At 43.0% G+C, this 576716-nt stretch overlaps 5 protein-coding genes, 3 long non-coding RNA genes and 3 pseudogenes across 24 annotated transcripts; 6 read left to right on the plus strand and 5 right to left on the minus strand.

Moving 5' to 3' along the window:
- Positions 1-8441: 8441 nt before the first annotated feature.
- Positions 8442-11045, minus strand: LOC129628275 (serine/threonine-protein kinase MARK1-like). The gene is given in 3 exon segments (XM_055547691.1): positions 8442-9040; positions 9042-10488; positions 10490-11045. Coding segments are annotated over 3 exon segments (2325 nt in total). The 5' UTR covers positions 11041-11045; the 3' UTR covers positions 8442-8713.
- Positions 11046-19694: 8649 nt separating this feature from the next.
- LOC129628276 (2-acylglycerol O-acyltransferase 2-like) lies at positions 19695-31648 on the plus strand (annotated as a pseudogene).
- Positions 31649-51551: 19903 nt separating this feature from the next.
- Positions 51552-62601, plus strand: LOC129628277 (2-acylglycerol O-acyltransferase 2-like). Its single transcript, XM_055547692.1, has 6 exons — positions 51552-51642; positions 53996-54174; positions 56619-56823; positions 57142-57316; positions 57937-58130; positions 62447-62601. Exons 1-6 carry the CDS (start codon positions 51552-51554, stop codon positions 62599-62601), a joined length of 999 nt encoding a protein of 332 aa, XP_055403667.1.
- Positions 62602-80067: 17466 nt separating this feature from the next.
- Positions 80068-80996, minus strand: LOC129627860 (ubiquitin-conjugating enzyme E2 G1-like; annotated as a pseudogene).
- Positions 80997-97070: 16074 nt separating this feature from the next.
- On the plus strand, positions 97071-129246 carry DGAT2 (diacylglycerol O-acyltransferase 2). Its single transcript, XM_055549114.1, has 8 exons — positions 97071-97337; positions 111359-111487; positions 118385-118492; positions 118864-118934; positions 125044-125248; positions 125819-125993; positions 126795-126997; positions 128945-129246. The coding sequence occupies exons 1-8, from the start codon at positions 97298-97300 to the stop codon at positions 129097-129099; spliced, it is 1086 nt and encodes a 361-aa protein (XP_055405089.1). The 5' UTR covers positions 97071-97297; the 3' UTR covers positions 129100-129246.
- A 19926-nt stretch (positions 129247-149172) lies between these two features.
- UVRAG (UV radiation resistance associated) lies at positions 149173-473854 on the plus strand. 12 transcript variants are annotated; one of them, XM_055549116.1, is made up of 16 exons: positions 149173-149548; positions 151831-151907; positions 185999-186116; positions 194324-194358; positions 209823-209984; positions 213780-213854; positions 237324-237409; positions 292292-292397; positions 311916-312042; positions 330278-330362; positions 332142-332229; positions 333119-333179; positions 342444-342609; positions 390857-390935; positions 444484-444575; positions 470292-473854. In XM_055549116.1, the coding sequence occupies exons 2-16, from the start codon at positions 151890-151892 to the stop codon at positions 470992-470994; spliced, it is 2001 nt and encodes a 666-aa protein (XP_055405091.1). In that variant the 5' UTR covers positions 149173-149548; positions 151831-151889; the 3' UTR covers positions 470995-473854. The 12 variants fall into 12 exon arrangements, with proteins under 12 accessions (XP_055405091.1, XP_055405092.1, XP_055405090.1 ...); XM_055549121.1 differs by lacking the exons at positions 151831-151907; positions 470292-473854 and adding exons at positions 452671-452766; positions 455301-455953 and having other exon boundaries at positions 149220-149548; XM_055549115.1 differs by lacking the exon at positions 151831-151907 and having other exon boundaries at positions 149214-149548.
- LOC129628673 (U6 snRNA-associated Sm-like protein LSm4) lies at positions 387357-388502 on the minus strand (annotated as a pseudogene).
- On the minus strand, positions 443073-468542 carry LOC129629224 (uncharacterized). 2 transcript variants are annotated; one of them, XR_008703094.1, is made up of 4 exons: positions 468418-468542; positions 459644-459729; positions 444584-444688; positions 443073-443218 (listed from the first exon to the last, which is right to left on the minus strand). It is a non-coding gene; the product is annotated as an uncharacterized LOC129629224 (long non-coding RNA). The 2 variants fall into 2 exon arrangements; XR_008703093.1 differs by lacking the exons at positions 443073-443218; positions 444584-444688 and adding an exon at positions 458511-458721.
- Positions 473855-538858: 65004 nt separating the features above from the next.
- On the minus strand, positions 538859-560529 carry WNT11 (Wnt family member 11). 4 transcript variants are annotated; one of them, XM_055549127.1, is made up of 6 exons: positions 560237-560522; positions 556267-556449; positions 548542-548777; positions 546698-546975; positions 543572-543864; positions 538859-539679 (listed from the first exon to the last, which is right to left on the minus strand). In XM_055549127.1, exons 2-6 carry the CDS (start codon positions 556347-556349, stop codon positions 539505-539507), a joined length of 1065 nt encoding a protein of 354 aa, XP_055405102.1. In that variant the 5' UTR covers positions 556350-556449; positions 560237-560522; the 3' UTR covers positions 538859-539504. The 4 variants fall into 4 exon arrangements, with proteins under 4 accessions (XP_055405102.1, XP_055405104.1, XP_055405103.1 ...); XM_055549129.1 differs by lacking the exon at positions 560237-560522 and adding an exon at positions 559359-559710; XM_055549128.1 differs by lacking the exon at positions 560237-560522 and adding an exon at positions 558377-558932.
- On the plus strand, positions 556657-558116 carry LOC129629228 (uncharacterized). Its single transcript, XR_008703098.1, has 3 exons — positions 556657-556912; positions 557116-557202; positions 557803-558116. It is a non-coding gene; the product is annotated as an uncharacterized LOC129629228 (long non-coding RNA).
- LOC129629227 (uncharacterized) lies at positions 558133-572452 on the plus strand. 2 transcript variants are annotated; one of them, XR_008703097.1, is made up of 3 exons: positions 558133-559469; positions 567124-567603; positions 569027-572452. It is a non-coding gene; the product is annotated as an uncharacterized LOC129629227 (long non-coding RNA). The 2 variants fall into 2 exon arrangements; XR_008703096.1 differs by having other exon boundaries at positions 567124-567262; positions 567480-572452.
- The last annotated feature ends 4264 nt before the right edge of the window (positions 572453-576716 follow it).

The following is a 576716-nucleotide window of genomic DNA, read 5'->3' on the forward strand; positions in this document are numbered from 1 at the left end:
TCCCTAGGGCATCATGCTTCCCTTTGTGCCGGCATTTTGCAGAGACTGTTCCCTCTGCCTGAAAGCCCTTTCACCCAAATCCCATTCCTATTGGCCTTTTAGGAACCCTTTCAGACTCTATCTCCTCAGAAAGACTTCCCTGATAGCACCCCCTCCGGGCTGTCATGTGTCTCCTCTGGGCTTCCACAGTCCTTGGCTTCTGTCTACTCAGCATTTACCAAGTTTTTAAAAATAACTGTGACCTCTCTTAGCCTGGAAGCCCCTCAGAGCCAGGAGCAATTTGATTCTGAACTGAAAACCCTTGGTTCCCACTGGCCATGTTTGTGCTGGCTCCTGACACTTGGGGAGGATGCAGGCTACGTGTCAGGGGCTGCAAGTCAGGGTCCCCATTTCATTCCTCTTACGACTGCAGGTCCTCATCTGTGCACTGCGGCAGGGGGACCCCGGTTCTAGATGGACTAAGGCCTAGATCAAAGGTGGGTGTGGAACTGTGGGGACATGGGTGGGGTGGATGGGGCAGGAGGCAGCAACTGAGCTTCCAGATGCTTTTATCATTGCTTCACAAGCAACACTAGACTTTGCATGATCTGAGCAATTCCATGAGCGAAATCCAGAATTGCATGATCTGAGCAATTCCAGCCAAAGGTCACTTTTCTGAGAAAGCTGTAATCAGCCTGGCCCTGGACCCTTCCCAACTCTCTACCTCTTCTTCCAGGAATGAAAGGGACTTGAAAGGTGACGCTTCAGGTGTGAGCTCAGGACCATGCACATACAATGGATTGTGAAAGGCTATGGATACATTTCTGTCCCAGGATCTGTGTGTGCATTTGGGTTCATATCACTGCCTGCACATGCCCCAGCATGAGTCTCTGTTAGCACATTTTGTGACCAGTGCCTGACCTCCACACCGCCACCCAAGTGTATTCCTGGCTTTTGGGTTTGAATACTTATCTGTGTACATGTCTCATGAACATGCAAAGCAGGAGTTCAGAAGCTGCAGGAGAGTCAAGTCCCTCAGTCCTTCCAGACTGTGACATCCTGCTCCCTGGGGCTCCCCTGATGCTGTACCCTGCAATCTCATTCCAAAGCTCCACCTCACCTGCAGCTTCAGGCTCCCAGATGATCAGTGCCCTCACCCTGCTGCTGTCCATCCAGGGCTGTTGGGGGAGACCTGGGGTCCTGAAACATGAGGATGAATCTTAAGGGCGGTGAGGGAACACTATTGGTGCTCCACCAGATTCCCTTCACCATGACTTTGAACGCCATTCTGGGCTAGTGTCAACCTTCCTAACACCTGTCCCTGCACCTCTCCTGGGCTTCCTGACTCCACTGACGACACAGTCCCAGGAGCAGAGCAGGTGAACATAGCAAGTTTACAGCACACCCTCCTGCTGCACCCAAGGGCCCCTCGGCCCAGACTGACTGGGGAAGCCCAGCTCCTTGCTCTAAGCAGTAACACACTTGGGACATCATGTTTGCTGCCCCGCAGGATGGGCTGAAGCTGCTTCTGGTATGGGTCACACCCTGCTTATCTGCTTCCCCTTCTTCATTCTGCTGCCTCAACTTCTATTTTAGTTTCTCCCGTGGGCATTTCCTCAACAAACCAGACTCACTGGACTCCTGTCCTATGCCAGGGTCTGCTTCTGGGGAATTTGAACTAAAAATGAGGAGCTAGAGTTAGAAACCACTGACCCCAACTACCTCTACACAACCTGGCTGAACAAAGAGCACAATGAGTCCACAAGGGGATGGGTGTCTCCAGAAGCTCCTCTTGGCCTATGATGCCCTACCTTCCTTGTTATTGTCCCCCAACTCTCTCTACCTTTACTGAAGGCCCCAGGCCCTCTCTGAAGCACCTCCACAGTCCTGGGTAAGAAGGTTTCTCAGCCTCCTGGCTCCCTGTTCCTGAAGGTGTCTCCTTAAACCATCAGCTCCCCTTGGAGGATGAAGCGGTCACAGACAAAAAGCAGGAAAAGAGTTATCCTTCCAAGTGGAGTCAGCGAGGCAAGAGTTGCTCTGTCAACACCCTCCACGTGCTGACTTCAAGGTGGTGCAACTGGGAGCACATGGGAGTCCAGGGGACAATACTAGACCTTCCGTTCCTCAGAGGGGGCCTCTTATGGTAGAAAGGGCTCCATTCTGGAATACGGGATTCTTCATCCCAGTGGCACCTCTGTCATCATCTGGCTGAGTAACTTCAGGGAGTCAGCTGATCCTTGAAGGTCTCAACATCCTCATCTGTGAAGCCAGAAATGGAACACAGTAAATATGATATTCAGAGCACAGGATTCAAGCTATAAACCCACCTATGCATGTGACACTCTCTCAGAATGAAGGAATCAGCTGCTCATTTCCTCAGCAGTTCCATTTCCTCTTGTGTCACCGGAGATGCCCAACCTCAGGCTTGTGAGGGTGACAGGAGATAACCACAGAGCCCTATGCAGTCCTTCACAGAATCAGCTTTGGGGGCTAGTGGCTATTTTTCCTAGTGTTGTAAGGAAATCCTAAAATATGATGCTGTTCAAGTGTTGCACTCAATATGTCAGCAAAGTTGGAAAACTCAGTAGTGGCCACAGGACTAGGAAAGATCAGTTTTGATTCAATCCTAAAGAAGGGCATACTGTTCATGGGGTTCTCAAGGCAAGAATACTGAAGTGGTTTGCCATTCCCTTCTCCAGTGGACCACATTCTGTCAGACCTCTCCACCATGACCTGGCCGTCTTGGGTGGCCCCACATGATGCTGGGAAAGATTGAGGGCAGGAGGAGAAGGGGACAACAGAGGATGAGATGGTTGGATGGCATCACTGACTCGATGGACATGGGTTTGGGTGGACTCTGGGAGTTTGTGATGGACAGGGAGGCCTGGTGTGCTGCAGTTCATGGGGTTGCAAAGAGTTGGACACGACTGAGTGACTGAACTGAACTGAAAGAAGGGCAATGCCAAAAAATGTTCAATTGAGCTCATTTTACATGCTGAGTAAATTTTACATTTTACATTTTACATATTGAATAAGGTTATGCTCAAAATCTTTCAAACTAGGCTTCAGCAGTACTTGAACCAAGAACTTCCAGATGTACAGGCTGGGTTTAGAAATGGCAGAGGAACCAGAGATCAAATTGCCAACATTCATTGGATCATAGTAAAAGCAAGGGAATTCCAGAAAAACATCTACTTCTGCTTCATTGACTACATGAAAGCCTTTGACTGTGTGGATCACAACAAACTGGAAAATTCTTCAAGAGATAGGAATACCAGAACGCCTTACCCATCTCCTGAAAAACTTGTATGCGGGTCAAGAAGCAACAGTTGGAACTGGACATGGAACTATGAACTGGTTCAAAACTGGGAAAGTAGTATATCAAGGTTGTATATTGTCACCCTACTTATTTAACTTCTATGCAGAGTACGTCATGTGAAATGCCAGATTGAATAACTCACAAGCTGGAATCAAGATTGCTGGGAGAGATATCAACAACCTCAGATATGCAGATGATACCACCCTAATGGCAGAAAGTGAAGAGGAACTGAAGAGCCTTTTGATGAGGACAAAAGAGGAGAGTGAAAAAGTTGGCTTAAAACTCAACATTCAAAAAATGAAGATCATGGCATCTGGTTCCATCATTTCATAGCAAATAAAAGGGGAAAAAGTGGAAACAGTGATAGATTTTATTTTCTTCAGCTCCAAAATACTGTGGGTGGTGACTGCAGCCATGAAATTAAAACAGGCTTGCTCCTTGGAAGGAAAGCTATGACAAACCTAGACAGTGTATTAAAAAGCAGAGACATCACTTTGCTGACAAAGGTCCATATAGTCAAAGCTATGGTTTCTCCAGTAGTTGTGTGGGGATGTGAGATTTGAACCATAAAGAAGGCCGAGTGCTTAAAAATCGTTGCTTTTGAACTGAGGTGCTAGATATGACTCTTCAGAGTCCCTTGGACTGCAAGGTGATCAAACCAGTCAACCCTAAAGGAAATCAACCTTGAATATTCATTGGAAGGACTGATGCTGAAGCTGAAGCTCCAATACTTTGGCCACCTGATGTGAAAAGCCAATTTATTGGAAAAGACCCTGATGCTGGGAAAAACTAAGGCAAAAAGAGAAGAGGGCAGCAGAGGATGAGAGCATCACTGACTCAATGGACATGAATTTGAGCAAACTCCGAGAGACAGGGAAGGACAGGGAAGCCTGGTGGACAGGGTTGCAGAGTCAACAAGGACACACCTTAGTGACTGAACAACAACAACAAATGGGAAGATAGAGAACAAGATAGAGGAACCTACCTTGGGTGACCTCCTACGACTCCAGTAGCCTTGCAGCACTTGCCTGCTTCTGCACTGTCATGTGAGAAAGAAATACTCTTCTCTTCTGTTTGTACAACTGCTCTGGGATGTCTCTTTAGTCTTTTAGTGGTTCTGGCCATGCTTGAACTAATTTGAGGTAAATGAAATAGTGTGGAACTAAGATATGGGAAAATAAAGTTGGGTAACATGGGAGGACATGATCAGAGTTAAAGTATTCCAAAGTCCTTTGTTGTTTGTGAGAAGAATAGACATATTCATTAACTTAGCAATCTAAAAAGTATATTAACTTAAAACACTCACTGAGACAAAGAAATGGGAATATTGACAGCTTTATTAATGCCAGAAAAGAGAAAATGCATAGAGAAAAAACATGGCAAAGAGGAAATAGAGTATAAGATGGTAAGAATATTGCAAATATGTCAGTGACAGGGTCAATGGTTCAGATGGTGAAGAATCTTCCTGCAATGCAGGAGACCTGGGTTCGATCCTTGGGTCAGGAAGATCCCCTGGAGAAGGAAATGGCAACCCACTCCAGTATTCTTGCCTGGGAAATCCGATGGACAGAGGAGCTTTGTGGGCTACAGTCCATGGGGTTGCAAAGAGTCAGACACGACTGAGCAACTAACACTTTCAATTCACGCTTCAAATGTAAATTATCTAAACTTTCCAGTTAAAAGATAGAGTATGTCAGAGGTAGAAAAATAAAAAGATAAAATACAGCTATACATTGTTTGTAGAAGACATATTTAAACACAATGCACATAAGCATGTAATAAAGTGATGGAAACTGTGCAGCAGGCAAATGCTAACACAATACTGGACGCTTGGGGCTAGTGCACTGGGACGACCCAGAGGGATGGCACAGGGAGGGAGGAGGGTTCAGGATGGGGAACACGTGTATGCCTGTGGCGGATGCATGTCGACATATGGCAAAACCAACACAATATTGTAAAGTTAAAAAATAAAATAAAATTAAATTAAAAAAAAAAACAAACAAAAGGAAGGTCCTATCACTATGTTAATATCAGAACTGACCTTAAAACAAAAGGCATTATTGAGGATAAAAAATGGTCACTATATAAAAATAAATGAAACACTTTACCATAAATATAGATAATAGTTTGCATCTCACAATATAACTTCAAAATGAATGGAGCAAAACATTGCAGAATCAGAAAAGAATGCACAAAATCCATCATCATCATTATCATCATCATCATCATCATCATCATCAGAGATTTTTTTTTAAAACACATCTAAGTAACTGGTAAAACATACACATAAATGTTGCTAGGAATGTAGAAGATTTTAAAAATTAAAGATCTTGCACCCAAGAACTAGAGAATACACATTCTTTTCAAACTTACCAGGAATATTTAAAAATTGGCCGTATACTAAGCCACAAAACAAATATAAACAAATGCCAAAGACTCATACAAGTCAATGATGACAGTACAATGCTTTAGCAACCACTCACTGAACATAATCGCCTATGTCCACATATTTAGAAATCGAACAAAGGAAAAAATGCTTCTAAGTTAATTCATGTGTCTAAAAAGAATTACAATTTATGTTAGAAAATATTCAGTGCTGGAAAAACAAAACATTACTTATCAAAGTTCATAGGATAAAAGCAATATTCACTGGGAAACTGATCACCTAATTACATACTTCAGAAACAAAGAAAGGTTATTAATACTCTATTGATGAGTTTCAGGAAGTTAGAGATCATCCAGAGCAAACACAAAGAAAATGGGAAGAAAATGCAAGGTAATTAAATAAAAAAGAACCATATATCAGAGATGTCAAAAAATTCCCAAGCTGCTTCTTTAAAATGGACAAATCTTTACATGTATATGTATAACTGAATCACTTTGTTGTACACTTGAAACTAATACAATATTGTTAATCAACTATATTTCAATATAAAATAGTTTTTAAAAAGACATACAGATAGCTAATAAACACATAAAAAGATGTACAATATCATTATTAAAACACAATTCAAAAGCATAATGAGAGCCTATCACAAAGGCTGAAATTTTAAGAGCTAATAATTACCAGTGCTGACAAGGATATGGCTCATTGGAACTCTAATACATTGCTGATGGAATGTAAGATGGTACAGCCAATTTGAAAAATTAAAAAAAAAAACATAAAAAACTTTATCTCTTTTAATCACAGATGAAAAATAATTTTGCCATTTCTTATACATTTAAACATAGATTTGTCCTGTGACCCAGCAATCCCCTCCTAGGTATTTACTCAGGTGGAATGTTCACCTATGTTGACACAAAAGCCTAGACACAAACGTTTTATAGTGCTTTTTCTTCCCGCCCCAAATTTCCACAAGCTAGAGACAACAGGATGTTGTGAAAAATGATTGTGTGTGAGTTTTGAAGCAGGGTCAGAAAAGCTATTGTGGCCTCATCTTGCTCTCCCTTGGATCACCTACCCTGGGCAAGTCAGCCACCATACTGGGAGGATACTCAGGCAAGCTCAGTTCCAAATAATGAGGAACTGAGGACTCCTACTAATCAGCCATATGAGTCACCCAAATTAGAAGTGCATCCTCCAGCTCCAGTCAAACCTTCAAATGAAAACAACTCTGGGTGACATTGCGATTGCAGCTTCATGTGAGACCCTGAAGCAGAAGCACCTGGCTGGTCATTCCTGATATACTGACCCATAGAAATTATGTGAAATAACCCCACTCCAGTACTTTTGCCTAGAAAATCCTGTGGACGGAGGAGCCTGGTAGGCTGCAGTCCATGGGGTTGCTAGAGTCGGACATGACAGAGCAACTTCACTTTCACTTTTCACTTTCATGCATTGGAGAAGGAAATGGCAACCCACTCCAGTGTTCTTGCCTGGAGAATCCCAGGGATGGGGAAGCCTGGTGGGCCGCCATCTATGGGGTCGCACAGAGTCGGACATGACTAAAGTGACTTAGCAGCAGCAGCAGCAGCATTATTATTTGAAATGCTAAGTTAAGGGTAATTTTCATTTTAAACACACTCAATGTGTGTATGGATTTTCAGTCAAATTTTTAGAGCAGTTATAGATTCACAGAAAAATTGAGCCTAAAGTACAGAGTTCTCATATATGCCAGTCTCCACACCCATACAGCCTCCCCAGCTATCAACATCTGGCACCAGAGCAATTCATTTATTATGATCGATGAGCCTACATTGACACACTGTCACTCAAAACTCAGTCTACATTAGGGTTCACTCTTCCTGTTTTACTCTCTGTGGGTTTTGACAAATGTATAATAACATGTATCCACCAGCATAGTATCCCACAGGATAATTTCACTGCCTTAAGAATCCTCTGGGCTCTGTGGATTCACCTGTCCCTCCCCATTAACCCCTGACAACCACTGATCTTTTTACTGTCTCCACGGTTTTGTCTTTTCCAGAATATCATACAATGGGCCTCATATGTTACATAACCATTTCAGATTGGCTTCTTTCACTTACTAATATACATTTAAGCTTCTTCCATGTTTTTCATGGCTACATTTTAGCAGTAAATAATAATTCATTGTTTGGATATGCCACAGTTTATTTGTCCATTCACCTACTGAATGATATCAAGATTGCCTCCATACTTAGCAAGTATAAATGAAACTGCTATAACTTTATGTGCAAGTTTTAGAATGCACATATGTTTTCAACTCATTTGAACCAACATAAAAGAGCATGATTACTGCACTATACAATGAGTATGTTTCATTTCTTAAACTGCCAACTGTCTTCCACAGTTGACTGTACCATTTTGCATTGACACCAGCAGCCAATGGGAGTCCCTGTTGCTTCACATGAATCTCACCTGCATTTGGTGATGTCAGCATCCTGGAGGATACTCAGGCAAACTCAGTTACAAATAATGAGGAACTGAGGCCTCCTACCATCAGCCATATGAGTGACCCAAATTAGAAGTGCATCCTCCAGCTCCAGTCAACTAGGTGTGCAATGGTATGTCACTGTTGTTTGAATTTGCATTTCCCTAATGAGATATGATGTGGAGCATCTTTCCATATGCTGATTTGCCATCTATACATTGTCTCCTGGGAAGTGTCTGCTTAGGTCTTTTGCCTGTTTTTTTTTTTTTTTTTTTTTAAGCAATCATCTGTTTCATTATACAACTCTATAAACAGAAGATGAACAGAAATACACAATATACTTACCTGTACATGTGAACCTACTTTTTTAGCTACAGATATTTATTATAGTTTATACTGACTTTAATTTTATAGTTCATAACTATGTATAACCTTATTGCAATAAGGGCAAATTCTACATGGGGAGATTCACAGGCCAATCACATTAGGCATCACCAGTACATTCAAAAACTGTACCTCATATAGGGGTGTATGTTCCCTGATCCTGTAAATTCGAGTGTCTTTACAGCTTAAGCTCATTTGCTATTTTAGATGCAATGTTTTTAAAGGCAATAGACGTCCCGGATATTCGCTTGAAGAGGACCCCGTTGAGCGACAGTCATGGTAACTTGCAGACTTCCATCTCCCGCTGCACAAGGCTATCCTGCCTGGCATCACCATGGATGCAGAAAAGCAAAAACTTCTCTTTCTGTTCATAATCACAGTTATTTGCATCTAACACTTTGCGGATTTCTCTCATCATGTCATTGGGGTCCATTGAACTAGTGGTCTTCATGCTCCACGTGGACTGCAGAGAACGTGGCTTGGAATCTTTACCCTCCTCCTTTTCTTTCTTTTGGTTCCCCTGTTGAACTTCTTGAGGTGTCGGCTCTGCCACTGGCTTCGCCTTCACTTGGATCCCTGCGGAAGAATTTGGACGTTATTTTGCTTATTATACCAGTGGACTTGCCCCTCCTGGTGTGCGCGAAGGCCCCCGTCTCGTGGGACAGGGAGGCGGGCGGCCCGTTGTAGGCGGCGCTGCGGCGCTCGCGCAGCTGCTCCCCGTGGAAGGTGCTGCGGCTGGAGCTGCCGCAGGGGAAGCAGGTGCGGTCGGGCGTCGAGGCGCTAATACTGTGAGCAGATGGCGACACAGCGGGCACGTGCTGGGTTGTGCCGGGCCTGTAAGCTTCAGAGCTGTCTTTAATGGTTGGCAGTGTGACTTTAATAGGATGGCAGGAAGCGGACATGGACTTCTGGTGGCGGGGTCGTGCTGAGGGCACATCGGAGGCCACGGCGGAGCCTGCAGAGGACATGCTGCTCGCGGACATCTCTGTAAGGCTGCTGTCTTTTCCGTTTTGCAACGCTGTGTATCGATCTGTGGTTCTTTCACAGACATACGTATTCCTTCTTGCCATGCTACCTCCAGGATACACATTGTTACTTGGAATAGTTGAAGACTTTTTTCTTTCTGGCCCTACAAGAAGGCTTGCAGTCATTTCACTTTTTGATCCAAATGTTGTGCTGCCAAGTTTACGAGCCACATCTTTGTCCCAATCCTCTTTCTGTTCACTTTTCACTCTGTTAGCCTGAGGCCTTTTGGTATATGATACAGCAGGATGAATGGATGGACCAGCATGATCACTAAAGCGTCGTTGCTTCTGGTTTGCCGAGATGCTCCGCTGGACCTTCAGGTGAGCAGGGGACTGCAGGGTGCTGTTGTTTAAGTCACTGCTGGGCCGGGACCTCTGACACAAGTTTCCACTGGATAACGATTCACCCCCTTCAAATTCAGGTGGTTTTCCACCTAGAAGAGTATAAGTAGCCATGACTTCATCATATTTCTGATTTATTAAGGCATCATTTATCTCATCTCGTACAAAACCCATGGTGATCATGATATCTATTCTTTTTGTGTCGTTGAAATCTGGTTCAGGCTCAGCATATGGCTTTAGTTCTTCTTCTTCATGACCAACATTCATCCACCGATCTTTCATTATTTGTTCTAAGCTGCCTCTCTTAATTGGATTCAGCACTAATAATTTCTTCAAAAGGTTTTCACAGTCTGTGGACATATAGAAGGGAATACGGTACTTCCCTCGTAAGACCCGCTCCCGCAGTTCCTTTAAATTCTGGCCGTCAAAAGGCAAGGAGCCACTGACTAACATGTAGAGAATGACGCCGAGGCTCCACACATCCACTTCAGGCCCGTTGTACTTCTTCCCTTGGAACAGCTCAGGAGCGGCATAAGGTGGGCTTCCACAAAATGTGTCCAACTTGTTCCCGACTGTAAATTCATTACTTAAGATAACGGTGAACAATACACTTTTGATGACAATAATGTACAGCAGATACAATCTGCCTAAATTTTGCACGGGCCTCTTTTTCTTTCATTCTTCCATGGGCAACTAAGTAATCAAATACTTCACCCCCACTCGCGTATTCCATGACTAAATAGAGAGTCTTCTCTGTTTCAATAACTTCAAACAATTTTAGTATGTTAGGGTGATTCAATATCTTCATTATTCGTACTTCTCGAAACAACTTTTGTAGACTGGTAGGATTTAGCTGAGTTTTGTCTATTATTTTCACAGCAACCTCTCTACCGGTTAGAACATGCCTTGCCATCTTCACTTTGGCAAAATTTCCCTTCCCTATTGCCTTTTGTAAACGGTAATTTCCAATGTGAGGCTGTTCGTCTGTTGCTGACGTAATGGAGTTTCTACACCGAGGGATGTTCTGTCTGCTACTTGATTTGGTTGGCTGGATATGGGGTTCAGTATATCCATCCACAGATGTATGGTTCTCCGTGTCCCGCTCGTTCACCGTCTGCAATGGCGTCCGGGCCGACATTTTGTGCGGGCTGCGGGGTCGGGCCGGGGTCTCGCGGGCCGGGCCGGGCCCGGGCTTGCTGCGGGCCCCGGGGGCGAGAGGCAGGGGTTGCGGCCGCTTCGCGCGAAGCCGGGGCCGCGCTGCGGAGAGCGGCTCCCGCAGGCCGCGGGCGGTGCAACAAGCGGCCGCGGCGGGGGAACGGCGGGGACAGAGGACGCGGAGGAAGACGAGAGGGAGCCGCTTCCCGCGGCGCCGCCGCCGGGGGGACGCGGGCCGGGGCGAGGGAGGGCTCCGGGCGAGGGCGGTTGCCCGGCGCTGGCCGGGCAGCGAGGCCGGCGGGACGCGACGCCGAGGCTGGGAGGCGGGGCGGGAGCCGGAGAGGGGCGGTGAGGAGGGGGCGGGGTCCGGGCCCCGCTAGGCTCTCCGGGCCATGGCGGAAGGCGAAGCGGCGCCGCAAATCACTGTCTGGCTCGTCCCGCCGAGCGCTGCCGGGAGCCGGGAGCCGCGGCCCTGACCGCACCGCCCGCGCCGCGCCCCCACGCCCCGCCTCAGGTGAGCGGCGCCGCCCGGCCGAGCCGCAGCCACGCGCCCGGGGCCCCGGCGCGCCAGCCCAGACTCAGAGTCCCGCGCGGTCTCCGCCGCCGCCGCTGCCGCCCTTGCCTGTTTTTTTAATCAGATTGTTGCTTTTCTTACTGTTGAGTGTTCAAAGTTCTTTGCACATTTTGGGTAACGGTCCTTTAACATATTTGCCTTTTGCAAATATTTTCTCCCAGTTTGTGGGCTTGTCTTCTCATTCGTTTGACAGTGTGTTTTGAAGAGCCGAAGAGTTTAATTAAGTTCACCTTATCTCTTTTTCACGATTGTGCCTGTGATTTTGTATGCAAAGAGCCATTGCCATTCTCAGGTTCTCCTAGATTTTCTCCTGCTTTATCTAGGAGTTGCAGGTTTTTGCATTTTAACCTTAGTTCTATGATCTATTTTCAGGTAAATTTTGTGAAGGGTGTGAAGTCTGTCTAGATTCATGAACTTTTTTTTTTTTTGGTATGTAAATATCCAGTTGATCCAGCACCATTTGCTGGAAAGACTATCTTTTCTCCAATGTGTTCCCTTTCTTCCTTTGCCAAAGATCAGTCGATGATCTGTATGGGGGCTTTGGGGGTTCTCTTCTGTTGCATTGATCTATTTGTCCCTTCTTTCAACAATACCATCCTGTCTTATTTTTAGTCATACCAGAGTATTCAAGACTTATGGTAAAGTAACAATCTAATATTAATGTAACTGAAATCTAGAAACAGAGATAACAGAGCAGAAGAAATGTTTAGGCATGATGAGATGGCTGGATGGCGTCACTGACTCTATGGACGTGAGTCTGAGTGAACTCCTGGAGTTGGTGATGGACAGGGAGGCCTGGCGTGCTGCGATTCATGGGGTCGCAAAGAGTCGGACACGACTGAGCGACTGATCTGATCTGATCTGATCTGAACATTTTCCAAAATAATTAAACATATGAGACCATAGATCCAGGAACATAGAGATTCTCAATGAGATTTTTTTTTTTTTAAACCTAGATACATTATAGTAAAGCTGCTAAAAACAGAGAGTCTGCAAGGCAGTCAGATCAAAGGTGCATTTAAGACAGAGAAACAAAGATAAGAACTATATCTTTGAAGAGCTGAAAGGAAAAATAATTGTCAACCAAAATTTATCTACCCTGTGAAAATCTCTTTCAAAATATAAGGCAAAAATCAGATATTTTCAGGCAAACAAAAGCCAATTCCTAATGGGCTTGTGCTATAAAAAGCTTTAAGGAAATTTCTTCAAGCAGAAGGATTATGATACCAAATAAAAACCTGGGTTTACACCAAGCAATGAACAACTCCAGAAATGATAAAAACAAACACCAAAAAACCCCAACAAAAACACTTTTAGACCTTTCTAAGTACACAGTTATATCAACTGCGAGGGATTGATTGACTCCTTTTCTTCCCCATCTGGGATCTCTTACTGATTTCTCTTTTCTTAATGCTTTCCCTAATGTGTCCAGTACATGTTGGATAGCAGAGGGCTTCTTCGGTTTACTGTTGCTCTTAGTGGAAATGCCCCAAGAGTTTCCCCATTAAAGTAGATTTTTAGCTTTAGGAATGAAGTATATATATTTTATCATACAAAGAAGCCATTAATCAATTTCACTCTACAGTAATTTTGGTCAAGAGCTTTTTAGCATCTATGGAAATAATCATGATTTTCATCTTAAATCTATTTATCTGATGTACTATGGTGATGTTTTCCCTAAACCAATCTTTTCATAGTATTTGATAGTGTGAAGTTTGTTTTTTAATATTTTCTAACAGAACATTTTAATATTTATTAATATATTTTGTCTTAATACTCAGCAATTCAGTAATTGCTTAATTGCTTCTCTTTTTTTGTGCTTCTTTCTGAAAAATTGAGTTTAAATATCAACAAGCTACTTGCTATAGGAAGAAGAAATTGGAAGTTTTTCTTCATTTTATAAACTTTCAAACAACTCATGGAGCAGTGGGTCTTAACAGATTTGGTGAAATTATTACATGAAACCATCTTGGCCTGGTGCTATTTTGTGGGGAAATTCTTCTGTTTCTTCTATGCAAATTGTTCTGTTTTACCTATCTAACCTTAACTGGATCCGTTTGGTAAATTGAATTTTCCTTCAACCTATGAATTTCATCTAAGTATGAAAATTTATTTAAATGGAAGTTTGCCAAGTGGTTTTCTGGAATTTTAAAATTTCTCTGTTTCAGTTATATCTCCATTATCTTTCTTATTTTGTATACATGTGATTTGTCCCTTTATTTTTTTAAAATAATTTTTAAATTTGTTTATGGCTGGACTGGGTCCTCATTGCTATGTGCGGGCTTTAAGTGCACAGGCTTCTTGTGGTGGCTTCTCTTGTCGTGGAGCACAGGCTCTAAGGCTCACGTGTGGGCTCAGTAGTTGTGGTACACTGGCTTAGTTGCCCTTCAGCACATGGAATCCTCCTGGACCAAGAATTGAACCCCTATCCCCTGCATTGGTGTGCATACTCCTAATCACTGAACCACCTGGGATGTCCTTTTTATTCTTGATTATATTACTTATTTAAAATGTTTAGAAACCAAAATTTAATTCATTAATTAGATTTATTCTTTTTTAAAATCTCTGTCTCATTAATATCTGATTTTTTATCTTTAATATTTTCCTCTTTATGTTTTCTTTTGGGCTTCTTTGTTACACTTTTGCTGGATTTTAAGGCCTGGAAATCTAACTCATCTATTCTTTCTCTTTTATTCACATACACATTTCCTCAAAATGATCTCTGAACTCAACAGTCTTTGAATGTAACATTCCAAGAAGAATTACTAGAATTTTATAAGATGACCCTAAAACATACTTGGAAAAATAAATTGCTAATTAAACCTTGGAAATGTTTTTTTCCTTTTTAAATATTTGTTTATTTGTTTGGCGGCACCGAGTCCTAGTTGTGGACTCATGGGAGCGTCAGTCTTCACTGGGGCATGAGAGCTTTAGTTGCCTCGCGTGAACTCCTGCTTGTGGCATGTGGGATCTAGTCCCCTGACCAGGGATGGAACCCAGGCCACCTGCTTTGGAAGCAAAGAGCCTTAGTCACTAGATCCCAGGGAAGCCTCTTATCTTGGACATGTCTAAGATAGAAAAACCAGGAAGCTTGCCCTCCCAGATATTAGAACTAAATAATTAAGGGGGTGTGGCATTGGCATAGATACATAAATTGACCAATGAAAGAGAATAGAAGCCCTGATCCAGTCCAGGTATTGTTGAATTCTTTTGTACAACAAAGGTGGCACCGTGTATCACTGGGGAGGGAGAGGTATTTAACAAATAGGACCGCATAGAAAGGTCCCCAATGTTAAAGGAGAAGTGAAAACTAACTCATACTATATAGTTACATAAACATCCAGATGATTAAATATTTATGTATGAAAAGCAATATTAAATTCTCAATGGAGAAGTTGTTTTTTCTGAGAAAAAAGCGTTTTGGAGTTTCTTTTTCACACATCTTTTAATGCCATATTCTTTGTTTACATTTAAAAGGGAAATAAAGCATGAAAAAACTTAGTATAGGGGCTCAGTATGGGAAGTTACCTGGATTGAAACACCAAGATATTACTGTGGGCTTAAAGAAAACAACTTAGAAAATAATTCTCAATGTCTATTAGGTAGGTTTGGTTGAGTTGCTCCGTTGTGTCTGACTCCTTGCAACCCCAAGGACTGCAGCAAGCCATGCTTCCCTGTCCATCACCAACTTGTGGAGCTTGCTCAAACTCATGTCCATTGAGTCAGTGATGCCATCCAACCATCTCATCCTCTGTTCTCCCCTTCTCCTCCTACCTTCAATCTTTCCTAGCATCAGGGTCTTTTCAATGAATTGGTTCTTCACATCAAGTGGCCAAAAAATTGGAGCTTCAGTTTCAGCATCAGTCTTTCCAATGGACTGATTTCCTTTAGGATTGGCTAGTTGGATCTTCTTGCAGTCCAAGGGACTCTCAAGAGTCTTCTCCACCACCACAGTTCAAAAGCAGCAATTCTTTGGCCCTCAGCTTTCTTTATGGCCCAACTCTCACACCCATACATGACCACTGGAAAAACCATAGCCTTGACTAGATAGACCTTTGTCACCAAAGTAATGTTTCTGCTTTTTAATATGCTGTCTAGGTTTGTTGTAGCTTTTCTTCCAAGAAGCAAGCCTCTTTTAATTTCATGGCTGAAGTCACCATCTGCAGTGATTTTGGAGCCCAGGAAAATAGTCTGCTACTGTTTCCATTGTTTTCCCATCTATCTGCCATGAAGTGGTGGGACCGGATGCCATGATTTTAATTTTTGAAATGTTGAGTTTAAGCCAGCTTTTTCACTCTCCTCTTTCACTTTCATCAAGAGGCTCTTTAGTTCCTCTTCACTTCCTGCCGTAAGGATGGTATCATCTACATATCTGAGGTTATTGATATTTCTCCTGGCAATCTTGATTCCAGCTTGTGCTTTATCCAGTCTGGCATTTTCTATGATGTATTCTGTATATAAGTTAAATAAGCAGGGTGACAATATACAGCCTTGACGTACTCCTTTCCCAATTTGGAACTAGTTATTGTTCCGTGTCCCATTCTAACTGTTGCTTCTTGACCTAAATACAGATTTCTCAGGAGGCAGGTATGGTATTCCCAACTCTTCAATAATTTTCCACAGTTTGTTGTGATCCACACTGTCAAAGCCTTTAGCGTAGTCAATGAAGCAGATGTAGATGTTTTTCTGGCATTCTCTTGCTTTTTTGATGATCCAACGGATCTTGGCAATTTGATCTCTGGTTTCTCTGCCTGTTCTAAATCCAGCTTGAACATCTGGAATTTCTCAGTTGAAGTTCCGTTGAAGCCTCGCTTGGAGAATTTTGAGCATTACTTTGCTAGTGTGTGAGATGAGTGCAATTGTGCACATTTTCAGCATTACTTGATTTTTTATATCAAAGTAAGCAATGTCTATGTTTAAAAAGCTGACAAATATGAGTATATTAAAATTTAAAATGGTTTGTCCTGCATTGACACCTTAAAACAAAGCAAGATATTGAAAAAGAGATTCACAGTATGTACACACAAACAACACTATAGGGAACTAGCAAAAATTAAGGAGTTTACACTGAGAAGAAATGCCTCCAAATAAAGACACGTTCAACGTTCATGATGAGGAAATGCAAATCAAGATCCCGACTCAATATCACTCTGCTGCTGCTGCCACTGCTAAGTCGCTTCAGTCGTGTCCGACTCTGCGCAACCCCATAGACGGCAGCCCACCAGGCTACCCCATCCCTGGGATTCTCCAGGCAAGAACACTGGAGTGGGTTGCCATTTCCTTCTTCAATGCATGAAAGTGAAAAGTGAAAGTGAAGTCACTCAGTCGTGTCCGACTCTCTGCGACCCCATGGACTGCAGCCTACCAGGCCCCTCCATCCATGGGATTTTCCAGGCAAGACTACTGGAGTGGGGTGCCATTGCCTTCTCCTACACACTAATAAGTAATTAGAAGTCTGTCCACACCAAGGGCCAGAGAGGATATGCATCCAAGGGATCTCATATACATTTCTGGTGAGAGTGTAAACTGGTGCTGCTGTTTTGGGAAAAGCCTGGCACCACTCCTCCCAGCTCCTGCAGTCACATGTGCTTTGACCCAGCAGTCCCTCCGGCTGTTGAGACTGTGGGATGGAGAAAGGGCGCACAGACAGGAACCGGTGAGAACACAAGCATCAGAGTCGATGGAAGAGGCCGGCTGCAGGGGTGGAGAGCAGCTTTCCCACGCGAGAGATATAGAAGTCAGCCAAAGACTAGAGCGTGAACTTGTCATAAAATGTTATTCAAATGGTCAATAAACAAATTAAAATGTGCTCCACCTCTCAGGCTAGAAAACCACAGTAAGCACAATGAAGTGTCCCCACATACTCACTACAATGGCTGAAGTGTTGAGGAGGATGTGGGGCAATTGGAACTCTTGTGTGAGGCTTGTGGGTGTAAATTTGTACAGTCACTTTGGGAAATGCGTGGTTTTATAAAAAGAGATATGGCTGTCCTATTCCTGGGGACTCATTCAACAGAAATGTATGGAAATGTGAATCAAAGTCATGAACAGAATGCCCCTATGACTGCGTGATACATAGGAGAGTTGGGAAGTCAGTAGACCCTAAGAGCTCTAATCACAAGGAGAATTCTTTTCTTTTGTTTTTATTGTACTATGTAAGATGATGGATAATAGTGAAATCTATTGTGGTAGTCACGTCACAACATTTGTAAGTCACACCATAATACTGGATGCCTTATGTTTCTACGGTAACGTATGTCAATTATTTCTCAAATAAATTTGAAAAAGAAAAATAGAAAAGAAAGCCCTCAGCTGCACAATTCGCAATAGCCAGAAACAGAAACACACCAAAAATCTTCAGTAGTAAGATACAAGAATTGTAGCTTATTCACACTGTGAAGTCCTATGTGTCAATGAGAACAAGCGTACCACAAATACACACAATTTGGATGACTCTCAAAATATAATCTTTTTTTTTTAAGTTTATTTTCTTTTTTAACTTTACAATATTGTATTGGTTTTGCCATATATCAACATGAATCCGCCACAGGTATACATGTGTTCCCCATCCTGAACCCTCCTCTCTCCTCCCTCCCTGTACCATCCCTCTGGGTCGTCCCAGTGCACCAGCCCCAAAAGAGTCAGTTCCAAAAGGCATATTGTGTAAGACTCACTTATTATAAAGCTCAAAGCAGAGACAAGGCTGTGTGAAGTTTGGGGAGAAGAGGAGTGATGGACAAGGTGTTATTTGTCAGTCAGAGTGGAGATCACACCAGTGTGTTCACTTTGGGACAATGCATCAGTCCTGCACTTAAGGTTTGTGCCTTTTCCTGTATGTTTGATGTATTTCAATTCAAAGTGTACATTTTAAAGGAGAGATTTAGGAGAACAGACTGAGAGAGGGGAATGGAAAGGGAAAGAAATAGTCCAGAGTGACTCTAAGGTTTTGGTCTGAGGAACCAGGTCATTGAGTCCCCTTTCCTGAGATGACAAAGAGCAGAGGAAAAGCTGGTCTGGGCAGGAGAGGGAAGGTCAAGTTCAGTTTTATTCAGGCTATGATGGAGGTGCTGAGAAGATTACCAGGGAGGATATCAGGTACCCAACTACATAGTCAAGTCTGGAGCCCAGAGGGAAGTCAGGCTGAAGATACAGTTTGGAAGTGTTTGTCCCGTAGACAGACTCCAAGGCCATGAGTCTGGATAAGGTCTCTGCTGGAAAGGAAGGAGGGTCCAATGGCTGAGAGGGACGGGAGGGCCCTCAAACACTTAGCCTGGTGAAGGATAAGAACAACTGTGGATATCCAGGGGCAGCCAGAGGGGCAAGAGGGAAACCAGGAGACTGTGGTGTCCACAGATCAAGTGGTTTCAAGGAGGAGGGAGGGACCAACTGTGTCTGAGGCTGCTGAGAGGTCAAGATGAGAACTGAGAATTGACCACCGGATTCAGCAGCGTGGAGACCGCTGGTGAACTTGTCAAGGGCAGTTCCATGGAACAGTGATGTCTGAAGGCTGGAGGAGGGAGGAGAGAATGGGAGGGGAGGGTGTGGAATGCAGACAGTTATTCCATGAGTTGTGCTATGCACGTGAGCCGAGGAATAGGGCACGAGATGGAGGAGATGGTGGGTCCAAGAGATTTATGATGGAAGCTATTACTGCATATTTGTGGAGGGGAACAGTGATCTGGCAAGAGAAAGAAGACAATTGTTTATTGCTGGGAGGGTATGAAGAGGACAGGACTGCACTGTACTTGGTGGTTCACCTGCCAAGAAATGGGCAAGATTTGACAAAAAATGATCTGGCAGATAAAGCATTGCCTACGGAAGCAAATGCATTTTTTCCCCTCCATCTCTACCTGGGTCTAGGGTAGTGGGTTCAAAGAATTCTCCTAGGAAAGAGGTCCTTGCCAAGCATGCGCAGGGAGGCATTGGGGCTGGGCTGGACTGGGCACTCACCCTCCCCAGCCCCCACAAACGCTTAGACAACCTCTGGCAGAAACAAAAGCCAGCAGGTGTCTCCAACCACGGCAGAGCTCAGAGAAGCCTCAGGAGCCAACAGAGGAGCCAGAATGGTGGAGTTTGTGCCCTTGTTTTTGCCATGGGAGCGCAGACTGCAGACCTTTGCGGTCCTGCAGTACGTCTTTGGCATCATTGCCCTGAGTAAGGGGACTGGGTTGGGGGACGGGAGACTGTGGGTTCCTGTCATTCCAGGTACACACAGTGTATTGATAGGACAAAGATGTAGGTCCTGAGGGGACTGCTGAGCCTACTGGCTCTCCTGGAGGCCTCTGCAGGGGGTGGGAATCTGTTGGGTCTGGGGGGTAGAAGCCCTCACCTGTGGCTTTGGGCAGGGTTCTTAGCCCTCCTGGGCTGTGGGTTCCACCTGAATACCAGGACAGGGACCCACCTCAAGATGCTTGGTGCTGTGAGGAAGGAATTGGTGATTCTGGGACATTTGGGCTGCTCAGACTGCTCAGACAGGATTGAGTTCTTGCTTTTCATTCAGAGAAGAGGAGACTGACTCTGGTGGGTGGGGAAAGAGAGGGGAATAGGGATGAACAGGAGGGGGAGTGAGGCAGGGGCCCATAGGGAATGGGCGAGTGAGAAGCACACCTGGGTCAGACTCTGGCTGGGCAACTGACGGGCTGTGGGATCCTGGAGGACCCATGCCAGGCCTCCCCGTGCCTCCATCTCATCATCTGCAGAATGGGCCCAAGGATGCTGACCTTATCAGGGAAGGGCTGTGGATGAAAGGCAGAAATGTGCTCACTCTTCTCAGCTCAGCCCTGGCCTGGCCCTGGGTAGGGAGTGAGAGGGTATGTGGGATCTAGTACCTGACCTATTCCCACAGTGAACATATCCATTATGACAGGAAGGCCACAAACATGCCAAGTTCAGCTGTGCTGAAGGGACCATTTTTGAGGAGGGCCCGGGAATGAGGACTGGGAAGGGAAAGTGACTGGCAGTGTGTGAGACTCTTCATCTCCCCTGCTGGCACCAGACTGGGTAGAAACTGCTCCCCCTGTAAGTGCTGGTGTTCAGCCTGTACACAGATGCCACTGCTGTGCTAAGTCACTTCAGTCCTATCCAACTCTTTGCGATCCCATGGACTGTAGTCCACCAGACTCCTCTGTCCATGGGATTTTCCAGGTAAGAATACTGAAGTGGGTTGCCATGACCTTTTCCAGGGGATCTTCCTGACCCAGGGATTGAACCTGCATCTCTTGCAGCTCCTGCATTGTAGGCAGATTCTTTACCACCGGTGCCACCTGGAAAGCCCTCTATCCTGGTGTTAAACTATGTACATACTCTGTACAGACTGCTCTACAGCCATTTCACACATTCACACACAAACTCACACACACACCGGCACCACAAACCCAGCACACACACCACACACATATACCAGGTGGTCCCTTAGAACCTCCCCCAACTTTAGCAGCTAAAATTTTCATCCCAAGTAAAGCCCCCCAGTTTCCTGCTCCCCACATCCCTGATGACTGACTTGTGTCTCTGTCTTAAGAGTCATTGAGCTTAGTCACTCAGTCATGTCTGGCTCTTTGTGATGCTTTTGGACCATAAGCCACCAGGCTCCTCCGTCCATGGGATTTTTCAGGCAAGAATACTGGGGTGGGTTGCCATTTCCTCCTCCAGAGGATCTTGCCAATCCAGGAATCAAATCCTGGTGTCCTGTGTCTCCTACATTGCAGGTGGATCCATTGAGATATCAGGGAAGCTCCTAAGGATCATTAGACATTTTAAATATCCCTGATTGCCCTCATTACACAGATGAGCAGAGAAGCTGAGTGCCTACATATCCAAAACTGCAAGTCTGGGCCCCTCTGCTTCCAAAGGAAGAAAGGGAAGGAGGCAGAGGGAGGATAAAGTGCTGAGAGTGTGGGAGGAGGTGTGGAGCATGGGGAGGAGGGTTACCCTAGGGCAGGGGACAAGTCCCTTGGCTCCTGGATGAAAGGCACTGGGGGTCCAGAACCAGGTAGACTGACACCTGGGGATCATGGAACATCATGGGGATGAGGAACATCTTTCTCACCTGGCCTTGGGGGAGCTTTGTGAGCAGGAGTGTTTCCTACTAGCTCTGCCCACCCCCAGCTCAGCCCGGGACCTGGGAGTATCAGGAACAGCGCAGGGAGGTCAAGTAGCCCTGGACCTGGAGCTAGAGGGAGGGAAGTTGAGAAATAGGATGTGAGCCCACCAACGTCAGGAGCTTGTACCTTGTCCCTTATCCTGGGGACAAAGAGGACCTCCAGGAGGGCTTTAGGTATGGGAGGGACAAGGTTCAGTCTTTGGGTACAGGTCTCTGTGGCTGCATTTGGGGTTTCTACTCTGTCGACGGTTTAGGGGGTAGACTGATGATGGCAGAGAGTAGCCACAGTCTACATGAGGGGTCACCAAATTATGCCCCATGAACCAAACCCAGGTGACTGGTTATTTTTGTATTTGCACAGCCTATGAGCTAAGAATGGTTTTTACATTTTACATGATCTTGTGTCTATGTAATATCCTCCAAGTTGCCTTTTGAGCTGAGTGGCAAAGTCTAAAATATTTACAATCTGTCCCTTTAGGTAAATGATTGCCTCGCCTGGTCTAGGGAGGCTGAGGGTAGGTGGAAAGAAGGAACCTCTTTCCAGGCATAGTAGGAGATGGGTCTTCTGGGAAGGATTTAAAGGCTGACAGGAGATTAAGGGCTTTCGGTGGGGGAGTGAACCCCATACTTACATTGGACAGCTGGTTAACACTGGATGTAAAATATGCACTTGTGGGAGGAGCAAAGAAGTGGCCAGAGAGGTCAGCTGGGCCTGTCACCATGACCTCAGGGCATAGGTACCAATAGTTTCCAGTGGGTTACTTGTTCACTTTGCTTCCTTTCCTCTCCTCTGTAACTCTCACACCTCACACAGGAAGGTAAGTTCCATTCAAACAGTTGGTCTTGTTCTCAGCTGTGTTTCCAGATCCTAGAAGAGTTGAAGTCAATGAATGTTTGTTGAATGAATGAATGTTGGGAGCATGATGGAGCCAAAATAGTAGAACTGAATGGCAGGTCCCACCCCACTTGTTGTGTGAGCTTAGCCAATTTGCATACCCTCTCTAGGCTTGGTAAAGTGGGGTGATACATTTTCCCACTTGATAGTATGAGGTGAAAGAAGTCTCTTTCCTAAGTGACTGAAAAGACTCCCAAGTTTGGGTATGGGGTAAGGGGGATGGTGAAGTGCAAGGAAGTCTTTCTGGTCAAGTGTAAATGACCAAAATGTGTTTTTTTCCTATTTTTTTCTAGTTAAAGCTAATATTTGCTGTTGTAACACATTCAAACAAAATGTGTGTCCAAAGTGAAAGATGTCCCCTAAATCCAACTCTCTGGGGAGCCATTAATAAAAACTTGATTTGATTATCTAGAACTGGCTTTCTGAAAGTGGAAAAAACCAAAACAGATTTTTAATTTTGCCCCAGGGCAGAAATCTAACTGGGTCATTGTTTTCTTCAAATTAAAAATTTGTAGTGAAAAAATAAATAAAAATTTTTAATTAATTTATTTATTTTAATTGGAGGCTAATTACTTTACAATATTGTGGTGGTTTTTGCCATACATCAACATGAATCAGCCATGGATGCACATGTGTCCCCCAATCCTGAACCCCCCTCCCCACCTCCCTCCCCACCCCATCCCTCTGGATTGTCCCAGAGCATCAACTTTGAGTGCCCTGCTTCATGCATCAAACTTGCACTGGTCATCTATTTTACATGTGGTAATAAATGTGTTTCAATGCTATTCTCTCAAATCATCCCACCCTCGCCTTCTCCCACAGAGTTCAAAAGTTCTTTACATCTGTGTCTCTTTTGCTGTCTTGCATACAGGGTCACCATTACTGTCTTCCTAAATTCCATATATATGCATTCATATACTGTATTGGTGTTTCTCTTTCTGACTTACTTCTCTTTGTATAATAGGCTCTGATTTCATCCACCTCAGTTGAACTGACTCAAATGTGTTCTTTTTAATAGCTGAGTAATATTCCATTGTGTATATGTACCACAGCTTCCTTATCCATTCATCTTCCAATGGACATCTAGGTAACTTCCATGTCCTAGCTATTGTAAACAATGCTGCAATGAACATTGGGGTACATGTGTCTCTTTCAACTCAGTAAATAAAATTGAAGTCAAATCCCGACCATCTTTCCCGTGGCATCCTTTCTCCATCCTCCGGATTTGAGACAGTCCGCTCCAGGAGGGCAGGCATTTTTGTGTGCTGTTCATGGCTATGCCACCAGCACCTGGAACATCACAGGTGCTCTGTGGGAAGTGAACATCTTGAGCCTCAACTTACTTTATCCAGATTCTGTATTTTACTACTGTTCAGACTGAGTCCAGAGTGCCTTCCTCCTAGAAGCCTGCTGGGAAAGAGCCCAGCTACCCTTCTTCCAAAAGGAAGAGAAGTGGAAGCTGACCTTTTTAAGGAATTTGATTGCATGGTGTCAGGAGGAGAGAATGGGGTCTGGAAGGGGCAATATTCCCTGGAAATTAGGCTCCACGGGTATCTTAGCACCTGACTGTTGAGATGAAACCAGGTTAGCCTGTGGTAGGGACTGAGAATCAAAGATCAGATGGAAATTCCTTGTCAGGCCCAGTCCTAGCCCTGCTGCACCCCCAACCTACAGTCCAGTCAGGTGTTGGCCTCTTCAACCTTCCTTCAGTAGGAAAAGGCATGGCAGGCAGAGGAAACTGCATGAGCAAAAGCTAAGAGGTTGAAGGAGCTCAGGCAATCAGAGGAGCACTGAGCAGCTTAGTGTAGCTGAAGCTAGGGGGCCTGTGCATGAGGTAGGCTGGAGCAAGTTTCTTGAGGACCCTGAATGTCAGGCTGAGTTGCTTGGGCTGTGCCTCAAAGTCATGAGAAGTTTAAGTAGAGGGAGGAATCGGGTGGGATTTATCTACAGAAAGATGGACAGTGAGTGTACAGGAGGAGGGCTGGGCAGAAAGAATGTCTCCATTTCTCTGAGGTCCCAAAGAATGATAACTAGAAACAATTTATGCAGTCACTGGGCTACTGGGAATTTATTGAGCACTTGGGAAAGAAAGACTTAACAGACAGGGAGGGAAAGGGAAGGGAAAACCAGAGTGAATGAGGCAGCGTGGTACAGTGGGAACAAGTGAGTTTGGAGTTAGTTCTGGTGTCAAATCCAGGGTCCCAGTGTGGCACATCCTCGACTGCATTTTCTCCTCCTTGGAGTACTGGGGAGGCTGACCTGTTCCCCCCAGGGTGAGGGCTGGACAGGGGAGTGCTGCCAGTGCTGGGCGTATGGGGAGAGTGCATCCTTCACCCTGGCCATTAGTGCCCACTAATGCTCCTGCTTCCCTTCCCAGCCTTTATCTGCTATGTGGTCTTCATAGGCCTCCTGTTCACAAGATTCTGGATCTTCACTACCCTGTATGGCACCTGGTGGTACCTGGACAGAGACACGCCATGGCATGGAGGCAGGCACATCCAGGCCTTCAGGTCCTGGATCTTACGGAAGTACATAAAAGATTATTTCCCTATCTGGGTGAGTAATGGAGCTATCCGGGTAGTGGCCAGGACTGTAGTGCCCCACGTGGCACTACTTCCCCCCATGGGGAAGTGTGATCCTGTGTGCAGTGACTAGGGTACTGGGCTGGGAGAGACAAACCAGGTTTCCACCACTAGGTGGCCTGGAAGAGAGTCCAGCCTCTGTCTGCCCATGGTTTTCCATCTGCAGAGATGTAGGGCCGATATGAGGATTGATGAATGAATAGGATTTGAAGGAGTCTTGTGGGCCATCTAGTGTGACACACATATGTAACTTACCTGCACCTCTCAGCAGCCATGCTTGAGGGTGCAGGTAATGAAGTCATGTCCTTAGGGATATTCTGGCCTTATAGTTCGTCATATAAGGAGACAAGCACCCAGGAGAGAGGAAGGTGTGACCAAGGTCACACAGGAAGTTCTTTTACTAGTTTTACAATTAGTGCCTTTCTGGGTAGAAAAGCAAAACAGAGAGCCCTAAACTGGTTCTCAGGTTCTATCCTGTTGCATCTAGGTATGGTATGCATTCTTAGAAAGCCTTTCCTGTTCTGATCTCAGTTTCTCCATGTATCCCCTAAGCAGTCTGCTCCCTCCTACTCTGAGTGCCTCTGATTCTCTGACTCGGGGCTCCTCATGGCCATTGTGAAGTCCTGACCATGAACCCAAAGATCAGTCCTGATGGAAGAAAAAGTATTGATCTGACCAACTCCATTCTGCTCTTTCCTTTATCACAGAGAGAATAAACTCAGTTTGTAATCAGCAAGGAAAGGATGCCTCATTGACCAGATAGGGCAGGGAAGGCAGAAGGGAAACAGTGCCAGGCAAGGGCAGGCAGCTGTCCTCTGCACACAGGAGAGAAGAAATATTTAGAGTGTATTCTTTGGGCCTGGGCAGAAAAAGTTCTAATACCATGTGTGCAACCTACCTACTGCCTACCTTACTGAGTATAATAAAATAGCCTTTCTGAGCCTCCATTTCTTCATATGTAGAGATGATACAGCATACATCATTGGGTTGTGTGGATTCCATGAGACATCAGGTCATCCTGGAGACCTCAGGACAGCATCTGGCTCTCTTTACAACTGGAGTTACTGTCAAGTACATGACTGGGAAAAAAAAATGATGCTGAGCAATTCTGTGCCTGTCCTTTGCACCCCCTTCCTTCCTTCCTTCGTGAGGTTCCAGAGGGATTTCTCAGCCGTAAAACTGTTGACAGTGGTGGGACATCGAGCTTGATTTGCAGAAATTCCACCTGCACAGTGTTCAGGACTGATGCCCACTTCAGGCATCGCCGTATCCACAGGAGGGGCAGTAGCACCAAGTGGCCAGCAGAGGGAGCTATGACATGCACTTTGCCTCACCTGGCCTGGGCTGGGAGCCTGCAAATTTTAGACCTAACCACCTCCCAGGAGACCCTTCAACATGTCCACACATATTTATAGTACAGGTCCTTCAGGGATCTTGGGGAGGACAAGATGTTCGTGGTCCCAGGTAGGGAGCCCCCTCTCTGTTGGTGCTCCCCCACATTCATATGCCTCTGCACTCTGTGTCAAATATGCGTGTATTTCTGAACTTTCTTCACTTTTTTTTTTTTTTGAAGCAAGGAATACAACTTCACTTTCATGCATTGGAGAAGGAAATGGCAACCCACTCCAGTATTCTTGCCTGGAGAATCCCAGGGAGAGAAGAGCCTGGTAGGAGGCCGTCTATGGGGTCGCACAGAGTCGGACACGACTGAAGCGACTTAGCAGCAGCAGCAGGCATCCTAGAAGATGGCAGGCTAGTGCCGCAGAGTATCATCTTATCTAGGTCTGAATGCCAGTTTCTTTTATAGACAGAGAAGAGTAGGAGATGAGGAAAGTGAAAGTGAAAATAACGTTGTTCAGTCGTGTCCGACTCTTTGCGACCCCATGGACTGTAGCCTACCAGGCTCCTCTGTCCATGGGATTTTCCAGGCAAGGGTACTGGAGTGAACTTCCTTCAATTCTTACTGATTTAATGACCTAAAGTCTATTGGTAGAATTATAAGCAATTTTAGAAATTTAGAATTTAATTTAGAATTATAAGCAAATTTATATTATAAGCAATAATAATATTGCTTATAAATATTATATTTTAATTGCTTATATTTAATTATAATTATATCATAAAATTATTATGATTATTAAATATTGATTATATTTATATATATAATTATTATATATTTTAAATTATAATTATTATATATTATAAGCAATTTAGAATTATAAGCAAATTTAGAAAACTATTTTAGTGTACTGGATCTTTCTAAGTACACCGTATGGCCTTCCTAATGACCTAACAGTGGAGAACCAGGCAATGTTTCCCCTAGGACAAGTTGCCTCCACCTCATGCTGATGATAAGTCCAGGAGCTGGGTTTCTCTCTGAAGACTTCATTATCCTGGAGCAGCAATGTCTACACAGGCCAAGGCCTGAGCAGAGGTGCAGTGCTGTGGGCAGCCTGTGAACTGGTGTCAGGAAGTGCCGCAGACTTGGCATGACACGCCCCTGACCCTCCCCACCCACACCTGTGGGCATCACTAGGGACTTCATGCTCCTCCTCCCAGCCCCTACCTTCAGCACCCTGGGGTCTCTTACACTGAGTCATAGCGACTCAGGGGTCCAGCCCTCCATCTGGGACAGAACCCCAGCTGCCACAGTCCTTGGAGAGATGCTCACTCTCTCCTGTGATGGCTCCTTTATTCTGGGTGGGCTCTGCCTGGGACAAGGTCTCTCTTCACATAGGACAGGGGCTTGTGAAGAGATCCCATCACCATCCCATACCTCTGCCTTGGGCAGGAGGCCTTCCTTCCCTGGTGGGCTGTATTGGCTTCATCCATTCATGAGTCCACTCTCTCTCCCTCTTCATTTCACGGTCTCCCAGAGCATCTCCTCTGCTCCAGGCCTGCAGTGGGGACAAGGATCCTCAGGTAGGCCATCTCTAATCTCAGGACACTCACATGGGGGTGTGATAGCACTTGGGCACAGGAGAGACATAGAAGAGGTCAGCACAGAAAGTCAGAACAGAGACCGGGGAGGGCATAAGGTGCAACCCGGTTCACCAGGCCACCATCCCTGCAGCTGGTCAAGACTGCCGAGCTGGACCCCTCCCAGAACTACCTCGCTGCCTACCACCCCCACGGGATCATGGGCATTGGAACTGTTACCAACCTGTGCACTGAGGGCACAGGCTTCTCCTCGATCTTCCCTGGTATCCACCCACATCTTATGACACTGAACGTGTTTTTCCAGATCCCCTTCGTCAGGGATTACATCATGTTAGGGGGTAAGTCTTCCGACCGTTGGATTGCCCAGGTATATGAGGGCTGGAGACATGAGGGGGGTTTTTAGGAAGGGCTGCCAACAATCAGAACTTCCTCTAAGAGCATGTATATTTGAAAGGAGGTTAGATATAAGGAAGCACTTCCCACAGTTCTATGCCCAGCAATGAGCTTGGTGAGGGGTTGTGTGGAGAGAAAGGACTCTGTCCCAGTCCTCAGGGAGCTCCCAGCTGGGAGAGGGGAGCCCAGGGTACACCACCCCTGCTCCCCACAGTCCCTGCCCCCTTTATCCAGTATCTAACCACCATCCTCTCTCCCCAGGGCTGGTCTCAGCAGAGAAGGAGAGCGCTGCTCACATTCTGAGCAGGGAAGGAGGCAGCAACCTGCTGTCCATCGTTGTGGGAGACGTCCAGGAGTCACTGGATGCCAGGCCTGGAGCCTACAAGCTGGTGCTGCAGAACCGCAAGGGCTTCATCAGGCTCACCCTGATGCACGGGTATCAGGGAGAGGGCTCTTAGCTCAGCTGGAGATTGACAAAGGTTGTATTTTGCTGGAAAGACTGAGAGATGAATGTAAATCCTATTTTGGCAAGAGATGCTCAGTCCATTCACAGTGAAGATTCTATTTTGGTGATAGATGTACTGTGCTGTGCTATGCTTAGTCACTCAGTAGTGTCCAGTTTTTTGTGAACCTATGGATGGTAGCCCACCAGGCTCCTCTCTCCATGGAGATTCTCCAGGCAAAAATACTGGAGTTGGTTGCCTTGCCCTCCTCCAGGGGATCTGCCCAACCCAGGGATCAAACCCACATCTCCCACATTGCAGGCATTCTTTGCCATCTGAGTCACTGAGCCCCAGATGTATTGTGTCGTGCCCAAATACCCAGAGGATTCTAGAAGGGAGACTTGGTGATCAAAGGGACTAGATGTGAAGGGTCATAATGCCCACAGTTGACATTAGATCTGAGACCTAAGGCTTCTGTGAGAATGGAGTTTGTGAAGGGTCATAATGCCCACAGTTGACATTAGATCTGAGACCTAAGGCTTCTGTGAGAATGGAGTTTATGAAGTAGCTTAAAGCTATTTTCCTACCCTGAAGCACTCTTTAAGAATATAAGCTAGCTGGGGCAGAAGAGAATTTTCAAGAAAGTTTGCAGATGTTTTAAATCAGAGAGGACTCTCGGCAGCATTCTGGTCTTCCTGCCATGGTGTAATGGGGAGGTGATGGCCCCAAGAGGAGGCAGTAGCTGCTTGAGTCATAAAGCAAGGCTGTGGCAGGTCTGAGAGACACCCGAGGCTCTGTCCTCTGCTCCAGCTCCCACTCACTATGTCCCTGCAGGAAGCTAGTGACCAGCTTGTGCCTTCTTGCCCCTCCACATGCTCTCTCTCTTGTCTCCTTCTAGGGCAGCTCTGGTGCCGATCTTCTCCTTTGGAGAGAATGACATGTTTGACCAGATTGAGAACTCTCCTGGCTCCTGGCTGCACTGGTTCCAGGAACAAATTCTGAAGATCGTGGGAGCTTCCATTCTGCACTTTTATGGCTGTGGTGTTTTACAGTTTTGGTCTTATTCCCTGCTGCCGGCCCATCAACACTGTGGGTAAGCCAAGAACCCAGGCTGGGAGGGGTTGGGTTACAGGGCAAAGGACTTGGGCTTGGGCTGAAGGGGAATGGAAATGGGCCAGACACATCCTTGTCCTCCTGGAATTCAGGTTCTATACTGGGAAATGGACATACTAGCAAGTAACCCAGATGCAAGGCATCTGAGGTGAGAAGAGTAACAGGGGCGTAAAGAGCAGTTGCCATTACTGATAACTGAGCACCTACTGTGCCAGGTACTGCACTGCCTACTTATAACGCAGCTGCTCAGTTGTCCCCACAACCTTGGAAGCAAAAACTATCATCCTCATTTTATTGATCGCAAAATGAGACCTCTAGAAGGTAAATCATTTCCAAAAGATGACCCTGCATTTGAGTAACACAACTGAGATTTGAGTCAGGATCTACTTGACTTTTACTATGCCAGAGGAAGGAGTTTTTATTTCTGAGAAGACAATCCCATAAGGCTTATTGGAGAAGACGGATATAAGGGAAGTGCACTCCAGGTCTGTTAGAACTGTGTATAGTAGCAATCATCAGGCTACAAAGGAGAGCCTGAAGAAATTTCCTATACATAATGGGCATGGGCTTTAGTGCATGGATTTAACACCATCTTTTCAGTTATTTGGTCATCTCATTTGCTCTCCTCTTGGATTCCAACTATCTTCCAAAGGCAAAGCTTGTAATAAGAGGCCTGTTTATCTCCATTCACCCAGTTACCTTTAGCTGGGTCCAGGAAGTCAAGAGTTTCCCTGGATTTGGGGGTAATATTTTCAGGAATGTTACAGGGCTGCTGCCTCCAGATGACTCTGAAGAGAAGAAGACATGACAGCTGCTTTCTGAGCCAGATAGAACCAGAGGAAGGAAGTTGATAGGGCCTCCTATTTCCTCCTTAGAATGGGGGGCACTGCCCTCTAGCATAGCAGGAGAGAGGGAAGTAGGGTGCTTGGAGTGTGGGCCACCTCCTTCCAGACATTTGGGCATGTCCAGTGATGGCATCTGAGATTCCCACGTCCACATGTCCCTGAGACCAAGAGCACATTCCCAGGGCTCACAACCCAACAATGATTCTGCCTAGCTATGTGACATTAAACAAGTTACTTAAGCTCCCTGAGGTGAGTTTAACACCTCAGCTGTCAAACAGGAATAAAGCAAGTTCTATCCCTGTAGGATTGCTAGGAGGATAAAAAGAGATCATGCATTAAAGTATCTAATACATTGCCTAGCAGGAGGTCATGCAGCCTGTGGCATTTGATCATCAGAGCTTGGAGTTGCCCTAATATCTAGATTAGGTCACCCAAAATACAACTGGAAGGGAGGCAGTACAGGCACCTTCCAGCAGGTGTGACCACTGGCACGGGGTCCTGGCCCATGGGATCCTGGGACTCCAGTGGTTCACCCACATCTGTGTCTTGCAGTGGGGAAGCCCATCGAGGTGCAGAAGATACTGCATCCTTCCAAGGAGGAGGTGGACAGGCTGTACCAGTGCTACATGAAGGAGCTGGAAAACCTCTTTGAAGCCCACAAGCTCAAGTACAACGTCCCCAGAGACCAACACTTGGAGTTCTGCTGAGCTGACACGCTGCCCCAAAGGGCAGGGCTGGACTGGGGAGGATGGAGGGAAGGTGTTGTGATCCCAGAAGGCTTCCTGGAGGTGTCTGTTGAACACATCTCCAGAGCCTTCACTGACTCCTGCATCTCCACCCCATGCCAGGCTCTGGGTCACAGTTGGCTCCATGGCAGAGGAAACCAGACTGGCATGAGGGATTTACTCTCCTGCACTGACTCCTCTGTAATGGGCCCTCTCCTTGGTTCTGCCCACCTGAGAAATGGGAGAGATACTGGGAGAGAATCATGTCTCTGTCTCTGTCCGCTGTGGTCCTGTCGCTCAATGAGCAGGACAAAGAGCAGCTCCAGGTAGCAGGTTTATCTTCCTCTGCTTTGAGTGACAGCTGGAAGCAGCCACCAGCTGCAGCCCTTTCTCCTACAAGTTCCCTCATCCTGCATCCTGCCTGTCCCATCTCCTTCCTCCCTGAGCTGGAGAGGAGGGGGAGATCACAATCCCCTAACTCATCCTGGCACCTTTGAGTTTCTGAGTCCTCTGAACCCCGGGCTGGCAGCCAGAGGGAGATCCAGAAGTTGGGGAAACAGAACTGGGCTCTGTCACTGGCTAAATGACTGTGCCCTAACATCTTCATCCTCCTTCTGATGCTTAGTTTCCCTGAGTGACCAAGATGAACTTTGACCTCAATTCTGAGGTCACATTAGCTGAGAACTTCAATGGCAGTTCCTACTCATTCAGCCCTAACAGTGGCATGGAATCGGGGCTCCATAAATTTCAATTCAACAATTGAAAGATTCTGGGAATTCCCTAGGAGTTCCATGGTTAGGACTCTGCACTTTCACTGTCAGGGCCCAGGTTCAACCCCTGGTAGGGGAACTAACATCCCTCAAGCCACTCAGTGTGGCAAAACAAAACAACACAAAAAACAATTGAAAGATTCCATTTAATCTTTTTCTCAATCCTTCTACCTCCAACCAGGAAAGAAAAGAAAGAAAGGAAGTGAAAAAGTGAAGTCGCTCAGTCGTGTCCGACTCTTTGCGACCCCATGGACTGCAGCCCACCAGGCTCCTCCATCCATGGGATTCTCCAGGCAAGAATACTAGAGTGGGCTGCCATTCCCTTCTCCAGGGGATCTTCCTGACCCAGGGATTGAACCCAGGTCTCCCACATTGCAGGCAGATGCTTTAACCTTTGAGCCACCAGGGAAGCCCCAACCAGGAGGGCTGGTCAAAAGCTCACCTTTGATCCCCAGCCTGGCCCCTAGCCCTGCTGTCCTGTGCCCCCTTCCCAGATGGTGGCTCAGATGGGCCAGAGAATGGCATGTTGCCTCTTTCTTCCTAAGCAGTCAACTCCAACTTGCCACCTCTGGCCTATTCTGTAGGAGACAAAGGTTGTATTATGTAAAGAAACAAGGCAGACGAGCCAGAGAAGGAAGGCCACACATGAGGAGTGAATGATCTTATGCATCTGCAAGAAGAGAAGGTGGGGCCAAGCCCTGATGAGGAGAATTCTGGGTTCCTAGGTCTGGGACACAGGTCATTAGTGAGGGACAGGATGTAGGGTGGGACAGGATGATAGCATAGGACCAGAACTGTGAACCCCCACACCTGGAGTAGGAAAATAAGTCTTCTCCCTCCATAAGCTAATCACAGCAATAACTGTAAATGCGGGGCACTTGAAGAATGTAAATTTGGGTCCAAGCTTAGCCCAACCCTTTTCAGTGACTGTGGGCAAGTCTCATCCCCCACAAACCTTAGTTTTGCTATCAGAGAAACAAGCATTACAACATGAAGCTTGAGTCTTGGGAGTGGAACACATATAATGAGATAATTTGCCATTTCACATACTGTGAGAAACAGTTGGCGGGGAGGAGAGTGTAACCAGGAATCAGGTCATAAATGTGCCCAGCATCTCATAATGGCCTGTTCCGACACTATGAAGTGGGTGCTATAGGGTCCCAAGCGAAGTAGGAATCAAGAGCAGGGGGGTTGAGAGAGGGAGTGATGGTTTCCACCAGGGGAAGAGGGAGGAAGTGGCAGGTGGGTGTGCCATGAAGAAAGGGCAGGATTTGCCAGGAGAGAAGTACCTGGAAGGCAAGTACCTGGCAGTAGAAAGCTACAGCTTTCTACTGCTTGTATTGAACCACTGCAGACCTTAGTGGCTGAAAGCAGCCAGGATTTATTGTGTCCACATCTCTGTGGGTGGCTGGGTGGTTCTTAGTCTTAACCCAGGCTCTCCTGCAGCTGAGTTCAGTGGTGGTGTGGCTGAAGTTGGCGGCAGCTGGGGGTCTGAATGACTGACCTCTCCTTGGGTGGGCATAGGGCCCCTCTTTCTCTACTGATCTGACTTTTCACATTCATGGTGACTGGTTTCCAAAGGATGACAGCAAGGCTGCAACATCTACTAAGTCCTCTAGGCATGACTTGCACAATTTTGCTTGCGTCTGTCAAAGCAAGTCCTGAGGCTGCTCTAGATTCAAAGGGAGAGGAATAGGCTTCTCCTCTGTGTGGCAGGAACAGCAAGTCATGCTCAAAATGGTGGGACACAGGTAGCGACACTTGGGCCCCTCTTTGAAAACAGTTTACCAATAAGTGTACGTGGAAACTTGCCAGGTCCCCTTCTCCCACATCACCTGGCCCTCCCTGAGTGTGACCACGACAAAGCCCTACTTTACCCTGAGGGTCTCGGCTCCATTCCCCATCGATGCCCATCCCCATCTTGCTTGGGGTCTCTCCATTGGCTCTCCAAGGGCTCTCCATTGCTTCTGGAACTTGTATCAGCCTGGATCCCAGCAGGGACCAGTTGCCATGTTGCAGTTAGGAAAATGCAAGGTGATTTGGGGCTTCCCTGGTGGCTCAGTAGTAAAGAATATGCCTGCAATGCGGGAGACCTGGGTTCAATTCCTGGGCCAGGGAGATTTCCTGGAGAAGACAATGGCTACCCACTCCAGTATTCCTGCCTGGAGAATTCCGTGGACAGTGGAGCCTGTCGGGTCCCAGCCCATGGAATCACAAAGAGTCAGAAATGACTGCGGGACTGACGTTAACACTTAATAATGAAATCTCTCTAAGGCAATTTTAACTAAGAAACAATTCTCTGAGGAGCATGCAGGGGGTGGGAAAGCCCACAAGATCATGCAGTTATCCAGGGCTGTGGCAGAGGTAAAGGGCTACTACCGCCCTGAAACCTACAAGGACAAGAGGAGGCAGCAGTGGCCTGAAACTGGAGGGCCTGAAACTGAAATGCAGGGGCCAGGTTGGTGGAGGAGCACAGGAGCACCCTGACTCTGCAGGGATAGAGCCTTCCCACCTCACTCTCCTTCCTCCATCACCCGCCAAGTCTCCCGATTGCCTGAACCCATGTGGAAGCTAGAGGGTACCCAGGCCCTTGGGATACAGTCTATGGAGTGATCTCTCTGCAGAAAGCAGGGTGGACACACATGGAGAGTAGGTCTAAATGTGTCAACGGAAGACAGAAGGTGTCCGCATCCAAGCCCGAGCTTCTTTTCCCACCATCCCCAGCCTCCACCGTCTCATCCAGGTCTCCATCCTCCTCCACCTGCTCCTCCTCCTCCCTTGGCCTTCAACTCCCATCGTATGGATGAGATGGTGGTTTCCACTGGGTTCACAAGACTTTCTCTTCCTCTGCTGTTGACTCAGCACCCTGGGTTCTCACTGGCGGGGAGGGGAGGTACCAGTACTGCTCCTGCCTCCAGGGCTTCTCTCTAGCTAGCCTACACCCAGCACCTGAGTCTTCTCCTCAAATAAAACCCAGCCTGTAAATGATCTCTATGTAAATGTAAATGATATGCCTAAACTCCACCTCAGCCTGGCTTTCAAGGCCCTTTCAAACCTGTCCTACAAACTTGCCCAGTTTCACCTCCCAGATCCTCTCCCCTCCAGCCCACTCTTGCCTGCCCCACACACTCAGTCTTACAGAACGCAGGCTTCTCACACAGGCTGTGTCTTAGGACCCTTTCCCTGGACCCTCTGTTTCCTCCATTTGGTCAAATAAAGGACACCTCCGTTGTCAGACCTCAGTACACTCCACCCACCTTCAAATCCAGCTCTCCCACCCCACCGCCCTCAATCCCAGCTAGTTACCCATCTTGTGAGCTGACTTGTGGGCAGGGCCACTAGTGGGTGAGTGGATACCATGTTGCCAGGGGACTGGACCCTGCGGCCAGACCACATCCTTATTGCCCCCAGCACCCACCCAGCCCTGACACAGGACCTAGGCACCTCAGTATCCCCAGTGACTGTGGGAAGTTGCATAAATGTTTCACATGGCACCTCCTCTCGGGCCTCACAGGCCAGACCTGGGGAGGGGTGAGAGAGAGACCAGTACTAGACTCTCAGGTGATTAAACTGGTTCTCTGTTGGTTTAGATCTAATGTTCCAAAACTAAGCTGCTTTTACACAACCAACATTTACTGTCTCACAGTTTCTGAAGGTTAGTGTTGTGGAGTTGCTAGGCTGTGGGCCTGAACACAGGTGTCTCATAAGGAGGCAGCCAAGCTGTTGCAGGGGCTACATTCTCAAAACCTTGAGTGGGGCTGGAGGATCCACTCCCAGGCTTGCTCCTGTGGCCACTGGCAGCAGGCATCTATGCATCACATGTGGGGTTTTCCATGGGGCTGCAAACTGTCTATGACACTGCTTCTCCCAGAGTAAACGAATCACGAGGAAGAGAGAGAGAGAAAGAGACATAGAAACAGAGGGAAAAGGCACAAAAAGAAGCCACACTGCCTTCTATGAGCTAACTAACCTGAATCACTATCAGTTCAGCTTCTGTATCCTATCTGTTTGATGCCTGGCTTTAAGTCCAGCCCACCCTCCGTATGAGATTTTGGTATTTGCAGATTAAGTCACTGTGGGCGTCTTGCAGGATAGCAAGTGATAGCCCACAAGCCCTCAGAGACTAGATTAGGCAACCCCAATGCTGTGGGTGTTGCAGGAGGCTGTCTGCCAGGAGGACACAGGCTGAGATGCCCCAGGTGGGACAAAGATGTGAGCATAGGTCAGAGGTGGAAATCATGACTGTGAGTCCAGGCCTGGCTGGGATGCAGTAGAAGATGACCATCAGACTTAGGGCATTTGGATGGGGAATGGGATGTGGGAAGCCAGGGAGGCTAGACAGAAGGATTTTCCCCCTTGTACACAGTAATGTTGGAGGCTCTATTTGATGACCTCAGTCACACAAGGAGGGAGCAGTGAGACTGATCTCAGAGGAGGGCTGCCTGGAGAGGTACCCAAGCAGGAACAGCCACACTGGACTCTGCGTGGACAGAGTGTCCATTCATGTGTTCAACACTGATGCTGGGCTGTTTGTTAAGCAGTCAGCCTCCCCATGGATATAGCAATCCAGGAGCTGCAGAGCAAGAGTCCAATACTATACAGCAACTACTCCCTGACACCCCCTCAGTGTCCCCAGCTTGCCCAAGAGGCTTTGCCCTTGTGAGAAGATCTCCCACCAACACACAGGCAGACTCACACAGCCCGAGGAGCACAAGAGATGTCAGATGTGGTAGAGATACTCAGAGGCCCTCAGGGTTGGGCAGAACTAGAGTCACCTCCAGAAATCAGGCCACCCTTTGACCTGGAAGAAATTCTCAGACATCATTTCTCACAAGGCACAGAGGGTGTGCTGGGGCCAAGCCTGGTGACACTGCTTGATGGTGACCAGTGGGACAAAGGTCAGCCAGCACAGCTCTACCACCAGCCACATGGCCTGAACCAACCTCACCCTCTCAGGAGGACTGGGCTTTGCTAGAGATCAGGTGGAGGCAGAGGTGCGATCATGGGAGCTGCTAAGGGAGCAAAGGCAGAGAGGAGAGGGCAGAGCACATGTGGGTGAGACTTCCTGGTGAGGGTCAGGGTCAAGGTGAGGTTAGGGAACAGGAGGCTGAGGTTTAGGCCTTTGTTCAGCAAAGTTCTATTGAGATAGAGGGGGATCAGGGCAGACAGTGTCCCTGAGGATGCCTGGCCTGCTGTCTGGAGGAACTACTGTCCAGTCCAGGGGTCAAGAATTGATACCCAGGTATGGAGGAGCCCTGGGAGGTTCTTGAGCAGGAGCAGGTCATGGGGCAGTGGATGGGGGCAGATGGAGGGGCAGTGGATCCCTCAGGCTGGGCTGAGCATGTGTCTTAGTGACCCCACAGCAGGGCAGAGTCAGCTCCCTGAGCCACTTTCTAAGAACCTCCTACCTACAAGAGTCCATGTGGATGCTTCACAGCTGCACGATATCACTTTTACCAGTGGTTGGCAGGGCCAAGCTCCCTCCTGAGGCTCTCAAGGAGAATCTGTTTCCTTGCATTTTCCAGCTTCTAGAGCTACAGAGTTGGACACGACTGAAGCGACTTAGCAGCAGCAGCAGCAGCAGTAACAGCAGCAGCAGCAGCAGAGCTACATGTGTTTCTTGGCTCATGGCTCTTTCTCCATCTTCAAAGCCAGATAAGAAGCACCTTCAAATCTCTCTCTGTTTCCATTTTCACGTTACCTTCTCCTTTCTTGTTGTCGTTTATAGTTCTTGTTTAGTTGTTCAGTCACGTCCAACTCTTTTGTGACCCCATAGACTGTAGCCCCCATAGATTGTAGACTGTAATCAAGATTGCTGGGAGAAATATCAATAACCTCAGATATGCAGCTGACACCACGCTTATGGCAGAAAGTGCAGAAGAACTAAGGAGCCTCTTGATGAAACTGAAAGAGGAGAGTGAAAAAGCTGGCTTAAAACTCAACATTCAAAAGGTCATGGCATCCAGCCCCATCATTTCATGGCAAATAAATGGGGAAACAGTGGAAACAGTTAGAGACTTCATTTTTGGAGGCTCCAAAATCACTGTAGATGGTGACTATAGCCATGAAATTTTTTAAAAGACACTTGCTCCTTGAAAGAAAAGCTATGACCAACCTAGATAGTATACTAAAAAGCAGAGACATTACTTTGCCAACAAAGGTCCATCTGGTCAAAGCTATGGTTTTTCCAGTAGTCATGTATGGATGTGAGGATTGGACTATAAAGAAAGCTCAGTGCCAAAGAATTGATGCTTGAACTGTGGTGTTGGAGAAGACTCTTGAGAGTCCCTTGGACAGCAAGGAGATCCAACCATTCCATCCTAAAGGAAATCAGTCCTGAATACATATATTTCATACCTAACTTTTCCTGGGATGCTGAGAAAAATTGAAGGGTGGAGGAGATGGGGACGACAGAGGATGAGATGGTTGGATGGCATCACCGACTCAATGGACATGAGTTCGAGCAAGCTCTGGGAGTTGGTGTTGAACAGGGAAATCTGGTGTGCTGAAGTCCATGGGGTCACAAAGAGTCAGACATGACTGAGCAACTGAACTGAACTAAGACTGTAGCCTGCCAGGCTACTCTGTCCATGGGATTCTCCAGGCAAGAATACTAGAGTGGGTTGCCATTTCCTTCTCCAGAGGATCTTCCCAACCCAGGGATCAAACCTGCTACTCCTGCATTGGCAGGCAGATTCTTTACCACTGAGCCACAAGGGAGTGATCTAGTCAAATCTCTGTCTGTGTCTTTCTTATACTGATATATGTGATTGATTTAGAGCCCATCCAGATACTCCAGGATAATCTACTCATCTAAGGATCCTTAGTTTAATCACATATGCAAAAACCCCTTTTCTCTTCAGTTAAGGTAATATTCACAAGGCTAGGGATTATAACATGGATATCTTTTGAGACGACTCCATTTTTACTCCTAATAGATGACAAGCAAGTTTATTCATTCTCTTGAAGCCTCAGATTCCTCATCAGGAAAAGTTAGGTATGAAATATATGTAAATTTGGAGGCCTGATCTGCCCTGGACCACCAGCTGGGGAAATCAGGAGCCTGAAGAGCATCTTTTTCCCATGTGCTCCGGCTCCCAATATTAGCCAGAGATCGTGGCAAGGATAGGGTTGTATAGGGAAAGGATCCCCAGCTGTGAATCCTGAGATTTGTATTCAAATACCAGCGCTTGCAACATGATCTCACAGATTACTTTCCATATCTGGAATATTTTGCTTTCCTAAGAAAGTCATGTATGTTAGTTCTGCCCTGGGAGAATGCTGGGCAGGGACCTCTTAGGTCCCTGTTACCCTGAGATATTATGGTTACAGACCTTCACATTTGTGGGATCTTCCTGTTGCTAAGGGATCTCAGTCCCTGCTGGCAGCAAGGGTAATTTTCACTGATTCTCCTGGATGTGGTGACAACCCTTAAAGGATGACGGGGTGGAGGAGGTCCATTGTGGTGGGACTAGAGATCCTCCTAGTCTCTCACTTGCTTCCGCCCAGTCCCCCTGGTCTAGACCAGAGTGAGCAAACTATGGTCAGTTGTTGAACAACCTGTGAGCTAAGAATGACTTGTGCAGGTGAACATTTGCCATCACTTGATTGTAGGGGACACTGACTGAACCCCAGTTAGGTGAATGTCATCCTTTGAAATTTCTGCCCTTCTCAATAGTAGACCTCTGCTGCTGCTGCTGCTAAGTCGCTTCAGTCGTGTCCGATTCTGTGCGACCCCATAGACGGCAGCCCATCAGGCTTCCCATCCCTGGGATTCTCCAGGCAAGAACACTGGAGTGGGTTGCCATTTCCTTCTCCAATGCATGAAAGTGAAAAGTGAAAGTGAAGTCGCTCAGTCGTGTCCGACTCTTAGCGACCCCATGGACTGCAGCCTACCAGGCTCCTCTGTCCATGGGATTTTCCAGGCAAGAGTACTGGAGCGGGGTGCCATTGCCTAAATAAAAAAGAAAGAAAGAAAGAAAACTGCATTAAATTACTTTGAATACTATGTATTATAATTTAGAGAACATTTCTTCCTTTCTTATTATATGAGTATCTATGTAAAGTCCTTCCTTGGCCAGCCCCACTAATCAGCTGCCCTACATTCCACTCAGATTAGTCTCAAGCGATCCCCAGATCCACCCTGCACTTGGAGCCATAAGGATCTCCCAGTGCAGGTCTGACACCATCAGTCCCCTGATAAAAACCGCCCAGTGGATTCTCTGGGTTCTTAGGATGTCTCTGGTCCCTTGGCCTGCTTACCGCCCTTTGCATCGTGAGCTCTGCCTTCCTCACCAACTACTCCCTACTCTCCTTCAGCCTTGCTGAGCTTTCTCCAGTTCCTAGGGCATCATACTTCCCTTAGTGCCAGCATTTTGCAGAGACTGTTCCCTCTGCCAGAAAGCCCTTTCACCCACTCCCATTTCACTTGGTCTTTCAGGAGTGCTTTCAGACACCACCTCCTCCAGAAAGCTTTCCCTGATCCCACCCCCTGAAGTCCATCAGGTCTCTCCTCCGGGCTTCCATAGTCCCCTGATTCCTTTCAGCAGTGCACTTGTCCAATCTTTTTAAATATCTATGACTTCCATCAGCCAAGAAGGCTCTTGGAGCCAGGGTCACTTTGATTATGAACTGATGGCCTTGCTTCCCACTGGCCACGTTTCTGCTGGCCCCTGACACTTGGGGAAGACATGGGTTACATGTCAGGGATGAGGGTGCATATCAGGAGCCTTGTTTCACCCCTACCCTGTATGCAGAGCCTCATTTGTAGAATGAGGTCGATATGCCCCTGACTCTCAATGGACTAAGCTTGGGTCAAAGGTATGAGTGGAACCTTGGGGACAGGGACAGGGAAGGAAGTAGCAGCTGAGCTCCCAACGTTTAAAAATCATCCAGAGTGACTCCAGACAGGTATAAGCCTAGGGTCTGGATTGTGTTAGTTTTCCCAGGTGGCACAGTGGTAAAGAATCTGCCTGTGAATGCAGGAGATGCAAGAGACTTGAGTTTGATCCCTGGGTCAGGAAGATACCTGGAGGAGGAAATGGCAACCCACTCTAGTATTTTTGCCTGGAGAATTTCATGGACAGTGGAGCCTGGCTGGGCTATAGTCCACAGGATCGGAAAAAGTTGGCCATGACTGAGCGACTGAGCACTGGACTGCATGATCTGGGCCATTCACGCTAAAAGTCACTCTTCTGTGAAAGCTGCTAGCAGCCTGGCTCTGGACCCTGGCCTAGCCCCTACTTCCCCCTCCCTTGAGGGTCAAGAAGAAACAAGATGGCCATACTTTAGGCGTGAGCTCAGCAATACGCATGTGGAACAGATTGTGAAAGTCTATGGGTATGTTTCTTCACAAGGATAAGTTTCTTCATTGAGGCTCCTGTAATTGTCTGAACACACCCCATCATGAGTCTGTGTTAGCAAGTCTGTGTGCACCAGTTGCCCAACCTCCATAATCACTCACACAAGTGTGTTCCTGGATCATGTATTTGACTGCACAGAGTTGAACGCATGGATCTGTGCATCTGCAAAGCAGGAGTTGAGATGGTAGAGGAGAGTTAAGACCCTTAGTCCTGTCAGACTGTGACATCCTGCTCCCTGGGGCTCCCCTGATGCTGTACCCTGCAATCTCACTCCAAAGCTCCACCTCACCTGCAGCTTCAGGCTCCCAGATATCAGTGCCCTCACCCTGCTGCTGTCCATCCAGGGCTGCTGGGGGAGACTTGGGGTCCTGAAACATGAGGATGAATTGAGAGGACACTGTGGTTGCTCCACCAGATTCCCTTCACCCTGACTCTGAACCCTGTTCTGGGCTTCAGGGGGGCAAAACTGGGAGGCACTTGAGGTGAAATGAACAAAATCTAGTCCTTCCTTCCTCAGAGGAGACCTTGTACAGTAGAAAAGCCTCCATTCCAGAATACAGGACTCTTGATCCCAAAGGCACCTGTGCCATCGTCTGGCTGAGTAACTTCAGAGAGCCAGCTGACACTCTGAGGGCCTCAGTGTCCCCATCTGTGAAGCCAGCAATGGAGCACAGTGAATATGCCATTCAGAGCACAGGGTTCAAGCTGCAAACCCACCTATGCATGTGACACTCTCATTACGAAGGAACCAGCAGCTCATTTCCTCAGCAGCTGCATTTCCCCTGTGTCCTGGAGATGCCCGAGGACTGACCTCAGGCTTGTGATGACAGAGGGTAATCACAGAGCCTTGGGCAGTCCTGCCCACAGTCAGTTTTGGGGACTGGTGACTATTTTTGTTCATGTTATGGACCATAACAGTATTGTGTAACTGACTTGTCAATGTGTTCTTGTTGACTTGACACAACCACCTTAACCTTGTAAAACCAGAGGACTTTGCCCAAAGGATGCACCATCTTGGTGGAGGGAGAGTTAAAAGGGTTTCCCTTCTTTCTGTCCAACTAGCCCCACCTCTAATGTTGCCTTGGCTTCAGGAAAAAACAACAACAACAACAACAGATTTCCCAGGAGCTCCAGGCCAGGGCTGGAGCCTAGCAGGTCCTCAGGATAGGTGGACTAATAGGGTGAGGATGGTGTGTGTGTGTGTGAGTATCTGACAGAATTCGCTGTAGGGCACAGCCCAACCGTGTTTCCTATACTCTTTCTGAAGTGAATAGAAATGACACAGGTTTAACTCTGTGTTGTTTTTCATGGCCTAAAATGTAACTGATCTTGTCAAATTTCTTTCCAACCTTTCAAATTATTGTAAAATATAAGTAACCTAAAATTTACTATCTAAACCATTTTGAAGTGTACAGTTCAGTGGCATTAAGTACATTTACATAATTGCAGCCCTCACCACCAACCATCTCCAGAATTCTTTTCATCTTATAAAAGTGAACTCTGTATCCATTATATAAACATTCCTTATTACTAGTTTAGTGATAGACATGAGATCCACATTGGATCAATTGGAGGAAATCCTAGACTTTAGCTGGAACTACATGTAAAGAGTCACTCTTTGTTTTACTGAACTGTTATGTGAGAGACCATGAGGCTACTGTTGTTAGTGACCATCTTTGCCATCACTGGGGTAGGCCACATGCTTAAGGTTGGAACAAACTCAGAGAAAATCAGAAGAGGATGCAGGATTCCAGTGATGTCTGTGGAAGACTGCAGTTGATTCCCGGAACCCGTTCTCTCTTTCTGCCTTTTGGGAACAGAAGCCACCACATTTTAGTTGGGCTCTTAGTTGTCCAACCAGAAACAACATTTTCCATCTTCCCTGCAGTGAAGAGCAATTGTATGCAATTCCAGGCCACTTCCTTAAAGAAGTTGTTTAGGTACAAGTTTCTCTTTCTCCTCCCCTAGCATAGAATGTGAATGTGGTAGACTTATATTTCCATCTGGAGGTTAAGGAGACTATGCAATGGTGGCTAAGAATGCTCTAGTATCAGGGTTTAGCCCCGGGTCTGGGAGGACAGAGAACAAGATAGACGAAACTTGTCTTGGGTGACCTCCTAGAACTGAGCTCTCTCAGCAACCTTGGACCACCTGCCTGCTTCTGCACTGTAGTGTGAGAAAAAATTACACTTTTCTTTTGTCTGAACCACAAACTGGTCTCTGTTGAGTTTTTTAGTCATCTGAGCACATGGATTTGGTCATGCTTGAACTAATTTGAGGTACATGAAAACAGTGTGGAACTAAGATACATGTAAGATGGGAGGGAGTGATCAGAGTTAAAGTATTCTAAAGTCCTTTGTTGTTTGTTAGGAGAGTAGATGTATTGATTAACATATTAACCTGAACATTTATATTAACTAAAGATACACATTGAAAGAAAGAAAAGGGATCAGACAGCTTTACTAAGGTTAGAAAAGGCACAAAACAAAAAAAAATGGCAAATAATAAATAGAATGTAAGGTGGTAATAATATTTCCAAATATGTTAGCAATTGGATAAATGCAAATGATAAAAATTTTCTTGATAAAAGAGAATGTCAGAGGCAGAAAAACACTTAAATAAAATTAAATGTAGGTACACATCACGTGCAGGAGACATATTTTAACATAATGACACATAAATATGGGAGAAATTATAGAAAAGGTGTAGTAGGTAAATATTAACTAAAAGGACTCTGAGACTATTATATTAATATCCGACTAAATTGATCTTAAAACAAAAAGAATTACTGGGGATAAAAATGAGTGGTCATCATATAAAAATAGTTCACCTGAAATATATGACATATTTTTGATCTAACAATATAGCTTAAAAATATTGAAAACAAAATTAGGTAAAATTTTAAGAAAAAATGCACAAATTCATTAACATTATCACAGAGATTAAAAAAAACACTTTGGAGTAACTGGTTAAATAAACATATAAAATATTGTTAGATGTAGAAGACTTATATGATTAATAAGCTTCATTTAATGGACCCTGAATCTAACAACTGGAGGATACATGTTGTATCACACAGAAAAAATTGTAAAAACCAACTATATACTAGGCCAAAAAACTAACATAAACAAGTACCAAAGACTCATGCAAATCATTTTTCTGGCCACAAACCTTCACATATTTAGAAATTAAATAAATGAGTACTTCTAAATTAATTATTTGATTTAAAGATAAATTGTAAAGGATACTAGAAAGTATTACATCACTAAAAAAAATTAGAACATTACACATCAAAGTTTTGGGCTGCAACTGAAAACAAGACTCATGGGGAAATTTATCGCTGAAATATATACTTTATTTTTTTGTTTGTTTGTTTGTTTTTACTTTACAATATTGTATTGGTTTTGCCATACATTGATATGAATCCGCCATGGGTGTACATGTGTTCCCCATCCTAAACCCCCCAACCACCTCCCTCCCCATCCCATCCCTCTGGGTCATCCCAGTGCACCAGCCCCAAGCACCCTGTATCATGCATTGAACCTGGACTGGCAATTCATTTCACATATGATAATTTACATGTTTCAATGCCATTCTCCCATATCATCCCACCCTCGCCCTCTCCCACAGAATCCAAAAGACTGTTCTATACATCTGTGTCTCTTTTGCTGTCTCACATACAGGGTTACGTTACCATCTTTCTAAATTCCATATATATGTGTTAGTATACTGTATTGGTGTTTTTCTTTCTGGCTTACTTCACTCTGTATAATAGGCTCCAGTTTCATCCACCTCATTAGAACTGATTCAAATGTATTCTTTTTAATGGCTGAGTAATACTCCATTGTGTATATGTACCACAGCTTTCTTATCCATTCATCTGCTGATGGACATCTAGGTTGCTTCCATGTCCTGGCTATTATAAACAGTGCTGTGATGAACATTGGGGTACACATGTCTCTTTCAATTCCGGTTTCCTCGGTGTGTATGCCCAGCAGTGGGATTGCTGGGTCGCATGGCAGTTCTATTTCCAGTTTTTTAAGGAGTCTCCACACTGTTCTCCATAGTGGCTGTACTAGTTTGCATTCCCACCAACAGTGTAAGAGGGTTCCCTTTTCTCCACACCCTCTCCAGCATTTATTGCTTGTAGACTTTTGGATAGCAGCCGTTCTGATTGGCGTGAAATGGTACCTCATTGTGGTTTTGATTTGCATTTCTCTAATAATGAGTGATGTTGAGCATATTTTCATATATTTGTTAGCCATCTGTGTGTCTTCTTTGGAGAAATGTCTGTTTAGTTCTTTGGCCTACTTTTTGATTGGGTCATTTATTTTTCTGGAATTGAGCTGCAGGAGTTGCTTGTATATTTTTGAGATTAATTCTTTGTCTGTGGCTTTGTTTGCTATTATTTCTCCCATTCTGAAGGTTGTCTTTTCACCTTGCTTATAGTTTCCTTTATTGTGCAGAAGCTTTTAATTTTAATTAGGTCCCATTTGTTTATTTTTGCTTTTATTTCCAATATTCTGGGAGGTGGATCATAGAGGATCCTGCTGTGGTTTATGTCGGAGAGTGTTTTGCCTGTTTTCCTCTAGGAGATTTATAGTTTCTGGTCTTACGTTTAGATCTTTAATCCATTTTGAGTTTATTTTTGTGTGTGGTGTTAGAAAGTGTTCTAGTTTCATTCTTTTACAAGTGGTTGACCAGTTTTCCCAGCACCACTTGTTAAAGAGAGTGTCTTTTCTCCATTGTATATTCTTGCCTCCTTTGTCAAAGATAAGGTGTCCATAGGTGCATGGATTTATCTCTGGGCTTTCTATTTTGTTCCATTGATCTGTATTTCTGTCTTTGTGCCAGTACCATACTGTCTTGATGACTGTGGCTTTGTAGTAGAGCCTGAAGTCAGGCAGGTTGATTCCTCCAGTTCCATTCTTCTTTCTCAAGATTGCTTTGGCTATTCAAGGTTTTTTGTATTTCCATACAAATTGTGAAATTATTTGTTCTAGCTCTCTGAAAAATACTGCTGATAGCTTGGTAGGGATTGCATTGAATCTATAGATTGCTTTGGGTAGTATACTCATTTTCACTATTTGATTCTTTCAATCCATGAACACGGTATATTTCTCCATCTATTAGTGTCCTCTTTGATTTCTTTCACCAGTGTTTTATAGTTTTCTACATATAGGTCTTTTGTTTCTTTAGGTAGATATACTCCTAAGTATTTTATTCTTTTCATTGCAATGATGAATGGAATTGTTTCCCTAATTTATCTTTCTGTTTTCTCATTGTTAGTGTATAGGAATGCAAAGGATTTCTGTGTGTTGATTTTATATCCTGAAACTTTACTATATTCGTTGATTAGCTCTAGTAATTTTCTGGTGGAGTCTTTAGGGTTTGCTATGTAGAGGATCATGTCATCTGCAAACAGTGAGAGTTTTACTTCTTATTTTCCAATTTGGATTCCTTTTATTTCTTTTTCTGCTCTGATTGCTGTGGCCAAAACTTCCAAAACTATGTTGAATAGTAGTGGTGAGAGTGGGCACCCTTGTCTTGTTCCTGACTTTAGGGGAAATGCTTTCAATTTTTCACCATTGAGGATAATGTTTGCTGTGGGTTTGTCGTATATAGCTTTTATTATGTTGAGGTATGTTCCTTCTATTCATGCTTTCTGGAGGGTTTTTTTTTTTTATCATAAATGGATGTTGAGTTTTGTCAAAGGCTTTCTCTGCATCTATTGAGATAATAAAAGATTAAAAATACTCCAGTGATTAGACTAAAGAAAATAGGAAGAGGCTTGGGCAAACCTAAAGAAAGTAGATGGGCTTTAAAAAAAGTAAAGAAAATAGCAAGGTAATTAAATATAAAACAACTATACATTAGAGATGGCCAGAAAGTTAAAGTAAAAAAACACTGTTCCTCTAAAAGAGATAAATATCTGACAGATTCATCCAGAAAGAAAAACAAGCAAAAAAGAAATCACACATTAAAAATTTTAGGATTATAAAGAGGGACAATTGTGGATATAGCAGAGATTTAAAGATTTAAAGACTCCTCAGCAAATAAATAACATTTTTCTTTTCTCCATCGAATTGCCTTTGTTCCTTTATCAAAGATCATTTGATGACACGTATGTGGACCTATTTGGGGGCTCTCTAGTCTTTTCCATTGATCTATTTGTCTCTTCTTTTACCAAACCCATCCTGTCTTATCTGCAGCTGGACCAGAACATTCAAATAAAGTAAATAAGTATAATATTAATGTAATTGAAACTTCATAGTAGAAAGTGATAACAGAGCAGATGAAGTGTTTTTGGCATGGTCTCAACATTTTCCAAAAATAAGGAAAGATATAAGATCATAGATCCAATACTATAGAGACTCTCAACAGAATAGGATTTGTTTGTTTGCTTTTTTAATTTAGACACATTATATTAAAGCTGTCAAAAATGAACTGAAAGCCTGCAAGGCAGTTAGATCCAAAGATATAGTAAACACAGAGGAACAAAGACAAGAACTACACCTTTGAAGAGCTGAAAGGAAAATTAATTGTCAACCCAAAGTTCTCTATCCAGTGAAAATCACTTTCAAAATTAAGACAAAATTATGGGTGTTTTTAGACAAACTAAAGCTGAGAGAATTAATTCCTAGTGAGCTGGTACTACAAGAAACATTAAGGGAATTTCTTTGGACAGAAGTATTATGATACCAAATAAAAACCTGGGTTACACCAAAAAATTAACAACTCCACAACTAGTAAAAATGAAGATAAATCACACTACACAAAATAAAGGCCAGTGGAGAAATAACTGAGAGAGAGAAATATTAAAATCAAAGAAACTGGTTTGCTTACAAACTTCAATGAAAATAAATTTGCATCCTTTGATGAAACTGATAGTTTCCAAGGAAAAGTTACAATTTATCAAAATCACTTAACGATTTCCTAAGTCAGACCAAGCAATCAAGCAATATCAATTAAATAAAAGGCTGATAAATAGGACTTAAAATTTTAAATGTTCAGTTATTCAGTTCAGTCACTCAGTTATGTCTGACTCTTTGCAACCCCATGGACTGCAGCACACCAGGCTTCCCTGTCCACCACCAACTCCTGGAGTTTACTCAAACTCATCTCCATTGAGTCGGTGATGCCATTCAACCATCTCATCCTCTGTCGTTCCCTTCTCCTCCTGCCCTCTATCTTTCCCAGCATCAGGGTTTTTTTCAAATGAGTCAGCTCTTCACATCAGGTGGCCAAAGTATTGGCGCTTCAGCTTCAACAGCAGTCCTTCCAATAAACACTCAGGACTGATCTCCTTTAGGGTGGACTGGTTGGATCTCCTTGCAGTCCAAGGAACTCTCAAGAGTCTTCTCCAATACCACAGTTCAAAAGCAGCAATTCTTTAGCGCTCAGCTTTCTATATAGTCCAACTCTCACATCCATACGTGACTACTGGAAAAATCATAAACTTGACTAGACAGACTTTGTTGGCAAAGTAATGTCTCTGCTTTTTAATATGCTGTCTAGGTTGGTCATAGGTTTTCTTCCAAAGAGCAAGCATCTTTTAATTTCATGGCTGCAGTTTTAAGCCAAGTTTTTCACTCTCCTCTTTCACTTTCATCAAGAGGCTCTTTAGTTCCTCTTCACTTTCTACCATAAGAATGGTGTCATCTGCATATCTGAGGTTATTCATATTTCTCCCAGCAATCTTGATCCCAGCTTGTGCTTCCTCCAGCCCAGCGTTTCTCATGATGTACTCTGCACATAAGTTAAATAAGCAAGGTGACAATATACAGCCTTGATGTACTCCTTTTCCTATTTGGAACCAGTCTGTTGTTCCATGTCCAGTTCTAACTACTGCTTCTTGACCTGCATACAGATTTCTCAAGAGGCAGGTCAGGGGGTCTGGTATTTCCATCTCTTTCAGAATTTTCCATAGTTTGTTGTGATCCACACAGTCAAAGGCTTTGACAAAGTCCATAAAGCAGAAATAGATGTTTTTCTGGAACTTTCTTGCTTTTTCAATGATCCAGCAGATGTTGGCAATTTGATCTTTGGTTCCTCTGCCTTTTCTAAAACCAGATTGTCAGTGACACCTTGAAACACAAGCTAAGTAAGAATTGAGAGAAAAACCCCAGGGCTCCATGTGGTCCTCACCAGGAAAGTGAAAGTGAAAGTTGCTCAGTCATGTCCAACTCTTTATAGTCCATGGAATTCTCTAGGCCAGAATACTGGAGTGGGTAGCCTTTCCCTTCTCCAGGGGAATTTCCCAACCCAGATCTCCTGCATTGCAGGTGGATTCTTTACCAGCTGAGCAATCAGGAAAGACCCTCTCCACCAGGAAGAGGAAAAAAAAAATCACACCTCACAGGTGAAGAAGATGTGAGATGCCCAAACCTTGCCTTGTTCTTGGGTCTGCTGATGGAAGGCACTGCAGGACTCAGGCACACTCACTTCTGCTCCAAGTCCTGCTCCCTTGTAGACAGCAGGACAGGCTAGCTGGTGGCTCCTTCTTCTCCATCCTCTCTCCTTAAAACAATAACACAATACAGTTTCAGTGAACATTTATTATACCCTATAAGGGGTTGGGGTGTGATTTTAGGTGCTCTTTTAGGAGAACAAAGAATTAATGTAAATATGATTTCTAATTTACTGTGTAAATAAAAATTTATATAAATGAAAAAAATTGGGACAAGAAATTCATAATGTACCCAACCAACAATGGTTAGTATTGGGGGGTGGGGTGTAAGTTTTCTTCAAATTCAGGGGAAAAAAAGCAAAAATACATTGTAGAGAAATGAGTAAAAATTAAGGAGATTTTCACAGAGACAAAAGTCAAGTTCAGTTTTAGACAAGCTGTGGTGGAGGTGCGGAGCAGACTATCAGGGAGAATGTCAAGTACCCACCTTACTTAGTCAAGTCTGGAGGCCCAAGGGAAGGTCAGGCAGGAGATGCAGTTTGGAAGTGTTCATTCTGTAGACAGACTTCAAGGCCATGAGCCTGGATGAGGTCTCTACGGGAGAGGAGGGAGGGTCCAGGGACAGAGAGCAGAAAGACCCTCAAACACTTAGCCTGGTGAAGGACAAGAGCCACCGTGGAGACCCAGGGGGAGTCAGAGGGGCAGGAGAGAAACCAGGAGAGGGTGGTGTCCACAGACCAAGTGGTTTCAAGGAGGAGGGAGGGACCAGCTGTGTCTGAGGCTGCTGAGAGGTCAAGATGAGAGCTGAGAATTGACCACCGGATTCAGCAGCGTGGAGACCGCTGGTGAACTTGTCAAGGGCAGTTCCATGGAACAGTGATATATGAAGTCTGGAGGAGGGAGGAGAGATTGGGAGGGGAGGGTGTGGAGCTGACAGCTGTCATTGTCTTCCAAGAGTTGTGCTGTGCAGGTGAGCTGAGGAATAGGGCAGGAGGTGGAGGAGATGGTGGGGCCAAGGGATTTTTAGATGGAAACTGTAATTACAAATTCATGGAGGGGAACAGTGGATCTGGCAAATGAAAGGAGACAATTATCATAGCCAGATAGCTGGGAAGGTGGAACGAAGACAAGATTGCACTATATTTGTTGCTTCACTGCCAAGTGACAGCAAGATTCAAGCAAACAGAGAAAGAAGATCTGCAGATAAAACATTGCTTGAAACGGCAACCCACCCACTTCAGAACCCATAAATGCTTAGACAATCTCTGGCAGCAGCAAACACGAGCAAGTGTCTCAGTCCACAGCAGAGCTCAGAGAAGCCTCCAGAACCCAGAGGAGCCAGCATGGTGGAGTTCGCACCTTTGTTTGTGCCACTGGAGCGCAGACTGCAGACCTTTGCAGTCCTGCATTGGATCTTCTGCTTCATGGTCTTACGTAAGGCAGGCTGGGGTGGGAACAGGAGGCCATGGACACCTGCCACTTCTGGAGCACAGGGTGCATTGATGGGAGAAAGATACAGGTCTTAAAAGGGCTGCTGAGATCAGCACTTGGGGATCACCTGGTATGAGGGACAATTTGCTCAGCTGGCCTTCGGGGTGCTTTGCCAGCAGGAGTGCGTCTGACTGGCTGCACCCACCCCCTTCCCAGTCTGGAATACTGGGAGGTCAAGTAGCTAGAGGGAGGGCAGCTGAGGAAAGGGCTCTGGATGCCAGGAGCAGGAGCTTGTACCTTGTCCCTTATCCTGGGGACAAAGGGAGCTCCAGGAGGGCTTTAGGTATGGGAATGACAAGGTCCAATCTATGTGGTATAGGTCCCTATGGCTGAAGCCAATGGATCTACTGTGTTTAGGGTGTAGGGTATAAATTAATGACAGGGAGCAGTAACAATCTGTATCAGGGGTCTCCAAATTATGCCCCATGGGCCAAATCCATCCCACTCATTATTATTATATTGGTACAGCCCATGAAAGTGAAAGAGTCACTCAGTCATATCCGACTCTTTGTGACCCCATAAACTGTACAGTCCATGGAATTTGGAATTCTCTAGGCTAGAATACTGGAGTAGGTAGCTGTTCCCTTCTCCAGGGGATCTTCCCAACCCAGGGTTCAAATCTAGGTCTCCCTCATCACAGACAGATTCTTTACCATCTGAGCCACCAAGGAAGTCACCTGGGCTTCCCAGGTGGCGCTAGTGGTAAAGAACCTACCTGCCAATGCAGAACTAAGAGACGCTGGTTCAATCCCTGGGTAGGGAAGATCCCCTGGAGGAGGAAATGGCAACCCACTCCAGTGTTTTTGCCTGGAAAACCCCATGGACAGAGAGGCCTGGCAGGCTATAGTCCATGGAGGTCACAAATAGTCAGACACAACTAAAGTGACTTAGCACAGCACAGCCCATGAGCCAAGAATGGTTTTTACGTTTTAAATCAGCTCTGTATATAATTTCCTCTGAGTTGCCTCTTTGGCTGCAAAGTCTAAAATATTTGCAGTCTGATGTTTAGGGTAAAGATTGCCTCCCCTGGTCAAGGGAGAATGGCAGTAGGTAGAGAGATGGTTAGGAGATGGATCCACAGGGTGGGATTTAAAGGCTGGTAGGAGAGTAAAAGCTGACTCCCGCAAATCAGCTTGAGAAGGTCAGGATTTTCTGCCACTTCACAGTTGTCCCACCAGCACCTGACTCATCGTAGGAGCTCTGTGTAAAGTGAGCCTCTGTGAGCTTCAGCCTACTTTGTCTGGCTTATGAATTTTACTACTATTTAAATTGAGTCAAACGTCCCCTCTTCCTGGAAGCCTACCAGGAATGACAGCCCAATCTACTCTACTTTCAGATGGAACAGAAGTGGAAACTGACCTTCTTTAAGAGTTTGAATGCATGGGATTGAGTGGAGTCAATGAGTTGAAGAGGGAGCATTATTCCCTGGGAATGAGGTTCCATTGGCATTAGATTAATGACAGCCCCACAGAACTCCCTGACTCTGAGGTGAAGCTGGGACTAACTCGTGGTAGGGACTGAAAATCAAAGATCAGAGGGGAATTCCTCACTGGGCCCAGCCTTAGTCATGCTGTACCCCTGACTCATTGCCCAGGCAGGTGTGTTAGCCTCCACCTCCCTCCTTTGGCAGGAGAGGGAAGGGCAGGCATAGGAAACGTAAGCAAAAGCTAAGAGACAGAAAGAGCTCAGGGAGTTGTACGAACACTGAGCAGCTTAGTGTGGCTGGATTATGGGGATGCATATGGGTGAGTGAAGCTGGAGCAGGAAGGTACTCAAGTCAGTCATGGGGAGCTTGAAAGCCAGGATGAGCTGCTTGGACTGTGCCTCAAAGTTATGAAAAAGCCATAGGAGAGCTTCATTAGAGGAGGAATCTGGTGGGATATATCTATGAAAGATGGGCTGAGGGTGTACTGAAAGAGGGCTGGGCAGAGACAATGTCTCCCTTTTCTCTGTGGTCCCAAAGCCTCATTTAATCGCTTCTCCATCAGGGCTTTATTGAGCCCTTGGTAAATACAAATTACTTAACAGGACAGAGAGGGAGGTGGAGGGGGTAAGATTGGAGTGAATAAGCAGCCTGGTACAGTGGGGAAAAGTCTGTAGTTAGGTCTATCTTCAAATTCAGGTTCCCAGTGTGACTCTGAAAGGGCTTCATTCCTTTCTCCTTGAAGGCAGGGAAGGTTGACTCCTTCCTCCTGGGGTGAGGGCTGGACAGGACAGTGCTGCTAGTGCTGGGCATATGGGGAGAGCTTTTTCCTTCATTCCTGTGACCACTGACAGCTCCTGCTTCCCTCCCCAGCCCCTTTATGCCTTGTGGTCTTCATAGGCCTCCTGTTGACAAGATTCTGGTTCTTCAGTATCCTGTATCTGATCTGGTTGTACTTGGACCAAAATAGGCCATGGCAGGGGGGTAGTCCCAACAAGGTCGTAAAGCGCTGGGTCATATGGAAGTACATGAAAGACTATTTCCCCATCACGGTGAGTAATGGTGTGGCTGGAGAGTGGCTAAGCCTGTAGTGCCCCATGTGTCCGTGGGGAAGTGTGGCTCTGTGTGCAGTGAGCAGAATACCAGGCTAGGAGGAAGGTGCTGGGCTTCCACCACTATGTGGCCTGGGGAGGAGTCAGCTTCTGTCTGGCGGTGGTTTACCACCTGCAGAGATGTGGGGCCACTATGAGGACTGATGAATGAACAGGATTTGAAGGAGATCTGTGGACTATATATTGTAGCACACATATATATCTTATAGGTGTAAACTGCTCAGCAGACATGCTTGGGTTTGCAAGTATAAAGTCATGTCCTTAGAGAACATCTAGCCCCACACTTCTTCAAATAAAAAGACTGATACCCAGTGAGAAAGAAAGGCATGACCAAGGTCACACAAGTCCTTTTACTGGTTTCAAAGTTTGTGTATTAACTTTGGATAAAGAAGCAAAACAGAGAGCCCTGAACTGGTTCTCTGGATCTATTCTGCCCCAAACTTCGGTATGCTTTATGTCCTTGGATAGAGCCTTGCTCAATCATTTCCTCAGTTTCCCCATGTATCCAGTAAACATACCGCTCCCTTCTATTCTGAGTGCCTCTGACTGACTCTCTGACCTAAGGTCATTGTGGACACCTGACCATGGACTCAAAGGTCAGTCCTGATTGAGGAAGACATTGCTCTAAGTGAACTGAGCCTTCTACTTCTTTCCTGTTTCACAAAAAGACTAAATCTTTGGGTGTAAGCCCTGGGAAGGGATGATTTACTGTCCAGATAAGGTGGGAAAGGCAGGAGAGACACAGAAAGGTGCCAGGAAGAGGCAGGTGGCCCTCCTCTGGAAACAGAAGAGAAGAAATGGATAGAGTGTGACCTGTGGAGCTGGGCAGGATAGGTTCTAATACCAGATCTGCAACATACCAGATCTTAGGTGAGCTAGTCTCATTGAACCTTGATTTCTTCACATGTAAAGCAGAGATTATGCCACATTCATTATTGGGTTGTGAGGATTTCATGAAATATCAGATCATCCTAGGGCCTCCAAGAACAGCATGTGGCTGGCTCCCTTTGCAACCAAAGCTGTTGTCAGTTGAATGTCTGCCAGGAAAATGGTACTGAGGGGCTCTGTGACTGTCTAGCCATATCCCTCATGCTCTTCACTCAAACAGGTAACCCTAGGGGAGGGTTTCTCAAAGGCACTGTTAAGATGGATGGGACACTGGATTTGATTTGCAGAAATTTCATGTGTACAGAATTCAGGAGTCTTGCCCACTGCAGGCCTGCAGAGAGCAGGCAGTACCACTGAGTGGCCGCAGAGGGCAGGATGATGTGCCCAGTAACTTGCCTGTCTTGGGCTGGGAGCCTGCAGAGATAGCTCAGTGGCCTCACAGTCTGGACCCCAGCACCTCCCAGGAGATCCTCCAACTCTTCTACACACTTTCACTGTGCAGGCCCTGCAGGAACCATGGGCTAGCCCATAAGTGGGGGTCCGTGCTCTACTGGAGCTCTCCCACATTGACAAGCCTCTGCACTCCCTGCCAAAGGCTTGTGGATTCCTAAACTTCAAACAGTTTCTGCTGTGATTTCTATGAACTAGAGTTTAGTTGTGGAACTTCAAGCAAAATTAGGAAATGGTTTCTGGGTCTTGGAGCTTTCTAAACACAAGTGATAGGCTTCCTCAAGAATTAACAGTAGAGAATCAGGCAGTGTTTCCCCCAGGACAAGGTGCCTCCACCTCATGCTGAAGATCAGTCCAGGAGCTGGGTTTCTATGTGAAGATTTCATTATCCTGGAGCAGCAGTGTCTGCACAGGCCAAGGCCTGAGCAGGGGTGCAGTGCTCTGAGCAGGCTGTGACCTGGTGTCAGGAAGTGCTGCAGACTTGGCAGGACACCTCCTTGACCCCTCCCCACCCACACCTGTGGGCATCACTAGGGACTTCGTGCCCCTTTCCCCACCTCCACTTCCCAGCACACTGGGGTCTCTTATACTGAGTCACAGCGACTCAGGGCTCAGCCCTGATCCAGGACAGAACTCCAGCTGCCACAGTCTTGGGAGAGATGCTCACTCCCTCCTGCAATGGCTCCTTCCTTCTGGGTGGACTATGCCTGGGATAAGGTTTCCCTTCATGTAGGACAGGGGCTTGTGTCCCTGTCACCCTCCCAGGAGTCCTTGGGCAGGGGGCCTTCCTTCCCTGGTGGGTCCATTCATGGGTCCATTCTCTCCCTCCTCATTCCACAGTCTCTAAGAGCATCTCCTCTGCTCCAGGTCTGCAGTGGGGACAAGGATCCTCAGATAGGCCCTCTCTAATCTCAGGACACTCACATATGGGTGTGATAGCACTTGGGCACAGGGGAGACATAGACGAGGTCATCCCAGAAAGTCAGCAGGTGGACCAGCAAGGGCACGAGGTACAGCTCCAATTAACCAGGTTTCTGTCCCCGCAGCTAGTCAAGACCACTGAGTTGGACCCCTCCCGGAACTACCTTGCTGCCTTCCACCCTCATGGACTCCTGTCAGTCGGAGCTTTTACCAACATGTGCACAGACAGCACGGGCTTCTCCTCACTTTTCCCTGGCATCTGCCCACATCTGACAACGATAAACATATATTTCTGGATCCCATTTTTCAGGGATTACATCATGCAAGGGGGTAAGCCTTCCTAGAACTGGAGAGCCCAGGAAAATGAGGGCTGCAGGCATGGAGGAGGGATTTCAGGGAGGGCTTCTAAGAATTCTGTATTTCCTCCAAGAACGTGTAGTAGAGAAGGAGGCTAGACCCAAGGAAGCACTTCCCACAGCACTGTTCCCAGCAATGAGCTTGGTGAGGGGTTGGGAAGAAGGGAATGACTCAATCCCAGTCCTCAGGGAACTCCCAGCTGTAGGGGGAGGGTGAGTAGGGACCTACTACATCCCTGCTATGGCCCCTGCCCCCTTCACCCCATAGCTAACCACATTACTCTCTCCCCAGGGCTGGTCTCATCAGACAAGGAGAGTATTGCTTACATGCTGAGCAGGAAAGGAAGCGGCAACCTAGTGGCCATCACTGTTGGGGGCATCAGGGAGGCACTGAAAACCAGGCCTGGAGCCAACAAGCTGGTGCTGCAGAACCGCAAGGGTTTCATCAGGCTCGCCCTGATGCATGGGTATTGGGGAGAGGGCTCTGGATTCAGCTGGAGATTGGCAAGGATTGTGTTTTGGTGGGAAGACAGCAGAGATTAATGCAGGCCCTATTTTAGCAAGAGATGTTCAGTCCATTCATAGAGAAGATAACTTGGCAAGATATTTACTGTCTCATGTCCAAATACCCAGAGAAGATTCTAGAAGGGAGACTAGTTGATCAAAAGGACTAGGTGTGATGGGTCATACTGCCCAAAGTTGGCATTATGTCTGAGACCTAGGGGATCTGAGACAGTGGAGTTTGAGGCACAGCATAGAGCAGTTATCCAACCTTGAAGCACCTCTGAAGAACACAAGCTAGCTGGGGCAGAAGAGATTTTCCCAGAAACTTTGCAGATGTTTGATGTTTGGGAGGACTCTACAACATTCTGATCTCCTTGTCATGGTGCAACTGGGAGGTGGTGATCCTAAGAGGAGCTAGGACTTGCCCACTATCACAAAGCAAAGCTGTAGCACAACTGGGAGTTACCCGAGGCCACCTACTTCCAGCCCAGGGCTTTGTCCTCTGCTGTCACAAGCTTCCTGCTAGGTGACCAGTTTGAATCTTCTTGCCCCTCCACACGCCCTCTCTCTTGTCTCCTTCCAGAGCAGTTCTGGTGCCGATCTTCTCCTTTGGGGACAATGAATTATATGCTAAGACTTCTCCTGGCTTTTGGTGGAAATGGTTCAGAGATCAACTGTACAAGAAGATAGGTCTTGCCATCCCATTCTTCTATGGCCGTGGAGTCTTCCAGTACAGTTTTGGTTTTATGCCCTACCGCCGACCCATCACCACCGTGGGTGAGCCTAGACCTGGCCTAGGGTAGGGAGGTGGGGGGAAGGCTACAAGGCAAGAGGCCTGGGCTCTGTACTGCAAGAGGACATGGACTTGGGTTGGACACATCCTTGACCAAGTGGAGCTCATGTTCTAGAGGGTGAAATAGAGACACAGGCAAATAACCCCGATAAAAGGCAGTCTGGGATGAGAACTGTAACTGAGGTACAAAGAACCATAGCCACTACAGATTACCAAGCACCCATTGTGTGGCAAACACTGCACGGCTCCTTACAGCTCACTTTTCCGGGCAACCTTGGAGGTAGACTCTCATCCCTATTTTATTGATGGCAAACTGAGACTCAGAGAAGGTAAATCACTTCAAACAGATCCTCATGCCCTTGTGTAACAGCACTGAGGATGTACTTGACTTTTATAATGCCAGAGAAAGAGGATTTAATTCTGACCAGACAATCCCATAAGACTTTTGGAGGAGGTGAATACAAGGGAAGGGCATTCCAGGTCTGTTAGAATTGTGTGTAAAGTAGCAATCAGTTCAGTTCAGTTCAGTCGCTCAGTCGTGTCTGACTCTCTGCGACCCCATGAATTGCAGCATGCTAGGCCTCCCTGTCCATCACCAACTCCCGCAGTTCACTCAGACTCATGTCCATCAAGTCAGTGATGCCATCCAGCCACCTCATCCTCTGTCGTCCCCTTCTCCTCCTGCCCCCAATCCCTCCCAGCATCAGTCTTTTCCAATGAGTCAACTCTTCACATGAGGTGGCCAAAGTCCTGGAGTTTCAGCTTTAGCATCATTCCTTCCAAAGAAATCCCAGGGCAGATCTCCTTCAGAATGGACTGGTTGGATCTCCTTGCAGTCCAAGGGACTCTCAAGAGTCTTCTCCAACACCACAGTTCAAAAGCATCAATTCTTCGGCGCTCAGCCTTCTTCACAGTCCAACTCTCACATCCATACATGACCACTGGAAAAACCATAGCTTGACTAGACGAACCTTTGTTGGCAAAGTAATGTCTCTGCTTTTGAATATGCTATCTAGGTTGGTCATAACTTTCCTTCCAAGGAGTAAGCGTCTTTTAATTTCATGGCTGCAGTCACCATCTGTAGTGATTTTGGAGCCCAGAAAAATAAAGTCTGACACTGTTTCCACTGTTTCCCCATCTATTTCCCATGACGTGGTGGGACCGGATGCCATGATCTTCGTTTTCTGAATGTTGAGCTTTAAGCCAACTTTTTCACTCTCCACTTTCACTTTCATCAAGAGGATTTTGAGTTCCTCTTCACTTTCTGCCATAAGGGTAGTGTCATCCGCATATCTGAGGTTATTGATATTTCTCCTGGCAATCTTGATTCCAGCTTGTGTTTCTTCCAGTCCAGAGTTTCTCATGATGTACTCTGCATATAAGTTAAATGAACAGGGTGACAATATACAGCCTTGATGTACTCCTTTTCCTATTTGGAACCAGTCTGTTGTTCCATGTCCAGTTCTAACTGTTGCTTCCTGACCTGCATACAAATTTCTCAAGAGGCAGATCAGGTGGTCTGGTATTCCCATCTCTTTCAGAATTTTCCACAGTTTATTGTGATCCACACAGTCAAAGGCTTTGGCATAGTCAGTAAAGCAGAAATAGATGTTTTTCTGGAACTCTCTTGCTTTTTCCATGATCCAGCGGATGTTGGCAATTTGATCTCTGGTTCCTCTGCCTTTTCTAAAACCAGCTTGAACATCAGGAAGTTCACGGTTCACATATTGCTGAAGCCTGGCTTGGAGAATTTTGAGCATTACTTTACTAGCGTGTGAGATGAGTGCAATTGTGCGGTAGTTTGAGCATTCTTTGGCATTGCCTTTCTTTGGGATTGGAATGAAAACTGCCCTTTTCCAGTCCTGTGGCCACTGCTGAGTTTTCCAAATTTGCTGGCATATTGAGTGCAGCACTTTCACAGCATCATCTTTTAGGATTTGGAATAGCTCAACTGGAATTCCATCACCTCCACTAGCTTTGTTCATAGTGATGCTTTCTAAGGCCCACTTGACTTCACATTCCAGAATGTCTGGCTCTAGGTCAGTGATCACACCATCGTGATTATCTGGGCCGTGAAGATCTTTTTTGTACAGTTCTTCTGTGTATTCTTGCCATCTCTTCTTATCTTCTGCTTCTGTTATGTCCATACCACTTCTGTCTTTTATCGAGCTCATCTTTGCATGAAATGTTTCTTTGGTATCTCTGATTTTATTGATGAGATCCCTAGTCTTTCCCATTCTGTTGTTTTCCTCTATTTTTTTGCATTGATCGCTGAAGAAGGCTTTCTTATCTCTTGCTATTCTTTGGAACTCTGCATTCAGATGTTTATATCTTTCCTTTTCTCCTTTGCTTTTCACTTCTCTTCTTTTCACAGCTATTTGTAAGGCCTCCCCAGACAGCCATTTTGCTCTTTTGCATTTCTTTTCTATGGGAATGGTCTTGATCCCTGTCTCTTGTACAATGTCATGAACCTCATTCCATAGTTCATCAGGCACTCTATCTATCAGATCTAGGCCCTTAAATCTATTTCTCACTTGCACTGTATAAACATAAGGGATTTGATTTAGGTCATACCTGAATGGTCTAGTGGTTTTCCCTACTTTCTTCAATTTAAGTCTGAATTTGGCAATAAGGAGTTCATGGTCTGAGCCACAGTCAGCTCCTGGTCTTGTTTTTGCTGACTATATAGAGCTTCTCCATCTTTGGCTGCAAAGAATATAATCAATCTGATTTCAGTGTTGACCATCTGGTGGTGTCCATGTGTAGAGTCTTCTCTTGTGTTGTTGGAAGAGGGTGTTTGCTATGACGAGTGCATTTTCTTGGCAAAACTCTATTAGTCTTTGCCCTGCTTCATTCCATATTCCAAGGCCAAGTTTGCCTGTTACTCCAGGTGTTTCTTGACTTCCTACTTTTGTATTCCAGTCCCCTATAATGAAAAGGACATCTTTTTTGGATGTTAGTTCTAAAAAGTCTTGTAGGTCTTCATAGAACCATTCAACTTCAGCTTCTTCAGCGTTACTGGTTGGGGCATAGACTTGGATTACTGTGATTTGAATGGTTTGCCTTGGAAATGAACAGAGATCATTCCGTCGTTTTTGAGATTGCATCCAAGTACTGCATTTTGGACTCTTTTGTTGACCATGATGGCTACTCCATTTCTTCTGAGGGTTTCCTGCCTGCAGTAGTAGATATAATGGTCATCTGAGTTAAATTCACCCATTCCAGTCCATTTCAGTTCGCTAATTCCTAGAATGTCGACATTCACTCTTGCCATCTCTTAAAACCATAGCCTTGACTAGACGGACCTTTTTTGGCAAAGTAATGTCTCTGCTTTTGAATATGCTATCTAGGTTGGTCATAACTTTCCTTCCAAGGAGTAGCAATCAGCAGGCTATAAAGGAGAGCCTGAGGGATTTCCCTGTAAATAATGGTCATAGGCTTTAGTGCATGGACTTAGCACCATCTTTTCTGCTATATGATCATCTCATTTGCTTTTGTCTTGAATTCCAACTAGGTTCCAATGGCAAAGCTTATAGAGAGAGGTCTGTTCATCTCCACTCACCCAATCATTTCTTAGTTGAGTACAGACTTGGCCAACCCTCTACACCATGACTTTTCCTGGGTTGTCTGGTAATATTTTCATGAATATAATTCAAAACGGATGCCTCCAAAACCATTCCCAAGAGAAGACAGAACAGCTGCTTTCTGAGCCAGGCAGAACAAGAAGAAGGAGATTAATAAGTCCTCCCATGTCCTCCCTAGAATGGGAGGCACTGCAGACCAGCATGGAGGGAGACGAGGAAGAGGCACTTGGGCTGTGGGCCACCTCCTCCCAGACATACAGACCTTCCACTCATGGCATCTAAGACTCCCAGATCCACGTGTCCCTAAGCCTAAGATCACATCTTCAGGGTTTACAATCTGTCACTGATTCTTCCTGGCTATGTGATCTTGCAATAAGTTACTTAACCTCCCTGAGCCTCACTACCTTACCTGTTAAAATGGACTAATAGCAGGTTCAATCCCCATAGGATTGTTCAGAAGATTTTAGGAGATAATACAAGTAAAGCACCTAGGACATTGTCTGGCAGGTGGCAATGCCAGCTGGAGGTGTTTTTATTATTTCAGAATCTTAGAGTTGTCCTAATATTTAGATTAGATCACCTAAAATACAATTGAAAGGGAAACAATACAGGCACTTTCCAGTGGGTGTGACCACTGGCATGGAGTCCTGCCCCATGGGATCCAGAGACCCCAGTGATTCCTATTCTGGGCCACCACTCACCTCTATGTCTTGCAGTGGGGAAGCCCATCGAGGTGCCGAAGACACCACATCCCTCCCAAGAGGAGGTGGACAGGCTGCACCAGCATTACCTGAAGGAGCTGAGCAACCTCTTCGAAACCCACAAGCTCAAGTACAACATCCCAAAAGACCAACACTTGGAGTTCTGCTGAGTACCTCCCCAGAGGAGGGGCTTCCCCAAAGGGCAGGGCTGGCATTAGGGAGGGAGGTGCTGTGATCCCAGAAGGTTTCCTGGAGGTATCTGTTGAACACATCTCCAGAGCCTTCACTGACTCCTGCATCTCCACCCCATGCCAGGCCCCAGGTCACATCTGGCTCGTAGAAGAGGAGACCAGACTCTGGCATCAGTGATTTGCTCTCCTCCACTAACTCCTCTGTAACGGGCCCTCTCTTTGGTTCTGCCCACCTGAGAAATGGGAGAGATACTGGGAGAAAATGCTGTCTGTGTGTCCGTCCTCTGTGGTCCTGTCACTCAATAATCAGGACAAACAGCAGCTCCAGTGAGCAGGTTTCTCTTCCTCTGCCTTGAGTGACAGCTGGAAGCAGCCCCCAGCTGCAGCCCTTTCTCCTACAAGCTCCCTCATCCTGCATCCTGCCTGTCCCATCTCCTCCCTCCCTGAGCCGGAGAGGAGGGGGAGGTCACAACCTCCTGGCTCATCCTGGCACCTCTGAGTTTCTGAGCCCCATATGGCAGCCAGAGGGGCCTGGAGGTGGGGAAGACCTGAGCTCTGTCACTGGCTAAATGACTGTACACCAACCTCTTCAACCTCCCTCTGAGTCTCAGTTTTCCCAAGGACTAAAATGACCTCTGACCTCGGCTCTAATCACACATAGGCTGAAAGCTGCTTATGGTAACTCCTACTCTATCCTTTGTAATTCAGCCCTGACCTTGGGCTCCATATATGTCAATTTATCACATGAAAGATTCGATTTTACTTTTTTCTCATCGTCCCTACCTAACTGCAAACACTGGTCAAAGACTCCCATTTAATCCCAGCCTGGTTTCACAGCCCTCCTGCCCTGTGTCCTCTTCCCAGACAGTGGCTCAGATGGACCAGAGAAAGGCATGTTACCTCTTCCTCCGTGATCAATCAGCTCCAAATCACCACCTCTGGCCTGTTCTGTGGGAGAGAAGGGGGAGACTAGGTACAGACACAGGGCAGACCAGGCAAAGGATGAAGGCCCTCAGGGATTGGCAGAACTGGAGTCTCCTCTTAAAATTAGGCTGCCCTTTGATATGGAAGAAGTACTTAGGCAAGACATCATTACCCACAGGGGACAAAGGACCTGCTGGAGCCCAGCCTGATGATACTGCTTGATGGTGACAACAAATAGGGCAGATGTCAGCCAGCACAGCTCTGCCAGCTGCCACGTGGCCTGGCCCAGCCTCACCCTCTCAGGAGGACTGGGCTTTGCTAGAGATCAGAGGAGGCAGAGGTGGAGCATATGAACTGCTGAGGGGGCAAAGGCAGAGAGGAGGGAGAGGGCAGAGCACATATGGGTGAGACTTCCTGATGAGGGCCAGGCTCAGAGTGAGGTTTAAGGAACAGGAGGCTGAGGTTTAGGCCTTTGTACAGCAAACTACTATGGAGATGGGAGTGGGCAGGGCAGACGGGGTCCCTGAGGATGTCTGGCCTACTGTCTGGGAAACTACTGTCCAGTCCAGGGTTCAGGAATTCATCCCCCCAAGTAAGGAAGAGCCCTGGGAGATGCTTGAGCTGAATCGGGTCATGGGCCAGATGGAGGGGCAATGGATCCCTCAGACTGGACTGAGCATCTGTCTTAGTGACCCCACAGCAGGGCAGAATCAGCTCCCTGAGCCACTTTCTAAGAACCCACTATGTCCTGGGCTCTGGGTGGATGCTTCATGTGGAGTACTCAATGTAACTGACATGACTTCTTCATAATTAAATGAGGTTCATGTCAGAGATGTTAAAGGATTACAATCATCCTGGTCCCAGGCAGCTATCACATGCTGCTCTCATCCTGCCTGGTTCTGGACTGAAACTGTGCAGAATTAGAAATGGCAGGTGCCTGGGAACCAGTCAGGCACACAGTCCCCACCCCCCAACACCCCTCTGCTGGCATCAGGACCCCATACAGGTCACATTCCCTCATTGAGTCCAGTGCCTTCACCTTTAAATGGTTCATCCATAAATGACTGTTGAATAAATAACAGCTCTTCTTCACCCCTTCCATTTATAAATTCCTGGAAAAGTTTTTGAAAGAGCTGTGAAATTTTGTGTCTATCACAGACCAGGTTTGGACTTTTCTTGGATTCTATGTCTTTCCCTCACTCCCTGCCAGAAAGCTGACCTGAGTGTTTCCCTTTTCAGTCAGTTGAGCTGGTATATCCACGTACGGCCAGTTACATTCTTAGTGAGAGCATGAATAGAAATAGCGCTCAGCAGTCCACCGGGGTTCTGTCCCCCCCACCTCACAACCCCCTTGCAGGCCAACAACCAGGCTGCAGCATACATCCCGGGGCAGTGCAACTCCTGTGTGGTCTGAGGACCTGCCTGTGTCCACGAGCTGCCTGTTAGTGGTTCCTGACAAGGTAAGTACAGAGTTGGAGAGAACTGCTCAGAAACCTTTGTAACAGCCCCTTTCAAAGAGGCCCTAAAAACACAAAAAGTAACAAATTTTGGCACTATCAATAAAATGCCAGTGATTAAGGATCAAAGGTGCCCCCAGTCCCCAGGTTTAAAAAATGTAAGAATTGTCAGAGGCCTGCATTAGGAACACTCTAGATTAGTGCATCTCAAAATATCTGTGGTAAAGGAGCAGATTTTATATATATTTTCTAATTCATCACTGACCTATCCATTTGTAAAATACAATATAAATTACCCCAGAAATGAAATAAGAAAACAAAGCAAACATAGTACAAATCAAATGTTTTAAATTATTTTATTTTTTATTCTATTTTTGGCTGCAGTGGATCTTCACTGCTGTGTGCAGGCTTTCTCTAGCTGCAGCCAGTGGGGTCTACCCTTCCTTGCAGTTTGAGGGCTTCTCATTATGCTGGTTTCTCTAGTTATGGAGCAAAGGCTTTAGGCATGAGAGCTCAGCAGTTGCAGCACACAGGCTTAGTTGCCCTGTGGCACATGGAATGTTCCCAGACCAGGAATAGAACCCACATCCCCCGAACTGGCAGGCAGACTCTCAACCATTGGACCAGGAAAGTCCTCATTTTTTTTATTATTACACACAGAACTACTCTGCCACATTGCTCTAAGGTTTCTGAGCAGTTCTCTCCAACTCTGTACTTACCTTGTCAGGAACCACTAACAGGCAGCTCGTGGACACAGGCAGGTCCTCAGACCACACAGGAGTTGCACTGCCCCGGGATGTATGCTGCAGCCTGGTTGTTGGCCTGCAAGGGGGTTGTGAGGTGGGGGGGACAGAACCCCGGTGGACTGCTGAGCGCTGTACACAGGTCAGTGGGGGCTGTCGTCTCAGACCCTGATACCCAGTAGGATGAGGGGCTCTTGGAAGGAATTGTCTTGAGGTCACACAGCTGGAAAGTGGCCAGTACAGGACTGGTCTCAGCTCTCATCCAGGGCTCTTCCAACCTGCCTTGAGGGAGGACCCTGGAAAATGCCTCCCAGATGCACCTTCAAGGAAGGAGGGGTGGTCCCAGTTGCAGAGCTGCCTGCACAGGGGCAACTGATCCTAAGACAGATCCAGGCAGGATGTCAGCCTCGGCCGCTTTAGCCCAATTCAGGATTACTCTGATGAGCCATTTTGGTTTGCATTTGCCCCTTGCACAATTCCACTGTCTTCCTTCCACAAAAAGTTTAGCCCAAATCAGGAGCACTCTGATGGGCCATTTTGGTTCAACTTCCCCTTCCGCCCAATCCCACTGCCTTCTCTTCCTCTTACAGATGTTGATGCCTAGGTTCCCCTTAATAAATATTCTGCAGACCAAATACCATCACAGAATCCACCTCTTGGAAAACCCACCCGGGAACATCATGCATATATGAAGGATGAATTCCCAATATGAGGCTCAGAGAGGTTAACTAACTTGTCCAAAGTCACTCAAATTTCAAGTGGTTTTTACACTTGCAGAGCCAGGACTTGAACTCAAGTCTGACTGCAAAGCCAGAACCATTTGCCTTGTGAGTATGACCTCCTGATTACAAGCCTGGAAACAATGAGTAGAAGGAGAAAAGTCAGCTTTAATTTGCGAAATTTAAAGTAACTCAATACAAAATGACACACCATTTTGGAAGACTTTTTGACAGTTTCTGACAAAGTTAAATATAGGCTTATTGTATAATACAACAATAATGTTCCAAGTATACACTCAAGTGTTTTGAAAATAAGTCCACACAACAATCTGCACATCAGTATCTATATAGCAGCCTTATTCATAATCTCCAGTCACCAGGAGCAACCAAGATATCCTTCAGTGGGTGAATTGAAAAACACACTGTCCTCCATCTATACAATGGAACACTGCTCAGAAACAATGAGAAATGAGCTATTCAACAATAACATGAATGAACCATAAACACATTTTGTTAAATGAAAGAAGCCATAAAAATGGCTACACTGTATTTGATTCCATTCATATGATTTTCTGGAAAAGGATAATTACAGGAATGGAAAACAAGTTAGCAGAAGTCAGGGATTTAAGGAGTAAGAACCTTTGATGAGGAAGCAGGGGAATTGTTTAGGATTGTAGAACAAATTTATATGGTATTGTAGGATGTATACATGAGACTACATATTTGTCAAAACCCACAAATGGTGAATTTTAATGTATAGAAATTAAAATTTAAAACTCAGGACTTCCCTGGTTAGTGCTTTGACTGCATAGGCACGGGTTCAATCCTTGGTCGGGAAACTAAGATCCTACTGGCCACACAGCATGGCCAAATAAATAAATAAATAAAACAAGCTTAAAAATTAACCAAGAAGTTGATGAATCCCAGGATGGAATGTAGACCATTACAAAAGAATCTTAACTGAATTACAAATGTATGATAAAATCTCATGGAACTGAGTGAAGAAAAAGGACTGACCAAAGTAACTTTGGAAAATAGTATATTGACTGGAAACTGCCAAATTATGAATATGGGTTAATATACAGACCTGTATTTCCAAGCTCTGTCTTCTGAGAGAGCCTGAAAGCAAGGCCACCCGAGTAGCAAGTAGCATAGAGACCTAAACTGTTGTTTCTAATACATTCTCTAATGAATGGATATCTGAGATACTTAGAGAAATAACTGGTTCTAGGGTAAGGCCAAGGAGCTTCCCTGGTGGCTCAGCAGTAAAGAATCCACCTGCAATGCAGGAGACCCAGTTCGATCCCTGGGTTCGGAAAATCCCCTGGAGGAGGGCACAGCAACCCACTCCAGTATTCTTGCCTGGAGGATCTCATGGACAGACGAACCTGGCAGGCTACAGTCCATAGGGTCACAAAGAGTCGGACGTGACTGACACAACTGAGCACACACTCAGGGTAGGGTCAGACTATAAGATGAGTCTCACAGTGTCAAAAGTAAGGGAGTGGTCAGGACACAATGACAGAAGCATCCCAAAGAAACACAGGAGCCAAACTAGAAACGCTCCCAAGGGCAATGGCTGGAACAATTTGACTAACAAAACAAATAACATACTGTTTTGCATTATAACTCAAAGTATAACTAAATGTCCACAGTGTATACTAATATAAATATGACTGAATAATTTATATACAGGGTAGAAGAGACAGCTCCTTTATAGAAGAATCCCAAGTAACTCATGTAGACACTGTGCTTTCAAGGAGGTTGCGTACAACCCCTTCCCACTTGAGCTGGGTTAAGCCTAGTGGCTTGTTTCCATTGGAGAAGGCAATGGCACCCCACTCCAGTACTCTTGCCTGGAAAATCCCATGGATGGAGGAGCCTGGTAGGCTGCAGTCCATGGGGTCTCGAAGAGTCGGACACGACTGAGTGACTTCACTTTCACTTTTCACTTTAATGCATTGGAGAAGGAAATGGCAACCCACTCCAGTGTTCTTGCCTGGAGAATCCCAGGGACAGGGGAGCCTGGTTGGCTGCCATCTATGGGGTCGCACAGGGCGGGACACGACTGAAGCGACTTAGCAGCAGCAGCAGAGGGAAGAAAGGAGTTGAAGGCAAGGGAGGAACAGGAAGAAACTGCACAACAGAAAACCTGGCAAACACTACCTGAAGATCAACAGGTAATCAAGGTCTGCTTCATCAGTAATGTCATGTTGATAGTATGTACCCTTGATATGATGTAATGAGAATGGCACTGAACTTCTATCATCTGCGTTCCCACACCCCATAACCCCAGTCTAACCAAGAGAAGAACATCAGATAAATTCTAGCTAAGTGACCTTCTCCAAAATACCTGACCTGTATTCCTCAAAACTGCTGCTAAGTCGCTTCAGTCGTGTCCGACTCTGTGTGACCCCATAGACGGCAGCCCACCAGGCTCCTCTGTCTATGGGATTTTCCAGGCCAGAGTACTGGAGTGGGGTGCCATTGCCTTCTCCAATTCCTCAAAACTAAAGGTCATCAAAAACCAAGGACTGAGAAACTGTCACAGAGCAGAGGACACAAAGAGCACAAGATGACTAAATGTAAGGTGTCTTGGACGGAATCCAAGGCTAGATAAAGGTCACTAGGAAAACTTCCTGAACTTTGAATAAATTGTGAGGTTTAGTTAGTGGTAATGTTCCAGTCTTGTCTCTTGGCTGTAACAAACGTACCAGGGTAATGTGAGATGTTAACATTCGAAGAAACTGGGTAAGGGGCATAGAGGAACTCTCTATACTGTCATTGCAACTTTTCTTTAAATCTATCACTATTCTAAAATTAAAGTTTGATTTAAATTAAGGAAAATTCTATCGAATGCTGTATTAGTTTTCTGAGGCTGCTTGTGAAAAATGACCGCAGGCTTGGCCACTTAGAACAACAGATATTTATTCTCTCTCATTTCTAGGGGCCAGAGGTATGAAATCAGTGGCATTATGCCAGTTTACAAGTGGTGGGCAGCGCCTGGCTTCCTCATGAGTCTCTAGGGGAGAAACTGTTTTCTTATCTTTTCCAGCTTCTAGAGTTACATATATTCCTTGGCTCACAGGCTCTTTCTCCGACTTCAAAGCCAGCAAAGAAGGAACTTCAAATCTCTTGCTCTGTTTCTGTTGTCTCATCTCCTTCTGCTTTCTGGATCTAGTCGAATCTGTCCCTGACTGCCTTACAAGGATACATGTGATTCCATTTAAAGCCCATCCAGATACTCCAGGATAATCTTCTTATCTTGGGATCCTTAATTTAATCACATATGCAAAGACCCATTTTCTCCTCATACAAGGTAATATTCATGGGTCTAAGGATTAGGACCAGATATCTTTTGGGGGATGCCATTTTAATCCTGCCACAGATACCAATCAAGTTATTCATTCTCTTGTAGCTTCAGATTTCTCATCTGAAGAGAGAGTTATGCATGCAAATATATGTAAATTAGGAAACCTGCTAGGAAAGGCAGGGGTCTGAAGAGCATCTTGTCCTGGACAGATGAGTCCTGACTTGTTAGCAAGGTCCATGGTGATGAGTCCATGGTGGTATAGGGAAAGGACCTCAGCTGGGAAGCCTGTGACTTGTGTTCAAATCCTGGCTCCATTGGCAACTTGCAAATCACTTTGCATATCTGGAGTATTTTGCATTTCCAAGAAACTCTCAAATGTTAGTCCAGCCCTGAGAGAATGCAGGGCAAGGACCTCTCAGACTCCTGTAACCATGAGATGTTATGATTATAGACCTTCACTTTCCTGGGGTTTTCCTATTGCTAATGCATCTTGGTCCCTCCTCATTTCAAGGTTTAATTTTTTTATTTGGAAGATAATTGTTTTACAAGCTTATGTTAGTTTCTGCTATACAACAACATGAATAAGCTATATGTATACCTATATTCCCTCCTTTTTGAGCCTCTCTCCCACCGCCCATCCCACCCTTCTAGGTAATCACAGAGCACCTAGCTGGGCTTCCTATGTTATAAAACAGCTTCCCACTAGCTATCTTATACATGGGGCTTCCCTGGTGGCTCAGACTGTAAAGGTCTGCCTGTAATGCAGGAGACCCAGGTTTAATCCCTGGGTCAGGAAGATCTCCTGTAGAAGGGCAGGGCAACCCACTCCAGTATTCTTGCCTGGAGAATCCCATGGACGAAGGAGCCTGGTGGGCTGCAGTCCATGGGGTCACACAGAGTCGGATGCAACTGAGTGACTGACACTTAGTGTACATGTCAATGCCAGTCTCTCAATTCATCAAGCTCTCTACTCCCCCCGTGTCCACAGGTCCATTCTCTGTGTCACTATTGCTTCTTGCAGACAGGTTCATCAGTACCGTTTTTCTAGTTTCCATATATATGCATTAATATACGGTATTGTTTTTCTCTTTCTAAAAGACTTACTTCACTCTCTGTAAGATATGGTAATCTATATATGGTAAGATATATATAATATATATATATATATTATGCTGTGTGCATGGTCGTTCAGTTGTGTCTGACTCTTTGTGACCCCATGGACTGTAGCCTGCCAGGTTCCTCTGTCCATGGGATTCTCCAGGCAAGAATACTGCAGTGGGCTGCCTTGCCCTTCTCCAGGGGGTTTTCGCAACCCAGGGATCAAACCCAGGTCTCTTGCATTTGCAGGCGGATTCTTTACCATTTGAGCCAGCAAGGGAAGCCCAAATATATATATATATATATATATATATATATATATATATATATATATATATACAATGGAATATTACTCAACCAAGAAAAGGAATAAAAATGGGTCATTTGCAGCAGTTGTAGCAATGTGGATGAACCTAGACTCGGCAAATAAGGCTGATTTTCACTGAGCCCTCTGGAGGGAGTGTAGTGTCCCAAGGGAGTGGCAGGCTGTTGCAGAGCATTTGTGGTGGGGGAGAGGAGATCCCCTTTGCTTCTCAATTGCTTCTAGCCAAGCTGTGTCTACACCAGGGTCAGCAAACTACAGCCGTGTCTGAATGATCTGTGAGCTAAGAATGACTTGTACAGATGAACACTTGCCATCACTTGATTATAGGTAGTGATGACTAAGCTCCAGATGTCATCCTCTGAAATGTCTGCCCTTATCGTTGGTAGACCTATAGTAAAAAGAAAAAAACAACTGTACTCAATTATTTACTTTAAATTTAATGTATTATAATTTTGTGAACATTTCTCTCCCCTCCCCTCATCCTCCTCTCCCCTCCCCTCATCCTCCCCTCCCCTCCCCTTATGCTTCCCTCCCCTCCCCTCATCCTCCCCTCCCCTCCCCTCATCCTCTCCTCTCCTCTTCTCTTTATGTAGGAGAGGACTACATAAAGTCCTTGCTTGGCCTCTTGTCCTGCAAAATCTCCACCAGCCCTACATTCCATTCAAATTAGTCTCAAGCCATTCCCAGATCTACCCTGCACTTGGAGCCAGAAGGATCTCCCAGTGCAGGTCTGGCACCATCAGTCCTCTGATGAAAACTGCCAGTGGGTTCTCTGTGTCCTCAGGATTTCTCTAGCCCCTTGGCCTGCTTACTGCCATTTGCAGTGTGGGCTCTGCCTTTCTTGCCTACTGCCCCCCTACCCTCCTCCAGCCTTGCTGAGCTTCTTTCAGTTCCCTAGGGCATCGTGTTTCCCCTACTGCCAGCATTTTGCACAAACTGCTCCCCCTTCCTGAAAGCCCTTTTACCCAAATGCAATTCTTGGTATGTCAGGAGTCCTCTTGATACACCTCTTCCAGAAAGCCTTCCTTGATTCCACCCCTTCCAGGCTGTCATGTGTCTCCTCTGGGCTTCCACAGTTTCCAACTTCTGTCTACTGAGCATTCAACAAGCTTTTTAAATACCTGTGACCTCCATCAGCCTGGGAGCCTCTCAGAGCCAGGAGCAATTTGATTCTGAACTGACGACCCTTGTTTCTCACTGGCCATGTTCCTGCTGGCTCCTGCCACTCGGGGAGGATGCAGGCTAAATGTCAGGGACTGCAAGTCACTGTCCCCATTTCATTCCTTTCATGACTGCAGGTCCTCATCTGTGCACTGCAGGCAGGGGGACCCCTGGTCCTGGATGGACTAAGGCCTGGATCAAAGGTAGGAGTGGAACTGTGGGGACATGGATGGGGTGGATGGGGCAGGAGGCAGTAACTGAGTTTCCAGATGCTTTTATCATTGCTTCACAAGCAACACCAGACTCTGGGACTGCATGATCTGAGCAATTTCAGCCAAAGGTCACCCTTCAGTGGTCAGCTGCAACCAGCCTGCCTTGGACCCTGCCCAACTCCCTACCTCCCCCTCCCCTGAGAGCCAGGAATAAAAAGGACCTGGCTGGCCATGCTTTAGGCGTGAGTTCAGGAATATGCATGTGTGAGCAAGTGTGAAAATCTATAGGTAAGTGTCTGCAGGAATATCAGTGTGTATATATGTGTTCCTATATATGTGTATATGGTGTACACACTCCTGTCTGTTCCTGGCTCATGTGTCTGAATGTGCCTGGCTGGGAATGTGACATCTTGCATCTGCAAAGCAGGAAAGTCAAGCCCCTTAGTCCTTCCAGACTGTGACATTCTGCTCCCTGGGGCTTCCCTGACGCTGTACCCTGCAATCTCACTCCAAAGCTCTGTCTCACCTGCAGCCTCAGGCTCCCAGACGATCAGTGCCCTCACCCTGCTGCTGTCCATCCAGGGATATTGGGGGAGACCTGGGGTCCTGAAACATGAGGATGAGTCCTGAGGGCGGTGAGGGAACACTATTGATGCTCCACCAGATTCCCTTCACCGTGACTCTGCACCCCATTCTCGGTTTGTGTCATTCTTTCTAACACCTTTCCCTGCACATCACCTGGGCTTCCTGGCTCCAGGAGGACACAGTTCCAGGAGTAGATTAGGGGAACACTACTCACAGTATAAGTTTACATCACACCCTGCTGCTGCACCCAGGGGCCCCTCGGCCCTGACTGACTGGGGAAGCCCAGCTCCTTGCTCTAAGCAGTAACACACTCGGGGCATCGTGTTTGTTGCCCCGAGGGATGGGCTGAGGCTGCTCCTGGTGTGGGTCACACTCTGCTAGCTGCTTCCCCTTCTTCATTCTGCTGCCCCAACTTCTTCTCCAGTTTCTCCCACGGGCATTTCCTCAACAAATCAGGATCACTCGGCTCCTATCCTGTGTCAGAGTCTGCTTCTGGGGAATTTGAACTAAAACAGGGAGCTAGGCTTAGAAACCAGGGACCCCAACTACCTCCACACCACCTGGCTGAACAAAGAGCACGAAGATCCCACAAGGGGATGGGTGTCTCCAGAGGCTCCCCTTGATCTGCCATGTCCTACCCTCCTCGCTGTAGCCCCCCAAATCTCCCCATCTTTACTGTAAGCCCAAGGCCCTCTCTGAAGCACCCCACAGTCCTGGTTAGGAAGATTTCTCAGCCTGCTGAGTCCCTGTTTCTGAGGGTGTCCCCTTAAGCCATCAGCTCCCGTTAGAGGATGAAGCAGTCACAGTCAGAAAGCAGGGAAAGAGACATCCTTCCAAGTGGGGTCAGTGAGGCAAGAGCTGCTCTGCCAACGCCCTCCACATGCTGACTTCAAGGTGGTGCAACTGGGAGCACATGGGAGTCCAGGGGACAATACTAGACCTTCCGTTCCTCAGAGGGGGCCTCTTATGGTAGAAAGGGCTCCATTCTGGAATACGGGATTCTTCATCCCAGTGGCACATCTGTCATCGTCTGGTTGAGTAACTTCAGGCAGTCAACTGATGCTCAATATCACTGTCTGTGAAATCAGCAATGGAACACAGGGAATATGCCATTCAGAGCACAGGATGCAAGCTGCCCACCCACCCATGTGCGCGACACTCTCTCAATGAAAGAATTGGCTGCTCACCTGTCAGCAGCTTCATTTCCCCTGTGTCACTGGAGATGCCCAAGGACCAACCTCAGGCTTGTGAGAATGACAGGGTAACCACAGAGCCCTAGGCAGTCCTACTTAGAGTCCACTTTGGAGACCGATGGCTATTTTTGCTTATGTTATGGACCATAACAGGGCTGTGTAACTGGCTTGGCCATGTGTTCTTGCTGACTTGACATACTACCTTGCTTTTTAAAACCAGATGACTTTTCACACACACTGTCTGGTGGAGGGAGAGTTAAAAGGGTTCCCCCTCCTTTCTGTCCCACCTGCCTCACCTATATTGCCTCCCTGGCTTCAGAAAGAAGAAACAAATTCCCCAGGAGCTCCAGGCCAGGGCTGGGGCCCAGTGGAGCCTCAAGACGGGTGGGCTAATTGGATGGGGCTGGTGTGTGTGTGAGCATCTGGCAGGGTCTGCAGTAGGGCACAGCCAGGTTGCATTCCCTTTCCATTTGTGAAATGAATAGAAATAATGCAGGTTTAGCTTGTTCTGTTTCTTCAAGTGAAAGAATGTATTTATTTTGTCAGGTTTCCTTTCAGTATTTTAAATCATGGTAAGATATAAGCAACATAAAATCTTTATCATCTAAACTATTTTAAAGCGTACAATTCAGTGGCATTAAGTACATTCACACTGTTTCAACCATCACCACCATCCAACTATAGAACACTTTTCATCTTGCAAAAGAGAAGCTCTATACCCATCAAATAAAAATTCCTCATTACCCTACCCCCATGTCCCTCTTTTCTAAATTTGTGCAAGGATTGGGTTTGGTGGTGTCATCTCTTTAATCAATACATATCAGTGCTTTCCTATGTGCCTGGCACTGCGCTAGGGCTGACACAAGAGCAAGTCTAGGGTCTTCGCTGACTCTGATGGTGTAGGATGCAACAAGTCTGAACAAAACCAAAGAGAATTTTTTTTTTTTTTGTCTCTTCATTCAATAAAACTCTCCTGACCCTGTGACCAAAGAGGGCAGGAGGCAGTGATGGAGGACACGTTCTCGCCCCAGAGGTGCTCACATCTGGTCCAGGAAAAGAGGGCTCCAACCACTAGCCATGCAGGCTTCCCCTCCCCAGGCCTCAGCTTTTGCAAATTCCACCCACACTTCCTCCCTGAGGAAGCCTAGGGGAACCAGCACCCCACTGCCTCGGCTGAGGAAGAGCACAGCACCGGGAACCTGCATCCTGGGATCCAGCCCGGAGCTACCAAGTCACACCGGGCGAGCCTAAACCCCTAAGCCTAACCTGTCCCCTGCCCTCTGGATCTTATGCTGCTCTCAGTTTGGGACCATCAATCCCCAACACACACACACACCAAGTGGCCCTTGTCATAACTAAATGAGATCATGAATATGAGTGAACTTTGCCAATAAAAGTGCTCTGGGAACATGAGAGCTCTGATTACAGTCTTCTGTGATTTGTAATTTAGAGGAAGGGGCATGACTATCCCTGTGGGCTGACGGCTCCACAGCTGTCTCTTGATCCCCTCCCACCCGGCTTCCTGACACAGATGTGAACAGCCCCAGCCTGTTGATTCAACCTGCCCTCTGCAGAGGACATGAATAGTCCAGAGTTGGCCACAGACGGAGCAAAGGTCACATAGCAAACAGGCCTGCCCTGCCCTTCTCGGGCAAGTATTTTATTAGCTGGCCTACTAGATTATCTTACTAAAATAAATGTGTAAATACTTCATATTGTCCCAAATAGATCCATATTGTCCAAATAGTATTGGAAGGAAACTTAGAGACTCTCAAGAGTAATAGAAATGCTACTCTTGGTACAGTGTCTCCACGGCTACTGCTATTACTACTTTGCTCTACAGGTGATGATAATAGCTAATATTCTGTTCCAGGCATCATGATGAAAGTTTTATATGGGTTCATTAGTCTTCACATCATTCCTGTGAGATAGGTTTTATCCATATTGGACAGACGAGGTAACTGAGGCATATAGATGTTGAGTAACTTGCCGAGGGTCACGCTGTTACATGGGGCAATCTGATCTGGAGCCCCCATCCTCACCCTTCTATGGGCTACCCTGCACATCAGGGAGACTGAAGGAGTTGGTTCAAGGTCATAGAAAGAGGAGTACCTGACTCAGGCCCTGACACTTAGCCCTACAGTCAGGAATAAGCCGCCGTGGAACAGCACTCACTTCTGCTCTAGATGTGACGCTTGAGGTCATCTGCTGGGACTTCATGGGCAAACTCTCCCAGAGAGGATACAGGAATGAGATCACCTCATCAGTGCCTAGAAGAAGGGTGCCAATGTACTAGTGGAAGAGAGGAAATCAGATAGTACTCAGTGAAGTCTTAAAGGTCTAGTGGGCTCAACATGTCAGGTGGAAGGAATTGAGAACCTCAGCTACAGGGGAGTCAGACTGACCTCAAGCTCTTTGCCACAGGCCTCCACCATTACTCCCTCCCAGGAAGATCACGTGGGGCACCACAGAGACCTACCCTCCACCATTTTTCACAGTCAAAAAGCCACAATCTTGGACTTCCCTGGTGCTCTAGTGGTTAAGAATTTGCCTGCCAATGCAGAGGACACAGGTTTGATACCTGTTCCAGGAAGATCCCACATGCCTGAGGGCAACTAAGCCCGTGCGCCACAGCTAGTGAGCCCAACCACTCTGGAGACCCTGCTCCACAAAAGAAACCATCTCAATGAGAAGCCTGTGGACCATAACTAGAGAGTAGCCCCACCTCGTTGCAACTAAAGAAAGCCTGCAAGCAGCAATGAAGACCCAGTGCACTCAAAAATAAATTAATTTTTTTTAAAGCCCAATCTCTTGTTCTGACCCTTTCTACAAAGCAAAATCTTAAGCTTTTGGTGAGAGACAGAAACAAACTTTGTTCCAAGGACCTAGGCAAAATTACCTTACCTCTGAGGGAAGAGTAAAAGCAAAATCATCTACTTCTTGGGAGAGAAGAAGGAAACTTTCTCACTGCCCCTAGAACACAGTCCAAGACCCACTGTTGCCACAGAAAGGATAGAAAACCCTTATCTCCCCTTGGGGTGGCAGGGCTCAGGAAACTGTCTCCTGCCCAAGCAGTACCCACCAGGCAGAGGTGGGTACTACTGGAAGAGGGGCAGGAAACTGTTTCCCACTCCAGACTAATCACAGATGTGTGTGAGTGCTCAGTCACTGTTGGGTCCGACTCGTTGAGACCCCATGCACAGTAGCCCACCAGACTCCTCTGTCCTGGGGCTTTTCAAGCAAGAATACTGGAGGGGGTTGCCATGCCCTCCTCCAGGGGATCTTCCCAACCCAGGGATCGAAGCTGCACTTTGGCATTTCCTGCATTGGCAGGTGGATTCTTTACCACTGAGTCACCTAGGAAGCCCCAACCACAGATAGAAGGTAGAAAATAGTTGCCACAGGAAAGAGGTTGAGGAAACTGAGAAACCCCTATGTCCATGACCAAGGTGTATAAGGGCCCGCCCAAGACTCAGCTAAACCCACAAACTGAGGATCCACTGTGCCTGCCATGACCCTATCACCGTATAATAAGCCAGTAACAGTCTACCACCCAGGGAAGAGACGAGTATGGAGAGAGATGTCTCCTGTGATATAGAAATACAGGGACTATGGAAAACCAAGAGAGTTGGGCAAAAGCCCTGGGAAAGACTTCATCAAAATTTTAAAATTTGTGCTTCAAAAGACACTATCAAGAAATTGAAAAGACAACCCACAGAATAGAAGAAAATATTTACAGAGCATATATCTGATAACAGGCTCATGTCTATATATTAATATAATATATATAAAGAATCTTACAATTCAGTAACAAAAAGACAATACAATTAAAAGTGGGCCAAGGACCAAAAGAGACATTTCTCCAAATAAGACACAAAAATGGCCAATAAGCATATTAAAATATGCCCAACATTATTAGTCATCAGGGAAATACAAATCAAAACCACAGTGTCATAATACTTCACACCCACTAGAACAGGCACCCATGGCAGAAAGTGAAGAGGAACTCAAAAGCCTCGTGATGAAAGTGAAAGTGGAGAGTGAAAAAGTTGGCTTAAAGCTCAACATTCAGAAAATGAAGATCATGGCATCCAGTCCCATCACTTCATGGGAAATAGATGGGGAAACAGTGGAAACAGTGTCAGACTTTATTTTTTGGGCTCCAAAATCACTGCAGATGGTGATTGCAGCCATGAAATTAAAAGACGCTTACTCCTTGGAAGGAAAGTTATTACCAACCTACATAGCATATTCAAAAGCAGAGACATTACTTTGCCAACAAAGTTCCATCTAGTCAAGGCTATGGTTTTTCCAGTGGTCATGTATGGATGTGAGAGTTGGACTGTGAAGAAAGCTGAGTGCCGGAGAATTGATGCTTTTGAACTGTGGTGTTGGAGAAGACTCTTGAGAGTCCCTTGGACTGCAAGGAGATCCAACCAGTCCATTCTAAAGATCAGTCCTGGGTGTTCTTTGGAAGGAATGATGCTAAAGCTGAAACTCCAGTACTTTGGCCACGTCATGCAAAGAGTTGACTCATTGGAAAAGACTCTGATGCTGGGAGGGATTGGGGGCAGGAGGAGAAGGGAACGACATAGGATGAGATGGCTGGATGGCGTCACCTACTTGATGGACGTGAGTCTGAGTGAACTCCGGGAGTTGGTGATGGACAGGGAGGCCTGGCGTGCTACAATTCATGGGGTTACAGAGTCAGACATGACTGAGCGACTGAACTGAACTGAAATGAAAATAAAAAAGTCAGAATGTAACAAGTGTTGACAAGGATGTAAAGAAAAGAACTTTCAAAGACTGCTGGCAGGAATGTAAAACCGTGCAGGCACTTTGAAAGGCAGTCTGGCAGTGCTTCAAAAAGTTAAACATAGAGGTACCATTTCACTTATCAATTCCACTCCACTCCTAGATATAGACCAAGAGAAATGAAAACAAATGTTTACGTATAAAATTATATGTGAATGTTGATAATAGCATTATTTTTTATTGGAAAAAAATTATATTTTGGAAGAACTCACTAATAAGGTGATAGAATTCCAAAATCAAATTGCATGAAAATATACATTGCAATTTCTTTGTACAATAGGTGAGAAAACTCTGCAGTATCAGAAGAATAGAGGCAAAGAAATATGAAGGGCTAAGGAGAAGGGATGAGGATAAACAGCATTTTTAACAGCAAACCCAGAAGTTAAGTAGAAAGCCTGTAGCTATGCCTGCTTTATTCATCCATCCTCCACATTAGGTAACTGAGGGCAAAAAATAAAACCAAATCAGAGTTTTGTGTTGCTGGGAGTAAATTTCAATCATTTTAAATCTGAATTGAATTCAGAACTAACTCTTTTTAGTTCCTAGGGATAATGACTCAATTCAAGAGCTCTTAACAACAACAACAAAAATGTTATTGCTGTATCCAATCTGAGAGATGGGTACAGGTACAATACAAAGTTACAAAGCATCTAGTGACGACGACCACTCCTCTGAAGTCATCATTAAAAATCAAGTAGTTGCTTATTGAGTACTTGGGTATTTGAACTAAATGATTTGAAAACTTCCTGGCAGACAGAAGAGATAAAAGTAAAGGGGAGTGTGTGAAAACAAAGAAGATATAAAAGTTTAGTAAGTGGAAAAAGTTTAATGAAGCCTCAGTTGTTTAAAGGAAATTAAATGGAAGCTGTTAATCCAAATTGCTTTTTATCTGACATGCTTTTAAACCTGAAAAGAAACAACAATGAGGAAAGAAAACCTGCTAAAATGTTTTAGAATTTACATGATTCTTATTCTACTGCAAGAAAGTGTTATTTGGTACAAGGTGTATTTGTGGATGTACATGAACAGTATATATACTATCCGGATCATGTTGTGCTACGTACAGGTCTTTACAATTCTTCCTGAAGGGTTAAACAGTTCATTAGATTTCAAGATGCACAATCATCTGTAAGCTGGCATTTGTTAGGCTCTTGCCAGCATTGATACTGGCATGTTTTATTACAGTCCAGTTCCAGCCAGTGCTTGCCAGCGTGTTACAACAGAAGTCCAGCAATAGGTGGGTAGAGTGCAGGAAAAAGTGCCATGTTTCTCAATTGGAGACCCTGAAATAAGTGAAGTTACAGCTGTTGAATAAATGTCACTAAAAAGAAGCTCTTGGCTTCTTCTTATACAGCTGGCAACTGTCCTCTTGACTTCTCCCTTTCTGTCTTCCCTCCATTCTTTTGCAGCATCAACATTAGCAGGTGAGTCTCCATTGGGGTCTGCCAGCATAGAAATGACACTAATCATGATGATTTCCACTGTGTGAATAGGCAACTAGCATTCCTCTGGCTTTTCATAACCATATTTATCTTCCCCAGATTTGTGAAGAACAGAAAAGCATACATCACCATGTTTATCAACATTTGGATGCTAGATTTCGGTAATGAATTTCATTTTAGGAGGCCAAAGGGGATAATCTTCTGGGAAAGTGAGATGAGCTCTAAAAACACCACCTTCGTAAAGTGTATCTGGAAGAGCAATAATAAGAACTTCCCATTGGTAAAGATCATTGTCTCTATGAAACCTTCTGAAAAGCCTTCTACTGGATTTTTGTTGAGTTCTGCCCGGTGTCTTCACTATAGCAGTATCAATTGCAGCTCAGTCATCCTTCCCCAGCAAGGACCCAGGCTGGCACTGGGGCTTCCAAAGGACTGCACACAGGCTCCAGAGCTGCTGGAGCTGGGTGTGCTGAGGAACCCAGGTCCCCACGACTGGAGCACCGAAGCCGAGGCAGGCTGGTCTGTGGCAGTGGTAGCGGTGCCTCATTGCCAGTGCGAGTCCGCTCGCCTTGATAATAGCATTATTCATGATAGCCAAGAGGTGGAAATAACCCATATGCCCATCAATTGATGAATGGATAAACGAAACATAGCACCCATACAATGAAATGTTATTTGATCATAAAATCATACTGATACATGGTCCAACAAGGATTGTTTTAGTCCATTTGGGATGATATTAAAAAGAAAAAAAAAATCACAGACTGAGTAGCTTCTACACAACAGAAACTTATTTCTCATGGCCTGGAGGCTGAAAATCCAAGATCAAGGTCCCAGCACGGTTAGGTTCTGGTGAAGGCCGTCTTCCAGGTTCCAGACTGCTGACTTCTTGCTGCGTCCTCACATCAAGGATGAACTAGTTCTTTGGGGTCTCTTTTATAAGGACACTAATTCCAATCATTAGTGTCAAGCTACCCTCTTGACCTAGGCATTTCCCAAAGGGTGCACCCTCTAACACTATCATCTTGGGCAATAGGCTTTCAGCATATGAATTTTGAGAGTATATAAACATTCAGTTCATAGCAAGGATGATCCCTATAAACAAGTTAAGTGAAAGAAGCCAAACACAAAACGTCATGTAATGTAAGATTCCATTCATTTGAAATGTGCAGAATAGGCAAATATATACATGTGAAAAGTAGAGAAGTGGCTGCTTAGGGATTGGGGGGATAGGGGGACTTTGGGAGGTACAGAGTTCCTTTAAAAAGTTTTAATTGTGGTAAAAATACAATAACAAAATTTACTACTGTTAACACTTTTAAGGTGCACAGTTCAATGACATTAAATGCGTTCATAATGTTGCACAACCAATACCAGTTCCTAGTTCCAGAAGTTCATTATCCCCCAAACAGAAATAGAATCTCTATACCTATTCCCTGGCAACTACAGGGCTTTTGTTTTTGAGGCGATGACATGGTCTAAAATGGGCTGCAGTGATGGTTGTGAAACTCTGTGAATAAAGTAAAATCGGTTGAATTGTACACTTTAAATGGTGAATTTTATGGTATATGAGTTATATATCAATGAAGCTATAGAAGTAAAGAAAGAAAAAGAAAGAAATGAAGGAAGGAAGGAGAGAAAGGAAGGGAGGAGACCGAGAAGAACCCTCTGACACTGTAGACTCCACTTGAGGCACAAACTAATGTAAGTCAATGAACTAAGAGAAAAGGAGACATGCCTACTTTCAGGCATAAATTCTATTTACCACATTTGCTTCTCTATTTTTACATAATGATTGGCATTCCACCAACAAATAGGAGAAGTTTATGAAAACCCTAGATCAACCACTAAAAATATTTCAAAGAGGTATAATCAAGAACCAAGTAATAGAATAAAATGGAATAATAATAAAATACTAAATTAATTCCAACCCAGAGGGATGGTATGGGGAGCGAGGAGGGAGGAGGGTTCAGGATGGGGAACACATGTATACCTGTGGCAGATTCATTTTGATGTTTGGCAAAACTAATACAATTATGTAAAGTTTAAAAATAAAATAAAATTTAAAAAAATACTAAATTAATTCCAAATAAGGCATAAAAAGAGGAAAAAGGGATACAATATCAGATGGCAAAAAAATTTCAAGTAGCAAGACAGTAGTTTCAAATCCAGTCACATCTATGATTATACCAGTTGTGAAAGATCCAAGTTCAGTCCAGTCACTCAGTCACATCTGACTCTTTGTGACCCCATGGACTGCAGCACGTCAGGCCTCCCTATCCATCACCAACTCCTGGAGTCTACTCAAATTCATATCCATTGAGTCAGTGATGCCATCTAACCATCTCATCCTCTGTTGTTCCCCAGTTAAAAAAAAAGACCCAAACCTCCAATTAAAAGACAGATTGTCAATCTAAAATTTTTAAAGACTAAGACCTATATATTGTCCATGAGAACCTCACTTTAAATATAAATATATATATATATATATATGTTGAAACAGGATGGAAAAAATTATACCACGCAAACACTAATCAAAAGGAAGTTAGGGTAGCCATATTAATATCAGACAAAATAGATTTAAGAACAAGGAATATTACCAAGAATAGGGAGAGACATTATACAATGCTAAGGGAGAATTTATCAAAAATTTATCAAAAATACATAATAATCTTAAATACATACACTAAGCTAATAGAATAATAGTTCATCAAAATACATGAAGCAAAATCTGATATAATTGAAAGGAAAAATAGAAAAACCCACAATTATATTTGGAGATTTCAAATTTCTTCTCTCCATTCAGTCACTGATAAGACAAGTAGCCAGAAAACTGTAAGAAACAAGAAGACCCAAATAACAATATCAAAAGACCTACTCTAACATTTCTAAAACACTGTACACAACATCAACAGAATAAACACTCTTTTCAAGTACATATTAAAGATTATATACATATATAAATTTGCCAAGACAGACGTATTACCACATTCTGCCCATGAAATAAACCTCAACAAATTTAAAATAATTAAAATCACAAAATATATTTTCTAAAAAAAATGGAATCAAACTAGAAATTCCTAACAAAAAGATATCTGAAAAAAAAAAAAAACCAAATATTGGGAAACAACACACTTCTAAAAAAAACTGAGTCTAAGAAATTGCAAAAGAAATTTTTAAATATTTTGAACTCAGTTAAATTAAAAGCACAACATATCAAACTTCATGGGATGCAGGTAGAACAGTTCGTAGATGAAAATTTATATCATTAAAATGTTTGTATTAGAAAATACAAACTTCCCCTGTGGCACTCTTGGTACAGAATCCACTTTCCAAGGCAGATGTAAGAGACAGGGAGGAATTTGATCTCTGGGCCAGGAAGATCCCCTGGAGAAGGAAATGGTACCCCACTCCAATATTCTTGCCTGAAGATCCCATGGACAGAGGGGCCTGGTGGAATGCAGTTCATGGAGTCACAAAGAGTCAGACACAACTGAGCATCTGAGCCTTAGAAAATCAGAAAGGCTATCTATAGTGGAAACCAACACAACATTGCAAAGCAACTACACTCCAATAAAAATTAATGTTTAAAAAAGTGGAAGAAAAATGAGGTGACAAAGGAATATGTATACTGTGATCCAGATTTAAAAAATTAAGATGTGTGAGTAGATACATACACGAAGGAAAAAAACAGTTGTACATACATAAAAGGAAAAAAATCACTTTCACATGGAAGTGAAATAATGTGTGATTTTTTTTCCTTTGTGGTTATCCATAGTTTTCTAAACTTTGTCGTTTCTTGTACTTTCTACCATAACTTTTGTAATTAAAAAAAAATTTTTAAATAAACTTGTTGATGCTTGAAGGAAAAAAATAAGATGGTCTTACCCAATGCTCTAAGCTTAAGAAAAAGAACAACAGAATATAACTGATGCAAATCAGTGAATGGAAATAACATAACAGAAATAAATAAAATTATAAACAGAGAAAATCATTGAAAGTAAAAATTGCTATTAGAAAAACAATAAAATTAATAAACCTCTAGTCAGACTGGTCAAGAGACTTGGGCAAACAAGAGGGAAAGTTTGGGCCACAGAGGGTTCAAACTTCTATAAAAAACAAGCCTCCAGATCCTGAGAGAGGCCACGCTGGGCTAGTTACTTGGCTTCGGATTCCTCTAAGTTTATTTCAGGTCTGAGTCTCTTTCCCAATAAGAGGTAGACAAGATGTAACAACTTTGAATTCTGGAGATTGACCAATGGCAGTGTTGGAAAATTTTCAGATTTAGGTTTTCTTTCCTGCCCAAGCTACTGCCACAGCACCGTCCCAATACAGAACTGAAAGGGTGGTTAAAAAACAAAACCCCCATGTTCAGGCTCTCTCTCTCTCTCTCTCTCTCTCCCCACCCCCCCCTCTCTCTCTTCCTCCCTTCCATCCAGACCCAGGTGAATCAGAACAAGCAAGGGCCTGGGCAGAAGACCAACTCGGATTCCAGTCCCAGCTCTTCCTCTAACTAGATATCATCGCTCCAAGCCTCAGTTTCTTCATACATATTTTAAGGTTGTTGTGAACTCATACCTCCAGGGTTATGAAGGTAAACAACAGGATGCATGTACAGTGTTGGGAACAAGGTCAGTTAAATTCACATCAGTCTCTGGTCTCTTCCCTAAAGGAATGTGTTTCTTCTTCTCAATTTGACCTTGAACTACAAAAGCTGCAGAATGGCAGGAGCTGGGTCTCCTCACATTTGTATCCCCAGTACTTATGTAAGTTTTGGCAAAGAACATGTATGTGGTAAATGTACTGAATGGGTAGATAAATGAATGAATGATGACAACAATCACACTGGGTACATGAGATGTCAGAGAAGGCGATGGCACCCACTCCAGTGCTCTTGCCTGGAAAATCCATGGACGGAGGAGCCTGGTAGGCTGCAGTCCACGGGGTCACTAAGAGTCAGACACGACTGAGCAGCTTCCCTTTCACTTTTTACTTTCATGCATTGGAGAAGGAAATGGCAACCCACTCCAGTGTTCTTGCCTGGGGAATCCCAGGGACGGGGGAGCGTGGTGGGCTGCCGTCTATGGGGTCCCACAGAGTCAGACATGACTGAAGCGACTTAGCAGCAGCAGCAACATGAGATGTAATACTGAATCCCACAATATATTTATCAAGTGCACATGATTGTAGGGGCAGGGAGAGTACAATGAAATGAATAAGATCCAATCCTTGCCCTTGGGGAAATCAATACATTCTTTGTGATGTCCTCCCTGTACCAGGTATCATGCTAGGTACTGAAATTTTGGATTAGCCTTATCTCTGCCTGAGACAAGAGGATGAATCTAGACAGATATACTACTCTATAAACTGTTTCTCCAAAATGTATGCTTCTCCAAACTATGAATTTCTCAAGTTATGAACTTCTAGAAGTCAGGGACCTGGCCCTATATACCTCCAAAATCCCAACTCAGGTCCCAGTGCTAGAGTTTAAGTAAAAGCTTTTTAAAAGTGGGTTTGTGGGACTTTTCTGCTGGTCCAGTTGTTAAGAATTCATCTTGCAATGCAGGAGACATGGGTTCAAACCCTAGTCAGGGAACTAAGATCTCACATGCCGTAGAGCAACTAAATCCACGTACTACAACTAGAGAAATCCCAAGCATCACAACTACTGAGGCTGAACGTCACAACTAGAGAGTATGTGCTCCCTAACGAAAGATCTTGCATGCTGCAACTAAGACCAGATGCAGCCAAATAATCATAAACAAATTCTTTAAAAAATAAATAAGAAGCGGGTTGGTAAAGACAACGTAGATAGGGAAGATGGGCAGGGTGTGGAAAAAGAGAGGCTGGGGGGAAGACACTTCGGCTCCAGAGCACAGTGTGAGCAAAGACCCAGAGGTGGAAAAGTATGTTCAAGGACACAGCAAGTGACCTGATATAAACAGAGAGCTGGATCCATATCAGAGAGGGGCAGGGATAGGAGCGGGAGGAGAGACGAGGGAGGCTGGAGAGAGTGTTAAGGGCGGGAACACGTGAGGCCTTGCATACCAAGTTAAGGAGATTGGGCCACATCCTAAGAGCTATGAGAGACAAAGGAGAGAATGGTTGGACAGTGTTTCCCAAAGATCATTTCAGGGGTTGATGTGGCGCTCAAAGCTGGAGGTGCAGGACCAGTGAAGAGTTCAGTGTGGCCTAGGGCAGCAGGGAATGGAGAGAAAGGTGTCCTGTTTGTTAAGGATAGAGGCATCTGTGTGTAGGATTCTAAACATGCCCATGAATGTGTGCATCATTCCACACAGGTCAGCCTAACCAGAAATCCCAACCCTACTCAGTTTCATGACCCACCAAGCCCAAAAACCTGGGGAAGACCATGAATACCAAAGAAAGAAGCTGAGATGCATTCAGCCAGTGCCTGACTATATTTCTTCCTCTTCAACATCATCCTGTCAGATTCAACCCTCTTCTGCTGGCTTTCAGGGTCTTCTAATCTTGCTTTTGTTATTTAGTCACCAAGTCGTATCCAACTCTTTTGCAACCCTATGGATTGTACCCCACCAAGCTCCTCTGTCCATGGGTTGCCTCAGGCAAGAATACTGGAGCAGGGTGCCCTTTCCTTCTCTAGGGAATCTTCCTGACCTACAGATAGAACGCATATCTCCTGCATTGGCAGATGGATTCTTTACTACTGAGCCACCAGAGAAGCTACTTAAACCCTTGTCTCCTGCATGCTGTGTCAAAATCTTTGCACAGGTTGCTGATTTTAAAACCCCACAAGGCCAGCATGAGAGTGGAGCCTGGAGCTGCCAGAAAACCTTGCCCATGGCCTAGCTCTCATCTGGAACAGCTATTTCTGCCTGGTCAGGCCCATGCTGGCATGCAAGTCATCCTGCACTCATGAACTAGGCTGACACCCAAGGATCCAGGCCTATACCAGCTTGGGACTCCAGTGAAGTCATCAGAGAGGAAACTGGTGCAATTAACATCCCTCCTTCTTGATGACTCAGCCTCAGCTCCTGATAACCAATGCTTCCTTCTCTCAAGGTTCACCCTTTAAAGTATGCAGTTTATACCACTGACCTCAGAACCAGTCGGGAATTTCACCTATTAAAGAACATGGGCTCTGAAGCCAGAACACCTGGACTTAAATCCTGGCTCTGCCACTAGCTTTGTGATTCTGGGCAAGTTTTTAAACCCTTTAGGCCTCCATTTCTTCAACTGTAAAATGGGACAAATTATAGTACTGTCTATTCCATAGGGTTGTTGTGAGGCTTCAATAAATCCACACATGCAATGTATCTAGAATCAAAACTGGCAGACAATAAAAACTCACTGAAGTTTAGCACGTGTTACTACCTGTTATTTTCAGGAAATCAACCTTGAATATTCATTGCAAGGACTGAGGCTGAAGCTGAAGCTCCAGTACTTTGGCCACCTGATGTGAAGAGCTGATTCACTGGGAAAGACCCTGAGGCTGGGAAAGATTGAAGGCAAAAGGAGAAGGGGTCAGCAGAGAATGAGATTGTTGGATGGCATCACTGACTCAACAGACATGAGTCTGAGCAAATTCCGGGAGACAGTGAAGGACAAGGAAGCCTGGCATGCTGCAGACATGGGGTCGCACAGAGTCAGACACGACTTAGCAGCTGAACAACTATATGCTGTAGTTCATGAAATCTGCTGCTTCTTCTTTTGTAAAAATAAGGACTGCTCCACCCTACCTCCAGTCTCCTAATGCTTTTTCAGCTGAACATCACCTCCCAGAGAAGACAGATTCCTCCTGCAGGTTCTCTGAGATGCTCTGTTATCTCCTCAGTACAAAGCAGTTCAACAGGGATTCTGAGAGCAGGCTTCAAAGCATCAGTGTTAGCATCTACTCAGGGACTTGTTAGCAATGCAAACTCTACTGAATCAGAGCTCTGGGGGAGGTACCCAGCAAGCTGTGTTTGACCAAATCCTCCAGGTGATCCCGATACACAAGCAAGTTTGAGAATTCCTGCAGCAGAGTGTAGCACAGTGGTGTATTTAGGTAGATCCAGCCCAGTGCAACTGCACCCTCCTCCAGGAAGTGTTCCTGATTCACCCAAACCCCTTTTCATTGATCCTCCAACTTCCTCCCTAGATTGCAGCTGTTTGTGCCAGAGTGACTTCCTGGATTACAAATTCCGGGAGAGCGGGGTTGAGTCTCAACCATCTCTGCCTGCACTGGGCTTTGCTTAGAAAGATAAGTCACGCACTAGCTAGGTCAAGCACACCACACTTCCAGCTTCCTCTGACTAAGGCTGCTGTTTCTGGGCCTCTGCTGTCTGGGACTTTTGGTCACATTTGTGCTTTTCCTCTGGAGGTGTTTTCATCTCCATGCTGGGATGCCTGTCTCTTTGTCATTCCTTGAGTCCTCCTCCAGTTCCACTGGTTTCTCGGGGCATTTTACGCTTCACCCTTCCAGTATGTTTGCTCAAAGCCCTTTGGACAGATTGCTCCATCTCCAGGCAAATCTGTCCTCCCAATCCATGTTTTCAATCATAACACTTCTATTTGATAACATTTGTCAAGTACTAGATGTTTGGCCTTGTGCTGGGCACGGTGTTCATTCTTTTAGTCCTTACAACAACCCCAGGAAGGAGATACTTTACCTATTCCCATCTGGATGCATCACAGAGAAACTGAAGCCTGAACACAATATGTAACAATCACACGTCATCTGTGTCACCTTGTGGGCTTCAGAACAAGGCTGCATTTGAAGAAAGGATTTCACTGCTATGGAAAGCTGGTAATAACTACTGAGAAGCAATTGCCTTTAAAAAAAATATAATTGACATATAATGTGAAGTCAAGTGGGCCTTAGAAAGCATCACTATGAACAAAGCTAGTGGAGGTGATGGAATTCCAGTGGAGCTATTTCAAATCCTGACAGATGATGCTGTGAAAGTGCTGCACTCAATATGCCAGCAAATTTGGAAAACTCAGCAGTGGCCACAGGACTGGAAAAGGTCAGTTTTCATTCCAATCCCAAAGAAAGGCAATGCCAAAGAAGGCTCAAACTACCACACAATTGCACTCATCTCACACGCTAGTAAAGTAATGCTCAAAATTCTCCAAGCCAGGCTTCAGCAATATGTGAACCATGAACTTCCTGATGTTCAAGCTGGTTTTAGAAAAGGCAGAGGAACCAGAGATCAAATTGCCAACATCCACTGGATCATGGAAAAAGCAAGAGAGTTCCAGAAAAACATCTATTTCTGCTTTATTGACTATGCCAAAGCCTTTGACTGTGTGGATCACAATAAACTGTGGAAAATTCTGAAAGAGATGGGAATACCAGACCACCTGATCTGCCTCTTGAGAAATTTGTATGCAGGTCAGGAAGCAACAGTTAGAACTGGACATGGAACAACAGACTGGTTCCAAATAGGAAAAGGAGTACATCAAGGCTGTATATTGTCACCCTGTATATTTAACTTATATGCAGAGTACATCATGAGAAACGCTGGACTGGAAGAAACACAAGCTGGAATCAAGATTGCCAGGAGAAATATCAATAACCTCAGACATGCAGATGACACCACCCTTAAGGCAGAAAGTGAAGAGGAACTCAAAAGCCTCTTGATGAAAGGGAAAGTGAAGAGTGAAAAAGTGGGCTTAAAGCTCAACATTCAGAAAACGAAGATCATGGCATCTGGTCCCATCACTTCATGGGAAATAGATGGGGAAACAGTGGAAACAGTGTCAGACTTTATTTTTCTGGGCTCCAAAATCACTGCAGATGGTGACTGCAGCCATGAAATTAAAAGATGCTTACTCCTTGGAAGGAAAGTTATGACCAACCTAGACAGCATATTCAAAAGCAGAGACATTACTTTGCCAACAAAGGTTCGTCTAGTCAAGGCTATGGTTTTTCCTGTGGTCATGTATGGATGTGAGAGTTGGACTGTGAAGAAGGCTGAGCGCCGAAGAATTGATGCTTTTGAACTGTGGTGTTGGAGAAGACTCTTGAGAGTCCCTTGGACTGCAAGGAGATCCAACCAGTCCATTCTGAAGGAGATCTGCCCTGGGATTTCTTTGGAAGGAATGATGCTAAAGCTGAAACTCCAGTACTTTGGCCACCTCATGCGAAGAGTTGACTCATTGGAAAAGACTCTGATGCTGGGAGGGATTGGGGGCAGGAGGAGAAGGGGACGACATAGGATGAGATGGCTGGATGGCATCACTGACTCGATGGACATGAGTCTGAGTGAACTGCGGGAGTTGGTGATGGACAGGAAGGCCTGGCGTGCTGCAATTCGTGGGGTTGCAAAGAGTCAGACACAACTGAGCGACTGATCTGATCGGATACTTGTTTCAGGTACACAACACGATTTGATAATAAATATGTGTATATTGTGAATAATCACCACAGTGAGTCTAGTTAGCATCCATCACCAAGCAGAGTAATTGTCTTTTAATGTGTTTATTTCTTCTCCCAGAACGCAGGTCCCCAGAGAGCAAGGACTGCTCCAGATCAGTACAGGGCTAGGAGGGTCTCCAGAAAGGTGGACCAGACAAAGGGATAGATAGAAAAGCATTCACGAGGAACTCTCAGCGTGGGAAGATTTACCTCCCGCCCCTTCCCTGCAGAGAAAAAACGGTCCTAGGAGAGTTGAGTAAGAAACTTACAGACAGAATGACGCAAGGGGCACTTTCTGTACATATTGCAACAGACATGCTAACAGGGGCAGGAGCTATTCTGAAGGCTGGTTCCCAAGGGTTTCAGGCCTACTCCTCTCTAGTTGGCTAGACTTGTCCCACAAGACAGGGCCAAAGGCCACTACTGAGCCCCCTCCCCCAGGTCTGCCATTAGAGTGGAGGTCAGTGCTCCCAGGTTCTGATATGAAACCTAAAGTTATCTCCAAGCATCTCTTTGTGCTTCAGCCCCAGCTCCATGTCACCAAGCCCTAGGGATTCTAAGGGCTCACCATCTCCCCAGACTTCCCGTCTCTCATCCACCACTACTTTAGCTCTGCCTGCATCCCTATCACCTCTCGTTCTTCCCCTCCCTCTCTCCTTTCCTCCCTTCTTCCTTCTTTCTTCCTTCCAACCCTAGTCAAGTCCCTCCTGTGGGCCAGGCCCAGTGCTGGGCACTGAGACACAGAGAGCCTACTGATTCCATCTTTTCCCTCAAGTAGCATCTCCTGGGCAGGACAGGTATGTAGACACTAAGAGTTACAGATGCTTTGAGAGAAGGAAGCTAGGTCTGATGGGGACACAGGTGTGGAGAGGGCCCTCCTAGGCCCATTAACCTCCAGACCAACCCTCCACCTCTCTCCACCCTAAAGTCTGCTGAGATTCTCTGCATAGACTGCATCGCTGGGCTCATCCACCCTCTGCTCATTGGGAAGTCCTGGCAGCAGATGGGAATGAGGAAGGGACAGAGAATAGCCTTGCTAGATCACTACAGGTTGTCTATGCCACAGCTTCCACCAGGCAGCCCTCGTCACACGCCTCCCACCCCACCTGGCCTCCTCCCTTTGCTCTTCAGGCCACATGCTCCCACAACATCACTGGCCTTGGGGTGCCTCACCACACCTAGATTTTTTCCCTATATCTTGGCTACATCTTTGAAGACGGTCTTTATATTAAAATTCCCAAATTGCCCAGTTGCAGATATGCTGTTTCCCATGGGGACCCTGACCAATACAGGACAGAGATAGTCAGGAAGGGTACCATGGAGGTGACACAGAAGGTGTTCTTACCTGAACACTGATCCTTCTAAAGCCCAAACTGACCATATGTCATCCCTGCTAAAACACTTTCTGGCTTCCCATTTCTCTGAGGACAAAGTGAAGACTCCTTAGCCTGGTACCAGAGACTGTACACCATCTGGCTCCTGAAGACCAAGAAGCATGTGGTGAAAATCACACAGACGGGGCATGATAGGGGTTTAGAAGGGGAGGGAGAGAGTCCCAAGAGGGAAGGAGCTCCATGCCCCAAAGCAATCTTGCCTGGAAAATTCCTGGATGGGGAAGGAGGAGGAGGGTGGCATGTGGCACAGACCACAGGGCCATGCCAGGCCCTCTCCCCTTGCCATCACCTCTGTCCTTCAACCTTCCAAGTGAGCCAGGCACTGGAAATGAGTTTGACCCAGATAAGCACTAGCCTTGGGCTATGAGAACTGGCTCAAATCCCAGCCCCAGCTCTGACATCTGGCACACGCTTGGAGTCTCTGAGCCTGAGTTTTCCCAACTGCAAAATGGGATCAACCTCACAGGGCTATGAGAGCTTTAAGGAGGAAAAGTTTGGGAATTTACTTTCATCAAACAGTTCCAGGGTTAGGGGTAGTTCCTCGCCACCTCCCCACCCCGAGCCTTGTGAAGCCGAGAAAGCACATGGGCTTGTGGCTCAGGAAGTCTTGGATGTGAATCCCAGCTTTGCTATTTACTCATTGTCTCATCTTGGACAAGTCCCGTTACCTCCCTGCACCTCATTCACAAAGCGGGGTGATAATCAACCCCCCGGCAGGGATGGTCCCACGTGGACTGGGTGAGCTCCCACAGGCCAGGGCCTGCCTGGAGCAGAGCGCTTGTAAGCATTTGTTTCTGCTTTTCGCCCCGTGCCTCTCTTAGGACAGGTTTCCTCTCTGCCTTGCAGACCAGCCACTCACATCCTCTGTGCAATGGAGGGGCTGAGGCTGCCATCACTGCTACGGGTCTCAGAGGAGCCCATATCCATCCCCTCACAAACCATAAAACTGCACCCATAATTCCTAATGGCAGCACAGCCTTGGTGACTGAAGAGGCGGGTGGGACGTACTACCTTTAGGGAAGCCCACCCTGGTCACATGGTTCGATAGCATCACTGACTCAATGGACATGAATTTGCGCAAATGCTGGGGGAGATAGTTGAGGACAGAGGAGCCTGGCATGCTGCAGTACAAAGAGTCGGACATGACTTAGCAACTGAAGAACAACAACCCTAGTCAAACTGGGATTTGTGGCTTGATTTGACCACTCCATCTGGGGTTTGGCCAAAGCACCATGGGGAAAGCACTGGGATGGGAAATGATGAAGGAAAGGTGACCCAAGTCCTGGAGCCACCCTGCCCACACATCAGCAGGAGAAGCAGGGCAGGCCATGAGGACAGGACTGGAGTGATGCTAGGATGTGTGGGGAGGGGCCAGGGGAAGTCAGTGCCTGGCATGAGGCCCCCATACTCACCTGGCGCAGCAAAGAATAGTCCCAGGACACAGAAAGCTGCCAAGAAACATCCTCTCTGGCTACTCTAATGCTGGGTCTGGTTTTCTATCCAAGTCAAAGCGGACCAAGCTGCTTACGCAGGTGCCTTGGGCATGGCAGCTGGGGGCTGTTGGGAAGGAGTTGTCACTCTGTGAGATGACCCAGAAGGAAGTGACTGCCCTTCTCAGCCCTCAGACTTGCCTTAGCATCATTTGGTGAACATGTGTGCAAAGGGCCCAAACTGGCCCTAGTTTTATTGCCTTATCCCAAGTCCCCACAGCACCCACACACCTGATCTTCCTAACCTTCCAGTCTAATCCAGGTGCTCTGCTCATAGCCCGCCTTTGGTCTGGTCCCAAGGATGAAGTCCAGGTGGGATTACAAGACCCCTCAAATCTGGTCCAGTCAATCTCTCCAGCCTTATCTCCTACTCCTCCCTGCCTGCATCCCCTTTCCAGCATCCTTCCTCCAGCCAATCAGGGTGCTCATGGTTCCCACCTCCAGGCCTCTATTTCAGGCTGTAGCCTCTGTCCAAAGGCCTTCTCCTTCCTCTCTGCTAGGCAGAATTGTCCTCCTCAGCTCAGGCCCAGCAGCAAATGTCATCTCTCAACCTTCTTAATTACCGTTCCCTCCTTTGACACAACCCCCACCCAACTCATGGCACTTTGTCCATGACTCTGTTGCACTTACTCACTGGCCAGTCCACTGCTGACTGAGCCACGAACCTGAGCCAGGCCTGCACTGGGCACAGAGTGATGATACTCCTGACGATCCTGGGAAAGCTCCTGGCTCAAGGAGATGGCGATAAAGCAGGAGAAAGGACTGAACTCGGCACAGCCTCCCACATGTCCCTGCACCACAGCCTGGCCGTCTTGCTGCAACCATTGGTTTTGGGACATAGCTCTGGGCTAGGGCTCCTTGAAGGCAAGGACTGTGTCTGATCACCGTCTGTGTCCCAGTGACAGCCAGGCCCAGGAAAGTGCATAGGAAAAAATGTGCTGAAGTAGATGAACTTGGGATCTGAAGGGGCTTTCATCTTGATCCAAAGTCTCACCATTTCAGTAGCTTACTTTCATAACATAGTGTTGACACCATTTTACATGCTGTGATTTCATTGGATCCTCAAATACTCAAGGGCAGTTAGCGAGCTAAGAACTGCCACTTCCATCTCAGGATGCAGAAAATAAAACTGAGGCTGGCAAGGTGACTTGCCCAAGGAATTGCTGCAAGTCGGTGGGATGCAGGCCTCCTTGTTCCCAGCCCACACTCTGCCCCTTAGACCATACTATGAGGGAGCTGGGTGGGCCATGTGTTCCAGCCCAATGCCTCCTCCACAGGAGACTTTTCTGGAGCAGGCACAAGCCACACACTGACTTGGGGTACCTCCAGGCCAGTAGGAGTCTTGCTTCCAAGGGGACCCAAAACACCGCTGGGGAGAGGATTGAAAGATTCATGGCATCTTCAGCATCCACCTTGCTGCACTGCTCTTTCACCAGAAATCCATCACATCCGCTCCAACCTCCCAGCCTTCGCTGACCCCTATGTCTCCCACAAACCTGAAAGCTGCTAGCTTTCCCTCAGCTTCCTAAAAGGCACCAAGCTCTTTTCAGCATCAGAACCTCACCACCTGCTTGCTCTCTCTACCTGGAATGCTTTTCCTTCTATTCTTAGCCAACTCAAGCCTTAGGGTTCCACGACTGTTTTCTCAAGGTTTACTCCTGTAAGCTTGAACAGGCTGAACAAATGGCAGGGCTTCTAGGTCCCATCAGTGGCGTTTGTCGCATGCTATGCTGGCACTGGGACTTCTGACAAGAGATGGTGAAGACCTCAGCAGCAGAGATTCCCTCTCGTCTTATGCCGGGAGCCCACACCCAGCTTCCTCAAGCTGACTCAAGGAACCCGTCTTTTCACTGACAAGCTTGTTCCCCTCACGCCTGCTCTTACCATCCACGTGCAGTAAGTCATTCCACCTCATTCCAGTCGATCTCCCCTCCTCCTACACTTCTCTCCTGACCAGGCCTTCCCTCCATCCTTCCACCATCATCTGAGCTCAGGAATGGTTCTGTCTCACCTGGGTCCCTCCTGCAGCTTCCTCACTGCCCTCCTGGCCTCCAGTCTCTCCCCACACTTTGGCTGGAGGACTCTTAAAAACATATAAACACTCTCATCCCCCAACTCAAAGCTATCCCCGCCCTGATGTTTCAAGGGTAACAGTCAAGAACCTTCCTAAGATCTAGCTCCAGCATCATTTCCCATAGCTGTCTGAGCACCAGCCACTCCAGGTACCCTAACCCTGCCCCAAACATGCTGCCTTTTCTAAGAGTTTACGCCTTACCCTCACACCCTCTACAAAACTACTCATCAAAGGGCAACAAAAATAATTTTGGAAAACTTTCTATGTGCCTGGTACTATACTAGGCTATTTTTTAACTTTAAATATTTTACCTCATTTAGTTCTCAAAGCACCTCACAAAATAAGTGTTATTCTTCCTATTGTACAGATATGGAACTGAGGTTCAAGAAAGGGAAGACCAGAACTGGCTCCAGGTCTATCTGATTCCATCTCTGTTGTGCAATAATCTCTCTGGAAAGTGCACGCAGCCTCCAGTCCCCGGCCCCCAGTCCAAGAAAAGGACCTCTCTCCTCTGGATCTATAGCCAGAGATTTCTCTCTTGGCCTAGCATTGCTGCCAGCTTCAGTGTGTGATCGCCTCTCACCAAGGAGAGCACCTCCCAGGGCAGGGCCAGGTGTGACTGGTTTGGGTCGCCAGCAAGCAGCAGTATACAGTATACACGCTCTGTGAGGTTTAGACGGAAAGGTAGAGGCAACTTGAGGGGTTTAGGAGCCCGGCCCTACCTACCTAATTCCTACCCAACCACCAATCAGAGGCGGGACCTCGGCATCTGTAGCCAAAGCGAAGCCCTGCGGAACGGAAAACACAACCCCCAGCCTGCCTCCCCCAGGCCCGCACGTGCCGGGCCTCCGGCCCACGTTCCTGCTGCCGGGCTGCACCAACCGCCGCGGGGGAGCGGCTAGGGGCGGGCACAGGGAGCAGCAGGAATAACCAAGCAGCCCCTCGCGAGGAGGACCCCGCGCCGCGGGCGGCGCAGCCGTGAGGAGCAGGGGGCCCCCCTACAGCCCTCCCGCGCCCGGCCGAGCCCGGCGCTCAGCCACCCCCACGGAGCTGAGGCTGCAGTGGTTGGAACGGCCGGCCCCGCCCCTGCCGCGTCGGCCCCGCCCCCTTATGAGGTTACAAAGTGCCGCGCTCGGAGCCGCGGGCGCAGTGGCTGTGGCCGTGACCAAGGCTCCGCTTTCCGCCGGTGCTCTGGCCCATCTGACGGCCCGCCCCTCCGCACCCCAGGCAGTAGCGGTCCCCGCGCTCCCCTGCTCGGCGCGAAGCCCTGGCCCCGGTGGCCGGGGCATGGGCCAGGGGCGCGGGGTCTGGCGGCTTCCCGCGGGGCCCCGACCTGTACTGGCTTCATCATGAAGACCCTCATAGCCGCCTACTCCGGGGTCCTGCGAGGTGAGCATCGGGCCTGGCTGCCCTGAGCGAGGGCTCTGACTGAGAAGCCATGCTGCCCCCTGAGGCCTCTGGGAGCAGGACTAAGGGTCTGGGAGATGAACTGTCACAGCCCAGGGTCTGCAGGGCTTTGCCGGCTTCCTCCTGGGGCCATGCAGCTGCGAGAGGGCTTTCAGGAAAGGAGGTGATGAAGGGCTCCAAGGTAGGCAGGAGTGTGTTGGTATAGTGGGAGTTTGTTGCTGGAGGGTGGGCCTCTCTCGGGGCTGAGGTCCCAACCCCTCTTTTCTTTTGGGAAGGCTTGTGGCCCCCTCCCCGACCACCACCCCCATTCTTCCCCCCTGCTCATCTGGGTCTGAGATGAGGTTAGAATAATGGTCTGATCCAGGCCACCTGGTAGTCATGTGGGCGCATTCTCCACCTTAGCACTCATCAGTTTGTGCGACCTCTGTTACATCACTTCTTTTCTTCCAGCCTGTGAGATAGGATGTTACCTGAGAACTCCTCTCCAGCCCCCAGCACTGCTCCTGGCCCCTGGCAGTTCCCTCCATCCCTCCTCACTGGGTGGATCAAACTGTGAGACGCTGGATGGGGCAGGCCACCAGACAGGGAACATGCCTGGCTGGGACAGCTGTGCCCACACTGTCCTCTGCCCCCCACCCAGCCCAGGCTTGGGAGCCACTCAGCAGCGACTGTGAGCCTGGAATGCTTAGAAGACAGAACAAGAGGACCCTGGGTGCCCTTCAGTGTGGTCTGCGCTGCTGTTCCACCATGTGGAATTGAGGTCCTCCCTGAATCAGGGGCAGAGTTGACATCAAGCTCCACAGCTTTTCCTGCTCAAGGAAGAGCATCCCTTCCATGTCCCGCACCTCTCACCTATACTTGGAGAAACTGAGGTGGGAGGAGGCATGACCTGCCCAAGGTTTCCCTAACAGGGCCTTGGCCAGGGGATTAAATACAAATCCAGGAGACTCTGGGACATCCTCACAGCTGCCCTGGTCTGTCTTGCTGGAGTCCTCTCTCCCTCCACCTAAAGTCTTTATTCAGCTTGCTGAACCTCTCCTACTTAGGATTTTTCTTTAGTAACTAACAATAGCCTACTCCAACCCCTTCATTATAAAAATAAAACATACAAATCATTGGATTTCAAAAAATATGGAAAAACAGGAAGAAAATGAAAAGTTCCTGGTTAATTGACTATCCAAAGATAGCTTCCTAATAGCATTTTAGTATATTTCATTATAATTTTATCTGTATACATCATTTAGGTAAGATTGAGGGTATGATGTGGATATAGTTCTAAATCCTGTTTTCTCCCTCTTGATGTCAAATTGTGAATATTTCCTTCTGTTACTCCAAATCACTTATAGTATTCTAGGGGCTGCTGGGTAACCACCCTGAGCTGTACCACAGTTTAACTGTGTCCTAGGCATTGGCCCTTTTCTCCGTGTGGCTGTTGGTGTGATTATCTGCCCCTCTTGGTCTGAGTGCCACTCACTGCCCTTGGAGAGGTACCTAGCTGCTGTTGCCATCTTGGGTACATGCAGCCTGAGCTGTCCCGTGCACCCGGCCCGATAGCCTCTGACAGTCTCTGTTCTCACTTAAAAGTGCTTGTCCATTCACTGTGCCATTTAATGCCCATAACAGGGAAGGAAGGACCCTACCCATGTTCATGCTTTTAAAAATGCTTTTGTCTCCAGGCAATGAGATAGGGATGCTCTCTCTGGGGGTGGGCCTTCCTGGAGATACCCTTCCCTCATCTCTGCTATCCACAGAGGTGAGTTGTATCTTCCAGGAGCAGATAACCCTGACTTCCTCGTTTTTGACCTAGAATTTGTTATTTAGGAGGACTTCCAGTGAGTGATTTTGACCAAGTCATTTACTGTCCTTTCAGGAGCATGTCTCCATGTTTTAATCTGGTCTTGAAGACATTTGAAAAAAAAAAAAACTGGCTGCAAACAATTCCATCATGGAATGTAGCAAGAGCTGGCATGAAATGCAAACCAATCACTTTAGCTGTCTGGGATTTTCTTTGGTGAAAGACTGGGTGGGGAAGGGAGGGAGCTGAAGCAAATCTTGTGTTATCTGGCATCTCCATTAGACCTGCTTTCTACATCCTTAGTCTTTGAAGACACTCCCCAGTGGCCTGGTTTTTAACCTATAAAGTCTCATTGTTGGGAGGTGATGAACACTTTGTCAGTGGTGATATTTAAGGGGAGACCATGGCTTCTGTGAAGGGAAGACCTGTGATGGGTGAGATTGAAATAGATACCTTGGTGTCTGGTTTCCTGGGCAAAAAAAAAAGCCAGCTGTGGGGGCAGGTGGGTGTGTGCTGCGTGTGTGCTGGGAGTTTGTGCGGGAGACAGGAGTCTCTGTTGATATTTTCTAATATCTGAAGGATTTACCTGTACCAGGGGTGGAAGGTGCAGAGTTATTCATATTTGCATCCTTGGCCTTTGCCCCTGGGTTTAAGGCCCTTCCGATCAGAGCCCTCTGATGCCTGCCTGAATGAATACCCAGGGTTCACCACAGGACCCAGCACGAAATGGTGGCAGCTTCAGTAAAATTATGAACTGATTTGTTCTGCGCAGCCCCGCAAAAGCAAGGCCAGGAACAGGGCTGGAATTTCGGGAGGTGGGGGGTGCAGATCTGATATAATGGAGGAATGCTTTCTGACAGCCACTGCAACAGGTTTGGTGTGGGTGGGGTGGAGCTCCCCATCACTGGGAGTGTGCAAGCAGGAGCTTAGTAGGAGGTGAAACTAAGAGGCTGGATTGTTGGAGGGTTGACACCTAACTCAGTTCTAAATCGCAGGATGAGAACACGATTTTCATATTCCCCTCCCCCCAATTCTATATAGCTTTCCCCCCTCCCCTACACCACTTCCCCAAATGCACAAATGCCACTTTGGGGTTCTCCGTGCTACTGAGGGCTCTTCTGGGCTGGGAAAGGAGGGCCAAGAGTAGAATTTTATTAGCAGACTTGGTGACTCAGTGGCCAGTGTGGAAATCCTGCCCCACCCCCATCCTCCCACCCCTGAGTTCTCCAACAGGTACTTGAGTCATAAAATCACAGCTCTCTGGCAGTGCTGGGTCAGGGGCAGCTCTCACATTGCAGATGGAACACTGAGGGCCCCGGAGAGAAGAGACTAGACCAGGGTTACCAACGCCAGGGTTAGAACCCAGATCCACCTCCCAGGCTTCCTTAAACTAAGAGAGAAGTGTGGTGAAGCCGTGAAGGGCGGAGTGCAGGGTTCTGGCCACTGCAGGTGCTCATTTCCTGATTGAGTGAAGGTTTTTCTGGGACCATGATGGGGCTGGCAGATCACCCCTTCTTGTGCACTTTCAAGATGTCCCAACTTGCCTTGATGAGTAGATGCACCATGAACCCTGGAACTCTGAGGCCAGGGGAACAGCCAGTTGCCTTCATTGTATTCCAAACCTTCCAAACTCCTCCTTGTAGCTGTGGAACCCCCTGTGAGCAGCCCTCACTCCCCTGCTTCCATGTCCTGCTCCAGAACGGCTGGGGTCTTCCTGTTTCCCCAGGATTCCCATCAGTTCAGTCCTACCTCAGGGCCTTTGCATTGGCTGTCCTCTGCCCAGGTCACTGCATGGCTGTCTTTGAACCATTCAGTCTCCTTTCGGAGGCCTTCTCTGACCATACCATCTGGAGAACTGTCCCGTCCTGTTGTATTTTTATAGCCCTTCTCATTAGCTAAGTTCTCAGGTGTACTTTTCTGTCTAGGTGATGGTCTGCCCCGGAAGAATGTCAGCCCCTTGGGAACAGGACCTCTGTCTGTCTCCCTCAGTGTTTGTCCCAGCATTGAGCACAGTGCCTGGAGTATAGTAGGTGCTCCGTAAATATTTGTTGAATGAATGAATCATTAATGGGACTTCAACCCTCGCGAGCGCTGCTCCTTCCTCTTGGCAAGAAGCCCTGCTTTTTGCTTCAGTGTGAGTCCTCAGTGCTGCCTCTGGCCTCCTCTGTGCCCACCTGTGCTAGGTGCTGGGCCTGCAGCTATTCCCTGCTCTGGAGGCTCCACAGTCTCAAGGAGCTGGCTCCAGGGCTGATCGCCGGGGGCAGGGGGTGCTCACCAGAGTCCCCCTTGTTGCTTCCAGGGCTTAGGAGCCAGAGAGTGAGGATTTCAGCCCTGGCTCCCCTCAAGGACCTGGCTGGGTTTCTCTCTTCTCCTCTGAGGATCTCATTCCCCCTCAGTGGAAAATAGGATCAGAAACTCTCAGATTGTCAAGGATGCAAGGGTTTAGGTTAAGATGAATGGAAAATGCTTTGTAAACTAACTTGTGACTCGCCTGTTAGTCCTTGTCACTCATTTTATGTGACACATGCAACAGTCGTCGACACCGTGACGAGTGGCAGACTGCCTGGGGCATCCAGGAAGGCTTCTCATAGTGGGGACTCGGGCACAGGCCCTTCAGTTTATTGGTGGCTCACCTATGTGTGTCAGACTCTGCCACACACATGTCAATCCCTGGTCCCTACCTTTAAGGAAGTGAGACTAGGGGGATGACAGTGCAGATGATCCACGCAGTGACGGGGGAGGAAGCATGGGGAACTGAGGAGGCCTGGAAGTGAGGGTTTGGCAGCTAAATCATCCTGGCATCACGGAGGGCTTCCTGGAAGAGGTGACAATCAATCCGGATATTGAAAAATGAACCAGTGTTACTGGCTCAGTGTTACTGGTTCAGAGACTATCAAGAACCTTCAGGTAGAGGGACCAGCATAAATAGAGGCATGAGATTTGGGTGGGAGGGAAAGTCTGATGGCAGGACCTCTGGGCTACTAACCTGAGCTGAGGTCCCAATGTGCTGAGAGATAAGGGAGACAAAAGATGCTGTATCCAGGCAGCAGCTGGCTTGCCCATGCACTTGGCAGGGTTGTTGGTGGAGATTTGAGAGCTGGGAAAGGAGCCTGGTGCGGGCAGTGGCCTGGCCTATACCACTTCTGGAGCCTCCTGGGTGTGGAGCTGCTGCTGGCAGTTTTGAGGGCTTGGGGCTAGGAGTCTCAATCTCTTCATCTGTAAAATGATTAAATGCATGATGACAATATCTGCCCAGGTTATGGTACAGACCAAAGGAAGCTGAAGCCACACACCCTTTGGGCAAATTGACAGAAGCAAGGAATGTGAATTCATTTTACTATTAGAGCAGATCTAGAGGCCAGAAGGCTCACTCTGCATCTCCTTCCTATGTGACCTTGGGCATGACCCTCTCTCTTAGGGCCTCAGCCTCATCTGTACAGTAAGGAGGGTTGCATAAGGCAGCCCACCTGGGTTCATTCCAGCTCTGCTGCAGAAATGTGATTCTCATCATGCCCCGGACTGCTATGGGATCCAGGGGCCAACCTCCTCATTTGTGTCCTCAGCTTGTCCTTGTGAAAATGGGCTCCTGTCCTACTTAGGGCCCAGGTACATGCCTGAGAAAACCTAGCTCCCCACACTTGCTCATGTACCGTGATAAGGGCCTATTTTGAGGACCCCTTGGTGGTGACATACCCGCAAGCTAGTGGTGTTGCCATGGCAACCCCTCCCACTTCAGTAGCTATTCTTTTAATGTGTCAGAAGATGGGGGTAGTGAAAGCAGAGCTTTAGGGTCCTCAGCAGTCACCTCCAGGGTCCCCGTCGCAGTTTCAGAGTCTCAGGAACATGGCGTTCTAAGAGCCCCACTTCCTTGACCTCATCTCCCAGGTGCATGAAAACCAATACTTGAAAATCCAGGCCTCTGGAGCAGCCCAAGGAGGGGCTTGTAGACTCTTTAGGGGGATCTTCTGTGGATAATAATTCATTAGTCAATCTAAGTTGTCAAGACCTCAGATTTCAACTAATCTAACCCATACCTCTAATAATGCCACTGGGAAACAGACCTAGAGAGAAGAGGAGAAGGAGGCCCAAAGTCCCAGTATATCCATAGATACTTAGGATGCCTGGCTTCCCGCCAGGATGCTCTGTGGGGGGCCCTGAGGACCAACTGAGGAATCCACTGAGTCCTGCAGGGTCCTGATGGGCAAGGCAGGAGCTTCCCAGCGAGCACACCAACCACAGCAGTGTTTTGGTTTCCTATTTGGGCCAGATGTCCCAGTGGGCCCTGCTTTAAGGACACTTAATTTTCTTTAAGGTTACTTGATTAAACACCTAACCCTTAAAGGGGAGATTATTAGTCTTTCCAGAGAAGAAATCACCAGCATATTGGGATCAGGTGAACAGCTGGTGAGTTGCTTCAGAGCCCTTACACCGTCTGAAGTTGGTGGAGGGCATGGGAGGGGTGGGCAGCAATCTTCCCTGCTGTCAGGGTGGAGCCTGGTCCATCATCTATGTTCTTGGGACTCCTCAGCCTGGCATTTCCAGTCCTCCATGGCTCCCCCTGCACATTCTCGACTAGCCTCACCCATTCACATGGCCTGGTTGAACTACTTGCAGTTAATTCCTTAACCTTGTACCCTTTGTCCCTTCCAGTCCTTTGCCAGTGCTGTCTGCTGGACTCCAGGACCTGGGTTCCTGGCCCTGTGCCTCCCTTCGGTCAGCCTGGCAAACTTACTCATCCTCTTCCTCTCACCTGACGCAGCCCTGAGAGCATCCTCCGGGCCAGTTGGGCACCTCTTGTGGACTCCTCAGCCATGACCTACCCTCTGTGCCTGATTGTTCAAGCCCTGTCTCCCCCAGCCATAGCTGAGGTGAGCAGCCCCAGGGCAGAGCTCTGCCTCCCACAGAAGCCCAAGAAGCAGAGGAGAGGCAGGGGCTGGCAGTTCCTATCCTAGGGCAACACCTAGCCTGGCCTGTAAAGGCTACTTGGAAAGTACTTGCTGAATGAATGTTAACGTTCAGCCTCCACTCTTCTCTGCCTCCCTCTGGAATCTTGCACTTTTGCCCCTAGCCTTGAAGATGTGGCATTTATTTGGCACTTGACCTGGCTTCCTGGACCTCAAGGGGTCTCCCGGGAGTCAGAATGTCCATCTCTCTGCCTCGATGCAGCCTCATGCCCGGCCCTTTGCAGAAGCTTGGGGCAGCTTCCTCACTGTCCACTTGGAGGCTGCTGAACCAGGGCAGAGCTTCGGTCTGGCTGGGCCCACGTGTGGCATCCTTGAAGCTGGGGAATGTGAGCAGGATGACGTCCCCACTCAGGAGCCCCTGGCAGCTGTCCACAGCTCTGCGACCTCACTGGCACCTTTCTAGCTCTCTAACAGACATGCCACATGCTGTTTGTCTCTTTTCCATAGGTTGGATTCCTCCCAACAACTGCTGCATCCCAGCGAAGGAGGATGCTGAGTCTTAGATGGGGAAATGACCTTCAGGGTCTCACCGTAAATGATAGAGCCAGGGTTTGAATCCTAAGTGTACTGACGCCAGCGCCTCTGCTCCAAGACAGGACAGGGGTTATTACACCCATGTGTCAGGCGAGGAGACCCAGGCTTACTTGGTAATTATCCCGCATTCACACAGGTCTTGACTTTTATGATGCTTCTGTCTATTGTTTAATTTTCACAAGAATCTAGCGAGGTGGGTATTAGCCCCACTGGGCAGATGAGGAAACTGAGGCTTGCATGGGAAGTGACTCACCAGGGCTACACTCCTGCAAGTTGGAGGCCAGGTTCTCTGGATGCCCATCTTCCTTAGCTTCTCTAGGCTGGCGAGCCGCTTCCCAGGATGCCAGTAGCAAAGGAGAGTAGGGAGGCAGTGTGGGCCGCCCGGAGGCCTGACCTGGGAATCTCATGTGTGCCCCTACCTCCACGTGGAGGGAAGTCAGCCTTGCTCAGGGCTGAGAACCCTCTTGTCTCTCCCTCTAGCTTATTGCCCCAAATTTTGTTTCCTTATAGCTCTCATCACTGCCTGACGTTACATCCTACATTTATGTGTAGGTGTGTTGTCTCTCCCTCAGCAGAATCTAAGCCCCCTAACAGGTGAGACTCAACCTGCTGTGTTCACTGCTATTTCCCCAATGCCCGTTCCTGGGTCGTTGAACATTCTGGCCTCTGGCCTGCCTCTTTGTAACTCCCTCTGAGTCTCTGTTCTGGCCGGCACCCCCACCCCAGTGCCCACTTTCCTCCTTTTTGCCTCCCAGATCTCATCTTCTGGGCCCTGCTGACGCCTCGCCGCCTCCTTGGAGCCCCCCTGCTGCTGCCCCACTCTGCTCCCTCTCCTCTTAACACATAACCTCGTGGTCACACACATCTTGAAACACTGTGGTTGCTCATCAGTCCCCTCCCGCTCTGGTCAGTGGTAGACGCCATGATGAGAGCTAATCACCTAACACGTGTCAGTCACGCAACAGGTGCCAAATGGACCTTATGTGCATTTTTTTTTTAATCTTCCCAACCACCCTGAGAGATATTCTTATCCTCACTTTATGCCTTTTGTTTTGTTTGGCTGCACTGGGTGTTCACTGCGGCATGTGAGCTCTCTCTAATTGTGGCATGCAGGCTTAGTTGCCCTGTGGCAGGTGGAATCTTAGTTCTCCGACCTATGCCCTTGCATTGGAAGGCAGATTCTTAGCCACTGGACAGCCAGGGAAGTCCCCTTATCCTCACTTTAGAGATGAGAAACTAAAGCTAAGTGAAGCTAAGTGACTAGCCCTAGGTCACAGAGCCATGCAGGGGCAGGGCTGGCCCAACACCCTTTCTCAGATTATGGGGACTGGGGCTCAGACCCTGCCCTCTCAGACCAGTATGAGAGGAAACCCTGGTTTTATCAGTCCTGGGTGCGGCCTGGTCAATTTGCTAACAGATGTTGGGCAAAGAAGTGTTCCATACCCGACCTGGGCCGGGGACCAGAGGTGTTTGGCTCTACTCTATGGGCAGCTTCAGCTTAGCTCTTGCAGCAGCTTCTCAACCTGTGGGAGCATGTGGGTGGGGGTTCACATTCCTTGCATAGCCAGTCTACAGGAGAATGGCCCCGTGAAACTTGGGACATGGTTGAGGCAGAGAGGCAGCCCTCCCTTCCCCGGGGTGTATTCCTGAGATCGGGATGTGGACTGGCTGGTGTAGTGAGGACCAGCCCTCAGGAGCTTGGCATCATGGAAATGGCGAGGGTCTCAAAGCTCGAATGCCTGCCTTGAGTCCTGCCTGACTCCTCTAGACCATGACCTCAAAACAAGTGGTTGAACCTCTTTTGGCCTCACTTTGCCTCAGTTTCCATCTCTGTGAAATGAGGCTGCCCCTCCCTGCCTGTCTACCTTCCCAGAGAATGCTGTGGGACAGGGAAGCCCCATATAGACATGGGGACAGGGGCTCTTCTCTGGGGGTAAGAGAGCTTCTCTGGGCTTCTCTCTCACAGCTCTACTCCCTCTGTCCTTCCAAATCCAGGAACAAAGGAGCTGTGTAAAATAAATGGTGAAATCAGTGGTGCCCTGGAGCAGCTGTTTGGATTGGTTACTGAAAACTTCTCTTCATAGAACAAGTCAAGTTATTCTATTACTGTCTTATCTTTCTTCATGAAAACAAGATATCTGTAGAAAGTGGGTTCTGCTCTTATCATGTCGAGGTTAGGGGAAACGCATGCTCAGAGAAGGAGAGAAAGACTCACTCCCCCACCCATTACTCCATCTCTGGGGTCATCAGTGGTAAGCCTGGAGGCCTTCCTGTCTGGAAACTCAGTTGCAACTTGAGCATCCTGGCCTTCAGCTGCCTCTGGGACTTACAGGTTTGTTCATTCATGCTGTAAACCTCTATGAGCTCCTTCTCTTGTCGGTCTGACTGGGCTCTGGGCACATGAATGAATCAGGTACCCTCCTTGGAACTTAAGAGATGCTGCCTGAGGAGGATGGCCAAGGAGGTAGATACTGGCTTCAGTGGACTGATGCTGAGATAGCATGCAGAGTTCAGTGTGCCGGCAGAGGCTGGGGAGGGGTAGCAAGGGAGCAGGTTGGAGCTGAGATTTGGCCAAATGTTGAGGCTGCCTGCCAGCCCCACCTAGGACTGTGGGACAGTTGGGCTGGGTGTGAAGGTAGTGGCAGTGTTGGCATCTGATTGCAGCACTGGCATCCACACCAGCCACCACTGAGGCAGAAGAGATGCTGACAGCTGAGTAGTGAGGGCTGGACCTGGGAGTGCCCAGCTGAAGCCTTGCTTCCCATCTGCTGAGCAACTGTACTAGGGCTGTTACAAGGTGGTGAGCATCTAGGTGGTGTCTTCAGGAGGGTGGGCCCTGGGGTCCCAGCAGTCAAAGAGATCATAGAAGTCATCCTCCCACCACCATTTTATATATGGGGAACCAAAGCCCAGAGAGGTGAAGCAACTTGGCCAAGAGGACACAGTGATACAACTGGGACCAGAACCCCCAGGCCTGCCACCAGTTAATTTACTGCACAAGATGCCTGCCCCTCACCTGCCCCTCTGGAGGAAAATAGGCCATGCGTTTCTCCTGTCCCCTCCCAGCCTTCCCCCACTTTCTTTTGAGGAGAAGAGAGAAGGAACTTGGGGAGACCAGCACAGGAACAGAATGCTGGCCTAGAAGTTAGTCTTGAATTTAATCCAACTTTGCCACCCTCTGGTCAAGTGACCTTGGCTATATCACTTCCTCAAGCCTGTCTCACTATCAAAATGGCAATGATGATGCCAAACTCACAGGGCTGGTGAGAAACCAGAGTGCCTGAGGAAGTACATCGGAGGCTCCAAAGCTGCCTGTCACCCAGCCCTGCAGAGAGCCGAGGTGGAGGATGGGGGCCTGAGGAATAGTCAGAGCAGAGATCTGCTCTTTCTTTTGCTCAGCAAACTTTGCTGAGTGTTGACTCTCGGCCAGACTCTGAGAGGCCGCTGGGTGGATCAGACTCAGGCCCTTGGGCAGCTCCTAATGTGATGAGAGTGGGCTTGTAATCAGCAGCTGGTACAAGGTGAGGGGCTGTGGGAGCCTAAAAGGAAGATTCCCTTCCTCTCTTATTTCTCTCTTTTGCTGGCCTCTCCCACCTTCATCTGCTGACAGGTTCTCTCCAAGATCAGTGGGGGCTGGTGAGATGGCCCCAGACAGTTCCACACTTGCATGGGCCTTACAGTCAATAATCCCAAAGAAGGAAAGTCCACCTCTCTGAAGGCTTACCTATTTGGGTTTTGAAGGACAAGCTGCTTTATCTCATTGTCAGGGGGTCATCAGGTGGACAAGGCAAGCAGCAGCTTTCTAGGCAATGGAGCAATGACTGGATACTCCTTAAATCCATAGGGGCTTCCACTGGGCCTATGGTTCAGCATCACAGACAGGCCAGCTCCTGGGGCTGGGTTCTGTGGTCAACCAGTCGGGATGGTCTGGCCAAGAGGCAGCTGAGTAGTCTCGGGCCTGAGGGACACAGAGTGGCCTCCCCGCTCCCCAGGCAGCCCCACATTGTGCCGCCCAAGGAACACCAGCCCCTCCTCAGTGGACTTTGCATTTCCTACTTGGTTGCAGAGCGGGCTGCGGGCAGGAGTTGGGATGGGGCAAGGAGGATAGACTGAGGAAGCTGGAACAAGCCTGGCTCTGGGGCTATGGGAACCCTTCAGGCCTCTTTTCTATGTGGATAATCTGCTGAACAAGACATTTTGCGTTTCCTGCACCCTGACTTGATATCTAATTGCAAGAGACCTGAAATAGCAGATGGATTTGGATTAGGAAACAAGAATTTTTCAGTTGTTTCAGTGGGGGATATGTCACCAACATGGACTTACTGTGTGCACCCCCACCCCCAAAGCAGGAGAGCTCCATGTTGTGAGTGCAGCCAGTTGGTTGGCCCTGACCCAACAGCAGAGGCTAGACAGCGAGTCCTTTCCTCAAGCACTCTTCACAGTCCTCTTCACAGTAGGAAGTGGTCAAATGAGATTATGTCTGATGCCCTTCCTTCCATCACCCTTTTTCTCCAGCCCAGTAGAAAGTGGAGGCCCCCAGCTCCTCCTTGCACACTCCCCACCCCAAACTTACCCTACCTGAGACTTTGGACTGAGCAGATCTCAGATCAGGAAATCCAGGCTGGGGCCCTGCATTTCTAAACAGCTCCCAGAGTGGACTCTGAGTAGGGAGGTGCTGGAGAACATTCTATCCTCTCTGCAGCCAAGGTGCCTTGCCTGCTCCAGACCAAGGGCAAAGGACTCACTTGCCATGACCCCTGCTTGCCTTCACTCCACACAGCCAGGAGGGAGAGCCAGCAACTAGGGGTCCCTTGGACAGCGGGTTCAGGCCTGTGCTTGGCCTCACTTCCCTCCCTCCTGTACTCACCCAGGACTCTCCTCACTTCTGAGCACAGACCACCCTTGGACTTGCTGTGTCCCATGGGTAGAGCCCTTTGTATTTGGCATCTGCTGTGCCCTGAATCTAGGTCCCAGCCCTGGCTGGGTAGCCCTGGTCAACTCAGTGCTCCTCTCCTCAGCCTCCCCAGAGGTCCAGATGGACTATACCAGAGGACCCCAGAGGGCTCTTAGGCTCCAGGATGGGGTGTTGAGAAAGGGTGGAGGTGGAAAGGGCTGTGATGGTGGATATATATGTTGAGAGCAGAGGAACGTCATGTGCCAGACCTCTGGAGTTCCTGTGTGGACCAGCCTCTTCATTTGCTTTGGTGAGTTCACACACCACCACCTCCACCCCGGGATTGGCTGCTCCTGAGTACCCAGTATGTGCCGTGTCTTGGATGTGGCAGTACACCGTTGAGGTCGTGCCTGCGTAGTGAGTGGAACCAGGGTTTGCACTGGGATCTGACTCTTCTGCCATACCCCTGGCTTTCCCCTCTCTCTGCTCCATGAGACCAGGGGAGGGGAACAGGACTGAGGAGTCTGCCTTGAGTCCTGGTTATCTCTGTGCCTCCTAAAAGTCAGAGTGATTGTTAACTTCCAGCAGATGAGTGCCATGTCCCTTTCTAAGCCCCACTGTGAGCTTTGTTGCTCTGCAGATTTTAAAGAAATACAAAGGCTTGCACGTAAACCCCTAAGCCCCTCTCCCTCCCACTTCTGCTGTAGGCCAGGGTGAAAGGCCATGAGACCCTCCAGGACAAGGTTGTGGCTCAGTGAGGAGCCTTGCAGAGTGGGTCGTGTGAGGGAATTTGACCAGCACAGTCAGTGAAGATGTGTTGAGCGAAGGGCATGCAGTTGGGGCTCAGCACGTGTGGGTTTTGAAGGGGAACAGTCCTCTGGTCCAGCTTCCAGAAGGAGAGGGGCTGTGTCAGGAACCTCGGCCGTGCTCCTCCTGAGCGCTGCCTCTCCTGTAGTCACCAGGCTTTCTGGTCCCTCTGTCCATCAGCTACTGGAATCTAAGACATCATCCTGGGGGCACAGCCACAGAACCAATTAACTGAGCACATCTTGTCTGAACTAATAGGCTTGGCACTTGCTTGGTAGCAAACATAATTGCAGCTCTCAGTGTCCCAGGCTGCCCAAAACTCAGTGGCCGCTGGATCCTCTAGGGAAGCAGAGGTTCCTGCCCCGTTCCTCTCTGAGCCTGGGCTTTGGGTGCTGAGGTGAAGCTCAAAGTGTGAATTCCCCTGAAGGTGGTATTGATGGTGTTGGGCTAGGGCAAGAGGGCTCAGCTCCTTGGGAGAGGGTATTAGTCCTGGAGATAAAGGGGTGGGGGTGGGTCAAGGATTGGGGGTGCTCAAAGTACACTTGAAGGAAAAAAAAACATTACAAACTGGATGTTGGCCCTCTGTCCCTGGCCTCACAGACCCAGATAGCAAAGGTTAAATATTTGTACTAGATCCAGATAAAGGAAAAGATAGGGGTTTGACTGGGGTAGAGGTGAGGAATGAGAATTGGAAACTATGGCAAGCCTCCCCCTTTCCTCTTTGGATACCCTATTTGGTCTCCAAAATGACCCTTTGTGGTGGGGGCGGACATCATTCCCACTGGGTATATATAGAAACTGGGGCAGAGGGAAGTGCAGCATGTGAGCAGCCCAGAATTACAAAACTGTGGTGTGACAGGGCCGGGATGTGAGCCCAGGTCGGTCTGATTCTTCAGCCTGTGCCCCTCTCATGTCTAGGAAGGCGTCTGTGGGGAGGTGGGCTGCTGTGGGGTACTCTGCAGCTACAGGGAAGGCAGACAGGCTGACATCTGTCTTCTGTCTGCCACAGGCACTGGCTCCAGCATCCTCTCCGCCCTCCAGGACCTGTTTTCTGTCACTTGGCTCAATAGGTCCAAGGTAGAGAAGCAGCTCCAAGTCATCTCGGTGCTACAATGGGTCCTGTCTTTCCTCGTGCTGGGTAAGCTGGGGCTCAGAGGGTCAGGGCAGGTGGGGATGTTAGAGAGCTGAGGGGTCCTTTTTGGTCCCCTATCAAGTGTTGTACCCCAGGCAGGTTTGGGGACTCAGATTCAGTGGGAGGTGGTGGTATGGTTCCCATTTCACAGATAGAAAGCCCAAGTCTCAGAGAAGGTGAGTAACTTGTCCAAAGTCACACAGATTTGAGTCCAGGTCTACAGGACCGCCCCTGCCCCCCCCTCCCCGACCCAAGCATGTGCTGTTCCCACATGCCACCCTGCCTCCCAACAGACATTTTCCTACAGGCATGTTGCATTGTCTTAGGCTGGTCTGGTCCTGGGATTAGTCCCAACTCGACTACACATAAGCTCTGTGACTTTACACAGGTTCCTTGAACCCCTTAAAAATCAGTTTACTCACTTTGGATATGAGGAAAAGGCTGCCACACAGGCCACACAGGGTCTGGGCCAGTGGGGGTGGTCCCCAACCTACGGGAGCTGCTACTGGGACACACCCTCCAAGCTCCCCCGGCCCCAGCCTCACCCACCCGCAGTTGAACACCGCCCCCAGCTGCTTCCGCAGCCTGCTCAAAGCTTCTCCTTTCCTCTCTTGACACTTCCCACGTTAGTGCTTGAGTTGCTTCTTCTGCAAGTCTGGGTTGGTGCCCCTGTCTCCTGGGTTGCCATCCAGACCAGGGTCAGGGCACCATGGGTCGTCCAGGAGGAGGAAGGGCCCCTGCCTGAGCCAGGCCCTGCTCCCCCAGCAGTCTCTCCTCTTCCCCAGGGCCAGGTGTCCCTTCCCCAACATGTCAGGGCAGATACACCAGCTGCTGAGCCTCACCGAGTACATTCCAGTGCCCGAATGAGTCCCTCTGGGTGGCCCACTCTTCAGGGTTGTTCAGGCCTATGGGGATTATCACGAGTTACCATGTCAGTGCTGAGCCGTCCTCCCAGGAGGCTTGGGGCCTCTGAGACCACATTTCCAGGGCAGCAGCTGCCCCTCCCTCCCTTGGCAGGGCAGAGTGATGGAATGGGGGTGCTAGTTATTGAGCCCCTTCAGTGGATGTGAGCTCAATCCCTGGGTCAGTAAGATCCCTTAGAGAAGGAAATAGCAACCCACTCCAGTATTCTTGCCTGAAAAATCCCATGGACAGAGGAGACTGGTGGGCTACAGTGTAAGGGGTTGCAAAGAGTCAGACATGGCTGAGCGTGCACACATTCACACACACGTGCATGCAAACACATACACACACACAGTGGACTAGGCTTTCCACTTCATAGGTGAGAAAATGGAGATTCATAGAGGCTCAGTGACACTCAGAGATGGTGAAGCTCATTAAGTGGCAGAGTTAAAAATTAAACAGGATCCTGGAGTGCTCACCAGGGAGCCCGAAATCGGCATGCCTGGTCTGAAATGGCCAGTCTTCACGTAGGGCCCAAGAGTGGGCTTTGGGGGCCTATGAGCCCCTAAGACTAGATAGAAAATTCCATGTGAGACTATGTTCACATTTTTCTGGATGAAGGGCAGTTGCTATCCTCAGATTTTTACAGAGGCACATGGACCGCTATCTCCTGGAGTTTGCTCAAAGTCATGTCCATTGAGCCGCTGATGCTATCGCGTCCTCTGCTGCCCTCTTCTCTTTTTGCCTTCAGTCTTTCCCAGCATCAGGTCTTTTCCAATGAGTCAGCTCTTTGAATCAGGTGAATCTAAAAGTATTGGAGCTTCAGTGTCAGTCCTTCGAATGACTATTCAGAGCTGATTTCCTTTAGGATTGACTGGTGTGATCTCCTTGCAGTCCAAGAGACCCTCAAGAGAGTCTTCTCCAGCACCACAATTCAGAAGCATCAGTTCTTCAGCACTCAGCCTTTTTTATGGTCCAAGTCTCCCATCCGTATGTGACTACTGGAAAAAGCATAGGTTAGATAGCATCACCGATTCAATGGGCATGAATCTGAGCAAACTCCAAGAGATAGTGGAGGACAGAGGAACCTGGTGTGCTACAGTCCATAGGGTCACAGAGTCAGACCCGACTTAGCGACTGAACAACAGCAATGGGCCTTAACAAGATAAAGGAACAGTGGTCTAGGGAACAGAGCAGATTAAACTGGCTCCCTCAGGGCTCAAACTTCCAACTTTGCCTGCCTGGCCAATTTTTTAGAATCCTGGAGTAGAGAGCACCCCTCTGTTTTCAGATAAGAATCAGGCACCCAGTGAGGGCAGAGCCTTGTCCAGAATCACATAAGAAGGAAGTGACAGGACCAGTGCAAGACCGCATGGACTCCAGCCTCCAGGCCCCTGCCCAGTCTGCTGTACCAGCTCCCTTCCCCCTCATCTGCACCCAGAAGCCACCACTGTCCTATTATCTTAGTGGGTCAGAGCTTGGCTGATGAGATGCTGAGCAGCTTGTAGAACCCCAGACTCCTGTAGCGTGTGGCAGGGACTGCCCCGAGCTTGATTGATCAAGTCTAACCACAGCCCGGAAACCGGCCCAGCATCTTCCTGAAATCCTTGTGTAGGTGGGAGCCAAGCCTGCATGGACGGGCAGGTCTGCTGAGCTGCTGCTAATTACTGCCCTGAGCAGCCCCAGCCACTCCCTCCCACTGCCACCCACATCTGCTGGCAGAGGCTTGCCTGGCATTGCAAAGGATGCTGTGGCCCTGTCAGCCTCCCTCTGGAACAATGGAGTGACTCTGTGTCACCGTTCCTGTGCCACGGGTCCCCCTGGTATTCTGGTTAAGGCTCTAAACCTTATTCATTCCGAGTTTTTATTTATTTATTTTAATCTCAGTTTTATTTATTTATTTATTTTTTTACTGTACAACATTGTATTGGTTTTGCCATACATTGACATGAATCCGCCATGGGTGTACATGTGTTCCCCATCCTGAGCCCACCTCCCACCTCCCTCCCCATCCCATCCCTCTGGGTCATTCCAGTGCACCAGTCCCGAGCACCCTGTATCATGCATCAAACCTGGACTGGCGATTCATTTCACATATGATAATTTACATGTTTCAATGCCATTCTTCCAAATCATCACACCCTCGCCCTCTCCCACAGAGTCCAAAAGACTGTTCTATACATCTGTGTCTCTTTTGCTGTCTTGCATACAGGGTTATCATTACCATCTTTCTAAATTCCATATATATGCGTTAGTATACTGATTGGTGTTTTTCTTCCTGGTTTACTTCACTCTGTATAATAGGCTCCAGTTTCATCCACCTCATTTGAATGAATCAATTAGAACTGATACAAATGCATTCTTTTTAATGGCTGAGTAATACTCCATTGTGTACATGTACCACAGCTTTATTATCCATTCATCTGCTGATGGACATCTAGGTTGCTTCCATGTCCTGGCTATTATAAACAGTGCTGCGATGAACATTGGGGTACATGTGTCTCTTTCAATTCTGGTTTCCTTAGTGTGTATGCCCAGCAGTGGGATTGCTGGGTCATATGGCAGTTCTCTTTCCAGTTTTTTAAGGAGTCTCCACACTGTTCTCCATAGTGGCTGTACTAGTTTGCATTCCCACCAACAGTGTAAGAGGGTTCCCTTTTCTCCACACCCTCTCCAGCATTTATTGCTTGTAGACTTTTGGATCACAGTCATTCTGACTGGCATGAAATGGTACCTCATTGTGGTTTTGATTTGCATTTCTCTGATAATGAGTGATGTTGAGCATCTTTTCATGTGTTTGTTAGTCATCTGTGTGTCTTCTTTGGAGAAATGTGTTTAGTTCTTTGGCCCACTTTTTGATTGGGTCGTTTATTTCCGAGTTTTTAAATGCATAATACAAAACACATTGGATTTCAAAGGAAGCCAATGGTATTAAAATATAAACACACACGTATTAAATCAGATTCCACATATAGTGACACATTATTTTTTGTTACTATGTTAAATAAAAAGATCTAGCAGCAGCCATGAAGACTGCTAAGACTACTGCAGTCTGGTACATTCATAAATTAAGGAAGCGTTGCATTTCTATAAGAGATGAAGGAGCATTAACATGTTCTTTTTTCCCCCCATCCAAGTCCATGGATCTCCAGATTGGACACTTAACTGTGTAGAAGTCTTCTTCCCACATTATCTCATGTAATCTTCCCAACACCCTGTTGGAAATGGAGATTCAAGGATGGGCCATGGCCAGTGAGCCAGCAGGGCCCCAGCTTCATGTAAGAGCGTGTCCATGCTCTTCATGGGCCTGACTGCTGCCTCCCTGCATTGGGCAGCCATAGGCTGCCCGCTCATGGGCTTTGAGGAGCAGTTCTGAATCACGAGCTTGACTGTGTTCTATGGAAGGGGTGATTGTAAAGGTGGGTCCTGAACCTTCTGCATGTGGAGCCAAAAATTGTTTACATCTCCTGGACCCGAGGGGACTGGGTGGGGGGTGGGGTGGGGTTCCTGCTGCAGTCCCTTGCCCTACAAGAATGGACCAGGGAGCCCCCTGTTAGAGGACTGGGCTTAGTCTCTGAGAAAGGCAAACTTATGTGATGGATTTCTCTCATTTTTGCTCAATAAACCTTTCCTGTGGTGGTTGCTCAGAGAAGGCAATGGCACCCCACTCCAGTACTCTTGCCTGGAAAATCCCATGGACGGAGGAGCCTGGTGGGCTGCAGTCCATGGGGTCGCTAAGAGTCGAATACGACTGAGCGATTTCACTTTCACTTTTCACTTTCATGCATTGGAGAAGGAAATGGCAACCCACTCCAGTGTTCTTGCCTGGAGAATCCCAGGGATGGGGGAGCCTGGTGGGCTGCCGTCTGTGGGGTCGCACAGAGTCGGACACGACTGAAGCGACTTAGCAGCAGCAGCAGGGGTGGCTGCTGGGGCTGGAGAAGTTTGTCTGACCTGGTTCCGGCTCCCAGGGAGCCCAGGAACTGAAGGGCCTTCTGATGGAAGGAGTCTGCTGCGGGAGGCAGATACCAATGCAACAGCTGTGGACACGGGGCTTAGAGGGAGCAGGGCCCCCAGCTGAGAAAGTCCCGAACTAGAATGCAGTCTCCGGACTCTCCATCTGTTCTCTTTTCCTCCTCCCAGGCTGCCTCAGCACCAGAGTAAGGACAGTGGACAGGGATTCCCAGCTTCCCAGAGAGCCCAGACATTTAGGCAGTGCAGCCTGGGGCTCCACCCACTCTGGTCCTGGTGCCCCTCAACAGAGTTAGGGCTTTGACAGCAGCTAGGTTTCCAGGCTGCTCAGATCCTAACCTGAACCTCACAACCCTGCCCAGGCCCACCTGGAGCATCTATCTAGCCTCTGAAGGCACTTGGATACCCTGTGGAGTCTAGGGGGCTTGTGATCCTTTTTCCAGGCCTAAGAAAGGGAACCAGGGGCAAACCACTCAACAAGGTGAGTGACTGTGTAAGTGGCCCTAACTTAAACATTGCCATTCACCAAGCTGCCTCAAGTACTTCACAGCTGGCCTTTAACAAGGTTTTGTTGGCTCCAGGTACTTAGAGACTCATCTTCCCCATCTATGATGTCACACTCCTAAGGTGGTCCTGAAAACCCGGACACCTGGCCACTCTGTGTTTACTACCGGTCCCAAGATAGTTGTACCATTTTAGCTCCCTTGGCAAGAGGCTAGCTCAGGAGCTTAGAACAGGACTGGGTTGCAGATGACAAGGGATTACCATTTTCCTGCCCTTTGGCTCGTGGAGTGTGTGTCTGGCCCTCCCCTGTCCCTCGAGAAACTGGAGGGGACTGAGCATGGTGGGAAGAAGAGAGCATGGGATCTAAGACCTGGCAGCCCGGGAGTGCCTGTGATCAGTGCGGCGCCCAACAGAGAGAGACCTGCAACCGGGGTTGGCTTCCCTTCCAGCAGTGGAGGGGATGCTGGCCAGAGACCATCCTTCTCCCAAGCATGAGTACCTGATGCCCCTGGCCTTGTGCTAAGTGACAGGGGGCAAAGATGTGCCCCACCCCCAATGTAGAGAATTCAGAGGTGAAAGATCCGTGTAGGAGGATGGCATGATGTTGGAGATGAGGTCTGAGCTTTGCTTCGACGCCTTGGTAAAAATCGGAAAGATAGAAGCCCTGATGAGGGCTTTCTGTGCCAGGTTATTCAGTCTTATGGCCAGTAGGCCCAGAATAAAGGGACCCCTAGAAGCTGGCCCCAGCAGTCTTCAAGTGTGCTGCTGGGGGTTTTGAGAGAGAGGCTGATGGGCTCTGGGCTTTGGTCGGGGACTGCCTGGTGCTCAGTTATGTGGGAAGGGGGCCAGCCCGCCTACTGGGGCAGGAATCCCACTCTCTTGGGTCCCTCCAGTGGCAGTCTGGGCCTTCTAGTTTGGGGTAAATTCCTAAAGCCTGGTACAGATTTTGGACTTAAGAGTCAGGCTTGAGTTTGAATCCTGGCTCTGCCTGTATCCCAGCAGGTGACCTAGGACTAGTTCCCTCCCCCTAGAGCCTCAGTGTTCTTATCTCTAAATTGGGGTAAAAGTCACCCTGCCTCACACTCAAGACAGTGATTCAGCCCAAGTCCTGAGATACAGAGGCTCTTGGCAGGTCCCTCCCCTCATCCACAGTCACTCTGGTGGGCACTCAGATGGGGAGAACACGCAAGGAGGGGCAGAAAGGACAGCTGTAAGGCTCTGAGTTAATGTCCATCACCTATGGTGCTGCTGCCCAGACAGCATGGAGCCCACGTGCCTCTTGATGCTAGGACAGCCCATCAGAATCTAGAAGATGAGGCTCATGTCCCCGTGAGCCTGCCCCTCTCAGGAGCATCTTCACCCACTCCCCACCCCGCCCTCCCCATGGCCCTCTGCCCAGGGCCCCAGCTGTGCCTAGCTTAGGGCCACAGTAACGCTCAGTCGCCTAGTGACCCTGTGTCCAGCGGGTACTGAAGCCCGTGTCGGGAGCACAGGCCTGACCCGGGACCATCTGCCTTCCCCCAGGAGTGGCCTGCAGCGTCATCCTCATGTACACATTCTGCACCGATTGCTGGCTCATTGCCGTGCTCTACTTCACCTGGCTGGTGTTTGACTGGAATACACCCAAGAAAGGTAGGAGCACAGGTTACCCTGCCTGACCCCCTCACCCTTGGGACACTCCCTCCTGCACAAGCTGAAGTTCCTCATCGTGGGTACTGCCCCTTCCTTAGTTAGCACCTACTACGTGAATAGTGTTGGGCTAAGCCTGGGCATGGTTCTGAAGGCAGGGGAGTCTCTAAGGTCACCATCATGCTTCTCTCCGGAGCTCACACTCAGTGCCGGGTGTCCATAACGTGAGGGAATGAACATGGAAAGGGGTTTGGAGGGGGAGGATGCTGCCCAGGGTGCTGGTCACCTAGCTCAGGGGTCCACACTGGTTCTGCATGAACATCACCCTCCCCCACTCCTACTCCTTCTCAACACTGTGTTCTGTTCCCTGGAAGGTGGCAGGAGGTCACAGTGGGTCCGAAACTGGGCTGTGTGGCGCTACTTTCGAGACTACTTTCCCATTCAGGTAAAAACTTGCGGGTGTTATCTTGGGAGGGTGGGAATGGATGGGAAATCTGAAGTCAAGCCTTAACTTACCCATCCACAGTGATCATGTGTGCAGGGTTGAACTAGGTGACATCTCCCACTATGAGCATCTGTCGATATTCTACCCTACTTTATGCAGGATTTGAGGCAACTTAAGATACATACATGTAATTGTGTACCAGGTAAAAAGAAAAATCAAGACTTTGAGGAAAACATACTAATAATTCATCCATAAGTGTCAACAGAGTTGCAGTGATTGAACTTCATGGTCACCTCTGAGCCTCCTGGCAGCCAAGGCAAAAAGGGAAGCATGCTAGTTATTGATCCTCATTTTCAGAAAGAAAGAAGCTTCTTTGTTCCTTGGGTAAACAAGACTTCTAGCATTTGGATCTAAAAGCTGTTTCAGATACTGAGACCCTGGATGATGTAAGGAGCAGGAATAATAGTAGACACTATGGCCATTGCTTGTCTGCTTTCAGTGAATATTAAAGTCATAACTTAAAATGATAGTGACTGGGAATTCCCTGGTGGTCCAGTGGTTAGGACTCAGCACTTTTACTGTTATGCCCCAGTTTATTCCCTGGTCAAGGAATTAACATCCTGCAAACTGCATGATGGAGCCAAAAAATATAAAAAAGGAAGTGATTTATCAAGAGCAATACTAAGGTAGTCCAAGTTTATCTGGTCTGAACCAAGATTAGCAATAGGTGTGAGGGGCTTTCTTTCCTTCTGAAGGTCTTACAGAAATTTCACCTCTCTCAGCCAGTCGTGGGTGGGTCACCAGGGGTCCTGGTCATGGGAATAAAGGGCCAGAAAATTTGGTGTGCAGTGAATGAAGAGTGAGAGCCTCACTGCTGAAGTGCTTGGGAAAGGCTTCTGAAGGTGCTGCTCCTTGAACCCCATCCTGAAGAGAAGCAGCACTGAAGGGGCAGGGAAAATCATGAGAACACAGCGCCTGAGCTTGAGCAAGAAGCCTGGGATGGGGAGGATGGGGAGAAGGTGGAGGGGAAGGGAGGACTTCTATTCACTGGGAGCCTTCTCAGGGGCAGCGCCTTCCCCAAGGAGTCTCCTTTAACTCTCGCTGCACCCTGTATGGCGGGTATTCATTTTATCCCATTTTTACAGAAGAGGAAACTGAAGGTCAGAGAGCAGCACAGCTGAATGAGGCTAACAGGGAACTGAGCCAAGACTCCAGCTGTTGTCTTGGTTCAAGTCTGGACACTTCCCACCACAGCACACTACCCCCCTATGCAGCAGAGCTCCGAGAGATATGCTTGGACAAATCCTCGCGCTTCCCTCAGGCTTGGAGGAGAGAGGCAGGAGAAGCAGCCCAGTCTGACCCTGGGTGAAGCTGAGGTGCTGTCTCCCGCAGACAGCCAGTTTAGACTAAGTTCATCTCTGGGTATCCTTCCTCCTGCGCCACTGGCTGCTCCCACACTGGTCTTCTGAGCATCTATCTCCTCGGGCCAAAGTCAAGGTCCTGACAAGATAAAAAGTGGCTTGGTCTGGCTTTCAATGCCATTCTTTCAGGCCCCCTGCCGGTGGTCTGCAAGCCAGGTTGGTAGGGCCGGGGCATCTAGGCCCTGGTGCACGTGGGTGATGCTGGTGGATGGTGGAGAACTCTGGCAGAATCCTGAAGGCTTTCCCTGCAGGGGAGAGACCTGTCTAGGCAGCTTGCCCGGCACCCCAGCCCTGGCACAGCCCAGGTGCTGAGGTAACCCGGCAGAAATCAGTGGGGTCTGAAGAATGGAGAAAGCGTGTGTGAATGTGGGAGTGTGCGTGACACAGGGTGGTGTGTGTTTGCTGTTGTGAGTCAGCGATTGAGGCATCCTGGCCTGCTGCCTGGGGGAGGTGGCCAGGTAACCCTGCATTTTTCTGCTGCACTCAGTATTGTAGGGGTGGCACCCCGGGCTGGCTCCCTCTGCCCATCCCAGCCTGGGCCCAGTTTCCACAGGACCTTTGGGGTCAGGGTCCCTGCTCCTCCCTTTTCTGGACCCTGTCTCTCTGGCCGCAAGGAAACCAAGGCTGTTGTTGCTAGGAGGATGTTGCCTCATAGGACCCAACCCTCTCATTTTGAAGGTGAGGAAACTGAGTCCCAAAGAGGGACAAGGACTGGTCCAAGTTGCGCAGTGACTCCGTGCCAGGGCTAGTATTAGAATCCGGGCCCCACGCTCTTTCCCACTGAATTCCTACTGCCTCTTCCTCTGGGAGAGATGCAGTCCAGGTGTGCCCCGCTGGGTTGAGCCTCACTTCACGGGGCTCCCTCCCTCTGCTCTGCTGCTGGAGATCCGGGTTGAGGTCCTGTCCTGTGCCTCTGTCCTCTGGCCTCTCTGTTAGTACACTGTAGTCCCTGTGCACTGCTGGGCTCTGCTGGGCATGGGGATGCAGAAGAGTGTGCCTGGTCCCTGCCCTCGTCCTTCTAATGGATCCTGCTGGACTTTGTCACTTTCTGCACATGGGACTATGAGCATGCTTTCTCAAGCCCACTAAGCCTCATTATCCTTATCTGTAAAATGGAGCTGTTCACATGCTAGAAAAGTGGTAAATTATGGTTCATTGTGAGGGATTATGGACTCTTTCTCTCTTCTGGGGCTCTTTCTCTGGGGCCCCCAGAGTAGCCTGCCCCCCAGGAAACCTCTTCAAGGCTGATAGCTCCCTCCATCCAGAACAGGATGACCTGATGACTGTTGGTCAGAGCTGGGACAGACAGGTACCCTTTCCCACTGATCTCTACCCTCCCTGAAGAACCAAAACAAAACCCATGTCCCTTGTCTCACCTCTGTTCCAAGAAGTCTGCTGGGGGTTGGCTCCACATGGCCCAGGCGAGCTGGCCCTGGGAGGGGCCCTAGGTCCTGCCAGAACCAAAGCCAGGCTGAGCCTCATCCTGGCTCACGCCTGATGAGTCTCACGCCTCATCCTGGGCTCTGCCCTTGCCTGGTGGTGGTCTTGGCAGAGTCCCTGACCCTCGAGACCTCAGGCTCCTCTTCTGTGCAGGGAGGTTTGGCCTTTGTGAACTGATGTCAGGATTGGTAGAGTCGTATATGACCCTTCTGTTCCACACCCTTTTCCTGGCCTCTTGCCAGTGGTTGGGGAATGCTCTCTAACTGTGCCCACCCACCTATACCTCCCCACACTCTTGTCAGTGAAGGTTTTTGCCACCAGAGCTGCTCAGCTGGCCCAAAAAGCATCCTTTCTCCCAGCAGAGGTGGGGCTTATGTGTTCACTGCCAGCCACCAGGACCACTGGCTACCTGAAAGAGGAGTGGGCAGTGCCTGGTGATGGGCAGGGTCTTTGGAGAAGAGACTAAGAAAGACTCTCTGAGCTTACAGTCACTTATCTGTCCATCTGCCTGATTTCACAGATGGACCTACTGAGGCCCAGAGAGGAGGAACTGTTCCAAGGTGCGAGGCTAGTATAGAAACCAAGGCAGTGTCTGCCTCAGGGCCCGTGTTCTCATTCCTTCGTTCCTCTGCCCCAGTGCCCCGCTATGTGAGCTTAGGCGAGTCTCTGCTCCTCTCTGGTTCTGAGTTTCCTCCTCTATAAGGTGCCAGGCTGGGACAAAGCTATCTGACCACTGTGCCTGCCGTGGAGAGACAGGGTGTGAGGGGTGACTTGCAGGCTTGTGTCGGCCAGCAGGCCTGGCCTGGCCAGTGCCTGGGGCTGAGACTTTGCCATTGGAAACAGTCAGAAGACACGCGATCAGGTACATCAACAGAGCCTTCATCAGCACTGCCTTTCCTCCTCCCCCCCGAGAGGACACTGTCCATGCAAGGGGAGGAGTGTGGCACGAAGTCAGATCAAAGCCATATCAGATGCCTGCACTTTTCTGGGTGCTGCACCGGGGACAAAGAACCTGCACTCTGCCGCAGGACACCTCATTTAACCAGATAGAGGCTTGGGGTTCAGGGAGGAAATGATTTAAGGGACCAGCTAAGGTTCCGCCAAGTGGCCCATCTGTAACTCAGGACCAGGGAAAGCACAGCTGGGTGGCCAAGTCTAGAGGTAGGGAAGAATCTGCTGTGACCTCCCCGGGAAGCAGCAACTCCTTTCTCTGGGCCTCAGTCTACCTCACAATCAAAGGAATGGCCCAGATCAGGGCTCTTCCAGCCCATGCCGTCCAGCAGGTTCCTGGGCCTGGCCCTCAGCTCAGGAGCAGGTTTCCATCGCAGTACTGGCTGCCTCCGCTCTCACCTCCATGCCTTCCTCCTCTGTGGAGACTGGCATGAGGTGCTTTTTCATTCTGGCTTTCCAGAAAGCTAAAGTGGTGGGCGCAGCTGCTCTCAGGGGCAAAACCCCAGAACCACTGCCTCGTGGAGCTCATGTCAAGCTGCATCCCCACCAGCCGTGGATGCAGCTGCTGCTGCTCCCCTTTTATGTGGTGGGCAGCTGGAGATCACTTGGGGTTTTGAGCAGTTTTAATCTGCTCAACAAAGGCAACAAAGGAGGAAAGAGTACGAGTGTCCCGAGCATCCGGGCACACAGCACAGGGGTTCTGGCTCACGCTGACATGTCCTGGTAGTTGCAGAGCTGGGAGGTGTGCCAGCTACCTTCACTCCCATCCCCTTCTGGCCTCCATTGCCTGCAGGTTCAGATTTCAGTTTCCTGGAGACCAGTCACCAGCACCCCACCCCCTCAAGTTGAGCACGAGGTCCTTCCCTAGGCCAGGCAGTTTCCAAATCCAGAGTCATAGAAGCCCCGGCCCTTGCTCTTCTGCTGGTAGCGGGGGACTGTGCTTCCAGTTGGCCCCAGCGCAGGGCAGGGGGAGCCTTGAGGCCCTGCTGGTAGGAATGTTACCAGCAGCCTGTCTCCAGAGGCAGGGCAGCCCACCAGACCAAAGTGGTCCTACTCTCTGACCCAGGAGCTGCATTTCTAGAAGTTTGTCTTAAGAATGCAAACAGACATGAAGACAAAAATAAGATATCTATGGAAGCATTATTTCTGAGGGAAACTTGAGAAGCTTTTCAAAGCTTTTTATCAGTGTAGGCTTGATAACAATCCTATTCATGTAGCATAGCTGTGAGAAGACATGTTACTGAGGGATTCTGATAAGAAAAAAATAGCTTTGACATGCTTGGGAGGTAGTTATATAAAAGTCATACCAACCATATGACCTCAGTTTGGGGATTTTTAAAAAAGAACGTGTATTTGAGTAGAAAAAAAAACTCAACACGTCAGAGTGGTTTATCTGGAGGGAAGTATGACAGGTTTTTTATTTTCTTCTGACTTTCCTGTATTTTTAAAATTCTCTTATTATTCAGTATTTTTCTAGTTGGGAAAAAAGTGATGTTTTCTCAGCAGAATGCCTATCCTCTCCATCCCGCTCAGCACCTTCCACCCCCTTGGTGTTCCCTGTAGTGCTGGGTGGGTGCCTCTTGGTGCTCAGGGATTAGGGCAACTTTGCACCGCCCACCCCACTGTCCAGGCCGCCAGCCCCAGGGCAGGGGGTGGGCCCGAGGAAGCCAATCACCCTCGAGACCATCCCAGGACAGCTTTGTGGATAGCACCTCAGGTCAGCCACCCCAGCTGCACAGCTGACCTCCCCACCCCCACTGTGGCTGGCACCAGGGCTGTGACTTGTCCTTGTCCTTCCTGCATTGGAGCCTGACCTGAGTTTGGCTGCCTGGGAGGAAGTTTCTATTCAGGCCAGATGCTCTGTCCCTTCTCTGGCCAAAGTTAGGGACTTGGACTTTACCCCGATGGGAGCTGGACATCCCTGTTTATCTGAGAGTGACAGAGATTTCACTGGGCTTTTAGAGCAGTCACTCTGGCTGTGGTGAGGGGGCTGGGCCCAGAGGGAGGGAATGCAGGAGGCTGGCAGAGTACAATTAGAGGACTTGGTGTGTTTGGCTGGAAAAACGGGAAATGAAGAAGTGTCTTACTCCTTTCCCAGGGGCTCGAAGTCCAATGGTGACTTTCAAGTCCCCAGCACTGAGGCCCAGTGATGAGAGTCTGAGGTCTAGGGGGAACCACTCCAGTCCTTCAGACCCAGACTCCGGGGGGCAGGGCACGCCCAGTGCTTCCCTCACCTCTGGGTGTTCCCCGGTACCCCTTCCTGGCCAGTTTGCTCTGACCCAAGGTCTTCCCTGCAGCTGGTGAAGACACACAACTTACTGACCAGCAGGAACTACATCTTTGGGTACCATCCCCATGGCATCATGGGCCTGGGTGCCTTCTGCAACTTCAGCACAGAGGCCACAGAAGTAAGCAAGAAGTTCCCCGGCATAAGGCCCTACCTGGCCACGCTGGCCGGCAACTTCCGGATGCCAGTGCTGCGGGAGTACCTGATGTCTGGAGGTGAGAATCCACCTCTGAGTGCCCCTGTCTGAGCCTCTCCATTGGCCAGGAAGCCAATCCACTGTGCTCTAGTGCCTGGTCCTGTGAGATGTGGCCAGCCACGGCCTGGTGTGCAAGGGCTGAGCGAGAGAACTGTTCATATGATCTTCTGGATTCAACTAGCATAACGTCATCCCTAGGAAACCTTCTCTGACCCCTTTTTCTGGGTATCCCCAGGCCCTGTGCTGCCCTTTGCACAATCTGATCATTGTCCATGACTCTCATGTTCTATCCACCTTGATCCCCACCAGCCTGACTTACTGGGGTTCCCTGGCACCTGGCACCACTCAGCAGAGTTAGGACCTCAGGGAATGTTTGCCAAATGAATGCATTCCCTAAACAACCCTGTGTCATCCCCATTTTACAGATAAGTAAGCTGAGGCTGAGAAAATAGAATGACTTACGTGGGGCTGTTCTTCTGAGTGGCTGGGCTCTGGGTCTGGGAACCAAATCCAGGGCTCTGTCTCTATTTGACCATGTGCAGAAGGTAGGAAGTCCGTCCCTAACTGTGTGTGCCCCTCCACTCCCCAGGCATCTGCCCAGTGAACCGGGACACCATAGACTACTTGCTTTCAAAGAATGGGAGTGGCAATGCCATCATCATCGTGGTGGGGGGCGCGGCTGAATCCCTGAGCTCCATGCCCGGCAAGAATGCAGTCACCCTGCGCAATCGCAAGGGCTTTGTGAAACTGGCCCTGCGCCATGGGTGAGTGCGTCTCAGAACACGTGTATGCACACACATGCCCACACCCCAGCCACAGCTCTGCTCAGCCCAGGTCAGCAGCTCCTTGGCTCCTGGAAGCAGGACCCAGATTCTAGGAAGGCAGAGAAGGGAGTTAACCATCCGTGGAGAAGGGGATGTTGGAGACCAGAGGTTCAGGCCAAGGGCGGCTGGGTGGACAAAAATGCAACCTGAGTCTCCTGGGCCCCAGCAGGTGGGGTGAGAGGCCCGTCAGGCCCAGAGGCAGCACTGTGTGCCCTATGCCAAAGCCTGTCACACAGCTAGGAGAGTGAAAGGCCAGGAAGGAGAATGGTGTGTGGCTGGAAATATCAAGGAAGGCTTCTTGGAGCAGTAACCCTGAGCACAGGCAGAGAGGAGCAGGGCAGCTTGGGTTTCTGTGACCTTTTCTAGAAAACCAGGGGCGCATTCTGTGTAGCCACCTGTTCAGCACATTTCATTAGAGCACATTTACTTCTACCGCCCTGTTGGATCCTGCAGAATTCTGCAGGAATGCCATCCCCATTTTCCATTTCAGAAAATCGAGTGAGGCTAAGGGGCCTGGTCAGGGCCACGTTGTAAAACCCTGACATGATCCCCACCGGCCAACAGGGGCAGGGGGCCTGTCCTCATTTGGCCCTGAGGGGACATGTGGTTTGGGGTCCCCCGGGTGACTCTTGTACAGCCCTGAGGGAGGGCAGTTTGGCTGGTGTCTGGGGCCTCTGGGGCTGCCAGGAGGGACGGAAGCCAGTGATTGGGCCAAGACAGACCCTGGCCTCTCTCTTCCAGAGCCGACCTGGTTCCCACCTACTCCTTTGGGGAGAATGAGGTGTACAAGCAGGTGATCTTTGAGGAGGGCTCCTGGGGCCGGTGGGTGCAGAAGAAGTTCCAGAAATACATTGGCTTTGCCCCATGCATCTTCCATGGTCGAGGCCTCTTCTCCTCTGACACCTGGGGGCTGGTGCCCTACTCCAAGCCCATCACCACTGTCGGTAAGCTCCCCTAAACTCGGGTGCCACAGCTAGTTTAGTGACAGAGTTAGGATTCAAATCCAGGCCCCTGGCTCTGATGTCTGTGCTCTAAACCATGAGGACGTGGACCTGTTTGGGTGCTGATAGTAGTGATGGGTGTGGGTGGGAGATGAGGCATAGTTCCATTACCATGAACCAAGCTGTCTGGATGAGAAAGCAGGACTCAGCAGTTCTGTGTTTGCAGATCATGAGTCTATCAGGGAAGACTCCCTTTACAGTAAAGACCGACAGGGCGTGTGAGATGGATGTGCTCTGGAGGGTCCTAGTGGATCTCAGGGAGGAGTGACTCTTACACTCTTGGCCGAATAGGAATTATCCAGAAAAAAAGAAGAGAAAGAGGCTTTTTGTCAGAAACAATAGCCTAAATGAAGTTCTCACAGCAGGATCACATAGATTTTTGAGGAACAGAAGGAAGTCAATATGATTGGAGCAGAAGTCTATGAGAAGTGGAGCAAAAAACTGGCTCCACCTCACCCCCAGCCATGCTGTGTTGCTTTTATATGAGACAATTTAGAGGATTCCAAGGAATTATCTATTGTAGGAGTGTGTGTGTGTGTCTGTTAATGGTTCACAATCCAGAACTCACACAAGAGCATGGAGGCCACAAGCCATGGACTTCAGGGGCCAAAGCTCACATAAATACTTTGAGTTGTTATCAGGGCCAGAAGTTTTGCTTTGTCCTTTTTTCAAAGAGATCAACTTCCTGCATTTTAAATCCCATGACCCAGACTCACCCTTGACTCTTGTTATACACCATACCAGGTCTGATGTCTGTGAGACAGCAGGAACATTTCCATGTACAGGGTGGCTGGAGAAGGATAGGGTCTGGTGCCCAGGGTGAAGGAGTTTGCTCTTCACCTTAAGAATGGAAAACTGCTTGAGGGTTTGGGGGAAGGGAGATTCAGATTTGCATTTTAACGTTATCCTTCAGTTCAGTTCAGTCGCTCAGTCATGTCCGACTCTGCGTGATCCTTGGGACTCCTGAATAGAAAAGGAGTTATAAAAGGCCTGTTTGCTCAGTCGTGTCCGTCTCTGTGACCCCATGGACTGTAGCCAACCAGGCTCGTCTGTCCATGGAATTTTCCAGGCAAGAATACTGGAGTGGGTTGCCATTTCCTTCTCCAGGGAATCTTCCCGACCCAGGGATCAAACCCACGTCTCTTGCGTCTCCTGCATTGGCAGGCACATTCTTTACTGGCTGAGCCACCAGGGAAGCCCTAGAAAAAAGAGTTAGAAGGGACAAAAATGGAATACACAAGACCAGTCCAGAGTCTTGTAGTAGCAGTTGGCTTGGACAGAGGGAATAGCAGCAGAGATGGAAGAGAAGTGCATGAACTTGGAAGAAATTTCAGAAATAGCATTGATAGGACTTCAGGATGAGCTGGGTACAGAGAGGAAGCAGGAGGATGACAAAAAATAAAATTACGCATGGATTTGTGAAAGTGGTCCCTTTCTCCTGCCCTTAGCACAGTTCTCATAGCATATCGCATTATTGCACAGAATCCTCAGCAAAGCCCTGTAAGGAAGGGTCCCCCTGTGATCAGTGAGGAAACTAAGGCTCAGAGAGGCAGTGATGTGCCCAGAGCAGGCAAAAGCAAAGCCATTCCTGGATCCCACACCTCTCATGGGAGCTCCCAACTAAGTACTGCGAGCAGTGAGCGCAGCTGGACTTGATCCCACCTGCTGCTTAGTGGCTAGGTGGCCTTGGGCGGGTCCCTTCCCATCACCCTGGGCCCCAGTCTTCTTATCTTTGAAAGGGACAACCTGTAATGGAGCACTTCCAGCACAGTTCCTGGCACGTGGCTGGCTCATAGCACAAGGTCACCACCAAGAGCATCATGGTGAATGCCCAGGGAGGGTGGGCCAAATGGCACTGACTAACCAGAGGCCTCTGCCCCCTCCCTGCAGTGGGTGAGCCCATTACCATCCCCAAGCTGGAGCACCCGAGGCAGCAGGACATCGATCTGTACCACGCCATGTACATGGAAGCCCTGGTGAAGCTCTTCGACCAGCATAAGACCAAGTTCGGCCTCCCGGAGACCGAGGTCCTGGAGGTGAACTGAGCCTGTCTGCAGGGGCCAGCTTCTGGGAGGAACCATCTGCAAATCGTTTTCTACCAAGTTCTCAAGTGCTTTTTGTTCTGTAAATTTGGAAGCGTCATGGGTGTCTGTGGGTTATTTAAAAGAAATTATAATAATTTTGTTAAACCATTACAATGTTAGGTCTTTTTTAAGAAGGAGAAAGGGAATATTTCAAGCTCTCTCAGTTCCAGTTTGTCCTGTTCCAGGTGGGGGCTGCCACATCTGGGCCTTTATGGTTTCACAACTCCTCTTCTCTCCTTCCCCAAATTACAGAGAAAATTCAGTCCTGGTTAACTGGGGAAGAAGGACAGTCATTAGTGACTCGGGCCAGTTAGATTATTTGCCCTTTGGCCCTGAGGGATGAGGGGCAGAAGCCTCCTCTAATACAAACATCTCTATGCCCAGCTACCCAATGCTTGACTGCAGGACTAAACCCTCTTGCCAAGGAAAGACTCAGAGGAAACAGGTGTTCCCATGTTGAAGAGTGCAGGGATAAGCACCTGGAATATTCCAGCTTGATTCTCCTTTCTGCCACCCCCCATGGCCCCAGTCTCTGAAATCTGAGCCTGGACTGGCCTCCAAAGAGAGGATCAGGGTGGCAATGTTCCTGTGCTGGAGAACGGAGCTGTCCAGATGAACCATCTCTTGGGTTATCAAGCCCCATCACATTCTGGTTGGAGTGACTGGTTTTCCTCAGGGGGCTGATGACATGGACCCAGCACAGACCCTGCCTTGGCCTGCCAGTGGCCTCGCTTTGCTTAACCCACATCCTCAGCAGTGGATGTGAGGAAGGGGTCCCCTTTCCTGTTTACAGAGGGGCCTGAGCAGTACACTGGTACCAGAACAGAAGTTCCCCGAACCCAAACCTCATATATTTGTGCCTTTTCTGAGAGAGGGGGCCAGGGGGGCAACTAGTCCTCTGTGTACTCTGCTTTCTCTTGATGAGATCATTATACCATGTCAGACTTTCGTATACTCCTAAATGAATAAATGAAAACAAGTGTCCTCTATGAGTTATTGTTAGGGCCACATCAGCATCTTGCTGCTGATGGTTGGGGAGACCACTGCCCCAGCTGGGCTGCCTGCTAAGCCCTCTCCCACTTTCTCCTTCAGCCCACATGGCCCTTTGTATATTAGTTATCAATTGCTGCGTAATAAATTACTCCAAAACTTGGTGGCTGCGGACAACATTGTCTACAGTTTCTAAGGGTCAGTAGTCAAGGTACAGCCTAACTGGGTCTGCTTCAGGGTCTCATACAAGGCTGCAGTCATCCCAAGGCTCAACCTGGGGAGGATCCACTTCCAAGGTCATTCTTTTGACGGCTGGTGGGATTCACTTCTCACTGGCTTTGACCGGAGGCCACTCCCAGTTCCTTGCCACATGGGCCTTTTGATAGAGTAGCTCACAGCATGGCAGCTGGCTGCATCAGAGAGAGTAAGCAAGGAGAACCAGAGTACAAACAGAAACATCAGTTCAGTTCAGTTCAGTCGCTCAGTCGTGTCTGACTCTGAAACCCCATGGACTGCAGCACACCAGGTTTTCCTGTCCATCACCAACTGCCAGAGCTTACTCAAACTCATGTCTATCGCGTCGGTGATGCCATCCAACCATCTCATCCTCTGTCATCTCCTTCTCCCACCTTCAATCTTTCCCAGCATCAGGGTCTTTTCCAATGAGTCGGTTCTTCACATCAGGTGGCCAAAGTATTAGAGTTTCAGCTTCAGCATCATAGAAACCATAGTCTTCTATAATCTAATCTAAGCAGTGACAACCTATCACTTTTGCCATATTCTTCTTTAGATGGAAGTCACTATGTCCAGCTCGTACTCGTGAGGATTACACAACACAGAGAACACCACGGGGCAGGGCTCACTGGAGCCCCCTTCACAGCTGCCTTCCTCCCCTGGGAAAGGCTATTCTCCTGCCGTAAGGTCCTGGAATAGCTGAGCTATGAAGGTCCATATGGATCACTCAACCATGCTCCTTGCTTCTGGCCTTGTTATACCACAACTAAGGCCTGGCCCCCTGGCATCTAGTGATTTCATGCCACACCTGGATCTCACAAGATGCTGGCTCTCTGTTCTAATTCCATTCAGTTCAATGAGTACCAGATACTTTGGAATCTTTCCCACTTGAGCTAAGGGAACTTCCCGTTTTCCACTGCCTAACGCCTGTCCTGGGGCTTCCTGGATGGCGCTAATAAAGAACCTGCCTGTCAATGCAGGAGACGTGGATTTGATCCCTGGGTCTGGAAGGTCCCCTGGAGGAGGGACTGGCAGCCCACTCCAGTATCCTTGCCTGGAGAATCCCAGGCACAAAGGAGCCTGGCAGTTTAGGGTCCATAGGGTTGCACAGAGTCTGACACGACTGAAGCGACTTTGGCATGCACGCATGCAATGCCTGTCCCAACCATTTACCTCAGGGACCATTTCTCTTTGCCATAAGCTGTGAGCTTGGAGCAGAAACAAACGCTGGAAGCAGCTAAGGATACCCAGAGTGGTCAGAGCTGTGACAGAAAGGCCCCTAGTCCAACCCTGGTGGTCCTTCGTGAGCTGGGGCCCCAGCCTGAGCTGGGACTTAATGGGTGACTGGAAATTTGCTAGGAAGGGCAAAGTAGCCAAGTGCAGACCAGAGAGGCTGCTGATCTGAACCACCTAGAGGTGACGGTAGAGAGGTTTGCAAGGGGCTTCTCATGGAAGGGCAGGGAGCTGACTTCTCCGGAGTTTTTCCATGGAGAGGCAGGCAGGGCAGAGAGGCGGTGTCCTGAAGGGGCCAACAGAGACTGGATTCTGTGGCTCCAGGCAGGTCTTAGGCCTCAGGACACTGAGCCTGGGTTAGAGAACAGACATTTCCTTTTAGGATCGGGAAAAGTCCTGTTTTCTGATGCATCTCCCATACCAGCCCCAGCCTGAGGCTAGCCATGACCCTTAGCATTTGGCTTCAGATGAAGCTGCTGCTGCTAAGTCGCTTCAGTCGTGTCCGACTCTGTGCGACCCCACAGATGGCAACCCACCAGGCTCCCCCGTCCCTGGGATTCTCCAGGCAAGAACACTGGAGTGGGTTGCATTTCCTTCTCCAGTGCATGAAAGTGAAAAGTGAAAGTGAAGTCGCTCAGTCGTGTGTGACTCTTCGCGACCCCATGGACTGCAGCCTACCAGGCTCCTCCGCCCATGGGATTTTCCAGGCAAGAGTACTGGAGTGGGGTGCCATTGCCTTCTCCATCAGACTAAGCTAGGCTACCCCTATAAACACAGCCCAGTATTCTCAGCATTAATTTTGTGAAGATTAAATACCTACTCTGCATCAAGAAACTCCAACATCTCTACTTAAGAACACGAGCAATAAGGAGGCTGCAAATGTTGGAGGGGCCATCTTCACCTGGGGCAATGTTTGGTCAGCCCTTCATATCCATGTATCCTGCATCTGCAGATATGTAGGGCCAACTGTACTACTGTATTTTTTATGAGGGATTTGAGTATCTTCAAATTGATTTGGGGGAGGGATTGGAATAGGGGTGGTAGATCCTATCATCAATCCCCTGCAAATAGCAAGGGTGTCTAACAGTCACCTGTGCAGAGCAGAGGCTAGCCTCACTCTAAGCTGTGTGTGGGGTACTCTAGGTAAATGCTATGAACGTTGCCTTGGGCTGGGAGTTGTTACCTTAAGAGAGAGAGCTGGAATCTCCTTTTCCAGAAGACCCACTGCCTATGGACGGCGGGAGTGGGGCTGTCGTCTCAGTTGTTCAGTTGCTCAGTCGTGTCTGACTCTTTGCGACTCCATGGACTGCAGCACGCCAGGCTTCCCTGTCCTTCACCAGCTCCTGGAGTTTGCTCAAACTCGTGTCCGTTGAGTCGGTGATGCCCTCTGCCTGAAGGTGAATTCCAAAGTTCTGCTTGTTGTTCCCAGATATGGCCACTAGGGGGGCACTGAGGCTAGGTCTGAGGCAAACGCTGCCCAACTTCCTTCCTTCCTTCCTTTTTGAATTTTGACACATCCCCCAGGTTGGAGCTAGAAGCCAGAGATAAGAAAAATCACACTCTCAAAAGCTCAGAGATAGCAATTTAGCATTCATCATGAGCAATTCCTCCTAATCTGAGAAACTAGGACCAGAGAGGCCAACAGACTTGCCCCTTATCGCTCACCAATTCAACATTTGCGAAATGCCTCCCCACAGGAAATAAACAGCTTCCACACTGAATGTCCCCTGTTCTTAGGTGCTTGTAATATAATAAGGGAGGCAAAGACATACGTGAAGCACTTATCTTTTAAAAAACCCTTGCCTCTTTTTATTTTCCCTGTCTAGGTTCTAGATATCTGTATTGCCCACTATCAGCAGAAACAGCCTCTGGACCTAGTGAGCTCTCCTCCCCCTTCCCTGCCCCATTCCAATGCTGCCTGCTGATGCTGAAGGTGACATTTTTGTCTCTCAAACCATCCCCTCCTTTCTCCTCCCTAATGACATACACGAATGAGAGCAGGACCCATCCTGTGACAGTGCCCTTACCAGCTGCATTATCATGTCACTTAACCTTTCTGAACCTCAGCTTCCTCATCTGTAAACGGGAATAATCTATATTCCTGAATAAGTGAGATAATATGTATCTAAATATATGATACATAAGTAAAAAGTGTTCATGCTGCTCCCTCAACAGGAAATAATAGCTCTGGTCGTCTTCATCATCACACCCGTACTGGGTCTCCCAAACCTATTAAACTGAACTCTTTGTTTCCAGGCCTCTCTCCACCTCACTGTTCCTGCAGCAAAGTGGCCAGCCTTCCTTATTTTTGTTTTTAATAAAAGCTTTTTTGAGATATAATTCACATATCAAAACCCATCCTCTTCACAAAGTTGTGCATCAAACACCGCTCTAATTTCAGAATAATTTGATCACCACCAAAAGAAACCCCATATTAATTAGCAGTCACTCCTTGCTACCCTCCTGTCAGCCCCTGGCCAATGACTACTCACTAACATACTGCCTGTCTATATGAATTTGCCTACTTGGAACATTTTATGTCAATGGAATTATTCAGTAGGTGGCCTTTCGTGTCTGACTTCCTTGATTTAGCATAATGTTTTCGAGGTACATCTGTGATGCAGCATGTTTCATGAATCAGATGTACCACTTGTCCTTTGGAACATGAAAGTTAATGTATCTAGGGTTTTTTTTTTTGTTTATTTTTGGTTTTGTTTTTTCTAGTGTGTGCATTTGTATCAAAGAAGCCACGGCCTAGTCTAAGATTACAAAGATTTACTCCTATGTTTTCTTCTAAACATTTTAGAGTCCTTAGCTGTTATATTTAGATCTCTGATCTATTTTGAGTTGATTTTTGTGTATGGTTGAGGTAGGGTCCCACTTCATTTTTTGGCATGTGGATATCCAGTTATCCTGGGACTGCTTGATAGAAAGACCATTCTTTCCTCATAAAACTGTCTTGGCACTTTTGTCCAAAATCAATTGATCATAAATGTAAGGGTTTATTTCTGGATTCTCAGTTCTATTCCACTGATCTATATTTCTTTCTTTACTCTAGTAGCACACTGTCTTAATTAGCTTTGTAATAAATTTTGGAATCAGGAAATGTGAGTCCTACCTTTGATCTTTTTTAGATTGTCTTGATTATTCTTGCATTTCTATATGAATTTGGAAAGTGAAAGTGTTAGTTGCTCAATCCTGACTCTTTGCAACCCGATGGACTGTATAGCCCACCAGGCTCCTCTGCCCATGGGATTTCCCAGGCAAGAATACTGGAGTGAGTTGCCATTCCCTTCTTCAAGGGATCTTCTTGACCCGGGGATCGAACCTTCGTCTCGTGCATTGCAGTCAGATTCTTTGCCTTCTGAGCCACCTGGGTAGCCCACATGAATTTTTGGATCAGCTTATTAATGTCTGCAAAAAATGCAGCCAGGATTTTGATAGCGATTGCCTTTGAAGGGACAGATCAAGTTGGTGCAATGTTGCCATTTTAACAATATTAAATGTTCTGGATGTTTTCCTATTCATTTAGGTTTTCTCTAGCTTCTTTTAATGGTGTTTGCAGTTTTCTTAAAATCTGTTTTGTGTAGTTTGAATTAGTATAATATAGCCCCAGGTCTCTTTTGGTTATTATTTGCATGGAATATCTTTTATCCTTTCCCTTTCAACCTGTCTGTGTCTTTAAATATGAATTGTGTTTTTGTAGACATAATAATGTTGGACTTTTTAAAATACATACTTCTGCTTTTTGCCTTCTGGAATGTTAATTACATTTAATGTAATTACTAAGGTAGGATTTACATCTGTCATTTTGCCGTTTTCACTCTTCCATTCCTGCCTTCTTCTGTGTTAAATATATATTTTCTAATACATTATTTTAATTCTCTTGTCTCTTTTACTGTATATTTTTGAGTTATTTTCTTAGTGGTTACTCTGGAGATTACAATTAACATCTTAATTGAAAACAATCTAGTTTAGATTAATACCAACTTAATTTCTCCATCTTTTGGGCATGCTGGCCTGAGAGAAAAGAGGGACAGATCTTACATAGGAATGGTGTGGTGGGTTAAATACCGGCTCACAAAAGAATATGGACATGCCCTATTCCCTGGAACTTCTGAATACGACTTTATTTGGAAAAAAATCTTTGCAAATATAAGGATCTCAAGATGAGATAATCTTGGATTATCTAGAAGCATTCTCAATCCTATGAAAAGTGTCTTTAAAAGTAAAAGAAAGAGGAGACACAGGGAAAAGGGGAGAGGCCATGTGACAGAAGCTGAGACTGGAGTTAAGCAGCTACAAGCCGAGGAACACCTGGAGCCACCACAAGCTGGAGGAGGTGAGAGACTGTTGTCCAGAGGGAGTAGCCCTTCCAACACCTCGGTTTTGAATTTCCAGGCTCCAGACCTCTGAGAGAATAAATTTTTGCTGTTTTAAGCTAGCCAGTTTATGGCTTAAACTAACACAGTGAACTTCAATGAATTAGAGGTGGCGCGCCATGGATGGCAGAGTCTGGTCTTCTCATCAGTAAAACATTCCACTTTTCTTTACATGGAGTGGGCTGCAACTGACACTTTTTTCTAATACTTCTGAGAAGATGGAAGAAATTCTCACTTAATAGATTATAATGGGGTCACTAAGAGGAGAAAAATAGGATCTTCCCCCACCCCCTTATGGGCTTCCCTGGTAGCTCAGCTGGTAAAGAATCTGCCTGCAATACAGGAAACCTCAGTTTGATTCCTGGGTCTGGAAGATCCCCTGGAGAAGGGATAGACTACCCACTCCAGTATTCTTGGGCTTCCCTTGTGGCTCAGCTGGTAAAGACCTGGATCTGATCCCTGGGTTGGGACGATCCCCTGGAGAGGAGAATGGCTACCCACTCCAGTATTCTGGCCTGAGAATTCCATGGACTATTTAGTCCATGGGGTCACAAAGGGTCGGACACGACTGAGTGACTTTCACTTTTCAGTTTTCTACACCCTTGTTTGGGTGTTTGAACATCCTTGTTTGTTCAAGCTGGTTTTAGAAAAGGCAGAGGAACCAGAGATCAAATTGCCAACATCCTCTGGATGTTGCTGGGTGTTTGCTATGACCAGTGCGTTTTCTTGGCAAAACTCTATTAGCCTTTGGCCTGCTTCATTCCGTATTCCAAGGCCAAATTTGCCTATTACTCCAGGTGTTTCTTGACTTCCTACTTTTGCATTCCAGTCCCCTAGAATGAAAAGGACATCTTTTTTGGGTGTTAGTTCTAAAAGGTCTTGTAGGTCTTCATAGCAGAGAAGGCAATGGCACCCCACTCCAGTACTCTTGCCTGGAAGATCCCATGGACGGAGGAGCCTGGAAGGCTGCAGTCCATGGGGTCGCTGAGGGTCGGACCTGACTGAGCGACTTCACTTTCACTTCACTTTCATGCATTGGAGAAGGAAATGGCAACCCACTCCAGTGTTCTTGCCTGGAGAATCCCAGGGACGGGGGAGCCTGTTGGGCTGCCGTCTATGGGGTCACACAGAGTCGGACACGACTGAAGCAACTTAGCAGCAGCAGGTCTTCATAGAACTGCTCAACTTTAGCTTCTTCAGCACTACTAGTTGGGGCATAGGCTTGGATTACCGTAATATTGAATGGTTTGCCTTGGAAACAAACAGAGATCATTCTGAGTTTTTGAGATTGCATCCAAGTACTGCATTTTGGACTCTCTTGTTGACCATGATGGCTACTCCATTACTTCTAAGGGATTCCTGCCCACAGTAGTAGATATAATGGTCATCTGAGTTTAATTCACCCATTCCATAATCACAGAAAACTAGCCAATCTGATCACACAGACCACAGCCTTGTCTAACTCAATGAAACTAAGCCATGCTGTGTGGGGCCACCCAAGACACACAGGTCATGGTGGAGAGGTCTGACAGAATGTGGTCCACTGGAGAAGGGAATGGCAAACCACTTCAGTATTCTTGCCTTGAGAACCCCATGAACAGTATGAAAAAGCAAAATGATGGGATATTGAAAGAAGAACTCCCCAGGTCGGGAGGTGCCCAATATGCTACAGATCAGTGAAGAAATAACTCCAGAAAGAATAAAGGGATGGAGCCAAAGCAAAAACAATACCCAGTTGTGGATGTGACTGGTGATAGAGGAAAGGTCCGATGCTATAAAGAGCAATATTGCATAGGAACCTGGAATGTTAGGTCCATGAATCAAAGCAAATTGGAAGTGGTCAAACAGGAGATGGCAAGAGTGAACGTTGATATTCTAGGAATCAGTGAACTAAAATGGACTGGAATGGGTGAATTTGAATCAGCGAACTAAAATAGACTGGAATGGGTGTATTTAACATTGGACTTAGGCACATTTAAAAAGCACCTTTTCACAGCTCTAAAATGCCAAATGATTTTTGAGATTTCCAATTACTTTTGAAGAAAACCAATTCAGTTCAGTCTCTCAGTTGTGTCTGATTTTTTGCGCATGAACCACAGTACACCAGGCCTCCCTGTCCATCACCAACTCCCGGAGTCCACCCAAACCCATGTCCATTGAGTCGGTGATGCCATCCAACCATCTCATCCTCTGTCGTCCCCTTCTCCTCCCACCCTCGATCTTTCCCAGCATCAGGGTCTTTTCAAATAAGTCAGCTCTTATCAGGTGGCCAAAATATTGGAGTTTCAGCTTCAACATCAGTCCTTTCAATGAACACCCAGGACTGATCTCCTTTAGGATTTACTGGTTGGATCTCCTTGCAGTCCAAGGGACTCTCAAGAGTCTTCTCCAACACCACAGTTCAAAAGCATCAATTCTTCAGCGCTTAGCTTTCTTTATAGTCCAACTCTCACATCCATACATGACCACTGGAAAAACCATAGCCTTGACTAGATGGACCTTTGTTTACAAAGTAATGTCTCTGCTTTTGAATATGCTGTTTAGGTTGGTCATAACTTTCCTTGCAAGGAGTAAGCGTCTTTTAATTTCATGGCTGCAGTCACCATCTACAGTGATTTTGGAGCCCAGAAAAATAAAGTGTGCCACTGTTTCTATTTCCCATGAAGTGATGGGAGCAGATGCCATGATCTTAGTTTTCTGAATGTTGAGCTTTAAGCCAACTTTTTCACTCTCCTCTTTCACTTTCATCAAAACCAATACAAAGTTTTTTTTCCTTGGATTAAACACACACATATATATATATATACATATATTTTTTAAAAAAATATTTATTTGGTTATTCTGAGTCTTGGGCTTCCCAGGTGACAGTAGAGGTAAAGAACCTGCCAATGCAGGAGACATAAGAGATGTCTGTTCCATCCCTGGGTCGGGAAGATCTCCTACAAGAAGGCATGGCAACCCACTCCAGTATTTTTCCCTGGAGAATCCCATGGACAGAGGAGCAGGCAAAGTCGGGCACCACTGAAGTGACTCAGTATGCATGCTGGGTCTAGGTTGCACCATACGGCATCTTTAGTTGCGACCTGAGAACTCTTATTTGACAGCATGAGGGAGATACTGTAATACTCTTTTATTGAGGTAGAAAGATGTAGGATTAATAACACTGGAGTTAGACTGCTTTCAAATCCCTGTTCAAAACCCAAAACATGTGACCTTAGGCAGGTGATAGAACTCTTGCCTTACCTCTGAAATCTCTAGCACTGTGATAAGGGTACACACACACTGCTTACAGCAATGCCCGGCATATATCAAACTCTCAATAAGTTATGAAATTTTTTAAAATATAAACTTTAATGAACAAAATGTTGTGAAAAATCATTTCACTTTCATTTTGTTTATAGAAAGTAGTTACTACGCAAAGAACATCACAAAATTTTCTTCATCACTTTATGGAAAACAATCTCACAAAAAAGTTGCAAGTACAATTCAAAAAAAATTTCAAAATATTCAAAAAAAATTTTCTCCCAAACCACTCAAGAGTAAGTTGCAGACATGATGCCACATCACACCAAACAAGATCATTATCCTACAGAGAAATACCACAGTAAAATCATGAAGGCCATTAAATTAATCCAGAAACACAATCCTCGTACGTTGGTCAAGGACATCACCACTCGTCTTAATATGCCCATTTTAGCAAAAGAATCAAGTTCAGACTCACATGTTATTTAAATCTCATTCTACAGGAAAAATGCAATCCTGTGTTTCTCCTCTACTCTCAACACTGCACGTCCGACACTATAGTGTATGGGGATTTTCCCCACAATTATCTGATAACAGCTGGTTGTCCTACAATTTAACTCAATTCTGACCTTATCTACCTGGAGATAGCATCAGCTCCCACAGGTTAAGGGCTCAGCCCAGCACCCCTCTCAACCCTCCACCCCCACCCCCACACATACACTCCCACCCCCGCCTTCCCACCCCACATCCACATACTTCAGATGCCAATAGCAAGCATAGATTGTTAACTACGTTTCTGACCAACTGGCTATAAATTGAAGGTTCCCACAAATGCTTCCTTGAGGTCCATTAGTTTGCTGGAGCAGCTTACAGAACTCAACAAAACAGTTGCTCACTAGATTATCAGTTTATTGTAAAAGGATATCACTCAGGAATAGCATATGGAAGAGCTGCATAGAGCAAGGTATGCAGGGAGGAATGCAGAGCTTCCAAGACCTCTGTGTGTCTCCGTCCCAGCACTTCCTTGTGTTCTCTCTACACCCCATTCTTGCAGGTTTTTATGGAGGCTCCATTACACAGGCATGATTGATTAAATCGCTGGCCATTGTTGATTGAAGTCAATGTTCAGTGCCTTTCCCCTCCCCAGATGTCTGGAGTGGGAGGGGTCTAAAAGTCCCCTCCCTCTAATCAGGTTTGGTTCCCCTGGCAACTGCCAACCTTAGGTTATCTAAGTGAAGTGAAGTGAAGTGAAATTGCTCAGTCATGTCTGACTATTTGTGACCCCATGGACTGTAGCCTACCAAGATCCTCCATCCATGGAATTTTCCAGACAAGAGTACTGGAGTGGGTTGCCATTTCCTTCTCCAGTAGGTTATCTAAGGGCTTTCCAAAAGCCATTTTATTAACATAAACACCCATGTGGTTGAATGGGGTTTGTTATGAAAACAAAAGATCTCCATTTCACTTGTATATATTCTGAGGCTGTTTCAGGAACTGAGGACAAAAGTAAATATTATAACCAGAGATGCCCCTGTGGCTCTTATATAAGAAATTAAAGATCCCCTGGAGAAGGGAGTGGCTACTCACTCCAGTATTCTTGCCTGGAGAATTCCATGGACAGAGGAGCCTAGTGGGCTACCATCCAAGGGGTCACAAACAGTCAGACACAACTGAGCGACTAATAGTTTCAGTTTCATAAGAGTTTTAGGAGCTATATGCCAGGAATAGTGAACAAAGATCAAATATATATTTCTTCTTATAAGTCACAGTGAAAGTGAAAGTCACTCAGTTGTGTCCGACTCTTTGCAACCCTATGGACTATATAGTCCATGGCATTCTCTAGGTCAGAATACTGGAGTGGGTAGCCTTTCCCTTCTCCAGGTGATCTTCCTAACCCAGGGATCAAACCCAGGTCTCCTGTATTGCGGGTGGATTCTTTACCAGCTGAGCCGCAAGGAAAGCCCATAAATCATAGTACCACACCCCTTTTATGAGAAACAGTTCCCCAGTCTCTCCTTGACTATCATGACCTTGACAATCTTAAAGATTACAGGCCAGGTATTCTATAAAACATTATTTAGTTTTGTTATGTCTCAAGTTTCTTCACGACTGATTCAGATTATCCATTTTTAGCAGAAACACCACATAAGTGATGATGAGTTTTTCTCACTACATCCAATCTGGTGGTACATGATTTCAATTTCATGGTGGACTGTCAGGCTTTTACACTGTGAAAAGTGAAGTTGCTCAGTCATGTCCGGCTCTTTGCGATCCCATGGACTGTAGCCTACCAGACTTCTCAGTCCATGGGATTTTCCAGGCAAGAGTACTGGAGTGGGTTGCCATTCCCTTCTCCAGGGGATCTTCCCGACCCAGGGGTTGAACCCGTGTCTTCTGCATTGTAGGCAGACGCTTTACCCTCTGAGCCACCAGAAAGTTACTCTTTTTCCATACTTTGAGACTATCATTGATGAAAAAATTGACTGGTGGGCTGCAGTCCATGGGGTCGCTGGGAGTCGGACACGACTGAGCGACTTCACTTTCACTTTTCACTTTCATGCATTGGAGAAGGAAATGGCAACCCACTCCAGTGTTCTTGCTTAGAGAATCCCAGGGACTAGGGAGCCTGGTGGGCTGCCGTCTATGGGGTCACACAGAGTCGGACACGACTGAAGTGACTTAGTAGTAGTAGTAGTAAGAAGGCAATGGAAAATTTAATCTGAGTCAGTTATAAGAACTGGCTTTATCCAATTATAAATTGGATTATAGGATTATAATCTGGGAACTGCCTCCTAAAAACCTTTGAGAACTGTTCCATCTATTAGAGGTCAAATTCAGAGGGCTATACATTAAATAATGTGTTATGACAGCTTACACAATCCAGATCGAAGCAAGGTCACAGGCCATTGTGGCCCCTTACAAGATTAAGAAGAAAGGTTATCTTCTAAAGAGTTGTGACCCTTGATTAATTTAAGAGGAATTGTTATCTCCTAATGAGACAACAATTAATGTAAGTGCAAAATACACTTTAAGAGGGAGAGGGAGGAGGCCTACATAGACAAAGAACACTTTGTTTAAGTTTTTCTTATCTTGCTATTAAAAAAAAAGAAAAAAAAAAAAAAAAGTCTTCCCTGGTGGCTCAGATGATAAAGAATCTGCCTGCAATTTGGGAAACCCAGGTTCATTTCCTAGGTTGGGAAGATTCCCCCAGAGAAAGGAATGGTTACCCACTCCAGTATGCTTGCCTGGAGAATTCCATGGATAGAGGAGCCTAATGGGCTCAACTAGTGACGAACACTTTCACTTTGCCATAAAATAGACATTTTATTTTATCACCATGTAAATATCTTTTTTTACATGGTGAGACATTTGTTACACCAATAAAAACTCATGAATCCCTATTTTTTATTTAGTGGGCTATAGGCCATTCTATCATTCATTTTGATGTTCAAGTTCCCCCAGATTGAGCCAGTCAGAGTCCTTTCAAATTGGCTTCTGTGTCCCTTTGACATCTCTCTTCCTTTTATTTTTTGAGTACTTCTTTACTTTCTGGCACAGCTAAAGGTCCTAGGATCATCCTGTACTTTTTCTGGCCCAACCCTGATCAGTCAGTTAGCCAAAGAATCCTGGTGAAACCATGCATCTCAGGTTGGGACTTGAACCCATGGGTTTTTCATTGAGATCACACACCTAGTCTCAGGGTTTAATGAAGTTCAAGTTCTTGATGTCTCATCGCAGAAAATTCAGTGAGAGACAAAGTTATAGGTAGGAAGTGGATTTATTTAGAGAGAAACACACTCCATAGACAAGAGTGTGGGCCATCTCAGAAAGCGAGAGAAGCCCCAAGGTATGGGGTTGTCAGTTTTTAGGCGTGCGTGCTCAGTTGTGTCCAACTCTTTTGCAATCCCATGGTCTGTAGCCCACCAGGTTCCTCTGTCCATGGGATTTTTCAGGCAAGAATAGTGAAGTGGGTTGCCATTTCTTCTTCCAGGGGATCTTCCTGACCCAGGATCAAACCTGGGTTTCCTGCATTGCAGACAGATTCTTTACCACTGAGTCACCTGGAAAGCCCCCTTCAGCTTTTATAGGAGTGGGTGATTTCATAGGCTAATGAGTGGGAGGAGTATTCCAGCTGTTTTGGGAGCCAAGATGCGGATTTCCAGGAATTGGGCCACTGTCCACTTTTTGGCCTTTGTGGTTGGTCTTGGAACCGTCATGGCTCTTGTGGGTGTATCATTTAGTTTGCTGATGTTTTATGATGAGTGTATACTGAGGCTCAAGGTCTGTTGGAAGTTGGATGTTCTGCCATCTTGGACCTAGTTAGTCCTAACCAGTTTATGTCGTATCCTCAACGGTTATGTCATTCTTTTAAAGGTTGTGCCCTGCCCCTTTCCCTCCTGTTTCATAACCACCTCACATTTCCAGGCTTCTCAATTTGTGAGGTGGCCTACACATTGTCTGTGGAGTGCTTCTCCCAGGGCCGCCCTTGCCTTTTGAGTCAAACTGCATTCTGTCTATGGAATGTTTCTCTCTAAATAAATCCACTTCTTACCTATCACTTTGTCTCTCCCTGAAGTCCTTCTGCTCAGAGACGCAAAGAACCTGAGCTTCATTAAGTCTTGAGATCAGGTGTGTTCAAGTCTCAATCTGGGTTTCAGTTGGGTTGCAGTCCTATCTGAGTTGTGCAGTTTCAAATTTGCTCTTGAGCTGGCAGCAAGAGCAGCATTTCTAAAACGTAAAGCAGATTATGTCACTCCCCTTGCTTAGATCCTTCAGTCTATGTGCCTCAAGCAAAGTCAGACTCCGCTGGGCCTACAACATCTGGCAGCTCGGGCCCCTGCCAGAATCTCCAACTTCATTCTGTGCCCTCAAGGCTGGATTAAAACTCCAGAAACTCTGAGCACCTAAAAGACAATGCCACTTCTGCCATATGAAATTACACATAAAAGCAACACGAAATTGTAAAAGAAATTAAAGGAGGTCTTTGGTTTTCTGTATTTTTGAAATAACAGTTTCTTTCCAAAAGTGTTCTCCTCCTCTTCCACACTGGCTGCCTCTCTCTGCCTACTCCCACCTGGCCTTCCTTTTAGCTCCTTCGAGCTGTTCCTTCTGTCCAAATTGTTCCTCTTGCTCTCACTAGCCTCTTTTGCCCAGTTAACTCCTACTCATCCTTCAGACCTCACTGTAAAAGTCATTTCCCAAAGAAAGCTTTCTCTGGGGACTTTGGCTAAATCAGCCCCCTGGGTTAGATTCACTTGGATCCAGTGTGTGTCACCCAGGGCTGGCCTATAAATTCACCAGCTCATGTGCTCTCAGTTGGTACAAATATAGTCTGTGACACTGTGAAAACCACTGGGACCTAGGAAGAAGCGCTAGTCTCAGAGGCAAGAGGTTTGGGTCTTTGTCTCAGCTTTGCTACAAATTTCGAGTGACTTTGGACAAGCTCATTTCCTGTCTCTGGGGCTGTGTCCAGTGGGGGAGGTATGAGGCCCCCTGTCATCCAAACATTTACTTCCTCAAGCATTCAGGCACTCAATGATTTTATTCAGGCAGTCATTTGCTCACTGAAGCTGATGGAGCCTCTGTGTCAGGATGCTGGGGTTGCAGAATGAAATCAAGAACAAGAGTCCAGGGTGGAAATGGGCTAGACAAATATAAACCTCTTAGTATATGACAAGGCACATGAACACCTGCACTGAGAGAGATCAGGCAGCTGCTGTGGGAACCTAGAGGAGGTAGCCGTTATTAGCTTACGTCTAGGAAGCCTCTTTGGAGAAAGTGACCTTGAAGGGTTGAGAAAGGAGGAGAAATGCTGCCCGGGCACTTGGCTTTCAGGTTTGTTGGGTGTGTACAGGCTCTTTGGGGAACGACCTCTTTGTTTTACAATTCTCCCCTGACTTTCTGCAAGAGTCTTGCTCTTCTAGTCCTGCCCCTTCAAAGCTGCATCTCCAAGGCTGCCTGAGGATCTTTCTAAACAACTTCCTGTTGCCTAAGATTAAACTCAAGTTCTTTAGCTGGTGGTCAGCTTCTTTTCACCTGGCCCACTTTCCTTTTCTAGCCTGTGCTCCTCCAGGCAGCTTTGGCCTCAGCCGGCTTGCTGTGCAAACGCTGTGTCTTCTGCCCCAGTGCCTTTGCTCAGTTCCTTCTGCCTAGAATGCTCTTTCTCCCCTGGAAAGCCTTCCTGCACAACACATTGCAGTTAGCAATGTCCTCTTCTCTGCTTCCATTATACTTTATCATCTTAATGATTGCACTTGCCATTTTGTGCTGAAATTATCTGTAAACTCCCTGCAGTCAGGCATTCTATTTGCATGGTTTCTGTCAATGTAGTAACACGGCTGGACACCTGGTAAAAGTTTGGTCCTTGACTAAATAAGTGAATGGAAGAGAGAGGACTCTGTTGAAAGGAAGGGTTAGATTTAATTAGATTCAAGACACAGAAATACCAATCTGCTATGTCTTGCACTTATTTACCTAATGCATCACACCCAGGAGATCTGGAGAATGAAGAGGGTGGAGGAAGAGGATGCAAAGTGTATTGGGACAAGTTTGGCTTTTTGGTTCTACAAACTGACATTTTGATTTTAGTACCCAACATGGTACTAGTTCGGAGAAGGCAATGGCACCCCACTCCAGTACTCTTGCCTAGAAAATCCCATGGATGGAAGAGCCTGGTAGGCTGCAGTCCATGGGGTGGCTGAGAGTCGGGCGCGACTGAGAGACTTCACTTTCACTTTTCTCTTTCATGCAATGGAGAAGGAAATGGCAACCCACTCCAGTGTTCTTGCCTGGAGAATCCCACGGACAGCAGAGCCTGATGGGCTGCTGTCTATGGGGTCGTGCAGAGTCAGACACGACTGAAGCAACTTAGCAGCAGCAGCATGATACTAGTTAGTTGTTAAAACAGGAGCCATCCCTGAACCAAATGGCTCTAACCGTCTGTTGTTTACCTATCAAACTTCTAATCAACCTTTAAGACCTTTGTGTGGCCTGCTCTGACCTTGCCCATCAGCCCCTGTAGAGCCTGTTAGTCCATTGCCACTTGACCTTGATGTTTCTTCTACCATAGCATGTATTCTGTATTTGGCCACCTTTTAAATTCATGCTCCTTTTACTTGAATACTTGTTTCTCTACTATATAACACTATAAATAACACTCTATAAATGTTATACTAACTCGAATCTAAGTGAGTAAAAATATTTTAATGTTGAAACAAGTACAGCCATATGATGGAGTAAGACCCAAAATAATACAAGAGTCTTTAGAATGAATAGTCCACATAAAAGTAATGATAGGCAGCATTCATTGAACACGTACTGACCAGGCTATTTCAGTTTTATGCCATGTCCCTAGGGGTGAGTGCCAGCTCTCCTAGGGTTTGTGGCAGGTAGATGGAAACGTCTGTGAAGGGTTATTTACTTCAGTTCTGTATTTCTGGTATCCAGTAATTTGCTTCATGCAGAGTAAAGGCTTGTGGAAAATCACTCCTGCTCTCTCTACTGAAACATCCCTTCGTCCCTCCCTGCTTGTGAACTCTTATTGGTCCTCCAATACCCAGGTTAAATGTCATCTCACCTGTGAAATCTGAGTGTCTTTTCTGGCTCCCACATTCCCTTCTCAGACCTAGCACTAAGCCCCTTGGTTTGGGGCTTCTGGCTTCTAGAACTCTGAAAGAATAACTTTGTCGTTTTCAGCTACCCAGTTTGTAGTAATTTGATACATCAGCTTTAGGAAACTAATATAGCTTGGAAACAGACAAATGTCTTCTATGAAATTCCAGCAGATGGTGGAACCTGATGCGATTTGGGATTTCTCAATTACTACCTTCTCAACAAACACCTGACTGCATGAACAGGAGACAGTGTGACATATATTAGCCATCTCTAGGATCAGATCCAAAGTGTCTTCAGGCAACATTACCATACATTCTATAGTTGTTAAAAAGGAAATAAAACAATATGAACATTCCCCCAAAATACCCTTGAAAGATAGCATGCTTATCTTATTAAATATTTTTAGTGCAATTATTATATGCCAGGTCCCTCACTGGGCACCATGTCTACAATGGTTTATTTACTCCTCAAAGCAACCTTGTTGCTGCTGCTAAGTCGCTTCAGTCATGTCTGACTCTGTGCGACCCCATAGATGGCAGCCCATGAGGATCCCCCCCGTCCCTGGGATTCTCCAGGCAAGAACACTGGAGTGGGTTGCCATTTCCTTCTCCAATGCATGAAAGTGAAAACTGAAAGTGAAGGCGCTCAGTCATGTCTGACTCTGTGCGACCCCATAGACGGCAGCCCACCAGGCCCTCCGTCCATGGGATTTTCCAGGCAAGAGTACTGGAGTGGGGTGCCATTGCCTTCTCCGAAGCAACCTTGTTACTATTTTACAAATGGGAAAACTAAAGTTGAGAAAGGGAACTAACTGGCTTACCTAGGAACATAGAGCTGGAAGAGCTAGGATTCTAAGTTTCTGATTCCTGTTGTGTCTGAGCCTAAAATACTCTGTTCTTTCTGCTGTATCAGTCGGGGTGTTGGAGAAATTCGCAAAGGAGGTAAAAGATCATTATTCTGAAGAATGACTCGATATTTATTATAGAAGCAATTCTATGCTATGCTATGCTAAGTCACTTCAGTCGTGTCCGACTCTGTGTGACCCCATAGACGGCAGCCCACCAGGCTCCCCCGTCCCTGGGATTCTCCAGGCAAGAACACTGGAGTAGGTTGCCATTTCCTTCTCCAATGCATGAAAGTGAAAAGTGAAAGTGAAGTTGCCTAGTCGTGTCCGACTCTCAGCGACCCCATGGACTGCAGCCTACCAGGCTCCTCCGTCCATGGGATTTTCCAGGCAAGAGTACTGGAGTGGGGTGCCATTGCCTTCTCCGAGCAATTCTATAGATGTTATCATTATAATCCAAGGAGGTCTTCACGGAAGAGGTGTCATTTAAATTGTGCCTTCGCTTCAAAAACACATGTCCTGATTCTCTGCTAAGTACTGGGAATCCAGAAATGAATCAGAAAAGGTTCTTTTGCTTGAGAAATTAACAGTGTGTGTTTGCGGGAAGGGTATGTGTGATTGTCCAAGTGTGTTACACACATTAAAATACAATTGAATGCAACAGAATAATCAGGAATGTGGTAGAGGCAAGTTTTCTAACGCAGGGTCCCAGAGTGAGTCTGAGAAGCCTTTTGGGATCCCGACACAAGATGAAATTTGATAGCTAAGTAAGAATTAGTCAGGAGGAGCAAAGAACATAGGAAAGGCTTTCCAGGGAAAGCATAAACAACCCACTCACATAAGTGAAACAGCATCCTGGGTGCCTGCCTCATCCTACCAGTTAGTGGAGTATGCGGAGGGGCGGGGACTTATGGGTAGGAATTGGTCGTGGGTGGAGCTGGCGGCATTGCCTGACAAGTTTCTGGTCTCAGGGCATCCTGCGTGGTGGCTTTCTGCCGAACCGTAAAGTATTCCTTTTCAATCCTCACACGTTGGCGGAAGCCCCTAGTTAAAGACTGTTCAGGGAATCTTCAACTACAGACAGACAGACCATCGCGCCCCTGCTGGCGCCAAATGGGTCCCCGCCCTCCTAGGGAGGCCGGTTACCATGGCAACTAGGTTAGGGCGGAAGTGGCTCCCAAAACTGACTCTCACTAATCAGGTGACTCTCCTGCCTCCTGCACGTGACACCGGAGCCCAGGCGCCGGTCTACCTAGTCGGACTCCGCCCCTCTTTTCCTTTACTGACAACTGACGGCGACCTCGAGCAATGGTCCTTGCGGCTCCTCCAGGAGACCCCGCCCTGTGGTAGTGAGAGAACCAATTAGACTGGGGAAAAAAGAAGCAACGCCTAGGTTTCACCCTGGTTTGACAGACGCAATTTAGGCCATCCCTGGGTCCCTCCGCCTCCCTGTCTATTTCTGCTGGCGACGGACAAATCTTCTGCCCAATAGCGCGTCCTCTTTTTGTCGTTTGGTCCCGCCCCCATGGAAGCTGAACCAATAGGCAAGCCAGGTCTCAGCGGGTGGTGGGGGTTGCACTGCGGTAATATGGCTCTTCCTTAGCCAGCGGCGGCGGCTGGAGGTGGGGTAGAACGGTCCTGCCTCTAGGTTGGTTGGTTTTTGGACTGCAGGGTCTCGGCGGGTCGTGACTCGGCGGTTGTGGCGGATGCCGGAGGAGCGTCGGTCCCGCCGCTTGGCGGCCCCTGGGTCAAGATGAACGCTTCAGCGTCTGTCGGGGGCCCACTCCCCCCGCCGCCCACGGGCCCGGCCGCCGCGCTGCCTCCAGGTTCTGCCGCGCGGGCCCTGCATGTGGAGCTGCCGTCTCAGCAGGTAACCCCGCGGGCTCGCGGCGCTCTGTAGGGGTCGGGAGGAGGCCCGTGAGGGATCTCCGTGGGCCGCGGGCTGACCCAGTGCCAGCCGGGAGACGGGGAGAATTGGCCGGGGAGAACTCCGAGGACTCAGGAGGGCTGTCCGGAGGTCTTCGGAGGGGAGGGATCCAGGGATGGCCGAATCTCTGGGTGATCTTCGAGTCCCAGGAGCCATCCCGTTACCGGAGATGGGTTGGGAAGGGACCCACTGAAACTCCCCGGGCCCCGCCTCTCCCCACGTAGGGAGCTGGGGATTCCCTGGCGCAGACCCTCCGCTTTATCCCTCTTGGGAAGGGACCCGGGGAAGCCCTGGTATCCCAGGAGAGATGGGGAAAGCGCTTTTTCATTTTTAACTCATTTACTTGCTGACAAACTGGTGCTCTCTGCTGCGGGAGAAATGAGGTTTCCCGCATTTGCTTTTAATCTCTCCTTATTATGAAGTACTCCTATAAATTTCTCAAGAAAAATCCTTTGGGATTTCGGGTTTCCTTCCTATTCTCCGACCCCCCAAAGAAGGCACTTTAGCAATTTGAAGGGTGCTGCTACGTTCCTTCAAAAGAGTAACTGTGGAAGAAAGAACATTTAACGTACAGTACATATTCACGCCTTCCCTATCCTTTACCAAGGCGTGCAGAGCTTCTTGGATCCAACTTGGATCCGCACTGTAAGCAGATAATAGAGAACAGCGAGTTTGGGGACCTGACAAAACTCTTTGTATCACAGACTTATCTGTAGAGTACTTCTTTCCCCTGCCTTCTTGCTATCCCGCAGGAAGAGACTTTGCAGGAAGTTTGGCATTTAAGAGACTGAACGAAAGTACCTTTCATTTCCCCCCATCCACAAAGAGGACCTAAGAAAAATAACCAGTTGTTAAGAGTCTACTGTGTTGGGTTTGTGCCAAGTGCTCAGCTGGCAGGGAGTTGATTCAATCTCCCAACTCTGGGAGGTGGCTATTTTTTATTAGTTCCATTTTGTAGTTCTGGAGACAGAGGCTTAAATATGTAAAATCGTCTGCCCAAAGCTTTGCAATTAGTAATTGGTGAGGCCGGGTTTCAGAATCCAGCCTCAGACTGTAGTCCCTGCACGTGGTGGTTGTGCTGCAGACTTGAGCAATCTTTTCTCCACTGTTTACACGTGGAACAGAGTACTTTCCTCTACACCCTTCCTCCAACTTCCCATCACTGTCTTAGGAAAGAGTCAGACAGAAGAGAACAGAGGTTGGGGGCAGAGGGTGGAGGGGAGATGGGCTGGATTTGAATACAGGAAAGTGTGGGTATGTGGAGGCTGCTAAAGGGCAAGAAAGGTGGAGATCAGAGCTACAGCGGTGGCCATGGAGCTGAGTTGTTTGCAGAAGCAAGGGCTTTTAGTGCGGTGGGAGAGAGGATTTAAGATACTGGGAGAGCATGGACCCTGGTTTTGTGGTGCTGTTGGGAAGGAAGTTTGTGGAGAATATGAATTTGAGGGTAGTGAAGTTTGGATTGTATTTACAAGGTTTCTAGGGGAGAGTGAAAGTCTGGGGGAGAGGGAGACTAGCCTCTGGAATGAGCATTAATGTGAATTTTCGTGTGTTTTGTGTGTATGTGTGTGTGTTGGTGGATTGTGAGAGTGGATACTGGGAGAGGCAGTGATGGGTGCAGAAATTCTGAAGGCGGAGCCAAGAGAGGTTTAGTTTGGGAGAGCTTTGGGAAACTGTGGGATTAGGAAAGAGAAAGCATCATTTGTTTCATAGAGCCTGTTCTCTGATAACAGGTTCCCAGTTTAACGTTGGGGGAAATAATCCAAACAAACTGCCCATGGAATAAATCCAACTGCATTTGTAAGCATTTGTCCAGTTTTGGGGTTTGTGCCAAGGGATATATAGTGGCTTAAGTGTACGGCTGAATGCTGTATGATCACTGAGTATGCTATTTACAGCTTTCTGGGGGTGTCATCCTTCTTGAATTCTTGGAAGGCAGCCTGTACAGCAAAAGCACTTTTACTTTTGCTTTTGACATTAATTTTGCTTTCTGGGTCAAAATGCTCAAAATTTTAGGATATAAATATATAACATTTAAAAAAGTAAACATTTTTGTTAAAGTGTTATCGGTATACAGTCAAGTGTACCAGTTATTAGTACACAGCATGATGAAGCGTCACAAAACAAACAAAGTTATGTAAGTGCTACCCAGATTAAGAAATACAAAATTATTACCATCCCAGAAGTCCTCCTCACGTCCTCTCTCATGTCTGCCTTTCTCTCCAAAGGAACTACTGTTCTGATGTATAAGAGAAAAGTTTTTGCCTGTTCTTGAAACTGTGTATAAATGGAATCACACAAAAAGGTATTATTCTTTTGCCCAATATTGTTTGTGAGAGTCAGAGAATGTGTGTATAAGTAAAAACATTTTTTAGTATTATTATTAACAATAATACTATGGCTTTTGCAGAATTTCAAAGCTTTAGATAAATTGGAAATCCAGTTAACTTTCTTTTAAATAACACTTTGAAAATTGTGTCATTTTAATAGATTACATGCTATTTGATAAGATGTCAGTATCTTTAAACATAAAAAAGATCCTGTTGATTTAAGATTTTCACGATAAAATTGATTATATCCAAGCACACATTCAGTGGTTTCTCCCCACTATCCCCAGCCTATTTCTAAGGCAGAGTTTTTCAACCTCAGTACTGTTGACATTTGGGTTGGTTGGTGGGTCTATAAAGTATTTCGTCACCTCCGTGGCCTCTACCCGCAATATACCAGCAGGACCATCTCAGGCCTGACAATCAAAAATTGTCTTTAGATGTTGTCAAATGTCTCATAGGGAGCAAAATTACTTCTGGTTGAAACTACAGTTCTAGGATATATTTTTGTTTTAGGATAGAGAGTATCCCGGGCTTCCCTTGTGGCTCAGCTGGTGAAGAATCCGCCTGCAATGTGGGAGACCTGGGTTTGATCCCTGGGTTGGGAAGATCCCCTGGAGAAGGGAAAGGCTACACACTCCAGCATTCTGGCCTAGAGAATTCCATGGACTGTATAGTGCATGTGATCCCTGATGCTGGGAATGATTGAAGGCAGGAGGAGAAAGGGACAACAGATGATGAGATGGTTGGATGGCATCACCGATTCAGTCAATGGTTATGAGTTTGAGTAAACTCCATGAGTTGGTGATGGACAGGGAGGCCTGGTATGCTGCAGTCCATGGGGTCACAAAGAATCAGACACAACTGAGCAACTGAATTGAGAGTGTATCCCTTCTATTGCTTACTGATTTATCTCATCTCAGTCTTCCTTAAGTACCACTGATTCTAGTGGCTATATAGTTTAAAATTTTAGTTTACTGTATATTAGTTCCCAAAGTGTTGGACTCCCCGTACCCCCAATCTGCCTCCAGAAAAATGATTTGTTTTGTTTTGGCTCAAAGAAAGCCCACAAAACTATAAGACCTAACTAATAATTTTTACTTTGATCCACTTTTCTTTAAAAAAAAAAAAAATCTAGTTAACTCTGCAGAAATCCTGAACCTTTATATGTATGAGTACTAACTGCAGTGCATAATAGCTACTTAATTGTGTCAGATGGGACTGCTACTTAATTTGTCTTCTTTTGCTTCTTTATGATCTTACTTTACCTGTAATTTAAGCATGAACTAGTCATGCATTTTGAAGACTTGTTTTTTCTTTTTAATTTTTGGTTGACGTTTGTAATTTTCTAGTGAATATAAGCTCATCTGAAGAATAACTTCCTTCATACCTTAGGTTCAGGCATTTTGAAATAAAAATTTGTGTTTTGTGATAGAGGTATTTATAATGTCCTTAAAAGTTTGAGAGCGTTTCTTTCCTCCCCAAAGGCTTCCTCCTTTGGGTATAACCTAACTACATTCCTCAGATACTTAGAGCTGGGGAGGCTCTTTAGTGATTGTTTAGGGCTTCCCTGGTGGCTCAGATGGTAAAGAATCTGCCTGCAATGCAGAAGACCTGGGTTCGATCCCTGAGTTGGGATGATCCCCTGGAGGAGGGCATGGCAGCCCACTCCAGTATTCTTGCCTGGAGAATCCCACGGACAGAAGAGCCTGGTGGGCTGCAGTCCATGGGGTCACAAAGAGTTGGACACAACTGAGTGACTAAGCACATACACATACATAGTAGTGACCACATACACAAACATTTTGCATATAGGTATAGTCTTAACCTAGTTTAATCCCTTCCATTAAAATAACTTTACAATTCATTATTACTTTTCTTAGACAGTTGTCGTGGTCAGTATACCTTCATCTACCACATTTTTGTATAATAATGTTTAGTTATGTTTGTTTAGGGGCTTCCCAGGTGGCTCAGTCGGAGAAGGCAGTAGCACCCCACTCCAGAACTCTTGCCTAGAAAATCCCATGGATGTAGGAGCCTGGTAGGCTGCAGTCCATGGGGTCATTAAGAGTCGGACACGACTGAGCGACTTCACTTTCACTCTTCACTTTCATGCATTGGAGAAGGAAATGGCAACCCACTCCAATGTTCTTGCCTTGAGAATCCCAGGGACGGGGGAGCCTGGTGGGCTGCCGTCTATGGAGTTGCACAGAGTTGGACGCGACTGAAGTGACTTAGCAGCAGCAGCAGCAGCAGGTGGCTCAGTGGTGAAGAATCAGCCTTATAATGCAGGAGATGAGGTTTCAATCCCTGGGTCAGGAAGTTCCCCTGGAGAAGGAAATCGCAACTCACTCCAGTCTTCTTGCCTGGAGAATCCTTTGGACAGAGGAGCCTGGCAGATTATAGTCCTTGGGAATCTCAAAGAGTTGACTGAGCTACTAAGTGACTGGTGATGTTTGTTTAAACCCCATTAATAGATTTTTGGTCTGTTTCCAGTTATTTTGTGTTACATTGTTGCAGTGAATATCCATATACAGGTATCTTGGAAATCAGTTGAAGAATATGTATACACACACTTACACATATAAATATGCACATATATACCACCCATATAATACATACACACGTTTTTGTTATTTAGATTTGTGTTTCTTTAATTATTAATGTTTTAGTAGCTTCATTTATTGTATGCAAGCACTACGCAAAGTTTTGTTGTTGTTCTCTGCTGAGTCATGTCCAGTTCTTTGTGACCCTGTGGACGGCATCATGCAAGGCTTCCCTGTCCTTCACTTTCTCCCAGAGTTTGCTCAGACTCCTGTCTATTGAGTCAGTGATGCCATCCAACCATCTCATCCTCTGTTGCCCTCCTTCTCCGCCTGCCCTCAAAAAAGATTGAGGACAGGAGGAGAAGGGGACAATGAACTCATTTATCCTTACACAACCCTATGAGTTTCAATGTTTTTTTAAAAAAATTTTATGTATTTATTTTTGGCTGTGCTGAGTCTTCATTGCTGCACCCAGGCCTTCTCTAGTTGCAGCAAGTGTGGGCTGCTCTCTAGTTGTGAAGCACAGACTTCTCATTGCGGTGGCTTCTCTTGTGGAGCATGGGCTCTAGGGTTCACAGGCTTCAGTCGTTGCGGCGCATGGGCTCAGTAGTTGTGGTGCACGGGCTTAGTTGCTCTGAGGCATGAGAAATCATCCTGGACCAGGTATCCAATCTGTGTCTCCTGCACTGGCAGGGGGATTCTTAACAACTGATCAACCAGGGGAGTCTGAGTTTCAGTATTTTTGAATAGATCTGTGTAGCATTTTCTTTTGCGACTTGCTTGTTTATGTCCCTGGCATTAATTTTTCTGATTACTTACTTGTGTTTTTTCATTCATTTGAAGAGCATTTTTCTTGTCATTTTTTGGAAGGAAGTGGGGTATATTAGTGCTGTTATATATTATAATTAGTGCTATTATCTATCAGTGCTTCCTTGAATTTTTAAAAATAGATTTTATTTTTTAGAACAATTTTAGATTTATGGACAAATTGAGGATAGTACAGAAGATTTCATACTGTATACCCATTTTCCTCTGTTCTTAACATCTTTCATTAATATGGTACATTTGTTACAATTGAAGAACCAGTATTGATATGTTATTATTAACTAAGGCCTTTATTTTATCAAATTTCTGTCATTTAAAAAATTGTGTTGGGATTTCCCTGGCTGAAGGTACTTCTCTGGCAGTCCATTGGTTACGACTTCGCCTTCCAAAGCAGGGTTCCATTCCTGGTTGCGGAGCTAAGACCCAACGTGACTCGAGACCAAGAAACCAAAATACATAACAAAGCAGTGTTGTAACAAATTCAATAAAAGCCTTTACAAATGGTCCACATCAGGACATAGTGGGGGAAGGAGAGGATGGGACGAAATGAGAGAGTAGCACTCAACCATATACATTACCATATGCAAAATTAGATAGCCGGTGGAAATTTGCTCTATGACACAGGGAGCTCAAACCCGGTGCCCTGTGACGACAGCCTAGAGGGGTAAGATGCCGGGAAGGTGGGAGGGAGGCACAAGAGGGAGGGGACACATATGTACCTATGACTGGTTCATCTGGGTATATGGCAGAAACCCACACAATATTGTAAAGCAATTATCCTCCAATTAAAAAATAAATAAAATTTATAATAAGGAAGTGGTGCACATAAAAAAGATCCCAAAAGGAAATTGTTGTAAGATACACATGATATAAAATTTTCTGTTGTAATCATTTTTAAGTGTAATCCAATGGCATTAAGTACATCCTCAATGTTGTGCAAACATCACTACTATCCATTTCTGGAATTTTTCGTCATCTCAAACAGAAACTATACTCTTTAAACAACTCCCCATTCTTCCTTCCCCCAGCTCCTGGTAAGCTCTGTTCCACTTTCTGTCTCTATGAATTTGCTTATTCTACATCCTTCATATAAGGGAATTATACAATATTTGCTTTTTTATTTCATTCAGCATAATGTTTTCAACATTCATCCAAGTTGTAGCATGTGTCAGAATTTCATTTCTTTTAAGGCTGACTAGTGTTCCTTTGTGTTTAAATACTACATTCTGTTTACCCATTCATCTGTTGGTGGATCTTTAGTGTTTACCTAATCTGTGGAAAATTCTGAAAGAGATGGGAATACCAGACCACCTGACCTGCCTCTTGAGAAACCTATATGCAGGTCAGGAAGCAACAGTTAGAACTGGACATGGAACAACAGACTGGTTCCAAATAGGAAAAGGAGTACGTCAAGGCTGTATATTGTCACCCTGCTTATTTAACTTATATGCAGAGTACATCATGAGAAACGCTGGGCTGGAAGAAGCACAAGCTGGAATCAAGATTGCTGGGAGAAATATCAATAACCTCAGATATGCAGATGATACCACCCTTATGGCAGAAAGTGAAGAGGAACTCAAAAGCCTCTTGATGAAAGGTAAAGTGGAGAGTGAAAAAGTTGGCTTAAAGCTCAACATTCAGAAGACAAAGATCATGGCATCTGGTCCCATCACTTCATGGCAGATAGATGGGGAAACAGTGGAAACAGTGTCAGACTTTATTTTTTGGGGCTCCAAAATCACTGCAGATGGTGACTGCAGCCATGAAATTAAAAGACGCTTACTCCATGGAAGGAAAGTTATGACCAGCCTAGATAGCATATTCAAAAGCAGAGACATTACTTTGCCAACAAAGGTCCGTCTAGTCAAGGCTATGGTTTTTCTTGTGGTCATGTATGGATGTGAGAGTTGGACTGTGAAGAAAGCTGAGCACCGAAGAATTGATGCTTTTGAACTGTGGTGTTGGAGAAGACTCTTGAGAGTCCCTTGGACTGCAAGGAGATCCAGCCAGTCCCTTCTGAAGGAGATCAGCCCTAGGATTTCTTTGGAAGAAATGATGCTAAAGCTGAAACTCCAGTACTTTGGCCACCTGATGCGAAGAGTTGACTCATTGGAAAAGACTCTGATGCTGGGAGGGACTGGGGGCAGGAGGAGAAACGGTGACAGAGGATGAGATGGTTGGATGGCATCACTGACTCAATGGACGTGAGTTTGAGTGAACTCCGGGAGTTGGTGATGGACAGGGAGGCCTGGCGTGCTGCAATTCATGGGGTCAGACACGACTGAGCAACTGAACTGAACTGAATACACTTTTTCAAGATCTCGTCGTGCACACCACATTGTATTTAGTCTCCCCTTGGCTGTAACAATTCCTCAGACTTCTTTTTGATGACCTTGATAGTTTTGAGTACTGAGGTATTTTGTAGGATGCCTTTCTATGGGAATTTGGTGGTTTTTTTTTTTCCCTCATGATTAGATTGGGGAGATAGCCTGGATAGGTAAAGTGCCATTTTCATCTTATTGTATCAAGTGTACGTACTATTAACATGACTTATCCCTATTGATGTTAACCTTTGTCATCACCATTGAGGCTGTTTTTTGTCAGGTTTCTCCGCTGTAAGATTACTCTTTCCCACTTGTTCCTCCATGCTGTCCTCTTTGGGAGGAAGTCACTGTATCCAGTCCACACTTTAGGAGTGGGAATTGATGCTCCCCCTCCTTGAGGGCAGAGTATCTACATAAATTATTTGGAATTCTTTTGCATGGGAGAGTCCTACCAGTAACCACTTCCTTTTACAGATGAGGAAGCTAAAGTCTGGGTAGCTTTCTCAGAGTCACACAGGATGTCACCACAGGGACTTCAGGTTAGGTCTTTGATTCCCACTTACCATAGATACCTATTCTTTGCAAGGTTCTGGTTAAAAACAGAGGCTTGAAGTTATTTCAAGGTTTGAGATAATCATGCTTTTTATTTTATTTCCCACAGCATCTGTACATAGCACTGTGCTGATTACATAATAGGAGCTCAGTATACTTTTTATTTTAAAATTTTATTTGTATATGAATCATCCCTTTGAAGAATTTAACAGCCTAAAGAAAGGAAGGAAATGGGATTGAAACACATACAAGAAAAAATGCTGGAAGCACAAGATTTTGCTAAAAGCAAAAATGCTAGAAGCTTAATTTAGCTGTGTGTGATATATTTATTTTCCCTTGATGTTTCTGTTTGTTAGATATCTTTTGTCTGTCTGATTTAATCATCTTTTTATTATGTGTTCAAAAGATCTTTTTCCTTTATAAGGCCACTGAAGGCAGAGGGAAAACTGTATTTTACTGGGAACATATGCCCTGTGCAATGTTATATATTTTTATTCCTTCCACAAATATTTGTTGAGCTCCTTCCTCGTGACTCAGAAACAAGTATATGGTTGTGTTATATAGCTGTACAAGAAAATGATGGCAATTTTTGAGCTGCTTTGCTTTTTGTAAACAAAACTGTGAGGAAGCTTCAGAAACAAAATACCAGCATCCCCAAATTATTATTTTTATGTGATAAAATGCCATTAGGCTATTTAAGGTTTTAATTTTTTTTTTTTTTTTTTTTTTTGGTGAAAATGTTTAATTTTCCTTTGAAAGGAAAAGCTGTGTTCTTATTCAGTGTTAACTTTAAAATTTATCTACTGGGTTACAATTCTTAGCTTTGTGGCAGAAAATTCAGAAGTGAAACTGACTGGAAATAGAGCAAGAGCAGAATTGAAACTAGTAAGCTGGGCCTGAATGAGTAATAAAATTAAGAAAAAAATTAGGTTTTCATAGTTTCCAAGTGTATATTTTTGATAATATGTGTATTTTCATCAGTAGACATATCACTACTGGAGGAAAAAGAAATACTTGTCATTTTTAATGTGCTCTAGGGTGTGCAGGTACAAACTAGGGGTGATTTAGAGAAACTAAAGACAGATCTATATTAAGAGAGGGGTTGAAACAGTTTAGGCTTTATACCTTTAGGTTTAATGGCATCAGTAATGTCTAAGTGAAAGTTTTTTTTAATGTCTTGTATTTTAGGAGTTGGGTTCTTAGATTATGTATGTAGAGGAGCACATGGAGAAGGGAAACTTGACATTGGGATTTTTTTCAAAAACATATTTGTATTATACCTTTTTGGTTTAATATTACCTGACCTTGTTTTCTGGCTTCCCTGGTGGCTCAGCAGTAAAGAATCTGCCTGCAATGCAGGAGCTATGGGTTTGATCCCTGGTTGGGGAAGATCCTCTGGAGGAGGAAATGGCAACTCCCACCAGTGTTCTTGCCTGGGAAGTCCCATAGACAGGGGAGCCTGGCGGACTATACATCCATGGGGACGGTTGGACACAATTTAGCATCTAAGCAACAACTACCTTGTTTCCCATCTTATTTTAAGATCAAAGCATGAATTTTGAATCGTAGAATTTTATAGATGCAAAATCTGAAGCCCTCAGAGGTGAACTATTCCCCTGGCCAGAGATTTGGTCCCTCCACTTATTTCCATCCTAAAGGAGTCAGTAAAGAGTATTAACTTAACAACTATGATTTGAGTGCCCTGCTCTTCCTGTTAGTGGCAGAGACCTGACCAGATCCTGTAACTCCCATGAACAGTTTCCCTCTGCTTGGCTTGGTGTTTTGAGAATTTGTTTCTTAAACTTGTCTCTGGGCTTTGACACATTATCCCTACAACTTTGGGAATTTTAGGCTAGAGGTAAAATGTGGGAAAGGCTGTATTTTAAACTTACTTCGCGTCGCAGGCTGCGGTCTCAGGCTGCTTGTCCCCTTTTGTAGTGTGTATTAGTGAAACTTTGGAATGTCCCTCTGTAATTTGAGTGATCAGTCTTCCTGTTTGTCCCTTGGTACTTACCATGCTTATCCTTTTTTGAATATCTCACTTAAGAAGTCTTGATTCTTTACCTCTTCAAGTTTCTAAAACAGCAATCATCTGTTAATCATGGGTTTTCTGTTGTCAGAAATTTTATTTATGCTGACTGCTGTAGACGTCATTTACTAGTTATCAAAAACTGGAGTCAAGTGCATTTATTGGTTGAGAAGGTGAGAAAGTTGAACATTAGAACCCAGCACTGATGAATCTGTTTGTTGATCCATTGGCTCTTTTCCCCACCATGGTTGTTACAATATCTTACCAGGTACCCTCAGATGTTTTTGAAAATAATAGGGAAAACAAGGAAATTGAAGGTGGTGGCTACCTTTGGCTTTTTTCAGTAGCTTCCTGGGTAAGAAGAAAGAGAAGATAAAAATGAGTGAGAATGGAAATCAGACTTTTGTAGTATGTTTTTTTTTCTGGAAAAACTTGGTCCTCTTTTAACATGACTGTATTTTTTTAACTGAGAGCTTTACTGGATTACAAGTAATTCATGTGTCCATGTTAGCCTATGTCAAAAGTAAATAGTTGCAAGTCCAGAAGTGGAAGAAATTAATTGAGTAATCTGTTTTCTCAACAGGTATTTATAAAGTAACTCCTTTGATTTATGTTAAATATGGGATTAGCAATTTATATGTCTTGTTTCCTTCAATCTAATTATGTCTTTCAGAGGATCTGAAATTTTACCTGTCACAATTCCAGTCTCTTTTTGTATAAGAGCTAATACAGGAAAACTAAACTTAAAAAAAAAATACAACATGAAAATAATTTAGCAGTATGAAAAAGCTGTGTTTTAAAATTTTGCCCACCTTAACGAATAACGTCATTGAGAAAACTGGCAGGGCTTTCATCCACTAAAATGTTACTATCAGGGTATATATGAGAAGCAACAACATGAGGAAGACTGTCTAATTTTTCATTTTGAAAATAGATCACAAAGCAACCTAGGCAGGTAAGCTGTGGGGTGCTCATTTAAGGTCTAGGATATTTGACAGGACTGTACTCAGTATGGATTAGAGTTGGTCCCATCATGTATATGATGTAGGTATTTCAGGTTTGTTTTCATGAATGGAGTTTATCCTACATGGAAGGTATTTAAGTAATAAAATTGTCCTGTTAATAACAGTTGTCCTGGTGCTCTGGAGTGACTGGTTTACATATAATATTCATGTATTTCTACCGGAAGAAATCAATCTAATTATTAGATGGGGACACTAGAATTGCAGAATTTCTTAATTGTACATTAACTGCATTTTTTCACAAATTTGGATATTTTGAAACTACCTGAAAATTACTAAAAATTACTACTCACTATTCTTACCTTGTATTTTCAAGAAAAGTTTACTTTATCAATACCCTCTTTAATAAACTAGTAAAATATACAGTGTATTTTAGATACTGTATCAAAAATAAATAAGTTGTTACTTAGAAGTAAACATAAAATCTATTGCAAAATGGAAATTTTTAATTAGATATTAAATCTCTGCTGTGTACCAAATACTGCATTAGACTCTGGTGTACTTCTTTTTCCAACTTCTCTTATTGTTGGAGTACCAGAATATCTCTGAATATGATTTTACAAATTCTCAAAAGCACATAATTATTTCCTTAATATGGTATGATAGGAAGACTTGTAAGGCTGGTTCTGAGTATAACTAAGGTGTCTTTGGGAAAAGCATATGTTCTGGTCTTTGGTTCTTGACTTCACAGTGAGAAGGTTGGGTTATCTGTATCTCTACACATCTTGAACCTCTGTGTGCCTCCATTTCCTCGCTTGTCAGTTGTTTTCCTTTTTGTCCCTATCATTTTCATTCCACAAATATTGTGCTCACCTCTGTTCTACACTGTCATTTGTTTAACAGATTTTTTTTTTTTTTAGTTTCTACCATGTGTACCACAGTAGTGAAGAATATTGTTTTCTAGAGCCGGATGCTTGGATTCAAATACTGACTCAGATCCTTCCTAGTTGGCAGTCTGGAAGTTACTTACTCTCCCTGTGCCTCTGGGAAGCTCAGATCAAAAGGGCAGAATAATACCTATCCTGTAGGGTTGTTGAAAGAATTACGTGGGTCGTAAGTTTGCCTGCAGAGGTGCTTGGTATGTAGTAAGTGCTCCGTGCTCAAGAAATGTTAGCTGTTACTGTCACTGCTGCTACTACTGCTGTTTGTCAGGCTCTGAGGATACAGGATAAAGAAGGCACTGTCTTCGTCCTGGAGGGATTTGTAATCTAATGGTTAAGGCAACTATATCAGCAGACCATTTTAGTATAATGTAAGAGATGGTTTGAATTAAGTGCTGAGGTGGAAGAGAGTAGAAAAAGCAGTCAAGCGGAGACACCAGCTTGAGCAGAAAGGTAAGTAGGTGTAGAAGGGAATGCAGATAAATTGCACGAGGCTGGAGTTTAAGGTTCTTGGAGGAGAATGGTGGAAACAAGCTGGAGAGGTGTAGTTTGGGATCAGATATAAAGGGCCATGTATGCCCTGCTTTGAAATTTGGACATTGTCCTCAAGGTAGAGGGGAGGACTTTTTTTAATAGACTTTAGTTTTTAGAGCAACTTCAGGTTCACAGCAAAATTGAGCAGAAGTTACAGAGATTTTCCAAATACTTTCTGCCCCTGCATTTACATTTTTGTTTTTAGCTGCTAAGTTGTGTCTGACTGTTTTGTGACTTCATAGACTGTAGCCCGCCAGGGTCCTCTGTCTTTGAGATTTCCCAGGCAAGAATACTGGAATGGGTTGCCATTTCCTTCTCCACGGGGATCTTCCCGACCAAGGGATGGAACCGCGGTCTCCAGCATTACAGGTGGTTTCTTTACCACTGAGCCACTTGGGAAGGCGTAGCCTCCCCCGTTAGCAGCTTCTTCCACTGCAGTTATACATTTCTCACACATCATCAATGTAGTTCATCGTTTACACTAGGGTTTACCTCCACCCTTATGGCAGAAAGTGAAGAAGAACTAAAGGGCCTTTTGATAAAAGTGAAAGAGGAGAGTGAAAAAGTTGGCTTAAAGCTCAACATTCAGAAAACTAAGATCATGGCATCCGGTCCCATCACTTCATAGCAAATAGATGGGGAAACAATGGAAACAGTGGCTGACTATTTTTGGGGGCTCCAAAAGCACTGCAGATGGTGATTGCAGCCATGAAATGAAAAGACGCTTGCTCCTTGGAAGAAAAGCTATAACCAACCTAGATAGCATATGAAAAAGCAGAGACATCACTTTGTCAACAAAGGTCTGTCTAATCAAGGCTATGGTTTTTCCAGTAGTCATGTATGGACGTGAGAGTTGGACTCTAAAGAAAGCTGAGTGCGGAAGAATTGATGCTTTTGAACTGTGGTGTTGGAGAAGACTCTTGAGAGTCCCTTGGACTGCAAGGAGATCCAGCCAGTCCCTTCTGAAGGAGATCAGCCCTAGGATTTCTTTGGAAGAAATGATGCTAAAGCTGAAACTCCAGTACTTTGGCCACCTGATGCAAAGAGCTGACTCATTGGAAAAGACCCGGATGCTGGGAAAGATTGAGGGCAGGAGGAGAAGGGGACGACAGAGGATGAGATGGTTGGATGGCATCACTGACTCAATGGACATGAGTTTGGGTGTACTCTGGCAGTTGGTGATGGACAGGGAGGCCTGGCGTGCTGCGGTTCATGGGGTCGCAAAGAGTTGGACACAACTGAGCGGCTGAACTGAATTACCTTTGGTATTGTACATTCTTGGTTTTGACCATACATATAATAATATGTGTTCACCAGTGTAGTGTGATGCAGAGTAGTTTCACTACCTGAAAAATCCTTTGCACTATACCACACCTCCCGGTCTTTTAACCCTTGGCAACCACTGATTCTTTTACTGTCTTCTAAGTCTTGCCTGTTCCACAAAGTCATAGCTGGAATCATACAGCTCCTCTGAGTAAATATCAAGGAGCACAATGCCTGCGATGTATGTTAAGAGCATTTTATGTTACAAGTTTAATTTCATAAGAAGCTGCCAAACTGACTTTCAAAATGACTGTATCAGTTCACATTCCCACTAGCAGTGAGTGAAAATTGTTCCACATCCTTGTCAGCATTTGGTGGTGTCAGTATTCTGGATTTTGGGTTTTTTAGTAGGTGTGTAGTGGTATCATGTCGGAGAAGGCAATGGCACCCCACTCCAGTACACTTGCCTGGAAAATCCCATGGATGGAGGAGCCTGCTAGGCTGCAGTCCATGGGGTCGCTAAGAGTTGGGCACGACTGAGTGACTTCACTTTCACTTTTCACTTTCATGCATTGGAGAAGGAAATGGCAACCCACTCCAGTGTTCTTGCCTGGGGAATCCCAGGGACGGGGGAGCCTGGTGGGCTGCCGTCTACAGGATTGCACAGAGTTGGACACGACTGAAGAGACTTAGCAGTATCAGCGGTATCATGTTGTTATAGTTTGCATTTCCCTAGTGAAAAATGATGTGGAACCTCTTTTCATATGTTTATTTACTGCTTATGTATATTACTTGGTGAGGGGTCTGTTAAGGTCTTTGGCCCATTTTTCATTCAGGTTGTTTTTGTTTTTTTATTGTTGAGTTTATGAGTCTTTGTATATTTTGGGTAACAGTCCTTTGTCAGATGTGTCTTTTGCATATATTTTCCTCTGTAGCTTGCTTTCTCATTCTTCTGACATTGTTTTTCAGAGAACAGAAGTTTTAAATTTTAATGAAGTCCAATTTATCAATTATTTTTTTCATGGAGAGAGTGTTTGGTGTTGTATCTGAAAAGTAGTTGCCATTCCCAAGGTCACCTAGATTTCTTCTATGTTATCTGCTCTGAATTTTATAGTTTTGCATTTTTACCTTTAAGTGTATGGTCCATTTTGAGTTGGTTTCTGTAAAAGGTGTAAGGTTTGGTCTAGATTCTTTTTTTTTTTTTGCATGAAATCCAGTTATTTCAGCACCATTTGTTGAAAAGACCATCTTTGCTCTGTTGTATGGGCTTTGCTCCTTTGTCAAAGATCAGTTAACTATACTTATGTGGTCTCTTTTCTAGCTCTGTATTCTGCTCCTTTGATTTACTTGTTTATTTAGTTTGTCAGTGTTCACAAAAAATATCTCGCTAGAGTTTTAATAGAGATTGCATTGAATCTATAGGTCAAATTGGAAAGAATTGACATCTTGACAATATTTCATCTTCCTATCCATGAATATATAGTGTTTCTCCATGTATTTGGTTGTTCTTTGCTATCGTTCATTAGAGTTGTATAGTTTTCCTGTAGATCTTGTTCCTGTTTTGTTAGATTTATACCCAGGTATTTCATGTGGGGCTTCCCTGGTGGCTCAGCTGGTAAAGAATCTGCCTGCAATGTGGGAGACCTGGGTTCGATTCCTGGGTTGGGAAGATCCCCTGGAGAAGGGAAAGGCTACCTACTCCAATATTCTGGCCAGGAGAGTTCCGTGGACTCTGTAGTTCATGGGGTCGCAAAGAGTCAGACACGACTGAGCAACTTTCACCGATGCAACTGATTTCACTTTGAAGGGGCATTAATGTAAATGATATTATGATTCTAAATGCAAATTCTACTTGTTTGTTGCTGGTGTATCCAGGAGTTTTTGGTTGATTTTTCTCAGATTTTCTACATAAATGATCATATCATCTGTTGAACAAAGACAGTTTTATTTCTTCCTTCTCAATCTCTATACCTTTTACACCTTTTCTGGTTTTACTGCTAGTACAAGCTAGTCCTTTTTTCTTTGCTTTTTTAAACTTTTTGTTTAGAGAGAATTACAAGCTTATTGAAAAATTGCAAAAGCAAAACTTACACAAGAACACCTTTATACCCTTTACCCAGAGTTATCTATTGTTAACATTCCATTTGCTTTATCATTTGCAAGCTCTCTCTTCCTAGGTGTATACAGATATAGATAAGGTTTTTTGGTGTGTGAATCATTTGAAGTTACATACTTTATGACCTTAAATACTTTAGTATATATTTCTTAGAATAGGTATGTTCTCTTTTATATCCAAAGTATAGTTTTTAGTTTCAGTAAATTAACATTGATATAATGCTTTTTATCTAATCTGTGGTTCATATTCTGTCAGTTGATCCCATAATGTCCTTAATAGAAAATTTCGCTCACCAGTTCCTTCTCCAGTCTAGAGTGAGATATTCCATTTAGTTGTTTCATCTCTTCTTTGAGGTAGAACATTTCTATAACTTTTCTTTGTCTCTTTTTAGTGTCAATGTCATAATACAGATAGACTGCTTCCTCCCTTTTTAAAATAGACTATTCGTTTTCTGTGTATCTGGTATTTCCTCATGGTTAGATTCAGATTATGCATCCTCTCAATTGAAATTTCACGTGTGGTGATGTGTCCTTCATAGGGTATCACTTCTGGAGGCATGTGATGTCCATTTGTCCCTTACTGGCGATGTTTATTTTGGTCACTTGGTCAAGATATTATCTGATTTCTCAAACATGTAATTCTGTTTATGTGTGTCTGCCCTTGCAACTAACTAATAAACAGACTGTTGGGGAGACACTTTGAGACCATGCATATATCCAGCTCCCCATGAGGTTTATCATCCATTGATGGTTTTTGTCTGAGCTAATCTTGGTGCCATGATTGTGGTAAAACTGATTTCCCTGCTCTCAGCACTTTCTCCACATTTACCAGTCTGCCCTTGGCATTGTGCTGTGAGGATGGGAGGATAGTTTTGAGGAGAGACTGATGATGAGAGAAGTGGTTGAGTAGAGAGTGGTGCGGAGAAGGCAATGGCACCCCACTCCAGTACTCTTGCCTGGAAAATCCCATGGATGGAGGAGCCTGGTGGGCTGCAGTCCATGGGGTCGCGTAGAGTCGGACACGACTGAAGTGACTTAGCAGCAGCAGAGAGTGGTGAGGAGAAGACTGCTGATGAAGTTTCTAAATAAGGGGAGACTGAGGCCTGAGCTGTGAGGCAGTGTGAGATATTCATCATTCATCATTTCTTTATTCCTTCAACAGACATTTATTGAATGTCTGTGTAGCTGTGCTTGGGATAAAAAGACAGTTCTGGTTCTTAAGGAGCTTATGGTCATTGAGGCTACAAAAGGGCCAAGAGTTGTGACAAAATATAAGTCCTTACCTTTTTATCTTACGTCATGCTGTCTTCTGTTTTTAGTAGCTAATGTCTTGAGAACCATTTTCGTAGTATTTTTAGCCCCAGTAGTTAGAACCATCTGCCCCACTTAACAGGTGAGAGAATCAAGGCCCAGAAAAGAACAGTGAAGAGCTAGAGTTCATGCTCCAGCTATTTTGGCTTTAAATTCAGAGCTTTTCCCACTACCTCACTCTGTTAGCTTCTTGGATTTAAAACATAGTTTTCCAGTTTCATTGTTATCTCTACCTTCATAAATCTGTATTGCTCAGGCTAGGTGGATAGATTTCGAAGCGACAGGTAAACTGACCACTAAAAGCTGAAGCAGCTGTACGGTGATTGGTGATAATGGTAATATTTTTGAACTATCATTTGTGACAGTACTGTGTCTTCATGCTTTGCAGTTCTTCCATTTACTCTTCAGGGCTTTCCTGGTGGCTCAGACAGAAAGAATCTGCCTGCAATGCGGGAGACCTAGGTGTGGAACTCTGGGTTGGGAAGATCTCCTGGAGAAGGGATAGGCTACCCACTCCAGTATTCTTGGGCTTCCCTTGTGGCTCAGCTGGTAAAGAATCCGCCTGCAATGCAGGAGACCTGGGTTCGGTCCCTGGGTTGGGAAGATCCCCTGGAGAAGGGAAGGGCTACCCATTCCAGTATTCTGGCCTGGAGAATTCCATGGACTTCAAAGTTGGACACAACTGAGTGACTTTAACTTTGAAGTGAGATAGCAGAGCTGGGATAGCATAAGCTGAGTTTATACCACAGCACAAAACCAGTGTTTGATAAAATTGGAATAAATAGCTCACAATCTGATTTTGGACTGGAGCACATGCCCTTTGTTTTTCTCAGGTTGATTTAACTGAACTCAATTTGTGGCTGGTAGTCTCTGGAACAAAGGCACCCCACTCCAGTACTCTTGCCTGGAAAATCCCATGGACGGAGGAGCCTGGTGGGCCGCAGTCCATGGGGTCGCTAAGAGTTGGACACGACTGAGCGACTTCACTTTCACTTTTCCTTTCATGCATTGGAGAAGGAAATGGCAACCCACTCCAGTGTTCTTGCCTGGAGAATCCCAGGGACGGGGGAGCCTGTTGGGCTGCCGTCTGTGGGGTCGCACAGAGTCAGACATGACGGAAGCAACTTAGCAGCAGTAGTCTCTGGAACTGTTTACCCTGGTGCTTCAGTGTGCTGGCTGCTGCACAGGAGCTAGTCCTTGTGTTATGGGTGGCTTCATCTGCCTGTTCATCTGTTTCTCTTGTGGCTGAGCATCTATCAAAGTCTTCCCGTATTATTTGGTCTTAAAAAAGTCAAAGCTTCTTGGTGTAGATGTGGAAATGGGGCAGAGACCAGGGCTCTTAATCTTACTGAATTTGTGTGGGAGAGGCAGTCAGAGGTATTTGGTCTTTTATTTCATTGTGTAGATCCGGGCATATCATGAGTCCTCAGGAAATGTTCCGATGCTTTGGTTTCTTAGGGTACAGTGTATAGGAGAGAATTATGAAACATGAGGATGTTTGTGAATGTTGTGAGTTTATTGAAACAGATTGGGATCGAAGATGGTACTGGAAAGAAGATTTAAGGCCTTTGGATTTACTTAGTAAAGCTTGATTACAGTGGGAGGACCTTATTAGAGAAACGAAGCCTGGGTTAGTTCTGGGGCAAAGAGGGAGAGGTAATGGGAAGAAATAATGGAAATGAAAACATGAAGGTTCTGAGTTAGGATTATGAAGTTACAGTTTGCTAATCTTGGTATATTTTAAACATAGATTCTGCCTGTAATTAGCATGTTAACATTTAATGCATAATGGGTCCTTCCTTTGTGGTCCACTGGTTGGGACTCTGTGCTTCTACTATAGGGGGCATAGGTTCAATCCTTGGTCTGGGAACTAAGATCCTATATACCATTCACCTCAGCACCCCCTGCCCTCCCTCCCCAAGAAAAAGCACAATGGCTTGTATTTTCTTAAAGAATTGTATAGAACTTACAGTTTGTAAGTGAGCTCTTGTTTGCAGAAGAGTAAGTCAATATAGGTACAAGAAGGAAGCTGGTTTTTCATACTATAAGCAACGATAGCTTTAGGAAAATAAATGAAAAGTGTGGAAAAGAAGAAACATGTGCCAGAGATATTGTGAAGGAAGAATTGATGGGGTGGATCGCTGATCAGAAATGAGAGTTGGAGCATGGGATATCTGCCTGGCAAGGATGTCGCGAAGGTTTTGAAACAAGCACGTGCATGGTGTACATGCACACACAGCCTAGGAGATCAGACCTGGGTGCAAATCTTGAATTTGGTATTTACTAACAGCATAAACATGGGTGGGCCCGTGTACTTAGGGCCTTAATTTTATTATCTAAAAAATAAGTAAAATGGCTTAGATTAATGCTTAGTAAAACAGACTGCCAGGGGAGCTTGTTAAAATGTAGATTCTGACTGAGTCAGGTCTGTAGTGGGACCTGAAATTCCACATTTCCAAGTTCCCAGGTAGTACTGCATAGCAAAGGTTTAGATGACTTTCAGGATCCTTTTCAGTTCTATAATTCTATTTATTTAATGTTTTTCTTTGGAGATCTCTTATACTCCTGTGACTTTATTATCTCTGTTTAGATAGATAAATTCTAAATCTGTCTCTTTACTTCAGATTAGAAAATGCCTAAATCAATTTGTTGTCTTAACACTAACCACATCCCTTTCTTGACATCCGTATTTCTGTTCGTACTTTATATTCGTAAAATACTTTGATTTTTCAGAGAGCTTTTATATCCATAATTTCATCTGATTCTTAAAATAACCCACAGAGGTAAGCATGCAGGAAATGTTTCTATTTTATGGAAGAGGAAATAGGCTCAGAGGGACTCCGTGACTTACTCACTAGTAAGTGGTTAGAACCACCCTCGAGTTCAGGATTACTGACTCCCTTACCACGATGTCACACCACTTCTGGTAATGGCTGTCATGGATACCCAGGCTTGAGGGTTGGTTGCCAAGTTAGTTTTATTTAAAAAAATAGATAATATATATGGATTACAACTCAGCAGTATATAAGAGGATACAGTGAAGAGTCTTCATACCACTCTGTGTCCCAAATACCCACTTTCCCTCTGCTTGGACAACCAGTGTTATCAATTATATTTTATGCTTCTCCTATCATTATATAATTATATTCTTTTTTCCTGTTAAACACAAATGATAACTTGTTAAACATTATGTATAAACTGTACTATTTTTTAAAAAAACTAATAGTGTATTATACAGATTGTTACATATCAGTGCTCAGAAAGCTGCCACATAATTTTTTCTTTATGGTCCCATACTGTTCCAATGTAGGATATATATATATATATATCAGTAGTCCCCTATTGATGAACATTTAACTTATTTCCAGTTTTTGCTAGTATTGTATTACATATATCATGTTGTATATCTGCAAGTGTGTTTTTAATACAGGTGTGGAAGTAACATATATGTATTTGTAATTGTGCCATCTTTTAGAGGTTTTACCAATTATACTTTTTTCAGGAAAGTGTCTGTTTTGCCACTGCCTGTCTCTGAATATGTTATCAGACTTTGTGATCTGTGCCAATTTTAGTGTAGTTCTAAGTTGCATTTCTCTTATGAGTGAGGTTGAGAATCTCTTCTAAAGTGCTATTCGTATTTTCTGTGAATTAATCTGTTAATATTCTTTGTCAGTTTTTCTGTTGGGTTGTTGGGCTTTTTGTTCTATGAACGGTTTTATTTTATTTTTGGCTGTGCCTCATAGCTTGTGGGATCTTAGTTCCCTGACTAGGGATTAAAACCAGGCCCCTGTCAATGAAAGCACTGAGTCCTAACCACTGGACCACCAGGGGATTCCCATATGAACTCTGTGTTTTAGTGAAATCGTCTTTGTTATAAGAATTGAAATTTTTTTGTTAGGTTGTTTTTTTTTTTTTGACTTTGCATATTATAGTTTTTGTCATGCATAATTTAAAAACATTTTATGTAGGAAATTTTATTGATTTTTTTTCCCCCCTCTTTTTATAGCTTCAGAGTTTTATGTCATTCTTAGACCTTGAGGTTATAAAATAATCCTTCATGGTTTCTTTTGGAACTTTTATTATGCTTTAATTATTTACATTTGAATGTTTTTAAGCCATCTGAAATTTGATATATGTACATATTTCTTTTCTTTCCTTCCCTTTCCCTTTACTGATGGCTACTCTATTGTCCTAACACTTTTATTGATTAGTTCTTATTTCTTTTTTATTTCTCCTTTATTTCTTTTAATAATCTTCTGTTTGTCCTCAACCATATCCGTTATCTAATTAGTATCCCCATTAAGCCCAATTTTGTCTTTGCGCTCCTATATAGTCTTATCCTTTCTGTTCTTATTGATACTATTTTAAAACTCTTTTATTATGGAAATTTCAGTGAATAATGAAGTATCTATATGTATATTTTATGTATCAATGTATATTGAAATGCATACATACGGGAGAGTGGGATAATAAACTCCCAAGCACCTATTGCTTGTTACTGGTAATAACCATCAATAACTGTCAACTAATGGTAGGTCTTTTATCTGTATGCCTAACTACTTGCCTCACCCCGATTATTTTGAAGCAGATTGCAAGCACAATGTTACTCTGTACTTGGGCCACTGAAGCTGTCTTCTGTTTTCCAGTGTTTATCCTCCGGGTCATCCTTTATAGTTCTGTGTCTATCTTGTTCGGTCTTATATTTCTATAGTAACGGTTCTTTAATTAAATGCTCTTTGAAAGTATATGCTGGATACTTTTACCTCAGACTAGCTTTCTTTGGTGTGCACAAACTCCAGTTCTTTAGAAAGATTACGTACTCTGAACCTGGGGAATCCCATGTTTGTACCCCCACAATTCCTAGCATAGTCTGGCGAGGAAAATAGAAGTTAGGGGAATAAGAGAGGGAGGGTGAGACAGACACTTACCGAGAACAATACTGGATCTGTCGCTGCAAAGACCTGTTTTTTAGAGCAACTCTCCTCAAGAATCATGGGGGGAAACGGCAAGTTTGGACTTTCCCCCAAGACTGGGGGTGAATAGGATGGAGATTAAAAAAACCAAGCCAGAGTCAAAATGTCTAAGAAGTATAGAAAGTTCAGAGCTATAGATCAGATCAGATCAGTCACTCAGTCGTGTCCGACTCTTTGCGACCCCATGAATCGCAGCACGCCAGGCCTCCCTGTCCATCACCAACTCCCGGAGTTCACTCAGACTCACATCCATCGAGTCAGTGATGCCATCCAGCCATCTCATCCTCTGTCGTCCCCTTCTCCTCCTGCCCCCAATCCCTCCCAGCATCAGAGTCTTTTCCAATGAGTCAACTCTTCGCATGAGGCGGCCAAAGTACTGGAGTTTCAGCTTTAGCATCATTCCTTCCAAAGAGATCCCAGAGCTGATCTCCATCAGAATGGACTGGCTGGATCTTCTTGCAGTCCAAGGGACTCTCAAGAGTCTTCTCCAACACCACAGTTCAAAAGCATCAATTCTTCGGCACTCAGCCTTCTTCACAGTCCAACTCTCACATCCATACATGACCACAGGAAAAACCATAGCCTTGACTAGACGAACCTTTGTTGGCAACGTAATGTCTCTGCTTTTGAATATGCTATCTAGGTTGGTCATAACTTTCCAAGGAGTAAGCGTCTTTTAATTTCATGGCTGCAGTCACCATCTGTAGTGATTTTGGAGCCCAGAAAAATAAAGTCTGACACTGTTTCCACTGTTTTCCCATCCATTTCCCATGAAGTGGTGGGACCGGTTGCCATGATCTTCATTTTCTGAATGTTGGGCTTTAAGCCAACTTTTTCACTCTCCACTTTCACTTTCATCAAGAGGCTTTTGAGTTCCTCTTCACTTTCTGCCATAAGGGTGGTGTCATCTGCATATCTGAGGTTATTGAATTTTGTCTTTTCTTGTGGAGAAGGCTGTTAGTGCTTAGTAAGTGACTGAAATAAGTTCTTGGACTCACTTGAACTTGGGTGAGAGGAGAGTTAATGTCAAAATGAGGGCTTTGGGTCTGAGGTTGTGTAATTTATGTCAGAGAAAGTTCTCAATTAGGAACAGGAGCTAAAAGTGTTTTATGAGACTTCAGAGTTGATGGTTTGTTTAAATCTGTAACATTGCCTGTTGGCATCATTTGCTTTCTATCCAGTAGCCCCAAGTGGTAGTTTTAAAGCATTTTTATGTTCTTTCAAAACTTTTCACAATGAGTCTTTCAGGTGGGATCAAAAGATTAGACAAAATAGAATTCTGTAATATAGAACGGGCTTTTTTGTTTTAAAAAGACTGACCTAATTTATCAAGCTTACATTCTTGATTTGGTAATTCAGCATTTTTACCTTCTGTGGAAATGTGGGAAACATTTTCTCCCAGGTTTGCTTTTGTTGCCCCTCAAAAAAGTATGCCAAAGTAGCAGTAACCTGAGTTAACCTGGGCCTTAATTCTTCCATGCCCTTTAGCCTGGTCCCATGCTGAGAGTAAAGGCTGGATCTGAAAAGGAAGTGAATTGAGAATAGGGAAGGGGAAAGATATTCAGAACAAGTTTGACTACTTTTTCAAATCAAATTCTACTTTGAAAAGTCTCATAACTCAGTGATTTTCTACGTTAAGGGTTAGCAAAGTGTGGCTAATGGTCATTGCTTTTTGTAACCACTGATGAAATAAGGAAGATTTTGACATGGCTAAAGGATTATAAACAAACATGTTTAAACCCAAAGAATTTGCAGAGACAGAATGCACCCTGAAAAACTTGAAATGTTTACTTCGGAACCTTTTAAAACAAGTTGACCAAACCCTTGATCTACATCACTCAGGGTGTACAGTAGTATTTATGTGTACATTTAAAATTTTTTGCTCTTTTGTTTGTGTTTCGTATTATCACTTTGTTTTTGTAATGGTTATGTAATTTTCCACTGTATGAATATGCCACAATTTAAGAGTGGTTTTTCAGTTTTTGGTTTTATAACTAATATTTGCACACATTTTTGTGATTTGTGGAATTGCTTGGTCAAATATTATATACACTTTGGTAATTGTTGCTAAATCACCCTCCTTCCAAAATGGACCAGTTTATATTTTCCCCAACATCATTTTCCTTACTAGTATCAACCTGACAGAAACTAAACTGTTTGGTTAATAGATTTCTTTGTTTTATATTGCTGAGTAACAAACAAAAAATTTTGTGGCTTAAAACATCATCATTTATTTTGTTCATGAAAAGTTTTATTTCGGACTGGGTGAGAACAACTTGTCTGTGCTTTACTTGATGTCGTTTCTGGCATCTCAACTGCTCGGTGCTGAAATGGTCATTCGTGTGTCAGGTTATAGCTGGACGCTCTTAGCTGGGACTGAGGAGAACACTTTCCAGGCCTTTAACATGTGGCTGCTTGGCATCTTCACCGAGTTGAGTTCAGTTCAGTCGCTTAGTCATGTCTGACTCTTTGCGACCCCATGAACCACAGCACGCCAGGCCTCCCTGTCCATCACCAACTCCCAGAGTCCACCCAAACCCATGTCCATTGCGTTGGTGCTGCCATCCAACCATCCCATCCTCTGTCATCCCCTTCACCTCCTGCCCTCAATCTTTCCCAGCATCAGGGTCTTTTCCAGTGAGTCAGTTCTTCACATCAGGTGGCCAAAGTATTAGAGTTTCAGCTTCAACATCAGTCCTTCCAGTGAACACCCAGGACTGATCTCCTTTAGGATGGACTGGTTGGATCTCTTGAGGGACTCTCCAAGGGACTCTCAAGAGTCTTCTCCAACACCACAGTTCAAAAGCATGAATTCTTCTGTGCTCAGCTTTCTTTATAATCCAACTCTCACATCCATACATGACTACTGGAAAAACCATAGCCTTGACTAGATGGACCTTTGTTGGCAAAGTAATGTCTCTGCTTTTGAATATGCTGTTTGGGTTGGTCATAACTTTCCTTCCAAGGAGTAAGCGTCTTTTAATTTCATGGCTGCAGTCACCATCTACAGTGATTTTGGAGCCCAGAAAAATAAAGTCAGCCACTGTTTCCACTGTTTCCCCATCTATTTGCCAAGAAGTGATGGGACCGGATGCCATGATCTTAGTTTTCTGAATGTTGAGCTTTAAGGCAACTTTTTCACTCTCCTCTTTCACTTTTATCAAGAGGCTCTTCAGTTCTTCTTCACTTTGTGCCAAGGTTCAATGCTGAAAAGAGCAATATTGCATAGGAACCTGGAATGTTAGGTCCATGAATCAAGACAAATTGGAAGTGGTCAAACAGGAGATACCAAGAGTGAACATCGACATTCTAGGAATCAGTGAACTGAAATGGACTGGAATGGGTGAATTTAACTCAGATGACCATTATATCTACTACTGTGGGCAGGAATCCCTTAGACGAAATGGAGTAGCCATCGTAGTCAACAAGAGTCCAAAATGCAGTACTTGGATGCAGTCTCAAAAATGACAGAATGATCTCTGTTCGTTTCCAAGGCACACCATTCAATATCATGGTAATCCAAGTCTATGCCTCTACCAGTAATGCTGAAGAAGCTGAAATTGAATAGTTCTATGAAGACCTACAAAACCTTCTAGAACTAACACCCCCAAAAGATGTCCTTTTCATTATAGGGGACTGGAATGCAAAAGTAGGAAGTCAAGAAACACCTGGAATAACAGTCAAATTTGGCTTTGGAGTATGGAATGAAGCAGGGCCAAGGCTAATAGAGTTCTGCCAAGAGAACGCATTGGTCATAGCAAACACCGTCTTCCAACAACACAAGAGAAGACTCTGCACATGGACATCACCAGATGGCCAACACCAAAATCAGATTGATTATATTCTTTGCAGCCAAAGATGGAGAAGCTCTATATAGTCAGCAAAAACAAGACTGGAAGCTGACTGTGGCTCAGATCATGAACTCCTTATTGCCAAATTCAGACTGAAATTGAAGAAAGTGGAGAAAACCACTAGACTGTTCAGGTATGACCTAAATCAAATCCCTTACCATTATACAGTGGAAGTGAGAAATAGATTTAAGGGACTAGATCCGATAGACAGAAGTGCCTGATGAACTATGGACAGAGGTTCGTGACATTGTACAGGAGACAGGGATCAAGACCATCCCCAAGAAAAAGAAATGCAAAAAAGCAAAATGGCTATCTGAGGAGGCCTTACAAATAGCTGTGAAAAGAAGAGAAGTGGAAAGCAAAGGGGAAAAGAAAAGATATACCCATTTGAATGCAGAATTCCAAAGAACAGCAAGAAGAGATAAGAAAGCCTTCCTCAGTGATCAGTGCAAAGAAATAGAAGAAAACAATAGAATGGGAAAGACTAGAGATTCTTACCGAGGGATGACTGAATTCTGAGAAAGAGCATCCAATAAAGAGGTCCAGGTAACTTTGTGATTCAGCTTCAGAAGTCACATGACATCATTTCTACCATAGTCACAGGCCTGTTGTCATTTAAGGGGGAGGGAACATAGACCTCATTTCGTACAGGAGAAGTGGCAGCATCACACTGGAAGCGAGCATGTGGGATGGGATGTATTAGTGGGACCATTCTTTGGAAACTGCAGTCTCCATAAGCTGGAGTATTTGTTTTGGTGTGCATATCTTGATGAGTAGGATTATGCATCTTCTCATATGGTTACTGACCATTTCCATTTCTTTTCTGGTGGTCTGCCTTTTTATATCCTTTGCCCCCTTTTCTATAGGACCTCTTGAGAGTCCCTTGGACTGCAAGGAGATCCAACCAGTCCATTCTGAAGGAGATCAGCCCTGGGATTTCTTTGGAAGGAATGATGCTAAAGCTGAAACTCCAGTACTTGGGTCGCCTCATGCGAAGAGTTGACTCATTGGAAAAGACTCTGATGCTGGGAGGGATTGGGGGCAGGAGGAGAAGGGGACGACAGAGGATGAGATGGCTGGATGGCATCACTGACTCGATGGATGTGAGTCTGAGTGAACTCCGGGAGTTGGTGATGGACAGGGAGGCCTGGCGTGCTGCGATTCATGGGGTCGCAAAGAGTCGGACACGACTGAGGGACTGATCTGATCTGAACTGATAGTTGATGGATTGTATTGTTGATTTGTAAGAGCTCTTGTAGAGCTACGCATATTAGACTCAAAATTTGCTTAGAAGATACCTCACTGTGGTCTTGGGAGCCATAAAAGGTGTGTGGTGGGTGGTAGTTTAGTTTGGTGAGGGTGGAGATTTGTGGAGTCTTTATATTTAAGAACCACGGTGTTGGGAAAGAGCAGTTAGCCAAGATGGCGGTGGTCAGGCTCTCTCGCCCAACTCCCTTTCACTCCCACCCCATGTTCCCTTGCTCTGGCCCCACATTCTGTAACAGTTACTATGCATGGTTATTTAACAGCTGAGGTCATTTATAGCACTGGGCATGCACATCATGCCTATATGAGCACCACCTGAAAAGCCCTTGCTGTGTCTTGTGGCAACGGCAGCCATTAGAGGATAAAGCATGTCTGCCTTGCTGCTGCGAATAAAGAATGTTTGCAGTTCTCACGGCTCCTCGCATCTTCTTTCAGCTTCTTCCTATCTGCTTCCTCGCTCACGCCTTGCCTACCCTGGGTTCAGTGAACAGCGAGACACACAGTTACTCTTGTTTTAATAAGCAAGGAGTGCAAGGAGGGAGGAGGATAGCCATCATCAGCCTCCCTGAGTCACTCTCCAGCAGAGAGGAGGAAAACATCACATTTATCTTTGGTCATTTTTATACCTCAGAAGCCAGACCAAGTTTCAGTTCAGTTCAGTTGCTCAGTCGTGTCTGACTCTGCGACCCCATGACCAAGTTTAGATACCAGCAAAGGAAAGATAACATTTGGGAAGAACATAGAACACCAGTGGCCTACTTTACTACTAAAAGTTGCTTTGGTTTTCTTTTAGTTCCGAGGTGTTGTTTTGACTTGCTGTCACCAAGGATGAGGTTCAAAATTGTATCAATAAAAATGGATTGACCCATCAGAAATTATCATTTTCTAAAATATGGGGATGTTTAATGAAAAATTTCTTTGTACCTTGCAGCTAAATTAGAATGTTACTTTTCATTTACTAACCTGTTAGTGGGAAAAATTCTTGATAAACAGTTACAATACAAGTGTTCTCTAGTTAAAATCTTCAACAGTTTTATCAGGACAGGGTTGGTGTCTGTCATTATTCTCATTTTAGGTAGGATTTGGTTGTACTGACAGAGACTAAAATTCCTTTGGCAGGACTTTTATTTTTTTTATTAAAGTATACTGCTGCTGCTGCTAAGTCGCTTCAGTCATGTCTGACTCTGTGCAACTCCATAGATGGCAGCCCACCAGGCTCCCCTGTCCCTGGGATTCTCCAGGCAAGAATACTGGAGTGGGTTGCCATTTCCTTCTCCAATGCATGAAAGTGAAAAGTGAAAGTGAAGTCGCTCAGTACTTCACTTAGTACTGACAGAGACTAAAATTCCTTTGGTAGGACTTTTATTTTTTTTATTAAAGTATGCTGCTGCTGCTAAGTCGCTTCAGTTGTGTCCGACCCTTAGCGACCCCATGGACTGCAGCCTACCAGGCTCCTCCATCCATGGGATTTTCCAGGCAAGAGTACTGGAATGGGGTGCCATTGCCTTCTCCGTTATTAAAGTATCGTTGACTTAATATTAATTTCAGGCGTAGAGCATAGTGATTCTGCTTTTTGCAGGTTATACTCCATGAATAGTTGTTACAAGATAATGGTTGTAATTCCCTCTGCTATACACTGTATCCTTGTTGCTTATCCATTTTGTACATAGTAGCTTGTATCTCTTACCTTACTCTTGGAATGCCTTATTTCTGTCTTGCTCCTCCTCTCTGAACTCTGCTCTCTTGCAGTTTCCATCTTAGGTTTCACTATGATGTAAAGATGACAGCCAGCATCTCTAGCCCTATATCCTTCCAGGTTCGGCCAGTAGAGGGGAAAAAGAATTTAATCGATTATTTAATACAACTTCTAGGTTTTCCATGGATCCTAATTGTGTTGTTATGGTCAGGGGGAGGGAATGATCAGGGCTGATTGACCTGACCTGAGTCACATGATCCTCCTTGGAGTTGGAAGTGGGGTTAATTCTACAGTAGATTGATAGCAGGGGAGGGTAGTTCTACAGAGGAATATCTGAGGTGTTTTTGTTTTTTGTTGTTGTTGTTTGTTTTTTAAACCAAATAGATGCTGGGCAAGATAAAACAGCAAAATTTTAAAAGGCAAAAAAAGTTCTTTAATCTACTGTTGGTACATTTTGGGCTTCCCTTGTGGCTCAGCTGGTAAACAATCTGCCTGCAATGCGGGAGACCTGGGTTTGAAGATCCCCTGGAGAATGGAAAGGCTACCCACTCCAGTATTCTGGCCTGGAGAATTCCATGGACTGTATAGTCCATGGGATCGCAAAGTCAGACACGACTGCCTGACTTTCACTCAGGTTTTAAAGCAGTTTTCTAAGAACATTAGTACTGTTAACAAGAAAATCCAACCCTTTTAGATTCTTTAGGGGCATCAGTTTACAATCATACTAGTGTAATGCTTGTTTACTTAAGCAGATGTTTCAAGTCTAGAAAACATGCCAATGAAGTCTTGTTTTAGAATTTATACTTGAGAGATTTGTTTAAAAAAGAAAAAAAAGGTTGAGGGATTTAGGATCATTCTGGTTTCTTTCCCACTGCCAACATTTCAGGTAGCAGAATTGTGCTCTAGCTATAATACATCAGTCTTCCAAATAAAAGCTGAATAAGATTTTATTTTAGTGATTGTTTTTAACCTTGATATAGAATGCTTTTTAGGTAGTGCTTCAAAGACTTTAAGGCCATTTTAATTCCAACTTAAAAATTAAAATCTATTCAAATTTGGGAATAGATGTTTTTAGAGTATAATTGGCTGCCTAAAGCTACTGCTGTAGAAAGATATGCAAAGAACCTTTTTTAACTGTGAATGCTTAAAGCTTTAAGAAAGCGTGAGGTGATTGGGCAGTTTAAGAAACTGCGCGGAATGTTATCTTAAAGAGTAATCTGGGACTTTCCTGGTGGTCCAGTGGTTAAGAATCCCCACCTGCCAATGCGGGAACACTGTTCGATCCCTAGTCCAGGAGGATTCCACATGGCATAGGTCAGCTCAGCCCGTGGGCCACAGCTACTGAGCCTGTGCTCTAGAGCCCGTGCTCTGCAATAAGAGATGTCACCACAATGAGAATCCCCGTGCTCTGCAATAAGAGATGTCACCACAATGAGAATCCCATTTTTTAAAGTGCATGCATAATAATGAAGACCCAGCACAGCCAAAAACAAAGAGTAATTCCAAAGTTGGCATAAATTTTAATTACTTACTATTTTTACTTTTCTGAGATATTGGAGCCAGTTTAGATCATAAGAGAGATTTGAATTTATCTTTGGATGGGCCATTGAAGAGATAATCTGATATTTAATTCTGTTTAGACGAGGTCTAAAGCAGTACATTTATGCTCTATGTTGCCTCCAGGCCATGAATTCCTGGTGGCTGGTATACCTTGGTACAGCTACAGGTAGGTAGGTGAATGCTGAGAATTTGCTGTAGTCCAGAAGCACTGCTAAGATTTGACCCCCACTTTCAGTTCTGAGGTCCAGTCTTAGGTTTGAAGTGCTCTGTATTCTCCCACCATCTCATGGGTGGGTGTCAGAATCCACTATGGGTTCCAGGCCACTCAGGTTCATTGCATGACCTAGGTCATACCAAGACCTTCTTGACTGTGTTAATTGTCTGGACATGTATCAGTTCAGTTCAGTTGCTCAGTCGTGTCCAACTCTTTGCGACCTCATGAACCGCAGCACACCAGGCCTCCCTGTCCATCACCAACTCCTGGAGTTCACCCAAATCCATGCCCATAGAGTTGGTGATGCCATCCAACCATCTCATCCTCTGTCGTCCCCTTCTCCTCCTGCCCTCAATCTTTCCCAGCATCAGATTCTTTTCCAATCAGTCAGCTCTTCGCATCAGATGGCCAAAGTATTGGAGTTTCAGCTTCAACATCAGCCTTCCAGTGAACACCCAGGACTGATCTCCTTTAGGATGGACTGATTGGATCTCCTTGCAGTCCAAGGGACTCTCAAGAGTCTTCTCCAACACAACAGTTCAAAAGCATAAATTTTTCAGTGCCCAGCCTTCTTTATAGTCCAACTCTCACATCTATACATGACCACTGGAAAAACCATAGCCTTGACTAGACGGACCTTTGTTGACAAAGTAATGTCTCTGCTTTTCAATATGCTGTCTAGGTTGGTTATAAGTTTCCTTCTAAGGAGTAAGCATCTTTTAATTTCATGGCTGAAGTCACCATCTGCAGTGATTTTAGACATGTATAAATTCAATCAAAAACCATTTGTTGTGTTCCTACTATTTGCTAGTTATTCATCTAGGTGCTAGAGATACAGCAGTTAATAAAACAAATCTCTCCCGTATAGAACTTTTAGTCTAGTTGGGAAAACAGACAAATATTTGAAACTATCTGTAATTATACATTGTTTTGGTCAAGTACAGATGTTCTGGAGAACTGAGAACTAGAGAGGATCCTTTAGGTCACCTTGATTTCTTTAATATTTCCTAGGTTCATAGGGTAGTAATTTGGGCAAAGGTGGGTAATATAGCCTAAGACTGGTGGTAATTTTTGGTATTGCTGTTATATTTTTGACTAGGTTTAGTTGATTTAAACTTTTCTTATTTAACTTTATTTTTTGATTATGTAAATCATTCTTATGGTACAGAAGGCAAAACCACATAGCGAAGTATCAGGGAAGTCTTGCTTATATCTCTGTTCCCTCCAACCTCTTCTCACCCCCATAGGTCATTTTCTGAGTTTCTGGTTTAACCTTCCAGTGTTTATTTTTAATTGCATTAAACCTTGGAGGAAGGGAAGGAAGGAAGGAGATGGGAGACTGAAGGAAGGAGATGAATGGGTGGGGATGGAAGAGAGGAGCGCTGTTTAAATAATGTTTGTGAAGTGTTGTGTTACTGGCATTCTTTGTCGCCTTTCCACTCCTAGTTCTGAAAAAAGGCAATAAATAGCTTATCATTTTTTAAAATTTTGGAATAATTTTAGATTTACAGAGAAGTTGCAAAGACAGTACACAGAATTCCCTTTGTTCAGTTTTCCCTAAGGCTAGTATCATACATTACCATTTTACATTTTTCAAAACTAAAAATTAACATTGGCATATAATAATAATTATTATTAATTCTTATTTATTTTTATTGAGGTTTAGTTGATTTATAATATCCTGTTAGTTCCAGGTGTACAGCATAGTGACTCAGTTATACAGACAAACACACACACACATTCTTCTGTTTCTTTATTTTTGACTGCATTGGCTCTTCATTGCAGTATGCAGGCTTTCTCTAGTTGTGGCAGGTGGGGAGTTCTCTAGTTGCAGGCCACAGGCTTCTCTTGTTGCAGAGCACGGGCTATAGAATGCCGGCTCAGTAGCTGTGGTTCACGAAGCTTAGTTGTCCCGTGGCACGTGGGATCTTAGTTCCCTGCATTAGCTGGCAGATTCTTAACCACTGGACCACCAGGGAAGTCCCATATATATTCTTCTTTATCTTTTTTTAAAAAAAAATACTCTTCTTTATATTTTCTTTTCTAATAGATCATTACAAAATGTTGAGTATAGTTCCCTGTGCATAGTAGGTCCTTTGGCATATTATTAATATTGTTAATCTAATTTATTAAAGTTTCAGTTCAGTTGCTCAGTCATGTCTGATTCTTTGCGACCCCATGGACTGCCGCATGCCAGGCTTCCCTGTCCATCACCAACTCTGAGAGCTTGCTCAAACTCAGGTCCATCGAGTCTGTGATGCCATCCAACCATCTCATCCTCTGTTGTTCCCTTCTCCTGCCTTCAGTTTTCCCCAGCATCAGGGTCTTTCCCAGTGAGTCAGTTCTTTGCATCAGGTGGCCAAAGTATTGGAGTTTCAGCTTCAGCATCAGCCCTTCCAATGAATATTCAGGACTGATTTCCTTTAGGATGGACTGGTTGGATCTCCTTGCAGTCCAAAGGACTCTCAAGAGCCTTCTCCAACACCACAGTTCAAAAGCATCAGTTGTTCAGTGCTCAGCCTTCTTTATGGTCCAACTCTCATATACATGACTACTAGAAAAACCATAGCTTTGACTAGATGGACCTTTGTTGGTAAAGTAATGTCTCTGCTTTTTAATAAGCTGTCTAGGTTGGGTTGCAGCTTTTCTTCTAAGGAGCAAGCATCTTTTAATTTCATGGCTGCAGTCACCATCTGCAGTGATTTTGGAGCCCCCAAAATAAAGTCTCTCACCTTCTACTGTTTCCCCATCTATTTGCCATGAAGTGATGGGACCAGATGCCATGATCTTAGTTTTCTGAATGTTGAATTTTAAGCCAGCTTTTTCACTCTCCTCTTTCACTTTCATCAAGGGGCTCTCTAGTTCTTCTTCACTTTCTGCCATAAGTGTGGTGTTATCTGCGTATCTGAGGTTATTGATATTTCTCCCGGCAATCTTGATTCTAGCTTGTGCTTCATACAGCCTGGCATTTCGCATGTTTAATATTTTTAAAAATAATCAGCTTTATGATAAAATTGGAATCAATATTTTAAAGAGGAAACCAAGACAAAGGGCACAAGAGGTCCCCGTGTATATTTACTGCCTTCACCAAGATTACATCCATAATTTACCCGAGTGTTGATTTCCTTTGTCTGTTCCAGTTGTTTAATGAAAATACTTATCTTAGTGCTTCAGATATCACAAAAAAAGTAAATTACAGGCCAATATCACTGATGAACACAGATGTCAAAATCCTGAGCAAAATGCAGACAGACTCTAACAATACATTGAAAGATTCATACACCATGATCAAGTGGGGTTTATCCCAGGGATGCAAAGATTTTTCAGTATACACAAATCAATTGGTGTGATACATCATATAAACAAATTGAAAGATAAAATCCATATGGTAATCTCAGTAGATAGCTCTGAGGAGCTAGCATTGGCAAAAACATGGATCTAAGACCTTACATGATCTTTTTCATGGAACAGTAAACAGTCACTTGTGACCGGGGGTTAGGTGTGTGGAAGATCTAGTGGGAAGTAAGGATTGAGTATGGAGAGGTTGGATTTTGCAAGGCTTTGAAGGGAATAATGGGAAGTTTGTACTTTATGCTGGAGGCTTTGGGTAATGTTTTCAGGTCATTGAATAGAGACCAAGATTGGAATATTTTGGCAAAATAGATGTGATTATTATGTATGTAGGCTATTAGTGGTTCCTGTCAATTTAAAATCTTGTCTCAGAAGGCTAATGAAAAATATGTGGTTGGAGGAAATAGTCACTGTAATCTAGGGTGTGAAATGGAAACCTTTGGCAGATTGTAGAAATATTAAGTCTTTTAAAGTAACCCCTAAGAACTTTTTATAAATACATTTGGGGGGTTTTCATACTTAGAATGTTAAATAAATTTATTAGACAATTACCTTCTCTGTCCAAGAATCTTAATCTTTAGACTGGGAGAAAGGATTAGGTTGCTGTGTGCATGGAAAGGAAGAACTGTGCTTTGCTGGCTGACTGCACCTGTAATTGATGATGGACTTACTGCAGCAAAGTGGGCTTTCAGCCTAAAGGGAAAGCTTTAAGCATATTTTGAAACTGAGCACTTGGTTTCTATTTTTCAGTCTCTGAAATAATCATCTGATACAGGGGACTAGCTATTGAGAATGAATCTGTTGTGCTCAGACTTCACTGCCAACTTTTCTCTTTTATACAAGATGACTTGGCTATCTGTTAAGGTATCTTAAGGTATTCTGTACTGTGTAGCTCAGTGGTAAAGAATCTGCGTGCAGTGCAGGAGACCCGGGTTTGATCCCTGGTTTGAGCAGATCCCCTAGAGAAGGGAATGCCTACCCACTCCATTATTCTTGCCTGGAGAAATCCCATGGACAGAGGAGCTTGGCAGGCTACAGTCCATGGGGTCGCAGAGTTGGACACAACTGCGTGACTAACACTTAGGCATCTTATATTTTTGTTGATTTCTCCTATTGCTTTGGAGCTTTTGCATTTCCAACACTTAGGACTTCAAATAATTTTTGCATCCTAGTTGGAGGGAGGCCTGATGAAAAAATAGGGACTGGTTGACTGCTGGTCGAGGGAGAATTTAAGCTGACAACAGTTGGGTTACTGGCCTGAGGAAGTGAACAGTGAGTTACTTTTTTTTTTTTTTTGTCTTTGCCTTCTTTTCTTGGTTGTAACAGATGATCTGGCATCAGACTGAACTAGCAACAGAGCTGTGTGTATGTAATAATTGCTAATTTTGTGTTGGTGTGAGTTGGACTTTGTATCCTTCTGATGGGAAAAAAGCAAATTACTGCTTAGTTAATATTCCAGGAAATACTGATGCTATTCTACAGGTATATAGGATTTATATAATATTTATACTTTTCAAGAATATTTCATTGCTGTTATTTCATGCTTCCAACAGCTTTGTAAATGATATAGGGCAAGAACAACTCCTATTTAACAGAAGAGATATTGAGGCATAAATAAAAGACTGGGTTAAGGTTGCTGGCTCAACAAATAAATGACTGGGACAACTTACTAAATTTTATCTTTGAATTGTAGCTTTCAGAACGTTTTAGAAGAGGGAAAAACTGAATGCTCCTCTTTTTTTTTTTTATGTTTCAGCGTCGTCTTAGACATCTTCGGAACATTGCTGCCCGGAACATTGTTAATAGGAATGGCCATCAGCTCCTTGATACCTACTTCACACTTCACTTGTGTAACACTGAAAAGGTATACAAAGGTAAGAGACTCTGGACTTGCCACCCACAGATCGTTAGATCTCATTTTTATTCTTTTGTAACACAAATGATTCTCTGCATCCCTTGCTAGTATTGCTTATTAGAAAACTAAGTTGTCATGCTGTCTGAAAATATTCCTTGAGCAGTTGTTATATATATTGAAGAAACATGTCTTTTGGCTAGTTGTTTTGGATAGCTCAGCCTTACAATGATAAATTTATCATTCCTTTATGAATGTTAATGTTTAATTATTCAGTAGCTGTCATTTGAAATAGGTTACTTGAGTCTAGTATCCAGTACTAATTTGCTTGTCTTTAAAATATAATTGATTCCTTTAGTATTGTGGTTAAATTTGGACCTAGTTCATATCTTATCATATCTGTAATTCTTTGTGTATATGGGCTCATTTTTAGAATTGCGTGGTTTCTTTGAATTCATTTCCTCATTCTAAAACGTGGATTCTTCCGTAAGTGATAACTCTAAGAGGACATCAGATATTTGATTCAGAATCACAAGCATCTTTTGAATACATATTAGGCAAAAGACACTTTGACATAATCAGTTGACTTATGTTGAAAACTGTAAAAGAGGAAAAATGGTATAATGGCAGGAATATTGAATTAGGATTAAAACTACATTGATATTAGTTTTGGCTATTTCAGCTAGTATATAACTATATACCAGCTATGTACCAGTATGTAACTATATACCAGTATATGTACTATATACTGAAATAGCTTGCTATGTAATTTTTGGACAAGGAAAAAAGGACTGGAAATTCCACCATTTTTACAGTTTTATTTTAATTCTTCGGTTTCGTTCTAACCACTGCATATTTTTAAAACAATTGTATTAGTCTGAACAAGTAACTCTAGCTACTATAACAAATGCTATGAGTTGTTCAGTGTCTTGACATAATAAATTTCTTAAACACTAAGTTCAGTGTTTGCACAATCTCTGGGAGATGGTGAAGGACAGGGAAGCCTGGCGTGCTGTAGTCCATGGGGTCGCAAAGAGTCAACACAACCGAGCAGCTGAACAAAGTTCAGTGTAGGTGTTACTTATCAGGTACTGGCCTGGCAGTTCTCCTCTGACTGGTGGCTCAGGTATCCAGGCTGCTTCTGTTTTGAAATGATGCTTCTTGTATGGCAAGGGAGAGGGATTATTTGAGGGAGATTTTAAATGGAAGTGTTCTACATCAATTCCATGACATTCCATTAGCCATATATCAGTTACATCATCCTTTTTAGGTGAACAGGGGATGGGAAAATACTGTCTTCTTATGTGTCCAGAAGAAAAATGAAGCAGTTTGATCTCTGTCTGTGCTAGGGGTATAATCATTTTTGCAGATCTTATTACATTTGGTCTGCTGCTCACTAATTGGCTTCATCACTAGCAATATATGACAGTGCCAAAGTACTTTACATTTTTTATAGGTTCCATATAATCGGTTCTTGGTTGTCTTTGTTAGAACTTCTGTGTTCTTGCTCCAGTGTTACCTCTGATAATAGTTACTGACATTGAACTTAGTACATTTTAAGTATTTGGTAAATGATAGCAATTATTATTGGAATTGTAATGTTAACAGGCATAATAGTAGTTTCTAAAAAGAGTAGTCATGGGACTGTGATGACCATGATAGAAAAACTTGTCCAAGAGATACAGTGAAAACAAAGTGATTTTTTTTGTTGTTGTTCTTTTTCTTGTCCTCTCTAGTTCACTGTTTTTGTTTTTTTTTTGGACTGTTTCTTGAAGTTATTTCAATAAAATGGTTATTAACACAATAAGGGACTAGCAGGTTTCAGACCACAGGGAAGTTCAGTGTCTAGTAGTGGTGTTGAGTCTGTCACTGACTGGCAAGCCCTTTGGCTGCAGCATTTAGTTCCTCTTTTGTGCTGTTAATTTATTTCTAAAATGAGAGGATTGATGATTTCTGAAACTTCCCTCTGCTCCACAATGTCATGGTTGAATGAAGTCTATTGACATAATAGACTTGTTGGGCCCGCATGTTCGGCTCTGTAACTTTTCACTGCCATAGGAGGAGCCAGAAAACTGTTTCCTTAGTAAGCCTAATTAATACCACCCTGAAATTAAAAGACGCTTTTATTAATTAAAAATCTGAATTAATTAATCCTTGGAAGGAAAGTTATGACCAACCTAGATAGCATATTGAAAAGCAGAGACATTACTTTGCCAACAAAGGTCCGTCTAGTCAAGGCTATGGTTTTTCCAGTGGTCGTGTATGGATGTGAGAGTTGGACTGTGAAGAAAGCTGAGCGCTGAAGAACTGATGCTTTGAACTGTGGTGCTGGAGAAGACTCTTGCGAGTCCCTTGGACTGCAAGAAGATCCAACCAGTCCATCCTAAAGGAGATTAGTCCTGGGTGCTCATTGGAAGGACTGATGCTGAAGCTGAAACTCCAATATTTTGGCCACCTCATGTGAAGAGTTGACTCACTGGAAAAGACCCTGATGCTGGGAGGGACTGGGGGCAGGAGGAGAAGGGGATGACAGAAGATGAGATGGCTGGATGGCATCACCGACTCGATGGACATGAGTTTGGGTAAACTCCGGGAGTTGGTGATGGACAGGGAGGCTTGGCGTGCTGTGATTCATGGGGTCACAAAGAGTTGGACACAACTGAGTGACTGAACTGAACTGTCTTCTTGGAGCTGTGATGGTAAACTTGAATATTCGTTGCATGATCATTGTGTGGCCCTTGGTGTAGGATGATCACAATGGAAGGCCTGTAGGCTCTTCTTAAAAGCCACCTGTACCACCTGCCTAGTGGCATCATTTCTGTTTCAAAAGAGGTTTTTTTTTTTAATTGGAAGAATATCTGAAATGCTGATTTCTTAGTTATTCTTTTATTTCAGCTGAATTCACAGCAGAGAGCGTAAGAAGTTATGAGTGAGTTTTTTTGATTTTTGACACTTTTTTTAGTGCTCTTAGGAGATTGTCTATTTCTCAGGTAGTTCAAATTGAACACCATTTATTACATTCTCAGAGACAAAGCTTTGTGTTATAGGATGAGGAACTAGATTCTAATCCTGGTTCCTTCTTAAACTTGGAAGTTTTATAAAATCAAGTTTGTTCTTCAGCCATAGTTATTTCTCCCCCATGAAATGTGAGTGCCTGTGCTTTCCTGGAATACCAACCAGTTATTTTGATACATTAGAAGATGACCTCTACATAGTTTAGTTTGGTGGTCTCATGCATGTGTCATAATTTCAAATATCACTTGTCACTCTAACAGCTTACAAATGTGTTTCTTTAGCTTCGCCTCCCCTCTGAACTCATACTCATGTATTCAGTTGCTTACTGTGCATCTCCATTTGGAGCCTAGGAGGTGACTTAAACTTGATAGATTCAACAGTGAGTCTGATACTCTAACTCTGATCTGTCTCCTGTATTCATCCCTCTGTCAGAAAATGGCAACTCTTTCCATTGGCTTGGCCAGAAACCTTGGAATCACCCTGCATTGTCCTCTTTTATATTCCATACCCAATTTTTCAGCAGATGTTTTTGGTTCTTACTACCAAAATATATCTGTAATCTTCTCTTTTCTTACTACCTCCCAACTATCATGCGTGAGTTGCTGAAGTAGACTTCTAACAGGTCTGTCTGCCCATGCACTCTTTTCAGTGTGGTCTCAACCGAGATCCTGTTAAGATGAAAGTCAGGTCCTGTTATTCCTCCCCCCAAACCCTCCAATGGCATCCTGTTTCATTCAGAGTAAAAGCTAAAGTTCTTTTTGTTTCCTAGGGCTTCATAAACTGGCTGTCTGTCACCTCTCGGCACTTATCTCTTTCTCCTCTTCTAGTTCTCTCTGTTCCATGCCTCCTGCCCTTCTTGCCTTCCTTGAATTCAAATCGGCTTCAGTTTAAGGCACCTGCCCAGACTCTCCTCCTGATGGCCACACGACTAGCTCCTCTGCCTTCTTTCAGGTCTTCACTCCAGGTGTTTCCTCAGAGAAACTCTGCTTGATCACTGACTAACCCTTTTAAAAATTGTGACTCTTCTCCCCATCTATTGTGTTGGATTTTTCTCCACGATACTCCAGATCATCTGACATAACTATATGTTTACTTACTTGCTGAATGCATGTCTCTCCACTAAATGTAAGCTCCATTTGAGTAGAAATTTCTGGGTCAGTTTTGTTCACTGCACTGTTTCCAATACTTGGAATAATGCTTGGCACAAAGTAAGCCCCCAGATATTTTCATTTAATTTTTGAATAGCTAATACAGTCCATGGCTCAAAATATATATATATGAAGGTTTATATTAAAATCTTCCTCTCACCTGTTCCATCTTGCTAGTTTTTTGCTGTACCCTGAGATTCTTTATGCAATTGTGAGTAAAAATTGTACCAATTGTGCATGTATATATATATTTCTGTGCCTTGCATTTTTCACTTAATATATTTTAGATGTCGTCCCATATAATTTCATAAAGAGCTTCTCTAATTTTCTTTTTTTCTGTTTAGTTTTGCATTGAACAGTTGTGCCATAATTTATTTAACTAACTTATTTTGATGAGCATTTAGTTGTTCTGGTCTTTTGCTATATACACAGCATTGCCATGAGCAGTTTCATTGGTATATATTATTTTGTGTGAGTGCTAGTAAGGCTATGGGGGAAAATTCCAGAGTGGAAGTACAAATATTACAAAATTGTCCTTGTTGACATTCCCATCTGCTGTGTATGGGTACCCTTTTCCCTACAGCCTGACCAGCAGACTGTGCAATCAAACTTGTGAAATTTTGCCAATCTGATAGTTGAAAAATAGTTTCATAATAGAGTCTAAGTTTGTTTCTTCTTTTTGAGTGAGGTTGAGATACTAAAAAAGCATTTGTTAAATAAATGGAATGCTGTATAATAGCATGTTTTGACATGCCATTGGAACCATGCTTTGCAATCTCTGCTTGCTTTGTTTGTTTAGGTCTTAGCATGGATAGAGAAGAATTTGTATCTAATAGTCCCTTTCATGTAAAACTAGTCTTGCATGATATCTTTTTGAAAATTTATTTGTCTAATAGTTTTGCTCAACTTGAATTAATAAAAATTCATAGAATTATATTAATAACAATAGCTTATAAAGTATTATTAATTCAATATTTCATTTGAGCCTCATAACAACCCTGTTATTTTCCAGGTGTCATTCTCCTTTAAAGGTGAAGAAACTGTGGCCCAGAAAAGTTAATTGACTTGTCCAGGGTCAAGCTTATACATGGTGCATTGGGGACTGGAACTGTTTTTTTCACTTTAAATTCTCCTAAATTCACTATTCTGTTGTGCACCATGTTGCTGATTTCATTGACATTCAAAGTGTAGCAGAATGGTAGACAGTGGAGGCCCACATTTAACACTTTAGAAATTACTTTAGACTCGGTGATTCCTTGCCAAACTGAATGGCTCCTTTGTTGACCTTTCTCCATTAAAATTAGCAAGTCCATTTTGAGGGTCTAATGGGGAAAGCAAATTGTTTAGTTTCATTTATGTATATATATAGTTAGCAAAGTTGTGAAAAAAATAATAATGCTGTTCATTTTTTTAGAGCTGGAAATATATATGTTGGAGACTCTTTAATTTAGACACTTTACAGATTAAGCTGAGGAATTCTCTCAAAAGAAAAAAGGAATAGCTTTAATTTTTTTCCATTGCTTTAAAAAGTTTTACATACTTGCAGCAAATTTAGACAATACAAAAGTATATTAAGTGAAAGTACCTTGTAATAACAAGCAACACAATTTTAGCCCTAAAACTCTCCCCTGCCAGAAACATATTGGGAATGAATTAGAGTATATGTATGAATATTAGAAAAGAACATATATATATATACACACATATGCACATACATGCGTATGTACATTTATGTAGCCAATTTATGATTGGCATTGGTTAACTGTTTGGGAAAAAATGAAAAGAGTAATACTGAGGGTTGGGGTTCCCTTGTGGTCCAGTGGTTAAGAATCCACCTGCCAGTGCAGGGGACATGGGTTTGATCCCTGCTCTGGGAAGATCCCACATGCTGTGGAGCAGCTAGGCCCCATGTGCCACAGCTGCTGAGCCTGCGGTCTGGACTCTGCGAGCCGCTACTGCTGAGCCCATGGGCTGCAGCTACTGCAGCCCGAGTGCCTAGAGCCTGTGCTCTGTGACGAGAGCAGCCGCAGCGATGAGAAGCCTGTGCAGCTCAGGTAGACTAGCACCGACTCTCCGCAACCAGAGAAACGCCGCATGCAGCAGTGAAGACCCAGCACAGCCAGTGAATTAACTAATTAAAAAAAAACAAATGTGTAGGGTTGGCTACTGTTAAGTGGGACTGTAAATTGGTACAATGTTTAGAGAACAGTCTGGCAATATCTATCAAATTCAAGGTTTTTTTTCCTTGTATCTTGCAATTTCACTTGAAGTCTATCTTATAGATTCATGTGTCTTAGAATATATATCTTTCAAAGATTATATATAATATTACTTGAAATATCCAAAGACTATCAGTAGCTTAAATATTCATCAAAAAACTTTCCTTTTAAAAACAATTAGAATTATCCCTTCTCTTATTTAAAGTAATTGTTCAAAATAGAAAAATTTAAAAACTGCCAAGCAATAAATAAAAGTAAGCAGCCTAACCCTATCACTTAAGATAAATGTTGTTCATGTAATTGTAAAAATTTGGATCCTGTGGTAAATTCTCTCATAGAACCTGTTTTTTTCATTAGTGTGTTGTGGCTATCTTGCCAAAAAATAGGATGATTATCACTATTACTATTTTTTAAGGGAAGACAAGCATAGAATAGTATAGATGCTGTGTTTTGTGAAGAAACATTTTAACCAAAAGACCTTGCCCATTAGAACTTTATATCCAGGTCCACTTTTCCTTTACTGCTTGATGATTCCCAAACTTCAGTCTTGTGGACTACTTTGGCAAGTTTTACTCTCTTTGAATTTCATCTCTAGTGCTACATACTGAATATATTTTAAGAAGTCCATTTTTTCCACAGTCTGTGAAGTTGTTGATTCAATCAAAATTTTACTGAGTGCCTACTCTGTGCCAGGAATAGTTTTTATGTGTTGAGGAGATAGCAGTTATACAAAACAAATGGTATTGCCCTTATGGAGCTTACTATTAGGGGTTGGGTATATGAGTCATAAATTTCAATGTTAGAAAAAAGTAAAGTTTATCCATGTATCACCTAGAGTGGTCTCATGTATCAGTGATATGTGCATCCCCCATGGGCAATATTGCCCTATAGCAGCATACGGGTACAGAGTCCTTGTAGGCTCTGCATTGACAGAGCATCACAGGGTAACTTTGGCAGAGACAACAGAGGCAATATTGAAGGGTTCTTAGGAATGTCTGTCTGAACCTCTGACACAGTCTTTCTTTTGATTGTATCTTCACTGAACCTCTGATAGTCTCTGTCTTAATTGTATCTTTAGGTTTTGTAACATTTACAGTATAAATGAAGGTGTATAGAATCATGGAATTTTAGTGATTACAGAAGGCCTTGATTATTAGTCTGATTGTCAAAAGTGTCATGAAGAAATGAGCCCAGGGAAATGAGAGCAGAATGTTAATGACATGTAGAGCTAGAACTTTGGTCACCTGGTTGCTAGATGAGTGTTCTCTCCACAGTACTACAATGGATAATCATTAGAGATGTTTGAGACAAACGGAGCATATGGAATTGGTTGTAGACAATGGACGTAGTTAAGGGAGAATAAAGTCTGAGTTTTTAAGGCCTTACCTTAGACTCTGGGGTAAAAGGAGCCAGTCAGGGAAAAATAACTAAATTAAATCTTAATAGATTTTGACCTTTCTTTACCAGTGTTTTTCCCTTTAAAACTTTTTAATTTTAAACAGGGTCTTACTGTGTAGCACAGAGAACTATATTCAATATCCTATAATAAACTGTAATGGGAAAGAATATTAAAAAGAATAAATATTTGTATATGTACAACTGAATCACTTTGCTGTATACTAGAAACTAACACATTGTAAATCAACTATACTTCAATTAAAAAACTTTTATTTCATAATTATCTGTATTTTAATTTTTACAGATAAATATATAGAGAGACCCTTGAAAATGTTTTAAGTGTTTTTTTTTTTTTTTTACTAGAGCATATGTTAAAAAATTTATGGGATTAAGAGTTAGTGAGCTTATTTTCTTCCACATCACTTATTGTTCTTTTTCTTCTTTTCCAGAATTTTATAGGAGTGAAGTGATTAAGAATTCCTTGGTAAGTTTGCTTTCTGACAGGTGCATATGACTAAGCCTATGACTCCTATTTTAGAAAATGCTGAGACATAAAATAAGTTGAAGTTCAGTTCTGGTATTATATTTCTACAGTTAAATCTTCTGCTCAATTATTGCTTAAATATTCACTGATTTGTTCACTGATGTATCTCTAGTGCTTAGAGCATGCCTGGCACAAAGTAGGTGCTTGATAAATATTTGCTGAATGCAGTGATACTTTTTCTGTTAAAAACATTTGTTTTTTTCAAATCATTCTATAATTCTGTCATTTCTGTTTGCTCTTGAGGTTTTTAACTATTTAACTTTCCAAACATCATAATAAATGATGTTTTTGTATGTAGTTCTTAAGAATTTTATGGCTAGGGCCATTGTATAGGATCTTTCCACTTATTTTTTGGCCATAGAGTTGCTCAAGTAGAAAGTTGGAAATGTCCTACTTTTGCGAATGGGTACACTAGATAATTTGCATGATGATTCAATGTGGCCACATTAACAAAAATAAAAGCTTTATGGTACTGATAATATTCTTATAACAATCCAGCCATATTGGATTTAGCCCCTGTCCACTTTTTCAACCTTGTCTGCTGATGGTTTTTCTCACTCAGCCTTGTGTTCCAGGCTTACCTCGTTTTTTCAGTGCTTCAAACAGGTCAAACTTACCTTGTTCCTTATGCCTACAGCACCTGTTTGCTTGCTTCTTTACCTTGCTGAAGAATCCTTTGAGGTCTGAGCTATGTCACTTCAGCCTGGCCTTCTATGACTATTCCATCTAAAGTAGTTCCCTTTCCACTCTTTTTCACATCACTCTGTTTTATTTTCTTTAGAGCATTTATCACTGTTGGAAACTCTTGCCCAATTATCTGTTTATTATGTCTCCCACTTACAAGTATGAAGTTTCATGAGAGTAGGGACCCTGCCAGTCTTATTCACCTTTGAAACCCTAGAGTCTAGAATATTGTAGATGCTCAGTAAATATTCGTTAGATGAATAAATGGATAACCACAATGTGTTATCTTTACAGAATCCTTTTACATATGTTATCTCATTTTGATCCTTAGAGCAACTTGTAGACAGGGTAGATCTTAAGACACGGACATCCAGAGAGTCTCTGACTTTTGCAGAGTCATACACAACTGTGGGACCAGAACTCAAATCCAGGCCCTCCATCTTCAAGTCTCTACTACTCTTTCCTCTTCATCAAGCTGTCATCTTTTTTTTTTTTTTGGCCATGCCACGTGGCTTGGGGCATCTTAGTTCCCTGATCAGGGACTGAACCCAGGCCCTCAACAGTGAGAGCTTGAAGTCCTGACCACTGAACTCGGGAAAACCAGCTGAGCCACCAGGGAAGCCTGACATATAGTAGCTGCTAAATATTGTTTCTGCTCCTATCCTGGCTCAGTTGGAGACAGAAATGGTCTACAGACAATTGAGAGGTGGGGAGGGTAGGTTTAGGGAGCAAATAGAGTAGAAGGACTCCTCGATTTATTCTACTCCCTTTACTATAGTGAAAACTCAATTTTCTCAAATTAAATACACATGTGTAACCAGATCAAGAAGTAGAATATTTTCAGTGCCCCAGAAGCCCCCTTATACCGTCTTCAGTTACTACACCTCTCTTACTTTTAACATGGGGTTCCCTGGTAGCTCAGCTGGTAAAGAATCCGCCTGCAATGTGGGAGACCCTGGTTCAATTCCAGGGTTGACAAGATCCCCTGGAGAAGGGAACAACTTACCCACTCCAGTTTTCTGACCTGGAGAATTCCATGGACTGTGTAGTCCATGGGGTTGCAAAAAGTTGGACATGACTGAGTGACTTCCACTTTTCTGACTTTTAACACCATAAATTAATTTACCTGTTTGTGAGCTTTGTAGAAATGGAATCATATAGTGTCTGTTCTTTTGTGTCTGACTTTGATGTCTTAACTGTATATTGTAAGAGTCATTCATATTGTGAGGTATACTTGTTTTCTCTGTTGTCTTTTGTTGTGTGAATATACCAGAAGTTATCCATTCTTCTGTTGCTGGGAATTTGGTTAGTTTCTGGTTTTGTTTGTTTGTTTTCTGGCCATGTTGCGTGGCATGTGGGATTTTAGTTACTGGACCTGGGAATGAACTTGTGCCCCCTGTAGTGGAAGCGTGGAGTCTTAACCACTGGACTACCGGGGGAAGTGCTTGTTTCTAGTTTTGAGCTAACATGAATAGTACTGCTATCGATATTCTTGGATATATCTGTTGGTTGAATGTTTGTATGCATTTCTGTTGCATGTATAACCAGAAGTGGGCTTGCTTGGAATATAAGTTACTGTTTTGTTTACATTCTCATTAGCAGTCTATGAAAGTTCTTTCTGGTTATTCTACATTATTATGAATACTTGAAATTTTTTAAATGTGTTGAATTTAAATTATTGATAGATATTATATATAGGATTGTTTCAATTTAAATCAAGAGATTTTTAACTGACAGACTAAGCACATGTAGTGTCAGTAGTGTCAAAACTTAAAAGAATTGATATTAAGAACAACTGTATACTGCTATGTATATTAATGAGGTCCCTGTATAGCACAGGGACCTCAGTGCTCTGTGGTGACCTAAATTGGAAGGAAATCGAAAATAGGGGATATATGTATATGTATAACTTATTTACTTTGCTGTACAAAAGAAAGTAACACAGCATTGTAAAGTAACTACACTACAATTAAAAACACACAAAAAGACAACTATTAAGGTTGTGCATGTAGATAGTGACACCTGATGACTGCCACCTAGTGGTCAACGAGTACAGGACCTTACTGATATTAACACTTCTAAAGTCAGAATTTATCTTACAATGGAAGAAAAATGTTACAATGGAAGATGGAAGAAAAATCTTACAATGAAAGAAAAGAGTGAAAAAGTTGGCTTGAAACTCAACATTCAGAAGATTAAGATCATGGCATCTGGTCCCATCACTTCATGGCAAATAGATGGTGAAACAGTGGAAACAGTATCAGACTTTATTTATTTGGACTCCAAAATCACTACACATGGTGACTGCAGCCATGAAATTAAAAGACGCTTGCTCCTTGGAAGAAAAATTATGACCATCCTAGACAGCTTATTAAAAAGCAGAGACATTACTTAGCCAACAAAGTTCTGTCTAGTGAAAGCTATGGTTTTTCCAGTGGTCATGTATGGATGTGAGAGTGGGAGCATAAAGAAAGCTGAGAGCGGAAGAATTGGTGCTTTTGAACTGTGGTGTTGGAGAAGACTCTTGAGAGTCCCTTGGACTGCAAGGAGATCCAACCAGTCCATCCTAAAGGAAATCAGTCCTGAATAGTCTTTGGAAGGACTGATGCTGAAGCTGAAAATTCAATACTTTGGGCCACCTGATGCGAAGAACTGACTCATTTGAAAAGACCCTGATGCTGGGAAAGATTGAAGGCAGGAGGAGAAGGGGACAACAGAGGATGAGATGGTTGGGTGGCATCACTGACTCAATGGACATGAGTTTGAGTAAACTCTGGGAGTTGGTGCTGGACAGGGAGGCCTGGTGTGCTGCAGTTCATGGGGTCACAAAGAGTCGGACATGACTGAGCAACTGAACTGAACTGAAAGTCAGAATTTATCTTACAATGGAAGAAAAATAATTTGTTAGACTTGATGATAAATTGGAATGTATTTGTGTGTTGAGAAGTCGCTCAGTCGTCTCCAACTCTTTGCGACCCCGTGGATTGTAGCCTACCAGGTTCCTCCGTCCATGGGATTTTCCAGGTAAGAATCCTGGAGTGGGTTGTCATTTCCTTCTCCAGGAGGTCTTCCCGACCCAGGGATTGAACCCAGGTCTCCTGTGTTGTAGGCAGACGCTTTACCATCTGAGCCATCAGGGAAGTCCATAAATTGGAATATGTTAGATGGTAATAAATATAATTGAGTAAAATAGTGTAGTGAAGTATCTGGCAGGGGTAGCGGCTGAATTTCTGTGGTAATCACATGAAAGGTCTCATTTGAGCAGACAGCTGAAAAAAATGAGGGAACATACCATGTATCAGAGGATGAGATGGTTAGATAGCATCACTGAGTCAATGAACATGAACTTGAGCAGACTCCAGGAGATAGTGGTAGACAGGGAGACGTGGTGTGCTGCAGTTCAGGGCGTCGCAAAGAGTCAGATACGGTTTAGTGACTGGATAACAACTACCATGTATCTAAGAGGGGAAGACTGTTCCAGGCCAAGAAGTAGGAAAACATGAAGGTAGGCATGTACTTGAGGTTTTCAAGGAATGGCTAAGAAGTTAGTATGGCTGGAGTGGAGTGAGTGGTTTGAAATTTTGACAAGCTTGACAGAGACAGGGAAAAAGGAACTGAGGATCAGGACAGCAGAGGAAATGACCTGGAGAGATAGCAGATAGTAAAGGGGTGGATGGCATGGGAATGAGTTTTTGAGAGGTAACACAAAATTGAGGACAGCTAGTGAACAAGGACCCCCTGCGTATTCATTTTTCTATTTTCTAATGTCCTAGCACAGTGAAGTCCAGTGTCTATTGCATTAACTAGAATAATCCACTGTTGACAGGCTAGATGGTGGAGCTGTGTCTCCAAGTTATATGTCAGAGTCCTGATTTCTTCTCAGATACATTTAGCATTGAACAGTTAATGGTGAATGTATAATTCAGCTTTCATATCTCAGGGTTCAGCTAACCATACCCTCCAAACTAGTTATTTATTGACGTTTGGTTCAGGGGGAAGTTAATATTCTTAACATTATTGAAGGGCCATTGGTTAATTAAAAACTAAAATAATTGAAGTGATAAGAATGCTGCTGCTGCTAAGTCGCTTCAGTCGTGTCCGACTCTGCGACCCCAGAGATGGCAGCCCACTAGGCTCCCCAGTCCCTGGGATTCTCCAGGCAAGAACACTGGAGTGGGTTGCCATTTCCTTCTCCAATGCATGAAAGTGAAAAGTGAAAGTGAAGTCGCTCAGTCGTGTCCGACTCTAGCAACCCCATAGACTGCAGCCCACCAGGCTCCTCCATCCACGGGATTTTCCAGGCAAAAGTACTGGAGTGGGGTGCCATTGCCTTCTCCAGTGGTAAGAATGGAAGTAACTAAATTCTCTAAATTGGATTTTGTACATACGTAAAAGTAGAGGCAAATTGTGTAATGAACCTACATGAAAGTGAAAGTGGCTCAGTCATGTCCAACTCTTTGAGACCCCATGGACTATACAGTCCATGGAATTCTCCAGCCAGAATACTGGAGTGGGTAGCCTTTCCCTTCTCCAGGGAATCTTCCCAACCCAAGGATCAAAGCCAGGTCTTCCACATTGCAGGCAGATTCTTTACCAGCTGAGCCACAAGGGAAGCCTGAGAATACTGGAGTGGGTAGCCTATCCCTTCTCCAGCAGATCTGCCTGACCCAGGAATTGAACCAGGGTCTCCTGCATTGCAGGCGGATTCTTTACCGGCTGAGCTATCAGGGAAGCCCAGTGAACCCATGTGCACCATTTTTAACAATTATCAAGTTAATTATTGTGTATTTTATTTTTTACAAAAAAGTTTTTCTTTTTTATTAGAAAATTAAAAATCTCATGGTGGCAGGAAGAAGAGTGATAGCTATTTCCTATGTGTTTGGAAGTCCATCTCTTTCACAGCATTGTGCTGCCCCCCTTCTACTGGTTAAATGTCTCTTAGAGGTCTAACAGAGGTCAGTGATAGGCCTTATAATTGAATAAACAAAGTTCTAGAGCATGTGCTTTTAGGGAAAGCATGTGACAGAGTTATCAGAACCAAAACTTCTGTTTGAATTGAGACTGCCTGAGATATTTTTAAATCTTTGGGAAAAAATTGACTGGACAATATAAATACTTTTTATGAGTTACTGGCTTGAGGGGTTGTCACAGAAGTGTATGTTCTAATTGAACTGAATTAACATTTCATCTTTGTGTGTGTGTGTGTGTGAGAGAGAGAGCGCGCGCGTGCATGAGCGAGAGTGAGAGAGAGAGAAGGTAGTTGGATCCTCTTGCTTAGCCGTTTTATGTTACTTTGTGTTAAACTTCATCATCATGCAATTATAAGACCAGTGAAGAACAGGATTCTTTGGGAACATGTAGGAATGTCATTTATCTTAGTTTGGTGAGGGTGATTAGGAGAGGCTTCTTACAATAAGTAATTCCTAAGTTGAGACATGATGAATAAAGGTGAATGAGACAAAGGAGAGAGAGTTTGGGGCTGGGGAATAATTACTGCTTATGAATTTAGTATGCCATTCCTGAGAGTTATCTTGTATGTTTTGGGGAAGTTGGAACAGCTTTTATGAATTCTTAGTTGTGTTTCTTGTGACTGTAATTTGTTTTTGAGTGATAAAATAGTGACAACTTGTTTGTGTTTTGAAACTTTTCTATATATGTGTTCCTTTAATAAATAAGAAGTATCAGTTGAACAGTGTTTTAGAGAAATTGCCCAGGTAATAAATAATAATTTTAGATTCTCCTGGAGGTGAACTTTTCAAAGCCATAAATATCCTAATATCCTGCCACTATACTTTCAGTGAATAAGATATAGGTCCCTAAATGATGTTAGTACTTGAGTAATTTGTTCCATCTAGACATGGGCTTATATGTATAGGTTAAATGTAGAAAATCATCTAGATGTTTACTGTAACATTATTAGGCAGTGGAGTCTTTAATATGTGGCAGACCATATCTGTATCTGAGTGGACCAGCTCAGGAATGATTGGTCGTTGTCTGGCAGCTATTCTATAAAATTATAAAGGAAGGTCATTGTAATGAGAAGATTGACAATAGTTCTGCTGTATTAATGTTCTGTTGGTTTAAAATGTTGGTTCAGGCCATCTATTCAGCCACAGAAACAACTTCAAAAGACTACTCTCCTTTCAAAGACTTTTAATTAGTTTTAGAATGAAGTATTCTTTGTGCCCATCATCCCACCCCTTAAATATGGCCCTTCATATTTAAGGGCCATACATTCACCAGGTCTTTTTTTTTTTTTTTCATTTTGGAAAGGTGTGGTTATTTCATGCTTTTTCTGCTGAGAATTTGAAATTACGCTATTTCATATTCCAGAGCACATGGAATTTAGTTGAGAGATGACCTTACACATAGGGGAGTAAATGGCTGTCTTTTCAGGTGGTTAATCCTCCAACTCCTGTGTTCAGGCTTTACGGCCCGAAATGACATCATGAAGAGATACCTTTGTTTTTAATCTCTGTAGATACCTCCTTGTAAGATGCTGTATTTTTTCCATTATTGAATCTTGGAAAATTTTTGTCTTATTACTTTGTATTGCGATATAGCACACATTACAGTAAAGGGCACAAATAATAGCCTGGTGACTTTTCACAGGGAACAGATCCATGTATAACCAGATCAAGAACAACAGCATCATTTTGTGTTCTCCCTCTAGTTACTACCTCCTTCCAAAGACCACCACTATCCTGACTTCTAGATTAGTCCTGCTTACTACTGAACTTTTATATGGCATATGCTCTTTTGCTTAGCATATTAGTGAGAAACATACGAATTATTTATTAATTCTGTATGTATGTGTCCTTTGGCAAGTATGTGTCTCTATTTTCTGTTAGGTATCTACGTAAGAGTGGAACCAAGTGCTGAATCATAGGTGTTTTCAGCTCTAGTAGGTACTGCCAGATAGCTTTCCAAAGTTGCTTGTACCAGTTACATCCTTAACAGCAGTGTGAAGTTTTTAGTTCCTCCACATTCTTGCCCAAACTTGTTATTATTTGTTTCGAAAATTTGAGCCATTCTGGTGGGCTAGTGGTATTATATTGTGATTTTAATTTACATTTCCTCATGTATTATTCTAATTGATCACCTTTTCCAGTGTTTATTGGCCATTTTGATATTCATTTTTCTCAATTTATGTATTTATGAAGTGCCTGTTCTGGAGAAACAGTGCCAGTTAGTGTCAATTAAAAATAAACACACTCTGTGCAAGGATTTGGCTTTTTTTTTTTTTAATATGTTTATGAGAGCTATTCAGTCTCATTTTATAGTTTAGTCTTTTTTTCTTGTTTCCTGATTTTGATTATCTCAGGTTTTGTGCAGTTGGTTTGTTGAATTCTACTCCGTGGTTTCACTCATGCCTGTGAGTATATAGCCTTTTGGTTGTTCAAGCTCAATGTGGAGGACTTCTTGTAGACCTGAGTGAGACTTGGGTCTGGGCTTTGAATTATGTTCTTGTCTCTCTTTAAGACTGCCCAAACCAACGCCTCAAGTTTATATATGTTGGCAAATTCCTTTAAGGGAAAGGTCCTCTAGATTTACATTTATTTCTTCGGGTTCTAGCTTTCCTTTTTGGCTTGAAAAATCTTCAGTGATGATGGTGGTTATATTTTAGCCAGCATTTTTAATTGTTTTCAGTGGGAGGACCATCTAGCTTGCCATTATCAGAAATGGATGGTTGCCTTCCATTCATGTGTGAAATCTGATCTTGCTGTTTCATAGTTACTCATCATGTTTTACTCAAAATATTTTTGTCTTTCTATATTGCCTATATTTTCAATATTTATCTAAACATAACTTTGGCTTCTTAAATAATTGACTACCTTCAAAGAAAGATTTGCTGGTATCAAATACTTCAGTATATATTTCCTACAAACAAGGACAATCTCTTATATAATTACATTAAAATGACTAAAATCAGGAAAGTATAACATTGACATAGTACAGTTAAGCACAGTCCTTCATCCTCAACCCCCCAGGTATAGTTGACAAAAATTGTGTGTATTAAGATATGCAACATGATGTTTTGGTTTATCTATACACACACACACACACACACACACACAGGTATATCTATATATACAGATATATATATATTATCTATACATATATATTGGAGAAGGAAATGGCAACCCACTCCAGTGTTCTTGCCTGGAGAATCCCAGGGACAGCGGAGCCTGGTGGGCTGCTGTCTATGGGGTCACACAGAGTCGGACACGACTGAAGTGACTTAGCAGCAGCAGCATACATATATATATACTTATATATATGTAGTAAAATAATGACCAAAATCAAACTGATTAGTATATCTATTACCTCCCTTAGTTAACTGTGTTTTTTTGGTAGTGAGAATGCTTAGTACTCTCTTAGCAAACTTCAAGTATACAATATAGTGTTATTAACTTCAGTCACCATGTTGTACATTTGATTTCCAAGATGATTTCATCTTGCAAAACTGAAACTTTGTACCCTTATACCCTTTGGCCAACATCGCCCCATTTTGCCCAACCTTCAACCCCTGGCAGCCACCATTATACACCCGTTTTTATGAGTTTAACTTTTAGATTCCACATGTAAGTGATATTATGCAGTATTTCACTTTCTGTTTCTGACTTATTTCACTTATCATACTATCCTTCAGTTTCATCCGTGCTTTTGCAAATGGCAAGATTTCCTTTTTAAGGCTGAATAATGTTCCACATGTATATGCATGACATTTTCTTTATTCATTCATCTGGTGATTAATGCTTGGGTTGTACATGTATTTGACTATTGTGAATAATGCTGCAGTGAACATGGGAGCACTTCTAAGACACTTTCATTTCCTTTGAATATCTACCCAGAAGAGGGATTACTGGATCATATGGTAGTTCTATTGTAAATTTTTTGAGTTACTTCCATAGTGTTTTCCAAGTGGCTGTACCAATTTAGGTTTCCACCAATTAATCCCTAGTCCTTATTCAGGTGTTGTCAACTCTCCAAGACTCAATCTAGAATCACTTTGTCTTTAGTTGTCATGTTGCTTTATTCGTCAGTTTGGACAGTTCTTTAGCCTTTTCAGGGTGTTCTGACTTCAGTGTTTAGAACCATCAGTTCAGTCTCTCAGTCGTGTCCCGCTTCTTTGCGACCCCATGGACTGCAGCATGCCAGGCTTCCCTGTCCATCACCAACTCCTGGAGCTTCCTCAAATTCATGTCCATTGAATTGGATGTCCACCCAACCATCTCATCCTCTGTCGTCCTCTTCTTCTGCCTTCAGTCTTTTCCGCCATCTGGGTCTTTTCCTAAGAGTCAGTTCTGCATATCAGGTGGCCAGAGTATTCGAGCTTCAGCTTCACCATCAGTCCTTCCAGTGAATATTCAGGACTGATTTCCTTTAGGATTGATTGGTTTAATCTCCTTGCAGTCCAAGGGACTCTCAGGATTCTTCTTCAGCAACAAAGTGCAAAAGCATCAGTTCTTCGGTGCTCAGCTTTCTTTATGATCCAACTCTCAGATCCATACACAACTACTGGAAAAGCCATAGTTTTGACTATTATTGGACCTTTGTTGGTAAAGTAATGTCTCTGCTTTTTAACATGTTGTCTAGGTTTGTCATAGCTTTTCTTCCAAGGAACAAGCGTCTTTTAATTTCATGGCTGCAGTCACCATCCACAGTGATTTTGGAGCCCAAGAAAATAAAGTCTCTCACTGTTTCCATTGTTTACCCATCTGTTTGTCATGAAAGATAGGACCAGATGCCATGATCTTAATCTGAGTTTTTTGAATGTTGAGTTTTAAGCCAGCCTTTTCACACTCTTCTTTCACTTTCATCGAGAGGCTCTTTAGTCCCTCTTTGCTTTCTGCCATAAGGGTGGTGTCATCTGCATATCTGAGGTTATTGATATCTCTCCCTGCAATCTTGATTCTGGCTTGTGCTTCATCTAGTTTGGCATCTTGCATGATGTACTCTGCATGTAAATTGAATAAGCAAGGTGACAGTATACAACCTTGACCCACTCCTTTCTCAATTTGGAACCAGTCCCTCCATTTAAAACCATACAGACCAATTATTTTGTAGACTCTTTCAGTTTGTTTGATGTTTCTTCATGATGAGATTCAGGTTTTGCATTTTTGGCAGGAAAGCTATACCTGTAGTGCTGTAATCCTTTCAGTGCTTTGTTTTAAGAGGCACCTGTTGCTGGTTTGTCCCAATTTGTCACCTGATTAAGGTAATTCCTGTCAGGTTTCTCCACTGAGAAGTTATAATTTTTCCATTTATAATTAATAAGTAATTTGTGAGGGAGAAACTTTGAGACTTTTTATATATGATGCTTCTTATCAACTGTTTGCTTACCAGTTTTATCATCCGTTGGTGGTTTTCTAATTTCCATCTTTCCTTTTATTATTTATTAGTTGGCAATTTAACTTTCTCTCCCATTTAATTAATTAATTATTAATCTGTATCATTATGGACTCAAAGATTCTTATTTTATTCAGTGGGTTATAATCTATTATTATAATTTATTTTGATGCTTACGTTATCCTGCATTTGGTTAGTGAGAGCCCTGTAAATTGATTCCTATGTCCTTTTGATATGTCCACATCATTGAGTACTTCCTGACATTCTGGCTTGAGATATTCCAGACTCATGTTGTACCCTTCCTGCCGTAGCTCTGGAATCAGTTTTCTCCCCAAGGAACCCTTGGTTCTCTTTTTTTAAGATTGCTAAATAGACAGTAAGATCTGAGCATGTTCATTGTTACTGGTGTGCTCATTACTTCTAGCCTTTTTTAAGGGACTGAGCTAGGAACTCACACACACACGCACACACACAGTATATCTATTGCTCTTTCTTTTAAAAACCATGCATTCATACCAATATCTCCAATTTCAGTCCAGCTGAACTCTCATTTGTCACTCCATTCTCTGACAGTGAAAAACCTGGCTTCCACTGACCTCCACATCTTTGCTCAGGCTTAGAATTCACAAAAAGTGGCCTCAGAATTACTAATCCTTACCACTGTAAGAAGCAAACCTATACTTTGGAGTTCAGTGTCTATTTCCTTAATTAAAAGTCATATACAGTGAAATGCACAAATTTTAACTATTTTGTTTGCTGAGTTTTGGTAAGTGCATACATACTTTGTCAAGATATATACATTTCCTATCATTCCAGAAAGTTCTCTTGTGCCCAGAAGCCCGTCTCCCCACAAGAGGAAATCATTTGTCACCACAGATTTGTTTTACTTGTTTTAGAACTTCATATAAATGAAATCATCATAGAATATTTTTTCATATTGTTTTACATTCTTGCCTTGTCTTTTCAGCTGTACTTCTTTGCATTACTTTTTAAATCATTACTTTAGGATTGCTGTATGTACTTCGTGTAAACAGGGGAACCTTGCAACAGAATAGTTCCAGTTGTCTACCTTCTGTAATTTGTGCTATTACATTTGTATATATGAATCTATACATATGTTATAAAACTCTTTATACAGTCATATATGATATAAATAAAATAATAAAAATAGATAGTCTTTTATATTTACTCACTCTTTACCATTGCCAGTGCTTTTTATTCCATCTTAGAGAGCCAGGTTTCTATCTGGTGTCATTTTTCTTCAGTGTAAAGAATTTTTTGAGCATTTTTTGTAGTACAGGTCTGCCTACTTATTCCTAGACCTTAATGTTCACCTTCATATTTAAATGAAATTCTACTCCTATTTGGGCTTCCCTGGTAGCTCAGCTGGTAAAGAATCTGCCTGCAATGAAGGAGACCCCGGTTCGATTCCTGGGTCGGGAAGATTCCCTGGAGAAGGGATAGGCTACCCAGTCCAGTACTCTTGTGCTTCCCTGGTGCCTCAGATGGTAAAGAAACCGCCTGCAGTGCAGGAGACCTGGGTTCAGTCCCTGGGTTGGGAAGGTCCCCTGGCGGAGGGCATGGCTACCCACTCCAGTATTCTTGCCTGGAGAATCCCCACAGAGGAGCCTGGCGGGCTATAGTCCATGGGATCACAGAGTTGGACACATTGAGCCACTAAGCACACCACCCCTATTTAGCAGGGTTGCTAAAACAATTTTGGTGGGATAGAGACAGGGTGGGGGTCATATCAGAATGGAGTTCTGATGATCTTAGGTTGAAATTGATGGGTGCTGTGGAATCCGTATAAAACTGCACAGCGAGCTTATTGTGTTATCATCATGCTATTTATTGATAATCTTTTGGTGTCCTCAGACATCCATTTTGGTTAAGTGGGCATTCATTCAGTCACTCAGCAAATATTTATTGCGCACATACCAGGAACTTGTCAAACTTTGGGGATCTTGTGGTAAACAAATCGGGCAATGTTCGTAAAAGCTCTGAGTTCCAGAGCTTTTATTTTAGTACAGGGAAATCAGAAAATAAAAATATACAAGCAAAATACATACAAGTGAAAAAGATCAGACATAAACACCATGAAACTAGAAGTCCTGTTCCCTCTCCTGAAACGTCAGCAGTTAAATTCACAAAAACACATACATCAATATATCCCCTAAACCAAAAATCCTGCTCTGGTCCCCTCCCCACTTTGGTCAGGAAAAAAACTGTCACAAAGTAAAGATCAGTTACCTTTATATGAGGGCTTTTTGATTTACTGATTTATATAATATGAAATTGATAATTTAATGAGATTAATTAGAGTTATGTTCAGTAATGAGAGCCCTAACAGTTAAAGTAGGGGAAATAGCAAATCAAAACAATGAGATATCATCTCATACTGGTCAGAATGGCCATCATCAAAAAATCTACAAACAATAAATGCTGGAGGGGGTGTGGACAAAGGGAACTCTCTTGCATCGTTAGTGGGAAAGTAAATTGGTAACAACCACTATAGAGAACAGTATGGAGATTCCTTAAAAAAACTAGGAATAAAACTCCTACTTAACCCAACAGTCCCACTGCTGGGCGTATACCCTGTGCTATGCGCTTAGTTGCTCAGTCGTCTCCAACTGTTTGCTACCCTGTGGACTGCAGCCCGCCAGGCTCCTCTGGTCATGGGGATTCTCCAGGCAAGAACACTGGAGTGGGTTGCCATGCCCTCCTCCAGGGGATCTTCCCAACCCAGGGACTGAACCCAGGTCTCCTGCATTGCAGGTGGATTCTTTACCATCTGAGCCACCAGGAAAGCCCAAGAATACTGGAGTAGGTAACATATCTGTTCTCTAAGGGATATTCTCGACCCAGGAATTGAACCAGGATCTCCTGCATTGCGGGTGGATTCTTTAAAAAGACACATTACCCCAGTGTTCATCGCAGCACTATTTCCAGTAGCTAGGACATGGAAGCACTGTAGATGTCCATCACCAGATGAATGGATAAGGAAGTTATGGTACATCTATACAATGGAATATTAATCATAAAAAGGAACACATCAGAGTTAATTCTAATGAGGTGGATGAACCTAGATCCTATTACACATAGTGAAATAAATCAGAAAAACAGATATCCTGTATTAACGTGTGTATATATAGAAAGATGGTACTGATGAACCTATTTGCAGGAGAGCAGTGGAGACACAGACATAGAAAATAGACTTGTGGACACAGTAGGGGAAAGAGAGGGAGGGATGAATTGAAAGAGTAACGTCGAAACACTACCATACGTAAAATAAATACTGGGAATTTGCTGCATGACACAGGGAGCTCAAACCCAGCGCTCAGTGATAACCTAGAGAGGGGTGGGTTGGTGTGGGAGGTGGGAGGGAGGTTCAAGAGGGAGGGGACATGTGCATACCTCTGGCTGATTCAGGTTGATGTGTGGCAGAAACTAACACAATAGTGTAAAGCAATTATCCTCCACATAAAAATTTAAAAAAGAATTTTTTTAAAAATAGGGAAATAATTGAAAGTAAATAATTGATGTATTGTAGTTCATGTCTATTGATAATATTAAAGTCCCTTAATTTTTTCCCTTTTCAGAGAATGTTTCAACTATCTGAATGGAAAACAAACTTCTTTCAGAGCATAAAGTTGACCTTGTCTTTCTTAACCTTAAAGCCTCTCAGTGTCCCCACATCTTGTACACAGTAAACTGCTTCCTCAGCATGAAGCTTCCTGTTGATTGCTCCAGCTTTGCACCCTGCCACTCTGGTGCTGTGTGTTCTAGCAGTTGCCTTAGTTACTTGACCATACTGCTATTTCACACCTCTGAGCTCTTATTTTGCTGGGCAATTCCCTGTTTCAACCTGGTGAAATATTATCTGTCCTGTAAAAGCCAAGCTTCATGGCCTGCATGCCCTCTTTCCCCCTGTTCCTTCATAGTTTATGAATCCCTCCTGTGCCACTTTGTAACCTTTTGAATATTGGAGTTTTCATGAAACTGTGTAATTATTTAAAGAGACGTTCAAATCTAGCAATAAGTTGGAGGTACTTTGAGGGCATTGTTTATATGTTGTTTCTTAATGATTGTGTACTGTGTGGAATAAATAAATGAATTACCATAGGAAGCCATGTTCATTAGAGACTAGAATATACGCTCCTTCCAGTGACTATAATAAATAAGCAGAGAAATTGAAAAGTGTCAGTATCACTCTCTCCATGTTAATTGGAATGTCTTCTTAGTTCACTTAAGTTTGCAATGTAATATATGAGTTCTTTTGGTTAAAAAACAAAATTATATACAACCTAACTGAAATAACTGTAAACATTTAGGATCTTCCTAAAGCAGGTTTTCATTTCCATTAACAGAATCCAACATGGCGGAGTCTTGATTTTGGAATAATGCCAGACCGTCTGGATACATCTGTGTCTTGTTTTGTGGTGAAGATATGGGGTGGAAAGGAGGACATCTACCAGCTGTTGATTGAATGGAAAGTCTGTTTGGACGGGCTGAAATACCTGGGTCAGCAGGTAATTTTTAGACTGTCAGTTTCAGGTAGTTGTCCTCTCCAAAGAAACCATCTAGCTTTTTTTTGTTGTTGAATTGTCAGATTCTATATTTCCTATTAATAAAAAGAGACCTTTTATGACTGTTCACTTAATTACAGAAATTGGAGTCATTGAGAAGTTTAAAAAATAACTGAAAACATTTATGAAGAACTGCTTTAAGCTGCTAATTTAAGAGGATTTTGAGTGGGGTGGGCAGTAGGAAAGAATATGCTTTCTTATAGTACTCTGCCTCTTCTGTCATGCTGGCTATTTCCCCTAGAATCTGAAAAATAAATTGAAAATGAACACCTCTCTTATGGCCAGTAGAGTAGGGTTTTTCCAAGAATAAGAGGAGCTACTGTTTGTTGAACACAGGGATGACAAATGCCTGGCTTACCTACTGCTACCCCTTCTCCATGACTGATGTAGCTGACTGAGCTATCTGAGCTCAGAAGTAGCTGTGCAGTCTTTTCTAACACAGTATTTCAGAATGCACCTAGCAATATGCCAGAATTGCATATGAAATGAAACCTATTTGCCATTCCCAGACATAAGTAACTGCAATTAATGTTTTTGACAATCTTGTGAAAGCTGATATTATTGCCCATAGTTTCCTGATGGGAAAATTGAGCCTCAGAGAGTTTAAGAAACTGATCAAGATCACACTGATAGGTGGAGCCGGAATTTATATGAGGCCTGGCTAACTTAAAAATTCATTCTCTTTCCGCTGTACTACACTGCTGTATACATGTAGTCCTTGGTAACTACCCATCCCACATTGGAATAAACGCCATTTCTATTTTGTGATACCTGTGGGACTACTGATAAAGGCAATGTAAAATGTTAGTCATATCTGCAAACATCCTTCATATTTCTTAATATTTATTCAGTATATACCATCTGGTATATTTCTCTTAGACAGTTCTCTCTCTATATCTTTCAGAGTAAAAAAACAACAACAAAACAGCTCTGCCTTTATTTTGCACACCATAGTTTATTTTGTGTTCTTGGATAGAGACCAGAACAATGCATTCAATAAATATTTTCCTTTACTAAATTCTAACTTGCTGCAAATTCTGTTTTATTTTTATATTTTTTTCTTCTGTTTTAGGACTTATCTTAAAACTCATGCAGTAATGACTTTGGCTTAGGGTCATTCTTTTAGTCCCAAATGCTTGTTGCCTTTAGCCTGGCTAAAGGCACTGGGGCACACGCTCTTTCTGTCTTCCTGCTTGCTGTAGTTGGCTCTTTGCGCATAGACCCTGTGCACAGTGACACTAAGCACTTGTTAACACTTTGCATGGGGTGGTGCTTCTTAACGTTAGAATTGCAGAGCTATAGGCTTGTGGCGAAGTCTTTTTTTGGCCAGAGAAGATGGCCCTCATCATGTTTTTCAGTTCATACATTCCTTAGTTGGTTGTCTTCTTAAAATACCCAAATGTACTTAGGTCTGACTTACCCTACTTTCAGAGAGTTAGCATTCATGTATCCTCTTACAAAGCTGGTATAGCAGAGAACAAGAGAAAGGGAAAACATTTTTCTAAGCCAATTAGACACTTAAAGTCACCTATGAAATAGATATAACAACTACTACTAAGAATCAGATATAATAGAGTTACAGATTTTTAGAGGAAAGCGAAGCTAAGCTGTATTAGGTTAATAGCCAGCGTCACTTAGGTTTATTGACTGGTCATCTGCTTTCTGACAGGCATTGTTCTTAGTGTCAGTGATCCAGAGATGACTAAGATAAGGTTCTTAGGACCTGGTAAACTGATGATAGATAAATACCTGCAAAGAGAGCTACGGGAGTATGTTTAAGAGGTATTTAGACAAGTCTGCATAGGGTCAGGGAATCAATGACTTTTGAATGAAATTTTTTTACAAGTTAGGGTTTTTTGAGGTAAAATTTACATACAATAAAATTTATCCTTTTAATGTATACATTTCAATGTGTTTGACAAATGTATGAAGTAAGTAACCACCACTACAATGAATAATGCTGCTGTGAATAATTAAATATAGGTCTTTGTGTTGACATAAGTTTTCATTTCTCTTGAATAAATGGAGTTTCTGGGTCTAATGGTAAGAGCTGTGTTGAAACTTGTAAGAAACTGTGAAACTTTTTCCAAAGTAACTATCATTCTGTGTCCCCATCAGCAATGTATGAAAGTTCCTTACTTTTGTAAGGACTTATTATTGTCAGTCTTTTTAATTTTTTGCCATTCTGATGGTATCTCATCCTAATTTTGATTTCCCTAATGATGAAATGATGTTTTACATTAAAAAAATGTATATTTGTTCTCAGTCCTCCACCTTTTTCTTTTTTTGTGTGTGAAATGTTTGTTCAGATAACCATTGTTAACATTTTGATGCATATGATTTTAATCTTTTTCCTCTCAAGGTATATATATGTATAAAATATTTTGTGTTTGTAAAATTTTTGTGTTTCTGCTAATCTTGAAACTGATTTCACAGTGCTTTCTCCTTTTCTGTCATAAAATGGGACACTTCTTAAAATTGGTTTATAGTTTTCATTATAAATTTATTATAGCAGGTCCATCTTTTGGTATCGTTATATTCAGTTGAGTAAAGATATAGGCTAACAGGAAGCATGTGATTAATTCTGCTTTAGTAACAGATACAGCAGGTATGGAAGTCAGGTAAATGTTCACAGGAATTTTCTGCTGCTGACTTTGGCCTTTGTATCTCTAGCTAGAGAAAGTAAAGATGAAATGTTCTATTCTGGTAGTCTTTTTTCTTTCCCCCACTTGAACCCTCACTTTAACTCCTCATTGCAAAAGCAATTAAAAAACATTTTAGCCACAACTCTTTCTGATCGAGTAATCAAATTTGTTTTTATAGACTTTATGCTGTTTTGAGCTATTAAAAATTCTTGCTTCTTCAATTTTGAAAGTTTTATTCCTCCATTTTTTAGATGAAGTTTAATTTGAAGTAACACTGACTGAAGCTCAAATCAGTTGTATTTGAAACAGCAGTTGGCAGAAAGTAATTAGTAGACTTTTAAAGATTTTGGGGATTGGATATTATCTTTAGACTGTCTTTTTGAAGATAAAAAATAGTATTAACCTTTTATGTTTTTTCTAGGACAGACTTAAAGCATTGACAGACTAATTGAACTGTTATTTTTTTTAAATTTTACTTATTTTTGACTGCATTGGGTCTTGGTTGCTGTGCATGGGCTTTTCCTAGTTGCAGCGGCGATTGGGGCTGCTCTTTATTACGTTATGGCGCTCAGCTTTCTCGTTGGGGTGGCTTTTCTTATTGCAGAGCACGGACTCGAGGGTGCGTGGGCTTCAGTAGTTGTGGTGCATGGGCTTACTTGCCCCATGGCATATGGAATTTTTCCAGATGAGGAATTGAACCCATGTCCTCTGCATTGCAGGTGGATTTTTAATCACTGGACCACCAGGGAAGTCCTGGATTGTGTTTTCTTTGAGATTAAATAATGTATAGTATGCCTCTTAATCCCCTGTGCTTAAGGAATTTGCTTTCTGTAACAACCTCAAGAAGTGTTTGTGGAAAATGTGTGTGAATGATGGTGCCTGTGATCGCACGTGATGGTTTTGTGAGAACTTTGACTAAAACAGGAAACTCGAAATTGATTGCCTTGTCCTATGATATGCAGTTTGTTTTCTGCTGGCTTGTTAGACATAGCCAATTATTTTTCAACATTGAAGTAGGTCCCGTCATTTTCTAGTCACATTAAAACTGGATTGGAATGAGATGAACTAATAATGTCTTTTCCTCCTCTCTTAGATTCATGCCCGCAACCAGAATGAAATAATTTTTGGGCTGAATGATGGCTATTATGGTGCTCCATTTGAACATAAGGTAAGAGGATTTGCGTGATGCTGTGAGTTTTGTTAGTGCAGGTGTGCACTGATACATCAGGCAGAAGCTCTGTGTAAATAGAATCATGTTTTAAGTGTAAGTTTGTTGTTTAGTGTGGCTTCGGGTGAAACCTCATTTTGTAACTGCACCCATACATCTTTTCTAAATCCATATTATATTAATTTTCCTAAAAGAAAATCTCAACTGGCTGCTTTCTAACAATTCTTTAGGGGTTAAAGAAGGATAGTGGCTTTTGATTAAATGTAATACAGTTTCACTAAATGTTTCAGATATCTTTTACAGCTTTGAATAAATTTAAGAATCCTGAGGCAAGTCATATTGTAGTCAGTTTCATTATAGTCTTTGCTGTCTCTGTATCTTAAGGTGATTAGAGAAAGGAGAAGGAATTTGTTTTTACTAAGTGCCTGCTCTCTGTGGTACCATGTCAGGTGATTCATGTTTTTTATCCTATTTAATTTTGGCCACAAACCAGTGAAATGAGTTTCTACATGATTTCCTTAGTGATCATGTTGTTTCCTAATTCTTGATGATCTGAAATGCTGTTGCTAGGATGCGGTATCCGTTCAGTGGCTATTTATTGAGCACCTGCTATACATCAGCTCCTGTGCTCTAAGTGCTCAGGGTACAGTGATGAGCAGACAGATGTCCTTGCTGTCATGGAGTGTACGGAGGAAGCTCACACTGTAAAGTAACCTAACAGGTAACTATGTAAACGTAAATGGTGGCAAGTGCTATAAAAGCGTGTGCTGGTCTTACCTGCTCTAGTGGCTCAAGAACGGTCTTCGGGACTTGACTTTTAAGGTTACAATCCTGAGGATGAATGGAAGTGAACAATGTGGAGAGAGTGAGGGCTGAATAGAGAGAGCTTTCTGAGTAGAGGAGGGTAATGTTGGAAGGCCATGAAGTGCTAGAGGAAGTAGTGAGTTTTAAGGAACTGAAGGAAGGTCTGGGTAATAAGGGAAAATGATACCAGATGTGGCTGGAAAGGTAGTCAGGGACCACATAACAGAACCTTTTAAAAGATTTTATCCTAAGAGCAGTGAAGTGTGTTGAAGGATATTTACCATGGCAGAGGTATAATTAGATTTGTGTTTTAATAATTTCACTCTGGCTGCTATAAGGACGGATTTTAGAAGCAGCAAAAATGTATGTGGGAAGACAGTAAGAAGGATCTTACTTATAAGTGTATCAGGTAAGAGATTTGATACTTTGGAACAGGGTTATGGTAGAATAACAGATAGATTTAGGAAAGTTTTAGGAGGTAAAATCATTAGGACTTGGTTTGAATTTAGGGTAGAGGAAAAAAGACGGTATTAAGGCTGCCTTTTGGGTTTCTGGCTTAGATGAAGTAACCAGATGGATAAAAGTGCCAGGCACTGAGAGAGCTAAGGAACTGGAGGAAGACCAGCTTTGTTGGAGGCAGATCGTGAGTTGAGATTTGATCATATAGACTTTGAGAATACCTCAAGATAGCCCTGTGTAGGTTTTAAAGGAGACATTTGAATTATATGAATCTGGAGTTCAGAGGAGAGAAGCAAGATAGAGATACAAATAGCAAGATATAACAGTGGCAAATAGTTACTGAAATCATTGGTTCAGATAAGATAGACCAAGGACGAGCAGTACTTAGTGAGAAAAAAGGGACTTAGTAATGGGCCTGAGGATCTCTCACTTTTAAAGGCCAAATATAGGAGGAGATGTTGTAATAAGGTGGCAGAGAAGGAATGGTGAGAGATGGATGAGGAAAAGGGAGCGAAATTTTTTGTGGAATCTCAGGCTAAAGAAAGAGAGGTTTTTGTTTTGGTTTGATTTTGAAGCAAACCAAAGATAGTGATTGATGAAATCAGAGAAGTTTAAAGAGACATTCTTTGCTAAAACAAACAAAAAGCAAGATAATAAACATCTCTGAAACAGAGATAGAAGCACAAAGAAGTGGGCAGAAGCATTTGATATAATTGGCTGAAAGATGGGCTTCTCTGGGCAAAATGAACACTAAATGTGCGTAAAAGCTGAGATAGGGCTCTCCCTATTACAAAAGGAGGCTGAAAAAAGATATCTTAGGGACACCACTCATCTTTAAGGATAATTTTAAAAGGGAAAATCTTAAAAGCTCATAGAGAGAAAGGAAATATTACCTATAAATTAGACTGACAGCAGACTTCTCATCAGCAACAGTAGATTCAAGAAGAAATGTATCTTCAAAGTGCTGTTAACTGTTAACATACAGTTCTGTTTCTGGTAAACATTCAGTAAAGAGTGAGGGTGAAAGACAATTTTAAGTACCTGAAGACTGAAGGTTTACTGCTTCTATCTATACTGAATGTGGTAGATAAAGAATTGATCCCAAAGGGAAGATGTGGGATATAGCAGCAAGTTATAGCAGGGTGTATAAAAGTGATAAAACATTAGTGAATTTGGCTAACTGCTGACAAACCAAAAAGCACACAAAAACTAAGTTATACCATAAATGATAAAACAAATCACCACTGTTGTTCAAAGTGGCCCAGAGCTAGTCTAGAACTCTCACCAGTCTGTGGTTAGCCAAGTATAAAAAAGTGAAAGTAAATGTTTTTAAACTTTTATAGCCATTTGACATTATTGTGCCTTTTTATTGTATTTTATTAAAGTATCAGCTCACAGTGGGTTGAAGGAAAAGCAACTGACCCTTCTCCACAGAGAGTGTGAGGACTCTGTTTGCTCTAGACAATAATAAGGTGGGGGAGGCTCTTTGAAGAGTAAGGCTCATTGATTTGTTCAGGAGGAGGCTAGAGATAGTAAACAAGTTTAAAATTTCTTATAATAGCTTGTGGTTAAGTGTGCATGGTAAAAATGTCAAGATACCTACTAAATACTAGAAACAGTATAGATTTTTAATTGGCAGAGGGAAAAAAGGGAATATAAGGAGTAGCAAACTCTGTCAACTTGATAGGAGCCAGAAAAGGAAAACAAAAAAGAAAACAAATAGTAAACAGAAGCATGTGGTACAGTGACAGAAGTAAGTCCAAATATACTTGTAATCACAGTCACTGAATATGGATAGAATATCTGTGGCTGAAATATTTCATAAAGGATTAAAATATTCTAAGGCAGCAAGGCTTTAAGAATGTATGTTCTATATGGAAGATGAAAGATTACTTGTGAAGCTATCACAAGGAAGCATGTTTTAAAGCAACTTTTTAAATAGTGACTAAAGTTTTTGTTGACCAGTTCTTCAGCATTCCTGGTTTTTTACATTAGCTGTAACCAGAAACACATTTGATGATTATGTTGCTGTTAATTCTTCTTCTGTCCATGTTAAAGTATCTTCAGCCACCATGGTCTAAAGTTCAGTTCAGTTCAGTCGCTCAGTCATATCTGACTCTTTGCGACCTCATGAACCATAGCACACCAGGCCTCCCTGTCCATCACCAACTCCTGGAGTCCTCCCAAACCCATGTCCATTTTGTTGGTGATGCCATCCAACCATCTCATCATCTGTCGTCCCCTTCTACTCCTGCCCTCAATCTTTCCCAGCATCAGGGTCTTTTCCAAATGAGTCAGCTCTCCGTATCAGGTGGCCAAGTATTGGAGTTTCAGCTTCAACATCAGGCCCTCCAATGAAGACCCAGGACTGATCTCCTTTAGGATGGACTGGTTGGATCTCCTTGCAGTCCAACGGACTCTGAAGAGTCTTCTCCAACACCACAGTTCAAAAGCATCAGTTCTTTGGTGCTTAGCTTTCTTTATAGTCCAACTCACATCCATACATGACTACTGGAAAATCCATAGCCTTGACTAGACGGACTTTTGTTGGCAAAGTAATGTCTGCTTTTTAATATGCTGTTGAGGTTGGTCATAACTTTCCTTCCAAGGAGCAAACGTCTTTTAATTTCATGGCTGCAGTCACCATCTGCAGTGATTTTGGAGCCCAGAAAAATAAAGTCAACCAGTTTCCACTGTTTCCCCATCTATTTGCCATGAAGTGATGGGACCAGATGCCATGATCTTTGTTTTCTGAATGTTGAGCTTTAAGCCAACTTTTTCACTCTCCTCTTTCACTTTCATCAAGAGGCTCTTTAGTTCTTCTTCACTTTCTGCCATAAGGCTGGTGTCATCTGCATATCTGAGGTTATTGATATTTCTCCCAGCAATCTTGATTCCAGCTTGTGCTTCCTTCAGCCCAGCATTTCTCATGATGTACTCTGCATAGAAGTTAAATAAGCAGGGTGATAATATACAGCCTTGACGCACTCCTTTTGCTATTTGGAACCGGTCTGTTGTTCCATGTCCAGTTCTAGCTGTTGCTTCCTGACCTGTAATCAGGTTTCTCAAGAGGCAGGTCAGGTGGTCTGGTATTCCCATCTCTTTCAGAATTTTCCACCATTTATTGTGATCCACACAGTCAAAGGCTTTGGCATAGTCAACAAAGCAGAAATAGATGTTTTTCTAGAACTCTCTTGCTTTTTTGATAATCCAGGGAATGTTGGCAATTTGATCTCTGGTTCCTCTGCCTTTTCTGAAACCAGCTTGAACATCTGGAAGTTCATGGTTCATGTATTGCTAAAGCCTGGCTTGGAGAATTTTGAGCATTACTTTACTAGCGTGTGAGATGAGTGCAATTGTGTGGTAGTTTGAGCGTTCTTTGGCATTACCTTTCTTTGGGATTGGAATGAAAACTGACCTTTTCTAGTCCTGTGGCCACTGCTGAGTTTTCCAAATTTGCTGGCATATTGAGTGCAGCACTTTCACAGCATCATCTTTTAGGATTTGAAATAGCTCAACTGGAATTCCATCACTTCCACTAGCTTTGTTCGTAGTGATGTCTCCTAAGGCCCACCTGACTTCACATTCCAGGATGTCCGGCTCTAGGTGAGTCTATGATCTAAACTTTTCAACCGTGGTCTAAAAGTTGAAGCTTATTTGCTCGAAACTTTTGCCTCTTTGTTTATCTGCTTCTCAAAAAGGATTTACTCATTTCTGTAGAGTTGTTAGGACTCTAGTAATTGTCTCAGCTTTTTACTGTATTGGATGAGTATTCAATCTCACTTTCAGGGATGTGTTTGGAAACTATTTAATATATTTGAAAATCTTTGACTAAAATATATACTGTGGTTCTGAAGCCTTCATTCAGTAACTTCTGCTGGCATTATTAGGAAGTGACACCTTGTTAAATTTGTGTAGTAAAGTTTCATTTATTTGGCATACAAATTAAACCCTTACATATTTAACAGCAATGCAGATAAAAAAAAATCGAATAAATGATAATAAAAATCTATTTTTAGTTGTAAACTTGATTCATGATTTTTTTTTGTCAGTACGTATCAAGTACCTACTATATGCCCATTGTTAAACTCAGTACTCTGGGATGCAGAAATGTTAGGTGCAGACTCACCAACATTTATTCTTTTACCTGAGATAAAGTAGCATTTTTTCCAGAAGAGCTGCAATTTACAAATAGGTTTATTTTGAAAAATTATTTTTGATGTCAGTTGTTTGGACCTTAACACAGTGAGTTGTAGCAGAACTGGAACTGATTCGAAGAGAACCTTAGGAAGAGGCTGGTGAATTGGGCTAGGTAAGCGGGAGAGAGGTTTCCCAGGTGGATTTTGCTACTAGGAGGGCAGTTGGAGGAGCATCGGGAATGAGAGGCTGTTGGGCCAGCTCTTGATCCAGTAAGCTGGAAACTTTTCAGATCCCTGTGCAGGAGTTTTGCCTTTAATACAGACATGTGAAATTATCATTATCTGAATTTCTTTTTGGCAACAACTTTTCTTTTTGGAAGAAGGCTGACAGCTGCTTGGGTGAATGGGCACTCCTAGTGGTTAAGAATATGGGTGTTGGAGTCAGATTGATGTGAGTCGAATTCCAGGCACCACTTCTACTTACCCATGAGATTTTGGGCAAACTGAGTCATCTCTGAGTTTGTTTTTTTGTCTGTAAGTGGAGATAACAATTTCTTCCTCATCATAAATTATTTTGAATATTAAAGGTGATAATGCATATTATGAGCCTGGCACATGAGGAAGGTTCAGTATGGACACCACTACTCAGTAGTCTCTAAACCATATGAAAAGAGGGATTGCTCTCTAATAGGTACACTCTGTCAGCAGTTGTGTCCCTTGAACAGTGCCTGGCATGTAGGAGGGGCTTACTTTGTTAACAAATGTAGGTGAACGCTTGCTATATTTAGAACTGCCATAGCAACAATTGAGATTAAAAATCTCAAAGGGATAGTACTTTTCTCTCTTACCCTACCTTATCCCTAGCCTCAGATTTTGGAGTTTTATTTTTATATAACTTATATTGTCATAATAACTACTATGTTATTGATAAAGTATAAAAAGCTTTAAATTGTTAAGAATTCTTGTTCTCAGACAAAAAACTGTAGCAGCAATGTCTTCAGAGTCCAGTAGATGGCAGTGCATTCCCATTTTAATGGGAAAAAAATTGAAGCACGAGTAGAATTGAGCAAACTCCAGGAGATAGTAAAGGACAGGGAAGCCTGGCATGCTGCATTCCATGGGGTCATAAGGAATCCCACACGACTGAGTGACTGAATAACAAGAATCCAAATAAAAAGGATCAGATCTTTTTGGAGTAAAACACTCTCTGCTGCTGCTGCTGCTAAGTCGCTTCAGTCGTGTCCAACTCTGTGCGACCCCATAGACGGCAGCCTACCCGGCTCGGCCATCCCTGGGATTCTCCAGGCAAGAACACTGGAGTGGGTTGCCATTTCCTTCTCCAATGTGTGAAAGTGAAAAGTGAAAGTGAAGTCACTCAGTTGTATCCAACTCATAGCAACGCCAATGGGCTGCAGCCTAATAGCTCCTCCGTCCATGGGATTTTCTAGGTAAGAGTACTGGAGTGGCTTGCCATTGCCTTCTCCGAAACACTCTCAGGAGATTGAAATAACAGTTTGGTTATTAATTTCACAAAGTCAACCATATGAGTTGATCATCTCAAGTACATAGTCCAACTGAGATTGAAGATTTAGGGACAACAGCAAGTTTCAGATCCTGTACAAGTGGGAATTCCTTATTTTATGTTGGTCAAGGCATGATACTTTTGCTAAGTAGAAAACCTGATTTCTAATCCCAGTTTTGTTCTGCTACTGGAGGGGATATTGAGTGAATGAGTGAAGTTGCTCAGTTGTGTCTGACTCTTTGCGACCCCATGGAATGTAGCCTAACCAGGTTCCTCCATCCATGGGATTTTCCAGGTAAGAATACTGGAGTAGGTTGCCATTTCCTTCTTCAGGAGATCTTCCCGACCCAGGGATTGAACCCAGGTCTCCCATATTGTAGGCAGACGCTTTACCGTCTGAGCCACCAGGGAAGATCCTGGAGGGAATATTAGGCTTATTTAACTCAGCGCTCTTATCTCATGGATAAAGAAACTGAGGCTTAGAGAGCCTCTTGAACTTGACATGGAGAGTAGTTTCATGCCTTAGGTGGTAACTTAGACATAGCTATAATAATATCAAATGTAATAGAAAAAATCATCACATAGTTTTATTGCTACTGCTGCTACTGCTAAGTCGCTTCAGTCGTGTCCGACTCTGTGCGACCCCATGACGGCAGTCATCAGGCTCCACCGTCCCTGGGATTTTCCAGGCAAGAACACTGGAGCGGGTTGCCATTTCCTTCTCCGATGCATGAAAGTGAAAAGTGAAAGTGAAGTCGCTCAGTCGTGTCCGACTCTTAGCGACCCCATGGACTGCAGCCTACCAGACTCCTCCGTCCATGGGATTTTCCAGGCAAGAGTACTGGAGTGGGGTGCCATTGCCTTCTCCGATAGTTTCATAGCTCTATAAGTTATTTTAGTCTGTTCTGTAGGGAAGGCAGAGGACTACTATTAGAAGTTTTAGTAGTAGTAGCAGCTGCAGGCATCTAGCAGCTAACAGTAAGTATTTGGGGGAATAAATGAATGATCAGGAAATCAGGATGAGTTAGCGGCAGAACCAGGATCAGAACATAGATCTCTGTCTTTCTAGATATGCTCTTCATTATACCATGTCACCTGTGTAAAAGTGATGAATAGATGATTTTCTTCTTTTAAGTGCTTTTTGAGGTTTCTTCCATCCTTTTATTTGTGTGATTAAATGCTGTTAAAGATACCGTCTTTAACTTATAACAACTCAGGTGGGCAAAGTATTAGTATTTTTGTTTTCAAACTGAAGATGCTGAAACTTTGAAAAGAGATTTTTGTCTAGTTAACTTTATAGAACTGAGAAATTAAAAAGATGGCTGTTTCCTCTTGCTGGTCAAATTCATGGATGCTAACTTGTTTCCAAAGCACGTCCCACATGGTACTCAAGCGGAACATTCAGAAGTGGGGATTAAGTGTGTCAAGTACTGCCTGTATTTTAACAACAGAGAAAGGGATATGGTATAATTTCTACCCAGATCTCTCAGTACGTCATCAAGTGAAGGTTGCTGCTAAGTCACTTCAGTCGTGTCCAACTCTGTGTGACCCCATAGACGGCAGCCCAACAGGCTCCCCTGTCCCTGGGATTCTCCAGGCAAGAATATTGGAGTGGGTTGCTATTTCCTTCTCCCAAGTGAAGGTTGGAGGATCACAAAAAATAGCTCATTCTTATACATATTTTATTCAGTTTTCCTTGAAGAGCTCTGTCCCCACCCTACCCCCTCAAGCAGATTATGAAATACAAGAAACAGACCAGACAGATCCTCAGGGGCTGTTTCTAATTAATAACTACTAACTTTATTAATAAAACCTCTAGGTATCTGAGCTCGGTTTAAGTCCAGGGTAAAATTTTGTTTCTGAATTATTTGAGCTGGTGTGGTATCCTAAAAACAGTATTACTTAGGTGAATATGGAACTTTTGAAAATTATTGCTGGTTTTTGTTTACTGAGTACCTACTGTATGTCAGACACTATACTATCTACTTTTTATGTTTTATTTAATCTGTATAACAGTTCCATGAGGTAGTTATCATCATTGTATAGATACAGTATCCTAGAAGAAAACGTTCAACTACTAATCCAGGATTACTTCAGTTCAGTCACTCAGTCGTGTTCGACTCTTTGCGACCCCATGGACCATAGCATGCCAGGCCTCTGTCCATCACCAGCTCCCGGAGTTTATCCAAACTCATGTCCATTGAGTTGGTGATGCCATCCAACCATCTCATCCTCTGTCATCCCCTTCTCCTCCTGCCTTCAATCTTTCCCAGCATCAGGGTCTTTTCCAGTGAGTCAGTTCTTCGCATCAGGTGGCCAAAGTATTGGAGTTTCAGCTTCAACATCAGTCCTTCCAATGAACACCCAGGACTGATCTCCTTTAGAATGGACTGGTTGGATCTCCTTGCAGTCCAAGGGACTCTCAAGAGTCTTCTCCAACACCACAGTTCAAAAGCATCAGTTCTTCAGCACTCAGCTTTCTTTATAGTCCAACTCTCACATCCATACATGACTACTGGAAAAACCATATCCTTGACTTAGTAAGTAGCAGAACAGTGATTGAAACCAGGTCTGATTTATTCAAAAACCTCTTGACAACTATGCTACGTGATATCTCTAGATTTCTTCCTATTTCACAGAGCATGTCAAAGTACCACGTCACTTTCTTTACGTTTACCTAGAGATATCTACTATGTGCATTGTTAGGATCAAATGAGGGTACATACATAAGTGCTCTGAATGGTATAAAGTATATTATTGTACAGACTTTGGGTATTTATCGTTGTAGAGTGGGCATGCAATGCCCAAGATGCCATCAACCCACCAAAGTCCACAAAATTTCCACACGTTAGTCTATTTGGCTTTCCTCTAAGTCTCTCTCCTTACCCCCACCCCCTCTTCTCTTGGATCAGATTAGCTTCTGACAGATGTTTGGAAAATCATCTCATCCTGTAATTCATATTTATAAATCCTGCTGCTGCAGTGTGGTCCCCATTCTCTGTCTTCATTGAAGCCAGAGAATAATCTGGGAAAATGCCACGTTTCCTGTTATGAATTTGGAGGATCTTGTCTCCTTAGCACAATTTTTGAGCTTTTCAGAATTTTAATACTGGAAAATTCAAAGCCAAGCACAGCTCTTCATATAGATGTTTTGGGTTCTTAGAAAGTAAACAGAAACAGAGCTCCGGACTCATCCTCACTAGGGGATTCAGAGAGTTGAAAACTTTGTTTAAATTTTGTAAACTGATCTTTATTATTCTTTCTTAGATTTGTAGTGAGGGCATTCTTGACTTTTTTTTAAACTTTCCCCTCTGGGAGTCAGTTTCCATTTAAATTGTTTCTCTAGAAAGCTGGGAACCCTTTCTTTGACTTTTTCACCCAGTTAGCATGATATCACTGTTGCCTTCTCTTCCCTCTCACTTCTCACAATTATAGTAACTGTGTGTATGTCCTTTCTCCTGTTAGAGTGTAATCTTCTTTAGGGCTGAGGTTGTCTCTTACTCATTCTTTTAGTCCCAGGATTTAGTGTAGACTTTGCTTGGAAGATATTTTTCTTGAGTAAATGAGGTCCACTAGGCTCACATGTGGAGAAGGAAATCCCAGGGATGGTGGAGCCTGGTTGGCTGCCATCTGTGGGGTTGCACAGAGTCGGACACGACTATAAGCGACTTAGCAGCAGCAGCAGCAGCAGCAACAGGATCATATGGGTCCTGTCTCTGTTCTGTAGTACACTTTTCTCTTAAAGGATGGCTACTTCAGCAGGGTCACTGTCAACTCTCTTATTACGGAGTTGTATTGGTGACATTTAACCCATTTCATACTTTGGAGTGTGTGACTATGATTGTGATCATTTTTTGAGGGTAGTTTGAAAAACTGAAGTGTGAACCTTCAGTTCACACTTGTGAAGAAGAACCTCTTCATCCCTATTACATGAATTAAAAAAAAAAAAAAGAATTTAGTTTCAGGATCTGTATACCTTTGCTTAATAACATTATTCTTATTTTCATTGCTTCTGTTTTGAAGGAGAAGAAAACATATGCTGTCTCAAACCTCAGACCGGATCTGGGGGAATCTGCATATTCAGCTCAGGTTCATTGTCGAGGAAGCAGTCTCACTTTCCCTCCTTAGCAGCTCAGCATCTGGGCTTCGTCAGAGCTCAGTGGCAGTGAGTGTCTGAGGCTTGAAGGTGCTTGGCAGAGATACGTGCACGTTTTTCTCAGTTTAAACCTTAGTGACACTTAAAAGTGTGTTAATATCCAACTGACATACACACATAGGAACACGGGCTTTCTTTTGATTCTTCAGGTAACCATTTTAGGAGGAGTTGTACAAATTGTTGTTCAGTCACTCAGTCGTGTCCAACTTGTTGCAACCCCATGGACTGCAGCACACCAGGCTCCCCTGTCCTTGTTGAAATAAATACTAAATTTTGAAAAAGTATGCTCACTATATCTGAAAATGTGCCCAAGTAGTAGAATGAGCCAATGAGCCACAGGTTTTTTTTTTTTTTTTTCCATTGTCCATTATGATTCCTTATTCTCCCTAAGTAAATAGAAGAGGGACTATTTGCAGAGCTCACTTAACAGTTTTAAGAGTAATGTATATAGTCTACTAGGGCTTCCCTGGTGGTGAAATGGTAAAGAATCCGCCTGCCAATGCGGAGGGCATGGCTTTGATCCCTGGGTCAGGAAACTCCCCTAGAGTGGGAAATGACAACCCACTCCAGTATTCTTGCGTGGAGAATCCCATGGACAGAGGAGCCTGGTGGGCTGCAGTCCATGTGGTCACAAAGAGTCGGACACAACTGAGTGACTGAACGCACACACACATATACCCCTGTATAGTCTACTATCAGTCCCATGGGGCAGGCCTTTGCTGGGGCCTTTAAGGTATTGTCCTCAGGCTTCCACTCAGACCTTTTGTCTTCTCATTGACACATTGTGTCTGGGTGATTCAGATCTCTCCCAAGTCTACTTCTCCGGTCAGTACTTCCAAATATCTAGACTTGAGTCAGATTGCTGAGTGTTTCAGAGACTCATTGTTGTTTAATTGCTAAGTCACATGTGACTCTTTGTGACCCCATGGACTGTAGCACACCAGGCCGCCAGGCTTCCCTGTCCTTCACTGTCTCCCGGAGTTTGCTTAGACTCACGTCTGTTGAGTCGGTGATGCCATCCAGCCATGTCAGAGACACTCACTCCACAGATCCTAGACTGAGCTCAGTCCCCCCACCCTTATCATATTCCTTGGTTCAGTGCGTGGTACTGTTGTCCATGTGTTTTCTCAAGTCAGAGCAGGGAGTCATCCTAAACGCTCCCCTCTTTTTCTGAGTTACTTTTTTGAATCACTACTTGAGATACGTGCTAAACATCTGTTTCTTTCCTGGTTCTTGACATTGGAGCCAGATTTATCTTTCTAAAATGTTCATCATGTCCCTTTTATTCAAGTCATTTCAGAGTAATTAATGGACTTGTAAGGTCTTGCTGCTGCTAAGTCGCTTCAGTCGTGTCTGACTCTGTGCGACCCCACAGATGGCAGCCCACCAGGCTCCCCCGTCCCTGGGATTCTCCAGGCAAGAACACTGGAGTGGGTTGCCATTTCCTTCTCCAATGCATGAAAGTGAAAAGTGAAAGTGAAGTCGCTCAGTTGTGTCCCGTGTCCAACTCTTCGTGACCCCATGGACTGCAGCCTACCAGGCTCCTCTTACAGTGATCTAATTCTTGATTTTGAAGCACCTCACCCATAACAGTTTCTTAAAAAGCTAAAATTTATCCATTTCAGTTTTAGAGCTTTAGACCTCATTTCCAGAGAATGGTTTTCTGTGACATATCCCTATGTACAGTTTGGACACCCCTCTATGTACTCTCATAGAACCTTGCTTTTCATTTTTCTTGTTGCTGTCCTCAGCTAGTTATATTCTGATTACCCATTTGCTCAACTCTCTTTCTTACTAGACTGTGCACTGTGTATGAGCAGGGACAGTGTCTATAAATGAATTATCCCTAGTGCTTAGCATGGTGGTGGGCATGTAGTAATAATTCAGTAAATATTTGTTGAATGAGTGAATGAATGTTGTAGTAGCAGATCATTTAACACTCTGCTGGGATATACTGTTTCATTGTCATCAGTTGTATAGCATGTTGTTTAAAATTCTCATTCATCTGTGCTTAAATAGTTTCTGACCACTTCTTCAGAGACATCTTCCTTTTGCAAATTATTATATTTTAAATGGATCTCTTTAATTTTCTCTCCAGGTTTGCTTTTCCTTCCAGTTGTGTGTGTGTGTGTGTGTTTTTCATTTTTATTAACTATTTTTTACATTTATTGAGGTCTCAAATTTTGCAGTTAGCCTTGATTGATTTCTTTCATCCACTCAATTCATTCAGCTCCTGGACTCTTGAGTCCTTCTTTGAAATCACTCATTTTTGACTGCTTTTCCATATCCATTGCCATGATCCAGGCTCGGCCTGGCACCTTCGTAAGGCAGGATTACTGCAGTAGTTTCCTGGCGAGCCTGTGGCTCTGGTCTCTTTGTATCCATTTTGTCTGATTCACCACTGCCTGATTAATCTTATTCCTAAAGCATACTTTCATTTTTTTTTTTTTTTTATTCCTTTGCTTTAAAGGTTGTATGGAGTTACTTCTGGTCTGCTAGATGTGGCCAAATCTCTGACCTAATTTCCTTTTCTCCATCAACCTAAATTCAGTCAGTGGTATAGTATTTTTGGTATATCTCTGCTTTTATCTTTACTTCTTTTCTCTGTCTGTCTCCTTTATTCTTCAGAATTTGAGTTCTCATTCCTTCTAGTACATGTGGATTTCTAAAATAGCCTCCTAGCGGGTGTTTGGGCTTTCTGCTTCCTCTAGTTTGTTGTGTGTGTCATTACCAGAGTAACCTTCCCTAAATGCAGCTTTGATCATTGGCCTACACTGTTGGAAACTTTGCAGGAGTCCTTTATGAAGGTTGTCTCACTTTTTAGTATGACATTCAAGGCTTTCTGCGTCTGGCCCTCTCAACCTTGTCACGTAGCTGTATCTCCCACTATTTTCCCCTCTGGTGTTCCAAGTAATTTTGACATCATTGGAGCTGAACAAATTGGACCACTGTTTAATTTTCTCTGAATACAGCTTATGTTTTCCCACTGCCATGCTTCAGCTAAAGGTGTTCAGTGTGTGTGGGTCTTTCCTTCACTGCCCTTCAGCTTTCTGTACTTGTTAATCTATCCCAAGTATTGCTACCCCTGCAGCCTTTGATGTTTCTGCTTCTACTAGGTGGAATCTTTACCATATTGGAACTCCTATAGCTTTTCTTTTTAACCTTTCTTACAAGCAGTTTTACTTCACTTGGAACCTTAGCTGGGTTATATACTTTATTAGGTTGTATACTTTTATAAGGATGATAGAAATTGCCTGACATCTTGTATGTATTAGATATTCAGTAAACACTGAAATGAATATGTATATGTATATATTGTTGTTTGCTTCATAAACAGTTACCCTGTCCACAGGATTATTTTAGTAGAACTTTTAGAGTTTTAATAAAGGATTGTCTTTGACTGTTTTAGTAGCTGACAACTCTCAAAACGTACAGTAACACATTTTAAAAGTTGACTTATTCAGTGATCTAGTACATGAATAAGCAAATTACAGTCCCCACATGTTTTTATGTGACCTGCGAGCTAAGAATGGTTTTTACATTTGTGAAGAATTTGAAGGCGAAAACAAAGGAAAGTATGCAGTGGAGATGATGTGGCTTGCAAAGCCTGAAATATTTACAATCTGGCTGTCGACTGAGAAAATTTGTAGATCACTGATCTAGTAACACACCTGATCATCTGCCTGGAATTACTTTTGGTCTTTGGGTATGTGAAATTATCTGTTTCCTTGAGCAGTTTAATAGGCACTCACCCAGACTGGTGCCTATCCTGTTTGCTTCTTTGAAAAAGAATTGTTAGGCCTGGCTTCAGGAGAATTTTGAGTGACATGTAAATCTCCTCGGGGCTCTTTGGCACTTGGCAGTATCTCACACAGATAACCAGATACAAATGAGCCATTTCTTTCCATTATGATCCTTCATCAGAGGTCTGTCGGGATTGCACATCTGGTGACGTTAGATGTCATTCAGAGCAAGGCTCTTAGCATATTTCAAGAATGTTAATTGCTGAGTTGTGGCTGAAGCAGAAGGGTTTAATAATGTCCTTGAGTTGCCTTAAATGTACATGGACCCAGAATTTGAGAACTGGAAAAGGTCTTAGAGATCAAGTAAAGCATGGTCATTAAGAACACAAGCTGTGGAGCCAGACTGTATGGCTCTTCCACTTAATCCTCCCTGTGTCTCAGTTTCCTTACCTTTAAAGTGGGGATAAGAATAGTACCTGTTTCACAGGGTCTCATGAGTATTATGTATGTTTACCTTTAATGTTAATATCACAATGTTCATTTAACATGAAAAACAACACTCCCTGGAATACTGTGAATGCTCACACATGTTACTTTTGTGTTTGGCTATTATCGTTCATTGTTTATATTAGTAGTAGTCTCATCTCATTTTATTGTTAAAGAAACTAAGACCTAGAGGATTTAAATGGTTTTTTTCACTTCTATAACAGGCAGAGTGGATTAAGACCCAGAGTTCTTGGTATAATGTGTTGCTTTTAGTTATATGTGAGTGTGGATAAGTTTTTAGTAGAAAAGATGTTTGGCAGCTTTTTGCATAAAATAAGAACAGCTAAGTGGAGTGTCACCAATCATTTCTCCTGAGAATCTGAAGTTTATTTCGGGTGTCTTTTTGTAGCTCATTTGTTCCCTGGGATTTTTTTGGAAGGAATGATGCTAAAGCTGAAACTCCAGTACTTTGGCCACCTCATGGGAAGCGTTGACTCATTGGAAAAGACTCTGATGCTGGGAGGGATTAGGGGCAGGAGGAGAAGGGGACGACAGAGGATGAGATGGCTGGATGGCATCACTGACTCGATGGACATGAGTCTGAGTGAACTCCGGGAGTTGGTGATGGACAGGGAGGCCTGGCGTGCTGCGATTCATGGGGTCGCAAAGAGTCGGACACGACTGAGCGACTGATCTGATCTGATCTGTAGGATTATCTCCTGTCTCTGTCTTTTCTCTTCAGCTGCCCTCATGATATGTAGATTATTTCATAGCCAGCTCCCTCTCTTTTTAATTGGGTTGGAATTTATATAACATGAATTTATGCTTTTCTGTTTTGTTTTTTTTTGTTTTTGGCCTCATTGCACAGCTTGTGGAATCTTAGTTTCCCCACCAGGGATCAAACCCAGGCCCAGCAGTGAAAGCACCGAGTCATAACCACTGGACCACCAGGGAATTCCCTAAGCATTTTAAAGTGTGTGATTCAGTGGCATTGGGAACGTTCACAATGTTGTGCAAACACTATCTCCAACAAGTTGCATAACATTTTTATCACAGCAAAAGAAAATGCCATTAAACGTTCACTCTCCATTTGGTGTTCCCCAACCCCCAGCAGCTACCAACTTGCTTTTCTCTCTATGGTTTCATTTATTCTGAGTATTGAATATAAATGGAATCATACAATGCGTAACCTTTTATGTCTGGCTGCTCAGTGTTTTTGAGGTGCATCCAAATGTAGCATGTGTCAGTACTTCTCTTTTTGGCTGAATGATATCCCATTGTATGAATACACCATGTTTAGTTTATCTGTTCATCCAATGATGGATGTTTGAATTGTTTCTACCTTTTGGCTGTTGTGAATAGTGCTGCTGTGAACATTTATGTACAAGAATTTGTTTTCAGTTCTTTTGGTTTTATACCTTGGAGTGGGATCGCTAGATGATATAGTAATTCTGTGCTTCACTTTTTGAGGAATTGCCAAACTTTTTTCCATAGCTGCTGACCACTTTATGTTCCCAACAGCAGTATACTAGGGTTGCCAATTTCTCCACATCCTTACCAACATTATTTTTTGTTTTTTTCCAAATTTTAAATTTTGTTTAGTTATATAAAGTATTAAGTAGAATCTCATTGTGAGTTTGAATTACATTTCCCTAATGACTAGTGATATTGGGCTTCTTTTCATGTGCTTGTTGGCTATTTGTATATCTTTTCTGGAAAAGTGTGTCTTTGAGTCCTTTGCCCAGTTTATAATTGGGTTGTCTTTTTGTTGTTGGGTTGTCAGACTTCTTTATGTATTCTGGATATTAGACCTTTATCAGATACATGATTTGAAAATATTTTCTCCCTTTTTTTGGATTTTTTTTTTTGACTTTCGTTATAGTGTCCTTTGTTAAACAGAACAGAAGTTTAATTTTGATGAAGTCCAGTTTATCTGTTATCTATTATTTCTTTTGTTGCTTATGCTTTTGGCATCATATCTAAGAATCCATTGGCAAATCTGAGGTTTTATAGATCACCTCCGAGGTTATATAGTGTTCACCCACTGATGGATGTTTGAATTGTTTCTACCTTTTGGCTGTTGTGAATAGTGCTGCTGTGAACATTTATGTACAAGAATTTGTTTTCAGTTCTTTTGGTTTTATACCTTGGAGTGGAATCGCTATAGATTCCAGATGATATAGTAATTCTGTGCTTCACTTTTTGAGGAATTGCCAAACTTTTTTCCATAGCTGCTGATCACTTTGTGTTCCCAACAGCAGTATACTAGGGTTGGCAATCATTAGGTGCGTTAATGGTTTTGTTGTTTTAGTCTTAACACTTATGTCTTTGATCCTAGTTGCAAGTTTTGCACATGGTGTTAGGAATGGGTCCAACTTTATTATTTTGCATGTGGCCATTTAGTTGTTTCAGCATCATTGTTGAAATGACTGTTCTTTCTCAGTCCTGACACCTTTGTTTAAAATCAGTTGACTGTAGATAGATGAATGTATTTCTGTATCCTTGGTTCTGTTTCATTGATGTATATGTCTGTCATTATGCCAGTACAACGCTGTTTTGATTAGTATTGCTTTGTAGCAAACATTGAATTGGGAAATATGAATCCTTCAACTTGATATGTTGTGTTGACTTGATTTTCGTTTATCAAACCACTTTTACATACCTTGGGTAAATACCACTTGTTCCTGGTGTATAAATCTTTCTTTAAAAAATTATTTTAATTGTGAAATATACGTAATAGAAAATTCACTGTCGTAACCATTTTAAGTGTACGGTTTGGTGGCATTAAGGACATTCACCTTGTTTTACAGCTGTCCCTACTGTCCCTCTCCAGAACTCCTTCTGTCTCGTGAAACTGGAACTCTCTGTCTACCCTTTAAACAATAACTCCCCGTCTCCGTCCTCCTCGAGTCTCTGGCGCTCACCCTTCTACTTCCTGTTTCTGTGACTCTGACTGCTCTCGGTGCCTCATGCAGGTGGAACCACACAGTAGTTGTCCTTTTGTCACTGGCTTGTTTTACATAACATAATGTCTTTAAGGGTCATGCGTGTTACAGCGTGTGTCAGAATTTCTTTCCTTTTTAAGGATAACTAGTATTCTGTTACATGAATAAACCACATTTTATCTGTTAATCTGTTGATGAACACTTGGGTTACTTCCACCCCTCGACTACCGTGAATAATGCTCCTATGAACATGGGTGTACAAATTTCTCTTTCTTTGAGTTTTTGCTTTCAGTTCTTTTGGGTATATTCCCAGAAATAGAATTGCTAGACCAGATTAGCTTTGCTAATACATTTGACTCTTGAATAACATGTGTTTGAATTGGGCAGGGCTACTTATGTGTGGGTGTTTTTTTTTTCCAATAAGTCTGAACCACAGTACTACATAATGTACAGTTGGTCAAATCCATGGATTCAGAGCAATGCATATGGAACTGTGGATACAGAGAACCGACTGTAAAGTTATATGTGGATTTTTAACCATGTAGGGGTCATTGCCTCCCACCCCCTCTTTGTTCAAGGGTATTTTGTTAAGGATTCTTTTCTCTATAATGTGTGTATATATGTTATATATATTATAAGGGATATTGGTCTATAATTTTCTTGTGATGTTATTATCTGGCTTGGGATCAGGGTAATACTGGTCTCATAGAATGAGTTAAGAAGTATTTCCTCCTCTTTCATTTTTTGGAAGACTTTGAGAAGGATTGGTGTTATTTTTTCTTTAAATGATTGGTAGATTTTGCCAAATTATGCAGTTCTGGGCTTTTCTTTGCTGGGAGTTTTATGATTACTGATTTAACTTCTTTAGTTTTGTTATAACTTTGTTAAATTAACATTTGTTGAGTGGAGCACAGAAAACCACAAGAGAAATTGAAATAGAGACGTTTGTTACTCATAGATTCTGGAGGAATTATAGAGAAGGCTTTGAAGTGGCCACATGGGGAGGTCAAGGCAGAGTGCAGACAGAGAAATGGAGGACCTGGCACACATGTCTTCATTAGAGTCTGCGTGTAGAGTGCTTTGGGGTTCCTGGGCTTGGGCTGGGTTGTTCAGTTCAAACCAAAAGAGCAGGGTTTTGGTAAGCTCCATGGGGATTTTTATCTAAGGGGCATGTAGAGCATACAGGTCCTGGGAAGCAGGGGAGACTGTTGATCACAAGTATTAACAGAATCTACGTTTGCGTGTAACTCTGCAGCCTGCAATCTAGGGCAAGCACTTCCCTAAAGAAGGGCCTAGTGTTGGTGTAAGGTCCCTAACGGCTGCTTGGCCACACAAAATGGATGCCAAGGCGGTGGTACCATGGAGTAGCCTAGCTAAACTCTTTGACAACTTGTAGATATGTCCAGATTTTCTGTTTTTTTCCTGAATCGCTTTTGGGAGTTTCTGTTTTTCTAGGAATTTTCATTTTATCTAGGTTCCGTGATTTGTTGGCATGCAGTTGTTCATCAGTTCAGTTCAGTAGCTCAGTCATGTCCAACTCTTTGCAACCCCATGGACTGCAGCACACCAGGCTTCCCTGTCATCACCAACTCCAGGGGCTTGCTCAAACTCATGTCCATCGAGTCAGTGATGCGTTGGTGATGCCATCTCATCCTCTGTCGTACCCTTCTCTGCCTGTCTTCAATCTTTCCCAGCATCAGGGTCTTTTCCAATGAGTCAGTTCTTCACATCAGGTGGCCAAAGTATTGGAGTTTCAGCTTCAGCATCAGTCCTTCCAGTGAATATTCAGGACTGATTTCCTTTAAGATGGACTGGTTGTATCTCCTTGCAGTCCAAGAGACTCTCAAAAGTCTTCACCAACATCGCAGTTCAAAAGCATCAATTCTTTAGCTCTCAGCTTTCTTTACAGTCCAACACTCACATCCATATATGACTACTGGAAAAACCATAGCTTTGACTAGATGGACCTTGTTGGCAAAGTAATGTTTGTCTACATTGATCATAGCTTTTCTTCGAAGGAGCAAGCGCCTTTTAATTTCATGGCTGCAGTCACCATCTGCAATGATTTTGGAGCCCAAGAAAATAAAGTTTCTCACTGTTTCCATTGTTTTCCCATCTGTTTGCCATAAAGTGATGGGACTGGATGCCATGATCTTAGTTTTTTGAATGTTGAGTTTTAAGCCAACCTTTACACTCTCCTCTTTCACTTTCATCAAGAGGTTCTTATAGTATTCTTCTATAATTAATATTTCCTGTCTTTATAAGATTAATGGTAATGTTCTCACTTTCATTCCTGATTTTAGTGATTGGAGTGTTCTCTTTTCTTGGTTGGTCTGGCTTAATGTTTGTCAGTTTTATAGGCTCTTTCAGAGAACTAAGTTAGTTTTATTGATTTTTCTCTATTGTTTTTTATTCTATATTTCACAGAAAGGGTTAGTTGCTCAGTCGTGTCCGACTCTGTGACCCCATGGACTGTAGCCCTCCAGGCTCCTCTGTCTGTGGAATTATCCAGGCAAGAATACTGGAGTGGGCTGCCATTCTCTTCTCCAGGGGATCTTCCCGACCCGGGGGTTGAATCTGGATCTCCCGTGTTGCAGACCAGGATCTCTGCCCTAATCTTTATTATTTGCTTCCTTCTTACTTTGGGTTTAGGTTTTCTTTGTATTGTTCCTTAAGGTGGAAGATTACGTTACTGATTCGAACTCTCTCCCTTTTTCTTCTTTTTAATGTAAATATTTACAGCTGCATTTTTCACTCTGAGCACTTTTTCACTGTATCCTGTGTTTCGATATGTTGTATTTTTATGTAACGTAGCATTTAATAATTTGCCTATGATTTGTTCTTTGACCCACTGGCCATTTAAGAGTATGTTTACTTTGTAGTTTGTGAATTTTCCAAATTTCCTTTTGTTACTGATTTTTAGTTTCATTCCATTATGATCAGAAGAGATATTTTGTGTGATTTCAGTGTTTAGAAATCTATTGAGATTTTTTTGATAACAACATATGGTCTATCCTAGAGAATATTCTGTGTGTATTTGAGAATATTTGTATGGTTGTTGTTGAGTGGAACATGCTGTATACATCTGTTAGGTCTAGTTGATTTATAGTATTATTGATGTTTTTTGTTTCCTTCTTTCCTCTTTTTTATGGTTGTGCTATCTATTGGTAAAAGTGGGATGTTGACTTCTGCTGTTTCTCATTTTAGTTTTTATGGTTTTGACTTCGTATGTTTTGTTATATGTTGTTAAGTCCGTATATGTTTATAATCATTTATATCTTCTTGAGCCTTTTAAAACTGCATAATATCTGTTTTGGTCACCTGTTTTGTTTTAATGTCTCTTTGTCTGATATTAGTTTATACATGCCAGCTCTCTTTTGGTTACTACGTACATAGAATATCTTTCCATCCTTCCATTTTCAACCTATTTGTGTTTTTGATTCTCAAGTGCATCTCTTGTAGATAGCATATTGTTGGTCATTAAAAAGAAAATCCATTTTGCCAATCTCTGCCTTTTAATTGTAGTATAATTTAATTCATTAACACTTACTGTAATTATAGGCGGAAGGACTTCTGTCATTCTTTGATTTGTTTTATTTCTTTTTGTTCCTCATTTCTTCCATTACTACCTTCTTTTGTATTAGTTATTTTCTCATGTAACATTTGAGTCCTTTCTCATTTCTTTCACTATTCATCTTTTAGTTATTTTCTTAGTGGCTGCCCCAAGGATTATAGTTAACATCTTAATTTGTAAGTTTAACTAAAGTTAATATTAGTTTTAGTATTATATAAAACTTTTCTTCTCTATGGGCTCTGTTCCCCCATTTTTATCATCATGTTACATCTTTGTTATTGTGTGCCCATAAAGGTAGATTTACAATGATTGCTTCATTTATTTGCTAATTGATTGATATTAAATACTAAACCACTCTTGCATTCTTAAAATAAATTCAGTCAAAATGAAGTGTTGCTGTTTTATCCTTACAATGTATTTCTGGTTCAACTTTCTAATGTTTTGCTAGGAATTTTCGTGTCTGTAATCATGAGGATATTGACTTATAATTATCTATGCGTGTGTGTGTGAGAGAGAGAGAGAGAGAGAGAGAGAGAGAAGGTTTAGTGTCAGTAATGTAGTTGGAAGTTGTTCCTTTCTACTCTGTTTTAGGAGTTTGTACTAAATCGATGATATTTCTTAAACATTTGATATAATTCAGTGAAGCAACCTGGACCAAGACTATTTTTGTGGAAAGATTTTTCAATTACTTATTCACTTAAAAATAGTTATAGAGTTATTACTCAGCTATTATTCATCAATTTTGGCATGTTGTAGTTTTTCAAGGAATTTGTCTAATTAATCTAAGTTGTCAAATTTGTTAGCATGAAGTTCTTCCTAATATTCTCCTAATAACCTTTTAATATCTGCAGCAATGTAATTTTTGGAAAATGCTTATATTAGCATTATAGCAAGCATTTATACAGCACTTATACATACCTTTGATTTTACAAATATTAGCTCTTTTAATTCCCATGACAATTTGTGAGGTAGATAGTATTATCATCTCCATGTTATAGATGAGAAACCAAAGTTAAACTGAAAGAAGTTAGGTGCCTTGCTCAAGGTTACAGAACTGGTGTGTAAGGGCTTAAATTGTAATCCAGGTCGTCTGGGTCCAGAGTCCTCTTTTCTTAACTACTATTTACTTTGCTTTTCTGAAATGCCAGATAGCTGTTCTGTTCTTCTTAAGGAGTTGTGCTGTGTTCGCTGTAGAAACCATCCTTGCTCCCAACACCTTAACACTACTGAGTGGAAATATTTGTTTCAGGTATTCCTAATTAAAACTTGGAATGCCTTTTCTCCCATAAAAACATTACATATGTTGGCTAGGCATACTTGAAATATTATTGTTAATACTCTTCTTCAGCCACATAATATGTTAAAAAGACTTCTGGGGTTTCGCTGGGAAGTTCACCAAAATTTATAATGTGAAACATTGTTTCTGTGGGAAAATATTAGAGGAAATTTATTTTAAATTCACTTGCCTAAAATGTTAAACTTCATTTATGTGAAAGTGTTTCTTAATTTTTTTCTAATTTCTTAATGATTTGAACCTACTGAGTTATTATTAAATCATAATTTAAAAAAGACAAACATCATGATTAATTTGGACACATATTTTGTTTTACTTTGATTAATTTGTTGATCAATATCTTTTAGGGTTATTCAAATGCTCAGAAGAATATTCTTCTTCAGGTGGATCAGAACTGTGTTCGCAATTCTTATGATGTCTTCTCTTTGCTGCGGTAAGAAACTTCTTAGAGTCCTCTTGCATTTTCTAAAGAATCTTCCTCATTCTGAGTTTGTGACATTTCAGTGTGAGGAAATGTATGGGAGCTTTAGAAACTGTTACTCAAACTTAGCATTTTTTAGTGAGAGGTTCATAAATTTTGTAGCTACAGTTATTTAAGTTTATCTGTTTTACAAAGCCTTTGAAATGCCATTTTTTTCCTGTGGACAGTGGAAGAGAATGATTGGAAGCTAGTGATCTTAAAGTAGGGACACGAGCTGTTTCCGGGCTTCCGCACTATAAAGAGTAGAAACCAGAGGTATACAATTTAGGTTTATCAGAATTTTACCAATGATGCCATTACTTACAAAAGCTGTCCAATAGCCCTAGACATAGCTTGGAGTTTTGACCTGCTGTAAACGAATCACGTTTGGCAAGTCAAAGAGCTTTGCGTGAAGCTCATTTGCTCAAAGGCTTAACGGCTTCAGCTCTGTATTTTCCTAATGTCTGGGCTTAATTTTGTACGATTTTTAAATTTGGTTTTAATTTTCAGTGTGGTAGATCATCAAGGACATTTTCCCAGGAGGCAGGCTACCAAAATAAATGCAGTTTAAAATAAAGTTAACAGTGACACTCAACCTATGTTCACCCTACTCAGACAGATGGTTCATTGAAACTCCATTTTGGCAGTCTTTTCCTAATGTTTATATAACACATCATAAATTTCAGACCATTAGACATCCTCTATATATCTGCTGGAGGAAGAGTCCAGAAAGATGATTGGACCCTTGTCCAATTGGATGGTTGTTTATTTTGTAAACGTTATTAAATGAGCCTTTCCTTTGCAAATCTTGAATCTCGTTATACAGAATGATAGAGAGTTTGGTCACATGGACTATGTAAATTGCTCTTAAGAGACAATGATTTCAACTAAAGTAACCACACACATTTGTCCTTTGATTTTTACCTGAGAGATACTTTGACTTCTTAGGATATGTACCAGAATGGACAGAATTTAGTAATTGAATGGTAGCGATAGAAAACAAGTTGTGTCAAAATATATAACTCTTATTTTTGAGCCTATTCAGTTTGGATTACATTGAGTTTTAAGTATTGAAAAGAGGGATGCACAGAAATAGTTTGAATCGTGAGTAAGCCACTAATATTTCTTGGCCTGTTTTCCTCAATAAAATGAGAGTTATAGATACTATTATATTTAAAGATATTTTTGAAGTATGAGATTTTATTATGTTATTAGAGAAATCAGTAAAGTTAAAAACAAAAGGAATACCGAGTCAGTGAGAAGAAGAGAATTTGGGAAAGGAAGTAACATAGAATCTAAGAAAATAGAGATTTAAGGGGTATTGAAGGCCTTGGTGGCTTAGAGGGTAAAGCGTCTGTCTGCAGTGCGGGAGACCAGGGTTCGATCCCTGGGTCGGGAAGATCCCCTGGAAAAGGAAATGGCAACCCACTGGAGTACTCTAGCCTGGAAAATCCCATGGACGGAGGAGCCTGGTAGGCTACAGCCTGTGGGGTCGCAAAGAGTCAGACACGACTGAGCAACTTCACTTTCCTTTCCTGAAGGCTCTGTACAGTAATGATCCAGGAGAATAAGAGCTGAAGAAAGACTGTGGAATCTTGGGAATCAACTTGGTATAGTGGAGAATGTGTTGACTGACTTGCCTGTGGCTTTAATTATCCTTGATTTATCCTAATTCATTTAACCTCTTTGATATTCTAAAACATAGAAGCAGTGGTGTTACAATTTGTTTAATTTACAAGTGTTTTCACATCTATTACCTTTTTCTCCTAGAAGTTTTCTGTGCTCCCATATCAGGGATCAGCTTTTGTCTTCCATGTAGAAGCTGAGGCCAAGGGGCAGTCAATTACTTATCAATACTTAGCTGAGGGGACACACACCAAGTAAGAGCCAGACTAGAGATTGGTGTGAAGGTTTTCTGGCAAACAAAATTTGCAAACCCTTTTCACGCTCTGACTTATCCTAGACTGGTGGTTATTGGGTGCATGTAGCATAATGATACAATGCTTCCCTGGTGGCTCAGGCGGTAAAGTGTCAGTCTACAATGCAGAAGACCTGGGTTCAATCCCTGGGTCGGGAAGATCCCCTGGAGAAGGAGATGGCAATCCACTCCAGTACTATTGCCTGGAAAATCCCATGGACAGAGGAGCCTGGTAGGCTACAGTCCATGGGGTCACAGAGTCATAGAGCCCTCCATAAATGCAAAATCATAAAATTAGTTTGGTAGTTGCTCAGTTAATTAACACTGATCTTGCAATGAAATGTCTCTGGGGAGTTTCACTTCTGGAGTGCCTTCTAGATTCCTTAGGTGTGTCAGCAGTTTGAATAACCTTGTTAATAATTGCCTGCTCATCACCTTTATGTAAATCATTTTTAGCTGGTAACACAGATATACTTTTCTCTGAACCAAATCTAATGTCTGTTTATCAAGTAAATTGGCTGAACCCGGAAAGTTACTCTGGAGCTAGAAACTTTAAATTGTACTTGTCAATGTTAATGAGTAAGATGGAACTTTCTTTGCTAATTCACAGTTCAGAGTAATTGTCATGTATCTGCTCGATTAAAAGTTCTCTTCCCACTGTTCTTATCATGAGCTATATATAAAATGATTGCTGAGAAAGTTAATGTGGTGCTAATCAATTTTGTTCATTGTTTCCCCTCCTTAACTCAGGCAACATTGTTCCTGGATGGAGTAATTTTTAAAAATATACCTTTTCCTTTCCTGATGATTTCTTTTTTTTTTTTAATTGTTACTTCTTGATCTGTGATTTTATGTGAAAATACAGAGTCTGAATTTTTTAATATGACTTATTCCACAAAATTCTCAATACTGTTTGGAGTCAGGGTTAGAACCCATGTCTCCTGTTAGTAACTCTCACTGTGTTTTTGTGTTGGTAGCTACTATGAATTGATAATGTCCCACCTTTTATTTGTAAATGTCATACAAAAAAATAGGAAATCTTGACTAAAGGCTGCTTTTGGAGCATCTATGACCCTAACTAGCATTATAGCCCCTTCTGATGGATGTGTTGTACCACATTTTGTAGGAAAACAATGACCTGAGGTTTTACTCTTCTGCCAACAGTTAGGAATTTAGACTAATTCCAGTGTTGCCAAAGAAAGAGCAGCTCTTTCCAAATTTACATTCAGTGTGTGTGATGGTAATTGATTTCTGCTTCCTAACCCTTGGAAATCCCTGGATTAAGCATTAGTTTTCATGTAAGCAGACATTTAATTAGGAGACCCTTCACGCGTCACATTTCATACTTCAGGATGTTCACCACAAGGTGTCAATGTTGCTCTTTAACTGGCATTTGAAATTTCCTTTATTTTACAGTTTTGAAATGAGAAAAGTAGACTTACGAATTATAAGTGAGCCTTTAATTTAGAAGTTAACTTTCCTTCTCTTTATTATTATTCCTTCTAGGTTAATGAGTCTATAAACAGCTTTCTCTTTTGGGATCTGTTGATTTTTGAAATGTTTTATTTCTTGTTTTGTGTTGGTGATGGGGAGTTGTTGAAAGGCTGCCTGGAGAGGAGTGGCATGCTTAGGAGTGTGGATTTGAATTCTAACCATGATGATTATGGAAGAGACCTGAGGGGCAAGACTGGAAGCAAGCAGATGGCTGTAATCCTGCCTGTCCTCTGGAATTGAAAGATGATTGTTAGTGTTTAAAAACGTTTTTGTTTCATTTTGTTTTCCCTTTCATACTTTCTCAGAAAGGTAACTATTGTATTGAACCAAGCAAGACTAATTGTTTTCTCTGAGTATAGTTTTCATTGTTTTTTCCTTCTCTTTTGACGTGTCCTCCTTTCACCAGTTTAATAAATGGAGGTATGGTGGAGGAACCATGGGCTTTGGTCCTTCATCTAGGTTCCAGTCCTAAACCGCCAGGTTACTTTGGGCAAGTTTCTTAACTTTGGTATGCCTCAAACTGTTCTTGTAAAATGGGGGTAATTTTGGTCTCATAGACATATTATGAGAATTAAAGCAGATTAAATAGATTAAAAGATCATAGGACCATTACTGGCACATAGTAGACATGCAATAAATAATAGTCTTCATTTCCCCCTTGACTTCTTCCACCTTGAAGTTAGCTTTCTTCTCTATGCCAGTGTTCCCTTTATATTATTACTGCTAGGTTTTCCAATTTTCGGCATAATTTCCCTTTCTGTTCTTGCCATTCTAATGCCTCCCACCTCTGTTCTTAGAATTACTTTTGTTAATCCTCTAACAATCATGATAAAAATTGTTTAACATGTGCATGTCTTGTCTCCCTGATGGCACTGAAAACTACTTGAAGGGAGGGGTTGTTTCATGGGGCTATGTTTTCTCCTCTCCCTCTTACTGACATTATGTTGGAGTTACTGTGGATTTTGTTGTGATCCCGGAGCCCTTGGTCCTGTGGATCCTGCATTACTCTTTCTCCCTAAGGACCCTTTTACATTACCACAACTTCAACCACCACAGCCACATGTTAATAGCTCTCAAAACTATGTCTCTAGTTTCAAGTTTTCTTTTGGATTTCTGCTCTGTAGTTTCCAGGGACGAGTAGACGTGCATGTGCTGTAGCAACCTCAACCGTAGCATGTCTGGCTTAATCTACATACATTGGCTTGATCTTTCTCTTCCTTTTGTTTTCCCTGGTTTCTGTAGTAGCATCATCAGCATCTCGCACACTACTGAGCATACCCTTGTTTGTTCTCACCTCTGTTTTCCTGGACTATTTCCTGACCTCTGATCTTCCTACGTTGAGTTTTTCTTTCATGCAATTAATAGATACTATTTTTAAAAATCATTTATTTATTTATGGCTGTGCTGGGTCTTTGTTGTTGTGCAGACTTTCTCTAGTTGCGGTGATCGGGAGCTACTCTTCGTTGTGGCGTGCGGGCTTCTCGTTGCAGTTGCTCCACGGCATGCAGGATCTTCCTGGATCAGGGATCAAACCTATGTCCCCCGTGTTGGTAGGTGGATTCTTAACCACTGGACCACCAGGAAAGTCCTAATAGATTTGTTTATTGAGCATTTCCTTTGTGTTAGGAACTATGTTAAGTGATTTATATGAATTGACTCTTTTAATTCTTACAACAACCCCATGTGGTTAGAAATGTTTATTCCTGTTTACAGATGAGGAAGTTGAAGCACAAAGCAGTTGAGTAGCTTATCCAAGGTTATACAGGTGGTTCATGTTAGTCTGTATTTAAACCTAGTTTAGCTTCTGAGCTTGTGTTCATAACCAGCATGTTTTACTACTTTATTTTTTCACACTGTTTTAGTACAATTCATCTGCCACATTGCTGCCAGAATGATCAAAGATATAGCAGTTTTGTCACTCATTTGGTTTAGCTCTCACATAGAGGATAAAGTCCTTCCTTCTTAATTTGGTATTCAAAGGACATGGTTCTAAATAGTCCAAAGGAACTAATATTCTTCTTTCAAGTCCTCCTGCCACTAGTAGCCAGTAGCAAGTAGCAGCTAGCCTTTACTGCGCACGTGCTGTTGTAATTAATTCTTCATTGTCTGATTTGTTCTCTGCTTAGCACCCAGAAACTGAGAGCTCCTTTAGATAAGAATCCTCTTTCTGTTGATCCTTGTATTAGTCCTATGACGGCTACATATCAAGTATATTTAGCAGATAAGAGATGCTGTTTTAATTGATCAATTCAAACTGTTCTTCAGGTTATAGGGAACTGGGTTCTGTTGTTCCTGTTTCCGGTTTGTACCTGGTAAAATGAGAGTTGTAAAAAATTTCTCGACCATTATCAAAAAAGTGTTGAAAATACAATCAGGTCCATAAAGATTCAGCTGCCTCTTTTCTTTCTGCCACTGCCTTCAACATAATGATTTCAGGATTTTGTGACTTGTGGTCTTATTCCTTATGCAGATCTTTGGGGAAGATCTTTATCTGGTAAATTGTTGCCATATCCCCACCCCCCACTTTGATAGAAAATACTTTCTCCTACAGAATTTCATTTATAGAAGGGGAATGCTCATACCAAATAAATTATTCCTGCTGTAATGTTTAGAAAATAGGGAGGATGACATGTGTAAGGGTGTAACTGTTTATAATCTTTAAGTTTTGTATGCAAAGACCAACTTTTAGGGTGCCGGGAGAGTTTTCTCCTCTCTCGTCTCCTAATGATGTCTTTCCCTAAGAGGTAAGTGCAAATGTAGAGAATATAATTAAGAACCTGATTGTAAGCAAAAGATGTCACAAAATTTATGTCCTAAGACTCGTATAGTTTTCTGTTCTTGTTAGACACTAGACCCAGTGTCTGTGTGCTCATTGTTGATAAATGAGGGGAATTAAGAGGATTACTGTTAAGGTAGACACACTGACAGCAAGGAGAAGCAACATCTGACAGTTTGCTCTGTTTGTGCCTTACTCTTTGTTTCTGGAGTATAACTGAATGGTGAATCATATTAGCTACTGTCCTATCTTTATACTCACTATGTTTGGATTTGTAAATAGCCCTCTGTCACTACTTCATATAAAAGGAGGGCAGGGAGAAATAGAAATAGCCCAGCTGTGAAGAGAGACAGACTAAGTGAAAAAAGGCATAGCTAGCATCTCTCTTCTGTGTGTGAGCAGCTTTACCCAAGTACAGCTCCATCCTCTAGTTCCTGACTGAAGTTAATAATGAGAATTATTAAGCATCCCATGTTAGTTTTCACTAATGCTGTCTCCATTTAACACATGAGGACGCTGAGGCTTAGATCAGTGTGTGTCTAGCACCGCAAGGTAAGTAGTGTTAAAGCTGGTTTGAATGAAGAGCGCACGTGCGTTCTTCCATTATACTCTGTTGATACCAAACCATCAGTGGAATATAAAGTAGTCCTTGTTAAAGTCTACGTAAGAGAGCAGTGATATGTGACAAGATTTAGGTTTTTAATAAAAATTTAAAATTAAAAAGTTAGATATTAAAAAATGTTTAGGTATTTAATGTAAGTTTTAGTTAAACAAAATTGGTATTTATGTGTAATAGCACATTTTATTTTTATTCATCTTTCTATATATACACACACAGACACATATATACTTACAAAAATATTGATAGAATTTTAAACAAAGTCTGGAGTAATTTTAGGTGCAGTGGTTTTTTTCCCCTTTTCTTTTTAGTTTTTGGCTTGTATTCTTCCTTAAACTCTTTCCCTCACTACCAGAACCACCAGTTGTAGACTGAATGTTTGTGGTCCCCCCCCACCTCAAACAGATACATTGAAACCTAATCCCCAGTGTGATGGTACTTTGAGGTGGGAGCCTTGGGGTGATGATTAGGTCATGAAGGCAGAGCCCCCATAGATGGGATTAGTACCCTTATAAAAAAGGCCCTAGGGAGACCTGGTCCCTTTCTCCGTGTGATGTAGTGAAAAGATAACTGTGAACCAGGAAGCAGGCTCTCACCAGATACCAACCAAACTGGTGCCTTGATCGTAGACTTCTGAGCCCCAGAACTGTGAGAAATAAACTTCTGTTTATAAGTTACCCTGTCTATGGTATTTGTTACAATAGCCTGAACTGAATAAGATACCATCCAAACACAGAACACATGTTGACATGACCCCAGTCACCTGTGTACCCATATTAACAATCTGTCGTGTATCTATTTCACATTTTTTCCTATGATCTCTATGTATAGGTCATAGATATCAGTATTTGACAAAATTGGAGTGGATATTATATGCTTAACTCTACCTTTTGTTTTCTTGTTTAACATTCCATGTACAGATCTCTTCAGTTCACTGTTTTAATGATTTCTTAATAGTCAATGGTGAGGTGTACTATATTTTTCAGTCATCACCCTATGGATAGACATTTAATCTTTACTTTGGCTCTGGTTTTTTATTTGTTCATTTTGTCATTATGTGCAATACTGGAGTAAGTATCTATATATGTATATATTTTTATATTTGTGATGTTTTTGTTTATATGTATTAAATTTTCAGGAGTAGAGTTTCTAAGTCAAAGGACATGTATAATTTTAATTTTAAGAAATAACATACTGTTTCCCCAAAGAGGACATATAATATGTGACTTTCCTCTTTACCTTGAAGCCCTGCTGGCCATGGTATCATCTTTCTTTGTGTGATTTTTATTAATTTGATGAGTACAACACCTCAGTGTTACTTTAATTTTTATGAGTTTCAGTACCAGTGCTTAGTCTGAGCTACAAGTGAAAGTGAATATCCTGGATTTGTTAGCCATTCAGTATTCTTCTGTGAATTTACCTATTCTTAATATTTTACCTGTCTTTTTAATTGAGTTGCTTGTGTTTTTTCATATAATTTTAAAAGTCCTTGGTATTTTTTCCAAATCTCTCAGTTACGTCTTGAGTTAGTATACCTTATACAAAATGTTTATATTTGTCATATCATATAATTTTGGTTTTCCTTGGATGTCTTCTGGGCACTCTGTCTTGGTTTCAGAAGTATCTCTCTTTTTTAAAAAAATAGATATTTTTTACATTGGAGTATAGTTGCCTTATCAGAAGTCTCTCTTCCGTTTTAGTTCTATGTACATTTTCTAAGTTTTCTTTTAAGGTTTATATTATTTTACTTTTCAAATTAAATCTCTAATACAATTTGGAATTGTTCTTAAATATATTGTGTACATATTCCATATATTGATGTAGAAATTCATTTTCTTTACAGATGAATATCCAGTTGTGCCACTAACTTCCTTTTCTTACTGAATTTAGGTACCACCTTTGTCATATACTAAAAGTTCATGTAAGCTGGGGTTCATTTCTAGATTCCCTTTTTGTTCTGATCCTTTTGTGTAGTTCTTTGCCAATTTCAGATTAATTACAGTGGTTTTTTGGTATGCTAATACCAAGTAAGGCAAGTACCCCTCTTGCTACTCTTCTTTTTCCATTCTATTTTTGGCTGTTCTCAGAACTTTATTCTTCCATATGAAGGTTAAGGTTATTTTATCCTAGTCAAAAAAAAAAAACTTTCTTGAATTCTAACGGGAATTTTTATATTCATTGACTTTTTATATTTGGTGAGAGCTGTCATTTTTTATGGGGGCTTCCCTGATAGCTCAGTTGGTGAAGAATGCAGGAGATCCCGGTTCCATTCCTGGGTCAGGATGATCTGCTGAAGGGATAGGCTACCTACTCCAGTATTCTTGGGCTTCCCTTGTGGCTCAGCTGGCAAAGAATTCTCCTGCAATATGGGATACTTGAGTTCAATCCCTCGGTTGGGAAGATCCTCTGGAGAAGGGAAAGGCTACCCACTCCAGTATTCTGGCCTGGAGAATTCCATGGATTCTATAGTCCATGGGGTCTCAAAGAGTCATTTTTATGTTAGTATTCCCATCCAAGACATGATATGTCTTATATTTGTTCAAATTGTATTTCAATCCTTTGGTAAGATTTTATAGTTCTCTTCATATGGTCATGTGCCTTTCCATTAAGTTTGTTCTTAGGTATGCTATAGTTTTGACACAATTCTTTAATAAAATGTTTTCCATTTCCATTCTTGTATACTCATTTCTATTATAGGGAAAAACTGTAATTTTTAAAAAGTCATATTCAGTGATGGTATCAAGTTAGTTTTTCTTGTTTTTTAAGGAAAGAGCTCTGATTTTTTTGGCCATATACTCATTATCAATAGAAGGATAGATTTATCTCTTCTTTTGCAGTATTTATACTGTCTTCTTGTCTTTACTGCATTTACTACAACTTTTAGAACTTTAAAATTACTGTTGAAATGTAATGGAAATAGCGAGCAGTTTAGTCCAATTCTTGTTTTAATTAAAAATGATCACTGTTTTACTGTTCAGAATATTCTCTGTTAATTTTGGAAAATCTTTTTGATAGTTCTTCCTATTTAACTTTTTAAAGCAATAGATGCTGAATTTTTTGAATTGCCTTTTCATATTTATTAATGTTATATGTTTTTCTTTAATTTATAGTTGCAGAAAGGTATGTAGATTTCTTGGTATTGTATTACTAATTAGTTATAGATTATTCTTTTGATCATTACTACAAGTGAGATTGGTATATAGTATTTGTTGTTTTTTGAGGGGGTGGGAAGGAAGATGTGATAGGTAATCATCTTTCCTGAGATCCTGAAATTGAATTGGGAAGCTTTTCATCTTTTTCTGTGATCCTCCTTTGTAAAATTATGATAATAACCCCATGGGGTTGTTGGGAGGTGAAGTGAATGAATATGAAGTGCTTAGTACAGTGCTCAAAGTAGTTAGTACAGTGCTCAAAGTAGTTAACACTATATTTGTTAGCTATTAGTATCATAATCAACGGAAACATTAAATGATTTTGGGGATTTTTAATTCTTTAAAGGTTTGTTAGAGAATTTAGCTATTAAATCATCTAGTTCAGGTGACTTTTATGATGATAAATCTGACTCTCATACTTCTAGTGCTGTTTGCTCTCTTTTATCCTTCTTCTCCATGGTTTATTCTTGATAATTTGCTTTTTGCTAGGAAACCATGTACTTCCTCTAGATATTTAAATTTATTGCTGAAACAGCACATATAGTTTTATTTTGTAATTCTTTTAATCATTTTAGCAATTTACAGCAGATTTTCTAATTAAGCCCAGAAACCAGTTAGAAATTTAGTTATATTATTGGATAGGGTGCTTTCTAATGCAGAAGTTGAATACTTTTTTGTGTGTGAACTGAAACAAAATATTTGATACACTTTTTGTCTTTAAAATGTTTCTCAGAATGAGAACAGAGAACACAGACCAATACCTAAGTGTAGGGAATTTAGAGCTCTAGTTTATATTTTGTCCCCAGCATATATAGCACCAGCCTAACTCAGAGTCAGATCAGATCAGTTGCTCAGTCGTGTCCGACTCTTTGCGACCCCATGAACCGCAGCAAGGCTAGTAAATATTTGTTAACTGAATGAATGATAAATTATTAAATGAATGCATGAAATACAATCCAGTTGGATAATCACTGAATAATAGGTAGATTTTTGGAAGAATTTTTTTAAATGGTAGTTTTAAGTCACCATTTCTAAGATAATTAATACTAATCTTGGATATGTTCCTCCACAATTATGGTATATATTTACTATAAAACATCTAAATACTTCATTGTAGACAAAGTGCTTGGTAATGAAAGTCACATAAAGGCGTTGTGTGGTAAATTAACTAGTTTATTGAATGAATTAACCAGTAGTCATGAGTTACTGATATGTCTCATGGTCCTTAACTAGGACCTTTTGTAGGCTCTTCATGCTGCTAAGCCCATTTTCTCTAGTGGACTGAATGTTCAACAGAGGTAGCAACACAGTAGGTAAAATAAATGAGCCTCCCCAAAATAATGTTCAGAATTTCTGGCTTGGAGCAATAGCCAGATTCATTCAGATATTGTTAGAATGGTGAAAGAGGTGTATAAAATCAGTATAAAGAGATAAAGAGGTAAGGAGCATCCTTTGAGGGCAGTTAAATATATGAATAGTCTTCTGCCCAAGAGATGTTCTCTGTCCCTGCCTTTGTCCTTCAGTTCTGGCTTGATTTCACAGGGTTTCTTTACTAAGACTCTTTTGTTTAAGATGTCACTGCAAATTAAAGCTTTACCATCACACCCCTCATAGCTGCCTTGTAACTTCTACTTTCCCACTGGTGCCAGGCATGTTCCAAGGCAGCTTTCCAAGGTTTAGTGATTTCACCCTGATATCTCTGCCAATAAAAATAACCAGTTACCATTAAACACCTGCCCCACCCATAACTTGATTTTTACATGCTGTTTTATTAAGAGAACTTATCAGAGATTTTAGGAGAATTAATACATTATGTTCATCAGGATATTACCTGACCCTTGAAGTAACTTTTATATTAAAAGGTAGGGTGTTTTACCTTTGAACAGAATATGAGACTCAGCATGTTTATCTGTTGAGAAGAGTAGCCATTGTAATAACCTTATTCTTATGATTCTTTATGGCTGGAAGTACTCCATTGACATGAGAAGCCAGATTCTTACTTTGGGAACTTATACTTTAGTAGGACAGATTAACAGACACAGCAAGCAACGAGTCTTAGATTCATTGAGAGGGTAATAATAATTTCTAAATGTTTTGTTGGTATTGTAGGAAAAAGTCATAATCCCACCCCTTCCTATGCCTTCACAGGTGGTAGGGAAAGAAAATACTATTTGAATATCTCAAATATGAAAGATACTTAAATGCTAAAAACTTAGCATATATATATTTATAATATTCACAATGCTATGCTACTATTATAATTCTGTTTTGCTGGTAAGTGAGATGACAACTTAAAAAGGTGAGCTAGTGTGTGTTATTCAGAGTCCTGGTCCATTTGATGGCAAAGACCTTTCCAATATATTTCCTCATCTCATGTGAAAGAAGTCTTGAGGCTGCCCAACAGCTCCTATCCCCCTTCTGATAAAATTTCTTTGGTGGTGCACCTGGGTGTGAATGAGCCAGACATTTCTCAGAGAGTCTTCTGGCCCTGGCACAATGGAGACTTTCATAATAAGCTCTCCTAAGAGCCTTCCAAGTTCTGTGCCTCTGTGCCTCCCCAGGCTGGAAGTGTTAACTAAAATCTGTAAGTTCGCTGTTGAGGAGCGTCTAACTCTGTGACCATGGGGCTTCTTTTACTCCTTTTCTTTCAATACAGTGTGGAGTGAGTAGACATGGTGATGTTTCTTTGTTGGCATTTCTATTTTCAAGCTCTGAACCATTAAATTCCAACTCTGCAAGAAGCATACTAATTTGAGGTAAAATGATTTCTGTGGTAGCATTGATTTTTTTTTTTTAATCTCCAATTTCTTTGATTCTAGTGACAGTGTCAAATATGAACCTTGCAGTAGAATTGACCTTACGGGGGACATATGGGGGGACATTTGGAGATTTAAATGTATGAAAAATTTAGTATAAGCCAAGAAATGGACTCAACAGCTCTCAAAAAGGAGTTCAGATTATCTTCAGATCAGATCACATCAGTCGCTCAGTCGTGTCCGACTCTTTGTGACCCCATGAATCGCAGCACACCAGGCCTCCCTGTCCATCACCAACTCCTGGAGTTCACTGAGACTCACGTCCGTTGAGTCAGTGATGCCATCCAACCATCTCATCCTCTGTCGTCCCCCTCTCTTCTTGCCCCCAATCCCTCCCAGCATCAGAGTCTTTTCCAATGAGTCAGATTATCTTATGTTGCATTAATTAAACTAAAGTGCCCAGATCAAGGGAAGTAATAGTCTTCCTGGACTTTGTGTTCATTAGGTCATATTTGGAATATTCTGTTTAATTTGAATCCCAGTTTACTTTGATGAGAAAGAGCCAAAGGAGATGGCCAGGGTGAAAGAAGGGTTTTTAAATAGTTGAGAATAGAGGAAATTTAGCTTGGAGAAGAGGGGACTTCAGGAGTATAGTTGCTATCTTTAAACTAAAGAGTTTTGGCAAACAGTTGTTGGGTAATAATAGTAAAATAGATGTATTTATTGAATATGTACCATCTGTCAGGTTAAGTACTTTATATGCTTTATCTCTTTTATTCATCAAAGCAAGTGTATGTGATTGGTGTTATTCTTTATTATCCCTGTTTTGCTAATGAGGACACAGATCCAGAAAGGGAAATTGACTGCCTAAGGTTGCCTTGTGACAGAACCAGCCAGTCAAAAGTTTTAATCCATTTTCTTTTCTTTCTTCCGTGCTGCCTCCCACATCATAAAGAATTTGGACTCTTTCTGAAGAAAAAAATATGTAGGCGTAGTGTTCCTGTGGGTAGAGTAGTGATAGTGCTATGGCAGTAGAGTATACTGGGGATGGTAGGATGAGTTATTTTAGTAGAGTGGTCCGGAGACACTTCACTGAAAAGAAAAAATTTGAAAAAGATAAGGCAGCAAGTTGGGTATCTTTAGGAAGAACATCCCAGAGAGCAGCATAGCTGGTGTAAGAGCCCTTGAGGAAGCAGTGAACTTGGTTTGCTGAAAGTACAGCTAAGAGGTCAGTCTGGTTTGAGCATAGTGAACAAAGCTGATAGAGGCCAGATTGTGTGGTTTACACTTTTTCTATGTATGATGGAAAGATGTTGGAGGGGTTGGAGCCAAGGGAGTGATATGATCTGACTTTTATTTAAAGAAAGTGACTCTGGCGTGGAGAATAGACTGAGGGGAGGGAGAGTAGTGAGAGATTAGTTAAGAGACTATTGTCTTATCCAGGCAAGAGACAAGAGTGACTTAGGCTGGTCTGATAGCAGTTGAGGTATATGAAGAGAAGTAGTCCAGTTCCTGACATAGCTTGAAGTTGGAGCTAACCAGCCTTGGTAATGGATTAGATGTGGGCATGCCAGAGAAACTGGACTTAAAAATAATGTATAGATATTTAATCTGTGCAGTTAGGTGAATTGTGGTGGCATTTATGAAAATGAGGAAGATTTGTAGGGGAGAAGGAGGATGAACTCATGGGGAATCAAGAATATATTTGGGACATTAGGTTTGAGATATGTATCAGTCATGAAGGTGGAGGTACTAAGGCATTTGGATGTGCACTTTTGATGTCAGGGCTAATTGGTGCTGCTGGAGACTTGAACTTAGGAATAGTGTCAGTCAAGTTTCAGTGTAGGAAACAAACCACTCTAGATATTTTCGTCAGAAGAGATTTCACACAGAGAGTTGGGTATTTATAGAATCACTTGAGGGCTGAAGGAGTAGAAGTCGGGGCTGCTCGGCTTCAGGGACACACTGCTTTCTACTAGGCTTTGAGGTCAGCCCAGCACAGTGGCGATCTGGTGCTCACAGAACTGCTGCTAGTGAAGTAACCAGACACCTGAACGAGGAAACTGACTGCTGCAGAAACTCATACTGGAGAGGGTCTGTCACTGCTCCTGGAAGAATGGCTTCCCCACCTTCTACCTTCCAGACTTGGTTCAAGATTCTCCAACATGTTGGAAAAGGAGAATACAGCAGAGGAATAGGGGCAACTAATAAGGTCTGGGGGAAATCTAGGACAAGGTGGCATCCCAGAGCCAAAATATTTTCATGGAATTGATAACTGAATCAAATGCTGTGATTGAGTAAGAAGCGGACTGATAATTGAATACTGAATCTAGCAATTGGGGGCTCTACTGGTGATATTTGTAAGAGCAGTTTTTGTGATGTTGCAGGGGTCGTTTAGGGAGAGAATAAGAGTAAGGAGATGAAGACAAGAAGTGTAAACTGTCCCTGTGAAGTTTTTCTGCACAGAGAAGCTGGAAAATGGTACTAAAGCTGGAAGGCAATGAGGGGTCAAGTGAAGAGTCTTTTTGTTTTGAGGTGGAAGGTATTTAGCATCAGTTCAGTTCAGTTGCTCAGTCTTGTCCAACTCTTTGCAATCCCATGAATCTCAGCACGCCAGGTCTCCCTGTCCATCACCAACTCCCGGAATTCACTCAAACTCATGTCCATCAAGTTGGCATACTCATGTTCTAAAGGAATAACTGGATGCCTGAGAAAGAGAGGGGATAATAGTAGGTATGAAAAGCTTTGATAAGTGAAAGATAGTGGAATCCCGTGTATAAGTAGATGGTTAGGCCTTGTAAAAGAGGGGTGTGTATATGTGGGGAAGGCAGAGTATATGGGTATAGATATAGAACCACATGATATATTTGGTGATGGGAGAATGAGTAAGTTGTCCTCTGATTGCTTCTGTTTTTCAGTAGGGGCATCAGTCAGGTGTCAGAAGGTTGAAGGTTTGTATAAACTTTGAAGAGAAAAGAGAAGATTTAAAAATCATCATCTTAGAGAATGAGAGTGAATTAACTTGGCCTGATAGTTCTCAAACTTAAGCCTGCATCAGAATCAGCTGGAGGGCTTGGTGCAACACTGATAGCTGGGCCTCCCCACGAAGTTCCTGATGCATTAGTTCTGGGCAAGGTCTGGGAATTCACACCTCTGACTGTCCCCCGTGAACCCGATGCTTCTGGTCCAGGTTGCATACTTTGGTTACACATTTAAGGGAGAACATTCAGCATGCTGTTTTTCACCAGCTGTATTCAGCCTCTTGAGTGCAAAGGTGAAGACAGTTTAACCAGAATTAGGGTTTTGCCAGGTAAATTCATGGCCAAGAAGAGAGGTCCATATGAGTAATTTATAATGGTGGACCATGGACTCTAAGTTGGATAAGAAGAGAAGTGAGGACATGAGGGAAGTGATGATCAGCGAAAAAAGAGATATAGGACCAATGGATTGGAAATTCCGATGATGGAAACAAATTGTTGGAATGAAGTATGGAGAGCAGTGGTTAGTGCTTGGGATGCTTGAAGTTGAAGTTTTAAAGATGCAGTTATTAATTATGATATAAAGTAAGAGAATAATTGAACTGACTGAACGGGTGGAGGTCAAGAATCTAAGAGGTTGGAATATTGCCTGGACATAAAAGTCATCAGGAAGCATGGCAGGAATAGTGTTGGAGAGAGAGGATGGTGAGTCAGGTGTTAAAATCTTCAGTTATTAAGCTGGGATGGGAGGACTGCAGATAAGAGCAGCAGGAAGGGAAAGCAGCAAAATCAACATGTACATTGAAAGGACTGAAGGTTTTAAGGAGTGGAGGAAAGCAGTAGTCTGAAAAGCAGCAGAGTTACAAAGGAGACATCTACTCCATCCCATGCTCAGTGTTACATAGGGTATAGAAAAAACACAAAACAAAACACTTGAGCTCATTTAGTTCTTAGAACAGTCCCCATTATTCCCACTTTGACAGATGAGGAAACTGAGACTTAAAGTAACTGGCCTTGACAGTCACAGCTGGTGACTGCTAGAGGCAACATTATGTGGGCCCAGTGGAAGCTAAAGGAAGGCAAATGTTGACTCAGTATAAGAAAGTACATTTCAGCAGTTAGAGGTGTGCGGGTGACAGTGTTCCTTTGGGGGGAGCTTCCTGTCACTGAAGTGGATGTCTGCCTGCTGCCATTACCATTGCAAACTAATTTGATCACAGAATGACATAAGAAAAAAAAACCAGTATGTAGTAAAAGAGGAAGGGAATTGATATTTATTAGCTGTTGGGAGAGTGGGCAGACAGGGAGATAGTTGAATCTGGTTATCTCTGAGCTAAGAGTTGATGATAGTTGTATGATATTGTGAGTGCACTAAATGCCACTGAATTGTATACTTTAAAATGGTTAGTTCTATGTTATGTATATTTCACCATCGTTTAAAAATGTCTCTGATTAAACTGTTTATTTTCATTTCATTCTATTGGCAATTCATTTGTCTACAGAATTTCATATGCAAGACACCTTGGGTACAAAAAGTAGAAAAGTGGTTGTTGTTTTCATAAAGAGTTTGGGTAAATGTATACATATCTAAGTGTATGAAGAGTTACCTGGTCGCGTGAGGTGGTAAATCTTAAGTGCCCCGAGATGATGTGAATAATTGCTTTCGAGGTTCTGAGGACATGGGTTCTGCTACCTGTTCTTACCACAGTGTAGCTGGCACAAAGCATCTTTCCAGGTGTCCTGCTTTTTCTCAGTGTTAGAACTTAGAACTTGGGACAGCCCACTTGGCTCAGTTTTCAGCTTGAACTATGACATCAGTTCAAACATTCGTGGAAGAGGATTAAATTGATATTTGAAAAGAACATCTTGTCAAGTAAGTCCTCAGGAAACAGACTCAGTGGCAAAATATGGGATTGTTGTTCTTGCAGGGGATGGTTGTATTTTTGTTAGGGCTGATTACAATCTGGCAGAACTTTTTTGGGAAAATATATTCTTTGTTTAAAATAAAAAGGACTGTTTGTTCAGGTTTTGTTGGCTAATTCTAATAGTATTTTAGGTATTGATTTTTTACAATGGTGTTGTAAACATCCTGAGTTTGATGTTATGAAAAATTAGCTGTTCTTTGTTTTCATTTTTGAATGTCGGTTTTTATTTTACAAAATGCCTTGCAGAAACACTGAAGGATAGTACAGTGTTCCTATATACCTGCACCTAGTTTCTTCTCTTATTATCAGCCACAAGTGTGCTTGAATAGGAAAAACTCGTCCTCCTCCTATGTTTCCTTTTTACTCTCATGCTACCACTACACTCACAATACTTCTAATACCATATCAGTGGATCTTTTTTCACACCAAGCAGTTCTGCCAGCTGAATGTCCTGGGGTTTAACTTAATTCTGACACTGTCTACCTGGAGACAGGGGCAGATCCCACAGCTTAAGGGCTCAGTCCCCCAAGACTGCCGCCAACTTCAGACACCAGTCTCGTGTCCAATCAGTGAGACACCAGTCTCGCTTCTGATCAACTGGCTGTAAATCAGAGGAGAGGTTCCTACAACACCCTCCTCAAGTTTGATCAATTTGCTAGAAAGGCTCAGTTTACTGACTGACTACTAGTTGATTGTAAAAGGCTATGATAAAGGATACAGGCGAACATCCAGATGGAATGGATGCGTAGGGTGAGGTATGTGGGAAGAGGTGTGGTGCTTCCAAGCCCTTCCTGGAGCTCCAGTCTCCCAGCACCTCCTTGTGTTCAGCAACCCAGAAGGCTCTCTGAACCCCGTGTTATTCGGATTTTTATGGAGGCTTCATCACTTACGCATGGTCTATTAATTAGTTCTGTTTACAGCCTCTGCCCGTTTACTGGAGAATGGTAGACAGGGCTAAAAATTCCAAGTTTTTAATCATTACTTGATCTTCTTGGTGACCAGCCCCCATCCAGCAGCCTACCGACTCACCTCATTAGAACAAAAGACATTGCTATCACTCAGGAGATTCCAAAGGATTTAGCAACTGTGTGTTAGGAATTGGGGTCAAGGACCAAATATTAGAACAAAAGATGCTCCTGGTGCATCTGTCATTTAGGAAATTACAAGCATTTTGGGAGTTCTGTGTCAGGAACCAGGGGCAAAGACCAATATACATATTTTCTCACAACGGTATATTTGTTATATTTAATGAACCCATGTTGGTATATTATTAACTGAAGTCCATAGTTCATTCAGATGTCCTCTTCCAGGATCCCATTCTGGATACCATATTGTGTTTACTCATTATGTCTCCCGAGTTTCCTATTGGCTGTCAGTTTCTCAGATACTTCTTATTGATGTTTTTGATAGGTTTTGTGTGTGTGTGTCTGTGTGTGTGTTTTAATATTTATTTATTTGGCTGTGTCAGGTCTTAGTTGCAGCATGTGGGATCTTCGTTTCTCAACCAGGCATGAAACCCACATGCCCTACATTGCAAGATGGATTCTTAACCACTGAACCACCAAGAAATTCCCTGATAGTTTTGATAGTCCTTGATGGTCCTGAGGATGACTGGTCAGGTGTTTTTAGAGTGTCCCTCTGTTGAGATGTCTGATATTTTTCATGTTACTAGATTGGATTTATGGGCCTTCTAACATTTGTGACTCTCAAACAATTATGATTGCATGATTATAAGAGTATGTAAGAATATTAACAACAAAGAATTTTACCATATATTATCCATGTAAATTATGGAACATGCTGTGTGATAAACTTCGCAGTTGAGAATTTTAGGATGAATTAGGTGCAGGGTTTACTAATCCAGTGATCTGAAAAAAGAATGTTGGTCAGTCATTTGAAATAAAATGTCAGTAGCAACAAATCTTAACTGAGAACCTGCTGTGAATAGGGCCATGTGTTACTCTGTCAGTCACTCCTCCCTTTCAGTTCCAGCAGGAGCTCTGCACACAGTAAGCAATAGAAGAATGAAGATCGGAGCAGCCTTATGAGTGGATACCCAAAGGAAGAGAGCCATCATTGCAGCTCTCTGGAAGAAGACTGACTTAGAGTGGGTGGTGTAGGCCGTGTAGGCCTACTGGAGCCTCCTACCTTGTTGTTCAGCCGCCCCATCGTGTCCGACTCTTTGCGACCCCCATGGACTGCAGCACGTCAGGCCTCACTGTCCCTCACCATCTCCCAAAGTTTGCCAAGTTCATGTCCATTCTATCAGTGATGTCATCCAACCATCTCATCCTCTGATGCCCTCTTCTTCCGCCCTCAATCTTTTCCTCCTACCTTGAGTTCAGTTCAGTCACTTGGTCGTGTCTGACTCTTTGTGACCTCATGGACTGCAGCACATCAGGCTTCCCTGTCCATCACCAACTCGCGGAGCTTACTCATGTCCATCGAGTCAGTGATGCCATCCAACCATCTCATCCTCTGTTGTCCCCTTCTCCTCCTGCCTTCAATCTTTCCTAGCCTCAGGGTCTTTTCCAATGGGTCAGTTCTTCACATCAGGTAGCCAAAGTATTGGGAGTTTCAGTTCCAGCGTCAGTCCTTCCAAAGAACATTCAGGACTGATTTCCTTTAGGATTGATTGGTTGGATCTCCTTGCCGTCCAGGGGACTCTCAAGAGTCTTCTCCAACTCCACAATTCAAAAGCTTCAATTCTTCAGCGCTCAGCTTTCTTTGTAGTCCAACTCTCAATTCCATACATGACTACTGGGAAAAAACCACAGCTTTGACTAGATGGACCTTTGTTGGCTAAGTGATGTCTCTGCTTTTTAATAGGCTGTCTAGGTTGGTCAGTACTTTTCTTCCAAGGAGCAAGTGTCTTTTTATGTCATGGCTGCAGTCACCGTCTGCAGTGATTTTGGAGCCCAAGAAAATAAAGTCTGTCACTGTTTCCATTTTTCCCCATCTATTTCCAATGAAGTGATGGGACTGGATGCCATCATCTTCGTTTTCTGAATGTTGAGCTTTAAGCCAAATTTTTCACTTTCCTCTTTCACTGTCATCAAGAGGCTCTTTAGTTCTTCACTTTCTGCCATAAGGGTGGTGTCATCTGCATATCTGAGGTTATTGATATTTCTCCGGGCAATCTTGATTCCAGCTTGTGCTTCATCCAGTCCAGCATTTCTCATGATGTATAAGTTAAATAAGCAGGGTGACAATATACAACCTTGACATACTCCTTTCTCGATTTGAAACTTGTCTGTTGTTCCATGTCTGGCTCTTGACCTGCATACAGATTTCTCAGGAGGCAGGTAAGGTGGTCTGGTATTCTCATCTCTTAAAGAATTTTCCACAGTTTGTTGTGACCCACGCAGTCAAAGGCTTTGGCATAGTCAATAAAGCAGAACTCGCTCGCTTTTTCAGTGATCCAACGGATGTTGGCAATTTGATCTGTGATTCTTCGGCCTTTTCATGTCCTTCTGCCCACAATCTAAATCCTGGCCGTAGCACTGCATCCTCATTTTGTGTATTGGTGGAGGAGAGGAAGGAGACACTGCGGTGTCTTCTATTATAAAACTTTACATGGTGACATAACTGCCTGTTCAGTTACTCTGTTTTCCCCAATCGGTTGTAACTTTTGTGTGGAGGAGTCTGGCTTATCTTGCTCACTGTTAGAGCCTCTGGTGCTTAGCCTATTCCCTAGCACATGATAGGTGTTAAATTAATAAAGATTAAATGGAAGTTTATCAGGCAATACAAGGAACAGAAGACTATACTGGGTAACAGCATGTAGAAAGATAGGGAGTGCTTGCCTGACTTGTAAAATAAATTCTTCCAGATGTAAATCACATTCCTCTGCTCTGGGAAGCCTTCTTGGATCTCAGTTCATTTCCTGTGCCCTTATTGCACTTATCAAGCATTCTGTGCCTTGGTTACTTAGTTTTATTAACCTTGCTTTATTATTTTTTTTTAAGATTCTTTATCTCCTCAATGCTGGCTACTTTGTGGGGAGGGCGGAACGCCTGTCATGTGCAAATATTGTGCTGGGTGTTGTACCTGTTTTGTTAACCTATTTAATCCTTTCAACAACTCAGCATAATAAGCAGATGAGGATATTGAGGCCCAGGAAGGCTCAATAACTTGCCCAAGGTTGCACGTCACTTTCTTTGTCCCCTCCAGAAGCTTGAGGGCTCTTCTGCCCTTCTTTGCTGTTTCTAACAGGATACATTGCTTTACTAGAATTTATACACTTCATGAGAATCTTTCATACTTTATAGACCTTACCACAATTCCATTGTGTTTTTTTTTTTAAATTATTATTTGCTTGAAGGGCCATATAATCCTAACACTTCTTCAAACTTTGTAGCTCAACAGCAAAACTGGTGAAATCTAACATTTCAAATCAGTGAAATCAAATGTTACATTTTCAAGGCTAAACATGAATGTCTAAGTTAGCAATTCCTTATATGATAAACTATTATTATAAAGATGTTTTTATATAGAGCAGACAGAAAAAGAAAGTTTTAAAATTGGTCAGAGAAAAAATAGACTTATTCAAAGTGTGTGAAGCATTATAGTTTTGATGCTTCAACATTGAGCTGTCCCCTGTAGCCTTGGAAACCATAGCTTCTCAGTGCTTGTTTTTAAACTATGGTTTTCTTTTTAATATAAGTAGATTTTGATGGTAGAAAAAAGTTGTCATGTGGAATTACTCTGTGGAGCCACTTGAACAGACTTGAAACATTGTTTATGCATAAATAAATTCACCATTTTGAAAAATATTCTCAACAGGCACAGTATGTGCTGGCATCTGCAAGTCAGCTCATATTTGATGCTGAATTTAGACAACTCATAAGAGGTGGCGAAAAGGGCTTTTGATAGAAAGCAAATGGAAAAGGCAAGGTGTTGGGGTTGGAGTTTTTCCCTTTTATTTACTTTTTAAATTCCTTTTAACATTTCCTGAGAATTCATCAAATTGCCTTTCAAAATGAAATTTTTTGTGTGTGAATTATAGCATGACACAACTGTAAATGTTGGTGCTTGCTTTATGATTTTTTTGCTTTGTTTTCTTGTTTTAATGCTGTTTTCTAAGTAGAGAATTGGTATTATTATTTACCGTGACCATCATTCATATGTTGTTCATTCATTCAATAGCTAATTTATTGCTTTCCTACTAGTTATTGTGCAAGTTACATGCTGGGGATGCAAATGTAAGTAAGATATGACCCCGTCTTCTGCTGCTGCTGCTAAGTTGTTTCAGTCGTGTCCAACTCTGTGTGACCCCGTAGATAGCAGCCTACCAGGCTCCCCCGTCCCTGGGATTCTCCAGGCAAGAACACTGGAGTGGGGTGCCATCGCCTTCTCCAGACCCCGTCTTCTAGGTTATTTCAACCTATGGATTAGTCAAGCAGTACCCTGTGTATTAAATGCTCTGATAGTGTTCCATGCTTCATTTCCTGGGAACACAGAGAAAAGCTGGTTATGGGAAACTTCCCGGAGGAAGTGAGACATTCTTTCCTTTTCTTTTCTCTGCTATCCCTTTCTCTACCCCTTTTAAGAAGTTAAAGTGGATCCTGCATACTTTTCTTACTTTAAAAAATCAAACTCCAAGTGAAAAATAAAGTTCCTGTTTTACCCATCCCAGCCTTGCCCCAGTCTCTCTCCTTAGCAACAACCATCTTTAACACACTGTTTTTCTTTATGATGGTTATTATAAAAGCTTGAACTAATATACTTTGTTTCTGTCATTTGGTAAATTTTAGATAATAACTCTCCGGTTCAGTCCCTCACTTGTGTCCAACTCTGTGACACCATGGACTGCAGCACGCCAGGCTTCCATGTCCTTCACCATCTCCCGGAGTCTCAGACTCCTGTCCATTGAGTGGATGATGCCGTCCTACCGTCTCAGCCTCTGTTGCCCCCTTCTCCTGCCTTCAGTCTTTCTCAGCATCAAAGTCTTTTCCAATGAGTCGGCTCTTCGCATCAGGTGGCCAAAGTATTGAAACTTCAGCATCAGTGCTTCCAATGAATATTCAGGACTGATTTCCTTTAGGATTGACAGGTTTGATCTCCTTGCTGTCCAGGGGATTCACAAGAGTCTTCTTTAGCACCATAGCTCGAAAGAGTCAATTCTTTGGCACTCAGCCTTCATTATGGTCTAACTCTCAATATCTGTTCGTGACTACTGGAAAAACTATAGCTTTGACCATACGGACCTTTGTCAGCAAAGTGATGTCTCTGCTTTTTAATACGCTGTCTAGATTTGTCATAGCTTTTTTTCCAAGAAGCAAGTGTATTTTTATTTCGTGGCTGCTGTCACTATCCGCAGTGGTTTTGGAGCCCAGTCTGTTTGTTCCCATTTTTTCCCCATCTGTTTGTCCTGAAGTGATGGGACTGGATGTCATGATCTTAGTTTTTTGAATGTTGAGTTTTAAGCCAGCTTTTTCACTCTTACCTTCATCAAGAGGCTCTTTAGTTCGTCTTCCCTCTGCCATTAGGGTGGTGTCATCTGCAGTGTTCCTCAGTTTTAATCTCTGATGTTTCCTCATGAAGAGATTGGGTTATGTCTTTTTATTTATTTGTTTATTTATGTTTTTTTTTTTCTTTTACTGTGCTGCGTCTTCCTTGCTGTGCATGGGCTTTCTCTAGTAGTGGTGAGTGCTGGTTACTCTGTTGTGGTGTGTGGACTTCTCATTGCTGTGGCTTCCCTTGTGGAGCACAGGCTCTAGGTGTGCAGGCTTCAGTATTTGGAGCAAACGGGCTCAGGAGTTTTGGGGCATGACCTTAGTTGCCTCCCGGGATGTGGGATCCCCCGGGATCAGGGATCAAACCTGCATCCCCTGCACTGGCAGGCAAATTCCCCACCACTGGACCGCCAGGGAAGTCCTTTCAGGTTATGTATTTTTAGAGGGAATATTATACAAGTGATGTTGTGTTCTTCTTGCATCCTCTCAAGCGGTACACAGTTTTGATTTGCCACATTACTAGTGATGTGAACTGTGAACACTTCACTGGAGTGGTGTCTGTCATGTTTCACCTCTGTGAAGTTACCCTTTCTGACTTTGCAGTCTGTAAGTATTTTGTGGGGAGGTACTTTTAAATTATGTAATTATTTCATTTCTCATCAATTTTCTACCCATCAGTTTTAACATACTTTGATGTTTCTTGGCTGAATTAATTATAACGTGATGGTTGCCAAATGGTTGCTTTATAATTGTATCATCTCTTCTATATTCATCTGTTGACATTCTGCTTCAAGGGAAAGCAGCTTTCTTTTCTTCCTCATTTATTTATTTACATGAGTATGGATTCATGATTCCTGTTTCATCCAATGAGTAATAATCTGTTACTATAATTATTATTTTTTTAATACTCAAATTATTCCAGGTTTGGCTATGGGAACCTTTTCAAGCTGGCTTGCAGTTTCTTACGACGTATTTCCATCACTCTTTGAGTCCATCTTTACTTTCTGGCACAGAATATTCCAGGCTTGTATTCCCTTTGCCCCTGCATAAAGATTAGTCATTTCTCCAAGGAGAATATGGAGAATTTCTCCTCCTCTCCAAGGAGCTTTGATTTCTTTCAGTGAAGAACAGTTTTTAGAATCCAAGATCTGAGTCTGTGTATGTTTTTTGCACCTGGGTTATCACTGCCCCAGGTCCTTACTGGAGATAACTAGGAGATATATGCATGTGTACACACACACACACACACACACATTTGTACTGTTATATTGTCTTTCTGTCTACCTGCCTACCTATCTACTCACCTATGTAAAATAATGATGAGTTCACATAGATATCTTCAGTTCTAATCCAACACCACAGGTTCATTTTAGGTTTCTTTCTGTATTTGTGACTCCCTTCTCCAAAAATGAAAATCCGGCTTACCATTATCTTCGGTTTACTTACTAGATCGGTTTCCTCTATATGTAATCATCTCCTGTTGCTACTGCCATCCCACCATCACCATGTGGATGCCATGGTTCTTGTCTTCTGCAATAAGTCATCATCCTCCTACCTCTGTTTGGACTCTCCTGTGACCATGATCAGGCTCTGACAATCTGTAGTAATTCTAAAGTTTCCTACCGGCCCTGTGATCCAGAGCAGAATGTTGCATCAGTTTTGTAGAGAGACATGAATAGTCAACATGTGTGTGCATCTCTGTTTGCTTGTCTATGAGTGAGGGACCAGAAAATGAGAAAGATCACAGCTTCTTGTTAATATCATTAAACTTTAATTAAATCTTTTAAAAGAGATTGTTGGAGAACAGCAGATTAATTCATCTTCGTACTATTAGCATCTAGCTCAGCACTGTACTGCCTTTTAGGTTCTGAGAAAGTACTGATTGAAAGAATGAGTGGATGCCAATGTTTGAGGGTGTCTAATAAATACTTGGTAAATTTCCCACTGTGGATTTTAGGAAAATACCATAGTATCTCTATCTAAGGGCCTAACTGTGTACCTGTATAAGAATGAATGGAGATGAAGATTGAGTTCTGGTGCTAAGGACTTTTTATTTTTTAAGCTATATTAAAGTATACTTGACGTATAAACTTCACATAGTTGGGGTGCACAGTTTGAAAAGTGTTGATCTGCAAACTTCCATGAAACTATCACCAAAATTAAGCTAATGAGCATATCCAACAGCTCTAAAAGTTTCCTGATGTTCTTGGTAATCCCTCATGCCCACTCATTCTTTCCTCATCTCCATGCAACCACTAATATGCTTTTTTGTTTCCATAGATTAGTTTGAATTTTCTAGAACTTTAAATGAATATAATCATATAGTGTATATTCTTTTTTTGTCTGCTTCCTATAGCTCAAGATAATTATTCTGAGATTCATCCGTGATGTTGTATCAGTACAGTTCATTTCTTTTTGTTGTTAAGTTGTATTGCAGTGTATGAATATTCCACAATACATGTGCCTATTGTTTGACCCAGCCATTTTACTCCTAGATATTTATTCAAGAGAAATGAAAGCATATGTCCAAATACATATTTGTATACAGATGTTCTTAAAATACTTATTTGCATTAGCCATAGACTGGAAACAATCGAAATGTCCATCAATATTTGATTCCTCTTAAAGGGATCATATAATGAATTGAAACATATTCCCTCTTCAGTATTCTGGAAGAGATTGTATTGAGTTGGTATTCTTTTCTTCTTTACATGTTTTGTAGAATTCACAGTAAAGCCATTTGGCCCTAAAATTTTCTTTGTAGAAAAATTTTAACTAAAATTTCTTTAGGTATAGGTCTGTTCAGGTTATCTGTTTCTTCTTGAGTGAGTCTTGATAGTTTGTGTCTTTCAAGGAATTTGTCCATTTTGTCTGAGTGGTAAAGTTTAATATATACAGGATCTGTAGTACTGTTACTTCTATTTGTAATTTAAGTCTTTTTTCCTGCTGGTTGATCTAGCTGTAGGTTTACCTATATTATTGATTTTTTCAAAGAACAACTTTTGATGTCATCGATTTTTCTCTGTTTTCTGTTTCATTGATATTAGTTCTGAATTTATTATTTCCTTTCTCTTGCTATCTTTGAGTTTAATTTGCCCTTCTAGGTTTTTTTTTTCCCTCCCATGGTGAAAGCTGAAGTTGTTAATTTGAGGTTTTTCTTGTTTTCTAATAGATAGTTTTAGTGCTGTAAATTTTTAAGGAGGAAGTTAACTGCTTTTCACACATTTTGATATATTTTGTTTTCATTTTTATTCATTTAAAAATACTTTATAATTTTCTTTTTGATTTTTTTCATTGACTCATGGGTTATTTAGAAGTTTGTTATTTGGCTTTCACATAGTTGCATGTTTTCCAGATTAAAAAAAAATGACTTCTAATTAAATTCCATTGTGATGAGAGAAGTTAACATTGCATGACCAGACTCCTTTTAAATTTATTGAGACTTGTGTTATGGTTCAGAATATGTTCTTTAATGTTAAACATTTCATGTGCATTTGAAAAGAATATGTATGCTGCTGTTGTTGAGAAGAGTGTTCTATATGTTCAAATGTTGTATATGCTTACTTGCTTTTTGCCTACCTTTTCTATTGCTTATTCAAAGAGAAGTGTTAAGATACTTTCTTATAATTGTGAATTTGTCTGTTTCACCTTAACAGTTTAATCACATTTTTCTCATGCATTTTCAAACTACTATTAAGTGCATAAACATTTAGAATTGTTATGTTCTCCTGACAGATTGACTTTATCATTATGATAGTGTCTTTGTATTCCTGGTAATATTCTTTACTCTGAAGTCAACTTTGTGTAATACTAAGTACATAGCCACTTCAGCTTTCTTTTGAAAAGTGTTAGCATGGTACATCTTTTACTTCCTTGCTTTTTCTATTTTAATGCTTTTTACATTGTTTTATATTTAAAAGGAGTTCCTTGAAAATATCATGAAATTGTCCTGCCTTTTTATCCAGTATTAAATTTTTACCTTTTAATTGGTATATTCAGACTGTTTTTAAGTTACATTAATTACTGCTTTTGTTGAATTTAAATCTGCTATTTGTCCCATCTGTTCTTGTTCGCAGTCCCTCTTTATGTGTTTATTTTTTGCTTTCCTTTGTTGGCTTCTCAGCTACAATTGTTTTTGTTATTTGAGTGATTCTTTTAAGGCTTATAATGTACGTCTTCAAGTGATGGTATGCTGTGCCACGCACAGTATTAAGGACTTCACATCAGTGACTTACATTTTTCTCTTACTGGCCTTTTTGTTACTTTCGTCATATATTTTACTTCTACATATGTTATAAACTCCATGATACATTATTATTATTTGTGCTTTAAACAGTTGATTAACTTTTAAAAAGATTAAATAATAACAATCTTATGTTTGCCCACATAGCTATCGTTTCTGATGCTATTCATTCTCAAATGTAGATCCACGTTTCCATCTGGTATCATTTTCCTTATGCCTGAAGTATTTCCTTTTGCATTTCTTATGGTGCATTTCTGCTGGTAATTGAACTGTTTCACCTTTTGTATGTCTGAAAATGTCTTTATACCATCTTGGTTTTTGAAAGATAGTTTCACTGAGTAAGGAAATCTGGGTTAAGTTTTTTTCTTTTAATTCTTTAAAGATGTTACTCTGCTGTCTTCTAGCTTGTACGGTTTCTGATGTGAAATTTGTCATTCTTGTATTTGTTCGCCTTTATGTCATTTTCTCAGGCTGCGTTTAAGATTTCTTCTTTATTATTGCTGTGAGCAATTTGATTATGGTGTGCTTTGGTATAGTTTTTTTGTGTTTCTTATCCTTGGAACTTGTTGGGGATTCTTGGTTCTGTGGGTTCCTAAACTTCCAGATGTTCAAGCTGGTTTTAGAAAAGGCAGAGGAACCAGAGATCAAATTGCCAACATCTGCTGGATCATCGAAAAAGCAAGAGAATTCCAGAAAAATATCTATTTCTGCTTTATTGACTATGCCAAAGCCTTTGACTGTGTGGATCACAATAAACTGGAAAATTCTGAAAGAGATGGGAATACCAGACCACCTGACTTGCCTCTTGAGAAACCTATATGTAGGTCAGGAAGCAACAGTTAGAACCGGACATGGCACAACAGACTGGTTCCAAATAGGAAAAGGAGTACGTCAAGGCTGTATATTGTCACCCTGTTTATTTAACTTATATGCAGAGTACATCATGAGAAGAAACGCTGGGCTGGAAGAAGCACAAGCTGGAATCAAGATTGCCGGGAGAAATATCAATAACCTCAGATATGCAGATGACACCACCCTTATGGCAGAAAGTGAAGAGGAACTAAAAAGCCTCTTGATGAAAGTGAAAGAGAGTGAAAAAGTTGCCTTAAAGCTCAACATTCAGAAAACTAAGATCATGGCATCTGGTCCTGTCACTTCATGGGAAATAGATGGGGAAACAGTGGAAACAGTGTCAGACTTTATTTTTTTGGGCTCCAGAATCACTGCAGATGGTGATTGCAGTCATGAAATTAAAAGATGCTTACTCCTTGGAAGGAAAAGTTATGACCAACCTAGATAGTATATTGAAAAGCAGAGATACTACTTTGCCAACAAAGGTCCATCTAGTCAAGGCTATGGTTTTTCCAGTGGTCATGTATGGATGTGAGAGTTGGACTGTGAAGAAAGCTGAGCGCCAAAGAATCGATGTTTTTGAACTGTGGTGTTGGAGAAGACTCTTGAGAGTCCCTTGGACTGCAAGGAGATCCAACCAGTCCATCCTAAAGGAGATCAGTCCTGGGTGTTCATTGGAAGGACTGATGATGAAGCTGAAACTCCAGTACTTTGGCCACCTCATGCAAAGAGTTGACTCATTGGAAAAGACCCTGATGCTGGGAGGGATTGGAGGCAGGAGGAGAAGGGGACGACAGAGGATGAGATGGCTGGATGGCATCACCAACTCAATGGACATGAGTTTGAATGAATTTCGGGAATTGGTGATGGACAGGGAGGCCTGGCGTGCTGCAATTCATGGGGTCGCAAAGAGTTGGACACGACTGAGTGACTGAACTGAACTGAACTGAATATTCATCTGATTTGGAAATTTTTCAGGCATTAATTTTTCAAATATTTTTTTCTGTCTATTGTTTTCTCCTTCTTGAACTACAATTTATATATATATATATATATATATATATAGGATCTTGTGAAATTGTCCCACCATTCATTGATGCTTTGTTTTCTTTTTGTTTTAGTCTTATTTCTTTCTCATTTTGAATATTTCCTATTCAAATGTCCATAGACATTTAGCTCTTCTTCTCTAATGTCTAATTTCTTTATCCACTATTTTTTTTTTTTTTTTTTCCTTTTCAAACATCATAAAGTTTTCTTCTCTAGAAGTTCAGTTTGGGTCTTTAAAATTTTTTCTGTGTCTCTAACATGTTCAATCTTTTCTATCTAGTTTTTGAACATGTGAATTATAATTGTAATAAGTGTTTCAGTGGCCTTGTACTAACTATATCATCAGTGTTAATTCTGCACCAATTTTGATCGATTGATTGATACTGCTACTTATTTTGGATTCTGTTTTCTTCTTTGCATGTATGGTAATTTTGGATAGGTTGGCAGACATTGTAAATTTGCCTACTTGTTTGTGGGGTATTTTTGTAGTCCTATAATATTCTTGAGGTTTATTCAGAGATACAGTTATGTTACTTGGAAAAGCTTTCATCCATTCAGGTCTTGTTTTTAAGTTAGCTTTGTAAGGCATTTAGTCTAGGGTTGATTTTATCCACATACCATTCCTAATAGTTTATTAAATGGCCCATGGATTATGGGCCATATCATTTCTAGAAGGAATAGGCACCAGTCTCTGCAGTCTCTGCTTGCTTTTTTTCTAGTCCTTTCTAGAAATGTCTAGGTGACATTTTTCCCTCCTTGGTCTTGAGAAGTTTCCTCAGATGATTCACTGGATTTGTACACAGCTAAATACTTAAATATTCTACAGATTCTGGAGTTCCGGAATTTTCTCTTTGGGCTCTCTCTTCTCCAGTACTATGGGCTGAGAGCTCCAGCATGTGTGGTTTCCTCTGGACTTTCAGCTTTCTCTTTAACTCAGGGAGATCTCTGTACTCTGTTGGGATCTCCCTCCCTGTGCTTTCATCTGTTCCTCTAGGCAGTGAGTTGGGGGCAATCACAGGGCTCACTTTATATTTCTCAGGTATTACTGTCCTTTGTTACCTGATGAGCAATGTCTTAAGACCACTGTTTCACATGTGTTCTTAGTTTTTATTTTAGCAGTTTTAGATGGGAGAGTAAATCTAGTCTTTGTTACTCTTTCTTGGCCTGAAGTATAATAAGTTAGGCTGTTCCCAAGGATTTTGATGTCCTAAAGACCATTTTAGTAATAACTTCAGGGTAAAAAAAGGACTTTATACTCCACTTTAATACAAGGTGTGGATCCTACCTTGCTACCTCTGTATCATTTTCTTTGTTTCTCTTTTTTCCTATTCAAATTTGAATTGAGCCAAACTTATGGAAAGCCTCCTATGGACCAGGGACAACAGAGTGGAAGTTAAAAAGATTAATATAATCTGATCCCTTTCCATAGAGAACTCAGAATTTAGAGATGAATAGAGTGTGTAGTATCCTCCAAATCATAGCTCTTAAATTGGTAGAACTGAGGTAGAGTCAGATCATTTAGCTTCCAGTTGAATTTCCTTCTCACTGTAGTAATGCATCCGTATATGAATCCCTACACATGTGTGTATGTGTGTTAATTGCTCAGTCATGGTCTGATTCTTTTTGGCGCAGTGGACGATAGCCCATCAGTCTCCTCTGTCCGTGTAATTTTCCAGGCAAGAATACTGGAGTGGGATGCCATTTCCTGCTTAAGGGGATCTTCCAGACCCAGGGATTCAAGCTGCATTTCTTATATCTCCTGCATTGGGATGCAGATTCTTTACCACTAGTGTCAAAACATATATATATGTGTGTGTATATATACACACACACATGCATATATGCATACATACATGCATACGTACTGTGTAGAACTCAGGAGGCTGCATGAACTTATGGACCAAAGACTACAATATTGTAAAGTCTCACCCTCTTGATGATTTTTTGCTTCAGTTCAGTCGCACAGTCTTATCTGACTCTTTGCGACCCTGTGGACTGCAGCATGACAGGCTTCCCTGTCCATCACCAACTCTGGAGCTTGCTCAAACTCATGTCCATCAAGTCAGTGATGTCATCCAACCATCTCATCCTCTGTCGTCCCCTTCTCCTGCCCTGTCTTTCCCAGCATCAGGATTTTTTGCTTATCAGTGACTAAAAGACTTACGAGACATTTGTAAATGTGTGAGACTAGTAATGAACTGGTGATCCAATGGGAAGAAAAGGGATGAAAAAAGAGACTTGTGCTGGTTTCCTTTTTTGGAACAGACTTCCAGAGTTTTAAATAGTAGTGTGCTAGTTGGAGCATGTCTTTGGAGACACGGCAGTAATTTTGATTTGTGTCCAGTTAAAGCTGCAACAAAACTGCCAATTTATAAGGAATTCTGTATTTGCTCATTTTCTTCAGATAGTAGGCCAAATGGAGAAATTTTTTAAGCCAATTCTGAAATACTGTACTAAAAACCAAAATGAGCAAAGTTAATCTTATGTATTAGCAATAGAGGATTGCAGGAAAACATTTCAGATTTTTACTTTCTAATACTAGTAATGAGACCATTTGTGTAAGTATAAATATAGCATGCAGATGTGACAAAGAGGATAACAAGGCAATGTGGTACAGAGGGTGGAAAAGTGAATTGGAAGTTAGGAATTTGAACTTCAGTTCCTGCTTTCTGACTGATGTGATTTTGCGATTTTGGCAAGTATCTTTAGTGAAATGGGGTTCCATTTACATATTTAAAATGAGAGCACTGAATTAAAAGACCTCTAAAATAGCTCTGAATACTAACATTATCATGGTCCTTTGACCATACAGATGACCTTAGTTGACAGTGAGATTTCCTAGTTACAGTTGACCCTTATACAGCGCAGGGGTTAGGGATGCTAACCTCATGCAGTTGAGAATTCGCCTATAACTTTTGGTTTCCCCAAAACTTAACTACTGGTAACCTAATGTTGGCTGGGAAGCCTTACTAGTAAGATAACGGTCAATTAACACATATTTAGGATGTTATATGTATTATATTCTGTATTCTTACAGTAAAGTAAGCTAGAGAAAAGCATCCTTAAGAAAATAATATGGAAAAGATAATACATTTACAATTCTGTATTGTATATATTGATACTGTAAGTTTATGTTGTCTGTTTTCAAGATGAATCATCTGCCAGTATCTGCATCAGTGTTGTTTTACATGCTGCAAAACAGTGTAGATGTTACACGTATTACTAAAGCTGGACATGAAAAATGAAAAGGTAATGTGAAAAAAAATTCATATTTATTAGCAGGTTAAATGATCCATGCATTGATAAAGAAGCAGCAGCAATGATTGCTTTATGATAACCTAATATAACTGATAAGAGTCGTCATGCCTAACCTATACACTCATGAGTGAATCGTTATAAATTCTTCATAGCAAACAATATTACAGTTTTATTCATAATACAGTATAGATTTAGAAAAAGGAGAAGCCAATGTGATTTCCCTGAAGTCTTCAGGGAAGAAATAAAGAAAGCTCTTGGACTGGAAGAATCTTGAGGGTCTATAGAGTGGTATAAGAGCATGTAATAAGGATGAAGGGATGTTTATATAGTAGGAAGAATCTACTGGAATGGAAGGGACATCTTGTATATAGAGTGCAGGATAGTGAAATTCACACTCAGAAATGTTAATTTGGTGGCATAGGCTGTCTCGAGGCAGTGGCTTATTTTTAATGAGGCCTGAGAGTGACGAGATTTAGACAGTATTTTTGGAATGAATATATACTACTTCAAATACATTCTTCTTGGCCCATCTTTCTTGCAATCAGGCATTTAAATTTATAAGCAGGTTGACCAGCATTAAAGATATAATCTATGTCCATAAGCCAAAAGCAAAGCCAAACAGTACAATTGTGGTAAGGCAGTTATATTTAATACTGCGCTGGTACAGTGATTCCACCAATTGAGATAATTGGTCTATTCAGCATATCATACAAAGTTAATGGAGAAGCTGTTTAAATTAAAGACATTCTAGATTATGTATGCTGATTTTGCATCCAGTTACTTTACTGAAGTCTTTTATTCTAATAGTTTGTCTTGACTCTCTAGGGTGTATTATATAAGTTATAATATCCTTTGTAAATGGTGACAGTTTTGTCTCTTATTTTCTAAGTGTATTCGTCTTGCTTTTTGTACCTTATTACATTGACTGAGCCCTCCACAGTGAGTATTCTGTTATCACATAGCAAGACATTCCCAAACTTAACAGTTGAAAACAACAATTTATTATCCCCAGATCCTTACAGTTCTGTGGGATGCCTTTAAGCTTAGCTTGGTTGTTTTCCCTGGAGACCTTTCAAGTAGTTGTAATGAGATGGCAGCTGTGGCTGGGGTCGTCTGAAGATTCAACTGGGCTGGATGTAATGGGTGCTTCTTCACTGACATATTTGGTGTCTCAGCTGGGATGGCTGGAACAGTGGAGACTGGCCAGCCATCTCTCTTTTTCTCCAAGTACTTCTGTGCATGTCCAGCTTCCTCACATACGGCACTCTCAGGGTAGTCAGATTTCTTACATGGAATTTGGTTTGTCCCAGAGTGAGTGTTTAGAGAGAGGAAGTAAAAATTAAGGGTTATGCCTGAAGGTAGCGGTAGCTCAGGGTCATTCCTGCCATATTCTGTTTGTTAAAGCAGTCACAGAGCCTGCCCAGATTCAAGGAGCAGAGAAATAGATTCCACCTCTTGGTGGGGAAATATGAAGACTCCATTGCAGGATGGGAGATATTATTGTCGTCATATATGGAAAATTCAGTTTGCCACAGAGGGCTTCCTTGATATTCTGACATTTCACCATTGATTATAAGTTGGAGTTTTCTGATAATTCCTTTTATCAAATAAGAAAGTTTCTATGTCCTTAGTATAACTAAGGATTTTTCTCAGGAACAAGTTTAGTGTTTCTTGTTTTCCTTTGTTCTATTAATGTAATGAATTACCCAGCCTTAAGGATGTTAATGGAAAAGGCAATGGCACCCCACTCCAGTACACTTGCCTGGAAAATCCCATGGATGGAGGAGCCTGGTGGGCTGCAGTCCATGGGGTCGCTAAGAGTCGGACATGACTGAGTGACTTCACTTTCACTTTTTCACTTTCATGCATTGGAGAAGGAAATGGCAACCCACTCCAGTGCTCTTGCCTGGAGAATCCCAGGGGCAGGAGAGCCTGGTGGGCTGATGTCTATGGGGTCACACAGAGTCAGACACAACTGAAGTGACTTAGCAGCAGCAGCAGCAAGGATATTAAAGCATCTGTATTATCCTGGGATAAATTTTACTTGCTTATGATGTATTTATTGACACTAATATTTTATTCTTTACAGTTTTTTATAATTGAGGCAGACAGTTTTATTTTTATGTGTGCTGTTCCTGTTCAAATCAAAACTGGTAAAGGTTAAACTAGCCTAAAATGAATAGAGAAGCTCTGTATTTTCTCATGATGTGAGGCAATTTATGTAATTTAGATTTAGGTGGTAGTTCTCACATATAGAACCATCAGGGCCCATGGTCTCTCTGCCTCCACAAGGTATTACTCTTTGGTTACCTTTCTGATTTCTTCATGGTTATTAATCTATTCAGATTTTTAATCTCTTGTTGTGACAACTTGGTAATTAATAGTTTTCTAGAAAACCATTTACTTCTTTTTTAGTTTACTGGCATGAAGTCATATATAGTATCACTTTTAAGTTTTAAAGCCTGGCCTGCATCCTAGTTTGCCCTCTTTCTTGTTTCTAATTTTGAAGTGCTTTTGTATGTATTTCTTCAAATATGTCTATTGTACAATGAATATATTTTAAATTAAACTTACATTTTAGCACATGGATGGTATTATGAAAAAAATCTGGGAATGATTTAGCCTGCTTTTAGGTCAACTGTGGTTGCTCTTGCCTGAAGTGAGTTTTCGAGATGTAAATTGGAAATTCACAGAGTTGATTATTGTTCTATAACTTTGACTTCATTTGTGCTGCTTGTTAGTTTTTGAAGACACATCTTGGTTAGACCTGACACAGTCATTATCACATGCTTTCACACCACCTACTGTCTTTCAATAGCACTTTCCCACCCACGATGCTGCCATTTACTTTTCCATGAGGGTATGTTGATTTCATAAGTAGCAGTAGTGTTCTTTCTTATTTAATGCCATTACAAGGAGACTGTGTGTATTCTTCTCAACTATATGCACAGTCTAGACGGAGGAATGTAGAAGCAAGCTTATAGACCTCTGGTCTTTAGGGAAGCTATCATATTTAGTAAACCCATCAACAAGTATTTTAGTGATTCCCATGTGTCCAAGACTGCTGTAGGTGCTATGAAGATACAGAAGATTTCTCAGGTGTTCAAAGTCCACAGCAATTTGGCTCTGATCAACCTTCCCAGATTCAATAATGTTGCTTTTATGTGCCCTTTGCTTTAGCACACTCCCTATTCTTATTTTTCACATGCAGTGTTCTCTGCTGCCTTAATGACTTTGAAAAGCTATTCCCAATATCCTAAATGACTGTTCTCTTACATACAGTTGTCAAATTCATACCTACCCTTCCTTCAGATACCCTTCCCTTTAATGAGCCTTTCCCCAGAAAGTTAACTCAGACTAATGTGTCCAGTTTGAAAGGGTAAGTAGATTTGTAGATCCAAATAATAACTCTAGTAGTGTCTTTGGCAAGCTGTGTATTAAAAGCTCAGGGAGAAATAAGAAGGATAAGCTAGATGATAGTAAAGATAGGAAGGTTTGTAACTACTTAATGACTTATCAACCTAGAGGGAAATTTCTAATGGCATAGTGTAGGGCTCTGTTTTAATCTGCACTGTGCTTAGTCTCACAGTTGTGTCCGACTCTTTGCGACCCCACAGACTGTAGCCGAGCTCCTCTGTCCGTGGGGATTCTCCAGGCAAGAATACTGGCGTGGGTTGCCATGCCTTCCTCTTGGGGATCTTCCCAACCAGGGATCAAACCCAGCTCTCCCATGTTGCTGGTGGATTTTTTACAGTCTGAGTCATCAGGGAAGCCCTCTGTTTTTATCTGGTCTTGTTCAACATGTTCATTCATTCAGCTATTTACTCACCATGTATTTATTGAGTACTACAGGTTGGAAACAAACCTCTGTCCACAGTTCTTCAGGCACTCTGTCTATCAGATCTAATCCCTTGAATCTATTTGTCACTTCCACTGTATAATCATAAGGGATTTGATTTAGATAATACCTGAATGGTCTAGTGCTTTTCCCTACTTTCTTCAATTTAAGTCTGACTTTTGTAATAGAACTATGGATGGAGGTTCGTGACATTGTACAGGAGGCAGTGATCAAAACCATCCCCAAGAGAAAGAAACGCAAAAACGTAAAGTGGTTGTCTGAGGAGGCCTTACAAAGAGCTGAGAAAAGAAGTGAAAGGCACAGGAGAAAAGGAAAGATATATCCATCTGAATACAGAGTTCCAAAGAATAGCAATGAGAGATGAGAAAGCCTTTCTAAGTGATCAATGCAAATAAATAGAGGAAAACATAGGATCCACCAATAGAATGGGAAAGACTAGAGATCTCTTCAGGAAAATTAGAGATACCTAGGAGAAGGCAATGGCACCCCACTCCAGTACTCTTGCCTGGAAAATCCCATGGACTGAGGAGCCTGGTAGGCTGCAGTCCATGGGGTTGTGAAGAGTCGGACATGACTGAACGACTTCCCTTTCACTTTTCACTTTAATGCATTGGAGAAGGAAATGGCAACCCACTCCAGCGTTCTTGCCTGGAGAACCCCAGGGACGGGGAGCCTGGCGGGCTGCCGTCTATGGGGTCGCACAGAGTCGGACACAACTGAAGTCACAGCAGCAGCAGCAGCAGGGAATATTTCATGCAAAGATGGGCTCAATAAAGGACAGAAATGGTATGGACCTAACAGAAACAGATGATACTAAGAAGAGGTGCCAAGAATACACGGAAGAACTATACAGAAAAGATCTTCATGACCCAGATAACCGTGATGGTGTGATCACTCACCTAGAGCCAAACATCCTGAAATGTGAAGTGAAGTGGGCTTTAGGAAGCATCACTACAAAGCTAGTAGAGGTGATGGAATTCCAGCTGAACTATTTCAAATCCTAAAAGATGATGCTGTTAAAGTGCTGCACTCAATATGCAGCAAATTTGGAAAACTCAGCAGTGGCCACAGGACTGGAAAAGGTCAGTTTTCATTCCAGTCCCAAAGAAAAGCAGTGCCAAAGAGTGTTTAAACTACTGCACAGTTGCACTCATCTCATATGCTAGCAAAGTAATGCTCAAAATTCTGCAAGCTAGGCGTCAACAGTACGTGAACTGAGAACTTCCAGATGTTCAAGCTGGATTTAGAAAAGGCAGAGAAACCAGAGATCAAATTGCCAACATCCGTTGAGTCATAGAAAAAAACAAGAAAATTCCAGAAAAACATCTACTTCTGCTTTATTAACTATGCCAAAGCCTTTGACTGTGTGGACCACAACGAACTGTGGAAAATTCTTAAAGAGTTGGGAATACCAGACTACCTTATTTGCCTCCTGAGAAATTTGTATGCAGGTCAAGAAACAACAGTTAGAACTGGACCTGGAACAATAGACTGGCTCCATATTGGGAAAGGAGTACATCAAGGCTGTATGTAGTCACCTTGCTTATTAACTTATATGCAGAGTATATCACACAAAATGCCGGCTGGAGGAAGCACAAGCTGGAATTAGGATTGCAGGGAGAAATATCAGTAACATCAGATATACAGATGATACTACCCTTATGGCAGAAAGCAAAGAGGAACTAAAGAGCCTCTTGATAAGAGTGAAAAAGCTGGCTTAAAACTCAGCTTTCAAAAAACGAAAATCATGGCATCCATTCACATCACTTCATGGCAAATAGATGGGGAAACAATGCAAAGAGTGAGATTTTATTTTGTGGGCTCCAGAATCACTGCAGGTGGTGACTGCAGCCATGAAATTAAAAGATGCTTGCTCCTTGGAAGAAAGCTATGACCAACCTAGTCAGCATTTTAAAAAGCAGGGACAAAGGTCCATCTAGCCAAAGCTGTGGTTTTTCCAGTAGTCCTGTGTGGATGTGAGAATTGGACTATAAAGAAAGCTGAGCTCTGAAGAATTGACGCTTTTGAGCTGTGGTGTGGGAGAAGACTCTTGAGAGTCCCTTGGATGGCACGGAGATCCAACCAGTCCATCCTAAAGGAAATCAGTCCTGAATGTTCATTGGAAGGACTGATGCTAAAGCTGAAGCTCCAGTATTTTGGCCACCTGATGCAAAGAACTGACTCATTGGAAAAGAACCTGATGCTGGGAAAGATTGGAGGCAAGAAGAGAAGGGTATGACAGAAGGGTATGAGATGGTTGGATGGCATCACTGACTCCTTTGATGGACATGAGTTTCAGCAAGCTCCAGGAGTTGGTGATAGACAGAGAAGCCTGACGTGCTGCAGTCCATGGGGCTGCAAAGAGTCATACTTGACTGAGCAACTGAACTGAACTGAACAGGTTGGAAATTGCAATATGCTGGGGGTATAATGGCAAACAACAGAGACATAGTTCTGCCCTTTAGGACATCGTGATCTGAGCATTTAAACTAAGATATAGAAACTTACGCAGAATGAAAAAAGTTAGCTAATACAGTGATAATGTGGCGCTTGTAGAGATGGTGATTATTTTGTATAACAGAATCAGTATATAAAACGATCTCTGGGGAATGGAAGGTAGATTATATTCAGCCCAGCTTTAATTTCAAGTTGGAATTTAATTGCGATAAATTAAGTTCCCAAATTGTACAAGAAGAGGAAGACTTGACATATGGACACAGTCTGAGTGAAAAAAAAGACATTGAACCTTTAATCAGCAGTCAAGTCAGTGTTAATGATCAATGGAATGTGATTGCCGGAAAAAGTCAGGCTCTGTTGTTAGACACATATTATAGTGTCTAGAATGAGAAGTGATAGATCTTCTCTGCTTTGTTTCAGGCAGACACATCTGAATTGCTATGTTCCTTTAGAGAAATCACTCTGTTAGAGGGCTTTTGAAATCAGAAATTTATACTCTAATCTTACATGATTTGTAAACTTTAAATAAATGTTTTCAGGACTTCCCTGAAGGTCCCGTGGTTAAGACTCCACAATTCTACTGTAGGGGGCATGGGTTCTAGGTCTGATCTGGGACAAAGATCCCACAAGCTACTCAGTGCAATAATAATAATAATAATAAAAGTTCTCAAGGCAATTCTTCAGGAATTTCTCTATGATTTATACACTTATAAGAAAACATGAGTAAATATCAGTCAACAAATATTTCATAGAATCCGAGGAAAACAGAACCAGAAGAAATCTTCAAATAGCCATCTGTTATATATCATCTGCTGTGCTTTGAAGGTTTAAGAGAAAGGGTGAGATAGGTGCCTCCCTACTCCTGAGGGATGGAGGGGAAGCTGCACAGTGGCGGTCTGTATCAGCACGGTGGGGAAGCTTAAGAGCACAAACACCAGTAAGGTATGGCTCTAGGTTTTCCAGGAGTATGGAATCCAGTGCTGGAGAAAGGCGGTAAACAGATGATCACAGCATAATATGAATTGTAGATAGAGCCATGCTCCCAGGGTTATTAAGGAGGACAGCAGCTGAGATGAGGGGTAGCCTTATCAAACAGTATCTATTTCTGGGCTTCTCCCTGAATTCTTCCTCTTCAAGAAAGGAATTTCCGCGTCGTTTTGCACTAGGTGGTACCCGGGTCTTCTCACACTGCAGCCCAAGTGGTTTCCCCCGCCTCCTCCTCCCCACTGCTTGGTTTGTGGAATCTTAGTTTCCCAGGGCGGTGGGGGCACAGAGTCATAACCACCGGACCACCGGGGACCTCCCAGCCCAAAGTAGTCTTAAGTTTAAAACATCTATTTGATCAGGTCTCCCACTTTAAACTTTATCCTGTGGCTTGGAAATAAAACTCCTTAGCCTGATCTGCCAAGCCTTCATAATCTAACCTCTGTCTACCTTTAAACCCTCGTCTCTTGCCATCCTCTCCCATACAGCCCTGTGCTCTAGCCTTGCTAAAGGCACCTGCAGTTGTTGAAAATGTTATGCAGCCTTTTTTTCTGTTTTTGTATTTGCTTTTCCTTTTATCCGGAATATCTTTCTTTTTTTCCACCTAGCTAATTCTAGTCTTATTTTTAATATCAGCATAGTTTTTACTTCTTCTTAGAAGAAGAACTGTGGTGTTGGAGAAGACTCTTGAGAGTCCCTTGGACTGCAAGGAGATCCAACTAGTCCATCCCAAAGGAGATCAGTCCTGGATGTTCATTGGAAGGACTGATGTTGAAGCTGAAACTCCAATACTTTAGCCACCTGGTGCGAAGAGCTGACTCATTGGAAAAGACCCTGATGCTGGGAAAGATTGAGGGCGGGAGGAGAAGGGGACGACAGAGGATGAGATGGTTGGATGGCATCACCGACTCAATGGGCATGGGTTTGGGTGGACCGGGAGTTGGTGATGGACAGGGAGGCCTGGCGTGCTGTGGTTCTTGGGGTCACAAAGAGTCGGACACGACTAAGCGACTGAACTGAACTGAACTGAACTGAGAAGACCTTTACTTCTACTCGACACAACCCCTAAAACAGATGCCTCTCCTTTTTGCTCAGCTGTCACTCTGTACATATCTCTACCATAGTACCACACTATTATAATTTTTTACATACCCATTTCTCCAGAGTTTGTGCATTATGAATATAAGATGTATCTCTGATCTGTGTACTTCCATTACCTGACACAGGGCATGGGCTCACATTTAGGCACTGTTTGTTGACTGAATATGTGAATACTGCTGCTGATGCTAAGTCACTTCAGTTGTGTCCAGCTCTGTGCGACCCCACAGATGGCAGCCCACCAGGCTCCCCCGTCCCTGGGATTCTCCAGGCAAGAACACTGAAGTGGGTTGCTATTTCCTTCTCCAATGCACAAAAGTGAAAAGTGAAAGCGAAGTTGCTCAGTCGTGTCCAACTCTTAGCGACCTCATGGACTGAAGCCTGCCAGGCTCCTCCGTCCATGGGACTCTCCAGGCAAAAGAGTACTGGAGTGGGGTGCCATTGCCTTCTCTGGAATATGTGAATAAATAGTCTGTTTCTGAACTGACAGTCTCCAGTGACCTAAATCTCAACACCAGGCTCAGTGTTAGCAACATGGAAGGTGCTCACTGTGAAGAGAGGATGAATGAATAAATTAAAATATGGGTTGAGTCTTATCAGACAAAGGATTAGGCTAAAAATGTATAAAGTACAGGTATTATCTTGACTAATGTGATAATGTGCTCTGTAAATGAAATAATGAGGAAATGACATTTGAGCTGACCTTGAAAGCTAGGTAGACAAGATTTGGTTGGAAGAGAGTACCAATTTTCTATTGATAGGTAATAAATTACAATAAATTTGGTAGCTTAAGACAATACTATGTTTAATTTTGTGGTTTTTTTTAGGTTAGAAGTTTGGAGCATTGTGGTGATTCATGACAGTTGTATCCAGATTTATTTGACTAGAATTCTAAAAAAAAAATGTTGAAAATTTACTCTGGAAAAAATTATAGTCATAGCCTTTTCAGTCAAAATCCTTCAAAAAAAATCCTTTTATCATTGATGGAAGGTAATATAAACAAAACTAGAAGTTCATATATGTTCATTACCTTTAGATGTATTACATAAAGGAACTATATATAGTTATATATAACTATACTATATATTATTATATATATATTATACTATATGTTATATATATATATATATATGACAGTCAAGCCCTAACTGTTAAAACTAGCTATAATTTAGATCCTGGAGTAAAACATTTCATGTCTATCAGAGATGAAGAAAGGTAAAGTGGTTAAGCCTAGCTGTATTATACAGCACTAGACTCTAATGCTGGGAGGTATTGGGGGCAGGAGGAGAAGGGGATGACAGAGGATGAGATGGCTGGATGGCATCACCAACTCGATGGACGTGAGTCTGAGTGAACTCCAGGAGTTGGTGATGGACAGGGAGGCCTGGCGTGCTGCGATTCATGGGGTTGCAAAGAGTCGGACACAACTGAGCGACTGAACTGAACTGAACTGAATCTTTTAAACTGCAAGTTTTTATTATAGATTGTAATGTTTCTATAGTTGTCTCTAAGGGAGTTTAATTACAGACATGTATTAGAGCTTCTGTAATTGCAATAAACAGAGACCTTTGTTACTATCTCTCTTAGCCTGTGAGAAGAGAAACCTGGAGTATTGGACTGTGTTGCTGGTTGGGACAGTCTTTAGTCTTTATATTCTGTTTCCTGATCTAGAAAGATTGTCAACATGTTACAAGATGCATAGTGATGTGGTGATATCAGACTGTGGATATAGCTCTGTGAGGCAGACATTCTACAGACTGGGCAGATAAGCTACAGTTGTGTGTGTGTGTGTGTGTGTGTGTGTGTGTTCAGTTGCTCATTTGTGTCCACTCTTTGCATCCCCATGGACTGTAGCCCACCAGGCTCCTTCTGCCCATGAAATTTTCTAGGCAGGAATACTGGAGTGATTTACCATTTCCTATTCCAGGGGATCTTCCTGACCCAGGGATCAGGGCCATGTCTCTTTATCTCCTGCATTGACAGGTGGCTTCTTCACCACTGTGCCGCCTGGGAAGCCCCTAAGCAACAATTAGTACTGATCAAATGATGAGCAGGGTTACCTTTGGTACCAAGTTGAGATTGGAATTGAGAAGAGCAAGAGTTGAATTTTAGAACCATTTAGGAATCTATTCATTAGGTAGAAGATGATGAGGGCAGTAGGCATAGAGCGGGGTGAACAGATTTGAAATGGCTTTAATCAAGTTCTTGTTGCTAAGTCTGTAGATGCTGTCTAGGTCTCAGGCTACCTGACTTTATGACAGTGATTATTTCCTCCTGGAGACAGTCTGTTCCTTTGACTGCTGTAACACCAACTCTCCCAGCTGTCCTTTTGCTTCCCTGGAATTGTGGGCCAGAATTTTTTGCAGCTTCATTTCTTTATTTCTAATCCCTTAAAAATTGATGTTCCTCGGAATTCTGTTCTAGGCTCTGTTCTCTCTCATTCTCACAGTCTTACAGAATGATGTCATTACTTTCATAGCATTAATAACCATCTGTGTGTTAATGATTGCCATATTTTTATCTCCAGCCAAGATCTGTCTCCTAAGCTCCAGATCCTTACATTCAACCCATATTCAACACCTCTTCTCAGATGTTACGCAGGCCCTTCAAACTGAAAGTAGAACTTTACTCTCAAATTGCTCATCCCCCATCCTCCCTTTCAATAAATACTACCACCCTTTTCCTGGTTCCGTAAGCCATACATCATTGATCGTTTTCTTCTTTTTCTTTTGCAGTATAATTTATATAAAATAAAGAGAATGTAAATGTACAGTGTGATGAGTTTGATAAATATACACACCCGCATTGTCATCATTCAGTGAAGATATAGAATATTTTTCGTTCTCCAGGAAAGTTCCCTCATATCACTTTGCCAGTCATTCTTACACCCTTGCCCCAACCCCTGGCTGAGTCACTGTTCTTATTGCCTCCTCATTTATTAGCTTTTCCTGTTCTTGAACTTCTTATAAATGGAACCATATGGTATACTTTTGTTCAGCATACTTTTGCAATTTATCCATATTGTTGTATAGATCAGTTCTCATTTCAGTCGCTCAGTCCAACTCTGTGACCCCATGGACTTCAGCACGCCAGGCTTCCCTGTCCATTACCAGCTCCCATAGTTTACTCACACTCATGTCCATCGAGTCAGTGATGCCATCCAGACGTCTCATCCTCTGTCATCCCCTTCTCCTCCCACCTCCAATCTTTCCCAGCATCAGGGTCTTTTCCAATGAGTTGCTTCTTCACATCAGGTGACCAAAGTATTGGAGTTTCAGCTTCAACATCAGTCTTTACAATGCATATTCAGGACTGATTTCCTTTAGGATGGACTGTTTGGATCTCCTTGCAGTCCAAGGGACTCTCAAGAGTCTTCTCCAACACCACAGTTCAAAAGCATCAATAATCTTCAGCACTCAGCTTTCTTTATGGTTCAACTCTCACATCCATACATGACTACGGGAAAAACCATAGCCTTGACTAGATGGACCTTTGTTGGTAAAGTAATGCCTCTGCTTTTTAATATTCTGTCTAGGTTGGTCATCACTTTTATTCCAAGGAGCAAGCATCTTTTAACTTCATGGCTGAAGCGTCTGCAGTGATTTTGGAGCCCCAAAAATAAAGTCTCTCATAGTTTCCATTGTTTCACCATCTATTTGCCATAAAGTGATGGGACTGGATGCCATGATCTCAGTTTCCTGAATGTTGAGTTTTAAGCCAACTTTTTAACTCTCCTCTTTCACTTTCATCAGGAGGCTCTTTAGTTCTTTGCTTTCTGACATAAGGGTGGTGTCATCTGCATATCTGAGGTTATTGATATTTCTCCTGGCAATCTTGATTCCAGCTTGTGCTTCATCCAGTCCAGCATTTCACATGATGTACTCTGCATATAAGTTAAATAAGCAGAGTGACAGTATATATCCTTGATATACTCCTTTCCTGATTTGGAATCAGTCCATTGTTCCATGTCCAATTCTAACTGTTGCTTCTTGACCTGAATACAGATTTCTCAGGAGGCAGGTAAGGTGGTCTGATATTCCCTTCTCTTTAAGAATTTTCCACAGTTGTGATTCACATAGTCAAAGGCTTTGGCTTAGTCAATAAAGCAGAAGTAGATGTTCTTCTGGAACTCTCTTGCTTTTTCAATGAAGCAGTGGATGTTGGCAATTTGATCTCTGGTTCCTCTGCCTTTTCTAAATCCAGCTTGAACATCTGGAAGTTCATGGTTCATGTATTGCTGAAGCCTGTCTTGGAGAATTTTGAGCATTACTAGTGTGTGAGATGAATACAATGTGCAGTAGTTTGAACTTTCTTTGGCATTGCCTTTCTTTGGGATTGGAATGAAATCTAATCTTTTCTTGTCCTATGGCCACTGCTGATTTTTTCATATTTGCTAGCATATTGAGTGCAGCACTTTCACAGCATCCTCTTTTAGGATTTGAAATAGCTCAGCTGGAATTCCATCACCTCCACTAGCTTTGTTCATAGTGATGCTTCCTAAGGCCCACTTGACGTCACGTTCCAGGATGTCTGGCTCTAGGTGAGTGATCACACCATCGTGATTATTTGGGTCGTGAAGATCTTTTTTGTACAGTTCTTCTGTGTATTCTTGCCACCTCTTCTTAATATCTTCTGCTTCTGTTAGGTCCATACCATTTCTGTCCTTTATTGTGCTCATCTTTGCATGAAATGTTCCCTTGGTATCTCTGATTTTCTTGAAGAGATCTCTAGTCTTTCCCATTCTGTTGTTTTCCTGTATTTCTTTGCACTGATCGCTGAGGAAGACTTTCTTATCTCTCTTTGCTGTTCTTTGGAACTCTGCGTTCAAATCAGTGTAAGTTTCCTTTTCTCCTTTGCCTTCAGCTTCTCTTCTTTTCTCAACTATTTAAGGCCTTGTTAGACAACTTCGTCAGACAACTAGGTCAATCGTTTGTTCCTTTTTATCGCTGTGAGTGGTTTTTCTATGAAAAACCAGTTTGCTTATGCATTATCTTGTTGATGGACATTTGAGTTATTTACCCTGTGGTATAGAATAGGTTGTTATTGTTTATTTTATATATAGAGTGTGTATCTGTTAATCTCAAATTCCAAATTTGCCCCTTCCATCCCATTTTCCCTTTGGTAGCCCATAAATTGGTTCCTGTGTCTGCGAGACTCTTCCTGTTTTGTAGATACGTTCATTTGTATCATTCTTTGTAGATTACACGTGTAAGTGATATCGTATGATATTTATCTTTGTCTTTCTGAGTTCACTTAGTATGATAATCTCTAGGTCCATCCATTTTTATGCAAATGGCATTCATTCTTTTTAATGGCTGAGTAATATTCCACTGTATATATGTAGTACGTCTTCTTAATCCATTCATCTGCTGATGGATATTTAGGTTGTTCCATGTCTTGACTGTGAAATAGTGCTGCTGAACACACTGGGGTGCATGTATCTTTTTGAATTAGAGTTTTCTTTGGTTATATGCCCAGGAGTGGGATTGGTGGATCATATGACAACTTTAGTTTTTTAAGGAATCTCCATAGTGTTCTCTGAGCTTCCCAGGTGGCACAGTGGTAAAGAACCTGCCTGGCAACGCAGGAGCCTTGACTTCTTAACCTCCAATCCTTGAAACAGTGCTTGGCTGTGTTTGTTTGGTGTTTTTTAATTTCTCTCAGCAGTATTTTCCAGTTTTCAGTGTACAGATTTGTCACATCTTTTATTAGGTTTGTTCCTAGTTATTTGTTGAATGAGTTGGACACAACTGAGCAACTGAACTGAACCAGTAGATTTGTGTGTATTAACCTGGAATCTTGCAATCTTGCTTATTTTTTAAAAAATGTATTTGGCTTTATTGCATTATTGTTGCCCACGTGAGATCTTCATTGCTTCCTGTGAGGTGTTTGTTGCGCCAAGTGGGATCTTTCGTTGTGGCCCCTGGGCTCAGCAGTTGCAGTGAACAGGCTTAGTTGCTCCATAGCATGTGTGATCTTAGTTCCCAAACCAAGGATCAAACCCACATCCCCTGCATTGCAAGTTGGATTCTCAACCACTGGACCACCAGGGAAGTCTATTAGTCTTAGTCTTACTAAGTTTATTATTAGTTTGATTGTAGATTAAAATTTTTTTCTATGTACACAATCATATAGCATCTGTGAGTAGATATTTTTGCTTCTTCCTTTCCTTTGTTTATGACTTTTTAATATTGGCTTATTACAACAGCTTGAATCTTGAGTACAGTGTTGAATAGAGTAGTGAAAATAGACATCTTTTCTTGTTTCTGAACTCAGGTACTACCTGCAGACTTTTTGTATTAACCCTTTATCAGATTGAGGAAGCTCTCCTTTTTCCTTAGTTTGTTGAGTTTTTTTGTTTTAAATCATTAGGTATTGAACTTTATCAGATGCTCTTTGGGCAGCATCTTTTGAGATAATGATTGGTTTCTTTTTGTCTTTCATTCTGTCATAATTGATTTTCACATGTTAAGTCAACCAAGTCAACCTTGTATTCCTCAGATAAATCCACTTGATCAAGATGTATTATCTTTTTCATATATTTCTAGATTTGATTTGCTAATTTTATTAATGATTTTTGTATTGTCTGTAATTTTCTTGTAATGTTTTTGTATCAAGGTTATCCTGGCCTCTTAAAACAAATCCAGAAGCATTCCTTCTTCTTTGAAAGATTTTTATTAAGGCTAGTATTTCATCAGTGAAGCCATTGGAATGTAGTTTTCTATGTGAGATGGTTTTTAATGATAAATTTAGCTTTTTAAACTGATAGCAGCTATTCAGGTTTTCTTTTTCATTAGTTTGGTTTGGAAACTTTTGGTTTTTAAACAACTATTTCATCTAAGTTGTTAAATTTATTGGCATATTGTCCATAATTTCCTTTAATTCCTTTTAAATGTCCATAGGATCTGTGGTGATAGTTTCTCTCTTGCATTCTCCATGTTGGTAATTTGTTTTCAGGCATCGTTTTTTGTATCTCTCTCTAACTTTTCACAGTATCCCAGTAACCTAGTTACAGAAGGTAAGATCTTTCTAAAGTACAAATGTAATTAAGTCTTTCTTGGCTTACAACTTTTTAATAGTTTCTTAATACCTTCCAAATAAAAATCTAAGCTCCTTCATATGGAATACAAAATCATTATTGATAAAATGTCTATTTCTCTGAATAGACTCCTGTTTTTCCCATGTAGTCTTTACCTTTCATCTCTCCCTGCAAGCCATAGGGAACTCTACTTCACTGACTTTCTGGTTGCTCTGATTTGTCGCTCAGCATCTTAAAATTGAATGCAGTATTTAGATGTGATATGATCAATACTAAGTAAACAAAAACTGTTTCCCACTTCTCCTTTGCTGAGATTATTGTTAATATCTGCTAGGTATGAGCTCAGTATTTATTTGACATAATACCTTTTATTCTGTGTATCTTTACTTTCACAGCAAAATCTAGCTGCAAAACATTATTTTTAGCACACTTTCAATTTTGCTAATATCTCAAAACATATTGAGATAACATGTATCTATTTGCTCTAGCCAGAATACCTGTCAAGCAGCTACTTGATCCCCTCCTCCCTGCACCGGTGGTGATGAATTTTATCTCTGCTTGATAGTCTTCATGTTGGTATTGACTAATCACCCAGATGACTGGGTGGTTTATATTTCTATATAGTACTATTTTACAGTTCACAAAATCAAGAAACATTCCTTTGAAACTGGCTAAAGCAGTTGGTTTGGAGGTAAAGCAGTTGTTTCTTTTCTTGTCAGTTCTTCAGCTCTTCACCCCCAGGGGAATCAGGATGTCCCATACTATGTTTGAAAGCCTAAAACATGTCAAACTTTTATTCTTCTGTTGAGTTTGAAAGGGGGGATGTTATAAGCTCCGTCTTGATGTAGCAGGGGCTCTGAAAGTCTGTTTGGGTAACACTGAAGATTGGAGGAAATGTGACTCTGCCTGTGTGTTTTAAGCCCCTAAGGTAAGATCAGAAAGCGTCTGGGGCAGTGAGAGCCAAATAGTTGAAGTCATACATTAATTATGGTCATGAATCATTTTTATTTTTAAAGTCTTTACCATTTGACAAGGTTGTTTGCATAGTACTAGTGAGTTTTAGGCAGCATTTTCTCTCCTTTTAAAGTAACAGGTTATTTTGTTGATTTCTACTCTGGGTTGATAATGCCTATCAAATTAGAATTCTGATAACATTTTTAGTAGAAATTGCTTGTTTCTTGCCAGAATGAATGGTCTTTAATTTATATGATTTTTCTTTTGAATATATTTTGAAGTTATAGAAAACTGTCACTTTAATCTTTTAACTCTTTCACTGATATCCACTGTTGTTCAGTCACTAAGTCCTGTCCGACACTTTGCGACCCCATGGACTGCAGCACGCCAGGCTTCCCTGTCCTTCACTGCCTCCCGAAGTTTGCTCAAATTCATGTCCATTGAATCAGTGGTGCTATCTAACCATCTCATCCTCTGTTGCCCTCTTCTCCTTTGCCTTCAATCTTTCCCAGCATCAGTATATCAATATCAATAAAAATAATCAAAATTTTGGGACTGTACTTTTATATACAGGCATTAGTCGACATTCAGTCAGCAGAGTGTTTTGTGCTACATTCTGTGCTAAGCGCTGGAGATGCAAATGAAAAAACGTGTTTGTTTCTTTTTCTCAGAAGGATCTAGTAAAGAAATAGAAAAGGCAATAGACAGCTGCCGTAAAATGTGGTTCTATCATCTTTGGTAGTGTTAGTGTCTGTATGATGTCGTGGATCCCCATAGGAGGAAGTACCTCTGCCTGCCTGGGATAGTTGGGGAAGGCCTTTGGAGGAGAATGTATACTTGAGCTGCCACTTAGTGGATTTAGGGGTGTACTTGTCTGTCAAGAGCAAGGGAAACTTGTAGGCAGAACAGCTCACTCAAAGGTACAGAAGGAAGAAGTGGCATGGTGTGTTTGGAGAGTTGCTGGTCATTCAGTGTTGTTAGAGTTGTGTGTGCAAGGTAAGAACAGCAGAAAATGAGGCTGGGGCCACATCACAAAGGGCCTTTCCTTGGTTTCATATTTCTTTAGTCACCTTTATAGGAGAGTATTGCTCTTAAGAGAGTGTACACCTGCACACACTGAGCAAGAGTCAGGGGGATGGAGAATAGTCTCCTCTATTGGATTCCTTTGGGGTCTCGAGGAAGTTGCAAAAGAACTGATCTCATGAGCAATCTCAGAAGAGTTGCTCCTTTTTAGATCACCTGAGAAGTCCTCACTAACTATCAGGCGGTTTCTGAAAGTGCAAATAATGTCTTGACTCTTTTTAGTGCAAGGTGTCATAATAATAATGTTGGCAGAGGTATTGATGTTACCAATTACCTCACAAAAATTAACATCATCCTGTATAGGGTAACTTTCATGTTAGGAGAGTTCACCAGTTTTATTCATTTAAAAAACTGAAGTAAAACTTCCTTACAGTGAAATACTTAGATCTTAAGTTTAAATTCTGTGTGTACCTATGCACCTCTCACCTCAACCAAGAGATGAAGCATTTCCATCACTTCAGATAGTTGCTTTATTCCCTTGGTCTCTCCCAGTCAGTCCTGCCTGACACAGGCAACCAGCCACTCTTAATTTCTGTCATCATGGTTTGGTTTTACCTGTTCTTGAACTTTAGTATGTACTTTTTTGTTCCTGAGTTTTTTCACTCAACCTAATGTTTTGAGGGTCATTCATATCGTTGTGTATATCAGTGTTGTGTTCCATTTTAATGCTGGGTAGAATTTCATTAAATGAGTATACCACAGTTGGCTTATCAATTAATTCTCTTGTTTGATGGACATTTTGGTTGTTTTCTGTGAACTTTCTTATGAATATCTTCTTGTGAATATCTTTTTATATTTCTTGAGTAAATGGTAAGGAGTAGAAATAGTGGGTCACAGGTTAGATGTGTGTATAACTTTATAAGAAACAGTTTTCCAAAGCGATGACACTGTTTTACAGCGAGTGCAGGCAAGTCTTCTTGCTCCACACCCTTCTAGCATTAGGTGTTATTTTAATTTCAGTTATCCTGTCAGGTATGAAATGGTATTGCATTACAATTTCAATTTTAATTTCCATAATGACTAAGATTTTGAGCACATTTTCCTATGCTTATTGTCTTATATCTTACTGTTTTCATAATTTATTTTTGGTTGTGCTGGGTCTTCATTGGTGCATGTGAGTTTTCTCTAGTTGTGATGCGCAGGCAGGTTCCTCATTGCGGTGGCTTCTCTTCTTGCAGAGCACGGGCTCTTTTATATCTTCTTTTGTGAAGTGTTCCACTCTTTTGCCCATTTTTAATTAGGTTGTCTCTTTGTTACTAATATGTAAGAGTTCTTTATATACTCCAGGCATAGTACTTTGTCGAATTGATGTTTTCTAAGTATTTTCTCCTAGTCCATGGACTGCTTTTATATTTTCTTAATGGCATCTTTAGATGAACAGAGTTGTTGTTTTTTTTCCTTTGGCAATGCCTAATTTATTCATTGAGTTAATGAATGAATAAATCAGGCATTGCCAAAAAAAAAAAACTCTGTTCATCTAAAGATGCCATTAAGAAAATATAAAAGCAGTCCATGGACTAGGAGAAAATACTTAGAAAACATCAATTCGACAAAGTACTATGCCTGGAGTATATAAAGAGGAGAGCGAAAAAGTTGGCTTAAAACTCAACATTCAGAAAACGAAGATCATGGCATCTGGTCCCATCACTTCATGGGAAATAGATGGGGAAACAGTGGAAACAGTGTCAGACTTTATTTTTTTGGGCTCCAGAATCACTGCAGATGGTGACTGCAGCCATGAAATTAAAAGACGCTTACTCCTTGGAAGAAAAGTTATGACCAACCTAGATAGCATATTGAAAGGCAGAGACATTACTTTGCCAACAAAGGTCTGTCTAGTCAAGGCTATGGTTTTTCCAGTGGTCATGTATGGATGTGAGAGTTGGACTGTAAAGAAAGCTGAGCACCAAAGAATTGATGCTTTTGAACTGTGGTGTTGGAGAAGACTCCTGAGAGTCCCTTGGACTGCAAGGAGATCCAACCAGTCCATTCTGAAGGAGATCAGCCCTGGGATTTCTTTGGAAGGAATGATGCTAAAGCTGAAACTCCAGTACTTTGGCCACCTCATGCGAAGAGTTGACTTATTGGAAAAGACTCTGTTGCTGAGAGGGATTGGGGGCAAGAGGAGAAGGGGACGACAAAGGATGAGATGGCTGGATGGCATCACTGACTCGATGGACATGAGTCTGAGTGAACTCCGGGAGTTGGTGATGGACAGGGAGGCCTGGCGTGCTGTGATTCATGGGGTCGCAAAGAGTCAGACACAACTGAGCAACTGAACTGAACTGAACTGAATTTATTCATTTTTAATTTTATGGTTAGTGCTTTTGTGTCTTCTCTAAGAAATCTTTGCCTTTCCCTAGGTTGCAAGAGTTTCTCCTTTGTTTTCTTCTAAGTTTTTATGATTCTAGCTTTTATATTTACTATGATATTCTTGAGTAAATTTTTTGTGTGTGCTGTGAGGTTGGGAATGAAATTCATTTTTTCCCTATCCAGTGTTTCCAGCACCATTTGTTTAAAAAGTTTTCCTTTTCCATTAGTTTACCTACGTTCCTTTGTCCAAAACCAATTGACCATACATGTATAGGTCTGTTTGTATACTCTTTATTCTGTTCCATTGATCTATTTTTTGATCCTTATAGTGAAACCGCTCAGTCATGTCCGATTCTTTGTGACCCCATGGACTGTAGCCTGCCAGGCTCCTCTGTCCATGGAATTCTCCAGGCCAGAATACTGGAGTGGGTAGGAAGGGAAAGATACCCTTCTCCAGGGTATCTTTCCAAGCCAGGGATTGAACACAGGCCTTCTGCACTACAGGCAGATTCTTTACCAACTGAGCCACCAGGGAAGCCCAAGAATACTGGAGTGGGTAGCCTATCCCTTCTCCAGGGGATCTTCCTGATCCAGCAACTGAACTGGGATCTCCTGCATTGCAGGTGGATTCTCTACTGTCTGAGCCACCAGGGAAGCCCATCCTCGATCCTATACTAGTACCATATTGTTTAATTGTGTAGCTTTATATAAAAGGAAGTCTTGAAATCTGGAAGATTTAAAGATTGGTTTATCTCTTCTAGATTCTTTGTTTTTCTGTATAATTAGTAGTATCAGCTTCTTAATTTCTACAAAAAAACACACACACACGAACAAAACCTGTTGTGATTTTGATTGTAATTATGAAATTATTGACCCACATACAGAAATATAACTGAATGTTTGTTGAACTTGTGTCTGTGACAAGAACTCTTGTAGTTGTTTTGTGGATTCCTAATGATTTTCTACATGAAAATCATATCTGTGAATTAAGAAAATTTGAACATTTTAAATAGGTACCTGTACACAAAATATATAAGCTATATTTGAAGACAGATACCAAGAAAAGCACAAACCCATAATTAAAACAACAACAAAAATAGCTGTTAACTTTTCAGTGCTCCTTGTTTCAAAAGGTCTGCTGCTTTAATTCAGTCTTCTTGGAATTATCGTTAATTTTTTTTTTTCTTTTTCTTTCTGGATACCCATAAGTAATAGCCTTCATAGCAGTGATATTTTTTTAGTGCCTTTACTAATGCAGTTATATCTCTGGGCCTCAAGTTTCCTATCTTTAAAGTGATAGGATTCAATCAGATTATTTTCTGAGGTCTCTCAGATTCTCATGAGTTCTTCATTTTAGCTCTCAATACATCACAGGCAGTCAGGTGGGCATAGAAAGGGTGTTTTTAGAACATACTGTAACCCCTGTTATTTCCCTGTTGTAAATATGCTAGAGAATTGTGAAATGATCAGTTTGAGTTCATTATTCTGTTTATCCTGGAAGCTTTGTTCTCATTTTGTTCCATTTATGCCTGTAGCTCTGGGTTGAGTTTATAGTTAACTCACTTAAATTTTTCTACAACTTTTATTTCTAGGCTTCATAGAGCCCAGTGTGCAATTAAACAGACTCAGGTAACTGTTCAGAAAATTGGAAAGGAAATTGAAGAAAAACTAAGACTCACATCTACAAGCAATGGGCTGGTAGGTTTTTATATATTAACATCTTTAAATTCCTTGATTTCTAAGTGTGATCATCATATTCTTCTTGTATTAATTTCTCTCTTTCTCCACTCCTCCAAAACCTTCAGGTAGTTTTTTCTTTTTTTCTCCCCTTAATGTTTCACTTAGACTTTTGTTAGTATTTAAATGTTAGAAATCAACTTTCACATCTGCTAATAGTGTAAGATAAAAAGTGCCTTTTTGTGCTAATTGAAACTTTAGATTACATACAGTTACTTAGAAGATAATCAAAAGCTATTTTAGTAATGTCTCATAAATATGAACTCAAACTGTACAGACACAAACTATATAATGAATGAAAAATAGTTGCCAGAAGAAAAAAAAATAGACTAATCTGCTTTTAAAATTTTAAAAATTATTTGGATTGAATTTAGTAAATTAGTTTATGGACAGTGTGTTTATGGACAGTGTTCTTTTTCGGGAAGGATTCTGTTAAAGAGATATTTCAAAGAATAGAAATTCCAACCCAAACAGACAGATTTAAGATGCTAGAATAATTTTGGGGTTGCTTTATACTCTTCCTAGTGGAATGAAGATTCTTTTTAAGTAGAATAGTGAGTATTACCAATAGATGGAACTACGCTCGAAGTGAAGTCACAGGGCTAATGATAGCTTTTGAAGAAATTGTGCTGTGATTGTGTGAGTGCATTCTAATAAGTAGCTTTAGTCGTGTCCGACTCTTTGCAACACTATGGACTGTAGCCCGTCAGGTTCCTCTGTCCACGGAATATCCAGGCAAGAATACTGGCGTGGGTTGCTGTGCCCTCCTCCAGGGGATCTTCCCGACCCCTGGATTGAACCCACGTCTCTTATGTCTCCTGCATTGGCAGGCAGGTTCTTTACCACTGACACTACCTGGGAAGCCCATGCTATGGGTAATGGTGCTTAAAATAAAACTCAAATCCTCAAATTAAGTCTGAAGGAAAAACCTTTTAAGTATTTGTTTGCACAAACTCAGTAACGTGAATAGGCAGTATATTCCAGCTGTCATTCACAGCACTACCAATTTGGCAAAAGCTCTTTGTGTCCCCAAACAAAAGTTCCATTACCTGTAAGATTTGCCTGACATAATTATTCAGGGGATTAACTCTAGAAAAGCAATTAACCTACACAGGTTTTCTTTCATGGAATTGGAAATTAATGGATGATAAAGTATTTAATCTATATAAAACTGATGATTTTGACCTATAAATGGCAATGTCACGTAACTCAACCTAAACCTAATATAAAAAATGGCTAGTTCTGTGCCTGTACATGGCTGGCATGCAAAATGTGGTAGCTGCAATAACTATTGTAATAATACTTGTTATTCATATGACTTTTCTTGCCTGTGGAAAATCTTCCACTTTGGAGAAGCTGTTAAACCTCCTCCTGTAACTCAGGCCCCCAAAAGGGCCAAACTCCAGGCCACAAATATATTGGAGGAAGAGGAAAAAATAGCTAATTTTAATCCTTTCTATAGTGTACAAAAATACCACATTTTTAGAGCCTTTGTCTGGTGAGAAACTGCTAGGTTTTTTCTTATTTTCCTCTCCCAAGGCAAGACTGGGAAATTACTTATTTCATTAAGTGACAGCATATGCTTTGTCTCAGTATGGAAAAATGTATGTTTAATCCTATTTTTCTAAAATATAAGTGGTGACATGCAGAGCAAGATGATAGAATGTAGGAGTTTAAAGAGCTCAGGTTCAGAGGTTCACTGTGTGTTTTTATGCAGCCTAGTCAACAGAGAACAAAATCATGGGATTTGTGAACTGAAAGTGAACCAAGAAATCTCGTTCCTTTATAACCTCACTGAAAACCACACCCGACTGGTACATTCTGTTCCCTTCCTTCTTTGATTTTCTCCGTAAAAATATTACCGTTTAACATGCTATACACTTTACATATGTATTTTGTCTCTCCAAACTCTGTGAGGAGAGGGAGTTTTGTCTTTTTTTTTCCTCCGCATGGCTGTATTTTCCAGTGTAGTGGTGGACACACAGTAGGTGTGCTCAGTAAATATTTTTTGAATTTAAGAATAAACCTAGTGTAATATCTTTTTAAGGAACAGAAAAATGAGACCTAAAGAAAGTAAGCAACTTTCCTATGATCATTAGACAGAGTCAGAAATTTTAGTTTCTTTGCCTGTTTTCCAAGAAGTAATATTTGTTTGTTACCTACTGTGAGATTTATGTGTAATAAATTAGAAGCTGTTACTATTACCTTTTTTCCTTCATTCCCTTTTCAAATTGGCCCAAGGTCCTTATTCTTCAACCCAATCATTTTCAATGTATAAGAATTAATTTTAGTCTAAGTATAAATACAGTCAGAAGGCATATTTGATGTAGAAAGAAATTAGATTACCTTCTAAGATCAGATGTAATTAACTGTTAGAAGAAATTAGGTTCATACTTCCTGAACTTTGGCATCTTGTCATCAATGTCCAACATAATTTTGGTCGCACGTAATTATGTTTTTTAAGAAATTTCTGCTGTTATCATTTTGATTTATTTTGCTTAAATGTTTTGGGTTTTGTCAAATTGCCTTTCCTTCCAGATTTCCTTAATTTTTACCTTAATATACCTTTTCTGTTCCAGAATCTCATCCAGAAAACCATATTGCTTTTAGTAGTTATGCTTTGTTAGACTCTTTTTGGTTGTGAAAATTCTTCAGACTGATTTTTTTTATGAGCTTGACAGTTTTAAGGATTACTTGGTCAGCTATTTTATATAATATCCCTTGATTGGGGTTTGTCTGATGTTTTGTTGCAATTAAACTCGGTTCTAATGTCTTTTTTTGTTGTTCCAATATCCAGTCCAGGACACCACATTTATTTAGTCATCATGACTTCCTAGGCTTCTCTGAGCTTTGACAATTTTTCATTCTTTCCTACTTTTAAATCATGACTAATCACTGCTGATAGTAACCTTGATCCCTTGGTTAAGGGTAATGTCTCCTACATTTACGCACTCTAAAGTTCTCTTTCTGTACTCAGTGTTTGGAAAGCAAGATACTCAACCTGGCCTCCACTCAAGAAGAGGGGACTTCAGCTCCACCTCCTGGAGGAGAGACAATCTTAACACATTATTTGGAATTCTTTGTGAGGAAGATTGGTCCCTTCTTCCCCCACTCATTTGTTTATTTATTCGATCATTTAATCATCAGCATGGATTTTATCTATATATTTTATGCTTTAGCTTGCAATCTCATACATTGTTATTTGTTTTCTTGTTTCAGCTGTGGCATTGAGAGTTCTCTCAAGTTGGCTTCTGTGTCTTTTTGCCCTCATCTCTTCTTTTATGTTTTTTTGCTTTTTACAACAGATTCTTAATTTCTCGCACTATGTGATCCCGGTCTCAGCCCTAGACTCAGCCATTTCTCCTAGGAGTCCTGTTCCTTTCACTGAATAATGATATTTAGAAACAAGATCTGGGCACGAGTGTGCCATTGCAGTTGAGTTGTAACTGCTTCTAGGCCCTCTCAGTGGACAGAACTGGTATACACAAATACCTGTCTCTCTATGTATTAAAATTAACATGAGTTCATACCAATACACTCAAACTCCACAGAGTTTATTCTGGTCTTTCCCTTCATTGTGTTTATTGTAGTATCTTTTTCTGATAGTGAGAAACCATTAGTACAATTTATTTGCTTACTTTTTTAGTTTGTATACTTTGTAAGGAGGTCATATTTTTCCCCTCATTTTTAAATAGGTTTTTGTCTTCATATGTTGTGGTTCAAGACCATGTGGGCATGTGTATTTGTGTGTGTTTTTGGATACAAATCCTTTATCTGATATGTATGTTGTGAATATTTTCTTCAAGTTTGTGGCTTGCATTTTTGTGTTCTTAATAATGCTTTAAAGAGCAAAAGTTTTAAAGTTTGATGAAATCCAGTGCATTTAAAAAAAATTTATGTTTGGGCTTTTTGTGTTCTTTCTAGGAAGTCTTTGCCTAACCCCAAGTCATATAAATTTTCTTTGGTGTTTTCTTCTAGAAATTTTACAGTTTTGGGCTTACATTTAGATCTATGATCCATCTTAAGTTTTTTTTTTTTTTTTAATGAGTTAAGTGAGGTAACATTTTCTGTATGAATGTCTGGTTGATTTAGCATCATTTCTTGACCAGTCTTTCCTTTCCCCATGAAATTTAATTGAAAGTTTGTCTGAAATCAGTTGACCATATATGAGTGCATTTATTTCTGGATTCTCTATTTTGATCCATTGATCTATATGTCTGCCCTTTACCAATACCAAACTCCCTTACTATTATATTATTATATCTTTGTCATCTTAAAACCAGATGAAGTAAGTTCTCCAACTTGGTTCTTTTTGAATAATTCCCGTGGGTTTTCTAGGTTCTTTGTATTTACAAGTGAATTTGAGAATCAACTTACATTTTCTACCAAAAAAAGAAAAAGCCTACTGGAAATTTGTTCAGTATTTGTAGATCAATTTGTAGAGAATTGCAGTCTTAACAATATCAAGTTCTCCAATCCATGAACATGGCATATATCTCTTTTATTTTGATTTTTTCTTTAATTTTCTCAATAATATTCTGCAGCTTTCACTGCACAGATTCTGGGCATCTTTTATTCATGTTTTTCCTAAGTATTTTATGGGAAGCTTTTTATTTGTTTTTGGCATTATTGTAAGGGGAATTGTTTTGAAATTTTGTTTCCATTTGTTTACTGCAAATATATAAGAATATAGTTCAGTTTAAGTTAGTTACTTTGCATCTTGCAATCTTATTAACTTTTAAAATTTAGTAGTTATTTTGTCCATGGGGTCGCACAGAGTCAGACATGACTGAAGTGACTTAGCAGCAGCAGCAGTTATTTTGTAGATTTCTTAGAATTTTCTATATAAACAATCATATCTGCAAACTTGGATTACTTTATGCACTTAAATTTTCTGCCTTATTTCAATAACTTGAACATACAGTGGAGAAGGCAGTGGCACTCCAGTACACTTGCCTGGAAAATCTCATGGACGAAGGAGTCTGGTAGGCTGCAGTCCATGGGGTCGTGAAGAGTCGGACACGACTGAGCGACTTCACTTTCACTTTTCACTTTCATGCATTGGAGAAGGAAGTGGCAACCCACTCCAGTGTTCTTGCCTGGAGAATCCCATGGATGGGGGAGCCTGGTGGGCTGCCATCTATGGGGTCTCACAGAGTCGGACACGACTGAAGCGACTTAGCAGCAGCAGCAGGACATACAGTACAGTGTTGAATAAAAGTGATACAAATGGAAATCCTTTACTTTTTTCTAATCATAAGGGGAAATGATTCATGCTTTCTTCATTAAGTATAAGGTTAGCAATGCCTTTTATTGGCTTTCAGAAGTTCCCTCTTATTCCTAATTTCTGAATTTTTGTCATGAACAGATGTTGAATTTTATCAAATGCTTTTTCTACATCTATTGAAATAAATGATCATAACATTTTCTTCTTGATTCTGTGAACTGCACTGATTTAATTTCAAGTGTTTAACTAACATTGCATTTCTGGAATAAACCAATGGTTACAATATACAGTGTAATTTTTTTTTACCTTTCTAGATTTGATCTGGTAATAATTTAAGAGTTTTTGTGCCTACAGTCCTTAAGGATATTGGGATGCAGTGTTTTAAATTACTTTGTTAGAATGGTATTAGGATTATGGTAGCCTGGTAAAATTAGTTAGGCAGTGTTCCTTTTGCCTACTACATCTTGACTAGTAGCAGAATTCGCCTGGATTTTTAACACTTTCACTCTGCCAAGATTTCATGTCTTTTTACTCAGTATGAAAATATTAGGTTGGCGCAAAAGTAATTACAGTTTTGCATTGTTGAAATTTGCCATTTGATATTGATACACATTCTTAAAAATGTTATGTTATACATCATTTTAATGTGAATTTCTTGCTTTATGTTTTTTGCTAATGAGTTATTACTTGTTTATTTTATATGGATTTTAGACTTTGCAAATGATGTTAGACAAAAAGCAAAATTGAGCAATTTTCTTATTTGAGTTCAAAATGGGTCAGAAAGCAATGGAGACAACTTACAACATCAACAGCGCATTTGGCCCAGAAACTGCTAACCAACATACAGTGAAGTGGTGGTTCAAGAAGTTGTGCACAGGAGATGAGAGCCGTGAAGACGGGGAGTGCAGTGATCGGCCATCAGAAGTCGACAGTGACCAACTGAGAGGATCACTGAAACCGGTCCTCTTACAGCTACACGAGCAGGTGCCCAAGAACTCAGCGTTGACCATCCTGTGGTCATTTGACATTTGAAGCAAATTGGAAAGGTGAAAAAGCTTGATAAGTGGGTGCCTCTTGAGCTGACCACAGATCAAAAAATTGTCATTTTGAAGTGTCATCTCTTATTCTACGCAACAATGAACTGTTTCTTGATCAAATTGTGATATGTGACAAAAAATGGATTTTATGGGACAACCAGCAATGACTAGCTCTGTGGTTGGACCAAGAAGAAGCTCTAAAGCCTCCCCAAAGCCAAACTTGCACCAAAAAAAGGGTCATGGTCACTGTTTGGTGGTCTGCTGCCTCTGTGATCCACTGCAGCTTTCTGAATCCCAATGAAACCATTACATCTGAGAAGTATGCTCAGCAAATCAGTGAGATGCACTGAAAACTGCAATGCCTGCAGCCAGCACTGATCAACAGAAAGAGTCCAGTTCTTCTCTGAGACAATGCCTGACCTCACATTGCACAACCAACACTTCAAAAGTTGAATGAATCGGGCTGTGAAGTTTTACGTCATCTGCCATATTCACGTGCGCTCTAGCCAACTGACTACCACTCCTTCAAGCATCTCAACAGCATTTTGTAGGGAAATGCTTGTATAACCAACAGAGTGCAGAAAATGCTTTCCAGGTGTTAATTGAATCCTGAAGCAAGGCTTTTTATACTTTATACTACAGGAAAAACAAACTTATTTCTCATTGGCAAAAATGTGTTGATGGTAATGGTTCCTATTTTGATTGAGAAAGATGTGTTTGAGCCTAGTTACAATGATATAAAATTCAGGATCCAAAACCGTAATTACCTTTACACCAACCTAATTAACTTTTTTTTCCACTTAGCATGTTTATAATAGTGGGCTTCCCAGGTGGCTCAGGGGTAAAGAATCTGCCTGCAATGCCAGAGATTTGGGTTCGGTCCCTGGGTGGGAAAGATTCCTTGGAGGAGGGCATGGCATCCCATTCCAGTATTCTTGCCTGGAGAAACCCCATGGACAGAGGAACCTGGTGGGCTGTGGTCCATAGGGTCACAAAGAGTCAGACACGACTGAGCAACTAAGCACAGTGCATTTATAATGGTGACTTTACAGTCTGTGTCTGATAACTTTAACATCTGGGTCATCTCGGAGTTGGCGTATGTGGATAGTCTTTTCCCAAGAGAGTGAGTCATGTTTTCCTGGCTTTTTGTGCATTGGGTAGTATTGCACACCCTGGACATTGTGGATGTAGTTTTGTGGAATCTCTGGATTTGGTTGCTTTGCTTCAGATATTAATGTTTTCATTTTTGTAGGTAGTTAACTTGGTTAGGCTCAAACTGTCTTGCCTGCAGTGGACATTGCCTTACATTTCAGTTCAGGACGCTCATCCTTAGGCACAGCTGCTCTCTGTTGTCTCATGCCTATATGATTTAGGATTCAGATTGAATTTAAAAAATTTTCTTAAGTTTATTTTTGGTTGTGCTGGGTCTTTGTTGCTATGCTTGGGCTTTCTCTAGTTGCTGTGAGTGGGGGCTGCTTCGTTGCGGTGCATGGGTTTCACATTGTGATGGCTTCTCTTGTTGTAGAGCATTGGACATGCTTCAGTTGTTGCAGCACACGAACTCAATAGTTGGGGCTCCCAGGCCCTAGAGTATGTGGGCTTCTGTAGCTGTGGCTCATGGGCTTTACTTGCCCTGCATGTGGCATATGGAATCTTCCCAGATGAGGGGCGAACCTGTGGCCCCTGCATTGGCAGGCAGATTCTTATCCACTCTGCTGCTGCTAAGTCATTTCAGTCATGTCCGACTCTGTGCGACCCCATAGACGGCAGCCCACCAGGCTCCCCCGTCCCTGGGATTCTCCAGGCAAGAATACTGGAGTGGATTGCCATTTCCTTCTCCAATGCATGAAAGTGAAAAGCGAAAGTGAAAAGCGAAAGTGAAGTCGCTCAGTCGTGTCCGACTCTTAGTGACCCCATGGACTGCAGTCCACCAGGCTCCTCCATCCATGGGATTTTCCAGGCAAGAGTACTGGAGTGGGGTGCCATTGCCTTCTCCACTTATCCACTCTACCACCAGGGAACTCCTCAGATTGAATTTACACAGAATTAGGGGTGTCCATTCTCCAGGTTCCTCCATTCTGGTGACCTGGATTGCCTAATTTCTTTTCTCTCGTTCCTCTTGACAGAATGGTAATTGTCTTTCTGTTGGTGTTTCACTCTCTGAGCAAAGTAACAGAAAGAGGGCATTTACCCCAAGTGTCACCAGGTTCTGAGTTTATCCCCAAATCTGCCTGCCACTGATCAATCTTTAGAACCCTCGAATAGTAGCTTTTTGCATTTTACCTAGCATCTATAGCAGTTACTTGCAGGAGGACTAGTTTGTTAGGTCAAACTTATATTTTGTTAAACTTTATTATTCTCTTATATCAAAAGCAGAACTCCTTATGTTTTATTATTATGTATATATTTGCTTTATCTCCTTGGTCTTTCCTGGTAGCTCAGCTGGTAAAGAATCTGCCTGAAATGCAGGAGATCCCAGTTCAATTCCTGGGTTGCAAAGATCCCCTGGAGAAGGGAACAGCTTCCCACTCTAGAATTCTGGCCTGGAGAATTCTATGGCCTGTATAATCCATGGGGTTGCAAAGAGTTGGGTACGACTGAGTGACTTTCACTCACTTCACTTTATCTTCTTAGCTGGACCTGGGTTCTAGGCCTGATATTGCTACTTAGTCTATGAGATTAATGGGTTGGATTAAATATTTTCCAAGGAAAATTTTACACTTTCTTAGTGGTTAAGTAGGGATAGGTACAATAGAAATAACCTGTAAATGACATTTTGAAGCAAATTTGTTAACTTACAGGACAACTGCCATAGATCTAAAACTTTTTTTCAGGTTGTTAACTGTTTCCACTTTTGGTGGGAAAACTAATACAGATGAATAATGCCCGCAATCACTCAAGTCCCCTTTATACTCTAAAAATTTTAAAGATCTCAAAGAATTTAGAGTATATCTATTCATAATGTGTGGGTTAACAAAAGACAGCTGAATCTGCACATTTACTTCTGCAGTGAGTCTGTTGTGATATCACAGATCTTACTCTGGAAAACTCAACTATACAATTATGAGAAAATGAGAGTGAAAAAGGGAGATAGCAGCTTAGTAGTATTATGAAAATATTTTTGATCTCACAGACTCTGAAATGGTCTTTTAGGAACCCTCATGTTTCCTGGACCCTGCTTTGTTAACTTTTGCCTAAGCCTTTTTGGCTCCAGTGTAATCTACGAGAAGAAAATTGTCTAATGTGTCATGTACAGATTGGTCTGTCATTCTGAAATGAATCTTTAACATTGCCCATCAGTATCTTTATAAAGATGCATAAAAAGGAGTGTGTGTGCTTACAAATAGATGGATATATCTGTGATTTTCGGATTAGATACAGTGTTGTATAAAAACACTAATATCCAATTAAAAATGATGCGTTAGAAATGCACTTATGACATCTGTGCTTAGAGTTAACAAGTAAGTAGAACACAGAACCCCGTTAGAAGATACTTATGGAACATTAAGATCTTTTAGTGCTTTGGTTCATTTGAAAGGAAGCAGACCCATATTCCACTTGGGTGGGGTTTGTTTATTCATCAGAAATTAGAGCCAACAATCCTGGTTTTGAATGACTTGATATATTTCTGTAAATGGGCCAGTTTTTGCACATGCACTATGACACAAACATACCATACACATGCCTTCCTCTATTAGTTTAGTATTTAAAGCAACGTGTACTCTTAGTTCTTTGATTCTAATAAGCATAACCCAGTTTGAGCATGTACCCTGCAGTAAGAGCAGATTAACTGTCCTACCTATGCATATCCTTGTGTTCTCCGAAGAGTTGTTTTTCTTTTCTAGTTTGTTCCTCTACATAGGTAGAATCTAGTTTACATATTTTGTGGAAAAATTCAGGTTAAGGAAAATGAGCACTCTTTAGAGAAAATGGTTGTTCCTAAGAATTTATATAGTTTTTCCCTCAGTGATATGAAAACACTGATCTCTCCACTGGATTACCAAAGACACCCAGATTGTTTCTTGATTCCTCTTTCTTTCATAAGTGTCCTCAGTGGGTTTTGGTTTTTGTTTTTACAGGGAGTTGGCAAAATGGCTTTGGTCTCCACTTAGACCCAAACCCTTAGAAAGCAGAAACCACTTCTCATTTATCGAAAAAAACGTAGTAGGCCCTTCATAAATATTATGATTTGTTCAGAAAAAAAATTGCCTAGAAATGTCTTGTATTTCATAAAATTTTCCAGTCAAATGTAATAATAATGATTGGAAATAAGCTTTACTGCTTGTTTTCTTGGCTTGAATGTCTTTAAGAGATGATCATACCATCTGTTTAGAATCAGTATTTCAGAGATGAGGAAGAAAGCATTTTGGGTGAGAGACGATAGCTGTAAAGTGGTTTCCACACAATTACCAAAAGTCATTTTCCTTCCCCATTGCCCCAGCAAGGCCATACCAGTACTCATCTCACTGAGTACCTGCGCTTTCTCATTGTCTGGGCATCAAATGGAGACGCTGAGTTTTTTCTTTTAAAAGTTTTCCACCAGCTCATCTCAGGGCTTAGTAACCTATTTAGTTTACTGAATTAATTTTGTATTTTCTTCCCATTAAAATTTTACCTAGTATATGACTTGGGAAAAGGACCGTTTAGTTAAGAATTTTGTTACAGAAAATCATGAAAACCATATTCTTGACACTGGATAAAGACTTAAGAGAGAACGGCACATACATTCATAGTGTGGTGACAGTGTGTGAATGCAAACATGTGCAGGCAGATATATGTTCATTGTGGGGGTAGGATTTCACATTTTATTGGAGGCAAATTCTGGCAGGATATTTGGATTAAAAGGGAGGCAGAGTTAAGTTTAAAGAATGATTTTATAGGTTTAAAAAGGAAATATTTTATGGAAAGATAAATAAGCAAACTTAATTTAGCAGACTTAATTGATTCTTTGGTAGAATGTGTCTGGGATTTGTTTTATGAAATGAAGATTCAGTTAAATTGACTTTTTTGAAGTACAGTTCTATCACTTTTTTAAAAAATGAATTTTGTGTTTTACAGTAGTTTTATATTTACAGAAAAACTGTGCAGAAAGTACCGAAAGCTGCCCACTCCCATTTCTTTTGTTGTTAACATCTGTGTTAGAGTGGCACATTTGTTCCTGTTGTTGAATCAGCAGGATTCACTCTGTTGTATAATCTGAGTTTTGACAAATGCACAATGTTTTCACCTTACAGTGTCACACAGAATCGCTTCACTGGCCTAAAAATCTCCCACACTTCACCTGTTTATCCTTTTCTCCCTCCCTCAGAACACCTGGCAACCTCTGATCTTTTTACCGTTTCCACAGTTTTGCATTTTTTTCGGAATGTAACATCAGTTCAGTTCAGTTGTTCAGTCGTGTCCGACTCTGATCCCGTGGACTGCAGCACGCCAGGCTGCCCTGTCCACGACCAAGTCCTGGAGCTTGCTCAAACTCATGTCCATCAAGTCGGTGATGCCATCCAACCATCTTATCCTCTGTCGTCCCCTTCTCCTCCTGCCTTCCATCTTTCCCAGTATCACTTTCCAGTGAGTCAGTTCTTTGGATCACGTGGCCAAAGTATTGGAGTGTCAGCTTCAGCATAACAGTCCTTCCAATGAATATTCAGGACTGAGTTCCTTTAGGATTGACTGGTCGGATCTCCTTGCAGTTCAAAGGACTCTCAAGAGTCTTCTCCAACACCCCAGTTCAAAAGCATCAATTCCTCAGTGCTCAGCTTTCTTTATAGTCAAACTCTCACATCCATACATGACTACTGAAAAAACCATAGCCTTGACTAGACAGACTTTTGTTGGCAAAGTAATTTCTCTGCTTTTTAATATGCTGTCTAGGTTGGTCATAACTTTTCTTCCAAGGAGCAAGCATCTTTTAGTTTCATGGCTGTAGTTACCATCAGTGATTTTGGAGCCCAAGAAAATAAAGTCTGTCACTGTTTCCATTGTTTCCCCATCTGCTTGCCATGAAGTGATGGGACTGGATGCCATAATCTTCATTTTTTGAATGTTGAGTTTTAAGTCAACTTTTTCACTCTCCTCTTTCACTTTCATCAAGAGGCTCTTTAGTTCTTCTTTGCTTTCTGCAATAAAGGTAGTGTTATCTGGGTACCTGAGGTTATTGATATTTCTCCCAGCAGTCTTGATTCCAGCTTGTGCTTCATCCAGCCCAGCATTTTGCATGATGTACTCTGCATAAAAGTTAAATAAACAGGGTGACAATATACATCTTTGATGTACTCAATTCCCAATTTGGAACCAGTCTGTTGTTCCATGTCCGGTTCTAACTGTTGCTTTTTGACCTGCATACAGATTTCTCAGGAGGCAGGTAAGATGGTCTGGTGTTCCATCTCTTGAAGAATTTTCCACAGTTTGTTGTGGTCCACATAGGCAAAGGCTTTGGCGTAGTCAGTAAAGCAGAAGCAGATGTTTTTCTGGAATTCTCTTGCTTTTTCTATGATCTAATGGATGGCAATTTGATCTCTGGTTTTTCTGCCTTTTCTAAATCCAGCTTGAACATCTGGAAGTTCTTGGTTCATGTACTGTTGAAGCCTGGCTTGGAGAATTTTGAGCATTACCTTGCTAGTGTGTGAGATGAGTGCAATTGTGCGGTAGTTTAAACATTCTTTGGCATTGCCTTTCTTTGGGATTGGAATGAAAACTGACCTTTTCCAATTTTATGGCCACTGCTGAGTTTTCCAAATTTTATGGCATATTGAGTGAAGCACTCAATATAACAATGTAACATAGGAATGTAACATAGTTGGGATGATATAGCATGTAGCTTTTTCAGATTGGTTTCTTTTACTTCAGTTCAGTTCAGTCACTCAGTCCTGTCAGACTCTTTGTGACCCCATGAATCACAGCACGCCAGGCCTCCCTGTCCATCACCAACTCCCGGAGTTCACTCAAACTCATGTCCATTGAGTCAGTGATGCCATCCAGCCATCTCATCCTCTGTTGTCCCCTTCTCCTCCTGCCCCCAATCCCTCCCAGCATCAGGGTTTTTTCCAGTGAGTCAACTCTTCGCATGAGGTGTCCAAAGTATTGGAGTTTCAGCTTCAGCATCAGTCCTTCCAGTGAACACCCAGGACTGATCTCCTTTAGGATGGACTGGTTGGATCTCCTTGCAGTCCAAGGAACTCACAAGAGTCTTCTCCATACCACAGTTCAAAAGCATCAATTCTTCAGCGCTCAGCTTTCTTCACAGTCCAACTCTCACATCCATACATGACCACTGGAAAAAGCATAGCCTTGACTAGATGGACCTTTGTTGGCAAAGTAATATCTCTGCTTTTTAATATGCTATCTAGGTTGGTCATAACTTCCTTTCCAAGGAGTAAGTGTCTTTTAATTTCATGGCTGCAGTCACTATCTACAGTGATTTTGGAGCCCCAAAAAATAAAGTCTGACACTGTTTCCACTGTTTCCCCATCTGTTTCCCATGAAGTGATGGGACCAGATGCCATGATCGTAGTTTTCTGAATGTTGAGCTTAACTATATTCATTTAAGGTTCCTCCATGTCTTCTCAAACTTTTCATAGCTCATTTCTTTCTTTTTTCTTTTATTGCTGAATAATGCTCCATTGTTATTGGATATGCCACAGTTTATCTTTTAACCTTTTGAGGTATATTTTGGTTATTCCCAAGTTTTAGCAATTTTGAATAAAGCTGCTATAGACATTTATGTGTAGGTTTCTGTGTGAACACAAGTTTTCAACTCATCCGGGTTAATATCTGGGAACACAGTTTTTAGATCATATAGTAAACCTATGTTTAATTTTGTGAGGAACTGCTAGACCATCTTCTAAAATGGCTATACCATTTTGCATTGCCATCAATCAACCATGAGTGAAAGTTCCTGTTGCTCCACATCCTTGCAAACATTTAGTATTGTCAGTATGTGCAATTTAAACCTGTGGCGGATTCATTTTGATATTTGGCAAAACTAATACAATTATGTAAAGTTTAAAAATAAAATAAAATTTTAAAAATAAATAAATAAATAAAAATAAAATTAAAATAAATAAATAAATAAATAAACCATTCTAATAGTTGTGTGAAGTGAAGTGAAGTCGCTCAGTTGTGTCCGACTCTTTGTGATCCCATGGACTGTAGCCTACCAGGCTCCTCTGTCCATGGAATTCTCCAGGCAAGAATACTGGAGTGGGTTGCTATTTCTTCCTCCAGGGGATCTTCCCGACCCAGGGATTGAACACAGGTCTCCTGCATTGCAGGCAGACGCTTTACCAACTGAGCCACCAGGGAAGCCCAAGAATAAGTGGGTAGCCTATCCCTTCTCCAGGGGATCTTCCCGATCCAGCAACTGAACTGGGATCTCCTGCATTGCAGGTGAATTCTTTACTGTCTGAGCCACCAGGGAAGCCCCAGTAGTTGTGTAGTGGTATCTAATTGTTGTTTGAGTTACAGTTCCCTGATGACTTATTATAGTGAGAATCTTTTCATATCCTTATGTACTTTATTATGCTTTTTATATACCCTACATCTTCTTTGATGACATTACAGTTCAGATTGGTTGCCTATTTTTTAATTGGGTTGTTTATTTTTCTGTTGTTGAGTTTTAGAGTTCTTTGCACATTTTGTATTCTGTTCCTTTATCAGATAATTGGTTTTCAAATATTTTCTCTTTTCATTCTACTAATAGTCATTTTTGCAGAGCACAAGTTTTGATTTTAATGAAGTCCAGCTTAACAATTGCTTCCTTCATGGCTCATTGTTTGGTGTTGTATGTAGAAAATCATCTCCGAGCCTAAGGCTACCTGGATTTTCTCCACTGTTATCCTTTAAAAGTTTTGTAGTTGTAGTAATTTTTATTTCACATTTAGATATGTGATTGATTTTGAGTTAATTTTTGTGAGACGTATAGGTCTGTATCTAAATTTTTTATTTTGTTTTTGTTCGTTTGTATATGAGTGTCCAGTGGTTCCAGCACCCTTTGGTGAAAAGGCTGTCCGTTCTCCATTGAATTGTTTTTATTCCTTTCTCATTAGTTGGGGACCATATTTCTGGGCTCTATATTCTGTTCTGTTGATTTGTCTGTCTCTTCTTTTGCCCATACCCAGTTGTCCTCATTACTGTAGCTTTATAGTAAGTCTTGACAGAAGATAGTGTCAGTCTTCCTACTTTGTACTTTTGTTGGTGACTCTGGGTTTTTTGCTTTTCTCTTTAAACTTTATAATCGGTTTGTTGATATCCACAAAATAATTTGCTGGAATGTTGCTAAATCTGTAGATCAAGTTGGGAAAAATTGATATATCTTAATAGTATCTTCCTATCCATGAACATGGATATTCTCCATTTTTGGGCGGTGTCTCCTTTGACTACTTTCTTTGGAGTTTTGTAGTTGTCTTCTTATAGCTCTTCTACATAATTTGTTAGATTTATACCTAAGTATTTTATACTTTCATGCTAATATAATCAATGCTGTGTTTTTAATTTCAAATTCCCATTATCCTTTGTTGTTATGTAAGAAAACAGTTGACTTTTGTGTATTAAAACTGTGTCATGCAACCTTGCTCTTAATAACCGCCTATTTTAGTTCTAGGAGGTTTTAGGTTGGTTTTTTGGTTTCTTTTTTGTTGTTGTTGTTGATTCTTTGAAATCTTCTGCATAGACACTTATACCGTCTGTAAACAAACATGATTTCATTTCTTCTTTCCCAGTATATATATCTTTTATTTCCTTTTCTTCCCTTATTGCTTAGCTAGGACTTTGAGTACATGCGTAAGAGAGTGGTGAAAGTGGGGGACATCCTTGTGTTGTGCTCCAGCATAGGAAGAAAGCATCTGGCTTCTCACCATTAAATATTTTGGCAAATATTAGTAGGTTTCTTGGCAAGTATTCTTTACTAAATTGATGAAGTTCTTTACTTCTAGTTGAATTTTGTTGCATGCTTTTTCAGTACCTATTGATATGGTTATGTGTTTTTTTTCTTGAGCCTGGTTGATGTGGTGAATCCATTAATTGATTATTGAAAGCTGAACCTTTGTCTTATATACTTGGAATACAGTTCATTTGGCCATGGTATAATTCTTTATATATATAGATGATTTGATTTGCCAATATTTTGTTGGGGATTTTGCACCTATGTTTATGAGAAATATTGGTCTGTAATTTTCCTTTCTAGTGATGTCTTTGATTTTGATGTGAGAATGATGCTGGCCTCATGGAATGAGTTAGGAAGCTCTTCTAGAACTTTTGGGAGAGATTTTCAAAAAATGGTATTATATCTTATTTAAATGTTTGGTAAAATTCATCAGTAAAACCATCAGGATTGGTGCTTTATGTTTTTGAAGGTTATTAATTATTGATTTAATTTCTTATATATAAGAAATTATATTTATATCTAAAATCTACCATAACTGCCAAACTCACACTGGGAGAAATAGATAATCTGAATAGACATACATATCGGAGAAGGCAATGGCACCCCACTCCAGTACTCTTGCCTGGAAAATCCCATGGACAGAGGAGCCTGGTAGGCTCCAGTCCATGGGGTCACACAGAGTTGGACATGACTGAAGCGACTTAGCAGCAGCAGCTTAGCAGCAGACATACATATATACATGTATGTGTGTCTATATATATACTATTTCTCCTACTGTGAGGTGTGTGTGTGTGTGTGTGTGTGTGTGCCTGTGTGGATTATCTATTTCTCCTAGTGTGAGTTATGGTAGATTGTCTTTCACAGAGTTGATCCGTTTCTTCTGAGGTATCAAATTTATGGGCATAGAGTTGTTTATAGTATTGTAAATTATTCTTTTAATGTCTATGAGATCATTGTGATGATCCTTCTTTCATTTCTCAAATTAGTTTCTGTCTTTTCTCTTGGTTAGCCTGGCTAAAAGTTTGTCCGTATTGACCTTTTCAAAAACATAGCTTTTGGTTTCATTTACGTTGTGATTTTCTTCATGTAATTTATTCTGTTTGGAGTTCACTAACTTCTTGGATCAGTAGATTTATTTTGCCTAATTTGGAAAATTTGTAACCATTATTTCTACAAGTCCTTTTCATTTTTGCCCACTTTCTACTTTCCTCCTGGTACTTGATGATACAAATTGGTATCATTCCGCAGATCCTGCGGTTCTGTTCATTTGTATCTCCGTTGTTTAAACTGGGTAGTTTCTATTGTTCGGTCTTCCAGATTAAAGATTCTTTTCTTTGTTTCCTACATTCTTCTTTTGAGCTCATTCATTGAGTTTTTTAATTTCACTTCTTAGGTTTTCACTTTCTTTATTGAGATTTTCTATTTTTTTGTCAAGATGTTCTGTTTTAATTTGTTTCAAGCATGTTCTTAATTTCTTTTTTCAAATTAATTTCTATTGGAATATAGTTTATTTGCAGTGTTGTGTTAGTTTCTGCTGTACAGCATAGTGAATCAGTTATACATATATCCACTCATTTTAAGATTCTATTCCCATATAGGTTCTTAATTTCTATTGAAGCAATTCTATTGAAGCTATCTATTGATAGCTACTCTCAGATCTTTGTCAGATAATTATATTTTCTGTTTGTCTCAAGTGTTGGCATATGTTGATTATCCTTTTTTATTTACTTTGACATCTTCGTAGTTCTTAATATCATGAATGATTTTTCATTGAAACTTGTACATTTGGGGTATTATATTATGAGTCTCTGGATCTTATTTAAATCTTCTATTTTACCTGACTTCCTCTGACACCTCTGGTAGAGGAAGGAAGAGCAACCATCTCATTACTGCCAAGTTGGGGTAGAAGTCCAAGTTCCCCAAGAAGCTTCCGATGACACCCATGTGGCAGAGGTGTGTGTGTGTGTGTGTGAGAGAGAGAGAGAGCGAGAGCGAGTGTTTGTGTGTGTGCACGCGTGCAAAAGGAGTTGATAGTGTTGATTAAGGGTGGGAGTTCTAGCTGCCCATGTAGATGATAGGGTGGTTTCAGTACCACTGCATAGTAGTGAAAGCTCTCTCTACTTGGCTGCCTCTGATACTACCCAGTACGGAGGAAGAGGGTTGCATTGTTACAGCTGTTAACAAGGCTCCAGGCTCCCCTTGTGGTGTGGCTTGGCTAGTTACTGTTTGGATGGGTTGAAAACACCAGGTCCCTACTTGGGTTTCTCCAAAATCTGTGGGTTATTAGAGCACCTTTAGTTGAGTTTGGTAAGGATGGAAATCTTTTTTCTGTGGATTTGCTTATTTTGGAAATTTCATATAAATGGGAGTCTGTGACCTTTTAAAACTGGCTTTTTTTCAATTAGTATAATGTTTTCAGGATTCATCCATGTTGTAGCATATATCAGTACTTCACTTGTTACTGCCAAATAGTATTCCTTTGTATATCCACCACATTTTGTTTATCTAGTCATCAGATAGTGCACGTTTGGATTGATTTCATTGTTTGGCTGTTATGAGTAATGCTGCTCTAACAGTCATATTCACATTTTTGTATGGACATGTTTTTAACTCTGTTGGGTGCAACACTGGGTCCTAAGATAGCTCTGTGTTGAGCATTTTGAAAACTCTGTTTCTTTATTATTGTTTTTAATTCAATTCAATATCAGTCTAATTTCTAATTCCAGTAGGGCTTTTAAAAAAATTTGAGTTGTTTTTTGGCCGTGGTGTGTCTTCCTTACTATGTGCAGGCTGTCTCTAGCTGCAGCGAGCCAGGGCTACTCACTCGGTATGCAGGCCTCTCATCGTGGTGCCTTCTCTTGTTGCGGAGCACGGGCTTCAGTAGCTGTGGCTTGTGGGCTCCAGAGCATGGCTCAGTAGTTGTGGCGCATAAACTTAGCTGCTCTGAGGCATGAAGGGACCAGAGATTGAACCAGTGTTCCTTGCCTTGCAAGGCAGATTCTTAACCACTGAAACACCAAGGAAACCCCACTTTTTTTTATTATTAACTTGTGTCCTATTGCATTGTGGTGTCAGGAAAGAGGCCTGAGATATTTTATAGTGTCTTTTAGAAAGAACTGTTCCCAGACTTTAGATTTATTTCTAATCTCCATTTTGCTTATATCTGTATTCATTCCATTAGAATGACAGATGCTGATAATTAAATCACTCAAGAGATCTATAAGTTACATGAGTATTAAACTTCTTTAAACCACTCACATTTGAAACATTATGCATGTTGTTATTCAGTCATAACTTTTATATTCATAAATTTACCTGTATTTTTAATTATTTAGAAAAAAGAAAGTGAGTGCCTGCAATTAAAAATTTTGGTGCTTCGAAATGAACTGGAAAGACAGAAGAAAGCTTTGGGACGGGAGGTAGTCTTGCTGCATAAAGAACAAATTGCATTACAGGACAAAGGTGAGTGAAAATACCTTACAAACTGCCTAGCCTCCACATTCAGTAATTTTCCTTTTTCACCGTGGGCTTAAATAGTCATCTTTTATAAGTTTACTAAAACAAATTTTTAAAAAATTTTGAAGTATTTTGAAATTGATACATAAAGTGTACATATGCACACACACACACTTCACATTTTCAAATGGAACATACCTGCATAAGCAGAATCTCCTGTCAGGAAACAGGCATTAATTTAGTTACATGGATATACTACATGTTATTTGTACATCCATCCATTGATGAAAATTTGGATTGTTTTCATTTTTTGCCCTTCTGAATAATGCTTCTGTGAACATTCATATCTAAGTTTCTGTAGGGAAGTATGTTTTTATTTCTCTTGAATATACTTGAGAGTAGAACTGCTAGATCCTATGATAACTGCAATACTTCAGACTTTTACATTATTATTGTATTTTTTTATGGTGATCTGTGAGTAGTGATCTTTGATGTACAATTGTAATTGTTTAGGGACACCACAAATCACACCCATATAGGACAATAAACTTAATAAATGTTATGTATGTTCTGTTTCACTGACTAGCCATTTCCCTTTCTCCCTCCCCTGGAGTCTTCCTATTCCCTGAGCCACAATAATACTGAAATTAAGTTAGTTAATAACCTGACAGTAACCTCTAAATGTTCAAGTGAAAGGAAGAGTCATATGTCTGTCACTTTAAATCAAAAGTTAAACATGATTAAGCTTAGTGAGGAAAGCATGTTGAAAGCCAAGATAGGCTGAAAGCTAGGCTCTTGAGCCAAACAGCCAAGCTGTGAATGCAAAGAAAAGTTCTTGAAGGAAATTAAAAGTGCTACTTCATTGAGTACATGGATGATAAAAAGTTAAATAGCTGTATTGCTGATATAGAGAAAGTTTTAGACTAAGGTCTGCTTAGAAGGTCAAATCAATCACAAAATTCAATTAAGCCAGAGCCTAATCCAGAGCAGGGCTCTAACTCCCTTCAATTCTGTGAGGGCTGAGAGAGGTGACGAAGCTGCAGAAGAAATGTTTGATGCTAGTAGAGATTACTCCATTAAGTTAAGGGAAGAGGCTGTCTCCGAAATATAGAAGTGCAAGGTGAAACAGCAAGTACAGACGTAGAAGCTGCAGCAAGTTATTGAGAAGATTTAGTTAGACAATGAATGAAGGTGGCGACACTGAACAGCAGATTTTTAGTGAAAACAAAACATCCATGTTTAATAAGATGCCTTCTAGGATTTTCATAGCTAAAGAAGAGAAGTCAATGCCTAGCTTTAAAGAACAGGCTGACTCTCTTGTTAGGAGCTAACACAGCTGGAGACTTTAAGTCAAAGCCAGTGCTCATATACCATTCTCTAAGCTCAAACTACCACACAATTGCACTCATCTCACATGCTTGTAAAGTAATGCTCAAAATTCTCCAAGCGAGGCTTCAACAATATGTGAACCATGAAATTCCAGATGTTCAAGCTAGTTTTAGAAAAGGCAGAGGAACGAGGGATCAAATTGCCAACATCCGCTGGATCATCAAAAAAGCAAGAGTTCCAGAAAAACATCTATTTCTGCTTTATTGACTGGGCCAAAGCCTTTGACTGTGTCAATCACAATAAACTGTGGAAAATTCTGAAGGAAATGGGAATACCAGACCACCTGACCTTCCTCTTCAAAAATCTGTATGCAGGTCAGAAAGCAACAGTTAGAACTGGACATGGAACAACAGACTGGTTCCAAATAGGAAAAGCAGCAGGTCAAGGCTGTATATTGTCATCCTGCTTATTTAACTTATATGCAGAGTACATCATGAGAAACACTGGGCTGGAAGAAACATAAGCTGGAATCAAGATTGCTGGGAGAAATATCAATAACCTCGGATACACAGATGACACCACCCTTATGGCAGAAAGTGAAGAGGAACTAAAAAGCCTCGTGATGAAAGTGCAGAGTGAACAAGTTGGCTTAAAGCTCAACATTCAGAAAATGAAGATCATGGCATCCGGTCCCATCACTTCATGGGAAATAGATGGAGAAACAGTGGAAACAGTATCAGACTTTATTTTTCTGGGCTCCAAAATCACTGCAGATGGTGACTGCAGCCATGAAATTAAAAGACACTTGCTGCTTGGAAGGAAAGTTATGACCAACCTCGATAGCATATTGAAAAGCAGGGACATTACTTTGCCAACAAAGGTCCGTCTAGTCAAGGCTATGGTTTTTCCAGTAGTCATGTATGGATGTGAAAGGTGGACTATAAAGAAAGTTGAGCGCAGTGGAATTGATGCTTTTGAACTGTGGTGTTGGAGAAGACTCTTGAGAGTCCCTTGGACTGCAAGGAGATCCAACCAGTCCATCCTAAAGGAAATCAGTCCTGAATATTCATTGGAAGGACTGATGCTGAAGCTGAAACTCCAGTACTTTGGCCACCTGATGTGAAAAGCTGACTTATTTGAAAAGACCCTGATACTGGGAAAGATTGAAGGCGAGAGGAAAAGGGGACGACAGAGGATTAGATGGCTGGATGGCATCACTGACTCGATGGACATGAGTCTGAGTGAACTCCGGGAGTTGGTGATGGACAGGGAGGCCTGGTGTGCTGGGATTCATGGGGGTCGCAAAGAGTCAGACACGACTGAGCGACTGAACTGAACTTACTGAATCTATGAGAAGACATGGTTTGTTTAGTTTTTTTGGTGCTTTGAAAGTACCATCAACTATTACAATACTCAAATTGCCTGCGACCTGTAGCATGTATGTCTACATATCTTTTTCAAGATCATCAGTTTTTAAAATGAAAACACTCTAGAATTTTAGAGGGGTTAGGAACTTTTGCCTTTTTCTAATAAGAGGAGCAAAAATAATGATAACTACAGTATTTCATTTACCATGTGAAAGTGATAGTTGCTCAGTTGTGTCCAACTCTGTATGACCCCATGAACTATAGCCTGCCAGGCTTCTCTGTCTATGGGATTCTCCAGGTAAGAATACTGGAGGGAATTGCCATGCCCTTCTTCAGGGGATCTTCCCAACCTAGGGATCGAACCTGGCTCTCCTGCTTTGCAGGCAGATTCTTTACCGTCTGAGCCACCTGGGAAGCCCAGGTTACCATACTTATCACTTCATAGATATGAGTCATTTAATCACCATGGTAACTTTATTAGGTAGGTACAGTTATTATTTACATTTATAGTTGAGGAATCATGGTCAGAAACATTAAATACCTTACTGAAGTTCACAATTGACAAATGATATGATTAAACTCTTTCTGTTGATTGCAAAACTTAATCACAGGTTGATAACCACCTTTTATCAGCAATAGGTTGTGTAAAGTCCATGGAATTTATGTTATTCTGGCATATGGTAAAAAGATAGGGAGATATAGTTTTTCACTTGTGTTCCCAGTTTTATTTTTCCCTTTTATTCTGATAGAAGTCCTATCACCAGCATTGAAGCAGGTGAACTTCTAAACAGTGACTTCTATCCCATTTAAAAGACTGAGGTGTGATAATACCAATACAGTATTTTAACATATATATATGGAATTTAGAAAGACAGTAATGACAACCCTATATGCAAGACAGCAAAAGAGACAAGAGATGTAAAGAACAGACATTTGGACTACGTGGGAAAAGGCAAGGGTGGGACGATGTGAGAGAATAGCATTGAAACATGTATATTACCATATGTAAAATAGATGACCAGTGCAAATTCACTGCATGGAGAAGGCCACCCAAAGCTGGTTCTCTGGGACAACCCAGGGGGATGGGGTGGAGAGAGAGGTGGGGGGAGGAGGGGTGGTTCAGGATGGGGAACATATGTACTCCTGTGGCTGATTCATGTCAATGTATGGCAAAAATCACCACAGTAATGTAAAGTAATTAGCCTCCAATTAAAATTAATTAATTAAAAAAAAGAGTGAGGTGTAATAAGAATCACTAATAACTGTAGAATGCTTTATTAGTGCCAGGCAGTGTCATGTGTTTTCCATTCGTTATCTCATTTTGTTCTTACTAATTGTCCTGTGAATTAAAGGCAGTGTTATTTATATCCATCTATTAATAAAGATATCATATATGTTATTATCCAATTTATAGATGAGGAAACTGAGTTTCAGAGGCCCAAAGCCACGTAGCAAGTTATGACAGAGCCTGTGTTCAGAGTTCTGATGCCAAACAGTGCTACAAAGGAAGACTGTAAGATTTTGTAGATACCCATTTTGACTCTGAGAGTGAAGTCATAGTCAGCATATTCTTATATCTCCATTTTATCATAGAAAGAAAGGATGGTAATGTTCAAGGTAAATATGGATTTGCCAGGATGGTTCAGAATTGCTGGTTTTGAACACTGACTTTGTACTTCAGGAGCTTTCTTCCCACTTTCATATATGTTTTTGGAGATGAGTATTATTTTATATTTCTCTGAACTCTTAGAGTTGTTGGCAGGTTAGAATCTAACGTTGACACTTTGGGCTCAAATTTAAGCAGAAGAATGGGTGCTGTTGTTGGCTGTGCTTTTGTGCCATTGGGAATCTTTGTAAACTGGTGATGAGACCTGAGGAATGGGAAAGAAGGGTTGACTAGATACAGCTAACCATAGTTAGGTACCAGTAGACCCTAATCTACTTGCTGGGGACCCCTATTTTTTATAGTGATTGTGCTAGGTTACCAGAGACATACTCTTATCTATTAAAAGTTCATTTGTGTTGAACATCATTCTTGTACATGTACATCAATGTACTATTTAATGAATACTGAGCCATGTTACAATATTTTAGAAGCACTTGCGCCATTGGTATTGGTAACATGAAGGGGAAAATTGTGTTTGTCCCTGTTTGCAGCTTTGATTTAGTGTGTTTGCTAGCCAGTAGTGAAATAATTTGCTACTTAAAATAGTACTGGTGGCTTCTTACATATCACGGCTTCTCTTTGACACTTGGTGCTTGATCTTCATACTTGGTTCTCAGCCCAAAAGCTCACTTAGGATACAGAGTCAGTAATATATGACATTTTGTCTTTGCTACTGATTTTTCTGAATGACCATAAAGGAGTTAATTAATTCTGCATCTTTTTATACATCTGTGCAAGAAGGATAGCAGCTCATAGTGGTGCCATAGGGGTTGATTTGTGTACACATTTGGAAGAAGCCTATTTTATATATGTATGTATGTATTGTGTTTTGCAAATATTCATTGCAGCTGAATGATTTATGCAAAGAGGCAACAAAAAGATAATTTCTGTCCAATGTTCCTGACTTGTTGGGTGGCCACATAACTCTGAGGGGACTCATTAATCCGCACTTATAAGTTTCCCCTTCCCATTCTGGAAGGCAGTGGTCCAACTTGTAACTTCCACAGTTAACTTCCAGCTGGGTCAGGAACTGATCTTTTCAACATTAATGTTTGTTAATGTATATATTTTCATTTCCAGCAGATATTTTAGTTACGCCATTTAATTAAAAAAAAGAAAAGCAGATTTCCCCTCTTTAGCATTTCAATAAAGACAACCTTCACATTAACTAATTATATATTGGTTTATAGGGTCTTTTGCTCTGACTCAACCCTCAAATCTTTGAGATAAGAAACAACACTTGACCTACATTAATTTGCTTGAAATTTGGTTTAGAAAATGGTTTGAAACATCGGTCTTAGGAAATGTTTTCAGTAGAACTGAAACACAATTACACATGTTGATAAAATTTGAGAACTCTTCATTGGTGCCTGGGGAGTGATACTAACTTTACAAAAGCAGAATTCCTTAACTGGGGGCTTCCCTGGTAGCTCAGACAGTAAAGAATCTGCCTGCGATGCAGGAGACCTAGGTTCGATCCCTGGGTCGGGAAGGTCCCCTGGAGAAGCGAAAGGCTACTTAGTCCAGTATTCTTGCATGGAGGATTCCATGGACAGAGGAGTGTGGCAGGCCACAGTCCATGGGGTTGCAAAGACTCCACATGATTAAGTAACTAATACTTTCCCCTAATCCTTGTAGTAACAAACTACTTTTTAATCCAATTAGTTTCTTTATATTAACAATAACATATATGTAACACTATATTATACTTAGGAAGTGCTTATACAAGGATGGTTATATTTGGTCCTTAAAGTTCCCTGACAAGTATTGTTACTTCGTTTCATAAGATACTGAGAAAGCAAGAGGCTTAGCAAGGTACAACCAGGAGCAGAGTTGAAATGTAGATGCACACCCTTCATCTCCAGATTCTTGCTTTTCTTACCATTCCATGCTATCTAAAACCTTGCAAAATCTGACTTCTACACAATACTGTGAAGCAGGTAATTTTTATTAAAATCGTGTAACATGCCAGATCTTTTTTCACTTACAATATTATCTTTTAATTCTTAAAATAATACTAAGAGACAATAATTTTTACTCCCTTTTCCAAATGAGGAAAGCTGGGGCTTAGAGACATTTCCCAAGGTGGCATGGATAAATAACAGATGCAGATTCAAATTTAGATTCATTTCATCCAAAGCCTGTCTTGTTTTTAGTAAATATTAATATCATTGTTGCTTCCTCTGGTATATGTCTAGCAGATAAACTGACTGATAGTTTGCTGATTTTCCATTTGACCTGTGGACTATTAGATGGAGAACTTTGTTCTGCTATATTCCTTTTTATTACAGGATGAGTAAAGTGAATTTTCCCCAAAGATTTCTTGGATTTGATTGTATCTTAATTAACTAAGATATCTGGATGAAAGGTCTGCCAGTCTCTCTGTATGTCCTTAGGCAAGTCATCCAACTTTGGGTGGGGGGGCTTATTTCCTTTTCACAAACAAACTTTTGGATTATATAGTTAAGATTTCTTACATCTCTGAGATTCTAGTTATTTTAGGAGATAGACTTGGCAAAAAGGTTAGGGATTTATTCATCTTTTTTGATGAATCTCTTTATTTTTTGGAGCTTTATGCTAATGATAAATTTCCCAGCAATAAAAGATGGGAGGGGGTAAAGATTCTCTGACCTACATGTTTCTGTAGATGTCATTTGTTAACTGAAAAGCCATTTGGTGGGAATGACCTATTGGAGTTCTCTAATTAGCTATACTCAACTCCTATTTTACAGTCTTTAATATGTTTTGATAAGCAAGAACCAAAAACACATTCTTTAAGTGACATTGTGTGTAGAAGAGATCAGAAATGTCAGATTTCATTGTTCAGATCTGGAAAGAAATTCCTCTGGTAATTGTAGTTAATAAAAACGTTTTGATCTTGTATTGCCAAAATAAATGATTTACATGAAGTTTTCTATCAATTATAATTTCTTATTATCATTTTGCAAGAAATTTCAGTAATTAAAGTTATATATATATGTGTATGTGTGTGTGTTAGTTCAGTTCAGTTGCTCAGTCATGTTCGACTCTTTGTGACCCCATGGACTGCAGCATGCCAGACTTCCCTGTCCATCACCAGCTCTCGGAGCTTACTCAAATTCATGTCCATTGCATCAGTGATGCCATCCAACCATCTCATCCTCTGTCGTCCCCTTCTCCTCCCGCAGCCTTCAATCTTTCCCAGCATCAGGGTCTTTTCCAAGGAGTCAGTTCTTCTCATCAGGTGGCCAAAATATTGGAGTTTCAGTTTCAGCATCAGTCCTTCCAATGAATATTCAGGACTGATTTCCTTTTGGATGGACTGGTTGGATCTCCTGGCTGTCCAAGGGACTCTCAAGAGTCTTTTGCAACACCTCAGTTCAAAACCATCAATTCTTTGGTGCTCAGCTTACTTTGTAGTCCGACTCTCACATCCATACATGACTACTATATGTTTACACTACTAAAATGTTTAATTTAATTAACTTCTGCTTGGTCAGTGAATCATTTGGCCTGCATCTCAGATAAAAGAAGAATCACACAGTATATTTGATTCTTAAAATATATCTATGTATTATTTACTTTTGGTTGTGTCACATCTTAGCTGTGGCATGTGGTATTTTTTATCTTTATTGAAACGTGCAGGATCTTAAGGCACATGGACTTCCTTGGGTTGTCCTTATTCCTTGGAATAAGATCCCACACAACTAAACCCACAGCATGTGGGATCTTAGTTCTCCAACCAAGGATTGAACCAGTGTCCCCTGCATTGGAAGGCAGATTCTCAACCACTGGGCCAATAGGGAAGTCCCCCGACAGTATGTTTAAAGTGGTGCCTTAGCTTCCATCAAAAGGTCATAGATTTCCATTTGAATCTACAAAAACATTATTAAGCATTGTGTAACAATTTTCTCCTCTTAGGTCATAAGGTCACAAATTGAAAAATTGCTTCTCACAAACTTTGTAATTCAAGATATGTTTATTAGAAATGATGGCAAAATTTAAATTTTATTCATCTGTGTGTATGTTCTGATTTCCTATAGCCATCTGACAGAAATTCCTAAATAAATTTCCTTCAAAAGGAATAACTGCCTTTCAGAATTTTTTGGACCCAGAGGCAGTTTCCCCAGGATTTATTAAAGTTTATTTTTAGTCATTGGCATTGTATGTAGCTTGTGAAAGGCAGTAAAAGGCAAACAGTTTCGTGGTGGGGAGGAAAAAGGTGGGTTCTTAGTAAACCTCAGATTTTCTTTTCAGAAGGATTCATTTTCCATATATTTGTAATGATTTATTTCAGTAATATCTTAATTGGATTGTAAGAAAGTCAGACTAGCATATTTTAATCTCCCCCTCTTGCAATAGAAGATACAGATGTTTAGAAGTAAGCCACCTGACAGAATTTTGTTTGGTTTGTCATCGTTTTTTCTCTGTTTACTCCTCAAAAGCATTGGAAATGACATTTACAAAAAAATACATTTACAATTAGATGTTTCAACACAGAAGTAAAAGGAGATCAATCACAGGGCATGTAAAGGATGTGGAAAGGGCATTGAGTACGTGTGGATGTACATGTCTACTTTTATTTTTGGAGCAGCCAAAGGAGCCAGGCATTATATAAGATGATGGAAACAGAAGGATAGATGTGATGGTTGCATGACAGAAATATGTAGAGAATACCGTAGGAACACAGATGATGAGCATCTGAAAACCAGAACTCCATGTAAGGTGGGGGTGGCACTTGAGCTGATAGCTGGGGGGAGAAGGGGAGACTTCCCAGGTGGAGGGAACAGTTACACAGAGGCATGGAAGTTGATTAGAGAATTTCAGGTAATTCGGTAAAGCTTCAACTAACGTTTGAGTAAAGGTCCCTAGGAGAGGCTGAAGAGGCAATAAATGACATAAAAGGAAGTTATGTCAAAAAGTTTGGAGATCTATTGAAATAACTTAAACAAATTTCTCAAAGACAAAAAAGTAAACAAGACTGTATGATGACTGATGACCGTTACACAGAATGGAGATTAGGTGTATGTTTCAGAAAGTTCTCTTTGAAGAGTTATGGGTAAGGAATTCTCATAATAGAAATTATTACAGTAATCTAAGCAGTACATAATTAAAATCTAAACAGTTTGGAAATATAAAGGGAGGAGGGAATCTGTGGGTTCAAAAGATATTTAATGATGGACTCTACTGTTGATGATTTAGTGGATTGGAGGAGAGAGGGAAAGAGAAAGATTTAGATATTTTCCAATTTCTGATTTGGACAGCTGGCCAGGTAATTAAACCATTCATCAAAACAAATACTGGAGAGAAGCAGATATTGGGAGAAAGGGAAGAATTAAGACTTCCAGTTTTGGGTAGTTACTTAGTGGGTAAGATGATAAATAAGAAGCCAAGAAGTAAAGTAGATATCAGATTGTGAGAAGGATTCTAAACAAGCTGTGGTGATAGAAGAGAACTTTGGGAGACCATTTTTACACAGATTGCTCAGGAAAGAATTGCTTGAGTAGCTCAGTCTTAGAAGATAAGAATTCCAGCAATGGGAACGGCAAGTGAAAGGCTTGGACATAGGAAGTGCCTGTGCTATAGAATAGACGGGAGGCCACTGTTGCTGGAAAATAATTTATTAGGAAGAGAGTAGCATGACATGGGGTTGGAAAAGAAGAAATTCAAGTGTAAGTGAAGATATTTTCCTTATCCACTGAATAGGAGAAGGCTAAGAAAACAGCATAGAGGCCACTGAGTTTCATATTGGGTTGTAGGTAGGATTATAAAGAAATCTTTCTATTATTTCCAGGTTTATGAGGTAAGGTACTTAATATATAGGATTTAGAGGAGTTGTAAGAATTTGGGTAATGTATGGAGTAGTGATCTCCAAGAATGAGAAAGCAAATTAAGGAGGAAATTGTAATAGAATCGTTGGATGTTGTGCCTGATTGTGCTTTGTGATGATTATTTTTAAGTAAAATCAATCAAGCTGGTTGTATACATTATCTACTTGGAGCTTCATGGGGACAGGTTGAGAGAATACAAATATTCAGTAAAAGTAAAACTATCTCCATTTTACAGATGAGGAAAATGAACTTCAGAGAAGTTAGCACTTGTTTAGAGTCCCAAAAGTAAAATTTAACCCAGATTTTTCGTATTCCTAAGCCCACAGACTTTCCAGTATAGTACACTGCTTCCCATAGGATCTGCCTATTGTTTTTAAGCATTAAATTAGCTCTGACCTTCTTAGCTATTAAGCCAGTCGTGTAGAGTTATGAAAGGTATCAGTTGCTTCCTGTTGCCTGTTAATTTCCAAGAAGAAGTTAGCATCCAGTGTCTTATGTGCTAGATATTAAATATCATAATGAAATGACAGTCAGTTGCAATTTTGCAAAAGTTACAGCAAGAAATATCTATTAACCCTTGAGAAGGGCAGCATCATAAATCATAGTACAGAAAAGGCATTTCTGTGGGGAGAAAAACTAAAATAGTTTACGTATATTGCTTTTTGGTCATCTGCCTCGATGTAGAAAGCTCAGAAGAATGACAGTTTATTGATTTTAACTGTAATTTTGACAGGAGCTGGCCACTAGCCAGTCTGAAACCAAATTCTCTGGTGAGAGAGAGCCTAAAGAGTCTGTGTTTTGTTTTGTTGATTGAATCAAGATTCATATTCTTTAGCTATTCATTTTATAGAAGATGGCATTGACATTTGATTATTAAAATTAAAGTACTTGATTTGAGTTCTTGCTGAACAGAGAGGCCATAGTGTATGCATGCATAGGGTCAAGGGTTTCAAAAAGCAGTTTTGAAGTGTGATAAACCAAGCCATGCATTTACTTTCTCTCCCTCTCAATGACTTATTCATATGATGATAAAGATACATGCATAAAAAATAAGTTCTTGTTAATGGTGTAAATGAAAGAGTGTACTACTGAAATAGCAAAGATTTTTGACATAATTCTCAGATACACAACGTAGAGTTGTATTGATGAATAAGCTAGAGTAGAGGAAAACTGCAGCTTGGAACACAAATGGAAAAGGTTGCAGTGGGAGTTTCTGGAAAGGCAGTGAGAGCTCTCAGATGCCTCAACTTGCAACTCCCAAGTATGGAAATCAGAAATAATGGAGCAGTAATTAGGGTAACAGTCTACTGGCTCATTTTCTTTCTTTGTGAATTTGGAGTAACTTCCTATAACATTTACTCCAACTACTTTTTAACATAATGGATTCCTGACCTGGTTAGGTCCCATGGTATGAGATTTTGGCATAGAAAAGTAGAGCAAGGCCTAACTGTGGAATTTTACAACCAACCCAGAGGGAAAACATGAAAAGCAGCTCTACTTAAGACTGGAATACCCTAAAGTAACATAATCCCAAAGTAAAGTTCTCCCTATTTGATAGTTGCAGTGGTTTAAAATGAAAGGTACTACCTTCTCTCAGCATATATACCCTGAAGGAAAACTAATTGTTAGCAGGACCTGCCCACCTCACTAAGCTGCCATTCAGAGGTGAAGTCTTTATGTAAGTAAGTCCTTATAGCTTCAAAGGAAACCTACACTATTTCCTATTGCTAACCAATGTAATCACTTATTCATGGATTTAAAGGGGAAACTAAAGGTCATCAGATATTTGAGGAAAACACTGTGAATGAGACCAAGTTGAACAAACAGAATAGCTGACCTCAGAGAAACAGAAAATACAAAGAATAGAGCTTTAAATAAACTTGATATCCTCAGATTTGACTTCCAGCCTCTGTTTGGGAAGTAGAAAGATGGAAGGAGCATCACTTCCATCCTAACAACAACAGAAAGCTGGATGATGTACAGAATTGTAACTTTTTTTTTTTTTTTTTGAACTATCCAAGTACTAAGATTTCAAGGCAGTCAATCCCTAGGGGAGGGCCAGAATCAGTGAGAAAGCCCTCCCCAGGAACACAGAGTATGGCCTGGTTTAAGCAGAGTGATGGAGGAACTCCCTCCCTTCCTCCCCAGCCAGTGTAGAATGCACAGAATAACAAGCCCCTGTAGTTTACCACTTGAGGAGAGACAAGAACATGGTGAGGCACCCTTACGTAGGTGCTGATTCCCAGGGAGTACCTGAATCCGGGACTAGAATGTGCCATTGAGAAAAAGCCTGTGTCAGACCATCTTCACACTACCACCAGTGCCATCCCCGACAGGGACAAATGAGAGGAAGTTTGAAGAATGTAATGCACTGAAGGTAATCATGTCAGCAACAGAACTCAGACCCAGCTCAATTCCGGATTGAATTGATTCAACCCTCCAAATTAACAGCAGAATAAGCATGTCCTTTTTGTTCTCTGTTGCCCTGCAAATAATGTTCAATATCAAATTAAAAATTTTGAGACAAAAAAGCAAAACAAAAATCCCTCACTACCACTACCACCAGCACTACCAACAGCAAAATGTTGACAAGAGAAGAAATTTACAGAAAAAAGACTCAGATGACTTAGGTGATGGAACTATCAGCAAGAGTATTTAAAATAAATATAGTTACTGTGCTTCAGAATTTTGTGGAAAGGTAGATAACGTAGAAGAACAGATGGTAAATTTCAGCTGAGAGGTGGTGGAAACTCTAATAAACAGTCTAATGGATAGGCTGTAAACCAAAAACAGCGCCGATCAAGGATGCCTTTGACAGACTCATTGGTATTCAGCGCGACTGAGGAAAGAATCATTAAATTTGAAGATCGGTCAATAGAAATGATCTAACTTGAAGTACAAAGAGATTCTTTCACATCAAACTAAATTATTTCGTTATCAGTGGTCTTATACTTCAAGAAATAATAAATGAACTTCTTCAGCAGAAGAAATATAATACCATACAGAAACATGGCTCTACACACAAAAATTGAGAGATCCAGCAATGGTTGAAAGGGAGATATTATAAAGACATTTTCTTATTAGTTTTAATTTATTTTTAATTGAAGGATAATTGCTTTACAGTATTATGTTGGGTTCTACCCATGTCTCCTCCCACTTGAACATCCCTCGCACTTCCCCCTCATCCCACCACTCTAGGTTGTCACTGAGCCCAGACTTAAGTTCCCTGAGCCATACTGCAAATTCCCATTGGCTGTCTATTTTACATATGGTAATGTATGTTACCATGTTACTCTGTCCATACATCTTACCCTCTCCTTCCTCCCTCCCTCCCCAAGCCATGTCCATAAGTCTGTTCTCAATGTCTGTGTCTCCATTGCTGCTGTGCAGATAGGTTCATCGGTTTTTCTTATTTTTAGTTGCTCTAGAAGGCTATTGATTTTCTAATGCAACAGCAATGTTTTGGGGTTTGTAACAGGCATAAAATAAAATTTATGAAGTGTTTTAAGAATGGAGAAGGGAAGAGTTGGGAGTGTATTGTTTTCAGGATTTTATACTCTACATGAGATGGTTTAATCTTATTTGAAGGTAGACTGTAAGTTATATATTGTTAACTCTGGGGCAACCACTAGAAATTTTCAGTTCAGCTCAGTCGCTCAGTTGTGTCCAACTCTTTGCGACCCCATGAATCACAGCATGCCAGTCCTCCCTGTCCATCACCAACTCCCGGAATTCACTCAAACTCAATGTGCATTGAGTCAGTGATGCCATCCAGCCATCTCATCCTCTGTCGTCCCCTTCTCCTCCTGCCCCCAATCCCTCCCAGCATCAGGGTCTTTTCCAATGAATCAACTAGAAATTTTAGGGGGAGGTAAGAGTAAGCCAATAATGAAGAAAGAGGGAATAAAAAAATAATCCAAAAGCATATAAAAAGAGGGATAAAGAAACAAAGAATAAGTGAACATCAAGGAACACATCAAGAAAACAGCTAACAAAGTGGTAGTTTTTAACCTAAATGTATCAGTGATTATATTAAGTGTACATGTTCTAAATACCACAATTAAGATTATTCAGATTTTATAAAGATAAAAAAGACCCAACTAAATGCTATCTACAAGAAGCACATTTTTAATATAAAGTAATAGGTTAAAGTAAAAGAATAAAAAAGTACACTATGCCAGTACCAACCAAAAGAAAGCAAAAGTGACTCTATAATATCAGGCAAGGTTGACTTCAGAACAATGAATATTACTTGCAATAAGGAGGGATATTACACTATGGTGCAGAGACTAGTTCATGAAAAGATAAAGCAATTCTAAATATGTACGAATATAACAACAGCGCTTATATATATATATATATATATATATATATAAGCAAAAACTGAAAGGAGATACAGCTAAATACACAGTTGTAGCTGGTAACCATAACACTCATTTCTCAGTAATTTATGAACCAAGTAGAGAAGCAGTGAGGATAAAAGACATTAACAACATAATCAAGTAACTTGGCCTAATTAAGCAGAATATACTTTTTTCCCCCCAAGTACTTATGGGATATTTAGTTAGGCCAGATTTGGTGTCATAAATAAATACAAATAATCAAAATAATGCAAAGTATTGTGTATCATCATACATACACATATCATGGGTCAAAGCAGAAATAACAAGGAAAATTGGGAAATACTTTTGTCTGAATGAACATATGTCAACATCTAAAGGGATGCTAGCTTAGAGGAAATTTATAACATTTGATACTTACAGTAGAAAAGAAAGTCCTTCATTTAGTAACTTAAGCTTCTATCTTAACTAGAAAAGAAGAGCAAATTAAACCCAGATCAAGCAGAAGGAAGGAAATAATTAAGGTCAGAAATCAGTGAACTTGAAACAAAAGAGCAGAGAATGTCAATGAGACTAAAAGGTGTTCTTTGAAAAGATCAATATAATTGATAAGCCCTTGGCCAGACTGACCAAGTAAAAAGAGAGAAAGCATGAATTAACAAATGAGAGAGGGAATATCACTACAGATCCTACAGCAATTAAAATGATAATAATGTTTTGAACATCATGATCACACGACATCAGAAGGGCACTCGAGCATGGCTGATCAAATCTGGTACCACTTGAGCACCAAAATAATTAAATACAATAATGAATTATAACTCTTTGAAAAATAAAAGAGAATTCATGGTTCCATATTGATAATAGATAGCTAATGAAGAAGGAAGGCCTCTTGCTTAGAGAAGAATGTTGAATGCTAACTGATAAATATGGAGGGGGCACTGGAATTTGAATATTATTTTACAACCATTGTAGTAAAGAATGATTCAAGCAGAAGATACCAGTCAGTGCTGAATCTTGAGAAAATCAGATGAGAAGCAAGATGTATCTGTGGTCTGAAAGATGGATATCACTGCTTCTAGATATGTAATAGCCTTGGGAGACCACACCACCAATTGTGTAGTATTCAGGCTGGTAATACATAACCTGAGCAACATGTGAAGAGATTGAGCACATCGTTGCCTCTTTGTTACTACTTCTTATGAAGTGACTTTGGAACTTAGGTTGACTTTTCTGAGGTTCCAAGGTTAATATAAACACAAAAGACTATGCATAAATATTAATCATTGCCATGCAAATATTTAGAGATACTTGGTTCTTCTCTACCTGAGCCTAACTAAACCAGTCTCAGTTTTGTTCCAGAGAACACCGTGTAACCAATGAGAGGTGTATTACCTTTTAACAGAAAAATGTGGAGAAATGGTGCCTTAGATGGTGCCTCTGCGTTTTAAAGCTGTAGTTCTTTTTTTTTAATATAAATTTATTTATTTTAATTGGAAGCTAATTATTTTACAATATTGTATTGGTTTTGCCATACATTGACATGAATCTGCCACGGGTGTACATGCGTTCCCCATCCTGAACCCCCCTCCCACCTCCCTCCCCATCCCATCCCTCTGGGTTATCCAGTGCACCAACCCCGAGCACCCTGTATCATGTATTGAACCTGGACTGGTGATTCGTTTCACATATGATAATATACATGTTTCAATGCCATTCTCCCAAATCACCCCACCCTCGCCCTCTCCCACAGAGTCCAAAAGACTGTTCTATACATCTGTGTCTCTTTTGCCATCTCACATACAGGGTTATTGTTACCATCTTTCTAAATTCCATATATATTACAGCCTTAGTTCTTTTAAAGCCTGTGGAAAAGCCTTGTAGGAGACCTTTTTCTGGGTTTGGGTCTATTCTTCTTTTTATTTGAAAATCATTTTGGACTTAAGAAAAACTGCAAGAATTCGAGTACAGAGAACACCTATATTCTTCACCCAGATTTACCCATTGTTAACATTTTACCCCATCTGTTAGCTGGCTAGTGTATTTTTTTATTTTCTTTGTTTTGCAAATGTTTTTGTTTTCTTTTGGTCATGTAATATGTTCTAAAGACCTTCAAAGCTAAAGAGGGTGTATAACATTTGCGTTTCGAAACCCAGATCTGTCTTGGCCTTATTTGTGATTTCACTAGAATTGAGGCAGCCTTTTATCTGGGATGAAGAATTAAGATTGCAAATTTGTATAGTAGTGGAAGAATTCATGTGCTTTCTGGAAAAAGTACATGAGGTGAGGGGTGGAACTTGTCAATCTGACTGTCTTCTGGAATTGTTGAGAGCGAAATCCGGGGAGGAATTACATTGGGGCTAAAGAAGATAAGCAATATTTCTTGATTAAGTTCCGTCTGGGGAGCAGAGTTAATTAATAACTTACTGGTCATTAACATACAGTTGAGAGAGAAGAACAGGGTGCTTAGACATATGTTGATAAAATTACTTAGGTTGGTGGTTTTAGGGCTCAAGTCCAAACTATATTTTGATCAGTTAATCTACTTCTGGCTCCTCACTAGAGGAGATGTACAGAAGAGTTTCGGCTACCATTTCCTGTTAATCACGGTTCTTGGAACTAAACTCCTTTTTAAGATCTAGAACTTAGTATGTAAGGATCTAAGACTGTTTTTCTGTGCTTTAGGACCTTTGGAATTTTCAGGCCTGGTTATCAAGAGCCTGAGACAGGATCATTTTTTAGAGTAAGAAGATGTAAAAGGATTTTATGATCACATAAATGAAAATGGAGGTCCCAAAGTTAGTATAAACACTAAAGACTAGGCATATATACACAAATATTAATCATTGCCATGCAAATACTTAGAGGAAATTAAATGTCCTGTAATGGAATTGAGGTATTGGACTATCAGTTAAAATGTAGACTGTTCTTTTAATTCACTTCTATTGAGTTATATTTTACAAGCCATTAAACATTGTAACTCAGACTATCTGTCAACATGTAAAAATGCTTGAGACATAATTTGGAAAAATCAGAATATATATTTCCTGCACACTATGATTGTAACTAAAGCTATTTATATATATGAATAAGATGATCATCATAAAAAAACTTAATTTACGAACTACTATACTATAGTAGTCGATATGCAGGTAATTTTTCCTGCTCTATTACTTTTTATACTTTCAGCAATGTTCTGTATTATTTGTGGTTGAAAACAAATTAACCACTTGAAAAAATAAGCTTTATTTTTTAGAGCAGTTTTAGGTGCATAGCAAAATTGATCAGAAGGTACAGATTCCCCATATACTCCCAAACCCTACCTGTGCATAGCTTCCCCTACTAGAGGGGTACATTTGTTACAGTTGATTAACTTTTAGTAAATCATCCTTAACACCCAAAGTTCATAGCCAGTTTTTAATTTTTTTAGTGAAGTTGTCTGAATTTTGAACATCTCATTGGGGTTTCTTGATCAGCAACCCCGAAATCTGTAGGTAGGGAATCTTGAACTCTTAACTATTTGACTCCTGCTAGAGACTGTGTAAAAATGGAAGCAATCGGAATTTTACTCTGGTTAATCTGCCCAAAAGTCTTCTGTCCTCATTTTACCTTTTACTCTTTTTATTTTCCTCTCACAGTCGGGGGACTGGGCTCTGCCTGTTTGGTTGTGACTGGGCAGTCCTGTCTGCAGTGTTACATCTGGAATTGTCTCCTTTCATCTCTCTCTAGGAAGTACATTTTCAGCTGAGCACCTCAAGCTTCAACTCCAAAAGGAATCCCTAAATGAGTTGAGAAAGGAGTGCACTGCGAAAAGGTAAGCGGAACACTGAGAATGGTTGTTAGGAGTGTTGAGTTTACCTTGAGGAGAGGATTTAGAAACGGAGTGTTTTTTAAGCTGCCAGTGTTAGTGCCAGTTACTATGCTCAGCGCCACTTTCGTTTATTCAGCCCCTATTGTGTCACACACTGTGCTAGAGGCAGTTGTGAAGGCGCCTAGTACGTAGTCGGAATCAGAAGCCTGAACGCTGTTTTTCTAGATTGCAGGGCGTCGGTACCCTGACTTCACGTTTGAATCTCCTCCTCTTCCAGTCTTCGACATTTAGTGCAGCTTACAGTTTTTCTTTAGTAATTTCTTCAGTTTTACTCCTGTTAGCTCACTTGCCTTACCTCAGCAGTTCTCAGATTCTCTAACATAAGTCTCTCCAGCTGTCCAGTTCATTCTCCATGTTGCTAGCAGACTTCTCCTAAAATACTATTTTACCATTATTTTTTTCTCTTCTTAAGAATAAGTTGTGATTATTTTCCTTCACTGTCAAATATAAAATGGTCCCCAATGGCTCAGGGGTAAAGAATCTGCCTGCAATGCAGGAGGTGCGGGTTCGATCCCTGGGTCAGAAAGATCCCCTGGAGGAGGAAATGGCAACCCACTCCAGTATTCTTGCCTGGAGAATTCCATGGACAGAGGAGCCTGATGGGCTACAGTCCGTGGGGTCACAAGCAGTCAGACACCACCGACTACACATGCACTAGAGATAGAACTGTAGCTGATTTCAGTTGCTCCATGACAGTCATTTAACAAATGCTAATAGTTTTTCCCTTTATTTTTTGCAGCACATGCTTAACTTGTTGCCACCTCTGATCTTCTTCTCATCTCTACTCACTTTTACTGGAAAGTCATCCCATTGTGCATTTTTGTTTAAGAAACTTTAGCAATTAAGAAACCTGGAAAGAACCTTGGAGATCATCTAATCTAATCCTCTGAATTTGCAGATAGGGAGGCAAAGCTGTGGAGGTTACTTTTTGTCTGGTTCACTAGGAAAGCAGAACTAGATGCCTTTAAGTCTTCAGCTCTCTTTGCATTGTACTGCTTTATGTTCCACTCTAACCTGCTGCATTTCCTAAATTACCTCCTTTTTAATTGTTGACACAGTTGAGCAGGTAATATGCTCTATGGGTAATTTAGCTGTTAGTCGTGTTTCTTAAATAGTGTAAGGGAAAAGCGGCATCGTCTCATGCCACACCTTTTGGCTTTGTCCTTTTTATTCTTTTACTTTTGTAATATGACAGCAGGTTATTTTTTGAGGTAGTTATAACATCTGTAGTTGAAAATGAAAGTAGAATGCTGTTTTGAGGAAACACCATAGGGGTATTTCCTGCAAATTGGCCTCAGTTTAAATGAGATTTTGGTCAGTTTACTGAGCCTCTCTAAATTTTGTTTTCTTGTTTGTAAAATAGATATAGTAATATCAACCAAATAAGTTGTCATTGATATGATAATTAAAGCTATTTGTAAAGCTCCTGGCATATAGTAGTAGGTGTCCAGTCAATGATTATTTGTACGTTTTACATCTCTTTTCATGGTGCTGGATATATACAATAGGCCTCCTTATATAGTTAGGGTGATTGATGGTATATAGAGATAGGTCAGGACTCATGTTAGCTGTTATTCTTGCTTCTGCTTCTGAATTTCTGTGGCCCAGTACAGATCATTTAATTTTTCTCTGTGTCAGTTAGTTGGAAATAACCGTTACAAAGCGAGCAAACCTGTTTGTTTTTTGTTTTTTAACAAATGTGCTTTTTTCTTTCCTCATTAGAGAACTCTTTCTGAAGACTAATGCTCAGTTGACAATTCGTTGCAGACAGTTACTATCTGAGCTTTCCTACATTTACCCTATTGATTTGGTAAGTTTCAGATTTTCTGGGGGAAAAAAAATTTTTTTAAGAGATTTCTATTTGAAATTTACTCTCAAAGAAAACACCATTGCTCTAGTCTTAATCATATGCTCTGTTATTATTCATTCAGAAGCTAATATTTATTTAAAAAGTATATTTAGAATTAGTTGGCATTAGGTTTCACTAGTTTATTTATTTTTTTCTGTCAATTTAGTGGTGGAGTGAACTTATCTTCACCTGAAAGAATGCCAAATTATTTCTGGTTTCTTTAGGACTTTTCCTCTCAACCACATTGTCAACTTCTACCTTATCTGAGACATGCATGCAGATACATACACATTGTTTTAAATATATAACTACTAATTAATTTATCTTTATTAGTATTACTTAAGATATCCCTGTGGTAGCTGTCAAGATGTTAAGTTTTTGTATTTGGTTTCTTAGAGTAAGTACAAATGTAAATTATTAGGATTCTTTTTTAGAGAATTAAATCTGCTAAATTTGGTGGTTTTGTTTTCTTTCTAATGAAAAGGGACTTAAAAGACTAATTTTCTGAGAGGAAAGCTAATAGGATTTTAGATTACTCACAGACTTGTTAATTCTACTTAAATATTCTCATTTATAACTTTGAATTGGTCAAAGAATAGTTAGCTTTATGGTTAAAATTTTATATGACTTTTTGTTGGATATGTTTTTAAATGTATTATATAGAAAATTTAGAGTGTATATCAAGATACAGATAATAGTATAATAAATCATTATGTATTCAGCTTCAACAATTAGGGTAATATTTTATATCTATGACAGTATTGCCTTTGAATTAACACCTGAATTTTTTAGATTTAGAGCTTCATTGTTTATACATAAAATTAATTTCATTCTTTGGTTATATTCGCAGAATGAGCATAAAGATTACTTTGTATGTGGTGTCAAGTTGCCCAACTCTGAAGACTTCCAAGGTATTTTATTTCTTTTTACTTCTAAAGATTTGGTATAAAATATGGGTGTGTTACAAGGAAAAAGAGATACCTTGAAATGTTGGTTGCCTGTCCCTTCTTTCAGAAAAGTTTTGGAACCTTCTGTCCCTTCCCAATTGTAAGTATATAGCGTCAGTTTCTCCAATGGAAGACTTAAGAGGATATTTGGTCTAATCATGGGGGGAAAATTGTTGAGCTTTCTATTTGAAAGTTAAAATAGTTTTTGAATGGGGTTTAAGAAAATCAGACAGTAGGCTTCTCAAGAATACTAATAATATTCCTGTCCTTTTGGTTTGATTTTTCATGAAAAAATTGTGTTGGGAGCAAAGCTGTAAACCTTAGTCTGCTCTGTTTATAAAGTTATATTTCTGCTGACATAAAATGTATTTGAAATTAAATTTTGTGACATTCCCACTCCCATAGGTTAAACTTGTTATACTGTCATCTCTGTCCTCTTTAATTAAAAGAAATTTACATTAAAGATGTTACAAATGGCATTCACAGTAATAGCTATATTTTAAAATATTTTTCCTAATCTCTTTACCAGTATGCCAGAGAAAAGAACTTATTTGACATTGGGGTAGAAAGATGACTTTTATTGTTAGCAGAGTGGGTTCTTTTCCCCTAAAGTAAACAATGCTTTGAGGACTACTAAAAAGTTCTATAGATTATACCCAAAGCTAGCACATTAATCTATTTGGGAATAAGTTATTCCAGAATAGAGCATTACTAGTGCTTATTGGGACTTTCTTCCATTTCCCTGTAAAGAATCTGTTATTTGTGATCCTTTAACATTTAAGACTGCTTTAGTGTATTACTTTTTTGTCCTTTACAACAAGTAGTTGGGACATAATGTAAAAAGTGTTATAAATGAACCTAGCTAAGAAACAAAACTAGAATCAGAGACATAGAGAATAGGCTAGTGGTTGCCACAAGGGAAAGAGATGGTAGAAGGTAGGAGCGGGAGTTTGGGATTAATAGATGCAAACTGATACATATAGAAACAACAAGATCCCACTGTATAGGAAAGAGAACCATATTCAATATCCTTTGATAAACGATAATGGAAAATAATACAAAAAAGAATTGTGTGTGTGTGTGTGTGTGTGTGTAGTTATGTATATATAACTGAGTCACTTTGCTGTACAGCAGAAATTAATACAGTGTTGTAAATTCAACTATTGAGGTGGTTTAGTTGCTAAATTGTGGCCGACTTTGGCAACCCCAGGGACTGTAGCCCACCAGGCTTCTCTGTGTATGGGGTTTTTCAGGCAGGAATACTGGAATCGTTTGCCATTTCCTTCTGCAGGGTATCTTTCCGACCCAGGGATCCAGCCCAAGTCTCCTGCACTGCAGCAGATTCTTTACCGACTGAGCTACCATTCAACTGTACTGCAATTTAAAAAAAAAAAAATTTTTTTTTTTAATGATTAAAACAGGAATGAGAAGACCTGTATTTGAGTCCTGTTTCCCTTTCTAGAAACCACGTATTTTGGACCAATTCATCATCTAAGCTTTTAGTTGATCTTCTAATTGATAGTATGAACACATTAGTTCATGTACTACGTACTTTACATGATTGTTAAGATTTTATTTAAGAGCAAGACATTTTGCCTTATCTTTAATCCTCCCAAAAACAAAATAACCCAGTAAGAAAGGTGGTATAATGTGTGAATGAGCTATTTAGTGACTTGCTCAAGACCACAAAACTAGGTAATGATCTTGCTGGGATTTGTCTGTTTTCCATTGTACAGTGTTCCCACTCATCTCTGTAAGTCATACACATGTGCTTTGGTGTTAATTTTAGGTCATGGTGTCTTGAAGTTCTTGATACATCTTTTTCCCCATTCTTTCTTTCATTCATTTATTTAATAAACCTAATAAGTACCTTGAGCCCTGGGCCAGGTTGTAGGAATACAGAATATTCTTTCTTTGAAAAAAATATCAACTGAGCACCTAAATGCCAGGCATGTGCTGCTTTGAGGATATGATGATGGAAAAAGCAAATATATTCTCTTCTTTCATAGAGCGTACAAGCTCTTAAAGGAGGTAAAAAATAAAGGCAATAAATAAGAAAAGAAGTATTTAACAAGTATTTAATAAAAGAGTATGCTATCTTAGAGAATAGGGAAACCTACTGTAGATAAAGTAATCAGAGAAGACCTCTCTGAGGAGAAATGTTTAACAGAAAATCTGAAGGCTGAAAGGAACCAGGCTTCCCTGGTGGCTCAGCTGGTAAAGAATCCGCCTGCCATGCGGGTGATCTGGGTTCAATCCCTGGGTTGGGAAGATCCCCTGGAGAAGGGAATGCCTACCCACTCCAGTATTCTGGCCTGGAGAATTCCATGGACTATATAGTCTATAGGGTTGCAAAGAGTTATACACGACTGATTGACTTTCACTTCACCCACTACAGCTGGGGGAGAATTCCTAGAAGAGGGGGGTGTCATGATTGAGGATTCTGAGGAATCGGCTTGATATATCTGAAAAAATTCAGGGTAAGGGGCATGGGAGAAGATACATGTATTCTGGAAAAATCATGTAATTTCTCACAGCTTAAGTCATGTATGGATGTGAGAATTGGACTATAAAGAAAGCTGAGCACGGAAGAATTGATGCTTTTGAATTGTGGTGTTGGAGAAGACTCTTGAGAGTCCCTTGGACTGCAAGGAGATCCAACCAGTCCATCCTAAAGGAGATCAGTCCTGGGTGTTCATTGGAAGGACTGATGTTGAAGCTGAAACTCCAATACTTTGGCCACCTAATGCGAAGAGCTGACTCATTTGAAAAGACCCTGATGCTGGGAAAGATTGAGGACAGGAGGAGAAGGGGATGACAGAGGATGAGATGGTTGGATGGCATCACAAACTCAAGGGATATGAGTTTGGGTAGGCTCAGGGAGTTGGTGATGGACAGGGAGGCCTGGCGTGCTGCAGTTCATGGGGTCGCAAAGAGTCAGACACGACTGAGCGACTGAACTGAACTGAACTGAATTTCTTCACCTGTAAAATGAGGTAATATTTACATCTTCAGTTCATTGTGATGATTGAATGAGATAGCATTTGAAAGAGCTTTTCCTATATAAGGCAGTCAATAAATGTAATTGGAATTAGTTGCCAGAGAGAGGAAGAAAGGACAGATCAGAGCAAACCTGTGTGGCTGGGGCAGGGTGAGAAAAGAGAAGAATTCCATCAGTAGATGTAGGAGAGTCAGCCAGGGTCTTGAGGCCACTGAAAGGAGTTCCTATTTTATTCTCAGTGGAGTGGGAAACCCTGAAGAGCTTCAAGAAGGAGGATGATATGAATTGATGTCTTTTAAAAGTCACTCTGGCTGCTACATATAGAATGATTTGAGAGGTGGCAACAGGAGAAGCCGGAGAAGGCAATGGCACACCACTCTGGTACTCTTGCCTGGGAAATCCCATGAATGGAGGAGCCTGGTGGGCTGCAGTCCATGGGGTCGCTAAGAGTCGGACATGACTGAGTAACTTCACTTTCACTTTTCACTTTAATCTATTGGAGAAGGAAATAGCAACCCACTCCAGTGTTCTTGCCTGGAGAATCCCAGGAACGGCGGAGCCTGGTAGGCTGCCCTCTATGGGGTCGCACAGAGTCGGACACAACTGAAGTGACTTAGCAGCAGCAGCAACAACAAGAGAAGCAGGGATACTACCGGTATTAGAGTATCACCTCAATTCATTCTGGGATGTTTCTTGATTCTATTTCTGTTTTCTGGAGTTGATTTATTTCCTAATTTTTCCCAGCTTTTGTTCCCTATTCATCCAAGCTGAATACATTCCTTCTTCCCCTAAAAAAATTAGTTTATCTTTTAGTTTTAGTGCAGTTTTTACTGCTAAAAAAATGAAATGAAGTAAATGTTTAATTCTCCTCTAAGGCCCTATTTATTTACCATAACTTGTAGGAATTCGTTTTAAGAAGCACATATGGTAGTATTGGACTTTAAAATCTTATGTTTGCATTCTGCAAGGTACTTCCATGTACTTTAGAATTTACCGAGTGCCTTGTGTGTGTCATTTATGGTGCCAGGTGCTGGGGGTATGCAAAGGCCACCAAGGCATTGATCCTACCTCAGTGAAACTTCAGTCCACTTGAGGTTAACTTGTAATCAAGCCAATCAATAAATATCTCTTGAATTTGTACTCTGTGTCAGGCACTTCGAAGTTTATACCAGGTATGTGGGACTTAAAGTAGAATCAGATCTACCAGGAGGGAATCAGGAAAGTCTTACAGAGAAGATGATACCTGAGGTATTTTTAAAGATAAAATAGTATTACCTTGTTGAAAGAAGGATGGGAAATTTTAGATTCAGTGAGTAGAAATATGTAACATGGAACATCATACATGATGCTGTCTTGTTTACTTAATTCCCACTGCTGTGAGAATCGGTTCCTTCTGTGAGGGAAAGAATTATACTCAGCTCTTTTTTTTTGTTGTTTTTTTCTAAAGACAAGAAAATTGAGGCTCAGCGAGATTAGTTAATTTTTCCGAAGACTCATACTAGCCAGTGGCAGAACTAAAGTCATCCCTGGTTGGCCTGATTTTAAGGCCCGTATTACTCCTGTCATGATGCAGTTTTCCTCCTTGTTTTGAATAATAACCTCTTCCAGACATCTAACAAGTTTTTAGTGTTCTGTAGCAGCTACATGCTTAGTAAGACTCTAGTGATGGAAATCTAAACTGGTATTCTGTTATATTCATGAAACTTTGCTGGGATAGACTTTACATTGCATGGCTTGATACTGTTTGGGAAACTCCTGCATAGTGGCCCAACATTTGTTGTGTTCTTCTTTCTAACTGGGTAAGTTTCTGTTAGAATATGGCAGAGAGACCTGGACACAAGTGGGGAAAGTTGTCCTGTGAAGGGTGTTCACTTGAGTTCCATTGACTGGGACATTTCTCATCTAAAAAAAGAAAAAAACTGTTTGTGTGTGTTTTTAAGTAATCTATAACACGAGAGCCTTTTGTGGTAATGAGACCCAGATTTCCTTCTGTGTCTGTATCCCTTTATGCAGGCATGATTTCTTGGAAAGGAGAGTCCATATGTCAAACACTGTCTCATTGAGAACGTGGAATGATTCCATAGATGCTGTGGCAATGATTAGAGTCTTAAATATTTTGTCCTGTCTGGATCAGTGGGTGCTTGGTTCCTTACCAAATCAACTGCCTCAGTGATTGGGAAGGCAGGATGGTAAGAGCTTTTAGATCACTTATTGTACTTGGATGCATTTGAATATTAATAGTTTGTCCAACATGTAAGTCAAAGAGACATTTAAATTAATTTATAATGTTGTCATGGCCATTGTGAGTTTGTGGAATCTATTATCATAAAAATTACATAAAAGAGGCTAATGTTATTGTTCTGAGCATGCTTAAAATAGACTAGGCAAGACTAGGTTAGATATTTTAAATCCATTTTAAAACATTTAAAATTTTCAGCCTACAAGATCTTCAACTTGCAATGAATTTATCAGGATGTAAACCCATTGTAAACTGAAGAAGATCTGGAATGTAATGTGAATCAGATCTGCATTATTATCTTAATTAACCAACATAAATGCATGTCTAAGTCTTTTCAGCTTAAAAAAAAAGAAAAATTATATAAGAGATTTATTATCACAAAAATTACTCCAGCCCCAAGTAAATGTAGCTACCTACATTTAAAAAAACAAATAGGAAATATTTATTGTGAGGAAACTGCAGAATTTTGTTTTGTTTGTAAGCCCCTTAAAACATTATTTTAATCGGGGCTTTTTTCCTTTACCTGAGTCTTAACAGCTTATTCCTGTTCTTCCCTGAACCCTCCCATTCCCCCTCTAGCTTCTTTTCTCCAACAAGCCTGTCATCTGTGACCTCTTTAACCCACAGAGCAGCATAAGGAACACAAGCCTCTGCTCTGCATCAGGTGTTAGGGACGTCATTAATGGTTCCTGGAAAAGCACACCCCTGAGAGCCAGGTTTTGGCTTTGGCAGGTAAAAAGTCTTTTAGATCTTGGAATGCTGGAAACCTTAAACCTTTCAGTTTTTTTAGCTGAAGTGATTGGCAACAGAATGTGACATCTGAGGTTTCGTGGCCAGCAATAGTCATAATTAACCACATGAGCTCACGTTTTCCCACTGGAGAGTCAGTGGTCTTGGGGTGATGAAAGTGACTTCCCTACCAGGAGGTGGTTTTCCTTTCGAGGGTATTGGAGTACCCGTGGGCCCTGTAATGCCTCACCCGTGGTCCTTTTAAAATGCTTTTTAATATAAAGCTTCAATATTGGAAATCCAACACCATGGTGTTTAACTGTGAGGCTGTGACTAAGCACTATGGCCTGGAATGGGAAGCAACCTAGGGTTTTTAATGGGTGAGTGGGGGGAGTCTTGTGGTAGAAATAATGGTGAGTGTGAATAACCAGAATCAAAGCTGATTTCCAGTATTACCCAGTTTTCAGTTTTTGCTATTTCTCTTTAGTTTTTGCTGTATGTATACAGGATTCTCTTAGAGATGCCCTTTTATGTTTAATTTAAGCAAAATTATTGAAAGGAGGTAATGTTAGAAGACCAATTTCTGTTCTTTTACTAGATATGTAGATGTAGTCCTTGAAATAGACAAATGTAATGCTTTAGTATTACCCTTTTAGTAATATGGAAAAATGGAGATGCTTGAGTGTTTAATATTGGATAGGTTTTTTAAACATTCATAGTTTGCGTTGACCCGTTTGGCAGGCTGAGGCCCTCTGATTTTTGGAAGTTTTCAAATCCTTTTCTGTAGGTCACATAGAAAAGTAAAAGCTTAGTATAAAGCACACATGTGTGTGGGTGCTCAGTCACTCAGTCGTGTTCGACTCTGCAACCCCATGGACTCTCACCCACCAGGCTCCTCTTTCCATGGAATTTTCCAGGCAAGAATACTGAAGCAGGTTGCCATTTTCCATTCTAGGGAATTGATCCCAACGCAGGGATCAAACCTGCCTCTCCTGCTTGCCAGACGGATTCTTTACCACTGCACCTCCTGGGAATCCCAAAGTACACAAAGAAAAGTCCAAACTTAATGTAGTTTTTTATTCTTCATTACTTACTGAAGGTTTTCTTTTTCTTCCTCTTTTCCTCTCCCTTCAAAAGAGGATTCTTAAAGACCAAGTCCTTATACTAATAGGAATATTTTCAATTTAATAAGCCCTATTCTTAAAGAAAACAGGAGGTGGGATTCAGCAGCCTCTTTCACGGAACTCATTGTCCCAGCTGTGATTCCAGGGATAGATACTTGAATGGGCTGGGGTGTAGATACAATTCTCTTACTCCCGCATTCATAGTTTTTACTTATATGGCTTTAACTAACTCACTTATACCACTTGAATCTTACTTTTCTCATTTCTAAATTAGTAGCATCAGATTCAATGATTTCTAAGGCTTCTCCCAGCTCTGATATTATATGATGATTAAATTATAGTGTGATGAATTTACAGTATAATATAATTTTAGTCTCTGTGGTAGTCTGATATGCATATTTCAACAGCAGTAAAGTATTGTAGTACTCAAGATACTTGAGTGGGACTGAACCAGGAGCACATGGTCTCTAAAAATAGTTCTAGTCAGTTAAGGCATGCCCAATAGTCAGTTGAAAGGAATGCTGTTTGATTTTTTTTTTCATCAATTTGATTTGAGAGAACATGTCACCAAAGATTCACAGACTTTTCATGTGTTTTTTGCTCTTATTAGAAAAGAGTGAAGAAACTAAAATAATAAACATGTGTCATATGCTTCTAGACTCCCAAGTTAGAAAAATTGTTATGTATTCCACAGTAACGTTCTGCAACAGTATGGTAGAGTGCTTAAAGACAAAGGCCTTGGTGTCAGGTCAACTGCTATACTCGCTGTATTAGTTTGAACCGGTTCCTTAACTTCTTGAACCTTATTTATTCATCTGTAAATTGAATGAAATAGCATATAAAACATGCCCAGTTTATTAATTTTTGATGAATGAGTGACTGCCAGAAATAGAGCACCATGGTCAATTCCTGGCAGGAAGAAAAAAAAGTGTACAATAAAAGTTACCTATTTTTACAGTATGATCAAAGAATCTGTTTTGGTAGTCAAATGTGGAGAATGTACTGAGTGGTATATGGCAATAGTGGCTTTCCTATACAGTAAGAAGATAGTGCTTAGATAACCAGGTTTAAATATAAAAGAAAAAATAAATATAAAAGAAGAATGTGGGAAATATTACTAACAATTGAAGTTAAAGTTACTCTTAGAAATCGGGAAATACTCAAGCCAAGGTCATCTCAATCAATTTAGCCTTTCTGTAGCCAGAAGTATTCCAGATATGTGTTAAATCTGTGTGTGTGTGTGAGAGAGAGAGAGAGACAAAGAGAGAACTTTTTAAAGTATTTTAAGAATATCATATACCAAGCAGTTACTTTTTTTTCTCCCTTGGTGCAAGCTTAAAACTTCTTATTGTATTATTCTCAGTTCTGAATACTTGAATGATTATTACTTCAAAGGCAGTAGCAGAAATCTAGATGTTGAGTTAAAAAATCTGTGACTTCTTACAAGATATGTACTGTAGGATACATGTATTCTTTTTCCAACACTTACTTCCACCGAAATTGCATCAACAGGACGTATTAATATATGAACAGTGTGGTTTTTTTACCTTTTACGATTTAAAACACTTTTTTTCTCTATCCTATCTCAAACATCACTGACTTATTTAAACAATGCTCTCTTTTTGAATATTGAGAATGTACCCTGTAAGGATGTGCTATGCTATTTCACTTCGCCTTGGAATTAATAATAATGTTGTACAATAGTATTACAGTACGACTATTTTGCTTGGTAAAGTTGTTAATGAATAAAATGTATGATGTTTATATAGTATGCAATGTTTAAATCTCTGAAACTAATTTTTACATTGTATAATAGACTCAGGTATTATTTTTGGCATTAAAAATGCTGGGAAAGAAAGTAATGAAGACTTGACTGTACGAAGAACTCTAAAGATTATATATCAAATGTTAATCTCACCACATTAATTATTGGGAAATAGTTTTAAATATAGTAGATGAAATTTCAAATCTTATTAATATCTTTAGATGTGTGTAAAACCATAATTTATATAGATGAATAATATTTTATCAATTATTTCTTATAAAATCTCTCTTGAAATTGATTCGTTATGATCTTGTGGCTTCATTTATGGAGTAAATAACTGTTTTCTGTTTCTCTGTTTTTGAATTAATAGCAAAAGATGATGGGAGCATTGCTGTTGCCCTTGGTTATACTGCACATTTGGTATCCATGATCTCCTTTTTCCTACAAGTGCCCCTCAGATATCCTGTAATTCATAAGGGGTCTAGATCAACAATCAAAGATAATATTAATGACAAGCTGACTGAAAAGGAGAGAGAGTAAGTATCCTTTTACAATATACTTTTAACATTGGGCCAGTATGAAGCATCAAGTGTATTAAAAATATAAAAGGTGACCTAGATTGTGGTAATTTTTGTATATCCTTTGTGTAGTGCTCCATTTCTTTTAAATAAAATGTAGGCAGAATTGCTACTGCTGCTGCTGCTAAGTCACTTCAGTCATGTCTGACCCTGCCTGTAAAATCCCATAGACAGAGGAGCCTGGGGGCTATAGGCCACAGGTTGCAAAGTGTTGGACACAGCTGAGCGACATGCATGCAATAGTGGCCTTACAGAAAGCATTATGAAGTATTCCCTCTCTTCTTCTTTCTTGGAAGAGTTTGAGGTTTGCTGTTAATTTTTCTTTTAAATGTTTATTAGAATTTACCAGTGGAGCCATGTGATTTTGTACTTTTCTTTGTTGGGAGGTTTTTGATTAGTGATTCAATTATAGGTCTGTTCATATTTTTTATATATTCTTGACTCAGTTTAGGTAGTTTGTGTGTTTCCAAGAACAATACCATTTCATCTAGGTTATGTAATTTGTTGGTGATAGTAGTTCATAGTATTATTATATAATCCTTTTCATTTCTGTAAGCTCTTTAATGATGTCTATTTTCATTTATGATTTTAGCTGTTTGTGTCTTTTTTATTTTCTTATTGATGTAAAAAACTTACCTAGAATAAGAAGAATTGATGGATCTTTTCAAAGAACTCACTTTTTATTTTGTTGATTTTATATATTTTTGTATTCTTTTTTATCTCCACTCTAATCTTTATTATTTCCTTCATTCTGCTAGCTTTGGGTTTCATTTTCTGTTACTTAGATGTAAAGTTAGGTTACTGATATGAGAGCTTTCTTTTTTAGTGTCAATGATTATATCTTTAAACTTCTACTTCCACAATAAATTGTGGCATGTTACATTTTTATTTTCATTCATCTCAAAGTATTATCTAATTCCCCATGTGATTTCTTCAATTAACCCATTGGTTGCTTTAAAAGGGTTTAGTTTTCACATTTGTGAATTTTCTAGTTTTCCTTCTGTTATTGAACTCTAATTCCATTGTAATGGAGAAATAGATAGTTTGTATGAGTTCAGTATGTTTAAATTTATTAAGACTTGTCTTGTTGCCTAATATATGGTCTGTCCTAGAGAATGTTGCACATGCATTTGAGAAGAAAATATCTTCTATTGTTAGATGTAATGTTCTACATATATGTTAGGTTTAGTTCATTTATAGTGTTGTCAAGTCTTAGATGTCCTTATTGATGTTCTGTCTAGATATGCTGTCCATTATTGAAAATGGAGTGTTAAACTCTCCAACTATATTATTGTAGGACTATTTCTCCTTCAGTTCTGTCAGTGTTTGCTTCTTTTATTTGGGGGCTCTGTCATTTGGTGCATATGTTTTGAGATACTATTTCTTGATGAACTTACCCTTTTATCATTATATAATGAACTTTTTTGCCTCTTGAAACAAGTTTGACCTAAAAACTATTTTGCCTGATATTAGCATGACCTCTCAGCTCTCTTTTGGTTACTGTATTTGGGAATATCTTTCCCATCTTTTCACTTTGAACCTATTTGTGTCTTTGGATCTAAAATGAGTCTTGTAGGCAGTATATAGTGGATCATTTTATTTTAACTCCTTTCTGCAGATCTTTGCCTTTTGATTGGAGAGTTTCATTTACTTCTATTTAACATAATTTGTGGTATAAAAGGACTTCCTTCTGCCATTCCCCCTCTCCCCCATATTTCTCAGACCTTATTTTGTGCCTCATTTTCCTCCATTACTGCCTTTTTTCCCCTTAATTGATTTTTTGTAGTGTACCACTTTGATTCCCATCTCATTTCTTTTTCAGTGTATTTAAGATATTTTCTTATTGGTGACTCTGGGATTACAGTTAACATTCTATAACAGTCTACTTTGAAATAATAGCCACTTAGCTTCATTAGTATGTACAAACTCCGCTCCTCTATGCCTGTCTCCCCACCTTTAAGTTCTGACTGTCACTGATGACATCTTGTGTCACTGATGCATCGTGTGCCCATACTGCTGTCATTTTAGTTTACCTGTGTAGTTATCTTCCCTGGAGACCTTCGTTTCTTTGTTCAGTCTCAGGAACTGTGTAGTGTCATTTCATTTCAACCAGAAGGCTTTAGCCTTCACTTCTTACAGTAAGTGGGTTAGCCAGAGGTGAAAGCCTAGGGTCTTCTCAGGTCTTTTCTGAACATGCATTCTGTTCTGAGCATGTATACAACGTCCTTTGTATTTTTAAAATTTTTTATTTAATTATTTAATTTTTATTTTGTATTGGAGTGTTGATTAACAATAGTGTATTTCATGTGCACAGCAAAGTGATTCAGTTAAACATATACATGTATTTATTCTTTTTCTATTTAGGTTATTACAGAATACTGAACAGATATACCTACAGAATACAGTAGGTCCTTGTTGGTTATCTGTTTTAAAAATAGCAGTGTATACATGTCATTCTCAAACTCCTAATCTGTCCCTCCCCTGACCCTTCACCCCTGGTAACCATAAGTCTGCTCTGTGAGTCTGTTTCTGTTTTGTAAATAAGTTCATTTGTCTGACTCTTTGCGACCCCATGAATCACAGCACGCCAGGACTCCTTGTCCATCACCAACTCCCAGAGTTCACTCAGACTCACGTCCATCGAGTCAGTGATGCCATCCAGCCATCTCATCCTCTGACGTCCCCTTCTCCTCCTGCCCCCAATCCCTCCCAGCATCAGGGTCTTTCCAATGAGTCAACTCTTCCCATGAGGTGGCCAAAATACTGGAGTTTCAGTTTTAGCATCAGCCCTTCCAATGAACACCCAGGACTGATCTCCTTTAGGATGGACTGGTTGGACTTCCTTGCAGTCCAAGGGACTCTCAAGAGTCTTCTCCAACACCACAGTTCATTCTTTAAGATTCTTCATATTAGCTATATCATAAGATACTTGTCTTTGTCTGACTAACATCACTTAGTAATCTTCATGTCCATCCATGTGGCTGCAAATGGCATTATTTTATTCTTTTTTATGGCTGAGTAATAGTCCATTGTATATATGTACTATATTTTATTTATCCATTCATCTGTCAGTGGATATTTAGGTTGCATCTATATCTTGGCTATGGTGAGCAATGATGTGATGAGCATTGCAGTGCATATATCTTTTCAAGCCATGTTTTTCTCTGGATATATGTTCAGGAGTGGGATTGCTGAATCATACAGCAATTCTGTTTCAGTTTTCTGAAGAATCTCCATACTGTTTTGCCCAGTGGCTGCACCCACTTACGTTCCCACCATAACTTCTGATTCCACAGTGTGTGGGTATACTTCTGAATATACTAATTTCTGAAAGAAGTTCTCCCCAGCTGTTCCTCCCAGACTAGACAGTCTGTTGTATGTCTCAGCCTTAATCTTTTGCCTAGGGAAGTAGTTAGGTTTGTTTGTTTGCCTTACTTCTTGAACATTGTCCTGTTTTTACTCTCTGAGTGAGTTCTGACTAGGCAAAACAAAGGCAGGTGCCTTGCATTCATCCTTCAGGTTGCTCCCAGACAAGTTAGGACAAACCAACACAAATTTTTTACTGTGCTGGTCAAAAAAATAAGATCTGCTCTGCTCCCTTAAGAACCAGGAGTCAGGGCCTTACCCTGGCAGTCTGCTGTCTGTAGGACCACTGCTGAGCTGGAGAGGAGGTGAGGGACAGGATAATTAAAAATACTGCAAAGTGTTCCTTCTGATTTTGAGTTTGCTTTTTCTTGATTGATTGTTCAGCCAGTTGTGAACCTTTGATGGACAGTTTTTGCTTGATTTTCTTTTTTTCAGTGTTTCTCTGGAGGGACAAGTCCTTTGATCTACTTACTCTACCATTTTTGCTGATACCATTCCATTTGTTCATGTAATGATGAAAAATACTACTTATAAGGGATGAAGGGATCCCCTAGGTGGTTTTAAGAGGAGAGAATACCATAACCAGATATAGATATGTCTTTCACGAAGATAACCTTTTAGTTTTGTGGAGAATGCCCACCCCTCCCAACTTTCTCTTGGCTCCATATTAATAAAATTAAGTATCTCTCCAGATTTTTATCAAATTTGCTCATGATGATCTGCCTTAAAATAATAGTTATGTAGGAAATTACTTTGGGAGCTTGAAGGAGGGGTACTCCTCAGTGTGAAAAATACTCTTTCTCCAGATCAGCTGTGCACTTTAATTTGTGAAAGGAGCAGGTCAACATGTGGGCACTCCATGTAGTGTATGCTCCAGCGTGAGTAGTCGTGACGATTTGTTTATTGACTGATTGATTTTCCTAAGCAGTCTGGAAGGCCAGTTAGATTTAGGTGATTACATTGCTCTTTTTTTTTTCCCCCTTTGGCAGCCAGGAGAACCACAGGAATTGCTTTTTAGTGAATGAATTTTATATTCTACCTCTTTCTTCCCCGTTTTACTGAAACAAAAAATGCATTTTATTGATTCTAATGTAAGTACTTTTGACATCTTACTAATATTGCTAAAAATGAGATACATCTTCCAGTTAATGGCATGGTAGATATGGTGTTTTATCATATAAAAAAATTAAAAATGATATTTTTATCTTTTCTTAGTGGTACATAAGTTAATTATTCAGTTCATAGTTGATGCTGTCTTATATTTTATGAACTGTCAAATATTTCCTCTGGGGCAGTAAAGCACCTCAGATCCTTTTTGGAACAGCTTCGATGTGTAAATATATCTCTAAATACAAATGCATTTATTAATTATGGTTGTTGATTGAATCAACCTTTCAGTTATTAGCCTGGATCACTGACAAAGTGTGTCGATTTTGATGTGAACTTTTCCAGGGTATTAGGTAGAATCAGGTCTTCATGAGAAAATAGGAATTAAATGATTCATTGGACAAATTATATTTAATGTAATAGGCCTAGGAATCCTCAGCTTCTGTCCTCTCTGATTACCGGTTTCCTCTGGCTATGGGCATGTGATACATTAGGGTTGAGAGTCCTGTTTAGCTAGTTTTGCTAAACTAGGTTTTTTCCCTTTGTCTGGTCTGTTGGAAGCCCAGGTCTGGACTGACGCCTTGCCCAAACCGTTACTGATGCACCTGCACACTGTAAAGGGAAACTCTGCAATCTTTGCTGCATTTCATTTTGAGGCTCAGACCACAAAACACAAAGGAATGTAGCCAGAGTCCAGCTGCAATGTTCCTTTACCCCTTATTTCTTTTTTCACTGAGGACTGAAAAGTAGATTTTAAAGTGATTTTTGAAATGTGTTGGTCGTTGTTATTTCTCTCCTATAACCTAATATTGGGTAATACATTCACAATAGAGCAGTGAAACAGTCATTGAGCTAGGACATAGCTGGTCAGAGCATTTGGCTTTTTCAAGTCCTCAAAAGATGTCTGACATTTTTTTGTTTTATTCTCAGAAGGAGAAATAGGGAGTGGTGTAAATTGGCAGGCACTTTTGAAACTTCCTGGCCTGTCCACCACAAGGTTTTTACAGATCTCTAAGAGCTGGTCAGCTCTTTTCCTATAGTGGAATTATTGAAACTGAGAGAAATGTTAGTGCTGCTTTTCCCATTTCATGAATATTTTTGTGCTTATGTTTATTCCAATGTAAGATCTTGACTAAAAGGCCAGGAGTTGCCTCTTTTACCTGATTGATTCTGATTTCTTTTAAAAACAGAAAAAATTCTAGAGTACAAAGAAATTGTGATATATCCAAAATCAGATATTCATTGTCCCAGACCATAGTCACTGCATATGGATCTCCTGCTCATGAGAGAAGTTATGGTCTGTTTTAATGATCTACCACCTTTTTTTGTGAGTGGGTGCATGTGGCGATCGTGCATACTTATCTATAAAGGAACTGGCTGGACAGGTCCCCAAGTCTGTGACTTGAGCCGCTTGCAGCCACCTGGCCATGTCTGGCTGTTTATGGATGTTTATCTTCCCCTTCAGCATAACCAGGTTGCCTTTTTTTCAGAGGGTAAGGGACAAAGGAATTTGCAAGTGGCAGTGATCAGACTGATTCCTGTCTCTGTATTCCTATAGCCTCTCTCTTGACCTGGTAACACTGACCTGTTAATAAATGAATGTGAATTTTTTCTAGTGGCATCTCCTTGAAACCGTTAAAATACTTTGAATGTTACTTGCATAAGTAGCAAATTCTCCATAGCAATAGTGACTGGCCCTTGGGATTTCATTGGCATATATTGAAGACATAAATGTTTTCACGCTGCTGTAATGTTCAGACAGCTATAATTCTGACTCCTCATTTCTGTTTTTACCTGCTTGGTGCTGCTGCTGCTGCTGCTAAGTTGCTTCAGTCGTGTCCGACTCTGTGCGACCCATAGACGGCAGCCCACCAGGCTTCCCGTCCCTGGGATTCTCCAGGCAAGAACACTGGAGTGGGTTGCCATTTTACTTTGCTTGCTTAATGCATACTTAAACACCTGTGGACACATCTTACATTAAAAATTCTTTCCCATAAACACTTTCAGCTTCTGTTTGCTAATCAAGCTGTTCTAATGTGAAGAGTTCAGAAGTGGTCACCGTTTCCACTAAATTGCCATGTTTGCTTTCATGGCATCCAATTAAATCGGATGGCCTCCTTCCAGAAGTGGGAGATTTTCACATCATGCTTAGGCTTAAATGCTGTGGCTTTAATTTTCAACTCTTCTTCTGTTTATCCTGTAAATTAGAACACTCTTTCTAACCTTTCATCTTCATTTTATTATAGGTTGTTGTTCAGATGCTGGCATTTAAAGTACTCAGGAACTCAGACCTCAGATCTTTAAATTGAACAATGATTGTTACGACTTGAGGCAGTGGGTGAACCAAATGCTGTGGTTTTCTATTTTTTTCTTGTTGTGCAACTTAGAAGTATAATCAAATAAATATTTTTCAGGGTGACTAATATAACTGAAATGAATAGAATTATTAGTTCTTTCAGGCGTTCCACTTGATTACAGGAATGGGACCTAAGTTGAAAAATTGCCGTTCATGTGAAAGCTTTCCCAAATGTCTTCAGTCCAGCTCCATTGTAACTACCTAAGGGTATACCGTAAAACAGAAATAGAAAGGGAAAAGTGTTTCTGTACATGCTGAGTTGTAGACATTGTGTTTTAGAACCAGACAAAATATTCCTAGGTTGTATGATTCAACCCTTCATTTCACAAATGAAGAAAGAGGTTGAACAATGAAGTAAGGTCATATAAGAAGTTAACTAAGCCTTCACTTTGATCTGTTCCACTGAGGAAATGAAGCCCAAGAGATGGTGTACCAGTTGTAAATGAAGTATTTTCAAGCAAACATTTTTCGGAGATGGAAGGGCTTCCCCAGTGGCTCAGTGGTAAAGAATCCTCCTGCCAGTGCAGGAGACGTGGGTTCGCTCCCCGGGTTGGGAAGATCCCCTGGAGAAGGAAATGATAACCCACTCCAGTATTCTTGCCTGGAAAATCCCATGGACAGAGGAACCTGGCAGGCTGTAGTCTATGAGGTTGCAAGAGTTGGACATAACTTAGTGACTAAACAAGACAAAGGAGATGGAAGAAGTGTATTTATCAAAAAGGGGCTATATATGAGACTGAAATACCCCTTTCCTTTTTAGGGAAAGCTCCCTGGTGAAAAATGCCTTGATGTAAATTCCTGTATATTATGTGGAGTTCCCATGTTAAGTTCTTATTGAAAACATTAATTATTTAAATCTTATTTATCTCTTGGTTCACTTTGACATTTTTTTTTCTTTAAAAGGTACAGTGTACAATGCTTCTCTTTTCTTCTCCCTTTCCTCAATTTATTTAAACTGGGCAGTTTTTTGTTCATTTTGTTTTTTTCTTTCTAATCACTTAAGGCTTTGAAGTTACATTGGGACTTCACGTCTAATCAAGAGTGACTGGGGAAATGTCCTCCATTTCTTGGTTCACCTGGCATAATATTTGTGGCAGTAGGTTATCATGAGGTTTAAATGAAGCACAGTGCTTGGCACGTAGATGACGCTCAATAAAATTTTCCAATTACTGTTATTTATACATTGAGCTTTGCAACAGGAATTCCAGGCAGCTGTGCAATTTCTTTTTTTTTTTTTTCCCCACTAATTCTAAGTGCTTAAAGGGAAAGTTGACCTAAGAAAAGGTTATTGTTGTTAAATCCTATTCGACTTGACTCTGTGACCCCATAGACTGTAGCCCACCAAGCTAGACTCCTTTGTCCATGGGTTTCCCAGGCAAGAATACTGGACTGAGTTGCCATTTCCTTCTCCAGGGAATCTTCCCAACCCAGGGATCAAACCCGTGGCTTCTGCATCAGCAGGTGGATTCTTTACCACTGAGCCACCAGGGAAGCCCAAGAAAAGGTTAAGGAAAATTAAAAATGCAGGCCCCATAGCATAGTACTAGACTTTGTTTTCTAGAAACACCAGGAGGTACATCATCTTTCCATCAGTGGTGTGAATGGAGAGGACTAATGAAGTTTCCCAGAGCACGGGGGGCGGGGAGGGGGGAACTATTGCAGATCTTAAGGCTTGTCTCTTTTTCTTCAACTGCTCAGGGAGTTTACTGCCTTATATAAGCTAATGAGGCAAGTAAGTGTCTGTGTTTGGAACCCATCAGTATAGTAAATGCTGAAGCCCTTATTCTTAAAAGAAATGTAGATCATGTTCAAATAATTCAATGGTTCCCAACCTGGCCCTCTTACTCTTTTTAGTCTTACCCCGGGGTACTCTCAGTTCCTGACCTGTGCTTCAGTCAAACTGTTGTTTTCCAAACACATCACATTATTTCCCACTTGATACTCTTTTGTCCTTAACTATTCTTATCTGGAATGCCTTCCCTAGCCATCTCTAGGATCATAATTGCGGTTGTACTTAAAGCCTTTCCCTTATTATCTAAAACTTTCCTCATAAAGTCTTTCTTAATTCCCCTTAGTTTGATGGACTGTAATAGCCTTCTGTAATCCTATGAAGAATTCTCTCTATATAGTACCTCTGAAGTGAACTATGTTGATATATGTTCTCATTTCTTTTTAACAGCAACTCAGTGATACAAGTATTTGTCTTATTCTTGTCTGAAATGTTTTCAGTGTAGAAACTGCATCTTACTTGGCACGAAACTCATTCCATTGCCTTACTGAGAGCCTTGTATTGTGTAAACACTCAATAAATATTTTTTTGAGTTGAATTAGGAGAGCAAAAGGGATGTTACTTTTGCAAATGCTATTAAGTAATCTGACACTCCACATTCTAGCCCATAGTTTTAACTCTAGATGCTCTGGCCAGGACAATCCTTATTTCATACACTCCCTTAGGACCATGAGAAGCTATTAACTTCAGTGTCTGTTGTAATCCAAGGCACAGGCAGCAGTGCTGATGGGGTTGTGTTTAGGAGTGAGAGCAAAGAGTGTGTTTTAAATGAAGAATCCCCATGGAAATTTAGGCAGGAGAGATCAACAGAATAAAAATGCAGAAGGTGGTTGCTGGGTGAAACAGGAAATGAACACCTTATGAAGATTAGGCATTCCACTGAGAGGGGAAATGTAGAAAACGAGTCAGAAGTAATTGCGCAGCCATTTCATCGCCGATACTTGAGAGCACACTGCTGGGTGTGTTGTTTTTAATGAAGTGTGCTTTTATAGTGCTGATGTTATTATCTGGATGAGGAAGTCTTCCCTAGTATTATTGTCATCTCAACTTTCTGCAACTAAATTAAAATACAGTAATGTAATGAGTCAGTGGAATAAAAAAGAAAACCAGATGACTCTGACATGTGACCCCAAGTTGAACTTACTGCTTTTCTGGTTCACAGTGTATTCCAGTCAGAGTAAAGAGGTTCAATGTAGTACTTTGGAGAAAAAGGGAAGGTAGAGGAATAATATATTTAGTTAATAGTGGGCTATGTCATGGGCTAAAGATTGCTACATTATTAGAATATCTGAGATCAGTGTTTCTCAACAGGAGGTCCCCAGAGCCTCACTGAGTTCTCCAGGTAGCATGGACTGGCCTTCTCCAGTCTATTATTATTGTGTATCATATGACAGCATAAATACTTTGGGTTCTGATATGAATTAATCATTTACTCTAATGAATAAGACTTTATTGATAGTATACTGGGGCTTCCCTGGTGGCTCAGCTGGTAAAGAATCTGCCTGCAGTGCAGGAGACCTGGGTTCATTCCCTGGGTTGGGAGGATCCCCTGGAGAAGCGAATGGCTACCCACTCCAGTTTTCTGGCCTAGAGAATTTCATGGACTGTATAGTCATAGGGTCACAAAGAGTGGGACATGACTGAGCGACTTTCAAAAGAGACTACATTAAAAGCAGCTCTTTCTTTCCTTTAATTCTTTCCTTTTTTTTTTTTTTTGGCTGTGCTGGGTCTTAGTTGCTGCGCAGAGCTTTCTCTAGTTGTGACGAGCAGAGGCTACTCTTTGGTTGTGGTGCATGGGCTTCTCATTGCGGTGGCTTCTCTTGTTGCGGAGCATGGGCTCTAGGCATGCGGGCTTCAGTAGTTGCCACATGTGGGCTCAGTAGTTGTGGCACATGGGCTTAGTTACCCCGTGACATGTGGAATCTTCCCAGAACAGGGATTGAACCCCTGCCGCCTGCATTGGCAGGCAGATTCTTAGCCACCAGACCACCAGGGAAGTCCTCCTTTAATTCTTACGTTTGATTTTTGGTAGGCAAACAAGGGATATGAGGATAATTATATCAAGTCAGAAAGTTTGGATTAAATGATTTGTGGAATCTTTTGGTTTCCTGAAGGAAAAAATGGATAGAAGGAGTAAGAAAATTATTTTTAGGTAGATATGAACTATTTTAACTTCCCAAAGCATCTTATTATAATAGTTCTGTAGACAGTTTCCTAGGGGGTAACATTTATGTCCTAGACAATAGTACATTATACAACAAAGTAATATAATTCTTTGAACCACATAGTTCTATTCACTGCCATGTTTTATACCTCTCCCTACAATAATTTAGTTATAAGATCACCAAATGTAACCTCTGAATCAGATTAAATGATCAATTGATTTTCAGACTGTTTTTCTTCTCTAATTCCTTGAAAAATTGATATGAAAGTTAATTCACGTATAGTTAAATCACAAGAGATAAATTACAAAAGGTGACATCACTGAAGTCAAACCATACGTTGAGGCCTAGTACATATTTGTCATTGCACAAGATGTTGGCATTAGGTAAAATTACTCAGCTGTCAAAGTAGTATCAGGAATGGAGAGCAAGTCAGTAGACAGTTATCCTCAGCATTCTAAGGCCCACGTTAGAAATACATGGGGTTGAGTTGAGTAGTCAGCAAAGGTATGTTTTAGGAGGTGGCCCTAAATGTCTGAGCCACTGAGTGTGGAAGAGACTTGGAAGCTGCCCAAGCAGACTAGATAACAGCGGAAACACACATACCCTGCACAAAATAGGTATTGCACCTTTCCATTGATCAAAGCATCTAGTTTCTCACTCAGCCTGGTGAATGACTTCACTGTACATTGCTCAGTAGTTTTCTCTTAGGCATAAATAAAAGAAATGTCAATTAATAATTCAATCCTTAGTGGACATAAAAATGAAAATTACTTTCAAAGATGATTAGGTTTGAGTGTCTAAATAGCAATATACAGATATTCATTTATTCAAAGCAGGTAATATATAAAGTGTTCTGGATCACACAGTGGTTATAATAAATATGTGACTATTTTGACTTAAACATATATTCACTTCCATATATAATTCTTTAACAGGGATAAACTATATTGCACATAAATAATAAAAGTATTCTAAATTAAGAAAGGAGAAACTGTGGCTTTCCACTTTCACTTTTCTGAAAGAACTTTGGTGTCAGACGTATCTTGAACTGGTTTATTTCACCTCACTAGTCTCAGTGTGGGCTTCCCTTGTGGCTCAACTGGTAAAGAATCCACCTGCAATTCAGGAGACCTGGGTTCGATCCCTGGGTTGGGAAGATCCCCTGGAGAAATGCAAGGCCACCCACTCCAGTATTCTAGCCTGGAGAATTCCATGGACTGTATAGTCCATGGGGTGGCAAAGAGTCGGACACAACCGAGTGGCTTTCGATTTCACCAGTCTCAGTGTACTCATCTGAAAATGAAGATAATGCTTTAGAGAAATGTGAAGAATTAAAGAGGGAGTTTATATAAAATTACCATTGCAAATAATAGTCACTCAGTAAATATTTATGTATTGAGTGATAACAGTAAGTAGAAATGAGAAATTTGAAAAGTCCATGCCTTCTGATTCAGAAAAGATCTCTTTATAAATCACAGAAACATACAGACCTTAATATGGGAAATGATTCATATATTTGATTTCATTTTTTTAAACTTGACTATAACAAAAGAAGACAAAAATGGAAAGATAAGCCACTTATCAAGAGAAGAGATTTATGTCACAAAGATTTAACCAAGGATCAATATTCAAGATACATAAGAAAAACCTTTATTAATACAAAAAGGAGCAGTCAATTGCATAGTAATATGGACATAGTATATTAGGAAACTTACAGAAGAACAAAACCTAAATTTCTAATAACATAAGAAAAATTCCTCAGTCTCACTAGTGATCAGGAAAATGCAAATTAACTCCACAAGAGAACCATTTCACATCAATCAACCTGGCCAAAAAAAGAATGCCTGTTTAGTACCTAATTTGGTGAGCATATAGAAGAAAAGGAACTTCCATCCGTTGTGCGAGTTTCAATTAGTTTGTATATTTCAGAGGGCAGTTGATAATAGAGTTAAATTTGCACAAACCTTTCTCAACCTAACAACCTCACTCCTGCATATATATTAGATTCTTGAGTAGCTTTTGCATATATGTAGTCTACTAATATTTGTTGTGTCTATATTATATAGATACTTAAGCAAATTATTTCTTGGTTACTTCAGTTATTCTGTATTGGAGTTTTTCACAATTATATAGCTAGGATTTAATTTTTGTTAAGTGCCTCTATCCTTTTGTACTATTCCTCTCAGGGTCTCTGTTACAGTGAAACATTATTTTCTATTTTTCTTAAAGCTACTTTCTTTAAGACTAGAATATGTGTTGCTTTGTATACAGCTTCTCCTCTCTCATTCCTTACACAGAGTTGATACAGTGAGGTTTTTTAAAATTCATGTCATTTCATGTATCAATTCTTGATTCATATTCATATTCATTTATACTAGTAATTCTCTGTATTTCCTTTTGAGCAAATACTGATTATAATCATGCCTCAAATTTTGAGTGTTACTGATTTATATTATTGGAAACCTTTTTAAAATTTACAAAAGAATTAATTCTTCCCATAGTGCTTGTTAGTAACTCCCATAAATATAAATGATGACTCCCAGGTTCATGATGTGGTGAGTCTAGTGATGAAAAATGTAGAAGTGTTAACTGTAGTTAGTTATAGAAATTTACTGCTGTAAGTTAATTAAACACCAGTAAGCAACAGAAGCATGTCATTTAATTTGTATAAATATAAGGTTGGTAACCTACTGAGAAGTGCCAGGTCTCTTGGAGTTTGATTGTCAGCTATACTAAACCTTTTAAAATGTGTAGATGATGACTGAATTTATTGAGACAACTTCTGTTGTAAGCTATCCCATAGAGGGGATATTTATTTTTGAGTGTGCGGTAGCATAATTTTGTCATTTCTGACTTTATGGTTACTAGAGGAAAAACTTTTTAGAATTCACTTCCTAATACTGAATTTGCTAAAGAGTGTTCAGTGTGAAAGAGTCGGGAATTTCTTTTATTACTTTTCTGGCTCCTATATGATTTGTGATCTCTGCATAAATCACAAAATGAGAGATTCATAAGTTGGTTAAAGAGGAATTTGGTAAATAGCATATAATTTTCCTTCAGAGATTTCTAAGAGAAATGGTAAGCAGTATTCCGTCCTAAGGGGATACAGGTTGTCACATTTAATTGGAGAAGTTTCCCTTCTCATGTTGTATCATTCGGGGGAGCCTATCTGTCTTTTTAATACGCAATTTGGAATAGTATTTGTGTTATCAAATTCAATATGGTTGAATCTAGAGATTGTCCTACTGAGTGAAGTAAGTCAGAGGAAGACAAATATGATAACACTTACATATGGAATTCTAAAAAAGGGGTCCAAATGAACTTCTCTACAAAATGGAAATGGAGTTACAGATGTAGAAAACAAACTTATGGTTACCAGGGGATGAGAGAGATATATATTGGGAAATTGGGACTGACATATGCACACTACTATATGTAAAATAGATAACTAATGAGAGCCTACTGTCTAGCACAGGGAATTCTACTTAGTACTCTGTAATGGTCTGTATGAGAAAAGAATGTAAAAAGAGTGGAAATACGTATAGGTATAACTGATTGACTTTGCTGATTGACAGCTGAAACTAATACAACATTGTAAATCAACTATACTGCAACAAATTTTTTTAAAAATACTAATTCAAAAAGTTCATAGTATCAGAATTATAAACAGTGAAATTAACCTGCTCACCTGTTCACTCATTCTTCAAATGTTTAGCAAGTGTATCCTGCCCAACAGACATTTTTCTAGGTATTTGAGTTATAGTAATGAGCAACATCAAGCGTTAAAACCATCTTTTTTTCTTTTTAAAATAAATGTTTAGTTTAAAATCAATTCTGTAAGGGCTAGATATTTTCATAGAGCAGATACAGACTAAGAGAGTGTATTATCTCAGCTTATTATCTAATTTGTATTGGTCCTTTTATTCAGTAACACTCCTTTCTTTACCTGGTATGCCCTTGTCTTAGGACCACATTGCAAGATTCATCCCTGGGAGAGCAAAAAAAAAAAAAAAAAAAATCTGATTTTGAACAGAGAAAGATATGGCTGGTTGATTGGTGGTTTGTGATATAAAATTAATTTCAACAGTCATTTTGTCACTAAGAGTAAAGGCCCAATTATTAACTAGACAGTACTTTTTAAAGTTTTAGGACCAACTTACAAATTACTAACTGAGAATATCTATTTTAGTTTTTTGGCTTTCAAATGAAAATAACATAATTATACTTAAATGACCCAGTATTCACGCCCTGTAAAAATACACTGACACCAGGACCTGTTTGTTTGACAAGATTAATTCAGAGGAACAATAGTAGTGTTTACTCACTCAAAACTAGCCAGTGAAATAAAAGCTATAAATATTAAATTATCAATGATTCATTGTTATCAGTGTTTCACTCATGGGTGTACCTGAGTGTACATGTGTATACACAGAGCAACATCAGATAATCCTAGAAAAACATCCATTCCTAGAACTCAGATAATCATCATGTTCACCAGATGTCTTTTGAGGAAAAGAATCCTCTTTTCTCTATTGTGTTTCAAACACTTGAACTCCGGAAGACACTAAAAATCAATGTGAGTACAGATACGCTTGAAGATTGCCCAATCTCTATCATTATCTAAGATTCATACACTTACTGAAGGTTAAATTGCTTATAGCTCTTTCAGTCATCTCTTTTGCTACTTTGCTCTTAAGCTGCTAAGTCACTTCAGTCGTGTCCGACTCTGTGCAACCCCAAAGACAGCAGCCCACCAGGCTTCCCCGTCCCTGGGATTCTCCAGGCAAGAACACTGGAGTGGGTTGCCATTTCCTTCTCCAAGAAGTTGCTACTTTAATCTTTTATAAAATATCCTGAGAGTAGGAAATCCAAAGGGGGTAATCCATGGATATACAAAGGAAGAAAAGTCAAAAAATAGGAGAATATATGTCTAAGGAAATAATAATATTTTAAAAAGGACTTCTAAAAATTTCAGAATTTCCAAAAACAAAGGAGGAAATAGCATCCATAAAGAAATAGAATGAGAGTCTATGAAACAGAAAAAGGTAGTTGTGATGCGTAAAACATAGAAAAAAATATTTTAAAACCTTCATAAATAGTAGACTAGACACACTTAAGGAGAAACTTTGTGAACAGTAAAATAGAAATGAAAACATCACCCATTATGCAGTCCAAAGAGATAAAAAGATATATGAAACAAATTATAGGACATAGGGATTATTAGAGAAGTGTCAACATGTAGCTAATAGGAATCCTAGGAATAGAGATTAGAGGGAATGGCAGTGAAGAAGTATTATTTAAAAGTGGATGAGTAAAAAAAATAGAGGAAATTATGACAACAAAAAAGTAGACACTTATAGATACAGTAGAGATTGAAAAATCATTACATACTATGGACAACTTTTAATAAGAATGGAAATTTTTAGAAATATAACAAAATTGATTTATAAAGAGATGGAACACTGAATAGGACCTGTTTCCAGAGCATCATAGAATAGATAACTGGTTGTTGTTGTTCAGTCATTAAGTTGTGTTGGACTCTTTGTGACCCCATGAACTGCAACATGCCAGGATTCCCTGTTCTTCACTATCTCCTGGAGTTTGCTCAAACTCATGTCCATTGAGTCAGTGATGCCATCTAACCATCTTATCCTCTGTTGCCCCCTTCTCCTCTTGCCCTCAATCTTTCCCAGCATCATGGTCTTTTCCAGTGAGTCAACTCTTTGCATCAGGTAGCAAAAGTATTGGAGCTTCAGCTTCAGCATTAGTTCATTCCAGTGAATATCCAAAGTTGATTTCCTTTCCTGATTGGTTTGATTTCCTTAATGTCCAAGGGACTCTCAAGATTCTTCTCCAGTACCACAGTTTGAAAGCATCAATTCTTCAGCACTCTGCTTCTCCATGGTCCAACTCTCACATCCATACATGACTGCTGGAAAACCATAGCTTTGACTATGCTATGCTATGCTATGTTAAGTCGCTTCAGTCGTGTCCGACTCTGTGCGACCCCATAGACGGCAGCCCACCAGGCTCCCCCGTCCCTGGGATTCTCCAGGCAAGAATACTGGAGTGGGTTGCCATTTCCTTTTCCAGTGCATGAAAAGAGAAAAGTGAAAGTGAAGTCGCTCAGTCGTGTCCGACTCTTAGCGACCCTATGGACTGCAGCCTACCAGGCTCCTCCGTCCATGGGATTTTCCAGGCAAGAGTACTGGAGTGGGGTGCCATTGCCTTCTCCAAGCTTTGACTATATGGACCTTTATTAGCAGAGTGATGTCTCTGCTTTTTAATATGCTGTCTAGGTTGGTCACAGCTTTTTAAAAGCACGCGTCTTTTACTTTCATGGCTACAGTCACAGTCCAGAGTGATTTTGGAGCCCAAGAAAATAAAATCTGTCACTGTTTCCCCATCTATTTGCCATGGAGTGATGGGACTAGATGCCAAGATCTTAGTTTTTTAGAATGTTGAGTTTTAAGCCAGCTTTTTCACTCTCCTCTTTCACCCTCATCAAGAGGCTTTTTAGTTCCTCTTTGCTTTTTGCCATTAAGTGGTATCATCTGCAAATCTGAGGTTGTTGATATTCCTTCTGGCAGTCTTGACTCCAGCTTGTGATTCATACAGCCTGGCTTTTTGCATGATATACTCTGCAAATAAGTTAAATAAGCAGGGTGACAATAGACAGCCTTGATGTATGTAGTCCTTTTCCTATTTGGAACCAGTCTGTTTTCCCATGTCCAGTTCTAACTGTTGCTTCCTGACCTGTATACAGATTTCTTAAGAGGCAGGTCAGGTGGTCTGGTATTCCCATCTCTTGAAGAATTCTCCAGTTTGTTGTGATCCACACAGTCAAAGGTTTTGGCATAGTCAATAAAGCAGAAGTAGATGCTTTTCTGGAACTCTCTTGCTTTTTTGATGATCCAATAGATGTTGACAATTTGATCTGTGGTTCCTCTGCCTTTTCTAAATCCAGCTTGTACATCTGGAAGTTCTTGGTTCATGTACAGTTGAAGTCTAGCTTGAAGGATTTTGAGCATTATTATGCTAACTTGTGAAATGAGCTAAAGAATCTGCCTGCCAATTCAGGAGACGCAGGAGACATGGGTTCCATCCCTGGATCAGGAATATCCCTTGGAGAAGGAAATGTCAACCCACTCCAATATTTTTGCCTGGAAAATTCCATGGGCAGAGAGGCCTGGTGGGCTAAAAGGTCCATGGAATTGCAAAAGGGTCGGCCATGACTGAGCAATTCACACACATAGCAATCTTTTTTTTTTTTTTTTTTTTGGCTTCCCTGGTGGCTCAGAATCTGCCTGCAACATAGGAGACCTGGGTTCAGTCCCTGGATTGAAAGATCCTCTGGAGAAGGGAATGGCTACCCACTCCAGTATTCTTGCCTGGAGAATTACATGGATAGAGGAACCTGTCAGGCTGCTGTTCATGGGCTACAAAGAGTCAGACATGAGCAACTAGATATCTGGACCAACACTGAAAATGTAGTATTAAAAAAAGAATCTTAAATGTATCTATTAGTTAACACTAAAATAAGGAATACTTAGGTCAAAAACTGAGTGAAGGCAGTAACTTAAAGAGGTACGGTAAGCAAACTTTTGCCTTGAAAGCATTTAATAAACAACCCGCTCAGGACAATATGAAAAACAAACTAATAGACAAATCAATTTATGGACATAAATACAAAAATACAAGTTAAAATGTATGCAAGCTGAATCTAGCAGCAGTTCAGAAGAGTCCATGGTTCAGCCTTAAAGTCTTTTACATAATTTACTCATTAACAGAAATATCATATAGTTGTTTTAATAAATGCAGGAAAAGCATTCAGTAAAATTCAACACTTATTTAGAAAGACAATAATAGGTTTTGATTAGGAGCATAAACTGTGGAACTACATGCCATCAGTTTGAATCCAGACTCTTATTTATTGTGTCCAGTTGGCAGAATTGAAAACAGCACTCCAGTTCCCACTCTCCTGATATACATGCCCTGTGCAGTTCCTTCTCCTTGGGTGTGACAGGACTTACATAATGGAGTGAATGAATGGAATTAATATAATGGAATTTCACTCCCATGATGAAGGCCACTAATCGTTTGAATTTAAAGTTAGTATTAAAGGAGATTATCTGGTGGGCCAGACCTAATCACCTGGCCCCCTAGAAGAGCCAAGAAGTAGTGACAGATACTCCTTGCTAACCTGCAGACATGCAGACTGCTATGTTGTCAACTGCTTATGGAGCAGGCCATGTGGCTAAGACATGAGGCAACCTCTAAGAGCGGAGAATGAAATCCGGCTGATGGCTCACAAGGAGCTTGCTCAGCCCTACAACCACAGGAACTAAATTCTGCTAACAAGCTGAGTGAGCCTGGAGAATGATGCTGAGCTATACATGAGAGCACAGCCTGGCCAATGTCTTGATTTTGTACTTGTTAGATGTTGGGCAGAAAAGTCACCTATGCTTTGCATGGACTTTTGACCTACAGAACATATTAGCTAATAAATGAGTAGTTTTTTAAAAAATTAAGGTATAATTGACCTATAACATTGTATTAGTTTCAGATATACAATATAATGATTCAATATTTGTATATGCTGAGAATTAATCATTATAATAAGGCTAGTTACCATCCATCACCTACAAAATTATGATTTTTCCCTTGTAATGAAAACTTTTAAGATTTATGATATGTATTGTTTTAATCTGATAAATGTTTTATATTTCTTTAAAACAATAATAGGAAAATATTTCTTTAAAACAATAATAGGAAACCACTACACTCTGTGACCTTGGACAGGTTATTTGTCTCCCAATGCTTTATTGTCTGTAAAATGGAGATAATAATAGTACCCACCTGGTTAGGAGTCTGTGTGGATTAAATAAGCCAATATATGAAAAATATATGTGGCATTTAGTAAAACCTCAAATGATTGCAAATAGTAGTGTCAGTTGTTGTAAAACTAGAAAAAAACAGAATTTCCTTAAAATGATAAAGAATAGTTATCAAACCTATAGCAACTATTAGGTTAAATAATGAAACTATTTTCCATGAAAGTCAAAAAGCAGATTAGGATGCTAGTTATTATCTTTAGAATAAAACATTATACTTGATGTCCTGGTCTATGTAATTAATAGAGAAAATAGATGAGGTATAAATATTTTAAGTGGATAAATTTTTACCAATATGAATATTATAATATAAAAAATGTGAGGGGATCTGTAAACTATTAGAAAATTAGCACATTTGTTGGCTGTAAAATCAACATGAAAATTAATAAGATTTTTATATACCAGTAATAACCGAACAGAAAGTGAGTACCATATGAGTACCTAGTGCTATATTTAATAAAAATGTGAAAGACCTTTATCAGTGAAAAATGTAAAACATTATAAAAATGATAATGAAGGACATGAAAGATATAAATAAATGAATGTACATATATATATGTAGTTGGTTTAACTAGGTCGTCTGCTACTCTGATTTTTGTGAAAGTATATCAGAAACTAATTTGGCTAAAAATAAATAGGATATTCAAGTACTTTTTGGAAACTGTGATTTTTTGTGCAGAAAATCATTGGAGATCCCTTCTTCCTACCAAGATGGAATTAAAAAAAATTCCTTGTATAAGTTAGTGAGTGGAAACTTTAGCATATAAGTAGCAAAAGAAAGGAAGGAAAGAAGGAAGGATGGGACACAGACAGTATAAAAAGCTCTTGGTTCAGTAGTTAAGGTAAACAGCTCAATCAAAGGATTATGAAAGGATATGAATTCCATCAGATTTCAGTCAGGTAAGCAGAATCACTATGAATATTATGGTATAAGGGAATTATTATTGGAGTAAGATATTATAAAATTGTAGGAGAAGCTGGAGAAGAGTCCAAAAGGGAGAGTTGGATGACTAGAGAAAGTCTCTAACCAGTTCTACAGAAGCTTGGTGCAGGTGGACAGCTCAGGCCAGGAAATGGGAAGCGAGATGTAACCAGCTGCTGAATGGAACCCCAAAGGGGAGCAGGTGAGGAGGCGTCTATGGAAGACTGTTACCGCTGCATCTGTCAGTGGGCCTGGAGTCACTGTTGGTCAGCAGCACCAGCAGTTGGGAACAAGAGCTCAGTGCAGAACGGGAGCACAAAGACCAGACGGATCCACAGGCAGCCTGATGTCTGTCTCTTACTGGGTCTAACCACCATTTGCCTCAGAGCTTAATGGTTGCTGCTTCACTTCTGTCTTCCAAATTTCATACCAGTTGTTGTTCAGCTCTAGCCTGGATCCACATGGGTGATGGTATTCTGGGAAATAGTTCCTGTTTAGCCAAATGTACACAGTAAAAACCCACAATAGATATGAATACATTCTGTATTCTAGGAATACAAAGATTAATAACAACAATAGTAATCACTCAAAATTATAGTTGCTCTTACTGTTTCAGATACTGTTGAAAATGATTTACCTATATAATTATATATTTATTGTCACAACAGCAATATGAGATTAATGCTGTTATTATTCCCCTTATAATAAAAAAATATTGAGGGGAAAAGTGAGTTGCAGAATGATATACATGGTCTATCATTATTGATTTAAACATTTGTATTTTAAGAGTATAAAAAGTAATGTATATAGATGTTCACCAAATTTATAAAGCTAGTGGCTTGTGAGAAAAGCCATGTCAAGTGAAGTTGCTTGTCTGCCCACAGCCATTCTTGGATTCCTACTTACCAGCAAAGCTCCATTTGGTTACTCTTTCTCTTCATTTGCTGTATGGAAATTGGGCCTCAGCCCCAGGGAGTAAATTAGAACTGGCTTTTTACCAGTCAGAATAATTCCATTCCATCACCAGTGCTTGGTTCCATGCATAAACTCGGTCACAGTTATGGCAAGTTTTCTGAGGTGTTTCTGGGAATGGTTTTATGTACTAAGCCACATATGACTTGGGGTGCTAGTAATATATATAGATAGTGGCAGAGAGGAAGGATGGGAAATCCTGGGTTTTGGATAAAGTTATCAAGTTCCTGAGTTAGTTGAAACTAAAGACCCTGATGCTGGGAAGGATTGGGGGCAGGAGGAGAGGGGACGACAGAGGATGACATGGCTGGATGGCATCACCGACTCTATGGACATGAGTTTGGGTAAACTCCAGGAGTTAGTGATGGACAGGGAGGCCTGGCGTGCTGTGATTCATAAGGTCGCAAAGAGTCAGACACGATTGAGCAACTGAACTGAATCTCTCTCCATTCTTTTTATTTAAATTAGTTAATTTGGATTTTCTGTTAGTTGAAGTTGAAAGAGTCCTAACTAATGACAGTAGGAGTAGGGAACAAAGGAGGCTTACTTTATCTGTAAATACTTCATTTATTTTAATGAAAAAGGCAAAAAATTTTAAAAAATGGGTAGTGAGTGTATAGTAATTACCTCATTTTTCTCCAATTTAAAATTTAAAATAGAAGAGTGCCACATGAGTTATATATGCATCATCAACAAAGACATGGAAATAATTATCATCAGTTGAGGGGCATCTGGGAAGTATTTCTCAGCAAATCAGTTAAGAACCAATTTGTTAATAAATACATTACTGGCTTTTTACTCTCTCTGTAAACTACTGTACCATTTAATGTGGGGCTTATGTTTGAAATCACTGTGTTTTTTATTTGTGAAGAGCATCTTAATAACTGGTATGGATCTTCATTATTCTGTGCGATAACTTCCCTTCTGTCTGTGTTAAAGTCTACCTTTTCAATTAGATAGGTCATCTCTAACAATATATCCCCATTTGGTGAAAAACACATAACTGATTTTGCGTGTTTCAAAAGCATATTTTCCTATCATTTAGTTAAGTAAAATTCAGAAAAGAAGTTATTCTTACCTCTTGTGTAAGAGTGAGCAGAACTCTGGCTCGTACATTTATATTATTTTTTCGTGGGATAGTAATCAAATTCAATTCTCAAATTGTGACATATATCTGTATCTGGTTCTAGGATACAATAGTTTGAAGAAAGGTTTGAAGAAAGCCTGTGGTTAAAATATGGAGTTTGGTATAAGACCTGAGTTAGATCTCCTCCTTCTCACCCTAATCTTGGACAAATCACTTTCCAAGCTTCATTTTGGGGAAATGATATCGGTTTGGGGTTTGTCTGTATATAACAGAAGCCTCAAATTAACAATGACTTAAGCATATAAAATTTTATTATTGCACATAAAAATCCAGGAATCAGTAATCCAGGGTTGGAATGAAGTTCCATAAATGCTTCAGAAAATCCAGGCTCCTTCAAGCTCTATGCTCTGCCGTCCTCAGGGTATGGCTCTTATCAAACAAAATGGTTGTTGGAGTGTCAGTCATTATTCAACCAGCAAGAAAAGGGCACTCTTCCCTTCTCTGAAGATCTAAAGACTTTCACATTCTCCAGCCTCCACAAGAGACCAAGAAATATGTTTCTTCTGAGTGAACTAATAACCTTTAGGGGTTCTGCTAACCACAAAAAAAGAGAATGAGTATTGGGTAATGATCACCCATCTCTGCCATAGGGTTGTTTTAAAAATTCGATTATATGTGTAAAGCACAGCACAAAAATATGACAGATAAAAGCTATTTTAGTTGTTAATAATGAACTTTAAACTTCTAACTGAACAGATGTGCTTATTTTTTCTCCCCTAAGTGACACTAAAAAAAAAAGGATTAAAATTTTAAAGGCAGAAACCCATAGTGATGAAAAGAATATGAGAGGCAACCTCAAGAGAAAGGACATATCAACAAAAATTTGTGAAAACCAGAAAATGGATGGGGGAGTAGCAACTGACCTACTTAGCCGACTGGAAAAGTTTAAGAGCATGCAAGGGGTAAAGTTAGGAAGCAACCCTGATTCTTGCTGCAAAAATCCCAAAAAGCTCAAGTCTGGATTAGGAGTCAGTGTGTCCTAGCCTGGATTAGAGGGGAGTTTGGGGGAGAATGGATCCATGTATATGAATGGCTGAGTCCCTTCACTGTTCACGTGAAACTGTCACAACATTGTTAATCGGCTATATTCCAGTACAACATAAAAAGTTTTTAAAAAAAGAAAGAAATGTGCCATAAGAATGTCATTCTCATGCAATTACCTCTCCCTGCATCTGCAGAAAATATGAAGTTTATTCTTAAGAGATTGAATGAACTAGACTAACCCTGGGTTTAGGGACAGCCACCATAAATAAAGGCAGAGTTGCCAAACTAAGAAGAGAAATTAAGTGAATGTCTACATAGCTCAGTTGGTAAAGAACCTGCCTGCAGTGTGGTTCGGTTCCTAGATTGGGAAGATTCACTAGAGAAGGGATAGGCTACCCACTCCAGTGTTCTTGGGCTTCCCTTATGGCTCAGCTGGTAAAGAATCTGCCTGCAATGTTGGAGACCTGGGTTTGATCCCTTTGTTGGGAATATCCCCTGGAGAAGGGAAAGGCTACCCACTCCTGTATTCTGGCCTGGAGAATTCCATGGACTGTACAATCCATAGGGTCACAAAGAGTTGGACACGACTGACCAACTTTCACTTCACAAGAGTAAATACAATTTCTTACAGTTGTATGTGTTCCACTGAAACTGTTCAGCCTTAGTGCACCACCCCAGAGTAATAAAACTTGCCACTTGGCCAATCCTGTGGCAGATTTTCAGTCACTTTTTTAGTGCCTCACTTTTTCAATGCCTCACTTTTAAAATGGTCAACCAAGGATCCTCAGATATTTGGAGAGAGCACTTACATGAAATACAGAAGCTAAAATAATCAAAGAAATGTGGAAGGAAGAAAACAGGGATCAACAAAAAACTGAAAAATCTATACCTAACACTGTACAATGGGACTAATATAATGTTACATATCAATTATACCTCAGTAAACTTGACTTCTTATAAAAGGCAAAAAAAAATTTAAAGGCTATTAATATGCTCTATGAGACAAGGAAAAGTACTTAATCCAAGAACAAAAACAAGATGGTATGAAAATGAGCATTCATTAGAAGACAGACAGAGCTTCAGAAAGGAAAATGATGGAATAAAAAAATCAGGACAAAAAGTTGGAAGGTGAACTTGAGGAAATCTCAACAACAACCAAAAAAAAAAAAAAAAAAAAAAACATTAAAAATTCAATCCAACATTCATGTAACAGTGAGGACAGGAAAAGAGAAAACAGGAGAGTAGGAGATTATCCCAAGAAGTAATACAAGAAAAATTCCCGTCATTGAAAGATTTGATTTCAGACTGTAGGAGTGAGTGAGTGCCCAGCAGCGTGATACTAATATTTTGAAATGGTAGAGGTACGGTGAAGATTCTGAAGGCTTACAGAGGGGGCAGATACATGTGGTGGAATGGGAATGGTGACATCTGACTGCTCAAAGGCAACACTGAAAGAAAGTGAGGGAACAGGGCCCTCAAAATGCCATGGGAAAATTATCTCTATAAGTTCAGCTTACATATGACATACCTCAGCAAGACTGTGGGCTTGATTCTGGGCTGCCACAATATATATGCCACAATAATTTTTTGGTTTCCTATGGCAACCCACTCCAGTGTTCTTGCCTGGAGAATCCCAGGGACGGGGGAGCCTGGTGGGCTGCCATTTATGGGGTCACACAGAGTCGGACACAACTGAAGTGACTTAGCAGCAGCAGCAGTGCATATAAAAGTTAGGTCTATCATGTACAGCAGCATTATGTCTAAAAAGAGAATGTACATACCTTAATAAAAAAATACTTCACTGCTAAAAATTGTTAACCATCATCTGAGCCTTCAGCAAGTGGTAATCTTTTTGCAATAGTAACATCAAAGATGTTTATTATTATCAAAAATAGTAACATCAAAGACATTACTTTGCCAACAAAGGTCCGTCTAGTCAAGGCTATGGTTTTTCCTGTTGTCATGTATGGATGTGAGAGTTGGACTGTGAAGAAGGCTGAGCGCTGAAGAATTGATGCTTTTGAACTGTTGGAGAAGACTCTTGAGAGTCCCTTGGACTGCAAGGAGATCCAACCAGTCCATTCTGAAGGAGATCAGCCCTGGGATTTCTTTGGAGGGAATGATGCTGAAGCTGAAACTCCAGTACTTTGGCCACCTCATGCGAAGAGTTGACTCATTGGAAAAGACTCTGATGCTGGGAGGGATTAGGGGCAGGAGGAGAAGGGGACGACAGAGGATGAGATGGCTGGATGGCATCACTGACTCGATGGACAGGGTGACCTGGCGTGCTGCGATTCATGGGGTCGCAAAGTCAGACACGACTGAGTGACTGAACTGAACATCAAAGATCACTGATCACAGATCACCATAATAAATAAAATAATGAAAACGTTTGAAATACTGCAAAAATTATCAAAATATGGCACAGAGACGTGAAAGTGAGCAAATTCCGTCCAAAAGAAGTGGTGCTGGTAGACTTACCACAGGGTTGCCACAACCTTCAATTTGTAAAAAATGCAGTATCTGTGAAGCATGATAAAGCAAAGCACAATAAAAACAAGGTATGCCTGTATATGTTAAAGTATCAATCAGTTAAGAGGGTAGAAAAGTCATTTCAGTCATAGTGATCCTAAAAAACCGACCTACACACCTTTCAAAGGGCACTCCTGAAAGATGTGCTCTACTAATACAAGGGAACAAACCAAGTGAAAGGTAGACATCATTCGAGGAAAAGAAGGGATCCAGAGCAGCAGAGAAGCAGAGGGCTCTCAGAATGTTGGTGAAGGGAAACTGTAGAAGGTCAGCTCTTCAACTGGCCTACAGAGCAGGCAGACAAAGAGTGAAATGGACAAATTGTCTGATTTAGTCAATTACATTTTGAGGAAATTTTCATTGCTTTCAGGGAGGGAGTCAGGGTATGAATTAGTTAAAGGTACATCAATGAAGCTTCCCTAGTGGCTCATACGGTAAAGAATCTGCTTGCAATGCAGGAGACCTGGTTTCTATTCCTGGGTTGGGAAGAGCTAGAGAAGGGAATGGCAGCCTACTCCAGTGTTCTTGCCTGAGAAATTCCATGGACAGAGGAGCCTGGTGGGATAGTCCATGGGATCACAAAGAGTCAGACACGACTGAGTGACACACACACACTACATCAGTAAAGGAAGAAACTAGATGGCTGTTGAACTCCAGGAAGAACCAAGTTGAAAAGAAAGAAAATACAAGTGTTATTCATTGTGTGACTCAACTCAAAGTAATAGTTACATAGTTATAATATTGTAACATTGCATATTAATTTCACCCCAAAATGTGGTGTGTTTTTGTTTTTCGGTCACACATGGCTTGTGGAGTCTTAGTTTCCCAGCTAATGGACTGAACCTGGGCCCTGGCAGTGAAAGCACTAAGTCTTAACCGCCAGAACACCAGGGAATTCCAAAAAAACCTGGTGTTGACCCTGTCGAGAGAATGCTAAAAAGTGTGGGTGTTTTGGTAAGAGATGGGGAAGCAACGCGGGAAAGAGAAATTCTCGTCTTCCTCCGTAGGTTGTCAATAGATTGCTTCTAAAGCCAGAGAATCAGGAAACAGGAATATTGGATATTAATTATATTTATGTGTAGGGTAAAGTTTTTATTTTTTTTCCTTTTTTTATTTTATTTTTTAACTTTACAATATTGTATTGTTTTTGCCATATATCAACATGAATCCACCACAGGTTTACATGTGTTCCCCATCCTGAACCCTCCTCCCTCCCCATACCATCCCTCTGGTCATCCCAGTGCACCAGCCCCAAGCATCCAGTATCGTGCATTGAACCTGGACTGGCGACTCGTTTCATATATGACATTATACGTGTTTCAATGCCATTCTCCCAAATCATCCCACCCTCTCCCTCTCCCACAGGGTCCAAAAGACTGTTCTATACGTCAGTGTCTCTTTTGCTGTCTTGTATACAGGGTTATTGTTACCATCTTTCTAAATTCCACATATATGCGTTAGTATACTGTATTGGTGTTTTTCTTTCTGGCTTACTTCACTCTGTATAATAGGCTCCAGTTTCATCCACCTCATTAGAACTGATTCAAATATATTCTTTTTAATGGCTGAGTAATACTCCATTGTGTATATGTATCACAGCTTTCTTTTTTTTTTGTTTTTGTTTTGTTTTTTATTTTATTTTTAAACTTTACAACATTGTATTGGTTCTGCCATATATCGAAATGAATCCGCCACAGGCATACACGTGTTCCCCATCCTGAACCCTCCTCCCTCCCCCCTCCTCCCTCCCCATACCCGCCCTCTGGGTCGTCCCAGTGCACCAGCCCAAGCATCCAGTATCATGCATTGAACCTGGACTGGCGACTCGTTTCATATATGATATTATACATATTTCAATGCCATTCTCCCAAATCATCTCACCCTCTCCCTCTCCCACAGAGTCCAAAAGACTGTTCTATACATCAGTGTCTCTTTTGCTGTCTCGTATACAGGGTTATTGTTACCATCTTTCTAAATTCCATATATATACATTAGTATACTGTATTGGTGTTTTTCTTTCTGGCTTACTTCACTCAGTATAATAGGCTCCAGTTTCATCCACCTCATTAGAACTGATTCAAATGTATTCTTTTTAATGGCTGAGTAATACTCCATTGTGTATATGTACCACAGCTTTCTTATCCATTCATCTGCTGATGGACATCTAGGTTGCTTGCATGTCCTGGCTATTATAAATAGTGCTGCGATGAACATTGGGGTACACGTGTCTCTTTCCCTTCTGGTTTCCTCAGTGTGTATGCCCAGCAGTGGGATTGCTGGATCATAAGGCAGTTCTATTTCCAGTTTTTTAAGGAATCTCCACACTGTTCTCCATAGTGGCTGTACTAGTTTGCATTCCCACCAACAGTGTAAGAGGGTTCCCTTTTCTCCACACCCTCTCCAGCATTTATTGCTTGTAGACTTTTGGATCGCAGCCATTCTGACTGGCGTGAAATGGTACCTCATAGTGGTTTTGATTTGCATTTCTCTGATAATGAGTGATGTTGAGCATCTTTTCATGTGTTTGTTAGCCATCTGTATGTCTTCTTTGGAGAAATGTCTGTTTAGTTCTTTGGCCCATTTTTTGATTGGGTCATTTATTTTTCTGGAGTTGAGCTGTAGGAGTTGCTTGTATATTTTTGAGATTAGTTGTTTGTCAGTTGCTTCATTTGCTATTATTTTCTCCCATTCTGAAGGCTGTCTTTTCACCTTGCCAATAGTTTCCTTTGTTGTGCAGAAGCTTTTAAGTTTAATTAGGTCCCATTTGTTTATTTTTGATTTTATTTCCAATATTCTGGGAGGTGGGTCATAGAGGATCCTGCTGTGATTTATGTCGGAGAGTGTTTTGCCTATGTTCTCCTCTAGGAGTTTTATAGTTTCTGGTCTTACGTTTAGATCTTTAATCCATTTTGAGTTTATTTTTGTTTATGGTGTTAGAAAGTGGTCTAGTTTCATTCTTTTACAAGTAGTTGACCAGTTTTCCCACCACCACTTGTTAAAGAGATTGTCTTTAATCCATTGTATATTCTTGCCTCCTTTGTCAAAGATAAGGTGTCTATATGTGCGTGGATTTATCTCTGGGCTTTCTATTTTGTTCCATTGATCTATATTTCTGTCTTTGTGCCAGTACCATACTGTCTTGATGACTGTGGCTTTGTAGTAGAGCCTGAAGTCAGGTAGGGTGATTCCTCCAGTTCCATTCTTCTTTCCCAAGATCGCTTTGGCTATTCAAGGTTTTTTGTATTTCCATACAAATTGTGAAATTATTTGTTCTAGCTCTCTGAAAAATACCATTGGTAGCTTGATAGGGATTGCATTGAATCTATAAATTGCTTTGGGTAGTATACTCATTTTCACTATATTGATTCTTCCAATCCATGAACATGGTATATTTCTCCATCTATTAGTGTCCTCTTTGATTTCTTTCACCAGTGTTTTATAGTTTTCTATATATAGGTCTTTAGTTTCTTTAGGTAGATATATTCCTAAGTATTTTATTCTTTCCGTTGCAATGGTGAATGGAATTGTTTCCTTAATTTCTCTTTCTGTTTTCTCATTATTAGTGTATAGGAATGCAAAGGATTTCTGTGTGTTGATTTTATATCCTGCAACTTTACTATAGTCATTGATTAGTTCTAGTAATTTTCTGGTGGAGTCTTTAGGGTTTTCTATGTAGAGGATCATGTCATCTGCAAACAGTGAGAGTTTTACTTCTTTTCCAATTTGGATTCCTTTTATTTCTTTTTCTGCTCTGATTGCTGTGGCCAAAACTTCCAAAACTATGTTGAATAGTAATGGTGAAAGTGGGCACCCTTGTCTTGTTCCTGACTTTAGAGGAAATGCTTTCAATTTTTCACCATTGAGGATAATGTTTGCTGTGGGTTTGTCATATATAGCTTTTATTATGTTGAGGTATGTTCCTTCTATTCCTGCTTTCTGGAGAGTTTTGATCATAAATGGATGTTGAATTTTGTCAAAGGCTTTCTCTGCATCTATTGAGATAATCATATGATTTTTATTTTTCAATTTGTTAATGTGGTGTATTACAATTGATTGATCTGCGGATATTGAAGAATCCTTGCATCCCTGGGATAAAGCCCACTTGGTCATGGTGTATGACCTTTTTAATGTGTTGTTGGATTCTGATTGCTAGAATTTTGTTAAGGATTTTTACATCTATGTTCATCAGTGATATTGGCCTGTAGTTTTCTTTTTTTGTGGCATCTTTGTCAGGTTTTGGTATTAGGGTGATGGTGGCCTCATAGAATGAGTTTGGAAGTTTACCTTCCTCTGCAATTTTCTGGAAGAGTTTGAGTAGGATAGGTGTTAGCTCTTCTCTAAATTTTTGGTAGAATTCAGCTGTGAAGCCGTCTGGACCTGGGCTTTTGTTTGCTGGAAGATTTTTGATTACAGTTTCAATTTCTGTGCTTGTGATGGGTATGTTAAGATTTTCTATTTCTTCCTGGTTCAGTTTTGGAAAGTTGTACTTTTCTAAGAATTTGTCCATTTCTTCCATGTTGTCTATTTTATTGGCATATAATTGCTGATGGTAGTCTCTTATGATCCTTTGTTTTTCTGTGTTGTCTGTTGTGATCTCTCCATTTTCATTTCTAATTTTATTGATTTGATTTTTCTCCCTTTGTTTCTTAATGAGTCTGGCTAATGGTTTGTCAATTTTATTTATCCTTTCAAAGAACCAGCTTTTGGCTTTGTTGATTTTTGCTATAGTCTCTTTTGTTTCTTTTGCATTTATTTCTGCCCTAATTTTTAAGATTTCTTTCCTTCTACTAACCCTGGGGTTCTTCATTTCTTCCTTTTCTAGTTGCTTCAGGTGTAGAGTTAGGTTATTTATTTGACTTTTTTCTTGTTTCTTGAGGTATGCCTGTATTGCTATGAACTTTCCCCTTAGCACTGCTTTTACAGTGTCCCACAGGTTTTGGGTTGTTGTGTGTTCATTTTCATTCGTTTCTATGCAAATTTTTATTTCTTTTTTGATTTCTTCTGTGATTTGTTGGTTATTCAGCAGCGTGTTATTCATCCTCCATATGTTGGAATTTTTAATAGTTTTTCTCCTGTTATTGAGATCTAATCTTACTGCATTGTACCACAGCTTTCTTATCCATTCATCTGCTGATGGACATCTAGGTTGCTTCCATGTCCTGGCTATTATAAACAGTGCTGTGATGAACATTGGGGTACACGTGTCTCTTTCATTTCCGGTTTCCTCGGTGTGTATGCCCAGCAGTGGGATTGCTGGGTCATAAGGCAGTTCTATTTCCAATTTTTTTAAGGAATCTCCACACTGTTCTCCATAGTGGCTGTACTAGCTTGCATTCCCACCAACAGTGTAAGAGGGTTCTATGTATAAGGGTAAAGTTTTTAAAAGCAGCTTAAAGCATTGGGTTTAGGAGTTGAGGTAGAGATAAGGTGTTGCCTAGTAAACATATGAACTAATATGTTTGCCATCAGGTTTGTAGAGCAATTGACATTTTAAACCCTGTACATGTATTATTTTAATAAATAAATATAAAATTTTAAGTATGCTTTATTTATACAAACCTGTTTTATTTGTAAACCAATTTAATGCAATTCAACAAGCATTTATTCAGTGCCTGTTATATAATATATTGTACAAGAGAGAGACATGTAAATACATGATTGTAAAGCAAAGCTATACATTGAGTATGTGCTTCCAAATGAAGGATAAATACGGATATATCTTAAAGCACCATCCATTCTGACCTGGGACCTGGGGGAGGCTTCAGTGGATCGAGTATTTGCAGTGGGCCTCAAAGGATGAGAGGAATATGAATGGGAGATTAAATGCCACCTGTGGCCAGTGTTGTCAGGTTCCACCATGACTGCAAATGTAACTGTATAGAAAAGTCTGGTAGAGCCGTGGGAGGCTGTGTTGACTTCTCTGCCTTTCCTAGTTATTTCTATTAGTCATTTTTTCCTGAGGATTTACTCCTCCATACCCTATCACCCAGACACGCTGAATTTTAGTATTGACTTGACCATGCTGGGTTAGGCGGTGGTTCTCTGAGAGAGCTGCCGGCACCCTGCCTCTTAAACTTTTGGTCTCATTTAGAGAGGGATAAGGAGAGAGAAAGGGAAATTTGGTTTCACTTAGCCAGGTGTAGATTCCTTAATAAAAAGATAGGATACTCTCTTCCCTAACCACACAAGCAGCTAGATATGGCTGTTGCCGGCTAGACAACCATTTTCGCGGTTTGAACATAATTCTTAGAAACCTCATGAGTAATGTGGAATACATCTAATTATTTGCAAAAGAAATGTAATAATTTCATATCTGTAAAATAATTCATTCCTGTTATTTGTCAAAAGTGCTATTCAGAAGTAATGGGGCAAGTAAGTGTGGGTGTGTGTGTGTGTGTGTGTGTGTGTGTGTATAATATCCTCCAAATTTCTGTTTTTGTGCTCTGGATTTGTTTTCTTTTATATTGTTGGGTCCATAAGAGGAAAAGCTGGCCTCGATTGAAATAGCAGAGCTAAACCATATGTTTTGTACCAAATTAGAAACAGGTGAAGGTTGTTAAAATCCAGCAAGAGCTTACAAAAGCTTTAGACTGAGGTTGTATTAAAGGCAGGTGGTTATATGTACAATAAAAAGCAGTCACCAGCACACCAGCTTATTGATACATATGTGATTGATCTTTTCGGATAAAAACAAGGAGGAGTTAATAAATCACTGCACAAAGCTATAAAGATGTTTGGGCTTGAAAGCCTAGCCTGTAAGAGCAAATGTGGACCCTGAAGGAAATTTATGAAGCATAGATCCTTTTAGCTTTACTTAACAGCTAACATCTGACTGACCCAGGGGGACCATGGAAATTTATTGCTGGGCCATTCAAATATTTAAGCTGTTGTGTGATGTAGAACAGGTAAAGATTAGCCCAATAACAAATATGAGGCTATAAAATAAAATGAGATTTCGATGACTTGTAAGTACTTGTCAGAGGTCAGCTCCAAATGACTGGTCAGAAATGGGAAAACCTTGTTGATAATTAAAGCAGATTGATTATGACAACCTAGATGTTAGCATTGGTTGCTCCCAGATCAATGATCCTTCAAGTTCCCTCCTCCTGTGAAATCCATACTTAAACAGAATGACTTTAGGGGCCCCTAAATTGTCCTTTTGTGTGTTGAAATTGGGTAAGATGATGAGTTGAGGTGATTCCTTTTGGAATTTTATAATTGCAAAAAAAACACAAGAGATACGTCTTTCTCAAACATACTGAGTATATGGAATTTGTAGAGAGCATATTCATTCTAGAAAACTGACTAGCTAACTTATGTATGTAATTTTGAGCTTTGACATCTACAAAGCAGGCAAGAAGTTTTTAGGCTTTCTAATAAGTCATCTTAAATTAACCTTTAAACTTATGTAGTTAACAGATTTATGCACACAGTTATTGAAAAATCAGTTTAGTGAAATCAAGTGGATATTTCAAAAATTTGTGGATTTATTTCCAAGCCTTTTGTCTACTTTGCTTTATAGAAGTATCCAAAATAATAAATGTATGTAATATTGTTACTAGGATTTTAGAAGTTGTGTTTTGGACTGTAATAAGATCTATGGTTATTGGTGTCAACATATCTGCATTTTTGACTTACTAAACCCAGAATGTTCTCATATGAAATTACTAGATTTGCTTGTTTTCATGGTGCCACCTTATCAAATCAGTTGGTATATTTGGTAATAATTTGTTTCATTAATATCTAATTTGTGAGTTGAAGAAATCCCACAAATTTTTATAAAAATCTTGAATAAGCGAAGTTTACAAAATAATACGAATTTACAAAATTGGAATTATTATTAGGTGGGGTGTTGGTGGGGACCATGGTATAGAATTAAAGTCTAAAATTAGGAGTCAGGATGTCCCTGGCAGTCAGGGGTGAAGACTGCATGCTTCCCATGTAGCGGGTGCAGGTTCAGTCCTTGGTCAGGGAACTAAGATCCCCATGTCACACAGCATGGCCAAAAATTTAAGAGAAGAAAAAAATTATAAGATTCGGAGTCAGGTACCAGTTGTAATTCTGCCTCCACCATTTCATCCGTTCATTCACTCCTGCCTACGTTAAACAAGTAAAAGTGTTCCAGACATTATGTTCTAAGAGCTAGGATGCAGTATTAAGGTGACTTAGGCTCACAGTTTTCATTCTAGTGGAAGATACAGAGGAATAAACCTGCAGTTACAATACAAAGTCGAAGGTGCTATGTTGGTGAGTGTACAGGGTTCTACATGAGAGAGAAATAACTAATCCCAGCTTGGGGCAGAGAAGTGAGGTCGAGGAAAGTAAGATCTGTGGTTGTAGTTGGGTGTTAGGAAAGACTGTGTGACCTTGGGCACCTCAGTAACAGTGCCGATAGGACAAGTGCTGGTGTTGCATGGATAATGTACGCTAAGTGCGGTACCTGCTGCGTAACAGATATTCAGTTAATAAAATCCAGCATCAGCGTTGCTGTTGTTTTGGCAGTGCTCATTGGCTCTTTCACTAGTGCTGAGTTCGTTGCCTCCTGTTAATGCACAGTAAACCTCATTCTGAAACTTGAAATTTCCTCCCCACCAAGGAATTTTTCTTTTGAACAAAGCTCAGGGCACTTTCTAAAAATAGGAGTTGGATGTCTAGGTATATTAAAATTAAGAAAGAAACAGTGAATGACAAAAATATTTCTGAATTTTTAAATCTTACCTTTTGGAAAATTTACTGGACTATATGTCACAGATATTTGTTGGTCAGTACTTAATGCTTGAATTTATTCTTTGATTTATTCATTTATTTGCAGATATTTGTTGAGTACCTTCTATAGGTAAGACTCTGAGCTTAACATCCATGTACTCAAGGAGCTTACATTTTAATAGAGGAAATAAGACAAATTTGTTATAACGTATGGTTGAAAGTACTGGGGGAATAAGAATGCTTTGTGATTTTAGAAGAGAACAAATTGAATAGCAAATATTCAGAAATGAATAAAATATAGTATCTTGTGCACTTAAGGACAGATACTGAGGAGGCAAAGCCTAGTAATAATAATTGAATGCCTGCTGAATCCTGGTAATCATGCCAGGTCTTAGATTTTTTGTTTAGTTTAATTCTCATAGCAGTCCTGAAAGATTGGTATTTTAAACCTATTTTAGAGATTTAAAAACAGGTTGAGTAGTATGCACAAGTTCACACAAGTAAGTCACAGAGCTGGGGGCTGAGCCTATGCCTTTCTGACTTTAAAGCCTTAACTTCTTACACCTAAATCCCCCTTCTACTTTTCTTCACCTCCCAGAAATAGGTGTTATAATTAAATAATTTTGATGTAAAGTTGAGCACCTAAGTGGCTTACATAGCATATACCACTAGTTGCACTGATACATTTAAGCAAACTTATATTATATGCACGCATTGTGAAGTTGTCTTTAGAAATTTAAAATGGAGAGTGGTTTTTCTTCCAAATTCATTTTCCATATGGAAACATCTTGGCATTTCCAAGTACGGTAGGTTTATGCACCTTGCATGCTTAATTGTAGGATTAAAAAAAAAAAAAACCTTTACAAATTTTGTGGGAAACAGGTGCTGTCAAACCTGGGCAAATGCAGGATGGCTGTTAATGCTGTGGAATGTGATTTTGATTTACTTGGCAGAATTTTTATTTTATAAAAATAGCTATTAAAATAGACATGCTTTCCATCTTTTAATTTTGCTCTGTTCATTGAAATTTGCTTATAGACTATTTTTCAACAGTTACTAAAAGGGTGTGGAAAAACTGGAAAGTTTCTACAAGGAAATTGATATTGAATTCTTTAACAATTTCCACAACCGTGCAACTTACCAAGTTTTAAAAAATGGGGATTATTTTTAACCTTCTTACTGAAATTATTTGGAATTCTATTTCCTTGAAATTCCCTTCTCTTTTTTAGTACAGCTCTGTCTAAAGAACTATATTTAATATTGGCAAAGAGAATAATCTGATGTAAATCTTTTCATTACATGATTTTTCCTTTAAAAACTTGTGATGGCATTTTACTACCTATTATATCAAATTTAATTTAATTTTTCACAGTTATATGTGATTTCCTATTATATATTCTATTTTTCTTGTCTTTCCCCAAAGGAGGAGAGGAGAAGATCACTCCTCTTCTTACTCTTTTATGAGGACTTACTTTTGTTACCCTCTGTCCAATCTGTTATCCCTCTTCTCACTTCCCTCTGAGATCTTTGCTGTGTTTTCTGATATTGCTCTTCAGTGATTATAATATATACAGGTTTTCAACCTCTTTACTATATAACAGTAGTATAAAACTTCTTGTTGTATGTTAAATCACTGTTTCTCCTCTGAAAGTATCACCCTGGAGTCTTCAAGAGGAGACTGTTTCTTCTACCTCCCATGTCTCCGAGTGTAGAGAAGGTAATGCCAAAACCACTTCTCAGTTGCATATACCTCATGTTTTGACATTTAGAGTGGATCTTTTTTTGTTTTTTTTAATGTGGACCACTTTTTAAATCTTTATTGAATTTGTTGCAATATTGTTTCTGTTTTGGTTTTGGTTTTTTGGCTGGAGGCACGTGGAATCTAAGCTCCCTGACCAGGGACTGAACCTGCACTACTTGAGTTGGAAGGCGAAGTGTTAACTACTGGACCATCAGGGAAGGCCCAGAATGGATCATATTCAATACCCTGTTCTCTATATGATAAAATTATTTTCAGTAACAACCATGAAATGACACGGATGATAATAGCCAAAAAAGAAAAGCAGAAAATTTTCTTTTATTGAAAAAAAAAAATACATATATATATGTATTTACTTTTTCTTTTGAACACGATTTCTGTGTACCCATCTTTAGGGAGCAATTTTAAAGGTTTGTGTTTTACTGTACCTTGTTCAAGGCTGATTGTAAATGTTTTTGTATCTGGATAACCTTAGAGTCGGACACGACTGAGTGACTGAACTGTGAACTGAACTGAACCTTATATAACTACACCAGGAAAAAAAATAGTTCAGAACTAAGAAAATTGCACATTGCTATATCATTGTTTATTTTGAAGCTACTGTTTAAGCATGGGAATATGTAATACCAGACAGTCTGGGGACACAGATTGTGTCCAAAGAAAGCTTGGAAGTAGTTCTTCAGATTAACTTTCATGTTGATATAAAGTTTAATATTAGCATATGCATAATGAAAACATCCTAATTTGAAGATTGCATTTATATTGAAATCAAACAGTCACTTCAGCAATTATTTAGAACTTAGACCAACAAAAGAATCCCCCCCCCCCCCACCTCTGGAGGATTATTTTATCACTGGCATTAATTTGTTGTTTTTAATCTATTGTCATTTTAAAAGCCTATTGAGATTTATGCACCTTCTTATAGACTGCCTCCATCATCCTGCCCTTGTTAGGCCACTAACCCTAGTATCTTCAGGCTTATAGTTTGTCTCTTTTCAGTATCCTAAATATTCTTACTCCATCATCCTTAACCCACTTAACTACAGGAAAAAGAAATTGAATAGTTGGAAAGATTGGAGCACTGTAAATTCAGAGTTGTCTATTTCAGTTGGACTGATACATCCTAGATATCTGGTTTTTCTATCTGACTGTCTCAAGCCTCTTCTTGTGTTTACCCATCTGCAGTTTTCCCTTTCATTCTTGATAAAGCATCTCATTTCTGATTTTATAAAGAAAATAGAAGCTACCAAATGGGAATACCTCAACCTTCCATCAAAATACTTGTAAACCTTTTGCAATCGTCTCCATTTCCTTCAAAATGCCCTCTACTTTGTTGACCCTGAGCCAGCCATCTAGTCCCCCAGCTGCTTCCTCTAAAGTGCGTCTGTAAAATCCTGTGTCTTCAGGCTCTCTTCTCAGGGAATTCTGCCTATCTCTTGCCCTAACTGAATCTGATGTTCTGAAGACCCCATGGGTACCCACTGGTAGCTGTTAATTTTCTTATATGCTAGTAGGTATATTCAGATTCAGGAGATGAGATTGGGGTTTTCATGCTGCACATTGCTTTTTCTAGATTCTAACCTCTTTGCCCTGTTGGCAAAGCAAACATACAAAAACCTATTCCTTTGAGACATGCTCTTTTCCCTTGCCAGTCTCTGTTATAACCCCATTACTCATCATGTGTTTTGGCAACAGAGAAACAAAGTACACAGATAACATAGGAAAGAGAAACAGTTTTTCTTTCTATTGAAAAGCTTGTTATGATGGATGACATTAACACACAGATGATTCATTCAACACCTTGGCCTTTCACTTGCTTGATCTTTGGCACCAGTGACCTCTTGTGTCCCATCGTTTTTATTTACTCCCATGGTTACACTCTGATTCAGGTCATCATTCTGTCAGTCCATATTCAGAATCTGATTCTAGCATCTTGCTCTCTGATGACTGCCTGGGCTTGTTCAGCCTGTATGTTAGCCTCCTGTTCATTGTTCTTCTTGGTGACCTTCAGACATGTCCTCTTTATCCAGTTACGTTCAGTTCAGTTCAGTTGCTCAGTCGCGTCTGCCTCTTTGCAACCCCATGGACTGTAGCACCCCAGGCCTCCATGTCCATCACCGACTCCCAGGGTTTACCCAAACTCATGTCCATTGAGTCGGTGATGCCATCCAATCATCTTGTCTTCTGTCGTTTCCTTCTCCTCCTGCCCTCAATCTTTCCCAGCATCAGGGTCTTTTCAAATGAGTCAGCTTGTTGCATCAAGTGGCCAAAATATTGGAGTTTCAGCTTCAACATCAGTCCTTCCAATGAATACTCAGGACTGATGTCCTTTAGGATGGACTGGTTGGATCTCCTTGCAGTCCAAGGGACTCTCAAGAGTCTTCTCCAACACCACAGTTCAAAACCATCAATTCTTTGGCACTCAGCTTTCTTCACAGTCCAACTCTCGCATCTATACATGGCCATTGGAAAAACCATAGCCTTGACTAGATGGACGTTTGTTGGCAAAATAATGTCTCTGCTTTTGAATATGCCATCTAGGTTGGTCATAACTTTCCTTCCAAGGAGTAAGCGTCTTTTAATTTCATGGCTGCAGGCACCATCTGCAGTGATTTTGGAACCCAAAAAGATAAAGCGTGCCACAGTTTCCACTGTTTCCCCATCTACTTCCCATGAAGTGATGGGACCGGATGCCATGATCTTCGTTTTCTGAATGTTGAGCTTTAAGCCAACTTTTTCACTCTCCTCTTTCAGTTTCATCAAGAGGCTCTTTAGTTCTTCTTCACTTTCTGCCATAAGGGTGGTATCATCTGCATATCTGAGGTTATTGATCTTTCTCCCAGCAATCTTGATTCCAGCTTGTGCTTCATCCAGCCCAGTGTTTCTCATGACCAGTTTACATTACATGGCCCATTATTTTAGTAACAACCTTGTCTTGCCCCACCGTGACTTCTTATCATTCTTATAGCCTTGCTGTCCATTTTCTCTCTACCTGCTGCATGCAAGCAGATGTGTAGAGAGTTACACAAGAGTTTCATTATAAACTCCAGATTAATGACCACTTCTGGGCTCTCATTAGTGCTCAGCAGTTCTATTACATTTCTTTGTTCAACTTGTTCTTCCATTTGATCAAACTTTCATCCAAAACAAAACATTGAGTTATTTATGATCTCTCCCTCTTTATCACCTTTCACGTCCAAACCATAATCAAATTTTTATGATTTAATCTCTTAAATATCTTCCGAATTAGTCTCCTTTTTTCCATTTCTAACATTGCCACATTCGTCCAAGTACCCATGATCTCTCACCAAGGTCACTGCCACAGGAGAGTCTCTCACCTTCTCCAAACCATCCTCCACCTGCAGTCAGCATATTTTTTTCAAAATGTTAATCCGTCGTTGTCAGTAAAGTTCAAGAAGAAAGAGTTGCTTAAAGAAGGAACACATCAAATGAAAATGTGAGCAGGTTACACCTTTGTTTGAAATCCTTCCATAGTTTCTTATTTTTCTTAGGGGGAGAAAAAAAATCAGACTGTGACCTGACCTGGTCTTGAGACCTTTGCATAATCCACCTTCCTATCCAGCTTTAACTTCCTCTCTTGCCAGAACTCCCCTCAGACGAACTGCACTGGCCTTCTTCCAATTCCACGTAGCAGCACGCTTCCCTCTGCGGTGGCTTCTTTGTATATGCTGCTTCCTTTAGTTGGAACATTCTTTCCCTTAGTTCCTACTCATCTTTGAGGTCTCAGCTAAAACATCACTTTCTCTCAGAAGTCTTCCCTGACTCTCTCAGTCCTTGTCCACCTCTTTCCCAGAATAGTGTTCCTTTCCTTCAGAGTATTTAATTTATAAATTACGTATTTGATAGTGTGGTTATGTGAGCAGTATCTGTGTGCTCCACTGTACTTGAAGCTCCGTTGTCATCACCAACCTGGCGCACAGTGTGAGTGCAGAGGAAAATTGTTGAAGCGTTAACCGTTCTGATGATCACTTTCTTTCATTCTTCCTATTATAAGGGAAGAGTTGGCCCACCTGCTATCCTGGGCAAATCCTCCTCCTGGGCCCTCCCCACCTGTAGGATGGAGAGCCCGTCCCCTCTCACCTTCTCAGGGCATCCTGCTATGCTTGACCATGTCCTTCTAGTTCCTGAGCTGTCCTCTCTTTGTGCCAAACTTCACATCGTCTCCATTTCCTCACCTCATCACCCCTGAGCTTACACCAGCCTTCCTTCATCTCCCACTGCTTCATTTAAACTTGTGTTTACCATATTACCAAAGCCACCTACCAGTGAACTCATGTAATTATATCCAGTAGACGTGTTTTCATGTCTGTTTGGCTTGAACCATCAGCAGCATTTGACTACTGATGATATCTTCCTTCTTAAATTAACACTTTTTCTGTGCTTTTCTGGTGAGATACCTGGTTTTCCTCAAAATCCTTCTGAGCAGTCTTTCTCAGGCCCCTTTTTATTTTTCATCTCTTGTTGATATTCTTAAGCCTCTGAAACAACCCTGTTCTCCATGATTTCTTCAGGCCATCTCATTCATACCTGTGACTTTAGCTTCCATTTAAGTTTTTCTGTAATTCTTTAATTGATTGTTTTTTTTTTTTTTAATGGAGGAGGGCATGGCAACCCACTCTAGTATTCTTGCCTGGAGAATCCCATGGACAGAGAAGCCTGGTGGGCTATAGTCCATGTGGCTGCAAAGAGGTGGACACAACTGAGCACACAACTGAAAGAAGAATTGATATTTTTACCCCAAATTTCTCTCTTAATTTTATGTATAATATTTTATGTAAAATTTATCATATATGTTGTACACATGAATAGTATGTATTACCTGCTTCTCTTCAGCCTTCCCTGTCTCAGTTCATAGACACCACTGTCTGCCTAAGTCACTCTCCTGAGAAACCAAAGTGTCATCTTTGACCTCGCTCTCTTCACCACTGTTACAACCATCAATCACAAAGTTCTTGCATTCTGCCCACAAATTGTAGCTCAGGTCTCTTCATATATGTTCCTCTTGACTATTGGAACCCTAACCAAAACCATCACCACAGGACCAGCAGTCCATCCTGGGCATATACCTAGAGAAAATCATAATTCCAAAAGACACATGTATCCCAATGTTTACTGCAGCACTGTTTACAATAGCCAGGACATGGAAGCAACCTAAAGGTCCATCAGCAGAGGAATGGATAAAGAAGATGTGGTGCATATATAAAATGGAGTATTACTCAACCATAAAAAAGAAAATAATGCCATTTGTAGCAACATGGATGGATCTAGAGATTGTCATACTGAGTGAAGTAAGTCAGACACAGAAAGACAAATATCATATGGTAGTTCTTATATGTCAAATATAAAAAAAAAGGGTACAAATGAACTTACTTCTCTGAGAGAAACTCATCTTTTCAGAACCTTCAGAGCTTCCTCTCTCATTCAGAGTAAAAACCAAAGTCCTTACTGTGTCCTGTGAGACCTAGTTTGATCTGGACCCATCACCTTGCTCACTGTGTCTCCTCTTCCTTTTCCCTCACCTTCTCTAGCCCTTTTCCATCTTATGTGCCTCTGGCCCAACGTACAGTTCTTCTGTATTATCACCAACTTGCAGTGAGTTATGCATAAAACTTTAGTGATAAAACTCAGCAGAAAAATGTTTTCCTTTTATTAGTCATGACCAAATATAATAGTCTCCTTTACTCTGCCAGGTGGAAGGAAAGAGAGAGATGAGCATTTCCAGGAAGTTAGCAAAGGTAGAAAGAAAGGAGCTTGGTGTGTTCATGAGACTGTGAGGAACACACTTGAACAGGATAAGGTTGCAAATAAATCCTGCAACAAGTCAGATCACTGAGGCCTTGAAACTGAGGCAGAGGAGTTGACATTTACAACAATAACGAATTAGGAAGCAGGGCTACTCACTGACATGATAAAAAGTTACTTAAGGAAAATAATAATACCTTATCCAGTGAGTAGAGGACAGGAATGGTGCTAAACATCCTGAAGTGCACACAACCACTAAGAACTTTCCAGAGTGGTGATGAGAACAGAGAGATGAGACTGTTTCACACACCAAAAAAATGACTTGTGGACCTGTTGAACTCCATACATAAAATGCAAAAAGGAATAAAAATCAAATGTCTGAGTAACTGAAGAAAGTTGTGGGGGCTACTGACCTAGATGGGAGAAAGTAAGTTGAGTTTGAAGAAAACTGTTGGCCTTGGAACATATTGAGGACATGTCACATTTTCTATACATACAATGAGCAGAAGTGACCTTAATATGCACAATAAAGGTTTGGAATTAACCATAGCCATATCTTCATCCTCAACAGAGCCATCAAAGAGCCAGACATGGCTGTGGAACTCCAAAGGTGAAGCTGAGAAACTATAACCAATGTGGAATCCTTTTTAGAAATGTCTGGCCTGGGGAGGAGAGGAAAAGGCTTAATATAATTGTGTCTTTTAGAAAAAAAGATTCAAAATAAATTTATTTCATAATTTTTTTCCAAATTGAGTGCAGCATATTCTTAATATACATATACACATAAAGTAATTTGAATATATATCATATATAAAATTTATGTGTATATATAAATTTTAAAAATGTTCCTGCTTTCAGCACATACATAGGAATCTGTTTTTCTCACATTTCATTTGCTGGCACTTCAGTAGGTCTTCTTTGCAGGCTTAGCTGATGCCTATCATGATGACCCTATTTCATTATACTCTTGAAATATATTCTCAGTTCTGGAAGGAAATGTGAAGTTATAGTCAATATATTTAGTTTGGCATATTCAGAACTACAGGATCTTGGAGATGAATGAGATATTTTATCTCATCAAGTGCAATGGGCCATCCAGTGTTTGATTCCCCCCTGCGTTAATTTCTAGGGCTGCTGTAACAAATTATCACAGACTTGGTGACTTAAAGTAGCAGATGTTTATCCTCTCATAGTTCTGGAGGCCAGAAGTCTGAAATCAGAGCACAGAAAGCTCTAGGGGAGACTCTTTCCTTGCCTTCTCCAGCTTCTGGCTCCAGGCATTCCTGGGCCTGTAACTGTGTAACTCACATCTCTGCCTCCATCTTCATATGACCGTCTCCTTTTCTCTATGTCCCTCCTCTGTATGTCCCTTAGAAGGACAGTTACTGGGTTTAGGGCCCAACTGGATAATCAAAGATACTCTAATCCCAAGATTTTTACCCTTTTTCCAAATAATGTTGCATTCACAGGTTATGGGTTTCCAGATATGGACATGTTTGGCGGCCACCCCAGGCCTCTGAATGCATAGTTAGTATTTTTTGTAGCTGTATTTGTTTTTGTTTTTATTTTTATTACACAGAAGGAGAGAGGAAGCAAAGGGACAGGGCCCAACATCGTCCCTCACAACAGCCTCTGAGGCAAAGGTTTGCCTGGGTTAATTTTGAAAAGGCAGTTGTGGGGTTTGTGTTCAAGAAATTCTCCGATCTGTCAGTCTCAATGCAAACAGCTTAAAATAAAAACCTCCCAGCTGTTCACCACGCAGGCATATACCACAAAATACAAAACAAATCTGTTTGGAAAATGCCTGACCTTAAAACAAGAGTGAGGCCTTAAAGATGCATTAAATACAGATTCTTCCAGAAATCAAGTTAGGCTATAACTTCACAAAACCAGAAGCACAGAATAACATTTCTGTGCTTAATAAAAGTCACTCAGTCATGTCTGACTCTTTGAGACCCCAAGGACTATACAAGTCCATGTAATTCTTCAGGACAGAATACTGAAGTGGGGAGCCCTTCCCTTCTCCAGGGGATCTTCCCAACCCAGGGGTTGAACCCAGGTCTCCTGCATTGCAGGAGGACCTGAGCCACAAGGAAAGCCCAACTGTAAAACTCCTAGCTAACAAAAGAGGAGGAAGATTACAGATGACAGGTTGGGGGTCCTCTCACGACACCTGCCTCTTTTTGTTCTAAAGAGACTCATAACCTGGAGAGTAGAAAAGCAGCCTTGGGGGTGGGAGCAGCTCAGTGATGGCAGCTCAGTCTCTGGGGAACAGAGAGTTGGCTCACTGTTTGCCTGCCTCTCTGCTTTTCCGGCTGATCTCTGCCAGTGCCTGGGATCCCGCCTCGCCCAGCGGCCCCCTTGCCAGGGCCTTTCTGCTGCTGAAGCCACTGCTGCCACGGCCCCTGGCATCACCTCCCCCTTGACTGTGTCGATGATCTCGTCAGGGAGTTGATGGTGCTGCTGTGGATGCAGCACTCAGGCACCCACCATAATTTGTCCCTGTTCCTGGATGTGCACATCACCTCACTGCAAGTTGATGTTCATCCAGTTGTTGCAGCTCACCAGGTGCCCACTGTACATCTCCCCATTTTGGAGGTCCACCAACACTGGGTGATTCTGAACCACTTCCAGCAGCAACAAGGGGAACGTGGAGTCAACAGGGACCAGGCTCCCTGGCCACTTCCGCCAGAGCTGCTGCAGCTCATCATATGATTATTATTTGTTGCTCAGCCTCTAATTGCTGCCTTCACTCAAGATAGTTTAGGTTTTAACTAATTCTGTGGTGACATCGATTTTCCTATAACTTTTAACCATTTACTTTGGATTTTCCTGCTTGAAGCCATGAGAACAAACCAGCCCCTATTCTCTCTGAAAGTCCTTCATTTGTCATCCATGAGACTTCTGTCCTCCAGGCTAAACACCACTGGTTCCTTCAACCATTTCTCTCAAAACTCCCATGTCTCCTGTTCTTCCAATCATCCTGGGTATTCTTCTCTAAAGGACCCAGAGAAAGAATACTAAATATATAACTGAAGACCCAATGCTGAGGTCATATCTCTTCCACTAAGGAGGTGACTGAGGCAGGACAGTTTTTTTTAAATAACAAAATCACTGGACCACCCTACTTCACTGCATGCTTTATATAGTCAAATGAGATTATTACAAAACCTGTAAGAAACATAACCTTTTAGAAAGGTTCCCACTTATGTATCTGTATACTTGTAAAAAGAAATTTTAACTCCCAGAACCGAACATAAATCTGTCAATATAGTCTGAGCCAGTACAAAGTGGTTGACACTAACACGTCCCCTGGTTACCTGCTCTGTTTCTGTTAATACAGCCTGGAAGCAAATTAGCTTTATAGTACTTATGTCATAATTCTCCATTCACACTGAAATTACTATGTACTAAAGAGTGCTAAGCCATCTTCACAGATAATCTATTCATTGCTTTCTGATTCACTGATTTTTGCCATGTAGAATCGGTGAATTTTTATACAACTTGGCAATATAATTTAAATTGAAAAAGAGTTTAATATTGTTCATTTTAATTGCATTTTTTGTAAAGGTATAATAATAGAAAATATATAGTTGTTCCTCTAGTTATTTCATGTAATATTCCCTTAAATGAGTTCTACTTGTGCTAAGAGCATTTTTCTTGTTGTACTTAAATGACCACATTCCTGTCTAAACTTGCAGTTTGCTAGTGAGATTCTCTATGTATGTTGAATTAAAATGCCTTTGATTTGTATCTCATGTCCCGATGGTAATAGATTTTACCCTTTTAGATGGATTTCATTTTCCTAGATTGCTTGTTAGTAGGTCTATAAATCCATGTACTATGTGATAGTTCAACATGACATGACTTTTTAAGAATTTGAAAGCAATATAAGATGTGAACTCTGTCCTAATAGTTGAACTGTCTTAAAATTTCCCTATTTGAATCTTTGGCTCTACTCACTCTTTAGATTGGTTTTAATGGTACATGCACACTTTGGGGCTCTTTCTTTCTATGAAGAAATCCCAATGAAGTAATAATGTCAATGTTATAACATCCATTTTTCAGGATTTAGAGGCTTGGTTTTCAGTGTATGCTTAATTCAATTTATTTTCCAACATTTGAAACAGTTTCTGCATTTATAACTTGAAAGTGGAGATATATTGTGGATTTGGAGAGCTGTGCAGATGATCTACATGTAGTGATTTATAGAATAACAGCTATACAGTGTAGAGCTTGAAGACTAGTAGATTTCTTCAAAATACCCCTGTGCTGGTATATCCTTTCAATTAGGTAGTTTCTTTGCAAGCTTTTCCATACAAATTTGAATGATTCCCAGATACCCTGTAAAAGCCTGGCGTGTTACACTTTGCTTATCCTGACTTTGCTTTGCTATCATTTTGAATGCATCTCAATTTAGGGCCAAGCCATATGTCCTCCTTTATTTTTTTATAGCTTCAATTAAATACAAAGCTACATCTTCTTGATGGGTGTATGAAGCATTTGGTGTTCCACTGCAGAGCATAAAGACAGTTCATGACCTGGCTTGCTCCCCAGTGCCTATAATTTTATAGTGCAGCGAATTTACCTTTTGGACACTATGATATCAGCAACTTGAGAATTTAATGTAAGGCTTTAAATTCTGTTTCCTTTCTTTTATTTTCCCTAGAAAACAATATATCCTTCAAGCATTATGGAATGTATCTTTTTCTCAGACAGTTAAACCACAATTGAAATTAAAACTATCTAGTAATTTATTTATTTCTGTAAGATTAAAATAATCATATATTGCAAAACTAAGGACAGTAAAGTTTCTTCTTGACCATATTTAAGTTGTGATTGATCTGTCTATAGAGAAATCTATTGCAGAGGTTAAAATGTATGATTTGTCTGGAGAATCAGGAAAAAATATGATAGAACATAGATACATGCTAACCTTTTCTTCTTCATTTATAGGAGTAGAAAAAGGAAAATAGTGAAGGAAACTTACTCCCTAAAATAACTCATCACCTATATAACGATCTATAGATCTCATGCCTCTGTTGCCTCAGTGAGTCAGGTTAAAATGGAAAGCTTTAGAAGAACACTATGGCATGAGTACATTGCCTTGAAGAAGTAACATCCAAATGGCACTCTATACACATGTAAATGAATTTTTTTATTTTATTTTATTTTTAAACTTTACATAATTGTATTAGTTTTGCCAAATATCAAATTGAATCCGACGGGGAACACATGTATACACATGTAAATGAATTTTTGATGAATTTTTGCTCACTGGTGCTGTTGATTTGACTAACCACCTCAGAAGAAACAGAAAGCTTATATATTGCTTTCAAGTGCGATTTTTTTTTTCTTAATTTAATAGAAGTTGAGATGTCAGATCCAAAGAGTTAAAGGAAAAAAATTCTAGGATCTTAATCTTAGGGTGGTAAGTTTATAGTATATAAATATGAGACATAGGGGCCTCAGCTCCTTGAGATTGGTGGATCACTATCTTATTTATTAGTCCCTTGTTGCAAGAGACTTACTCAATTCTTCCTTTGAAACAAAACTGCCATCATCCTGATCTGCCTAATGTTATGAAGATATTAAGATAATAGCTTGCAGTGACTGTGTAAGTAGCTTAGTCCAAATTTTCAGATATTTATGCTGTATCCAAGATGCTTCCACCTTTGTCAACTGCCTGGAGTTGCTTTACTCCAGTTTTGAAAAACTTCTGACCCTGCTTTACCTTTTTTAGGTTTCCATTATACCCAAAAGGAGGAGAGAAGTTGCAGTTTGATTACGGTGTGTATCTTCTGAACAAAAATATAGCACAGGTAAGTAACCCTTCTGTGCTCATCTCCTACTTGGCACATGGCAGCCTGCTTTCCTGGATTGCTAACCCTCTTTATGAATAAGTTCTACAGTGTACTCTTTTTTTTTTTTATATATATAAATTTATTTATTTTAATTGGAGGCTAATTACTTTACCATATCGTATTCCTTTTGCCATACATCAACATGAATCCACCACGGGTGTGTGTACACGTGTTCCCCATCCTGATCCCCCCGCCCACCTCCCTCCCCATACCATCCCTCTGGGTCATCCCAGTGCACCGGCCCCAAGCATCCTGTATCCTGCATCGAACCTGGACTGGTGATTCGTTTCATATATGATATTATACGTGTTTCAATGCCATTCTCCCAAATCATCCCACCCTCTCCCTCTCCCACAGAGTCCAAAAGACTGTTCTATACATCTGTGTCTCTTTTGCTGTCTCGCGTACAGGGTTATCGTTACCATCTTTCTAAATTCCATATATATGCATTAGTATACTGTATTGGTGGAGAAGGCAATGGCATCCAACTCCAGCACTCTTGCCTGGGAAATCCCAAGGATGGAGGAGCCTGGTAGGCTACAGTCCATGGGGTCACTAAGAGTCAGACACGACTGAGTGACTTCACTTTCACTTTTCACTTTCATGCATTGGAGAAGGAAATGGCAACCCACTCCAGTGTTCTTGCCTGGAGAATCCCAGGGACAGAGGAGCCTGGTGGGCTGCCGTCTATGGAGTCACACAGAGTCGGACACGACTGATGTGACTCAGCAGCAGCAGCAGCAGCATACTGTATTGGTGTTTTTCTTTCTGGCTTACTTCACTCTATAATAGGCTCCAATTTCATCCACCTCATTAGAACTGATTCAAATGTATTCTTTTTAATGGCTGAGTAATACTCCATTGTGTATATGTACCACAGCTTTCTTATCCATTCATCTGCTGATGGACATCTAGGTTGCTCCCTACAGTGTACTCTTTTATTTAACTAGTTACAATGATAATACACAGTTCTTTTTTGGCCACAGTATTTTTATGTGCCATTATAAATACTACAGAGAAGCAATGGGTACAAATTGGATTCCTCCTGCTACACTCAGAAGCCTTTTACTGAATTATTACTTGCTAGTAGGTTGTAATTGAATGTGTGGGCTTTATAACCTCTTGCCTCTTCAGCTTGACTGGTAATAGCTTTCTTCTCACATAACTTTCTTCTCTTAGACCACTTCTAGGAACTCATTTTACATAGGGAGTTGTTTATGGAATAAAAGTTTAGTGACTTTGGCAAGTCCCTAACAGTCTCCTCACCTGTTATCCAAGGCCCCAAAGAAAAGTCCAAGCATATGGTCCTTCCAGCCCATCTTGGGTTTTTGTGGCTCTTCCAATGTCATACCCATTCATATCTCACTTAATATCTTTCCATATGCCATAGAAAGATTATCAGATGCTTGGGTTTGCATTTTCCTGAAACAAATATACCACATATCCTTAGCACACATGGCTCTACTTCAAGAGGTAACATGCCATAAATTTTCTAATTGTAGAGTAAGATCAGCTTCAATGCCTTGTTTTTATTCAGACATCATTCCAGTTGGACTGTCACATGGAAGAGATCCCACTGTTTGGCTGTTATTTAAAGACATTATCAGCTGTATCCTCAGACCTTTCTTTTATATAGAAGCAATAAGTTTTATGTTGTTTTTGTTTTTATGAGCTGAGTTGCATTTTATCCATATGATTCTAAAGACTCACTGAACAATTCCCATATTCATTTCTGGTGGATCTAGAATTATTCTATCCCTATGGTGTCACCTTTGCCTTTCTTCCTGTCATCTAACTTCAGTTTAATGTTGTTTGTTTTTTTTAATTTGGTTTTTATTAGACTCTTAACTTTTCCAATACTGAATCAGATTTCTAGTTTTCAGTCATCGATTAATCATTTGCTTATAACCTCACACTCACACTGCTTTTACTGTTACTGCCATCCAACTCCTGTTCTTCATTCCAGGCGCAAGCAGCCTTGCTCACAGCCTCTAGCCCATGACTCATCTTTCCATGTGCCATTCTTCCCACAACTGAAGCTTTCCCTCCCTCCAGTTTTGGCAGAAGAATATCTCGGTCTAAGAAACAGGACCTTAATTTCAAGTCTGTGTAGCTCACATGACTAATGACAGCTGTCATACCATAGAGAAGGTAGTGCTCAGGTGAAAACTGTCAAGCAGTGGCCAGACTAAGGATGCATTAAGGGAGAAGAGATCTAAGGAAATTAGAGAGCACCTCCAGTGAAGTCAGCCAAGGTGGAAAAGAGCATATGGACACTGGGGTCCAGAGTCTGGGAGTCAGGATGTCAGGAAAGTTGTCCTCATTTAGCAGAATTAAATTCTGATCTGAGTTCAGAGGTTCTTCTCTCTTTGCCCTCTTTTCTGTTTTTTGCTTTAAACATGTAAGGCCTAAGTCAAGAGTCTTTTAGAAGTTTCCAGGTGAAACCTACTAATTAGGGCTAGGGCTGAAATGCCTGGATTTCCTCATAAATCCCAGCTTCAAACACACACATGTGCACGCACACATGCACGCATGTACACACACACACACTTAATTCTTCTCAGGTCCAATAGGAATGGCAAAGTGAGGTATAAAGGGGGTGCTAAGAATAGCCTCCTTTGAGAACAAGACCAAGAGGGAGGCTGACTAGGTGCAGTGGAAAACTGGGGACAGCCAGCCCTCTTCCTCAGACTCTGCTCCAGCACTGTTTGGGCCTCACTTTAGAGCACTTCTGATTTTATCCTTAACTGAACTAAAGCCACAAGTATGCTGAGCTGGTTTTATTTCTCTGTTTAAAAAAATGGATCATTTCTACTAATTTTGTATCTTCTACAACTTTATACTCTGAGATTCAGAGAGTAGTACATTTGTGTGTGTGTTTAATGGGTTAACCACTCTGATTCCATAGGGAGCAAGTATCTTGCTCTCTAGTGTTTTTTCATCACTGTTACGGCAGTTTTAAAAGGAGACGACAATAAACTTCTTATAAACAGACGTTCTTAGGTTTCATAGTTCATTCATGAGGCCTCTTCTGAGCGTTTAGAAAGAGACTTTCAACAAATTTGTGACCTTCAACTTTTTTCACGTTAACGCCATTTTGTCTTTAGCCTTACTACCATCACTTTCTTACATTTCAGCTTTTAAGAATTCACAGAACCATAATTATTATGGCTCCTAACCAGGTATTATATTAATAAGATACTTCCAACTTGTGAAGGTTAATTTTAAATGTATATATATATATGTACACACACATACATACATACATACACCAATACATGTTGTCAAAGGGGAGTTTGTCTTCTCAGCCAGTCTCACTTATACCCCATCTCTAGAGATGTGAACAAATCATACTATTAAAATGACCCCACCTCAGTAATTTATAAGCCACGTTGGTGGAGGTGGATGAAAGCACTGGCATGTGTTAAAGTGCCAGAGAAAAAGGAGTGAAGTCATTTAATACTGCATCCATAACTTGGTTGAGGGTTTGAATAGTCAATAGGACCTTTCATCACAACCAGAAGTAGTAGTAAAATCACTTTTTTTGGTAGAGGAAATGACAGAATTTAGTAATATTTGTTACTTCAGTATTTGGGATCGGTCCAGCCCAAGTTTTGAAAGCCCAAGCTTAGAAAGACAGGCCTTCAAGTAGAAATCCTCAAGTGTTGTTTGAAGAGCTGAGAGGGTTGGTAAGGCCTGCCTGCCCTCTTCCTGTCACTGCTGTCTAAAGGGGTATGTGTGTGCAGGGTTGGTATTAAAAGTGAATAACGCAAAGTGCCTTGTTTTTAACACCATTTACTAATATTTTTCAAGTGCCAGCCCCTTTGGTTGGAAATAGTCTTCCCTCTTGGGCAGCCTGTAACACTATAGAAATGGACCTGGCAAAATTGAGGTACAGTGTAATTAACATGGTTTAAGAAACCAGCTCCTGCCATAATTGTCAGTAAGTTTATAAGGACATTATATTAGTATTTGTGTATAGCACAGTAGTTTGCTTTTAGTTCCCAGAGTAGTAAATCAAAAATTATAATATTTTTTGGAGAGCTTTACAGTCTATAATATACATATATATATATTAATTATCCAAGTGACCCTTGTCATCACCCTGCACAGTGAAAAGGGCAGCATTTGATCCAGCATTTCCACTTTGGGGTATTTGTCCAAAGAAAATGAAAACACTAAACTGAAAATCTATACCCCCTCATGTTTATTGCAGCATTATTTAAAATAGCTCCTCTGCCCATGGGATTCTCCAGGCAAGAATACTGGAATGGGTTGCCATGCCCTTCTCCAGGGTATCTTCCGAACCCAGGGATCAAACCTGGGTCTCCTGCATTGCGGGCAGATTCTTTATCATCTGAGCCACCAGGGGAGCCCATTTAAAATAAGACACGGAAATTACTTGTGTCTATCAGTGGATGACCGGATAAAATGTGGTATGTGTACACACATTCACACACACACACTAGAATATTATTCAGCTATGAAAAGAAGGAAATCCTGCCATTTGCAACAACATGGATTGACCTTGAGGGTATTATGCTAAATGAAATAAATAGCATATGATCTCACTTGTACATGAAATCTGAATTAATAACAACAACAAAAAAAGCCCAAACTCATAGATTAAAAGAACATATTATGTGGTGGTTGTCAAAGGTGAGGGTAGGAGGTGGCAGAACTGGGTGAAGGTTGTCAAAAGCTACCAACTTCCAGTTATAAAGTCAGTCAGTCCTGGGGATGTAATGTATAATGTAGCATGTTGACTACAGTTAATACCATGTTGTATATTTGAAAGTTGTTGGGAGGGCATATCTTAATGATTTTCACCACAGGGAAAAAAAAAGTTTGCTACTTTGTGTGGTGATGGATGTTGACTTATTGCTGTGATCATTTCACAATATATACATACACTGAATGTGTTATATACCTGAAACTAATATAATATTATATATCCCAATATATTATGGGAGATGAACTAATGGATTAAATGTGGGAGACTGGAGAAAATGAGTAATTGAGAATGACTCCTAGGTTTTGTATGTGAGCAGCTAGACTATGAAAATGCTGTTTATTGAGATGGAGAAGGGTCCAGGAGTCAGGGTTTGGGAGAACCAAAAGTTCTGCTTTGGAAATGTTAAACTTGACTTGCCTTTTAGAAAGCCAAGTAGAGTCTTGAAGTAAGCAACAGGATGTATGAGTCTGGAACTTAGGGTGGGAGCTAGTACTAGATGTACAGATTTGGCCATCATCAATATAAAGGTGATGTCTAAATTCATGGTTCCAGTGTGATCAACCAGGAAGAGAGTGCAGCGCTAGCTCCAGAGAGAGAGAGACAGGTACAGACAGAAGCGTACAGTGGGATTTAGCCCCGGGAATTCTGGTTTAGAAGTTTAGAAGAAGATGAACCAGCAAAGACTGAGAGGAATGGCCAGTTGGATAGAGGGAAAACCAGGAGAAAGTAATAATTTGGTAACTAAGAGAATTTCTGGAAAAAAAGAGTAATCATCTATATGAAATCCTCCTATGAGATGAAGTATCCAGTGGACTTGGGAATATAGAAGTCATTGACAAGAGCGTTTTCATTAGAGGAGTAGAAGAGGGAATAGGAAGTGAGGATGTGACACTGACTGGAGAAAGCCCTTCTGAGGTGTTTTTTTGAAGTGAGATAGATGGGTTCATAATTGGAAAAGATTGTATGTTAAAGGGAGATTTTTTTATTTTCTTTTTTTTAATTTGGTTTTGGAGGGATGTGGAACCTTTTTGGTGTGTTTTCTTTTTTTAAGATGGGAAATATCAAGGCATATTTATATGATAATGTGAGTGATCAAATGAAGACAGAAATTGCCAATACAAAATTAAGAAGGAATAGTTGAAGGAGTAATGTCAAGAATCTTGATAAAGCACTAAAAGTTTTATTGTATTAAATGTTGACCCTTGAGTATATATTTTTAAAATATTCTGTGTGATAGAAAGGGAAATAGGCATAAAACACTTGTACAATTGAGTTGCTAACTAAAATAGCTGATTTTTTTCATGGAGCAATATTTTGAAAGATTGTCTAATAAACAGCCAACTGTACAGACTTAGGTATTTGGCAGACATTGTTTTCAGAAATGAATGAGGTGAGCGTTTCAAAGGAAATTAACTGATGATGAAATTCAAGATTTTGAATGAAAATAGTATGTTGGGAAACTTGCATTTGCCACCATGACATTGACAGCTTCCCATTTCTTAAAGATGTTTTTGGTGAAGTTGGTAGCGATACTTAACGGATGAGATTTTGAAATATTTTATAATAAACGTATAATCTTTGAAAATCTATATAACTCAATGAGCCAGTATTTTCAAAATGACCAGTGTATGTTGCTCTGAAGTCATGTACAAGTAAAGATCTCTTCACAGTGCAAAAAGTCTAATGGATTTTATTTAACAGATGCAAAAAGTATATTGATAAGGCTTCAGACTCTATATTGCTGCTGCTGCTGCTGCTGCTGCTAAGTCGCTTCAGTCGTGTCCGACTCTGCGCGACCCCATAGATGGCAGCCCACCAGGCCCCACCGTCCCCGAGAATCTCCAGGCAAGAACACTGGAGTGGGTTGCCATTTCCTCCTCCAATGGATGAAAGTGAAAAGTGAAAGTGAAGTCGCTCAGTCGTGTCTGACTCTTAGCGACCCCATGGACTTCAGCCTTCCAGGCTCCTCTGCCTATGGGATTTTCCAGGCAAGAATACTGGAGTGGGGTGCCATTGCCTTCCTAACCTTTAAAAAACTGCTACTTGTTAAGTATGGAGATAGTATCAGAGAAGAATATCTACAATTGTCTGGAAAAGGCTGTTAAAATTCTCCTTTCTTGCCAAATTACATTTTCTCATGAAACAACATGTGGTAACAAAATGAATGCAGAAGGATATATGAGAATGCAGCTGTCTTCTGTTAAGGCAGGCATTGCAAGAGACTTGCAAAAATGTAACATGATGTCACTCATCTCACTAAATTTCTTTCTTTGAAATTATGCTTGTTTTTCATTAAAAGTGTTATTTATATTAACAAATAATAGATTTATTTTATTAAAGTGAATCAATAAATATTTAAATGCTTTTTAAATTTTAACTTTTAATATAGTAAATATTTGTATATGGACCTATTTAAACAAAAGCTTTTGGAGGTCCTCAATTTTAATAGAGTAAAGGGATCTTGAGAGCAAAAATGTTGAGAACCACTGTCCCAGAAACCTCAGTTGCTCATAGTCTGATAAACCAAGGCACATGTGTCAGTTCTCCAAGTGTGGAAACATTATATAAGAGACCTCAAATTTGGAATTCCAGTAATATGTGCAATACAAGTCATCAGATTGGCAGCTCTCAGTGGATTCTCCTCTGTTGCTTTTGCTTTTGGGTTTTCTTAAAGCCAGGCTTCTTCTCTTCTTTCTTGGATGTCCAAGGAAACTTAAGAGTAACATTTTGTGGGTGTAGTTTACAAATACTAACCATAATATACACTTGTATTGATTTCAGTGGCATTTGGTATACTTACACCTGTGATTCTCATTTCATACTCAGATCAGATCAGATCAGTCGCTCATTCGTGTCCAACTCTTTGTGACCCCATGAATCGCAGCACGCCAGGCCTCCCTGTCCATCACCAACTCCCGGAGTTCACTCAGACTCACGTCCATCGAGTCAGTGATGCCATCCAGCCTTTTCAACCTCTGTCGTCCCCTTCTCCTCTTGCCCCCAATCCCTCCCAGCATCAGAGTCTTTTCCAATGAGTCAACTCTTCGCATAAGCTGGCCAAAGTACTGGAGTTTCAGCTTTAGCATCATTCCTTCCAAAGAAATCCCAGGGCTGATCTCCAGAATGGACTGGTTGGATCTCCTTGCAGTCCAAGAGACTCTCAGGAGTCTTCTCCAACACCACAGTTCAAAAGCATCAATTCTTCGGCGCTCAGCCTTCTTCACAGTCCAACTCTCACATCCATATGTGACCACTGGAAAAACCATAGCCTTGACTAGACGGACCTTTGTTGGCAAAGTAATGTCTCTGCTTTTGAATATGCTATCTAGGTTGGTCATAACTTTCCTTCCAAGGAGTAAGCGTCTTTTAATTTCATGGCTGCAGTCACCATCTGCAGTGATTTTGGAGCCCAGAAAAATAAAGTCTGACACTGTTTCCACTGTTTCCCCATCTATTTCCCATGAAGTGGTGGGACCGGATGCCATGATCTTCGTTTTCTGAATGTTGAGCTTTAAGCCAACTTTTTCACTCTCCACTTTCACTTTCATCAAGAGGATTTTGAGTTCCTCTTCACTTTCTGCCATAAGGGTAGTGTCATCCGCATATCTGAGGTTATTGATATTTCTCCTGGCAATCTTGATTCCAGCTTGTGTTTCTTCCAGTCCAGCGTTTCTCCTGATGTACTCTGCATATAAGTTAAATAAACAGGGTGACAATATACAGCCTTGACGTACTCCTTTTCCTATTTGGAACCAGTCTGTTGTTCCATGTCCAGTTCTAACTGTTGCTTCCTGACCTGCATACAAATTTCTCAAGAGGCAGATCAGGTGGTATGGTATTCCCATCTCTTTCAGAATTTTCCACAGTTTATTGTGATCCACACAGTCAAAGGCTTTGGCATAGTCAATAAAGCAGAAATAGATGTTTTTCTGGAACTCTCTTGCTTCTTCCATGATCTAGCAGATGTTGGCAATTTGATCTCTGGTTCCTCTGCCTTTTCTAAAACCAGCTTGAACATCAGGAAATTCACGGTTCACATATTTCTGAAGCCTGGCTTGGAGAATTTCATACTCTGTGAAGTACATTGACCTGGTCTATCTTTAAGAAACTGGCAAACAGAATTCAAGATCAAATCTTCTGAGGACAGATCTAACAATAGCCCGCTTTGTTTCTTCTTCTTTTTTCCTTTTTAATGTGGGCCTTATAACAATCTATGAGGTGAATAAGACATGGACAGTTATCTGCCTTTTACATATAAGACCCCTGAGATCAGGAATTCAGTAGAAGAACTAGGATTAGATCCTGGAGATTTCATGACCTCTCTTCTTTCTATCCTATTAACTCTCTTTTTTCTCAGTTTACTTTTAAGACTTCATAGAAAGTAAAAGTAGCTTCTCCTTCCAAAAACAGTTGGAAATTTCTGTTCTGCCAGGGACATAGTCTTTCTGTAAGACCTGACTACTCATGGGGCCCACAGTGCAGAGCTATTTAGAAGGGATCAGTGCCAGTTTACCCAGCGGCTTAAATTCACGTCTCTTTCTTTAACATACAGTTCAATGTATATGACACATGAGGAGAAAATGCATTTTTATTTTCTTAATTCTTCTTGGAATTAAGAATTTAAATTCCAAGAATATTTTAATAGTCAAAATACCACCCACCCCCCGCCACTGCCTACAAAATTGCCAGTAACAGAGTAGAAACTTTTTAAGTCCTGTATCTTAAAAAATAAACAATTTACTGAGATACAATTCACAAACCATACAACTGACCCATTTAAAATACAATTCAATGTCTTTTTTTTTTTTAATTCAACTAATTATGCAACTATCAGCACAGTCAGTTTTAGAATGTTTTCGTTGCCCATAAAGAAACGCTGTCCTCATTTGTAGTCACACCCTGTTCCTGTAAGACTTCCAACCCTAGGCAGCCACCATTCTACTTCTGTGTCTCTTCTGAACATTTCATGGAATAGAATAAAATATGTGGTCTTTGTGACTGGTTTCTTTCCCTTAGGATAGGTTTACAGTTCATCCATGTTGTAGCATGCATCAGTCTTTGCTTTTTATTAACAAATCATTTTGGCAGTTCAAAGATGTATATGGATATACCACATTTTATTCATCCATTCATCAGTTGATAGACGTTCGGATTGTTTATAGTTTGGAGCTATTATAAATAATGCTACTATGAGTACGCATGTACAAGTTTTCTGTGGGGACATGTTTTGCGTGGAGTTGCTGAGCCATATGGTAACTATGTTTAACATTTTGAGTAACTGCTAGTCTGTGTGCTAAAAGCAATTACACCATTTTACACATCCACCATCGGTGTATTAAAATTCCAATTTTTGTCACTTTTATTACAGCCTCCTGCTGGGTATAAAGTGGTATCTAATTGTGGTTTTGATTTGAATTTCCCTAAAAGCTAATGATGTTGAGCATCTTTTCACGTGTTCATCGGACGTTTGTATATCTTCTTTGGAGACATGTCTGTTTGAACCCTTTGCCCATTTTTAAATTTGGTAACTTGTCTTTGTTCTTGAGTTTAAGAGATCTTTATATAATTTAAATAAAAGTCCCTTCTCAGATGTAGATTTGCAACTATTTTCTTCCATTCTGCAGGTTGTCTTTTTCATTCTCTTGATAGCGTCTGTCGAGATACAGACGTCTTTAGTTTCAGTGAAGTCCAGTTCTTTTTCTTTTCTTGTTTATGCTTTTGATGTCATGTCCAAGAAACCTCAGCCCAAGTACTTTCAGGTTTTCCTCTGTGTTGTTTCAACTTGTGCATTTAGGTCTGTGGTCCATCTTGAATTAATTTTTTTGTGTAGTGTAAGGAAGGGATCTAACTTCATTCTTTTCCATGTGGATATTCATTTAGCCCAGAAAAAATTGTTGAAAAGACTACTCGTACCCATTGAATTATCTTGGCACCTTTGTTGAAAATTAATTAACTATAAGGACTTATATCTGAATTCTAAATTCTATTCCAATAATCTATATGTCTGTCCTTATACTAATGATACCATATCTTTTTTCTTTAAAAGATATTTTCAAAAATAATACTTTCCAATTGTAGAAATTTTTTAAAGTATGAAAAAGATTGAAGAGCAGAATTTTTAAAATAGTCTACAGCTTACTTGTACCTTCATTTCAAACTTTTTTGTCTTTTCCTTTATAGTTGGGATAGCATTATATATAGTGCTCAACATCTTTTTCCTTTGTTGACACAAGCATTTTCCCAAACCATTAAAAGCTCTCTCAGTATTTTTAATATGTAATATTAGGGGATCTTCCCGACCCAGGGATCTAACCCAGGTCTCCCGCATTGCAGGCAGATGCTTTAACCTCTGAGCCACCAGGGAAGCCCTGTGTGCATAGTGTGCATATTATAATATATAATTCATTTAACTGTTCCCCTAATCTTGGACATTTGTTCTTTCCTGTTTTTCTTAAAATATTTTCTTAAATATTAAGTTACCATATTAGCACTTAAAGGTGTCTTACATATACATATATGGTCTTGTAGAGTGATGTTTTCAGTTATGATAGATTACAGTAAGGTAGATATTAAAACACTTTATTGTGACAGAAATCCTATCTCTTAAGATTTTCCTTGGGCTTGACATTGTTTCATGTAAATCAGTTCAGACTTAAGCTTCATACTGCTGTGGACAAAGCAGATTTTCAGTCATATCCTCAGTTTGAAAGATGATAATGATGAACTCTACTCCTAAGTGTTCCTTGGTGGGCTTTGTTTCTTTTTAATAGTAGAACCATCACATTTTCATGTTATGTATGTAATATCAATCAAATATCTGAATGAGCTGTGCAAGGCCTATGAGAGGCTGATTTTATCCCCAAGATGTTTATATTCAGGAAGAAAAAATATGCACACTGTGTAAACCGTACAAGGCATGCAGATCCCTGTCAGAGGAGAAGTTCTCGTCCAAGTGTGGTTCTGGCTCAGCAGGGAGAGCCCCGCACACGTGGATGTGTGTTCCACTGAGCAGGTGAACTTGGGCACGTATGGTAGTTCACTGCACCTCCATTCCCTTATCTCTGTAGAGACTGGGTGCGTCCCATAGGATCGTTGCAGGGACAAGAAACAGTGAGGGTTAAGTTTGTAGCTCAGGCATCATCTACAGAAAGGGCCCACGATAAATAGTAGCTGCCATTGTTTGTTCTTTGTGTTGTCATTATTCTTGTTAGGCTGATACAGAACGGGAATGCTTCAGTAGAAAGATACGGCACCTGAACTGGAAATTCAAGGAAGGAAGCCTCTGGCTAGTAAGGCTGTTTAAGGTGTATCAAGGCCAACCTGGCTAGAATAGGTTACCTGACTAGTGGGGACAGGAAAGGTGTTTTTGGTTGACCATGTTCAGCCCTAGCACCATACTGTTACCAGTTGTTGTACTTGGAACTAAAACTGGTCTGTGTGAGCTCCCTAGGCATGTTTAGTAAATATTTATTGAAAGAATGAGTGGTGAATGCATCAACTAGGAGATTGTTCTTTCCTCCTTAAGACTGACAGGTAATGAACTTATTTCTATTTAAATATGTATGTATTTAAATATATATTTAAATGTATCTTGACTTATCTCTAAATGGAAGCTTTACTTGAAGTAGAAAGTGTATATAGTTATTTTTCAGAAGTTCCATTCTGTATTTAAGGGATCACATACTACCTTTACATACTTGCAAGTGATTGATTAAATGTTCTTGTATTAATTTTTTTAAAGAATCACATTGACAGTTAACCAGTTTACTAAACATTTTTAATGATGTATTGACTTTGATCACTGTACTTTGAAATGCTGAGAGTGATAAATTAACAAGATAAAATTATTTGCTTTTTCATCAGTTGGACATTTTCTCGTATTTTAAACTGAAACTAGAAACCCAATGCCAAAAATATCCAAATGAAAAATAAAAGTTTTAACTTATACTCATATAGCTTACTTTACTTATATTACCTCTTTTGTCCTTTTATAAAGGCCTAAATTGTTAGTAGTATTATCTGCATTTTACATTTAGATAAACTGAGTCTCTGAATAGCAAGCAAAGATATTCAGACCCTAATCATCTGACTTCTAAGTTCAGGGGATCGTACTTGCTGCCTTTCTTTTATCAGACAGAAAGAAACATTAAATAACAGGCTTCCCTTTTGTCTGAGGCCACCTAAGAGCCAAGTATAAGTTTAGCACTTCATTTGGTTTAACATCTTTTATACCTTCTATCTCCTCTTTTGTCCTAGTTGCTAAAAATTCACTTTAGCTCTTTATTTTGCATATTTTAATATTTTAAGCAGGTAAATTATTTTCTTTAATTAAAGAAATAGATTGCTTATTCAGTAATGATGTGAGCCTTTTCCAAGACACCATTATGAGTGACATTTGTTGCTGGGAGAAAAATATTTGAACAATGCACTCCAGTTGAAATGAAATACATAATGCTTAGTTCAGAGAAGGTAGAATATAAATTGTAACTATTTTTTATGGCTAAGCCTCATGAAATGAATTACAAGAAATAATATATATGAAAAGTGAATTTGGTCTGATTTTAGTTGGCATCAAAAAGACCAGCGTAGCTTCGGTTTAAGCTTTTTAAAGAAAAGAACTTCAAAAAATCGTTATATGTAAATTTTGGTATCTAATAGAGAAAAGCATTTTAAAATATGCTGATTTGGGTTTCCAGGGAGGATAAAATTAGTACCCTAATTAGTGTAAATTTATCAAGGGAAAGGTCAAAATCCTAGAATGAAATGAATAAAGTGCAGCATAGTTGAATATTTAAGAGCAAGTACTATGGATTTAGATTACAAAGTTCAAATGCCCATTTATCACTTTAGCTATATGATTTTAGATAAGTTACTTAATCTCTCTGTGTTTCAGTGTCTTTATCTGTAAAATAGGGATAATAATACCTACAATTATAATTCCATCTTTTAGAGTTGTTATAAGGATTAAATGATATTTTTAAAGCATTTAGAATAGTGCCTGAAACACATTTTAGAATAGTGCCTGAAACAGAGTAAGTAGTAAAAAAAAAAAAAAAGTGCTTGCAAAATAAATAAAATGCAAAGTGTAGTGTAATCCTTGCGACCAAGAAATTCCAGGCTCCACAAATATGAAATGAAGTGAAGCTGTATGGAAGTGGATTACAAGCTAAGTGCAAGTTAAAAAGTGAAAGGGTAGGGGAGTTGCCTTTTTAGATGCATCAGTGAGAATACTGCTATAGGGAAGGAAAATTCAGATAATTTGTTCACTCTTAATGTAGTGAGCTTATAGTTGTTTCAAGTTAAGGCAATACTTTTCCTTTTTTTTTTTTTTTTTTTTTCAAAATAGAAGTAACGTTTCAAATCATACAAATGATTCAATCTCAATATGAATTTATTTTTAAAATATAGAAAAGTATTAAGGAAAAAAATTAAACCACTTTTGATTCTATTACTCAGAGATAAATACTGTAGTATTTTGGTGATCAGCTTTCCAAACATCTATGCAAATATACATGCCTAAATGAAACAGGTAAAACTTCCATAAACAGTGTCACATTGTGCCTTCTGTTGTATGTCTTACTTTTTTCATTCAGTATATTGTGAAGATAGTTTCATATTGATGAATACAGTTGTGTAAGATCTTGTTGTCCACATTGCACTCTGTTTGTGGACATAAGCAGTAGATTTCCAAGATTTGCCTGTCGTGAACCACATTATGGTAAGAGAAGCATCTGTCTTCTTAGATATACCTGTGTTCAGTTATTCCCTTAAGATAAATATCAAATTGCTAGGTCAAAGAATACATAAATTTTAAAGCTTGGTATCTGTTTTTTATCCTCTTACCAATGTTGTTTGTTATTAATCTTTTTTAATATGAGAGAAGAAATATAATATCTCTGCTTTTATTTGTAGCTCTGATTATTAGTGAATGTTACGTTCAGGCATTTCATATATCTTTTTAAATAGTGGGTTGGTCAAAAAATTGGGGTTTTCCCATAAGATGGGTACAGGAAACCCAAATGAACTTTTTGGCCAACCCTATAAATATATATATTTCATTTCATATAAATATATATATATATACACATACATACATTTTCTGTTTAAAGTTCTTTGGTGAATCACCAATGCCTTTTGATAAATACGGCTTGTAAAAAAAATTATGGGTAGACTGTAGAACTCCCAAAATAATATAAGAAAATAATACATAGGCCTTACAAGTGAGGGTGAGGAATTCACTGAGTCACAGATTTGTGTCAGTTTTTCTCTGTTATAACCTTCTTTCTTCCCCCAGTCCTCTCTAGCAGTGTCAGTTCCCCTGCTGTATAAAAAGCAGTCCATGGCAGTTAGGACAAAGGCTGGACTGAAGACAGCTTTTAGAAGAAGCATCTAAAATCCCAACTCCTGCTGTCTAACTCATTTCTTCACTGTTTTCCTCTCCTTGGCACTTTGCATCTGCTCTAACATACTTCTCTTCTTTCATCTGAGTCCTGTGACTGGTATAATGACTTCTCTTTCCTCTCATGGTGTTTCTGTGGCTCCAAGCATTGCTGGTTGATCACTTACTGTATATCAGGTGCTGGGTTGGGCATTGAGGAGATAAGGGTGAATAGGACTCTATTCTTAAACCTGGTTTCCCTCTAGCCAGGGTGACATTACAGTGTATTACACTAACAGGAGAGTAGATGTGTGTGTAGATCCATATATCCTGTTGGTGTATTACACTAGATAAATGTGTAAAGTTCTTTGGGAAATACAGTTTTTTTTTTTTCTTTTAATTATCGCCTTCAAGCTTTTTGACTTACCCCAACATGATCAGAAAGATTTTAAGATTCTCTAAGATATAATTTACAAGCAGCATATGTTGGTAATTTTGTTTATAGAAAATAAGCAGAGATTTATGGAGTACCATGCCATATAAATAATGGGTCAATGTAAGTCAAGTACAAGATGAATTTATAATAATGATGATAATACCACCATATATTTGAGTAGTGCTTTGTAGTTTTCCAAAGGGCTTTCACACAAACAGCTCATAATTGATCCTCACAATGTCTTCTCTGAAGTAGAGTTAGTAAGAATTTTCAACTTTAAGAATTTCTTCTTAGGAACTCTATCATAAGGAAATAATTCTAACTTCCTGGAAACAGTTAAAAGACATTTATCATACTGAAAACAACTGTCTAGGGGTAAGTTAGATAAACAGAGAAACATCCATAGTCATTAAAACTTTTATGAAGATTAGATAATACCAAAGGATTCATTTGTTATTAGTGAAGAAAGGAGGATAGAGAGTTAAATACATATAACACAATTACAATTATTAAAATAAAAACTTTAAAGACACCAAACATTTACCCTTTCTGGAGGGGTAAGAAAACTGCCCAGATATATGCTAAAATTGTGTTACATGCTTATCTTATGGGAGTGTTGCTACTTGATAATCGTGGTGTTGTCTGAGATTTAACCCTGAGTCTCAGTGTCCTTATTTATATAATGGGGCTCAAAAAACTCAACAGAACGTTGTTTTTGACTTGTTTTTCTAAAAAGCTTTAAAACATTTTTGTGTCCCCACTGTGTTCACATGTATAGATGATGGTTGTATCTTTTTCTTTCCAGACTGCTTTGCAAGGCAGCTTAGTGTCTTAGGAAGAGCTCTAGTATGCTAACCTCTAAGCAAAGAATCACCTCCCAGTTATATTAGGCAAGTCTCTGAATCTTTATAAGCTCTAGATTCTTTTATTAATAAAATAAGGAAGGTGAAATAAATAACCTCTTCATTTCATCTGGAAATTCTTTGATTCCTCCCAGTCTTGTTTTGAGCACATGCATGATTAAAAAAAAAAGGGGGGGGGGGCACAATAAATTAGTTAGGTAGAGGTGATGAGAGTGTAAACTGATAAAATCATTTTAGAAAACACTTTGGCATTTTCCAGTGAAACTGAAGATATACATATGAGATTGTTTTGACATCACTATTCATAATAGCTGAAGACTGGAAATGAGTTGAAAATCTGTCACCAATATGTTTACCCTTAATGATATATTTCTATGATGGAGTACTGTGCAGGCTTGAAATCATAATTATATGCAGTAATAAGGATGAATTTCACAAACCTAATGTTGAGAGACCCCATGAACAGTATGAAAAGGCAAAAAGATAGGACACTGAAAGATGGACTTCCCAGGTCAGTAGGTGCCCAGATTGCTACTGGAGATCAGTGGAGAAATAACTGCAGAAAGAATGAAGAGACAGAGCCAAAGCAAAAACAACACCCGGTAGTGGATGTGACTGCTGATGGAAGCAAGGTCTGATGCTGTAAAGAGCAATATTGCATAGGAACCTGGAAGGTTAGATCCATGAATCAAGGCAAATTGGAAGTCGTCAAACAGGAGATGGCAAGAGTGAACGTCGACATTTTAGGAATCAGCAGCCTAAAATGGACCGGAATGGGTGAATTTAACCCAGATGACCATTATATCTACTAGTATGGGCAAGAATCCCTTGGAAGAAATGGAGTAGCCATCATGGTCAACAAAAGAGTCTGAAATGCAGTACTTTAATGCAGTCTCAAAAACGACAAAATGATCTCTAACCATTTCCAAAGCAAACTATTCAGTATCACAGTAATCCAAGCCTATGCCCTGACCAATAATGCTGAAGAAGCTGAAATTGAACGGTTCTATGAAGACCTAAAAGACCTTCTATAAGTAACACCCAAAAAAGATGTCCTTTTCATTATAGGGGACTGGAATGCAAAAGTAGAAAGTCAAGAAACACCTGGAGTAACAGGCAAATTTGGCCTTGGAGTATGGAATGAAGCAGGGCAAAGGCTAATAGAGTTTTGCCAAGAAAATGCACTGGTCATAGCAAATACCCTATTCCAACAACACAAGAGAAGACTCTACACATGGACATCACCAGATGGCCAACACCGAAATTAGACTGAGTATATTCTTTGCAGCCAAAGATGGAGAAGCTCTATCCAGTCAGCAAAAACAAGACTGCGAGCTGACTGTGGCTCAGATCATGAACTCCTTGCTAATTCAGACTTAAATTGAAGAAAGTAGGGAAAACCACCAGACCATACAGGTATGACCTAAATCAAATCCCTTACCATTATACAATGGAAGTGAGAAGTAAATTTAAGAGGCTAGATGTGATAGACAGAGCGCCTGATGAACTATGGATGGAGGTTCATGACATTGTGTAGGAGACAGGGATCAAGACCATCCCCAAGAAAAAGAAATGCAAAAAGGCAAAATGGTTGTCTGAGGAGGCCTTACAAATAGCTGTGAAAAGAAGAGAAGTGAAAAGCAAAGGAGAAAAGGAAAGATATACCCATTTGAATGCAAAGTTCCAAAGAATAGCAAGGAGAGATAAGAAAGCCTTCCTTAGTGATCAATGCAAAGAAATAGAGGAAAACAATAGAATGGGAAAGACTAGAGATCTCTTCAAGAAAATTAGACATGCCAAGGGAACATTTCATGCAAAGACGGACTCAATAAAGGACAGAAATGGTATGGACCTAACAGAAGCAGAAGATATTAAGAAGAGGTGGCAAGAATACACAGAAGAACCATACAAAAAAGATCTTCATGACCCAGATAACCATGATGGTATGATCACTCACCTAGAGCCAGACATCCTGGAGTGCGAAGTCAAGTGGGCCTTAGGAATTGTCACTATGAACAAAGCCAGTGGAGGTGATGGAATTCCAGCTGAGCTATTTCAAATCCTAAAAGATGATGCTATGAAAGTGCTGCACTTAGTATGCCAGCAAATTTGGAAAACTCAGCAGTGGCCACAGGACTGGAAAAGGGCAGTTTTCATTCCAATCCCAAGGAAAGTCAATGCCAAAGAATGCTCAAACTACCCCACAATTGCACTCATCTCACATGCTAGTAAAGTAATGCTTAAAATTCTCCAAGACAGGCTTCAGCAATACTTGAACTGTGAACTTCCAGATGTTCAAGCTCGTTTTAGAAAAGGCAGAGGAACCAGAGATCAAATTGCCAACATCCACTTGATCATCAAAGAAGCAAGAGAGTTCCAGAAAAATATCTCTTTCTGCCTTATTGACTATGCCAAAGCCTTTGACTGTGTGGGTCACAACAAACTGTGGAAAATTCTGAAAGAGATGGGAATACCAGACCACCTGACCTGCCTCTTGAGAAGTCTGTATGCAGGTCAGGAAGCAACAGTTAGAACTGGACATGGAACAACAGACTGGTTTCAAATAGGAAAAGGAGTACGTCAAGGCTGTATATTGTCACCGTGCTTATTTAACTTATATGCAGAGTACATTATGAGAAACGCTGGGCTGAAAGAAGCACAAGCTGGGAGAAATATCAATAACCTCAGATATGCAGATGACACCACCTTTATGGCAGAAAACGAAGAACTAAAGAGCCTCTTGATGAAAGTGAAGGAGGAGAGTAAAAAAGTTGCCTTAAAGTTCAGCATTCAGAAAACTAAGATCATGGCATCCAGTCCCATCACTTCATGGCAAATAGATGGAGAAACAGTGTCAGACTTTTTTTTCCTGGGCTCCAAAATCACTGCAGATAGTGACTGCAGCCATGAAATTAAAAGATGCTTACTCCTTGGAAGAAAAGCTATGACCAACCTAGACAGCATATTTAAAAGCAGAAACATTACTTTGCCAACACAAGTCCTTCTAGTCAAGGCTATAGTTTTTCCAGTAGATATGTATGGATGTGAGAGTTGGACTCTAAAGAAAGCTCAGCACCAAAGAATTGATGCTTTTGAACTGTGGTGTTGGAGAAGACTCTTGAGAGTCCCTTGGACTGCAAGGAGATCCAATCAGTCCATCCTAAAGAAAATCGGTCCTGAATATTCATTGGAAGGACTGATGCTGAAGCTGAAACTCCAATACTTTGGCCACCTCTTGTGAAGAACTGACTCATTTGAAAAGACCCTGATGCTGGGAAAGATGAAGGCGGGAGGAGAAGGGGGCGACAGAGGATGAGATGGTTGGATCGCATCACCGAGTCTATGCACATGAGTTTTGAGTAAACTCTGGGAGTTGGCGATGGACAGGGAGGCCTGGTGTGCTGCAGTCCTTGGGGTCACAAAGTGTCGAACACAACTGAATGACTGAACTGATCTGAACTAAATGTTGAGTAGAAGAAGCAAAACAAAAGAGAATCTCCAGAAAGTTACTCTATTTATATATAGTTCAAAAATGGGCAAAATTAGAATGTATTGTTAGGGATGAAAACTATATAAAAAGCATGGAAAATGACAAGCTCTGAGAGAGAGAAAGGGCTGTAATGAGAAGGGGTCACAGGGAGCTTGTAAGGCTCCAGCATCCTGTTTCTTGACTAAGTAGTGGTTATACAGGGGTTTGCTTTTAATGATCCTTTAAACAAAGCATTTTACTCTGTATGTTGTATCTTGACATTAAACAGTTATAGGAAAACAGCAATTAAAAAAGTATATATGTGGGAATTTCCTGACAGTCCAGTGGTTAGGACTCAGCACTTTCACTTCCGGGCCCTGAGTTCAATCTCTGGTCAGGGAACTAAGGTCCTGCAAGCCATGTGGCACTGCTGGAATAAAATATATATGACACCATTCTTAGAGTCTTTGAGACATATTTACCAATGCAAAGGGCTGGATAGTCATTGTCATAAACCAGAAGAAAAAGAATTTTGAAATAGAGCACTTGGAAATTCATTTGTCTTAGTTTCAAAAATAAGAATGTCTGCTTTTATTAATTTTACCTATATGCAAAGCACTTTTTATTCTTTCTAATTTTTACAATAATGGCTTTTATTATTATCCTTATTTTACAAATGAAGAAACTGAGGCTAAGAGTAATTAAATAACTCCTTGGTAGAGGAGGAATTTTAAATAAATCACTTCATAGATTTTAAATAAATTACTGAAAAATCTGCGTGGACTAGTTTTGACCTTTTTTTCCCTCCTCCATCTTGTGGTAAGATAAATTGAAAACAACTTTTGTGAACATTTAAAAATATGTAATATGAAAATAAGCTCTGAACAAATGAATAGACTGAGTTTTGGATAGATATCTTTTTTTTTTTTCTATTTAAAGATATCGTTTTTTTGTGCCTTAAAGTATGAAAGATTTCCAAGTGTCTAGTAGTAAATGAGTTTGTGGGCGTTTCGGCATTTACCACTTGTAGGTCAAGCCCCTGCACTCAGCGTTAAAATTGAACCTAATTAGAAGAGAAAGTGAGAGAAACAGTGTCTGCATTTTTTATGTGCTAGCTGTGATGGTCACTTTATCCCGAGTTTGCTGGGCCGTGACAACTAAGCTAACTCTCATGGAAAGGAAATTACTTTGTCTAGCTAAGCCTCCCCCCTCAAAAAAAAATTGTTTTAGATGTAGTTTGTAATGTCACTTAAGGTTCTTCCTAAAGGCTTGTGAACCTTCACCTTCTTTTAATAAGGCTTCATAATGACAAAGTCCCCTGAGAGTGAAATCATCTATGTGGAATGTGCCCGTGTCTTTAAAAAAATTCTGATAAACATCACTTCATGGTATTTAAGAGATTAAAAAAGGCTTAAAATACATAAATGTTACTTTCAGGTTATTATAGCCAAGGAAACCTGTGGCCCAGCTATCAAAACAGCTTAGCTGCAGCAAGTTCTGAGCAGTGGGCTTAGCCAAATTGGTTAGCCCTTTTTAGGACTGACTATGCTGTCTTTGGAGTTGACCTTTAACTTACAATATAGAATATAATTGTTTCGTCTCTGAAGCACATTTATGTATCCCTTTGCCCCAACACTAATTCATCATCTGCTTTATAGTAATTCCACTCAGACATCACCATCAAGCCCACTGGAGGCTACTAAAGGATGTGAGTGCATGTATTTCCTAATCAGTGACATTAGTTTATATCTGCTTATTAAGGTACCCATTAAATTCATCCTGAGAGAGATAACATGAACACTAATGCACTTCACATCTTCCATCAGTGCTTTTTTATTTATTTCTATAATGGAGTTATTAATATCTGAATTTAAAAGTACAAGAGAATGCAAAGCTTTTAGTAATGGTCTACGATCTTTTACTCTGGCAAGATGTGGAAGATATGAAAAGCAAAGTCATCCATTATTATGTTGACATTTTTATTCTCTCTCTCTAAAACATAGCCATTAAAATATACATGATACCATTTATTTTAAAAGTAAGTTAATATCTTTTATATAATTGCCTCTTCTAAATAAAGTATATTATCTTAGTTTCCCTATAATTTATCTTTAAGTTATCTTGGTTTTCTAATTTTAATTTGAAACTCAAGAGTATATACAGGATTTTGTGTCCCTTTTGAATATGCCAGTCATAAAGTACTAATTGAATGTACTGTTCTAGGCTCTGGTGGGTATAAAAGTAGATGCCCTGTATGAAAAACAGTCCACATGTGTATAAAATCTAACTGTTCTGGTGAATTCCCTTAACCAAAATAGATACTCCATAAATCTCTCTTCATTTCCATTCATTAGCACTTGCATTTGAAACATTTGGCAAAGTTGCTAATATGACTTTCCATTTGAGAAATCCATAAACTACTGCCTTCAAGGCCTACAGCAGCAGCTGGTACCTTTTTGTTTTGCTTTGAGTTTTTGCTATTACTCTTTTTTCAAAGCTGGTAACATGAAATGAATAACGCCAAGAAGTAGCAATTTGGCAGATCCGTTAGCACATACACTCCTGTTCGTCTCTCTACCAGCAGCGTTATTACCGTCTACCTTTGGTACTCACTCTTACTCTGTTATCCCAGGTGCAGAAAGAGAAGGTTAGGTAGTGGCAGCCTTTTTAATTTGCTCCTTACATCAGACTTCCTTTATGGTGAGTAAAACACAATATCTTAGACTCATTATATTTAAATCTGTACTAACATTCTCTTTCCCCCAAATAATCACATGGTTCAGTACTAGTACCCATGTTTACTGGTGCTGCATTAGTTTGGGTTTAATAAGAAGCAGACTTCAAGAGGGAATTAGAGGGACAAATGATTTATTGAAAGAAGGAGCAGAGGAAGGTGAGAAGAGCCTTCAGACTGCAGTACAGATATGATACTTGTAGAAGGAGGAAGGAAGGAAGGAGAACTGAGTTGGAAAACTCTTGGACTACAACTCAGGTCTAAGTTGATGTGAAATACTCAAGCCAAAGCTGCTCACTGGAAGAGTCCCATGTTTTACCCTATAGGGCCTACCTCAGCAACATTACTGTGCATGTCATTGGCTGGGAGCAGCCTGTATGAAGTTTGGCATGAATGCATCGAAGATCCAGAGGTTCGGTAGCTGGAGCCATCAGCCTTCATATGTATTCCCTGCTGCAGAAGATCTAAGGGACACATTTTATGACTTACATGACTTCAAATAAATTTAACACCTCAGTTCAGAATGTAATACTGCCAATACAGTGTTATTGTAAAGGTTAAATAAGGTTAAATAATGTATTTTAAAACCTTGGGACATGATAATACTTAATAAATATTAGTTCTTTTTCTGCTGTCTAGAATGTGATCATTTTCTAACTTACTTTCCATAGAAGAACATCGTTAGAGTAGCAAATGTGCTGATGTTGTCTATATTAGTACTACTCAAGGTGTGTTCTACAGACCAGTATGTTACTAGCAGCAAAATAAGGAGCTTATACCAGATGTAGCTCAATGATGTCAATAAACACACTACTTAGTTCAAATGCAAATTTTTTTTCATATCAAGACGAGTAAGGAAGCAGTGTGTTTAGTTAAATTCCAGCACAAGCTCCTTATTTATTGCATATTGGCACTTTGAATAGTGTTGGACTTGAGTTAAATATAACCAAAATGTAATATCCTTTTAAAAATCAGATTTTCTTTTTCACCGTATATACAACTTCATTATACATATTTATGCTTGTCTGCTAAAGAGGAGATCACTGGAGGCTGGGCACTGGTAATTCATGTTACTTATGCCAGTGGCAGCCAGTAGCACTGTTAGCATTTGTCAGCTTCAGGGCCTGCGATCAAATATCAAAGTAGGCAGCTTTGTCACTGTCGTATTTCTAGGCCCCTTGCCTAACTCTTACCAGCAAATGCTCATCGAGCTTCCGCCACCTGCGAGATACCGTGTGCCTACTACTGTCCACTGTTCTCACACTGCTCTGTTACAGCCTTGCGAGCCCCCAAGTTGTGATGCTCCACCAAAATCTGCCTTCCCTCACAGTTCCAGGGAACTCCAAGTCCTATTCCCTCAGTAATGCAGAGGTGACTTGATCTCCTAGTTACGAATTTGCAATTCAAAATTTGAGCCTGTTACTGGAACAATATTACACACATTTTTGAACTGTGGATGCCGTATCTTAATGCATGAGTTATAATCTTTCTTTGGTTCATTTCACCATGTATACCAGAAATACTTGTCATCACACATCTGTAAAGCTGCTGACCTCTGCCCTAAAGTGGGTGTTGAGTTTTCTCACAACCTTTCACTTTGGTAACCTTCTTCCATGGAATGACGTTGGGCACCGAGACATGAATCCAGGAAGTCAATCAGACCTTTTCCTTGTATGTTTAGGGATTTAAAATATTAGCTGCATATTGTTTTTAGTTGCAGGCATCCTTTCATATTCACACACACACACGCTTTCATATTGAAACTAATTAGATGGAGATTTAGTGTGGTTTTTTTCTATGTACTCCCAGGTCTTTGACGATGTGTTAACATGATGTAGTAGACTAGGAATATCTAGTTTTGCCTTCATGCTTTTAAAAACTAAAGTGCATGTTTCATAAAATTAAAGTGTCCCAAGAGTCGGTTAATATAAAGTAATATTTTGCCAAGGTCATAAGTGATTTAATATGAAAGATCATATTTTATCGTAACCATAACAGACTTAGCAAAACCTCGGCAGACAAATTGCTGGTTTAGAAATGATCTGAACTTACTTTTCCCCAAAACACAAAACCCACAAGATTGTGTATATAAGGCAACAGGCATTATTTCATTGATCCCCAAGGTTGTGGATCTAGCAGCAACTATTACAACGTGCTTTGTTTTTATTATTGCTCTGTTTAGTTAGTCATCCAAATTCTAGCCATTTCTGTTTATAGCAAGATAGAGCATATAGCCCAGGCAGCACAGCTAGTCATACCTTTTTATTGATGTAATTTGACTTATTTTGGTTCCTTTCCTGGTGTCTAACATTTTGTGAAGCCCTACCATAAATTATTGGCTTGTATAACCCACTGCATCACCTTCACCCAGAGATTTGCTGCCTGTGCAGTTCCTTAATTTTCAAGTGTGAGAGATTTATTTTTCCTTAGTGAGTCCTAATGTTTCTGCACACACACGCACACATGCTTGTGCATGTGTGTGGGTATATAGGAAGGCCAGTGAGAAAGTCCAACTTATTCTTGGTTAATTCCTGCATGAGATTCTGGAGAAATCTTTAAACTTAATAGATACTGGTTGCTGTGTTCTCAAGTTGACTTGATCGTGAACAGTTTGGTGGTGGTTTTAAATTTTTGCTCCAATTTTGCTTATTTTTCCTGGGGATTCTGACTAGTCAGGGTGCTGTACACTTCATGTCCTCAGTGAATACTTATCAACTGTGTAACTGACCAATGCCATTTCCTAAGCCCATGTAAATGACTAAGATACTATTACAAATATTGTATGTCAGACAAGCACTCTATGAGATAGATGGCCTTGTCCCCACTTGACAAACGAAGATTTTGGAGCTCAGAAAACGTAAACACTTTACCCAAAGTCATACAGTTTATACATGAAGGATTGGGATACTTTATCAGAAGATTTTTTTATGTACATGATTATATTTGATCCTTCAGTCCTTGAAGTGGACAGAATAAATTCATTTCTATGCTATTGAGTACATGGTCACTATAGTGGGCCTGGCTCAGTCCAGTACTATCCTCTGAACTCTGATATTACTTGGTGTTTGTTAAAGTTTATAGGTCAGTAATGGCATTGGTCACACCATTTTAGTGTGGTCACCAATGGCTGACTTTTGTTAAGTGATTCTCTGTTGCCTCCCCGGTAGAGCCCCTGCTCAAATACTTGGTGTTCAAGTAAGCACTTTTATAATGAAAAAACAATGTGTGTGGAGGGCAGGGGGTGGGGGCAAGCCTTGCAGATCTGTCCATGTCAGCCACCTTCTTAAAACCTTCAAATCATTTCCCGAGGTTACCTTCCCACAACCCTTCCCCCTCAAAAACAGACATTTCAGCATGCCAAAGGCTTCACATGATCTGTCTTCTTCCTCCCTTTTCAGCCTCACCTTCTGCTGCCACTCACCCCAAAACCCCTGCCACTGGCCCTTTATGCCAGGAAAGCTGAACTACTTCACTGAGGTGAGGCCCACCTTCTGCTTTTGCTTTTTTTTAATCCCCTTTTACCCCCTTTGCCTGATATCTCCCCCTGTCACTCATGTGATAAATTCCCATTCGGTCTCCACTGTACAGCTCCGTGGTCTTTCCTACTATAAGCCTCTCTTTACCTTCCTGAATAGAGTTATTATTCATCTTCTATTCTCCCTGCTCAACTTTAAAAAAAAAAAAATACTCATTTGGAACTTGCCTTGCAGTCCAGTAGTTAGGACTGGGTGCTTTCACTGCTGTGGGCCCAGGTTCCATCCCTGGTCGGGGAACTAAGATCCTACAAGCTGTGTAGCCTGGCCAAAAGACAAAACAAAGCCTCAGTCATATATATCAATATTTTTACATGTCTGTTGTCATTTATTGTATATGTAGATGTTCCCTACTAGACTAATAAACTCTGTTAAGGATGAGAGACCAAAATTTACTCATCCCTTTATCCCAACACAGTGTCTAGCACCAAAAATGGACTGAGCAAAGGTTTGTGCCTGGAAGACAGAAAGCATCAGTGACCCTCCTCTGGGAATTAAGGAATGAAAATTCAACACTAAAAGGAAAAGCCTGCCATTTGAAAGGAGAGCGGGGTACACATTAGTATCAAATGAAATTAGTGTCTTCACTTCTTATAAATGTGCTGGGCTTTGCATGTGTCTAGGACGATAATGCAGGGCTTTGAGAAATGGAGTGAGATTAAAGAGAAGTTATACAATGAGAGAGCATTTTCCTTTGGTAATAAGTTAGAGGTTATTGAGTACCTTTTTCTCTTCTAGTCAAACAGAAAGCTGACAAATGTTTTCCAAGTGTTATCAGAATTTTCTAATCTTTTGTCTTTCACTGACATTTTTATTTAATCATTTCAGATGCAATAGTAAATTACTGACCTTGTGTGTAATTCAACTAGTGCACTTAAAATGGCAATACAGGGCAGATTGTTACCAGCTCACCAGGATGTGTGATGTGATACCATTTGAAGCTCTGAAAAGAGAAGGGAAGGGATTGTGTCTTCAGATAACTCAACCCTGGAGTTCTGGCCCATTAATACAGTTTTTAGTTGTATAAAAGTTACACATGCTGCTAGTTTAGCGAGTCAAATAGTTCCTTAAGGTTTATTATGAAACAGTATTTTTCCATGTACCTTAAAGGAAACTACTTTAGTAATTTGAACAGATTCTCTCTTGTGTGTGTTAGTCTCTTAGTCGTGTCCAACTCTTTGTGACCCCCATGGACTATAGCCCGCCAAGCTTCTCTGTCCATGGAATTCTCCAGGCAAGAATACTGGAGTAGGTTGCCATTCCCTTCTGCAGGGGATCTTCCCAACCCAGGGATCGAATCCGAGTCTTCACCATCTGAGCAACTGGGGACGCTTACCTCCAAGTCACTAAATAACCTGACAATATCACTTCTTCTTGGGTTTTAAGATTATCAGTGATTCCTTCAGTAGAGGATGATAGTCTAGCTCCCTTTCACCACATCTTTACTGCAGGCATATTCCATTCTACCAATATGGGTTCATATTTAAACTACCAGTTCTATATAAAGTTCCCTCATAGATAAGACATACAGTATACTATGATTCGGAGAAGGCAATGGCACCCCACTCCAGTACTCTTGCCTGGAAAATCCCACAGACGGAGGAGCCTGGTGGGCTGCAGTTGATGGGGTTGCGAAGACACGACTGAGTGACTTCACTTTCACTTTTCACTTTCCTGCATTGGAGAAGGAAATGGCAACCCACTCCAGTGTTCTTGCCTGGAGAATCCCAGGGACGGGGGAGCCTGGTGGGCTGCCGTCTATGGAGTCGCACAGAGTCGGACACGACTGAAGTGACTTAGCAGCAGCATACTATGATTACTTTTTCTCTACCTAATATTTTTTTGTTTTCTTTGAAGTTTATGATTCTCTTATTTTTACTTTGATTAGTTTTCAATATGCTTATAGCTAATTCTACCCCAAACTCTCCACCAATTATCTAAATCTCCTCTCAAGATGTTCAGACATGTCAGATGTACAGTCAGTTGCTTGTCAGATTTTCAGTCAATTTAATCTTTGGAAATCTCTCCTGCTCCAATCTGACCTGCTCCGTTCTCTTTGCCTTACCTAAAATCCTCAGGATTCCCATCACTTCTCTTGTGTTGAAATTCATTTTCTGAATGGATTCCATGTCTTCTTCTTTCTCAGTTTACTCTCGTTTTGTTGACAAATGTCTTCCTTTAGCTTCCTGAGAAAGGATGTATGGAGGTAAATTTTGGTGACTTTGTAAAACTGAAAATATCTTTATTCTTTTTTTATTTGGTATGGAATAAGCTGGAAATATTATATATATATAGATTTTATATACCTATCAGTTCAGTTCAGTCGCCCAGTCGTGTCCGACTCTTTGCGACCTCATGAATTGCAGCATGCCAGGCCTCCCTGTCCATCACCAACTCCCAGAGTTCACTCAAACTCACATCCATCGAGTCAGTGATGCCATCCAGCCATCTCATGCTCTGTCATCCCCTTCTCCTCCTGCCCGCAATCCCTCCCAGCATCAGAGTCTTTTCCAATGAGTCAACTCTTCGCATGAGGTGGCCAAAGTACTGGAGTTTCAGCTTTAACATCATTCCTTCCAAAGAAATCCCAGGACTGATCTCCTTTAGAATGGACTGGTTGGATCTCCTTGCAGTCCAAGGGACTCTCAAGAGTCTTCTCCAGCACCACAGTTCAAAAGCATCAATTCTTCATTGCTCAGCTTTCTTCACAGTCCAACTCTCACATCCATACATGACTAATGGAAAAACCATAGCCTTGACTAGACGGACCTTTGTTGGCAAAGTAACGTCTCTGCTTTTGAATATGCTATCTAGGTTGGTCATAACTTTCCTTCCAAGGAGTAAGCGTCTTTTAATTTCATGGCTGCAATCACCATCTGCCGTGATTTTGGAGCCCCAAAAAATAAAGTCTGATACTGTTTCCACTGTTTCCCCATCTATTTCCCATGAAGTGATGGGACCAGATGCCATGATCTTCATTTTCTGAATGTTGAGCTTTAAGCCAACTTTTTCACTCTCCACTTTCACTTTCATCAAGAGGGTCTTTAGTTCCTCTTCACTGTCTGCCATAAAGGTGGTGTCATCTGCATATCTGAGGTTATTGATCTTTCTCCCAGCAATCTTGATTCCAGCTTGTGCTTCTTGCAGCCCACCATTTCTCATGATATACTCTGCATATAAGTTAAATAAGCAGGGTGACAATATACAGCCTTGACGTACTCCTTTTCCTACATAGGTATATAAAATAGCAACACCGACTCAATGAACAGGAGTTTGAACAACCTTTGGGAGATAGTGAAGGACAGGCAAGCCTGGCGTGCTGCCGTCCATGGGGTTCCAGAGAGCTGAACACAGCTTAGCGACCTAACAACAACTGATATATTTTAAAGAATTTTCAAGTCAGTGCTCCATTATATTTTAGCTTCCAGTATTACTTTTGATGTTTGGTTTTTGTATTTGATTGGCCTAAAGATATTTGACTCCCCCCCCTTTTTTTAATGTGATCTATATACTTTGTTTTGCTTTGCTTTGTTTCCTTTCTGGAAATCTGTAGAAACTCCTCTTGTCCTCAGTGTTTTAAAATTTCAGGCTAATGGACCCTTAAGTTTATTTTTTCCATTGTGCTGGGTACTCAGTGAATCCTTTTAGTCTGAAAATTCAAGTCATTAAGTTCTGGGAAATTTCTTTGAATTATTTCATTGATGATTTCTTCTTTATTTTCTGTTTCTAGACTACTATTGTATTTAGGTAATAGATCTCCCTCACTGATCCTCTAATGTTATCTCTTTTCTCCTGTTTTCCACCTCTTAGTCTTTTATTTTAACTCCTCAGACATTCCCTTAACTTTGTATCTTGCCTGTCTATTTTTTGTTGTTCATATTTCACTTTCATATTTTAAATTGCTAACAACTCTTTTTTCTCTGAATAGCATCCTGTGTGTAGTATCATCTTTTATCCATCTGAGCATATTAATGTTTTTGAAATATTTATTCTTATTTTTGTTTTCAGTTTGATCTTGATATTGTCATTTGCCTTAGAGGCACTTCTTAAGTTTAATGATAGTTGATTGCATATTTCTTTTTAAGAGGAGAGGACTAGAAAATATAGGGAGCTCTTTGTGTTGTTAACTGTGAGGTTCACTTGCTGGGCTCTTTTCATTGGGGAATACCGAATGTCATCCTTCTGAGGTCTTTCCTCTGGGCTTGTCAAGGATCTTTCAGTATCCACCTGTAAAGTATTTGCCTGTGTTCTGGAAGCAGAGTGGAGGGAAGAGAAGTACAGACCTCAGCATCTAGTATGCTTACTTTCATTTAATCACCTTGTTGGCAGTACAGTGCCTTTGCCCTTACCTGCGTTGATGTTTCCCTCTCCAAAATCTAAAATTCTAGTTCATTTGCCAAGGTGTAAGAGTGGTTGTTGCCTCAGTCTATGGAATTGAGAGGGGATCTGGAAATATAATTGTCTTACAGATTTTCAGCTGGTCTTCCTGTTTTGTTTTTTTTAATTGCGGTATAAGTGACATACAACACTATATCAATTTCAGGTGCATAACATAATGACTCAGTATTTGTATGCACTGCAAAATGATCACTCAGTTTTCTGTTTTTAGCCCCACTTTTACTGCCACTTTAAGAAGTACTTAGGGGCCACCAATTCCTGAGCCTTATGGTTGTTACTGAATTATAGCTCACATTGCCTCTCAAACCCCCTCTTCTGGCTTAGAATTCAGCTTTTTAAAAATCTGTCCATCCTGCTTTTCAACTTCCAAAATTTCGTTGCTGTTATAATCTTTGCAGCTCTCTCTTTGCTGTATTTACATATAAGCACAATACATACAGGGGATAATAATTTAAAACATTACTGTCTTCTCATTAGAAACAAAGGAAGCGTAAAGATAGAAAACCCCATTACTGACACTTAAGTTTCAGGAGGTTGCAGAAGTCAGTGTACATGTTTCAATCTGCCGTCTTAACCCACAAGTTCCCAAAAGTTTTTAAGTAGAGAAAAGTTTTTATAAAGGTAAAAGAAACCAGCAAACTTTATAATATTTTTTATTTTAACCGAATTCAGCTTGATTTTATTTCCAACAGTAGAAGAATGAGATCCAAATAAAACTAGTGAATGTCTCAAAGCCACAACCAGGTTTTGATGAATATTTTTCCTTTTGTGATCAAGAATTAAAATCCAGAAGGTTACAAAACCTAGAGATTCAGAGATATTTCCACTAATTTCCAACACTTTTCTCCAGTTTTCCTAGGAGATACTCATCGTGCTTCTTAAAGTTAATTGATGAGGTATTATTACCCTCTGAGAAACTTCATACATTAGACTGGGAAAAGAGAGAATGAAGTAGGTTAGAAAGTTGGTTCTGCCCCTCCTAATGTTCTTCCATAATATACACTTCACAAAAATAGTATCTTGGGAAGAGCATTATTTGATATTCATAACTTTAAATCAGATAGGCTAGAGGTTTATTGGTTTTATCAGTTGTGTAATCTTTAGGAGTTACTTAACCCTCTGAACTTGTATCTTCATCTGTGAAGCAAAGATTAAGTACAGTTGGCCCACCATGTCCGTGGATTTGACATCCCTGGTTACAGTGGGCCCATGCAGGGACTTGAGCAGGGCCCATACAGGGACTTGAGCATCTTTGGATTTTGGTATCTTCAGGGTTCTTGTAACAAATCCCCCACTGATACCAGGAGGCATCTGTAATATTTTGAGGGTATATAAACTTTAAATAAGATACGATATTAAAGAACCTAGCACATAGAAGCTGAAGACCAAATGATACCCATTTTTCTTCTTACTGATTCAATCAGGGTAAGCTTTTCAGTGTATAACATTTAGACTACATCTGAAGAGAGGATAAGATTTTAAAAGATAAGCCAGAGATGGAGACCTTCCTGGAAGGATAGACCTTCCAGACTGAAAGAATAGCGTGACAAAAGAATGGCTACGTCAAAGAATCCAGTCTGAGACTTGTTTAAGGACTGGCAAGTACTTCCAGGTGTTTTGGACTGTCCAGCACATGAAAGGCTGCAGCACAATGGGAGTGAGGCTGGGAAGGTTTTGATATAGGGGCACCTCAGCAAGAAAATTAAAAGGCTGGTGTTCTCACATATTGCAGCACTGAGTGAGATACAGACAAAGCAAGGATCCATTGGGAAAGCAAGGCCCCCTTCTCTGGTAAAGCTTATTTAATATGGCTTTTTAACAGCTTGATCTGATAGAGATCAAAATCATAATGGAAGTTATTGATAAACTTGGAAAAATGTATGAGATATATATATATATACACACACTCTAAACAAGTATACTTGTCATGTAACTTGTTTGTTACTCTAAACAAGTCAAGAACGTTAAGTAAAGACTATGTCCAAGAGAAGAAGATTGCTATCTTCATGTTTCAAAGGCTGTCAGGGGAATAAGGAGTAAAATTAAACCTTGATGATGGATCAGAAGAAATCAGAAAGGAGTTTTTAGTTCCCTTGAGAAATAATATTTTTTATCAGATCAAACTGCCCAATAGTGAAATGAAAAGCTTGAAGTAAATTAAAAATCTAGTCAATTAGAGTTATATATACTAGAGCTAAATGATTATCAGAGATGCTGTAGAAAATGGGACTGTTTTGTGAAGTGGTAAAAGCGAGTGCCTTCTAAGGTTACGCTCAACTCCATATGATTCTGTGCCTGACCAGGGCTCTTATATCATCTAGGTGTAAACTTTGTCTCACGCTTTGCGCACAACAAACTGTTCCACAAACTGAACCTTGAGGATAGTTACAGATCCCCTGAGACAGTCCTGTCCTTTAGTCAACTATTTAAGCTGCTTGAGAGAGCTCCAGAAGCTGTCACTGGAAAGGAGGATTTTCTCCACAGTTCTGCTGAAAACAGTGGGACAGTCTCCATCCAAGTGGAGCCTTTGGCGCTACTCCACAGACCTCAAGAACATCTTCACCTGCGTGGGAGCCTCCAGCCACCTTGAGACAGGGCTTACCACCCCTGGCAAACCCCCAGTAGCTCTAAAACTCTTTCCTTCTCTTTGTCTTAACTGAAATCTGAGGCCCTTCCATTGGAGACTTGTTTTCTGACACTCCACAGGAGCAGAAGGTGATGAAGATGGAGGTTGGGATGGGTCATTTGTCCATTTCTCATTACCATTACTTTTCCCTCCTTGTTTAAAACCATCATCTTGCTTTGGAGCAGTTTAACTGTTCAACTCTCTAGTCGCTTCAGTCATGTCCAACTCTGTGCGACCTCGTAGACGGCAGCCCACCAGGCTCCCCCGTCCCTGGGATTCTCCAGGCAAGAACACTGGAGTGGGTTGCCATTTCCTTCTCCAATGCATGAAAGTGAAAGTGAAGTCGCTCAGTCCTGTCTGACTCTTAGCAACCCCATGGACTGCAGTCCACCAGGCTCCTACATTCATGGAATTTTCCAGGCAAGAGTACTGGAGTGGATTGCCATTGCCTTCTCCTACCTAGCCACATCATCTGGTATTCTGGCTATTTCTTTGGGGCACTCAGAACTTGGAACCTCACTTAAGATCTTCCGTTCTAGGCCACTACTTCTATAGTAACTGTGTTTTTACCCTAATATCATCCCCTGTCTTTCCCATACTAGTCTTCATGCCTTTCCCATGTTCTCTCTTGCTTCTGTGCTCTTATGCCTGCAGTTTCCTCCCTTTGGAACACTGTTTCTGTACTCTTTCACCTGATAAAATCCAGCTTGCAGTGTGTGGCCGGATAGGCTATCACGTCTTTCCCAGGTGGATCTGTCTCCCCTAGAGTTGGCCAGGCCTTCTTCCTCTGTGTTCCTATAATTTTCTCTAATTTTATATTTATTATTCTTTAATATATTTTGTTTTTGATTTTTAAATGTCTTTTCCACTATAACATTATTACCTAAAAAGCAAGAACTCCCTGTTCTTTATTTTGTAACTTTAACCCATGGCCTGGTGCGTAGGTGTTCAGCACCTCCTGGCAGAATGCATACGATTCCAGCTGCTTGTCTTCTGTGTGCCCGTACAAGACTGTAAAGGTCGAACAAATAGTAGGAGACCTGGTATTACTATAGCTAGTTCATATCTAGCTCAAATAGGTAATAATTAAATTACTAGTTAAATAATTAAATACAGACACACCACTGGTGGACTTAGGTTCAGAATGTAAGTCTGCCCTTTACCTGCTATAGTTTTGTGCTTTATTCCTGTTAACCCTATCACTGTCACCCTACTTTTGTGTTTCTGCCAGTTTTCCAGTCCCCTTACTTTAGTCTTTTGGCATTTCTTATCCTCAAGACATAGTGAATATATTTGCTTACCTTGGATGTTTTCTTTTTCATGAGTCTTGTCTTTTAAGGCTATATATAGTGTGTTACATTTAGGACACATCTGATTCAGTTGAGATAAAAAATAACAACATACAGGCTTAACCAAAAGAAAGTTAGAAAGAAAAACTAGTAATGGAGTAGAAAAATAAGGTGCAACATTAATGGTTAAGTATAAAAAATAGTAACGTTCTTAGCAATAGCTATTGAGGAAAGGGGATGAGAAGTAACAATTTAAGATGCTTATAACCCACAGACTGTGTTGAGAGTTTTACATACATGGTTTTATTTATTCCATACAATAACCCTGTGAAGCAAATGTTGTGTGTATTACGTAGGTCAGGAACCAGAAGTTCAGAGGGGTTAAGTGACTTGCTCAAGGTCACAGAGATGTTAATGTGGAAACTTGGAGTTCAACCCAAGACTTTTTCACTTTTTAGTTCCTCTCCTCTTCTGCTTCACATATTTTAAATTGGTGTTTTATTAGCTTATTTTTGATTTAAGAGTTTTGGAAGTTAGCTCAGAAGTTAACATGGAAGTGGCAGTTTGAAGACAGAAGATCATGTGGTTTAATAACCTTAGAATAATCCTTAGAAGCAGTTAACTGATTTGAGGGGGTGGTTTTATATTATAACCTGTTCAAAGATTATTAATTAATAGTGCAGAGAGCAATATTTAAACAGCAAGTAGAGCTCTCACCAAATCTCTTGATGCAAATTTTAATACAGTCTAAAATTTGTGCTGATTTTTCTTTGGACAGTTGTCCAGAATTGTTCATGCCTGCTTAGATGATTAACACATTATAGAGACTTTATTTTCAATGTGCTTTATTAAGAAGAAAAATGTGTTCAGACTCTATTGTGAGAAATGAAATAAAATGATTCCTCGGCCAGTCTGCTCCTCTTCCATTGACACCACCCCGCACACACACATTTACACATATTCTCATCTCATACACTTACTCACTGCCTGTGTCACTTAGACTCTTTCCTCCTTCTCCACTGATTTGTCTTCTTTCCTACCATTTTGTACCCAGCTTAGCTCAACTCATTTTCTGTAGGTCCCAGTACTTCAAGAAAGTTTTTCCCACAGAGATTTCTCTGTAAACCAAATAAGCAAATTTGGATTTTACCCCTGCAATGTGCACTCAAAAGTTTATTAATTATCCCCCCAAAGTTGATTAATTACCATCACTTGGCATAATGTTAGTTGCCACATATTGAACAATAAATAGATCCCTGCCATTAACAGTCTTATTGTAGGCATTGTGTACAGTCTGTGGGAACAAATTATTTAATCTCTCTGTACCTCAGTCTCCTCATCTGTCATACAGGGATGATGCTTTGTTACAGTTCCTATGATGATGATTAAATGAGTTAGTATTTGTGTAGTACTCAAAACAGAGCCTAGCATACAGAAAATACTACAGAATTGTTTTTATTTACCAAAACAAGACTTAACTTCGCAATACTTCATCTAGTTCTAAAAAATCCTTTTGGTATCTTTACAAGTATCATAAGTTTAGAGATTAGTTTATAAAGAAATGTTGGCTCAGGGGCCAAGGCCAAAGTCGAGGGTGTTGGTCAGCCTGGGCTCTCCTTGGAGACGCTTAGGAATAATCCACTTCCAAACTGATTTAATTGTTGGCAGAATCCAGTGCCTTGCAGCTGTAGGTCTGAGCGGGCTTAGTTCCTGGCTTTCGGGTCCTGGATGCCGCCTACATTCCTTCACACATAGCACCTCCGTCTTCTGACCTGTAATGTCCTGTCAAGCCCTTCTCACAGTTTAGATCTCTCAGAACATTCTCTTCTGCTGCCAGCCAGAGAAAACGGTCTGCTTTTATTGTGTGATCAAATTAGGCCTACCCAGGTGATATCCCTTTGCCATAAACATAAAATGGCCAGGGGTCTAACTCTGGGCTAAAGGTTGTAGAGGCCATCTTAAAATCCTGCCTATGGCCCCACCGATCAGGCTGTCATTGAAAGATAACTGTCCCTCTAGGTTTACCTGGTTATCATTCATTTAAGAGGTAGCCTCCCCAGGGTGACATCCGTGCCTGAGTCACATTGAAATATTCCATCATATGTTGCACACCTTCCCTGTAGTAGATATTCAGTACATATCCAGTGAATTAATTATACTTTCTGTTAAATGAATTGTGAGATCAAAAGATGAGCAGAATTGTTGCAGACCAGATTGTAAGAGCATCTATCCAATTGGAGGGGCGGTGTGAACTTGACACTTCATTAACATTTGGAAGGGTTTTTGTTTGTTTGTTTTTGCTTCTCTTTTTTTGAGGCTACATTTATTTATGATCAGCCAAAGAGACTAAACCGTGGGTGCATGGGCTTGGACTCTAATGCAATTCAAATGAGGTCAGGAGAACGCCACAAAAGAAAAACCTTAAAAGGCATGAAGTAGATATTATAGTAAAATTGCTATTGGACTGTGAAGAAGGCTGAGCGCCAAAGAATTGATGCTTTTGAACTGTGGTGTTGGAGAAAACTCTTGAGAGTCACTTGGACTGCAAGGAGATCCAACCAGAGATCAGCCCTGGGATTTCTTTGGAAGGAATGATGCTAAAGCTGAAACTCCAGTACTTTGGCCACCTCATGCGAAGAGTTGACTCATTGGAAGAGACTCTGATGCTGGGAGGGATTGGGGGCAAGAGAAGAAGGGGACGACAGAGGATGAGATGGCTGGATGGCATCACTGACTCGATGGACGTGAGTCTGAGCGAACTCCGGGAGTTGGTGATGGACAGAGAGGCCTGGCGTGCTGCGATTCATGGGGTCGCAAAGAGTTGGACATGACTGAGCGACTGATCTGATCTGACGTCATTAGAGAAAGAAAAGAGCATGCTGGAAAACTGTGTTCCATTTAGGGCACCTCATTACCAGATTAAGGGAAACTGGAGGGAGTTCAGAGACATAAAGAATGATGAAGAGGCTATAGGGATTAATTTACAAGCAAAGATTTTAAAAAACTAAACATGTATAGCTCAACTAAACATGTATAGCTTAACTAAACAACAGCTGAGTAGAGATGTAACTATTGTCAAATGTCTGATATCAAGAGAAGGATTGTGTTTTTCTAAAGAGTTGAGAGTCCCTTTCTAAGTATTAGAAATAAATGAGAAATGAGAAAGCAATCTTTTCTATCCAACTTGTAAGCAGTATTTAGACTGTGTGTTAGCATGTGAAGTGTCAGAGTTGAATCCAAATCTCAGCTCCTCTACCTGCTACCTGTGGTAATTCAGACAACTCTTTTAGCCTTTTCCATTTTGTCATGTGTGGAGTGGGAATTACATGACCTACCTCATGGGGTTATTATGAGGATTAAATGAAACAGTGAGGTTTTGTGCCTGGCACAGGTTGTAAATTGAAAAGAATGGTAAATACTATTGGTATTCATTCTTAAGTGATTAAGACTTCAGAGTGCTAGAGTCAGACACACCTGGGGTGCAAATTCGGGGTTTTTTTTTAAATTTTATTTTTATTTATTTGTGCTGGGTCTTCGTTGCTGCACAAGCTTTTCTATAGTTGTGGTGAGTAGGGGCTACTCTCGAGTTGCGGTGCATGAACTTCTCATTATGGTGGCTTCTCTTGTTGCACAGCACAGGCTCTAGAGCGTTTGGGCCTCAGTAGTTGTGGCTCTGGGGCTCTAGAGCACAGGCTCAGTAGTTGTCATACACGGGCTTAGTTGCCCGTTGGCATGTGGGATCTTCCGAGATCAGGGATCAGACACCTGTCTCCTGCATTGGCAGGCAGATTCGTTACCACTGAGCCACCAGGGAAGCCCTCTACAATTTATTAACTCTAAGTCTCAGTTTCTTCAACCCTCTGAGCATAATAGTGAGGACTAATGAAATAATATAGTGTGAAATACTTATAATGATTGGCACATTAATTAGTAAATTTGTTAGTAGCTGTAGCATTATTTTAATTATCATTAACACAATCATCATTCCAGGGAGACCCTGACCAAAGTACTGGTATATATTCAAATTATTTCCAAATTTCCCCTATTATAAACAATGCCATATACATACCTCTGTTTCCATCATAATCAACACACACACACACACAAACAGAGTTCAGTAATTATTTGTTGAATTCAGTCTGCTAAGTTCTACCAATAATCATGTCAAATACTTGTGGACACTGCATTGCTACAGAGATGCTGCAATGGGCTTCTATACTCCTTGTGTGATCAAATTTATGGCAATAGATTTAAGTGCATCATTCATTGTAATAAAACTCTGACACTTAGATTTACCTGAATTTCTATGAAAGAATCCCTGCTTTTATAATGACATTTTCATTTTTGTATTTTACACATCTAAGTGCTCCCTGTGGCTTCTCTTTACAAATAGGATTGTGTTGTTGTAGAATCAACTCTAGCTCAATTAAGCAAAACTAGTATTAGTTTAGAGGGCTTCCAATTAAAAGATATTAAGATTAATCAGAGGGTATTAATCAGATGTACTCATCAGTGATAACTTCACAGAAAGTACAGGATAGCCAAAAAAAGAGCTACAGATGAGGGGAAAAAAGCCACATGAAAAGATGCTAGATATTACTAGTCATTCAGTTCAGTTCAGTCGCTCAGTCGTGTCTGTCTCCTTGAGACCCTGTGGACTGCAGCACTCCAGGCTTCCCTGTCCATCACCAACTCCTGGAGCCTACTCAAACTCCTGTCCATCATGTCAGTGATGCCATCCAACCATCTCATACTCTGTCATTCCCTTCTCTTCCTGCCTTCAATCTTTCCCAGCATCAGGGTCTTTTCCAGTGAGTCAGTTCTTCACATCCAGTGGCCAAAGTATTGGAGTTTCAGCTTCACCATCAGTCCTTCCAATGAATATTCAGGACTGATTTCCTTTAGGATGGACTGGTTGGATCTCCTTGCAGTCCAAGGGACTCTCAGGAGTCTTCAACACAACAGTTCAGAAGCATCAATTCTTCGGCGCTCAGCCTTCTTCACAGTCCAACTCTCACATCCATATGTGACCACTGGAAAAACCATAGCCTTGACTAGATGGACCTTTGTTGACAAATGCCTCTGCTTTCTAATATGCTGTCTAAGTTAGTCATAGCTTTTCTTCCAAGGAGCAAGCATCTTTGAATTTCATGGCTGCAGTCACCATCTGCAGTGATTTTGGAGCCCAGAAAAATAAAGTCTGTCACTGTTTCCATTGTTTCCCCATCTATTTGCCATGAATTGATGGGACCAGATGCCATGATCTTGAGTTTTAAGCCAACTTTTTCACTCTCCTCTTTCACTTTCATCAAGAGGCTCTTTAGTTCTTCTTTGCTTTCTACCATAAGGGTGGTGTCATCTGCGTTTGTGAGGTTACTGATATTTCTCCCGGCAATCTTGATTCCAGCTTGTGCTTCACCCAACCCGGCATTTTTCATGATGTACTCTGCATATAAGTTGAATAAGCAGGGTGACAATATATAGCCTTAATGTACTCCTTTCCCGATTTGGAACCAGTCTGTTGTTCCATGTCCAGTTCTAACTGTTGCTTCTTGACCTACATATAGATTTCTCAGGAGGCAGGTCAGGTGGTCTGATGTTCCCATCTCTTGAAGAATTTTCCACAGTTTGTTGTGATCCACAGTCAAAGGCTTTGGCATTAGGGAAATGCAAATTGAAACTATAATGAGACACTACTACCAGAATGGCTAGAATTTTTAAGACATATCATCAATTCCTGATGATGATGCAGAGCAACTGAAACACTCATACATTGCTGGTGGGAACGCAAGATTGTGTAGCCATTTTTGAAGACAGTTTGGTATTTTTAAAATAAACAGCTACCATTCAAACCAGAATTTCCACTCCTTGGTATTGGTCCAAGAGAAATAAAAACAGCAAGTCCAAAACAAAAACCTGTGCCCAAATGTTTATAGCAGCTTAATTCTTAATAGTCCAAAACAGGAGACAACCCAAATGTCCATCAACCAGCATACAGATAAACAATTTGTGGTATATTCATACCATGGAATACTAGTCAGACTCAGCAATGAAAAGGAACATATACATGCAACAGCATGAATGAATCTCAAAAACAAATGAAAAAAGGCAGGCAGTAGACGCTAAATATTCAGTGATTCCATTTGTAAGACATTCTAGAAAACTGTCTCTTCCCTGTTAGACTGTGATCTCTTTGATCTGATACAGCTTCTAACACCAGGATTGCATCAGAGTCAGTGAACTGGAAGCAGAAATGGCTAAATCTGATCGGTTTAGGGAATAACTTTTAGCTCTCAAGTGAATCAGGAATCTAGATTTGGCCAAAGGTGAGTATAAGGTAGCCCGGGGTGAATCAGAGTGCACCAGACTGTTAACAGGAGGACAGGGAGCCAAGGTGAAGCCTGCTGGACGTGACATCATGAACATCAGCTCTAATGGATCCTACACAAGTTCATCCACTCACATAGCTGTCTGCCTCCAGAGAACGTAACCTTTCTTTGATGATCACTAATTAAAGCTGATTGCAGTTACTATCAAGGGTCTGGTTTACCTGCCTTTGACAAATTTCCAGTTGTACTTTGCTTGTCCATTTGCAGTATGCTTTACTGACCCTCTTCAACAACTCTTAAAAAACTGGCAGTGACAGAGACCCCACTTACAAACCAGGTTGACCCCAGAGTTGCGTCAGTTTAATCATGCTCCTAGTTATTTTCTGGCAAACATAAGAATCTGAAGCAAAGGACCATCTTAATTGAAGTGTTTTTAATATGAAATATTTTATAATGCTAAGCTTGGCTCAGATACAACCTGTACCATAAATACAACATGTGCTATAAAGAAAAGAGCCTGTGGTTAAACTCACAAACTTAGATTCTGGTCCCTGGACTCTACCTGTTTACCCTTGGCTTGGCCACTTAGCCTCTCACTTAACTTCCACAGTGAATGAATCAGGTGGACTGATGCTCCAACATGAATCCCATGATTCTGAGGGTAGTTGGGAGGATGATTGGGAGGATGAAAAGAAAAACTTTTCTATTACTAGACTTAAGAGTTTTTAGACCTGACTTTTAGACTTTTCAGGTCTCAGACTGGCAGGCTTCAGCTGTGTCCAGTGTTTACATTATAACATACCTATTTTGGGGGAAAAGAACTGGCAAGGTTTATAGATAAGGATGGAAAAGTACTTAGTTTGTTCTTGCAACTAGTGGCCCATAATCAAGTTTTTATACTTTTCCTTAGAGGTGTATATTGCAATAACTTACTGTAAGAAACAATGTTATTGCTCATATTAAATATTCTTTAAGTAGTTTTTCCACATCTTTGAAAGAGTTGTGTTTTCTTCTAAGAAGGTAGATTTTATTTTTGACGTGGTGGTACCCTTTTTTTAAGTTCTTAATCTAGTTCCTTTTATATCAGTGAAACCTTAATATTTAAAAATGAAATATTGGTAACTAGTCCTATAGAGACTTTTGACTACATAAGCCAGAATTCCAAAGTCAAGTCTTTGATGCGTATGTACATTTTTAATTTCTTAATTTTTCAACTCTTCTAGACCAGTTCTCTCTTTGTAGTCAAATTCATTGTAATCCCATCACGAAAGTATTGATCTTTTAGTAACCTTTATTGAAGCATTGTATTAATCCACATTCCCACACAGTAACAGACGGTTTGTATCAAACATATCATGCAGCTTAGCTCAGGCCCCATATGGAACTAATAAGCCACGCAATAAGTGGCCTTGTGTAGATGCATGTGGCTTGGAAGGGTAAGAATGTGTGTGTGTGTTGTCTAAACTGAATTTCTCCTGCCAAAACCTAAATGACAGAATGATTCTTGAGCCCCCAGTGTCTTTCCCAGCCTGGAAAAATTGAGTGTTTAAAAAATAAAAATAAAATTGAGCACTTTGATATTAAATTAGGCCTCTTACCTCCATAGGAGGATGCTCACGGAGTATAAGAACTCAGCATTTATTTCTCAAAAGTACAATCACACTATATTTTAAAATATGATCTCCAGAGCTGCAGAAGACTTACCTAGTCAGTGGAGCACCATTTATCAAGCTGTATGAACTAGTTAATTTCAACTGCAAGAGCTCTAACATCATAGTTGATCTGTCTGTATAGTGATTTGAGATGAACCCCACATGTGGCTTCGGGAAAATACTGTATCTTTATACAAAAAGGTGGTGTGGGAGAGGAAAATAGAGAAATGATAGTTAATGGAGTTGACATGGCCGTAGTTGTCTGCTGAGGGCTGAATGTATCCCTGGCTCTGATTTTCTTTTTTGTTGTTGTTCCAGTAACCATAAAGCTAGATCTTCCTGGTGGTGGTGGTGATTGTTGTTTAGTTGCTCAGTCATGTCTTACTCTTTGCGATCCCATGGACCGCAATACACAAGGCTTTCCTGTCCTGCACTATCTTCTGGACTTTGCTCAAAGTCATGTCCATTGAGTCTGTGAAGCCATCCAACCATCTCATCCTCTGTCGCCCCCTTCTCCTTGTTGTTTTAGTGTAAGGATTTTCTTTTGCTAGTAGACCATAGTATTTGTTCATTTTTCCAGGGAAACCACTGGAACATTGCTTCTCCTCACTTCCCATCTAATTTGTCATCTGCCTGTAGTTTTCACCTACTAGCCTACCATAGAGTTGCGCAGAAATTTAACAGCTCCCATGGAATCCTAAGCCAATCAGAATGAAGCTGAAATTCAAGCTAATTGAAACCAAAATTCCACTTACAACTGCTTAGACTCTTTGGGTGGTGGTGCAGTAGGAAGTTGTTACAAAAGGTGTTTATTTCAGAGACTAATTTGAAGCAGTTAGACAGACCCAAAGCAACATTTTATTTGCCTGGGTTTCTTGGCATCTGCCTTCCCCAATCAGAATTGAGAACAGAAGGAGCTCCTTTTAGGGAAGTGTGGTATTTATTGATAGTAGTTCGTAAGGGCAGATTTTGATGGAATGTTGACGTAAGATTTCTCACAAAAAAGAATACTGTAGTCTTTAAATCTGTCCTTCACAGCCGCCTCCTAGTTCACTTTCCTGCTTAAAACCCTGTAGTAGGTTCCTAGTGCTGTCAAGGAAGATAAATCTGCATCCTTGAGCTAAGTGTTCTAGGCCCTTGTTGTTGTTTTTAAATAGCCTTTATTTTTCAGAACAGTTTAAGTTCACAACAAAATTGAGCAGAAAGAAAACTAGCCCTATATATCCATATTATTTTATGATGCCGTATTTTAGAGAACAGAAAATATAACAAAAGAACTATATATTTATAAAAGAAACAGAAAATAGAGAAAAGTACAACAATGATTAACCACATTTTCCTAGCACTCAAGGAAAACTGCTATTAGAATTTTATTCTTCAGGATCTTTTTCTCTGTATATGTAAGCATAGATATATTTTTCAAAGACTGATGTCATGCCGTACATAGTATCACTTGGCATTTTTTACTTAACAATCTCTTCTCACTAGACTCTCGAAAGTTTTAATGAACACTCTAAAAACCAGGCCTCAGGAGTGTCCATTCTATATAAAAATCCTGATTGAACTCTTACAACAATTTTATGAGACAAACATTGTTGGTCCTGTTTTACAGAAGAGGTACAGATAGGTTCTATATACCTTGTTCAAGGTTACATACATTACATGGTGAGAAGTAGACTATGGGCGCAGCCAGTCAATCAGAAGACAGAGAACTGATTTGTAGTCCTTTCTCTCCTTTCTGTATCCTTAGTCTTTCTTCCTTGGCCTCACTCCTTCTTTAACTTCTTGCTTTTACTAATACCTTAACAGGGAGTTAATTTGTTAAAGAATCACTTAATAAAAATTTAGATTTGTTCCTTTCCTGAAATATTTACGTTTCAATTTACATTTTAATAGTGGGTCATCTCTACCTGATATAGTAGAACATTAGACTGTACCCCATTTTAATCCCTCCATTTTTAGACACTTCCCTTAAGGTGTCCAGAAGTGTATCTTTTGTAGACTCTTCCATCAGCCTTACGCCTCAGTGAACACATGAAGGTTTGACACCCTCTTATCCAGCTTTGACTTCTGACATATCAGAAGTGAGCAAAACCAGAAATGGGGCTGAGTGGATCAGTGTTCCTCATCATTCACCTTGTGAGGTGCACTACCCTAGCCATATTTTAAATGTATAGATGCATGGTTCAAACCTATAATTTTTAGAGCATTTTAAAGTGGAGTCAGAACTTTGAAAGTCTCTTGGAGATGATCTAGTCCAGTGGGTTTAAACTCCAGATGGGAATGCCTTTTTGGTTCTAACTCTACTCCTCCACAATTGCCTACAATGTCCTGTTTGTTTTACACTTGGGCTTCTGTATAATATTTCATGTGAATAAAGGATTCCATGGCTACCAAAAAAGGTGATTTGATAATTATTTGAGTAGCCCTAGCAGGGAAGGGACTTGCTCATGGCCATAGAGCAGAACTGTGTCTGTCACCCAGGTCTGCTGACCACCCACATCATGTGTCAAACTTCCCACTTTACTCTGCAGTTATTTTAAAGATACTAATATGTGTATGTGTTTATTGTTGCCTTTCTGGAGTGCTTGTAGTGAGGAACTTAGTAAATTAGTAAAAATTTGTTTTTAAAAAAGTGAACTGTGTACTTAAGTTTTTTTCCTTTGATTTGAGCTCTGTTCTCCTTTTCTGACTCTCATCCTAATTAAGCGATAAGCTGTTTTTGAGCACCTATCTTATGCCTAGCTTAGTGGCAGATGCTGTGATAATATATAGAGAGTATATATTTAGCATAATGATATTAGGTACAGTTTATTGACCATTTACTATGTATCAGCTATTGTTTTGGGTACCCTACATACTGTATTGTATTTACACTTTACAGTAGCTCTGCAGGGCAGATAACATCCCCATTTACAAGAAGTGACAAATCTGAAGTCAAACAACCAGTAAGTGACAGCGCTGGTATTCAAACCCAAATCTTCTGTATCTGAGCTCATTCCAGTGTGTCACGATACCTCTCGTTTCCTCCCATACAGCGTTAATTTTAACTTACTAACAACTATGTATTAAGTATATATTAATTTAGTTTAGGCTTTCCAAAGACAGCAGATGGAAAGGTGGTGTAGGAAGGGATTTGGCAGAGGGGTAAAATGCCCCCTTACCTTGGGATAATCAGAGAGCTGCTGCTGCTGCTGCTAAGTCGCTTCAGTCGTGTCCCTACAGGAAATAAAACTGGTGTTGGCTCTTTCAGAGTGGATAAAATAGACAGATGGAGGATGCCTAGAGGGAGACTTAGTGACAGGAAAGAGAGTCTCTCTCAGAGAGGTGAGTTCCAATAGGCAATATTGGAAAACTATTATATATATAGGGGACTTCATGATAAACAAATTAAATATACTCATTTATGTCAGGCCCTTATTAAATGCTACTAATAAAGACAAAATAATTTAAAATTGTAAGCACACAAAGATGAAAAGAACAGAAGAGACAAGAGCAGGTAATAGAATCGACAGCATTTTAGAAAATCACAAGCAGATAAATGATAAACTGTGAGTAGGCAGAATGGAGAAAACCAAAACCTAAAGCCTTCAAGAAGCAATGTAGTTGAAGCCATAGAACTCCAGAGTAACTTATTTCACTTAGCATAGTACCCTCTAGGTCTATCCATGTTGTTGCAAATAGCAGGATTTCGTTCTCTTTTATGGCTCAGTATGTGCATGCGTATGTATACCCCACCTCTTTTTTATCCATTTACCTACTGATAGGCACTAACTTGCTTCCATATTGTGGCTATTGTGAATAATGCAGCAATGAACATAGGGGTGCATCCTCCAATCCTCAGCAAGTCCTGCCAATATACAGACTATCTGATCAGCACTTTATTTTATTTTTTTTTAATTTTATTTTATTTTTAAACTTTACATAACTGTATTAGTTTTGCCAAATATCAAAATGAATCCACCACAGGTATACATGTGTTCCCCATCCTGAACCCTCCTCCCTCCTCCCTCCCCATTCCATCCCTCTGGGTCGTCCCAGTGCACCAGCCCCAAGCATCCAGTATCGTGCATCGAACCTGGACTGGCAACTCGTTTCATACATGATATTTTACATGTTTCAATGCCATTCTCCCAAATCTTCCCACCCTCTCCCTCTCTCACAGAGTCCGTAAGACTGTTCTATACATCAGTGTCTCTTTTGCTGTCTCGTACACAGGGTTATTGTTACCATCTTTCTAAATTCCATATATATGCGTTAGTATACTGTATTGGTGTTTTTCTTTCTGGCTTACTTCACTCTGTATAATAGGCTCCAGTTTCATCCACCTCATTAGAACTGATTCAAATGTATTCTTTTTAATGGCTGAATAATACTCCATTGTGTATATGTACCACAGCTTTCTTATCCATTCATCTGCTGATGGACATCTAGGTTGCTTCACTTTAAAGTTTCATTCATAAAGAAAAATTGACAACCAAAGATTACCAGACATTAAAGAAAACCTGTAATTTTATTTTAAGGCTGAAACAAAAACAAAAAAGAAAAAAATCCAAAAGTAACAGAAAATGAAGATAGAGGAGACAGAAAATAAAAATAACAATAATAATAGAAAACAATCAAAATTAGAGGATAAGAGTTTTCATATTGAAAGGACTCACTAGCAAGGAAAACAAAAGCAAAGTAAACAAATGGGACTATATCAGACTGAAAATATTTTGCACAACAAAGGAAACTATGAACAAAATGAAAAGACTACCTACTGAATGGGAGAAGATATTTGTAAGTGATGTATCTGAAAAGGAGTTAATATCCAAAATATAAAGAACTCAGGCAACTCAACATCAAAGAAACAGCCAACCCAATTAAAAAATGGACAGAGGACCTGAATAGACATTTTTCCAAAGAACACACAGAGATGACCAATGGACATATGAAAAGATGCTCAACATCATTAATCACCAGGGAAATGCAAATCAAAACTACAGCAACCTCACATCTGTCAGAATGACTGTTATGCAAAAGACAAGAAATAACAAGTGTTGACAAGAATGTGGAGAAAAGGGAACGTAACAGTGCACTGTTGGTATTTTTCCAAAGAAACCAAAAACACTAATTTGAAAAGACAATACACCCCTATTGCTGTATTATTCATGATATCCATAATATGGAAGCAACCTAAATGCCCATCAGTAGATGAATGGATGAAGATGATGTGGCGCATACATGCGCGTGCACACACATACACTGGAACATTATTCAACCATAAAAGAGAACAAAATCTTGCCATTTGCAACAACATGGATAGACCTAGAGAATATTATGCTATAAAGTGGAATAAATCAGAGAAAGACAGATGCTATATGATTTCACTTATACATGTGATCTAAAAAACAAAACAAATGAACAAGCATAACAAAACAGAAATAAGAGTCATAGCTACAAACAGGAGGTTGCCAAAGGAAGGTCAGTAAGTGGGGGATGAGTGAAATAGGTGAGGGTAATTAAGAGATCAGATCAAATCAGTTGCTCAGTTGTATCCGCCTCTTTGCGACCCCATGAATTGCAACACGCCAGGCCTCCCTGTCCATCACCAACTCCCAGAGCTCACTCAGACTCATGTCCATCGAGTCAGTGATGCCATCCAGCCATCTCATCCTCTGTCGTCCCCTTCTCCTCTTGCCCCCAGTCCCTCCCAGCATCAGAGTCTTTTCCAATGAGTCAACTCTTTGCATGAGGTGGCCAAAGTACTGGAGTTTCAGCTTTAGCATCATTCCTTTCAAAGAAATCCCAGGGCTGATCTCCTTTAGAATGGACTGGTTGGATCTCCTTGCAGTCCAAGGGGCTCTCAAGAGTCTTTTCCAACACCACAGTTCAAAAGCATCAATTCTTTGGTGCTCAGCCTTCTTCACATACAAACTTTCAATTACCAAACAGATGAGCCACAGGGATGAAATGTACAGTGTGGGAAATATAGTCAATAATAATGTAATATCTCTGTATGGTGACAGACGGTAGCTATATTTATTGTGGTGATCATTTTGTAATGTATGGAAATAATCGAATCACTGTTTTGTACCAGGAACTAACATAGTGTTTTAGGTCAGTTTTACTTCAAAAATAAACTCATGGAAAGAGAGATCAGATTTCTGGTTACTAGAGGTGGGAGTGAATTGTGGTGGTGGGAGTGGATTGGATGAAAGTGGTCAAAAGGTACAAACTTCCAGTTATAAGACAAATAACTACTAGGGATGTATTGTATACCATGATTAATATATTAACACTGCTGTATGTTATATATGAAAGTTAAGAGAGTAAATTTTAAGAGTTCCCATTACAAGGAAAAGATAATTTTTTTTCTTTAATTTTGTGTCTGTATGAGATGATGGATGTTCTCTAAACTTACTGTGGTATTCATTTCATGATGTATATAAGTCAAATCACTATGCTGCACACCTTTAACTTATACAGAATTGTATGTCAATTATATGTCAATAAAGCTGGAAGGAAATAAGAACAAAGGACTCACTAAATCCAGACCAAAACAGTAAATGATAAAAGACCCAAACAAAAGCTTATGATTGTAAAATTTCTGAATACTGGCATTAAAGAATAAAATCCTAAAGAGAGAAGAATCACTTCACACACACGGGTCAGGAATCAGAATGTTATCAGATTTCTCAATTGCTATATGCAAAATTAAATGACAGTGAAACAACATTCCAAAGGAAAAATCATTACAGCCTTGAATTTTATACCCAAGCAAACTATCATTCAAGTACGAGAATGGAATTAAAGATATTTTTACATATTCAAAGTGTTAAAAAAGATACCTCTCATGTGGCCCTTTTCCAGAAAGCCATTATAGAATTAGTTTAGTTTGGTAGCTCAGTCGTGCCCCACTGTTTACAAGCCCATGGACTGCAGCACGCCAGGTTTCCCTGTCCATCACTAACTCCTGGAGCTTGCTCAAACTCATGTCCATCGAGTTGGTGATGCCATCCAACTATCTCATCCTCTGTTGTCCCCTTCTCCTCCTGCCTTCAATCCTTCCCAGCATCAGGGTATTTTCCAGTGAGTCAGTTCTTCGCATCAGGTGGCCAAAGTGTTGGAGTTTCAGCTTCAGCATCAGTCCTTCCAATGAACATTCAGAACTGATTTCCTTTGGGATTGACTGGTTTCATCTCCTTGTAGTCCAGTTCAGTTCAGTCACTCAGTCGTGTCCGACTCTTTGCGACCCCATGAACCGCAGCACGCCAGGCCTCCCAGTCCATCACCAACCCCCAGAGTCTACCCAAACCCATGTCCATTGAGTCAGTGATGCCATCCAACCATCTCATCCTCTATCATCCCCTTTTCCTCCGGCCTTCAATCTTTCCCAGCATCAGGGTCTTTTCACATGAGTCCAGGGGACTCCCAAGAGTCTTCTCTAACACCACAGTTCAAAAACATCAATTCTTCACACTCAGCTTTCTTTATAGTCCAACTCTTGCATCCATACATGACTACTGGAAAAACCATAGCTTTGACTAAACGAACCTTTGTCAGCAGATTTATGTCTCTGCTTTTTAATATGCTAACTAGGTTATTATATTCTAGAGAATATATATATTCTCTATTATAGAACATGCTCCACCAAAATGAGGCAGTAAATCAAGGAACAAGTGATGAGATCTTGGAAACAACAGCCTCAACACAATTACAGTCAACCCTCTGTATCCACTGACATAAAACCTGGGTATGGGTTATGGAGGGTTGAATGTTCACTATACATACAACACCATTTTAGATGAAGGACTTGAACATTTGCAGTGTTTGGTGTATCTGCAGGGGCTCCTGGAACCAGTCCCTTTGGGATATAGAGGGGTGACTGTAAACAGAATTTCTAGGATGACGGTGAAAGAAAGTTCTAAATTGGTAATAAGAGAACCAGCCTAGAGAACAAACTGTTCAGATTGGAGCAGACAGAAGGTACTGCAGGAAATAATCTCCAAGGGATGGGGTATGGGCTTGATAGGTTGTTATATGATGTCTTTATTAACCAGATTGGAAGGATTTAAGGTTTTGTCCTAATTGGGGGAGGATCTAGTGATAGGTACATGGGTACTCAACAAGTGGGGTAAATGGCAATTATCATTTCAGGAAAAACAAACAGAAGGCAAAAAAGAACAGTATATTATATGGCTTAGCAGTGAACAGTATTTTTGTAGGTGTAAGGTAAACACTAAACATTGATTTAACAAAAAATGTTACATTCCAAAATAATTGAATATCTTAAGAGAATGAGGAAAAGTGTATTTGAGAGAGTGGACAGTTAAATCCTCATATTCTTTAATAAAAAATAGGTAATTATCAGTAAGGAGATAAAATGTATTAAGAAACGAGTAATAAAAGGGCTAAATTCTCATTTTGCATAACAGGAACATAGTAGATGATGTCTAAATGAGAGGGATGGAATAAGAAATATTAGTATAAGTGTATTTAGAAATATGAAGGTAAAGAAAAAAACAACTAAAAGTGGTTACTACTGAAGAGCAAAGAACTGTTGCTTTTTCATTATAAGCCTTTTAGTAGTTTAGACTTAAAACATTATATGTACTTTGCTTTAAATTTTTTACATACACATACACACACACAGACTTTGGCCACCTGATGCGAAGAGCCAACTCACTGGAAGAGACCCTGATGCTGGGAAAGATTGAGGACAAGAGGAGAAGGGGGCGACAGAGGATGAGGTGGTTGGATGCCATCACTGACTCAATGAACATGAGTTTGAGCAAGCTCGGGGAGAAAGAGGAGGACAGGGAAGCCTGGCATGCTACAGTTCATGGGGTTGCAAAGAGACAGACATGACTTGGCGACTGAACAACATATATGTACTATGTGGGAATTTCTATTTTAGTTCTATATGTTGAAGACTGAAAGGGTGACATGACAAAGGATTCAGAGTTGTTACTGAGAGGTTCTAGCCTTGGCTTTGTCCCTTATCAGCTCTGAGACCTTGGGCAGGACACTTGTCCTTTTATTGAGTCTTAGTTTCTTCACTTATGAAAAAATGGAGGATGGAAAAAGTCTCCATAATCTTTTTAAAGCTATGGTATCCCAAGATTCTATGATAAAAATAATGCTAGACAGCAAATGAGGAGTTAAGATTTGGGTGGAGGCTTGAAATTCCCACATTTTCCCTTTTTAGTCGAAATCAGACTTGGAGAGAAATTTTCATTGTGGTCTCTGAAAAGAATTCAGCACCCACCTTCCACTGTTGAGCCCGGGGCAGGCAGTTGACTGCATACTGGCTCAGGGACACATAGCTTAGTATTATTTTAGTGTGGGGTGGCTTTACTTTTTTGATATTTAATATTTTTCAGTATGAATCACAGGTGAAATTTCCATGCCATGTGTAAACAATTTCACTTTTTTATTGAAACAATGAATTCAGGAATGTCATATTGGGATGTCAGCCATTTTGCTTTTATCAGTGAATGGAAAAAATGCTTTTATATTAATGTAAGAAATGATGTCATATAATATGGAGGAGATCTTATAATTCAAGGTCAGCAAATCTCAGGAGGTGATTTAGGTCACCAAGCTAGATTTGGAAAAGGAAAAGAATATTTTCCCTTTGTCTTCTCAAGGTTTGGGGTTTTGTTTTTTTCTAACCAATTTTCCTCTCAGACTTTGGGGTAGCTGGTCGAGTAGCATGATTGTGAAAAGGAGGCTCTGACTAATAATATCTTTGCCATTGAAACGTGTGGCTCTGGAGAAATTCCTTCCTCTTTCTGGGCGTCAGTTTTCCCATCTGCACAAGAAAAGGGTTAACAAGATACCTTTTAGCTTTAACATTCTATATTTCTTCCTCCTTATTTTATGTGTATGTTCCAACCATTGAAGAGACTAGGTTTCTTTAGGATTAGGTTTGGGGGTTTTCTTTGAAAGTTCAGTGTAGTGAGAGTGAACTCTTTGTTAAACGTCACTCACTCCCACTTAAGTGAAAAGTCAATTGAGTACTAGATACAAACAAAAGAAAAGTTACTTTGATTTTTTGTTGATAGTAGTTTTATTTTTTGAAAGAGGAGAATATTTAGTTTAACTTAGCCACTTTTAAATTAGGTGCTGGAAAAGCAAAACTTTAAGGCAGATGACCCTTCATATATGTACATCAGTATGCAGTTTACAGAGTCCTTTCTTCATATATATTATGTCATTTTAAAAATACATTTCTACAGGGCTGTGTTGTACACTTTCTGTGTATTTGACATCATGTGTGTGTGTATGAATATGCACATTATACTTGACCTCGGATCTGTTTTATGCTTAGTGAGGAAGCAAATAGTCTTAGAGACAAAGTGAGAGGAGGCAGGAACAGACAGATGAAAACCATTTAGTAGGTTACCCAAGACACTTAGAAGGGCACTGAATTGTAGAAAATCAACCTCTAGCAGAAATAAGTAAAACTAAGAGCAGATCTTAGCCAGAGGCCATAGCAACTCTGTTCTCTGGTCCTAGAGAAAAAGGAAAGCTAGAAGCACAAGAGGACTAACATAAAGCACAGCCTCAGTCAAAAATGACTTGCTCTTTATTTGTTTAATAAGCATGAAATGAGCACCAGCACTGTGTCAGATACTTGGGCATCAGAGACACATACAACATGAACCTTATTCTTGATTCTACAAAGGGAAGAGTCAGTGAAAGAAGGGCTGAATGTGCTCAGTGTATAATCCCAGCCTTCAGTATGTAAAATGAAATACTGGTTTTATGGTATACGTCCCTGAGGTTGATGTTAGCAAACTCTACAGGGGTCTTGGAAATAGTCCTGATTCCATATGGTTGGTCATTCTTAGTCTTCTCTCACTTTAGGAGGCAAGAGAACAGGAAGTGAGCAGACTACCTTTAAACACCATCCAGAAAGTGTGGTTGGGATGGTGTTGGGATCATACAGTCGCATTTCCTCATTAACGTTTAAAGCGGGGGTGGGGGGAGGGGGACGACTTCTTTAGTGGGTCATGTCTGGGAAGCATTGCCTAGTATCTGGCAGAATTTAATTCTGTCTTTCCATCTTTGCAGCTAAGATATCAACATGGACTAGGGACTCCAGACTTGAGGCAAACCCTTCCTAACCTGAAAAACTTCATGGAGCACGGACTAATGGTCAGGTGGTAAGTACCTTTCTCTGCCATACCCAGAAAGTGCAATGTGGATAGTGATCTGGAGGAACTTCCTGACTTCTGCTCCACACCTGCCTTCTGGGTTTTCTTCTGTAATGAGATACCTGAAGAAAAGAAAAGGCAGCCATCATACCTGCATAAGTCTAAGCTCCAGTCTAGTTAAGAGGGTGAAGCACCCAGGGGAGTGGGGTGGGTTCAAGGAGGTATTGTTTAGACATGGGAAGGTTGGCTGGGTGAGGAATTCTTGAATGCATGGTTGAGGCAGAGGCTGGAGGACAGCCATGTGATTTGTAAACGGGGGACATGGAACCCCCAGGACTTTTCCAAAGAACAAGCAAAGGACAGTAAAAAAAAAATCAGGATCAGTGGTTGAGAATAAAGGGAAGAAAGCACACAAGGAATAGGTTAGGCTGTCAGGATGTAGTCTGAGAGCAGGAAGAACAGACGTACTGGAACGTTTCTCACATGTGATGTCAGTGCCTGTTGTAACCTAAGGGCAAGCTGCTGCCTAAAGTGCTTTGTCAGGATGGACATGACCCTCTTCAAACGACAAGGGGAAAGGGACCATCTGATGCAAAGAAGACATTAGGTAATTAACTTGACATGAATAAAAGGAAAGCTGTTGGCTCTAGTCATTTAGTAATTCGAACCCTTGGATGATAGGCAATAACTTACAAAATTATGTGCGTTCAGATCAGGCCTTTAGAGTTAGACAGCTGAGAACAGCATGGTTTGTTCTAAGGAGCACTGGCTTCTGAGTCCCAGATCTTTTTCTCATTTGTTATGTGAATTTTGTTGTTGTTTTAAGTTTAGAGATTCCATCATTCATGGCAAATTGTTCAACATTTATCACAGTGCTCACTTCAGTCACTCAGTCGTGTTCGACTCTTTGCAGCCCCATGGACTGCAGCACACCAGGCCTCCCTGTCCATCTCCAATTCCCGGAGTTTATCCAAACTCATGTCCATTGAGTCAGTGATGCCATCCAACCATCTCATCCTGTGTTGTCCCCTTCTCCTCCTGCCTTCAATCTTTCCCAGCATCAGGGTCTTTTCAAATGAGTCAGTTTTTCGCATCTGGTGGCCAAAGTGTTGGAGTTTCAGCTTCGCCATCAGTCCTTCCAAAGAATTTTCAGGACTGCTTTCCTTTAAAATGGACTGGTCGGATCTCCTTGCAGTCCAAGGGACTCTCAAGAGTCTTCTCCAAGACCACAGTTCAAAAGCATCAATTCTTTGGCACTCAGCTTTCTTTATAGTCCAACTCTCACATCCATTCATTACTCCTGGAAAAACCGTAGCTTTGACTAGACGGACCTTTGTCAGCAAAGTAATGTCTCTGCTTTTTAATATGCTGTCTAACTTGGTCATAACTTTTCTTCCAAGGAGCAAGCGTCTTTGAATTTCATGGCTGTAGTCACCATCTGCAGTGATTTTGAAGCCCCCAAAAATAAAAGTCTGTCACTGTTTCCACTATGTCCCCATCTATTTGCCATGAAGTGATGGGATCAGATGCCATGATCTTAGTTTTCTGAATGTTGAATTTTAAGCCAACTTTTTCACTCTCCTCTTTCACTTTCATCAAGAGGCTGTTTAGGTCTTTGCTTTCTGCCATAGGGTGGTGTCATCTGCATATCTGAGGTTATTGATATTTCTCCTGGCAATCTTGATTCCAGCTTGTGCTTCCTCCGGCCCAGCGTTTCTCATGATGTACCCTGCATATAAGTTAAATAAGTAGGGTGACAGTATCTAGCCTTGACATAGTCCTTTCCCAATTGGGAACCAGTCTGTTGTTTCGTGTCCAGTTGTAACCGTTGCTTCCTGACCTGCATACAGATTTCTCAAGAGGCGGGTCAGGTGGTCTGGTATTTCCATCTCTTTCAGAATTTTCCAGTTTATTGTGATCCACACAGTCAAAGGCTTTGGCATAGTCAATAAAGCAGAAGTAGATTTCTCTTTTTTGGAACTCTCTTGCTTTTCTGATGATCCAGCAGAGGTTGGCAATTTGATCTCTGGTTTCTCTGCCTTTTCTAAATCCGGCTTGAACATCTGGAAGTTCACAGTTCACATACTGTTGAAGTCTGGCTTGGGGAATTTTGAGCGTTACTTTGCTAGCGTATGAGATGAGTGCAATTGTGTGGTAGTTTGAGCATTTTTTGGCATTGCCTTTCTTTGGGATTGGAATGAAAACTGACCTTTTTCAGTCCTGTGGCCACTGCTGAGTTTTCCAAATTTGATGGCATATTCAGTGCAGCACTTTCACAGCATCATCTTTCAGGATTTGAAATAGCTCAACTGGAATTACATCACCTCCACTAGCTTTGTTCGTAGTCATGCTTCCTAAGGCCCTCTTGACTTCGCATTCCAGGGTTCTGGCTCTAGGTTGGTGATCACACCACTGTGATTATCTGAGTCGTGAAGATCTTTTTTGTATAGCTCTTCTGTGTATTCTTGCCACCTCTTCTTAGTATCTTCTGCTTCTGTTAGGTCCATACTATTTCTGTCCTTTATTGAGCCCATCTTTGCATGAAATGTTCCCTTGGTACCTCTAATTTTCTTGAAGAGATCTCTAGTCTTTCCCATTCTATTGTTTTCCTCTCTTTCTTTGCATTGATCACTTAGGAAGACTTTCTTATCTCTCCTTACTATTCTTTGGAACTCTGCATTCAAATGGGTATATCTTTCCTTTTCTCCTTTGCCTTTCGCTTCTCTTCTATTCACAGCTCTTTGTAAGGCCTCCTTTCCCTTTTTGCATTTCTTTTTCTCGGGGATGGTCTTGATCCCTGCCTCCTATACAATGTCATGACCTGTTTTTAAAAACCTCAGGTAAATACGTTATCCATGTAACCTTGTCACTTTAATTTTCTGATTTGCTATCTAAATTTAAACTCCTACCTCTCTAAAATGTAATTTTCTCATCTGTAATCCCTGCTCATCTCACTGGTTTGTGGTGAAGATGAAATGACATGGTAGGTGGAAAAATAATTTGTGAGGAGGAAAGTACAATAATAGTCTCATTTTCTTCTGTGCCAGCAAGGTAGGCCTTGTGGATAATAAAGTGACATCTGTGATTTACCATCACTTGGTTTTTTTATTTTTGTCTCATGATCTTCAAAAATATGGATATCTGACTTTAGACAAGACTCCTGTTAAGCAAATACACAATTGTTTAAAGAATTCTACTCAGAATATCAAAATCATCGTAAAAAGTTAGTGTTGACACAGACCTGTATACCCTGAGGAATGAAGGCTAGGAACTAAGTTTTAATGTAAAATGATAATTATTTTATCATCATTATTATTATTGTTACTTTTTAATTTTTTCACCACATCATGTGGCGTGTGGAAGCTCAGTTCCCCAACCAGGGATCAAACCTGTACCCCGTGCGTTGGGAGCACAGAGCCTTAAGCCCTGAACCGCCGGGAAACCTGTACCCCGTGCGTTGGGAGCACAGCGCCTTAAGCCCTGGACCGCCGGGAAACCTGTACCCCGTGCGTTGGGAGCACAGCGCCTTAAGCCCTGGACCTCCGGGAAACCTGTACCCCATGCGTTGGGAGCACAGAGCCTTAAGCCCTGGACCGCCGGGAAACCTGTACCCCGTGCATTGGGAGCACAGAGCCTTAAGCCCTGGACCGCCGGGAAACCTGTACCCCATGCGTTGGGAGCACAGAGCCTTAAGCCCTGGACCGCCGGGAAACCTGTACCCCGTGCGTTGGGAGCACAGCGCCTTAAGCCCTGGACCGCCGGGAATCCCCACTGTTACTTCAGCAGTGAGCTAGCAAGCATGTATTTAGCACTGTCAGTGCTCAGTCCATGATGGGTGCTCTGAGGTAGCAGTGAGTATGAGGCTCAAGCCCTACCTTCAAGGGATTTGTGATCCAGTTGGAAACAAGGTACATAAATCACGAAAGGTTTTATAACACAAATGGTAAAATTAAAATAATCAAAAAGAGAGGCACCTCACTGCACCACCTGACCAACCAACTAAAATAAATCTTGCTCAGTACAGATGGCAGATTGTCTCAGTATCATTTATTGAAGAGTCTTTATCTTTATCCACTGTTGATAATCAGTCTGTTTCATAAATCAAGTTAACTTACACATGGATCTGTTTCCAGGTTCCTTATTCTGTTTCATTGTTTTATAGTCTATCTATAGGCTAGTGCCATATTTTTTAATTAATATAAGGTGTAATTTCTGTAAGTCTTACTGAGGTTTGAGCATCTCTCTTCCTCCTAACATTTGGAACCACTTGAGAGAGGAGATACGAGACAGACTTAACAGAAATCAAAATGTCAGTTTTATTACTGATAAAGCCACTTGGAAAATGCAGCTTTAGATCTATTATAAAAGTGCTTGCAAAGACATCACTCAAAATTAAACCGACTCTTGCAATCAGGATGTGAACTGGAGAACCCCAGGCTTCTCCGCCAGCAACCAGCCTTTAACTATACTGTCCGGTGACTCCTGCAGAAACCAGATGGGGCTAAGCCAGGAATACCCAGGTTTTATCTTTCCCTGTAAAGTCACCAATCAGAAAAGGCCCTCTTCCCCTAAGAGCAAGTAAGTGGGAGGATGGAGAGAGGCCAAGAGTGTTACTCTTAAATCATATTCCTTCAAAGCAAGGGGAAAGGAAGATTTCCCCAACTTTCTTGATATCTGGTCTGGTGAGGCTCCTACTTATGGTCCTTCTTCGAATCTCTTTCGGCTTTTCTTGATTTATGAATTGTATTTGAGTGATTTGACAGCTTTATGATATTGAGTCTTTCTGTGAACATGGTATCTCTTTATATGTTTTGTTTTTTTTAAACATACCCCAGCAAAGTGTTAAAGCTTTCTTCATAAGGGCCTTACACATCTTTTATTATATACTTAGTCCTTGGTAGCTTACCCTTTTGGTTGCTGTTATAAATTTTTTATTACAGCATCCAACTTCTTTGTGTCTAGTATAAAGGAACACCACTGATTTTGTATTTTGGAAAATGTATCCAGCAACCTTACTAAACATTAATTACAATAGTTTATCTTAGATTCTTTGAGTTTTTCTGTGTAAACAATCATTTTTTTGAATGATGGTGTTATTTCTTCCTCTTTTTACAATTTTTATTACTTTTTGTTCTCTTACATTTTTGTTCTCTTTTTGTTCTCTTATGTTCTATGGAAGAGGAGCAACAGTAGTGGATATTAATGATACAGTAATATAATAGCAGCAGTCTTATTCCTGACTTTAAAGAGGATGCTTCTTTTCACCATTAAGTATTCTATTACAGGTTTGGATAGATATTCTTTATTAGCAAAAGGAAGTTTCTTTCTATTCCCAGCTAAGAGTTGTTTTTCTTGAAATTTTGAATGTGTGCATTTTGAATTTTATAAAATGCTTATTATGTTTATTGAAATAATACTATATTTATGCTTCTTTACTGTGTTAATAACTAAACATATTTTCTGTTGTTAAACCATCTTTGCCACCTGGGATCTACTCTACTTGATTGTGATGTATTATTTTTTGTATAGTATTGGATTTCATTTGCTAATTTTTAAAATTTACTTTATTGAAGTTTAGTTGATTTACCAAGTATTAATTTCTGCTTTACAGGAAAGTGATTCAGTCATACATATATATATATATATATATATATATATATATATATATATTCTTTTTCATATAGTCCTTCTTTTTCAGATTCTTTTCACATATAGATTATTACAGAATATTGAATAGAGTTCCTTGTGCAATGCAGTAGGGCCTTGTTGGTTATGTTTTATTTATAGTAGTGTGAATGTTAATCCCAAGCCCCTAATTTATCACTGTCTTCCACATTTCCCCTTTGATAACCATAAGTTTGTTTTTGAAATCTGTGAGTCTTTCTGTTTTGTAAATAAGTTCTTTTATATCATTTTGATTAGAGTCCATGATTTGCTAAAATTTTTAGAATATCTACTTTTGTAAACTGAAATGAGGCTAGCCTATGTATACAATAATCTTTGTCTGATTTTGGTAACAGGATTATAACAGCCTCGTAAAATAAAATGAGGTTCTTTCCCCCTTCTTTTCTACTCTCCTTTTCCATTCTCTGGAAGAGTTTATGTACAGCAGGAATTCTCTTTATCATGAAGGTCTGAAAAACCTAGTGGTTTTCATTTTTTGAGGGGGAAGAAGAGGTTTTTAGCTACTAATTTAATTTTTATGAAGATTATGTATGGGTCTACTTATGTTCTGTTTTTTCCAGTTCCTCCTTAAATCACTCCAGTGTGATTTCCAGTTCTCTCAGTGTACTGGAATTCCTCTTATCTAGGTAGATGCCTAAAACTCAAATGTTGCCAAACCTAGCAGTCACTTTTTCATCCTTAGCCTCGTCTGTATTTAGTGATGTTTGGCCTTGCTGGCCATTCCTGCCTTCTTGATGCATCTTCCTTTCTTGGCTTCCAGCACTATCTTCCCCTGGTTTTCCTCCTCTCAGCTGCTCTTTTCTGCCTGTTTTTCCTGTTCGCCTCCTTTTTTTGATCAGTAAGTATGGAGAACTGCACAGCTCTGCCCGAAGGTCTCCTCTCCTTTTCTCTCTGCTTTCTTCTCACGTGGTCTCATGCCCCGCTCTTGAAAGCCATCTACCTGCTATGCCTCCTCGCGTTGTTTTCAGTGTCAGCCTCTCCTGTGAGCTCTATAGTCGGATTGCTGCTTGAAACCTCCCCTTAGAGTATCACAGGCACCTCAGCCTCAGCATTTAAAACTGTCCTTCCGCCAGCCTTCCTCAGCCACAGATGACACACTGTCTGCCCAGTCACTCAAACCAGAGGAGCACGCTTCCTTCTTTTCTTCACTCCTCCCTGATCCAGTCTAGTTCATCGGCAAAAATGCTGTGATCTCTACCCACCAACTGTTCTTCCCACCATCTCTGCTGCTACCACCCCAGCCCAAGCCACCGCCTGCTCTCACCCAGGCACTATGCTAGTCCAGTCTGTCTCCCTGGTTTCATTCATGTCCCATCTCTGTTCGTTCTTCAAAGTAGCCAGCGTGATCTTTTTAAATTTTAGCTGTATCTTAATCACTCCCTAGCTCCAGTGGCTAGACTAAAATCCAAGCTCTTTCCTACCCCCGCCTCTCCCCTTGCTCTCACATATGGTCCTTATACCGGCTCCTCGAGTCACACGCTGTCAAATATGTGCTCCCCCTCTCCTGTCTCTCCTACCTCCATCCATACCCACACCCTCAAATAGCGGGAACAGCTTTAGAAAAGGCACAGCAGCTTTACTGGCGAAGAATAGACCACTTGGCTAGTGTGCAGATTCATTTCAGAAACAGAGAAGATCTAGGTTTTGTGGCGCATTGAGCTTATATAATTAGGGAACCCTTTCAAGAAAACAATACAAAACAGAAAATACAAAATTAGGCGGGGGGAAAGTAAATATTTTAAGTGAGAAACAAAACCATAACCAGTTACTGGAACTTCAGAAATTAGATCCCTTTCTTCTGCAATCTCTTTAGACAGTTTACCCAAAATGCTTACATAGAAGTGTTTCCTCACTGCACCCTGACTCTCTTTTCCCTCCTAAAACATAGCCATTTCCAGCAACTCTCCATTTCTGAGGTTCAGATAAATTAAATGACTTTCCAAGCACAGCTGTTCCACAAGCCTGTGGCAGTAAGATTGGAGTCCAGGTCTCCTGGCACTGACATGGTAAACCCATTAAGCCCCCAGTGCCCACATCTGTACAGTGCCCCTTTATGCCAGCTGTGCCAAGCACATTAACACTGAATGAATAGTAGACACCACTTTATGGTGCCGTAATGAAAAACGGACCGCTGAGACAGATGCAAAGTAGTGCAAAACGTCTGCCACATTACGAACCCAGGAAAGACTGCTGTGGAAAGGCAGCCCGGAGGTTCCAAACCTAAACAAAGCTGGAACAAACACTTCAGCCCCAGGGGAAACCTGAGACTTTCCGAGAGCAGCCGTGAACTGAGGAATTACCTCCCCAGCCTGTGCTCCTTAGGGCAAAGGGTAAAAAAACTCACGCCCCTAAGGGAGCCTCTTACATCTTTTGTAAAAGAAAACACTTCCATCCTCTGTGCTGCGGTTACCATTCACAGGCTGGTCCCGGTGGAAGTAGATTGCTGTGTGTTCTTTCGGTGTCGAGAATTTCAAACTGGCTGACGATCAGTGCAGTCACTGAATTCCTCCTTATGGTAAGCTTCAGAGTTGTATGACAGCTTGTTTTAAGAAAAGGCAGTGTGATTTTTCTTTTCTGTCATGTGACAGAACAGAATTCTTATCTAACATCAAAGCATCTTACCTGACTAATCATAAAACTATCCCTTTTCTCAAGAATACAAGTTACCTGGGGCACAGTTCCCAGCACTTTATGCTGATCCTTTCCAAAAGAAGTGTCCGTTTTCTCATCCTTGAATCACTAACCTTGTTGTGACTGCCAAACAACACAAATTGAAAAAGCAGAATTTCAGCTCAGAGGTTGTCCTCTTGAATGGTTTGGTTAAAAGCCACCACCATGCCACTTAAACATCCCATTTTTCCTCTCTTTTACTACTAACTAGAAAGTGGTCCAGGATTCCATTTGACATGCTCATGCACAGCCAATGCTGAATTACGGTCAGGGAAGCCTGACCGCTTCCCTGACATGCGAGCCACTGTTTGACGGCCGCCACTGAGGCGACATGTTTAGCGCTGAGAGGAAGAGAGTCTGTGCTGTGCTGCTGTGAACAGACTGTGTGAGGGGGCTCCTGCATCCAGGCCCTGGGGACAGTCCTTAGTTACATCTCTCCACTGTCTCTCACCCCGGCTGAACCGACCCCTAGACAGGCCCCCCTCATTTCTGACCTCAGTTCTTTTCTCAGACAAGTTCCCACCACCTAGAATTGCCTGCTTTGCCTCTGCTTTCTCCAAACATTGCTTTCACTTCAAGATCCAGCTCACATCCTACTTCATTCACTCACTCAGCAGGCAGAGATAGCAGGCCCTCCCCTGGTGCCTTAGGTCCTCTCTCCACCAAGCCTTACCCACCAGCTTCTGAGCAGCGATGAGCAGGCACTGAAATTGGAAGAAGATGTGATAGACAACAGAAAGTATGAAGTACTGAAGGAAGGTGAAGTTATCTGGAACATTCTTAAGGATGTCATTTACTCCCCAGTGTAAGGTGAGGGGTGTAGGTGAGGCCTGGACAAGCCTTCACTAAGGAGATGGCATTTAGTGGACCTGGGGCATAAGGAGGACTGGGGCATGTGAAGATTACAGGCAGGCCAGAGTGGGAAGCAGTTGCCCAGTTCTAAGGAGCATATGAAGACTTTGGGTTTGAATAGTAGCTCTGCTGCTGCTGCTAAGTCGCTTCAGTTGTGTCCGACTCTGTGCGACTCCATAGACGGCAGCCCACCAGGCTCCCCCGTCCCTGGGATTCTCCAGGCAAGAACACTGGAGTGGGTTGCCATTTCCTTCTCCAATGCATGAAAGTGAAGTCGCTCAGTCGTGTCCGACTCTACCGACCCCATGGACTACAGCCTACCAGGCTCCTCCGTCCATGGGATTGTCTAGGCAAAAGTACTGGAGTGGGGTGCCATTGCCTTCTCCGACCACTCACTATCTCTGTGACTTCAGGCAAGTTTAAACTCTCTGCTTAAAAGTATCTGTAAAATAGAGATTATAATGCTTTCCTGATAAAGTTGATATAAAGATTAAATACATAAATACTTAGCATACTTCCTGGCATATAATAGTAACAAATGGTAAGTATTATTATAACTATATCATGGGTAAATGAAATCGTAGTTGTCTTTTTTAAAAATTAAATCCATCCTTTATTATAGGTATTTTATCTTTCCTTTAAAATCTACAGTCATAAAAAAATATCTACAGTCGTCTCCTTACAAACAGGTATAGAACATGGTTCTTGATCACATTTTTTAATAATGGCTCATGCTTCTTTGTACATTAGTGATACAGAATATTCACCATTTCCCTTCTACTTTTCCCCAAGTACTTAATACGACCTTCCTCTGAACTTAAAGGAAAGTACCTCACAATTCTAGTGGCCTGCTTACTTTTTTGGTTACTTATTTTCTTAGGTTAACTCTCAGCTATAGTTAGAAGTTATGTACAATGAAAGTTTCTTTTTTGCAGAATTTACCATGTTTTTATTTAAGTTTATAACAACCCTGTGAAGGAGGCAGGGCAAGGATGATGATCACTATCTTACATATCAGAGTACTTAGAAATACGAAGTGACTTGCCATGATCACATGACAGTAAGTGATGGAACTGGGCGGCCATGCCGGCTGTCTGCCTCCTGGTCGCATGCTCTTCCTGTCATGCCAGGCTGCCTCTTACCAGTTAGTGGTCATTCTTTTCCTTCTCTGCATTTCCCCAGCCCTCCTCTCTCTCTCTCTGCCACTGAATTTCTAACACCTATTATTACCTTCCCCAGGGAAGCCCATCAAAGTCAAATCCAGAGTACTAGAAAAATACACTGCAGAATCAGACAGGAAGACACTCTTTGTTGCTTTTCTCCACTTACCTCAGAGAGATAGGAACCTGGTAAGAGTCATGAAACTTGGTTAGAATTTAGAACTTTAAGACGAAAAGAAACAAAAATGGTGGTATGTTTCAACTCCATTGGTTAAGAAACAAGAAAGCTAAGGGAACAGGTGAGCTGGCTTAAAACATGTCTGTCCACCGTGTTTGCCTGCCTTAAATTTCATTTTCTTTCTTTCAGAAAAAGATGATAAAAGCAGGATTTCAGAACCATCTGTCCTGATTTATACTTGAAATGTTGTATTCCAAGTTCAATTTTTACTGACTGTAAAGTTTCACAATACAGTGGAAGGAGCACTGGATTTGGGAATCAGAAAATGTACGCTCCAACTTCAGCTCTGTCATTTAATTTTCATAAATTTTTTGAGTATCAGTTTTTTCAGTGGACTTAATGGCAGCAGCCCTATTTCCCAAGCATCATTATATGGAACAAATGAGATAATGTCTGTCCAAGTGGTTTATAAACTAAAAAGGACTATACAAAATATTATAAGCATTATTCATACATTTAACAATTCATTAAGGGTCTCCTCTGCATACAGCACTATTCAAAAGACGAAAGAAAATTCAAAAGTGTGAGATTTGCCCTGCTTTTGCTTAGTTGACAGTTGTTTAGTTTATAATCTGAATGAGTAGATAAGACAAATTAAATATTTTGAAGAACAAGACTTACAAAAATACTCTTCTGCATTGTTCAGTCTCACTGTCACGTGGGACTCACAGCCTGAGCCCCGGCTTCAGGGGACCGCGTTCCACGTGACGGTGCTCAACCTCGCACTGACTTCCTTGATGTTGTAGGACCAGGCGTGCTGTTTTTATTGAGGCTGCCTCAATTTCCGTGACCTTAGTGATGCTAGAATACTGAGGAGACATATCCTTGGCTACTCTGCAGCTTGCTGGAATACTTCTGATTCCTTCCAGCATTTAATGATGTGACTTTGGGAGAAGCAACTAGTGGATTTACGTAAGGTCGTATCACTTCATTGGTTAAACCTCTAGATAGTGTTTCTGCTCACCTGTTTCTGATCTAGTTCTCTGTTCTTTTTTATAAATAGAATCAAGTTGAACAGTTTTTTTAGTGAACAAATGATTAAGAAAGTAAAAACTTTGACACATTTTAAGAAAATGGGCTTTTTCAGTCAATTGAAAATAATGAAAAATTTTGAACCCATCTTTCTTTAAAACCAGAGGGTAGTGATATAATACTTCAGCTTTTAAGCCAAACCATCCACCTGTGAAAATGAGACCCTATCCTGTATTTTTTAAACATTTTTTTAAGCCTTATTTTTTAAAAGCAGGTCTATCTTCTCTCCTTCCCTCCATCATTTGCTCATGCTGAATTCAGAACTAGTCTCTGGCACGTGACCCAAGGGACTTAAAAACCATGTCGTCTAGCTGACTCTGGTTTTTAAATTTAGATCAAATGACATTGTCTTTGAAGTCTCAAGAGTACTACTTAAGGTAGCCATATCAGAGGGGCGTGCCTCTCAAAGTACTCCTTACTGGCTGGCATCCTTAATATGAAAAGTGAAGGCTGGTCAAAAATAAATGAAAAAGAAAGTTTTATTGGAGTTATTTACTCTTAAGACAGCTATTTCAGACGGAACCTTGACAAGTTATCTCATTGCCTCTAGACAGGAATACGCAAGGCATATGGGTATCTGTAGTATTTTTAAAGACCTTGGGGGACCAGGCTTCTTCTGTAACTCATTCCAGAATTTAAACACCCTCACTTCAGGAAATTCTTCCCTATATTTAACTTACAGGCCCCCTTCTGCGGTTAACACCCATTTCCGCTTTTCTCTGTCTCCAGTCAGGATGGAGAACAGCTGGCCAACATCCTTTGTGTGCTAACCCTCCGTCAGTGAGAAGTCATTTGGGTATCCCGGGCTGCTTTTCTCACCCTCCAGCAGCCAAGTCTTTGAACCAAATAGAGATTTTTTATTTGTGCCTTGTTTCTCTCTCATCGTTCTTTTTGATTATCAATGAATAAAATTTGGAAAATGTAAAAATACACAGATGAGGGGCAAACAATAGCCCTACAATCCAGGGAGGGAAACCACTGTTAAGTTGGTTTTCTACGTGTTACTTACACAGTTGAGATCATATCATCTATATCAGCACTGAAATATAGTCTGAGCTGCATATGTAGAAACTTAAACATTTTCTGGCAGCCACATTGCAAAAAGGTAAAAAGGAATAGGCAAACTAACTTTAATAGTAGTTTTCCTGTAATTCTAAAATACTGATTGGTGTGTAATCAGTATTTTTAATTATTAATATTTTACACTCCATTTTTATTCTAAACCATCTAAATCCAGTGTGTATTGTACATTCACAGCACATCTCAAGCCCAGCTGCCACCTTGCAGGTACTCGGTGACGTGTAGCTGCGGTGTTGAAGCACAGTCCTTGCAGTTGTGTGTACGTCTGTCATATCTTAAGCCTGTTACCAATCCATTACCAGATTTTTACATCATTTTAATGGCTGCATAATATTTCATCAGTTAGACTTACTATAAGTGTATCTTTAGAAAGTTTTGTTCTTTATAAGTAACCATGGAGTGTGCTCTTTTTACTTCTTTTTCTTTCACATTAACTGAATGTTTCTCAATACATTGCCCAAAAACAACAACAACAAATTATTCCTTTTGGGTACAATTAATCAAATCTACTTATTCATAAAACAAATATATTCACTTAGTATCTACTATGTGCTCTGTACTCCCTTAGATTGGGAAGTGGAGGAGTGGGTTTCAAAAAATAGAAGGCCAGGTCCCTTCCATACACTGTTTACAAGACTTGGCTCCACAGTTGGACTGCACACATACTGTATTTAATTCTGACTTAAATATTCTTCCCTTCATTTCTTACTCTCTCTGCACCTTAATATACACACACAGCCTGACTGACTGACTGTACCTTATCTTTCAAAGGTCAATGAAAGATAGTCACCTGTGCTGAGTCCTCTAGGTGACTAGTGGCTCCCTCCTCCATCATACAAAATGTATATTGTGTTCAAAGCACTGTGGTGTTCCGGTGATTGGCTAACTCTCTGTCTTCTCGACTAGAGTGGAAACGCTAATGATAGAAACCTTATTTTATGAGCCTCTTTATTCCCAGTGCCTAGCAGATTGCCAGGCAGTGAATGTGGATTTCAGTACTGTCTACTGAAATATGTGTTGAAATACAAGTGATCCTGTTAAGCATCAGTTGGATGGTATAATTACAAGTATTGATCAGGGAGTTCAGAGAGGTCATTTTAAATTGGCATATGGTTTTAAAGAAGGCTTTAACAAATAAGGCAGGACTTGAACTGGGCTTTGGGAAGATGGTTATGCCTACATGAATGGAGGGGAGATGCCGTGTTCCAGGAAGTCTTGTTTTTCAGGAGGAATCCTTCAGCATGTATCAGCAGATAAATATCTTTCTAGATCTAAAACACTGTACTAAGTTTCAAGAAGGCTGACAGGGCTTTGCAGAATTAGAAAGTACTGCTGACTGCTTCATGTGATCTTTGAGTATAAGCTGCATTTCAACTCTGGAGATGTTAAAGGTCCATTTTATATGATGCTTGTTCAATAATCCTTCTGCTAGGGATAACTGCATATATAAGAAGAGGTAACATCATTATAGAAATACCAAATGACTGTTATTGGAAACCAGGTACCCTCCCAAAGCATTTTGAATGAATTATTTAGTTAACTCATTTAATCCTCACAACAGCTGAGTGAACTAGGGCCCATTTATCCTCTCTTATGTTACAGATGAAACTGAAGCACAGAGAGGTTTAAATAATTTAAATGTAACACAGCCATCAAGTGGAGGAGCTAAGATTTGATCCCAGAAGAAAGTTTTAGGGTCTCTCCTTTAACCATTACTCTGTACAGCCTCTCTTCTAGCTGTGTTAAGAATAAAATGTTTTATACAGAGATCATTTAGCATCTGTGGTTCCAGAACAGGAATCCTGTCATTATAACCTTTCTCTAGTTCTCTTCATTCCTTTCTGACTGCTCCTTATCTCACTCGTGGGCTCCTCTTTTTCTGCCTCATCATGAAAAACAGGAGCACCTCAAGGCTCAGTCCTTGGCCCTCTTTTCTGATTTTATTCCCCACCCCTGCCCGGGGATCTGATCTGATCTTCAACTACGTTTTTTAATTATCACCCACACTGAATTGAAGCACAAGTACAACTCTTTAGCCCAGGTCTCTTTTCTGATATCAGACCTCTATTCAGATTGCCTCCTGGACATTTTCATAGCACACTGTCTGTGCCCATGTTGTGTTTTTTTTGTTTGTTTTTTTCCCCTGTCTTCCACCAGAACCATCGTAAGCCTCATGCTCTTCCAGGGCTCTGCTTTCAGCAAATCGAATCTCCATCCAGTCTTTCACACTGGCCAGGAAGCTGTTTGATTCTCCCTTTCCTCTTAACTCCAGCCTTCGCAACCTCTGCTGATTTCCCCTAATGTGCCTCTGTCTGCAGCTGCACCTTTCCGCTCTGGCCCAAGCCTGCATCATCTCTCACCTGCAGTACTGCACGGCCTGTGCTCGGTCCCCCAGCATCCGCTCCAGACCCCTCCCGTGTGTTCTCCAGCTTCAGTCAGAGTGTACCTGCCAAAATACAGATCAGTCGATCAGTGTCTCTTTCTTTCTCTTCCTACCCACTAGACAGACAAGACAGACATACACACCCCTAGCCTAAAACACTTTAATGACTTAAAGAGAAGATTCTAAACATGGCCTCTGGGTTTCTGCATAGTCTACTCTAGACCACATTTTCCTCTTCAGCTTTATCTTCTACCAGGCTGCTGTTCACTTGATGACTTTTTGGGTCCTCACACACTGTTCTCTTTCTTGATGTAGGTAGGGTCTTGACATATCCTTTTCCTTTTGCCTGGATGCTCTCACCTACACACCCACTCTCCACCTGGTGAAGAAGTCTAGTCCTTCAGATCTTGGCCTTGGCTGGGTCAGTTCTGTTATAAGCTCTCTCAACCCATGATCGCTCCTGCACAGCATGTGTCAGAGGTGGTCATTTTATGTCTGTGATTTTTACATTAATGTCTGTCCACTCCCACTCTGATATAAGCTCCACAAAAGCAGGAGCCATGGCTTTTTTCAACCACTATTGTATCCCCAAAGTCTAGTACACAGTGCCTGGTGTATAGTAGACACTCACCATATATTTGAATGAGGGAGTAAATAATGTGTTGCTATGTTCTGTTTATACTGCACCTCTTACAGTAATACAGAGGGCTACAAGAGAGAAGCTTCCCAAGACATTATCCCTGGAGTCCCACAGTCTCTAAGCAGTGATTCAGTGACGGCTGTCATTCAAGTATTTCTTCCAGAGGCCTTCAGCATCTCTGGATATGGTGGCAAAGCTATCCATTTTTCTTTTAAAATAACAAACAACTGAAGTTGTTTCTTTTCATGGTTCGATTCATGTCAGAGCTTATTAGAAATGAGATGGTGGTTCAGCTTTGTGGCATCTTTCAAAAGACTTAACTTCACAGATTCTGTCGTTGGTCTCTGGAGTCTAATGCTTCCTTTAGCGCTCTGTCTCTGCAAGTCTACTTTGTAAATTCTGACCAAGGTTTTCCTGTGACTGGTCTGTGACATCGCTATTACTCTGGTTTCCCTGGCAAAGGTAGATTTTTTTTTTTTTTAAGTTTTCAGCACAAACACCTTATCACTCTCCCACATTTCAAGTGCGGTCTAGACACTCCGACGGTTCGCCAGGTAACCTTCCTGGCATCTCTGTTTCTACAGACCATGTTACAGCCTCATAATGTTTGTTGCCTTGCCTGTGATTTCAATACATTATTTGTGTGATGATTTCTTAGAAGTGAAAGCTGATGGGTGCAGTGGTTGACCTGTCAGCTCCTGGGACCATGTGTCTCTCTGGAGGATCGCTGTTTATTCCCTGACCCCAAGGAACTCAGCCTTGAGACCAAGCTGGCCTCCAGGTGGGCTCCGGGCCGTGGGCACCCCTTCAGCCTCTGTTCATAACCTGTGCTGGGACCTCTGTTTCCCAGCTGGGCCTTGTTGCCCAGGACCACGGAGCTGCTCACATCACAGAGCCTGGGAAATGGGTTTTTTCAGCTTGCTTGGTTTTATCCTTTGCTGATGGAACTTTCTCTTTCACAAACTCATCTTCCCATCAGAACTCCGTTTAAATAAAATCTAAAGGCTCCCTTGTTCAGTTATTCCTTTTTAAACCTCTGTTTTTATTTAGTCAGACTCTGGCAGGAAGCCTTCTAAGCTGAGCCCAGGGGAAAAGTGACCATTGGCACAGATTTTAGCCTGTGCTCTGGCCCAAGATTGTTTCTATTTTTATTTTGTTTCTTGTTTTTGTTAACATCCAGGGCAAAGATTAAGCACTTTCACTTATCTGTAATGGTGAGAGGCCTTCAGATTGCTTGCCTGTGGCCAAGAGTTTACATGCTTAAAACTATTAACCTCCAGTGACCTCCTGGGAGATAAGATCTAGCTGTTCAATTTGGCTTTTCCAAAAGGAGGCTCTGTGCTTCTGCTTGATCTGAGATAGAAAAAGAAAGATAAATCCCAGCCTTTGCTGGATTTTGAAAAAGGTTAGTAGCCTAATTTATGGAGGGTTTTTTTTTTTTTTAAACTAACTTAATGTCATAATTTCTCAGCTGCCAAAAGACGTAATTCTACCTTAGCTTCGCCTTGGCAACCTGCTTTTGGCACTCTGTGCAGCCCTGTCGTTGCTCTGCATTATTTAAGCAGTAATCTTTAAGAAGGTGAGAAACTATTATTGCTTTTTAGCACAGTTGACATGCTGTTGGCACAGAGGAGTACCTAGAGCTTCAAACATTTCTAATGGCTGTAAACCAACTTAAACACCTCCATGTAGAGGTCTCACTGCCATGAGGTCATAGCTTGCTTCAAGGGGGAGAAAGAAGAAGATCAAATGTTATTTAAAAGTGTGGGGTTTTTTCCTTCTTTTTAAGTATTCTTATTCCACCGAGTCGTAGCTGTAGATTTTGGCCAGGTTCCAGACAATCAAGATTTAGCATTTTGACCAGCTGTGATCTAGTAATGTTCCTCAGAGGAAACATTTTGTAGGAGGGAAAGACACATATTTGAGTCTGTGAATTGTACTCCTTCCTAATACTTTACAGTGTGAGATCTGGTTGTAGACAGATAAAACAAGCACAAGTGAATCTGAGAGAGAACAGAGAAAAAAACTTTTCAGAGAGCTAAAAATTCACCCAGCTTCAAGAATGCTCTTGAAGTGGAAAATCTTTACATTCTTTTCTTTATTTCATTTTTCACTGAGTCTCCACATTTATAACAGTTCATGGTAAAATGTGTGTTCATAATAGATACTTAGAATGCATTACAATTCTTATGACAGTGTAACAAGTCTTAGGAAGTAAAAATGCCCCACACACTTAATGTAGGCAAGAAGAGAAGGAAAAATTATCAAGCCACTTGACCTAAAAACATTATTCTGATTCTCACTGCTCCCTCATATAGAAGTGGAGAGTGTTTTGGTGGTCCTATGGATTGGGAAAGAGAAGAAAATTAGCATTTATTTAGTCAGACACCCTCTGTTAAAACACAGTTAAGACTTTCCTGGTGGCATGATGGATAGAAATTCACCTGCCAACACAGGGGACAAGGGTCTGGGAAGATCCCACATGCTGCGGAGCAGCTAAGCCCATGCACAACTACTGAGCCCATGCACTCTAGGGCCCACGTGCCCTGGAGCCTGTGCTGCACAACAGGAGAAACCTCTGCAGTGAGAAGCCCACGCACCGAAACGAGCAGCCCCCACTCCCCGCAACCAGAGGAAGCTCACACAGAAAGCAGCAAAGACCCGGCGTGGCCAAAAAAAAAGAAAACCACAGTTAGTTTCTTTGTGATCTTGGGCAGGTTACCTAACCTCTGTGCCTTAGTTTCTTCATCTGCAAAATGAGGATGATTTTCTTAATACATCATAGAGATGTGAGGATTAAATGAGACTGTGTATAAAGCTGTTAATAGATACTTCATATAAAATGTCAGTTGCTCTTGTTTTATTATTAATAATTTATGGAGTACCTACTCATTGTACTAAGAATTTTACTTGTAGATCCCATTTAATCCTAACTGGAACAGCTGTTAGATGGATATACCCACTTTACAGGAGATGAAACAGGTTCAGTGCTTCACCAGGCTCATGTATTTCATATAATGGCAGAGCTACGTGTAAGAGTCTGGAATATTATATACAGCAGATGTGGAAATAGGAACACATTTTGGACCAATGCTTCTGTACCTCTTTTCCTCTCTCTCACTTCCTTTTCTGTAAAAAGAGGCTATAGTTTCAGGCAGTAAAACCCACAGAAAAGGAAGAGGGAGCAAGAGTGCTGGGGCAAGGGTAGTGGAGTCCAGTGGGCTGGTTCTGCTGTCTCCCAGATTAGCTTCATGGCAAGGTACGTGCATAATGGTTATAGAAGTGCTGAACAGAGTCCTCCTCATTTAGCTTGGGGAAGCAGAGAAATTCTCCCTCTTATAAAAATTCCCTTTCCCTGAACCTGTATTCTTATAGAAAAATGACACATCAGAGGTTTGGGGACAATAAGAATGTGGCTCAAAGGATTCTGGGGAGCTCTTATAGTCCCACAGCATTTGGTAGGTCGTGTAAATAGAGGCACTTGTGCATTTCCACTCGATTCAAAGCCTTCCCCACCACATGTCCTCAGGAAAAACCTGGAATGAAGTTTCACCCTGAGCAGGATAAACCTTTGATTTAGTACTTTCTCGCCCACTCTTTTATACTTGCCTGACTCCTTGTCTTCATGCAGGTAGCTCTCCCTTATGTGCAGGAGTGGAGACGTGGGTGTGTGGGAGGAGTTCTGAGTTTGTTCCTACTTTAAACAGTATTTTGTATAGAAGAAAACAGTAGAAGGAAGGAGATCTAGGTTCTGGTCTTTCCTCTGCTACTTGTTACCCTGTGTTTCTGTCTAAGATGTTATAATGTCTTTGAGTCTCAGTTACCTCTTCTGTGGGCCTCAGACGACAAAGAATCCACCTACAATGCAGGAGACCTGGGTTTGATCCCTGGGTTGGGAAGATTCTTGGAGAAGAGAATGGCTACCCACTCCACTAGGCTTGCCTGGAGAATTCCATGGACAGAGGAGCTGGGCTACCGTCCATGGGGTCACAAAGAGTCAGACGCGACTGGGCAACTAAGTTTTTTTTTTTTAACCTCTTCTGTAAAATGAGGCTAATACTTTTGGAATCCAGAGCCTAGGGAAGCAAATAATAATGACGGAAACCACACTTACAGCTACTACTGTCATCGGTATATATGGCAGGCATCCTGCCAAGGGTTCGGAGAAGGCAGTGGCACCCCACTCCAGTACTTATGCCTAGAAAATCCCATGGACGGAGGAGCCTGGCGGGCTACAGTCCATGGGGTCGTGAAGAGTCAGACACGACTGAGCGACTTCACTTTCACTTTTCACTTTCATGCATTGGAGAAGGAAATGACAACCCACTCCAGTGTTCTTGCCTGGAGAATCCCAGGAACGGGGAAGCCTGGTGGGCTGCCGTCTATGGGGTCGCATAGAGTCGGACACGACTGAAGCGACTTAGCAGCAGTAGCAGCTGCCAAGGGTTTGAAGTGTGTTATTTAATCCTTACCACAGTCCAGTAATCTATTTTAAAAAGAAGAAAACTAGAACAGAGAGAAGGTAACTGCCTATAGTCATATAACTAATAAGTGGTGAATTCAGCCTTAATTTATAGCTCCAAATAAACAGGATCAATCATGGTTGCCGATCCAGACGTTTGAGCATCCCTTCTCATCACCACTACTATCTCCAGATAGCTCTGGATATAGCTGAAGAGATAACAAAAGTAACTGCAATAAAGACAATGAAAAAGAAATTAATGACCCTAATTTAGAGACATCAGAGAAGACTTGATCCAAAGAAGCCAAATTTAAACCAGACTGTCCTCCTTGACTTCTAAACTCTGAACTACTTGGCTTCTCCCTCGCATGCTATTGTCAGGGATCCTAAGATACCCTTTTGTGCTTGTAGCAGAAAAGAGTATTATTATTTAACAGTCCCTGATATGATTCAGTTATTCAGTCTATGTCTTGTTTCACTAAACTGTGGCCTAGAAAGTTTATTACAGTATCTTTGGGTGGTTGTTTTTAAATACATTCCTTTAAATTATAGCGTTAAACCCCAAATGTCATGTTTCCAGTTTGGACCTAAGCCAAGCTGAAGGAGACATCCATTCAAAGCAAACAGGTGATAAGGAGACTGTGCAGTGAACTTTGAGGACTCTGTCCAATTGCTAGACCTCAGGCTTTATGTCCCCAAATCTAGTGCTTTAGAACAAGGAACCTGTGGCTGGAGTGGTGGGTAAAGAAATGCCATATTTTCTGCTGCAACTCCTCCTCCCCAGAACACTCAGGTTTACTTTAGTTGTTTCCAGAAGTAGAAATTATTTATGTTGTTCATCACAATTTAAATAATGTAATAATTTCATTTGATAAGTTGTCAATTGCCTTTAAAAATTGGTCTTAAAAACTAGTAAATCTAAGGATTTCAACTTCTTTTTCCATCTTGATAAAATAATTATGAAGCCAGACTCTAATCAGACAAAAAGAATCTTGAAAGCTTTTGGGCATTTGCCTTTTTAATTGCTGCCTTTCTCTTTTTAGGCAACAGTAGAGGTAAAATGTTCCTTTTTTATGGTAAGAATTTAGTTAATACCAAAACATGTAGTGAAGATTCCTTCTAGAAACCTTCTATTAAATATGAAAAATTTTTTAATTATTTTATTAAAAACCTATGTATTGTGTTTTTATACAGAAATACAAGTTTAATATAAAATTTTAGAAATATCTCATCCACAAACATAAGGAAATGGTTAAGTAACTTTTGATAATTTCATTTAATGGAGTAGCTACTTAGAATTGTTTACCAAGAGGTTTTAATAACTTCCAACAACAGGATACAGAAGTGTGTGTATGTGTATATATATATATTTTATATATATGTACATATACTGCAAACACAACTTTCATTTTGTTGTTTGATTGGTTTTGTGTCTTTTTTAAATTAAACACATATATAAAATCAAAGTCTACAAGGAAAATATCCAAATAGTGGTTATTTGATGGCCAATAGGTTTTTGACTGATTTTTAGTTTTTAATATGGTTTATATTTTTAGTTGTCCAGGGAGAATAAATTATTATAATAATTTAAAATTCATGTGTGTTTGTATATATTTTAATACAGTCATTCAATACTTGAGCTATTTAAAGCTCAGCTATCTTAAAAATTTGGAACATTGCTAAGATCCTGGAAGTAATAAAAAAATTAATTCTGAGCAGCCAAAACTAATGTTACAAAACTCATATAATTATGCATATTGTACCCAGGATATCTGCTGGTCCATCTCTCAAATCCTATTTATTCTTGCTTTGCACACAGTTCTCAAGACAGCTACTTTATAAGAACACAACAAATAAGACATAAACGTCAAAAAAAATGAGAAGCCCTTGCAGGCAAAAACACTGACTTGGCCGCATGTAACAGCTTAGCAGTGAGAGAGGACATACAAAAGCCTGAGTGCAGACTTCAGACTCAGAAACACACCCCTGAAAGGCTATAGTCGCTCTACTATGTCATAGTCAGTAAGGTGTGGTCATATTGATGGCCCACAGTTATCAAGAAAATACCTTTTTAAATTGGTAAATAAATAGCTACATGTATATGTATAACTGAATCACTTTACTATACACCTGAAACTCTCACAACATTGTTAATCAACTATATTCCAAGCTAACAAGTTTTAAAAAGCTTTTTTAATTAAAAAAATATATATCTTTTTTGTTCAACTTACTCTTTTTAAGATCGTAAGAAAGACTAGTAAAAATTTTTGAAAAGTTTCATGGCGCATAGCTACAAATGGGGGGAAAAAGTGTGTGATTGTTAGGGTAAACGTTAGACCTGTAGACTTCTTTATTTGTCTAATACCTCATCTTCTTACCGTTCTTAAGAGGGAATGTTTTATTGTTACTTGGGTTTTCTAAATTGTATTTGATACTGTCTTTACCTCAGTTCTCATAAAAATTCAGAGAAACTGGAAAAGATCCCAGAATCAGGATGTCAGCAAATGCCAAAGTCTCCATCTAGCAAAGCCTTTGAATCCATGTATCAAAATAGGAGTAACATCAATAAGGACCTACGGTACAGCACAGGAAACTCTACTCAGTATTCTGTAACAACCTATATAGGAAAAGAATCTGAAAAAGAATGGATAGATGCATATGTACAACTGAACCACTTTGCTGTAACCTGAAACTAACACAACATTGTCAACTGTATTCCAATATAAAATTAAAAATTAAAAAAAAAAAAAAAAGAGTAACAGCCCAGAGCTTAGCTATAGGTTGGGTGGGTTAAATGGGAAAGCCTGTGTATAATGGCATTCAGCTTGATATCTGGCATATCAGACATTGCTGCTACTGCTAAGTCGCTTCAGTCGTGTCCGACTCTGTGCGACCCCATACATGGCAGCCTACTAGGCTCCCCGTCCCTGGGATTCTCCAGGCAAGAGTACTGGAGTGGGTTGCCATTTCCTTCTCCAGTGCATGAAAGTGAAAAGTGAAAATGAAGTCGCTCAGTCGTGTCCGACTCTTCACGACCCCATGGACTGTAGCCCGCCAGGCTCCTCCATCCATGGAATTTTCCAGGCAGGAGTACTGGAGTGGGGTGCCATTGCCTTCTCCGATATCAGACGTTGGTTCTTAGCAAATGTTAGTCAAATTGGAATATAATTTTCCCACATGAGATGCAAATGGCTGTGAGGGCTCTGGAGTCAGATGTGGGTTCTGCAACCTTGAAGAAATCACATAACCTCCTACCTGCCTACCTTTTTCACAGGGAAGGTATGAGAATTCAGCATTTTGGATGCTCAAGAAAAGGGTAGTTCCCTGCTCACTGTAACTGGGGGAGGGATTGGGGGGTTTCATACTTTTATTACTTTTTTGTCATGCAAAGTTGAGAGCTTTCGAGGCAAAGACAACTATAAAAACCCCTTTGTTGTTGTGTCTTAAGCACTGCTTGTTCCTCATGCCCTTTTATCAGCCCACCTGGAGCCCAGCTGAGAGAAGCAGAGCAGGGTCCCCCCGGGAGGGAGGGCGGATGGTGGCACGGAGGGTGTCAAGTCATTCAGCCTCCATAGCCGTGAGTAGTTTAAGCACCTGGCCTGGGGTCTCATACCAGCAACGTCACCTTCAGTGTTCTGGGCAGGCTCACCTGGTGCTGCTCTCCCTTCCTGGGTGGGGTGGCAACTGAAAGTGTGGCCCTTCTGCCCAGAATAGACTTGTCTTTGGGTGGTGCTGATGCTGTTTTGGTTTGATTACCTAGGCCCCCTGCAAAATCATGTAGAGAGGGGTACTGTCAGCAAGTAGCAGAGCGAAAACAACAAGGTTGGCAAAAATGTGCAGCTTTACCCCATTACTGTGAGTTTTGACAACATATTAACTGAAAACCTAGATTAAGGCCAACAGGTTTTGCTCTGTTTTGTTTTTCTTGAGAACTAAAAACAGTAATTTACTCGTCTATTTGCCTGGTTCTATATGTGCCCCAGTGAGCACCCCTAATTATGAAATCACTCTTGGCACCAACACTTGTAACCAAGCAAGGGAGTCTGGTGGGTGCATAGACTAGAAGAACCTTGTGGTTGCCTTTTCTCAAGATGAATAACCTTTGCTTAGACCACAGGGATAAGCCAGCATCAGAAAAAATCTGAGCGGAGAGGGAGCAGGGAGCTGGCTTACAGGTTTGTGGCCATGGATACAGGTAGAAGGAACCCTAGATCCTTTCTTCTCTTGCAGGGCACTTTTCATGTCTGTAATTTGAAAATATAATAGAGTATGTGTGGTGTATGTATGCGGGTGTCTTTCTTCCCTAAGATTGGAAGCTCCTCAGAGGCAGGGCCTGCTCTGTTTCCTCTCCCCAAGGCCTGGCCTGGCACATGAAGTAGCTACTTGTCGGATGAGTGCAGTTTCAAGTCTAACCTCTGCTCCTGCCTGGTAGCTGCCTTTTTTGTGAGCCATTTCTCTGTGTGTTTCCTCATCTGAAGAACACATGTCACATGGACCTTGTGTTCATACCTCCCTCTGTCTCTGGACCCGGTTTGTTCATACAGCTGTATTGAAGCTGATAGCTTCAGCCAAGCATGATGTCTGGAACTGTGATCAGTACTCCCAGGGTGGCTTCACCAGTCCAAGATATAAAATGACCATCATTTCCAGAGTCTGGATACTCTATTGCCATTAACTAATTATTATTTATTATTTCAGATTTAGAGTAATAATGTATACCCTGCTTTCTTGACATGGTTTTTGTGAGGACCAATTGAAATGATGGATATGAAATTACTTCAGAAACTATGCTTTGTACAGCCAAACAATGATTATTATTGCTGGCCCAAATGTATCTTCCTGAGAAAACTTAAGTTTGAAGGAAGATGAAGACCAAGTATTACAAAATGTGTCCGACTACTATTATACAGGAGAGGTCATCTCCCAAGTTAATTTTTCATGAAACGCACACACACATCTCCTTGGTCCTCTCTCTGCCAGCTGTCTAACACAAGGCAATTAGCATTTGGGTATTGCAAAAGCTATTGACCACTGAGTTATGAGTCATGGATTTTAGTCCAGCCTTGCCCCTGCCTCGCTGAGGTTATCATGGACAAGTCTTTGAAGTTCTCTGCCAAATGACAGTATCTGTTTTATGAAGGTAAAATAAGACTTGAATATTAGAAAGAAGAATATTGGTAGCCCTACAGACATATGAATTTGATCACATCCTCATATATTTTTCTTTCCAGATCCAATCCCTCCAGTTGCCTTGACTCCTCCCCATATGACATGGCCTCTACCCTGAGCACTCCCCTCTGCATATATTTTAGTATGTCTTGTATCCTTCTTAAAGGAAGTTCCCAATGCTGAACTCATAATACTTTGTTGTATCTTGCATTTGGACACTACAATTACTACTAAGATTTGAGTATTATCAATTTGTATTTTCTCAAACTTGAACATATTATTTCCTATCTCTTGATCCAGAAGGTTTAAGCTAAGTTCTGAAGTTGAAAGTAACTTCTCGTTTTTGTCTTCTAGTGACAGACATCACACCTCCAGTGCAATCCCTGTTCCAAAGAGACAAAGCTCCATATTTGGGGGTGCAGATGTAGGCTTTTCTGGGGGGATCCCTTCACCAGACAAAGGATACCGGAAACGGGCCAGCTCAGAGAATGAGAGACTCCAGTATAAAACCCCTCCCCCCAGTTACAACTCTGCACTAGTCCAGCCTGTGACCCCTGTGCCCTCCACGGGAGAATCTGACAGAAAGACAGCATCTCTGTCTTCCTCCTTGGACACCTCCTTGGACCTCTCCAAAGAAAACAAGAAAAAAGGGGTAGATCTGGGCGACAGCTTAAATGGAAGCCACATGAGTGTGAACACTAGCCAGGAGCAGGGACAAGCCCTCTCGGGGCCTCCGACCACAATCAATGGCACCCTCCTGCCTGGTGAGCAGGCCAGCTCGTCTGGCGCCCAGCTCCCCGGGAGCTTCCACCCAGTCTCGGAAGCCGAGCTCTGCTGCACCGTGGAACAGGCAGAAGAGATCATCGGAATGGAAGCCACAGGCTTCACCTCAGGCGATCAGCTGGAAGCATTTAACTGCATCCCCGTGGACAGTGCTGTGGCAGTGGAGTGTGATGAACAAGTTCTGGGAGAATTTGAAGAGTTCTCCCGAAGGATCTATGCACTGAACGAAAACGTATCCAGTTTCCGCAGGCCACGCAGGAGTTCTGATAAGTGAAGTGAGCAGACAGATGGTAGGACCAGGATGGAGTCACTGCTTGAAATGAGGATAAAGCTGCACTGGTTACCTTTTGTAGTAATTATGACACAAAATGAATATTAATGGAGGATATTCCTCAGAAAAATAGACTTTGTGAATCAAGGAGGGACTCAGGATCATTGTGTATCAATGGGCCAGACAAAGTTAGATTTTGCTTGCAAGATTTTGCTTTTCAGGCCTGACAATTGTTATAAGGCAAAAGTCACTCTCTAGCTTGAGTCACCTTGTAGGCATTTGTCTGCTTTTTTATTTACACTTATATGTTATCCTCAGAGGGAAGATGATAATATATAAATAATATAATGAACTCGCCTTTAGATTCTCATAGCATTTGCCCTCACCATAGTTTATGAAACTTTTGGGAAAATTGAATATTCAGTGAAAGGTCTCCACCACTGACTGAAGGATCTTTGGCCATCCATTAGGTTGATGTGTAAGCAGCACAATGGTCTCCTATACAAAGGCCCATCGGCCTCTGCTCCCAGGCTCCAGTCAACCAGCTGTCAGGCCACTGGTGCAGTAGATGCCTTGTGCATCCTGACCACAGAGGACGTCACATTCGCTGGTTCTTTAATGCAGTTGCCATGACCTCCCACCTCTTTCAGCCAGCCATACCCTTGAAGCAGCCCTCAGATTATATGAAAAACCTCACCTCTGGAGGATCCCAGAGGACCCTCCCCCCTCAAGGTTACTATAGTCAGACAGCATCAAGTTCCCTCTGGGGGCCAAAGTTTTTATGTGGGCAGATGCTGTTGTCAAAAACAGGGTGTGCTTTCTGGCAATGCACTCACCGTGTAGAAATCCCTATATGTAAATCCCATGTTAATTTATTAAATTTCAGTTGGAAAGGAGGCAGTGTGTATGATGAAATATACTTAGGGAGTCAGGCTGTCCAGTGTGCAAACTGTGAGGCAGTTGATGTAGCTGGATTCAGAGACTAGATGAGGCATAGAATACTATTGGTATGTGTGCAATTGCATAAATACTAAATTATGTTTTTGAAGTCCATTTTCATTCCTGGAGCTCAGATTTTATTTGCTGTTGCTGTATACTTTATTTACCCAAGGACATCACCTCAGGGTTGCAAGCTCTTTAAGGAGATTTTATGCTTATATCCATGTACTACATAGAAGAATAAAAATTGAGTTTACTTCACTCAACCTGATTTTTTTCCCCAGCTTTGAAATTCCTCTTGAACCTACATCTCCATATGTTACATCATGACAGGACTAGCCTGAGCAAAACCTGTGGCTGTATCTAAGCTAATGTTGTTGACTTCATTTGCGTTTACATATTGTATATAGCAACACACCATCACAGGTGTGCTCTGTAATAGCTCATTCGTCCTGCATAACAACTTAACTCATAGGTTCATAATCATTGTCATACTTCGTCCAAGCATTCCTGGGCTCAATTTTAATATATAGCTACATTGTTAAATGGAATAGTTCATGTTGTTATTTTTTTCATGTAAAGAACTCACAGAATCATTGCATGACAGACAGACCCAACCTGCAAGCAATTAAAAGCTTTAACTGGATCTGGAGAAATCCATCTTATTTCTCATAACTAGGTGGAACTACGCCAAACCTGGAGCAGAAGCCGTCTGTAGAGTCAAGGCTTCCTTGACAGTGTACTGTCTTTCATTTTAGAGTAAGGGTGGAGCTAGACATGGTCTTAGATGCACATCCGACTGGGCTGTGGGTCCTCCAGTGAAACAACATCTACCTCCCAAGCCCAAAAGAAAGGCTTTGAAGGACTGTGTTAGTAGTGAACAATGGAAGGTGAATCACGTGTGATTTGGGGTTCCTCAGATATGGGAGAGACCTTTAAACTCCATGCCAAACTCAAAGACAAGGTACATTCGATTTAGGCCCTGCAGCCAGACCACATATAGAAGCACCCATGTTTTACTGTGTTGATCTCAGGTTCCACAAAACCACGTAGAGCCTGGAGCTCTGGGATTTTGTCAGTCAGTCTCTCAGTCTCCCATTTATGGACTCCCTGATTCTGGGGTTCACAGCTTTTTGCCCCCACAGCATGGAATCCCACCATTGAATGTGATTAGGTAGCCCAGAACTGATGGATAGTTCCCTGCACATTTTCCTGATCCACACTGTGTCCAATGATGTTATGCCTCAAAACACCACTTGTAGGTTTGGGTTTGTTTAGATTTTGGATTTTCATTGAGTTTGTTTGATGTCTGCAGTTTTTGCCATACTTGGATATATGTAAATCCTACAGCATTACATTCTCCAGGAATAAATCTCTGACATTTCCCAAGGCTGCAGACTTCATTTTGCCTCTGTTTAAAGTGGCCAAGGCCAAAATATGGGATGAAGTTATTATCTCCTACTAATCTTTGTAATTATTCTTGTAAGCCACTAAAAAAACAAAATTGCTTTGAGAATATAAGTTGAAATGAAAACTGTCCTGTCCATTTCTGAACTGCTAAGGGCCCTTTCAGTTTTCATGTAGCCGAAACACTCTTAACAGCCAGCAAATGTTATCAGATGAATATTTGCTTGTGTTTTCTCTCTCTACTTCCCCTTACCCACTTCAAAAATTCCAGAGATTTTTTCCCCCCAGAATATTAGTTTTGGAAGATTGTATCCAACTATATTTTTTTAGCAGTTCTAATGGTGCCCATTTATCCTGACCTAACTGGTTATTTAAATAATTTTTTAAACCACCACCAATAATAAATGGCATGTGAAACTGATCTGTTGGTAATTGGAAGAAAAGTCAGCATCTGTATTTATAAAATAAAATTGATTAGTATTTATTTTGAGAGTAAAAGTGTATGTTATTTCCCTGTGATGTTTGAGTCCTGTCTTCTTCATTGTTTTGAATTTCATACTGAAGCGGAGTTAACTATGAAAACCTCATTCTTAAACAGTCTGCCAGCCATTCCACATTTACTGAGCTAGCCCCCCTTCCACTTTGAAAGGGACTGGACTAAACAAGTTTATATGAAAATTAATCAACCTTGACCCCTGCCACAGTCTCCAGTTGGGAGTATGGCAAGGAAGGGTGGCATAGGTATATTAACAATTAAGTACAATTCAGTGTGATAAGTTCTGTGATGGAGAGATGTCTAGCCGTGCCACAGAATTCAGAGGAAGTTATTATGACTCAAGGATTAAGAAAGGGTCATGAAGTTAATACAGATGAAAGATATATGAGACTTCACATTACAGATGGAGGGAACAGCATGGGCAAAGGCCCAGAGGCAGGGCAGGGCCGCATGCATATTTGCAAAACTGCAAGGAGTTTGCTGTGCTTGGGCCCTGAATGGATGTGAGGAAAGGTAAGAGGAGAAATTGAATTGCAGGCCCATGGAGGAAGGACTTAGGATAAAAGGTGAAGAGATTTGGATGCATGCTATGGACAACTGACCAGTAACCTTTCCAGCCTGCAACAGAAGAGTAACTTGTTTAGATGTGAATTATAACTAGCAGCCAAGTTGAAGCTGGACTTGAGTGATACTCTTCTTAATCTTCTGTACCGTTTTGTTTTGGAAAAAAAAAAAAAAACCTCTGTGTCTGAAAAAGAAGTTCATCCTTGTGTTCCTAATGGTTTTGGGGTAAGGACTGAATAATGAAATGGATTTTTATTATGTGGTACAAAGGGCAGCCAGCGTCTGTTCTTTAAAAGCTAGATTCTGAATGCCCCAACTTAGCCACTTTGACGTTATGACCCTGGTCAAGTCACTGAACTAAGGGCTTCTCAGGTCTTGATCTGTAAGGAATTGAGAACTCTGCCCTTGCCATTGCGTTTGTATAGGACCTACACCATCAGTGTTGGTTCTTTTTTGTCCTGTGGGAGACTACCGCCTAGTGACAGAAAGGATACCTGAGACTTGTTATCACCATTTCCTGTTCTAGCACTTGAGCCCCGCCATTCCTCTGAATCTGGCTCTTAATCTGTCACATGGGGACGATACCTCACACCAGTCAGAATGGCCATCATCAATAAGTCTGCAAATAATAAATGCTAGAGAGGGGGTGGAGAAAGAGACCCTGTTGGTGGGGAGGTAAATTGGTACAGCCACTATGGAGAACAGTATGGAGGTTCCTTAAAAAACTAAAAACAGAGTTATAATAATGATCCACCAGTCCCACTTCTGCACATTTATCTGAGAAAACCATAATTTGAAAAGAGTCATGCACCCAGATGTTCATAGCAGCTCTATATACAATAGCCAAGACACACGGACGCAACCTAAATGTCTATCGACAAGATGTGTGTATATGAATATTAGTCATGAAAAAGGGCATTTGCAGCAACATGAATGGACCTAGAGATTATCATACTAAGTGAAGTAAGTTAGAAAAAGACAAGTATCATATAATATAACTTATATGTAGAATCTTAAAAAATGACCCAAATGAGCTTATCTGTGTCAGAGTCACAGATGGAGAAAACACAGCTGCCAGGGTGTATAGGAGTGGGGAGGGATGAATTGGGAGATTGGGATTGACATATACACAGTACTTCGTGACCCCATGGACTGTAGCCCGCCAGGCTCCTCTGTCCATGGGATTTACCAGGCAAGAGTACTGGAGTAGGTTACCACTTCCTTCTCCAGGGGATCTTCCTGACCAAGGGATCGAACCCATGTCTCCTGTCTTCTGCATTGCAGGCAGATTTTCTGCCCACTGAGCCATCAGGGAAGCCCATATATAACTAATAAGGACCTATAGTATAGTACAGGGAACTCTACTCAATAACTCTGTAAAGGCCCATCTAGGAAAATAAAGAATGGATGTAGAAATAACTGATTCGCTTTGCTGTGCACCTGAAACTCATACAACATTGTAAATCAACTATACTCCAATAAAAAAAATTTTTTTAAGTAGGAATGATACCCACACCTCTCCCTACCCCACAACCTGGTACTAGATAGAGTGTAAGTGATCAGTATTTTTATGAAACACTTGATCTTTACAAAGTACCAGGCACATAGGGAGGAATTAGTCATTCAACAAGGATTTCTTGCAACATATACGTCAGGCTTTGAAATGGAGCTCTCCATTCTGTACACATTGAGAATGTATCCGGGCTGAAACTGCTCTTTTGAAGAACTAAGCTCTAAACAAATGTTAAGAGTTCCAGAGTGTTTCGGTGGGTGGCATGGACACAATGTTGAGATACGGTCTATAAACCTAATTAGCTTAATTTTCATGGTTTTTTAACACCTGGCAGATGAGTTTATTTAAGCCACCTTATCCATACATATTCTGTCTAACAGCTTCTGGCTGCTTCACTGAACCCTGAACCAGTGCCCAGAGCTCTTAATTTCACTCAAAGCAGATAGAGGCTTTCTTTTTTTTCCCCCCTCTTAGCATATCTAATTATAGTTTTGTAGGTAGACAGCTCAGCCTTGTGGATTTTAAATGAATAAAAAAAAATGTCTATAAAATAATCCCACACTTTAGAAACTGGCAATGTCAGCAATCCAGAAAAAAGAGTGGTCATGAATCTAGATAAAGAAGACAGTCAGTTGAAGAAATAGTAATAGCTTTAGTCAGCCAAGCCCAGAACTACAAGGGGGAGCGTGGCAGGCTCTTACCCTTTTGGTTTTGTACAGAACACAAGTCTAATGAACTTCTTTCCCTTTAGTCCCCATTAAAGTACAAGCAAACCACTCCAGTATTCGAACTGTGAGAACCCCATCAAAGTATAAAAAGGCAAAAAGATAGGACACTAAAAGATGAGCCCCCCAGGTTGGGAGGGGTCCAATATGCCACTGGGGAAAAGCGGAGGGCAATTATTAATAGCTCCAGAAAGAATGAAGTGGCTGGGCCCAAGTAGAAACAACGCCCAGTTGTGGAGGTGTCTGGTGGTGCAAGTAATATCTGATGCTGTAAAGAACAATATCGCACAGGAACCTGGGATGTTAGGTCCATGAATCAAGGTAAATTGGACGTAGTCAAGCAGGAAATGGCAAGAGTAAACATCTTAGGACTCAGTGAACTAAAATGGACGGGAATGGGTGAATTTATAATGGCCATTATATCTACTACCATGGGCAAGAATCCCATAGAAGAAATGGAGTAGCCCTCATAGACAACAAAAATGCAGTACTTGAGTTCAGTCTCAAAAACAATAGAATGATCTCGGTTCGTTTCCAAGCAAACCATTCAACATCACAAGTAATCCAAGTCTATGCCCCAACCACTGATACCGAAGAAACTGAAGTTGACCAGTTCTATGAAGACCTACAAGACCTTCTAGAACTAACACCAAAAAAAATATCCTTTTCATTACAGGAGATTAGAATACCAAAGCAGGAAGTCAAGAGGTACCTGGAGTAACAGGCAAGTTTGATCTTGAAGTACAAAATGAAGCAGGGCAAAGGCTAACAGAATTTTGGTAAGAGAAACACTGGTCATAGCAAACACCCTTTTCCAACAACGCGAGATCACTCTATAAATGGACATCACCAGATGGTCAAAAGCAAAATCAGATTGACTATATTCTTTGCACCCAAAGATAGAAAAGTTCTATACAGTCAGCAAAAACAAGACCTGGAGCTGACTACGTCTCAGATCATCAGCTCCTTATTGCAAAACTCATGCTTAAACTAAATAAAGTGGGGAAGACCACCAGGCCATTTTCGGGGATGACCTAAATCAAACCCCTTATGATTATACAATGGAGGCGATGAACAAATTCAAGGGATTAGATCTGGTAAACAGTGCCTGAAGAACTATGGGCAGAGGTTCATAACACTGTACAGGAAGCAATGACCAAAACCATCCCAAAGAAAAATGGGACTTCCTTGGTGGTCTAGTGGTTGGGACTCCATGCTCCCAATGCAGGGGGTCCAGGTTCATTTCCTAGTCAGGGAACTAGATCCCATACGCCACAACTAAAGATCCTGCAGGCTGTAACCAAGACCCGGGGCAGCAAAATAAAAAACAGTTAAATATTTAGAAAAAAAAGGAAATGCAAGAAGGCAAAGTGGTTATCTGAGGAAGCTTTACAAATAACTGAGGAAAGAAGAGTAGCAAAAAGCAAGTGAGAAAAGGAAAGATATACCCAACTGAATGCAGAGTTCCAGAGAATAGCAAGGGGAGATAAGAAGGCCTTCTTCAATGAACAATGCAAAGAAATAGAAAAAAAAAAAAAAAAAACAATAGAATGGGAAAGACTAGAGCTCTCTCTGAGAAAAGTGGATATATCAAAGAAACATTTCATGCAAGGATGGACATGATAAAAGAAAGGATCTAACAGAGGCAGAAGAGATTAAGAAGAAGTGGCAAGAATATAAAGAACAATTGTACAAAAAATGTCTTAATGACCAGGATAACCACAAAGGTGTGTGGTCACTCACCTAGAGCGAGACATCTTGGAGTATGAAGTCAGGTGGGCCTTAGGAAGCATAACTACTGATAAAGCTAGTGGAGGTGATAGAATACCAGCCAAGCTATTTAAAATCCTAAAAGATGATGCTGTTAAAGTGCTTCACTCAATATGTCAGCAAATTTGGAAAACCCAGCAGTGGCCACAGGACTGGAAAAGGTCAGTTTTCATCCCAATTCCCAAGAAGGGCAGTGCTAAAGAATATTCAAACTATCAGACAATTGTGCTCTCTTCCCATGCTAGTAAGGTTATGCTCAAATCCTTCAAGCTAGGCATTAGCAGTACTTGAATTAAGAACTTCCAGATGTACAATCTGGGTTTAGAAAAGGCAGAGGAACCAGAAATCAATCAAATTGCCAACATTCATTGGATCAAAGAGAAAGCAAGGGAATTCCAGAAAAATATCTACTTCTGTTTTATTGACTATACTAAAGCTTTGGCTATGTGGATCACAACAAACTGTGGAAAATTCTTAAAGAGATGGGAATACCAGACCATCTTACCTGTCTCCTGAGAAACCTGTATTCGGGTCAAGAAGTAAGAGTTAGAACCTTACATGGAACAATGGACTGGTTCAAAATTGGGAAAGGAATTCATCAAGGCTATATATTGTCACCCTGTTTGCCTTATATGCAGAGTATATCATGAGAAGTGCCAGGCAGGATGAGTTATAAGCTGGAATCAAGACTGCCGGGAGAAATACCAACAGCCTTAGATATGCAGATGATACCACTCTAAAGGCAGAAAGTGAAGAGGAACTAAAGAGCCTCTTGATGAGGGTGAAAGAGGAGAGTGAAAAAGCTGGCTTAAAACTCAAGATTCAAAAAACTAAGATCATGACATCTGGTCCCATCACTTCACGGCAAATAGAAGGGGAAAAAGTGGAAGCAGTGACAGGTTTTCTTTTCTTGGGCGCCAAAATCACTACAGATGGTGACCAAAGTCATGATTTTAGAAAATGCTTGCTCTTTGGAAGGAAAACTATGACAGACCTAGACAGCATATTAAAAAGCAAAGACATCATTTTGCTGACAAAGATCTGTATAGTCAAAGCTATGGTCTTTCCAGGAGTCACATACGGATGTGAGAGTTGGACCATAAAGAAGGCTGAGTGCCAAAGAATTGATGCTTTTGAATTGTAGTGCTGGAGAAGACTCTTGAGATTTCCCTTGCACAGCAAGGAGATCAAACCAGTCAATCCTAAAGGAAATCAACCCTAAATACTCACTGAAAGGACTGATGCTGAAGCTGAAGGTCCAATACTTTGGCCACCTGATGGAAACAGCTGACTCATTGGAAAAGACCCTGATGCTGGGAAAGATTGAGGGCAGGAGGAAAAGGGGCGACAGAGGATGAGATGGTTGGATGGCATCACCGACTCAAAGCACATGAGTTTGAGCAAACTCTGGGAGATGGTGAAGGACAGGGAGGACTGTGCTGCAGTCCATGGGGTCACAAAGTCAGACACAGCTTAGTGACTGAACAAGAACAAAGTACCAGCACCAAATTAGAAAGGAATCAAGGTTGAAATAATGATCCAAAGAAATAATGGATAACCAGGCCATTAGAAGCAGATACAAATATGCCGGAAGGAAGCAGTCTGGGCATCTTGAGTGAGACGCCCTCAGCCCCACAGAACAGCCGGTCAGGAACTTAGATCCCAGCCCCACCACTCACTGGCTGTGTGACCTAGGCAAGGCACTTGACTTCTTAGCCCATGCACTCCTCTGAAAGTGAAGTCAGCCCCTTACTCAGGTTTTCCGATGGGCCTGGACTCCTTTTGTCACAGAAGCAAACTAGCATTCACCCTTCAAAACCCAATTGCCTTTGGGTCCGGAGCATGGCAGGAAAGGAGAGGACCCTCAGCTGTCACTCTCTGCCTGTTGTGAAGAGCTTGGGTCTCAATCATGTCATACCACTGCTTCTACTCAAGATCCTCGACACAATGGATTTAAAATACACCTCAAAAATGAACAAAACAGCTTAAAAAATTCAGCTTGAATGGCTTGTACTGTTTCTGCGGATAGCCCTCAGTCATCAGAAAAAGGATAAATTCACTTAAGTTTGATGGAAAAACACATAAAATATTTTAAGGGAGTAAATTATTCACAATTGTGAATATAAATTGATACTTTAAGGGACAAACTTTTCCTCAAAAATTTATTTGCAAAAAAAGTTTTTTTAATTCACTTGGAGGGAATACTTTATTCCTCAAAGAACCTGGCATCACTGTGTCTTGCTCTTGGGATGTTACTGTGTTGTGAGGGCACCCCAGGCTACTTTATACACAGGTGGTCTATGAACTTTTGCTCATGCAAACTGAGTGAAAGATTATAGACAAGCTGTCTCCAAGCTTGCTGGTCTCAAAGCCAGACCCTTTGCTCTCAAAAGTCTGCCAGTTGCCTTGATTTTCCTGCCCCGGGCACAAGCAGGGGCAGAAAGGGTGCCCTGCAAGTGCTGGGGAATGGCAGGTGCTTATTGGCCTTTTGAAGGAGGTTCCTGAGGTTTAGGGGTAAGAAGGTACTGTAGTCAAAGCTATGCCTTTTCCAGTAGTCATGTACAGATATAAGAGTTGGACCATAATAAGACTGAGCATCAAAAAGTTGATGCTTTCGAATTGTGGTGCTGGAGAAAACTCTTGAGAGTTCCTTGGACGGCAAGGAAATCAACCCTAAATATTCACTGGAAGGACTGATGCTGACGCTCTAACACTTTGGCCACCTGAAGCGAAGGGCTGACTTATTGGAAAAGACCCTGATGTTGGAAAAGATTGAGGGCTACAGAAGAAGCAGGTGGCACAGGATGAGAAGGTTAGATAGCATCACAGACTCAATGGACATGAATTTGAGCAAACTCTGCGAGATAATGACAGGGAAGGCTGACGTGCTGCAGTCCATGGGGTGGCAAAGAGTAGGACACGACTTAGCGACTGAACAACAATAACTGGCTGGCTGCCCGGGGGGTGGCCATGGCTGGGGTTGCCACCTGGATGGTAATCACCTCCTCCCTGACTCCCTCCAGTCACCTTCTTGCCCTGCAACCCATTTTCCATACTGCAAGCCCAGTGACCTGCCCTACACACAGCTCTAACCCTCTAGGAACTGCTAAATAAAGGGGAAAAAATCAAATACTGACTTACTAGTTAATCAAATCACTGATGAAGTTTCTCTTATCAGAAATATTCCAAGTAAAATAAGATTCAAGAGGGATAATTAGACCATCAATACTTTGCAATTCTAATGAATCTAATGTATCTAAGATAAGTATCACAAAAAGAGAAAACTAGACATTTTATGCTGCCTAATGAAAGGACACAACACCCGTGAAGAATTCTTGGCAAAAGTCCGACCCTAAGTATGATCGAACCTCTATCTGTGGTGTCAAATACAGCAGACACTGGCCATTTATGGCTATTTAGTTGAAAAGTGGCTCATTCAAATTGAGATGTGCTAAGAGTAAGAAACACACTGAATTTCAGAGACATTACAAAAATATAATGTAAATTTATATTAGGAATTTTTTATTGGTTCCGTGTTGGAGTGATATTTTGGATATATTAAATTAAGTAAAGTATCATTAATTTTGTTTCTTTTACTTAACATGTGACTACTATAAAATTTTAAATTGCATATGTGACTTGCATTTGTGGCTCATGATATATCACTATTCGTCAGAACAGCTCTGGATCTAACTATAGCTTACAGGCAAATCAGAGGGCAAGTGAGCATGTTAACACCGGGAAGATGCAATCAGCAAAATCTGGACAGTGAAAAACTCTATAGGACAAAGAACTTGGATTCCTCGATATGCTATGCTAAGTCACTTCAGTCGTGTCCGACTCTGTGCGACCCCATAGACGGCAGCCCATCAAGCTCCCCCGTCCCTGGGATTCTCCAGGCAAGAACACTGGAGTGGGTTGCCATTTCCTTCTCCAATGCATGTAAGTGAAAAGTGAAAGTGAAGTTGCTCAGTCATGTCCGACTCTTAGCGACCCCATAGATTGCAGCCTACCAGGCTCCTCCATCCATGGGATTTTCCAAGCAAGAGTACTGGAGTGGGGTGCCATTGCCTTCTCCATTCCTCGATAAGTATATTGCAAGAAAAAAAAAAACCGAAGGAGTGGAAAACCTCTTAAAAAAGAGACACAGTAGACATATCAATTTCATTATGGACCTTCTTTGGTTCCTATAAACTAAACAGCCTGAAAATAAAGTAAGGAAAAAGCAAAATGTAAACACTAAGTATTTGATTGTATTAAGGAATTTTTGGGAGGGTCTGATAATAGTAAAAAAACAAAACAGTTTTTTGAAAAGTTTGTATCTCTTAGAGATGCGTAATGAAACATTTACAGATGAAATGCATTTGTCCAGGACTAGGGTGAGGTATGTATTAGAATACCAGTTGGAGTACCGATGAAACAAGATTGTCCATGGTGATGAGTGATGGCCAACTGGGGGTCCGCAACTCACCCTGGTGCCTCTAACCCACACCCTGTCCTACAGCCATGTGGATGCTTGTCATTCCCAGCACGCTCCTGAATGCCTCAGGCCCATAGCCCATACAGTGTCTTACCTAACCCACAGCACAACAGCAATCCACTGTTCCTCCTGTAAGCCTGAGTTCAGCCGTTCTCCTTTGCTCTCTGAAGTCTTTCCCGTCATCTTCCCCAGTCTCCATCCACACGTCCACCCGAAATAGGGAGGCCTCCCTCTTTTGGGGTCCTCCCCACCACCCGTGTATGCTCCCACAGTCACCCTTTCATTTTCTCAAGTGTCTGTTTCCCTGTCTGCCACCTTCAGCAGACTGTGAGCTCCCAGAGGGTGGCCACCCTGTTGAAAGGCACAACTAGTGCTCGGGAAGGTCTGCTAGATCAGTGTGCTGAATGCCCATTTTATAGATGAAGCGGTTGAGGCCCAGAGAAGTCTGTGTCATAGCCAAGTTCCTAGAGCTAAAATGTGACAAGAGCTAGGACTTGAAACCAGAACCTGTGAGTCCTTTACATTCCATCTGAGCGGCAGGCCACAGTTCCCTGCGGCATTCATTCATTTAGCATTGATTGGGCGCCCCCTATTGGTCAGCACTGGCTGAACAAATCATGGGGCAGTGCTATGAAGGAAACCCAAATGTGACCAATGGTGGGAGTCTGACATAGGGGAGCCTGGGAGCTCAGGTAAGCCTCCTTGGGGAAGTGAGGTTTAAACACATTTGACCTAAATAAAATCCCTTATGAGTATACAGTGGAAGTGAGAAATATATCTAAGGGACTAGATCCGATAGAGTGCCTGATGAACTATGGATGGAGGTTCGTGACACTGTACAGGAGACAGGAATCAAGACCATCCCCAAGAAAAAGAAACACAAAAAAGCAAAATGGCTGTCTAAGGAGGGCTTACAAATAGCTGTGAAAAGAAGGGAAGTGAAAAGAAAAGGAAAAAAGGAAAGACATACCCATTTGAATGAAGAGTTCCAAAGAATAGCAAGGAGAGATAAGAAAGCCTTCCTCAGCGATCAATGCAAAGAAACAGGGGAAAGCAATAGAATGGGAAAGACTAGAGATCTCTTCAGGAAAATTAGAGATACCAAGGGAACATTTCATGCAAAGATGGGCTCAATAAAGGACAGAAATGGTAGGGACCTAACAGAAGCAGAAGATATTAAGAAGAGGTGGCAAGAATACACAGAAGAACTGTACAAAAAAGAGCTTCACGACCAAGATAATCATGATGGTGTGATCACTCACCTAGAGCCAGACATCCTGGAATGTGAAGTCAGGTGGGCCTTAGGAAGCATCACTACGAACAAAGCTAGTGGAGGTGATGGAATTCCAGTTGAGCTATTTCAAATCCTGAAACATAACGCTGTGAAAGTGCTGCACTCAATATGTTAGCAAATTTGGAAAACTCAGCAGTGGCCACAGGACCGGAAAAGGTCAGTTTTCATTCCAATCCCAAAGAAAGGCAATGCCAAAGAATGTTCAAACGTCCACACAATTGCACTCATCTCACACGCTAGCAAAGTAATGCTTAAAATTCTCCAAGCCAGGCTTCAGCAATACATGAACCATGAGCTTCCAGATGTTCAAGCTAGTTTTAGAAAGGCAGAAGAAGCAGAGATCAAATTGCCAACATCCGCTGGATTATCGAAAAAGCAAGAGAGTTCCAGAAAAACATCTATTTCTGCTTTATTGACTATGCCAAAGCCTTTGACTGTGTGGATCACAATAAACTGTGGAAAATTCTGAAAGAGATGGGAATACCAGACCACCTGACCTGCCTCTTGAGAACCCTGTATGCAGGTCAGGAAGCAACAGTTAGAACTGGACATGGAACAACAGACTGGTTCCAAATAGGAAAAGGAGTACGTCAAGGCTGTATATTGTCATCCTGCTTATTTAACTTATATGCAGAGTACATCATGAGAAATGCTGGGATGGAAGAAGCACAAGCTGGAATCAAGATTGCTGGGAGAAATATCAATAACCTCAGTTATGCAGATAACACCACTCTTATGGCAGACAGTGAAGAGGAACTAAAGACCCTCTTGATGAAAGTGAAAGTAGAGAGTGAAAAAGTTGGCTTAAAGCTCAACATTCAGAAAACTAAGATCACAGCATCCGGTCCCATCACTTCTTGGCAAATAGATGGGGAAACAGTGGCTGACTTTATTTTTCTGGGCTCCAAAATCACTGCAGGTGGTGACTGCAGCCATGAAATTAAAAGACGCTTACTCCTTGAAAGGAAAGTTATGACCAACCTAGACAGCATATTAAAAAGCAGAGACATTGCTTTGCCAACAAAGGTCCATCTAGTCAAGGCTATGGTTTTTCCAGTGGTCATGTACAGATGTGAGAGTTGGACTATAAAGAAAGCTGAGTGCTGAAGAATTGATGCTTTTGAACTGTGGTGTTGGAGAAAACTCTTGAGAGTCCCTTGGACTGCAAGGAGATCCAACAGTCCATCCTAAAAGAGATCAGTCCTGGGTGTTCATTGGAAGGACTGTTGCTGAAGCTGAAACTCCAATACTTTGGCCACCTGATGCGAAGACCTGACTCATTTGAAAAGACTCTGATGCTGGGAGGGATTGGGGGCAGGAGGAGAAGGGGACGACAGAGGATGAGATGGTTGGATGGCATCAAAGCATAGATAGACATGGGTTTGGGTGGACTCTGGGAGTTGGTGATGGACAGGGAGGCCTGGCGTGCTGTGGTTCATGGGGTCGCAAAGAGTCGGACACTACTGAGCGACTGAACTGAACTGAAGCTACAGAGAGGCCATTCCTGGCCAAGAGCACTGCATATGCAAAGCTTTGAGGTTGATACGTGCATGGCACATGTGGAGGGCTTACAGGTGACCAATATGGCCAGAGCAAGAGTGACAAGCCATGAGGCTGCATAGTGGCAAACTAGATCCATAGACAGCACCTCCAACCCTACCAGGCTTGTTATTTTTCAATTATATTTTGCATTGTCGTGTTGATGATCTTTAAAAAAAGTATTCTAAGTACATCCTGACACCTCTGGCCTGGCCCCCTTACGACTCAGCTTCAGTGCTGGCCCCTGCATTTGTGTGCACCAACCTACTGGCACAAGGAATTCTACTTTGGGCAGCAGTTTTTAATGTATGTTAACAGCCCAGATGTACAGAAATGTAATTTTATTTTCCCATAACAGTCTTTCAGCCAAGCTCATGAATGCTCTTTTCAGCTAATGGCAGAAGACTTTTGAAGTTGCCATTTCAAGGCAACTCGACCCTTTCTGGATAAAACATATCTTCTTTAGGCTAAGTGTTATAATCCCCAGATTCTCTCACCTATCCTTCAAGCAAATGGCTCCAGGGCTTCTGACAAGCCTCTCCAACCTACCCACAGTCAGGTTTGGATGCTGGCTGCCGGCTTCTGTGGTTCTAGTCTCCGGATCCTCACACCTATGTCATCCTTCCCTCTCCTCAGACCCTCTAAGCCCTGCTCAGCTCCTGTGGGGACTCAGGCTACCTGGTCCACCTTCTCTCCACTCTGTGAGGCTGCCCTCAGGGCATCCGGCCTGGACTTCTCCCCTCTGCTAGTTGGCTGCCTGGCACCCTGAGGAGCACGGAGCTCCTATGAAAGCTTGCCTCAGTCTACCCGGAAGACTGTGAGCAGTTGGGTCCCTTGTATGTGACTGGCCCAAACCTATCTCCTGTTTAGAGCCCAAATGGGGGTGGGGACAGGGGAGGAAGGGCCCCCTCGGGCTCCACCAATCTTTTGCGATCTAGCTTCACCCCTTCCAAATACCCCCTGCAGCTCTCCCTTTTTTTCAGAGGTGGGAAAACACCTCCTTCATCATCACCTGTATGCATTCTCCTCTCCTCCATGGCAATTTTTTTTTTTTAATGGCTGTACACTCAAAGTTCTCCAGGCTTTGTCTAATCAGACAAAATTTTTTTGCTCCATAAAGCCTGACCTTGCAATGAAAGCCTGGCTTTTGAGACATTCAGCCCTTTAATTCCCTTTCTTGTTCTGGAGTCTATCCACTCTGCCCTGGAGGTGGTAAATCCCTCTGCTCTCTCATAGTTCTCTTGCTGAGCAAGCTGGCACACTCCTGCCCTTCCTCCACAGCCTTCCGTCTTGGTGAATGAATGAACAAAAGGCACTACAGGAACAGCAGAGTCCAAACCTAACACAGCCAGCTGCTACCTGGATCCACTGATCCTTCAGGAACATCTACGGCTGAGGTTCTGCTCCAAGCGGTCAGGAGGAGTTGGCCCTGACATGCACACCTGCATCAAAGGTGTTCCTGTGCAAGGCTCTCACTGAGCACCAGACTGCAGTTTTGAACTACAAAGAGAGGCAAAAAAACATTTTGCTTGTGTGTTTGTTTCCCTTGAACAAGGAACAGTAGTTGAGAGCTAGAGCTAGATTAAAAGTAGAAGTTGACATTCTTAAAAAATTATCAGTGTTGCAACTACTGAAGCCATGTGCCTACAGCCTCTGCTTTGCAGCAAGAGAAGTCACCACAGAGAGAAGCCCAAGCATCACAAGAAGAGTAGCCCCTGCTCACTGCAACTAGAGAAACCCCACATGAAACAAAGACCCAATGCAACCAAAAATAACTAAATAATAATGAAAATTATCAGTTGGCCCATCCACAACCCTATCACCCTGCCTGGATCAATGCAAATAAAAATGTCTGAGCCCAACACCAAAATAAAACTGGTTATTTCACGGAGGGGGTACTTAGGGTCAATTTTTATTTCCTTTTTTAAACAAACAAAAAAAAGATCAGTGATGTTCATAAAAATAAGCAATTCATTACTTTAAAAAATTCTGAAAGTTGGAACAAGAAGATGCACTTAGAGTTTATTTATTCCCTCTTACAACAATATTTAGTGAGCACTGAGTATATGCTGGGAGCTGCACCAGGGGGATAGCAGTCAGCACAGTGCCTGCTCCCAGCTGCACGGGGCCTAGTGGGAGAGGCAGGCAGCAGAGAACACACCCATGAATGAGAAAATGCCACAGCGATGGGCACAGCACAGCAAACAATACTCAAAAGTATTAGCAAGATCTTGATGGTTACATCTGCACACCATGTTCGTGGCACCATTCTACAGCCAAAGGTAGAAACAACCCAAGTGTCTATCAGCAGATGAATGGAAAAACAAAATGTGGTCTATGCATCCAACAGAACATCATTCAGCCTTAAAAACAGAAAGGAAATGCTGTCACATGCTTCCCACAGATGAACCTAGAGGGCATTAGGTTAAATGAAATAAGCCAATCACTGAACGACAAATACTGTATGATTCCATCACAGGAGGTTCCTTCATTTCAGTTCAGTCGCTCAGTCGTGTCCGACTCGTTGCAATCCCATGAATTGCAGCATGCCAGGCCTACCTATCCATCACAACTCCTGGAGTTTACCCAAACTCATGTCCATCAAGTCAGTGATGCCATCCAGCCATCTCATCCTCTGTCGTCCCCTTCTCCTCCTGCCCCCAATCCCTCCCAGCATCAGGGTCTTTTCCAACGAGTCAACTCTTCACATGAGGTGGCCAAAGTATTGGGGTTTCAGCTTTAGTAGGAGTCAAATTCATAGAGACAGAAAAAAGAATGGTGGTTACCAGGGGCTGGGGGACAGGGGGATGGGAGGGTTACTGTTTAATGGATACAAAGTTTCAGTTTTGCAAGATGAAGAGTTCTAGAAATTGAACAACAGTGTGAATGTACTTAACACTACTGAATTGTACACTCAGAAATGGTTAAGATGGTACATTTCATGCTATGTGTATTTCACTGTTATTGCTACTGCTGCTAAGTCGCTTCAGTCGTGTCCGACTCTGTGCGACCCCATAGACGGCAGCCCACCAGGCTCGCGCAGCCCTGGGATTCTCCAGGCAAGAACACTGGAGTGGGCGGCCATTTCCTTCTCCAATGCATGAAAGTGAAAAGTGAAAGTGAAGTCGCTCAGTCGTGTCTGACTCCCAGCGACCCCATGGACTGCAGCCTACCAGGCTCCTCCGTCCATGAAATTTTCCAGGCAAGAGTACTGGAGTGGGGTGCCATTGCCTTCTCCGGTGTATTTCACTACAATTAAGAAAAAACACCCGTGCCCAGGTGTGATCAGTGCTGCTGACATGGACAGAGACTGGGCAGGAAATAATGAGGGGCAGGGCCCTCAGGGAGGAGGGTAACTGAGGTGTGCAGGTGAGAGAGCTGGTGAGGGCAGTGGTCTAAGCGGAGGTGTCTGGGGACGATCCAGATGGACTGAGGGTGAGAGTGACCTGGAGAGCAGGGGTGCACAGACCATGCCATGGGGGTCCCCAACAGGTCATGGCAAGACATGTACCCAAAGGCAAGGGAAGGTTCTGGAGGGCTTAGTCACAGAAACGTTTATGAAGATCCCTCTTCTTGCCAGATGGATGGGTTAGGGGGCAAGAATGGGGACAGGAAGGCACTTAGGAGGCACTCATGGGAGCCCAGACTAGGGGACAGGGGGTGCCCTGCACTCAGATGGTGGCAGCATGATAGAGAAGACAAATTTGGAGAGATGTGGGTGATGGAATGAAAAGGACCAGCTGGTGGACTGGCCATGGAGAATGATCCTCAAGTTCCCTCTAGAATCTATTAAAATCTGACCTCTGCAGCCTCCATGATTTCAGAATTCTTCAGTGTGTGATCTTGTTTGATTCTTGTACACCCATGGGTGGGCAGAATGGATTAAGAAACAGGATTCAGAGGGCTAAGGGACAGGGGTCTTTTCTCAGGTTTTCCAGTGTCTGATGCCCCAGCCCAGCCACCAAAGCTGTCTCAGGGTGAACACCCCACACCCTAACAGGTAAGAAGCTGCTCCCTTTGGTCTCTTTCTCCTAAAACATAACAAGCAGCATCATAGCCAAACACTCAAAGGTTGTGCTCTGAGTTAAACAAATTATCTCTATAGCTTTTGCATTATCTGTTACCTTCCTACTTTTGATCAGAGCAGGAAAGTAGGTTGGTTTGGCCTCTTCTGCTTGCCACAGAGCTATGGTATTTAGAATTTTGTGTTTTTTCCAGGAAGCTATAAATAAATAAATATTTTTTATTTTTAAATTTCCTGTTGCTCATTAATTCTTATAAATATCTTCTCATTCCCCAAATTAGAGCTCCAACCCTTTACATAGTAACCCTATTCTTCTTCCTCAAGCTCTCAAAAAGACCGGCAATGACTTAGCAGTGAGCTACTGTGATTTTTTTTTTTTTAAGAGTATGTTTTAGCACATCTGAGCTCTTAGACTAGAGAGATGATTCTGGTCCTAAGTCACAGCAAAACACCTGCAGAGGCCAGGTGGGGAATGCAATGAGCAAAGTGGTTCAGGTATCTTAAGATAAATTCTTTCAAACATAGAGGCTCCCACACATTATGCTCTCCATCATTTTCCCTTAAATATAGGGCCCTCTTGATCTGTCTTTCACATTTCCATTTTGAGTGAGAGAAGTTTTAGAATAATCCACTTCCTATCTACATGAAAAAGAATTCAGAATAATGATAGTAAAGATGAGCCAAGATCTTAGAAAAAAGAATGGAGGCACAGACCAAGAAGATAGAAAGAACAAACAAACAGATGAACAATACAATAACTGGAATGAAAAATACACTATAAGGAATCAATAGGATAAATGAGGCAGAAGAACAGATAAGTGAGCAGAAGACAGAATGATGGAAATCACTGCCATGGAACAAAGAATGAAAAGAAATGAGGACAGTCTCAGAGACCTCTGAAATAATATTAAACACAACAACATGCACATTATAGGGGTCCTGGAAGTAGAAGAGAGAGAGAAAGGATCTGAGAAAATATCTGAGGAAATAACATCTGAAAATTACCCTAACATGGGAAAGGAAATAGTCACCCAAGTCCAGGAAGCACAGAGAAACCCAGCCAGAATAAACCCAAGGGGGAATATGCCGAGACATACAGTAATCAAATTGGCAAAAATTAAAGATAAAGAAAAAATATTGAAAGCGACAAGGGAAAAGCAACATTTAACATACAAGGGAATCCTCCTTATATATATATAAGGTATATAAGCTGGTTTTTCAGCAGGAACTCTGCAGGCCAGGAGGGACTGACAGGAAATATTGAAAGTGATGAAAGTGAGAAACTTGCAACCAAGAATACTTTACCCAGCAAAGCTCTCACTCAGATTTGACAGAGAAATAAAATGCTTTGGAGACAAGCAAAAGCCAAAAGAATTCAGCACCACTAAACCAGTTTTACAATAAATGCTAAAGAAACTTCTCAAGGTGGAAAAGGCCACAAATTAGATATAGGAAAACTATGGATGAGAAAGCTCACCAATAAAAGCAAACATAAAGGTAGGAAATCATACACACAGAACTGTGATATCAAAAACCAGCAAACATGAGGAGAGTACCAATGCAGGATATTGGAAATGCATTTGAAGTTAAAAGACTAACAAGTTAAAGCAATCCTTTTTATACATATACTGCTATATCAAAACCTTATGGTAACTGCAAAATGAAAATCTACAATAGATTTTGTTGCTGTTCAGTCACCAAGTCATGTCCAACTCTTTCCAACTCCCTTAACTGCAGCATGCCAGGCTTCCTTGTCCTTCACTATCTTCCAGAGTTTGCTCAAACTCATGTCCATTGAGGTTGATTGTGATGCCATCCAACCATAGACACACACACACAAAAAGAACAGAATCCAAACAAAGAACTAAAGTTAGTTGTCAAATCTCAAGAAAACAAAAAAGGAAGAAAAAAGAGACCAACAAGATCAAATCCAAACCAATTTAAAAAATGGCTATAAAAACATACATATCAATAATTACCTTAAACATAAATGGAATAAATGCTCCAACCAAAAGGCATAGATTGGCTGAATGGATACAAAAACAAGACCCATAAATATGCTGTCTACAAGAGACCCACTTCAGATCTAGGGACACATATAGACTGAAAGTGGGGGGATGGAAAAAACTATTCCATAAAGTGGGATTATTTTAGAGAAGACAGCCATTAGGTACACAGGATGGGCAGATGCCCTTGGCCTGGCCTTGCATATCCAATCAATTCTTATTACTCCCAGTCTTTTTGTTCTGGGAAGTCAGCATGATCCCAGCGACAATGGACCACTCCGAAGGGAGGGAACACAGGGTTAGGTCCCTTCAGGCCTCTGGTCACAACATTTCCATCACCCAGTCAATATGTAACCTTGGTTTATGTTTCATATTGAAACATGCTGCATGTAACACACACTGTGGAAGCATGAACACTGAACTCAGGGCAATAGCACTGTGGCTCATGCCTGAAGGAAACTACTTTATATGGTCTGCCAGATCCATCACTGCCTTCATGTGATCAGGATCCCAAGACAGTGCCGCAGCATTACTCATGAGGGCCATAGTAAGCAGCTAAGTCACCAAGAAAAAAGCACAAAGATACAAGGACACTGCATTAAACAGACAGCAAAAAGGCTACTTGCTCACAGCAGGAGCTGGACCGGCAGAGTGTCACCTGGTTCCCCTTCAGCTGGAGGACATGCTCGTCAAGTGAGCCACACGTGCCACTGCCCTGTGCACACCCACAAATGACCACAAAAGCTCCAGGAGATCGGTTTCTGGGCTCACGGACACACATCAGCAAGCAGCAGCACTGCATACACCAGTGAAGAGTGAGGGTCAACTGTCCTAAGGTGAACCCGAAGGCCAATGAGGGCTGAGGTTTTTTCCTTCTTTACCTTTTTGAGATACAATTCACACACGGAAAAACTTACACTTGGTAAGCAGACAGCTTTATGGGGTTTATCTTTCCTTATTTTCAAACTCTCCCTTCACTGAAATATAAGTTCTAGGAAAATGGGGACTTCACTCATCTTGATTATCTTCAATCCACTGCCTGAAACAGCGCCTAGACACAGCCGTGCTTGGTAAATGCGTGCATGATTAAGTAGGGGAGCCACACGGTGCTGTCACCTGAGCTCCAGCCTCTCATCTGCAGTCATTTATTCTCCTGTACATGCCCTCTCTCTCCCTCTGAGGTCTGTCCCAGTGCTGGGCACACAGTAGGACTCTCAAATACTATTTAATGAGCTAATACTGAAAGCAGCTATAATATTCACCATAGGTGAATGACTAACAAGTACTTTGTGAACGTGATTCTGTGAGAATAGGATCTGGAACTCTGATTAAGGCCAAAAAAAAAAAAAAAAAAATCAAGATTCCAGTATTTTTCAATCCCTTCCCCCCCGATCATAGCAGCAAAAAATATTCCAAGTCATGCATGATTCTTTGTAGGCAGTCGTGCTTGCTCCCACATAACATGTCTTGGCAAGACAATGTCCAGTTCCGTTTTATTGACAAAGAAGCTAAACGGGGCACAGAAAGGTCTCCTCCCCAGGAAGGCCTCACAAATTCATAAGCAGAAAAGACAACATCCAACTGGATTTTTTTTTTTTTAATGTGCTCCAAAAACAAATTTAGGAGACACATACTATGGCACATAAAATAGAATGGTGACACAAAATAGAAACAGGAGGACCAAAAAATACACACTGAAAGCAAGAGAATGCACAAAACCACCTTCCAGAAAGTCTGACTCATTGGCTAAAGGTGCTGCCCAGAAATTTGGCCCTAAGGTGTCTTGAAACCATTGGAAGGAGGAAGGAGTTATCAGCTCTTGGATTCACCTCCTTCATTAATTTAGAAAATAAAAAGATTGTCTCCCCCAAAACCCTCTACTTTTCCAGCACAGAAACCATTCTCTGTTCTTTAAATGGTCCTCTGGCACCCCAGAGGATGCCCAACCTCTCCCAACTTCAGACCAGGCCCCCTCTGCCAGCACTGGCTGGGTTCGTGCAGCCCAGAGGGCTGAGAAACAGAAGCCTATTAAAAATGTCATTCCAACTATTTCCCATCCCTTTAAGGTTGTTTATAGGAAACATTATTGAGTTTAATAGCATTTTGAATGCCAGGCTCAGAGGGTGAAAGGTTAAAAGTGAAAACATGCTAATACACTAATGCAAAGGAGACCACTAAATTATGTAGGAAGGGCCACCACACACACACACACACACATGCAGCTTCATTGAACTTTTAACTCAAACAGGGCGTCAAGCACAAAGGCAGTGACATTGAGAATACTTCTGTAGTCATAACAAAACCAAAGCTATTCCACATGCTGTGATCTATTAGGGGCACATGAATCTGAGCTCTCAGTTGCAACTAGACCAAGGATGTCAGAAAAACGGCTGCCTCCAGCAAAGTGTAGTGCACTTGGACTCCAGTTCCAGTTCTTTTTTGGAGTGGGGAGTGCATCTGTGTGACCTCAGGCAAGGTATTTCACCTCTCTGGACCCCAGCTTTCTCATCCATGAACAGCAGCAACAATAATGGTGGTGATGTTATCAAGGGCTTACTCAGTGCCAGGCACAGTTCCAAGTGCTTTACAGAAATTATCTCATGTAATTTTCACAACAATTCTATGAGGCACACACTCATTTCCATTTTACAAATAAGCATAGAAAGGATCAGGCCAACTGAGGTGGTCAGAGTGGATGTTCTCAAAGGTACCTTCAACTTCAAAAGGCTATCACTCCTGGTTCCACTTAACTGTCAGCACCAAAAACACAGCCTTATGCCAAGAGCTTGCTAAGAGGTCTTGCCACAAGTTTAAAATATATCAAGTCTTCTGCCTCTTGTAAAGATGAGGTCCAGGGGTCATCCAACAGCAAGAAAACAAGGCCTCTAAAATTAACCTGCCAGCCTCAGACATTGGGCACACCACACCTGGGCTTCCCAGTGCCCCAGTCTGCTCTCTCACTGCAAGCCAATATCTGGGCACCAAAGATAAAAGAGATGTGAAGGCAGTCTCATGGATTTCATTGTAGGTAGTTGACCTTTGGTTTGGTTTATGGTTTAATTCCTGGCTATATCCATGCCCTGGTCCTTGGAAGGGGCTGTGTTGGAAGACCAGCCTCCAAGGACAAGAGTGGGGAGGAGGCCCCGTGTTCACAGGCAGCCCTGTTCCAAACCACTCTGCTCAGTGAACACTGCCTCGCCCACCTCAGGGCTGAAACGCAGAGTCCATGCAACCCACCTGTAACCCCCACGGCTGACAGGAGGGATGCTCACGCCTTCCTCCTCAGGAGCTCAGGTAGAGCCAGGGGACCTGCCCCCTCTCCCAGCCCAGCTCTCAAGAAGTCAAATGACCTCCACTCAGAATTTCCCAAAATTGATTTTGCATCTTTCTGCCAAGGCACTGGATAGAAAAATGTCAGTCAGATAGAAGTACATTGAAAGTCATGCCCAGTTGGTGAGGAAGGGTTTTTTGTTTTTTAAATTAAAGAGTCTTTTCGCCCTTCTGTCCTGGAGAGTTTGCCTCATGAGTCCGGTTGATCTACACACACCTTTTTATGGCCAGGCTTGATGGACATGGTTTACAGCCTCTGTGTCACTCAATAAAAGGCAGATACAGCTGAGACACAGATACGTTCCACGCCTGTTGTCTGAAATTCTCCCCCTGGATGAGCAGGCCTGGCGGGGAAGGCTGAGGACCTGCAGCCAGAGCTTCTGACAGCACCTTCTGTGCGGCTTTTAGCAACACCTGGAGATTGCTTTCTTAACTGAAAAACGGCCTTGACACAAGAGCGAGGCAAAGCTACTCACACACACACAACCGATTCCCGACAAGCTCGTGTTCATCATGCTGAGGAGACTCACTATTAACCACAACTGCAGTTTTATGCTGGATTACAAAACGACACTGTGTACTTATGGGGGAAATCCATGATTGGAGTAACCATAATAAGAGGATAGTAATTGCTTTAGCACACTGATTGGCTCCAAGGCTCCAAGAGTATATATATATAGTCTTCCCTGGTGGCTCAGTGATAAAGAATCTGCCCGCCAATGTAAGACACACAGGTTCGAGCCCTGGTGCAGAAAGATCCCACCTGCTGCGCAGCAAGTAAGCCTGTGCCCACAACTACTGAGCCTGTGCTCCACAACAAGAGAAGCCGCTGCAGTGACAAGCCCATGCACCGCAACTAGAAAAAAAGTGCAGCGACAAAGGCCCAGCACAGCCAAAATAAGTTCTTTAAAAAAAAAAAAAGATACATATGAAGACTGAATTTAAAGCTAGTCCAGTACTAAAGCAAAGGAGTGGCCTAAGGACAGCTCTTCCCCACTTCCTTTACAGCCACAATGCAATTATGGCCTTAAGACGACTGCATATCTATATGATCTACGCTTGCAAGGATTGAATTTGAGCCACTATGTGCCTTACAAATAGCCTTAGATAAAATACACACATTTCGTGTAATAAATGTATTTCTTCTCTGGAGGTCTTAATATATATACACTCTTATCTGCTCCCTCAAAAAGGAGCCCTGGATCAATATTTCAAACACTCTTACTTGATTATACACTTCACGCCTCTTCGCCCTCAACCCCAATAGCATTCCCCTTATTTGGGTAGCTCAGCACACCCATAAACCATTCCTCACGTAAGTTAAACGGAGAAGGCGAGGGCACCCCATTCCAGTACTCTTGCCTGGAAAATCCCATGGATGGAGGAGCTGGGTAGGCTGCAGTCCATGGGGTCGCAAAGAGTAGGAGACAACTGAGCAACTTCACTTTCACTTTTCACTTGCCTGCATTGGAGAAGGAAATGGCAACCCACTCCAGTGTTCTTGCCTGGAGAATCCCAGGGACGGGGGAGCCTGGTGGGCTGCCGTCTATGGGGTTGCGCAGAGTAGGACACGACTGAAGCGACTTAGCAGCAGCAGCAGCACGTAAGTTAAAAACTAAATAAAAATATAGAAGTACTCGGTCATTAAAAAACAAACAAAAAATAATACAGTATTCACACACAAAAAACCTTTTAGAATATAAATATTCTTAAAATGTGTTTCTCTTGCAACATATGGCAGAGTTCAGATTCTTTGTGGATACTCCTAAAGCACACTTACACATGGGTGAGGGCTAGATTTCTTGACTTTTGGGCAAAAGCCATGCTGTTCAGATGCATATTATCTTTTAAATAAATTTAAAAATCAACACAGAAAAAAAGAAAGAGTTTTGGAGTGTAGAATTTTAGGCTCTGAGTGATTTTTGGAGGGTTAAGTAACGTTTTAGACACGAGTTCAGAAAAGGAACCACTGCATCAATACATCACTGCATCATCTGAGCTGCCATTTCTAAAGAAGCTTTAGCTCCATAGGGCGGGAGGCACAAAGAGGGGGGCAATTCCCACCGTCACAGTCTGTGACACTGCGACAGCCGATGTCTGATGACTGGCAACCATCAAGAGTGGCTGCCGGGGACAATCACCCCCAAGGCGTTTCTTCCTATTCGCACAGGGAACCCACAGATTCCTCTTGTACTTGTGTTGGGTATATTAAGAGAGGCCCTAACTCAGGCTATCCACCTCTGCCCATACTCAAACTGAGTGAATGAGGACAAGAACACAAATACAGGAGTTTTTTACAACAAGCCGTTCCTCTGGAATTCAGGATGTGTTCTCTCTGCTGTCCCAGTTTCTGCACCCCCTCCCCCACTGAGGGGTGAAGGATCAGTGTCAGGTTCCAGCAATTACACCTCTAATGCCAGGAAGAACCTCACCTTCCACATGTGTAAGATGTGAGGCCAGGCCCGGAGCTCTGCTCTGTGCATCATGCCTCTGAATCACCTCGCTCTCCCAGTCTCACGGCACATGCCTTATAACCCCACCCTGGGCTAGCATCCAGCCTATTTTGCATGGGTCTACAAAGACTTGCCAAGGACCACCTGCAGGAGGGCACATAGACGTTGATTTGATTCACGTGAATTATATCAAGGCCATCAAGGTGAATGAGAAAAACCCAGTACTCAATATCCCTGTTTGTCAGCAAATAATACTCACAAGAGGATATTCCAAATTGTCTTCAAAGTGGAGATGGAAAATAACAACATAAAAAACAAGAATTCACTGAAAATGTACAGATAAGCAGAAAATACAAATCTAACTTCAAAGGTACAGCTTGAGGTAAACACAACACACACTTTGCCACAAGAGTCCCTCCGTACCCTAAACCCATAAACAAAGCCTAGGCAAACGCTGATATCTAGGTTACATGATATATTCCAAGATACTCTCTCTCTCACACACACACAGAGAAATAAAGCTATATGTATTAGTACAGAATCTCAGTGAATTAACACTAACTGAAAATGGTTAATTTAAATGACGTCTAAAAATGTGTGCTGCTTTTTCTCTGCCTGGGAGGCCAACCTGCATCACAGCCTCTCAGCACCCCAGGAGGCTGCTTGTAATCTCACACAGGTAAAGGCAGCCCATGAAGAAAACCAAACCTCAGAGGGAGAGGCCCGATGGAGGCTGAACTCAAAGTGGGTCCTCAGAGGTAGTGTGAGGCACAGACACCCTCATCTGAAGCTCAGTGTGCGGCTCCCGCCCCCACGTGCTGATGAATCCAGGCCTTGGTGCAAGAGCTGGGGGCCAGGTGTGCCCTAGTGAGTGAAAGCCACCCAGCTGAATTTGACACTGCTCTCACTGCCATGGAGCAGGGACAGAGGAGGACCAATGCACAAATGAGGACGCCCTCCCACTGAGAGAAATCCAAGTGCTGTCGTGGCCTGTGGCCCAAACGAAGGAACTCCAGAAATCCCAAGAGAAATGGTGGGTGACATGAGTCATACCTGATGTGTGGGTGTATTAAAGGCTGTAGACTTTGCAACCTGGTAGATAGGGCCACAGTCATGGGATGGAGAAGGTTTAGTTTTAGCAAAACATTGATCACTATTTTAGCTTCAATTCAGTTCAGTTCAGTTGCTCAGTCATGTCCGACTCTTTGAGACCCCACGGACTACAGCACGCCAGGATTCCCTGTCCATCACCAACTCCCGGAGCTTACTCAAACTCATGTACATCAAGTTGGTGATGCCATCCAGCCATCTCATTCTTTGTCATCCCCTTCTTCTCCCGCCTTCAATACTGCCCAGCATCAGGATCTTTTCCAGTGAATCAGTTCTTCGCATCAGGTAGCCAAAGTACTTGAGCTTCAGCTTCAGCATCAGTCCTTCCAATAAATATTCAGGACGGATTTCCTTTAGGATTGACTGGTTGGATCTCCTTGCAGTCCAAGGAACTCTCAAGAGTCTTTTCTGACACCACAGTTCAAAAGCATCAATTCTTTGGCACTCAGATTTCTTTATGATCCAGCTCTCACATCCATATATGACTACTGGAAAAACCATAGCTTTGACTAGACTAGACATCAATTAGCTTAATGCTAATAAGAATTCTTTTAATTGGAGGCTAATTGCTTTACAATGCTGTGTTGTGTTAGTTTCTGCTGCACAACAATGTGAATCAGCTATAAGTATACATCTATCCCCTCCCTCTTGAACCTCTTGAGTTGATCTCCTTCTTGAGTTGCAGGAGAGCTATAAACATTAGCTTCTTTTAAATTTTTTGTTTGTAAAGTGTTTTGAGAGTAAAAATGGGAGGGTACTATCTATACTGTACAATTTTTCCTTGTGGTTATTCAAAATCACCCCCTCTCCACCTCCCACAAAACATGCTTGACTTCAGAATTGGACTGTATATACATGCCCATCCCAGAGACAGAGGGGCTGCAGTCACCTGCCCCCCAACATTGACCTCTGTTCTAGACTCTTGAGTGTCCACTGTAGCCAGCCCTTTCTTCAAGACCCAATCCCTCCCTACCATTTCCATGGAACCCTTCCATTTCTTCTACTCACCCTCCAAAGGGTGTAGGCAGAAGGAAGGGGGCTTTGGATTCTGTTGACAGAGCATCCACAGACAGCCTGATTGCTGTGCTCAGTTGCGGCCCCTCCTAACCTTGTTGTGCCAAAAGAGTTTCTGTTTCTCTTTTCCCCTTGGTCACATTTCCAAATACCCACTCTGTTTTCTGGCTTCAGTGTGTGCCAGGCTCCAGCAAGGGGATGGAGAAGGGGGGAAATCCTATACTGGTACAGACTTGCTTAGGCAACATTATAAATGAAAACAGAGTTCCAACCTTAGGGAAGCTAAAGGAATTTTTACTCTTAAAAGAGTCTATACATTATTTTTTGCATGGTATCATAGGACTTATTAGGAATTCTGTACTTTATCTTAAGAACAGTGGAAAATCTTTAAAGGGTCATAAGCATGAGAAATGCTGGGCTGGAAGAAGCACAAGCTGGAATCAAGATTGCTGGGAGAAATATCAATAACCTCAGATATGCAGATGACACCACCCTTATGGCAGAAAGTGAAGAGGAACTCAAAAGCTTCTTGATGAAAGTGAAAGAGGAGAGTGAAAAAGTTGCCTTAAAGCTCAACATTCATAAAACTAAGATCATGGCATCTGGTCCCATCACTTCATGGGAAATAGATGGGGAAACAGTGGAAACAGTGTCAGACTTTATTTTTCTGGGCTCGAAAATCACTGCAGATGGTGATTACAGCCATGAAATTAAAAGGTGTTTACTCCTTGGAAGGAAAGTCATGACCAACCTAGATAGTATATTGAAAAGCAGAGATACTACTTTGCCAACAAAGGTCCATCTAGTCAAGGCTATAGATTTTCCAGTGGTCATGTATGGATGTGAGAGTTGGACTGTGAAGAAGGCTGAGCGCCGAAGAATTGATGCTTTTGAACTGTGGTGTTGGAGAAGACTCTTGAGAGTCCCTTGAACTGCAAGGAGATCCAACCAGTCCATTCTAAAGGAGATCGGTCCTGGGTGTTCTTTGGAAGGAATGATGCTAAAGCTGAAACTCCAGTACTTTGGCCACATCATGTGAAGAGTTGACTCATTGGAAAAGACTCTGATGCTGGGACGGATTGGGGGCAGGAGGAGAAGGGGACGACAGAGGATGAGATGGCTGGATGGCATCACCGACTCGATGGACTTGAGTTTGAGTGAACTCTGGGAGTTGGTGATGGACAGGGAGGCCTGGCGTGCTGCAATTCATAGGGTCGCAAAGAGTCGGACACGACTGAGCAACTGAACTGAACTGAACTGAAGCATGGAGAGTGACATGTTCTGGTACATGTTTTACAAAGTAAAGCAGTGAAAGAAAGTCCTGTTATGGTGGCACAATGAAGTAATTCCATGAACCTTCCTGCAGATAACAATTATGAAATCTGGACAATATTTTTAAAAATATACTTACAGGCCCTGAAAAGTATCTTAAAACAGAAGCCAGAGGAGCGTTTACTCTTAAAAAACTATAATTGGAAGAGGTAAGAGTCATGATAGTGTTCTCAAACCCCCAAGGTTAGAACAGGTGGAAAACCACAGCCTCATTACCTTTAGGTTGCAGAACCGCAGAATATGTGTAAATTTAACAGGGAAACTCTGAAAGTGAGAGAATTCCAGAAGGCCGAAGCCCTAAAATCTGAGTAAAAAGTCTGTCCAAATCTTTAGCCAAATGCTAGGGGGCCTTGTGAAAAAATAAGCAGGGACCAGAGAGGAAGCTATCCTTGAAAGACAGAGCTGCAGTAGACTGGGAAGATATGCAAATTTGCTGCTTTTTAAAAACGGAGTGAATTTCCCAACTTGTGTGCTACACATGTAGCAAAAAGTTAAAACCTTGCTGGCTTGAGGTGTCAGAGAACAGAGCTCAAGGCTGCATAACAGCTGAAAATTGAGGGGAGAATCCACAGAAACAAGAGAATCACAGAAAAATGAGCACCAAAATCTGAATGTGAACTGCCCAAATCCTTGGATGATTACCAAATTACAGAGGTTCAGGGAGACCACTGGGAGCCAGACCAAAAAAAAAAAAAAAATTAGCAGCAGTTGGAAGCTGTAGGAACTGAGCAGACATCTGCTGTGCACTGTGGAAGACAGAATTTGCAGGAAATAGGAAAATGTCATTCATACTCAGCGAGGAAAAAAGGCAAACTAGCAACTGATTCTGAATGGGGCATAGATGATCGATTTAGCAAACAGATTTCATGGAAGCTTTTATATAAATAATAAAAGAAAACTATGTTCAAAGATTTAAAGAAAAAAGTGGTTTTCATGACTGAAGAGAAAGGGAATCTCAACAGAGTAATGGAAACCATATATTTTTTAAAAATCTAAATGGAATTACAAAACTGAAAGTATAATAATTAAAATAAAAATTCACTGGCTGAACTCAATAACAGTTTGGAGAGGCAGGAAAAATAGCACTATTGACCCTTAAGATAGACTAACAGAACTCAATCTAAAAGAAGAAAAAAAAAATTGAAGAAAAATGAATACAGGTTTGGAGCCCGGTGGGATAATATCAAGAAGTCCAAAATTTGTGTAATTGCAGGGACAGGAGAAAAGAGAGCAATAAAATGGCATTAAAAGTCATCTGAATACAAACTAGCCTAAAACTCTCCAAATTTGGTGAAAGCTAACTTCAAGAGCTAAGAATCTCAACAAATCCCAGGCAGGAAAACACAAAGAAACCACCTGTAGGCATATAAAGGCCAAACTGATGAAAGCCAAAAATAAAGAGAAAATCTTGAAATCAGACATTAAAAAAAAAAATAAAAGATACCATGCATACAGAGAACAGTGATACATCTAATGGCTGATTTCTCATCAGAAATGATGGAAGTCAGAAGAACACACTCAATGTACTAAAAGAAAAAAAATCACAATAATTCTATATGTATCAAAACTACTCTCCAAAAAATGCAGTAAAAGACATTTTAAGGTAAGTAATTAAGGAGCTAATTCATCATCAAGAATCCTTTATAACAAGAAATGTTAAAGGACATTTCTCATGCTAAAGGAAATGAAGAAAACCAGAACTGGTAAATACGTGGGTCAATTAAAAAATCACATATGAATTTGGGGAGGTTATAAAGTATACACATAAAACTGACAACAACAGCATTATGGACAGTGGGGGTGGTGGATAAATGAAAATATATGATTGCAACATTCCTAAGTTTTACCTAAAGTAAGTTATTAACTCTAAGTAGACTTATATGCATATGCATACATACCACATACATATGAATATAATGAAGATACATATTGTAATCTCTAGAGCAACCACTAAAAGTTGTGTAAAGAGAGATAGCTAGAAAGCCAATAAAATGAATAAAATTGAATATTTTTTAAAATACATGATTAACACAAAAGAAAGTTGGAAAGGAGGAACTAAGGAACAAATTCCAGGTGAAACAAATATAAGACAAACAGCAAAATAGCAAACTAAAATAAAACCATTTCAATAATTACAGCAAATGCAAAGGAACAAATATTTCAATCAAAAAGCAGAGACTGTCAGCTTGGATTTTTTTTTAAAAGCAAGAGTAGAACTGCCTTATGATCCAGCAATCCCACTGCTGGGCATACACACTGAGGAAACCAGAAGGGAAAGAGACACGTGTACCCCAATGTTCATCGCAGCACTGTTTATAAAGCCAGGACATGGAAGCAACCTAGATGTCCATCAGCAGATGAATGGATAAGAAAGCTGTGGTACATATACACAATGGAGTATTACTCAGCCATTAAAAAGAATACATTTGAATCAGTTCTAATGAGGTGGATGAAACTGGAGCCTATTATACAGAGTGAAGTAAGCCAGAAAGAAAAACACCAATATAGTATACTAACGCATATATATGGAATTTAGAAAGATGGTAACAATAACCCTGTGTACGAGACAGCAAAAGAGACACTGATGTATAGAACAGTCTTATGGACTCTGTTGAAGAGGGAGAGGGTGGGAAGATTTGGGAGAATGGGATTGAAACGTGTAATATCATGTATGAAACGAGTTGCCAGTCCAGGTTCGATGCACGATACTGGATGCTTGGGGCTGTGCACTGGGACGACCCAGAGGGATGGTGTGGGGAGGGAGGAGGGAGGAGGGTTCAGGATGGGGAGCACATGTATACCTGTGGCGGATTTGTTTTGCTGTTTGGCAAAACTAATACAGTGTTTGAGGTTTAAAAATAAAATAAATTTTAAAAAAAAAGCAAGAGTAAATTCAGTGCTGCCTAAAGAAATAAACTTTAAATATAAAGATACATACTGAAAATAAAAGAACTGAATAAGATATCACGCAATTGGTAAACATGAAACAGCTGGAGTGACTGTATTATACTAGGTAAAGGAGACTTGAAAGTGGGTATATAATCAGGCATTAAAAAATATTCCATAATGACAACGAAAGGCTCAACACATTGAGAATAATAAGAATATAAAAGTATACTTTAAGTGAGTGCAGTTTATTGTACATAATTATACCTCAATAAGATGGGATTTTTTTAAGCACAGTGGATGCAGAGGGGTAGAGGAATAGATGGGTAATGGGCTAGAATGGAGGCAACATGTGGCTGAAATGCAAAAAGGAAAGGCAGGTTTATAGGGAGAAATACTGCTTTCAGGCTTAGGTGTGTTTAGTTTGAGAGGCCTCAGAAGATACTGGCAGCTGCTGGCTGTGCAGACAGAAGGCATTGGCATTAGTCCTCCTATCGGGTGGGAGGAAGGGGCTCAGAAATAAGTTCTTGGTTTCATTTAAAAATGAGAGAAAGAGGAGGTCAGGAGTCCTCACAAGAAACTAAGAAGAAATGGCCAGAGAGATGGGAGGGAGCTCAAAAGTCCAGAGAAAAGGATGTTTTGAGGAAAAGGCCATGGCCAGCAGCAGAAAGCACTGCTGAGAAGTCAGGTGTGAGCCTGGTGCTATGGGAGGAGGTGGGCAAGAGCCAAGTGTCCGCCCCAGGGCCGATAGGGCTGATCCTGGGAAGAGTACAGGCTGGGGCTGTGGTCTTGCACTCTGCCCTTGGAGAGGCCTGCCCACCAGGCAGGTAGTTGGCAAACCCTGCTGAGCCCCACCTTGGTGCCCCCCCTCTGCTGTTTGACCTTTGTGCCACAGGGAAGACACAAGCCAATCCCTGCCCTCCACCCAGGAGCTCCCAGTCTGGGACACATAGATGGATAATTGCACTGCTCTGAGAGCTCCTGGACTTTGGAGGTGAGACAGGGAGCAGGAAAAACCTCAAAGAGGAGCAATGTTTGACCAGTGCCAAAAAGGTCCTTGGGACCTCCACCCATCCTAAAGTCTTGGGTCCACCCTTTGGCTAAAGTAGAACAAGTGCAAGGGCTTTCCAGATGGTGAAAGGGAGGCTGCATTTGTTCTACTTTAGCCAAAGGGTGGACCCAAGACTTAAGGATGGGTGGAGGTCCCAAGAAGGCAGGTGTCCACCCCTCGCAGTTTTCTCACAGTTGTCTGGCCAGAGTGCAAGGGGCTTCCTGGGATGGGGTGAAGATCTGTGGAGGTGTGGATAGGTGAGCCAGCATAGGCGGAGTGCCCATGAGGAGGAAAGCAGCCGAGAGTCTGACCAATGCTGGTTACCACCCCCCTCGCCACCCCTTGAGAGACAGGTTAATGGGAACACAGGCTTGCCAGACTCAATTCCCAAGCAAGTTGCACCCCTGACAGCTTTATCAGACATGTGCAGTCCAGCTGCAGAGACCTGGCTGGGATGGGGCCCCAGTGTCTGTCTCTTCAGAACCCCTGCTCTCCTGGCCCTGGCCCAGACACCAAGGCACTCCTCACTTTAATGAAATGCACCCTCAATGTCGAGAAGCCTTAGATGAGGTTTTCAGGCTGTGAAGTGTATAAGGTTGGGGAAGCATGCAGACAGAGGTTCCAGGAGGACAGGTGAGTTCTGGGGGTGTCCGAATCTGCAAGGAGTCCCTGGTTCTGGTTACACAACTTACAGCCAGAGGAAGCATCTTGGAGAGGTCACAAGCAAAGCCTGTTGAGAAACAGATTTCAACAAGGACAGTCAGACTTCATCAGGACAACGTGCATCAGTATACTCACATGCGATTTTGTCAGTTGGGATGCACAAAATATACAACTTATTATATACAAATACATCTGCTGTTTGTAGAACTGCTACAGGTTTGCGGAAAACACAGGACTTCTGACAAATTTATTTATTTTCTGACAAATTCATTTTGTGTGATTGTCATCAGAGAAGAGGGGAAAATGGGTGTTATGGCGTATATCCCTGACAGGAGACAACTTCCATCTTGAGTATGCATTGATGAGAACTAAATCGTCCATTCACCCTTTTACAAAATCTGATGGCTGGCAGAATTTTCCACAGATTATCCCGTGGCTTTGTCTGTTTCAAATATTGCTTCTGCACTCCTGTCGACGTGCTGCCAGTGCCAGCCTCTGCAGGACACTTTGCTGTCACATCATGACATGTGGCCCTGCACCGCGGCGCCACAATTCCAGGCGCGCCTGCGCAGGGGACAGTGGGCGTATCCTGGAAACCATTCCACTCCAGGAGGGTCAGCGCTAGCAGAACTTGACAAAAAGGGACGGCGCGGACACGGCTGGATCCAAGTGAAACTCAAGCTGGACTTAACTTACCCTCTGTCTGATTCCAAAAATATCTATAGCCACTTCAGAGGAAGCAGTGCAATAGAAGTTGAAGTGGGGAAACACAGAAGTCTGAACCAACTGGAGCTAAAACATTATATTTTCGCAATTTTCACAAAAATATATAGCCCTGTGAACACGTTGCTAGCCCCCCACCTCTCATCCCCACCACGGCCTTGAAAGGAGTTAGGGCCAATGCGAGACTGGAAGTTTCAACTGCATTAGCTCCTCGGCCAATCAGGTTTCGGTTTCTTTGGGTTCCGGTTTCTTCAGGTTCTGTCTCCAGCTCAGTTCTACCCTGTCCCTCTCTGCTCCACGCCCTTCCCTGGCTCACCAGTGCCCTAGGGAGAAAGCTGGGCATTCACTATTACAGGGACTTCATTAGATCCCTTTTTTCCTGAGGAGCTGTGTGATATGGGCTTTCGTGGGGGAAGCAAAGATAGGGAACCAGTGGGTGAACTCAGAGGACAGCAAGAATGACAAGCTTAGACAGCAGTAGCCCCCAGGGGCACTTGCAGGAAGTTCCCAAGGAACTCGTAGATCCCAAGGAAGCGCTTGGCAATTACCTGACAGATGAGGGCCCATGGGTCAGGGAAATACCCACATCCTGCTGCCTGCATCTCCCCTGGCTGAGGCCAGAGCAGACCCCTCATTTTCCTGTGAAATTTCATTCTGGACCACAGTGGTGGAGGTGAAGGTGGGGAGTGGAAAGGAGCCCAGACCTAAAATCCACAGACCTGAGTTCACCTGCTCTATCCTTACTCCTCTGCATAACCTTGGGCGAGTGACTACAGTGTCCTTCTCTAGAAATCAGGGGATATTTATCTCCAGGCTTTTACGAGAGACAAAATGAAATGAGAGCCCAGGCACACAGTGGGACCTCACTGCTCCCTGCCTGGCAGAGGAGCCCAAGCTCCTTTGCTCATCTGCATCCTGAATGACTGCTGAACCTCCTTAGTAGATTAAGCAATCGTGTTGACTATTAGCTTTACAAGCTCCTCTGAAGAGGAACTGTCACTTGGGCCCACCCCAAAGCCCCACAGAATCCTAGATTTCCAATCCTAGATTTCTCCCCTCTGAGTGGGGAGAGTGCTGGGCAGGGGCCAAAGAGCCAGATGAGCTCTGCGCCTGGCCAGGCCTCAGCCTCCCACCTGAACCTCGAGGGGTGAGAGGGCCTGCATAAGCCCACAGCAGCCTCTCCCTCCTGTGGGCCTCTGGTTCCCATTATCATTCTTTCTCGTGTTCTCCGGACCAGCCTCCTCCAAACCCCTTTCAGCACCACTTCTGGTTCTTCTCTGGAGACGCCCTGTCTGCCTGTCCTGCCTCTCTGCACACCTCGAGACACCCGCCTGGCCACCTGCCTGGGCCTTGCTACTGAGGCTGGAGCCCGAGGAGTAGCCTGAGGGGGTGTGAGTGCTCACAGGGTCCACAGAGAGCTAGAACTAACTCAACAGGTGACATCGGGACCTAGGGACCTCCTCCAGCTGAGCGGCCAAGTGACTCAGGGAAGGTCTCTGCTTGCTGAGTCTGTTTTCTGAGGGACTGACTGGGGTTACTGAGCAGTAAAGAGCCTATTTGTGTTCAGGGAAGGTGCCCCCAAGCCTTCCCCAAGAGGACCCTGCAGAGGCTCCCCAGGCTCTTCAGAATAAGCCACCCATGGTGGTCCCTCCCAGTGTGGGATGACCAGTCCAGGAGCCCAGGCTGAGTTTGTCCACCATCTTTGCAGAGAAATGTCCCCCAGCCCCAATCCCGTGTGATTCTGGACGTCACCTAAGCTCTTCCCTCACATTTCATTTGTATTCTGAGCAGCATTTTACTTTGACTTTCATCTCTCCTCTCCTTTGACTTTCACCTCTTCTCTCCTTTGAGTCTTGCAGAGGTGTGCATCCTCTGAGGTATGAATCATCATTCCATTTACAGATGAACAAACCAAGGCTCAAAGAAGGGTGGTGGGTGGGCCAAGCTCACCGAGTATAAGGGACACAGCCTATTCAACCCAAAGCCAAAGCCAGTCTCTCTCCACCCCTCCTGGGGCCTGGCAAGGAACAGCATTTGAGTTGGTGATTGGAGTTGTTGAGGGTGGAAATGAATTAACAGAGCCATTCTTCCACGAGGCACTTTGAGGCCCCAGAAAAGATGTGTATTGCGGGGAGGTGAGGGCTGCAGTCCAGAGTAGCTACAGGCATTGGAGATTGTTCTTGATTTGTGGGAAAGGCCTCTGTCTCTGGCCTGGCATGTGGCTGGGGCTCTGGCATTGTAGCAGGCAGCAAGTGGGCACAGCACAGAGGTTGGCAGGGGCCACGCATGAAAGGCTTCAAATGCTGGGAAGTAGAGTCTGAGCAAGCAAGAGTTTTAAGCTGGGGCCTAGCACCACACAGCCGTTTCCAAGGCACCAACCACTCAGAGGTCCTGTGCTCCAGACAAGGGCCGTGCCCAGCTCTCCCACAGCTGGCACATAGCAGACTCCAGCCAAGTGGGAGTTGGACACCATAACTGTGGTCCTTGTGGGCCTTTAGTCTCCTGTGACCCTCCCTGCACCCAGCTGTCACTGCTACTGAGTAGGAGCACATTCCCTGCCCTGTTTGCAGCTTGGGGCCCCCGGAGCTCAGAGACAGAGAGCGTGGCAGCTGTGGGGCAGACTGCCCGGTGCCGCCCCAAGCTGGGCCCTTCTTAGCTTCCTCACCTGGCTCAGGGGCAATCAGGCCTTCCCTGTCCTTTCTCCCAGGGTCAAGGGGATGAATGCCGAGGCTCTTTGCAAACATGAAGTGTGGGACTCATGAAGCATCCTTACCGAGCAGGGAAATAGAAGCACTTTTCTCTGACTTGGTCTCCAGTCATGTTCAGATTATAAGATTTGTGGATCTTAGCCACTTCTTATTCAGTCCCTCATCCATCCCTCTATCCATTCAACAGCCACCAACCTGCTCAGAAGCTGTAGCTAAAGCCTGGATGGCATGACCCGGCCAGCCCCATGCCCTCCACCCAGTCCAGACCCCATAAGCAATTAGATACCCTTAGAGATGACCTGGGGCTCCCTGCTTCCACTTTCTGAACTTGGAAACTGAGGTCCAGAGAGAGACAGGAGGGAACTGAGGCTGATCTGACCAGTTCCTGTCTGCAGCCTCAGCCTCTCCCAAGCCCCTCCCCACGCTGATCTCTGACCCTGGCCGGGCGGGCCTGGGATTTCTCAGGCTTGGAGTGAGTCCAGTGGGACAGGGGCCAGGCCACCTCTAAGGTTGGGAGCTGCACAGCCGCTACCCACCAGCTCAGGCCCAGGCAGGGGTGCGGCGTGTGGGGATGGGGTGAGGGAGGGGCCGGTGAGGCCCATACACCCCCCCAAACACACCCCCTGGCTCTCCAACACATGATATTATCTCTGGCTCTGGCTCAGGGCTCCAAGCAGGATGCGGCTTTCAACACCTCTCTCCCCTAGGACGGGCTCGGGGCTTTTTGAGTTTCTCACGGCTTGGACCGGAGGGGCTGGGCATGGGCAGTGGAGGCCCCCAGCCAAGGCCACCCACCCCCTGGAGGGGGCCAGTCCTCAGACCCTCACAGCCCCTGACGTGGGAGGGGGAAGGGCCATGGTGCCTGAGAGGAAGGGGGTCCCAGGGATGGTTCCCCAACCATCTCCCCCTTCCTCTCCCCCTTCCCTCTTCCCCTTCTGTTGTCCATAATCCAGGGCGCCTGTTCAAGGAATTCTCCACCCGTGTGTTAGTGATTTATTTAGACTCGGCTCATCCCCCTTGCCCGGCATCCCGCCCGCAAGGCGGCGGGTGACAGACTCCTCCCCACCCGCCACCCCCTCGCCCCATCCCTGGGCCGTTTTCATCTCCAGCCCAGCAGGCTTGGCCCCGCTCCAGGCTGCTGCAGATGGCAGGGGCTCTGCTGGACACTGCAAGGCTTTCAGGGAACCCTGGAATCTCACTTCTGGGAGCCAGCCAACTCCCTAATATTCTGTAGACCCTCCTCCTCAGCCCTCCTGGCGGCCCTTCCTTCCCAACTGTGGAGGTGACAGGTGATCTTTAAGAGGAAGCCTTCTGTGTCCTTAATCCAATCTTCCCATTGAGTAGATAGACAATTAGAGGCCAAGAACAGCAAAGACTGGGAGGCAGTGGGGAGGTCCCAGATACCTGTTTCCAACAAAAAGACTGTTAAGAATATTGAAGACCCACTCCCAACCCACATCTAAACTCTTCCACCAAGAAAGGATAATGTCCCCACTTTACACACACAGAAGTGAGACTTGTCATGGGAAAGAGACCCATGGATCATCAGTCTGGGCCAGAGCACAGCTTGAGCCTGTCTGTCTCCATCTCTCTCTCTCATTCAACCTGGGCCTCCAGCTTCCAGGGCATTCACTGGTCTGTGCGACCAGGACTGTCCCAGCTGCAGGGATTTGGGGTCCAGCAGGAGCTGGGTGGGAGTCTGGGTGTCCGGAGCACAAACACAGCCTTTGGGTAGGGGGCTGGGAGCATGCATGTACCACGGAACACCAGTGTGCCACGCTCATGACCATTGTGGGCTGGTGACCAGCCCTTGTCCTTTGACCCCTCAGCACCTCCCTGAGGCCTGGTGAGGCTGAGGAGGGAGCCAGCCCCTTCTCCCACTCAGCCTGCAGCAAGAGAGCACTTAGAGTGGGGGCATTTCGTGCTGTGTCCTGAGATATTCACTTATCACCGGCTCTAGATCCTGAGCCTTGTGGTCCCAAAGGGGGAGCAGGAGAAGCTTCTGTGTTTCTGGCTCTTCTCAGCAAGTGCCTTTCCCTCTTCAAGGTAGGCAGAGGAGAGGAACCATTGTACAGATGAGAACACTGAGGCCCAGGAATTTGCAGAGACGGGCACTGGCTTGCTACATGACCCTGGGCAAGTCACTGAGTCTCTGTGGGCTACTTTCTCATCTCACCCTGAGGGGAGGGGAGCAGTTAGATAAGAACCTTCTGGGGCTCTCTCTTCCCAGACAGCCACACCCCACCTGGCATCCTCTTTCTACTGGCAAAGCCTTTGCTCACTCAAGCCTCAAAGCCACTTGTAATGTCCATGAGATAGGAAGAGACTCAGAGAGGTTAAGGGACTCATCTCAGGCCGCACAGTGTTCTGGGGACACCAATGTCACCCTCCCTGCCTGCATGCTTGACGGGCATCCCTGGCCAGGGCAGAGGGAGGTTCTGGACCAAGGCAGTAGCAGGGTGCCTCTGTACAGGCTCCAAGTACAGAGACTGGGCTCGTGGAGGGCCAGACGGCAGCACTACATTGGGGGACTGGGGTTTGGATCTGTGGCTACCTAATAGTTTAGGGGGTTCTCTGACTGGGCCTATGAGCTCCTGCCTTCCTCCCACAGAAAATGCTTCCTGGTTCTGAACTAGCAGAATCCCCCTCCCGGAATGGCTGCCTTCATTTACTCAAAGAAAACAAGACTGCCAGGCTCTCCATCCCTGGGCACAAGGAGGGGCAGGCGGGCCAGGGAGAACCACTTGGCCACTGACCACTCTGTGCTCAGCCCTGGCCTCTGGGGAATTTGGGTGCAGCCCTGGGCCCCAGGCAGGCAGCACCCTCTCACGCTAGTCACCAGTGTCTACCAGGGAGCACTTGGTTGGGAGGAGCCCCGGAGTGTTGGTTGTTCAGTCGTGTCCGACTCTTTGCGACCCCACGAACTGTAGCCCGCCAGGCTCCTCTGTCCTCGGGATTCTCCAGGCAAGAATACTGGAGTGGATTGCCATCGGGACTGGTCCCTACTCTATTGCTGCCCTCTCTGAGCCTGGGAGTCTCCTCCCTGATGTGGACCTATAGAGGCAGCTGGAGTAGGCATACCTGGAGAGCTCTGGAGTAGGTTTACCTGGCTTTGAGTCTTGCCAGTGACAGGTTAAAACAGATTAGGCTCCAGGTGTCAAATACTGACTCAAATCTCAGTATTACCGTCTACAAGCTATGTGGCTGTGGGCAAATCGCTTCACCCCTCTGAGCCTTTGTTTCCTCATCTGTGCAATAAAAGGGACAGACTCATTGGAGTGTTCTGAGGATTAAATGAGTTAACACAAAACTAGCCAGACTAATGGCACAAGGAAAGTAAACAATCCATGTTGATTATTGTCACTGCTGTGACTAGTCATTGACCCGTTTGGGCCATGGACTGTCTTTATGGGATGGGATTTCTGATTTAGGTCTCATGGAGTTGCTGTGGCCAGCCTCTGGGCAAGGTCCCTGCAAGGAACACAGGTCATATGTGTCAGCTCTCCTTTCCCTTCATTTCCTATCTGTGAGATAGCTAGAATAAGACCCTGACTTTTCCACTGTCTAAAGGGCCACAAGATGGGATGTGAAAGTGATAGAAATAAAAAATAATAATAATAAAAGAAGTCATAAAAGGCCCAGAATCTGGGCATCACTTTTCAGTCAAGGTCCAGAAAGGGACAATGAACTACCCAAGGTCATGCAGCAATTAGGGCTGGTTCAGAGTTGCAAAGTCAGTTCTTCTGACTCCAGCTTTTCCTCTAATAGGTCCTCAAGGGCTGAGCAGAGAAAAGTGCCTAGAAATATTTCTTGGATGAGCGCTGTATTAATAGCCTCAGGTGGGACCGTAGAGGTCTTGAAATCTACATATGATCCAGCAGGCTGGAGGGTGCCCTGGGGGATTTGAGCATTTTAAGGATGCCAACTATTGACCCTGTGAGAAGAGCTCAATGCGGGGAGATGGTGAAGGTGAGAGGGGCCCAAGGATCTGCCTGTTGAGGGAGTAGCTGTGCTGGCTGGAAGCTGTGGGGCAACCTGGGAACCATGATGTCTGGCCCAAACCCCAGGCTTGCAGGGTCTTTCCTGCTGTGTCTATCAACACCCTCTCTTGATCCCTCCCTAGGGAATGAAGGTCTGGGTGTGGCTGCTATCCGGGTCAGGGGCCCCCCAGAGATCTGATAGCACAAAGGCCAGGTCTAGGTCAGATCTCATGGCAGCAGGGCTGGGCCTGCGGATAAAGTCAAGGAACGCCCTTCACTGGTGACCCCAGGCTTATACCCAGCTCCCCTCCCCTTGGGTAGCCCAGAACTGCATACAACAGGTACTCAGGGGCCCATAACTTGCCTGATGTTGACTTCCTCTGACTGGGCTCGTGAAGGGCAGGGAGGTGGCGGAGACACCAGATGCCTGTCTGCCATCCATCTGCAGGTCTGAGATGGTGATGAGGCAGAACTAGGCTGCCGAGGCCCGTGGCCGAGGAGGGAGAGCGAGCCAGGGCAGTGCCTCTCCCTCCAACCACCCCTCGGGGCTTCTCCGAGTATTAATCTGTCAAACTAGGGAGATTACAAGGGAGTAAAAGTCACAGACTGGAAACACAGGCACGCGCCTGTTATTTCAGGTGAAGGAGGGGAGGGAGGCAGGGGGCGGGGAGGGGAGGGGCGGCTGGCCCCTTGGAAGCTAAGCTGTCCACCAGCAGCCTAAGCCACCAGCCCTCTGTGGGATGTTTGTCTTCTCTCCCCTCCGGTGCGGCTCTTGAGGAGCCAATCTGAGGCCTTGGGGTAGCCAGAGGTGCCAGTAGCCCGGACAGGTCGTGCAGACTTCCCGGAGGCCTGGAGGGCTCCCCCAGACAGGAGAGCACTCCAGGCAAAGTGTGCTTGGGGCCCGCGGGTCAGCCCTGGGGTGGCCCCAGCACCTACATACACGGAGACTCTGTTCCCAACACAGCCTCCACAGTCTGCCGCCCCCACGGCAGGAGTGCTCCCTGCTCCTCACCCCTCACACTCTCTTCGTGTAGGGGTGGGATGTGAAAGTGATAGGAATGAAAACTGAAATCATAAGAGACCCAGAATCTGGACATCACTTTGCGGGGAGGCAGAGTTCTTGCTCATATTTTCAAGAATCTTTTCAGACCCTCCCCACCTGGGCCGGTTGCTGAGATCCAGAGGAGTAGCTGACCTCGCCCTTGCCTAAGAGGTGCCCCCAAATCTGTGTTCAGACAGAGCCAGGAATGATCCCACGTGGGACCTGTACCTGGTGGGATTTCTCTCAGGTCCCCAGAGCTGGACAAAGGGCGTGTTAAGGGAATGAATGAACAACTGAGGCTGGGTCCACAGAACACCCTTCAGTGGTGTTAAGGACCCTCCAACTACAAACTGGTCTCTTGGGGTTTCAACCATCTGAGGTGGGAGGTAGAGACAGGAGTTCCCTCCTCCCATTCCCTCCTCTGCAGGTTTGTAGGGAACAGGGACGGGGATGAGCAGGGAAGGGCCAGAGTGCTGTTTTCCCGGCCAGGCTGACTGCTCACTGGAGAAGGGCCTCTGGGGGAGGAGAGGGACCATAAGTGGTCCAGGCGGTGAGAGGATGCTCAAAACACAGACTCACCCAGATCCCTTTCCCAGGGTATCAAGAAAATGAATGGCCCAGTCTCTGGGGATACCTACCCAAAAGCTAGGTTCTTAGACCCACAGAGAGCACAGATAACCAGGGCCCTGGGGAAATAGAGCTGCTAGGCAGAGACAAAGTCCAGGAGGGTGAGGTGGTCAGAGGCATGCCCACCTTTCTTCCTTCCCCATCTCCCCTCCACATCTTTCCCTTCCTCCCTCTTCATTTTTCTGCTCAGTTGGTTGGTGGATTTATTCATAAAAAGTTGCTAGGAGCCCAGAGGTTCATCTAGGATTAGACATTGGTTTGAACCAACTAGAACTTAGAATCAAACTGATGATTCAGAATCTGAGCTCAAAATTCCAACATGGAGCCCAGATGGAAGACTTGGAGGTGTTTGGCTGGTGGTTAGTCACCAGCCCTCACAGTGTTTCTGAAACTTCAAATTCATGCTTCCTTTTGGTAAAAATACAATCTCAATGCTGTCTTTTAATATTATTTGAAATTAAAATTGGATTTAATCCTGTGACTAAATGTGAATGAGGGCAATGAGACTTAGCTGTGCTCTCATTTGACAGGGCCCTCCTGACCTCCCCACCTAACCACTGCTGCAGATGGCAAGGAGGTGGTGACCTCTGGCTTTCCTTGCACAAGGTTTCTGGTGGTCCTTCTCTTGGGGGAGGGGATCTGCAGAAGGCAGCCATCCAGGCCACACCATCCTTGGCCAGGTCAGCCTGTTGGACTCCTTGGTCTGATCAATGCCTCTTCAAATGCAGACTCTCCTCTGTGGGGTAAAACCCATTCACATTATCAGCCACATTTTGATATTTTCTGTGACTTTTTCTTTTTCTTTTTTGGAGCAAGAAGAGTGATTTGGAAGCTCAGAGAACTCCAAGTTTATAATCCCAAAGCTTCTCCCTAAGTGTGGCTACCTTCTCAAGGTCAGGTCTATAGTTCATTTCAGTCACTCAGTCGTGTCCGACTCTTTGCGACCCCATGAACTGCAGCGTGCCAGGCCTCCCTGTCCATCACCAATTCCCGGAGTTTATCCAAACTCATGTCAATCTAGTTGGTGATGCCATCCAACCATCTTATCCTCTGTCGTCCTCTTCTCCTCCTGCCTTCAATCTTTCCCAACATCAGGGTCTTTTCAAATGAGTCTGCTCTTTGCATCAGGTGGCCAAAATATTGGAGTTTCAGCTTCAACATCAGTCCTTCCAATGAACACCCAGGACTGTGGATGGACTGGTTGGATCTCCTTGCAGTCCAAGGGACTCTCAAGAGTCTTCTCCAACACCACAGTTCAAAAACATCAATTCTTCAGCACTCAGCTTTCTTTATAGTCCAACTCTCACATCCATACATGACTACTGGAGAAACCATAGCTTTGACTAGACAGATCTTAGTTGGCAGAGTAATGTCTCTGCTTTTTAATATGCTGTCTAGGTTGGTCATAACTTTCCTTCCAAGGAGTAAGCGTCTTTTAATGTCATGGCTGCAGTCACCATCTGCAGTGATTTTGGAGCCCAGAAAAATAAAGTCTGACACTGTTTCCACTGTTTCCCCATATATTTGCCATGAAGTGATGGGACCAGATGCTATGATCTTAGTTTTCTGAATGTTGAGCTTTAAGCCAACTTTTTCACTCTCCTCTGTCACTTTCAAGGGGCTCGAGTCTAAGTACCCAAACATGGTGGGGAGGGAAAATCACCTGAGACTTTTGTTGAAATGCAGATTTCCAGACCCCACCCCTCAAATCAGACAAGACGCCTGTATTTTAACCAGGTCTTGGCACCAAGTAGTGTGTGTGTGTGCATGCGTGTGTGTGCGCACGTGTGTGTGATTACTCTGCAAAGGTCTTTCGGCTCAGGCATCATCTCCGCTGGGCTTCTGTGGGCACCTCACACAAGGCTGTGGTACCCATAGTCACAGCGACAACAGGCGGAACCAGAAGAAGGAGATGCACAGTGCACAGCTTACATGGCCTCGCTGTGTGAAACCCAGTCTTGGTATTTCTTCTACAAAGCAGGAGGAACAACAAAGGAAACAATGTTACATCTCAGGACTCCAGGGAGGCTGGGGGCTCTGAGGCGGGACCTCCCATCAAGTTCTTGGGAGCTCTGGGAAGGTTTGTTGACTGTGTGAATGAGCGGAAAAATGGGGCCACCTCCCCAACATGTGGCCCTGTGGGCTCCAGCTGGCAGCTCTGATTATTCTGACGGCGTGAGGGCCGGGGCCTCCTGAGCTAGCTCCCACCCACCTTGGGCTGGTGTGGCAGGAACACGACTGGAGGCCTGGCTGGGGGTCTCCTTCCCACCCGGCCTCCCCTGGTCAGGTTCACAGTGAAGAGAGGAGGTGAGACATCCGGTCTGCCCTGGGAACCCCACGGGAGCCCAATTATTTACTGGAAACAGTGAGGGATGCATTCTTGGCAGCTTCAGTTCGTGCGAATCAGAGACACGTCTGAGCTCAAGTCTGGTTTTGATCAGTTCCAACCAAACAGACGGCTTATTAAATCCAAGCTGGAGAGGCCTCCTTTCTGGAACCCCCTTTCTAAGCCCTCCCTGTCCCACCTCAGGGCTGGAAGGCCTTTTGGAGAGCAGGGAGTCCAACACACCCATTTGACAGATGGGGAAATGGAGGCCTGGAGAAACGATTGCAAGGCGCTTGCTGTGGATCTGCAACAGCCAAGCCAGGCCAGGGAGGGCCGTGGTTCTGGAACTCTCTAGGCTGAACAGATAAGCTCCAAAGACATTACCCTGGCGTTCAAGGGCCCCCTTCCCTGCTCTTGGCTTTCCAACATATCTCCTGCTCAATCTGAATACTTCCACTAGGCTTCCCTGGATCATCTCTCCTTTGCGGTTGAAGATGGGGGACAGAAGAGACCTCTGGGCTTCAGCGTCCTCATCTGCTGACGTTGGGTCCCAGTTCAACAAGAGCAAAGTCCTGGTGCTCAGTGGGTCCTGTTGACTGAACCACGATCTGCCTCCCCACAACTTCATCTTCAGACACCTCTCAGGGTGAGGCTGGTGAGGCCACCAGCCAGGGTCAGCGAGGTCAGCGGGCCTGGCGCAGCTGTCCGTCTCACCCACAAGGCCCTTTGATCCACTGCCAGCTCCAATGGCCGGAGGCTGGGCTGGCAGGCCCTGGGCAGTGATGGGTGTGCCTGCCAGTCAGTCCTGCTGGGAAATACATGTCCAGTCACACAGGTCCTGGAGCCTCAGCCCAACATGCAAAGCCCACCAGTCTCAGCCCCCAGTGTCTCCCTTGCTCAACCCCAGCCCTTTATCTCCACGACCATCTCCAGCCTTCACTCTCACTCTCTGCCCCTCCTGCAGAGACTGCTAAGCCAGAGCCAAGTTCACAGCTCCTGGTCAGGTTCACTGTGGCTTTCATGGGTGGTCCCTCACTATATTCCCAGCACAACCAGGACGTGTGAGGCAGTGCCGTTGTGATGGTCCCTATCTTACAGGTGGAGCCACTAAGGTTTGGCAAGGCAAAGTCATCAGCTGTCCTTGATAAGCAGGGATTGGAGGCCCAGTCTGTCTGCTTATGCTGTGGGGCTTGACCGAGAGGATTCTAGAGGCTTAGAGAGTCCTGAAATCAGGGGGCTGGAAGGAGCCTGGGGAGGGGTGTGCATTTAATCCAAACTTCAGAGGAATTCACAATTCAGGGGGTAGCTAGCCCTCAGAATCTTAGAACAGGGAAATGCCTTGCCTGGAAGGACTCTCTATGGTCACTGAGCCTACCCCACAATCTCCTAGCAGCCTCCGACCCCTGCTTGAACACCCCCAGGGACGGAGAGCTCCCTCTCCAATTTGTGGCAGCCCCTGCCCTCGCAGGGCAGCTCTCACTGAAAGAATGTCTTCTCTCACAGAGCGGAGTACCCCACGCCTCCTTGCAGCCCCTTACAGTCTGGAAACAGCGGGCAAGGCCCCCGGGGGCCTCTTCCTTCCAGGCCGGGAGCACGGGGCAGGGATGGGTGTGGGGCAGACATCTGGGGCTGGGTAGGGAGGGCAGAGGACCAGCTCAGGCCATGGGGGCTGGACAGGAATTCCAACCCCACCTGCCACTGATACTGGCCCCCACTAAGTCCTGCTCCTCTCGGAGCCCCATTTCCTCATCTGGAAATGGAAGAGGGCAGCTGACGGGCTGACAGGCTCCTGACTCCTTCCATGCGGCCACCGTGAGGGGCTGTGGGAACCCGGGGTGACCTTTGGCTGCCTTCCTCTCTCTGGGGGTCGCTGCGCCAGTGGCTCCTCCCAAGCACTGATTAACAGCTGGGGTGCACCTGGCGGGCAGATGTTGGCTCCTCATCACCCCCGCTGGATCCTGCATGTGTGTGCACACCAGTGTGCATCTGAGGCATGCGTGCAGACGCCTGTGCATATGCAGGTGGGTCTGTGTGTATAGACACATGCAAGTATGCACTGGGAGTGGGGAAGCACCAAATGGTGGGAAAGGGACGGCACTGCACCCAGCCCTCTTGGCCCCCGGCAGTACACTTCAGAACAGGACTCATCAGGGGCTGCGGGCTCAGCCAGCAGAGAGTTGGTCCTCCACAGAGAGGCTGACTTGGGAACCGCAAGACTGTGTTGGGAGGATGCAGGAGCGAGGACACTTGCTGAGAGCAAAGGAAGCCTGGTGTCAGGGTTGGGCATGGGGGCATGGAGGGCTGCAGCCCAAGACTGGCCCTCGGCCCATGTTCTGCCTCCCAGAGTCTGGTTCAAGGACAAGAATAGGGGCCCTGACTCCCCCAGGAGTCAGCACAGACTGTGTCAATGACCCTGGAGGTTGAGGTTGAAATTCTCATTCCACAGAGGAAGAAGCCAACACCCAGAGAACCCAGCCAAGGTCTCCCTGGTGGGGCTGACTCCTAAACCAACGCTTCCCCACCTGTGTCTGGGAGGCAGAGTCTGCCCGGGCCTGGGCGGCTAGGTGGGGGTGGAGCCAGAGGCAGGGCGTCACTGCCCTGCAAACCAGCACCCCACCTTGGGGCTGACATTTCCTAATAGACTCGGGCTGGGGGGAGGTCAGACCACGGGAGGGGATCTGGGAACGATTTGATAATTAGGCAAGAGGCCTTGACAAGCAGCCTCTGTGGGGTCCATTAGGGGGTCCTGGGGAGCCTGTGGTGAGGCTGGCCACCTGCCAGCCCTCCAGTGGCCCCTCACCGTCCTCCTGCCCAGCCCCTGCCAGTCCCCGCCAGGCCCCTGCTGGGCCCTCCCCCATTTCCTCCCCAGCACACTAACAGCTCTGACTGGAGAAGGGGGGCTTCAGCACTCTTCTGCCTCAGTCGCCTTGGACTGACTGCACCATGGTTCTGTGAGGCTGGCCTTCCCACGACCAGAGAGGGCAGCACTTTGTCCAAGGCCACACAACTGAGGCTGTGAAGAGCCAGAGCTGGGCTCAGGCAGCTCCCTCCAAGGCACTGTGGTGGGGGGTCTGGGCCCCACAAACTTTGAGCAAGCTCTCTCTCCTAGAGATGGCAAGGCCCTGGGGTGATGAGAGAAGAGGCCCTGAGGAACAAGCCAGAGTTGGGGATCAGCTTCTCATTTCCTTCAACTCTGGAAGGGAAGAGGAATCGGGTGGGGACAGACATCATTCCCACGTTCCGGGACCTCTAGAATCCTGGAAGGGCCCACACTGGGCCAGGGACCTACCTTGGTCTCATCGTCCTGAGGGTGGAAAAGAGAAGCGTGGGCTATGTGATCCCACCTCCCAGCCCCCAGGGAGGCCCCTGGCTCATGGCACCCCCAGTGGTGACGACTGGCGGGAGCTTCAGCAGCAGGTGATCATCCGGGTTTACCATCTGAGCTAGAACTATTGAATTATTGGGCTTTACAGGTGGTAAAGAATCCACCTGCCAATGCAGGAGATGTGGGAGATGCAGGTTTGATCTCTGGGTTGGGAAGATCCCCTGGAGAAGGAAATGGCAACCCACCCCAGTATTTTTGCTTGTAGCCTCGTGGGTTACAGTCCATGGGGTCACTGAGAGCCAGACATGACCAAGTATGCACACATGCACACATTGGATTGTTAATGATCGAAAAGGTAGGCCAAGTCCTTTGCTGAACCTTCAGTAGCATATACACATATAAACCCTGTATTCCGAACAAGATTCTGCAGGTCAGAATACTGGAGTGGGTAGCCTTTCCAATCCAGGGATAGAACCCAGGTCTCCCGCAGTGCAGGCGGATTCTTTACCAGCTGAGCCACCAGAGAAGCTCTACACTTACTCATGTCCTGACAAGATTAGGAACAAGGGTCCAATCTATCAACTGAGGTTCAGACAGGTTTAGAGACTCACCCCGTTTAATAGGTGGCAGAGCCAGAGTCAACAGGCCCCTCTGACCCCTGAATCCCAGATTTCCCATCCTCTTGCCTCATACTGCCTTCCACATGCGGCCTGACCCATGCCCACGGACCCCTCCCTCTGGAAATGAGGTATAAGGCAGGCAAGTGGCATCTGAGTAAGTAGGGTGACTTCCAAGTCCAAGGCACATGTGGAGAACAGTGGGGTGGGGGTTGGGTGATGGGCGAGGTCAGCCAGGTCCACTGCCTTGGCCTTGAATACAGGCTGACAAGTGAGTTTTACTTGGACACCAGCTGCTCCTTGAGGGTCTGGTGCCTTGCAGCTCAGAGCCCCACACAGGACAGGTGGTCCTGGAATCCTCAGGGTGTGTCAGACAGAGGCCACTTTTCCAGGGGGCCCTCTGGGAAGCCACGAAGCTTTCTCCAAAAAGTCCACCAGCCCACTTCTGAGAAAAACAGCTCTGGCTGGTTCTTGTGCTGGGGACTCACCAGTGGGGGCGAATGGGTGGGGGGCAGACAGGGTTGAGGGGGGTCTTCTCTCTGTCTGCTTGCCTCTGCTCCCATGCCAGCTCCAAAACAATTCCAGACGGGCACAACCCAGAGCTTTCAGCACGTTGGGCAGGGAGGGGGGCAATGTGGTAGAGGGAGAAGAGGGCCCCAGCTGTGAGGCTACACCCCCCCAGAGCTTCTGGCCCCACATGCCCTCCAAACTCTCCAGTGGATTGGCCCAGGTTTCACCCAGGTCTTTGGACAGCAGGACTCCAGCGTTTCCAGCCCTTCATCTGGTAGCCAGATCCTCCAGCCCTGCGGGGTCCTCCCCTTTCTCCTGAACCCCCTTGCCGGCCCAGGGCAAACAGGACTCCCCTGGTGTTGTGTGCCCGACATTTGGAGCCCTGGGCTGGGCGGCCAGCGTCCAGAGCCAAGAACCACAAGAGCAGGGGCCTGGGAAGCACTCACCCACAGCGGTGCTGTTGAATCTGTCTGTGCCCCCCTCGTCGGGTGTCAGAGTGATTTATGGGAGGTGCTGGGAGGACAGGCTGGGGGAGAACATGTCTCAGGGCATGGTCCGCCCCTCTCCTCGGCAGCCGCCATCCCACCACAGATTCAGGAGAAAGGGAAAGGCCTCACTGCTTTGTGACCTCGTGCAGATCCCTTTTTTACTCTGGGCCTCTGCTGCCTTTGAAATGGGACTGAAGACCTGCCTCAAATCACAGAATTGCCAGGAGGATCGAGTGAGAAGTTGGATGTCAGGCTCCCAGCTCAGAACCTGGACAGGGTAGGTCACAGTGAGCCCTTACTCCCAAGCCTGCTGCGGCTCCCAGGCTCCCTCAGCCTGACTTCCTCTCTGGCCACCTCCTCCTCACTCCCTCCGCTCTGGCCTCACTGGCCCCAGGGGCTCCTACTGAAACACTCACTCCCATGAGAAAGGCACCTTCTTCCTTAACCTCCACCCTCATCATAAGGTCTTCCTGGAAAACCTAGATAAAATAGAATCTTTCCTCACCACCAGTATCAACTGCCCCCTCCTCTTCAGGCTGTTTGATTAACTGTCTCCTTAATATTAACCAGCCTCTGAGATATTTTATTTTATTTCTTTATTCTTGGTTGCACTAGACCTTCATTGCTGCCAGTGGGCTTGCTCCAGTGGCTCATGGGCTCTAGAGTGGTTGGCCGGGTAATTGCGGCACACGGGCTCAGCTGCCCTGCCGCATATGGCATCTCCCGGGGGCAGGGATCCAAGCTGTGTCTCCCTGCACTGGCAGGCAGATTCTTAACCCCTGGACCACCAGGGAAGTCCCCACCATCTGATTTTTTTAAAAGATTTACTTGTTGATTGTCATTCTTCCCCAACTTGAATGTTAGCTCCACAAGGTTTTGTCTCTTGCTTACTGAAGAATCCTTGGAACAGTGGCTGAACAAAGCAGATGCTCAGTAAACATGGATGAGTTGGGACGAGGGGAGAAGGGTGACTGGGCTCTGGGAGAGGGAAGATGCAGGTTGGTAGAGCCAGGGAATCACCCTAGGGGAGCTGGGCCTGGGATGAGGGCGTGGTATGTGCCAGATGGCATGGGAAGGCACTCTGGCATGCCAGTCAGTCGTCAGTTCGGTCACTCAGTCATGTCTGACTCTTTAGAATCCCAGGGACTGCATCACTGGACCATCATGATGGCGTTTGTGGTTGTCCATCAGCAACTCCCAGAGCTTACTCAAACTCATGTCCATCGAGTCTGTGATACCATCCAACCATCTCCTTCTCTGTCGTCCCCTTCTCCTCCTGGCTTCAATCTTGCCTAGCATTAGGATCTTTTCAAATGAGTCAGTTCGTCAAATCAGGTGGCCAAAATATTGGAGTTTCAGCTTCAGCATCAGTCCTTCCAAGAATATTCAGGACTGATTTCCTTTAGGATGGACTTTTGGATCTCCTTGCAGTCCAAGGGACTCTCAAGAGTCTTCTCCAACACCACAGTTCAAAAGCATCAATTCTTCACACTCAGCTTTCTTTATAGTCCAACTTTCACATCCATTTATGACTACTGGAAAAACTATAACTTTGACTGGATGGATCTTTGCTGGCAAAGTAATGTCTGTGCTTTTTAATATGCTGTCTAGGTTGGTCATAGCTTTTCTTCCAAGGAGCTAGTGTCTTTTAATTTCATGGCTGCAGTCACCATCTGCAGTGATTTCGGAGCCCCCCAAAAATAAAGTCTCTCACTGTTTCCATTGTTTCTCTATTTGCCATGAAGTGATGAGACTGGATGCCATGATCTTACTTTTCTGAATGTTGAGTTTTAAGCCAACTTTTTCACTCTCCTCTTTCACTTTCAACAAGAGGCACTTTAGTTCTTCTTCTCTTTCTGCCATAAGGGTGGTGTCATCTGTGTATCTGAGGTTATTCATATTTCTCCCAGCAATCTTGATTCCAGCTTGTGCTTCATCCAGCCCTGCATTTCACATGATGTATTCTGCATATAAGTTAAATAAGCAGGGTGACAATATACAGCCTTGACGTACTCCTTTTCCTATTTGGAACTAGTCAGTTGTTCCATATCCAGTTCTAACTGTTGCTTCTTGACCTGCATACAGATTTCTCAGGAGGCAGGTCAGGTGGTCTGGTATTCCCATCTTTTGAAAAAATTTCCACAGTTTATTGTGATCCACACAGTCAAAGGCTTTGACATAGTCTACAGAAGTAGATGTTTTCCTGGAACTCTCTGGCTTTTTCTATCATCCAATGGATGTTGGCAATTTGATCTCTGGTTCCTCTGTCTTTTCTAAATTCACCTTGAACATCTGGAAATTCATGGTTCACGTACTGTTGAAGCCTGACTTGGAGAATTTTGAGCATTACCTTGCTAGTGTGTGAGATGAGTGCAATTGTGCAGTGGTTTGAACATTCTTTGGCATTGTCTTTCTTTGGGATTGGAATGAAAACTGACTTTTCCAGTCCTATGGCCACTTCTGAGTTTTCCAAATTTGCTGGCATATTGAATGCAGCACTTTCACAGCATCATCTTTTAGGATTTGAAATAGCTCAACTGGAATTCCATCACCTCCACTGGCTTTGTTCATAGTGATACTTCCTAAGGCCCACTTGACTCTGGCCTGGGGCACAACCAAACTATGCCTGGGGGCAGGCATGAACATGAACACAGGAAAGCCCGGAGGCCAGCTGGAGAGGAGATGAGAGCAGGCCGGGAGGAGGTACAGGGCAGGTGAGGCCCAACAATGGGGAGCTGTGTATAGCAGGATTGAAAAATAACAGTGTATTCCCCACATAATTTTTTAAAGAGATAGTTTAAAAGAAAGGATGCAATAGAGGGCTTAGCTAAAATCCCTTAGACAGAGTAGGAAGTAAACTTATCAACCCCATAGTAACTTATATAATGATTATGATTAAGATGAGGTTTCACTCTGAACTTCCTGTTAACCACAGCAATCAAGGAAATAATAATTAGTTAAATACTTCCCATCACCTCAACATAAAAACACACCAGTTTAGGATTCACCAAGTTCTAGGAGTAATGTATCCTGTGTCTGAACTGTCAGAGGAAAGAAGTGGAGGAGTCAGAGGAGCCCAAGACAGTCAGGTGTCCTCCCTGGTCCTGTGTTATCACATTTCAGCAATATTCAGGAAAACCGGGACTCAGAGACAAGATGTCACTGGCCGAGGTCATCCAGCTAGTAAGAGGAGCTGCTATGATTCAATGAACTATGGGACTTTGAAGGCTGAGGGGAAGGGAAACCAGGGCTGAGGATGAGGGTAGGGAGTGGGGGTGATGGGTTGCAGTCTGGAGGCAGGAGAAGGGCATCTATGTAGGAGGCTTCTAGGCAGAGGCCGTTTTGCTCCAGGGCAGCAACAGCAGCTCCTAGGGGCTTCTGGAGCCACAGTTCAGCTGGGGCTGGAGGACTCCTAGCTGCAGATACTGAGTCCCTCTCTGGGGGAGGAGAGAAGGATGGAAAACGGGGAGCATGACAAACACTTTTCTGGAACCAAGACCTGGGGGAGCCTAGCTTCTTCCCTGGAGGAGCTGATGGTGGGTGCCCTGGAGGTGCCTGTTCTCTGCTGGCAAGGAGAGTGCATGCAATAACTTCCTAAGATTTGGACCACTCCCCTCCTCTGCTCCAAAGCCCCCAGGCCTCCCCCACTGCCCTAAGGATCCACCTAGTGTTCAGACAGAACAGTACAGTGAGGCTTCTTCAGACCTGAGTGCAAACCCTGGCTCTCCACCTCCCCTCTGTGCCACCCTGGGTAACTTACTATAGCTCCTTGGGATTCTTCAGCTCCTTTATCTGAAAATCAGGGATACCAATAGTAACTGCTGCTGCTGCTGCTAAGTCGCTTCAGTCGTGTCCGACTCTGTGTGACCCCATAGACGGCAGCCCACCAGGCTACCCCGTCCCTGGGATTCTCCAGGCAACAACACTGGAGTGGGTTGCCATTTCCTTCTCCTTTGCGTGAAAGTGAAGAGTGAAAGTGAAGTCGCTCAGTCGTGTCCAACTCTTAGCGACCCCATGGACTGCAGCCTACCAGGCTCCTCCATCCATGGGATTTTCTAGGCAAGAGTACTGGAGTGGCTTGCCATTGCCTTCTCCAGTAACTGCTGGGAAGTTTAAATAAAATGGTGTGTGGAAAGGGTTTGGCACATGCCTGGTAGAGGGCGAGTGCACCAAAAGCATTAACAACAGTTACTTTAACTACACTACCTTCCTCCTCAACCCACCATGCCCATGCCCAGCAGGAACAGTTTCATGATTGGACACTTCTAACCTCTCAGGGCTTCCCTTCTTGCCCCTCTCCTGTCACCCTTATGTGTTGGAAACTGACCCACTCAGTTTGTCCAGGACTGCCCTGAGAGCCTCTCTGGGCAAGTCTTGGGTTGAGTTTTGGGGACATAAATAACCCAGACTTCACCCAGCCTGTGCCCAACCCACTGAGACAGAAAAGCCCAGGGGATCAAGGAAGGCTTCCTGGAGGAGGTAAGACTTTGGATGACTCTTAAAGGACTCTTGAGAGCCCCACGGACTGCAAGGAGATCCAACCAGTCCATTCTAAAGGAGATCAGCCCTGGGATTTCTTTGGAAGGAATGATGCTAAAGCTGAAGCTCCAGTACTTTGGCCACCTCATGCAAAGAGTTAACTCATTAGAAAAGACTCTGATGCTGGGAGGGATTGGGGGCAGGAGGAAAAGGGGACGACAGAGGATGAGATGGCTGGATGGCATCACTGACTCGATGGACATGAGTCTGAGTGAACTCCGGGAGTTGGTGATGGACAGGGAGGCCTGGCGTGCTGCAATTCATGGGGTCACAAAGAGTCGGACACGACTGAGCGACTGAATTGAACTGAACTGAACTGAACCATCCATCTATCCATGTATCCATCTGTCCAACCATCCACCAACCATCCATCCATGGAAGCATTAATTTTTCCATGTATCAATTTGTTCAGCCACCCACCTCCCCATCCATTTGCTTATCCTCCCATGATCCATCTAATAGCTCAGTCATCCACACCTTAAGTGATTTGGAAAACTAAATACAAATTCTCCAGCCCAGCAATTCATCTTTAAGACCAGAGAAGATGACAAAAGTCATGTCGTCCAGGTCTCTGCCTCAAGAAGTGACCATTAAGAACCCAGAGGAGATGAGCTCCTCCCCAAATCTATCCTCTCTCCCTAGCTTGGCCCCTCCCATCTGTAGGGTGTCTGGGTGATCATAGAGCAGGGGAGAGGTTGCGGGGGAGTCGGACTCCAGGAGGTGCAATCAGGGGGTCAGGCCAAGCTGTGTTCACCAGAGTAGGGCCACCTGGGAAGGAGAGGGGGAACCTGGTTACAGGGAGAAAGGGCCTGAGGTGTAACCTGCCCTGGGGAGCTGTAATCCTCATGGGAAAGGCTTGAGTGCAGAGGGAAGCAGCTGTGAGGACAGGACCCTAGGCTTGAGGCTTCCCTCCCATAACCCATGTGATCACTCCAAGGAGGCAGAACCTCTTTATAGAGCAGAAGGACCTGGTGTAACTCCACGAATACTGGGGTGAAGAAAGGGGCCCCGGGCCAGGAGGACATCCTCTGCATCCAGCACAGAGCAGACAGAGGAAACGTGGGCTGGGGAAGAAGACTGGCATTTTCTGGGCACCTGCCACGGGCTGGGCCGGGCCAAGTGAGCCGGGTCACAGGCAGGTAAAGGAGAGGAACAAAGCAGGAAGGCTGTTGCACTTGGTCGATGCCGAGGATTCCTGGCAGGTCTTCTTGGCCCCAGTGAGCCTGAAGAGGCCCCTGGTGAGCTTGCTCATCAGCTGGGGGTAGGGGTGGGGAGTGAAGCTCACCTCCTCCCAACCAGCCCAGTGCGGGGCGAACCCTCAGCAGGTTCAGCTGGCTGCCAGCACCTGTTTCCCCAGCCTCAACTTCCCATTCTGTAAAATCGGCCACAGGGAGCTGGAAGGAGGGTGGGAGGGGTGGTCAGGAGGCACCCTGGCTGTGCAGGGACCAGGCTATGGTCCTCATTCTTGGGGCCAGGGGCAAGTGGTCAGTACTGGAGCTCTGGAGTAAGAGCCCCCGCCACCTTGACCCCGCAGTCACTGAACTCAGGGGCTGCCTCTGCCCCACTCCCCCACACATGGGGGAACTGAGGCCAAGGAGCAGGGGCTGTTCAGGGCCCACAGTCAGGCAGGCGTGGTGGGGAAGCCTAGGGCCCGGTCCTCAGCGATGATCTAAGTCAGCTGGGCTCAGTTTAGAAGAGGCAGCTCTGGTCCCTGTGGCCAAACTCCTTGCTGTCTGTTCATCTCAGTGTTCACCGAGGCCTCCCTTTACTGAAACAGACCGGTGTGGGGAGGCAGATGTTGACGCCAGCAGGACCGCACAGGGTGATTAGTGCCGTCCCAGGGGAGCAGAGGGGCTGTGGGTACAAAACTGGGGCCCTCTCTGCCCGGAGAGGCCAAGGGGCCACTTTCCAGAGACAGAGGGTGTGGCTGGATCAAAGGAGTTTCCAGGCTGCCAAGAGACAGACAGGAAAGATGGCATGGGCACAGGCCTGGAGATGTGAAAGGAGATGGCATGTGTGAGAAGCATGGAGCTTGGGAAGTGCTGGGGAAGGAGCAGAGGGGGTGTAAGTATCGAGAGGAGCAGGCTGGGAGGAGGGGCCAGAGAGGGGTGTCCAAGGCCACATCAGATGGACTTCCACGTGAGGCTGAGGAGCTAGGACTTACCCTGCAGGCAATGGGGAGCCATGGAGGGTGTTACACAGGAGAGTGAAGAGGTAGGGCATGCGCACTAGAGCAATAGTGCTTAGTCTCTAGCGTTGGAACCACCTGGAGAATCTGCTAAAAACACGGATTGCTGACCCCTTCTCCCCAGAGCACTGATTCTGTTGAGCTGGGGTGGGGCCTGACAATTTGCATTTCTAATGCATGGGGTAGGGAAAGATGGGATTTCATGTTTACAGAGATGGGAGACCAGAGGGACTCAGGACTGGGGAGTGATGGGGGGAGGGTAAGACAGGCTTCCAGAGGACCCGTGGGAACCCTGATCTGGGCTTCACACAGCAGCCAGCCTGAGGCTAGGGGCAGGGGCAGGGGGCTGGCTGTAGAGAAGGAGAGGAGCCTGGGGATGCAGCTGGTCTCTGCCCCAACCTGGAGGAGGCCTCCCTCATGGGCCAGGCTGTCTGCACCACTGTCTCCCCAAACATGGGACCAGGACTCTGCCATCAGACCCGATTCTGAGTCCAGCCACTCTCTGTGACCCTGGGTTACAGCCCTTTGAGCCCAGTTTTCCCATTTAAAATGGCCATAATATTCCCCACCTTACAAAGCTGTTATGAGGTGCTGCAGGATATGAAACCCTGTGTGAACTGTACCTTATAGATGTGTGAGTTGCTGTTATTATTATTGTTAGTATTATTACTAATCCTCCAAGCTAGGTTTCAACATTACATGAACCGAGAACTTCCAGATGTTCAAGCTGGGTTTAGAAAAAGCAGAGGAACCAGAGATCAAATTGCCAACATTCACTGGATCATAGAGAAAACAAGGGAATTTCAGAAAAACATCTACCTTGGTTTCATTGACTATGCTAAAGCCTTGGACTATGTGGATCATAACAAACTGTGGAAAACTTAAAGAGATGAGAGTACTGGACCATCTTACCTGTCTCCTGAGAAACCTGTATGCGGGTCAGGAAGCAACAGTTAGAACAAAAACTTATTACTGCTACTATTTCAGGGAGCTTTGCAGGAGAACATGATGCCTTGACCCAGAGGAATAATGAATGGTGGCTTCATTCGTTATTTATGAATGAATGATAAATATGAAGTCACATGAAAATGGTGACCTCATTCAATAACTTCAGGTTTGTAGGAAAAAAATTTGCTTGGGGCCTTAGGACATGGTGGGGAGTCGGGGCTTGTCCTGTGTGACATGGTTCCTGGCTTGGGGCCTGAAGAAGGGCCTCTGGGCCAGGATCTGAGCTCTGCTCCCTTCCGCAGAGACTAAATATTTGGGCTTGTCCTTTCCGGGCCTGGCGGGACCCAGGATGATCCCCTCTGATTTGACCGCTCTGGCTTCTGGGGCAGTGTAGAGAAAGGGAGGAGACTGCCTCGGGGACAGGCGGGCAGGGTGGCTGAGACTGATCACAGCAGGCTCTGCCTAGCTCAGGCACCTTCAAAGGCCAGAGCAAGACTGGAGAATCTGCCTCTGACACAGTGGGACCTGGCACAGCCAGGCCCTTCTGGGCCTCAGTCTTCTCATCCGTAGAGTGGGGGTGGGGGCAGGAGGTTGGACAGGCTGCCTTTCAAGGTCCCTCTGTCTCTCTAGTGACCAAAGCCTCCCTGAACACCTGCCCCCACCTGCACCCTACCCCCCCCCCACACACACACCTGCTGCTGAGCAGACCTCAGTGAGCAGCTGCGAAGGGAACCAAGGCCATCTCTCTGAGCAGACATAGGAAGACCCAGTGACAATACAGATGGACTTCCTTTGCCAAGGACGGAGGGCCTCAGGGGGACTCCATTTACCAGGGTGGCATTCTGGAGGGGCTAACAAGAAATCCCCAAATGCCACTTGTCCCCTCCCCTAAATCATAAAACCAGCCATTTATAAACACCTGCTCTGCCCAGAATTGTGGCCAGTGCTGAGCAGGAGGCCAGGTCTACTGTTCCCCAGGGAGGGGTGGCCCACTATGGGACCAGCTTCCAGGGTGGAGTCAGGTCTGAATAGCCAGGCCTCAGATCTCAGCACCATGATCTTCACGGCACATGTTTACAAGGCCACAGGCTGCCTGAGCCCTTGATCTCACCGACTTCTCGCAGCTTCCCTGAGCGAGCAGAACCGTGATTGTCCCCGTTTTACTGATGAAGAAAGTGAAGCACACGGGTGACGCAGGTTGCCCAGGAATGAATGGTGGGGCTGAGCCTTGGCCTTGCTCTAAAGTCACCTCCAAGGAAGTTGTTTCTGGGGCAATGATGGTGTGATGACTCCCAGGGCTCCATGCAAGGTGAGGCTGTCGGGACACGTGGGTGATGCAGTGCCTAGGTGCAGGAGGCGCTCGGTGGGCACTTTCCCACAGTAGGGCTCAGTCTAGCTTTCCATGTTCTAAGGCATGTGAGTCTGTGATGTTATCTGTAATGTGCTAAGTTACTTCGGTCATGTCCTACTCTTTGTGACCCTATGGACTGTAGCCTGCCAGGCTGCTCTGTCCATGGGGATTCTCCAGTCAAGAATACTGGAGTGGGTTGCCATGCCCTCCTCCAGGGGATTTTCCCAATCCCAGGGATAAAACCCACGTCTCTGACATCTCCTGCATTGGCAGGTGGGTTCTTTACCACTAGCGCCACCTGGGAAGCCCATGAGTCTGTGGATCTGATTCTAAAACACCCTGCCTTCTGGTGGCACCCCCTCCAAGACTCCCAGAAGCCAGGTCCTAGAGCCCAGGGTTTGGGGCTGTGAACCCCTTGACTTCCATCTCAGACTCTCAATGAGTCCGGTTTCTCGGGACACTCGGGAGGATGACACCCCAGGCACACTCACACTGGGGCAGCCCCAGCACACAGTAGGTGCTCAGGAGACGTGAGCGTGAGTGAGAGGAGGAGGGAAATACTTAGCGCAGGCTGGGAGAGCCACTGGGAGCCAGAGCCCTTCAGGAACAGCCTCCTCGTCTAGAGAAGGGTTAACCTGGAGGAGGATGGTCTGGCTGCCTCTCTGGGTGCCCACCATCACCAGGGGGCAGCGTCCTACCCCTCTGATGTGGGTCCCCCAGCCCATCAAGTGGTGTAGCCCTGCTCTGTCTCTGGGTCAGGCCTGGTTTAGGTTCTGGGGAGGCAGTGAGAATAAGATGGCATCCCTAGGAGCCCCAGGTCCCCCTGGAGTGGGGGTACCCTGTGCAGAGCTCGGCTGGGGGACTTGATGGGGGGGAAGGGCCTTCCCAGAGGCCCACAGCTTCCTGGGGGGAGACAGGGGTTTGCCCAAGTACTCAGGGGGCTGCAGGGTTAAGGGTTTCATCAAGGAGCTGGGCAGACCCCCCCGGCCCTCAGATTGTCCTGGGGGTCAAAGGAACAGCACGTGAGGGTGGAGCTGGGATTCACGCCAGTGTGGCCCTCCCTGTGGCCTCCTGTAGGACTCCCCTCCCAGAGCTGGGCTATGCTGTAAACCTCAAGGCCTCTGAGAGTGTGTCTCCTGGAGGAAGAGCCCCTGTCCTCCCATCTGTGCGGTGCTGGTCCCCTGCCTGGTGTCCTCCAGTCTTCATGGCCACGGCTCCTCATCCTTGTAAGATCCAGCTGCAGGGCCAAGGGGCCTCCTCTGGGAGGGCTACCCTGACTTCCTCCCTGTCCCCTGTCCCAGGTTCCTGGTCCACTTTGCCCCCTCTTCCAGCCCACTCGTCATGAGTGGGGACTCTCAGGGCTGGAGCCATGTTGACCTCAGCTCTGATTCCCCAGAGCCCAGCAGCGACTAGCTCAGTGCAGTTGCTCCCTGGACATTTGTTGACTTGCTGAGTGACTGAAGTCGGATTTGATAACAATCTACCAATGAATGAGTCTTGCTATCTACTAAGTAAGTGATGTCCATTATCTAGTTGGAGCTTCAGGACAGTCCCGAGACGTGGGTGTTGTTATTTGTGCTGCTTTATAGATGAACAAACAGAGACTCAGAAAGGTTAAGTAGCTTATCCCAGGCCACACAGCCAGGAGTCAGAGCCAGCCGAGAGCAAAGCGTGCTAACCACTCCATGCAGCCATGCTCCCGGCCCCTCCCATGGCAGAGTCTGCTCTCCGAGGGGCTCCCTCACCCCTGGCAGGTGAGCTGGAACAGGTTTCCTGTGTCCCCAGCACTCAGCAGAGCACGGGGCATGGAGAACAAGCCCAGGGAAGCTTTTCGGAAGGAAAGGTGGAGAGCATAATAGGGACCACTGGCCAAGCGCTGGCCAGAGGGTCCAGCCACCATTGGTGTGGTGCTCAATGCTTTACCCAGGTCAGGAGAGAGCTGGGTTCACCTGCATTTTTAAGTGAGGAAGCAGAGCCTTGGGGTCTGAAACTTGTTCAGGATCATTCAGCTTATAAGGGGCAGTGACAGAGAGAACACCCTGGCTCTGATCCTAACGGGCCATGGCCCCACCTGCTACACAATGGGCCTCCCTGCAGGGTTTGTGCGTTTCACGTGAGCTCTGCAGAGGGTGGTGGGGTGTCCCTGGTGTGTCGGGGTGGATGTGTGTTGGGTGGGAGGTCAGCTCTGTGTGTGTGCGGGAGGTAGTGGGTGTCTATTTTCTTTTGCTTCAGAAATGGAGACCCAGCCTAGGCTTTGCTGGGAAAGAGTGTGGAGGGCAGTCATCCATGCTCCATTTCTGAAGATCTAGGTCCCATCCCTGGGTGGTGACCATGGCTCTGTTTGTGGGGATAGGAGCCATCGGGGACAGTAGGAGGGAAGAACAGCAACCCCCAGGAGGGCAATGGCCTCCAAACTTACACCTGAGGAGCAGGGGTCTGCTGGTGGGTGTCACCTGGAGCACGGAGAATAAGCCCATCACAGACAAGCAGGGAAACCACCCAGAGAAGCAGTCTGTCCCAGGAGGTGGTCAGATGGTACCCAGGCTGCCCGCCCTTTCCCCAGAAGTGTCCATGGAGATGCTAAATAAAACCAGGGTCTGCTGCCAGCAGGATTCCTGCCCCCCACCACCTCCGGGGTCAGAGGTGAGGACATCTCTTGGGGGAGGAGAAATGGGGTAAGGAGAGGAGGAATGATGTAAAACTAGAAAAACTTCAATGATGCTCCCATTTCAGATGGAGGAAAGCAAATCCCATCCAGTTTGGGATTCTTCAGATTCTAGACATGCTAGACATTTAGTGTCCTAAATGGCAACCCACTCCAGTGTTCTTGCCTGGAGAATCCCAGGGACAGAGGAGCCTAGTGGGCTGCGGTCTATGGGGTCGCACAGAGTCGGACATGACTGAAGCGACGCAGCAGCAGCAGCAGTCTTGGGTTCTAAACTCCCAGGACCATGGAATGTCCTAGATAGAAGTTCAGAATCTAAGAAAAGTGAAGCAGAATCCTGAGTCAGAAGGCACCTTCATGGGTAGCCTCACAGGCTGCTGTCCCAGCGCATCTCAGCCAGTTTCCCACCTCCAAGGGACAGCTCGCTCGTACAGTACAGATACAGAAACAATGAAGACATAAAATAAACACTTGGGTTTAACCGCAGCCATGCCCTTGTCCAGGAACTCTCACAAGCCCCGTCCCGACTTCCAGCCTGGCTCGGGGTGTTTGGGTCAGTTGCCCCCTCCCCTCTGCTCCACCCCTGCCCCAGGCCTTCAGCCCCCAAAGGAGCCCAGCAGGTGAGGCAATGGGGACCAAGGGTCCCATAAGGAGAGTCTTCAGCAGCCACAGGTCTGGGAGCCAAGCGGATATTGATTTGGTCTACAAGAGCAAAGGGACCTATTAAATGTACAGCTGTTAAAATGGCTCTGTCTGAAGCCAGCCATCTCTGAGGGTGGGCGGGAACCTCGCAGGCAGGTGGTGGACAAACCAGCTGGCAGCTAGAGCCCTGGTGGGGTGGTCTTAGATACCTGATTCCAACGTTCCAACCTGAGGCCTGTGCTGCCCTGGTGCCAACGGGTCCCTGAGCTCCATCCACATCCCACTTTATGGCCTGCTCCAGGTAAACACTGCAGACTCTCCCCTTCACTTCCTTCTCCATCTGCTAAAACTCTGTTCACCTTCTAGACCTCGTGCAAATGGTACCTCCTCCAAGAAATCTTCCAGACTTCCCACTCCTTACTCTGTCACCCTCATAGGAGCGGGCTTAACCTCCCCACCATACCCATAGCCCTCAGGACTCTGCTGTCTTCTGACTTCAGCCGTCTCTGCTACACTAACTGGGAGTTGGGAGTTGTCCCCCAGAAGAGGGACACATGCACTTCACCTCCCTTGCCCCCACTTGCAGGTGGTTCCTGCGAGTCCAGGAACCCAGGTGATGGTGAGCTCCACAGTCAGGGGAGGACAGGGCAGGAAGTGTTGGCTGAGCTGCAGCCTGATGGCCATGGGGAGGGGTCCCCTGGCTTCTGCACCTGACTACAGCCCCCAGTCCCTGCGACAATCAAGAACTGGTTAGGCTTCCATCCTTGGGACGGCCTTCACAGACTTGAAGCCACGCAGTCTAGGGCTCGAATCCCTGCTCTCCCACTTGCGCCTCTGTAACCAGGGGCCATTGCTTCTCTCTCTTTGCACTTCAGTTTCTTCATCAATAATAAAAAAGAGATACTGGACACAACCCCTCAGAATGATTTGAGAATTAAATGAGACAATCGCTGCAGAGAAGAGGGCCAAGCGGCTGCCTGGAGTCACACAGCAAGACAGCAGGAAAGATGCTGGGTTTACAGTTTTCCAGCCCCCAGCTCCCCCTGCGCCACCCAGTCCCTCGCAGGTCGGGGGTCCCCGACTGGGCCTGCATCCTGCTGGAGGCCTGGTCTGTGTAATCTGGCAGCTGGTCTCCATGACCTAAGGAAAAATAGACCATCAGCCTGCTCAGGCTGGGGCCAGTCCCCTCTTCGTTGTTCCGCTGGCCTGACCTGGCCTCCCCAGGGGACCTTATCTGCCCATTCTCTCCTTTCCCACCGAGCTAATCTCTCCCTCTTTTCAAGAGTTCCTGTTTCCTCTCTGCCGCCTTCTTGTCTCTCTCCCCCGGCCCCGTCTCTGCCGTGTCTCCGGCCGGCCTCCCACACTTGGCTCAGGAGCCTCCTCAAAGTGGCTGGTCCTAGTATGCCTGGGGACTTGCCATCTCTAGGCCTTGCCCAGCCTGGGACTGCTGCCCCCGAGGGAAGAAGGGAGATGGAGTGTGGGCCGGGTCAGGAATCCTGCTGGTGACAAGCATTCTGACACCCACAGAAAGATCCATACCTGGGCCTTTTAAATTCTCTGAATTGGCTCCTGGCCCAAGGGGCCACAACAGGACTTCCAGTGCAGTGGTTTGAGGATATTTACTCTGAAAGTCCAGGGTACCCAGATCTTATGGTTCCAAATCTCAGAACACGGTGAGATTGGGAGACACCAGAGCTGAGTTTATGGCCTTCCCACAGGTGAAAGCCCCACTCCTACCTCCCCGGAATGGGGGGCTCAGCTTAACTGCAAGCTTAGAACCCTGATCTGGTCAGGGAAGAGCGGTCCAGGGAGCAGCTCTCCACGGTCCCCGCGTTCCCCAGCCCCTGACCAGCAGAAAGGCGCAAGGCTTCACAGCAGGCCCAGCACTGGCCAGCAGCAGGCCCGCCGAGTCAGGGCCCAGCTGAATCGCCTGTCCTGAGCCGGAAGTAGCCTGTGTCTTCCACCCTGCTCTCCCCGTGTCTGGGAGTGAGGACGTGTGAGAAGGGGTTCGGTGTCAGACACACCTGGGCTCCCTGCACTGCTATGAACTCACTGTGTGATCTGGGCCACGTGGCCTCCCCTCTCGATCCTCACTTTTCTCACCTGTCAGAGGGAGATAACACCCACCGGGACCTGTTGTAAAGGTGGCTCTGGACAACACGTGTGTAATAAGACACATCAGGTGCACAATAACAGGTAGTATTTGCATTACTACGACCGCCCTTTCTGAGTCATTGTGGGTCCTTGGTCTGGTTTCTCCATCTGCTTGTCCTGGTTAAGGTCCAAAGGACACCCCAAAATCCAACATTTCCAAGGCATGTACTCAGCCTCTGGGGTGCCTTTGCTGAAGCCTGGGGCCCCCATGGGTGCACTGGGCTAGTCCCAGCCCATGTGGAGGCCCTAGATGGCAGAAGGAGGCAGGCACAGATGTCGCACAGACCTCTCTACAACACCATGGCTCAGTGCAAAGTGGGAGAACACAGACGCCGTGGGAACCCAGAGGGGGCCACTGACCCAGGCTGAGGGTGGTCAGGGAAGACTTCCTGGAGGAGAGCACCATTTACATGGGCCTTGGAGGAAAAGTGGGCTGAACACTGTGAGCATGAGTGTGATGGCTGCTTTAAAGACCCAAAGGGTTGTACAGGGACTTCCCTGGTGGCCCAGTGATAAAGACTTCACCTTCCAATGCAGGTGCCATGGGTTTGATCCCTTGTCATGTAAGATCCCACTTGTCTCATGGCCAAAATACCAAAACGTTAAAAATAAAAACAGAAGCAATATTATAACAGATTCAATGAAGACTAGTCCATATTAAAAAAAAATCTTAAAAAAAAAAAAAAGATCTAAAGAGTTGTATGGAGCTTGAGGGCATTAGGGAAGGCTTTATAGACATGGCTCCAAAGGCTCAGGGAAGTGACATTCCAGGCCTTCCGTGAAAGAGCGGCAGATGCCCAGAGGGAGGCTGGACAGAGAGATGCCTGAGGAGTTGTAGGAAATGTGGCTGGAAGAGTCACTTGGGCCCTGGGGAGGGGGCCTTGTACGCCAGGCCAGGGAATTGGTTCTGTGGGCCACGGGAGCCAGTGTGGAGCAGGGGCAGCCCTGGACATGGGAGAGCACACACTCCAGGCGCTTGTTCAACAGAGGCTGAGTTTTCTGCACAGATGCTGGGGGGAGGCCCACGCTAGGATGCCCCACCAACGGCCCTCAGCCCCGTATCAGCTCTGTGACCACAGGAAAGGTCCTTCCCATCTTGGAACTTCCTCATCTGCAAAACAGATTGAGAGCCCAGAAGACTAATCTCCAGGTTCCCTCCAGACTCTGACTCCAGGACTCTGGCCACACAGCCTTCCCTCTTCCCACCCTGTGTCTCTGCAGGGTCTGGGGAGTGGAGAGCTTTCCCCTCAGTGTTTGCGTCTCTTCCATGTGCACCAAAATTCAGTTTATAATGTTCTTTTACATTCTTCGTCTGGTGCACTCACCCACAGCCACAGCAGATATAGGTTATTAATAATTACTTCCATCGGGGGAAACGACTGTGACCCCCGGACACTCTGTACTCGCTCATCAGTGCTGCCCACGTCCCAGGAAGTGAGGCTGAAGCTCAGAGCGCAGTAGCGCTGAGGGCCCTGAGACCCTCACCCCTCCAAGCCCCCATCTTCACTTGACAACAGCTAAGCTCCCCGGGGTTCTCCATCTCCCTGGCTGTTTCCTCTTGGTCTCTTTGCCTCTTTTCCTCTTCATCTCCCTGACCTCCAAAGCGCAAGTGTCCCAGGCCCGAGCCTTGATTCGCTTTGCTTTTCTATGCTGCCTTTTAGTGACAGTGACCAAATGGGCATCTCACCCCTGGGCTCTCCTTGGAACCCCAGGCTCAATTATCTGCTCATCTACCCGGTATTTCCACTTGGACCCAACCAACATCACAGTCCACCAAGTGTGAACCCTAGTCCTCTCTCCACCCCACCCCAGCATGCTTCCAAGCACTCGGCCAAAACACTTGTAGTCCTTCTCCGTCCTCCTCACCCTCATGCCCCACAACCATGAAAAGGACAAATCTTGATGGCTCCGCCTTCAAACCAGGACAAGACTCCAATCATGGCCACTGCAGCCATGCCCACTGGTCCAGGCTTGAAGCTGGGGGCCTTTCCCAACCACCACCTTGATCTCTACCATCAGCTTTACAGATGGGAAAACTGAGGCTAGGGAGGGAAAAGCCTTCCCCGTGGTCACACAGAAACCCTGCCAGGGCTAGCCGGAGTCTGGGTCTGCCACCACCTCCCTAGGTCTGTGTTCCCAGTGCCTGGATAGGGTTTCTCTTGAAGCCACTTAGCAGGTCTGATGCCACTGCCAGGCTATGTGCACCCACTTGTGTGTCCCTGAGGAGCAAAGAAACTGCCAGCTGGGTTTGGGTTTCAAGACGTCTGTCGTCGCCCTTGAGCTGGAGATCCTAAAAGGAGATTGGGGCCAGAACTGGATGGGGGGGCTATGGGGGGAAACATCAATAAGACGCCACCTTGCCTAGAAACCGGAGAGTTCGCGCCACAAGCCCCAGAATCCTGTGAGTTCACTTGAGGAGGCCAGAAACTGCAGGGGAGGGCTGGGCTTCTCAGCATTTATTTCAAACAGCTGTTTAAAGAGCTTGTTTAAAATATAGATCATCATATATATATATTTATATATATAAAATATATAAAGAGGAATTGAAGCCAGCCACCCCAAAGAAAAAGCTATGTTTTATAAATATTTCTGTAGCTCCCACATCCCAGAGGAAGAAAAACAAAACAAAACATTTACAACCCAAGCTAGTGGTTCCATGTGGTGGGCCCAGTAGGCTCAGACCCTGGGGTGGGCCGGGGGTCTCGAGGGCTTCGCCTACAGAACATTCTGTTGAGGACAGACTGACCTCCCACTTCCCAGGAAGCTGGTGTCTCTGGCTACGAAAGATCGAGTCCGTACCAGTCTTGCCAAACCCACGCCCCTGGCTCCTTAGACCCGCCTGGAAGGCAGCAAGTGGGCACTCCGGGGCCTCGGGCTGCCAGGTTATTTTTAATCTTGTCGGTCTCCTTTGATGTCCTGGCTTTCCTTCCCTGATGGCCCAGCCTTCTGTTCCTGGCGGCTTCCAAGTGGAGGCAAAGCACAAGCCTCCTTCCACGATCGGCATCTGGAATTCAGAAGCCAAAATCCACGGGGTGTGTCCGGCCCCCCGGCTGGGCTCCGGGGGTCCCCGAGGGCCGCGCGGCCTCACTTGCAGACGTAGCGCTCCACGGTGCGCTCGCACCTGCGGCAGGTGACGTAGCAGCACCAGTGGTACTTGCAGTGGCAGCGCTCGACCACGCGGTCTGTGTAAGGGTTGTAGCCGCGCCCACAGCACATGAGGTCACAGCTGTCGCTGCCATGCGATGTCTTGTTGCACTGCCTGGAGGCGGAACGGGAGGTCAGTGAGCACCCCCATCACTCACCAGCCACCCCCACGCCCAGCCAGGCAGCCCCAGTCTCCTCCGACCACGGCTGCTGCCTCAGTCCCCCTTGGATAGTGTCTTGGTCTTTGGGGAATTCAAAATAAATTCTTTTTCTCAGGGGTCTTTCTCATTTTTCCCTATATTTCTAACAGGTGTTTATTAAAGTGGGGGGGGGGGTGTTTTGTTTCCTTTGTCTCTTTTCCTTGACCTTCTACTTCTAAATACTTGAAAAGGTCTCAATTGATTAATAATCCTATCTTCATATTTAATCCTTATTTATATTCTAACAAATACAAAGATCGCTTTTACTTTTAGAATCTTAGGATAAATTCGGAAACAAATGGCATCAGACGTGAGGCACAGGGAGCATCTGGCACTCTCTTCTTGGAGACAGAGGGTCTGACAATGATTTGCCCCCTTTGAATCAGGTGCTTCCCTCCAGAATGTTATCTTATTGGAGGCAGGGAGGGTCTTTGGGTCAGTGGAATTGCTATGCCCACTTTACAGGTGGAAACAGGCTCAGCAAAGGGCAGAGGCCTGCTCAAGGTCCCACAAGGGTTTGTGGATAAGCAGGGCTCAAGCTGAGGGGTCCTTTGAAACCAAGTCCACTGCTTATTCATTCTCCCTACCCTAAGGGACAGAGAATCCATGGGCTGGAAGTGATTCAGGAAGAAATGAATCACTCATGTGGGCAAAGAAGACACTGAAGGTCACTATAAATCCCAAATATCCTTGCCATCGGTTCTTCTGTCTAGTGAGGAAATGTCTGTGCAGGTCGGCATTTTCATCTAGCTGGGCTAAGGCTTCGCTGGGGTGCTGTCATGGGAAGGTGCTGTCATGGGAAGCATGCCCACAGCCACGTGGACCAAGGAATCCCAGAGTGTCCTAGGTGAGTAAGCCCTAGAGATGACCAAATCCAACCCCATATTTCATGATGGGGAAACTGAGACACAGAATGGGTAGAGGACTTGCCCAGCATCACACAGGGTGAGCACCGGGTCTGTGAGAGTTCAGGAAGGCTCCCTGGAGGGGGAGGGGTCACCCAGGCCATTGCACGAAAGATGAGTAGGAATCTCAGATAGAAGGGAGGGCACAGGGTGGTGAGGGCAAGGAGAACAAACACCTGACCTAATGTAAGGGGGCGGTGACAGACGGATGAAGCAGCAAGGCTGGAGGCAGGGAGGCCAGGGAGGAGACTGGTCAGCAGCTGAGTAAAAGAAGCCGAGGCCTGAGCCAGAAAGGAGCCATGGAGAGGAAAGGAGCGATCTCCTGGAGGGGGAGCCAGGAGGAAATGGTGACTTGCATGTGGGGGCTGCATGCAGTTCCAGGCAGGAGGGAGGAGACAGGAAGCAACAGCAGAACAACATATGCCCCAGAGCCAGCAGACCTGGGTTCAAACCCCAGCTCTTCTGCTCACTGGCTGTGTGACTTCAGGCAAGTCACTTAACCTTTTTGGGCTTTTTTTTTTACTCATTCAACACCATTAGTCCCTCTCAGTCTTATCTTGAAGGTCTCTAGACCAAGAAAGGGTGGTGGAAAGGGTTTCATTTTATTTCTGGGTCCCTGACATGCAATTTTTGAAATCTGGCCTCCAGCTTCAGATCTATGATGGTGCCTGTGATGGGGAGCTGGGGAGGCTGAGGCCTGGGGATAGAGCAGGTTTCAGAGTCTGGAATAGGGACTGCTGAGGGGCCTCAGTTCACCAGGCTGGATTTGAGGAGGGCATCTTGTCTGGCGAGGGGGCCCAGCTATGTGTATCACCTATGCACCTGCCTTTTAGAGTTAACAAAGCTCATTTCCATCCAACCCCCTGTACCCCTAAATCCCCAACCTAGTAAAGTTAATGTTTCCCCTCCTCCAGGAAGCCTTCCTTGTTGTCCAGGCTGAGTCAGGGCCCCTCTGGGCTCCCCGTTTTCGCTCTGTCACAATCCGAGCACTTGATGTCCCTCCACAGCCAGCCAGAGCCTCACATAATGGATGTAAAAAGTGTCTGTGGTTGTGAGCCACCGGGGTGGTGTTACTGCAGAAAAAGCGGACCCATACAGCTGTCTGCCAAGGCCCATCCTCAGAGGAATGGCTGAGGGCTGAGCATGGCGGGAAACCAGGGGGGCAGGGGGGATAGCATTCTGAGAAAGCAAAGGTGGCTGCTGGTGCTGTGGGAGGGGGCCTCCTCATCAACAGTCTGGGGACAAGTCCTTGGGGCAGAGTCACAACAGCTGGGAAGGAAGAGGCCTGGCAGCCTCAGGGAGGGGGTCCGGGGAGCCAGTCATTCACAAACCCTTCCCAGGGCACTGATCACGCCCAGCATGGAGGGGCTGTGTGATTCGAATCACACCAACCCTCCAGGTGTGTGGCACTGTCCCCAAGGCACAGAAGACGACCTTGAGCTTCAGGTCCCCCTGCTAGAAAGCTGTGGCGTCAGGATGGGAGCTGTCCTTCCTGAGACACACACAGGCACAGCCAGCCCAGGGTTCCAGGGAGAACCCCTCTTTGCTCTGGGATCCTCAGTGGGCTTCCCCCAGGTCCTGTGGGTTCTAGAATCCTACCCCTACCCCATCCTCATCACACCCACCCCGGGTCCTCAGCCTAGACTCCCGCTCCTTCCTGTCTCTCTGGCCTGACCTGGTTTCATCTTCACTCTGCCTGACCTCCTCAATCTGGCCTCCAGATGGGCGCCTGGGCCTCCTCTTACAGCCTGCTGCCCTGGCCCGTGAGGAGGGAGCCCCCCAAAGAAGCCCCCCTCTCCTAGAGACAGGAACGTGGGCTGAGGAGGAAGCAAAAGCTGGCCAGGCACCAACTATGTGCCAGACACGTTCTCAGACACCCTCACTCTGGTTCAATATTCTTTTAACCCCAAAGAACACTCGTCTTGTGGAATGCTATTAGGGGCTCCTTAATAAAAGAGTTCCACAGCCAAACACCTCTGGGAAACAGAGGCTTAGACAGATCCTTTACTGCGGGATTCCTCAGAGCCCTTAATATGTTCTCGTGCCTTGCAAAGAGAATTTCCCAGTGTATTTGATTGCACAACTATTTCTTTATAGCATTTCAAGATTGGATTCCTCCTGAACCATCTCAGGAAAGAGCTGCCCCTCTGAATCCTCACCAGCCCCTCCTGGCACCCAGGAGGTCTGCTGTCCCCACTGGCTCCCTCCCTCTCTCCCGTCCTGGATCAGCTTCAGCCTCTACAATAGGCCTTGCTATAGGGATCCCAGCCCTGGCTCTGAAATGAGGGTAGGGGGAGGCGGGGGAGAGGCTAGAAGAGAGAGAGAGCTAGGGTCTGGGAGGGGTGGATGTAGGTGGGGACGTGGGAGCACCCTCTCTCCACAAAATGCAGGCTGGCCTCACTCTCCTGCTGCCCCTTTGGAGCGTGCGTGCTCTGGTCCCGCCTCCACGTTGTGCAGACTTGGGGTGTGGCCACGGGGCTGCCTGCTGCCTCCCCCGCCCCATGGCTCAGCTCATTTGTCCAACCAGCAGGTTGTCTGACATGATCCTTCACGTATTCATTTGACAGACATCTACTGAGGACCTATTTTATGTCAGGCAGCCTCTTTCCTAGCCCTTGTCTCCCACATAGTCATTGTCTCTTCCCATCTGTCTCTGTCACTAGGGGGCAGGTGAGGTAGGGACCTCTCACGAGCCTCCATTCCCAAGGAGCCCCTGCGTGGGTGAGGTGCACAACAGCCTCTCCCAGGAGCTCTCCTCGGGGCCGCTGAGACCCCACACCTCCACTCAGCATTCGACCAGGCAGAGACTCCATTCCCCAAATGCCAACTGAAGCCCGACCGACCGTGTGTGCCCGGGCCTGAGCTGGGAACCTTTCCTGCCAGGGTGGCAGCAGGCCCTTACCTGTCCTGCGTGCCGTGTGAGCCCACCTTCTCATTCTTCATGCAGAAGTCAGGGGAGCTCTGCAGATAGATGAGCTCCGAGTCCTTCACAGGTCGGATGTCCAGGTCCTTGGGCACCAAGTGCTTGCGGGTACCCATGGGTCGGTGCACCACCTTGGTGGCCGACAGGTAGCGGGTCTTGAGGTCGGCGGCCACGTCCCGAAGCTCCTGCAGCCCCTTCCAGCAGGTGCGGATGGAGCAGGAGCCGGATACCCCATGGCACTTACACTTCATTTCCAGAGAGGCGCGCAGAGCCTGCGGACAGGGGGAGGGCGTTGGGCTGGGTGCTGGGGCCCCTTCCCTTGCCTGCCCTGGGCCCCGGCCCCACCCCTCCGCCTGCCAGTGTTCTCAGGGAGTCACTGCCTGCCCTGGGCCACAAGGGACAAGGGACAGGGCATTTTGCTCTAAAGCTGCAGGGTAGATCCTTAGCTCCTTCTCCAACCCTAGGGGGCAGCTGGGAGGGGCAGGAAGAGAGTGGCTTTCGCAGGGGTAACGGTGCCATTCACACATCTACTGTACCTAGTCCACTTCAAATGGTTTCGTCAGCACAGAAGTCGTTCATGGGCGATACCATTAATTTCTCCATTTAAAAAAGAGAAAATGAAGGCTCAGAGAGGCTGAGTCTCCCGCCCAAGGCTACACAGTTAGGAGATCTCGGGCTGGGATTTGAACCCAGTTCCGAGGGCAATTCCGAAAGCCATGGCTTTTCACATTCTCTGCTTTTCCTCTCTCACAAAATGCTTGCTGAAAAAAAGGGAGTGGGAGAAGAAAAGGAAGGGAGGGAGAGGAGAAGCAGCAGCAGCAAGAGGTGGGTGCTGGGGGCTGGCCTTCCCCGCGGCTGCCTGTTGCCGCATCATCACTCAGCACCTGGCTTCATGTGCGCTGAGCAGGTGTGTAATCGCTGCCTTATAGAGTCGTTGAAAGGATTCAACAAGATGACATATATGAAAGCATCTTGTGAACTACTAAAGCTAAATCAATATTTGGTTTTGAAAAATCTGTCTAAGTAAGAATTATGGTGGGCAGGGTTGGGCTCAGGGCCTGGGGAGACTCTAGCCGTGGCTTTGGAAATGACCCTGCGACTGACTTCCGCAGGCCTCAGTTTCTCCCTGCGAACCTGAGGGGCGAGTGGGACGCCTTCTGCAGGTCATCCAGTTCTGCAGTCTAAGCCCCGCCCCCTTGCACACAGGACTGGGATCCCTCTGCCCTCCCGCCTGCCCTGTGGGCTCCACTGCAAGGGTCAGGGGTCTCCCGGGCCTGTCCGTGCATCAGAAGTACGGGGAAACTGAGGCACACGGAGGGAGCCTTGCTGCAATCCCATGAGGAGTTAGTGAGGAAGCTGGTCAAGGTCCCAGGGTTCCCTACCCCTCACAGTGCCGGTAAGTGGGGAATGAGGGAGTCCACTTGGGTCTAGAGGCTGGAACTGTCTCAGCAAAGCCTGTGGAGAGCACACAATTAAGTGAACCTGACCGCAGGGCACGTGGGGCTTCCCAGGGGCAGGAGGTCCTTCTAAGTCATCCAGGAAAGTGAACCACACTCAGCAACTCAGCTCAGAGGGCAGGAAGGGCCAGGCTTCCCAAGGCCTCGGTGCCAGGGCAGGGCGTGCTGTCACTGACCCTCCTGGGCCCCTGTGAATGGCCCCAGGGAGGCCAGCTCCAAGGCATCAGGGCCCAGGGACAGGCATGCTGCTGCTGCTGCTGCTAAGTCGCTTCAGTCGTGTCCGACTGTGCGACCCCAGAGACGGCAGCCCACCAGGCTCCCCCGTCCCTGGGATTCTCCAGGCAAGAACACTGGAGTGGGTTGCCATTTTCTTCTCCAATGGGACAAACGTGAGATGCCCCCAAAGCTGAGGACCCTGAGTGGACTGCACTACGGGATGGGATGGCTGCCAGTGAAGCGTGAACGTGGCACCATGAGGCTGGGGCCTGGCCGTGGACAGGAGTGGGGCTGGGTTCTTGGGCAGGAGGATGGTGAAGGGCTCCCAGTGGGTTTCCAAGGGTTGCGGGGAGCAGGCCCGCAGGGTTCGGAGGCAGAAGTTCTTGGTCCCTAGCCAGACTCTGCTACAGACCACAGGGTGACTTGACCTGTTTCCCCAGCTGTCCAAACATGGCCTGGACGTCCTAGAATCCTTACACAAGGGAGATGAGAGAGAGAGGAAGGTGAGGACGTGGAAACCTTGGACTTGGAATCCCACAGACCTGGGCTCCATCGCACTGTGTGTCCTTGGCCAAGCCACCTGAGCTCCTTCTGCCTCACTTGGGGCCTCTGCACAAGGGGCCCAGGGGGGCTGCAAGGCGGAGGTCATGAGGCTCATCCCCAGCTGACACTCTGCCCTCCGGGGTCAGCTCCCCATCTGTAAGGCAGGTAATAGCGCCCCTTCACAGTGTGGTTTCATGGACCACGGAAGAGAAAGCTAAGCAAGCACCCACCACAGTGTCTGGCACACAGATTAGGATCAGGTTTGTTAAAAAGGTCCGTTCACTCACTTATGCACTCATTCCAACCTTCTGCACAATGAGGTGAGGAGTTAAAGCAACACTGATAATGACATACATGGAGGGGAATCATGTTTTGGAGACTAGGGTGGGGTTTTGATCTGGGAGAGAGTTCCCATTAGAGCCAAGGAGACGACCCTTAGCTCTCCACGGCCCACGGCCCACTCCATGCTTCCTCTCATGCCCAGCCTTGGCCCAGAGCCCCAGAGGAGGAGTCTGAAGAAATGTGACAATGAGGACTAGAGAGCACCCACCCATCCCATTTTATAGCCGGGAACAACTGAGGGCAGAGAGGAAGTGACTCGCCCAGTGTCACACAGTGGGTTTAGAGCTCGACTCCCAGCTTAGCGTTCCTTCTGCTCCACCAACATTCTCCAGCCCAAACCCCGGTGGACCCCCTGGAGGAGAAGAAGCCAGGCAAGCCCCAAGCAGCCGGAGAGGGAAGAGTCAGGGGAGGCCAGGAACAAATCAGTGTGGGCGTATCAGGGCCCGTCCCCCCGCCACCCCCTCCACTGGGGCACACCGGGTGGCCCTTTCCAGGCCAACTGGCACAAGCACAACCATCTGGGGTGGGTGGGCGGGTGGGTGGTTACCTGTCTCCCCACTTCACTGTTGTGTAGACGCATCAGTTTATTGGCTTGGGATCCTGTTTTTTTCACCTTCATAGGAGCATCGGAAAACTTGGCCCCCATGAGGAGCCCGTAGCTGAGGTTGTCCGCACATCCTCCCCAGCGGTTCCCGGGCCCGGGTGGCTCACCTGGGACGGGGCCGCAGGAGCAGCCGGGCAGGTCGCCGGAGGTGCAGGCCCGGGCGATGGCGTGGCTGATGGCGGCCGCCGACAGCGCATACACGAAGGCTGACTCCCGGGTCCCTGTGGGGAGGAGCGGGGTCAACCAGGGCGGGCGACCCAAGCGTCGGACCGTGCCCAGGGCTGAGGTCCCCACCTGCCTCTGGGGCCAGATGGGGCCAGGGGTGGCGAGTGGATGGAGCAGGTGGAGGGTACGAGGGCCATTCAACTGTCCCCCTCAACCCTCCCCCAAATGGACTAGCTGACGGGCACACTCATTCTGAAGCCCGAAAAGCCAGCAACCCCACAGGCACCCCCTCACACGCTCAGCACACTGCACCTGCACACTGCACGCCCCACCCCCATGTCAGGGACTGCTTTCAGGCACTGAGGGCCCCGTCCCTGAGCTCCTCAAAGACAGGTGAGCAAACAGCCTGCTGCGGGATGAAAGGTGTCCCCTAAAAAGATACGGTCAAGTCCTGACCCCTGGTACCTGTGAACGTGACCTTATTCAGAAATGGGGTCTTTGCAAGTGTAACTGAGCTGAGGTCATTAGACGGATCAGAGTGGGCCCGGATACAACAACGGGGGTCCTTGGAGGAAGAGGGAATCTTGGACACAGAGACATATAGGGCAGAGGCCACGTGACCGAGACAGAGACGGAAGAGATGCAGCTACAAGCCAAGGAACACACAGACTGTGGCAGTCCCCAGAAGCGAAGGCGAGGCAGGGATGAGTCTTCCCCCTTGTGCCTTCAGAGGAAGCCCTGCGGACATCCTGACTCTGACTTCGGACTTCCAGCCTCCAGATGCAGATGATTCTCCCCTTGTGAGAAGCCCCCAGAACGTGGGGCTTTGCTACAGCAGCCTTAGCAACTAAGATGGAGCCAACGCGCCTCGGCTGTGGGGTCCTGGCCTCAGGTCCAAGCAAGTTACTGCCCTTCTCAAGCCTTGGTGTCCTTAACTGTAGAGTGGGAATGATATACCTACCTCACAGGCCTGCTCTGGAGTTGAGAGAGTTCAGGAAGAAGGGAGGCTTTCTTTGTAAAGTGCTGCACACACATGGCCTGTCACTGTGCAGGGGACAGAACTGATCCCCTGCCTTTCAAAAGCCTCCTTATGATACACAGGAACCCCCACCCCAATCCATCCCAAATGCCCGCTCCTCCAGAAAGTCTTCTACACAGATACTCTTTAATCTCTGTATCACTCTGGGCCTCTCACAGCACTTTGAGTCGGGTTGGTCTAGAATTACCGTGTGGCACACCTGTCTGCCCTAAGGGTGGGCTCAGTTCCACTCTCGTTATAGACTCCCACCTCGCCCACCGGCCTCCCTGCATTATTCATTCCTTTGTCCAGCTCTGAGGGGAATGCATGCATTTGTACTGTCATCCAGGCTCCCCTGCACTCCCCGTATGTTCATCCATTCATCAATTCACACCCAAACACCCATGGCCATGATTAATTCATCTACCCACCCATCCGTGGATCCATCCATCATCCAGTTATTCACTCATCCACCCATCACGCTTCCATCCATCCATCCATGAACACAGCCACCTATCTAAACACACATATATTTATGCCTGAATTCATCCACCTCTCCCCGCACGCATTCCGCAGGCCCTAGCAGGCCCCGCCGGCCCCCTACCTCTCTCCAGGTCGAGCAGATAGTTGGGGGCGAGCTCGATGGAGGAGCAGTTCCAGCGCATGTCGGCGAAGGCCCGGCGGCAGGCCTTCATGACCTCGCGGGCGGCGTGCACGATGGTGTGCATGAGCTCCAGGTTGCTGCGGCACAGCTGTACCTGCGCGGACACCAGGCCCTCCAGCTGCTTGCAGTGCTGCGTCTGGTTCAGCGCCAGGGCCGCCGGGGTCTTGGACAGGGCCCTGCACGGGGCCAGAAAGCAGCCAGTGAAAAGGAAGTCAGGCCCGAGAGGAACCCTGCTGCCTCCACCCACTGTATGGCCCCAGCCTCTCTCAGTGGCTCTGGAGCCTTTACTGGGAGGAGCTGGGAAAGCAGGAGGCCAAGCACTGCTGTCCCCACTAGGGGAATGGCTCTCCCTCCCGCCCTTGTGTGACCTTGGGCACACCTCTGTCCTTTTCTGGGCCGGAGGCCCTCATTCATAACATAGGACCCCCCCCCCCCACCCTAACTAAGCTTTATTATAATTAGACTAACAGTTTTCTAGTTCACAAAGCATTCACATCCATTGCCTTATTTAGTCCTCACACAGCTGTGGATTATTATTTTTTATGCAACATTCACTCAATACTGAGCCAGACACTATGCTAGGTGCTAGATTATAGTCATCAGCATAATATACATTATTAATTGAGCACTTACTAGATGCACAGTGTGAGTTAGGAGTTTCCCATTTGGGCTTCATTTAATTATTAAATCCATGAATTAGGCTGTAAAAATCCCACATACATGCAAGGGATTTATGAAATGATTAAAGCCACTCAATTTTGTGATAAATGGGATTTAGCCATTAACTTGGGCTTCCCTGGTGGCTCAGATAGTAAAGAATCCACCTACAATGCAGGAGACCCGGGTTCAATCCCTGGGTTGGGAAGATCCCCTGGAGAAGGGCATGGCAACCCACTCCAGTATTCTTGCCTGTAGAATCCCCATGGACAGACTCCTCCTGCCAGAATCCCCTGGCAGGCTACAGTCCATGGGGTCGCAAAGAGCTGGACACGACTGAGGGACTAAGCACACAGCCATTAACTTGCTGTGTGACTTTAGATAAATCACTGTCCTCTCTGGGTCTCAGTGTCTGTACCTGTAAACTGTATTCCCCAGAGCAGGCTCCAGTGAGACACTCTGAAAAAGCGGATCCATGGTCAAGCACATTTTAGGGATGTGATATACTATATCCCCTCTTGAAGAATAATAATGCATATTTCCATTTTAAAGACCCTGAGAAGTCCTGCAGCAAAGCAATAGGCTTGGTTTGTAACTTCCAACTCTGCTAAGCACAAAACCCTTTATTTGAGGAGTCCTAACCTCATCCATGCTTTGGGAATGCTGGCCTAGGAGGTTCTCTATGAACCCTGATGATGCTATAGGACCTCTGAGCTTCCCAGATCCCGGCTCTGGGCACTGAAATTCTAAGACTTTAGGCCCAGGGGACCATCCTGGATTCGCCTTCTTCCCAGGCCTTCTCTCAGGAGCAGATTGCATCAGGCTGCACCTCCTCTAAGTGGAGGCTAGAGGGACCCCACAGTCTTAAAGAGTTCCACATAGACCTGGTCCCTACCCTAGGGCCAGCTGGTCCTCAGAAATCCAGCAGAGACCTTGGAAGGACAAGGGGAAAGCAGGGGCCAGCCTTCAGGCCTGCGTGCTGTGCGTCCCACTTGCTGGGACCATGGCAGACCTCATCCAGGGTCAGGCCTGAGACCTGGCAAGGCCTGGATTCCTGAGCCCCTGGCCTGAGATCCCAAGGGAGGCAGTCCAGTGCCAAAGAACAGCACAGGCCTAGGCAGACTCTTGGCCCTGTCACCCCCGCCTCCGTCACCCGCACTCCCCCGTGACCTTGAGCAAGGCAAGTAACCTCTCTCCTCCCAGTACTGTCTGGGGGATTAACTCCATGAGTGTCACATGCTCTGCCCAGGGCTGACACACCATGGTCAGTGCCCTGTGATGAAATCTACCACATTACTGCATTGGTGGCCTCTTCCTACCTCAGCCTCTTGCACTCACTTAGTCAAGGTCAAGGGCTCCCCTCTGACTTCACAGCCCCTCAGGTGGCAAGCCTGCCACCACCCCAGTGCTCTCCAGCCTCTTGTCCTTTCCCCCCACATACTGAAATATCCACTATACCAGACTCCTAGCTTCTCTGCCAGGGACTACCCTGACACCATGCCTGTGCCCAGACTTTTGCTGGTGCCAGGAATGCCCTTCCCCTGTTCCTGTACCTAAATGAAAAAATGAACTTGATCTGTTTGTGGGAGAAATATTTACTAAGCACCAACTCTTCCCAGACTCATTTGGTAATGAAGGATGTAGATCCTTTCCTCAAGGAGCCCCTCAACAGACAGCTGCACAGACCTATCACTAGTTATAAAGCAACCTAGATGTTCCAGCTCATAGACTGGCCCAGGCAAGAGCTCAGGCTTTGGGCAACAGCTGTGTGACCTGGGTAAGTTACTTAACCTCTCTGGGCCTCATGGTCTTCATTTGTTATAAGAAAGTGATAAATTCTACTTCCAAGGATTATGGTTAAGATTTAAGTGTGATAATGGCTGGAAAGCATTTGGAGTATTCATATATGGAATTCCTCACTTGTTGCCACTTAAATCTTGGACCAGAGGGAGTCAGGAGACCCGGGTTGGGACTCAAGCTCCGGCCTCTACGTGCTGTGCAGTCTTGGGTAAATTGCTGCCACTGTCTGAGCATCAACCACATAATGGGGATTCCTGGAGGCCTTGCAGGGGCCAAGTGAAATGATATGTGCTTACAGGTACTAATAGGTTAGTTGGCTTCCTCCTGCCTCTCTCTGACATGCTCCTACAACTCCAAAATATAGAAATCTTCCCAGAGGCCTGGGAAGCAGAGCCAGGGCAAGTGAGCACAGCCTGGGGGCCACACTGGGGTGGCACAACCCAGCCTGTCTGAGATTGACTGTGGGTGACTTGGGCTTCTCCCTCACTGCCATCCCTGGCCCACCCCTCCACAAGGCGTGAGCCGAGAAAGCTGGTGTATCTGGTGCAGACCTCAGGCCTGATTGCTTGATCCTGCCAATGCTGGGATACCTGGGGAACCTGCTGCCTGAATTCCTGCAGCCCGTAATGGTGAGGGGGGGCCACAAAGGGGCAGTATAACCCCCCACCCCAGCCTGTTTCTTGGTTGTTAAAACCTCTCTGCCTCCACCTGGCAAACACTGTCCATGCATATGGACCCACTGCCCCAGATGGACACAGCAGTCCCCAGTTGACAGAGCCTCTCATTTCATCCCATTCTCTCGATGTCTCGGAAGGCCTGGGAGAATATACCCACTTTAATCAGAGGAGGACACTGAGGCGGTCCAATGCCTGGGTGCTCGGCCTCCTCCGGATGCCACCTTCCTGGGTTCCCTTTCTACTGGGCTGGGGTCTGTCCACACTCAGCCTGCCCTGAGCCCACTCTGCCCATCACCCTTGCCCAGCTTCCATCCTTCCCCTCTGAGCCAGTCTTCTGTTTCACAACAGGAACGATTACAGGAGGTATATGAGAAAACACCCGGCACGGTACTGGGCATACAGCAGGCACGATGCAGGGTGGCTGTCTTCCAGGTCCTTTCCCTGGGCTCCTGCTCAGAAAGTGGATAACGTAAGCTCAGACTTTTCCTGGGGAGCTCAGTTCAGGTAACTCCTGAGCACCGGGCACTGCGGCTCCCGGGAGGGGTTCTCTGGACTCCTGGGGTCTGGATCAGCTACTCTGGGTCATTCTGTCCATCTCCGAAGTCATCAAGCATCCACCTCCCCAGCTGGTGGTGAGAGAGGTTCCATGAGGGGAATCCAGTGTGGACAATGAGTCTCAGCCTTCCCAGGAGGGCGGAGGACAAATGGGAACCATCTTGGAGGTGCTGGGTGGGCACGGGGCTGCAGAGAGCGCAGTCGGGACAGAGCGGCCAGCTGCAGCGCACTGGGAGAGGCCGGCTCACAGGAGCGTGCAGACAGGGAGATCAGGAGACGGGAGGCAGCGGATTCCACTCCAGAGGAGGGCGATGCGGTCATCTGGTAATTAGTGGTAATGACCGTTTCTAACTAAGGCCCCCTTGGGGAGGTAATCAAGGATTAGGGTGGGAGGTGGGGGAGTTACCCGTCTGGACATCTCGTCCGGCTTGCCTCACTGCAGCAGACCCCTAATTGAAAACATTTTGGTTTATCTGGGGGTGGGTGCATGGGGGAGAAGGTGGAAGAGAGGACAGGAGGGGACAGAGAGTTCACAGGCGAGGCCTATGCCAAGGGGGCCGTGGGATGGCTGAGGTCTCCTCATTCAGGAGTTGGGGCTCTCCTGGGAATGGTGGGGTGGTGGTGAGGGGCGCAGAGACCTGGGTTTCAGCTCCAGCTCAGCTGCTCATCTAACGTTCAACTTTGGGCAAGTCACCATCCCTCTCTGAGCCTCAGTGTCCCCGCTCCATTGTGCAAGTGGGAACACTGAGGCCCAGAGAAGGGTAGGGCTTGCCCAGACCTGTACAACAAGCAGCCAGTCAGAGAATCAGAAGCAGAGCCAGGCTAAAACTCCTAGATCACAGGCTAGGGCTCTTTCACGCCACTGTAGAGATGAGGAAACTGAGGCTCAGAAAGGCTCAAGTGATTGATTTGCCTGAGGTCTGGCTCACAGCTAGAGAACTGTCAGAGTTCAGGCTGGGACTCAGGTCTCCTAACTCGGGTCCAGTGCTTCTCCCAGCCTCTCTGCGGCAGCTGTGTCCTTCTGAGTCTCTTCGGACTCTTCCTCGAGAGGCCTGACCCAGAATGAGCAGCAGAATGAGAGCACTGGGGCCACTCCACCCACCCTGGGGCTGCCTCCAGAGGCTCAGAGAAGGCTGGAACCATCCTCTTTGCCCCCACGACAGCCAGAGAATGTTCTCCCCACACTCTCTGGTCTGAGTCTCCCACCATTTGGCTTGGGTGGGAGGGGAGGTAGGGGAGGGACCCCCCCCAGGTGTTTCCACCCCCTCTCCCTTATCCCCACTCCACAGGAAGTTCAGGCTGAGTCCTGGGTCCCCATCGGTAGGCATTCTGGGTCATTCAGCCACGTCTGCTTTCAGTTCCCATGTCAAATTCCCCTCTCCTCTTCAGCTTACTTTCCAAAGCCACATCCTCAGGACCCCGTTTTTCATCCCCACTGTACACTTCTCTGTTCCTAACTTTCCTGTGGTTCCGAGACCAAGAGGAAACAGAGCCAGGCAGCTTAAGTCCAAATTCTGCCCCTGCTGCCTACTAGCTGTGACACCCTGTTCATTAAAGACCCGTTGAGCCTCTACTCCCTCTTCTGTTTAATGAGGGAGATGGCCGAACCCACTTCACATGGTGGTTGGGAGACAGATGAAACAACATACATCAAGAATGTAGAACAGTGCCTGGCATATTCCAAGGCCATATATATATATGACCTTGCCATATGGTCTGCAAGGCCATATATATACACACACAGATACACACATATTGTTATTCTTAAACTCCACTCTTTCTCCTGCTTCCTCCTGTATCTTCAGCTCCAGCAATTTAACCACTATCAAACAGGTTTGGCTTCATGGAGCCTGTCTGCCTGGCTTCTGATCCCACATCCACCATTAATTAACTAGCTGTGTGACCTTAGGCCAGTTCCTTAACCTCTCTGTACCTTAGTTTCCTCATTTGTAAAACGGTAGTGATAAGAATGTCACCTACTTCACAAGAGTGTTATCAAAGTTAAATGTCTAAAGCTCTGGGGATTTACTGGTAAGCTCCTGTAATTTCTGGCTTCTCTGTTTCCCCACACGCACAGTCCTGTCCCTGAGGTTCCTTCTGCCTAGGATGCCTGCTCTGCATTCCATCCATGGCCATTGAAATCCTATCTATCCTTTGAAGCCTGGCTCAAAGTCACCTCCCTTACGTGGGACTAACCACTCTTCCTCTGGGCTCCCATGCTCCCTCTTCTAGGACACAGCCCAAAGTCCACTTTGTATCATTATATGTCTATTTCCCTCAAGAGGCTGGAAGTGCTTTTAAGGCAGACACTGATGTATACTCATTTTTTTGTGGCAGCCTAGGCTATGCAGTGGGGATAGCATGGATGTTGGGCTTAACTAGCCATCTACTGCAGACCCTACCAAGCCACATGCCAGCTTGGAGGCCCGTGCAAGTCACACATTTCTCGGAGGGAATGATAGCAATGTACCCCACAACATGCTAGTGGCAAGCCCAGTTCTTGGCCTCTGATGCTCCTTGTGCCCTTTAACAATGCCTTTCCTTCTCTGGACCTCAGTTTCCTTTTCTATACAATGTTAGTGGTGGGCGAGAAGGGCTTGGGCTCCCTGATCAGAGGTTCTCACCAACTGGGGCAGTGCCAGGTACCAGCAGAAGGAGAAAAGTGGCTGATTTCTCATAAAACTAATCAGGAGCAGCTGAGAAAAGCTGGTTCCCCCCACCCCCACCCTACACACACACGCACCCCACCCTAGGCTGGGAAGCCGCTGAGCCCAGGCTTCTCCTTGCAAACAAGAAATGCAAAAAGATGGCGTTCCCCTCTCCAGAGGAAAATTAATCGATAACTCAGCCCCAGAAGAGGCAGGGCTGGTGACCTCAAGACTGTTTGCTGGTGGCCCAGCCACTATCGCCCTGTCTTCCAGCTAATCCATGAACCTTCCTCACAGTCCCTCCCCAACTTCCATAATCTGTCCCCTGCCTGTCTTATCTGCATGGCTCCCCGCCCCCGACCTGGAAATCTATAGAGTGTGTCCCGTCCTGAACTTTTCAACCACCCTGGGAGTTCCTCCACCCAAAAGGGCCCTTCTCTCACTGCTCTGACCCGCCAAACTTCCAGAGATTCCTCAGGTCCCTCCTAGGAGCACTACCCGGGAAAAATCTACCTGGCTTCCCAATACATGCCCCTACCAGGTGGGCTCCTCTCCTCTCAGTCCCACAATACTGCCCTGGTCTCTTCTGGAGCACTTGGAAGTTATTTACAGCCTGGGCTTATCTCTTCCAGACCAGAGGGCAGCTTCTCCAGGAAGCGGCTGGGTTTTACTCCTCTCTGCCTTCCCTCACTGCTCCCTCCTGCACAGAGCAGGCACTCCCTTCTGCTGGAAGAGAGTTTCTCTCCCACCTACCCTTCCATTAATAATTTCTGTCTAAAGGACTGTCTTTCACATGTGCAGAGCATCTGACAGTTAAGGAGGTTCTTTCATGAGCCCCTTCTCATCTGACCTGAGTGAGACGGAGGCTCTTTCCAAAGGCTCTTTGACAAAGGAGCACGCTGAGACTCCCAGAAGCTGAGAGACACTTCCCCAAGGTCACGCAGGTGGGGCAGTCTAAACTGTTTGAGGACCTCCAGCTAGGGTCAGGAGACTGACAAGGAACGTAATATTCAGCAGGCCTTGTGTGCAGGGCACAGACCCTTACGACTCTTTCCATCTGTCCTGGTGGAGGTCTTGCGTAACTCTCAGCTGCACAGGACAGAGCAATTCCGTCGTCTTCCACGCCCTGTCTCGCTCCTCCCTCAGGTAAGGACAATATTTGACAGAGGAGGAAAAGGAGGCTTGAGAAGGGTGACTCGCCCACAGCCCCTACGCTACTTCTGCTCCCCGGTCTTGGGTACGCTGGCCCGATCCAGGGGGCCCCTTAACGCTCTCCGCCTCCCCCGCCCTCGGGGGCCCATCTGCGTAGACGCGGATCCCCTACTTACAGCCACTTGATGCCATAGCACACGCCGGTCTGGAGCGCCAGGGCGAAGAGCAGCGCCTGGCAGACCTGCGGCCGCGCCCTCATCCTCGCGCGGCGGGCGCGCAGGGGGGTCTCACCCTGGGGAAGCCGCGCCGAAGTCCAGCCGCGCTGCCGGCCGCCGTCGCTCGTCCTGCGCGCAGGCCGCCTGCAGTCGGGGAGAGCGGAGGCTGCGGGTTAAGGCGGCGCGTGGGGCGGGGGCCACGGGCGTGAGGGGTGGGGGCGTGTTATTCAAATTACAAAGGAGGGGTTGGGGCCCGGGAAGTCCGGGCGCGCGGCGGGCGTCGCCTCCAGCCCGACATAAGTCCCGGACGCTGCCGGCGTCTGGCTCAAATTAGGTGCCGCGGGAGCGCGGCCGAGGGCGTGTCCACCTAGAGACGCCCGCGGCGAGAAGAGAAAGGGGCGACAGGATCAAAGACTCAGGAGAGACCAGGCGGAGAGACAGCGAGAGGGAGCGAGAACCTCAGAGAGCGAAGCTGAGAGAAGCTAAGCAGAGGGACAAGCACACCGCCCTAGAGAGCGACGGAAGGTGTCGAGGGCAGAAGCTGAAGGCGGGCAATGGGAAGAGCAGATTCCGCGCCCAGGATCTGGTTTCTCATCGCCGCAATATTGTTAGTTATTGCCGGCTTGGGCATTCTCCTTCCTCGCTGGGGCTCGGTTTATACCCCTTCTGTAAACTGGGACCACAGTTGTTATTCAAACTGTGATTATGACACAATTCACCTTTTAAAAAGAACATCACTAACGCGAACGATTTTTTTTTTTCCTCCCAGCAACCCTGGGAGATGGTACTATCACTGCCCCTGTCTCACAGATGAGAAAACTGAGGCCTGGAGATGTGAAATGGGATTGTTCAGCCAACGTGCGGCAGTCTTCTACGATCACATCTACGCAGTGTCGGGTGAGATCATGGACCGTGAGAAGACAAGGAAAACGGGGGCTTGCTCTGGGGCATCAGTTTCTCGGGCTGTGACGGGTAGGATGAAAAAGGGGATGGCAAAAGTCTTTGTGCAGTCAGGGCTACTCAGGGTCCTGAGATTCCTAGTTCCTCCAGCGGTGCCCTCTTGGAGGGTCGGATGGTGCCCAGGCCGGATCGGAGGCGGGGCGGCCTGGCCTTGGCTAAGCCGGGAAGCTCACGGGGCCGGCGGGATGCCGCCTCTGGCCGCCAGGCGGCGTCCTGGGCCGCGGAGTACCCTTACCCCGCCCGCAGGCCGCAGAGTCGCTTTCTCCGCCTTTTCTCTATTTCTTCTTCCCCCGCCCCGCTTCTTCATTCTCACCTCATTAACTCCATTCCCAGCTTCTCCCAAATTTACCAACACCTGGCGTTAGTCCGGAGACAAACACAGTCCCAGGCCCTCCTCCCTGGGGAGGAGCAGACAAAGGGATTTCTTCCCAAAGGGTTTGGGGAGTTGGAAAAAGGAGGCGCCTTAGTGGGGGGCGCTTGACCCGAAAAGAGGTGTTCTCATCTGACTGTCTGACCTTGGACCTTCCACCACCCCAGCCTCAGCTTCCCAGTCTATAAAAACGAGGGCCTGGACTTCACGCATCTCCTGAGGTCTTTCCAGTCTCCCGTAGTCTGCAGGTATTTTGAGCCCCCTCTCCCTAAGTTCCCAGTATTACACCTACCTGTGTAGTGTGTGCATGTACGTGTGCGCCTTAAGAGCACACACACGCACAGACACATATTTTAAATCCCACTGTTTTCTGGGACCTTGCTGCATGACCCAGAGCAAGGCAGGGAGAAACCTCTGAATTACATGTTCTTTATCCTCCGCAGGGTTCTCCCAAGCTAGTGGTGCTCGCTCTAAGGCACTGGGGGCGGGGAAGCAGGAGTGGTGTTTCAGCTGGGGTCTTAAGTCTAACTGAGCCCCCTCTTCCCACACGCTCCTGAGAACGAGAAAAATACCGGCTGGATATGCCGAGAGGGGGCGGCGGGGAAGAGATCTAAAACTTTGGTCACTGTCCCTCCTCGCCCCCACCCCCTTCCAAAGTGTGGGCTGCCCCCTAAGGCGCCCAGCATTCCAGGGTAGGAAGAAGGAAGGGCTGCACGCGGATAGAGAAGAGCGCGGACTCACCGCAGGGGATCCGCGTCCAGCCCAACGCGCAGAGAGAGAGAAGGGTGCCGCGCGAGTGCGCACCGGGACCCAGGCCTCCAAGCTATCCCTGGCTATTTCGGAGCAGCCCCGGTGGTCCTGGGCTTCTCCCTTCGCTGCCCTGGCACGTCGCTGGGGGAGGCGGCTCCCGGTCTGGGCCTCTGAGTCCTGGCAGATTATTCCTGTCCACTGTCAGAGTGTCTAGGACAGCCGCGAGGGCCGCTGGGTCACCCTCAGCCTGCGCCTGGAGGGTCAGGGAGCACGCTCCTTCCGGAGCCCCCAGCCCGCCAGGGGGCGCTAAACCCGGGTTCGAGGTGGGCTAGGCAGCAGCCTCCCGGTGCCCTGGGACCTTGGGCAAGTCCCTTTCTCTTCCTGGGCCCCGGTATCCCGCTCCGGGCATGCGGTGAAGAGGAAACTAAGTGCCCTCTCAGATCTGGTCCTTCTATAAGACCCTCCACTTGCCGCGGTCCGCCCCGGACTGCCCGACCTCTTGCTTCAGGCCCGGCTCGGAACCTCCCTTGGGATCAGGCGTGTAGTGGACCCTCATCAAAGCACAGTGTCTCTGGAGAGACAAGCGGTCCCTTCCTCCTCCCGCTGGGCAGAAGGCTCAAGCTTCCCGGCTTGCAGCGGGCAAGAGCTGAAACCTTCCCGGCTGTGCACACGGTGGGCACCGCAAGCGTAGCCGCAGGCCCGCTCCAACAGGTGGTTATAAGGCTTAGGCTCTGGAAGGCCCTGGAAACCCCGCTGCCTGCGAGGCTGCCCCTCTGAGCCAGAGTCGACGGGCGCACACCAAACACCCCCTTCCCCCGTGAGCGCTGGCCAGGCCGGGAACCCGCACCCGGCGCTCGCGCTGTGTCCACGCCGCGCAGAAGGTCGCCTCGAGCCCGGCCCGAAGCCAGGAGGTGCGCAGCTTACAGAGCCGACCTAGAGAACCGGTGACGCCGAGCGACTGCTTCAAGGTTACCTGCAGAGCCGAGCCAGGCGAGGCCCTCAACACGGCTTTGACTCTGGCCGCGAGTCTTCCTAGATGTGTCTGCTGGGCTGCTGACGATGCGCCGGGTGACCCGCGAAACGGGTTAGTTTGGAATTGGGAAGGGTGGGTGGGGGAACTCGGGGTTCCTCCCACTATCCCCTCTAAGCCAGACCTCGAGCGCCTAAGGACCGTGAGGGTCTTGGAGGTACCTAAGCTCTGGGAGGTGGGAGGTGTGGGACCCGTGCGCGAGCTCAGCCAGATGTTCGCGGCTGTTCCAGAGGTGCCTCGGGGCCCGGACGGGACTTTCTTCCTCCCTACCTCCCCCAGCCTGGAGCTCAGGTCTGTAAACAAACTCTCGATTCTCACCCCTCCCCCTACCCCCACCCTGCCGCTTCTGGAAGCAGGTCTCAAAGCAAGGCGTCCGCCCCCGCCCCCCAATTTAGTAGGAGCTGCAGTCGTTCTCCGCCTTTTGCCACCCTCTCCCGCCCCACCACACACACCCTCTGCCGCTGGATCCAAGTCCCCCACCCCCGGGATGGCTCGGGCATGACCTCATCCGTGGGCTGACTCGGAGGGAGAGGGTCGAATGCGGGGGGGGGGGGGGAGGGGGGACCGGGACTGGAAGGCTTGAGGCGGGCCGCGGGGTCTGTACAGCCCATCTCTACCTCTCATCCGCTTAGAGCCCGCGCCCCGAGGCCCCAGCGGTTGCTCTCAGCGAAGGGACTGCTTGGGAGAGCCAAGGAAGAGTTACGGAGGAGGACTGGCTTTGCTTGCCCGGGAGCGGGTGCCCAACGGGGTCCCCCACCCCCGCCCCCCGCTCTGGCAGGTCTCGGCTGAGAGCCCGCCCTCTGCCCGCGGCCACGGCTCACCTCCTGGGGCGCTCGCCTGGCCGGGCGGGCCGGGGATCCGCGAGCGCGGCCCCTGGAGGACCCGAGCGCTCTCCCGGCTGGGCAGGCGGCGAGGGCGTCCTCTTCGAGAGCTGCCTGGAAAGGACGCCCGGGATCCTGGCGAGCCGCGGCCGGCTGGGGTCCCTCGGGGACTGGAGGGCGCTCGCTGACTCGCGCGAGTTCTGCTCCTCACCCGGCACGGTCTCCGGGCGCGGGCAGCCCGAACTGCTTTATAAGGAGCCGGCAGCTGCTTTGATCCGCCCACGTCAGCGCGCAGAAACCCCACCGGGTGGCTCGGGCCGCGCGCGCGGGGGGCGGGGGCGGGGTCCCCGCGGATGCCACGGACCCGCGGCGCCAGCGGCACGAGAGGACGTCTCACCCTGTTGAGCTACAAAGAAGACACTTACTAATTATAACTCTAGCTGGTGTGTACTGAGCGTGCGGGCTGTGAGCCTACTGCGTGCCCAGGGCGCTTGGGGCCCAGGTAGGGCTGATTTCTAAACCTGACAGCAAGCCCCGTTTGGATCCTCCACCCTGTCTGGTTAGGCAGAAGAGGAAGCCACGGCTCAGAGGGAAGTCAGACTTAGGTCTGAGTGCGGAGCCCGGGTGTCAGTACGAGTTGGTGTTGAAGCTCCATTACTATAAGCGTTGTGGGTCAGGAGAGCTGCCCTGGCATCCCAGGACCAGCTTCTCCAGTTCACCTCTCCAGACCTCCTCTGCTCCAGTTCTGGGAACTCTCAGCAAAGAAAAGAGGTGCGAGGGCTGTGTGCTGCGTGCGAGGCGGCTGTAAACCTTAGGCAACAAGAAGGCAGATGTCCCATCTATGGGATGAGTGCTGGGGAGTCTGCCTGGTCCCAGGGAGACCACCAGCCAAGGACTGGGTTTCAGAAGCTAAAGCAGACTATGGTGCTTCGTGTGCACTGTAGACCTAGCCTGGGGCTGGGGCTGTTTCAGGGGCAACTTCCCTGGGACTGGTTGAGTACCCACACCTTCCACCCCCTCCTTGGCCCTTCCTGGCTGATACTATTCCATTCCCATTTCTAACTGCTGGGTCAGGTGCTTTGGATTTCTTGACTTCTGTCTCCCCCCATCCCTTCCACCCCAGGAGCCTCAATTCCAAGGATAATCTAGTTCATTAGCAGAAGGAGAAACAGATTTAGTGGAAAAAAGACTTCTTTCAGGTCCCCAGAACACCTGGTTACTCTTTCCCCTGTTCTTTGCAGCCACCTGTGAAGTGGCTCCCGTAGGCTGTCCTAACCTGGCTGCAGATCCCTGCATATACAACACATTCATCTGAGCCCACAGAACCCCCTGCATGTTCTCAGCCATGCAAGTATCCTGCATGTAAGCAGGCAGTCTCCTTTGAACACAGGGCTAGACTTAACCTCCAAATGGTCACAAACTCAGTAGATAGTTGGACAAACCACATGCCCCCACACACTCAGAAGCACATATAAGTTAAACGGCCATACACATCTTCAAGATGCAGACTGTCCGCATCCAGTTTATGCACAAGCACACACGTTTCCATGCACACAGTGAGGACACACACAGCTGCCAAGTGGGCAACACCAGTATAAATATACTCCTGCTTACAGGCACAGGAATGTCCTTGTGAACACGTGCTGGGACACCCCCATCTCTTCTTCCAGAGCATTGGGGTCAATCCCATTACAAATGCCATGGGAAGGTAGTGGGGTTTTAGGTAGGGTGTGTAGGAAGGGGGTGTGGCAGACACTACTGCTCCACCTTAGAGGCTTCTAACAGGGGGTCAAAAGTGTGTCCTGAGCTCTCCCATTCCAAGGCACTCTGGCCACCACAGTCAGAGCTATTCAAGATGACTTCCGTTCAATTGGGATGCATCGTCCTCTGGGTCTAGCCCTTTGCTCATTTCAGCTGCCTCCTAATATTTGCACAAGCAGTCTTTCAGCTAGAAATCTTCTGTCTCCCAGCTAGAGTAGATACAGAAAGCAATTTGAAGTCACATAGACTTGGGTTCCAGTGTTGATCATGCCCAATTTTATGTTTAGCTGTGTAATCTTGAGCAAGTTGCTTAAACTCCCTGAACCTTAGTTTCTTCATCTATAAAATGGGAAGAATACAGTCCCATCAGACCTTCTGTATTCTCCAAGGTGAGGATTAGTACCCCTCTCATAGACACAGAAGCTGAGGCTCAATACGGAGGATCTGGCAAGTGTTGGAGCTAATATTTGAACCCAGATCTCTAGGGCTCAGAGTGCACCTTAGCTAGTGGCCCCCACTGAAACCGATGGGAGGAGGATTGTGACTTTGTGTTCTCTGGAGAGGAGTTGACGGAGGCCAGGAGAAGGTCCCAGGTCTCCTGGAGCCCAGCCTTGAGCCCTGTAGGGCCCTCCAGCTACCCAGCCCGGTATTGTGACTCACAATCCAGACATCAGCTAGGACTGGGACCTCTGCCCTGGACAGGGCGGGAAGGGGGGGTGTAGGGGGGAGCCTGAGGAAGGGGTGACAAAACCTTGGCTTGAGGGTCAAGGAGACTTGAACAAGAGGCTGCTCCTTCCTGTACCCCAGTCTCCCCATTTGCACAAAGCCGGTGCACTTTACCACCTCAGACATTCTGGGGCTCTCTGAGATACTTGGGAGAAGAATGTTTTTCATCTTTAAAATCAACTGAACTTCCCCCCTCCTTTTTCCTCCTATCTCCTGTCAGGAGCCTTCTCAAGGATCAGTGTGGGTCAGGCCTGTGCTGGTGGCCTGGGCTGCTAGCTCCCTTCAGAGGGGAGGAGGCGCTGAGCTGGGCAGGGTAGGCACGCTCTTGGCTACTATGCTGTGGATGTTAATATAGTTTCCTTCTCCTCAGTTACCCTTGGTGACTCTGGGTATCTAATTGCCCAGATGTGCTGGGGGCTTCCTGTCAGTAGGCTTCTCAGCCCTTGCCTGCCATTGTTCTGGGTTATACACCTTTCCACCTCCCACCCCTGGGCACCCAGGAAGGGACACAGTTCCATTTCCCATGTTGACCTCTGCTGACCCCTCCACCCACCTCACCTTCCCTCCCTTGGGTCCGAGGCCTTGGTGGAGATGGGTAGGGGCAAGTTGGCTACTTCCAGGAGCCCTGGATATGGGCAGGGTGACCTGGTTATAGTTCTTAGCCCCGTCAGTGCTCAGCTGTGTGACAGCAGATAATTATTTTGCTCTCTCTGATCCCATCACCTCATCTGTAAGTGAGGAGGTTGAACTAGATAGACTCCAAGGGCTTTTTCAACTCTAGAACCCACATCTTGGTTCTCCTTACATGATTGTTTTAGGATAAACTGTGAGCGTGGTAGAAACAATGATACCAAAGGGTGCTGTTTTCAGCAACAGAGTGTTTTTCAGAATGGCCTACCTGGGAAGGCAGGTGAACAGTGGGGCTGAGCAGAGTAGCCTAACCCAGAGGTTCCCTGCTCCAGGGGTCCGCAAGCCCTGTGCGGCCAGATCCTCCAGGCAAGGGGGAAGGGGATCAAATAGCAGCACACATATCATCAGACGCCTGGCCTGATTCTGCTCCTGTGCTCACCCAAGGTGTGACCCTGGATAAGTCACTCAACTTCTGTGATCCTCGGTTTCATCATCTGCAAAATGGGAAACCATTAAATCACTCCTTCCCAAGGTTCCTGGGAGATAACATCACGCACCTACTGTGTGCCGGGCAGTACTGTGCCTGTGGGCGAGGCAGGCATTGCTCTGCGGCTGAGCACACTGAGCCCCAGGTCCGTCTGATCATTTATATCATTTATGCCAGGTCTGCAATCCCAGGCCTGTGCCCCACTGAGCCTATGCCCAGTGCCAGGAAGAGGGACATTCTCCTCCTTCTCAGTCACCTAGAGGGAGGGGCTGTTCTTTTATAAGGCTCAGGGAGCAGGCTTGGGGCTGGTTGGGGTGAGGCAGGAGGTTTCTATCCTGGGTGTAGGTAACACCACTCCACTAGTCACGTCTACTGAGGGCGTTACTTCTGAAAAGCCACTTTCAACTCTCCATTGTTTAATTGGGGTCGTGGCTGCTCAGGAGGCAAGTTTGGGTTTCTGGCCTCTTTCAACTTCTTTTCAACTCCAGCCAAGCCACAGTGCTGCCCCCAGAATGAGAGGAGTGGGAAGCAGCAGGCTCCAGGGTTGGCAGTGCCTTCTCCAGTTGGGTTTCCCCGTCTCTGGTATGAATACCAGTCAGTGTTTCTGCCACATGGGTCTCACCCTGCACACCCACAGGGCCAGAGATCTGCCACACTCAGTGTCTCCATTGCACACAGGGAGGAACCGAGGCTGAGACATGTGATGTCTCACATCACTAGGTCACTGGTGCAGGAGACGAGGAATCTGGTCTCCCGACACCCAGCCCGTAAGCCATGCACTGTTGCTGGTCTGAACTCTTCCTGGACTGGCCAGCAAGGGAGGTTTTGAGTGGCACCAATTCCTCTCATCCCAGGACACGCGGTCCCCTTTGAAATATGACTCCATGCAGAGGTGAAGGCTATGTCCCCCCCCTTGATCTGGGCTGGCCTCGTGACTTGCTGATCTCCTTGAGTCAGTATGGCATGTGACAAAAGTGACGCTATGCATGCTCTGGAGCCCAGGCTTCAGGGTCCCTGCAGCTTCTGCTCTCAGCCCCGTGGAGCCCAGCCCAGCCTCCCCCAGAAGCCCAGGCTGGGCTCTAAATTCAGGTAGAGGCCCTGACACCACATGGAGATGGCCCAGCCAGCCCAGCAGAACTCAGGCCTGGCTGACCCACCCACCAAGGGCAGCCTCGCCAATGAGCCTACAGTAAGCTGGGCATATGTGCCCTGTTAGCCTGCAGAATCAGGAGAATCAATCAATCAATCATTCTTTTTGGCTACTGAATTTTGACATAGTTTGTTATGTAGCAAGAGATAGCTGAAGCAGCCAGGCTTATATAGTGAAAAGGTGGAAATTATGTATTTGTCTCAGGTGATATCAGAATCTCAGAGTTGGGCCACTCACCCTCTTAGACCCCTGAAGTTCTGGCTACCAGAGCCCCTGTGAATGTCTCCACTGCTCCGGGAGCAGCATTGGTCAGCCACTGGCTCCGTCTCGGCCATGCTGCATCCCAGGTGCTCCATCAGGGTCAGTGAACAGTGGTTCTTCCAAAATTGCTGCAGGAATGGGTGAATTCCTCACCCAGCCTCTGCTGGCATAACCCCGGGGTAGGGAGCTCACTTCCTCCAGGGCAGTCTCTTCTGTGATGAGATGACTCTGCCTGGGAGAAGGTCCTCCTTCATCTAGGGCAGAGATCCATGACTCCTCCCGTGGCCCTGGCTCTCTTCACGGGTCCCCTCTTCTATGTGACAGTCTTGGGTACTTCACAGTGGTCCCTGGAATTTGCAAAGCAGCACCATCTCCTTAATAGTAAGTATTTCCATGTACATAGAACCCTGTAATCTTGAGGGAAATGCTTCCACCAAAGCCTGAAACAAGTGTGGGTTTTAGGGGTTTCAATACCAACCCCCACCTCTGGCCTTGGAAAAGATAACTTCCTGTCTCTGAGCCTCGGTTTTCTCATCTGGAAAATCGGAATAGTGAAATTTACCACCTAGGGTTGCTGTGGGGCTTAAAGAGATGATATATGTAAAATGTTCTGTACGTAATCGGTCCTTGATAAAGGTTAGTTCCTTTTCTGCCAGGTACATAAACAGTTCCAGATGGAGAGCTCGTTTGTACTTAGCATTCATGTCTATATAAATAATGTGCAGGTGGGGGAGGAATTGTCAGGTGGCCAGGGGGTGAGGGAGTCCCTTCCCAGCAGCAGGAACAGCTTAAGCAGAGACAAAGAGGGAGAAGTCTGGTTTCAGGGAAGGGTAAGCGGGGGGCTCTTTGCTGCTGGCATCAAGAGGGGCAGGAGGGAGAATGACTGGGGGGAGACAGGCCCATGCCAGGGAGGGCCCCGAGCATTGAACTAAAGAGACTGGGCTTTGCCAAGGCGGGGCCTAGAGGAGGTCTGGAGCTGATCTGGGGGTGGATCTGGAAGGGAGGGGAGGGGAAAGAGAGTTCCTGGGAGCTGAGAGGGGAAAGTTGGGGTGAGTAGTGACTTAGGCCCATCGTGGGGAGGGAAAGCCTGGCCACTTAGTGTGGCACACCTGTCATGAGATGCAGGGCCCTTCACCGTCCAGCCCAGCACCTCTACTCTTGCACCTTCAGGGCCACCAGGCTTTGTTGGAAAGAGCACCTTTTCTGCCTTTTTGGTATAGGAACAGACTGATGAAGACCAGAGGAGGAGACCTGAGCCAGATCTACAGCCAGAGGGATGCAGGGCAGACCAGAGCAGAGACTAACGTTACCCATTTATCTAGCAGGGACTCAGAGAAGTCCCTTTCAAGAGCTGGGCTTTACAGTTTTTTAAGCTCTGCCACAGTTATGGGTCCTGTGAGACTTGTAACTGCTTTGGGGTGAGAGGAAAGAAGGCTGCTGCTGCTGCTAAGTCACTTCAGTCGTGTCCGACTCTGTGTGACCCCATAGACGTCAGCCCACGAGGCTCCCCCGTCCCTGGGATTCTCCAGGCAAGAACACTGGAGTGGGTTGCCATTTCCTTCTCCAATGCAGGAAAGTGAAAAGTGAGAGTGAAGTCGCTCAGTCGTGTCCGACTCTTAGTGACACCATGGACTGCAGCCCACCAAGCTCCTCCGTCCATGGGATTTTCCAGGCAAGAGTACTGGAGTGGGTTGCCATTGCCCTTCTCCATGAAAGAAGGCTGGGCAGAGATGATTAAACCTATTTTTAAGGTGGGGAAACCTAGGTAGAGAGGGGAAATGACTTGCCCAAGATCACACAGCAAATGTCTGGCATAGCTGGACTGGAACCCAGACCTCCTGCCTCTCACTGCATCCTAGCCTCTTTCCACAGCACAGAGGGACCAGCTGGGCAAGACGTTCTCACTTACCTGCTCTGGGTGAAGAGTGAGGGGAGCCAGAGAGAGGTTGACAGCCATCAGCAGACAACACTTAACCCAAACTGACAATTTAATTGTGAAAATGTGGACGAGGTACAGTTATGTGTAAGGAAATCCAGACGGTCTGGGCCCCTGGGGAGCCTCGGCCAGCACCCCAGTTGCCTGGGAAACGGAGAGGGTTGGGGATGATGTCACTAGATTTGAAGCTAAGGCATGGGGGATGGGCTACCCAGCCACCTCTTTGGGACCAGATGGGGCTGTGAACCTGGCCACAGGCTGTCGTCCTCACGATTAACTCCTTCCCTTACAGATGGGGCAAAAGGGAGCACTGGAGCCGAGTGGTGACTTGCCCAAGGTGACACAGGGAGTCGGTGACCATGTCCATTCATCCAGCAGGCTGCAGGCATCTTGAACACAGGGGATCAGAGTCACCTGTGAGTCCCTGTGCCCTGCACTGGGCTTTGCACAGAGCAGACCTCAACTTTGCAGCAAAGGCTGCTTGATCCCTTTATAAAAAGGGGATGTAGACCACTCCAGGAGGGGACACTCATTGAGTTCATAGTAGCCCTAGGTGAGGAAGAACCCTGAGCAGTCACCCAGGGCTGTGTTATCTGAACCAGGGGACACTGAGCTGAGAAAGGGCAGGTCAACAGGCCAAGGTCACCAGCAGGTTGGGGCAGCTCTAGGCTGACCCCAAGTCATGCCCCACATGGGCAGTCCTTACCCAAGGAGGAGTGGTCCCTCTCACACCACCCCCTCAACTCTGGGTCAGGGATCTGGACCTTGGGAAGCCCCCATTGTCTGAAGCATTTTCTCAGAATCCTCAGCATCTGACCAGAGGCCAAAGATCAAGCCACGCAAATCATCAAGAACAATGTAATAACTGGCCTTAGCCCCCACTGTGTGCCAGGCTCTGGGCAATCACTCTATGATTCTTATCTCAAATATTTATGATTCTCTGGGCTGGGGATTACTGTTCTCCCTTTGTAGTTCAGAAAACAGAGGCTGGGGGTAGGCGGTGGGAGGAGTGTCACTTGCCTACCTGGATACAGCCGGAAAGTAATAAGCTGAGACTTACACCCCACACCACTCTGCATCTAAAATCCATGACTGCCTTCTACCTCAGTTCTTAGATTATCCCACAGTGGCCCCTGGGGGAGAGGGAGGCTGACTTTTTGCCTGCCCAGCCTCCCTCCCACTTCTGATGATAGAAGCACTCCTCCCCATCCATCCCCAAATATCTGGGGTTCTGGGACTCCTGGTCACAGAGTTCAGTACTCTACTAGATGGCCTGACCTTTTGAAGATTTTCATTTTCCGATCCACCTAATATGACCCAACTGGACCACATAGAGCTGTTACCCCCAGCTAGCATCATAGGTTCTGGGAGAACAGTTTGCTTGCCTCTGGAATGCAAGTTCTAAAGGTGTGATTCTCAGAGTTTCCAGAAGCCAGCAGCCCTATTCCCTGCCATGTGAGCAAGATAAGGAGAAGGAGGGAGGCAGAGAAGAAACAGGCAGGGGGTGGGGAGGTCATCCGAGTCCCCAGCACACCCTTGTCCCTCCCAGTTGTGTGGGCCAGTGAATCCATGTGCCTTCGGCTCATTGGATTCGGCTTTCTATCTAGAGGCTTGCATCTGGAGCCATCCTGACTGTCACCTCTGCACTGTGCCCCAGGGTCGTGTGCTGCTATTAGAGGAGGTACAGGATGAAGAAAAGTCTCTTGTCCTCCAGGAACTAACAATCTGGGCAGGGGAATTTGGGATGGATATAGTTCTGGGTTCTATCTCTGTTCTGTCTCAGGTTTGCAGTGTGATCCTTTTCCTCTCTGGGCTATAAGTTTCCCATCTTTAACACAGGGCCAAGGAGTGGATGCTGGGTTCAATGTTCTGCAAGATCCCCTACAGATCTACACAACTACTTTTTTTTTAAGAAAAAAATTGAGGTATAGTTCACATAACATACATTCACTCTTTTAAAGTGTACATTGTTGTTCAGTTACTAAGTCGCGTCTGACTCTGTGACCCCATGATCTGCAGCACGCCAGCCTTCCCTGACCTTCACCATCTCCCGGAGTTTGCTCAGACTCATGTCCACTGAGTTGATGATGCCATCCAGTTCAGTGGGTTTTAGTATAGTCACAAATTTGTGCAACCATTGCCACTCTCTAACTTCAGAGCATTTCCATCACCCCAAAAAGAAATCCCATACCTATTAGTCCTCATTCTACCTATGACCTCAGCCCCTAAGTCATAAGTCAGTCGTGTCTGACTCTTTGCGACCCCAGGGGCTGTAACCTACCAGGCTCTTCCTTCCATGGGATTTTCCAGGCAAGAATACTGGAGTGGGTTGCCATTTCCTTCTCCAGAAGATCTTCCCAACCCAGGGATTGAACCCAGGCCTCCTGCATTGTAGGCAGATGCTTTACCATCTCAGCCACCAGGAAAGTCAGCAGCTACTAATTTCCTATGGATTTTTGGACATTTCAAGTTCATTTTCAAGTTCATCCATGTTGTAGCATGTATCAGTACTTCATTTCTTCTTATAACAGGATAGTATTCGAGATACCAAAGGAACATTTCATGCAAAGATGGGCTCGATAAAGGACAGAAATGGTATGGACCTAACAGAAGCAGAAGATATTAAGAAGAGATGACAAGAATACACAGAAGAACTGTACAAAAAAGATCTTCATGACCCAAATAATCACGATGGTGTGATCACTCACCTAGAGCCAGACATCCTGGAATGTGAAGTCAAGTGGGGCTTAGAAAGCATCACTACAAACAAAGCTAGTGGAGGTGATGGAATTCCAGTTGAGCTATTCCAAATCCTGAAAGATGATGCTGTGAAAGTGCTGCACTCAATATGCCAGCAAATTTGGAAAACTCAGCAGTGGCCACAGGACTGGAAAAGGGCAGTTTTCATTCCAATCCCAAAGAAAGGCAATGCCAAAGAATGCTCAAACTACCGCACAATTGCACTCATCTCACACGCTAGTAAAGTAATGCTCAAAATTCTCCAAGCCAGGCTTCAGCAATATGTGAACCGTGAACTTCCTGATGTTCAAGCTGGTTTTAGAAAAGGCAGAGGAACCAGAGATCAAATTGCCAACATCTACTGGATCATGGAAAAAGCAAGAGAGTTCCAGAAAAACATCTATTTTTGCTTTATTGACTATGCCAAAGCCTTTGACTGTGTGGATCACAATAAACTGTGGAAAATTCTGAAAGAGATGGGAATACCATACCACCTGATCTGCCTCTTGAGAAATTTGTATGCAGATCAGGAAGCAACAGTTAGAACTGGACATGGAACAACAGACTGGTTCCAAATAGGAAAAGGAGTTCGTCAAGGCTGTATATTGTCACCCTGCTTATTTAATTTATATGCAGAGTACATCATGAGAAATGCTGGACTGTAAGAAACACAAGCTGGAATCAAGATTGCTGGGAGAAATATCAATAACCTCAGATATGCAGATGACACCACCCTTATGGCAGAAAGTGAAGAGGAACTCAAAAGCCTCTTGATGAAAGTGAAAGAGGAGAGTGAAGTTGGCTTAAAGCTCAACATTCAGAAAACGAAGATCATGGCATCCGGTCCCATCACTTCATGGGAAATAGATGGGGAAACAGTGGAAACAGTGTCAGACTTAATTTTTCTGGGCTCCAAAATCACTACAGATGGTGACTGCAGCCATGAAATTAAAAGATGCTTACTCCTTGGCAGGAAAGTTATGTCCAACCTAGATAGCATATTCAAAAGCAGAGACATTACTTTGCCAACAAAGGTTCGTCTAGTCAAGGCTATGGTTTTTCCTGTGGTCATGTATGGATGTGAGAGTTGGACTGTGAAGAACGCTGAGCACTGAAGAATTGATGCTTTTGAAGTGTGGTGTTGGAGAAGACTCTTGAGAGTCTCTTGGACTGCAAGGAGATCCAACCAGTCCATTCTGAAGGAGATCAGCCCTGGGATTTCTTTGGAAGGAATGATGCTAAAGCTGAAACTCCAGTACTTTGGCCACCTCATGCGAAGTTGACTCATTGGAAAAGACCCTGATGCTGGGAGGGATTGGGGGCAGGAGGAGAAGGGGACGCCAGAGGATGAGACGGCTGGATTGCGTCACTGACTCGATGGACATGAGTCTGAGTGAACTCCGGGAGTTGGTGATGGACAGGGAGGCCTGGCGTGCTGCGATTCATGGGGTCGCAAAGAGTCGTACATGACTGAGCGACTGATCTGATCTGATCTGATTCCACTGTATGTATATGCTCCATTCTGCTTATCCATTCATCCATTAATGGGTTGATTCCACTTTTGACTATTATAAATAATGCTGCTCTGCATATTCATGTACAAGATTTGTATGAAATATATGCTCAATTTGTGTGTGTGTGTTTCTGTGTGTAGGAGAAGGATTGCTGGATCGTATGGTAACTCTATACGACTTTTGTGGAACTGCCAAACTGTTTTCCACAGTGGCTGCACCATTTTACATTTCTTCCAGCAGAAACGTGTGAAGGTTCCAACTTCTCCACATCCTTGCCAGCACTCGTTTTCTATCGCTTTTATTTTTGGCTATCCTAGTGGGTGTGAAGTAGTATCTCATTGTGACTTGACTTGCCCCAATGACTAATGATATTGAGCATCTTTTAAAAAAATTTTTTTTTTATTTTTTATTGGGGCAGCGCTGATTAACACTGTTGTGATAATTTCAGGTGAACAGCAAAGGGACTCAACCAGACATATGCATGTATCCGTGATATTGAGCATCTCTTAATGTGCTTACTGGCCATACTGGCCATTTGTGTACCTGCTTTGGAGAAATGTTTATTCACATCTTTTGCCCCTTTAAAAAAGTTGGGTTATCTTTTTGTTGTTGTTGTTGAGTTGTAGGAGTTTTTAATATATACTGGATTCTACATTCTTAACAAATATAGTATTTGTAAATATTTGCTCTTGTTATGTGGGTTGTCTTTTCATTTTCTTGATAGTGTCATTTAAAGTACAAAGTTTGTCATTTTTATGAAATACAGTTCCTCATTTTTTTCCCTTTGGTTGCTGGTGCTTTTAGTGTTATAGATAAGAAATCACTGTCTTATCCAAGGTCACAGAGATTTACATTTGTGTGTTCTTCTAAGAGTTTTCTGGTTTTAACTCTCTCATTTATATCCTTGATCCATTTTGAGTTAATCTTTAAATACTATCAGGTGAAGGTACAACTTCATGCTTTTGTGTGTGGATATCCAGTTGTCTCAGCATTACTTATTAAAAAGACTATTCTTTCTCCATTGAATTGTCTTGGCTCCCTTGTCAAAAACTCAAATGACCAGAAATGTATGGGTTTATTTACACAGTTACCTTTAAAGTGACATCTAGGAATTAGGTTACAGTAGCCTCCACATAGTCACAGTATGTGACAGGTAGTGTGGCAGAGGGAGAAGAACAAGGGGGAAATGTGGACTCTTGCAGACCTGGGTTACTTCCAGATCCACTGGAACCCCAGGCAAGCTATTTTGTCTTGAAATAAATAATACAATGTACTATGGGCTTCCTAGGGGTGTGTGTGTGTGTGTGTGTGTGTGTGAAGTCGCTTTAGTCATGTCCAGCTCTTTGCGACCCTATGGACTGTAGCCCACCCAACAGGCTCCTCTGTCCTTGGGGATTCTCTAGGTAAGAGTCTTAGAGTGAGTTGCCAGGCCTTCCTCCAGGGGATCTTCTTGACTCGGGGATTGAACCTGTGTCTCTTAAGTCTCCTGCATTGGCAAGTGGGTTCTTTACCTGGAGGCAGCCCTAGTGGTAAAGAACCTGCCTGCCAATGCAGGAAAGATGTAAGAGACTCAGGTTCCATCCCTGGGTCAGGAATATCCCCTGGAGGAAGGCATGGCAACACACTCCAGTATTCTTGCCTGGAGAAGCCCATGGTCAGAGGATCCTGGCGTGCTACTGTCCACTGGGTTGCAAAGAGTCGGACACAACTGAAGCAACTTGGCATGCACACACAATGTATTACACTGTACTATTCTTGTAAAAAATACCAACATCTGGATGCTCTTGAGCCTTGGTTTCCTTCTCTGTCATGTTTCTGCCCCAAAGCTGGTGTAAGTCCCTACATAAGAGGCAGGGCATGGAAGGGTGTTGCAGGTGGGGTCAGGGGCATAAGCAATGGTGTGGAAGCTGAAAAGTGCAGGGTGTGATGTGGGGTATGGTGAGAAGTCTGTAGGTCTTGGTGGGGGCGGGGGTAACACATTGAAAGATGGCCTCTCTCTCTCTTTTTTTATACTTTATTTTAGGTTGTACTGGGTCTTCATTGCTGCACGTGGGCTTTGCTTTCTCTAGTTGCGGTGACCAGGGTCTTGTTGCAGAGTGCAGGCTCTAGGCAGACAGGCTTCAGTAGTTGCTCTAGAGTGTGGGCTCAGTAGGTGAGGCACACAGTCGCAGCACGCAATCGCAGCACGCAGTCACAGCATGTGAGATCTTCCCCTGCCAGCAATCAAACCGGTGTCCTTTGCATTGCATGGCAGATTATTAACCACTGGGCTACCAGGGCAGTCCCTGCCTCTCTTTCAGTTGGTGAAAACCCAAAGTCTGGGGCCTGGATTATAGCATAGCTCAGAAGACCCCTCCCACACCCCGCTAGGGAGCCCCATGGCGAGAGGCCCAGCCTTGACACCCAGCCACACCGCCCAGCCTTGACACCCAGCCATGCCTCCCAGCCACAGGGGTAGCAGTGAGCAGGCTGCCCAGCTCTTGAGGCTCTCGGCTCCATTCCAATCTGGGTTTGGTGGGGCTGTACTGGGAGTGCAAGGTGATTGGGGTCCAGTGGATGCACTTTGGTTCCCTAGATTTGTGGTTAAGTGAACAAAGTATGCAGAAGGTCAGGAAGGAGAACTTGCAAAAGGAAAGTAAGAGGCAACTACCATTTGCTGAGCACCGACTACTTCCAGGACGGACTGTGGACTTCATCTCAGATCACAGCCACCCAGAGAAGCAGGGATCAGGAGGAGTGTATCCACTTCATGGAACCCAAAACTGGCTCAGAAAATGATGCCTTTTCCCAAGATCACACAGCCAGCGGGTGACAGAACTGGACCTCATGGCCTATTCTGCTTTTCTTAAGCACAGCCTTTTCTTGAAGGGCCAGCAGAAGAGAAAGGAAAAGAGAAGGAAGGCAAAATAGAGAGAGGCCCAGCAGAAGAGAGAGTCACACTGAGATGAAAGTAAAGAGAGGCAAAAATAAAAACCAAGAGTGGAAAGAGTGTGAGGCCACAACTGAGCCTGGAGTGGGTCCGCGGGGAGCCGCCGAGGGCGGGAATGGGCGGAAACCAGCTCATGGAACCTGGATCCAAGAACCCTGCTTGGCCTGAGACCTGGTAGCAAAGCTCTCACTCAAGATCCTGAAGAGGGGGAGGCTGGCATGGGGGCAGCAGGGTCTGCCTGGGAGGAGGGCAGCAGGGCCGGATGGCCAGGGGCTGCCAAGCAGGGCCCTTCACACACCGTCCAGCTCAAATAACCACCGTGGCCGCGGGGGCTGGCAGGCCCTTGCTCCCGACGTGCAGAGCAGCAGGCCCGGGAGGCCGGGAGGTAGGAGCAATGACCAGGCCTTCCTGGAACACTGGTTATTTCTTAGGAAAAACTCCTTATGTGACCTGTTAATAGGGTGGCTTCACAGTTTATTGTTCAAACTGGGACATTCTGAAGTGAGCACAGACAGATAAGTGTGGCCTCTGACCTCTAAGGCCCCACATGGTCGGGCCTGGCCCTTTCCTGCTGCAGCTGCCCCCTCCCCAGGCTCTCTACACCCTCTCCTCTGGTCTTTCTCTGCAGACATTCTGGAGTGGGCCTCACCTTGTCTGGAGCACCCTGTCCTGTGCTCTTCCGGTCTCCACACCCCTTTGTTGCTCCTGCTCGCCCCCAGAACCCAGCCCAAGCCATGCCAGTGCCCTTGGTGAGCCATTCAGTACCTTCTGTGCTTTTCCTTCACGGCTCCAATCACAATCACAATAATCAAAGAAATTCATAATTAACGCGTTTGATTGTTTTAAAGTCTGTTTCCCTTCCTAAGGGCAGGGCTGGGTCTGACTTGCCCACGGTTGTATCCTGAACACCCAGCCAAAAGCATAACTGAAGCCAGTGCATAAATGAAGAAATCACCTCCCAGGGCCCCCAGATAGCCAGAGTTGTGTGTCTGTCTTGTATTTTGGGGTTCTTCCCTATACTAGGAAAGGAAGGAGCTGATCCTTCTTGGGCACCATGTGCACTTCTGACTTCTTCCCCAGGCTCTGAGCCCCCATGGGGAGAAATCTGCCCCCCTTTTTATCTAGTCCATCTGATCACAAAGAGGTGGACATGACTGAGAGACTTTCACTTATCTCTTCCCCAGTCTCTATCCTAGTTTAGGGCCTGAACAAGGGACTCAAGTTGGACTTTCTGATGAGTCATGACAACATAAATATCACTAGAGTGGATCACAGAAAATCATAAGATAATATGCAAATGCTGAGTCCAGGCCCGTGGGTACCACGGGCACAAAAAATGCTAGTGTCTCTTCTTTAAGAGGTTCTTGTCCAACCAATCTTTTTTTTTTTTTAGGTTTTTTTTGTTGGTGGTGGTTTTTTTTTTTTTAGTGTACCATTCAGATTTTAGTATATTCACAAAGTTGTACAACCATCACAACTATCTAATTCCACAATATTTTCATTACTCTAAAAAGAAACTCCATTCCCAATAGCATTCATGCCTCCTTTTCCCTTCTCCTCAGCCCCTGGCAACCACCAGCCATCTTATTTTAAAGACAGGGAAACAAGCCCAGAGAGGGCAGTGCCTTATCTAATGTCACACTGCCAGCCAGCAGCAGAGCCAGGACCAGAGGCCAGGCCTCCTGACACCCTGCCTGCTTCGTGTCTGAGCTCTCTCTGGAGGCTTCCAGTGTTCTCTGGTGACTGGCATGAAAAGGCTGTTTAGCAAAGGCCCATTAAATTGAGGCTAACAGGTAAGATGAGACTAGACCATCTGGAGTTATGCCCAAAACCTGCCTGTGCCTGGAATAGATCTGAGGGCTTTTGAGGGGCAGAAGACATAACATCTCTAACTGGTATCCTGCTTCCTACAATAGCCAGTATCCTTTCATAGCTGGGGGTGTCTTCCCCCAGTCGACCACATGGCCTCCTCTGTGGTCAGAGTAGGCTCAGAGTGGGCATGAGGAAGCAGGGGCCAGACTTCCCAGGTTTCCCACTGTTTTTAGGACCCCAGAAAGCTGAGTCAGCCTATGAACACAGTGTGTACATCTTCCTATGGTAATTTAGCAGTTTTCACATTCCATGCCTTAGCCAAAATGGAAAATGAAAGAAAGGGGAAAAAGGCAGTGTTATGTTTTAAAGTGGCCTTAGCTCTGTGAGTTCTAACATGGGAAAATGCTGTCCATGATGTCATGGGCCCCGAGGCCCTCTGGGCATTGTTATTGACACTTCACGTGGTAGGCTGGGCCCCGGATCCACACATTCCTCTTGCCAGAGCTGTGTGAGCCTGTGGGTCCATCTACAAGCC

The sequence above is a fragment of the Bubalus kerabau genome, chromosome 15 (genome assembly GCF_029407905.1).
Source record: "Bubalus kerabau isolate K-KA32 ecotype Philippines breed swamp buffalo chromosome 15, PCC_UOA_SB_1v2, whole genome shotgun sequence".
NCBI classification, from domain to species: Eukaryota; Metazoa; Chordata; class Mammalia; order Artiodactyla; family Bovidae; genus Bubalus; species Bubalus kerabau.

Coding starts and splice junctions, on each gene's coding strand:
- LOC129628277 (XM_055547692.1), top strand. CDS start 51,552: ATGGTGGAGTTCGCACCTTTGTTTGTGCCACTGGAGCGCAGACTGCAG. Junction 54,175..56,618: donor AAGACTATTTCCCCATCACG/GTGAGTAATGGT, acceptor CTGTCCCCGCAG/CTAGTCAAGACCACTGAGTT. Junction 57,317..57,936: donor AGGCTCGCCCTGATGCATGG/GTATTGGGGAGA, acceptor GTCTCCTTCCAG/AGCAGTTCTGGTGCCGATCT.
- DGAT2 (XM_055549114.1), top strand. CDS start 97,298: ATGAAGACCCTCATAGCCGCCTACTCCGGGGTCCTGCGAG. Junction 111,488..118,384: donor CCTGTCTTTCCTCGTGCTGG/GTAAGCTGGGGC, acceptor GCCTTCCCCCAG/GAGTGGCCTGCAGCGTCATC. Junction 118,935..125,043: donor GAGACTACTTTCCCATTCAG/GTAAAAACTTGC, acceptor TCTTCCCTGCAG/CTGGTGAAGACACACAACTT.
- UVRAG (XM_055549115.1), top strand. CDS start 149,432: ATGAACGCTTCAGCGTCTGTCGGGGGCCCACTCCCCCCGCCGCCCACG. Junction 330,363..332,141: donor AAGGAGTGCACTGCGAAAAG/GTAAGCGGAACA, acceptor TTTCCTCATTAG/AGAACTCTTTCTGAAGACTA. Junction 444,576..470,291: donor CACGGACTAATGGTCAGGTG/GTAAGTACCTTT, acceptor TTTGTCTTCTAG/TGACAGACATCACACCTCCA.
- WNT11 (XM_055549127.1), bottom strand. CDS start 556,349: ATGAGGGCGCGGCCGCAGGTCTGCCAGGCGCTGCTCTTCGCCCTGGCG. Junction 548,778..556,266: donor TGCTATGGCATCAAGTGGCT/GTAAGTAGGGGA, acceptor GGCCCCGTGCAG/GGCCCTGTCCAAGACCCCGG. Junction 543,865..546,697: donor ACAGTGAAGTGGGGAGACAG/GTAACCACCCAC, acceptor CCCTGTCCGCAG/GCTCTGCGCGCCTCTCTGGA.